This window comes from Pararge aegeria, chromosome 16 (assembly GCF_905163445.1).
Source record: "Pararge aegeria chromosome 16, ilParAegt1.1, whole genome shotgun sequence".
Classification (NCBI taxonomy): Eukaryota; Metazoa; Arthropoda; class Insecta; order Lepidoptera; family Nymphalidae; genus Pararge; species Pararge aegeria.
Window position 1 is genome coordinate 10845174 of NC_053195.1, and position 511581 is coordinate 11356754.

The 511581-nt window shown below is 35.4% G+C and overlaps 18 protein-coding genes across 31 annotated transcripts; 9 read left to right on the forward strand and 9 right to left on the reverse strand.

Annotated features, from left to right (window-relative positions):
* The first annotated feature begins 4192 nt into the window (after positions 1-4192).
* On the forward strand, positions 4193-4863 carry LOC120630453 (protein cornichon homolog 4). The gene has a single exon (XM_039899691.1). The coding sequence runs from the start codon at positions 4370-4372 to the stop codon at positions 4841-4843; it is 474 nt and encodes a 157-aa protein (XP_039755625.1). The 5' UTR covers positions 4193-4369; the 3' UTR covers positions 4844-4863.
* On the forward strand, positions 4832-9972 carry LOC120630452. Its single transcript, XM_039899690.1, has 4 exons — positions 4832-5385; positions 6405-6753; positions 7254-7503; positions 8521-9972. The coding sequence occupies exons 1-4, from the start codon at positions 4854-4856 to the stop codon at positions 8827-8829; spliced, it is 1440 nt and encodes a 479-aa protein (XP_039755624.1). The 5' UTR covers positions 4832-4853; the 3' UTR covers positions 8830-9972.
* A 15402-nt stretch (positions 9973-25374) lies between these two features.
* Positions 25375-146198, forward strand: LOC120630641 (heparan sulfate 2-O-sulfotransferase pipe). The gene is made up of 9 exons (XM_039899903.1): positions 25375-25418; positions 75646-75782; positions 130355-130443; positions 130917-131130; positions 133440-133578; positions 135556-135712; positions 143781-143905; positions 144895-145049; positions 145966-146198. The coding sequence occupies exons 1-9, from the start codon at positions 25375-25377 to the stop codon at positions 146196-146198; spliced, it is 1293 nt and encodes a 430-aa protein (XP_039755837.1).
* Positions 146199-148998: 2800 nt separating this feature from the next.
* LOC120630283 (glycogen-binding subunit 76A) lies at positions 148999-219902 on the reverse strand. 4 transcript variants are annotated; one of them, XM_039899459.1, is made up of 2 exons: positions 219743-219902; positions 148999-151756 (listed from the first exon to the last, which is right to left on the reverse strand). In XM_039899459.1, the coding sequence occupies exons 1-2, from the start codon at positions 219776-219778 to the stop codon at positions 150116-150118; spliced, it is 1677 nt and encodes a 558-aa protein (XP_039755393.1). In that variant the 5' UTR covers positions 219779-219902; the 3' UTR covers positions 148999-150115. The 4 variants fall into 4 exon arrangements, with proteins under 4 accessions (XP_039755393.1, XP_039755395.1, XP_039755394.1 ...); XM_039899461.1 differs by having other exon boundaries at positions 219725-219901; XM_039899460.1 differs by lacking the exon at positions 219743-219902 and adding an exon at positions 194783-194942.
* A 2746-nt stretch (positions 219903-222648) lies between these two features.
* On the reverse strand, positions 222649-225349 carry LOC120630341 (SRSF protein kinase 2). The gene has a single exon (XM_039899539.1). The coding sequence runs from the start codon at positions 225240-225242 to the stop codon at positions 223431-223433; it is 1812 nt and encodes a 603-aa protein (XP_039755473.1). The 5' UTR covers positions 225243-225349; the 3' UTR covers positions 222649-223430.
* A 948-nt stretch (positions 225350-226297) lies between these two features.
* On the reverse strand, positions 226298-228268 carry LOC120630642. Its single transcript, XM_039899904.1, has 3 exons — positions 228118-228268; positions 226666-227778; positions 226298-226470 (listed from the first exon to the last, which is right to left on the reverse strand). Exons 1-3 carry the CDS (start codon positions 228266-228268, stop codon positions 226298-226300), a joined length of 1437 nt encoding a protein of 478 aa, XP_039755838.1.
* An 843-nt stretch (positions 228269-229111) lies between these two features.
* LOC120630466 (DNA replication factor Cdt1) lies at positions 229112-234341 on the forward strand. The gene is made up of 4 exons (XM_039899706.1): positions 229112-229174; positions 229987-230643; positions 231008-231140; positions 232083-234341. The coding sequence occupies exons 2-4, from the start codon at positions 230090-230092 to the stop codon at positions 233247-233249; spliced, it is 1854 nt and encodes a 617-aa protein (XP_039755640.1). The 5' UTR covers positions 229112-229174; positions 229987-230089; the 3' UTR covers positions 233250-234341.
* Positions 234342-234601: 260 nt separating this feature from the next.
* Positions 234602-239187, reverse strand: LOC120630695 (pyrimidodiazepine synthase-like). Its single transcript, XM_039899973.1, has 5 exons — positions 238947-239187; positions 237572-237739; positions 237080-237237; positions 235806-236048; positions 234602-234772 (listed from the first exon to the last, which is right to left on the reverse strand). The coding sequence occupies exons 1-5, from the start codon at positions 239104-239106 to the stop codon at positions 234644-234646; spliced, it is 858 nt and encodes a 285-aa protein (XP_039755907.1). The 5' UTR covers positions 239107-239187; the 3' UTR covers positions 234602-234643.
* Positions 239188-242739: 3552 nt separating this feature from the next.
* LOC120630592 (pyrimidodiazepine synthase-like) lies at positions 242740-245397 on the reverse strand. Its single transcript, XM_039899857.1, has 5 exons — positions 245275-245397; positions 245024-245191; positions 244517-244674; positions 243653-243898; positions 242740-243214 (listed from the first exon to the last, which is right to left on the reverse strand). Exons 1-5 carry the CDS (start codon positions 245297-245299, stop codon positions 243047-243049), a joined length of 765 nt encoding a protein of 254 aa, XP_039755791.1. The 5' UTR covers positions 245300-245397; the 3' UTR covers positions 242740-243046.
* Positions 245398-250901: 5504 nt separating this feature from the next.
* On the reverse strand, positions 250902-273371 carry LOC120630458 (RAB11-binding protein RELCH homolog). Of its 3 annotated transcripts, none has more exons than XM_039899697.1 (16): positions 272714-273371; positions 271398-271568; positions 270653-270813; positions 269089-269265; positions 266916-267241; positions 265408-265602; positions 264155-264317; positions 263107-263272; positions 261324-261695; positions 258795-259140; positions 258166-258450; positions 257539-257669; positions 257015-257171; positions 255223-255431; positions 252308-252434; positions 250902-251477 (listed from the first exon to the last, which is right to left on the reverse strand). In XM_039899697.1, exons 1-16 carry the CDS (start codon positions 272937-272939, stop codon positions 251252-251254), a joined length of 3438 nt encoding a protein of 1145 aa, XP_039755631.1. In that variant the 5' UTR covers positions 272940-273371; the 3' UTR covers positions 250902-251251. The 3 variants fall into 3 exon arrangements, with proteins under 3 accessions (XP_039755631.1, XP_039755630.1, XP_039755629.1); XM_039899696.1 differs by having other exon boundaries at positions 257539-257657; positions 269041-269265; XM_039899695.1 differs by having other exon boundaries at positions 269041-269265.
* A 206-nt stretch (positions 273372-273577) lies between these two features.
* Positions 273578-277545, forward strand: LOC120630287 (centrosomal protein of 135 kDa). Its single transcript, XM_039899468.1, has 2 exons — positions 273578-276884; positions 276981-277545. Exons 1-2 carry the CDS (start codon positions 273765-273767, stop codon positions 277113-277115), a joined length of 3255 nt encoding a protein of 1084 aa, XP_039755402.1. The 5' UTR covers positions 273578-273764; the 3' UTR covers positions 277116-277545.
* Positions 277546-279151: 1606 nt separating this feature from the next.
* On the reverse strand, positions 279152-279925 carry LOC120630288 (transmembrane protein 170A). Its single transcript, XM_039899469.1, has one exon. The coding sequence runs from the start codon at positions 279624-279626 to the stop codon at positions 279228-279230; it is 399 nt and encodes a 132-aa protein (XP_039755403.1). The 5' UTR covers positions 279627-279925; the 3' UTR covers positions 279152-279227.
* A 1788-nt stretch (positions 279926-281713) lies between these two features.
* On the forward strand, positions 281714-289231 carry LOC120630303 (nucleolar GTP-binding protein 2). The gene is made up of 4 exons (XM_039899486.1): positions 281714-283892; positions 285468-285984; positions 287333-287513; positions 288899-289231. The coding sequence occupies exons 1-4, from the start codon at positions 281877-281879 to the stop codon at positions 288990-288992; spliced, it is 2808 nt and encodes a 935-aa protein (XP_039755420.1). The 5' UTR covers positions 281714-281876; the 3' UTR covers positions 288993-289231.
* A 2802-nt stretch (positions 289232-292033) lies between these two features.
* Positions 292034-419781, forward strand: LOC120630209 (breast cancer anti-estrogen resistance protein 1). Of its 4 annotated transcripts, none has more exons than XM_039899344.1 (9): positions 292034-292161; positions 407856-407996; positions 410609-410749; positions 412285-412590; positions 413198-413384; positions 414046-414286; positions 414625-414793; positions 415100-415323; positions 415771-419781. In XM_039899344.1, the coding sequence occupies exons 1-9, from the start codon at positions 292108-292110 to the stop codon at positions 416093-416095; spliced, it is 1788 nt and encodes a 595-aa protein (XP_039755278.1). In that variant the 5' UTR covers positions 292034-292107; the 3' UTR covers positions 416096-419781. The 4 variants fall into 4 exon arrangements, with proteins under 4 accessions (XP_039755278.1, XP_039755279.1, XP_039755277.1 ...); XM_039899345.1 differs by lacking the exon at positions 292034-292161 and adding an exon at positions 302279-302670; XM_039899343.1 differs by lacking the exon at positions 292034-292161 and adding an exon at positions 393594-393699.
* Positions 419769-428084, reverse strand: LOC120630210 (protein SQS1-like). Its single transcript, XM_039899347.1, has 10 exons — positions 428059-428084; positions 427743-427812; positions 427102-427481; positions 426150-426221; positions 425562-425586; positions 425274-425415; positions 424202-424348; positions 422862-423045; positions 422187-422284; positions 419769-421192 (listed from the first exon to the last, which is right to left on the reverse strand). The coding sequence occupies exons 2-10, from the start codon at positions 427784-427786 to the stop codon at positions 420953-420955; spliced, it is 1332 nt and encodes a 443-aa protein (XP_039755281.1). The 5' UTR covers positions 427787-427812; positions 428059-428084; the 3' UTR covers positions 419769-420952.
* Positions 428085-428613: 529 nt separating this feature from the next.
* LOC120630670 (N-alpha-acetyltransferase 10) lies at positions 428614-430948 on the forward strand. Of its 5 annotated transcripts, none has more exons than XM_039899938.1 (4): positions 428614-428672; positions 429153-429481; positions 430154-430302; positions 430683-430948. In XM_039899938.1, the coding sequence occupies exons 2-4, from the start codon at positions 429322-429324 to the stop codon at positions 430911-430913; spliced, it is 540 nt and encodes a 179-aa protein (XP_039755872.1). In that variant the 5' UTR covers positions 428614-428672; positions 429153-429321; the 3' UTR covers positions 430914-430948. The 5 variants fall into 5 exon arrangements, with proteins under 5 accessions (XP_039755872.1, XP_039755871.1, XP_039755874.1 ...); XM_039899937.1 differs by having other exon boundaries at positions 428646-428748; XM_039899940.1 differs by lacking the exon at positions 428614-428672 and adding an exon at positions 428679-428813.
* Positions 430949-431687: 739 nt separating this feature from the next.
* On the reverse strand, positions 431688-433094 carry LOC120630721 (protein TSSC4). The gene has a single exon (XM_039900009.1). The coding sequence runs from the start codon at positions 432902-432904 to the stop codon at positions 432245-432247; it is 660 nt and encodes a 219-aa protein (XP_039755943.1). The 5' UTR covers positions 432905-433094; the 3' UTR covers positions 431688-432244.
* Positions 433095-439063: 5969 nt separating this feature from the next.
* On the forward strand, positions 439064-459159 carry LOC120630729. 2 transcript variants are annotated; one of them, XM_039900020.1, is made up of 2 exons: positions 439064-439085; positions 457394-459159. In XM_039900020.1, exon 2 carries the CDS (start codon positions 457415-457417, stop codon positions 458636-458638), a length of 1224 nt encoding a protein of 407 aa, XP_039755954.1. In that variant the 5' UTR covers positions 439064-439085; positions 457394-457414; the 3' UTR covers positions 458639-459159. The 2 variants fall into 2 exon arrangements, with proteins under 2 accessions (XP_039755954.1, XP_039755952.1); XM_039900018.1 differs by lacking the exon at positions 439064-439085 and adding an exon at positions 439600-439872.
* Positions 459160-511581: the final 52422 nt, after the last annotated feature.

Consider the following 511581-nt stretch of genomic DNA (forward strand, 5'->3'; position numbering starts at 1 on the left):
GCGCCGGTCTTTGATGTTTTAAACATATAATATATTTAAGTACAAAAAACCATCTTGATTTAAAATTTATCAAAAAATAGACGAAATCATCGTAAACAGGGAAAAGACACCGTTAAACCAACATTATTTTAACTTTGATGACTCTCTTGGGCCTTTTTTATACATTGCATGAACAACCCTCTTCTGCAGGACGAAAATAGAATCAATATCAGCAGCATTGACCAATAATAAAATACCACAAGCCAACAGTTTCTATATACGAGGAAGCGTTTTTATGTTCGCGGAATGGAGGTTAAGGATTGGAAATAAAAAAAAAACAAATTATTTTTCCTTTTCAATATATTTTTAGATCTTTCAATTAATTTATTTATCCCCTCATAAAAAAATGTTCATTTTTTTTGTCCCCAATATACGCTGAAACTGCCACCTTATTCCTTAACTTAATCATGGGTAGTAAATTTTTTACCCCGCTTTTCAGTTTTGGAAAGAGGTAATACTAACTCGTGACCAGGTCTGGGCTACAGCGTGGGTGGTTCAAAATATCGAAACCCACCTTAGCCAACGCAACGCGGCTCTTGTGGACGGGCGCATTGTCGTGCTAAAGCAGCAATATTTTAGCCATAGATTGCAGGTATGGAGGGTAGAGGTAAGGAGAGTCGGCTGTGTATATGAAAAAGTGTCGTCAAAATGTATTAAATTAGGATGGCGCCACATTTGCATCAGGGTAACTCTTAAAAGAAGCGCCAAATATAAATATTGTTAGAGTAGGCTTGAAAAATAAACAAGGAAGTATGGAGATACAAGGAAGTAAGGTTATATTTACCACAATATTTTGTACAACGTAAGTTGTTGAAATTCTCAATAATTAACTTCTTTAGTCGATAATGACATTAAATTTTTTAATTCGGCATACTTCAATTCATCTACGATTGCTACATTCATACCATACCCTGTGCATCCACCAGCGCCATTGTGGAGGATTTTGAACTGTTATTTAGCGCATACACTGGACACTTTTTCAACTTTTCTCCCATATAAGATGACTCTCCTTACCTCTACCCTCCATACTGCAATCGCGTGAGCAGTTATTACTTATTAGTGCATTATCTATGTTTCACTATACACTTGTATAGAATCGAAAGAGCGCATCTAGCAAGAATATTGTGAACGTAGACAGTGAAGTAAATAGACAAATGGATAGCATCCGTCGCATTCACACAAGTAAGAGAACAACTTATGTATACGTCTTGTAAATAAACGAGATAAAGCGATAGGGTCTTTTGTCTCATACCACGTGCCGGTTTTTTCATGGATTAGCAAAGCACTTTGCGAAACAAGTTTGACAGTTAGCCATCGTTTTATTAGTAAGAGATACTTTTATTAGTAAGAAATTCAAGATAAACGGATTGTGAGCACAAAAATACAGACCTAACTAATTTGACATTGTTAATAACCAGCTTCCGTGAAGAATTTCTGCGAAAACATGGTTCGGTGCAGTGTTTTAGGATGTAAAAGTGATAGTGAACGTAAATTTACGGATTTGTCGTTCCACTCGTAAGTACAATACTTTTGATTTGCTAAAAGTATAAATAATTATCGTTTATTATATTTCTATAATATACAACACAATTTGCAATAGAAAATAGATCGTTTATAAGGTTTTATGCTAATTTTAATCATACATAACCTAAAGTATAATAGAGTGCAGTGCTGCCTACATTCAACATGAAAATTGCCCAAACTGCGCAGTTTAATTTATTAAAATTATAGAATTTCAAGTTTTATGTGTCAATAATCATTAATTTAATTCCATAGATGTATGATACGATGTTGATGTATTAGAGAAAAAATGTATTTGGTGGAACTGTAAGAAAAAAATTTGTTGACTCCAACAAATATGCAAGCACTACGTTGTAAAGTCTAAAGCAAATTTTTTTTACTCCTCGAAATATTTCGGAATCCATCGAAGATAGTTTTTGACCATTTTCATGTACAGAAAAGTAAACTTAAAACTATACTATGCGGAGAAACGAATCTCCCAACTATTATTAAAAATTATGTTTAAAATATTTTGTTCCAGTTTTTTGTTACGGTCCATAATTTATTGTTGCTATGGGTTGAATCCACAGGTCGCACTAATTGGACACCCAAAAAGAGTTCAAAGATATGCAGCAAACACTTTCATACAAATATGGTCATTAAAAAGATCAAGCTAACGGTTCTGTATCCTAACGCTGTTCCAACACTGGTCAGTGCTTAATTTAGCTTTTGAATGAATGAATGAATGAATGAATACACTTTTATTGTACACCAAAGAAACAAAAAGTAGTTACAAAGATATAAATACAATCAAGAGAGTACAATTTGGTGGCCTTATCGCTACATAGCGATTTCTTCCAGGCAACCAATGGCGTAAAAGGAAAAAACGTAGAAAAGAGGTAGGTGGTGCAATAAATAAGATTTAAAAATTATACAAATATATAAATATAAATAAAATATATATATATATATATAAATATAACTATAATATATATATAAATATATTATATATAAATACAAATAAAATATATAACATAAATATCTATATAAATATATTACATATAACATCCCCAATTAGTATGAAATACATAAATAATTCAAATTACACACTTAAAATGATTCGCTTCAGCGTTGTTCGGCTGAAAGAGACAAATAATGATCCTTCACTAGTTTCTTGAAGGTCCCAATCGATTGTGCCTCACGGATATCTAACGGCAAGGCGTTCCATAATTTAATAGCCTGAACCGTAAATGATCCGTTGAAGAAGGAGGATTTGTGACCAGGCACCTTCAAGACTAACTTCCTCGTAGAACGAAGTTCGTCTGGGAGTCCTACAAATTTAAACCTCTCTTTCAGGTAAAGAGGAGTAGAAGGACGAAACAAAACACAGTACAGAATAGAAACAATGTGCAAATTCCGGCGAAGTCTGATAGGTAACCACTTGAGACGAGACCGAAATTGAGAAATATGATCATATTTGCGCAACCCAAATATGAAACGAATGCTAGAATTCTGGAGTCTCTCAAGTTTATTTAACTGATCTTCAGTTAAGTTAACATAGCTTGCGTCAGCGTAGTCAAGAATGGGAAGGAGTAGAGTCTGTGCGAGCATAATTTTGGTAGGTATAGGAAGTAAATACCGAAGACGACGCAAAGAGCCTAGAGCTGCAAATGTCTTTCTGCTGATCTCATTAATATGGTACGTCCAACTTAAGGTTCGGTCAAGATAAATGCCCAAGTTCTTTACATTTTCACAGTATGGGACTGTGACACTATCAAACTCAATGGAGGGGAGGGAAAACCAGTCAATCCTTGAAATCTGCCTTCGACTGCCAATAACAATAGCTTGAGTTTTTTTTGGATTAACGTTAAGGCCATGCGCTTTACTCCAATTTGAAATAACGCGCAGCTTATTAAATAAATAATAAATAGCTTTTGAGTTTTCATTGTACGGAGATATGTTGGATGATATAATTATGACACTTTTTGTTTATTAGCCTACTATAAAATCATCTTTAGTTTGTATATGATATAGATTTATAATGTTAATGACAAAGTTGCCTGGAAGCTAGCCGCTCCGCTTTCATCTTCCAACTAATCGCGAGCCAGAAGCCTTTCTCATAAAAAAAGCTGCAAAATTGCTTCACAGACCAACGTAATAATGTTATTCCATAAATGTTCCCTTTTTACAATTAAGTTAATAACGGAACATTAAAAATTATTATGCAGTTCCTTTAGGATATGTTTCTAAGTGCAGCTGCTTGTAATGAAACAAATGCCTACATTTTGCTACACTGATAAAGTTTAGTATGTAGGTAGGCATAAGTATCTACGCTAGTGCATTAGGAAAATTCCTGTAAAACTAGTCGTAAGTTGGAAATAAATAAATAAATTTTGTATGGAACAAATAGTAATAAACAAATACCAACAAACTATAAGTGTGGTAGAAGACCTGAAATCTGGGACCTTAGAATCGGGGTAAAATAAAATGTATGGCAACACTTCTCAAATATGCTCTGTCTCACAAGCGGCACGCCAACCATTCGTCGATTTACTTCTCTGTCTACGATTGGGAAACTTTAATACTGGGTACCCTTATCTCTCGGTTTCTCGGTCAGAGTCAGACTCTGGGGTCTAACCCACAGACTGCCTAGCCAGTAGCCACTAGCCAGTCAATTAAAAAGTTGACCGATGACATTTGAAGTTGAATTCGAATAGAAAAGACATTTTTGTAAACTACAGTATTGTTAGTGATTTCAATATGTTTTTATCACATTTATAAGTATTTAGATGGTGTCAGATTCATAAAGGTCATCTCAGCAACTCTAGTAATGATATTAGCTGAATCCTTGTTGTTTTCTCTGGCTTTGATTCTTTGCTGTGCAACATTGTTCCTATTAATTTACTACATTATCACATTATCTGATCTTGAATGCGACTATTTAAACGCACAGGAGTGCTGTGACAAACTTAACTACTGGTTACTACCGAAGTATATTGCGCATTCGTTTACTACCTTTACATTTTTGTTCCATGGTTACATATTGCTTTTCTTGTTGAACCTGCCTATGTTTATTTGGTCCAGCTTTGAATATTTTACAGTACCACGAGGTAACCTAGGCGTTTATGATCCCACTGAAATCAATAACCGAGGTCAATTGAAGAAGCACCTCAAACATGTTATGATTTACATTGCATACTATTTAGTATTTTTCTTCATTTATCTATACTCATTTATATTGGCGATATTGAAAGGTGATCCTTTCAATAACGGGAGTGATGACGATATTGTGACTGAAATTTAACAAAGCCATTATGTCAGACGAGTCCCCGAACGTTACCTATTCCCCTGAGGATGAGCAACAGAATGATGAAGAAATAGAGAACAATTCAAGCGCAGATTCACCTTTTAAGGAGCCCATCTGTATGAAACTAGCACTTGATGATCATATCAAAGCTTTTAAGGAAAACACTTACCTTGAGAGGGAGTTTGAGGCTTTACAATGTAGCAGTGAATTAATAGACAAAGTAATTTCAAATTACATTATTGTTAAGCAAATACTAAGTAACTTGCGCTGGCAAGAAAAGATATTGTGCAAACAAGTGTGCACAACATGGAACTCTGCTGTACATGCTTTGAGCAGAGAACAGTTGGGACCTGTCGACTTTATGATGAACTTGCGATCAACGTCTTTAACTTGGGCTGTGTTGAAAAGATCGGGTAACTTTTATAATGAGCCGATGGTAGTTATGACATTTGTTAATGGTTCCGGGCTGGACATGACCAGCCAATGTAAATTAATTGAGCCAAGCCCTTGTGCTATACCTTGTCTTTACGACCATAGCTGTAAGTGTACTTTGTTGTTTAAATAAGTATAAGTCTCCCTCAGCATATTAATGACCCATCAATCTTATAAATTTAAAAAGCATATAAAATTTTTCAGAATCAATGATAGGAGAGCCGTAGCTTAGTTGGAAAAAGCCCTCAGGCTGCGATTGCCAGAGAGTCACAGGTTCAAATCCTGTTGGTTCCAAAAATTTTTATATGCTTTTTAAATTTATAAAATTGATAATTCCTCCAAGTGTAGGTAAAAACACTAATAAACATTATAAAACCCATCAATCTACTCTTTCATGATGGTGAGTACCCAACCATCACACTACTCAAATATTTTTTACAGACAGTTGACTATGGGCTTTAATGATAATTTTTATGTAGAATTGTAATAATTTGTGAATTCAGTAACCTAGCTCTGGCCTAGAAATGAGAATTTCTAGATAGAGAAATTAATTGTTGGCCTGGCCTGAGCCCCATTCTACTATTATTGTGTGTCAGTGGGTAGTTAAATAATGATAAAAAGTACTATGAAATAAAAAAAATTAAATGGTAATTAAATATAAAAAATCCACAGATTCACAACTGCTAACAAACTTTGACTATTTGTTGCACATATTATTTTGATTATAATAAACATTTCGAAACAAAAGGTTTTTTCATTAGAACTTTTTGTTATCAATCATCTACAAATAGCAAAAGAATACTTGGGCCCCTGGAAATGTACACAGGATAATCTGTGGCAGAACCTTTCCAGAAAGAAGCAACAATCAAATAGTATTTTTTCTTAGTTTTGATTGAGACAAACCTATATAATAAACTATATAATTGCAATAATTCAAGAAAGTGTTAATTTTATGCTTTTCTGTCTTAATGCTTAAGTTAAGCGTGTGAGGGATTATATTAATTGCATGTGAGAGTAAAGGACAGTTATCTCTGTCAATTTCTATGCATACAATTTATTGATATTCTTTATGTCACTTGCCTTATTTATGGTGAAATAAATCTAAAACTTTTTTTTCTAATTTCAGTGCTAGATTCAGTCCAAAAATACACCAGTGCACCAAAAGACTGTATGAACATGATACGTTCTGACTATTTATCATACTGGCCCACACCAAGTTCAGTCACATACGAACATGCCATTGCTAACCTGAAGGTCAATCCGTATATGGTTGGATTATTCATACCTGTCATACCAGATGTGGAGTATCATGCAATCAATATTAAATCTATGGGCAACATGCAACAAGAATTTTACGATGTTGTTAAAAATATATCAAAGGATAGAATCTTTAAAGGTATAATTGTATATGTGACAGACAAGTACCTTTTGCATTCTGTTGAGGACATTATCTTCTTGAATTACATCAAAGACTTGTAAGTGTTATTTATGTGTGTATTTTTATATTTGTATATTCTTTCGTTTATTTAAAAAAAAGTATAAATATATATATCAATATAAATAAATATCATTATTATCGTCAGTTGTCTCAGAGGGAGGGAATTAGTGACTCTTCTCCATTCAATACCACCTTTTTGGTTTTTTTAAATGCATGTTTAGAATTTTTATTTTTCTGAGAAAGAGTAGTTGTGGTACTTGTTTAAAGTGTTGTGGCTTGACTATCAGTCTCCAGTACAACTGTATTCAGTTGTGAATGTCGTCATATCCAACTGCATATAGTGGCATGCAGGCCTAGACTAACATAAAGGATTCAGAATGCACACGCCACTCCATTGAAAGACTACCCCATGTCTGAAAGCAGTTTAAATCACAACTGCATCCCTGAATTTTGTTTTTAAAAAAACTTGGTTCTATACAGTTTTATATTAAAACCATCAGCCATTTTAACTACATGTATGAATACATTTACTTTCAGGCAACCAGACATACCCTATGCTATAGGAGGTTGCATAATAGAAGACACTATATTTGAGCCGAGTGATATTAACGGTTTGATAGAAGGGATCAATGCATATCGAGACTTTTTCAGTGAGAATTTAATCTCCCTCGGCATGTTTACAGTACCAAAAAGTCCACAGAAGAATGAATACAACTTTAATATGTACTCTCTTGTACTTGATTCTTCTCACTGGGCTAAGCCGAAGATACAGCAAGCTATTAATGAGGTAATATAAAACAAAAGTTTTACTTCAAAAGGCATATTCTTTACCGCATAAGCAGCAGAACTAAGCCTGTTAATTATTTACATGAGGGCCACATTCAAGTTTAGAATCTAACGTTATTCCTAGAAAAACTGTCGTATCCTCCAGTTTGAGTTCCTCATTTTTAAGTAGTACAGTGGTTTTCACGTGTTTAACATTAGGTAAAGTGAATTTTATACACTTGGTTTTTTTTCCGTAAAGAACCAAATTATTAGCTTCCCGTGTTTGTCCTTGGCAATGTAAGGAAGGTCATTAATGTAAATAAGGAACAGAATTTTCACAACTGATCCATTAGACCGTTTTCCATTCACGTCGACTTTCTGAATTCTATCGCGTAGATAGTTACTCATTAAGTCTAGAGCTACACCGTGAATTCCATAGTTCGTTTGTAATTTTAAGGACTATGTAATGGATAAAAAAGCTTGGGTGTGAGTTATTGCTCTAACCAGGGTGCTCTTCTAATAATTTTAAATGACAATGTGAGAGGGTGATAACAAAAAAAAAACACCGGGCTAAGTTTGATGTGGGCTTCTTAGACCACGACGCGTTTGGAACCCTCGTAGCTTGAGTTTTAGTTACGAATATGGTTACCGCCATCATCTAACTACCGTGTAATTCTCATGTATTGTACGCATCAAAAGTGCCACCTATGGGCCTACTTGAATAAAGATATTTTTGACTTTGACTTTGAATTATGTAAGGTGATGGTGCACATATATATGTGTGATCGCTTCATAAGTGCCTGTGATAGGCATACATGAATAAAGAAATATTGAATTTGAATTTGTAAAAAAAAGTGCGAAGATATTATATATTCCTAATCCCGTTTGCTCATGTGGCTATTTCATAACATAACTAGTAACTTTTGAGAAAACACATAACTAAACTTGGTGTGGTTTAGATTTAAAAATAATTTAATTATATTGCCGCAACTGTATATAGGGATTTATTTAATTTAACAAAGCACTTCTTTTATTGCAGTTTTCGTGCAGAGTCCCACAGTTCGAGTATAGCGCAGCCCTCAAGCTATCCTGCGTGGGTCGCGATCAGAAGCACCAATGGGAGCAAGATTGCTTCCGTGCGGCATTCCCTAACACCACCATCGTCGGTTGCAATGGAAACGGAGAGTTGGGTGTTGACCACCCGCCCAGACCAGATGAACCGTCACCACAATCATCAGCTAAACGACACTGTGGGGATTCGGGCCCTCAGTTTGGAATAGTGTATTCTTATTCCACAATTTTCATTTACATGGGGTGGGGAAAGATATTGTCCAACAGACCTGCATAAGCTAAACGCACAGAGGTCAATGCATTTTCAGTGTGTATGACCTCATTTGTATTTTGCATCCTTGGACTATGGAGTATCCAAAGACATGCTAATTATTCAGCCAATCAGGGCCAACTGATAATGTTTGTCTTATTACATTTTAATAAAACATTTGTAATACCTTATTGTAATTCAAGATACTATATTTATTCTAGATGATATATAGGTTGTTTATGAGAGGGGCATCATATGCTCGTAACGTTTAAAGATATGACAATTTCATTTTAGAAATGTATTTAGGCATTAACCACATTAAAACTTTATTTTTAAATATATTTTTCAAAGCGGCCTAAAACGTTTGCTTTCTTAATAGTTACTGCTGCTAGGGACATTAAAAAAAGTTGTTTGTTGTAGTGTTTTTTTTTCTAACACTGCCTTGTGCATTTCATTGATGCAAAAAAGCACTGCTTACCTTGGGGTAGATTTTTTTAAACTTTGAGAATGGTTTTTCCGTCTTATAATATTTGTCTGGTTAAAGCCTTTTCTGTCGTAAATCACTGATTAAATAAAGTTTTAATGCGGTTTGAAAACCAGAAGACTTACAAATAAACGGCATAACTTGGCAAATAGTTAGGCTATGTTTTTTCGATAAGCACTGAATAACTGTTCAGCCATTTTACTGGTGAAGACACTTGTTTACTCAAGAAATATAGATACTTAGAAGGCGACTTAATATATGTTCAAATTCAAAATTCATTTATTTCAAGAAGGCCCAGTTTATAACCACCTTTGAAACGTCAATTCAGTCTGTTTGTAGTGACTACCACCGGATTCCCTCGAGAAGAGCCAGTAAGAAACTCAGCAGATTGTTCTTTTTTGAACATCATTTTACAGTTCTTCTTCTTTAAAATTTTGTATCTAGTGCGAGATGATAGCGGAACCTGCTTCCAAGCAGCCTTGTCGTGAACCGATATTATGTCAATAAAATTTTAGGGCAGTTCTTTAATATTTCTTAGTTTTATCCTAAGAACAATGAATAATACCTATATAGAATCAAGATTAGAATAAAAAGAAGTTCTCCCATATCTTATAATTTTTTAAAAATTAAGTATCACTATACTGTGTGTGATACAAAAAAAAAACTATAGTCGGAAAAATGTAATAGGCCCGTTTTGACATTTGTGCAAGACCATAGAATGTAACTTGGAACAAAAATGAAAGAAACAAAAAAATTAAAATCAATTACATACAGTGTTTTAAAAAATACGTAAATTTTTTTGGGACGTTAAATAATATGAAAGAATATATCGCGAGTATTCTTTTTGCGCTTACTTCATAGTATCATGCAATTTATAATTGTTGCGAAACGTTCCAAAAACAGTTACGTTCTCAGTCTTTTTTTTTTTTATAATAGAGCTGTAACCATTTTTTTACTGAATATCGAAATTAAATATTGTGTAGTTATCTTTACTGCAAAGAATGAGCTTGGTTCTCAAAATGGGTTCTAAATAATGAGTCTGAGATGATGTATCTGACCAAGCGGCACATGACTGAAGCGTCCCCGCGCGCACTGCGCAGTTTTTCGTTCCTCATCTTGTAAAGTTGACTGTGCGCTCGTTTAAGTTTGATATATATTGTTTACTATTACGTTAACTATGGCTCTTCTATTTTGGACATTAATTTAAACATAGTGATTTGACTGGATTTTTGTGTTTGATGTTATATAGTACTAACTCTGTTTCAACATGTTGAAAAGTGGACGTATAATCAACAGCCAGTCACGCGTATTGGTTGTGAAGTTAAAGGAATACTTTGAACGAACAAACACTTTACAATACATAATAATATCAATCAAGTACTGATACAAACTTGAATTGATTTATCGTGAATACCGAGTACAGAGTCTTATGGTTCCATAACTAGTTACGTCGCAATGACAAGTGTCAAAACGGGCCTATTACATTTTTACGACTATAGTACCTCGTAAAATAATATAAAAATTCTAAAATTCTAAATTCTAATTTTCTTTACTCGAAAAAATAAATTTTGAATTTTGAATTTTTAAATTTTTATATTATTGTACGAGTTACGAAATGAAAATGTGGTTTACTTGAGATATCATAATAATAACAATTTAAAATGTGTTTGCGAAACGCGAAACAGCTTAACACTGCATAACTATTCCATCGTTATGCCATGTTTAGTTGTAGGGTTCTTAATTTAATTTTTATACTTTATTTACATATGGATAGTAAGTAATAAGTCAGATAAGATTAGTTAAGATGAGAATTTTACCCCTACATGTTAGTATAATTATTGATATTATGCTATAGGTATATTTAGCAAAATCTCATGTTGTGGCAAATAAATGCTCTCACTTTTATGATTATTGTATTAATGTATTTAGGATAAAGCGAAAATATCGCACAGATATGATATACATACTTAAAGGATTGAAGTATCATTGTCTTTAAGTTAGTGACAATAAGGGGGCGATCTCCCTAGCAGTGCTGAGCACTCTGGGCTTATGAGTGGAGGTCCGGGATTCGATTCCCGGCAGAGGCATTATGAGGATTTATATTTTCTAATTATCGTTCTCGACTTTGGCTGCTTACCACCCTGGCGATTTAGCGTTGCGGCACGATGTCGCGTGGAAACCGTTAGGGGTTTGGATTAAACACCACTGCCACCACCTTTGTGATTAAAAAAATCGTGTATTATTTAGCAATATTTTAGTATGTTGTACTAATTAAGTGCAGATACCTACTTTTCTCCCCCAACTGATAACAGCGGGGTTTGCCTTGAATCTCTCCCACTACCCTTAAAATCTCGCGTAATAATTGGACGCCCCCAACCGGGACACAGGTCTTAAAGTAACCAAAATTATAAAGAAATTTGCAACCATTCTCCTATACCATTTTCTTACCTATTGGGTTTGAGTGGGTTTTCCGATCTCAGGTGGCACCTCTAAGCTGGTTCTTTATTATATTTAAGCTAAAAGGTCACACGAGAGAGCAGCGGAAATTGTATTTCATGTGTGGGATTTAAATAAAACCGCAGGTGACACCGTTGTATCGTTGACAAGACGTTGGTTAAAATGTTTTATAAATAGGTACGTCTAGGCCAGCCTTTAAGTATTTGTATGATAAGTGATAACCAAACTATAGTGTTTACTTACAACTGTGAAAACCTACAATTATATCTAAGACAACTACAGTGAGCAATCATTTGCAAAATTATAAGATATTCATAATAAATCGTGTAACTGTAAAATTACAAAGGTATTTTATAATTAAACTTCTAAATGTTTTAACCCGGAAAAGGAAGTAGATACAATATAAAATAAGCTTTATCAATTACCTGATGTTTTATTTTCACCCACCACGGACCATTGCCATTTGAATTAAAACTACCAAGCCTAGATTCGCTGAAGTATTGTAGATAAAACCCTTCTATTTTCAAATTTTTTATCTATTTACTTAGATAGCTTTTACCATATCGGAGCTCTATCGATTAAACTGAGGTGTTCCAACTCGATACATGGTGGATGGGTCTTGGAAACTCACACGCCCCGCGAGGTTTGTTGCAGACATCTCCGCAAAAATTCTCACGGTGACACTGCAGGTCGGATGAGAGGTTTTTACTTGGTAATTAGGTACGCCTTCGTTCAATCCCTATTCTACGTTTCTGACACAAACCCATCCCCCTTACCCTTTCATTGTCACTTATAAGAAGGCTTTAGAGGTTAGACCTATAACGCTGCTTAATCACTAAGTACTTAAAGTTATCGTGGGTAGGCGGGCTGAGAATGAACAAGCGGTGAACAATTCCGGACTGATGCTGAGAATTTGCCGAATAGCAAAACTCAATACCTAACAATTTTTATTCCTATCCAGAAACTTTAGGAAATGCAACTCCTTAGTTATAGCATAGCATAGCAGTTGGTCTAAAAATTACCTAAACCTAACAGACCAAGTGAAACTAGCAAGCGTGGAAACTGCATCTTAAGTAGTGTTGCCCAAATTCAGTCTTGGTCTTGCAGTCTTGGTCTTGTTCTTGCGTTTTTGCAAGACCAAGACCAAGAACAAGACCGCTTATTTTTAGCAAGACCAAGACCAAGACTGACCGTGCAAGACTTGAGCAAGAACAAGACATAGCCTGCAAGACTCTTGCGTCTTGCAGCTAGGACTTAGCGCTATTTCACGGAGTAGTTAGGTGTAACAGTTCGGTGTATAGGTAGGTAGGTACGCTTAGGAATTCTATGAGACGCAAAAAACTATATCAAAGAATATGAAAAACTGGACCTATGCGCATTACGACTAATACCATAAACATAGCGAATAAAAAAATATCTATTAAAATCAAACTGAGTGCATGCATAGTTATGTTTTAACCATCGGCACTTTGATAATGCGGCATCAAAGGTTTTGTACTTACTTCTCAAAGAAATTTGCCGCTTTTCGGAAGTACATGGTTATGATACACGCGCCGGCGGCTTCTTTTGAAATCTAAAACAATCGTTGCCGCCGCGCCGAAATCATAACATTTGACACTATTCATGCAAAATAATTTCGAATTTTAAGAGTACCTACAGGTGTTCCAAAGAATAAATAAGTTTCAGATTGGTGATTTTAGATTGGTGGAGGACGCATGAGACAGAGTATCCGATTTTATCGAAAATGGCCCGTGATTTTCTCTCAATACCTGCAACTTCAGTACCTGCTGAGAGGTTATTTTCTAAAGCATCATTAGTAATTAGAAAACATAGAAATAGGTTAAGTGATGAGTCAGCCAGATGGTTACTTTGTATTAATTCTTGGTCAAAAGAATCATAACCTAATGATAAAGCTGTTGATTTGTGTTGTATTTTATTTTTTATTCAAATAAATGATAAATCGTAAAACTCTTTTATTAAATTTCTTATAAGTTGAGGGTTCAATCTCTTTCTAGACAGATAAGTATTGTTCTTTAAAATACAGTCAAGTTATTGTAATTAATTTGTTTTTTTACATGTTTTAGCAAATGTAAGCTTATAAATCATAAATGTTTATTAAGAAACAGTTACTTCCATGGAAAACGACATATAGGTCAGTTGATTTTTCGAATTTCTTATCAAATCTTCAGTTTTTTATTAATCTGCTTGATCTTTACTATGGCTATGTTAATTCAAGCTCACAATGTTCCAATTCTAATACGTTTTTCTAAGATTTAAAGTAAACTTTAATAAATAGTAATAGACTAATAGGTAATTGCAAGACTTGCAAGACTCTTGCTGCAAGACCAAGACCAAGACCAAGACTGGGAGCGCAAGACCAAGACCAAGACCAAGACCAGGTGTATTGGCGCAAGACCAAGACCAAGACTGGCTAAGTCTCGTCTTGTTCTTGCATTTGGGCAACACTAATCTTAAGAGCTGAGCGGTGCCAATGGTAAACTTATCAATGGGTAAATATCGGAACAACGTTAGGGCAAATAAATGACGTAGCATAAACAATGGTGAAAACTAGTTGCACATGGCAGCATTGGCATCCCAATTTCCTTAAGTTTTATTGAGACAAAATATTTTGCGCTTTTTTGTCATCACGGAATATAGGTACGCATTAGAACAGTTCGGTTCCGGCGCCCGTCCAGTACGGATGTCTCGTCTATCGCTCCTAGCGGTGCGATCTTCTTTGCGTGCTCCAAGTAGTGTCCGATTGTGTGTGTTTCTGCGTTGTGGTTAGTTTAGTTTAGTTCCAGGGTCTAGGATTCTGTAAGTACACTAGAATAATTACCATAGGTACTCACACTCGTCACCTAAAGGCGAGGGCTCATTAGGGCCACACCTTAGGAACTCACCTCCCTGCTTCGGCAGGGAGGCACTGTATTTTGAATTCCGCGGCCACTATGGCCGCGTTAAATGCTAATTTCAACCTACAGGCCCTCATCAAGGACCTGCAGGTAAGAAACCCCGACTACCTGAGTCAGTTTATGACCCAATGTGGTCCCCCCGCCCCTTCCCCGCAGGACACCCCTCTGGGATTCCTGGAAACACCCCTGTCCCCCGACCCCTCCGAGCAATCTGCAATGGAGTCAGAGCCGCAACCGCAGACCACGAAGCAAAACTTTGTGGCTGCACCCGCCTCTTCCGATATGGAAGACGATGGTTTTCAAACCGTCGCTTCAAAGCGCCAGAAGCGTAAGCTGAAGGCAACCACGGCCAACCCACCTAAGCGGGCAACCACTAAGGCAACAACGGCCAGTCCCTCCCCCGCTCCCTCTCCTTCACAGACCGTTGTCGAAAACTGCGATGAGTCTGAAGACTCCCCAATGACCGACGAACGCCGCGAGCGAGTCCCACCTCTATTTATTAGAGAGAAATCTGCCTGGGAACGTATTATTCCACTTATAGACGCCGCGAACATCTCCTTTAACGGAGCTCGCTCAACGAACATTGGCATCAGAGTCCAATGTCCCAGCTCAACCGACCATCGGCAACTTTCGGCCCTCCTTCGCCATGAGAACGTAGGATTCCACTCCTACGCTCTAGAGGATGAACGCACCCTACGTGTCGTCATCCGTGGCCTTCCCGTAGAGCTCTCTGCAGAGCATATCAAAGAGGACCTTCTGTCCAAAGACCTGCCAGTACAAGAGGTACATCGTATGTACCATAATAAAACAAAGACTCCCTACGAGCTGTGCCTTGTAATTTTGGATCTCAGCCCTCAGGGCAAAGCCATATTCGATGTCCGCTCGATATGTCGCCTCACAGGCCTCAGGGTAGAAACTCCCCGTAATCGCGGCGCGATCGGCCAGTGCCATCGCTGCCAACTTTACGGCCACTCTGCCCGCAATTGCCATGCCCGCCCTAGGTGCGTCAAGTGCCTCGGCGATCACGGCACTGCCGATTGTCTTCGCAAGGACAAAACGGTAGGGCAGCCTAGCTGCGTCCTTTGCCAGACGGAAGGTCATCCCGCGAACTATCGCGGATGTCCGAAAGCCCCGCGCAAGCCCTTACGTGGCAGTAAGCCCCCCGGCCGCAGACATCCCCCTTCCCAGCCTCAGAGGCCTATCGAAAAATTTGTTCCCGCGCCGGCTCCAGCCACCAACGCCTGGAACAAACCCCTGCCTAAGTCGGCAGCACCCACCACAGCCTCTAAGGTTACTCCACCAACAGTGACTAAAGCCGCTCCCCCCAGCCCACCCGCTCCTAAAGAGCCCACAGGCTCGGGCTCTATTACAGAGAGCAAATCAGTTAAATCCCTCATGAAGGTCATAGCCACCTTCGGCAGGGCTGAATTCGCTCTCTGCATGAGCAAGCTCAATGATCCACACTACTGCAGGCTAACTGCTTGCATCGAACACGCCGACCTTATCCTGGCAATTGAAGCTACTACACCATAATGGGTAGTACGTCAATAATAGGTAGATACAAACCCCGATCTCTTAAAATCGCGTTTTTCAATGCAAACGGCCTTATCCAACAGATTAACGAAGTTAGAGAATTTGCCTGTGCACGCCAACTAGACATATTCCTGGTGCAAGAGACCTTCCTTAAACCTTGCAATCGTACGCCTAAAATATCAAATTATAACGTTATTAGAAACGACAGATCCCACTCCGCTTTGGGTGGCACTTTAATATATTTTAAAAGGTCTCTTCACTGTACTCCTCTCGAACCTCCCGACTTAATCAACATAGAAGCATCCCTTTGTCAGGTCAGTATGACCGGCCATACGTCGGTCATCATAGCATCTGTATACCTCTCTCCCTCTAAAGACTTGCTGGAAAGTGATTTCCGTGCACTTCTAGCTCTAGGCGGCTCCGTAATCTTATGCGGAGATCTTAACGCCAAACATACCAGCTGGAATTCCCTTGCCTTAAATACACGAGGACGACAACTATACAGACTGTACAACCTCTGTCCCGACCTAAGCTTTGATATCTTAGCCCCGGACGAACCCACTCGCTACCCGTTTAAAAATAACTCAAACGACAGACCAGACGTACTGGACATAGCTATTCTAAAGAACGTCGCACTCCATGTGCATTCTTTAGAAGTGCTACACGAGCTTAGCTCCGACCATCGTCCCGTCCTACTCCAGCTAGGACCCCCAGCCGATACTCCCGTTTCGACCAAAACCATCGTAGACTGGAAAAGTCTGACAGACAGACTCAAGACGCTCGAATCTGTGCACCTGTCCGAAATCCCTGAATTTATAGACTCAGTAGAAGATGCCAAATGTGCGGTATCTCATTTTGTGAAGCACATTAGTGAGTCACTGAAGGACTGTTCCCGTACAATTCCCAACGACTTCGGTCGTAGAGAATTGCCGGCGGATGTCCGACAGCTGCTGACACGTAAAAATGCCCAAGCTAGAGCCCATGCCCGTTACCCGACTGACGACAACCGGAGGAAACTCTGGAAACTCCAAAGAAAACTCAGGGCTCGCCTTGATATTCTGAGGAGCGACTCATGGGACAGAAAGCTAGGGGAGCTCACGCCATCCCATACTGCGTACTATGGCCTAGCGAGAGCTCTCAAAGCCGACCAAATCTCAGCCACCCCTCCGCTCTTACGCCCAAATCTCCCACCCGCCTTCGAAGATTCGGATAAGGCCGAATGCCTCGCAGACACAATAGAATCCCAATGCACTCCGAGCAATGTGTCTATAGATCCCGACCATGTTAGGCTAGTCAATAGTAAACTTGGTAGCCTTGGTATCCCGTCTCCCGACAGCGACCCCATAGCTCCCACCTCCGTCGACGAGGTCCAAGCGATTGTCAACAAGCTGCACTCAAAGAAAGCACCCGGTCCCGACAACATCACCAATAAAGCATTAAAATGCCTCCCCCCACAACTATTTTACCTACTGGTACTAATATTCAACGCCCTTCTGGCAGGATGCTCTTTCCCCAAGGAGTGGAAAGAGGCAATAGTTATAGGTATACGCAAACCTGGCAAACCCGCCAATCTCCCTACCAGCTACCGCCCGATTAGTCTACTCAACTCCTTAGCAAAGGTTTATGAGAGAATTATACTGGCCCGACTCAAAGCCATCGTAGAAGCAAAAAAGCTTCTCAACGACGAGCAATTCGGCTTTCGAGCCAAACACTCTAGCATCCACCAAGTGCACCGCCTGACGGAGCACATATCCAGAGGTCTCTTTGAAAAAAGATACCCGCTGCTCACAGGAGCAGTATTCTTCGACGTAGCCAAAGCTTTCGACAAGGTTTGGCATGCGGGCTTAATATATAAGCTTCACGACCAGGGCATCCCAGATAGAATCTTGCAACTGCTAAGAGACTACCTGAGCGATCGCACCTTCCGTTACCGGATAGATGGCACTCTGTCATCTACCAGACCCATACGAGCCGGAGTCCCTCAGGGCTCTGTTCTATCACCCCTCCTATACGCGCTTTACACTAGCGACATACCAAAGAGCCCCTACGTAGAGCTAGCCCAATTTGCGGATGACACCGCCCTCTATACAACATACCGAACCATACCTCGCATCATATCCCGCCTCCAAAAGGCCATCGAGCGCTTAGGCGCTTGGTTTCGCCAATGGAGGATAGAGGTGAATCCGGATAAAAGCACAGCAGTGCTTTTCACTGGACGAGCCCGCCCTGACCTCAGGGACAAAAGGGACCTTAACTTATTCAACCGTCCTATACCGTGGCAAAAGACAGCCAAGTACTTGGGTGTAACTTTTGACAGTCGCTTTAACTTCGCAGATCACATTAGCGCAGCCCGTAACAAAGCTGCCTTCGTTCTCGGTAGACTCTACCCCATGTTAAACAGACGTAGCAAGTTGTCACTTCGTCATAAAGTGACACTCTATAAAACCTGTGTCCGCCCCATCATGTCATATGCGAGCGTCGCCTTCGCGTTTCGCCCTCCCTCCGCATATAAGAGATTCCAGACTCTCCAAAACCGCTTCATGCGCAACGCTACTGGGTGCCCCTGGTTCGTACGCAACGTCGATCTCCATAGAGATCTCAAACTCCCCACTATTGCTCAATACTTTAAAAAACTCTCGAAAATCTACTTTGAGAAGTCTATCCGACATCCCAACCCTCTCATAGTTGCGGCTTCTTTTTACTCACCCAACCTTAGCGCCACTCTCAACAAGAGGAGGCCTAAACATATCCTTCACGACCCTGACGATCAGATTACTACTGACAATGCTCCCTATCAGAACACACAATCAACCTATGCACAGCGTCTTCGCCGGCGAAGACGAGGTCCCCGACTTCTAACGTCAACCGGACGTGGGCTCGCACCACGTTCTCGGAAGCGTGCGGATTAATCACCGTCCGTAACCCTTTCACTCCAATCGTCGCCTGAGCCGAGGTTCGGCCTCACATGAGGCGCCCTCAGGCCGACGATCCCTTCGCTTCTTCGAGCCCTAGGGTTCAAACTCTTCCTGGCAGAGCCCCATTCCGAGGCTCGCCAACAAGCCCGCGTTACGCTGTTAAAATCATTAGGGTTAATCAGCTACACACAATCCGAAAAAAGAAAAAAAAAAAAAAAAAAAAAAGCATTAGAACGTTTTTAATATTAGCGCGTTTAAGAATTATAGTGTAGGTGTGCAATAAATAAGTGGCATTTCTCAAATTTAATTCAACGGGTACATACCACCATAATATTCACGATTTCTTAGTTTGATTAACCCCGAAAATCTTAGTTTAAAATCTTTAATAAGTGGCATCTTCTCTATTTTATTAGCTCCATACGAGGTGCATGATTCACAAATGAATTTCAGACGATTCTTATATTCAAACACCTCAATTATTAATAGATTTGATTTGATTTGAGAGATTTTGAATATGGACTGTAGAAGTGGCCACATTACTTTAAATTAGAGCATTTCCCTCAATATCCATACGATCATCCCCTCATCAGAGCTTCACTTGGTAATAATGGTACCACCTAGAAGGTTAGTATCAGCTACAGAAAGTTACTTATCTAAGTAGGTAGGTACACCTTTCTTAATAAAATTGAAGAAATTTTCAAAATCGATCTATAAATGCGATGACGGAGCAATAGGTGGAAAAATATAACAAACAAATCAGTAGAACGTAGAACCTTTTTTTATTTCTGACTCTGTTAAAATATTCTGAACCTCTTAACGAATAGGAGAAGCAGTGGGGAAAACCTATAATTTTTTTGACGTGACAACGTCTTATAATTCGATGGAGCCGGCTGCACGCACGAAAAAACATGACTTGTACGGCGTTACCTCGCTCCGAGGCGTTCCATTCAAGGCTTGAAGTGCAAGCGAGAGCGCGGAACGAGCGACAAAGAGGCACAGTCGGCCTCCGCGTTCGACATCTGTCTCTCTCCTACTTGAGTGAGCGATGCGTCCGCGTGGACAGCTTCTATACAATAATACATTTACATGTTATCGGCAAGGATGAAGTGCAGTGAAAAGTGAATGTGGTGTCAATTGTTTATAGCAACAATAATATCTATCAAACAAATAAAATTAAAATTTTCTTTTAAAAAATGCAACCATTCCATCAGTATTTTCTTACGACGTTGTCACGTTCAACTATCGTCAGTAAGCCGACTTTACAGACAACCAATTTTTTTTTACAGCGATAAGTTTTGAGAAGTAAACTGGTACATATAGCGGTATTTTATTTTTACATGCTGCAGACGTTATTGCTATTAGGGTTCTGCAGAAGAAGTAACTGCCTCATCGGTCTAAAGGTAAGCATGTTCAATCAGAGAACTACAGTCAACTACTGTACAACATGAAAAGAAGTAGTTACTTATAATGCCAACCAGTAGGTACCTGGAGAAGCGTTAGTAGAGAATGAGTTTTTATCTGTTTTCGTTTTATAGCGTGGTGGGTCTATGCTCTACCTGGTACCGACTTACCTAGAACATAGTTAAAACACGGAAGTCACTTTAGTGAGTTCATTGTGTTCCGTACATTTATATTTACTCGCTCTTGAACTGTTTTTTGGATCGCTTATGCGTGGATAGAATCGCGTGTACATTATGACATTCAATGCTTTGTCGTTATTTTTACATAGATAATAAGTTTACACAGTACCTAGTCCGAGAGCCCATGTCAAAAATTGGATTTCCGCATAAGATACCTCTTATTTCCGTGCCCTCACCACACGGCACAATTAAAAAAAAACATTAACTCATAATGGATGTTAAGCTTTTCACGAGACTCCCTCCTGTACTATGCTATAATGCACAGGAGGGACTGTATAAATACCATCTCATCCTGGTTTATAAAAGCAGTTTATAACAAACAATATACCAAAAATAAATATTTAAGTATCATGTAAATTTTTTCATAGACCTTGTTCTTAATTCGTATAAACAGGGTTTCAAATACTTAACTTTTTTATTCCTTCAATGTTAACGCGACTATTTTATATATTAGCTAAATAAGTTGTTAATTAATATATTTAGGATTTTTTTGCAGAAACGCGTAAGCGACGCACTACGTGTTTCGTGTTAGTTTAGCGCGTAGAGTATAATTAGTATTTCTTTCTTTAGGTACTACCACGCACACACAATACACACAAATACCAGGTAAACTGGAAGAAAATGCCTTATGGCATAAAGTTGGCCTTTATACCTTATTCCATAGCGTGCAATAAATAATTGAAAAGAAAACAAAGACTCTGCCATCGCTCATGACTTTCATTTAAACAATATTTTCGAGAAAAAAAAAGTAACGTACTTACTGCCTACATATTATTGGCGCGGGCTCTTTGCCTATTATATGTATCATATCGCGATCACTTCATGAGAAAATTTCTTGCATGACTATAATTGCCGTTTGAAATGTTCATCTCCCTAATAATTATATTAATTACCTACTTACTACGATGTATCAATATGATTCAAGTTTTTTATAACAAATAAGTTGACTATTTATCCTCGGTTTTATCAGCGTACCTGTTTCAATGAAACTTTCTGAAGTAGGTGTATCTCTCAAAAGACCTGAAAAAGTTGCGAAGATAAAGTGGCAGTGGGCCGGGCACACAGTTCGGAGAAACGATGGACATTTGTTTCCAAGGTGCTGTGACCTAAGACCAGTAAACGCAGCGTTGGTAGTGGACGGATGACATAAAGCTGGGTGTCGCGCGCTGCACCCAAACAACACAAGACCATGTTATTTGGAATTCCGTACAAAAAATCCAAAAAAAACATTCAGCAGGACGTCTATTGGTTGACATGATGATAATGATGAGTAAGTATGTACGTCTCACTATAAAAAGGCTGCGTCATTAGTAAGCATATTCGATTGACAGATCAAGACGTCGAAGGTTCGACTCTCGGGTCCCAAACCTAAAATAAGTAGGTACTGACAAAAAATAATTTTGTGCATCACTTAAGATATACTTTTATTTACTCGTTTTAAACATTTATCGAAGTAGCTAAGAAATTTTAGATTAAACTTATAAGAAAATTCATGCAACATGTTATTGCATGTTGAATCTTTAACTCTTGGTTAAAGATTCAACATGCAATAAATTTTATTTACTTTATATACTACGACAACGTACACATCGCCATGTAGCCCCAAAGTAAGCGTAGCTTGTGTTATGGGTACTGAGATGACTGACGAATATTTTTATGAATAATATACATAAATACTTATAATATACATATAAACACCCAGAAACTGAAAAAACATTCATGCTCATCACACAAACATTTTTCAGTTGTGGGAATCGAACCCACGGCCTTGGACTTAAAAAGAAGGATCGCTAAATCGCGTCGCGTCGCGGTCGCGAATCGGCCGTAAATAAATGGTTGCGGTAATTAAAAACAGTAGGTTGATCATAGAACTAGATTGAAGGTTCGACGACCTCCCTGTCGCAGCGGAGGGTTTGATACCCAGCAGGTATAATTTGGGCATTTATAATTCTGAAATTTTCTCTGGTCTGGTCTGGTGGGAAGCATCGGCTGTGGCTAGCTAAGACGTGCCACCATGCGGTTTAACGTTCCGGAACGATGCCGAGTAGAAACCGATTAGTGGTATGTGTTTAATATGACAGCCATACCTTTAACAGACGAGCCCGTTACCATCTTAGATTGCATCATCACTTATTAGATGACATTGCAGGCAAAGGCTAACTTAAAAAAAATAATTAAAAAGAAGTCAATGTTGGTACCTATTATTAAAACTGAGGAAAAATATTGGCTTGTAATTCCGTTAAATATAAATACTACGGAAAATTGACATACTCACGAATATAAATAGTTAATCTTTTCCTCAAATATTATTGTGTAATATTTATTTACCTAGACTTAAATAAATCCCGCGTATTTCACAGATGGCAGCAACTCTCTCCAAAGTGCCAAGCCGCTCTCCAAGTCGGTCTCGGCAGTGTTCATTTAAGCGTTCTGGTGTTTGCACGCTTTTCTCAAGAGTCAAGCTTTCCGCTTCAGTGGTTACAGGCGATCGCACGCATGCGATAGTAAACTTACGTCGCGCTAATAAAATTAATAAGTACTAAAGTTTTCAGTTTAAAAAAAAAATTTATGACTGGTGAGAATTATTAAATAATTATTATAATTAAAGTGAATTTTATAGTTAAACATATAGTTAGAGTGCTTTGAAAATATATATACGGCGTTTTATCTTTAGTAGAATGAATTAATAATTTAGTTACCTGTGTAGAATTTACCTTACACTAAGGTCCATTGAACTTCAAATATGCGCTTTAAATAGCATTTTAAATTCAAACATAAATTTGATATTTAAATACGAGAATCAGGTAATAAGTGAATATACCTATACACTAGAATGACTTGCTCTAGCCTTAATTATTTTGGTTTCGGAATAAGAACAACCACTACAACAACAACTACTAAGAGCACTAGGTAATAAGAACATCCTTTAAAAAATTACAGATTATTAAAAAATATTTTCTTATAATTATTGTAATTTTATTCTATAAGTAAATACCTAATTGAATTTTTTATCCTAAATAAAGTTTTATAAGAGATATGCTCTTGTTTCTATTTGAAATATGTTAATGTTCGATTTTCCTGACAAAAAGCTTTTTCAATTGAGAACTCTTGACCTTACTAAAAGGGTCGGTAATATATATCTGAAGCTTTTCATGTTTTTTGTTTGTGGTTTTGAACTGATCATTTTGTATCGTTCTCTTAAATACCAAGACTCTTCAGTACCTTAGGATCTAATCATCGATCAATACTTATTGTAAACATTTCTGACAAATGAAAAAAAAAGTGCTTTATATATATTCATGAAGTAAAATATGCAGGTATAAAGTTCGAGTTTTACCTAATTAGCTATTTCCTTACCGTAATAAAATCTCTGCACGTTGAAATTTAAATCATCACTGCTTAAGAAAACTATTACAAAAATTAAGAAAATATTTAAACCTCCATAAGTAGGTAGTTATTAACGGGGTAGTACCTATATTATGACTTTTATAGTTAACTTTAATTTGCACAAACGGTTTAATGAAAGCTATTTATATGATAACTAAATTGTTTTAAGTTAATATATAGGACTACCATTAAGTAATTTTTAATTTCATTTAATATTTTAGTATTACTTTTATTAAATAGTAAATTAAAAAACATTCAAGATTTTAGATTTATGATTAGTTTCAATTAAATCAAATAAAAATAAAAAAATTCTAGATTTTACTATCTGGGAAAATAACCGCTTATAAGCAAAAACTCATAAGTCGTGGAATATATAGATTGCAATAATTTTGAACTTTACCCATGTTAATTTGTAATAATTGTGACATGATATAGACAAGGTTACAAAAAAAAAAAAAATTCGTTTAAGGAAATTGCATACAATATTACAATAAACTACCCATTGACATCTTGGAGATGTCTCTTAAAAAGTTCAAAGTTTGTAGTAAACGTAAGCTTATGGAAAAGTCCTATTATAGTATAAAGGCCTACGTAATCGTGTGAGGAATAGCTGGCTCTTCTAATCATTTTAAATGACAATATGGAATGTAAATAACCGAAAAGAACACCCGGTTAAGTTTTTGTGGGCTTCTTTTTATATCAGTTCGCGTTTGGAACCCTCGTACCTTTAATTCTAAATTTACAAAGTTATCACCATCCACCACTACCATGTACAAATTTGTCATGTAATGTACGAACCATAAGTGCCATCTATGGTCCTAATTATATAAAGATATTTTTGACTTTGACATATACATACATATATATTTCAGTTGCAAGGCATTTAATCTGCTAAGGAAAGGCCTTATTGAATAGCTGTAGGAATTCAAGAAGCTTCTGCTTCTATTTATAAAAGAAGTATTTTATTTCCGATTTAGTAACTCAACTGTCGACTTTTTCCACAGAAGGAATAAACTCACCGGACCGCGTAAAGTAATTCGAAAATCCTACTTCATTGATAGTTGAATAATTAATGTGGACGATCGTGAGTGGACAGTTACATCGTGCAAAACAATACAGACATACTTTTATACGTTCAAGTGATACTGTGCATGCTTCGAAGTTCGCTCGAAATCAACACAAGTGAAAGTTCGTTATAATTTTCTCCGTGGGACAGTCGGCAAAAGTGAAAAGACAACAGAATGGACCACGTATTTCGGCAACGGAGAATCAGCGTGCCTAAACGGTAAGCATGATAATTGTACCCACTACCTATTGAAGATTCTATAGCCATGCAGCCTGTCACACATAGTCCGAATTTTTAATCCTATATACTAATACAACCTGTTCTTCCAAACTATTTTTTTAATAGGTGCATGGAAGTTTGATACTTTCTTTCTCTTAATGAACTTAATTATAATGAACTGATGTATTCCTTATTACGTCAGTGATGGTACATCACACGTGGTCGATCTTATAATCAGAATTCATGACTCCCAAGAGTTTTGGCTTTCTTTCCTCCATCTAACAAATATTCGCCCGGTAATGACCACGCTGGGCAGGCGAGCACCGCAGGGCTAGACTGATCACACCGGCGTCGCTGCTGCCCGACACCCACGGTCGGTGCCGCTGGAGGCAAGCGGTCTAGGACCGTGTATTGGAACTGCCTACAAAAGACCTATGTCCAACAGTGGACTTCGATTGGTTGAAATGATGACGATGGTGATGAAGGATTTTGGATTTGCGAAATGCTACGCAAACAACAAACTTTATCGTTTTAATAAAAAATAAGTATAAAATATCTAGTCGTGCCGTGTGGTGACGGCAGATCTGAATACAGTTGTCACTACCTTTCCTCTTCCCGCGGGTGTCGTAATGGATTATACCGGAGCCGGGTAACAGCATCCTCCGTGCTAGCACTACCATCTTCTGCGATTACAGTAGCGTCTGCCCATCCTGGTAATTATGGGCAAACCCTCCATTTGGGGGATGCCTTTAGTCCATCGGTGGATGGTTATAGGATATTTATTGGTGTATGAAAAACTTTTATTAAGGATTTTAGTAATCGTGAATATCTTCATATACAAAAAACGTGAACAGCAATTGGTAATCGATAGATGCCAAAAAATAAAAAGAAAACTGAGAAGCTTTGCGAATTTGATTCCATTGTAAGAATTCAATTAGGTTTCTAGTTCATAACGAATTACAGTGGAAGACTATAAAAACATATTTAATTATCGAAATCATTGTCTTCACGTTTCAAGTTATCGATTACCTTAAAGATATCCAATAGTCAACCATGCATACAGCTACGAAATATTTATTTAAGGCAGCTTATTAAAAAATGTTACCTATTTACTACTCAATGCAATGATACAGTTACTTACAAATAAAAAAATAGACGAGTTACCTATAAAGAGAGTATAAATAAATAAAAAAAATACAAACAAGAAAAAAAAATAGTGTTTTTAGTGTTATAGAAAATATTCTGTGGTGGTTTAACAGATACACTAAATATTCAAAGCACTTATCGTGGCATTAAGTAAACTAATTATATACTGGCAAAACAAGCAACAAAATAGAAGTGTGTATAAACAATTAAAACTCACCGCTCACGTGAACGAATCTGTTAGATTTACTCTCCAGAGTCCGGACATGGAACCAGCCAGTTTTCTGTTCGGAAGTGCACCTTAGCCATTCGTCTTACTACTCAGTGACATGGAAATTTACGTTATACCAATAATTAATTTGACGGCCGATTGGCGCAAAGGGCAGCGACCTTGCTTTCTGAGTCAAGGAACCTACAGGATTCGATTCCCATAACTGGAAGATGTTTATGTGATGAACACGAATGTTTTTCAGTGTCTGGGTGTTTATTAGTGTATTATAATTATTTATGTACATTATTCATAAAAATATTCATCATTTATCTTTGTACCCATAACACAAGCTACGCTTACTTTGGGGCTAAATGGTATTGTCGTAGTATATATATTTATTTATAATTGCTGTAACGAGCTTTTCTTACGACCGAAATAAATTCAGAGAGTTTGATAATAGTCGTTAAAACCGCATTGGTGCAGTGTGGTGGGTTCATTCTCTAAAACCCTCTCACCTACGAAAGAGAAGGCTTTTACCCAGCGGCATTGCTAGCATGGGCAGGTGACAATTATCTTCCCGGGAAAAGGATAAAAATGTATCTTCTCCCACAGCTTTATCAAAACTCAGAATATTTGCGAAGGAAATATTATCCAAATAACATATGTATGTAAACGGGGGTAAACTTCTCTAATTCCATGTTCTTGTGCTTTAGCAGGTGGACAATTGTGGTGTGGTGGTTAAGTATATCCCCTATTATATTCCCCTATTATATATCAGGGGATATAATCGGGGGATATAAATTTGGTCTCCTGCCTGTGTTAGTCCTGCTGGGGGCGTTAATAGGCTAATGATAAAATGACGTGTCAGCATCCAGAAGGCATTGTAATTAGTATCCGATAGATACCTTTCGACACATCAAACTTCCATGCAATTTTATTCGGCTGTCTAATTTATTAAAGCCGGTTAAATCTGGATTTAGTACTCCATTATCGATTTAGACACTTGAGATTGGATAGGTTATATTAATTTCGGATGTAAACGAGACTTCTTGACAGAAAAAGCCAATAGCTAACAATTATTGGTCCGATCCAAAACCTGGTGATTTTTAGTCTAACGTGCGAACCACTTTGCCAGTCGGTAAGCACCTTCTTTGTCTATATAAATTATAACTTTATTAAGAAACTCTAGTTCTTATAGAGGTTCGAATTAAAGCTTAGCTTCCTAAGCAGCTTAATCGATTAGACATCGTAAGAGTAAACATAGATTTCCTACAGGTGAATGACACTCTTATGAGATGACGGGCGACGTTTTTGCGACACATATCTTGTGCATGAGCATTGTTGCTAACAATAGAGCATCGGAATACAAGAGCCTTCACACACGATGCCTTTGATCTTTTGTGAATCAATTTGTATAAAACGTAGTATTTTACATAAAAAATAACTACACTATTTAGGTTCTTAAGACTTTTATATTTAACATTGATCAATGTTAGTGCACCAATGATGGACGATTTAAACCTTTATTAAGACTAGCGAGAGAGACCGAAAGTTATTTCACATTTTTGCAGTTGACCGATTGAAAAATCTATCTCAAGTATTTCAATTTTAAATATAAAAAAAAGAAACACAGACAGATATAATATCGTCAAACGTAACTGCATCAACACGCCAGAAACATAGCGGGACTCAAAATTAATTATTAAGCTATGCCTTTACAGGAGGTTTGCCATAAAGCATTGACATTGCCCATTGATAATATTACAGGAAGAGTAAAGCTAGAAATTACCAGTTTAGTGTTTGTACAAGTTTTCCGTTTTTGTACGGACTCCATAAATTTTGATAAAGTCCAACCACGCACGAAACAAGGAAGAAATAATAAGCTTTTGTGCAATGGCATCGGATGCAGTATAATTTATTGCTTGGAGACACGCCAGAAACGGATATAAGAAATATAAGACTGGATTCTCCACAAAGTTTTATCTACTTCAGGTAAAATGTGATGTTCGTGGTGTAAGTATAAATAAAATACTAAAGAAATATCTTTACACGTTTCAGATTTAAAATCTTTAATTGTGCAACTGCTGACCTTTTCACTAGCCTGGCTGAAAATAGGCGAAATATATATAATATTTATCAGTATTAGTTCATATGAATAAAAGCCAAGGGATTTTTGATGCCAGAATATTGGCATGCTGCTGCTTTGTGCTTATATAATTTACTTAAGTAGGTCTGCAAGTAACTAGAATTACAATAAACAATATAGGTAAAAGTTTTATTTAACGGTCTGTCAGTAAGAACCAAATGTTAATTCCGAAATATCTTATACAAATATTTCTTGTGTGCGTGTGTATGTCACTGAACTCCTCCTACACGGCTGGACCGATTTGAATGAATTTTTTGGTATACGTTTGGGTGGCACCCTGGATGGTTTAGATTCACAAATAAGCCCGACAGATAACGCTGGGGTCCGCTAGTATCTATATAAAATCTGATTCTAAATTTGAATTTGAAGTCAAGTGGTTAGGACTTCGGACTTTCGCACTTCAATCAGCGCTTGACTAGCGTGGTGGACTTTGGAGACAAGTGCACTGTGGTTTGCAATAAGATGAAAATAAGACTTGTGTTATGGATACTAATATAATAGACAATAATATATGGAAATAGAAAAAGATATAAGACTGATGAATATTTTTATGAATAATACACATGAATATTTATAATATAAAGATAAACTCCCAGCCACCGAAAACATTGATGTTCACAGTGGCGTGCATAGAGGGTATGCAGATGATATAAAATGAAGTAAATCTTCAGTATGAGTTATAAATACACAAGGGCATGCTTCTTATAAGTCTTTCAATGTCTCTTCTTAAGTTTTTTATAACTGGTACTGGAGATTTATATAATCTGCATACCCTGTGTTTACTCTCTATGCACGCCACTGGATGTTCAATGTTCATCACACAAACGTTTTTCAGTTGTAGGAAACGACCCCATAGCCTTGGACTCAGATAGCAGCGTCACTGCCCACCGAGTTAGTAAATGGCCAAGAATGGGAAGATAGAGATGTAAAGATGTAGAGATCCTAAACTCGACTATTAGTTACAGTAGCATCTGTAATCAATAAAAGTGTTATATATTTATGTGTAATTTTTAGGAGTCCTCTCACTATGAATGTCATTGTCTATGCGTTTAATAACCCTATTTACGAGTACATATGCATTATTAAAAGGCAATCATGGAGTTACATTTGCTTTTAATGTCGCACCTGTATAAGAACAGCTTCCGAGTGTGAGAAATGCAATAACTATTATCTCATTTGCTGTCGCTTTATTCAGAGCGTTCGCAATTATTAAGATGTCTATGAAACTTTCTAACAACAATTTCTCTGGATTCTTTGCAATGTTCCACAAAGATAACATACTTATAACTTGCATTTTTTTTGTTTTCACGATAAATGATTGTCGTTTTTTATTGGAAACCGTACTAACGTGACTAATTTACATTCAGATCGGACGGTGTACGATCATTAGGCAGTGTTATTAGGCAAATACATATTTAATCTACGGTCTTCTAATGATGATTGAATGCTTTCGTTCCTTAGTGAAACATACAGCTGTAGCAGAAATTTCGCTCTCCTATCATTGACCTTGACATGGTCTCACCAAGGACTACGAAATAGGGTGGCCATTTAAGTCGGCCTCGACTGACCTCTTTAGAATAGGTACTTATTAATTTTTCGACCAGAATTCCTTCGCCGGTTGGTTGCAACGCACAGTTGTTGAGGTATTGTCAATTTATTTTCTTAAATATAACATACAATTTCTGTAGATATGTTTTTACGCCTTTTGTTACCAAAAAGATGTCGCTATTTAGCGATAAGGCTAATGTTGTGATTAATTTTCTGTGTTATACACTTTTTGTGGTGTACAATAAAAGTATATGCATTCATTCATTCATCATTCTGATTCATTGAAGCGGTGCCTAGTGGATATGGCTTCGGCTGTCCTTCCGTGAAGATCGAGTTCGAGCCCCGGCTCGCACCACAGATTTTTCGGAGCTATGTGCGTTTTTAATTTAAGCCATTTTAATTATTATTTGCTTGCATTTACCGTGAAGGAAAATATCGTGAGGAAACCTGCATGTCCGAGAGTCCTCCATAATGTTCTCAACGGTGTGTGAAGTCTACCATTCTGCTCTTGGCCAGCGTGGTAGATTACGGCGTAAATCCTTCTCATCCAGCCCTGTAGTCGGCCGAGAATGGGTTGATGACGATGACGACGATATTCATCATTCTCAACCGTATAATTCTTTTTCATATCATCCGTTCGTTTCATATTTCCCATCTGCCTGCCTGACAGACAGCCACGTGAATATCATATCATAAGATGGCGCTGTACTCCAAGAGTGATAATATCATTATCATCGATAGACTATCACAGTCCACCGCCACCACTGGACTAAAGGCCTCTCTCAAGGTTTGACCATAATCACCATAATCACAAATACAGACGGGTTGGTAATCGCAGTTGAAGTAGTAGTACAGAAGATGTTGTTGCTCATTCTCAGTTATTTTGTCTTAACCTTAAGAGGGGTGGTGACAACTTCTGATATGCCGTCACCACACGACAATGATAAAGCAAGACAATAATTCAGGTACAGTACAAAAAGGCTATACAAAACATTTCTTAAAATGAAAAACCGTATAACCACACAAATACGAATTTAATTTGTGCTTCAGTTATTGCATAGTCACCGATTTGAGGCAATTTTTTCTTTTTCACCTGTAGATACTAACTTACCTACTTGAAATTGGTTTTCCATTCGCTGTCGCTTACGTAATGATACTTTAAATTGTGTGGTATTAGACGTGTTTTGGTTTACTAATATGTCGCAATCCGACATATAAGGTATATAATCGAAGAGAGAGTTTAAAGAAGTCTACGTGAGCCATTTCCATATATTGTTTGCAATTTTGAATAATCTATAGATTATAATTTAATTTTCGTTCGTTTATTATAACATCGTATTGTCACAAAACTGTCCATGCATAATCTATTTTGATTTATAAAGTATAAGCAGTTGTGTAACAATACGAATGTTGATGTATCTTTATTACAAATGAATCAATACTAGGAATAAGAATATTAATATCTTAATTTTATAACAAATACAAACTGATATTACCTCTCGTATTGGACTAGATTTAATAATGATAACTATAATTATCTAGGTGTACTAAAAGTAAAGTTAAAGACATTGTTTTTTAGAGTTGGAAACAAAACAGAATCATAATATAAATCAAATCACAGACAAACAAACAAACATATTCACACACATGTCAAACTTACAAAATCCCGTCGTTTTTGCATCGGGGATTAAAAACTTCTCCCCTAAATAGGAGATAAAAGTTGGTAAGGAAGTCGGTAAGTTTTAATGTTAGGTATATCAAAAAAAATGGTATTCGAAGGACAGTTAAATAACTAACCTTAAATGTCTAAATCTATCCTGCCAAATTTAGAAGCATACAAGTTACGAGCGATTCTACTATATACCAACGTACCTACAGCGCATACCTGAAATCTTAACCCCATTTCATTCATGCGCTGTACTTTACTGGCATTTTTTTAGTTTATTTACTCTTATTTACCATTGTCCAACAAACACATGTAGACTTTTACGGCAGGCACAGAGTAGTTGCGAGCTTCAGACGATATTGCACGTCTATAACAAAGTGTGCGATAGTATATTTATCGCAGGAAGACTGGCAGTTTCTTTCTTTGTTTGTTTGTCCGTATGCCCTAACTAAGCAACCAATACACTTAATTTTTGGCATAAAGCTAGTTGAAAAGACGGAAAGTAACAAAGGCTACTTTTTATCCCAGGAACAAACGGTTCCCACGGGTTTTATAAAAAACCTTAATTAACGCGGACGCGGGGAACAGCTATTTCTAAAAATATTAAAAATGGAGTAGAGTGTTAATTATATTATTATTATTTAATCCCCTGTCGAAGGCTGGCAATAAAATTCCACCTCATTTTTAGGCGCTTTCTTGTATCATAAATTGTGTATTAAACTCATGGCTAATTCCAAGGCCGCCTGTAACCCTGTAGCTGTATTTGATAGACAACAGAGGCTTCGCGTGCAACAATTACATGTTAAAAATAACTGTACGAACTAGGTCAGGTAGTAGTCTTTTTTCTTTCATTACTATGCCCAATTAAGTCCTTTAATTGTGTGGTGTAATTATTTTTGTACGTCATACTTCTATTTAAAAGAGTCAGTTTTTATTGCGCTCTTAGAATTTACGACACTTATCGTTTTGTTTAGTTGTATGCTTTTTGAAGAGAGGTGCCTATCCACTGTTGAGTATTCGTGTCCTTACTAATATCCGTAATATTAATACTTATCTACGTAATTGAGTATTATATAAGTTTATAATAGCATAAATATAGATCATATATATCTATTATAGTATATATAAACTTATATCGGTATTTGTGTAGTTAATATGTAAATGTAGTATGTCAAAGTCAAAGTCAAAAATATCTTTATTCAAGTAGGCCCATAGGTGGCGCTTTTGATGCGTACATAAGAATTACACGGTAGTGAGATGATGGCGATAACCACATTCGTAAACTTAAAACTAAAGCTACGAGGGTTCCAAACGCGTCCTGGTCTAAGAAGAAGCCCACAACAAACTTAGCCGGGTGTTTTTTTTTTTGTTATCACCATCTCACAATGTCATTTTAAATTATTAGAAGAGCAACCTGGTTAGAGCAATAATTTACACCCAAGCTTTTTTATCGCCCAATCCAACTTTTCTATAATGTTTAAATTATGGCAGTCAAATTTTTTCTTAAATTTAGAAATGTTTTTATGAACGTACATTAAATTTTCAAATATGTACTTATAATATGTACTGAAATTTTCAAATATGTATGTATGTTCATGTAAGTTTTTTTTTTTTTGTAACATACTTTATGGGACATCCACTTTCCACTCTTTTATCGGTTTCGTACGCTCAGGTTGCCTTTAAAAGATCACTTTTAGTGATAAGGCCGCATTTGCACCCTAGTACTATTACTGTTTTCCTTGTATTTTTCCTATTGTGTTGTGTTGCAATAAAGTTTTTCTATTCTATTCTATCCGTATTTATCTATACTTTTATATGGAAATATTTGTTTTTTTGTAAACGATAACCTCTGAAACTAGCTAACTGGTTTAAATAATTAAACTCTTGCCGCTCGCAACCTACCAAAATTCACACCTAAAATTAGGCATCCATGATTGAATCTAGTTTTAATAAGGCAATCTAACACAGTAAGCTAAGAATAAAATAAGCTTTAATTTGATATAACATATGATCGAATAACTGACGAGAGTATATCAATAAGATTTGGGTACTCACCTGATTAAAACCTGGCAACTTTACAGTTGGGCACAGGGGGAACAAGGTTGCTTTACATTTCAACCTTGCAGGGTATGTGCTCTCAACTGGTGTAGGTACGATTTTTTTAAATAACCAATGAGGGAAGTAGATTTCATAAATTTAATAAAATAAAATATTATTTAATACTATCCGTACGGGATTAGACTAGGCAACCTATTCGCGATATGTCAAAGCGTTTATTACCTACCAATTATTTCTTATTACTTATAAATAAGGGCAGGGCTAGCACAGGCAGGAGACAAAAATTATATCCTCCGATTATGTCCCCTGACAAGGGATATAGTGTACCCCACCTATTCGTTTTCTTTTTAGTTTTCCTAATCCTAAGGTTGCCTGGCAGATATCGCTACTAAGCGATAAGGCCGCCTTTTGTATCCTGCTTCATTCTTCATGTGTTTGTTCTTTTTTTTTGTCTTGTTTTTCTCAGTGGTGTACAAATAAAGAGTATAAATAAATAATTAAAGTGTACACTTCCCGTGCTTTAGCAAGTGTAGGAGAAGTTTACCCCTGTTTATTATTACACATATATTATTTGGATATTATTTCCACGTGTGCGCCAGTGCTGTAAGAGTTGATAAAGCTGTGGGAGAAGATACATTTCATTTTTATACTTTCCCCGGGGAGATAATTGTCTCCTGCCCATGATAGCCAGATGAGGGTATAAATTTCTTATACCGGATCCTAGACTAGGTATAAGAAAAAAATTGCTTTCGATTTGAAATTAATTACATTTTACTAGTAAAAAAAAAAAAAATACGTATTATGTCCGCCTCCTACACTATGAGGGTGTGTTAGGGACAGTTAGCTCGCCCCAGTCCCACGCTTCACTTACTCGCCACGGCACGGCACCGTCTTCCGATCATTACCGCAGCTGTACCTACCTACAACTAATGTCTCATAACTGTGCCTATTGCATGTCGTTATTAACGTACAGCTACTACTTGTAACGTTATCCTGTTTTTTTTTGCACCATTTCTTTTATCTGTGCATGTTAGAGATGAGCATATTAAGAAATGATCTGCAAAAAATGTATTTTAAGTATCACACAAAATAAGATTATTTATTTTTAAAAGCATATGGCGATACGTAATAGTTGTCCAATTGAAAGTTGTTCACTTAAAAAAAACAATTTTAAAATAAAAACAAAAGAAAAAGCAACAATGTTTAACACTATTTTACCTAATTATTTAAATAAAAAATCCTGTAAATAGTAAATAATTAGAAGTAGTTATAGACTAAAAATGAATTAAAGGCGTAGTAATAGGTTAAGTGAAAAAACAGAATATTTAGTAACTTGTTTCTGCCACGTTAGTCCTGTGGCTACCATGTTCAACGTGACGAGGTCCTGGACTAGAATTCCAGGTCAGGACTCGGGTATAGTTAGGCTAAGTTAGTATTGGCTATCCGTGGTCGTTTTGACGGCTGATTGGCGCATTGGGCAGCGACCTGCTTTCTAAGTCCAAGGCCGTTCGATTCCTACAACTAAAAAACGTTTATGTGATGAATATGAATTATTGAAAGTATTTTCAGTGTCTGGGTGTTTATCAATATATTTTAAATATTTATGCATATTAGTGTCAAAAAAAATAAGCAGGTCGTCTTAGTAGGCACCCATAACACAAGCTACGCTTACTTTGGGGCTAGATGGTGATGTGTGTTTTTTCGAAGTATATTTATTTATTTAGGTGATAATATTTGTTACAGTTCGCTAATTAATCTGATAGGCGGATAATAGAAAAGCTATGCCGTGTGATGACGGCTGATCAGAACTCAGCGTGTGTCGTACGAGGCGACCAAGGGAATATACTGATTGGGCAGCAGCGTCCTCTTTGCTATATACATCTACAGCGATCACCAAACTGTCTGCCCAACGTGGTGATTATAAGCAAACCCAATAGTCCAGTAGTAGACCGGTATAGGCTATTGATAATAAGAGGCGGTCTAAGTACAATAGTAGGACATTGATAGGCTGATAAGATACGTAACTTATTTAGTTTTAGTAAACTTTATACCTGAAAAATGCCTATTTGACTACTAGTGTCAGCAGTTCTTATTTAAGCTTTGGTCTATAGGTCTGTTTATGTAATGTACTCATAATACGAACGACCAATATGGAATACGCGTTCACAGGAATAGGTCTTTTGATTTGTCCCTTGTACCTACAGAGATTAGAATTTTCTTTAGTATGAATATTAATCGGTCCGCGTGCAAACCGTGGGAAAATTGTCTTCTGGTCGCGAATGCAGCGTAGTCAGTAATGTGAAGTGAATCCTAAAAGTCCCGTAATTCTTACTTCAAAAGTTCTTTGAACGCTAATCTTTTATAGGTTGTAATTAAAAATGTCTGATTTTTTAATGATCGCTTACCCTAATAGGTCTTAAATGACCAATTAACTTAACAAGGAAGGCGCGTTTGGTTATGTTAATTTCGCTTACGTTCCGGTAATTTTATTGCAGTGCACGTGAAGGGATATTCAACGATCCCACATTAGCTACACATAATACAATCGTGCATGTTTAACATGTTATCCACGCAATCACTACTTCCACACTAATATTCTAAGTGCGACAGTTAAGAATATCTGTTCATTTGGTACTATACAATGTGTTAATGAAAACCGAAATAATACTTCACGGGCTTTAGATGTAAATTATGTACTGTCTCTGAGACTTATCTGTGAAACCAAAACCTGGTTAGAGCAATAATTCACACCCATGCTTTTTTATCGACTACGTAATCCTTTATAATTGGACTAATAGGATAGGATAGGATAGGATAATAGGACTTTTCTATAATTAAAACGACATACCTACTTAGCGCAAAATTACTGATATTTAGCACTAAAATGGAAGCATCCTGGATAAAAATATAGGATAACTCTCATCTCTAAAAACACCACGGGATCTGGGAAGAAAATTACTTTTGCTATCTTATGCTTTACGGTGGTACGATATCGCAAGTGTTGATAGCTTAGGTATGTGCGTTTTTAATTTTAAGCAATTAAAATATCACTAACAGCAATAAGCAATTAAAGTCTTTTAAGGAAAACATCGTGAGAATAACTGCATACCAGAGAGTTCTCCATGATATTCTTAGGGTCTGTGAACTACCAATTCTTACTAATACTGCTCCCAAACTTTTCCTATTCTGAAAGTGTGTGGTAATGGAATTATAATGATAAGTATGATCTTGGCACTGCTAAACTGATCTTGAATAATTTGGCCTATAAATAGCTACCACTATAGCACCGTGAAGCCATATATATTTTATATAGGTATATATATAGTTTTAGCTCGGAAAATAAACGGTTGCCGCGAGATTTAAAAAAAATAATGAAAACGCTAATGAAGTCCCGGGTACAGCTAGATATAGAGTAATTTTATTGTTAGACGGTGCGTAATTCAAAAAACTATTGACGTCCGTCATAACAATGAGATTCAGTACAAATAAGAGTCGCATGCTCGACTAAGCTGCATTTTATCCGTGAAGAAATTGCTCAGAGCAGGGAAAACTGGGCCTCCGTAGAAAACCAACCTAGAAAGTTTAATGATCCGATCCCGTTTTATCATTGTTGTAAATGTCGTTTTTGTATTTACGGTTATAGTGTTAACTATTACACCGAATAGGTGGCATTGTCGACACACTATCTGCTATTTTCTCGAAAGTCTAAATGCAAAATTGTTACAATTCTCGGTGAAAAATTTATCATTTCAAACTAAATCGGTAATGGTATCTATACGAAAACACGATAGTTCTGTTCAAAATATCTTAACGTATAAAGGTCTATAGAATTTTCTGAAATTCCAATACAATACCTTCTTATATAAACTTAGGTCCATTTCGGTATATCAGTAGATATTTTTGAGGAAACTCCAATATATCTTCAGCCTCGACACCACAGGGTAGGTTTATAAATTAGCCATTAGTAGATAATGCATAAATAGATACCTAATAAACAGTTATACGTTATACCAATCTCGGGTCAGTACGCATAAATTGATCTTTTTGTTATCACGAAGTTACCGTTGCCCGTTGCACTTCTCGTTTTGGCTACAAGTGATTGTCTTATTCAATAAACACAGCTATTGGGCTCAATTTTCTTCCAACGGCATTGATTCTTTGCGATTGTTTGCAGCAGAACAGGGTTCCTAATTATGCCTTATATCTCTGTAATTACTTTACCGCGCCTCATTAGGTTTTATCTGATCAGCGAGGCCTTTGTCATTTAACTGGAAGTACCTACTAACGTTTTGGACCGCACGCAATATGCTTAGGAATAGAGACACGCGACGGGCAATCACGAAGCGTTTACTCTTCCTTCATAAAATCAATAATAGAAAATAAACTATTACATACACTACTAAAGATTCAAAGCTAAGATTTTCGTGATAAATCAATATTTGTTAAAAATAGCGCGATAATATTATGGGATTTGTCGATACTTGACCCAGTTGCATGGAACGTTATCACGACGGGACTGCGGCAACATGGATGGTACTAGCAGAATATAACTATCCGCTTTCTTGTTTTCTTTGTTGGTATTGCACGAACTAAAATAGCTACACGATGTTATGCTATTAGAAACAAAATTATGTATTTACTTTTCAGTTCGAACAATCTCGCATTAAAACCTTAAGAAGTCGAAAAAAGGGCTTACGTTGTGCCACCAAGTCGTTCTGCCATTGGCACGAGAAGTACCACAATTATAATATTATAGAGTTATAGCTAAAGTGAAGTTAAGTAGAGCAACAGCGATTTGGTGGCACGACGAGGAATGAGCGGAAAAAAATTGTACGTTGGCCTTTCAAGTTTTTCCAAATTGGTTGTTCAATTTGTTTTTTTTATTTTTTTATTTTCAAACTGAGTATTATATTATTATAGTACAATAATCGGACAGGAAGTGTGAAAAAGCAAAATTATTGTTTTCTCAAAAATAAATAATGACGTTAATCTTTTGGTCGCTCGATCAGTAATTAAAAATTGGGTGTTTTTATCGAAGTTCTAAAGAGGAGTCCCGATAACGAAATCTAGTTTTAGCGTCGAAATGATGAGAAGCGTTGATGTTTACATTCCGTTTATAGGTGATAACTTTTTTATTCTATACAATTTAGATTTTTTTATCTAATTTATATCACAAGATTGCCGTAAGTAGTTTTAACATACCTAAATAAAGAAAAAGGCGGGCAATAACGTTGCTAAAACACTGTTGCAAGAAAGTTGAATGTGCGTTCTTGAGCGGCACTCTAACTTTCTACAGGTAATCTTATTATTCTGAGTTAATGATACCATTCCAAATATTGACATATATGTGGTATTGCCATTTGTATTAGCAGCAGTACCATTTTTGCCTTAAAATTCTCTTTCAGTCTTTGGGTGCTATTAAATTGATTCCTAAAGCGTAGCACTTAATGAGTTCACTTAATGAGTTCTGGCACATATTTATCTTTTTGTGTCTTAAAGGAGAGATATTTTGATAATTACTTAGAATTAATACCTAACCCTAGTTGGTAGAACCAACGGTACATGGTCTGTGTCACAGCAAATACGACATTGACTTGGTCAATAGCCTAGCTCTCAATCTTTCCAATACATAAACTGGCGATAGGTTATCGCCTCGATAAGGCTTATAAGTTATTTGCTGTATGTTTTTATTAAAAAATGCTGAAAAATGCTCACCATCGACTTTTTGACTCTTATAATACTTTGAGTATTCAATTATTATTTATTATACTAACTCTCTAATTAGTAAGTTAGTTTCCTAAGTAAAATGTGTATTTTTATTTCATATCACTTAAAAAATAAAAAAAGTTTTTTTTTTTTTTTTTTTTTTTCTGTTTTACCATTTTGGCATTAAGAAATTTTGGATTAACTTGCTGTGAGAGCTAATTTTAATTTTTAATTATGTATGTTTAGGTACAGTTAAGATAATCTCTTTTAGTAACTTGTACATTGTATCGCCCTACTGCTCCTAAAATTACTATGTGGATAGTGTTGTGGGTTACATACTAACCTACTCATTTTATTTAGATGTAAGAGCTATTGGTGTAATATATAATTGTTTTCTTTTCCGAATAACATGAAATAAAATAAAATTAAGAAACCCTCTAGGTTGCTACTCTTCGTGTCATATCAAAGAGACTTCAATAAGTCACACTATTATTTATCTCTATAAATTATTTCTCAAGGGTGTTTTTTAACGATATAAACCTTACTGTATCTAAATTCACCGAATTTGTGTTTTTTAATGCTGTAAAGAAAACATACATTTATTTTTTATCACTCGAGGGAAAAATAATCTTTAAAATTCTAACTTTGAGATAGTGTTAAAGGAGATCCTTACCGACAAAAAACACCCCTGAGAAATAATATACTGATGCAGAGACTCTGTTCTGCTGTTTGTATTATTCAACCAAGCTTTTACCATCTTTCAACATGAAAGATGGTAAAAGCTTGGTAAGATGGATATACAGATCAAGCTTCGAGCCCGATGATTGTACTTAAAAAAGAACGATCGTAGAGTGTGGAGCAATGTTTGCCCAGCTGTATGTACTCACGTCCAGCGGAACAGTATAGGTATCCTCACGTCATTTCTTGTTAAAGATCGTTATACTCGCTTAATTAAGTTCTATAAATGGTAGTTACGGTATGTCAAGTGACCGAGGGCGCTCAATGCTCTAAATATTTGTAAATTTTCCTAGATCTGCTAGTTACACACGTCTGGACACAATGCATAATTTAGTTTTAATTTTCAGGCAAACATGTTTAAAATTAACATCTTTCGGGCGTTACGACGCCTTTTGTTATACATGACACTTTATATTTAAGAAAAATAATGACGACGACAGAAGTTCTTTTTTCAAATGTTGACTCACATATTAGATACTCGTTAAAGATCATTATATTTACTTAGTACCTAATTGATGTGTGAACAATAAAGAAGATTGTTTTCTAAAACCGTTGCTAGTTGAATAGTTATTGCGGCAATGATTAATGAATTAAAACACCACCTGTTAATCCTAGACATTTTAAAATGACCTAATAAATCGATACAACCTGAAACAGTTTTACTGTGTGTGAATAAAATGAGATTCTCTCAAAGCAAGCTAATAAGTTATTGTGAGGTAAGTGGCGCGTGTAACTCTATTGATGAATCGGACAAGGTCTCGATATCTAGAGTAGGAATCGATTTTCCGCTAAAGTCATCGATAACGGGATAACTTATTGAATCGGATTCGGAATAGATTTAGCTTTTGGTCGTTTTAAGATAATTGCGATCACAGCGTAGAAAACATCGTCAGATGATTACGTTTCGGTTATTTATCTCTTATTTGAGTGAGTAACACTTTCGACTACCTACCTTTAACTGTTTACAGGTCAAGTTGCTTCGTCAGCATGAATAGGACATTCATGCTTGAATCAATGTACATTAATTAAGGAGTTATATTTCTATATTGGTACAAATTATTTTGTAAATAAATTTCTAAAGTAAATTGGTTGGTTAAAAAGTATTGCCGTCGATTCTTACGATTCTTAGACCTATAAATTTTGTTATTTAGAAGTATATTAGTGTTTTATCTATTTGGTATCAGTTGTTTATGTCAGTGATAAAGGACTGCATTTAAGCAGTATCGTAGGTAGGTATTTGTACCTATTCTTATAGTTCCGATTTGTTATACTACAGCCGGTTTTGTGCCGAGCGTCCAGCGAGTCCCTGTAGCTCGTTTTATGTCGTATGTCCACCTTGTATGTCTACCGACATTGCGGTTTCCAATGCAGGTACACCAATCCAGCGCTCAGTGACCCCAACGTAGATCTAATATCCGAGCTATAACCAACACCCTGCCGCGTGGAAATTAGCGGGGTAATCATCGCACGAATGAATACAAGAAAGCCACAGACCCAAGTCTCCGGCTGGTCTGGTAGCTCGTCAATTTACTGAGAATAAATCCTTTCAGTATTTAAAAAAAAATTGAAATTCTTTTAGTAGATTGATGTAAGCTTAAGCTTAAAAGTGATAGCGAAGGTTCAATATTAACAGATATTTATCACCGCAATTTGTAATAATGCTCATGAGAGATTTTCGTTTCGATTACGAAAGCCTACGTGAGATTTTACGGTGCAGAGTTAGGATAGCTACGCTCGCCATGGATAAACTTTGTTGCCTATGTAAGGCTTAGTAGCAAAGCTGACCTTTTATAATGAACATTTTATATAGTAGGGAAATAAAGCGTTTGCACACCCCCGATTAGTTAGGTAGATGTCATCTAATGAATATGTAGCGACTTGTGACTACTTGAGGTAAGGTAAGTTAAACTCACGATGGTTGGTAATGAATGTAAAGGATCGTCAAACTTTGCCTAATTTATATAAAAATTGTCTTATCACTAAACCAGGGAGTGACTGAATGCAAGCGTCACAAAACCTCTCCATTAAGAACTGACTTTAAAAGAGCTGTGAACTATTGTATAGCATCATGACCATGTCACGGAGGTAAGCCAAATAATTCAAGTAAGAACCAAAATCACGTTTTAATAAATTAAACGAATGTAATGAATTAGCTGATTATATTAATCTGACGATTCCTTTTGAGGTTAGGGCTCCAAATAGTTAAAAAAACTTTGAAATGAAGTCTCATCGTAGCCTTTTTGCTATGAAACTTATTAGAACTTCCGCCTAATAACGGAGTTCAATTGTATTCGAATGTAAAGGCTGATAGTTATTATCAATAAGTAGTTCAAAGTAAAAGTGTTAATGAACTATTAATCAACTTGGTAAAGTATAGGCACTACTTCTTAAAATAAAAATAACGTCATAATAATATTAGTTAAAACAATAGAATTAAAATAAAGCGCAGTTTATATAGATATATATATATTAACTGCAGTATTCATTTCTTTATATTTCATATCATTCCAATGTTGCTATTTTACCAGCTAGCGAAATTAGAATAAGGTAAGAAAATAAAAGGTATTCTTCGAACACTCGGTATGTCAGATGATGTATTACACGTATAAAATCAGTTGACAAATCAGTTCTATAATTCATATAGATTAAAGTTGAAAATCCTCGTTTATTGGATGGGAGGAGCAACAATTTATGTATAGCCTTTTAATAAACGAGTAAAAAAACCGAGTACGAAAACCGGTTCATAAAGTTTTTCATTCTTAAATGTCTGTCTAGGGTAGGTCTATTAATTGAAAAGAAAATAAATAACAATATACACCTACAAAATAAAGAAATGAGAAAAGTCTTTGTTAACCAAGTAAAGATTTTTTATCAGAACTTTTTATTTCCGACCGGACGCGCCACTTCAAGAGTTCGTCTCATAGCTGCGGCACATATCTCAGATAACTGCAACAATGGCATTCTTAGGAAATCGTAGCATAACATCACGACTTAATCAACTTGCCAAAAAGAATTCTATGTACAAAGTTATAGGGTTTTATTTCGCAAACATACAGTTTCTATTTTGAAAACCGCGAACGGTCTCGCTTTACTTCCAGTGTTACGTTAAAGTCTGATATAGCATGGCAGTTCATCAAGTCCTAGATTTCATACTTAGCAATCTAATTGGCTTGTTATCCGTCTCATTTGTGAGCAATGTTTTGATATCGCGTATTTTAGATTAGATCAAATGATTACATTGTTAAATGTAAATATTACTTTCTTTATGATAAAAATATTTAAAATATTAGGCTTTGGGTGGAATAAATTTCCGCAAAAACCTAACTTCACATGCAAAATTAAAAGTCGCGTCTGTCAGTTTATGAGGTACGCGTCGCGTAGCATAGAGTACTATGCACATGTGGATCTTTTATCTGCAATAGGGTTGTCATGTATTTGTACCGCCACAAACAGGCGTCGATGGCGGGTTTAAAAAACGTGGTGTGCACAAGCCCTTATACGCACAATATGGATGTTGCAATACCCGGCGAGATAATCTTTCGTAGGTGGTAATCAGAGCGTATGTATTTAGGCATTAATTTGTATAGTAACGGTCATTAGGAAACCGCTTGACAATGTTGTGTGACCGTGTTTCTAGTATTGTGGTGGAGTCTATGCGGTACTTGTTCCGATGCTTGTTGGGAATGTCGATACTTCACTTACATGATTCGGATAAAACACCTGAATATAAAATATTCGAAAAAAATAAATATTTATTATATTAAAATTTAAAAAGGGAGATAGTCACACAACACAGTAACCTGCAAAACAAAAACCGAAAGAAATAATTATAATTATATGTACGTATATATATATACGTGTATATATATTTATAATTAAATTAAACCTCTCAACAGTAAAAACGGCTGATTGCCGTAATATATTAGAGTTTGCTATTCCCGCGGTTTGCAATTGGTAGCACGGAGCCGTTCCGTTAATAAATATATAACTCTAGTTTCCCAAATTTTTTTAAACTAAATTATACTACAAGTTAGCCCTTGACTGCATTCTCACCAGTTGGTAAATGATGATGCAAATTAAGATGGTACCGGTCTAAACTGTTAGGAAGTATCGCAGATATATTTAACCCGTACCCCTTATCGGTTTCTACACGACATCGTACGCTAAGGCATCGGATTTATCGGTTAGGTGGTAACTAACCACAACAGAATCCTCCCACTAGACCAGACTAGACAAAATTTGGAAGCAATAAATTCCCGAACTGCCCCTGCCAGGAAATGAACCCAGGCCCTCCAACTTACAGCCATAGCACGCACCGCTGTGCCAGGGTGGTCGTCGTTCTTCTCTGTATTAAAATATGACGTCAAGGTTCTTGTTCAACTCAGCGGATGAGCAAGATATAATATGTAACATATACTAATACTACAAAACAAATGTTATCATATGTTTATTTTTTCCGGAATAAAAAGTATTCTTTGTCCGGCTCCGACATGCAATCTCTGACTAAACTTTATTAAGATCGGTGCAGTTGCTGAGCGGAACATGGGTAACAAACAAACATTCACACTTTTTAATTTATAATAAAAGTACGGATTGTATTACAAAAATGTATGTAGTTGCTCCTGCCATCTAGCATAATGTTACTCTACTTTCTGAAACATGTCAGAGTAACGAATCGAATACCAAAACCGTATTACAGTATTCATTATAAAACCGTGTAGCGTGGGCATATTGCATTCCTTCGCGTTTCTTTCTTTTTGAACCTTTTAACTACTTTTAAATAGTCTCATTTCGTGTAGTAGGTACTAAGCATGACCGACTAGAGTCATTAATACACGAGGCAGCCTAAATAATATTTTAAGTAGGCCTACATTCAAAGCACTATAGAAACGTCAAATTTGTCTGTTTGTAGTGTCTCTACCACAGGTTTGGAAAGCAGATTCTACCGAGAAGAGCCAGCAAGAAACTCAATAGTTGCTCCTTTCTAACATCAACATTTAAAATAATTTTCTGTATTGCGAGAGATGAGGGCGGATCTGGCTGCTTCAAAGCTTCAGAAATTTCGAGTACCAGCCAGGAGATAGATCATTTGCGTTGTCCACCCCCGTGCCTCAGAGAGCACGTTACCCGGTTCCGTCCCGTTAACGTCCCAGTTGCTTCCTTCAGCAAAATCCGAGTAAGTCGGTGGACCATTAATTACTGATGGTGGGCTTCCATGTTGAACAATCTTCCAACCACTGTTCATTACAACGCGTTGAACTCTTTTGCTCTACAGTTTTTACAAGAAAATATTTTTTCATGATAATAGCAATATGAATTAAATTACCGTGATATATTGTTACATATTATTATTATAACAAGATTTAAGGCCTTTTTTGAGTATTATTACTAATTTATAAAAAAATGTAAATATCGTGGCAAACGGTTCCAGAAAGTTCTAAAAAAAATCAAACAATTTTTTTTTAAGTCGCTAGGTAGTAGGTACAACATTGTTACAAACCCATTACCGGCCCACTATAAAACACGGGTCTCCTCTCCGAAGAAAAACAGTTTAAGCCGTAGTCCTCCACGCTAACAAGGTATACTGCTGGATTATATGATGACTTCTCAAGGATTCGAGAAAATCATACGCCTGCAGAATTTTCTCACGATGTTTTTCTTCACTATTAAAATCAACGATATTTTATTGCCTCAAAAGTACTTAGGTCCGAAAAGTTAGAGGTGAGTAAAGGTAAAGTATATCATACAGCAAAATGTTTATACATTCACATTTCATATACTCGTATCAACATGTATGATAATTGAATTAAAATGGAAATATGTACTGAGTAAAAGCAATTAAAAAATATAACTAATAGTTTTGTGACTCGATATGGGAGGAGACAGGATCTTCAATCCATCTGGAACCATTTATTCCTTTTGAAGAAACAGCAATATGAAACGTAGTCATAAGTTCTTTTATTAATAGTCTCCTCGCATGCGGATAGCACTTAGTATTTTTAAACAACTTGCGAAAAAGGCAGAGTTTTAAAATTCGTTATAAAACTAAAAAAAATAATATGCGGTGTTTTTCGCCTGCTTTGTCATTGATGCATATTTTTATGATTATAGTAACAATTTTCCGACCAAACCGATGGCCCAGATGGAAAAACATCGTCTCTAAACAAAATTCACACACTTCGCAGGTCATTATTTATTTATTTATTTTACATCTTGTTGATACGGCAGGCCACTTACACTAACTAGATGGAACTACATAATTTATGGATAACTATAAAACAAATGATTGAAAGATGACATGAAACTTTATAAAAGACATCGTATTAATATAGTTTACTCATGCAACGAACACTTCCTTTTTGCATCAACCTGAGGAGTAGGCGTTAAGCCACATTACACCGGCACGTAATTACACCGGCAACCACGCTCTTCAGACTTGAATTGCAACACGGGCTCTGTCACAAAAAGCTGTACTAAAACTGATACAAGATTCATGATGTGCACTAGCACACGATATTAATATAATTAATTAGCTACCCAGCCCGCTTCCCCGGGCTAGATTTTGCTTTATTTTATTTAAACAATAAACTTACATCATTAAATTTTTAATTTAAGTCTCATAATAAATTAAATCATTTATTTCTCTCCGTATTCATTCTCTTCTATTCTCTTCTCGAGTGGGTGAAGATCATTATCTACACCCATGTACACCCAACAATAGAATATCATCATAGTAAATAAAAGCTGTATTTGTCAATTTGACAGTTCAAAAATAGGAGTGCTCCGATCGTCACCAAACTTTACAGGATTACTTGCCAGGTCAATCCGGAGATTCCCCGAAAGTTTCATTGAAATCGGTCCAGCCGTTTTGTAGCCTATACGGAACACACCCACACTCTTTCTCTTTTATATATATATAGATTTAATGTAACACCAGCAGATTACATATTGAATTTAGCATTTTCCTAAGCTGCTATATAACAGATTTAATGGGAATTTCTATTAGTACCATTCTTCATACATAACACACACATAACATCCCTTCCTCAATATAGCTACTATACTAGTTATTATTTAAATTAGTGTTTTTTTTAAATAACTGTAATTTAACACTTATACATTTGTCTTTTAAACTTTCATGCAATTGAAACTAGCTTCCGTTTGTGTGCTCCGGTTTCAGATGCCGACAACGGATAGCCTTCTCGTGCTTAAAATATGAATTATCGGTGGTAATCATTGAGCAACACTTTGAAGATGAAATATTGAGCACACTTTAAAGAAAATAGTTTATGGAATACCATTATTTCGGATTCCATTATATACATCAAAATTGTAATAATCTGGCATGATCTAAGATTTTAATCAAATTTATTGGAATATCAAATCAGATTTAAAACCTAGTTACTTATTAGCATAATGCAATTGAGGTAACTTAGTTAATACCCATCAATATTTTATGGGCCTGCACGTCCCAGAACTTGAGATTTCTAATCGGACAGTTAACCCAAACAACTGCTTATTGTATGCTAATTTAAACCGAAAGCAGGCAATGTTATGTGCTATTTATTTTGTTTGTGTTACGGAAATAATCGGTAATATAAATTGTGTTGTGTTACCCGAATAGGATGACAGGTGAAATTTTGTACTAAATTTAATTATTGTTTTATTTTGACTCTTATCGATTAACCTAACTTGTATTGGCTGAACGAATCTGGATGAAATATGGTACGGAGATTGATCATGGCCTGAAATAGCACAAAGTTTACTTTTATCGCGGGAAACTCTGCGGTTCCCGTGGATACATTTATTTTTGTATAGTGGTAGTTTCGTCACAGATTCGTAGGAAATATCTAATCTATATCTATACTAATAATATTATAACGCGGAGGAGATGTTTTTGTTTGTTCCTAATAGGCTTCGAAAGAACTTGATCGATTTTAATCATTTCTACGCCAAAAGAAAGCTGCACTATCTCGAAGTAACATAGGCTATAATTTATTTTCAAAAAAATTGGCGATCTTTCGATTTGCAATAATGTAACCCAAAGGTGCAAAATTTTATAAAATGAATTACTTGGCGCGCGCTGAGAAAACTATTGATGATACATAAAAAATATGTACTAGTAGATTACTAACTATTAGCTACATAAAAGTTTGCAAGACAATTCATCTATCATAGTTAAGTCGCAATAGCATCTTTTGTGTTCTAAAAATTTTAATAAATCGCCGGAGGATAAAAAAGTGGGTTGTATTAGTATCGCAGTACTAATTCTTATTTATGTAAATATTTTTATCATCGAGGGTATTTATGAAGTAGTAAAATACCTTTTAATTCATTCCAATTGGACATCTAGTTTTGCCTAAACAAAACAGTTATTTTTAGTGATACAAATAATTGAAAAGGTTTTTTTAAAAACTACAGCCGATTTTATTAATAAGAAATATCATTAGAACTACACCTTAATTGAATGCTACACATATCCCAAATAAACTGTTTCTATGGGATTCTTTAATTAAAATAAAAACAACAGCAGACGTACAACAGCTAGTAGGTACTACAATGACAGTCGGTTGGTGCAGTGGGCAGCGACCCTGCTTTCTGCATCTAAGGCCGTGGATTCGATTCCCATAACTGGAAAAATGTTTGTGTGATGAACATGACTGTTTTTCAGTGTCTGGGCGTTTTCTGTATATTATAAGTATTTATGTGTATTATATTCATTAAAATATTCATCAGCTATCTTAGTACCTATGACACAAGCTACGCTTACTTTGGGGCTAGATAGCGTTGTGTGTATTGTCGTAGCATATTTATTTATTTATTTACAATACACTTGTTAGGTAGTGTACGGTTTCGTTTACCTATGAAGTTAAACACTTTCTCTACACCGACTTATCCATTAAGCTCTCTGCCATTAGATAATATTTGGAATTGTAAGCTCTGAAAGGTATAGGAACAGTGAAAGTGAAGAATAGACCCGTCTAAAGATGTTTGTAAATAATATGTTGTGACGAGTCATGACCAGCATAATGTATTATTCTGCTGATAAATTGTGCGATAGAAAACTTGCTATAGGTTGTTTAAGTGTTTCTTAACGATGTTACATCTTTCGGAATAAATAGAATATAATATTGTTATTACAAAATGTATATCTGTATTGCTATAAAAACAAAATTTATTGCATTTCATTCTAATTTCTAGTATGCCTGACTTATAGGTTCTTTTGAAATGCCGTCGAAACTACTTTGCGCAGCGATGAGCACTGTGGATTTAGGTTGGAGGTTCCTGGTTTGATTTCCGGCAGAGGCAATATGAGAATTTATCATTTTGGAACTTTTCTTAGGTTAGTCGGGTGGGAGGCTTTAGCCGTGGTTAGTTACCACCTTACCGACAAAGACGTGCCCCTTAGGGTTTAATGTAGAAACCGATTAGGGTTTAATGTAACTGAACTACTCCCTAACAGGTTAGCCTGCTACAACTGCTTATTTTGAAAGGAAACAATACAGTATTGCATGTATAAACTATTGATTAAAGTGTCTAAGCCCATTTATATACTTAAACGAATAAAATTACAGCGTGCTCATTATTTTAATTGCATTTGTATGTTAAGTGAATTTATATATGTAGCACGTTTGTGTGTAAGAGAATGTACGTTTAGGCACCTTTTAAGGTAAAAACGCTACTAAAAAAAAACCTAGAAACCAGTGAGTTTCAAAAGAAACTTGCGAAGGCGTCCATCCACTTACGTATTTAGAGTGAATTTTACACTCATTATAAAGGTGCGTACCGCCTTGTGTAATTATTTTAAATCTAGAACACTTAAATACAAAACACACGGAAGCCTAAACAGAAAGATCTACAGCCGAAACTGTTTCTAAGAAATTTCCCGGTTGGTTTCTTAGTTAGCATGTTTGACTAAGAGTCACGATAATAGATCTTAACTGGTCGACGTGACACCAATACCAGGCGAACCTGAGCCGCAAGCAGAAGAAGAAGAAGGGTCAAGATAGCCTTATATCGACTTCCAAGTTCCAGGTCAGCCATAGTAAGGTATTAGTCAGCCCCAGCCGTTCCACCCTAGTGCCTCGGGGACTTCCGTTATGAATTATTAATAATATATATAGTATATACCAATATATATTAATAATAATTTTCAACACCCTACTTTTCTCCTTCTTCCTCCGTTATATCCTTTTTATTCTCTCGTACCGAAGTTGCCCTAAAAATTTCATTCTCAATTCTTGTATAAAAAAACTATAAAACATACTCATATATAAAATAAGTATATGCATATGGCCATGTTAAATGATGATGATGATGTATTTTGCATATCACATAGATTGTGACTACCACGGTCCCAGTATTCTGTTTGACATAGTGCGCTCCTATTCCGGACATGTCCACCTCCGGATTACCTCCAGCCGGGCTTCTGTGTGACTCATGCTTTACTTGCAAAAGTATCCAGGTAAACAAGAGTTCAACTAACTTGTTTAGCTTTATAAGTATCTAATGATGCGCTAAAATGTTAATGAACATGCTTGATTCCATGGAAACATATGTATGTAACGGTAATTAAAAGGAGCTTTTATCTCAACATAATTTTATGTAATGTTTTGACGCTTGCCACTCAGCCGCACAAATAGGTAATTATACGCAGAGAGTTTAACAATTTATTTTTATGTGAAAATAATATAGCACCGCTATATTATTACAATTACTATTCAATATCGAGCTTTTCCGATGCCACTCATGTATTTAATTTGGTATACATAGTGTTATGTTTTCGATTTTATTTGTTTTAATTATGCCTGAAATTTTATATTATACTTAATTGTATAATATTAATGTGATTGAACACAATCAATGGTTGCGTTGGTAAAGTTGGTAACTGGATATTGAAGTTCGTGCGCAAAGCAGTCGGTCCTTATCCGTAGGCAAACCACCCTTGTTTACGAAGAAAGATGGTGAGTTGATGCTTGATTGATGTTGACTGTGAAATTAATTTAAAAAGTGCGTGAAAATTGTGGGTGGTTAATTTGAGGTAAGCTCTTAGACTATTATCGCAAATTGATGAAACGTGGTCGATTTGCGCCAGCTCGCGTCATGTCACTGTCAAAGAGCAAAAAACTAATGGATTCTCTCCACGGATCGTAAGTAACTATTATTCTAGCTTATAATACTCACTGACGTATCAGTCTAACTGAAGCTCTAATGAAATCTTATACTTATATATATGAAGCTGAAGAGTTTGTTTGTTTGCTTGAATGTGCTTATCTCAGGAACATCTGGTCTGATTTGAAAATTGTTTTAGTGTTGAGCAGCCAATTTATCTAACGGAGAGGAAGGCTATAGAAGGGTTTTTTTAGAAATCAGCAAATGAAAAATCTATCCTTCGAAAATATTAAAGAATGTTTTCTTTAAAGTATAGTTAATTAAAGAATGTTTTCTTTAAATTATAGTTATGTGGTCTATTTCCTTGAGAGCCATACGTGACTTTAGATGGAACCGAAGCCTCGGTACGCAAGTGTACTCATTAATCGCACTTACCCGGTGTTTTATAAAGAAGAATTAATTTTGCAATATCATTATCTCGTTCTTAACACATATTACGCTTAGAGCACCTTTTAAAAAAAGACATTTTACTAAAGAGATGCTAAAATACCCCTTTCGGGAGTTGCCTTTTTACGAGTTAGCCTTAAAAGCTTTGATAAGATTAAGAGCTGTTATCTTCAGTAGGTAATAAAATATTGAAAAAATTGTTGTACTCACCTACTTATCGAACGATAGTCGAAGGTGATAAACATTTTATTAAACCAGTAAAGTCGATAATTTTGCCTTATGTTTTTGAATCTGTAATATTACGAATACGAATAGGTATTTATATTTATTTGTCTTTGGATAGTTATTTGTTTTCCTAAAACAAATAAAAATAAATATCTATTCGTAACTTATGCAGCATTGTTTACTGATGATGAAGCAAAGCTTTTAATGATTGATTAATGTTATTTGTACAGACAGGAATGTACATTAATTTAGGTGGATAAGTATTGGAATCTTTGAATAAGGGTAACCACGTGTCATTGACCAGAATCGAGACCAAATGAAAACTGACCGACAATTTTCCCGACAGAGGGTCTACAGCCATTAGACAACGCTCAAAAAAATATCTTGTCTAAATTTATGTCAAAAAGTTTCTCTTACACAAAATCTTAGAGCTCATTGCTTCATTGCAGTTTAAAAAATTACCCGTAACTTACCTCGTATATTCTATTGTGCATGCTAATGAACTACAGAATTTCTTACTAATATTTTAAATCCCAAGTATATCTGTTTACTTCTAGATCTCCAATATTCGGCTCTACCGTTGCACATATATTTAAATATTTTGGTTCTTACGTAGATGAGATTTGTGCAAAATCTTCTTTCATATCGATTTTTAAGTAGTGCAAGAATGTACACATAATAGTTATATTTTTTGTACCTAAGTTATTATAAATAACTTTATTAAATTTTTGACGACGAAGTAAAAAAACCACCTAAGCAAACCCAAGTAAAAAATTTAAGGCCTTTAAAATCGTGGCGACTTGGCTATCCTACTCACAAGGTATGAAGATATCAGAAGAGCGATCTACTTTTGATTACATTCTATTCACAGTTAATTGGCCAAATACTGCAGCCCTAGGCTAGGTCCAAGCTTCATTATAAAGTGAGAAAATAAACGAATATTCATTACCGGGGGGGGAAAAAAGCGCTACAGAATCAATAATAATAATCAACGCTATTGTTATTCCAGTAAATAACTTAATGAACATTGTTACTGTAAGTATAACTATTCTTCTTCAGTGGTAACTATTCCGCTAAAGGAAAGATAGTTCTGTATGGCGATTTTAACAACGCTTTAAAACGCTTCCGCCTTAATGGCGGAACTCAGTTTAAAGCGTGAACAATTAGGATAACTATAATGTATTCTAACTTATATTATAAATGGCCTTATGTACCTAACGGATTTGCATGCTATGTTCGCATCAAGAAGGCACAATTGTATACACATGCCAAATGTCCTATAGTTTATATTAGAGTGAGCAGTTGATTGTCAGTTTTGCGAACTAAATAATAAAAAATAATAATAATTGGAAAGTGAATTTTTTTGCCTGTCCTTCCTTCAAGCCATAACTAAGCAACCCATCAGCTTGATTTTTGGCATCAAATTAGCTGAAAGGACGGGTAACATATTTTTTGTGCCAGGTAAATTAACGGTTCCTATAGGATTAGTAAAAGACCGTAATAACGCACACGAAGAACGCGGGCTACAGACATAAATCTCTTAACTGAACTAAATTGACAGCACAGACAGAGACTATGCTTTCCTTTTCAACAGAAATTATTGCGAAAAGGACAACAAAACTCAGCTATTTACTTACACATAGTCTTACTTACATACTTTAGCTATTTAGCTAGTTATACATATAGCTTGCAATTTTGGCATCTTGATCCGTAATTGAACGTGCTAACTGTTATGTAGTGTATTATGATCTAAATATATTACTCCAACAACTAACGAGATGTATATGACTATCAAAGCAATGTGTTTAGCTATATAATACCTAATAAAATATAATGTGGGACAAAACTCAACAAAAAATAACGATCGGATCTTAGTGCGGATTACAATCCTATTTACAGGTAATTTTTGTAACGGATATACATTACAATGTAATAGTAATTTATTGTTAATCGTAGCAATGTTATGTATGAATAGTCAAATGACTATGAAAGCGTGCACATAATTGGCTGATGATGGCATTTTAACTATCTGAGCATATAATCTCTCAAGTTATACCTAACTCGAGATATACTGAAGTAATATGTAACTCATTTTTTATACTCTTTATGATCTCTATATACTCGTACTAAAAGAAGGCGACCCAAAACTTAAGGATGCATAAGTATGAGAGAAAATAAATATCGGTATAGATTTGAAAACCACACGAAAAAAACCCCGTTCTTGTGGAATATAGGCATAAGAATATTAAGAACAATTACATAGAAATATTCCAATAACACAATTGATTGATTACTCTGATCTGAGTTTTACGCACTCGTATGAATCAATCAGCTGAAGCTTTTTTTTAAGTATTATAAATATTGACCAATTAAATGTATTTTACATTTAGTTTAGTAATTTTACATTTCACTGAAGTAGGTTCCTATTGTCGATGGTTTCTGTTGTCACTTCATTTAAACTTAAACTATTAAGTTCTTTTTACTAGGATCCTTGGTTAGTTTTTTGTAGGTATCTGTCGACATCGGAGTGAGGGCTTATTTCAATTTAATTTTGTTTCGGTTTCATGTTCTCTTATTTTGTATTAAATTAATTTGATTGAATCACTTTTTCAGCTGATATATTAATAGGGGATCAATAATGATCAATACAAAAGGGGCGGTATATGGTTAATTAAATTAATATTTGGCGTCTTAAGCCTGAAACGCTGATAGCCTGTTGATAGTGGGTGAGATTTATTTTTCGACCAATTTCGAGTTCGGTGGCAATTGTCACTTGTTAAAGGGTGAACGAAAACATAGCAAGGAAACCTACATGCGTAAGAGTTCTCCATAATGTTCGCAAAGGCGTGCGGGGTCTGCACAACGCACTTTGCCACTTTGACGTGGTCGAAGACACTTCAAAATATGATGATCATGCAATTCAAAATCTTGGTCATAATACACACAAGTATACAACGTGTAAATGAAAACCGAAATAATACTTTAGAGGCTTTAGAGGTACACTATTTACTGTCTCTGAGACTTGAAACGCTAACTGTTTTTGAGTAAACTATTGTTATAGTTCTTAGTGAAAGAAATCAAATGCAGTCCTGTTATGTTTCATTCAAGAGTAAAATCATGTGACTCCTATCACTTTATTAGATACGCGTCGCGTAGCGAAGTTAAAAGACCGACACGCGCATAGTACCTATGCTATGCACGTGTCGTTATTTTATCTTCAATAGGTTTTTCGATAGGTTGTCATAAGTAAACACTTCGTGTTTTGAATTCGTTTGTATGGAAAAATAAACATGCTTCTTTTGATTTCATGTTTCCTTATGAAATATACTTGTGCGCCCTTTAACATTATTTCGTTATTCCGTTACACGTTTTATACAAAGGATCCTTTATATCCCGCAAGACTTACTAATAGTAGTAGGTATTTCGAGATAACTTTCGCATTCGCAACACTCATACAAAAGAGTATGAGAAAAAAGTAGGTAAACGAAGATAAATTAATCAAATCGCATGCAGAGCAAGTTTAAAAAAACTGTACATAGACGACTTTGTATGGTACCCACAGACATAATATGAAATTATCATAGCTGAATACAAAATATCAAAGATGCACATCATGCATATAGGTAATTCAAGGAATTTACTTTCTCAGAATTACAATGGAAGAAGATTAGATTTTGCGAGAAATCATCGCAATTGCCCACTCGTCATTTTCGTCACTAGAGAATCATTCTGTGCAGCGTGTGCTCAACAGCGCGTGAGATTTCATCGCGAATTCTTTTCTTTTGCGTTAAGTCATGTGTGCGCGGCAAACGAGGTCGGATGTTCGCGGCAGAATGAAGATGTATTCTTTGAGATCATTGTTATGTCACTGTCAACTCATATTTATGCGCTCCGGTTCGGTTAACTTGCATACCTGAGATTACAACAAACTTATCTAGTATTTAAAATTGGAACGTAATTGCTCTATACATACTGAAATGTCAATAATCCAGTTCCGTGGTAGGTATATGACACCTTGAAGACGTGAAATAAGAATTATAATTTTGAAAAAAAAACTTTTAAATAGCCTTTATGCCGACATTTATTTCAAGTAGGTCTAGCTTATAAGCACTTCTGAAACGTCAACGCAGTGTATTTGTCGGGACTCTACCACCTGTTTGAAAGGCAGATTCTACATATATATGTATAGAAAAACCCAAGAGGACTGCAACATTTTAACATCATTTTAGAGTTTACAATATGTAGTATTTTCTATCTTGTGTGAGATGAGAGCGGAGCGGCCTGCTTTAACGAACCTGAACGTATACTACGTTGAATATGTTCTTAACGACAAAGCAGCAAGCTTTTGACAAAAAAATTGGTTTCATCAAAACCTGTGACATGACAAATTCACGGCCTCTTGCTAATTTCCTACATATTCAGTCTATATTAAGTTCCAAGAGTCGTTCAATGTTTATTTATAGTATGCTTATACAATATTTACTGCGATTCACATAACCCAATATGGGTTTGTGAGTATTACTAAAAGTTGTTTTAATAAACACGCACTTCTAATATGATTAGAAAGTTGATCACTTCAAACGTTTAAAACTTGTTTGTAACCACTCTTAAATTGTTAGCTTAAATTACGTATAGCGAGTGCATGAAGATGATGTCATACAATATTTATCTAACTTCTCATCTAGTTGGAAAGTAAAAGTGGTTGGATTGGACAGTATACATTTACTGTAGAATAGAATCATAAAAGCTTCGTTTGATCCCACGCTTCGAGAATGAAAGTGAGAGGTGGGGTTCGCGCTAATAAGGCCCTTATCCATTGCATTGTCGTTAATCGTAGTTCACGTGTAGGTTAAACATGTGTTAGCAAATACGCTTTTGTGTGTATGTTTGGTAAAAAAAAAATATCTTCGTTCATACCGGTCAATATTATACATGATCTGTGGTCGGCCTGTGGAAGTTGTTGTCTGTGGATTTCAAACTGACAGGAAACCAGTAGATAGTTAGTTAGTTAGGTAGTTATCTCTATATTATTAAAGTTAACTCTGACATGCGAAAGGTGCTTGCAGTTTAAATTTGACAAAACATTTGTAACTTTTTCTACGTTATGCCTCGTTTATGAATAGGGCCCTAAGAGTCCTAGGACCATATTATTATTTCATGTCTTATATGTGTTGGCTCGTATCCATACTAATATTATATTTGGGAAAGTATGTCTGTTTGTTGGTTTGTTAGTTTCTTATGTTGGGCGCAACAACTGTACTAATCTGGACGAAAGGCACGGAGATAGCTTTGCTTGCTGGAAAAGGACATTGGGGTTTTTTAACGCGGGAAAGGAAACGTTCCCTGCTGGATTCTTCAAAAACCGATACCGATATTTTATCGTGCGTGTGAATTCGTACTATCTGTGGCCTTAATAACTCACACTAGCTAGGGTCTATTGTGAGTGCTCAATTTAATTTACCCAGTCTGTATGAAGTTGTTACATCAGTTCCTTTGGTCGTGCATATACAAGGTAAAAAGGAAAAAGGTACTAGGTAGGTAAAAGTATAACTTGTTAGTAACTAATTAGAAAATAAATTATTATAATTCTGAATAACGTACATTTCAGTTGTAACATAACATAAAAAAGTAAACAAAATATTACAACCTTGCGCTTGCCAATAAACGTCTGTATCATTTATTGTTTAAATATTATGTAGGTGATCCTGGTGTTATGGTTGTCACTGCGCCTTTTTTCAACATTGTATTAATAAAGTTGCAGAACTGAAGATTTGCATTATTATGAATACTGTAATACTCCATATTAGAATAAATACCCTGATAACGGCACCCACTATTCCAAGCCTTCTAAATTACAGATTGTCTATAGGTGAACCCTTACAATAAGAGAATTTGAAGTTTAAACTACCTTACCCAGCACGGTGGACGGGTCCACGGGCATACTGGAGATATTATCTCCACGGGGAAATGAATGAATGAATGAATGAATGAATACACTTTTATTGTACACCACATAAACATATAGTAAAATTATAAATAAAAATTTAACACACAATCTCCACGGGGAAAGGACTTAATATTTTCCTTCTTCCACAATTTATCATCTCTCCGAGAATGGGCGAAATCAAAGCCAAATAATAAACGTTTAATACTTTAACGAGCTAAACTTCTCCTTTTCACAGTTACCGAGCTTTGGCAGGTGGTTAATTTTATCTTTTGTCAGTGGGGGCTGTTTTTATGTCTCACGCCTAACCCTTGTAAAGGTACCTACATATTATATTATACTAGTATATTTCATGAGGTTTACTATACGAGTCGAAACACGAACCACTTGTCTGTGACAGACAAAGTTCTTTATAGCGTGGCGACTCTGTCAATCGACTCTATATACGGAGTAATTCATGAGCAGCTACTGTTTTTTTCTTTAAAGTGCGCTCTCACGACAGTCATTATGTTACTTTTGTTTTGATACGCATTCGAAATGTAAAGTAAAAGCAAAAAGTTGCAGAGTATGCCTGTGTTTGCGTGGTAATGGTCTAGTGGTTATGGGCTTGATTTCCCTTACGGGTTGACCGAGTTCAATCTCCGAAACGTCAGAATTTTTAGAGTTCTGTGCATTTTAAGCAATTACATATCGGTTATTTGAAACGAACGGAAAACCTCGTGAAGAAAAAAGATTCTATACCTACGCTACAAATTTAACAAACAATTAAAGACATTTATTATATCATACAATTGATGAATTTCTTAATAAAAAGGTTGCTTGGAAGCATCCGGCCTCGCTTTCATCCCTCACAAGATAGAAACATGAATGGTAAAATGTGAAATGTAAATTGTTGTTGTTGGAAAAGAGCAACTGCTGAGTTTCTTGCCGGCTTCTTCTCGGTAGAATCTGCATTCCGAACCGGTGGTAGAGTCACTACAAACAGACAGACTTGACGTTTCAAAAGTGCTTATATTAGGCCTACTTGAAATAAATGAATTTCGAATTTGAATTTTGAATTTGAATTTGAATTTGAATTTGAATTTGAATTTGAATTAGAATTTATTCTAGGTCTATTTTAAAGCGCTCGCTATTTTACGCTATTTTAAATCTTTGCTAGTTAAAAATAAAAAGAGGAGTGTTTTAGGCTACTCTTTACTGTATTAAAATAAAAAAAAATAGGCACAGTCGCGGATAACTGTTAGTCTTTAAATGCTGGACCCTATTTATACGAGAACTAGCTGCGAGAAGTACCTAATTAACTTTACTTCGTCTCAGTCATTGGTGCCAATAGACAAGTTTAACAATAGTACTATCCTTTTCCACAAGAAACATTGTGAAAAGGATAGAACTACTTTTAGACTCGCCAATTTAGTTTTATTCAAAGATCTGGCACTATTATTTTTATATTTTAAGCAAAAATCATATTAATACCTACCTATCAGGTAGGGCGACGTTTACTTACTTCGAAAAAAACAATTAAAGTTTACTTGTTATAATCTGAGTAATTAGTTATTTAATAACTAAACATGATTTCTGAAAATTATATATCATGATGGTATGATATATACGTGAAAATTTATATTGTTTTAAAAAAAATATATCAAAAGCCTGTTATATTTTTTATACCAGGAAGAGTAAATTTCGCAAATTAAGTAAGTAAATATGTTTATTTTAACTACAGTCCCACCAACGACTCTAGTTCCCCCCTCACATTTTTACCATCCAACCGCGAGGCACCGTAAGGATCTACATCCCTACGGGGTTGATATACCGCGGACGCGTACGAAGCGCTTTGCATCTTCGTTTATCATTCGCACCGAAATAATCTGGAATACCAATCCAGCATCTGTTTTCCCCAGTACCTACAATATGAGTACCTCCAAATCAAGATTGAAAAAGGGAAATCTTCTAGGCAAGCGCGCTCCACTTTTGGCTGCATCATCACTTACCATCACGTGTGATTGCAGTCAACCGCTCGTTCAAAAACATTAAAAAAAACATTAATGTATAAAAATTAAAGGGCCCTAACTATTACATTTTAGTTTGCCTTGTTAGTTATGATGGACTCGGAATCGCAAGTAAAGTTGACGACGCTTACAATGATTCTGACAAAATAAATGATTCTAAAAAAAACACCTTTAACTAAACAGGATATTGGTAAACTTTTATATTAAAATACTCGATTAGGTCTATATCAGTCTAAAGTAATTAATTAAAATTACAAAACACTACTTATAGAATCATTTTGCGTTCCACTTTCCCATTTGCACGATTTAAATATACAATTTGTAAAGTTTTATTACAGCACCGGATAGTGTGCTAGCCTCTTTATAGCCATATGACCGTAAAAGTCATATTATGATCGTCGCCTAATTTGGAAGTACGAGTTCCGATGTTATGCGTTAGAAAGTAATCTTATTATGCAACGTGGTCGCGTTGAATTAAGATGATTCGGCAAACCATCTTCTTCGGTGTATATATATACTACTATAGGCACCTATTTATGTGCGTTTTACATAAAACTAGTTATTCCAAACCTTTTATCGTCGTTATTTTCAGACTATAAATGTTCTTCTCCTTATTCTTAAGTAGGGCTAACATGCTCGAGAAAATTATGTCTACTCATTGTCAGTAGGTTATTATTACCTCATACCTTACGCATGACAGTCCTATAAAGCAAACCACTCTTATCCTTAGAAGTGAGGGAATTAGAGCATTGTCTCACTACAGCAGTAGCGAAAACCTATCAATGTTTTAGCCCCATTCGGGATAGAATCTAGGGCCTCATGATCCATACTCGAACATGATAACCACTGAACCAAAGAGTCAGTTAATGCCACAAAAGTTTTTTGGCAATCTGCAGAAAAGCCGTCTTAATAAGATTTTCTCGTGTTTCTTTCTCGAGAAATAAATAATCTGCCGTAATTAGCAATATCATCCCTTACTAAAGCAAAATAAAGCTAAGCACTAATGATTCCAACATTGTAATTATTAACATAAGATGAGATTTAGTAGCAAAGATAAGGTCAGAATTTAACATATTAATTGTGTTTTTAAATAGATAAGCTCACTATGTGGTTTCATCTCTTATTTCCCACTTACGTTGAGCTGAAATGAAAATTATCTTAGCGTAAGAGATAGTGGCTATTTTTGTGGTTATTGCCTACAAATAATGATGATCGAATAGTTATAATAAAACTTATAACTAACTCAAAATCTGATCTTAACGAAATGCTTACTATCACCGCGGGCCGGATTACGTTAAGATATGATACAGGGTATATACTCGGCGGGCAGATGATATGATATAACTATTATGTATAACATTTTTAGGTCGTTGCGAAATAAAATGTAAAATTGATTACTACATAAAGATATTTTCCGGCCGATTGGCGCAGTGGGAAGAGACCCTGCTTTCTGAGTTCAAGGCCGTTGGTTCGATTCCAAGAACTGGAAAAAGGTTGTGTGATGAACATGCACGTTTTTCAGTGTCTGGGTGTTTATATGCATAGTATAAGTATTTATGTATATTATTCATAAAAATATTTATCAGGCATCTTAGTACCCATAACACAAGCTACGCTTAGTTTGGGGCTAGATGACGATGTGTGTATTGTCGTAGTAGGTATATTTATTTATTTATACTACGACAATACACACTTATATACTTATTACTTTGTATACTGTTCCAAGTCCTTTTATATTGTTTACAGGGAAAGTGCCTAGTTATTTTGAACATTTTAGTTGGTACCGACTTAAAATTGTTGCAGAAAATATTTATTTCTTGCTTTTTAGTTTATTTTGAAAGTCGTTTTAAATAAAAAAGTTTTTTTTTCACGCTTTTTGATGGGTGCTGCAAGTGTGAAATTATACTAAGAATACTCGCTGCATTTCCGCCACGAACAGCCAAGCTGAAAAAATGTGACCAGATAAGGCTACAGGACAAATACTTACTGACTTCAGCTGACTTGCTTGGGATGCCGTCTCCATGATATGAGAGAAGATATAAGATAAATCGCCCATCCCCGTTCTCGATAATTGCAATTAGCATTCTCCACTTCACAATATTACGTAGTGGTTCAAGTTTGCATTTCCTGCGTTAAAGTGGGACGGACAATGCATATGCAATGCATACCTATAGAAATTCTCATTTTCACGCGAATTCTAGCAGGCAAACTTTTTGTTCCTTGTTTGTTTTTCGCAAAGCAAATGAATTACTTTCAGAAGTAATAACGTAATTGACTTTATGGTTCTCAGTTTTACTCTTCGAAAGCCTGAATCGCGTGCAATACAGTTGCTGATACGAATACAACCTTCTTTTTTGAATTATCTCTTTATTATTTCCTCCTCAACAAAATAATTTTCAGAAAGTCTATACTAAAACTACGACTGGTACCTCGTAATTTTAAAATCATTTCGAAAGTACTTTACGTCTAGGTAAAAGAAGAAGAAGAAGAATCACTGTATTGCACGTATAACATACAGGAAAAGAAAAAGTAAGTAGTAAATAGTAACTAGGTAGGTACATCTCATTCCAATATAATTCCCCTGTTTTATTTTAGGAACTTCCCGTCGTATCTTAGTCTATCTATTAATAAAAGCAAATTGCTAGTGCTCACACAAATTAATAAACTTGCGGTAATTATAGGGCGCATGCGGTTGAGCGACCACTCTATCTGAACTTGAAATCATGCTCAGTAGGTACAATACAAAGTAACAACAACTCAATTGATGCTGGCATATGCATAAGGAAAATTTTAAATTCTTTAAATATTTCATGATATTTTATATTCATACCTCAAAATTCTAATTATGAATTTAAAAGATAGTAATGTTATATTTTACTTATTCTCCGACATCATTCAGAGAGGATTTAAGAGCATCGACGAACGTTCTTTTAAATCAATTCACGTTCGATTAACATGTTAGTAATAATAACCGGGATTGGCGGCTTAGCGTGCTCTCCAAGGGATGGGATAAGTCAACAATTTTTGGCCCGATGCGACATCGGGACTGAACCGACATACGTCATAATCCGTAATGGACGGTATATATAGAGATTATAGCCTGCTCCGATTATAGCAAAATTAAACCTAATGGTCGTTCGAAGCATGACCGTTAAAAAACGTGGGAACAGATATACCAAGATACATAGAAACGTATTGAAATCTGAATAAAATCAGAACCCGTAATCGGATGCTGAATTTTCACAGTATCGAACCTTCTAACCTCAAACTAAAGATAATCAAAGATACCGTACACATCTGGAATTATAATAATGTGTTTTGCACTGAATAGCCGCCTGAGGGCGTAAAAAGCTAACCATTGCAATAGGATATTAGCGCAACTCATCCAAGAAGATGCATTTGCGATAACTAAGTAGTCTTTTTTTTCTGCAAAATAATGGGCGTAGATCTTTTTTAATTTCTATCGCTTAATTGATTAAGTGACCTTCTGATTTGATTGCCAATGAATGTAAATAAGGTAACACATTTCACGTAAAAAGAACGCTAGCGGTTGAACGCTGGCGGCGCGGCGACTAATACAATTATTAAGTAACAAATGAACGTGTTCTCTGGACACATTCATTTGATATTTAATAATTGTGCAAGCGAGATTAATAATTGCATTATTTTTAATTGACGTAATTTCATTCATTTGGTTGAAAGATTTAAAATATTCCTATTGGAAGTTAGTAGTTTTTTTAATGACTTATTTGTACTGAGTTTAATTTTAGAATTTTTATTTCTTTTAAATTATCAAATTTATTGTGAAGTTTTGTTTACACACTTTTTTAAATACTGTAGTATTTCATGCCTGCCTGAATAAATCTTCATTAAGTCATTACACATTAGAAAATGATTTGTATGTATTAAGTTATTTTCACATAATATATTCGCAAGTAATTGTTTAAATTACCCACCGCAAAGACGACCTTTAGCGCTGTTTTTACGTCACGCGAGTTATGCTTTCTAATGTTAGAGTAGTCCACGCAAGAGCAAGCCACAAAAAAAACAATGGAATGAATCTTAATAATATGAATATATTCGTACCGACATATTATTCTAGATTTTTCTGTCGTGTTTATGAATGGAACTTTTTATGTCTCGACGAATAGTTTTCCATTCTAATAGATATTATATAATAGCTATATACATAATACCTATATAATTTAAAGAAATATGTAGATGGGTGTGAGTAGAACTGTATCGTCATCGTGTTAAACCAAGCTGCCCACAGCTGGAACCAGGTCTTCTGTAGAGACTTCCCCACTCCAGGGACTTGTGTCACTTTCCACAAGCATTGTTGGGCCAAGTAGAGATGATCTGATCACATTCATCATCATCATCAAATCAGTCAATAGAGGCACTGCAAAACCTATATTTTGTAGTCAGTTCAAAATACCATGAACCGCTTGGTGCCTGAAGACCAATGTCTCAGCAGGTGTTGGAGAGAGCTATGTTCGGATTATCTCTACGCGATCAAATTATTAGGAATTTGTAGATGATCCGTGGAAGAACATATTACTATTTTACTATTAATTATTCCAACTTTTCATCAGAAGTCAGATTATCACTTCAGCTTTCAATATTCTGATTGGTGAACTTGCTATATATGTTTTGTGATACAAATCTATGCGAATATGTGTGTGATAAATACGTATTACGTATAGCTAGAAAGTAATAAATTTAATAAGTATTTGTTCAGAAATGGGCCTTCCTTGAACCTTCCTTGCCACAAGTCTTAACTGGATAATTGTAGGCCGATGAATGATGTATGATTTCCAATGCATCGATGCCCTGAGGGACAAAAAGGCTGATTGTGATAGATATTGGCACAACTCATCTTGAAGATGCAGTGTGGTTATTAAGTTTTTTACTCGACAAAATAATGGTTTCACCTTTTTCACATTATTTGATGCGCTTTGTCGTTGATGTAACAACGTTGTTTCTTATTTCCTCCAATTAGTTATCTGTTTATAATTCACCCACGGACGAGCGGTTTCAAATTAACTTATTATATTCTTTGTAGTTATCTTGTTTTTAGCATCTTTCTTATTGATATTTAATCGATACTTACACAACAAACTTATCTGTAAAAAAATATCGAAAACGTTCGATCATAGAAATAAGATAACATTTTTTGTTCTTACACAACAAAGTTGATTTAGAATTCTGCTAAACCTTCAACGGCACTATAATTTTAGAACGAAATAACTATTATAAGTAGGGAGGTATTTAAAAGATAGGTGAATTTCTATATTTAAATAATCTTACTTATTAAAAGTCTCTTTTGAAACGTTCTTACACATTTCATTTGACGTTTTTGTGAATAATCACCACCTCACAGTTTAACTAAGAACTAAATGGGAACCTACTTAGATTTTTCCAAACAGTCTTTATACATTCCTGAAAAATAACAATGACGTTAATAAAAAAAAAATTGTTGCTAATGTTAGGAACGCTAATAGCTTCTGTTATAATTCTAAGAATGTAGTAATCATTTAACCAAATACAAAAAAATATAAGCACGAATTTTGTGATCCCGTGATAGGCCTATTCGAATCATTTATTTTACGAATTATTTACATTCATTAAATACTTATTTTTCTCTCTTCATCGGTACGGACGATGTTAGATTTTATTCTATTTTTAATTTTTTTATCTGGCATATCAGTGAAGTCATGATGTATGATGATATCTTTTAATAAAAATGCTAGAAGTGATAAGTACCTACAGGATAGTATTTCTGTTTATTAAAGAATAATACAAATAAATACGTAATTGGTTACTACTAAATTTAGCTATTAATTTTCAATCCGATACCATCGTATTGGAACTTAATCGCTGGTAGTCTCGGGCGAATGCTCCAACTAAACTATTTATATGCCAAATATGAACATTGTTGACATGGTTTAAGAATAATAAAGGCTCGTAATTCGTGTGATGTTCTCAAAACACGGAAATTCCAATGTAAAAAATTTGTATATCCCATTTAACGATTATCCAATGAATAGAACATACAATTACATCCTTATTGGTATATCAGTTAGGGTGACAGTTGTTTGCGCTGTTGCTTGATATCAGAAAGTGCATCTCATATGGAAAGCGCACTTGAACGGGGTCCGGACGGCCGGTTGCACCCAACAGCTTTCCAATCTCAACTCCCCAGAACCTTGCTATTAATCAGTACTTTCTAGCTTCCTATTTGCTACAGCATATTCGCCAATCGTATAGCCAATTTATTTATATCTAAGCGATTCGTTTTTGCAATCCGAATATGTAATATAATACAGAAACGGTTAAATATTATTGTCACCCCGACGTCACTAAAAGTATATTTCCTAAACTGATTGGTGTATTTATATAAAAAAAGGTAACGCTCTAGTCCTTAGTTGTAAGAGCGAAAGCGAAGGATAGAAAAAGGTTACAAAAGAACTTTAACCCGCCTACAAAAAACTTTTAAACTTATAATTAATAGAACTTTATCATTATAAACTTTCGCGCAGGTGGGTTTTATTTAAGTGATTCTTTTCAAACGCATCGTTGGTAGACCCCTGACGAGGTGGGCGGACGAAATAAAGCGAGTCGCAGGGAGCCGCGACCCTACAAAAGATCTATGACCAGCAATCAACGACCATTGGTTGACATGACGATAAACTGATTAATATAGAATCCTATTATGGGTATGGGTTTAATATAACTGCCATACTTCTGCCGATAATAGAGGTACACAAACCGCCATCGAGCTAAGGGTACCTTGTGTTATGGGTACTAAGACGACTGATGAATTTTTTTATGAATAATATACATAAATACTTATAATATACAGATAAACACCCACTCACTGAAAACCATTCATGTTCAACACACAAACATTCGACAACCGTTGTGGGAATCGAACCCACAGCCTTGGACTCAGATAGCAGGGTCGCCGTCCAGTGCACCAATCGGCCTTCAATAAAATAAGATTATGCTATAAAGTCTTGGAATAGGTAAAACGAAAGAAAAACCATTGTAGGTAAGCTACTACGTAACTTTATAGAGACAGGTAAAGAGCTACTTACATTACGAGCTAGGGACAATATTTATTATCGCTTAGATACATCGTAGCGTATACTTGTGAAAATCTAGTTTAAGTGAGAATTAACTGTATGGATGTTAGACCCGTTATTATGGTAATGAATGTCATTTAACTAAATTAATTTAATTTTAAAATATGTATTAAAAATATTTATAGTTGGTTTCTTGAATAATTTTGCTCAAAACTAGATAATTTGCAAAAAATATAGGTTAATGTCATATAATTCGGCTAAGTTAAACTTTTATGGGATTTATATGATAATTTAAACTGAGTTTAATTGCTTGGTAACTGTTTGGAACTGTTATTACTAACAACCTAACTCGCAGTAGTTATACAAAATTTGTATGTGTTTAACTATCTTTTTTCACAATATTTATTTTTAAATTTTATTTTTCAACTTGGATAATGGTATTTTAATTTGCCTTAAGAAAGGTTGCGTTATTTATGCTTCTTCAAAAAGCACTAACTACCTACATGCGTATTACAATAATAAACAATTAAAAAAAAATCGGTCAACATGACATAATCAGATCGACCCATTGCCGACCCACTACAGAGCACGGGGCTCCTCCCACAATGGGAAGGGGTTAAGGCCGTAGTCCAACACGCTGGCCCAGTGCGGATTGGTGGACATAATGTGTGTTCAGAAAACCAACTCAGATAATACTGATTTAGTGGGATAGCGACTCGTGCACCGATCAACTTCTCCCACAAGTAGGTGAAGGTAAATATTTAAATTCATTTTGGTAGGTTAATCTTTTTATTTTAACATGGATTTCGCGCATATTTTGTCATTCACAGTGACTCCCATGTACGGAGAAAATATAAAGCTATATGTATTATGATTAGCTTAATTTTTGTGCTATTTTCTCTTTTGGCTTAAATAAACTTGGATATTGTTGAAATGAGTGTATTTTGTGGTAACGGGTTTTTTTTTTATTTTTATTTAGTTCGCAAAATTGAAAATCAACTGCTTACTCTCATATAAACTACTAGATGTTGCACGCGACTTCGTCTGCGTTTGTTATTAAATTAAGTTGTAGTTCAAAAAAAAATTTAAGTATTCAGTATCGCTAAGCCTTAAATGAGGGGTTTGCTGCTGTCCGCTGAGGAGTTCTGTCCTCTATCTCCAACCACAGTTTGGGCAAAATTAAACACATATTAAAACCTTTATAGTACAAAAATAATTATTTAAATCGGTTATATTTTGTCGGAGTTATGGTGTAAAATCGTCAAACACTCTTCCCCTGTCCCAAAGGAACCGAGCTTAATATCTAGATAAAAACTATCCTATATTACTTCTAACACTTCCAAGAATATGTGTACAAAGTTTCATGAGGATCGGTTAAGTAGTTTTTGCGTGAAAGCGTAACAAACAAACTTACATTGACATTCATAATATTAGTAGGGAGCAGGGATAGCACTATTTGACAAATGACATGTTTATACACTTGTGCCTTCTCGATGCGAAAACAGCATGCAAATCCGCTGGGTACACGAGGCTGCAGTAAACAGCTAAAAAAATAAAAAAAAATATTAAAAAAATGTAAAATACCAAAAAAAAAAGAAAACGAAAAAAAAATATTGTGGAGGTAAAATTACTTAAGCAATTAACTAAAGGGTTAGAAATTTAATAGTAAAAATTTCAAAATGGCAAGAATAAAAATGGCAACTTGTAAGTTTCTGCATTTATAAACAGGTTCGAACTAGATTGTTCAAAACTTTATACAACTAAAGCAACCTATTCTTGACTTGTTCTCTAGATAAACTTGCAAATTAGTTCCACATTCAGACAGAGCCGCGGAGTCCGAGAGACGTAAAACGTGTAATCGAATTAAATTTCTCCATCGAATTGCTTTTAGTCCCCGCTGGCACTTAGAATTCCTTGATTTAGGATACATATTTATGAGGACCTTTAGGCGGAATAGCAATGACTCGGCCTTTTACTTAAACCGACTTCTAAGAAGAACGAGCTTTCCAATTAAAAGTCTGATTTGAAAAGGAGAGTCGCATCTGCATGCCTCTTGGAATACCAGGCAAGGTTTACTACATTCTTTATATACATGTATTCATTATTTTTATACAGGTTTATATGTGTATATAATATAAATATATATATATATATATTTTATATATATATTTCTGTGTGCGTGTGTATGTCACTGAACTTCTTCTAGACGGCTGGACTAGCTGGATTTAAATGATTTTTTGGTATATGTTGGGTTAGGATGGTTTGGATTCACAAATTAGCCCGACAGATGGCGCTGGGGTCCGCTAGTATATGTGCGTGTATATATAGATATATTTATATATCAAAATCTATTTGAATAATGAGTATTGCAGCACCTACCATGAACTTCTGGTTTTGTTCATCTTGGTATCCTGTGGTTGCCTGGAATATATCGCTATGTAGCAATAAGGCAACCAAATAGTACCCACCTGCTCTTTTTTATGATTATTAATTGATTAACCAAGCAAATAGCCCACCTGGTGGTAAGTGAAACCCCATCGCCTATGCCCTGACACAAAGAGCTTTACTAGAGCTTTAAGAGCTCAAAGTATGTTTTTCAGTGTCTGGGTGTTTATCTATATATTATAAGTATTTATGTATATTATTCATATTATAATTATTCATCAGTCATCTTCGTACCTATAACACAAGCTATGCTTACTTTGGGGCTAGATTGCGGTGTGTGTTTTTTCAAAGTATATTTATTTATTTATTTATTTACCATTTTTATCGTCACCATATTGATCCCACTGCTTTGATTACTCCAAATATAGGACGGGCATTTAAAGCATAGACCACGCCACGCTGCTCCACAGCGGATTGACGGGCTTCATCCATAATTATTACACATCAGGCACGGTGACTGGTACCGGCAACTTAACGTGATCTCCGAGGAACTTGGGTGGACTACGCCAATTTCCAAACTCTAGATTTTAGTGTTTTTAATAGAGATCAGTTTTTGCTTTGAAGTTAGAATTTATTTACAGAAAAACATAGAAATAACTGCCCCGACCCGAGAATCGAACCCACAAACACGTGCTCTGTAGTCAAATATGTTAACCAATAGACTCACCGAGCAGTTTACTCTTTAAAAAGGATGTCTTAATAGTTACTAATAGTATTTTAATGTTGTTTTGATCGAAGGAAAACAATTACTTGGACTTTCATTTCTATCAAATTAGGGAAAACACTCTCGTAGCAAGGGCATACTTCGATGTAGATTTAAGTAAACTGTTGGCATTAAAATTCGCAGTAAGCCGTGATCGCGTGCGTGAGTTTAGACTAAAGAGACATTTAGTTGAATAGGTAATTTACACGTGCACCTCGACATACAATTTTTAGGGTCCACAATATACCTACGGTAAGGTCCAGCACCACTGACTTTTCGGAGTTATGTGCGTTTTTAATTTAAGCATTTCTGCTTTAAACGGTGAAGGAAAACATCGTGAGGTAGGTAATCTGCTTGCCTGACAGTTCTCCATATTGTTCTCAACGGTCTGTGAAGGCTATCAAACCGTACTAGGCCAGCGTCGTAGACTAAGGTCCCTAAAGGAGACCCGCGCTCTGTAGTGGGTCGGTAATCGGTTAGTGTTTGTGGTCATCATCAGATGATGATTGCATGATATTAAAGTATAGTTTAGTAAAGTATAGTTTACTCGCGAAGTATAGTTTAGTAAGTATCTGTATACTTAGCAATAGTGCTACCAACGTAACTTACTATATGCTTGGTGAAAAAAAAAGGTGGTTATACCGCAAGCATATCCGTGAAGGTTCTAACTTCTACCTTGTGTCTCTACCCGACATTATAAAAATCCGTTGGTTGGATCGTGCTAAGAACAATAGTCAATAGTCTTGCGACGATCAAGTTTCAGCTGGATTGAGTCTGATATAATAAGGCGAATACTCCGGTGGCGCGGTCATATTTGAAGAATGTGTGTGAATACTCCGAATTGCAGGTTCGTAAGAGTAAACTTTTGCTATACAAAGATGTCTAAAGCATCACAAGAAAAGATGTGATTTGGATCTATCAATGTGGAAATATGAGGCACAAGATCAGCATTTCAGCATTTATAATATTAGCACTAAATAATAAAGGTAAAGTAGTTAGGTAGGCATAAAAAAATATTTACCATCGGCAACCACACAGTAGTAAAAACTCGCATGAAGTTACGGTAATAATGCTATTCTGTATGTAATCAAAAACATTCATCGCCTTTTACTTTATTCTACTTTTTGGAGTATCAACAGAGTCAGCGCTACCTTTTAAGTGAAAAATAAAAAGTTTAGGTCCTCGATAAACATGTCTGGTTTGTTACTTTGTATTTTACTGACGACTGGCGACCAGTCTGGTATGGCATGAAATGAAATTCTTTATGAATTTATTTTGCCGCCTATATATAAAATATAACAACTGTAAGGGCTGAGTGACAGCGTCTCTCCCTATATCAGCTAATAATGTGTAAAATGTAACATTGCATTTTACCCGCTAATTGTACAACAAGTGAATAAAACAAGACATTTTGAGACCTTCTCGTATATTCTGCGATTAATAATTAAGGCGAAGATAAATAGAGTTTCTTATTGAGTTAACACACTTTGCTTTTTACGTCGATGTTATCGATATTGTAAATAAATTGTCTCTTTAAGCGAAAAAAAAGTGAAAGCAGAACAAATTTTACGTTTAATGTAGGTAATCGTCGTTCCTGGTATGTTTAAAATTTATGCTTGAACTTGCGACCACGTTTTGTGAAATTAAGGTGGCTTCTAATTCACCAGAATTTCATTCGATGGCTTTTTTTATTACTTCACTACAAGTTAGCCCTTGACTGCAATCTCACCTGGTAGTAAGTGATGATGTAGTCTAAGATGGTAGCGGGCTAACCTGTTAGCGAGTATGGTAGTCATACCCCTAATAGATTCCTACGCGATAGGGATCGCACCGGTGTGCTGAGTGCGAGATTTTTATCTATTCGATCTCGTAAAAGTTAACTATGATTCGTATGACGTCGAAAGAGCGCCTTCTCTGGTCCCTAGATTATAGAACTTTTACGCGATCGAATAGATGAAAAATTTCGCACTCAGCACACGGAACACTAAATCGATTAGCGGCACCTCTTTGTTGGTAGGGTGGTAACTAGCCACGTCCAAAACCTCCCACGAGACAATAGAATAGGCTGTAGAATACTTATTATAAACCTGTGTAATACAAAATAACATCAAAATCGGTATAGTAGTTTAGTGAAATGGCTGTAGAGGAAACAAATTAAAAACACGATTGCAACGCCCCGTGTTGCCTTTATACGCATAACATTTTATCTAAGAACCTTATTTGAATTAGATTTCTTAATTACTTACTCTACAAACACTTCATTAAGCCAGTAGGACGATTTTGATGTTATTTTGTATTACACAAATTGCGTTACGCCCTATTTTTTCAATATTACAGGAGTTAAAGTATTGGCAATCTTTAAAGAATCAGGCTTCAGAAACTGCACTCAAATTAAATACGTGAGCGCTCCACGTTGATACAGACATACAATAAAGACAAACACCCCTCTTTTTAACTCAAAGGTTAATAATAAAAGGAAAATAACAGAATGAATGCGTGATACCTGTATCGCGGTCAATGTAATATAATTTACATGATCCGTGTTGAGTCAATAAAGATATGGAGAAAGGATTCTCACCGGCTCGTGCATTCGACACGCTCGGTAAAAGGGAAAGGGGAAACTGGGACGCCGAGCGAAGGTACTACATGCCTCGTGCATAAGCACCCGTGACTTTACGGTTTCGTATCCGACATGTGACAACGGGACAGTATTACTGAGCAACTACTGTCCGTCCGTCTATCAGCTGGCTGTAGCTCATGAACCGCAATAAGTAGAGAGTTGAAATTCTCTCAGGATGTGTACTTCTATTTACCGCGCTAAATAAATGGGATATTTATATACAAGAAACGTCTTCTTTGGTGTCATTTGCCCGATTTTTATAATAATAATAATAATAATAATAATAAATATACTACGACAATACACACATCGCCACCTAGCCCCAAAGTAAGCGTAGCTTGTGTTATGGGTACTAAGATGACTGATGAATATTTTTATGAATTATATATACATAAATACTTAGAAAATACATATAAACACCCAGACACTGAAAAACACTTAATGCTCATCACACAAACATTTTCCAGTTGTGGGAATCGAACCCACGGCCTTGGACTCAGAAAGCAGGGTCGCTGCCCACTGCGCCAGTCGGCCGTCGTAATGTCTGTATTATGAAATGGTAACGTATCAAGAAGAAACATCGACTCCATCTTTGCTGTGCAAGGAAGAATCATGGGCACCAGAACACGGCGAAGATCGCCCATGAGACAGGCGACAAAATAAAGGCTGCAGTAACCGTTCCCTTATACATGAGTGTACAAGGAAGGCAGCTACCAGAAAGGAGTGGCGACGGATAGTCAAAGCTAGCACAACACTAAAATGACGAAGACAACCGCTCTGAGAAGATATTGTTTTTATATTGCATGTAGGGAACCTTTTGTGTGCAAGTTCAACTCGCATGTAGTCTGTTTTTTTTTCTATTCGATTATAATTTTTTTCGAATTATTTCTGTCTATCATGTCATATAACTTTTATTTGCGTATAAACCAAAATTAATAAATAAAACTTAAAGTCTACCCAAAAATTAAAAGTATTCGTCGCGAGCCTCTCCTCACAGATATCTCCTAAACTGCGATAACCTATGTTTTAGTAGTCATCTTTCCTGTGACGGTATCATTTCCCAGCGCATTAAAAAGATGTGCGTTTTAACACTTACCTACCTACTACCAAAACATCTAAGTATTTAGATAATAATAATCGTAAGGACTGTTCATCTAACCCTGACTATAAAATTAAATGAATAAATCGTGACAGTGTAAAATGACCAACGAACCATGCAATCATTTAATGACGCGACTTTTTCCATAGCAGTGTTTCAGAATCTTAACATCATCATTTCAGCGCGCAAAAGCAACGCTGTAACGGCTTTATACAATACCTTTTATGGTCTTACATAACATTATTACTAAAGTCAATAACATAACATTTCCATAACGAAATGATAATTACAGACATACCGGCAGTAGCCTTTTACAGTCATCTTTAATTTCTTCGCATAATATTTGAATGGTTGACCATTACATTGCATCGCATAGAAAGTGCCCGTAACGCATCGCCGTGTTTATTTTGAGATAGCAAGTGAATATACTCGTATTGGTACATCGGAAGTCCGACTACATAAGAGTAGACTCCAAGCATCCTCAAGGTCTAATTACTGGGCGGTATATCAGTTCTGATCAAACTGCGGCTATTATATGAACGCACATAGTCTATGGATGTGTTGCTCGAATCGCTTAATTAGAGGCGGCATTTCTTGACAGAAACTATATATCATACTATCTTTTTTAATCCCGGAATCAGACTCAGGACAATGATATCCAATCGAATATGTTTCTTTATCCCACAGTTTAGATTAACCATCTCACGAGTCGTCTTTAAAGTGACAGGTTTTACGTGCATTGTTCAAGAGCATACCTACGTAGGAATAATAACAAAGAGGCAGTCTATCATCAACATCATCATTTATAGGTCCACTACAGGCAACGGGTCTCTTCGAAAGGGTTTAGGGCGTAGTCCATCACGTGTGTGTTGATATTCAGAATTGGTAATTGGTTTTCTCACGCCTTTGGGAATATTATGGAGAGGTCTCAAAGTCAAAGTCAAAGTCAAATATTTCTTTATTCAAATAGGCACATAGATGGCACTTTTGATGAGTTATTATATACAAAATGTGTACATAGCAGTGAGTAGTGATGGCGATAACTACAATCGTAAACTTAAAAGTAAAGCTACGAGGATTCCAATCGCGCTCTGGTCTAAGAAGAAGCCCACAACAAACTTAGCCGGGTAAACTTCAGTCAAACATGTTTCTTCCCGATGCCTCCCTACACCGTCAAGGCGGCTTAAACTTAAAGGTTAAAGGTAGTTGCTGGGGATCAAAAGCGGTCTCTCGGAAAGGACGGCTGAAGTCCTAAACACTAGGCTATCATCATGTATATGCTTTCAATACGCGTTCTTAATCAACATGTTTTGTTTTAGAACGAGCGAGCTGGTCGCGTTAGTGGCTGTCAGCTGCACGCTATTCCTGTTTCTGCACACACGAGATCTCAGTACCAAGCTGCGACAGATGCAAAGACTTAACGATGACGTCACGGCATTCAATCATCTCACAGACAGTAAGTAAACAATTGATGTATTTTACGTAGCCTGTGTAGAATAAAGTTTCATGTCCTAATTAAAACGAAAAAAAAAAGCAAAATTTTATTCAGTTAATAGTTTCTTCGTCTTTGGAAACAAGAGTGGAAAATCAAAGAGATATTTTTATTCATAACTAGATGACCCGGCGAAAATCGTGCCACCTGAATTTTTGCGAGACACTCACGACTTTTCATTTTCATTTTTATACCCAGATATAAAGATTAAAGCTACTATAGTTTTGAGTTCTTTCTTCTGAGGATTAAAGTGTCCGAAAGTGACATCTGTCCCAGTAAAGAAAAGAATTTTAGATGAAAAGTTCATAACAAATTAAATCAACGCGGGCTTAGTGGCGGGCAAAAATAATCTACATAATATATTACCGCCATAAAGGTTAGTTAAGAATGTTTTATACGGAAGAGAAAAGTCAACGACATCCTTTTTAATCGGTTCTCAATTAATAAAAGTTGATAAGTAAGTAAATTAGCATTAGTAACTTCCTTAAAATAATGTTATCTAAACGATGATATGGATCAAATATATTATACCCGTTTCAAGATTTATAAGCTATTTATGTTAGATCATTTAACGAGCCAAATAGATATTCTAAAACACAGACATTCGTATTTATAACCAATGAGGATACAAACACTACGCATTAACCATCGACCATTGATAAAAAAAATATTTCCTGACCTGAATCTGAATAAGTATAGTTTAAGGCATAGGTACAACACTCCAGACATCTAAATATGTATCGTGACCTAGGATAGCAATAATTGGATCACGAGCCGCGATCCACTTTGGTGGATCCGTGGATCTATCAAAACGCTTAGCTAAAAGCAACATAGTTATTATATCATGATCCTGGATCGTGATCCAAAAATCGTGATAAATGTAGAGCGTGTACCATACCACCTAAATGGAATAGTGGGATCTTCTCATAACCTCTCATCAACTACATACCATCCATTTGTTATAAACTTTGCTCAAATGTATTAATACCAGTATTATAGAAAGAATGGTGTCTCTGACTAGTTCAGAAGAAAGATTCTACCGGAAAGAAGCCGGCAAGAAACTAAATAGAACCTCTTTCCAAACATCAATATTTTACCATTATTTCTATTGCCTTACGAGAGTTTAAAGTAGAGCAAAACGTTGCAAGCAACGTGGTTCCAATACTCGCAAGTTATTAAATAAACTCTTCCTGAAATGTTTTTTTAAATTTTTGGGATGCAATCATAGAATGTCATTGTATTTTACAGTGTAATTAAATCTTATCATAGCGTTAAATACCTTGGTAGTTAACAAACTACGGACAACATTTTAATAATAAGAGAACGTATAACGTATATGGTGGTCTAGTAAGGCCAAATTCCAAAAACCAAAGAAAACAATGTTTCGCAAATCGGTCAAGATAGCGGACATATCAGCATCAGTGTAAAACCTCCCTCTTTTAGGGACCCCTTTATCTTCATTGTTATTGAATCAATTAATGGCATCTGCGCTCAAACTAAACCTACCTTAAAACAATAAATGAATTAAGCTTCCTTATGTTACTATTAGAATAACTCGAGAAATAGATGATGGATTGATTTGAAATTTACCCACAACGTTGCATTTCTATACTAAATTATCCATATAATCTTTTACCCTTTGATTGATGTCAATTATAGAGAGCTTTGGCATCCCCTGGGGATGGGGATATAGGGACCGAGTTCGTACTCGTCACGGACCTCTAACTTTTCAGAGTCTTTTGCGTTAAAGCAATTAAATATCTATTTATCTATTGCTTTAATGGTGAAACTAAACACCGTGAGAAAACCTGTATGCCTGAGAGTTCTCCATAATGGTGAAGAGCGAACTTAGCCAGCTTGGTGTACTACGGCTTTAACTCCTTATCATTCTGGCAGGAAACCCGTGACATGTAGTGCCTGGGTACAGCAAGTAACATCTCGTAATACAGTTTATAAACATATGGCCAATAGTTTAAGAGGATTATGCAGTTAGAAGTCCCTGCGAATATCACATTTTGGCTGTCAAACCCCACAGCAAATAAGAGGGGATAATAATATGAAACAATCATAATCATAATTACCGTGTTTATACTCGTCGACGTGGGCGGCAACAGATTCATCTCTATTCCGTCTCACTAATACACCTTGATACATTCGCTAAAGTGTTCCTAATTAGGGGTTCGGTCTAGTTTTTGTTAAAATAAAACATCAATCAAAATGTTTACCTCAGGCAGTCTTTGATTATTTTAAACACATTGGATAGAATCAGCCGTTACTATGAGGCGGATTACGATATAAGTATGATATGCATTAAGCTTCATTTTTGGTAAACCACGTGTAATCAGGTTTTAACACCTTTGCTCCCAGTAGGCTATTCTGCTATCTCTACCGTCCTTTACAAAGTGTTAGTTTCAAAAAATGCAAATATAATGAATTGAATAATTAAAAAAAAAAATGAATTTAGGCACCCCTAAATTAAGTTCGAATATTGGTCTACGATTGTGACCAGAAAATATTACTTCTTTTCTGAAAACGCGTATTTAAGGACGACTTGAAATAACGACTTGGAATTATGTAGACTTTATAAAAGCCGTTGGCTGCCATTTTAATGAGATTAGAATTTTAAATACGTATTAAACGCGGAACAGGCGAAACTTGTTACTTCTTCATATTAACTTAATCTGCCGCTAAATACCTATGCCCAGCTGAGAATGTAGTAATATTATGTTACGCAGATACCTTACTGCCTCGTTGGTCTATAAGTTAGCATGTACGATTACGGATCATAAAGTCCTGGGTTTGACTTTCATGTTTGGCAAATTATTGTGCGGTTTGGTTCTATGCCGTCAGATCAGAATACAGTGGTCATCACTGGTGAGTGATGACAACTGTATTCACGTCCCACGGGTGTCGTCCGAGGCGACTAAGGGAGTATAGAGAGACCTGCAGCAGCGTCCATTGTGCTACTACTACCTTCTACTGCGATTACCAACTCGTCTACCTAGCGTGGTGATTACGGCCAAACCTTCCCCTTGGGATAGCCCTTCAGCCTTTAGTGGACTGTTATAGGCTATTGATGATTACCAGACAGAAAAAGCAAATGGTTTTTCTGTCAGGTAAAACCAAATGGTTTTTCTGTCAGTGTCAATGTCACAGTGTCTGTCAGTTGTACACTGGCAGACACTGTGACAGAGACACTGACTGACAGAAAAACCAAATGGTCGAACCAGATTTAGGAAATGGGCATAATCCACTCTCTTGCTATGAAAAATACGTTTCATATCTTTCGTGGTTACGATCATAATATACGGAAAGCTTCGAAAATCGGAATTCAACACGGTTCATTCTATGCTACGCAGATCTAAAAACTCTGAGATTTCGATGATGATGGATTACAATTATGTTAATAAATACCTATATTTGTAGATAAGCTATCATAAACTCACATTTAATTCAACTTATAAACACAGAGGCTATAAGTTAACACTATTTACATTAAATTACTTACGAAAGGGAGTTTACAAACTGATTATCATCACAAACATTCCTCATCGTGTCGTGTGAGTGATAAAACTTTGTCTTTAGATTTGAACAAATGCCCTGTCAGACGGTTTACAGCCCGTCATGAGATATGTCATGATACTCAATATTATTATACGTTACATATGTTACGCTACGTTAGTTAAGATGTCAAACTAAAGTCGCGTTAGTATTGACAGGTTTTGTACGAGTACATAATTACTGATTGGAGTGTTCATTGTGCTACAATGATCTCATCAAAGCGTTAAATGTTATTACGACACATACGTATGTCGTTTAATAATTAGATAAAATTGGAAAAGTGCCATATAACACCCTTAGTTACAGGAGTAGAAAGTAAAAGAGATAAAAATTTCGATTTCCCGCGAAATATTTTCATATAAGCTTTCATCAGCTATTTTACGTACCGCGTAGCATAGCCAGCTAGCTATTATTTTCTTGTAGCTCGGCTCCTAAGGGTTGTGGGGTGATGTTAAATATTTCAGCATAATATGTTAAGCAGTCTTCGAGAATTGGGTTATGTAATGACATCAATCTTCAGCTCTTAATTATGTACAGATTACAAAATGCCAATATGCTAGTAACGAAAAACTAAATTAAGTAGCGGAATTATAAATAAATAAATAAATAAATATATTACGGCAATACACACACCGCCATCTAGACCCAAAGTAAGCGTAGCTTGTGTTATGGGTACTAAGATAGCTGTTGAATATAATACACATAAATAAGTATTTATGTGTATTATATTGAGTATTGTTGAGTTGTTATCTGTATATTATAAGTATAATATACAGATAAACACCCAGACACTGAAAAATAATCATGTTCATCACACAAACATTTTCCAGTTGTGGGAATCGAACCGACGGCCTAAGACTCAGAAAGAAGGAGCGCTGCCCACTGCGCCAGTCCGCCGACAAATATGGAATAACAAAAATCTTTAGCTCCTAATAATGTATAGATTCCAAAATGTCAATATGTACCTAGCAACAAAAAATTAAATTAAGTAGCGTTATTTGAAGTCTGAGGAAGATTTTTACAAGAATTGTTATTTTCTGGTGCAATATCAGTCCACTGCAGAACTAAAGGCCCGAAGAAGGGTTCCATAATCACCACTCTTTGCTAACTGGTTGGTGGTCTCAGTAGATGGTAAAAGTAGAACAGGCTGCTGCCCATTCATTTCACTTAGTCGCCTCGTACGGCCGAATTCTGATCTGTAGTCACCTCACGGCACTTAAGTTCGAACTCGGAAGCTTGCTTTCCCATGGTGATAATTAATTATTATTATTGAAACATTTCTATGAAATTTTAATTTGATTTTCGTTTATAATAAATCACCACCTCCATAGTCCATATATCATTGCTCAGTGCATGCAAATAAGTAGGGAATTGAAATCGGAATTTGAATTTAAATATCTCTGTTTTATGATTTGCATATAAAACACATTTTATGTACGCCTGATAAATTATAAAGGTCGATTCACGCTTGTATACTTTTTGGTATGATATTATACGTAAATCATCGATATTCAACCGTATTATTCACTGTGATCCGCAATTTTTTAATGAAATAATGATTATTATATGTCACTGAAGTTTATGTTAATATGTGTGTAAAGTAACACAGCAAAGAGAATTATAATCGCCGTACACCCACTGGGCACATAAGCAGTTCCCGCGATACAGCATTGTGTAGTGTGAACCATTCCTTAAGCTCTGTCTAGTTTAATGTTTTTTATTTGAATATGAAAGACAACCGTAAGATTACCGTGTTCAATCATGAAAATAATCGTAACTGTGTTCCGCAAATCGTGATGAACTAATAAATATAATATGGCACTAGAGTTTTAGTGTAAAATACATATAAACTAACACACTCACAAACACGGTAAAAATATAATAGTGATACACCGAAGTTATAGTTCTATAGTCGCCTTTTTTTTCTGTTAATTTTTACCCTTGGGATCCTCGGCATATCTTTGGGAGGTTCCGGGATCTCCTAAAAACGCACCCGTTCCTCCCTCGTACAGCGCATGTAGAGCTCATTCCGGGAGAAAATATTCCCCCGACTCATGTGCCTCGCTATGGGCTGCGGCAAGCTGCTGTCCTCCCCGGGTCGTGTTAATTGATGTTAAACGGTAAGAGCCAACCTGTCAGACACGACCCGGTGTCCCTTCATCTGGGACTATTGATCAGACGGAGTTGGGCCGGATCCGAGCAGGATCGGCTCTCTCTCGATCGCGCTCGGCGGCCTCCGATTACATCACTTAAACATTACAATTTCGCAGAACGAGACCCAGTCGTATAGTCACCTACGGGTCACGAGGACTTGTATGAAATTCCCGGGTTAAAAAAAAACTTTTGGGTATTACAAATCTCAAGAGAATCCCAGGAGTTAAGAAATTGGTCTTGATAGAACTCTGTGTCAAGGAGAAGTAAGTTAAGGTGATGTCTCCGGTTGTTATTACAAATGAGTGATAATAATTCATTTTTGCTCAAGCCTGTCAATCAACGTACGATCAAAATCCCCACTTTTATCAGAGAGAAGGCTTGCACCTATCAGCGGTACTCTTACGCTACGATTCAAAGAAGTTGACGCATCCCCCATATATTTATTAAAATCCCACCCTTAACAATTCATAGTTCTTGTTATGTTGGTTATCTCACATTACTTTCACTGTAAAAATTATATAGATAAAGTAGAGTCAAGCCTCGCTGCCCTATAAGTCAAATGTATAAAACTCCCAGTGCCAAAATAAACAACAAACTATTGTATCTATAAACCTTGCCTCTATAAAAACTACTGTATCTATAAACCTTGCCTCTTCGTAAAAAAGTATAAGATCAGATTCCTTACACTATACTATACCTAATATATATTTCTGCAGCTATTACGATTCAAAAAAGTAAATTGTCTTCGTCTCATTATGATTTCACGTTCCGAATGAGATGTAAAATAGGTTTACTTTTACAATAATATTTAATTTTCGGTATATCGAGTAATTTATATTCCATTCAACAAAACCAAACGGGTAAATAAACCTACGTGCGGTCGATTACAAATGGAGCCTAGAGTACGTGTGTACATAACACTGCCTCACTGGCGTGATGTAGATCAACTAATAAGGAAGTTGTAGGTTAGAAGTTAGAACGTGCGGCGCGTGCAACGCCTTGTGGTGGCGGTTTAATGGGCGCATACCTTAATACCAAACCTTATTGCTCTTATGGGGTTTGATTACTCATACTAACCATATAAGTAGTCGTGCACAGAGATTTAGACCAAGGCAGATGTTTTTTTTTTTTTTTGTTGGAATGCCTTCTTTAGGTCTATTTGAATTAGGAAACTTTTAAACATGGAATTTGATGATGCGATGGTGAATCTAGTAACCTACTTTATGGGTGTTTGCAATACAATGCGACACGCTCTACCACCGTGTGCTAGCTTTTAACGCAGAATAAACAACACCTTTGGACAATATTCTTCAATTGAACGATTTAATGCAAACTGACCGCAAATCGTTTCTTTATAACTCATCGTTTCTCTACGGAGGAAACGTTTTGTAACAGTTACAACATAAATTAAGTTTAACCGCATTTTCCCAGCAGGCAGAAAAAGCCCAAGAAAGTCAGTGAGCGCAATCTCGTATAAAATTGCTCGCTATTCGTAATACTAAGTAAACCATTTGCTTTCTCGAAATATAAATGTGGTTTAACCATTAATCACTGGATTTTTTTATTTATACCCTTTTAACAGCAATAACATCTATGATGATTTTTGTTGTTGTTTAGAAAATCTATAGCAGCATCAATCTAAGAAATATTTCATAACTTGGCATTAGGCACTTAGCCTCAGACATTTCATCTTGTTCACAATCATGCATATCGCTCATGTTGTCCTGTCCTCACAATTTATCAATCAAATTCGTAAGCTTAAGATCTACGATTAAATATTGTAATGTATCCTTTTCTAATTATCTGTCGTTTAAGGACTATTAGTTTGAAACATTTTACATGAGGTTTATTATTATTCTCAGTCGCTAATCCTACTATTGATTACATAAATTTAAAAAACTGTAGAGTTTGTTTGGTTAAACGCGCTAATCCCAGGAAAAATGGATACTTATTGAAGAAATCTTTTTGTGTTGGATAGTAGATTTATCGAGGTGGGCTAAAGGCTGTTTACGAGTAACAGTACGCTATGACTCAGCACTACTTCATAGTTATTTTGAGGATAAGATAGTAATATGGTATCACAATTATTCATACCTGATTTGTAAAATAAGCGCGTAAGCGAAGATAGATAATTTTATACTTAATATAAATTTTGTCTATCAACATACGTTTTAAATTAAGCTAAATTTAAAAAAAAAAGTAAAAAGGACAGAAACGAGACAAAAAAAAAGAAAGAAATTTATTGTTACTTCAATTAACAAATAACCCTGACGCACTGCACTTATAATAAGTAATATGTAGTCCAAAAGATTTAGAATAAACAGGCAAAAAAAGCCAACTATAGTACTGACCTAAAACAGTCTCTGACACCATGTTGGAGGAAAAAAGGAAAGAAAACAAAAAAAAAAAATGTATGCTATGACTTAAAGCACTAATGAAAAATTTCACCTGATGGTAATTGGATAATCATCAAAATTCAAAATTCATTTATTTCAAGTAGGCCTAATATAAGCACTTTTGAGAGCTGAAAGCGGAGCCGGATGCTTCCAAGCAACCTTGTCATTAAAAAAATCATCAATTGTATAGTAACCTCGCTGTAATAAATGTGTATTAACAAATTCTTTAAACTTGTGCATTGGCAGGACCAAAATCACAAATGATCCCTGTACCTTACGCAGACGCCTATAAACATAGCAACACTTCCTACAATGTTACTTCCTGCAAGCAACAGTCCTGCAAAGTGCCGCTGCGTCCATGAACTTGACGCGCTGTAAAGTAAATTGTCTTTAATCAAATACACCGGCAACCACGCCTTTTACAACGGAACACAGCAATACTGCTTTTCGGCAGAAATAAGTACAAGCATACTTCCCCAGACGAACTCATAAATAGCTCTACTAGGTACTATCAAAGATTCTGCGGGTCAATTTCAACCGTTGCCAAAAAAACTGTATTAAGCACCAATTTGTTCTCAAATAATAGGAAACAACAAGCACCTCAAATTCAGTGGGTCACGACTGACATAACACTCGTTCGCGTGATTGACATACAATAGTAATGGTAGAAAAGTGGTAAAAAACAGTTACTCTCCCAATTGGATTGACGGTCAATGGATGCGCACTGTTTTACTGTACTTTAAAACTTTTACTATGACCGGATTACACGATATCGTTGCGTGCAATACGAGTTACCGACATTTTATTTGCAATGTTAAAAGTATAAATAATGAATATTCAACAGTCTTCCGTTTGTCCTGCCACTATAAGTAGTTAGCATGTTTCACTTGAACCTGGTCGAATAAACCCGGCTGATTTTTTTTTTTACAAGTTAGCCGCGGCGCATTTTTGTAGTTAGGGTGGTAACTGGCCACGGCCCACCGTAATATACCAGAGAAAATTCAATTTAAATGCTGGGGGTCGAGCCTGTTATATGCCTCCACGCATATATATTATAACGTAAAGATTATAAGACCGGGAAACTATTCTTATAATCGTCCCGATGCTTCATCAACGTAATATATGTAAACGTGGATGCATATATTATGTTATATGCCTCCTCGCATATAACGTAAAGATTAAATGGATAGGGAAACTATTCTTATAATCGTACCGATGGTTTATCAACGTAATATGCGTGTGGGTTTAATAGGGACGTGGAGGCCCTATTAAACCAAAGGTTAGTACCGTTACATTTCATATTATTCACTAAATTAAATTACATTTCTAGTAATGGAACGCAATAAATAGCTTTGCATAAATATAAATATTTATATTGATGTCTATCAAAGCTAAGCTATTTGGTATACTGCACACACTTCGCTCTTCGACTACAAGTGGGCGGTAAGGGCTATTTGAAACAATGCAAATGGAACGGTTGCATTAGTAAAACCTCATGGCCCCAAGGCAGTTGGTGGGTGGTAGGGCTAACTCTGACGATAATGAATGTAGGCATTCATTTTCCACTTGTGTCTCGTAAGAACACGTCGAGCCTTCACACGTATTTATTATCAATTTTACTTCACCTTTACAAATGAGTACAAGAGATAAAATAACTATTTTATTTCTTAGCACGTGGTAATTATTTCGATCGCCTTTATCATGTATGGTGCTATAATTTTATTTTTAGAATCAAATTTAAAATACAGCAATACATCATATCGACCCATTACAGGGCACGGATCTCCTTCCACAATGAGAAGGGGTTAAGGCCGCAGTCTACCACGCTGGCAAAGTGCGCATTGGTGGACTCCAGACGCCTTTGATAACAGATGCGTTTTAAGCCTGCATGCCTCAGAGTTCAGACGCCTTTGATAACGCCAGAACTCTTAGGCATGCAGGCTAAAAACGCACATAACTTAGAAACGTTAGAAGTGCGTACTGGGATTGGAACTCTGAAATTTTTATTGATGCCTTATTGCTAATGTTAATGAAGATTAAGTACTTCGGGTCACATGGCCCCCCGAAATTGAACTCAAAGTTCTACCCACTGTGCTATCACAAAACACATATACAAGATAGATTTTTGTTTAAGAGATAAAAAAAAAAATTGAAATAAAATAAAAATAAAAATTAAGAGGTTATCCATACAAAAAATGTTGAATTTAATTTTTCTAATGAGTTGATTCGACAGATTTCGTTCAGATTAGTTGTATTCAATGTAGACACACAGATATTTTGCGGCCAATACCATCAAAGCGAAATGATATACGAAGAGAGTCTAGCAAAATAGTTATAAATAATAATAGTCTCTCTGGACTCCGGCAAAATATAAGTTTATGCCCTCAGCTTATACCCGAGAGTCGAGACCCTCAAGCGTGATATTGACCCAAGCCGCCCGTGCCAAGATTTATTTATTATTCTAGCGTTGCTAGACTCAGGTATGCGTGTAATGAAAACTAACATTACTCTGTCTTTGAGCATTATACGGTTAGCTTTCGCAATTCATAGAATAACATTCTTTATTTATTTCAATAGCAATATTTCCCTTTTAAAAATATAACGGTGCCAACTTGTTTTCTAAGCTATACTATAGTTGTCAGATCTAGAAATAGTGTTCTGTTTTTTTACCGTGTTTGATGTAGGGAAGGCAAAATTGTAATTACTATTTTTAGACTTTCAAATCAATTTAATAATTTTAAGTTGATTTAATTTAGTTCGGAGATTTATTAACAAAAGTTTTTGTACTATTATCATCTTTGGAGACTTCTTCTAGTTTTTCTCGACGGAGAAGTTCTTTGTCAAGTCCTTGTTAATAGGTGGCCTATTTATAATATCACCTCATCACCAGATGGATAAAACAACCGAATGTAAAAATCTAGCAACACAATACCCAAAATTTTTTGGCCGCCCGGCCCCAATTCTACGACATCTGGATCATTAGTCACGTCTGCCTCAACAACTAGACTAACCATCCAGATATCAAGTAAAATTGTTAAACAATAATATCTGTGATAGCAAAATTGTTTTTATTTAAGATAAAAATCCTAGCCCATGACTTCCAAATTAGGAGAACTGTATTTATATAGAAATAAACACTATTGACTACCTTCTACATAAAGCTGGTTGGTGAATTAAACAGATGCGGCGAACATAGAAAATATAATGAACAAACAAAACTAATTTCTTGTCCGTCAGATCTCGTTTACCCGCAAGCGCCGCTCTTTGTTAATACTTACACAACCGACATTGATGTGTTGTATTCTAATTTTTGATGTGCTACTAATTAAATTTTACTATTTATTGACGTTGCATTTTTTATTGATCCCCTATTGCTATTTTAATGAAGATGTAAGTACCTCTAACGGGCCACAATCGTTACGACAAGTCATAACAAAACAGTTATGACTTGTCGTAACAATTAATTTAAACTCTTGTGGCAGTTTTATATCCACATTGGTCTTGAAAGTATATAATAAGTACATATTTTATTCAACTACTTATTACAAGTTCTTTTACAACAAAGCTATGAAAATAGACAGAAACTAAAAACCACTAAATTATATTATATAAAACATTATTAAAGTTCTCCACCTACTCGTACCTTTATATATTGTACCTACTTCTAAAGCAGCACTAAAGCGCAATTAATGGTTTTTTTAAATATTGTATGCCTATGCTATATTATTACGTTAAAAAGATTTAAGTCTATGTTTATCACTTAATTACCGGGTCACTGGTAATACCATAAACTGCTTAACTAAGTATAATTATACTTAGTTAAGCTTATTTCTTTAAGCGCTTTAAAACGCAATTAAGTTTATAGCTAAAATAGGCTTAGAATAATATTAGATACTGTTTTATTACTGGTATGTACCTGCTTATGTTTATTATCGCAGAACGAAAGCACGAAGGCTTAACAGGACGTAATATATCAGGGTTATGAGAATTAATAAAGCCGCTGATAAAATTGAAAAGGAAAGCTAATAATTTGTGCATTTACTTTCCAAGTGAACGGAGTCCTCTTTCCAAAATCTTTGACGCTTGTATAATACTGTTCGAATAAAAGCTCGTAAAATATAGATTAACGCAGTTATTATGTTCTGTTCACTATTACATACAACAATAAGATACAAATCTTTCTTGTCTGTAGGCAGATGGTGAAAGTAAAACTTTTTATAGAAATTAAAGCCATTTCTTTTGCGTCGAAATAATAAAGACTGTATCGTATAACAGTAACTGAAAGTCTGTAAATTTGCTAAGAAGAATACTCGATAAGTCAAGTATTCGTATAAACAAATTTAAGTACTAACAAATATACTAACAATATAACAATAACATTAAGTAATCTACAGTCATATAAACATGTTTTCATCATAACATTCCATCATACTGGGGCCATCTCTACAGGGCCACTGATCGGCACTCCGAATGAGAAGGATTCTGGCCATAGTAGTTTTCCATGCCTTTGAGAATAACATACAAATACAATGCAGTCAGTTAATTAAATATATATTCGTATATAAAAAAAGCTTTGAAAATGTAATTATTTAGACTGCACAATATAATGGTACCAACTATATTAACTCAAATCATCATGGTAACATATTTAATAAATGGCTAGAAATACTGTAATATAATTGTAACTCATTATTACATTATAAATGAGCATTTTACATGACGCGACGGTTTTCGAACTGACATTCCGTGCATTAGTTTAGCTCGCTACATAGCAAATAGTCTTAGAAAGGATATCTTTAGCAATACCATTGTCCATTCAAAGGTCGGTCGTCGGCCCGCGTCAGAGCGGCTTGGCCCACGGCTAGGCTCCCGGAAGGCTGTCGCACCTCCATCGTCCTCAACAACGAGGGCCCATTGTTGTATCAATTTATTGCCTCCTTATGGCGCGATACCGCTGGGCCTTTATGTCCTCTAAATAAATAGTTTCCTATCACATTTGGGTACAGTTACACTATTGTCGTTGGGAGCTCCATAAAGATTTCTGCATCATGATTATGAGATTGACTTCATGCATAATCGCACTAAGTTAAGGCTGTTAAGATAGATTTAAGTAATGTCTGTTAATAAATAAGTCGCATCGCATATACTCGTAATACGAGGAGACGAAAAAGGTTTTTTATCAGAAAATGAAAGGAAATTACTAATACAAGGTGCACAATGCACTAAAAGTAATATAGTAACGATGCCGATACGAAATTAACGCAAACTAGCTTTTCCTGGCGGCACACGCTTTAATTTAATTTGGATTATGCCAATCAATTGTCCTTTACCTAAAGTTATTTTCCCATCCTCTTACGTGACAACATGTATGCATAATTTCATTTTGATCGGTTAATAAGTTAAGAGCGGTTAAGTGTAAAAAGCAAACAAACCAACTCACATTAGCATTTTTAATACTAGTTAGATTTACGGCTACTTTTTACTGGGTTTGGTAGAGGTTATATTAAATTCTTTACCAAACTTGATCCCATAAATTCTATGCTACAGGAATGCATTACAATATATAGGAGTGATAATAATTCTCATCGTCACGCGTTTTACTTTTTATGTGGGTATTCTGAATTTTTTCGCTGATCTGAATACCTAAGTTTTCCATATGGTCGTACAAATAAACCTAGAATAAAGTCGCAATAGCTAATCAGTATTTTATCACACTTTAACTGAGAGCACCTTTCAAATGTTAGAGCGTGACAAAACACTGAATAACACTATTCACATATAACCTTACGTCCTGCTTAACCTGCTTGTGAGAGTCCCGTGAAAATTGGTTCGTTTGTTCCAATGATAGGTTAGGATACCAACGAATTGGCAGACAGGCAAAAAGGCCAAATAATTAAAACTTTCGTTTGGCATACCCTATCGAATAGCGATATGAGCTAAACAAGAGGCAGATATTATAGAAACACAGACAGATACTTATTTTTTTATATTGTTTATGGATATAATTTACATTAACAATGGAATTACAATTTTTATAGCAATAAACTTTGCATTAAAAGTCTTTATTTTATTTAAACTAATATGGAAAAATATTAAAACTTCATGTCTTATTTCATATATTAATAACGTTATCTACCTTTTGTTTCGTAAAAGGATCCGGTAATATCACCAACATAAAAGAAAATTTATTACAAAATAATACATAATTTACATTAAAAACTCGCTTTATCTCCAAAAATTCCATGCATAAATATTTAGTTATTTTTGTCGAACAAGACCAAAATCGAAAAGGAACTGGTCATGATAAAGATAAAAGTAACGGGAATAAAAACAACGCAAATAAAGCTATCACAAAATGGAGGTAGGATTTAATTTCCATTACGAATATATTTAGAGATAATTAATAAATAATGTTAATCTACCGTGAAATAAAATAAGTTTTCGGAGTTATGTGCTTTTTTAATTTTATTAATTGAATATCACTTGCTTAAACGGTGAAGGAAAACGTCGTGAGAAAATTTACGATACTTGATACTACGAAAGACATAGGATACTTTTTATCAAATAAAAGGTTTCATACCTAGTGTTCGTTTTTTGCACCATTGCTACTACTGATTTAAATGATTCTTTGTGTACTGGGTAGGTTATATTATCAGTTTAAAATTTAAATTTTTAGTCTATAATATAAATTTTTAAAGCACATATATGAAAATATATGTGCTTTAAAAAAAAAACTAGTTACCTAAAATAAATCAATATAATTATATATTTAAGTTAAAGTCCTGGAAACGGGCATAATAAGTTTTATGACTAACGGTTTGGCAATTGTAAAACTTAGGTGGTAGATATATCTAAACTTAAGTTACTCGTACGTGCTCTAATAAAAAAGTCGTGTCACAGCAATTCTTAGTAAAACAAGGCTCTCTGCTGAGCACGCTTGTAGTAGTTACTAGATGGAGATACAAATACCCTTTGCCCCGAACGGGTTCTAGGAATCCCTGTTTCTTCTCGACCCGCTAATAATTCAGTTTAAACTGCTAAAACGTGACATGGCGCTGTTTAACGAAACCGTTTCGTCCGCCCTTAGCAAGTACGGGCAAAAATAGCAAGCTTAAAGCTTAACTGTAATAGGGCAAACTAAAATCCGAATGGTTGTTTATATGAGTCGACCTTTCGGAATCTTTAGCAATTTCGAGCTTTTGGTTCAAACGAGAGGTAACGAGACGGTTTTGGTGGGAAATCTAGTCGTGTAAAAGGAGAGCTTTTTGTGACAGAGCTCGTCCTGGGAACCTTCTACAGCCAAGCTTATTTCTGATGCTAAGAAGCATTGCTGTGTTCCGGTCTGAAGAGCGGGCACCGGTGTAATTGCAGGGTCATGAGGCTTAACACCGAAGCCTCTGGTTAATAAAACCACGGCGGCTTTTTGTACGAAGTGTTCCTTGCATGCTCTGTGAAGTATTGCTCTGTTCATAGGCGATAGTTTTCGACTTACATCAGATGGGACATCTGCCCGGTCCGTCAATTATTGCTATAAAAAATAGTACGTTTAATGTACAATGTAATCTGTAAATTTAAGAGTATTTAACACTAAGAGGCTATTTATATTAATGAGGAATTAATGTTGTCTTATTTTGAGAGGTGGGAATGTAGTACTTAAAAACAAGACAATACTGATTACTTGTATAATGTTTTAACTAAACTTGTAGAGAGAAAGCAGCGGCAGTCAGCTTTTCTACTATATCAGGATATACCCAAAATATCACTTTTCGTGTCAAAAATTTATTGTCACATCACGTCCATATTTTCAGCTCAACCAAAACGATTTTATGCTCAACCAAATTTAATGATCTGAATAGTCCAGTGCTAGTCAAAGTACGATAACGCGTGAAGTGCTTGTCCACCTTAACTTAGCCTTATAGTGGGCGTAAAAGAAAAGTCGATCGGTCATGTGAACCGACTAGAGCTATTTTTAACTATCAAGTACGGGATATAGTCATAATAAGCGTCTTTTTGCATGCAAAGCGGTGCTATAAAACTGCCAGTCAGCTAATAATCCGAAGCAGTTTATATTATGAAGCTATGTAATAAACGCGTGGTTCAATAAAATGCGAGTAGGTACATAATTTTTACATGTTTAAGAACGACAGTAACATATTAAATCAATGCTTAAAAATTTGAAACCTGTATCAATGATTTTCAAAGTACAAGTACCTAAAGAATGGGACATAGGTAAGGTACTAATTCCTAAATTTAGGAAAAATTGCTTTGAAAATATGTTGGACATGTAATAAGAATATATCTTAGTTAAAGATAGAAATCTCTTTTACTTGTACCTAATCGTAATTTTAGATAGATGCAAGGATTCTAACTAAATATTGTTAAAGTTTTTTCGTCGTTATTAAATATTTATTTCGTCTCAATAAATACTGTAGCTAGGTAGACACATCAAGGAAATATTCTGCCGAATGTGGTAATCGTTTTACGAGCTTTGATTGTCTTGCCTTCAAACTGCAATAAGGATTTTCGTTAATTGATTAATGCTGAACTATGATAAAATCACTTCTATAAAAATCGTGTACTATGCCGACACGATATCTAAGAAGGTACATGCTATAAAACTGTGCATCAATGACCATCTGAGCAAACATATCTAAGGCTATTCATTAATTGACTATTGCAGATTTTAACTACAATTTTTTCAACGCATCGGTAAAGGCGACATTTAATAATGTGTTTACATAATATTTATAACAACTTATAGCTACATAAAACTAAAAAGAATATAGTCATTATGCTATCATGATTATACCTACGAACAGTTTTTGTATTGTAGTTACATAAAAGAATAACTGAACGTTTACTAGTGGTGAACAATAGATACCCATCCATTACTTACATATTATATTATGTACAAGGGAAACCTAAACAAGTAGGTTTCCTGAAACTGTATAATATAAACAGACTGTGGTAATTTTACAACTGTATGATTGTATGAAGTGGTGATAGCCTAGTGGTTCGCATTTTGGCTTCACTTTTGGGAGGCCGATTTCGAATCCCAGCACGCACCTCTAACTTTTCTAAGTTATAGGCGTTTTAAGAAATTAAAATATCACTTGCTTCGATAGTGAAGGAAAATATCGTGAGGAAACCTGCATGTCTGACAGTTCTACATTACGTTCTCAAAGGCGTGTGGAGTCCACCAATCCTGGTAGACTACGGCCTAAAAACTAGGCTACTATTTTTCATGCATGGATTAGGGTTCGCTTTGAGCCGCCTTGCCATTGGAGTAGTATCGTGAGTTCCCCTGAGGAGTTCAATTTTGCATAATGAAAACCGGAACCGGTTTTAATTTACCGGTATTTTTCTATGTTGAACATTTACTATAAAGAATCGAAATTATATCAGTTTTCAATTCATATAACAATTTCATAACATTGAATTACCTTAATGAAATGGAAATCGAAATCGAAATTTGAATGAAATGGTGATGGGTCACATTTTAATTAGTAATTAGAAACCATCAGAGCTTTCCACTGCTTTAACATATTGCTTGATATTTGACGCATTTTTACCAGCAACAGTGGGCACGGAAAATTACAAAAGAGCTGAATTTTGAGTTCGCTAAACTCGGTAATTTATATACTAATGGAGTGAAATCTTTTCTCACTTTTATTGGTAAAACAAATGAAACTAAAACCGTAACCGAAACCAGTTTGATTTTTTTTCCGGTTTCCAAGCCTTGGGTAGGCTATAAATAAGCATGAAGAAAGGAGACTTTTGCTTGGGCAAATATAGTTCGAAAATTGCCTGAAGGCTTAAGCATACTATAAGACGAAAGATCGATATTGCTTCCCGGGGACATGGCCTATTTGAGTAGATCAAGTTTGCTCTTTAGAACGTTTATATGCAAATTCCATCGATCGATGCAAACCTGATCGATCACAAATTACACATGGTGCTCATAATTCATGCTCAGGTTACGGAAATACATTTTTTTAATTGACTACAAGTTAGCCCTTAACTGCAATACCACCCAGTGGCAAGTGATGATGCAGTTTAAGATAGCAGGGGCCTAACCTGTTAAGGCTATGGCAGTTATATTAACCCCTAATTTACCCCTAAACCACAGTAACACTAGCCTCCACCGAAGCCTCCCAACAGTCAAAAGATGCCCATTATAACGATAAGTCTTGCACTTAACATTAATGCTGAAGGATTTAGGCCGTAGTCCATCAACCTGACAATGTGCGGATTGGTCAACTTCACGCATCATTGAGAACATTATGTAGAGCTCTCAGGATCAGGTCCACGCAAGGTTTTTCTTCACCGTTAAAGCTAAGTATAGCAAGTATTTAAATCCTCAGAACGGATATTACTCCGAGAGCATTCGGGTGCGGGCTGAGGTTCGAACTCCATCTCCCGGAAAAGGAAGTCGAAGCCTTACCCACAAGGCTATCACAACACACAGAGACAAAAGCTCCATGGAGCTTCAAAAACTATGGAGCTTTTGTCTATTATGTTCAGGTCATTTTTCGTGTAATTTAGGTACGTATTACGTACTGCACTTTGTCTTTATGTATGGGTACATAGTTAAACTAAGTATAGCCACTGCACTCGTTTCGTAAAATCTTTGAACATAAAAAAGTTATGTTGATATAGAAAAAATGAAAACCAATTAAGATCAACTACCACATAACAGTGAGACAGAAAACAGGAAAAGCGTCGCACTAGAGGTATGTTGGAATTGTCGTGCTTAGATACGTCTTTCCAAGAAAATGCCATAAGCTTTTTCTACTTAATCGGTCAGCTCGTACCATGTCAAACTCAAACATCATCGTCATTACTTCCTATTACGTAATCCAGTAAAATATCATCGCAGAATACTATAACCTGAATAATTTAGTATGGGCATTGTTGGCATACAAAAACCAATATTTCAATTAATGTGTTTATGAAAAAACTTTCGTTCCACTACGTATCTGAGGCGGTGTATGCGTTTATTGTAGGAGGTGGTAATAAATAAATAAATAAAATAAATAAATATACTAAGACAATACACACATCGCCACCTAGCCCCAAAGTAAGCGTAGCTTGTGTTATGGGTACTAAGATGACTGATGAATATTTTTAGGAATTACAGTGTAAACTCTTTATAACGAAACTCGAGGGACTGAGCATTTTTTGTCGTTATAGAGAGTTATCGTTATATGGAGTGAACAAAAAAAAAACCAAATTAATAAGAATTTTTAATACAAGAATTTTTAATTGTATGTATGTCTTAGATAATAAATGCTTATACATATAAATTATTGTTTACACATATAGTCTGATAATTTCGTCTAACGTTTTTTGCTATGCCAGTACTTGTTTTGTATTATTTTATGTATCCTATTCATATCTAGATATGTGGTGGAATCGTCTTGATTAAACAACAAAAAAATTTCTACCAACTTAGCGGCATCTAGGGCTTGTTGAATTGTTGGTGGTGATTCGGCTTTGTCCACTTGATCGTCTTCTTCATCTTGATTATCGGGTGTTTCCTGCCATGTTAACAGTTTCAAAGTAGGTTTACGACTGATAATACGATAGGTACCCAGTATGCTTGGTCGAAGACCATCACTTCCGAGAAAACAATGCGTCATACTGCACGTGTACAAGGCAATTAAGGATAACAAAAGCTAGACCGACCTCGGATGTTTCGGAGCTTCAAAGTCTTTTGTTACCTGATAACATAACATAAACAATAATACCGATAATAAATATTTACTGTCTACAAATATGAACACATTTCTTCGTAATAGAGAATGGCGTATCGCTATAAAGAGTGTTTCAATATGTGAGTTTTAACGCAAACCAACCAACTTGGGCTCACTCCAACGTTATAGGGAGTTTATCGTTATAAAGGATAACGTTATAAAGAGTTTACACTGTATATATAAATAAATACTTAGAAAATACATATAAACACCCAGACACTGAAAAACACTTATGCTCATCACACAAACATTTTCCAGTTGTGGGAATCGAACCCACGGCCTTGGACTCAGAAAGCAGGGTCGCTGCCCACTGCGCCAGTCGGCCGTCATAAATGTGTGTCTGTGTTTATCATGTCCCAGAAAAGCTTGATAGTTGTTAATGCTTTTTTTTTAATTCTAATACAACCTAACATTACCTAACAAGTTAAAAACCTTACCTATTATATTTTGCGTTGTTATGAGTCAACAGTCGTGTTGAATTTTTGCCTATTTACCATTTTCCTGAAAGTTACTGGGCCGATTAAGATGCTGTTTTGCTCATCATTAAGGTCAATACTTGTTTAATGAGTATAACTGAAATTTGACAGAGTTTTTCTATGTTTTAAAGAGCGCTGTGAATCTTTTTACTTCGTTATTTTAATGTGGTTCTTCATATCAACCCATCACAGGCCCACTACAGGGCACGGGTCTCCTCATACAACGAGAAGGGTTAAGGCCGTAGTCCACCACACTAGCTCAGTGCGGATTGGTGGACTCCGCACAGCTTTGAGAGCATTATGGAGAAATCGCATGCAAGTTTCCTCAAGATACCTTTAACGTTACACAATTGATTTTTTAATTGACTAAGACGTACAAAGCTTAGAAAAGATGGAGGTGCATGCTGGGATTCGAACTCGGCCGAACTCCGAATTTGAAGTCGAAGTCATACCCACTAGGCTATCACCGTTTAATGTAGTTACTTTTGTAAAACACTTTAGTGTCATAAATTATTAATATATATTTAACACTAAACAACCTTATCTACGCACTTTTGTAGCGTAAAGTGTCTATTTTTAAACCGTACTCATTTAAATTCTCACAGTGCGAGTCTATGTATGTAAAGTATTGTATAGCTTTTTTATTTAAAGGTTGTTATTTCAGTTCCTCATCATGCTGATTAAATAATGCTATCAATTAACTAGCCTTATTTATCTCCATTTTCCCCTATAGACATTATTGGGGTTACCATAGTTAAATTGATATGAGGACAATTTTTTTCAATCTATTTCTTTTAGTAGAAGAAGCTTTTTGTGCCGAAATCGTCCGGGAAAGTTTTACAAGCCATGAATAGTTGCCGCCAAGCAGCATTGTTACAGCAGCATCAGACAAAAATTATATTCCCCCATTATATAACCTGAAAAGGGATAAAAATAATCTATCTATCTGCCCAAGTACTAGGAGAAGGAAATAGGAGAAAGATTACCACCGTTTATTATTACACATTTATATTCCTGTTACTTGGATATTGTATATTATCTAATTGTATCTTTCAGCGGTGACAAAATTATCTCCTGCCCATGCTAGCCAAGCTGCTTTTCTTTTTCACCATATATCGGTGATCCTTTGTCCCCATGGATGTTTTGCTGAGAAGTCTTACTACTGATTCTTTGTTATAAATTATCTCAGTTATCAAAAGGAGTCAGTCACTCGTACCGGTAAACAAATCTTCCTTAATTCGATTTAAATATGGACATATCCGAGAAAACCTGTACCACATGGTCACTCTAGATATAATGGTCTGCACATGGTTTGAAATGGATATGTTTTTATCTAATGAACTTTATATACGTGAGAAAAACAAGCTTATTAGGATCGTTTCACACTATAATGATGTATCCTATTACGCACAAGGGATATAAGGATATTCTCATTATTTATGAATACAATAAATAAATAAATTTACTAATTAAGAACCAAATGTAAATGTTAATAAATACGTAGATTAGATTACACTTATATTATAATAACATATAAATGCATAAATCATGAATATAACAACTATATTAATATTAACTTGAAAAGTACAATTATATGAAATATAATTTATTAGTTTGGCCATCCAAAGGGGCAATGCTGCCAGCATTTTAGGAACTGTGCCTCGCTGCGGTAGTTTCGAGGACGATTTAGATTTTATATGTTATAGTTATGTATTAATAAAAATTATATTTTAGATTTAATCAGAAATATAAATAAATTTTATGATGATGATTATATGAAATAATCGATCTCAAATTGGTGGTCCAGTGGTGAGCTCTATGACACTATCTTATAAGCGGGAGGTTCAATTTTAGAGATTTAAAATGTTTTAAAAAAAAAAGGATTTAAAGTACTTTCTGAGATAAAAAGTAGCCTATGTAACTGTACACCAAAAAAGGTCGAGTTGCTGTTGCTGAGTTTAGGCAAAGGGCGTAAAGAACGCACAAACAAACAAATACACTCTTGAATTATAATAATTATGTTAGTATAATCACAAGATTTAATTTACTCATATCGTATTAAACAACGATTTAGCTGTTATGTCGCAGGCTAAGTTTTATAACCAGACTGAGTTACTTAAATCCAGCTTTGTCATTTGGACGCCATTTTTATTTTTAATAAATTTTATTGATACTTAGGTAAATTGCTTGATTCATGGAAAATAGTATGAAAAACTACAATGATAATAAAAATAGTTGCAAATAAAAATATTTGCATGTAACGCGTAAAAGTAGGACCAAAACTTAACTCCGCCAATTTCGAAATTTCTGGCTGGGGCTGAGATTTTTTGGACTTTTTTTTTTTTTAATTTGACCTCGTGGTCTGAAATTGGGTGTGCTAACTACTATTACTAGACCAACGAGGCACTTAATGACGCCACCAAAGTTTAATAAATAAACCTTTAGAAATAATTTAGAAGTTAAGTTAGGTACTAAAAATCTTTTATTTACCAACAACTTATAAAAATTACGACGAAAATCTGTTAACTGCTAAGTTAATTTCTCAAGTCTATAAACTAACGTAATTATGCAGAAACTTTTTTGTTACTAACTGTTGATGTAGATATGCGTGAGAAAACTCGATTGTACATACAAATAGTTTACCAAGTCTACAACCTAAACGCTGTCTTTTATTAGCAACTGAAATGGATAATAATTATTTTATTGGTCATAAATTAAATACACTCAACTTGTGTTTTGTATACTCCTTACCGTTTCTTTTCCTCTATGTTATACGTGCAATAAAGTGTTTCTTCTTCTTCTTCTTCTACACTCAAACACACTTACTCCCACCTCACCTTACCTCACTTAGCACCCTTAGCTTTAGGCTGAGAGAAGTAGTATCTTGGATAGGTTACACCGACACAAATTGTCTCTATTCAAATTCTTATCAAATTAGTTTAGCTGCTTATCCGTACAGAATCAAGATATTTTGTTTTTTATTCTGCGGGAATAGATTCCGGATTTTTTTTTCCAAAAATAAAGTATCTTTTATCCGTTTATGCGAGCTATCACGGTGTGATGCAGATTAAACCTTAAATATGAAACAAATAAAAATATATGGATATACATATTATATTATATATCCTGTAAACGTAAGTTGAAAAATAAATAAATAAAATAAAAATATATTCATCTAATATACATACTCATCTCATTTTCGGCAGTAACATTAGATCATGGATGTCTAAGATTAATATTCAACTTGCACACATAAATTGTTATCGTTTAACAGTAAATGCTTTCATTAGGACGTGGAAGTCACGCGAGGTCTACCACAATTTTAAAGAAGACCGCCACAGTTATGCCTTTATTACGTTACCGCAAATTCCTTTGTGGTCTCTAGTTGCTTGAGTTCCGTTGTTTTAAAATGTATAGATACTGTGATTTATTTTCATCTACACTCTTTTAAGAATAGGTATTCTAATAACGGTAAATATATTCAAAAATAATTATTAAATATATGTTTTCAAGTTTCATAACTTGTAGATAAAGTAAATATGATAAGCAATGGCTTTAATAATTTATTTATATAAAAAGGTGACTTAATGTCTATTGTCTAACATTTTTGGCCAGAATAACTCTATACAATTTGACACCAATTTAACGACCAGAGCGTAATTTGTACATGTCCTACTAATGATAAAATTAGTTCAACTAAATATTTAAGCATAACTATTGATCAAAGATTATCTTGGCATTCTCAACTGGAACTAGCAATATTCATTTCCATCCAAGTATGGGGAGGAGCATCAAAAATAAAATTCCTGGAATTAGACGTAAGTCAACGCACCTTACTAAAAGGTATTTACTGCAAACCTTATCGATTTCCCACACAAGAGCTGTACTCCATGAATAAGTAAGTTTGAAAAAGTTATATTACTTAAAAGTAATCATAGTCATAAAACAGTAACCACAGATATTGAAATAAAAACAAAAGTAGACATTAAGATAAAAACAAATATTGTTAGCACCAAATTTGCTAGTAAGCCGTATACTAAACAATCAACTAATATACACAAGAAGGTAAATAGTTAAAAACATAAATTACGTAGACAATCTCGAAGGTACTTTTAGTGTAATATAAAGAAGTGTATGAAACCGCATATAACTAGTTATTCGAACCCTCATGGGATAGTTTCATAAATTACTTTTATACGAAAATATAGTTTAAGACACTCTACACCTGTCAAAGATTAAAAAAGGTCAATAAGAATTATATTTAGGTCCATTAAATTTTGACAACCTCTTATATACCTGACAGTCACTTAAGCAAGCACCTAGATTAGGCTAATTGGAACAATTGGGGTCAATTAACATCAGGTACCTATAGAGCAAATACAAATTATTTTTTCCATCAATATTAGCCTATTATTTTAGTCCAGAAGTTAAATGTCTGTTAAAAACAGACATTTAACGTCCAGAAGGTGAATGTCTGGTCTGTCTAACTTCTGGTCCTTTAGTCCAGAAGTTAGACATTTAACTTCTTTGCTAAAGGACTATTTTTTTTTGTTCCACTACAATTTAGCCCTTGATTGCAGTCTCACCCAGTGGTAAGTGACGATGTGGTCTAAGATGGTAGCGGGCTAAACGGTTCGCGAGTATGGCAGTTATATTAAACTTGTACCCATAATCGATTTCTAACCGCACCGGACCGCTATCTTTGACTGTATTGTTGTAACTAGCCACGGCCTAAGCCTACCACGTAAATAGACATACAATTTGAAAATTCTGTAATTATAAATTTCCAAATTGTCTCGGCCGGGAATCAAACCCTGCTGCGCCAAGTCGTCGTTGCCTCTCCTGCAGAACACGCCGGGCAGAAGGTTTGATGATATCAATAAATGGTAGTAGTTTGTACAGAGGACGCTGCTGCAAATTCTTTATTATGTTCCCTCATAAGGCCACCCGTTGTACCTGTGTTTTACATTTGGTATTCTTTCGTTTATAATTTCAGTTAGTTTTACAATAAAGTGTATTTTCATTTCACCAGTGCAGCAGTAAGAGGAGGATTGGCCAAAGAGTGGCCACTGTATTTTGATAAGCGGTCACCACAAGTCCCATTTTTCAACAAACAACGTCGGCTTTTAGCCAGTAACATTGAGTATGATTTTCACATCTCCCGCATTATTATCGTAAAATTTATAAATGGGGACGTGTACCTGTTTGTTTATTCGTTGCTTTTGCACGGATTTCACCAAAATTATCACATATCCTTAATTTTTGGAGGTGGCTAGGGAAAGCGCACGGTAATCTTGCACGGTAGTCTTTGTCATTCTATGCACATCTTAACAGCTATCCCATCTATGCAAAATATTTTAAAGATTGGATTGACAGAAAATAGTTTATTTTTAACGCGAAAAAACATACGTTTTGAGTGGGATTTCCTATAAACGGAAATCTAGGTTTATATTGCAGTAAATAGCTTCTAAGATTCTATGAGTTTACTAAGTTTTGAGGTTACCAAATAATGAATTAATATATTATCTTTCTTTAATCACAAATATATAAAGTTAGGATAGGAGACATCACGAAGTTCTTCCACTCAACTATTTTTAATTGACGACTGTCAACATTTCATTACATTTATTTCTTTATTTCGTTAGTCACGTATTCTTAGTCAGATGGAACTCGTAGATATAGACTTCGTAAGATCGCAGAAATTTTGGCTTGCGATCACGTTGGCATCTTTTAGCTTTCAATAAAATTTATACGTCATATTTTTTAGAACCGGTAAAAGTCTAGTGGTTGGAGCTTTGGCCTCTCTTTCCTGGGGGCAGGGTTCTTCTTTAACTTTTCTTAATGATGTCCGCTTTTTTATTTTTTTATTAATTTAAGCCATAAAGATATTACTTGCTCAACGGTGTAGGAAAGCATCTTGTGGAATCCATGCAGGTTTCCGCAATATGTTGACCGAGTGTTCTCCACACTGTTTTCACTTCTCAAAGGTTTGCGAAGTCTATAAATCCGCATTTGGCCAGCGTACACTACTATATTAAACCCTTCTTATTATAAAAGGAGAAGTATGCCCTATATAAAATAGTTGCGTTGCTAACTTAGTTATTCAACTTATATGAAGCGGTACGTAGTTATACCAATAACGGTACAAAGAAACGTTAGGCAGTTCTACTCATGTGTTAAAAGCTAATACATAAATGCAATGATAAATAAATACCTAAGCAAACTGCAAAGTCAGTTTTGTCTAGCCGTCAAGCCTTGGAAGGGATGATAAGTATGTTTTTATCTTTATTTTTTATGTTTGTATGTAAAATTCGAAATCTCAATATATATAAGAATGTATATAACATATGTACATTCTTATAATCAATAAGTTGAATCAATAATAAGTTTGTTGTGGGCTCTTCTTAGACCTGGGCGCGTTTGGAACCCTCGTAGCTTTAGATTTAAGTTGGCGAACGAGGTTATCACCATCCCGTTACAATTATGTAAACAAATATGTATGAACGCCTCATAAGTGCCTGTGATAGGCCTACATGAATAAAGAAATTTTGAATTTGAATTTGAATTTTATGCTTCCAAATGACATTATGATGAATGAAGGCATATACAAGAGGCAACTTTGCAATTTATGGAATTCTAGGAGAAGCATAAAATAATTTTCTATTTTGAATAACGTGTTATTTATTACCTACACTGGTTGGGAATATTAGTCACTACCTACCTACATAAAAAAAAAAACCCAAAATTTTGATCAATAACTAAGAAAAACATGCAACAAATAATATTACTTATATAAAAATATAATAATGCACTAAACAAATAAAATCATCGTCTACATACATTCCAAATAAAATAATGACCTAATGATGAATATAGAAATGATGAATATAGTTTGCAGTTAGTAGTATAACATGTATAGTTAGTGGTTACTGTAAAATAATGCATTATGAACCAGAAAAATATGTCAAACGGAAGCAACCCGCTATAGGCGATTGATTATAGACACGTTTTTTTATCAATATCATTATTAGGTACTTGGGTGAAGACGTTCTTTTTTTTTTACGACGTTATTATTCAAAATGAAGTTGTGGTTTTTGCGGTTACACTTACAATTATGTTAGGTACTGTTCACACTGTACTTGTCAACCGTGCGTTTGTTTAGCAAACCTCGTAAATCCATTACCGGGAAAACCATCCGATACCATGTCCCGTGCGTTTTATTATATTATGTAAAACTTTGGCACACGTACACGTAGGTATTATTGGTCAAACGTAAGCAACCTAATTTTGTCGTTGTATTTGTCGCTTTATTGATAACTGGGCTACATCGGAAACAGTGACACGGAAAGTGTCTTGTACTTAGGAGAGAACAATGATATTTTTGATGGAGAAATTAATAGACGGGATAACAAGGACTGTATATTTCCCCAAGGTCTTTCGGCAGGTGCTACCTATTTAATCGAATACACATTAGTGTTTAGTATTAAGTTTAAACCAATTTTAAGCATTTTTGAAGCGAAAACTTCTTTAGGCTCGTTGAGCGATTTTTGTCACCAAACGCTATCCATGAGCTATACCTATGTATATTGTGTTTATATGTGTACATTTTGGGGATAGAAGACTGAAACTAGCGTCATATGTAGTAAGCATGTACAGTGCAGTTTATAAAAGTACTTAGATTTCGTTTTCACTCCTATCGGCAGTCCCGAAAGACTCCACGCAGGTTTGTTTTTTTTTACTTTAAGTGGCCCTGGACTACAGTCTCACCTGGTAAGCGATGATTCAATAACAAACCTGTTTTCGGTATGGAAGCTATATTTAATCCACACCCCTAATCGGTTTATGTAGTTACCAGAACGCTAAATCGCTTGGTACTTGGCACGTCTTTGCCGGTATTGTGGTGAAAGCGGTGGTAGCGCATTGGACAGGAGCTCGACTTCGCTTTCGGAGGGCCGAGTTCGAATCCCAGCACGTACCTCTAACTTTTCTAAGTAATGTGCGTTTCAAGTAATTAAAATATCACTTGCTTCATCGGTGAAAGTAAACATCGTGAGGAAACCTGCATGCCTGAGAGTTCTACGTAATGTTCTCAAAAGTGCCATAACCCCTTCACTTTGTGGAAGGGGACCCATGCTCTGTAGTGGGCCGGTACTGGATTGATGTGATGATGATGATGAAATAGTACGATGTTGTTAACCCCCGTGTCTCAGAGTGCACGTTAAGTCCTCGGTTCCTGTTAGTGTTTGCTTGCTTATTGTCTTATTGAGTGCTTTGTGATAAATAGTTAGTTAAAGCTGGTGAGGGTCGATGCTCAAAAAAACCCTCGCTATGAGAGAGGATTGCCAAGCTGTGGTACGTTCATTTGATATTATCATTTAATAAAGAGAATGGTGCTAGCTAGTCTGACCGCCCGTCCTTAATTTAGCAAAAATGCGACATTTTTGGTTGAGTTCTACGTCATAAACATGATAAATTAATGCGATAAAAACTTTCAGGTGCAAAGTTTAAGATACTGATCCTTTTACGAGAGAAAGTCTTACTTGTTTTCTTAATCTTTTATTCTCTTTATTAGGTTTGTATAGCTTGTGATTTTATTTCATTGTTGAAACGCTTGATAAAATCGAAGGCCGCATTACGTTTTATCTCAAATAATTTTATCGCGCGTGTGCCACTTTCTAATTATTTTTATTTGCAAAAGAACAACATATTTTTGTGATATCAAATGAGGTCATCTCTTTAATGAACTAGGTATAAAGTCTGATTTTGGAAATTTTTAATTATGAGATGTTTTATAGATAACTTTATTAAAGAGTAATTTAACAATGTAGCTATTGTCACATTCGCTGGATAAAAGAACAACAAAGTTTTTAATCGTTAATTAATAGATTATAACAGTTTATAACAATTCTAGTTCCAGGGGATTATAGAGTAGTTAACTTATCGCTCATTGTAATTTGATCGTCTTTTCTTTATATTTTTAAGACTAGACCTACTTATAATAAAACTGTATACTGTGACTGGTTAATTCCTGCCGGAGTTGGCCAATTACAGTTTTAATAAACACTGTACAAACATATACATCTAATATCATTATATTTATTGATCTCGGGTTCGCTATAATGTATATAATATAGAAAGGGCATAACATTAAATGCAATTTGGTATGATTTGACTTTTCATCATCAATGTTAATCTACCGTGAAATAAAATAAGTTTTCGGAGTTATGTGCTTTTTTAATTTTATTAATTGAATATCACTTGCTTAAACGGTGAAGGAAAACGTCGTGAGAAAATTTACGATACTTGATACTACGAAAGACATAGGATACTTTTTATCAAATAAAAGGTTTCATACCTAGTGTTCGTTTTTTGCACCATTGCTACTACTGATTTAAATGATTCTTTGTGTACTGGGTAGGTTATATTATAAGTTTAAAATTTAAATTTTTAGTCTATAATATAAATTTTTAAAGCACATATATGAAAATATATGTGCTTTAAAAAAAAAACTAGTTACCTAAAATAAATCAATATAATTATATATTTAAGTTAAAGTCCTGGAAACGGGCATAATAAGTTTTATGACTAACGGTTTGGCAATTGTAAAACTTAGGTGGTAGATATATCTAAACTTAAGTTACTCGTACGTGCTCTAATAAAAAAGTCGTGTCACAGCAATTCTTAGTAAAACAAGGCTCTCTGCTGAGCACGCTTGTAGTAGTTACTAGATGGAGATACAAATACCCTTTGCCCCGAACGGGTTCTAGGAATCCCTGTTTCTTCTCGACCCGCTAATAATTCAGTTTAAACTGCTAAAACGTGACATGGCGCTGTTTAACGAAACCGTTTCGTCCGCCCTTAGCAAGTACGGGCAAAAATAGCAAGCTTAAAGCTTAACTGAAATAGGGCAAACTAAAATCCGAATGGTTGTTTATATGAGTCGACCTTTCGGAATCTTTAGCAATTTCGAGCTTTAGGTTCAAACGAGAGGTAACGAGACGGTTTTGGTGGGAAATCTAGTCGTGTAAAAGGAGAGCTTTTTGTGACAGAGCTCGTCCTGGGAACCTTCTACAGCCAAGCTTATTTCTGATGCTAAGAAGCATTGCTGTGTTCCGGTCTGAAGAGCGGGTACCGGTGTAATTGCAGGGTCATGAGGCTTAACACCGAAGCCTCTGGTTAATAAAACCACGGCGGCTTTTTGTACGAAGTGTTCCTTGCATGCTCTGTGAAGTGTTGCTCTGTTTAAAGGGGATAGTTTTCGACTTACATCAGATGGGACATCTGCCCGGTCCGTCAATTATTGCTATAAAAAATAGTACGTTTAATGTACAATGTAACCTGTAAATTAACACTAAGAGGCTATTTATTTACACTGTATTCAAAATAGGCATATTAACTGACTGGCGCAGTGGGCAGCGACCCTGCTTTCTGAGTCCAAGGCCGTGGGTTCGATTCCCACAACTGGAAAATGTTTGTGTGATGAGCATAAGTGTTTTTCAGTGTCTGGGTGTTTATATGTATTGTCTAAGTATTTATTTATATATAAATCCTAAAAATATTCATCAGTCATCTTAGTACCCATAACACAAGCTACGCTTACTTTGGGGCTAGGTGGCGATGTGTGTATTGTCTTAGTATATTTATTATTTATTTATTTATAATGAGGAATTAATGTTGTATTATTTTGAGAGGTGGGAATGTAGTACTTAAAAACAAGATAATACTGATTACTTGTATAATGTTTTAACTGAACTTGCAGAGAGAAAGCAGCGGCAGTCAGCTTTTCTACTATATCAGGATATACCCAAAATATCACTTTTCGTGTCAAAAATTTATTGTCACATCACGTCCATATTTTCAGCTCAACCAAAACGATTTTATGCTCAACCAAATTTAATGATCTGAATAGTCCAGTGCTAGTCAAAGTACGATAACGCGTGAAGTGCTTGTCCACCTTAACTTAGCCTTATAGTGGGCGTAAAAGAAAAGTCGATCGGTCATGTGAACCGACTAGAGCTATTTTTAACTATCAAGTACGGGATATAGTCATAATAAGCGTCTTTTTGCATGCAAAGCGGTGCTATAAAACTGCCAGTCAGCTAATTATCCGAAGCAGTTTATATTATGAAGCTATGTAATAAACGCGTGGTTCAATAAAATGCGAGTAGGTACATAATTTTTACATGTTTAAGAACGACAGTAACATATTAAATCAATGCTTAAAAATTTGAAACCTGTATCAATGATTTTCAAAGTACAAGTACCTAAAGAATGGGACATAGGTAAGGTACTATTTCCTAAATTTAGGAAAAATTGCTTTGAAAATATGTTGGACATGTAATAAGAATATATCTTAGTTAAAGATAGAAATCTCTTTTACTTGTACCTAATCGTAATTTTAGATAGATGCAAGGATTCTAACTAAATATTGTTAAAGTTTTTTCGTCGTTATTAAATATTTATTTCGTCTCAATAAATACTGTAGCTAGGTAGACACATCAAGAAAATATTCTGCCGAATGCGGTAATCGTTTTACGAGCTTTGATTGTCTTGCCTTCAAACTGCAATAAGGATTTTCGTTAATTGATTAATGCTAAACTATGATAAAATCACTTCTATAAAAATCGTGTACTATGCCGACACGATATCTAAGAAGGTACATGCTATAAAACTGTGCATCAATGACCATCTGAGCAAACATATCTAAGGCTATTCATTAATTGACTATTGCAGATTTTAACTACAATTTTTTCAACGCATCGGTAAAGGCGACATTTAATAATGTGTTTACATAATATTTATAACAACTTATAGCTACATAAAACTAAAAAGAATATAGTCATTATGCTATCATGATTATACCTACGAACAGTTTTTGTATTGTAGTTACATAAAAGAATAACTGAACGTTTACTCGTGGTGAACAATAGATACCCATCCATTACTTACATATTATATTATGTACAAGGGAAACCTAAACAAGTAGGTTTCCTGAAACTGTATAATATAAACAGACTGTGGTAATTTTACAACTGTATGATTGTATGAAGTGGTGATAGGCTAGTGGTTCGCATTTTGGCTTCACTTTTGGGAGGCCGATTTAGAATCCCAGCACGCACCTCTAACTTTTCTAAGTTATGGGCGTTTTAAGAAATTAAAATATCACTTGCTTCGATAGTGAAGGAAAATATCGTGAAGAAACCTGCATGCCTGACAGTTCTACATTACGTTCTCAAAGGCGTGTGGAGTCCACCAATCCTGGTAGACTACGGCCTAAAAACTAGGCTACTATTTTTCATGCATGGATTAGGGTTCGCTTTGAGCCGCCTTGCCATTGGAGTAGTATCGTGAGTTCCCCTGAGGAGTTCAATTTTGCATAATGAAAACCGGAACCGGTTTTAATTTACCGGTATTTTTCTATGTTGAACATTTACTATAAAGAATCGAAATTATATCAGTTTTCAATTCATATAACAATTTCATAACATTGAATTACCTTAATGAAATGGAAATCGAAATCGAAATTTGAATGAAATGGTGATGGGTCACATTTTAATTAGTAATTAGAAACCATCAGAGCTTTCCACTGCTTTAACATATTGCTTGATATTTGACGCATTTTTACCAGCAACAGTGGGCACGGAAAATTACAAAAGAGCTGAATTTTGAGTTCGCTAAACTCGGTAATTTATATACTAATGGAGTGAAATCTTTTCTCACTTTTATTGGTAAAACAAATGAAACTAAAACCGTAACCGAAACCAGTTTGATTTTTTTTCCGGTTTCCAAGCCTTGGGTAGGCTATAAATAAGCATGAAGAAAGGAGACTTTTGCTTGGGCAAATATAGTTCGAAAATTGCCTGAAGGCTTAAGCATACTATAAGACGAAAGATCGATATTGCTTCCCGGGGACATGGCCTATTTGAGTAGATCAAGTTTGCTCTTTAGAACGTTTATATGCAAATTCCATCGATCGATGCAAACCTGATCGATCACAAATTACACATGGTGCTCATAATTCATGCTCAGGTTACGGAAATACATTTTTTTAATTGACTACAAGTTAGCCCTTAACTGCAATACCACCCAGTGGCAAGTGATGATGCAGTTTAAGATAGCAGGGGCCTAACCTGTTAAGGCTATGGCAGTTATATTAACCCCTAATTTACCCCTAAACCACAGTAACACTAGCCTCCACCGAAGCCTCCCAACAGACAAAAGATGCCCATTATAACGATAAGTCTTGCACTTAACATTAATGCTGAAGGATTTAGGCCGTAGTCCATCAACCTGACAATGTGCGGATTGGTCAACTTCACGCATCATTGAGAACATTATGTAGAGCTCTCAGGATCAGGTCCACGCAAGGTTTTTCTTCACCGTTAAAGCTAAGTATAGCAAGTATTTAAATCCTCAGAACGGATATTACTCCGAGAGCATTCGGGTGCGGGCTGAGGTTCGAACTCCATCTCCCGGAAAAGGAAGTCGAAGCCTTACCCACAAGGCTATCACAACACACAGAGACAAAAGCTCCATGGAGCTTCAAAAACTATGGAGCTTTTGTCTATTATGTTCAGGTCATTTTTCGTGTAATTTAGGTACGTATTACGTACTGCACTTTGTCTTTATGTATGGGTACATAGTTAAACTAAGTATAGCCACTGCACTCGTTTCGTAAAATCTTTGAACATAAAAAAGTTATGTTGATATAGAAAAAATGAAAACCAATTAAGATCAACTACCACATAACAGTGAGACAGAAAACAGGAAAAGCGTCGCACTAGAGGTATGTTGGAATTGTCGTGCTTAGATACGTCTTTCCAAGAAAATGCCATAAGCTTTTTCTACTTAATCGGTCAGCTCGTACCATGTCAAACTCAAACATCATCGTCATTACTTCCTATTACGTAATCCAGTAAAATATCATCGCAGAATACTATAACCTGAATAATTTAGTATGGGCATTGTTGGCATACAAAAACCAATATTTCAATTAATGTGTTTATGAAAAAACTTTCGTTCCACTACGTATCTGAGGCGGTGTATGCGTTTATTGTAGGAGGTGGTAATAAATAAATAAATAAAATAAATAAATATACTAAGACAATACACACATCGCCACCTAGCCCCAAAGTAAGCGTAGCTTGTGTTATGGGTACTAAGATGACTGATGAATATTTTTAGGAATTACAGTGTAAACTCTTTATAACGAAACTCGAGGGACTGAGCATTTTTTGTCGTTATAGAGAGTTATCGTTATATGGAGTGAACAAAAAAAAAACCAAATTAATAAGAATTTTTAATACAAGAATTTTTAATTGTATGTATGTCTTAGATAATAAATGCTTATACATATAAATTATTGTTTACACATATAGTCTGATAATTTCGTCTAACGTTTTTTGCTATGCCAGTACTTGTTTTGTATTATTTTATGTATCCTATTCATATCTAGATATGTGGTGGAATCGTCTTGATTAAACAACAAAAAAATTTCTACCAACTTAGCGGCATCTAGGGCTTGTTGAATTGTTGGTGGTGATTCGGCTTTGTCCACTTGATCGTCTTCTTCATCTTGATTATCGGGTGTTTCCTGCCATGTTAACAGTTTCAAAGTAGGTTTACGACTGATAATACGATAGGTACCCAGTATGCTTGGTCGAAGACCATCACTTCCGAGAAAACAATGCGTCATACTGCACGTGTACAAGGCAATTAAGGATAACAAAAGCTAGACCGACCTCGGATGTTTCGGAGCTTCAAAGTCTTTTGTTACCTGATAACATAACATAAACAATAATACCGATAATAAATATTTACTGTCTACAAATATGAACACATTTCTTCGTAATAGAGAATGGCGTATCGCTATAAAGAGTGTTTCAATATGTGAGTTTTAACGCAAACCAACCAACTTGGGCTCACTCCAACGTTATAGGGAGTTTATCGTTATAAAGGATAACGTTATAAAGAGTTTACACTGTATATATAAATAAATACTTAGAAAATACATATAAACACCCAGACACTGAAAAACACTTATGCTCATCACACAAACATTTTCCAGTTGTGGGAATCGAACCCACGGCCTTGGACTCAGAAAGCAGGGTCGCTGCCCACTGCGCCAGTCGGCCGTCATAAATGTGTGTCTGTGTTTATCATGTCCCAGAAAAGCTTGATAGTTGTTAATGCTTTTTTTTTAATTCTAATACAACCTAACATTACCTAACAAGTTAAAAACCTTACCTATTATATTTTGCGTTGTTATGAGTCAACAGTCGTGTTGAATTTTTGCCTATTTACCATTTTCCTGAAAGTTACTGGGCCGATTAAGATGCTGTTTTGCTCATCATTAAGGTCAATACTTGTTTAATGAGTATAACTGAAATTTGACAGAGTTTTTCTATGTTTTAAAGAGCGCTGTGAATCTTTTTACTTCGTTATTTTAATGTGGTTCTTCATATCAACCCATCACAGGCCCACTACAGGGCACGGGTCTCCTCATACAACGAGAAGGGTTAAGGCCGTAGTCCACCACACTAGCTCAGTGCGGATTGGTGGACTCCGCACAGCTTTGAGAGCATTATGGAGAAATCGCATGCAAGTTTCCTCAAGATACCTTTAACGTTACACAATTGATTTTTTAATTGACTAAGACGTACAAAGCTTAGAAAAGATGGAGGTGCATGCTGGGATTCGAACTCGGCCGAACTCCGAATTTGAAGTCGAAGTCATACCCACTAGGCTATCACCGTTTAATGTAGTTACTTTTGTAAAACACTTTAGTGTCATAAATTATTAATATATATTTAACACTAAACAACCTTATCTACGCACTTTTGTAGCGTAAAGTGTCTATTTTTAAACCGTACTCATTTAAATTCTCACAGTGCGAGTCTATGTATGTAAAGTATTGTATAGCTTTTTTATTTAAAGGTTGTTATTTCAGTTCCTCATCATGCTGATTAAATAATGCTATCAATTAACTAGCCTTATTTATCTCCATTTTCCCCTATAGACATTATTGGGGTTACCATAGTTAAATTGATATGAGGACAATTTTTTTCAATCTATTTCTTTTAGTAGAAGAAGCTTTTTGTGCCGAAATCGTCCGGGAAAGTTTTACAAGCCATGAATAGTTGCCGCCAAGCAGCATTGTTACAGCAGCATCAGACAAAAATTATATTCCCCCATTATATAACCTGAAAAGGGATAAAAATAATCTATCTATCTGCCCAAGTACTAGGAGAAGGAAATAGGAGAAAGATTACCACCGTTTATTATTACACATTTATATTCCTGTTACTTGGATATTGTATATTATCTAATTGTATCTTTCAGCGGTGACAAAATTATCTCCTGCCCATGCTAGCCAAGCTGCTTTTCTTTTTCACCATATATCGGTGATCCTTTGTCCCCATGGATGTTTTGCTGAGAAGTCTTACTACTGATTCTTTGTTATAAATTATCTCAGTTATCAAAAGGAGTCAGTCACTCGTACCGGTAAACAAATCTTCCTTAATTCGATTTAAATATGGACATATCCGAGAAAACCTGTACCACATGGTCACTCTAGATATAATGGTCTGCACATGGTTTGAAATGGATATGTTTTTATCTAATGAACTTTATATACGTGAGAAAAACAAGCTTATTAGGATCGTTTCACACTATAATGATGTATCCTATTACGCACAAGGGATATAAGGATATTCTCATTATTTATGAATACAATAAATAAATAAATTTACTAATTAAGAACCAAATGTAAATGTTAATAAATACGTAGATTAGATTACACTTATATTATAATAACATATAAATGCATAAATCATGAATATAACAACTATATTAATATTAACTTGAAAAGTACAATTATATGAAATATAATTTATTAGTTTGGCCATCCAAAGGGGCAATGCTGCCAGCATTTTAGGAACTGTGCCTCGCTGCGGTAGTTTCGAGGACGATTTAGATTTTATATGTTATAGTTATGTATTAATAAAAATTATATTTTAGATTTAATCAGAAATATAAATAAATTTTATGATGATGATTATATGAAATAATCGATCTCAAATTGGTGGTCCAGTGGTGAGCTCTATGACACTATCTTATAAGCGGGAGGTTCAATTTTAGAGATTTAAAATGTTTTAAAAAAAAAAGGATTTAAAGTACTTTCTGAGATAAAAAGTAGCCTATGTAACTGTACACCAAAAAAGGTCGAGTTGCTGTTGCTGAGTTTAGGCAAAGGGCGTAAAGAACGCACAAACAAACAAATACACTCTTGAATTATAATAATTATGTTAGTATAATCACAAGATTTAATTTACTCATATCGTATTAAACAACGATTTAGCTGTTATGTCGCAGGCTAAGTTTTATAACCAGACTGAGTTACTTAAATCCAGCTTTGTCATTTGGACGCCATTTTTATTTTTAATAAATTTTATTGATACTTAGGTAAATTGCTTGATTCATGGAAAATAGTATGAAAAACTACAATGATAATAAAAATAGTTGCAAATAAAAATATTTGCATGTAACGCGTAAAAGTAGGACCAAAACTTAACTCCGCCAATTTCGAAATTTCTGGCTGGGGCTGAGATTTTTTGGACTTTTTTTTTTTTTAATTTGACCTCGTGGTCTGAAATTGGGTGTGCTAACTACTATTACTAGACCAACGAGGCACTTAATGACGCCACCAAAGTTTAATAAATAAACCTTTAGAAATAATTTAGAAGTTAAGTTAGGTACTAAAAATCTTTTATTTACCAACAACTTATAAAAATTACGACGAAAATCTGTTAACTGCTAAGTTAATTTCTCAAGTCTATAAACTAACGTAATTATGCAGAAACTTTTTTGTTACTAACTGTTGATGTAGATATGCGTGAGAAAACTCGATTGTACATACAAATAGTTTACCAAGTCTACAACCTAAACGCTGTCTTTTATTAGCAACTGAAATGGATAATAATTATTTTATTGGTCATAAATTAAATACACTCAACTTGTGTTTTGTATACTCCTTACCGTTTCTTTTCCTCTATGTTATACGTGCAATAAAGTGTTTCTTCTTCTTCTTCTTCTACACTCAAACACACTTACTCCCACCTCACCTTACCTCACTTAGCACCCTTAGCTTTAGGCTGAGAGAAGTAGTATCTTGGATAGGTTACACCGACACAAATTGTCTCTATTCAAATTCTTATCAAATTAGTTTAGCTGCTTATCCGTACAGAATCAAGATATTTTGTTTTTTATTCTGCGGGAATAGATTCCGGATTTTTTTTTCCAAAAATAAAGTATCTTTTATCCGTTTATGCGAGCTATCACGGTGTGATGCAGATTAAACCTTAAATATGAAACAAATAAAAATATATGGATATACATATTATATTATATATCCTGTAAACGTAAGTTGAAAAATAAATAAATAAAATAAAAATATATTCATCTAATATACATACTCATCTCATTTTCGGCAGTAACATTAGATCATGGATGTCTAAGATTAATATTCAACTTGCACACATAAATTGTTATCGTTTAACAGTAAATGCTTTCATTAGGACGTGGAAGTCACGCGAGGTCTACCACAATTTTAAAGAAGACCGCCACAGTTATGCCTTTATTACGTTACCGCAAATTCCTTTGTGGTCTCTAGTTGCTTGAGTTCCGTTGTTTTAAAATGTATAGATACTGTGATTTATTTTCATCTACACTCTTTTAAGAATAGGTATTCTAATAACGGTAAATATATTCAAAAATAATTATTAAATATATGTTTTCAAGTTTCATAACTTGTAGATAAAGTAAATATGATAAGCAATGGCTTTAATAATTTATTTATATAAAAAGGTGACTTAATGTCTATTGTCTAACATTTTTGGCCAGAATAACTCTATACAATTTGACACCAATTTAACGACCAGAGCGTAATTTGTACATGTCCTACTAATGATAAAATTAGTTCAACTAAATATTTAAGCATAACTATTGATCAAAGATTATCTTGGCATTCTCAACTGGAACTAGCAATATTCATTTCCATCCAAGTATGGGGAGGAGCATCAAAAATAAAATTCCTGGAATTAGACGTAAGTCAACGCACCTTACTAAAAGGTATTTACTGCAAACCTTATCGATTTCCCACACAAGAGCTGTACTCCATGAATAAGTAAGTTTGAAAAAGTTATATTACTTAAAAGTAATCATAGTCATAAAACAGTAACCACAGATATTGAAATAAAAACAAAAGTAGACATTAAGATAAAAACAAATATTGTTAGCACCAAATTTGCTAGTAAGCCGTATACTAAACAATCAACTAATATACACAAGAAGGTAAATAGTTAAAAACATAAATTACGTAGACAATCTCGAAGGTACTTTTAGTGTAATATAAAGAAGTGTATGAAACCGCATATAACTAGTTATTCGAACCCTCATGGGATAGTTTCATAAATTACTTTTATACGAAAATATAGTTTAAGACACTCTACACCTGTCAAAGATTAAAAAAGGTCAATAAGAATTATATTTAGGTCCATTAAATTTTGACAACCTCTTATATACCTGACAGTCACTTAAGCAAGCACCTAGATTAGGCTAATTGGAACAATTGGGGTCAATTAACATCAGGTACCTATAGAGCAAATACAAATTATTTTTTCCATCAATATTAGCCTATTATTTTAGTCCAGAAGTTAAATGTCTGTTAAAAACAGACATTTAACGTCCAGAAGGTGAATGTCTGGTCTGTCTAACTTCTGGTCCTTTAGTCCAGAAGTTAGACATTTAACTTCTTTGCTAAAGGACTATTTTTTTTTGTTCCACTACAATTTAGCCCTTGATTGCAGTCTCACCCAGTGGTAAGTGACGATGTGGTCTAAGATGGTAGCGGGCTAAACGGTTCGCGAGTATGGCAGTTATATTAAACTTGTACCCATAATCGATTTCTAACCGCACCGGACCGCTATCTTTGACTGTATTGTTGTAACTAGCCACGGCCTAAGCCTACCACGTAAATAGACATACAATTTGAAAATTCTGTAATTATAAATTTCCAAATTGTCTCGGCCGGGAATCAAACCCTGCTGCGCCAAGTCGTCGTTGCCTCTCCTGCAGAACACGCCGGGCAGAAGGTTTGATGATATCAATAAATGGTAGTAGTTTGTACAGAGGACGCTGCTGCAAATTCTTTATTATGTTCCCTCATAAGGCCACCCGTTGTACCTGTGTTTTACATTTGGTATTCTTTCGTTTATAATTTCAGTTAGTTTTACAATAAAGTGTATTTTCATTTCACCAGTGCAGCAGTAAGAGGAGGATTGGCCAAAGAGTGGCCACTGTATTTTGATAAGCGGTCACCACAAGTCCCATTTTTCAACAAACAACGTCGGCTTTTAGCCAGTAACATTGAGTATGATTTTCACATCTCCCGCATTATTATCGTAAAATTTATAAATGGGGACGTGTACCTGTTTGTTTATTCGTTGCTTTTGCACGGATTTCACCAAAATTATCACATATCCTTAATTTTTGGAGGTGGCTAGGGAAAGCGCACGGTAATCTTGCACGGTAGTCTTTGTCATTCTATGCACATCTTAACAGCTATCCCATCTATGCAAAATATTTTAAAGATTGGATTGACAGAAAATAGTTTATTTTTAACGCGAAAAAACATACGTTTTGAGTGGGATTTCCTATAAACGGAAATCTAGGTTTATATTGCAGTAAATAGCTTCTAAGATTCTATGAGTTTACTAAGTTTTGAGGTTACCAAATAATGAATTAATATATTATCTTTCTTTAATCACAAATATATAAAGTTAGGATAGGAGACATCACGAAGTTCTTCCACTCAACTATTTTTAATTGACGACTGTCAACATTTCATTACATTTATTTCTTTATTTCGTTAGTCACGTATTCTTAGTCAGATGGAACTCGTAGATATAGACTTCGTAAGATCGCAGAAATTTTGGCTTGCGATCACGTTGGCATCTTTTAGCTTTCAATAAAATTTATACGTCATATTTTTTAGAACCGGTAAAAGTCTAGTGGTTGGAGCTTTGGCCTCTCTTTCCTGGGGGCAGGGTTCTTCTTTAACTTTTCTTAATGATGTCCGCTTTTTTATTTTTTTATTAATTTAAGCCATAAAGATATTACTTGCTCAACGGTGTAGGAAAGCATCTTGTGGAATCCATGCAGGTTTCCGCAATATGTTGACCGAGTGTTCTCCACACTGTTTTCACTTCTCAAAGGTTTGCGAAGTCTATAAATCCGCATTTGGCCAGCGTACACTACTATATTAAACCCTTCTTATTATAAAAGGAGAAGTATGCCCTATATAAAATAGTTGCGTTGCTAACTTAGTTATTCAACTTATATGAAGCGGTACGTAGTTATACCAATAACGGTACAAAGAAACGTTAGGCAGTTCTACTCATGTGTTAAAAGCTAATACATAAATGCAATGATAAATAAATACCTAAGCAAACTGCAAAGTCAGTTTTGTCTAGCCGTCAAGCCTTGGAAGGGATGATAAGTATGTTTTTATCTTTATTTTTTATGTTTGTATGTAAAATTCGAAATCTCAATATATATAAGAATGTATATAACATATGTACATTCTTATAATCAATAAGTTGAATCAATAATAAGTTTGTTGTGGGCTCTTCTTAGACCTGGGCGCGTTTGGAACCCTCGTAGCGTTAGATTTAAGTTGGCGAACGAGGTTATCACCATCCCGTTACAATTATGTAAACAAATATGTATGAACGCCTCATAAGTGCCTGTGATAGGCCTACATGAATAAAGAAATTTTGAATTTGAATTTGAATTTTATGCTTCCAAATGACATTATGATGAATGAAGGCATATACAAGAGGCAACTTTGCAATTTATGGAATTCTAGGAGAAGCATAAAATAATTTTCTATTTTGAATAACGTGTTATTTATTACCTACACTGGTTGGGAATATTAGTCACTACCTACCTACATAAAAAAAAAAACCCAAAATTTTGATCAATAACTAAGAAAAACATGCAACAAATAATATTACTTATATAAAAATATAATAATGCACTAAACAAATAAAATCATCGTCTACATACATTCCAAATAAAATAATGACCTAATGATGAATATAGAAATGATGAATATAGTTTGCAGTTAGTAGTATAACATGTATAGTTAGTGGTTACTGTAAAATAATGCATTATGAACCAGAAAAATATGTCAAACGGAAGCAACCCGCTATAGGCGATTGATTATAGACACGTTTTTTTATCAATATCATTATTAGGTACTTGGGTGAAGACGTTCTTTTTTTTTTACGACGTTATTATTCAAAATGAAGTTGTGGTTTTTGCGGTTACACTTACAATTATGTTAGGTACTGTTCACACTGTACTTGTCAACCGTGCGTTTGTTTAGCAAACCTCGTAAATCCATTACCGGGAAAACCATCCGATACCATGTCCCGTGCGTTTTATTATATTATGTAAAACTTTGGCACACGTACACGTAGGTATTATTGGTCAAACGTAAGCAACCTAATTTTGTCGTTGTATTTGTCGCTTTATTGATAACTGGGCTACATCGGAAACAGTGACACGGAAAGTGTTACATAACTATTCGCTTGATATTGAGATAAATCACTCTCAAATGTATATCCTGTATAACTATGTATATGCTATATGAGGTGAGCAGTGCTTTTGTGCATTTATGAAGTGCACGCCACTGAAGATTTACGGACCAAGCAAATAGCAATGGCCCAAAATTTTATGTTGATATTGCAAACCCTCGCGTATAAACAGAGCAAAACTTGACGGGGCATGAATAGATCTCGTACTACAACGTGCCGCACTATGTCAAATAACCTGAGGCAAATAATAATTACACTGTACATTCCGTCATGACTCAATGCAATTGCACCATTCCACTATCTCTAACATTCCCACATTCTCTTCTTACCAATGAAAACTAGAAAATAATTTACAAAGAATATAAGAATTTTTCTACATGCACTGACAACACGCACAGTGTAGATATTGACTTAAGGCTATTCCGATTTAATGGTGACCACTCAGAAGATATCTTGCCTTTCTATATCCATCGGTTCATTCATTCATTCTTTCACCTCGTACGTCGCTACGCTATTTACGATCGTCTCGCCGGATAAATTAGTAACATCACACTTCATTACATGCCTAATCGAATATGCTTTTGTTCAATATATGAATGTACTTCAAAAGGTTCTTGTTATTAGATTCATCAAGAACTCATATTAATGAAGTGCGGGTAATTTACGTATCTACTTAGGAGAGAACAATGATATTTTTGATGGAGAAATTAATAGACGGGATAACAAGGACTGTATATTTCCCCAAGGTCTTTCGGCAGGTGCTACCTATTTAATCGAATACACATTAGTGTTTAGTATTAAGTTTAAACCAATTTTAAGCATTTTTGAAGCGAAAACTTCTTTAGGCTCGTTGAGCGATTTTTGTCACCAAACGCTATCCATGAGCTATACCTATGTATATTGTGTTTATATGTGTACATTTTGGGGATAGAAGACTGAAACTAGCGTCATATGTAGTAAGCATGTACAGTGCAGTTTATAAAAGTACTTAGATTTCGTTTTCACTCCTATCGGCAGTCCCGAAAGACTCCACGCAGGTTTGTTTTTTTTTACTTTAAGTGGCCCTGGACTACAGTCTCACCTGGTAAGCGATGATTCAATAACAAACCTGTTTTCGGTATGGAAGCTATATTTAATCCACACCCCTAATCGGTTTATGTAGTTACCAGAACGCTAAATCGCTTGGTACTTGGCACGTCTTTGCCGGTATTGTGGTGAAAGCGGTGGTAGCGCATTGGACAGGAGCTCGACTTCGCTTTCGGAGGGCCGAGTTCGAATCCCAGCACGTACCTCTAACTTTTCTAAGTAATGTGCGTTTCAAGTAATTAAAATATCACTTGCTTCATCGGTGAAAGTAAACATCGTGAGGAAACCTGCATGCCTGAGAGTTCTACGTAATGTTCTCAAAAGTGCCATAACCCCTTCACTTTGTGGAAGGGGACCCATGCTCTGTAGTGGGCCGGTACTGGATTGATGTGATGATGATGATGAAATAGTACGATGTTGTTAACCCCCGTGTCTCAGAGTGCACGTTAAGTCCTCGGTTCCTGTTAGTGTTTAAATTCAAAATTCAAATTCAAATTCAAATTCAAAATTCATTTATTTCAAGTAGGCCTAATACAAGCACTTTTGAAACGTCAAGTCTGTCCGTGTGTAGTGACTCTACCACCGGTTCGGAAGGCAGATTCTACCGAGAAGAAGCCGGCAAGAAACTCAGCAGTTGCTCTTTTCCAACATCAAAAATTTACATTTTATATTTTAACATTCATTTTTCTATCTTGTGAGAGATGAAAGCGGAGCCGGATGCTTCCAAGCAACCTTGTCATTAAGAAACTCATCAATTGTATAATAACCTCGCTGTAATAAATGTGTTTTAACACATTCTTTAAACTTATGGATTGGTAGGTCCAAAATTACCTTAGGAATCATATTATAAAAGCGTATACTCAATCCCACAAATGACTTCTGCACCTTTCGCAGACGATATGCAGATGTCACTAATTTATGACCATTTCTTGTAAGTCGACTGTTTATATCCACTTTTTGTTTATAAAGACTAATATGTTGTCTTACAAATACTATATTGTTATAAATGTATTGTGAGGCTACCGTAAGTATACCAATTTCTTTAAATTTTTCACGGAGGGATTCACGTGATTTAAGTTTATATATTGACCGTACAGCTCTTTTCTGCAATATGAATATAGTTTCAATATCAGCAGCTTTGCCCCATAATAAGATCCCGTAAGACATCACACTATGAAAGTACGCGAAGTAAACAAGTCTTGCTGTTTCTACGTCAGTAATCTGTCTAATTTTCCTGACGGCGTAGGCAGCCGAGCTTAGTTTACCTGCTAGTGTATCTATATGGGTACCCCACTGAAGCTTACAATCCAAGGTCATGCCCAGAAAAACTGTGGAATCTTCCATTTTTAGTGATTCTCCATTTATTATTATATTTTTATTAACTTTCTTTACATTTGGTAAAATAAATTCCACACACTTAGTTTTTTTTGCATTTAAAAGTAAATTATTGACAGTAAACCAGTGCGACACATGCGACATAGCACGGCTTACATCGTCAGAGTTGTCTCTACCTCTATCAGTTTTAAAAATTAGAGATGTATCATCAGCAAACAGTACAATGTCACAGGTTTCACTGACATGGTGTGGTAGATCATTTATATACACCAAAAATAGAAAGGGACCCAAGATTGAACCCTGTGGGACACCCATTGACGTAGCCGACCCCTGCGACTTAATGTCTTTTATGCAAACCCTTTGGGTTCTGTCACTGAGATAAGAGGCAACCAAATTTAGTGCAACGTTTTTGATACCATAATGGGCTAGTTTAAGAAGCAAGGTTTTATGATCGACACAATCGAATGCTTTGGATAGATCACAAAAAACACCAATGGCATTCTGCGAACGTTCCCAGGCATCGTACACATGTTTTAAAAGTTTAGCGCCTGCATCCGTGGTGCTACGACCTTTAGTAAAACCGTACTGCTCCGGATGTAGTAAGTTATTTACATTGAAGTGATTCAAAAGTTGATTTAATATAATTTTTTCAAAGACCTTACTAAGAGCTGGTAAGATTGAAATGGGTCTGTAATTGTTAATGTCGTTTTTATTGCCAGATTTAAATAGAGGTATAAGTTTACTATGTTTCATTAAATTTGGAAAAGTACCTCTATCAACACATTCATTAAAAAGTATGGCTAAGTAAGGGGCAATAACGTCTATAATGTTAGATATTACCATTACAGACATACCCCATAAATCACCGGTTTTTTTCTGTTTCAACAACTTAAAATTCTTTATTATATCATATGCAGATATATGTTTAAAATTAAATAAAACGTTGCACTCATTAACGTTGTTCCTCAATAAACTCTGAGCTGCAGTAGGTGAAGAATTAAGTGAATCAGTCAACAAAATAGGAACACTCTGAAAAAAGTTTTCAAAGGTACTTGCAACCTCACTGTCAGCGGTAACTTTATTATCATTAATAATTAATTCAAAGTTTACGTTGCGAGATTTAGCTTTCCCAGTTTCATTATTAACAATTTTCCAGGTTGTTTGTACTTTGTTATCCGATTTTATGATTTGATCCTTAAAGTATAGCGACTTAGCATGAAAGCAAACGTTCTTAAACGTTTTAGAGTACATTTTTACGTGTTGTAGGAAAGCTGGAGTATGGTTATATTGTTTTTCACCATAGAGCTCATACAAATTATCTCTACTTTTGTATATGCCAATAGTTGCCCAATCGCTAAACTTTATTTTTTTATTGAAATCTATATGTTTGAAATTGAATATTTTGTTAAATTCATTTTCTATAATATTAAAGAGCGTACCATAAATGCTGTCAGGATGACCGTTCTTAAAGACAAGGGCAGGAATTTTGGATGATATTTCACCTTTGAATCGCGTCAATTTGCTCTTAGTTATCGGCCTACACTTGACGATATGTTTATCTTTGTTTATATTATTCAAAACAGTAATTTGTTGGCCACAATGATCTGATCTTAAGTTGGTTATTATCGATTTACCTAAGATCTCACAGTTGTGAAAAATATTATCTAAACACGATGCTGAGGTTGCTGTGATTCTAGTAGGTTCACTAAAAGCATAATTTAAATTAAAACATTTAAATAAGTTTAGCAACCTAGTCGTAGTTGCATTACTAAGTAAAATATCAACATTAAAATCCCCGCATACTATTGCTTTTTTTGTGGATACAGACAATCGCTTAAGCACATCTTCCATTACATCCTCAAAAAGGCTAAAATCACCTGAGGGGGGACGATATACACACACTATTATAAATCGCTCCAGCTCCACACAAGATAGTTCTACAGTGCGTTCAACAGAAAGACTAACTATGTCTTTTCGCTCCTTACAAGTTATATTATTGTGTACAAAAATTAAGGACCCACCATGAATTGCAGTCCTTCTGAAGAACACACTTGACATTTTGAAATTCCTTAAGATAACTGCTGGATGTGCACCAGTGAGCCAATGCTCAGTAATACACAGAATGTGTATATTGAGTTTTTCCACAAACAGTTCTATTTCAATTTCTTTGCCGGTTAAGCTCTGTATATTTTGATGTACAATGTTCATATTGGAGAGCTTCTCCGTTGTCTGGCTATCTAGTTTAAATAATTATAAGAAATTTTCTTAGTACTTGAACAAGTACTTGGGTCATTATCAGAAATATTGGTACCTAAAGTACAATTTGTAAAGTTGTCAATAGACTTAGTTACAACACTTGTAACTGTATCATTTAAATTGTAAGCTAATAATGAGGCTATATGTTGCTTACATTTTTTTGACAGATAAAAAGTATCCCTAGTCAATAACAGTGGTGAAATAAATTTATTCACATCAAAATAAAAAACTGCCTCACTATGACGGCATGTCAAGTTATAAATTAATAAATTTAAATTATAAATTTGCTTATTTCGCTTAGAACTAAGTGTGCCACAGTACGGAAAGGCACACATAACAAATCTACATTTAGATTTTTCATGCAAAGCCAGCAATTTTTCTACACATCTTATAATTTGTGTCTTTTTTACATTTAAGCTGTCTCCTAACAAAAATATAACATTTTTATTCACATCTAAACTGTCTATGTTCAAACTATCAATAAGATAGTCTAAATTAGCCCCCGGTGAACATCTATTAGTCACTGAGTGATCTAGGTAACAGTTCATAATAGGACCAAAACCTTTACCTAGCTTGTCTGAAATTACTAAAGTGTGTTTTTTATGCTTACTTGATAAATTATAATCTAAGGATGTAGTGACAGGAATAATACTTTCACACTGCTCTTGGCAGGTCTCTAGCTTATTAGAGGACAAAATACTACTACTTAAGTCTAGGTTAGCCGTAGGTATATCTTGAGAACATTGACATTTATTTGCCAATGACTCAAAACGAGCCATATTGTAGGTACCTAGAGCTAACAACTCATCAGCTGCCAGAATTTGTTCATCAATCTGCTTTTTTGACAGCTCATATTTAATAGTCATAGTTTTAAGTGAGTCTTCCAGCTGTTGAATAACATCATTTAAGGTTTGGATTTCACTCTCATATTTTTCCCTGCTACTTTGAAAAGAAAGAGAAAAGGTATTTAACTTATTTAACAAAACTGAACGTTCTTTTCTTAGTATCAGGTTTTCACTGCTTTTCTTCTGGTTTTTTACTAATTTTTGAGTTTTTTTTATTATTTTACTAATTCTAATGTATTTTTTTATTTTATTGTGGCTATTTAAAAAGGGGAGATCTATTTGAGGCTTGGTTTTTTTAACACAAGGGCTATCACAAGTCAGATCGATGCACATTGGCATTGTTGAGGATGAAGTAAGTAGTTCATCATACAAGTTATTTGTTGATTGCATTTCAACATTTTGTAATTGTGACTGAAGGTCATCAATAGTTTTATGTGCACTACATAATTCACCCTCCAACATAGTAATTCTTCCTAAAGCTTCATCATAAGTAGATATGCATTGGTTAAAAGAATGCACTGCCTCCTGGAGTTGGTTGCGCTCCTCTAAGACCAGAGTGTGAGCGCTATGTAGGTCAGCTAGTTCACCCTTTAGCTGGGAGTTCTTGGCAATAATTGATCTCAGTTCCACTTCACTGTCATCTTGTTCCCTCATTAAATCAGCATTTATTTGTTTCAGTGACTTTAGTTCACTGAGGGCATTTTTAAGTTTTAATTGCTCTTGCAATGCAGCCGCTCTTCTGGTTAGCATTGTTGGCACCATTTTATAGCACTTCGCCCTGAAACACAGCAAACAATATATGTGAGTGAAGGAAATTAGATAACCTACAGAAGAAAGAGAAAAGGATCAAAAATATATGTATATATATTATGAAAAAGTTATAGGAAATAGAGATAAATACTAAGGAATATTACAGATAGTATACTAGGAAATACAATAACATACTAATTAGGGATATCTTTAAGTGATAGAAATAGCAATTTTAGCAAAGAAAACTTTGAATCACAACTTGTAAAATAAGGTTTATTTGGTTGTGTATTTTTGTCTGAGACAGTTTAATTAATTCTTCAACTATACTTCCACAAATCCGTCAAGTAAAGCGAGAATGAGTCTGTCTAAGTGTGTGGAGGGACGTCTCTCGTGAGTGTTTGCTTGCTTATTGTCTTATTGAGTGCTTTGTGATAAATAGTTAGTTAAAGCTGGTGAGGGTCGATGCTCAAAAAAACCCTCGCTATGAGAGAGGATTGCCAAGCTGTGGTACGTTCATTTGATATTATCATTTAATAAAGAGAATGGTGCTAGCTAGTCTGACCGCCCGTCCTTAATTTAGCAAAAATGCGACATTTTTGGTTGAGTTCTACGTCATAAACATGATAAATTAATGCGATAAAAACTTTCAGGTGCAAAGTTTAAGATACTGATCCTTTTACGAGAGAAAGTCTTACTTGTTTTCTTAATCTTTTATTCTCTTTATTAGGTTTGTATAGCTTGTGATTTTATTTCATTGTTGAAACGCTTGATAAAATCGAAGGCCGCATTACGTTTTATCTCAAATAATTTTATCGCGCGTGTGCCACTTTCTAATTATTTTTATTTGCAAAAGAACAACATATTTTTGTGATATCAAATGAGGTCATCTCTTTAATGAACTAGGTATAAAGTCTGATTTTGGAAATTTTTAATTATGAGATGTTTTATAGATAACTTTATTAAAGAGTAATTTAACAATGTAGCTATTGTCACATTCGCTGGATAAAAGAACAACAAAGTTTTTAATCGTTAATTAATAGATTATAACAGTTTATAACAATTCTAGTTCCAGGGGATTATAGAGTAGTTAACTTATCGCTCATTGTAATTTGATCGTCTTTTCTTTATATTTTTAAGACTAGACCTACTTATAATAAAACTGTATACTGTGACTGGTTAATTCCTGCCGGAGTTGGCCAATTACAGTTTTAATAAACACTGTACAAACATATACATCTAATATCATTATATTTATTGATCTCGGGTTCGCTATAATGTATATAATATAGAAAGGGCATAACATTAAATGCAATTTGGTATGATTTGACTTTTCATCCCGAAAAACAATAGTATTGTCTTAGAGAAGGGGGATGAAAAATTTCCTATCTTTCTTTTCATATCTCCATTAAATCCCATCCAATTTACAAACTCCTTTTTTTATTTAAATGATTGTATTATCAGTTTTATCCCCGAAGGGCTTAAGTAGGGGATCACCACCATCATCAACCCATTACCGGCCCACTACAGGGCACGGGTCGCCTCCCACAATGAGAAGGGGTTAAGGGTCTAACACGCTGGCCCAATGCGGATTGGTGGACGAAATAGGGGATAGGAGTATGTACTTGTTACAAGTTTTACCCATTAGTTTATTTCGACATTTATTTGCTGTTAGCTACCTAGCTTTCTGGAATCGAGCATCGGCACCGCGGAAAGAAAATTTGATCCCACAGGATATCAGAAATCCTGCGCAGACGAAATTGCTGGCAACCACTAGTTTCAAATAATGTACCTTATCACTACAGCGGGAGAAAGTATGATTCGTAGATTGCAGAGTAATCTTTCCGATGCGATGGCTTGAATATAACGGTGGTGTCAGCGATAAACTGTATCGCACGATATGAATCATGTCCGGATGATCCCGTACTCGTGACCCCACGGTGGAAATTGTCTTTAACAAATCTATAATGCACATGCTGAGGTATTACCTGCGAGCAACATATTTCTAGCTGTGAATCTTTAGAAGAAACTATAATAAGGACATATTAAATTTTAATAAAAAAAAACACTGATACAGTAAATTATTTATTTATTTATTTATTTTTGCATCCATGCCTTCACATAGTCATGAAGCCCTGTCAGGGCATAGCAATAACAAACAGTTTTAACAAATACACGATTTTAGGATTCTAATTAGTGTTAGTAGAAATATATATTAGGTGTCAGAATAATTAGTAGATAATTAATAGCCATATTGAGTGAAAAAAAAATTTGCAATTTTGTAGTAGCGGCCATCTTGGATATGAAATATGTCACAGCTTATCATACGAGTCAAGCCCTTTCATTGGATACCCATATTGAGGAAGTTATGAAAAGTAAGTAATCCGCCATTTTGTGAAGACGGCCATCTTGGACTGACTTTCAGCAAACATAGTTATGAACACTACCGTCTAATTCACCTTTTAAACATAAAAACATTAATATCGGAGCATCCTTTCGGGCGCTTGTCGTCCGTTGTCATCGCTTTTTTTCAACCTCCCTTCGGGGGTTTATCGATCCCACCTCGTTACCTCTTCGAACGCACCTCTAAATTTTTCGGAGCTGTTTGCATGTTAAGCAATTAAATATCATCTGCTTTAAGGATGAAAGAAAACATCATGAGGAAATCTACATTCCTAGGAGTTCTTTGTGATGTCTACCACTCTGCACTTGGCCAGCGTGTTGTATTCCATGGCCTAAACCCGTAACTGAGACGTGATCCGTGTCCTATAATTGGCAGTTAATCTTATATCTTTAAACGAGCAATTCTTGTATATATATATATGTATATATATATATATATAATTGGAATCTCGGAATCGGCTCCAACGATTTTCATGAAATTTAGTCTACAGGGGGTTTCGGGGGCGATAAATCGATCTAGTTAGGATTCATTTTTAGAAAATGTCATTTTATTTGTGTTTTCCGGTAATCGGTTATTGGTGCAACGAACTTGCACGGGTCAGCTAGTGATTAATAATACAATACAAATCGATTCTACAAGTAATGTTAGTTCTTGTTAGTTTGGCGTTATGCGATGACAATTTTCCACAGTGACTAGCTAAATTTGGTGTCAACTGAGATGTAGAATCGACCTGCTGGTTAGGCAAGGGACTATCGGTTACCGGATAGCGTCGGGCAATGTAACCAAAATGCTTAGTAATATATATTTTTAAATAGTGGAAAGCTTATATATTGTTACTTCAGGCTTGGTTTACGAAGCGTCTTTCTCCAATATCACATTTTAACAACTCAAATCGTCTATGGATCCATAGATAACATCCGAGTAAAGTTAAAAGTCTAAGTCTAATTTTTAGGGCTTTACATAAGTTTTAAGTCATTGACCGGCAGAGCACTTAATTTTTTATTACAACAATCCCATACATTTCGAATACTATAACGCTACTACGTATAGATGCAAATTATTGGTTTTCGATATGTGAATTACACACCTAATTTGTAAATGTGCTACATTATATTTTATGGTGTTCTCAAGTGCTATGATTATTCAGTAATTACGAGCAGGAATATCTTTTCTCTACCCCGTAACGTGCTTTTAAACTTTTCGAGTGGAGCGTGTAGTAGTTTAATAGCATAAATTACGCTTTATTCGTGATAATTTCGAATACGTGCTCAATGCCTGATAATTTTTTTTTACTTATTCAAATCTACGGCACTTGAGTTATGCCCGTTTTCACTAAACCTAGGAATCGCCTAAACCGAATGCCTAATGGTTTAGGCGATGTCTATAGAAAACAAAACTCTTAGGTGATAACTATTGATTAAAAGTAGATGTATGCCTAGTTACTTACTTAGGTTAGTCGTTACTTAGTTAGGTAATGCCTTGTTCGTCGTTAATGAAAACTCTATTAATGAGTTTTATTACTTGTACGACGTACGTGCTACAGTGTCATTGTATTTTCGCAATACGCAAAACTCACTGGTTTGATTAACTATAATCTATAAGATAAGAAATGATGTACATATATATAGGATATAAGGGGTGATGGCCACAGTGGTTACAGCTTGGTATCCTTTCGATCCCCGGCAAGCATCTTTAACTTTTCGGAGCTATGTACGTTTTTAATTTAAGCAATTCAAAATTTATTTTTTCATATATGCATATATGTTTACATAATTGTAAGGGGATGGTGATAACTTCGTTCGCCAACTTAAACCTAAAGCTACGAGGGTTCCAAACGCGCCCTAAGAAGAGCCCGCAACAAACTTAGTCGGGTAAATTTTATTTGATTATCACCATCTCACAATAAATTTAAATTAAGCTATGAAGCTAGAGCAATTCACACCCAAGCTTTTTTATCGTTTAAGTAATCCTTAATATTATAAAAGGATTTTCTGAAAGCTTACTTTTTATATAAACTTTGAACTTATTGAGATTGAATTAAAATATTATCTGCTTTAAATGATGAAGGAAAATATCGTGAGGAAACCTGTATGCAAGTGTTCTCCATAATGTTCACAAATGTGTGTGAAGTCTACCAATCCGCACTTGGCCTGCCTGGGGGACTACGGTCTAAACCCTTCTCATTCTGTGCGTGAACCCGGGAATCTCTACATGGGTAGAGAGCCGAAATGGGTTGATAATGATGAACTATATCAGATGAAAGATAGCTGGTGCCTGCGCCTCTACGTAAGCTATCCCATTACATGAAGAAGAAGAAGAAGAAGAAAAAGTCTTTATTGCACATACAAATATAAAAAAAGGTTAACAAAAAATAAAATAAAAACGATAATATACATATGCACAAAGGCGGTCTTATCGCTTGAAGCGATCTCCTTCAGACAACCTTTGGTTGAAGAAACATATTAAAGAAAACGGGATAGTGCAATACTTAAATTGTGCTAATTATAAACATTACATACTAATACTACATATATATAGTAAAAACATATATATTTATATATATGTATATAAATATCAATATATATATATATATAAACTTAAATACATATTACTATTTAAACATACACATAAAATACATAGATATTTTGCTACATACTAGACAGGAAATAGTCTTTGATGAAGATTGTTGCCGTGGTGCGCAACCGAACATATTAAAAAAAGATACAATTCCGCGTATTTATTATTAGTTTTTAATCCAAACTTTCAGGTTGACATTTTATTATTTGTTATTTTTTTTTACGTTATTAGGATCTTCTTGCACTTCATCTATAGTCCCCTACTAATCTAATATTTTTGTTACAGGAATAGAAACGGACCGAGCTGAGCATGCATACGCGTCGGCTCAAGAATATAAGGAAGCCCTTGAAGCACTAAGAAGAAACACCGGCGCTGTGAGTACCTACCGATCCACGGAAAATTTATTTCTATTTCACCACAGTACGGGCTAAGGTACCAAAGTCATAGTACACATAAGCTAGAATCTAGCTTGAAGCAACTACTAATATCAACCATTTCCCGGTTTGTTACAAAAATATTGTTTTGGTAATTATATGGTTTTTGAGTTAAGAAGTTGAATTTAAACTTACAAAATCCATCCAGGAGTTAAACAATTATACGCTGTCCATCCCGTTGTCCCGCTGTCCGAAAATAACGATAACCTTTCGTTTACCCGTTTATTATAACTTACATATGATAAAAATCGTTTAATCATTGTGGAGCAGCCTAGTGGGTCTAAACTTTTTATCCTTACTATCTATGTGGAAGGAGACCTGTGACCAACATAATAATGTTCTTTTGATGCACAATCGATGTATTGAGAGAACCTTACTAGAAATGTCATGTTATATGTAAAGCTTATTAATAGGAACGCAGAAAACCTCAGCGCACTCTGGAATCAGAAGTCATGAGGTCTGAAGAGGTAGAACAGGAGTTGCAAGAAGAAGTGCTACCAGATCCTTGGGAGCTGAACAATACGGCGCGTAGCGATGTAGAGTTGCTGTTTTTCAACAGGGTGCCGAAAGTTGGAAGCCAGACATTCATGGAACTACTACGGCGATTGGCGATAAGAAATCAATTTGGTATGTATTCTCTAGAGATCTAAAAGATAAATCTAGTTAGTCATGAATATCCTATAACAGTCCAGTGGTTGGGTTTGCCCATAATCACGCGGCACGCTTGGCAGAGACGTAGGTAGTATCTATAACTGAAATGCAACAATGTCGCGCTAAACTCTAGATAATTTATGTTACAATTTCATGTAATAATGTATCCTTGCTTTGTTTTTGCTGGGAAAAAGAGAGAAGGCAAAACAGGATCCTAAAATAAACTGCCAAATGCCATGATTTTATCTTTGCGCAGACCTAGTAAAAATATAATTTACTGCGCGGAGTTAGTCTTGTTTACTTATTGTTCAGCAAAGCCGACCAGAATTTTGTATCTTTATAATGTCACGTCGTTGTCATAAAAAATACATAACTGTATTTTTCTACTTGGTGAGTTGAACTTAGAGGTGAAGACAATTCGTCAAAAAAGGTACCCTTCCTATGCATTGTTTCATCGACTACAATGATGTTTGAAACCTCGTTGCGTACCTACTAATGATGTTGTTTTTATTGTGTTATCGCAATTATTGTGTTTACATTGTTTATAGTCGAAAAGGAATCGTCTTTGATCGGAGTCAATGACGAGTTTCTCAAACACTTGTTGTGTTTACTATTGTCATTACACGTCTAGATAGTGAACTTTTTCTATAGATATAAAAAATATAGTTATTTCTTAAATTAATGATATGTAAATTGAATTTACGTTATTTTACCCATATCTATCTTTTTTATTAAAGTGTTTTTCGTCTATTGTGATAAAATTAATTGGCGCTCAGGCTGCGATTGCCACAGAGATTCCGGTTCAAATCCTGCTGGTTCCAGTTGCAAAAATTATGTTGTTATTTTAAATATACATTTAATACTTTATTGTATTATATCGTAAAGCTTGTTCTACGAATTCAAAGGTACGACATAGTTCAACTTTCTTCAAGTTCCAGTCTAAGTTCTCTATGTCTAAATCTAAACCATTATTCTAAGGCTTCTTTTCTTATTTATATTATAATAAAACATTCTATTCCATTTTTAAACTTTTAAAATAATTACAATACAATATAAAAACACTACGCCGTGCCTCTGCAAAGCTACTAAAACTCCTAAAACGGATTTTGTACCCACGACATACACAATAGTATAGGACACAATAATATACATGTATGTTTAGCATATTTCTGGCATGATATGTTTTATGAGTATTCAATTGGACCTAGTTTGAACACACTTCTTACGTTATAAATATCACCCCAGAGCAGATTCTCACTCGTAGATAGTTGTATTTTCGATGATATGGTAAGGTAATCGGTAAGCTTAAAATATTAATGACGACGATGCGTTTGCGAGTTGTTCTGTTTTTTTATGTAATTTATTTATGTAGACTGGATCGGTGTTCCCCACCTGGCACTTTCCATAAAGATTTAAATGGAGATTCGAGCATCTACCCATGTAATCACCGCTGAATAACTTTTACTTTTAATTCTATCAATTAATCTACCTTTATCCATTTGTATTCCTTTTCAAAAGCAATCTCGCTATAGATATCTGGTAGGTAATAGAATGACTTGCATATTATTTAATGTACCTACTCAGTCAATTGTCGAGTATGACTACGTCTATTCAAATGTACTTATTGCTTTACCTTGAAAATGGTCAAATTGCAATGACCGCGTTCATTATAATATCTGTGTATGGAAGCGCCGACTGAGGCCGTGGGATGTCATGAAACAAGGACAACTCCACTCTGCTTTTCATATATAGCAAAAGGGCAAAGCTTTGGCTATTGATCCGGATAGACTGTCTATTAGTGTCCTTTTAACGTTTCCACATCGAGTTGTTTGTGTTCGTCCTAAATAAGTATATTAAGAAACTATGTATATGTAAAATCAATTCTGGCGTTACTTAGTTTTTGGCGCCCCTTGCTCTGGCACCTAGAGAAACCATAATTACCACATCATAATAAACTCTTACTCAACACCAGGGTAGAGCAAGAGATAATGATGGTGTGGTGATGACTTTATTATTTAACAACCAGTGGTTTGCGCTGTGCCCGGCAGGACAAAATACTGGGAAGCTTTAACCGTGGTTAGTTACCACCCTAAGATGACCCTCCAAGCGTGAATCGCTTTTGGGGACGCATAGAAACCGATTACGATCTATCAGTAAACTAGGGGAACCCATGTCGGGTTTCCCAGTTCACTACCATCTTGGTGTAACTTGCTTGAGGTGCGATTGCAGCCAAAAGACTAACTTGTAGAAGATAAAAAAAAAAACGTCTTATATTATAATTTTAGGTTTCCATCGAGACGCGGTACAGCGAGTAGAAACTATAAGATTAGCGCCCGCGGATCAGCAGGTCCTAGTCAGCCTCGTATCAGCACATACGCCGCCTGCGTCATACATCAAGCACGTCTGCTACACCAATTTTACCAGGTAACTAAACGACGTTGCCATCACTTCGGTTTGCTATCTTTATTAATATGAGGATAATTTAAGTTGCTCTAGAAATTGTTTTTCGTTTTTTAATTGATTCAAACAAATGACCCACCTAATGGTAAGTAGAAAACCTCTGCCTATAACCAGAGCAAAACTTTGCAGGGCATCCAAGGAACACATCCGAGTGCCGTTCTGTGTCCATTATGTGGAAGAGGCGAAGTGTGCTTGTAATAACACCGATAATTCACCTTCCAAAATTAAAATACTTCCAGAAACAAAAATAAATTGCCATGGCATAACCTTACCAAAATAGAAATCAATCCAATGTGTTTGTTATCGGATTGGAATGATTTGTCACTTGACCGTTGAGATTTAAAATATCACGCAGTCATCCGAAATACTTTTCCTCCAAGTTTGCTTTTGGCGAGAATGAATAGAATTCATACAACTTCCTTCAAAAGCTTTTAAATGAAAAGGTTTCTAAATCAAAGGCTGAATCTGTCGCTTCGCATCATAAGAGATTGCGGTCAGGGGCTCACTACCTTCGCTTAAATTTCTGTTTTTTATAATATATAAGCCAAGAAACGTAATATACTTAAACTTTAATTAAAAATTAATACAGCTTCAAGCTATGGTAGTTTGGTATGGTTCTTATTATATTAAAAAAAATGCAAAAGTATCTCAAGTTGAGATACTATCGCATTTTTTCACTCAACGACTCACTATGTATTCAAGATTAAAACAACACTTTCACTTCAATGTTAAAAAAAAGCACAACGCCATTAAGAGTATACGCAAACTAATTTCTAATAGCACAAATAAAAACCGAATTGCAAACATCAATCAAAATGTAACTGTCAGATGGATATGGAATAAATATTTAAGCGCCTCACCTGATACACGAATGACGGATCATTATTCACAAGGGTTTTCGCGTAAGACTCGAACACACTCAATAAATTTAATTTAATATAAATAATAATAAGAGGGAGTCGCTGGTCGCAAGCAGCACAGAACCTTAGCGAGTAGTAAATTTTATATGATAGCTTTAAAATATATGACAGAGCTTTAATTATTAACTTATAACTAAAGCTCAGTTTTTAACTTATGTGTGATTCAACCGTGTGATTCTCATATAATGTGCGCATTATATAAACGCATCAAAAGTGTCACCTTTGGGTACTACTACTTCAATAAAGATATTTTTTGAAATAGAATAGGAGTAATTTCTCTCCCACATTTCAAAACCGCGTAGTTTTTAATGGAAACTTTGTAGGTCTGTTAAAGTATTTATCACAGGAAAAGTTGAGAAATAAGAGTGCTTGCTTATACAAGCTTTTCTTGACTTTTTCAAAACTCTTGACCTTGTATGCCACGAAAAGCTGTTATGAAACGAAATGTTAAATTACCTTGATGTTCACAAGCAAATCAAATTAAATGGGCTGACGCGTACTCAGAGGATTGAAAAAATGTTGTGCGGAGAATCTCATTGATGACTTTTACGCAATTATAAGGAAAAGGTTAATGGTGAGCGGAAGCTTCAACAGTATTTTGAATATTTTAAGCAATGGGAAAATTATGGGGCACTGGGTGGGTACGCACTTATACACTAGCTTCTCAACAGGTTCCCTAATTAAGAGATATGTTGGCAAAATTTTAATTATTAACGTAGTTAATAAGATAATTGTTACTAGCAATGCTATGGAATTTTATCCGAAATAAAGCTTATCATTATTATTACATAGTCTAATGAAAACATACTTTAATAGCCCATCGGCAAATTACCTCTTTCCATATAGCCTTGTTGAAAACCCGGCGAGCTTCGTACCGTCTCAGTCAATGAATGTCGTGTTATATTTTCGCTGAACTAAATGAAGAATTTTATGAACGTAATAATATAACGATAATAAAAAAAAAATGTTTTTTATGATAATGAAATGATAATTTATATAAAGATTATTGGTAAAATTTCAGATTCGGCTATCCATCTCCAATCTACGTGAACGTGGTCCGGGACCCCGTAGAACGAGTAATATCCTGGTACTACTACATCAGGGCTCCGTGGTACTATGTCGAACGGAAGAGAGCCTTCCCCGACCTGCCTTTGCCGGATCCTGCCTGGCTGAAAAAAGTAAGCAAAATTAATAACGTTACGTGTATTATGGTCAGCAAGTGCGAATACAAGTAAACTTTTTTGGTTGGTAATAAAACCTTTTAGTAGGTTGGTACTAATAATGCAATAATACATGCACTTCTTGTTTAACTTATTGTTCTCATTTGTAATTTTGTTATTTTTATTCTCCTTCTAGTGCCATCTTTTATCAGAGGTTGGCAACTAGAGCTAACTGAACTTTATTATCAGCTGCTGTACTCTATACTCATGTTAAACCACTGGCGTAGATTTTTCGACCAGGAAATTCGCCTCCGATCTATGAATGCGAAACTGTGTTTGTTTTTTGTTTTTCCTTCAAGCAATATCTAAGCAACCAATTACATTTTTAACATATAGTTAGTTAAAAAGAAGGACAGTAACATAGGCTTCTTTTTATCCCAGGAAAACCAACGGTTCTAAAGGGATTTGTAAAAAAAAAAACATTTATGCATTTATACACTTGCTTTAACTGTTGAGGAAAACATCATGAGAAAACTTGCACGTGTGAGGCATGTGTAGTTCACCAATCCGCACTTGGCCAGCATGGTTGACCGTGGCCTTACCCTTCTCATTCTGAGAGGACAAACCTGCCCTATAGTGGGTAGTGGTTAATAATGATGATAATATCGTTCTTTGACCAGGTTCGACCTCGTACAAATATTTACCACGTTTGTTAATAAAAACAGCTTTAACTTTTTTTTATTTATTCAATATACATATACTAAGCGAAAACAATTACGTGGCGCTGTTTCAAAACTTTATAGAAAAAAGCGTCTTACAATCTAAGACTTAGAAGTCCTTTACAGGTACATTTTAGTTTTTACACGTTTTGCCTTACAATTTAAGCTCCCGACACAAGGAGTTTCAGAGAAGAATCATTACTCTCACGCTGTGATATTCATTCCTTGTGGCTCGATTGTTGATCGGCCGTAGTCAATTTACGGATCAATGGGCCAACAATCCGTCACGCGTCTGTGAAGATACTGACACTACATAACAGAAGCACTGTATACTGTATTTATCAGTATAAATAATACTGTAGCATCATAGTAGTGCAATAGCGTTATACTCTTTGTCTTCGTTCTTTTAACTAAAAGAAGCTTTTCTATTAATTTCAGTTTTAAAATATGAGATTTTCTATATATTTATTATTTTTACCTTGTGCGAGATTTGTTCTGAATCCTAACACTTATGTTGTTTAACCGAGCTGTGGTCTTTATTATTTGTTGGCTGATTTGTTTGCAGCAGAAATACGTAGATATTATTAAAATACTTAAGACGTGTAAGATATTTCTAATCATAAACCTAGGATATTATAAAAAAAAATTTAACTCTAAAATCCATCACGTCGAACATTTGAAAAACGAATAAATAAATCTACGTAAAAAATAAACAAACAAACTAAATATATAAATAGTATTTCATTTATACTTGATTAAAACTAATGCAAAATTCATTAGATGTTCTTCGGTGAAGGAAAACATCGTGAGGAAATCTGCATTTCTCGGGAGAAATTCTGGGTTAATTGCAATAACCCGTCAACCCACACACGTCTAGTGTCTATATCACTCTCTCCTGCTAGACGGGGCCGGCAATATATCGATATTCTGTTGCTATTTACGGCGACTACTTTGTTGTCTTCAACCGAAATTAATCTATCCGATCTTAAGAGTTTAACGTGAGCTTATAGAAAAATCCTTTTATAATATTAAGTATCATTTAAACGATAAAAAAGCTTGGCTATGAGTTGTTCTAACTTCATAGGTAAATATTAATTGACTGTGACATCTTTGCCGGTAGGGTGTGAACTAGCCATGGCCGATAGCTCAGACCACTGACTCATATGCAGCTAACTGTACTAATGGTGTTAATTCTTCTACATCAAGTTAACATCTAATACATCAAGTAAAGTAAGAAAATATTCATCAAGATCGGTAACGCCGCTGAAACGGTTCTCAGGTGCTTTTTAAGAATAGAAGATATGTCCATCCTCAGGGTGCAAACCAAGTGCATATAGGTACCAAATTTAATCAAAATCGGTGATGCAATGATTGAGCAAAAGTTGGCACATTGGCTGTTCTTGATGATGATGATGATGATGATTGATTGAAAAAGACCAACAACAAACATACATACAATTTACACTACACACTTTCGCGTTTATCACAAAAACATTCATTATTTTGAATATTAACGTATTATAGATGCAAGTAGGTGTGAGTAGAATAGGATCATGCTTTTACGACTTACCCATAAATCTTAAACTCCCGTTTTATGTCGTTAGGAGTAACTGTCACTAGTAAATTATCTTAGCCAATTCCAAGTTCGTATAAGTTAATAGTCTAAATTGCACATTCCAAGCTTCATTAACATCGCCTCCATGTTGATGATCAGTCTGTTATCAATACCAATTACTACAGTAATCGGTTTCAGTAAGTAAGAATACGGCGACTTAAGTTGTTACTATGAGTGTGTATCTATCATCATTGTTAAAGTTAAACAGTGTTAAAGCAAGTGATATTGTAATAACTTAGAGTATAAACTCTAAGTTATTACAACTTTGCTTTAACGGCGAAGGAAAGCATCTCTGAAACCTGCATGCTTGAGAGTTCTCAGAGGCGTGTGAAGTCTTCCAATCCGCACTTGGCCAGCGTGGTGGACTACGACCTTAACCCCTTCTCATTATGGTATGAGTGGCCTGTAGTGGGCCGGTAATGGGTTGATAAGATGATGAACCTTGGGGTGTATCTATCCTAATTCTTACCTTAGGGAGTTTAGCAGGAGAAGAAAGTATTTATAAAAGTCTGTCATTTTTGAAGATATCTTTTTAAGTTATATAGACATCAATGCGAGTTTTACTGGCGATGGTTTTACTACTTACTACGTGTTTGGTCCGTCAATCATTATTACTATAAACACATTTATCCTTAGATGAAGTTTCAGCCTCCGCTAGTTACCTATAAACCCTCCACAAACCCATTATTTTACTTAAGTCTAACTATCACTGAAGTAATTACCTATTATTAGTAATACCATCCGTAAAACGTGAAGTAATAAAGCTTCTGTTAAAATCTCTCATAAAAAATACAAAGGTTGATTAACGGGCCTTAACAATGTGTAGCGCTGATCTCAACGTATGAATCGAAAAAAGCGTGTAATTCGCTATCGAACGTGCTATAATCAAGCCTACAGTTTGCTCTACACCGGCTAATCTGTCTATGTTTGAAGAACAAGCAATTTGTTCACGCTCTCTTGTTAATCTATTTGTTTACTTAGCTTTTTGTTCAATTACTCCTAATGCAACAAATTGCTCTAAAATCTTGCATCTCCTTTTTTTCTATTTATGTTCCACTTCTTCATGTTTTTTTTGTTGATCGTATCCGTTCTATTGTAATAAATTCGTCAAAATTCGTGTTTATTTTAATATTTCATCATTTTCTTCATTCAACGTCTTCTACTTTCCTCCTTTTTCTTAAAAGTATGTACCTTTTATATAACTAACCTTAAGTTCCATCTATGCTAATATTATAAATAGGTACGAAAGTATGTTTTACCTATGTTCGGTTAAATCTTGACCAAATTTGGCAAAGAGATCGCTTCATGGAATAGGACATATAATATTTTTATCCCGGAAAAGTGCCTGTCAACCGTTGCCGTGGGATTTAAAACAGTAGTCACGTACGGTTCAGGAACAAAAATAATCTTGACAGAATTTTTCGTAGGGACATGACATTACTCGTAGACTCTTCAGGTATTCTTTAGCTCCGAAAAATAAACGGACCCTACGGAGTATTCGAAAAACGAAAACCAAACTCGTGTGATGTCGCACCAGCTAGTCTATAATTAGTATTATATATATATATATATATTATATATAATAATTTTATTTTTGACGGCCAATTGGCGCAGTTTGCAGCGTTCCTGCTTTCTGAGTCCAAGGCCGTGGGTTCGATTCACACAACTGGAAAACAATCGTGTGATGAGCAAGAATGTTTTTCAGTATCTGGGTGTTTATATGTATATTCTAAGTATTTATGTATATTATTTATTAAAATATTCAACAGTCATCTTAGTACCCATAACACAAGCTACGCTTACTTTGGGGCTAGATGGCGATGTGTGTATTGTCGTAATATATTTATTTATTTATTTATATACTATAATTAGTATATATACAATAATTAGTATTAACCTCGTCGTCACTTCCGATGAACATTCGATTTCAAAGCATTGTTCCCTTGAGTTTTTAAAATATTTCGGATCCCTACACCTTGTTTGATGTTAACAATCCACTTAGGGGAAATTTCTGAAAATGGCTTCCTTGTGCGAGATCACCGTTTTAAGACTTCGAAATACCAACTGAGTCCAAGTGGTTTGAGCCATTTTTTGGTTAAGCTGGTAACTAACGCTTTTCCGCAGATCTTCTCACTTCTGATTTTATTACTGCTAAGAGTATGCAATATCTATCCCCTATAACCTATCCACAATTTATGAAACGTCCTTTTAATTGCTAGGCTACATGCGAGCATTATGTAACACTGGTAAAAAACCGCGAAGTTTTTATGTGTTTGGGTGCACCGAACCCTCACTCATTCGCTGAGTTTTTTAGGCCCCGTAAAAACGATTTAAGGATCCTTTCGGCGACAACAAATTGGTTTTATTGATCGTGAAATGCCGTCTCCAAAAAAAAATAGATCACTCCAACTGAGCGTTAAGGCGATATTAATATAATCGATCAAAACTTACCGCTCCAACTGCTGTTACAATATTACCATGTGTTATGAAGTTTGATGGATGGTATTTAAGGAGAACTTACAAAGAGGATTACGTGAAGATCTTGACGGCTCCTTGACAGGTCACTAATACTGAGAGACAGCTGTAAGATTTACTTAACTAAAGAATAGTAGTGTGAGGTATCGAGACCTACGCTGTTAAAGCCACGATATTTTTAACATCCATATAATGTTCAACTGCTGAACACATGCCTCCATGATTCCTAGATGGATATAAACCTCAAGCCAGAGGTGAACTCACTAACAGAAGTTAGGTGTCCTAAGCGACCTGTTTTACTGCGGTTTATTTGAACAAACTCGTACTTCAGATATTGCCTATTTAATTACGGTTCTGATTTTCTGTTATTAATCTTTAAATACATTTTGTGGCGTAAATACAGGATAGATTTTTATATAAGAACTGTCAACTTGTACCTTAGTAGGCAGCTGTGTTATGATTTAATTGAGACAAGAAAGTCAAGCCCCATCTGTAAGTAATGGACCCGGAAGTACATATGTACCATATCAGTGGGCATTCAAATCATAATGCCTTAGGCCTGTTTGTAATACAAATATTAGTTTGTAAACTCAGAATCGATATTGAGTTGAAGGTCATCACCAATCATATCAACCCAACCCACTACAGTGGGGCAGGTTAAGTAAGTGGTCACAAATACATAAAAAATGTTTCGTTACATTTAGTAACTGTCTCTGAGACTAGCGGCCTTTCAAAGAAAGTTTCGTGCCCGGTTATTACAAAATTATCTTAGAATAGAATTTCACGATCTAACCAGCAAGAGAAATCGATAATTATTGGTGGATATCAATGATATATCAATCGTTAGAGATTTCATGGAAATTTGCGTAATGCCACTTATCAATAGTATACCTGTAGTTCTGTAATGTAGTTCTTAATAAATGCGTAGTAGTGCGTAGTACTGTTGCGTATTGTGAAGTCAAAATCACGATGTTATCAATCATCATTTCAACGCATTATCGGCCTACTACAGGGCACGGGTGTCCTCCCACAATGATAAGGGGTTAAGGCCGTAGTCCACAACGCTGGCCCAGTGCGGATTGGTGGACTTTTCATACTTTTGAGAACATTATGTAGCACTCTCAGCCGTGCAGGTTTCCTCACGATGTTTTCCTTCACCGTTGAAGCAGGTGATATTTTAACTTTTTTAATTACTTCAAACGCTATTTGCGTACTAGAAGTAATTAGAAAAGTTGGAGGTGCGTGCTGGGATTCGAACTCGGCCCCCCGAAAGTGTAGTCTAGCTCCTACCCATATCACCGCTAACAATGTAACTAATTAATAAAATGTGCACTGACCAAACCATTTCAAATTCAAACATAGTTTGTAACCTATTTGGTGAAATAAAGGCCAACGAAGTATATCTTCTCAACTCACGACAGTCGGTCCTTAATGCAGGCCCACGAGATATCGATAGAATATAGATAGAATCTCAATTATCGCGCGGGATATTACTCTTGGTCAGCAAGTGGAATAGACTAGTATAGTACAACTGAGAACGATTCTCTTCTCTTCATTCAGTCCCTCATGAGTTAACTGAGGAAAGCGAAAAATCTTACCGTAGATATGATCCATCATAAATTATAGAAGTATGTAATTATACCGGCAAACGACCTTAAGGCATAAGGTCGTTTGCCGTCTGTATTTTCGACCTACTTGGACTTGATTATAGATAAATTATAAAAATACTTCAACATACAGTTTTCTGTCCTGACGTCATGCAAACGGGGAACCGACACTAATTATAAGTCTGGATGGATCATAATGATGTTTCATCGGACGAGAAAATTAATAGCGTCAACGTCTATTTGAAGAACGTAATTTTTTCCTGTTAATTATTCTTCTATTGTTGAGTCGAGTGTGTATTTATACACAGGACAATTACGTACGAGGTAAACAAAAAATAAATTAGTTTTGCCTGAACAAAAAATGTGATGGACTAATTATATTTTAAAAAGTAATTTCATACGGTTTTGGTTTTATGTTGGCATCACACACTAGTGGATGCAAGCTACTTTGCTTTTATAAACAAGACGTCTGGTAAGTAGAATGAATTTAAGCGAGACAATTATTCTTTTAATAATGATTACTAGTTTTTTTTTATTTATTATAAGGTTTGTTCAACTGTGAACATGTCACCTGTATAAATATGATCTACCTAGAATCGATAACAACTTATATCTGTGCAGTTAAGATAGGGTAATGTACTGTCAGAGGTAGGTAGGTCCGTAAAAATGTTGTTCTAAAAAAGTCTTTTATAAGACGCAGTGCCATCAAAATATTTAAAAGAAATAATTTTAAAGCTCGACCGTAAATTATCGCTACCGTAAAGTACAATGCTGCTAAAGTGAAAATAAATCAATTTGTCTCGATTCCAATCAGTCTCACCAATGCCTTAGCCGTTTCTAAAAAATTCTATCTTCACAGAGATATAAATAATATCTTATAAAAAAGCCAAGTATTTCCTCGTTTTTTTTATTTTTATTAGCATGGTAGGTAGTTGTATACTACTTACTGCCTTGTAAAATTTCGTGCCGGATTATTGTGAGCGATTTCGTTAACCCGTAAACTTGGTCTCGGCATTACTCTAATTAAATTTATCCCTTTAAAACTTTCACTGTACGTCCCACCGCGTTATATCGCCCGCCCGTTGTTCCGATAGGCAGTCGCGTGATTTTAAATAGCTTTGAAGGTTCGGAAGAACGGTCAGACTAACATTGAAGGCCCAAACATTGGCACCCAAGGTTGATTAACCTAAAAGTGAATATAATATACAGAATCCGTTAGCCAGCTCAAAGTAATTGGCAAATTTACATCGAGAGAACTTTGCTATTTTTTTATTTTACTTATTTTTATTAACATTTGACGATCTCCCTGGTGCAACGTTGAGCGCTGTGAATTTAAGTATCAGGTCCCGGGTTCGATTCCCGGCAGAGGCGATTTGGGTATTTATAATTACTGAATTCTCTCTGGTCTGGTCTGGTGGGAGGCTTTCGCCGTGGCTAGTTACGCTAGCGATAAACACGTGCCGCTAAGCGATTTAGTGGTCCGGTGCGATGTCGCGTAGAAACCGATTAGGGGCATGACTACCAAACCGCATCATCACTTACCACCAGGTGAGATTGCAGTCAAAGGCTAGTTAGTCTTGGGTAGTGGAATTAAAAAAAAATTACGTGACTCGTATGCGAATCTCTGCTGCGAATTATTGTAAAGTACTTACGTAAACTATGTTTTTCAGGACTTTGAAACGTGTGTACTGAGCGGCGACCGGGAATGCCGCTATCTGGAAGGCGAGACGCATGAGGGGATTGGTGACCATCGCAGGCAAACGCTATTCTTCTGCGGCCATGAGCCACAGTGCACGTAAGTTATTGATGTGAAACTTCTCACTTCAGTAATGTATTTTATGCATTTATCTATTTCGGTATTCCAAATATTCCTGCTATTATGAAGTAGAGTATCGAAGCGGTAATAACCTAGAGGGAAAGGCGTCGACTTCGATTTCGGGGAACCGAGTTCGATCCCCAGTAAGCACCTCTAACAATTGTATACCAATAGCTTTAACGTTGAAGGAAAACATTGTGAGGAAACCTGCATGCCTGAGCGTTCTCCACTAGGCTCTTAACCATGCATATGCTCTCAATATGCACTTGGCCAGCCTGCTGGCCTACGGCCTAAACCCGTAGTGGGCCGGTAATGGTTTTGTAATGATGATGCTCAAAATGGGGGCTATTTCGATACAGGTATAATTGTATTAAATTATAATTCAAATGCAATCTTCATAAACTAGGGCAAAAGCGCACGTTGATTCCCACTAAGCCTACATATACCATATACGCCAAAACCATCGTCTGTGTGTGTGTTAACACTGCTGTTAAGACGATAAAGGGTGAATTGTATGTCATCTCAGAGGGTCCAATTTTCTATTCAATATTATCCAAAACAAGTTGAAATGTACATTCAGGGTACGTGCAAAAACTACAAGGCGCACGTTCATCCAAAGCATTCCTACATAACATATACAATAATTAACATTGTAGAAATAAATATTTTTTCCTTACTTTAAATGTTAATTAATAAGCTAGTGCAACCCTCTCGAGCGCAAAAATCTTCTATAGTTAAGATTAGCGTAATGTAATAGAGATTTAAACAATCATGTATTTTTATATAATAAACAGGTTTAAATTTCAAAATTTCTGTTTACACAAGAGATTGTTTTTACGAAAATATAGAGAAATACATTTGTATAGGTTATCCCTCTTAAACTATACGTATTTTCGTATTAGTTTTAAAGACTCGAAGCTAGCGGCCTATCTTACCTTAACTAACAAACGTACGTCATTTCTTTGCAGGCCTTTTAACAGTCTAGAAGCACTTCAACGCGCCAAGAGAGTGGTGGAACAACAGTACGCTGTAGTCGGTGTGCTCGAAGACATGAACTCCACCCTGCTTGCGTTCGAGCGGTACATACCGCGATTCTTCCAGGGATCCTTGAGATTATATTGGGGTAAGTATTTTATAATAAGTGATTGGAGTATCAGCCATAGTTATAAATTTGGTAGTGTACACCTTGGAGTACGGTAATACCTCCGAAAGCACTTTAAGCCTGAAAATTAACACTGACGTAACGCAAAAGTCATCAAAGCTAGCAAGCACCAACCCACTTTGCAGCAGCGTGTTAGGTCAATGCTCTTAAATCATCTTACCTATGAGATGAAGAGAGATTATAAAAGTGGGTGGTCTCGGGAACGATACCCAATTTGGTCATTCATAATTTTTGAATTTTCGCTGGTATGTTCGGTGAGATTATTGGGAGATGTGCCCTGCACATCCGCGCTCTTTTACTCTGTGAGGAAAAGCTTCCACAAAAAAATATTCTTTAGTTACCCGCAGGTAGTAGGTACGTGTAATTGACTAGGTGCTTGGTGCTATATTATTACATAATTTTTATGAACGAACGTAAGAAAAAAACTAATTGGTTTAAGATACACAAACGAGCCATTGTACAAAAACACTAGGCTCCAGTATATATCTGGTCGACCCCTGTCCTTAGCTTGTGGCGTCAAATTGTAGGGGCATGTGGCTACGGGCCTGAACTGAAACCTATAGACTTACAGAAAGACTTCTGAAATTTATTAAACCAGGAATTGTAGGAACAATCTGAGGCAGTGACGCCTGCTATATATCTATTAGCAAAATTGTACTACATCTGCATAACAGATCTGATCTGGCTACGAAAGCAGCTTTGCCGTTAAATAAAAATAGGCGACATTTTAAGAGTTTTATATTAATTGCCTATTAACGCAGCGGGTAGTGACCCTGGTTTCTGAGTCCACGGCTGTGGGTTCGTTTCTCACAACTGGAAAGCGTTTGTGTATTGTCGTATTACATTTACTTATTTATATATTATATTTCTGTTTCAGAAGAACTAAACACCTTCAACCGTATTAACCGGAACGCATTTAAGCCTCCAGTCTCTGAGGCAGTGAAGCAAATCGTCCGGGCGAATTTTACGCGAGAAATCGAATTTTACGAGTTCTGCAAACAACGGTTACACATGCAACTAAAAGCACTCAGGGACTCCTCGATCACGTTACCGGCTCCTACACCTAACGTACGACAGATACCAAACAATTATCAGTATAACATTGTATAGTATTAGGTACTGTTGTGACTGAATATTAGGTAAATTGTTTTGGACAGATATCAAATGCGTTTGCAACAGTGCGATTTGTTTAAGCTTTACACACATACTTACTCGAAACGAACAGCAAAATATTTACGTAGGTATCGAAAGAGCGCCATCTATTTAAAATATTGAGAAACCGTACTGTCAATAGGTGGCGTTCGTAGTTAATTTTCACGCGATTGAATAAGTTAACGTAGCTAAAAAATCTCACACTTGGCACTCAGAACACTTTAATGTCAACTCTACCGAAAAAACGAAGTTTAACAACCTCATATTATATTTTTAAAAATTAAACTTACGACATCTAGTGAAAACCACACTACTATACAAGTAGGCCATCTTGTAACGATGTTTGTCGAAATTGACAATCTTGGCCTAAACACCCTGAACCGGAATATATTTTTTGTAAATAGCTCTCTAATTCTAAACCCTAAATTAATCGAAATGAAAAGCAAGATGCTTAGTTACAAACAATGCAAAAATTCTTATTAAAAGTTTTCAATTTTTTGTAATACTTGCCTCAGATTAAAACAGAACATGACAACCCGCATATAAGGATATTTGCAGTAGAATAATATTATAAAGAAATTAGAAGAAAATTTAAACAAAAGAGAAATAAAATAATTAGCTCAGGCATTTGCCGTGAAAGACTAGGAAATAATTTAGAGGTAGATAATACGGTAATGGTAAATACATATCACTATCTAAATTAACTATTGATAACTGACTAAATCAGGTCCTATATATTATTAATGAATCTAGTTAATAATATAATGAAACATATTTTCAAATTTAATTCTTTACACTTAACTGTAAAAGGTGGGTATAATGAAATAGTTCGAAAATCCAAAAGTGCACGCCTCATAATCTAATTCAATAAAATTGAGATAATAATATGTAAATAATAATTAAACAATGTACATCTAATTATACCGTGAAAAGTAATAGGCTTCTATTCCTCAAAATACTGAAGGCTATAAAAAAGAAACTTTCCGATAAGTGAAGTATTTTGCTCGTTATCGTGACCACAAGATACGGGATCCGCACATACAGACACACGGACGTCCAAGACAGAACTTTTTAAACAATTAAAAATTTAAATAATAAAAAGAGATTTAAGAATATCATGAGTGTTACAAATAGGTTTTTTTCTCAAAATTTGTCTATTTATATTCACTTATAAAAGCAATAAAGAATAAAAAAAGTGACATTTAGTTTGAGAATCACTCGGTGTGCGTAAAATGACAGTAATACCCACCTCAACGCTTCGCTTATGAGGCGTGCAATAATTACATACGGTCTATCAATTATTTTCGAAATAAACCTAGCAATTTTTATGTGCTTAACATTTGGAAAAAATTTCATAAAAGTCTGAAAATGTTTACCAACTTTCAGGTCCAATACCCTATTTACTTCAATGAGGTTAATGGATCATTCATATGATATTTAAATTTTCTTAAGGATTCAGTCAAGAATTAGGAATTATTAAATTTATGACATCAAATTCAATGTGTGCCAACATGGTTACAGATTTATTTCTTTGGTTTAATAATGTACATAAGTAGATATTCTAGTTAATAGATAAGTTGATTTTAGGTTAGGAAGCCTGAAGAAACTTTTGAAAAATACATTAAGGGCTATTTCGCCCAGATCTGTTTGCTATCATTAATTTACTTTTTTGAGACGAGAACTTTTATGTATTATAATTTTATTTTTATATTACTATGTTCAATAATTAAGTTATAGTCTTTGTTTCTACCTTACTATATTTAGTTATTTATTAACAATATCATTCAATAATTGTGATATGTTTAGTCTTTAAATGATATTGTGAAGTAAACTTACATTAAAATTATGTAAATGATATATTTGTTTATTTTATTCAGTCTACTCCTAAGTTTAAAAATGAAGATGGATGCACTGTAGATGACGACTTTTATTGTTCTTTAAACACTTGTCATATTGTCAACAAAGTATAAAAGTTTTCAGGGTGTTAAATTTTTTTTACGCCACTACCTTTGTCAATTGTGTGGTGCAGCTAAGGACGCGGCGCAGAACGCTTTGGTAGAATGTGCTGCGGGGGAACCCCAATGGCTCTCTTTGTCGTTCACTCTGGGAGGGGATATTTGGGTGACGTAGTAATTTATTGAAGCGATATTGGCTAGTAATTAGGTCTTCTGCCCCCCTTTCATTTAAATCTTCTTAATTCATATCTTCATTCATATCTTTTGAATCTTTTAAAAAGGATCCGTTAAGATTAGAAATAACTGAATATATAATTACGAATTTGAATTGAATATTGAGAGATACTCAACATGGTGACATAGCCATCAGAAAACAAAAATCAGACACTTTTCTGCAAGATTCTGTATCAGACTGCTAACATTGACGGCCGATTGGCGCAGTGGGCAGCAACCCTGCTTTCTGAGTCTAAGGCCGTGGGTTCGATTCCCACAACTGTCCAATATTTGTGTGATGAACATGAATGTTTTCAGTGTCTGGGTGTTTATCTATATATTATAAGTATTTATGTATATTATTCATAAAAATTATTCATCAGTTATCTTAGTAACCATAACACAAGCTGCGCTTACTTTGGGACTAGGTGGCGATGTGTGTACTGTCGTAGTATATTAATTTATTTATATAATCTAGTACACTACCGATTCTATTTAAGATATTAACTTAGGCCATATTAATGATCGATAGCACGTTTTGCAATGGCAACTAAGAAGCCTGAGAGGCTAGGGCTAAGTCAAACACCAAGTAAAATATATTATGCACATTCATTTATTCGTAGGTTTATTGCTAAAACAGGTGTCAAAATAGTAACAATAATAAAAAATCGATAGCATTTCTGCGTTATTTCATAATATAGTTATAATAATTAATATGGCCACATTGAAAGATTTCAGGTACATACAAAATAAAAACCTTAATAAATATTGCTGATTTCTTACAAGTAATAATAATTTAATTCCATAATTTCTATTAGTCTTTGTTCTTTATAGAATATCAAAAGCCGAAACAAAAAATATTATAAATTCTCTTGTAGGAAGTATTTGAATATTTTGTCATGAATTTGTAAATATAAAAATAGAAAATATTGTATCAAGTTCGTAACATATCATAGAACAGTACATATTTCCCACTTTGTTACATATGTAGGTTTATTTAATGATTAAACTTGACATCTAGGAAATTACTTTAACACTTCGTAAAACTTCATCAAAACCTAACAAAGACTAATTCTGTTATATTATATATTTTAATAATTATAATAATATAGGTATTTCGTTATCTAATTTCGTAGTGAATAAAATCTTGCTAACTAGGTGATTTTCGACATAAAATTTATACAATATGACGTAGTTCTATAAAAAAATTGTATTAAAATATCAATATCATTCAGAATTTATCTCTCAAAATATTTACAAAGGAACAGAGAGGACTAGCTCACGCGCCTCGCACACCGCATTCTCCTCGTACCTACTATTGCTTCTTTATTGTCCACAAGGACATGTACTATGAATTAATAATAGTACAATATTCGACAAACATAAAAGTCGTTACGGCAAATGGCACTCTACACGAGTCGATTCACTCGTATTTATTTATACTACGACTACTCTATTTGTATATCACAAAACGTTTTATAATTTTAAGCCTCAATAATTTAGGACTCCACTCTCACTCGCCAACGAACTGATTGCAGCTGCAGTTGAATCAGGCACAGGAATGTGACCAGCAATGCAACGGGCGCCCCGCTAGCCGCTATGCACTCACTCAGCCGGATTGAAACCTGCCGGACTCCTCACTCGTGATCACCAGTTGCCCCCATCGGGAAACATTAACGCTTCACCTACTGAGTTGATAACGGTAACTCAGTAGAACGACGGGTGCCAGTCCATGGTAGGATGAAGTGAAGCTGGTGAATTCGGAGAAGACGCAGCGCCAAGCGCTAAACAATCGAAACAGTAATTCGCCCCGCTATTATTGTCCCAGAATTGCTGGCCTTTACATTGGAATCTCACCGCGATTTCCATTCTTTGTCCCGATGAAATACACGGTGCATATAAAACGAACTGAAAACGGTCTGAATATCCGTCGCACGACCCTTGTACATATGTCGCCTGTAAGTCTGTGTACGTCTTCCAGCGGTTCATTGTATACCGTATATGCACAGTTTTGTGAAAGTCTAAATTTCGCACTCGAACTGAGCCACAAATGGTTACATGAACACCGTCACAGACGCGCGAACTCTCTAAGCATACGTTTTGTTTTTCAAGCTTTTCCGTTACATCGCGTTGGAGTTGGAATAAAGGAACCAAGGTAAGAGCACCAAGACGAGGGGTAGGTCGAGCTGGCGGAGAACTTTGTACATCACAACCAGTGAGATCGTCGTAGGCAGATTTTGGTATAACGGGTATCTCATCCATAAAAGTTTTCACGTCAGCCAAATCGAGACCCAGTACATCAGCAAAGCGGACTATTTTCTTTCTTCCTGGTGTTCCTGGTGGAGTTTTTCCTGTTTTTAATGATGAACATCTGCGAACTCGCTGGGGTCGGTCGTCTTCAACTTCATCTTCAGTTTTTGTTTCAGTACTAAGCAATTTTGGATCGATTTCAGGTTCAGGCGACGGTTCTTTTTCAACAGGAACTTCACTGGTAACTATTTTTGTTAACTCATCGCTTACATCATTGTTTAGAACAATATCTTCACTACATTCATCAGTCTGTTTTACCACACTATCTAACAAAATTTCTTCATCATCGAGAGTTTCACTATCAGTAATTGACAAAATTTCTACAACATCTGTCAGATCATTTTCTATAATAATTTCACTGTGAGGCACATAATCAATAGCATCGGAGGGATCACTTTTGGCTGATTCGAATTCCGAATCGCTATCTAAAGTCGAACTTAATTGTGAAATAAGACTTAACCGATCTGTAGTTGTAACGGACTGTACCAAACAATCAATTTCATCGTAACTATTTTGTCGAGCGCAGCCTTCAAATGTAATAGGAGAATATAGTGGTTTATCAGCATTACCATTTTCCCTTGTAGTGGGTTGGAGCTTTACTGGCGATTCCGTGTAAAATGCTGTGGAAAACTTAAATCCATTTTTTCCTTTATCTGGTTGCTTTAACGTTAATTTACTTTGCTCTTTGAGGTTGACATCTGCATCGACATCATAAAAAGGTGGATCTGCGTCTTCGGCTGGCTTCTCTGGAAATGGCGCATCATACTCATCGACCGGGCTGGACGGACTACCGCATTCGAGTTCAAAGTCATAGAACGTATCAAGTTCACGTTGTGAGTGTGCTGAGCTAGTAGGTCTGTGTGTCGGATTTTCGCGCGTGAGCCAGCTGTTCTCGCATTCGCCCTCTTGTGTAGCCCCGAGGTTGCGGAGGCGTGAATGTAAGTCCCGGGCGAACGCTGCGGCACGACCGCGGCAAGACATCGGCAGAAGCGACGTCAAACCGCACTGAGGCCCGGTGCGATCGCCGCTCATCTGCGTCTGTAAAGAAAGAATTTATTTTTTAGATTATATAGTCGCAACTTTATGTCTGGTCTGACTATTTCGTGTTAGCATGTTTAACTTCCACGTGTTCCGGTTACCGAATCGCATTTTGCCGTACTCTCAAAAATTGGCATAACCTAAACTTGCGGAGAGCACGTTAAGCCGTCGGTCCTGGTTACTATCACTAACGCTAGCCCACATTTGAGCAGCGAAGGGTCTAGCTCTTAATTCCTTGCTCGTAGATCCTTACGAGAGAGGTGGCCTCTGCCCAGCACTGGGGCATTTAGCGACTTAAGTAGCCATTGACTGCAATCTCACCTGGTGATGCAGTCTAAGATGGAAAAGGCAGTAAGATAAATTAAACTCATACCCCTAATAAGCTGAGAGCGATGAGGAGTTTGTGGGACTAATCTCAAGAAAATAAAATATTTTAGAAATTACCAAGTTTATGGATAACACCAGTACACCTAACAATATTACGACTTTTCTGTAACTGCAAGTAGCACTAATCGCTATTACAAAAATTTCCTCCTATTGGTTATATAACTAAAAGCTAATAATACTAATAAAGACTGATTTCATCAGAAGTCATAACGCACCTTAGCGCATACACATAACTGTGGAATACAAACAGCTCAGTCGTGACTATCATGACATGAAAACGAATGTCAAGTGTGAATGACCCCGATAAGATAACACAGCTTCACTGTGATCAGCACGCTTTGGATTGCAGATAACAGATGGAATGTCAAAAATTAAGTAGTAGGTAGGTGTGTTATGAGCCATCATGCTATTTATAATCTGAACATAAACAATTTGTTGGTACTGAACATAATATAACAATTGCTTTTTAGGGTTCCGTACCCGAAGGTTGCCAACGGTATCCCCCGGTGTCCATCTGTCTGTCAGCGGTAGTATCTCAGAAGGCGTAATAGGTATTGAATGTGTAATTATTTCTAGAGCCGCTATAACAACGTATAATAGTGAATTATCTATTCTATTTAGTACACAGTAGGTAACTTCTATTGTTATTTAATTTCAATCTTTCAATTTTGGTTGGCTTCCCATTTTATGGATAACTGAGTTCAATCAATCAATCAATCAATATACTTTAAATACTCATTAGGTATTATATTAGATTCATAAATTTATGTGATATGAATCATAAATAAATCATTGATGGCAATGTAATAATAGTACCCTGTATAAAGAATTAAAATCCTACTAAAGCGAGATCCCAAAAATTTCACTATGTAAGTTTCAGTTACTTTTGAATGACTCTTTTAATTGCATTATCGTCATCATCCGCAGGCTATTAACGTCCCACTTCTGGGCACAGGCCTCGTCTCTCATAGGAGAGAGGGTTTTAGAGTATAGACCCACAACGCTGCACCACCCACCAACCCGCACCTATACTCTGAAACCTTCAACTTTTTTCAATCAATTCAGTTTGATATAAACAATTAATTTTGTAATGCTACTACTTTGTATAATAAACTTACGGACTGTAACAAAAATCTACCACTATTAAAATTGAAGCGAGCAATTTTGGAAACTCTTAACAAAAAACCTATTATAGTGTAAAAGAAATACTCTAATTACAGTAATTAGACTTAGTTATGTTTTTTAACTGTATAACAACATTTGTAATTGTATTATTGACCTAATTAATTTAAAATAATAATATTACCAATTTCTGATTATTGTATTTTCAAATTTTTAATTTGTAATGGAATTTTTATTTTATTTATATTTTTAAAACGTTAACAAGGGACTGTTTAATTAAATGTTTACTTATTGTGTCCCCCCAATTTGGCAAATAAATAGGTATTATTATTATTATAAGTTATTTTACTGATGAAATTTAACTGATTGTTATAAAAATTAATATGGATTTAGAATCTACTAATAATTTTTATATTTTTTTTTAGGCAGGAATATAGGTGAATACACACACCATACATATATGAATGTATTACATTAATAATAACGCTTAACAAAAGAATGTTTCATTGTCACACACGATTTATTGCTGTAACAAAACTGCTCCTAATTAGAACGTATACGCAATTGTTTCTTGACGAGCGGACGCTGTGGTTTGTTGACGATTTTACAATGAAAACATAAAACCATATTAAAAAGTAAAGCTCTACTTGCGCTAACAAATTAGAAAGTGCCAGAACTACCTACAGCTTCCATTGGGCTAACGTGGATTTTTGCATAAAAGTAAGCCTAATTCCTTGGCGTCATATTAACAAACTACCACTTAAAAATCACGCCAATCCATAGCTCTGAGTCTGTTGCTATGTGAAAAAAAGACAAACCCACAAATACATTATAGCATTTAGTGGCAATAACGCCTTCAGAACAGAAACCATCATAGAAATTTAATGAATGCGTTTTCTTGGTTTCCAGCAAAACCAGACAATCTTCCTGAATTAGCATCCCAATTATTAATGAAAGCATTGTCATATAGCCCTGAAAATCCATGTTTATGTTTAGCATAGCAAAGCCAATAAAAGATGCGCCAAAGACCTCACTGTCAAAAGCATGGTAATGTCAAACAGCTCCTTAACTAACTAATGCAAGATGTAAGCATTTGATTCTTGTTTACCATAAGGAAAATCAACAGGAGTGGGTGCACCAAACCATTGTCTTGCTACAAGCTCCATAACTTACTAGTGCAACATGAAAGCATTTAGGATCCTTGCTTATCATATGACAAATCTACTGCAGTGGGTGGACCAAAGAGCTTGATGTTCAAATGTTAAGAAACCATTGTCTTGCTACAAGCTCCATAACTTACTAGTGCAACATGAAAGCATTTAGGATCCTTGCTTATCATATGACAAATCTACTGCAGTGGGTGTACCAAAGAGCTCGATGTTTAAATGTTAGGAAACCATTGTCTTGCTACAAGCTCCCATAACTTACTAGCGCAACATGGAAGCATTTAGGATACTTGCTTAGAATATGGCAAATCAACTGTAGTGGGGGCACCAAAGAGCTCGATGTTCAAATGTTAGGAAACCATTGTCTTGCTACAAGCTCCATAACTTACTAGTGCAACATGAAAGCATTTAGGATCCTTGCTTATCTTATGACAAATCTACTGCAGTGGGTGGACCAAAGAGCTCGATGTTTAAATGTTAGGAAACCATTGTCTTGCTACAAGTTCCCATAACTTACTAGCGCAACATGGAAGCATTTAGGATACTTGCTTAGAATATGGCAAATCAACTGCAGTGGGTGCACCAAAGAGCTCGATGTTTCAATGATAAGGAAACCATTGTCTTACTACAAGTTCCATAACTTACTAGTGCAACACAACTGCAGTGGGCACTGAGGACCTCAATGTTTAATGATAAGGAAAAAGAATTTTGTATCCCCATTCAGCATAGGGCTTCAATCCACTTGTAGCTAGTAGGTGCACCAAAGACATCCATGTTTGAATCATAAAAATAGCATTGTATTGTTAACCAACCTTAGTTTACTAAAGCAAGATGAAAGCATTAAGAATCCTTTTTCAGCGGCAAATCCACCAGTAGGTGCACCAAAGACCTCATGTTTAAATGGAGCGCTAATAAAACTAATGCAGTGACGGCTGTCCGCCCACGGTCATACGTCACGTGAACTCATTTAGGTGCCAAGAACAACGGAGACGCAGCGAGAACGCGTCCGCGTCACAGAAATAACTGATAGCTGAGGCATCTGCCGAATTTATATCTAAACTTCCTGCGGATATAGATTTTTCCTTTAAGAATATTGATACGCAAATATTTTGACTATACTATTTAATTATGTCTGTATATTTAAAATACATATTATCTTTGATAGCTTCCCAAAGTAGGTGGTATGCTGCTATATAGCTACTGATATTAATGCTACCAGACATGTTACAATACCTAGCCAAGTAGATACTCAGTGATCTCCACTTCCCTCATACTGGTAGATCCTATGACATTTATCATACTAAATATCGGTATCGCTATAAAAAGTCAATAATACCTTATCAAAGTTTTTAATCCACTTTACCTCATAGTCTTTCATGTCGGCTACGTAATAGTTCGTTACCTTACTGTAAGATTCAACTATGTCTATGAAAATACGGTTACAATGAAAAATATAGAGTTTTAAGTTTCACAGATTAGTAGACACCTCCATATTGATGCTTCACTCATGCAGTTAAAACAGGATAAAAACATAGCTGGCATACATTATGTAGTTATTAGAGGTTTTCCGCGTAATCGTCCTCGTTTGTTTTAAAATCCCGCAGGAACCTTTTGTTTTTCCTCGCTTAATATTATCTTATATCCTTGACTTTGGATCTTTCCTCGATAAATATGTTAAGTGCTTTTAAGTATTAAAAATGTAACAGTTGGCTGTTACATTCGATACACTGTACCCAGTTTCTTTATAATTTCTTCTCGTGCGTACAATAACTTTAACAGCTACGCTGTTACCGACCTAGAAAGACGGTAAGACGGATTTTTTTTTTTGGTTAATATTGGCATTCTTAGAAAAATGATTATGGCACAATAATACAATAAGCTCTTTCCTTCCTAATCTATACCTAATAATTTTGAGGTTATGTTTATGTATCTAAGTTGCGGAAACTTTATTGGTTCAAGTATACAGCACGTTTTTTATGTTTTAAACTACTGTTGGTTTTCGCCAACAAATAAATCCACATTTTTCAATTAAATGGAGCGATCAGCAACAAGTTTATGAACTAAAATAAATTGGCTTATCTACGGTCTGTATTAAACAGCTTAAAACGCCTTAAGAGATTGAACGCATCGCAGTAGGCCCTTCAGATAAATTTAGTTTAGGCGTCCATTGGTGCGCTATTATCCAATCGCGCCGGTCACCGCCCTGGGCCTCTATATCATTATAAATAACTAGCTCTTTGGTTTATAACCATGAATATAAAAAGACTTCTAAAATCCTGATTGGATTATTATGGCGACGTTTTACTACAATAATTTACATAAATCTTTTTAGTTGTAGTAGACCCTTTTACGACAGAACACGTTCCGGGATAAATTCCGACGTAGGTCCTAAGCTTGCTAAGCTTGCTCGGGTCATGATTAAAAAAGTCAGCACTTTTTTTTAAACCTGTCAATTTAGTTTAGAATAATATTACTTATAAAAGAATTGGCACCTTCATTTTACTAAATTATGAAAACGGTGCTAATATGTCTTTAGTAAACGCAGGAAGTTAGTAAGGGTAACGCTGTCTTAAAATATGGTTATTTATTATTTATATTGTGTTTAATAAGAGGTTGTAATATAAATACCTAATTAAACGTGTCCTAAGGAACGCGAGACTGGTTGGCACTTGACCGTTTTATTTTATTTGCGCAAATATTAAAAGCTGTTTGAGGGAAACGTTCCAATAATCGTCAGGTTCTGAACTTAGATGTCTTTACCGCTATGCCAGGCTATTGTTATTGAATATAAAGGCAACCAAATAACATTAGAATAATGCTGATTTAATATATTTTTTTTTTAAATATAATTACTTGCAGAAAAGTTTCCTTTGTTATGTCAAATTTCTGGTTAGATATATGTAGTTTGATAAATTACTAATTATTTTGGATTAGATGTTAAATTTTATTCAAGCGATATTTGTATTGCAAATAAGTGGAATGCAAACGTGCTTGTCACGCTCTTGTGTAAAAAGGTTTTACAAAAAACAACTCGAATATGTTTCAATAATTATATCAATTGTAGTGTGAAGAATACATCGAGAGCGTTTATTACAACTTACAAGTAATGTAAATGTAATTTGGCAGCAATATACATTGCTCGTTTCTGCCTACGTGACCGGTGGTAGGTAGGTAATAATAGGTATAAAATTTAAAATGGCGAATTATTGGCACAGGTATTTCTACGTCAATAAACAAGGTAAAAGTTTGAAATGATATTGAAATAATGAAATTAAACATATATAACAACTAGCTGTTTCCTGCGACTTCGTCTGCGTTTGATTTGGTTTTTTGATGTGGCATTAAGTTTAGTTGTAGTTCTAAAAAAATTTAAAGTATTCAGTATTCCTAAGCCTCAAATGAGGGGTTTGCTGTTGTCCGCTCAGGAGTTCTGTCCTCTATCTCCAACCACAGTTTGGGCAAAATTAAACACATATTATAACCTCTATAGTACAAAAATAATTATTTAAATCGGTTATAATTTGTCGGAGTTATAGTGTAAAATCGACAAACACTTTTATCCCCTCTACCAAAGGAACCGAGCTTAATGTCGAGATAAAAGTATCCTATATTACTTCTTACACTTTCAAGAATATGTGTATAAAGTTTCATGAAGATCGGTTAAGTAATTTTTGCGTGAAAGCGTAACAAACAAACTTACATTGACATTTATAATATTAGTAGGGATAGGGATAGTAGGGATAGGGATACGAAATCTATCGTCCAGATTTTGACGACCTCCCTGGCGCAGAAGTGAGCGCTGTGGTCTTGGTGCTCGATGCCGGGCTGGGATGTTTAGAAAATGTTTACCGTGGCCAGTTACTACCCTACCGATAAAGCCGTGCGACAAAGCGATTTAGTATTCAAATTCCGGTATGATGTCGCGTAGAAACTTATTACCTGCTATAGAACGTTATTCCGCTACAATATTTTACTACATAATCTTACCACCAGGTGACATTGCAAATTAAGGGCTTACTTATAGTGGATTGAAAGAAATTTTAATCATACAAAGATATTTTAAAATAGGTAGGTACCTACGTAACGAGAAAACTGGATACTGTTTATGGTAATCAAAGAAGCAGGAAAATCAATACGCACGACCTTCCTCGCCAATATCAAACATTTCTATAGTGTTTTCTTATTATACTCGTACATTCAACACATGAAACATCTCAAGCGCAGGTTTTTTTTTATTTCACAGCATATAAAGAGCAGGTATTGCACCAAACAGTATTGCACCTGTATTGTTGTATTTACTATGTTACGCTCTATCAATTAATAATAAAACTGAAGAGCTCGTTTATTTGTTATAACGCGCTAATCTCTGGAGCTACTAGTCTGGTTTGAAAAACCTTTTTAGGATTCAATAGCCCATTTTTAGGAAGGCATCATCATCTTCATTATCAACGGTTTGTTACGGCCCACTACAGGGTATGGGTCTCCTCTCAGAAAGAGGAGGGTGTAACTCCACCAAGCTAGTCAAGTGCGGATTGGTAGTCATTACACATCTTTCAGAATGTTATGGATTACTCTCAGGCACGCAGGTTTCACCGTTTCACCGTAAAGTAAGTATATTTTAAATGACTTAAATTAAAAACGCAGATAACTGCTAAAAGTTATAACTAGCCATTAGGCTATTGCGCTACGAGGAATGCTACAGGCTGTATATTTTCCCTAATTTTAGATATTATATGATATTATATTTATTTGACATTATATTATGACTGGGACATCATATTTTATTATAACTATTAAACTGTTTCATTATTTATATTTCTCATTCAGAAAGGTGATACTTACTATGTCATCGCCTTTACAACGTGTAACTTAATAAATAATGTTGAACATATAAACGAATTAAAAACATTTAAAAAACACAAACACATTCAAGTATTGAATTATGACAACCCTTTGACAAGAAAGCTTTCCTTTGAAGATAAAAGACCTAATAAAGCGGCAGAAGTCACATGATCTTTTTTTGCATGTGATATTAGGGCTGTATATGATTTCTTTCAGTAAAAACTAAGGCAGTTGTTTAGTCTCAGAGACAGTACATAATGTTCCTCTAAAGCCTGTGAAGTAATGTTTCGGTTTTCATTTTCATTTTGTATAACTCCACTGACACTCGATTTGAACAGATGATAATTATTTTTCCAATAAATATCTACCTACAATGTCCATTTCATTTATAAATGTAACCAAAAAAAGTTCGACTCTTACTTATTGTAATGACTTAACATCAGATTTACACGTGTATTTGTGTGCGTGTGAATAATAATTCACAGACCTCATGGGGGTGCACCGCAAGGGGGTCTTTGCCCCATCATAAAGAACCCCTTTGTCATGAAACCTTTATGGATGTATTGTAATAGGGGAATCAGAATTTATAGGAAAGTAACAACTATGGGAAGTTCTAGTAACCTACGATGTAAAAGCAAAATAACAAAAACAGTACCTTTTATTATACTGTTTTTGTTATTTTGCTTTTACATTTCACAGCCTCAAATATAAACAGTAAATATTTTTACTTAACGATATATTGAAGGTTGAATGTGAATTTGAAGATAAACAGTGAAAGTTGAGTTATTAAGAGATAGTTCCAAATATAAACATAGCGTTTAGGTTAAGACAATGATAAATATTAAAAATATTGAATCATTCAATATTTATCATGATTCATGGAACAAATATATTTTTTAAATAATTATCGTATTTATGGGGTACCAAGAAATTTTGTTCCGACTTTCCTTTAAGTTTCCATAAAATTAAAGAAGAACCGAATACAATTATTACTTATTTAAACAAAAATTGAAATTTTATCATGCAGCGCATGAAACATCCAGATACTGATATACTTAGATCCCGGAGGCGTGCTTAGGTGCATCTTCCTTAAGGTAATGTCTGAAGTACTCGCCTCTATAACTTTAGTATTATGTAGATGTTTCTCTCGTTATGTTTTATTATTGCCATTATTGCCTTTGCCGCTGTTATTTTATTGTAAATTATTTGTTAGTGAGAATAAAGTTTTCAAGCATAAACAGAGCTATAAAAGGGTTTTATTTAAAGTTCAGTTTAAAAGATGCATTATATTCTAATTTCAATTCATTTATCACATTTGTATGTTTCTATTCTTCTTTAATTTCCTTAGCTTCAAGTGGTGTGCAAATAAAAAGTATGAAAAGATATATACATACGACAACTTAAATTTCATTTGAAAATCATCAGATGCTGCCTGTAGCTGTATATTTTCGCATAGTATTACTAATGCTACTCAGAACTACTCATTGATCTAGAACTAGGTATAATTTTTTATCTATTAAATAATTGGTATAATGTAATAATTTGAAGGATCATATTTCTATTCAATCGTGTCGATGTAATATCGTAATCTTATTAAATATCTGAGTAGGTGGAACAAAATGAATTTTGTTGCTATTAGTACACAATAGAGAGATGCGAATAATAGAATTAGATAATAAATAGATTGTAAACATTAGGCGTTAATATCATAAGAACCTCAATGAAGAATGTCGATAACACGTTCATTGAACTCTGTGATAAGACAATTGTGGATGCTTGTACATACTGATATTGGCAAATTTATTGCAACCGGCAGGGAGGCTATTTGTCCTCTGATTTAACAAGGGTAATAAAACATAAGAACGACGTCAAAAACAAGACACATACGCGTATGTGTTCAAATGGTAGTGATCTTTGAAGAAAATAAATGTTCCTCATTAATTAAATTGCCTCCTAAAATATTTTCTAAGATGTATTTGGAGAAACTAGAGAGAACCGATTTTATGTAATTTTTGTTATTTATTTAAATATAAGTTTCATACATATATATATTATATATATATATATATCACTTATGCATATAACCTGATGAACAAGTACATGTATTTGAATGTTTCTCTGTGATCGATTAAAATGATTTCAAGACGATTTTTATGAAAATCGGTATTTAGCACATGTTTTACATCTACACTTAATTTGATTATCTTATATATTTTTGCTTACTACGTAGAAATAATTAATTTCACTGAGAATTGTTGCCTGCAAATCTCTGATTTTCCGTGAAATTAAAATATTTCCCTCAAGGGTCTGTCCTTAGTATGCTATACCTTTCACTGAATTTGTAATAAATAATTTTTAAGATATTTATGTATCATGTTTTTAAAAATATTATGCAAATGCAGGACTGGAAACCTCTGGGCTAGAAATTGTTGTTACTGCCTTCGTGCACCCGCAAAGTTAAAAATTTTGCTTTGTTCATCGTCAAGAAGTCTGTCCGAAAACAATTGACGGACTAACTAGTTTATATTTCGAATATCTTATTTTATGTAACGAAAAACGATTTCTGTGTAGTAATTAAAGCATTTACATAGAATTGTGTTACAATATAAGAGAAAGACATAAATTATGCATATATGTATATTGGGAAGGAGGAAGGAACAAGGAGACGCCAGTGCCAAGCACGTGGTGGGCTGGCTATTTCAGGTTTCATGAGGCACGTCTGGATGCGTCTACAATCTATTTTAAAACATAGTTATGTTTTAAAATAGTGCAGAAAGTGTCTCGGCATTCGAAAGACACGATACTTTTGTCATTCAAACAACTCTTTAAAATAACTATAAATAATTTTTTTTAAGTACCTAATTGACGGTATTTATTAATTTTCTGTTATTCAAAATCGTGATATAATTTTTAGTTAGTTGTCTACCAAGTATTGTTTATATTATGATTCCAATTGATTTTAAACCTTAGAGAGGTATTCAGTTTATTTTTATAACAACATTAAATTATATAACGTATTTTAGTAAGTACGATTATGCATTTTTGAAACAATCGTGGTTTAAACAATTTAAAACAAAATATGAGGATATAAGGTAGGTCTCTATTTTAAAACTATTTCTAAATATTTTAACTATTTTGTAAAAGCGCTAAAAGCGTCATTACTACATTATCGTTTTGGCAATACGTCAAGTTTTAGGATAAGCAAGGATAGTTATTATTACATTTTTATCGCAACGTTACATACTTACAGCGGGAATGTACACATGTTGCTGTATAAGTTGGTACATGCCCGCTTTCTAAAAACATCTATGACATAGAAAGTACCTACTGTATTATATAAAAGCCATTATTGAATTAACTGTGAACAAGAATGAACGAAGTATAATTTCAACCAAAAGGACGGTAACTGACACCTAGGACATGTAGACAAGACCTAGTAGAATATGAGGATTTAGGAGAGGAAAAGGTCGCAGCAAACCTTCAGCAATGGATGTTTTTTAACAAACCATGTCTCATAAATGGGGTAATCTTATTGGTATGAATACAAATTGCATTTTTATAGCCAAGATAGCGACGAAATAATACAACACCTACTGTTAAGTCGGGTACAATCGGTACTGGTAAACATGATTTCTTAATCAACACGCTACATTTGATAACTAACATGAGTCAACGATAAGGTCAAATATATCTGAGATTGTTCCGATGTTATGGCCCAAGAAGGAGCAGATACGGGGGCCTTGGCATTGTATGTACCTAATGGGCTGAATTACTTATACCTACTATAACTACATGCTAGACGAGAATGACCGCTATCTGCCCTCGCCAATCGACGATAATATACCAATCTAATATTTTTGTTATTCGACGAAGTTATTTTAGAACGATATGCTTTGAACTCCTTGTTGATGTTGACAACAATGAAGTGTTCTGATTAAAACTTACCCTTAACAAGCTATCTATTGAAGATGTAATTAGACAATATAGTTAATAGATAAGTGTATAGTATATAACTGATTAATCTAGATTACGAGGTGAAAATCAGACCATCATGATCCGGACCGGTTTTCAAGAAAATTCTTGCGCTTTCTACAAACTGCCTGCAGAGAGCAGGTATCCCAAAATAAAAAACTATTATGCTTGGCGTAGGTACATACAATTGGACGTGATTAAATTATGCAACAGTGACTTTACTATGGACTACAGTAGGTACTGCTTATAGACAGTTATATAATTTTCAGACCTGTATCAATTGTCTCACAGTTTGACGGGGAATGTGATAGCAATAGCCTCCTAATGAGTCATCATACATCCATACAGTTGTTATCTGTTGAAATTTACGAGAGAAAATCCGAAACAGTAATGACAAAAATAGAATATTTTAATTATTATTTTATCTCTTTTAAAGGTTTGGTTTTTTAAAATTAGGTTCACCTCGGCAGACTGGCAGTCTTTCGAAGTATGTGGTTCGAGGTTTTGCCTCATTAGAAGGTAACTTCCATGGTGGTTTAAAGGCTGGTATTCGCCTGCACTGGCGAGTTGCTAGGCTGGTGAGGGATGACCCCCGTAGTGCGGGGTAATCGACGCCCTTCCGTTAATCTGATGATTAACGGTGCACCATGGAGCTGAGCGCACGTATCGCTGTCCACGAGCGCTAGCATCCTGTCGTATTCGTCCCCAGTGCGATGGATGGGTATTTCAATATATCGTATTACTCCTAGCACTTGTTGCCTGAGCCTTTGGTAGACATATTATTTAGTATTTCAGATAACAAACAACCAGTGCCACATAAACCGCTGGTGGCAACACAGTTATTCTGCTTTGTTTCGACTCCTACGAGTCTATTGTTACGACGATAGCTGAGCATAAATTAAACACAATGTGTTAAACGATTTTAGTTAATGTCGCCATAAAACTATGCTTTACACAGATCCAAAGAAAATCTATATTCGTTTCATGAGATATTTTATGGCCAACTTACAAGAGAAATTGCTGTAATTTGCTTCGGTATGATGTCAAAGGAATAAATTAAAAGTATTTATTCTTTACTAAGCGACAGTAGTTTTGTAGACAGGTACATAAAAAAACTTAGATGGGGTTTAGATTAGGATAAAATAACCCAATTAAATACAATGTTACGAAACAGAGGTTTTTCCATACCACTCGGAAAATTAATGAAGATGGTTCGTCAGAACGAATACTAACTAACCGAAATCACAGAAGCCATCAAATAGTCAGTACATATCGATATATTAATATCAATATAATGCACAAAATGTAACAGTACTCATTTGAGATTTCACTATAATAACTTTCACATCTTTTTTTTCACTATTGTAAGAGGTTAAAGGACGCTATAAATAAGAACGAAACTTTGCTGATAGAAAACCTCGCCCTCATCATCAGCCTTATTATTTTTCATAGGCAATGTATTTCCTATGAGAATGTTACTAAGCATGTTATTAAGTACTACTATAAGAATATTTTTGTGAGCGTTAGTATCATAAATAATCTGGAATCAGCGTATAACCCATTTTCATTTGCCCATAATCTGCCAGTTGGTGATCGCAGTAGATGGTGTTGTAGTATGCTACATAAACGACGCTGCTGTCGCCGGGGTGGTGACATCTGTATTCTAATCTGCCGTCACCACACGGTCCAATTTTGAAATAATCACAAGGAACAATTTTGATTTTCGTAAATCGTGATTATTTTCGTTCTGAATGAGACTTTTTAAATGTCACATCACAAAATAGCAAAGATTAAATATTAAGAAATGCGCCTTAGTGGATATGATATACCTACATTTTTGATTGCAAAGATAGTATATTTGCTTGATGCACCTGAGCTTTGAGATCACGGGACCAAGTTGAGTGTTATCAGACAGAAGTGCCCTCGTTCGTGATAAGGAATTGGATCATTTTTATCAACGCATGAGTGTCTGACATCCTTTTTATATTATACTATGATAAAAGTTAATTAATGGGCAATTAATGTCAGACGTAAATGCGACACATATTGAAGGGACAGAAATGTAACCAAAAGTAAATATTAGAATATCGTACAAGATACGCCCTCGCCTTATTATAACAAAAACATCATCAGCCATTTATTGTCCCACGATCAGGTCTTCTCTCTCGAGTCTCACTGGTGTTGGCCGTGTGAGTGCTAAACTGGTAAGAATAAAATAACAGTTTATTATTGCCCTAATAAATGTCTTTTTTATAGTCATAATCATCACCAATAATCAATAAACAGAGCAACCCTTCTTTTGCCATCAACACATTGTACTTCGCCAATGTCACGTTGAAGACAAAGCAACAATTCGTTGGGCATGCAAGCATGCGCCTTCCCAGGGGGGAGCCGGGAGGGTGCAGCTGCATGCCCCGGCCCCCTGGAAATCTCGCAGAAAATGTATGAACACTCTTAAAAAATGCATAATCCCGCACAGGGCAACAATGTTTCCTACAATATTCAACTGCCGGAATCCATCTGATTCTGTTACAATGTCACGTAATACAATCGTTTTTATCAAAAATACCTTCCAGTAAAGATCAGGTAACTTCAATAAACGATAAGCACGTATGACGATTGATTCAGTTTCAGGAAAAAATTCTTGCAAGTAATACTTAACGTGTAATCCTAGAAACTGCCCCAGTTTGTGTTGTCATCGAACTACTTAACTAAGCTTAGCTTCTGACTTCACATTTTTCAATCCATAAACATATTTACTTTAAATCGGGCACTTTAGAGACAAGTACATTTTACTTTATAAGGTTTACATAGCATTCTTAGCAGCAATTAAAAAAGATTTTTTATGTGTTTTTTGTACTGAAATAAATATAACGGATTTTTGTATTCATATAAAAACAGCCGAACTGCGGCGGGATTCGAACTAGCATTGAATCACGACGTCGAAATATCTGCATGAATTGGGGGTTGAAGCCTTTTTAAGTAACACTAATATGTATCGGATATTTTATATATCCGCTATCAGGTAACCAATTAACAACGCTGAAGCGAATCATTTTAAGTGTGTAATTTGAATTATTTATGTATTTCATACTAATTGGGGATGTTATATGTAATATATTTATATAGATATTTATGTTATATATTTTATTTGTATTTATATATAATATATTTATACATATATTATAGTTATATTTATATATATATATATATATATTTTATTTATATTTATATATTTGTATAATTTTTAAATCTTATTTATTGCACCACCTACCTCTTTTCTACGTTTTTTCCTTTTACGCCATTGGTTGCCTGGAAGAAATCGCTATGTAGCGATAAGGCCACCAAATTGTACTCTCTTGATTGTATTTAAATCTTTGTAACTACTTTTTGTTTCTTTGGTGTACAATAAAAGTGTATTCATTCATTCATTCAATTACAATAAAGATTTGGTCCAGATATTTGAATAAAGTCTCATAAAATCGTCTCTTTTGTTTGACTGTGGAAGCTGTGGCCCTATTTTTAATATCAATTGACCTTCAGATACAGAAATACATAGCAATTCAATGTGAGGTCAATGACAGCTATACTTAATATAATTATATGCTATCTTCAATACGTGCAAACACATTTTCACGTATGTACCTACTTACTATTGATTTATTTAAATGTCCTCAAAACATTTACATAAGCTCACATACCTAACGGGAAAAACAGATTTTTATAGAAGGTTTTGGCTGCGAATAGGCATCAGTTACAATCAACAAGTTACGAGAATCTGTCTCAGACAAGAATCTATAGTCATATATGGCCATAAAATGTTTAAACATGAAAGCATTTTTTAATGTCGAATGTAGGCTCTAATTTTTGTCGCCATAATAATAGAGCCAACATCGGTCACGGTGATGTTAAGAAAAAAAGAGAGAAAAATCATCGTTTTTAAATTTAATAAATAAATATACTACGACAATACAGCATCTAGCACCAAAGTAAGCGTTTGTGTTATGGATACTAAGATGACTGATGGATATTTTTAGGAATAATATACATAAATACTTTTAATACCCAGATACAGAAAAATACACATGTTCATCACACAAACATTTTCCAATTGTGGGAATCGAACCCACGGCCTTGGACTCAGAAAGCAGGGTCGCTGCCCACTGCGCCAGTCGACCACAATACAGCACACAACACACAATTGTCACAATAGAATATTTAGCAGTTTAAATATTGCAACCTCGATTTCATTTAGTACCAAAGTTTTGTGATGCGAATACTTTCAGCCCAGCGGGCTCTAAAGAGGGTAGGTATATTTTAATACTAAACTCATCTTCAAAAACGAAGTCAAAGTGGATATAAGATTTATTTGACAGGCATTATGTAATGTAATGTTACGCAATATATATATATATATATATTTTTTTATCTGCAACGTTTGCCTGGGAGTCTTTGGCCGTTAACACCCTACCGACAAAGACGTGCCGCTAAGAGATTTACTGTTCCGGTGCGATGTCGTGTAGAAACCGATAAGAGGTATGACTATCATACTCCCTAGCATGTTAGCCCGCTACCATCTTAGATTGCATCATCACCACCATGTGAGATTGCAGTCGAGGGCCAACTTGTAGCAAATAAAAAATAAATAAAAAACTGACAATATTAAGTTTCTAGTCTGATATCATATTGATCAAAAGGTAAAATATATAAGACACAAACATCTGTGTGCACCGCGCCTTATAATATACGCGTCTGTCTGACACAGCATATAATAATTTTACGGAGACAAATTTTGGTTTTGCAGCAAATTTTGGTATTTGGCTCGACGGCAAATTAAGATTCGAAAGAATCAGATTAAAAAAAAGACTAAAAAACAATATTTAAATATCAAAGTCATAGTCTTATTATTTTTACCCATGGGTCGACAAAATCGCTTAAATATGTTGGGACCTTCAATTGGCGATAACAACTTCGAAAGATTAATTCAAATGTTTCATAGTTATTTTTTTACAAGCGCTATCTGCCGGTCTTTCCTTTATGTTGTGATAATGTTATCGTGGGTGAAAGTATTAATATTTCTGGCGTTATTATTTTCGCTATGATGCGATTATTAGTTATATAATATAATTTTAATATCAAGAAAACGTAAATTCTACCGTGTTTTAATAATAAGTAGCAAAAAGATAAATAATAAAACTTGAAAATAAACTAAAGCAAAAACTAAAACTAAAATTATATATATATAATAATTATTGTAAATGCTTAATAGCAAAAAACAAATTTAATTCGTTCGGTGAGGCATTATCTTAAATACATTTATAGAAAGCCTGTGACTCCGATACTTAAACAATGGAAGTTAATTTAAGTAGATTAATAAGAGTCTAGATGTTTTAAAAAGGGTAGGTTTTTATTGAAACAATAATAACTCTTTATCTCTATCATAGTTTGAATCTTAACTTATCTACGATATTGACTAGACGTGGATATGACGTACGTAATAGCAGAACTTGTATATTTTGATAAAGTGTTCGAAACTTTTGCACCTTGCACATATACCTACCTCGGGAAACATGTGAACATATGCAATTTTGGAATTGAAAATATCTAGTCGAGTAACGGTAAAATCTAATGATTTGGCTTCAAAATACCTGTTTAAAACAGTGGGTTGGTTATTGTGGTGTGAGTGGGATGGTCTTTTAAATATTATTTCCACAATTATTACCAACTATTCCTATTAATTATAGACGTTTAAAAAGCTACTTATCGAAAGAAAACTTGATATCAGTTGAAGATGCAACTTTAGTAATAACTAATAATAGATAAAATTATTAAATCACCAGCGCGGAATACACAAACCTAAATTAAATAGCCCACAAGGGGATGCATGCAATGCAAATTTCAAGAACTGCATTCAACGCATTGCAAAGTTCTGCAATGCATTTAACAAGAAGAGTAACATGTGTACAACAAGGAATATTACTGCGTGCAAAAATGTAAGATCCACCATGGATTGCATACCTGAAGACTGTTAAACACAATACGCAACTAATTAACGACAGCTTTTATTGATATTCGTTAAAATTCTTGACGGGATAGAAACGTTACACGTGTAACGCAGACGCATACAATTACATTTTTCGTTACCACACCTATCTATAAACGTGTTCTTTTTTGAATGCTTTTTTCATCTTATCAAACAATTATTACAGATATCTTGTCAGAGACTCACATTTATGTTTCACTTCCAAAAGTTTTCTTTAAAAAAATCGTTGCTCTAATAATACCATAGACAAAATTACTAACAGAGAAAACATTCGTCGATAAAATATTGAATAACCGTCCCTCATTAAAATAGGTAGAAGACGTTTTTACTTATCCTAGTAATTATAGATGATTCTTGTTTATATTTAAAAAAAACTTTATCATAACATTAGATTAAAAGAGCTTAGTCTGTTTCCAGTGACTTTACCAAACAGACGTAATACGCTCACGTCACATACGTACGCATTCGTCAGTAATACATTATTAGCACGGAATAAGGGAATACATATTACTCATAAAACTGCCTGAGGACTGCTAGGCAGCAAGCAATCTCTTCTAAGCAACTGAATAAATTACGATGCCGACTAATATAATACGTTTTGATTTAATTAAAAGTGTATGACTGCATTTCTACGATCCTCATATTTCGACAACACTAAACATATTTTCCTTCGTTTCATTTGCTCGATAAACTTCAAAATAACTGTGCAAACATATTTACAGTTAGGACTCGGAACCCCTAACTATAAAAAAGAAACAACCCTTATAGGATCACTTTGTTGTATGTCTGCTGGCCGTCCAACCGTAACAGCTTGTCGTCCATTTCCGCTTATTTAACTTTAACCTATGTCAATATAGTTATTTAAAAATAAGCAATATTTCTTTTAACTCCACGTCTCGATGTGCAAGTCTGACTCTAGAGTCGTTTTTTAGGGCGATTTAGTTTTAGAATAAAACTCAGATATTTTAGTTTTTGCAGCTCACTTTTAATTTATCCCCAATGCCACACTAGCAATCTTGAAATAAATGTATACTGATAAGAATTAGAATCATTGTAATAATTTGAGTTTCTGTATAGAAACTAATCTAAATAAACTAAATAATCGGACAATGATGCAGGTTATTAAATCATATATTTGTTTATTAGCTAGATTCTAAATACTTTATAATGGTACATTATTGGTACACCTACCTATAACAACTGTTTATAACATTTCATACATATTATTTATGTTTCATATTTATATTTTATTCGTGATTACCTAGATGACTCGCTGTAACTTAATGTACCTATGTTTTTTGAATTGCAAAAGGTCTAGCAATATATATGGTGTATTGTGTTTTTGCTGGTTCGTTATTTTCCCATTTGTTTGCGATAAGTGTACCTTTTCATTCATCCTTGTGCAGTCTGGGTAAACAAACTAAGTGTTTCGTGAATAATGAAATAATGTGTCCTTAACCTGTAGATCAGAAACTGTGAACCAAATAAACTAACTACAAACACTTTTATAAAACTGGCTCATTATCCGTAACTAGCAGTACCCATAGATTGTTTATTTGCATAATACCTAGTATTTCTGAACTTTGGGATAAATTTGGTACGTAACGTGCATCTGATTTTTTTGGCTGTTTCTTTACTATGATAAGAGGAACTACAATAACAAAATAGACATATTATGTTCGAGGATATAACAGGTTTGGTAAAAGAAAAATCTAACTAAATCGCACGATTAACAAAACATATATTTTCTCGCAAATAACCGAGTAGGACCAACGAAGCAAATTTTAAAATGGGTTCGAAAATTTTAAAAATTCATTAAAATTTATTTAGCGAATAAAGGGTCTGTATTCCCTATATATATATATATATATATATGCATTAATATGCATTATATATATATATATATATATAATGCATATTGGTGTACTCATTGTCTGTAGCGATAAAGGAAGGCGACGTAAAAATGTAGCAAAATTAAATAATATATTTCTGCACTCGATCTTGTATCAACAAGGGATGATGATAAGAGGGAAAATCATCAACCAGAATTAAAAAACTATTTTTGCACTTAACCTCTCGTTACGGATAAGAGGTGAAACAAATCTAGCAGAATTTTAAATATTTTTGCACGCCAAAAAGCTAGTAGGTAGTTACGTCCTCAAATATAACACCCCATGCAAAAAACTTTGGTTATTGTATGGGGATTCGAGTTTCTAAGAGGCCCTAGCAAACTGCAAAAAGTTGTTTGCTAGGGCCTGCTCTACACGTGTGGGAACCAACTTTCTCAGACATCTCATTAAATAAAACTAGATCCCTGTTCCCGCAACATTATCCATGAAATAGCTAGGTAGGTATGTTAGCCCTATAACCTGCTGGCAATCATATACTTAGTGCCTTTCTATATTTTTAATGAAGCATTTTTAAAGGTGTCTATTTTTTTAATACATAAATGAACTTTTATCGATCTTTAACAATTTTCGCCAAAATTAGGTACTCTCTATGAGAGAGTTTTTATGAGACAATATGTCGTATAATTTAGTTATTTTTATCTGATTTTCTGAGATCTTCAGAGAACGAAACGGAACACCGGAGTTCAGAAAACTTTATAAGTGAATATTATGAGTATCTATGAACTAACAGTAGTTGCAGGGATAAAGAACTTACTCTGCTTAAACTTATAGACGGTGAGCAGGTACCTTTGTAACAATTTTCTCAACAATAAATATAAATAGTTCAAGTTATCTTTCAAGCCGTTATTGGTTTAAAGACTATAAACTGATTTAAGTGTGGCATTGTTTACTTTATTATCAGTGATAATAAACGGACCAACCTCAAAGAAAAGTCCTTTGTTTAATAATATTAAGTGTTATTATACAGATTCGCTACCATCGTTTGTTTATAAAATATCATAACCGGTTTATCTAAATTAATGAAATGTGTGTGAAGCAACTGTTTATAAGTTAATTGACCATATTTTATTATTTACAACTGTTAAAGTCCCGGTTTTTTGGAAACAAAATTATGGTGCAGCGGTGTTAAACGCATTTGATCTATGCCGTGTTATATTGCCAGGTAATGAATTATTAAAGTTGACTTCAATGTGCAAAGCACCAATAAGTATGGAAGTAAGTATGATAATAATATATATATAGATAATAAATATGATGAAACTAAAAGAGTGTTGGTATAATATATGATTTGACCTAGACACATAACGAAAAAAAATAGTTATTTTAAATAAACACCTCCGATGTCACACAAGGCCGAGGAAAAAAAAATCAAATTTATCTTCCACATCATTTTTGGATTCTGATCATGCAGTAAAATTTCATTATAATTTAATATAATAAAAAATAAGTTCGTTTCTAAATATAACAACCTATATTTAAGTGTAATTAATGTTACTTTAATCAAATTTTTTACTTTATAAAATATTAAGCCTACCTTTTTCATCAACACCGGCAACTGATGTTCCAATGACATTTTTAATTCCGGAGAACTCATTAATTGCTTTCACACAAATTCCGTGTTTAATTTTCGAAGTTCACAATATACCACTTTATTTATTTCATTAATCCCACTTGCGTAATGTTTGTTTTATAATTCTGTATTTATAAACATAATGTTATTAAGTATTTCTAATTATTATTGCAGGCACCAAAGATAACTGTCACACAGCGTCCGCGTGTTTTTGACTTTGAATTTCGAGGGTTTCGTTTTGTAACTGATTTTTATAAGTCGTATTTTTATTTTTAAAAATTTTTGACATTGAATTGCGGGTAGGGTTTAAAATCGCGTTGATCGTTTGTATACGCGACCGCCCGACCCCGGCGCGTGAAGCGAATGAGCGAAGTGCGAACAGAAGGCGAAGCGGCGCGCCGGGCGCTCGCGCCGGCTTTCGTTTATCCGTAGCTCCAATTCTAGACATCTAATGAACTGTGTCTACCTCTACTCTACTATGTTTAATTTGTTTATATTAACAATATCAATATGTAGTAGGTTCTCTGATCTCGTATTGTCTCGATCGCTTAATAACGACAGGGGTATTGCGGAATATAAATATAATTTTCACGCTCGAACCGCGTGATGTTCATGCGTGGACGCGTGATATTGCGCCCTCGAAACCCGCCATTGATGTGCAAGCGGCCAGTTTATTTAATGACATTTCAAAAACCAACTTGCCATACTTAATAATATTTTTTTAATTAAACCTTGATGTGAAATATGAAAACGATACTTATTTACTTGTAACACAAAGGTAGTTAAGACGTAAGTTGGCAAGAACGCAAAGCTCATAACATGCAGGCAATATCGTCTATTAGACTATTCAAATTGAAATGGACATAGATTATACCCTAGAATCATTAGGCTCTAATCTCTTTATCCAGAAAAAAAGTACAGTTCCCGCGAGATTTATGAAAAACCAAATAATGCAGACGAGCCTTTGGCAACAGCATGTGAACAATAAATAAGATATAAATATTTCTTTAACATCCAAAGTGAATACATTTTTAAATAAGTTTTAATATTTAAAAATGACATACGTAGGTAGGTTTAGTATAGAATTTTAAGTTTTACGTTTATTAAAACCCAAAAAATAGCATCGTATTCCCTTGTATTCCAGTCATGGAACATCAAAAGTCACATTACTTATTAATATCTACACCCTATAAACGGTACCTAATTTATGTTAGGGTTGGTTAAAGTCTTTAACCTTCAGCCAACATTTAAGCCATTAGAATCAATCAATCTCCAAAAATATCCTTTTTTTTTCAAAAAGCCAGTTTTAACTAGCATAGTGGCATTTTAAAATGGTCCGAAACTCATTTACTTTTATTAGATCAATGTTTAGTAAAATTTAAATATGACAAACGTAAAAAACTTAGATAGATATCATGTTGACCAAGCGATTATACATTTGATAATATTATATTTGAAATAGTTTATATCTGTATGGAATTTATCTGATTATATTATTAGGGAAAATGGTCAATTAAATCAATGACTACCTAAAACATTGATCAGCTGTTGGTATAATCTACAGTTTAAAAAAAAATAAGTTCTCTTGTATTTATTAGATAAACTGTTATTTTTCATATGTTAGTGTACCAGTAAAATTCCAACGACATAAACTTAATTATTTACTACAAATTAATTCTACACAATTAATTAGTTACGGATGATGAACTGGTAAAATGTTAATTAATTTTCCCATTTCAAAGGTCAACTATCTGTTTGTAAACACATTTAATGCAGCACTGCACAAATATACACATACCTATTAACACTTTCATGTGACTCAGAAATGAATGAATGAATGAGTGAATGATGAATTCACAATTCTGCAGCTGTAGAAAACGTGCTGCAGATTATTTTTTTTCCGGAAAAGTATATTGGAAACTCGGAAAGTAGTTTTTATTTTACAAAAAACCATGATATTTTTACTCTCATATAATAATATAATGACTCCAGACAATTGTAGTGTCCGAAAATCAAAGTCTTCACACAGTGCATTGTGCCAGTGATGATGGTATGGTTCCCAAACGGTAAACTAACTATGGGTCTCAACGAAAGGCAAATGTCCATTGGCTGATATTATAATGATACGGCTGTGACGAATAGACGAATCTGTGTGGTTTCTTTTATATTTTATGGTTATTTCATATTATGTGCTGAACCACTACGATCATCAAAATACGCTTTCTACGTACGTGCAATTTAAGTTCATATTCTATTTAATGTTTTTTGACAAAAGTATATGAATAACAAAAATTAAAGTATTTCTATTGATTATTATTATAAAATCTTTACTTGGTTATAAAAAAAATGTTTTTTTCAAATTAACTCAAACTAAAAAAAGGTTGAAAACCTGGTTAGAGATAAATGCATTCCGTTCCATCGATAAGTTACTGATGAATGAACTGTCTACTGCAAGTATGGCCGGATATCGACCAATAAACATATTCATAGAATTTCTAAACCCCAGAGCGGACTTCGTTACTGAATACAATAGCGAAACGATTAATATCCAAACCTCGGATGTAGTTAAAGTACCTACCTATCGAGAGAACAAAATATGTAAAATTTATACGTTTTTGTTTTTTCCTTAATATGTATTTTACTACCTTTCATGGTATTTTATAATATCACAAATGGAACCGCTAGGCAGAGGGTTGCAGGCAAAAACATTACAAACAAGCTAAGTCGCAAAAATGGGAATGTTTAGAATTTTGTTATTTGAAAAATCTAAATATTTTTTTTAATTGGCAATTGTCTATTCGCAGTCGTTGACTTCAGTTATAATACGGTATAAATTCAACTGAACAAACCATAATCATTACTATTGACTTTACCAACCAACTAAAGGAATTACTTGACCGTAATCCACCACGCCGGTCAAGTGCGGATTGGTAGATTTCACACCCCTTTAAGAACATTATAGAGAATTCACATGCATGCACGATTCGGTAGCTCCAAAAAGTAAGAAGTTTTTGTCGGGGATCAAACTTGGGCCGAACCACTGAGCTATTGCCGCTTCGTTTAATAACTACAACAAAAACCTATACCTACTTACTCAATTACTTTCTACGTAGTAGAAGTTTCGTAACAAGGGCACCGACTTGTCTTAGTGGCGCCTACGAGCATAGATTAGATAGATTGCCTACAACTATATTAACCGACGACCATACAGTCGGTTTTATATGCATTCAACATGCCGATTAAAAACTGTGACTGCCACCACCCAAATTTCAGACAAACTTTCGGTGCCAATGGCAAACACTTAACACCATAGATAGGACCAATACCAGTCCTACCTGAGTAAAGAGTTACATCAATGCTCAAATAATAATGCCGTGTATGTTGTAGTTAAAACGTCAGCAGTTATTAGATTGCTTAGAAGATGTACGATATACCTATATAAAATACAAGAGTACCATAAAATATAGTCTGTTCTTAAAACTTAAAAGCATTAAAGTAAAAGCAGGAGAAATTGAAATAAGTAAGCTTTAGAGATCTTGTAGACTATTCTTTTTCGACTTTCGAATCTCAAAAAAGCAAAACCCTTGCGGGATCAATTCGTTGTCTACTTTAAAGCCCGTCCGTCAATTTATGTTTTCAATTTATGTGTTCTTAGGCTGAAACTTATACTACAAACACATTCTATCTCCCTAAATTATAAAGGAAACGCACCATTTTAGAGCTTTCGAAAGCTGTAAGAAAATGAAATCCTGATAAGACAAGTATACAAGTACTCAACATTGAGTTGCTTTCCTTCATCCAACTTAAGATTTGTGGAGTCAAAATATTTTATCTGTCTTGTGTCCAATTCCCTACAAACATGCCACCCTACGCTTGCGGCAAAGCACTGCCATACCTTATAACTGTACCAGAAATAAACGCCAGACATGCCCTGTATTTCGATATAATGAACCGATACGCAAGCTTTATGATTGCAACATAGCGTAGGATATCACCCTGACTGAATATTTCACGATTTAAATGACCAGGCAGTTCATTAGCGTATCGGTTTTCATAGCTTCTGAGCTTTAAAACGGATCTCTGTTTATGTACCTATATTCATTGTGCTTTGGTTTATAATTATGTTTAAAATCTGTAGCACGTGACATTATCATGAGCATTTATCAAGCAGCGTGCATTTCAAAACTATTATTTTAAATAGTTTTAGTTTGAAACCTTTTTGCATTTTAGTTTTCTGTAAAACAAGTTTAAATTAATAATAACTACAACTTGAGATTTGAAATTGAGATTCAATACTTTGTATAAAGCAATTATAATAGAATATTTACATACAACACCAAAATATTAAACATTAATTATGACGAACAGGAACTAAACAACGGTCACTAGATTTGGTTAAGCCACTGAGTAATAGTTAAGGTAACCATTCGTTTGGTTTTCCCCAGATTTATCCCCAATGAGTTTACCTATCATTACTTGCCTTATATTAAAGTAAGTTTAAGTAAAATTACAGTTTGATGTACTCTAATAAGTATTTTGTGGTATACGTATATAATACACTAAGAACTGTAAATAAATTCTACAATTTGCATAAATAAATAAATATAGCCAAACTCACTCAACCAACAAACAGTGCGGATTGGTAGATTTCACACACCCTAATGATCATTATGGACAACTCGCAAGCACGCAGGTTTCCCCTCGATATTTTTCTTCACCATAAGGTATGTGATATTTAATAGCTTAAATTAAAACGCACATAACTCTGAAAAATAAGAGGTCGGCGTTTTGGAGGTCAAGGTTATGGATTTCAGCCGAAGTCCAAAACCTTGATGAGGAAGCCGAAGTCTTGTCACTAGGCTATTACCACTCACGCAAAATTTGATCAAAACTCACTCTATTCAAGCAGACCTCTTATATGGCACTTTGAATGCAAACATTTAAAAAAATCGATTGTTGTAAGCTGATGGTAAATAACAATTACATTCCTAAACTTAAACTAAAGCAACGGCTCTAAGAGGGCCCTATCTGCTTACTAGCATTGCTTAAAACAATATTATTCCAATATCCCTAACGCTCTTACCACAGCGTTATAATCACTATTTTGGAGACGTCAAAGTATGAGATCCTATAAAACTGTAAGTAATTATAAAAAATGTAAAGATGGTCGTAGAACAAAGGTCAGAAATAAGCCTACTACTAACTTAGTTGCGAATAAAGTATTTTACTTACACCGCAAGGTCTCTTACGAGATTCATCACTAGTAATCGTGTTTTTTCTAACTGATATAATCTGGTGACCCTACTTGTGTAAGGAATGCCACTCTTACTGTGGGACCGGTCTGTCGCGTGCATACCGCAACTATATCTAGGGATAGGGTGGGTTCTTTGGCGCGTAGCTCGTATCTTTCAATTCCCGTTTTAGTTTACACTATTTATACAACTCCAAAAGATAATGTGATTCTCAGTCTTTAATTAATATGCCAGAATATTCTCAGCGTTTATTTATTTACGTATTAATGTAGGTATTTTGTTTACATGCATATACATTTTAATAGGTGAACCGATTCGTATGAATTATAAGCCCTCGGGGCAAAAACATGAAGGGAGATGTTAAGAATTCTTTTTTTTTTTTACTTTGAAAATTATTTGTTCATAAGCGAAATTAGCATGTAGTATTGACCTTTAAATGGTTTTGTACACTTGTGTCATGTATAATGTATGATAAGGAATATTATTTTATTTATGTGAATTCGCTGGTAGACCCAATAATTAAATAAGAAGTTTGACCGCCTCATATGTCTATATGGCTGTGTCATCGTAACTCTCAAATGGGTACACAAATTTTGCACATGTACCTACGTAGGTACGAGTACATGTCTGGCCTGCATTTTGGCTTTAATCCACAAAAAGGTAATAAGCATTATGTTTTTTTCTTTAAATAAAATTACATTTCCCCTGTATTTTTGTATACGGATAAGAGTTTCTTCTTCTTCTTTTATTTTTGCAATCAACCATGATCACATTAGATTTATAAATGGTCAAGGTCATTTTGTAAATAACATACTTACTGTGTGACCTACAGACGAAAATGTAATATCGCAATATGCAAATAAAAAAAATTTAAACGTACTTCCCATTAAGTAAACTCGAAAAAAGGTAATTTACTAAAAATTAAAAAAACTGATTGGCCATTCGGCACCAATTCATCAAACACTCCCTACTAATTCGCCTTTCAAACAAAAAAAACTAAAATCAAAATCGCTTCATCGGTTAGGGCTCTACGATGCCACAAACACACCCACTAAATAGAGGTAAATAAGTTCATCAATAGTCATCGATTTTCTGCCGGACCATAAGCGATAGTTAGAACGAAATTTCATGGTCATAGGTTAAAGTCAAAGGTCTTTCACAAAATAGTACCCACGTCGATTGAATGAACCTGTACTTAATTATACAAAAGCTAACGGCAGCAATCCTTGGATATAGTGTATCCATTGTGCGAGGGTATTAATACATCATTTCAAACTATACGTAAGGAAAGTGCATTCTCTCGTGTCTTAATTACCATTTTTTCAAAACATATTTTTAACTTTAATTCAAGCATAAATAATGGCCTTCATACCTATTTACGTAGGAAGGTACTGTTTTGAAAAATACAAAAAAATAGGTATTTTAGTATTTAAATGAGGATGACGAAGTGACGCAGTGGTCAGCGCAGTTAACATGGAAGGTCCCAAGTTCGATCCTCGACAGTAGTAATTGGGGAATTTATAATTTCTGATCTTCCTCTGGTTCGGTCTGGTGGGAGGTTTTGGTTGTGGTTAGTTACCAACAAAGAACCGACAAACAAGTGCCGCTAAGCGATTAAGAGTTACCATGTAAATGTAGTAAGTAAATCATTTACCAGCAGTTTAAAATGATTAACAAGATTAGTTTTTTCCTTCAATCCTTTATACCAATTTGGACGAAATTTGTAGTTGATTCTTACGTGTTGGCGTGTTAGCGACAGCAGCATCTATGATCTAACATCATTACAGCATCATTTTAAGAAATAATTCCTGGCGTCCCTCTTACATATGAAATAACCTTGTTAAAGCGCAATACTGATTCAATAATACTGTCTTGTTATTTATTTATTAATGTATCACTGATTATCTCAAATTTTGTTAAACAAAACGAGTGTGCTTAAGACCACACGACTGAAATGAGCCTGCACTGTGTCTTAGAAACACAAAACGTAATAGCCAGCTACGTTACGAGGCATACAGAGAAAGAAAATGCCCTCTCTCCCTACACTTGTATACCAAATATACTCTATCACTCTTTCTAGCTTCAATCACCCTCTCAATTCCGTTCGTCTCGCAAACGCTTCGTAACGCTCTTGTCACTCATGCATTAGCTTACTCCCCAAATCAACATTACTGCCCAAGTTTTGCCTTAAAAATTATATAATAGTATTTTTTTTATGACAATCATTCGCGTTAGTGGGGCAAATAAACACCAAAAATAATTTATCATAATTAATGTCCGCAAATCCGCACCGGGCCAGCGTTGTTGACTTAACCCCTTCTCACTGTGGGAGTCCCGCGTTCGATAATGGGTTGAGGTGCTTTGAAGGAACGCTTCTTCTAAACTACACGTCCTTTGATAGGTTGCCTAGTAAGAATAGCTTTTAAGCGATAAGGCTGCCTATTGTACCTTTATTTTTTTTCAATTGTGTTTCATATTGCTTTGCGTATAAATATAATAAAGCATATTGTAGATTAGGTACTAGATAGTATTTCTAGATTAGGTTAGGTATCGCTTTAGATTAGGTACTCATTCTATTACCTACTAGTTTTTTTTTACAATTCCATATAGCGTAAGGTACGAGTAAGTCATCTGGCGATGATTTTAAATTTATTTAACAATCATCACCAGCATACGAAAATAATTTATTATCAGTTGGTACATGTTTGAATTATTGCATTATAATGACAAATTGTAATGAATATCTATAATAGCTATTCATTACAATATTCTATTTAACTTTATTTATTTTATGTTATTTTATTATTAAATTTGTAATCATATTATTATTTTATGACATTGTGTTTGGTAAATTAAAATATTAACTGACTGAATTATTTTTAAAATGACATTATTAGTAATTATAATTATTTGCACATTTGCATGCCGAAACAGTAGAATATGTTGTAACTAGAAAAGTGATTGTGACTTACATTTTATACACATATTCGAGCAGATAAATACTATTTATATTTCACCGTAGTCAGTGAAACATATCACTGAGCAACAAGACATGGCTTTAAAACATAATATTGCGTTAACATAATAATATGTTGATTCTATTAATATTAGGTATATCCGTTATATAACTGCTGATGGCCGGAATCAACATAAATTAAAGACCGGAAAATACAAAACTGGATGATATGTTTAAAATGTCTTATATCCGGATAGAATCAAAATGACAACGGGTCATTCATTCATTAATTAATTATCGACCGACTTGGAAAAAGAGGTTATTAAGTATTTTCATTCTAAAGTTTACTTACACCTATAACCATAAGGAATGCCTAGAGTATTCGGTCCTAGCTCTTTTTCTCTAAGCCCAGGATTTTTTGAATGCTTAAAATACCTTCGGGACTCTATTTCGACCCGGTTTGGAAATTTAATAAAACAATTTATCAGTTAAAAAAGTAAGAAGTACCTAGCTATGCCTATACTTGACAATAATTCAAATCGATTACTTTTACCAAATAGGTAGTGTACTTTAAACATCAAAATAAAGTTAAACTTTCACAAAATTCAACTTAATTCGTTTAATTAAACAAGAAGTTCTGTCAATACGTTTGAACTTCACAATAAGTATACTTAATTAATATTTTGTACACCTATGAGGTGTACTACTAGGTATTCTCTGATTGGACATACATTCCCGCAATAAACACATCAGTCTCAAATATTACGATAAATATAAAAAAACTGATTTGTTTAAATATGAATTCTTGATATGATCCCCGGATATGTTCTCTGGTCTGGTCTGGTAGGAGGCTTCGGTCATGGTTACTATCCTACCGACAGACAGTGGCGTGCATACAGGGTATGCACTATGCGGGAAGATGATATAAAATGGAAAAAAATCTCAGTACAAGTTAACTTAAAGATAGGCATTGAAAGAGTTATAAAAAGTGTACCCTTAAGTTTTTATAGCCCTTACTGGAGATTTTCTTAATCTTATATCATCTGCATACCCTGTGCATACCCTCTATGCACGCCACTGCCGACAGATAGGTAAGTGCCGCCAATTGATTTTGTGTTCTTGTACGATGCCGCGAAGAAACTCCTTACCCCTAACAGGTTAGCCTGCTACCATCTTAGATTCATCGCTTACCAGTAGGTGAGTGTAGTCACAGACAACGGTTGTTGTAGATAAAAAAAATCTAAATTAGTCTTCGAGCTTTTTTCGATTATTTGCAAAAGGCAGTGGACAGTTAAAGGCTATTGATTTAAGAAAAAAAAACGTGTTTACTTATGTAATATTTTCATAAATTTAATCTTTTGCCTTACTATACGTTTGTAGAAAAAATTACACTAACAATAGAAAAAAGATGTTTGAATTATTGAAAGTCAAATGTCAAACCTATTTTAGAAAAACTAAAATGTTGACTATAGCTAACTTCATGGTGTCGGTTTTTTGTGACGGTTTGCGCGAGCACTTTTTCCCTAAAGCGCCAAAACAAGTATAATTTCAAAAAGAGATTATATTCGGGACTGGGAGTGTTTCGATGCTAGAAAGCGACTTTAAGACTACGTGTATACCATACAGTATAGAGTACTGAATTATAGACCACGACCCCATAATGTACGGGCTCGAGGCCCCGATAAATGATGTCGTCTGAGATTTATGCGCCATTTCTACCTTCTCGCGATACCTTAAAAGCGGTAGAGCCTATTACTAGTGAAATGGCCGACAATAATGTATATTTCCATATTCGTGTAGATTTGTAGACTATAAATAAACCTGTCGTTGTAAATTCAGCACGATTATATGATATAAATAGTATTAGTTTATCTTAGAAGCTGTGTCACTGGTTCCCATTTTTATCGTTTCATTATATTTGCAATCAAAAAGCACCATTTTAAAAGGTTATCGCTATGATTTAAACTAGCCAGCAAGCAAATCTGTTAATCTGAAGATTAAGATTGTTTATGCGATAGCTATGGCCTTTTCCAGAAAGTACGGAAGTAAGGTTTAAAAGCTGTTTAGTTGCATCACTACTTACTCCCGGTAAAAATGCAGTCAAGGACTAAACGTAGTGGAATAAAAAAGAATATGTCACCTGTTTGGGGCGAGTATTATCAAATATAGTGAAACACGTTTTTTTTTTAATGAAAGCCCAAGTAACATATTTCATGGTTATGATTCCAATTTTTTCAAGGCATCAAAGGGCATTTCTTAATTATGTATTACTTTAAAAAACCACCCGAACGGGGGCACGTCAAATAACTTAAAACAAAACACAATGGCGATTCAAGAAAGTGTAAAACTACAAATAAAGTCGCATTAATTCAATTGTAGGTTAATTTTAAAATAAATTTTAATACATATGGGCACGGGTCAACGCACTAGTAAGAGACTTGTTTTTCGGAGGGCGGGCGGCGAGCGCGCATCGGCACTGACCTTCAGCGACATTAGCGAATACCGTCAAAAATAGAAACCGTTTATACTAACAGCTCAGCGCCATCGCGTAGTTTACGACGTTCAAATACATTAACGTTCTATATATTTAGTAATGGGTACCTAATTGATGAAGTTGTTTTTTTTTATTCCACTACAAGGAGCTTGATTGCTATCTCACCAGGTGGTAAGGGATGATGCGACACTATCGAATACCGTCAAGAAAATAATCGTTTATACGAACAGCTCAGCGCCATCGCGTAGTTTACGTCGTTCAAATACATTAACGTTCTTTGATGATTTCATATATTTAATAAATAACTGGTACCTAATTGATAAAGTTGTTTTTTTATTCCACTACAAGGAGGAACTTGACTGCTATCTCACCAGGTGGTAAGGCTTGATGCGAAATTATCGAATACCGTCAAAAAAAGAACCGTTCATACGAACAGCTCAGCGCCATCTCGTAGTTTACAACGTTCATATACATTAACGTTCTTCGATGATTTTATATATTTAATCAATAATTTTTACCTAATTTATGAAGTTGTTTTATTATTCCACTACAAGTGACTGCAATCTCACCAGGTGGTAAGTTACAGTGCAGTTTAAATTGTTAGCGGGCTAAGCGTTTAGGGGTGTAGCAGTTAAACCCAGACATCTTATCGTTTTTTTTATAGTCATAATAATTGACGAACCGAGCAGATATCCCATTTGATGGTTAGTGGAAAACTTCAAACAGAGCAACTTCACAAGGCAAGGAAAACATCCTGCAAAGTGCCGCCCTGCATCGATAAACCTAAGGCGAAGTTGTTAAAGCTCATGTCACAACCACGCCCTTTTAGACCGGTAATTCTACGCGGCATCGTACCGGAACGCTAAATGGCTTGGTGGCATAGCTTTGCCAATTTGGCGTTAACTAGGCTCCCATCAGTACAAACTAGAGAAAATTCAGTTATCACAAGTTCCCAAATATCATTCGCCGGGTTTTAAACTCTGGACCTACTACTTATAAGACCACAAGGCTAATCACTGAGCCAGTGAGGTCGTCAAAAAGTCGTCGATGATGATAGTGTATTAATACTACAGGATATTGCATAGATATAGGTTAATTCATATAAATAGAATCGGTTTTTATTAAGACGTTCATCAAATATCCATCGCTTTCGCTATTATCACTTCTGATTAGTTGGAAACTCTAAAATGTACCGTGTCTACGAAACAACTCCCAGATACTATTTCATACTAGCAAAAACAAGCCCTACATTGTAACGAGGTAGACGGCCGTCCTAACTTTCACTTTTACCTAATAAACTCCTATTTTGGTTCTATTATACGGAATTCCTTCCTAAAATATCCATGCCGGTCGATAGCCAATGGGAAGGTAACAAGCAATCATGTTTTTAGGTCGCACGATCGTTCCAAATGCTAAATACCTATTTTGTTCGTAGAAATTACGCGGTACCACCCACAGCAGTGGCATGTGATGTGACGCGACGCAAAACAGCGTGACGAGCACGCAGCGTGACTGCGTCACACACACAAACACACCCATGGACAACAATAGCCGAAACGTCAATCGTATAACGAAACGCGCAGATGCAATGTACCTAGATGCAATATTGCTCTTGTATACCAGTCTCAGTTTTAAATAGTTAAGCCATACTGAAATTTAAATTATATATGTCGTTTTATTTGAAGCGGTGGTACCGGGTAAGGTTTCAGCTTCCTTTTCGAAGGGACCCAGTTCTATCCCCGGCATGCACTTTTCGGAGTTATGTGTATTTTTAATTAAAAAATGGAGAGTTGAAATGAAATGCGTGAGAGTTCTCCATAATATTATCAAGGGCTTGTGAAGTTTACGAATTCGCACTTGGCCAGCGTGGACTGCAGCCTAAACCATTCTCATTCTGAAAGGGAGACCCGTGTCCTGTAGTCTTTTATAAAACCTTTGGACATGCTAGGACCGGTTTTACAGTTTCAACGGTTATCGGTAAATTTTGCATAGATATAGCTTGCATCCTAGAGAGGCATATAGGAATTTATCCCGGAAAACTAAAGGAATCTTGGATAAAAAAAACAACCCAAATTCCCGAGCAACAGCTGCAGCTAGTCTTTAAACACAGAAGTTCAACTTTTGTATTATTGTATACAATTTAAAATAATATATGATCCACTGACTCGAAAATTTATGTGCATTTTTATACATCTTTTATCCCTAAATTGTCATCATCGTCATAATCATCATCGTCAACCCAATATTAGTCCACTACAGGGCACGGGTCTCCTTCTACAATGGGTTTGGGCCGTAGTCAACCCAGCTGGCCTAGTGCGGTTTGGTGGACTCCACATGCCTATGAGAAAAGTATGGAGAACTCCCAGGCATGCAGGTTTCCTCACGATATTTTCCTTCACCGTTGAATAAAGTTACATTTTAATTGCTTAAAAAGCACATAACTCAGAAAATATACTTGCGTGCTGGGATAAGAACTCGGCCCGCCGAAAGTGTAGCCGAAGTCCTAACCAAGCTGAAATTGTCATGGGAATAGAAAATTCAAACGATTAAATTTATTATCTTATATATTTACTATTTATATATCTACAGTAACGCGTGGCTGGGCTAAGCTTATATGCTAACTGCTAATATAAAACAAGAAAATAACGAATATTTTTGTTGTTACTTTATAGAAGTTTGTTGATCTATTCATTCACACTATTTTTAGCTCAACTCACCTTTGGGTACACCCACACTATCTACCCCACGCTACGCCTTCGGCAGGGTAGTCTGGAAAAAAATACTGTTTACCACCTTTTTTGTTATATTTATATTATATAGCTATTTTTATTAGGCAGATATAGTAATAAGTTTGAATTTCTATTTAATAATAAAGTAGATAAGTAAATGCTAAAAGGTTTGTTTTAATTAGCTTTAGTTCATAAAATGCTGCCTACTGAAGTTGTACTGCAACACAGAGCTGGAGAGGTGGCCCAATAGCGCAACGTACGAGTACATTTTATTTGGCGGCCGATTGGCGCAGTGGACAACGACCCTGTTTTCTAAGTCTAAGGCCTGGAGGAACTGGAAAATTTATGTGTGATGAACATGAACTTTTTTCAGTGTCTGTGTGTTTATATTTATATTATAAGTATTTATGTGTATTGTTCATAAAAAATATTCATCAGTCATCTTAGTACCCATAACACAATGGGGCACAATTTTGGGCTAGATGGCGAGGTGTGTATTCTCGTAGTATATACCTATATTTATTTAAAAACAATTCTCTCCGTTTATTCATAATAAGTTTTTTGTCGCTTTAATTGGTGAGATACTAAAATAGTTTTAGTTTAGACATCTAACTTTTTAGTCTTTGAGTTGAAAAATTATTATTAATTCACCGTTTAAACCGTCTTAAAGCAGTTTCAGTACAGTTTAATTTTAACAGTTAACATTTGAAAAACTGTCTCTGTAGCGTTCTGAGGCTATTTATCTTTTACCGAAAGGATCTTTTAAAGATATATATATTAAGATTAATGACTGCTAGAACTACTCGCCTGTAAGCTCCATAAATCTTCTCGACAAATCGTTCTTCATCCAGGTTAAGAACTTAAGGATAATCTATTCAGATTTTGAATTAGCCTTTTTATTTCAGTTCGCCCTTTAATAGGTTAGATGAAAATGCATTACTCTTACTACTCGATATTAATCTACAGAGACTCCACGTGTAGGTAAACAAAGATATATAATACTATGTTACACGTCGACGTAAGAATCATCGAGACATCCTATTCATTGACCTATAATCTCTGCTATTTCTACATTTCTTCCGTAAACGCGAGGTAATGAGATTGAAGATCAGACATACTGAGACATTAGATAAAATTAATTAATTAATTAGTGGTGATTATTTGTAACGCAAAATATAATTAAGACCTTTGATTGAAGTAATAATATGCTTGTTTGGGTGTGCCCTTCAGTGACAATCCGGGTACTTACTACAACTTTCCGAGCCAATAGTTGCCACGGTTTAAACAACCTATTTTGACAAAAATCGAGCATTTTACTCGTGAGCTGCGATCAATAAATAAAACATTGATGATTGAAGCTCTTGAATCCATGATATTTGATCCTCTTGTAAAACGTGGATACAATAATTCAAACCAAATAAATGTATAAAACGGTAAGAAATATTTTAGTAAATCTGTACATATAACCAGAGTATTAAAATAGTACGTAAAAGCCATACCAACTTCTGATGACGAATGAGTAAGAGAAAATAAACAAGAGCTTTTAAATGAAGCTAAGGCTAACACAAATATTGCTGAAGCTAAAAATAAATATAAAAACATCGGCGCGACAGAAATTATATTTTGCGCATTCCAGTTGGGGACATGTTTATGCCCGATAACCTTAACCGTCCCGTATGCGTGACTATATATTTAAATAATACATTTATAAGTATCTCTTGGAAGCCTGAACAAATAACTAATAATTAAGAGAGTGCAGTTCGGCCGGATGCAATAGAATCACTAATGAGTAATTCTATTGCATCCGTATATACCGAACTGCATGAATACTGAAAACTGTTGTGATTCAATGATTGAATCAATATTAGCCTATAACAGGCCACTGCTGTACCTCAAGGTCTGAAGAAGGTCTCTCTTAACTATTTGATGTTGTGATTGTTAAAAATATAATATTGCCCTGATTTCTAGATGGTAGTTTGATATAAATACCGGTGATAACTAGCAGTGGCGTGCATAGAGGGTATGCACAGGGTATGAAGGTGGTATAAAATGAAGAAAACCTCCAGTGTGAGTAACAAACAAATCAAGGATAGGCATTGTAAGAGTTATTAAAAGCCTACCCATAAGTATTTATAACTTGTACTGGAGATTTTCTTCATTTTATATTATCTGCATACTTCTATGCACGCCACTGATAACTAGATGCTTTTAGTATACTAATGATAAGAGTTTACGATAGGTTTTGCTTCGTCTAAATAATGTTAGAGTTCGTTATTTAAAAGTCGTTATAGTAATTTTTTTCTCAGTTTTCATTAATAAATATTCTGAAAATGCAGTATAAAAGCTATTTGAAATTTAGCGAGAGACAGTTGTAAAGGGTATTGATTAAAATAATAACACCTATTCTAAGGGGTGTTCCGAGCTGTTAAACAGTACGTAACTTTAAAAACGTGTCCATATTATATTATAATAACTAAAGATGACCTACGCGGGAGTTACACGAGCGATGTGACGTGTTGCATGATTGCATCCCATTGATAGACAATGATTGATGATTGACCAGAAATGTACAAGATACATTTCTAATCAACGATTCAAATAAGTCTCATAAATGATTGTAGTTATCCTTTTTTTTATTTTTCTAATACTATTACTATATATGAAAAAGGATATACCGCATTATTATTTTGATGAAATCATTTATTTTGCTGTGGCTCTTTTGGCATTTGACCTTTTAGCAAATAAAAAAACTCTCTATATATAATAAAAAAAATTAAAAAAATTAAAGAGTTTTTTTTATTTGCTAAAAGGTCACATGCCATGAAGTACGTACGTAGTACTTAGTAGGTACGTAAAAGTATTAGTACCTAGTAGAAATTTGTATGCCCATTTTTGACTTTCATAGACGTAAATGTGCATTGTCAGCGAAATGTTACTTAAATGATTAGTTTGATTATTGATGTTACTTAAATGATTTTATTCATGGATGTTACTTAACAGCCTCCCTCAGGAATTGACAATAAAATGCAATGCAATCTTTTCAATCTGATTGGTATGACGAAAAACAGAACTCTGCAGATTTATGGTACATAAAAGTCGATAGAGATAGATAGATATATCCGAATGAGGCAAAGTTTTGATAATATTAACTAAACCTAGCGCCTCTACTTGCACCACTAGGCCATAGGATGCTTTTCAATAATTTACCTCAGCACAATGTCCGAGCGAAGTAAAAGTGATAACCGATAACCCTATAACCTACTTGGAGCTAAACTATATATTTTCTCCAGCATAACAAGACTTTATCTTTATTTAAGTATTGAGGGCTGCCAGATCGAACAGTTGGATAGAAAATGCGTACAATTTGAGTTATTTGTATCCACATTGTACTCGTATTTAGGGCGCCTTATTCGGTATAAAGTGGCCGGCCATCTTACATGAGAAACTGAGGTCTACTTGATGAACCTCAAGTTTGTCCTAGATATTTGTCTTTCATGTATATTCGTATTTGTTGTTGCATATACACAATAATACATTGAATACATTATTTCGTACAGGTATATCTAATGCGTAAACTGGATGGGTGAAATCCTGTGATTTCGAATCACCAACTAATTCCATTGTTTTGAGTGTCACCATATTTTCTTTAATATTTATTCATATTATCGTTATATCGATTTAATAAATTTAAAGATTGATTTGAGTAAATTCTTGGATTATATAAGTAAAATTTAAATATTGCTGGCAAGAGACAGCCCTGAGTATGTACGTGATAAAAACAAAATGAAATCCAATGTTAGGACGTTCGGGTCAGGTCGGGTTAAATACATAAATTGGAGCATGTCACATTTATTGTTCCAAGCTTCTATTTCTTATATTATTAATTAGCTTCTTCCGGGCATATTAAAAATGATAACTGGTTTTTACTTGCGCTTTATTGCATTTTCACCTGATAGTTACTTATTGATACATTAGTAAAGTAGAGCATATTGAAGTATTAAGCTATACTCAATTAGCTATACACCGCGAAAAACAGGAGAATCTGTATGGTGTTATTCCTAATTTCTTCAATCCTTATACTCCACACCAAACAGATCTTCGGCAATGAACTATGATGTTGACTTTACAATGAATAATTGTTAAAAATCTTAGGTGTTGAAGTACAGCACCCAAGACTCAGTTGTCAGAGGTTGTCAGTTAGACAGTCGTCACTGTTATGATCTTACGTTACAAACTTATAAACAGAAAGCTTTGCGTTATTTATCCGTAAATTTCAGTTAAAAGGTTCAATCCATTCTCATGCTCTTGAGAACTTGTGTAAATTACCTATACGGCACCATTGAGCTAATGTAAAGCGGGAAGGTGGCTTTATAAACTTTTTAACTAGGTACATAACAGTAACTTTTTTATAGTTGAGCTCATTGGATCCTTCAACTCTAGTTGGAATCCAGGGCCCACATGAACCCCTTCACCTTAACTAAATAAGGAAGATCCTTTGTGTTTGGCTCGATTACAAGTTTTTACTTTAGCAAGTCATTACACAATCTAAGCTTGTTTTTAAATAGGCGAAAAAAATATTGTTTTATTGCATTCAATATATAAATAAATTAATACGACAATACACACATCGCCATCTAGCCCTAAAGTAAGCGTAGCTTATATAGGTACAAAGATGACTGATTAAATTTTTTTATGAATAAACAATTATAAACACTTATAATATACAGATAAACACCCAGCCACTGAAAAAGCATTCATGTTCATCACACAAATATTTTCTAGTTGTGGGAATCGAACCCACAGCCTTGTACTCAGAAAGCAGACTCTGAGAAATATACCTACCTATCTATAGTGATAGTTCAAGTGAATGTTATCGAACTATTTTCAAGACAAACTAAGCAATTGGTTGAGTTTAGTAAAATATAAATAAACAGCAGGTCCAAATAGGTATTTCGATCGTAGGTACCTACTCAGTTTAGATAAAGTGTGAAAGGTCAAAGTTTTATTTACCAACTTATCACTTTTATTTAGTCTAATTATACTTTGTAGCACATGAATACCCATATGACACACTGTATTTTACACAACCCAACCTTCGATGTGCAAATAAAATCATATCGAAATATTTAAAAGAAGGTCCATAGAAGAAGTATACATAGTTAGATACAAATTGGATAGAAGCATATATAGTTAGATACAAAATTAAGCTTAATTTGCTATACTCCGCAAAAAGCAGGGGAATCTGTATGGTGTAATTTATAATTTTTACAATACTTATTGACTTAAATTATTCAATTAGGCAATTATTCATTGTAAACTCAACATCTCCAGAGGTTGCTGATGCTCCGGTTTCGGTGCGTAGAGGGTACATTGCCGAAGATCTGTTTGGTATGGATTATAAGGATTGAAGAAATTATAAATTACACCACACAGATTCGTACAGAGTATAGAAAATTAAGCTTAATTTTGAGCTAGGTAAATGTATGCCTAGGAATCTTTTTTGATTAGGCCTTACTAACTTAGGCATTGCCTTGACCGTCTTTAGTGAAAACGGGCATAAGATTTCTATGGCTGAGCCACATTGATAGGTGCGTTTTTTATGGTTTAGCGCTCTCTGGTCTGGCACAGACACAGACAGAAAGTTTTTCTCTCATTTTTACACCAGTGATAATGATCTGTCATATCATCCATTTGTCATGTACAAGGGTAATAGCTTCGGGCCAAATATGGTAAAAATTAACAGATGCCTAATGTAAAGTGATTGGAATGAATGCATTCTAACTACAAAACAATCTTTACATCAATTGGCAATTCTAAAGCTAAAGTTCATTCATCAAGTGAGTTGATGAATGAACGGTTATTGGTCGTTACCTACATCATCTAACGCCTAAAAAAACCTTTTTAAGTTTTCATAGGATATTTTTTACTTTATCTTAAACCAAAAACTAAGTCATAGTTTTATGACACAAGTCTATTTTGTTGCATGTTAAACCACCATCCTTAAAAATTTTAACTAAAAATAAGCTAAAATCCTAAAAACAGTCATTTATACATTAGTTGATAACGCACATGCACCATAGGCAAATTAGAGTTGCCAAAAAAAGTAGTTGTTTTATAAAATGATTGTTAAACACTGAAGACATGGCTCTACGGTGAATATACCTTTGCCTTTTTCCTATGGGAAAGAAAATACATAGTATAAAGAAAAAAAAAGTAGTTTAATAAAAAAAATATATCTTAATATTTTAGGAGAAGATCGGAGCGTCACAAATTGCCAGCTTACTGTCTTTTATTCGTTAACATTTAATACCTGGTTAAACCTACATTGGAATAAAGTTTCCATCTTAGATTTCTGCTATAAATAGACACTCCGAGTGTGAAAAGCAAAGAGTATATTAATAGCTTGAAATACTTAGGTAGATCTACTTCTTACAGGCATAACACGTTAATACCTACTTATTTGTGTAATTATTTAATAGAAGTGATTATATTAAAGTTATAATAATGTTTACCCGATAGAAAGGCTAATAATGTCAATGTTTTGAATGCATACTAATGATGTAATCATTAATCAATACTTTAGGACAATAATCCGTGTTTCGTGGCTTGCAATTCAAAATTTTAAGGTATTGTAATTACCTAAATGATTAAAAAAAAAAAAGATATGTTCGACATACTCGTAGTAGCACAGATAGTAGTAAGTATGTTTGACTACGGATCAAAAGGTTCTATTTTCGAATCCGCTAACAATATTTAGATCCTAGGCTTTCTGTCAAGAAAACTCTCAGCACTAACTAGGAGCTAACGCACGAGGCACCGGGGTGTTTAGCTGTCAATCCAAGTATTACTACTGTCATTCATCATCATCATATCAACCCATTACCGGCCCACTGTAGGGCACGGGTGTCTCGCACATGAGAATGGCTTAGGCTGTAATCAACTACGCTCAGTGCGGATTGGTGGACTCCACACAACTTTGAGAACATTATTTTATTATGGAACTATCAGGCATGCCGGTTTTCTCACGATGTTTTCCCTTGACCGTTAAAGCAAGCGATATTTTAAACGCACATAACTTAGATAAGTTCGTAGCGTGTTATGGGATTCGAACTCAAAGTGAGGCCGAAGTCCTAACCACTAGGCTATCACCGCTTCAAAAAGAAGAAGAATATAAACACACAGTACTATACAAAGCTTTACAAAATGACGCATGATTGACAATTTTCTACAGCAAAGAAAGGTTTAGTCGAAATTGTAAAGGATAATGAACCATAAATGCGCTGGCTTTACATCCTTACAAATAAGCAGTCTAGGCCGGCCGGCAATCAATAGTAATTGTTCACATAATAATTGAAACTCAGAACTCTTACTCAGCTGTATAAAAAGCCGGCTCTCTTAAATAAAGTTTGGTTTTGCTAAGTTAGAACTTAAAATGAAATCTAATGAATGAATAAAATTTTACTTTAGGTCTCTCTTACATCTATTGCTATGTCATTTTATTCCTTTGGTCACTGATGAAATGTTACTACTGCCTTCGATCGGCTTGCAGTGTTCGCTTGTAACCAAATTGTACCCTCTATGTAATCGATATAATCTTTTTAACTTTTTTTTCGATAGGCTACATTATTTTCAATCATTCATATGTTAAGAACACTACACACACAAAAAGAAAAACTACAGGAAAAACGAAGGAATATAATAAATACTAGAGCTACAAAAAGGGCTCCTCCGACGGAAGGAATTGCATACAAGCTCAAGCACAATTTTAAATCTCATTGATTGATTGATACTCGGGTCGGCTCTATTTTATCAAATTAACCCCTAAAAATTCAAAAATTCAAAATTCATTTATTTCAAGTAGGCCTAAAACAAGCACTTTTGAAACGTCAAGTCTGTCCGTGTGTAGTGACTCTACCACCGGTTCGGAAGGCAGATTCTACCGAGAAGAAGCCGGCAAGAAACTCAGCAGTGGTTCTTTTCCAACATCAAAAATTTACATTTTACATTTTAACATTCAATTTTCTATCTTGTGAGAGATGAAAGCGGAGCCGGATGCGTCCAAGCAACCTTGTCATTAAGAAACTCATCAATTGTATAATAACCTCGCTTTAATAAATGTGTTTTAACACATTCTTTAAACTTATGCATTAGTAGGTCTAAATCGAACTATATCAAAAACGTCCCAAATTTTCGCTTGAAATATATTCGTCTTATCTTTGATGGATTTGTTTTGCTGTATGTTCATGCACTGACAAATTGATCCTGTTATAATAGATTTCATCATCTATTCCACTGTGTAATGATCACTATCTTATCGGGGACGTGGATAGTGCTTCAATGGATGGTGGCAATGGTAAAGGATAAATACAGCCAGCTAGTTAGATATTTAGTTCAACATTTCATAACCAGCGCAATCGATTTATTTTTGCCGTCGCATCCCGGCAACACCGCCATCACTTTTTGTATTATTTAAACCTGTTTATACCTATACAGAAATAACAGGCCAAACTCTACTTAATAATCCGGTAGGTAATTTTTTATAATAAATAATGATAGGTTTCTTAAAAAACAAAAGATCCTTACCCGCAAATCCATTTCATGACAGAACACTAAACAAGCACGCTGTCACCAAGAGCAATCAATTTCATCGTCATAAACAAAACAATTATTCTGTGCACAAATCAGAACGTAATACAGATCGCACAGGAGATGTTCACGTCGGGAAGATTCGCTACAGACTGCAGGTCCCGACTCCCGCGCATAGGCACCAATCCAGAACGGACATCACATTAAGATAGGTTCTACTATGTACACAATAAACACATTTGAGTACTACCTACCTATGTGATGCATACAAGACCGTTTGATTTATTAATATGAGCCCGGTGCACAAGTGTGGGCTAAATAAGTTATGTCTGGCATTTGTCGTGGAGTAATGCTAAACCTCAAACACTCTATAGCATGCATCAAGAAACCTCTATTTTCAGAATTTTATCAGAGATATTTGCGATCGATTTAGACGGATCTAAAGAAGCTCTATTGACTTCCAGGCATTTATTATTTGACTACCTATATTTATTTTCTCTGTACTATATAGTATTAAATCAAAGCGGAAAAATAGAGTACCCACGATACGTTTCGCTTCGCTTTTCCTTTACAAATACCAAATATAATCCTGAACTGCAAAATCTGTAAATAACCTTGGGCATTTAACGAATAACGCCTTTTTTAAACCTCTAACCTGTTATTTTCTCTGCTGTTTGTAAATATATAGTAGGGAAGTTTTCGAACTAGTTGTATCTGCAAAATGCTATCAGTGCATCTCAAGTAAATAGCGACTGCATAATATTATATTATGTTAATTATTCTTGTTTATTGTTAATTAAACTCTAACACTAGCATGTGATCAGTGAGTGCTATGCAATTGTCATCATTATTAGATAATAAACGTACGTTTTATACAAACATTCCTAAATTAAAGCTATTATGGGTACCGAATACCGCTATATTGAATTTTATAAGATTTACATTTATAAAAATACATATTTTTGTATATATTATATCCTAGTACTTGTCTGGGAACCTTTTAACCATTCATTTAATGTTATTTTATTAATATTAGGGGTATATGAGTCTAGTGGGTAAGCTACTAGGTAGTGGGTTTTATCCCCGATACTCACCTCAAACTTTTTGGTGTTATGTGCGATTTTAATTTAAGCAACTCATCTCAATAGCTCTTGCTTTAACGGTGAACGGAAACATCGGGAGGAAACCAGCGCGTCTTAGAGTTATCTAGTTATCGTTATGTTCTCAATGGCGTGTGAAGTCTACCAAAACGCACTTGGCCAGCAAAGGGGTCAAGTTCACTTCGCTGGTCAACTGCGTTTTGGTAGCTTTACTAACTTTTACTAACTTCCTAAATTCTTCTGATTCTGATAGGAGACCCCTGCCCTGTAGTGGGCCGGTAATAGGTTGATGATGAAGATGATAATGATGAGAGGTATGAATTTAATAGGCTGCAGTTAAGGACTATCTTTTAGTGGATAAAAAAATCCTTTGTGACAATGTATTCATTTTAAAATATATCGACGAATACCTCATACATAGAAACACGTCAAAATTAATATAATATGTATAAAACAAAGTAAATATACTTCATGAAAGTTAAACATGTCAAAAGTTATAAAAATAAGAAATTAATTGTATTCAAGCACACATTGCGTTACATTTGCCTGTTAATATTCTATTAAATGCATATAAAGATTGCACTATCACTAAACCCTCGGAATACTTAATACTTATTATTTCAAGTACCTACAGTGGGTACAGAGAGCAAGTCAGCACTCTCTCTCCCCTTATCGCTACGGGGTTAATGATTTTGCATGGAAAAGTACTGCAGCGCCTCTAAACAATGTGTCATCTTCTATAAATAGTTGTGAACACTCAAAATCCAAGGTTAATTTCTACCAAGCCTAAGACCTAGACCGTAAAACTTTACAAACATTTTATACGAGTTTTATTGTAGGCGAGGTGCGACCAAGCCTCGTCCGAAGCACGAACGCCACAACGTGCAGCCAAAAACTTTTTAATTTAAAATTTTCGTGATATTTTGGATCCGTGTCTAGTCCGTATCTCGTACAGCACGTTTCTGCCACGGTTTAGCAAATCATCCTTGTAACGGATGGAGCGGTTTTTGATTTTGTTTAAAACACCGAATTATCATCGTCATCATCGTCAAATCAACCGATTGACGTCCACTGCTGGACATTGGTCTTTTGTAGGGCGTTCCAAACTCCGAAGACATCCGCTATCGAAGGAAAGAGGCGGTGAAATAAAATAATTGTGACAATTCTGTTGCCAGAACTAAATTGATAGAGCCAGTTTAATCACTGGATAAAGTTTAAGCAGTGCTGTACCTCTTACAATTTGGAAATTTATAATTTCTGAATTTTCTCAGTTCTGATATCGGGATCATGGCTAGTTACCACCCTAACATCAAAGACTCCAGGCGATTAGGGTTCCGGTACGACGCTGTGTACTTGTGTTGTAACCGATTATGGGTATGAGTTTTATATCACTGCCATACCTACTAACAGGTTAGCCTACTTCAATCGTGATATCATTGCTTACCACCAGGTGTTATTGTATTTAAGGACTAACTTTTATTAAGTAATAAAAAGGTTGCTCTGATCAGGGAACTCAGGACCTCATAGTCCGTATGCTAACCCCAGGATCACGAAGGCATAAATTACAAATGCGAAAGTTTGTAAGGATGGATGGATGGAGATGGATGTTTGTTACTCTTTCACGCAAAATCTACCAATTTGACTGAGTTTTGGAATAGAGATATATTATATCCTGGATTAACACACAGACTGCTTTTTGCCCGGGAAATGTACAGTTCCCGCAGGATTCATGAAAAACCAAAAGACCGCTTACGAAGCCGCGGGCAACATCTGGTACAATATAATTCACGGCGAAAAGAAGAAGAAACCTATTAATTTACTATGCCTATTGTTACTAAGGTTGGCCGAAGTGAGTGTTTTTCACCTTTCATTCAGAACCATTGCCTGCTCGGACTAAAATAATACGCATAGCACTAGCTATTCATGACGCCTGGTAGTCATAACATCCTAACTGCTTTAGATAAGGAATAAATACTCCTCAACATCAGCGTCTCAGTGGAAAAGTACTAGAGCGTCTGTCGTTCAAAACATGTCGCATATAAATATGCAAGATACTTGCTGTGGGCGGGATCGGCGAAAAATTGGCACGCGGATAAAGTTTGTATACATCAGCCCGCTGAGCTCGGGTGCATCTAAACTTGTCTTGACACCATTGAGATTTGAGGGGCAAACGGATTCAACACACACATATTATGCAGATCGTTATTGTACTTGTGTTTATGTGTGCTAATTTCCTTTGATAAATGGTTGGTAATTTTCTGTACTCTCTCACTAACCTATCTTCCATAGATGAAACTAATAAGTTCTGGCTTCAGTATCGATTATTATTATTATTAAACTCTTTATTTGTATGCCACAACATTAACATATACAAAATATAATAAAAACAGAAACATATAGAAAGAAGTAGAATATAAAAGGCGGCCTTATCGCTTAATAGCGATCTCTGCCAGGCAACCTTTGAATTAAGAAGAAAAAAAAGAAGAGAATAGACTGCTTTCACAAAACAGCCGCGGACGATTTGACCTATAAAAAATCTCACTCACCCAAATTTGAAGCTAATTGGGTTCCAACGAGCCCTGGTCAAATAAGAAGCCCAAGCCGGGTGTTCTTTTTGTTATTACAAAGTCATATTGATATTTAAAGTTATTAAAAAAGCAACCTGGTTAGACCAATAATTCATACCTTACCTTTATTATTCTTTAGGTAATCCTTTATACTATGTTTTATATATTTTTAATTTTTATCGGGCAACAGTAAGCATAGGTAGTTAACGACTATGTTTCATGACCTCATAAGAAGGCTCAGATTCACTTAGCGGGCAATGGAAAAAGCTTTGCTCGGATTATCTGTAGTGTTTAATTAGAAATGATAATATCCTTAGAATAACCAGAGTTACGGACATAGATTAACGAGCTGCGAAGCATATAACATGGAGGTTCGATGGGCGTGTCGGGGTCCCAATGTGTTTCTCGTACTGGAACACTGTTGAGACCTTCCACTAGATTGGCAGCCGACATCATGCGAGTCGCTGGGAGTTGCTAGACACATGCGGCATATGACCGTGGAGTATGGAACGCCTTACAAAATACATATGTCCAGCGGATTCCTATCGGTTGAAATGATGATTTTGAGGACAGTGAAGCAAAAGCTTGAAGTATATAGTGAAACAATCAAACCGGCTCAAGACATTTGAATTTAAAAATCGCTACGAAAATACCACTGTAAATGTATATGATAATGATGAGCATGTATACAGCTCTGAAAGCGTTTTAACTTTTATTGCTTTCCACGTGCATTTATAGTCGGGTGTCAACCTAATGATATAACAATTGAATCAAGAAGGCGTAGGTGTTTATGGAAAAGCACGTGCCAATTCGTACCTCTTTCCTTCTACATGTTCTCGTATATAATGTGAGGAAATCTGGACATACATAGATATTTTCTTTGATATAGTCTACCCACCTGCCTCCGACTCAGCGTCAGGTTCTCGTAATTATTTGCATGTTTATTTCGCCGATGTATGAATGATTAAATGAATGAATTACTAAAATATATATAATATAATAATTAAAATATACTTTTACTGCACACCACAAAAAGTACCAAAAAAAAGAAAAGTATAACAAAAGAATGCATACAATTAGGCCCCCATGCTCGAAGAGTGGATAAAGCTCTGGGTGTAAATAAAAAATGTGTCTTATCCCCTTAGTAAAATATCTCCTGACCACCCTAGCCGTGCTTCGCATCCGCCGAAACCCCCCTGCAGGAGGGACATAAGCACACGAACATGGAACAGGAGAAGTTTGCCCCGTTTTTTATTACACATATTATATTTGCATACTATTTCCACTTGTGCGCCAGGGCTCTGAGAGTTGATAAAGCTGTGGGAGAAACTAAATTTGTATCCCTTCCCCGGGAAGATAATTGTCTCCTGACCATACTAGATAGCCCATGCTGGATGGAATAAATGTTTTAACAATCATAATATTGTTGAAGCATTTAGTTTGGTACAGCAGATACAGGCAATACAAAATAACAATAATTGTCTGTAACGACGCATTACGTCCACGGTCTTCTTGTACTAACGTTAAACCTACACTTAACTATTATTAGTCGAAATACTCGTACAATGTTAAAATACTGACTATTTTTAGGAATCATTTAAATAAATAATAGTGCAAGCTCCAAGTGAGACTAAACAAACACAAAACGTGACTGCAACGCATTGCAATCTTGTCGGGTACAATTTTGCATTTCTCGTTAAATGGTTTATTGCTTCAGTTAAGCAGTACATATTTCTTACCTACAGAGTAAAGGAATATAAATGTTATACAGACATTTCTAACAATAGATAATCGCTTATTTGTGTATTTAATAAAATATATAACAATGGATTACATATGGATTAACATATGGATTTTTTTTTTCTCGCCTTCAATCTTACCTGCTGGTGCAGTTTAATATGGCAACAAGCTAACGTATAAGGTGTATATTAAGCCCCCCTAATAACCCTAAGTGCGATACGTTGTTTGATAGCAGAGGGTTCGCCTCGCTTGTCTGATGATATTGGTAACTGTCATTAAACCTTAATTTTTAAATTTAAAAAAAAAACATTTCTTTATGAATCATTAATTTAACTAAATATGCTCAGCCGTATATTATCCAATGCTGGGTATATACCTTCTATGAGAGAAACATTAGAGCGTAGAATCTTCCCGCTATGCTTTTTTTAGACGGCCTCCCAGTCGCGCAGTGGTGAGCGCTGTGATTTTAAATGGTAGGTCCCGGACTCGATCGTCAGCAGGGGCAATTTGATAATTTATTTCTGAACTATTTCTGATCTGATGAGAGGCTTTAGCCATGGCTAGTTCGTTCAGGGGTATGGGTTTAATATAACTGCAATAACCCTAACAGGTTAGCCCGTTACCATATAGATAGATAGACTGCATCATCACTTACCATGACGTAAGATTGCAGTGAAGGGCCAGCTTGCAGTTAAATTATAACATAAAAAAATAACCCCAGAACATAAAATGCCAAAAGCAATTTAATGTGAATATACTTTTTGTCACATGAATCGAACTGAGAACCTCGTAATAGGTAGTCGAAGAAACCTAAGCCACTAGACCATTGCTGCAGGTATGTTTGTATGTTAAGCACCTGCTTAACATAAAAACTTACCTAAGTTTTAAGTGTTTTGATACCAAAACCAACGAAACTTGCGAGTAACACAGCCGCTCACTAACTTTTCGGTTTAAGTTTAAGTTTAGTTCAATTTAAATATCACTTACTTTAACATTTTGTGCACGCACGTTTTTTTTTTCGTTCCAAATATCGAATTCGTAAATACCGTTATTAAATAGACCGTTTGTATATACTCGCCGCGCGGTGAGCAAGTCTCACCACGGTAAAAGCAGGCCAGTCGACGGGCTATGTAAGCACTTACGCCTTACAACGGATTTGCATTAACATGCGCTAAGTAAACGCAAACGTACGATTCTTTTAAATGGATGTTTGTCTGTTACATTTACGTAAATCGTATATATGCCTATAGAGGTGTATAGCTTTAAAATATGATCGTTCACTTTATTCTTCTGCTCTGATAATGGTGCCAATTGCATTGCTCATAAATCTCTGAACTAAAACGTCTCTATCCGCTTGTATCTCAAATTATTTTTTATGCCACTATAAATTTGCCCTTGACAGCAATCTTATATGCTGTTAAGTGATGATACAATCAAAGATGGTAACGGGCTAATCTGTTAGGGGATAGCAGTTCTACCTATTAAGCGCATGCCCCTAATCGGTTTCTACGGAACATAGTACCGGAACGCTAAATCGCTAAGCGGAACGTCCTCGTCGTATGGTAAGCCACGGCCGAAGCCTCCCACCAGACAAGGCACGTGAAAATTCTGAAATAATAAATTCACAAATTCCAAAATTCCCAAATTGTTAAAAGTACAGCCCTGCTCTATCCATTGATATACCTGGGCTCTATCAATTTAGTTTTGTCAACAGAATTGTCACTGTTATTTTATTTAACCGCCTCTTTCCTTAGATATCGGATGTTTGTGCCCAGCACTATATTGGGCTGGATGAGAGTTTAAAATTGGTACTACAGATAACAAAATAAGGAGCAATTGGTTAATTTTTCTTGTGGTTTTTACGGTTCCAGCTGTCCGGAGTACAGAACGTCTTGACCCTGGTAGGTATGTCTGGAGAAACCTTTATGCTATAAAGTAGTAGGTAACAACATAAAGGACAGTGTAAGTTAATGCGTGTATTTTGATACGTGTGGTTAACCAAACCGCTACGTCATTCATTCACTTACTCACTTGTGTAACTAAATCCAAAAATAGGTAAAAGATAAACATCTTTATTAATTAAGTTATGAATCATTTAGTCTGTATTATTGTTAGCTAATTACGCAATCATATCATAATCAGTATTTTATACATAACTAAAATCACTCCTGGAGGAACTAAAAGTCAAAGAGTGTGCAGATACGAATCCTCAAGTTCTTTGGACACATAACTAGGAATAAATACTTCATGGAACGACTTGTTGTCCAGGGGAAAGTGGAAGGCAAACGGTCACGCGGTCGATCACCCACGCGTTGGACTGACGTAATAAAAGCTGCAACACAAACCTACATAGTCCAATGTTCCAGAAACGCTGAAGATCGTAACAAGTGGAGGCGCATCGCGGGGGCTGCTGTAGCCATAGAAAATGTATCATCGTCAACCACGACCAATCTGTCAAGAGTGAACGACTAAGGAGGAAAATCACTTCGGAATTTCATCAACAGCCTTTAATAATCCACTGCTGGACTAAAGGCCTCTCCCAACGGGAGGGTTTGCCTATATCACCAAAATGGACAGGCGATCATATAGGCACCGCGAACACTGCTGCCCGCTCTCCCTTATATTCCCTTAGTCGCCTCGTACGACACCCGCGGGAAGAGGAGGGGTGGTGACAGCTGTATTTTGATCTGCCATCACGTTCTCCAATCTGTTTTGTACCACACGGCATAAAAAAAAACACAATTATTCAGTCGACTCCAGAATCGTACCCAGAACTTCGAGTTCCGTAATGTACAAAACCGTAATAAACCTAATTATATGTACTATTTACATTAGTACGACTCGTTGGTTTGGTTAATAAGCATTTTCAATCAATTACGAGGTAGGTACTGGGTTCCATTCCCGGGTTAGGTATAGTGTTTAAAAAAAACTCGGAGTTATAAAATTGACTTTGTGTCCTTCGTAACCTCGAATATAAAACTTCCGGTCCTGGTTATTACGTCTAACATAATAATATGGTGATAATATAGTTATTGGACCGGGAATCGAACTTAGTACCTCACAAGTCACAATCCATAATACAACGTAGAACTAACGACTAGAACAAGGAATAAGTAGAATTCAGCAATCGCTATTTAACCCTTATTTGCATTTTCAAAAACTGTAAAACACGTGTTTCTTTTTAAACCAATACATAAACCAAATACCTAGTTTCAGAGATTCTTCGAAAATGACAAACATTCTTCCCTTCTTTAAGGGTGGAATTAAAAACTTTTCATAGTTCTCAAAGATTAAATTTTGCTCACATTAGAGGACTTAAAAAAATATCTTAAGAGGTAGGCTGTAGGTACGTATAGGTTTAGATTCATTTAAATATGTACCAATAAATAAAATCAGTGTCCGCGTCTACAATGCAATACACAGTGACTAGACGAAGTGTACCGAATTCACTTCACGACGTGGCTGCATACGCAGAACGGAGGTAGATATATTGACCCCGCACCGAAGAGTTCCCAGATAAAACATACTGTTTTTACTCTGCATATCTTTCAATAATATTTAAGTGTAATTATCTTAAGTAATGCTAAGCATACTAAAGTTACCGACATAGCTCAGCGAGTCGCAAAGCTGAAGAGGCAATGGGCGAGGCATATAGTTGAGTGTCCAAGGTGCTGGAATGGCAGACGACATCAAAGGAGTCGCTGGGAACCGCTGGAAACAAGCGACCAGGACTGTGGATTTTAGAGCTCCCTACAAGAGATCTATGTCTGACGTAGCTGTGGACGTTTATCGGTTGAAGTGATGATGATGAGTGTCAAGCATTATAATTAAAATTAAGGAGGGACTCTACATATTGCTGTTTAAAAAATATTTTGTCAAACATTAATGTTGTGTAGTAGTACTAGAGCATTTTGCGACAGAGATAGTTCAGTGAAGTACCGCCATGCTAATTCGTGCCATCGAACAGCTAAGCTGAGTTCCGGTCTAATGGGCGTGGGTCCCAGAGGCTTCACACCTGTAGGTAAATGCACACGAAGTGGCACTTTGTAGGATGCATGCCCTGAACAGTCTTGCTCTATGTATAGAACTTAAATTCAAAATCCAAATTCGAATTCTATTCATGTAGACCACTGACGGAATAAGAAACTATCACAGGCACTTATGAGGCGTTCATACATATAATATGTTACCATCAATGTAAGGTGATGGTGATAACTACATTCGTTAAGTTAAAACTAAATTTATGAGGGTTCCAAACGCGATGGTTTCCCGCTTTGAAAGCTGGTTGGGATGGTCCGTTGCTATAACTTATGAAGATCTGTTCAGGCGTTTCTAGATAACAATGGCATTGCCTTCACTGCCTTATTCATAATCCTTATGTGTAGGTGTTCCTCTGATGTGCCTGTAATCAAACCCTTCAAACCGAACACGGTAAGGTATACTTGGCGGAAAAAAAAACATGGCGGTAGTATTTCCCTGGACGACCTCCGCTACAAATAACTCTACTACTGCTCTAGAAATAAACCAAGAGTTATTTCATTTTTAAAGCTTTTATCCCTGTTAGTGATGTGGACATTTAGTTATGACTATAGATATGTATATCTATTTGCTATTATAGAACTTAATAGCCGATTACTTTTATCGATGACATGGTGTGCTGTGACAAGAAAAGATTTTTGCCATTAACACAGGTATATTACTCGTACCAAGCATGAAAGACGCAAATCAATATGTCAATTCCATTACACTATTATACACATCATGCCAAGATAAATATTGATTTATACGATATTCTGAATGTGTCTGTGAAGGTAATAAAGATAGCATAACCGAACTGCACGTTTCTAAAATGCTTGTCTCTTCACCTGTCTTGCAACAACTTCGGAACTAACCATTCCGAAGTTGCCAGTTATTTGGCGATTTTTAGGACCTCTCTGGCGCAACGGTGAGCGCTGAGAATTTAAGCAGAAGGTCCCCTGTTCGATTCCCGACAAGGAAAATATGTAAATTAATAATTTCCGAATTTTCTTTGGTCTAAGCCTTTGGCCATGGCTAGGCAAGCGATTTAGTGTTCAAGTGCGCATAGGAAGGGGTGAACCGTCTACGCACGTTTCGCCAGAAGAAGAGTACATTGTCGAAGATTTGTTTGGTGTGGCGAATAAGGATTGAAGAGATTATAAATTACACCATACATTTACTCCTGCTTTTCACGGAGTTTAGCAAATTAAGCTTAATTTTGATAATACACATTGGTTTTCCACTGAGATACCGTCAAAAAACTTATTTCTAACCCGTAGGTTCAATAAAAAGCTATTACTACCTACCGGCCACCATATCACAACACAATACTTCAGATTGTAAACTTTAATAATTAAATAATACATATACTACTTACGACAAATACACACATCGCCATCTAGCCCCAAAGCAAGCGGAGCTTGTGTTATGGGTACTATCATGACTGATGAATATTTCTATGAATAATATAAATAAACACTTATAATATACATATAAATACGCAGACACTAAAAAACATTCATGTTCATCACACAAACATTTTCCATTTGTGGAAATCGAACCCACGGCCTTGGACTCAGAAATTAGGGTCGCTGCCCGCTGCGCAAATCGGCTGTCGAATAATATTATTCGCATAATATTTCAGAATACGCTGAGCTTTTAGTTCGATTGGCTACTCCACTTTATAAAATGGGCAGAATATTGCAAAAATTTAAATTAGTTCGACAGAGAGTGGTAAAATGATAACAACAATAAATATAACTTTAAACTAATGCAACTTGATATTTCTTAGTGTTTGGGATCGGGGTTTTTTGAATGAGGGTTTATGGCGTAAGAAAGTTTAATTGTAATGTAAATAAATATAACTACCCACCTACTTAAGTGGTCTGTGTTTATGGTGAGCATTACCTGAAAAGAAAATATTTATTAGCCAAAAACTACCTTTATAAACAAAATGATGTAGGAATATTCCATTCATTGCAATGTTTGCTTATATCGCTATTTTATCACAACTGGTCAATAGTAACAAACGCGTTATGTTTTCGATAATATTATTGTCCAATTTATTTAACTGACATGCTTGACTTAAGTTTTATCTAACGTGATAGCCTAGTGGTTCGAGCTTTCGAGCTCCATTTCGGAGTGATCGAGTTCAATCCCGGCACGCAACTATAACTTTCGGAGTTATGTGCGCTTTTTATTTTTAGGCATTTAAAATATCATTGATGATGATTACGGCCTAAACCCTGCTCATTCTGAGATGAGACCCTACCCATGTAGTGGACCGGTACCCTAATAGGTTGATAATGAAAATGACAAAAGCCAGTAAAATCTGCAGGTTGCAACTTACAACTTCTATTCCTCAGCATATAGAGCTTCAAACTGTCTCTTCGCACGTTTCCCTCTGAGACCGTAGCACACTACAGACAAATTATTGAGGTCAACGCAAAGAATTATAAGAAAAGCCGTACTATTTGGTTTATAACATATAAAGCTTATTGTTTAGTGTATTTTAACGTGCACCGGATGCTTTTTCGGGATAAATAAAAAATCCTATATAAGTGCCAAATTTCTGCAAGATATCGATCTTGCGGAAATTTGGCACTATTATATTTGGCAGGTTACGCTGAACATGGATAACAAACAGACAAACTTTAAGAACTTTTTAAATATAATTGTAATAGCTTATCAATAATATCAATAATATAGAAATTAATAATTTAAAAACCCCCGACGTTCATTATAGTTTATATTATTCTCATAGTCAAGCCCTTCCGTTTGATACCTATATTGAGGCAATTGTGAAAAAAAATTAATAAATTTTGTGGAGGCAGCCATCTTAGATTTGAAATTTGTGCGCCACAACACACGCACACACACACACCTCTAGTTATGTGCGTAAGTCTTCAACTTAGCAATCATGCATTGCGAAGTCAACTTCTACTGGCGATTCTCCGGTATAGGAGCGAAATGTGTAAAATGTGATAAGTCGTATAAAGATGTTTTACATAAGTTAAACAGTGCGGATTGGTCTCGTTGTCGGGTGTAATAGCAAATTAAGCCTTATTTGTTGAATTTAGGCAACATAACAACCTGCTTCTATCTAATCTTTATTTTTATAATAGATAATATTACATACAACTACATTCTCACTATTACAAAAAAAATTGGAAAATATGTAAAACATGCAACCGTTTTAAACCTATAACAGCAAATCTGCCGCCTAAGTAAATTGCTAATAACATTTCACACCAAAGACTATTATAATATCTACCTAAAGTATTAAATCAATGCCACAGAAACATTATTTGTTATAGTTCAATCATTAAAAGATAACAATTCTGGAACCAAATAAGAAATTAGTACTGTTGTACCGCAATGCATATATCTGCCGCCAAGCAACATTATTGCAATGTTGTGTGAAGGTTCCGTCAATTATTAGATACCATAAAAAATATATATATGTAACCTTTGGTAATAGGAAACAGACACATTCAGCAGTGCATGTTTCATGACGCTGTCATTAAAGAGAACATTATTTCTTAATTAGTCGACCGCCAAAAATATTCTGGCGATAAATTAGTTTATTTATATACTAAGCACACATATACATAGATATTTATAACAACACTAACGAGTGTATAATTCAAGGTGCCATAATATGCCAAATTCATGATAGGTACGTGTAATCCAGAACTAGCATTAAATCACGTTACTTGTCAGCATTTTTAAGGTAATTCGTAAGAAAACATAAAATATGTCTGAAACATAGAATTAAGAACAAACAGAACCCTCATTATTACATGCAGGGCATGGTGTCCACTGCCCAAAAACAGTGAAAACGCCCTGCGCACCTCTCACTTCATACCCGCGGAATTAAACTAGCTAATAAACTTCTCATTTTATGGTGAACGTTAAGAGCATTAGAGGTAAAATAATTTAGTTCTAGAAACACTACTAAAGTATTTCCTTTTTATTTTATGTGACTTTTTTCCTCCTTTTTAAACAGTCCCTTTTATTTTTTTATTCTTCTTTTCCTTTCTGGCCTCTTTATGACATATAGGTATATATTGTATATATTATATAATATATTTATTGTATATAAATATTCTATTATGTATATATATTTTTTTTGTTTATTATTAAAGTATTACTTTGTGTACACCCTAACCCTTCTTCTTAACATCATGTACTCATTTTGATTTCGTAGGTTGCCTGGTAGAGATCGCGATTTAAGCGATAAGGCCGCCAATTGAACTTTTACCCCTTTTTTTCTAATGCTTATTTTTTTTTATTTTTTTTTTGGTTTATAATAAAGTGTATTTCATTCATTCTATATAGAAAGTAACTGTCTTAGCATTACTCGATTTCTCTAATGCTTTCAATACAGTAGATTTTGAAATTCTTCTGGCTATTCTTGATTTCATAAATATATCCTGTAATGATTTAAATTGGTTTCGTTCATACCTCTATGACCGTAAACAGTGTGTACGTATTGATAGTAAGTGTTCTTCTTGGTGCAGTCTCAGTGCTGGCGTCCCACAAGGTGGTGTTCTTTCTCCTCTACTTTTTTCCATTTTTATAAACTCATTGACAGATTTGCTTTCGCTGTCTTTCCATCTCTATGCTGATGACTTGCAGATTTATACGTCAACCTCTGTTGATGACATATCGGGGGCTATCACTCGTTTGAATTCGGACCTGAATTTAATTAGTTCATGGAGTAAATCGAGTGGGTTGTCTATAAATGCTAGTAAATCCCAGGTCATCTTAATCGGCAGCCGGCAGCAAATCTCTAAAGTTAGCTTCTCGTCTCTTCCTTCTGTAGTCTTTGATGGCGCTATACTTGAGTTCAGCAGTTCTGTTAAAAACTTGGGTATTATCATGGATAATGCGCTCTCGTGGGGTCCTCAAATATCCGAGCTTAGTCGCAAGATCTACGCTGTAATTGGTAGGCTTAAAAGGTGGAAATACTTTTTACCTATTCGTACCAAAATTTGTCTGGCCCACTCTCTTTTACTTCCTATAGTGGACTACGCAGACACGTGTTATTCTGATATACCCCAGTACCTTCTTAATAAACTTGAGCGGCTCCAAAATCTAATCATAAGATTTATCTTTGGGCTTAAGAAATTTGACCAAATTACTCATTACCGTCAGCAACTCAAGTGGGTAACTGTTAATGATAGGCGAAATATCCATATTCTTACTTTACTTTATTCTCTTCTATATAGTCCTATCTCTCCGCTTTACCTTAAAGAGCGTTTTTCCTTCTCTCAGCATCTTGTCAGTCTCCGGTCGGCGAATGACAACAAGCTTGAGATTCCCTTATCTCGCTCTCAGCGCTATAACGAGTCATTCACTGTTAAAGCTGTAACACTGTGGAACTCGCTCCCCTGGGAAATACGTCATTCCGAAACCATTTACCATTCACATCGCTTAAAGAATTATTACTTATCTATGTAATTGAGTAGTATGTAAGTTTATAATAGCATAAATATATATCACATATATCTATCATAGTATATATAAATTTATGTTGGTATTTGTGTAGTTAATATGTAAATGTAGTATGTATGTTCATGTTAGTTTATATTACATTTCTTTTTTTGTTTTTTGTTTTTTTTTTTAACTTTATGCACCATCCATTTTCCACTCTTTTATCGGCTTCGTACGCTCAGGTTGCCTTTAAAAGATCACTTTTAGTTATAAGGCCGCCTTTGCACCCTAGCACTAAGTCCTATTACTGTTTTCCTTGTATTTTCCTTTTTTTTGTTGTGTTGCAATAAAGTTTTTCTATTCTATTCTATTCTATTCTATTCTATTCTATTCATTCATTCATTCACAGTGAAGTGGTTGCTTCAATATTAGTCGTGTACGCGGTTTCTGTTTTTTCTGTGGTTTGCATAAATATAACACTTGTCTTCGTTCAGGCCATAAAGGGCCGCAAAACTAAATTCTGCATTACCGATCCAAAAGTGGTTTTAAAAAAGATCAGTCTCACAATTCTCTCTTATTTTACACAAGGGACAATTTACCTCTTCGAATAAAATTTACCTGCCTACCCACGCCTGTACAAACTTTTTAGTAAAAATGTCACGTTTAATTCCATAAAGTATAGCTTTTCTCAAGTCTTATCTAAATAACATAAGTAGCTTTTCTTCAGTTAACAATTTAGAGTCAAAGATATTAATTTATTTATAGATATCCAACAGTCGAGCTACGTCAGGAAAGCAGAGCCCTTACTGTACGTCAGTTATAAGTTTTAAAAATAGTACTTAAAGTTCATCAGTCAATACCATCTAATGATTATAAAACTCTACTAAAACGTCTGGTCTTTTAGATCTATCTCCTTGCCCAGAATCAAGTCGAGTTAACGCAAAACGTCATAGACTTCTTTATGTATAATAAAGTTACCAGTATTTGTGACATTGAACATTGCTTCGGTAACAGGCAAACACTATGATTCGACGGAAAAAAAATCTTATGTCTAGCATAATATACACGTATGCAAGTCTGTTAAAACTGTTAAATTACTATAGGCAACTACGACACAGAAATACCAAGTGTGGGTACCATCAGATATATGGAATTAGTAACTGTTATTATTGTTTTTATGACTTCAAAAAGGAGGAGGTTCTCAATTCGTCGGAATCTTTTTTTTTATGTACGTTACCCGATTACTCGAAGACGCCTGAACTGGTTTGAAATATTCTTTTTTTCTTTTAAAGGGCACAATTTCCAGGTGGTCACGTTAAATTTTAGCGAAATCGGTCGAGCTGTTACAAAAAATCAACAATAACGTAACGTAGCAAATATTTTCCTATAAAGTTCATTATTTGGCGTGCGCTGAGAAAAGTATTGAAGATACATAAAAAATATGTACTACATGATTAAAGTACTCATTATCACCGAAAAGTAATTTTATCATCAAGAGTATGTAAGTACCATTAAAATACTTTTTTAATGAATTCCAATCGGACATTTAATTTTAAAGTTATCACGTGTATAAAAAATTGTGAAGTCTGTTTTATTTTTATTTCACAAATAATTATAGTTTTTTATTCAGTTTTCATTCATCTAATGTAGTGTCATTCATTTCAAATGTAGAGTAATAATAACATAGATACACACGCCACGTCGGTTTGAATGTGCCAATCTCGACAGATTATAATTATTTATATTTTGGGTGTGTCTCACGGAAGGTTCGAGTACATCATATTTTTGTTTCAGGCATCACGTGGTAAGCAAAGAAGAGTCAGCCGAGCCCCAATATGTCAGATAGCCGTGATATACGCCTACACTTATCGATCCATTTCCAAACATAGATTACAATGAATAGCATGTTATATTTTTAGATTTTGCACGAAGTTTTTCATCATACTAATGGTCAAAAGCTCCGTTTCACTGGTCTGAAAGAAGTCTAAAGATTATTTTATTATAATCATAGATGTTTAACTACTCACTGTGATGTGTCAATCCATTTCGCTTGCAACTCGAATGGCTCACTGCTCAGTGTCGTAATTTCAATATGCTAGAGTAGAGAACTCTTCTCTATCCTCTTTCACCATCAGACTCCTTTAAATTTAAAGGAAAGATTAGGCTTCCTTGGTTTTGGCCATCTGTTCAACCACCGGTCTCAAAGTGACCGTTAACTAGTATGTAAGTTTGTTTTATGTATGTTTATTATAGCGTATATATCATAACTATATATACATATATACATCACTTTGTATAAATTAGTGTGTATCTTATAGTATACGTAATTTTATGTAAGTTTATTATATATGTTAAGTATCTTTTCATTTGTCCACTATGTTTTGTAACTGTTGTTCTCCTTCCTTGGAAGAGATCACTATCAGTGATAAGGCCGCCATAAGTTGCTTCTGTATAAGGTATGTTTAGTTTAGGTACGTAATAAATAATTTTATTTTTATTATTTTCTATCATTTATTGATTTGTAAAAAAACCTTCCGCTAGCGGGCCCAAGGAACCGGCGGTCAGAGCTCCAGAGTTAGATACCTTCTCACAATACGCGCCGTTCCAAGGACTATGCTTTCTGTATCCGACTCTTGATCCAACAACCAAGCGAAAGCTTTTAAGATGTTGGTCGAAGCTTTTCGCGAGAAGACCACAACAACACTCCACATGGCGTTAATCTCGTGAGAAAGGTCCAGTATAATTATACTTATAATATATGTATTTAGATTATTTTTCCTTTTCAGCTTTCACCAGATTATCGTCATGTGGTAGTAAAGTCAACAAATAATACACTGTTATTTTGAAGACGCCGGGACGCACCTATAGTAAGACATCTAAAAATCGATGAGGACATTTCGAAGAGCAAGTTATTGATGAATTATCCTGGCTACTTGACTATGTCTTCGCCGTTAGCAAGATGGGAACACCCGGAAACCTGAGAGACTGCCCAGGGCGATGACGCGTTCGACATATGTCTTTAGTAACATCTTTCATAATTTGTTTCCGGTAGATTATCGTCTTGATGACTTCGTCCATAATTGCACAAACAAAACTCGGTTTTCCCAAGTAGGTCCCCGAACTGTAACCAGGATACGGAAGCGATTTGATCTAAGTACATCCGGTCCCGTCAGGACCCTACTCTCTTCGTTACTCTTCCATACTCTACATACACTCCTTCTTGTTATTATTATTATTATATTTGCATTATCATACATTGTCCCTTTTTAAAAACAGTATCCCGTATATATAACATCACCACATAGGCCACAGTCACCGTTAAAGCCACGAGACGCGCGATGTGACCGGCAAAGCGACTAGTAAATGAAACAAAAAAAACGAGAAAATGAAAAATGTATGGAAATATACCAAGCCAGCCACGGGGCAGCTGCGACCGGCAACGCATCAAATAGCGCAAAAATTCAATTTGATCCTAGGCCAGCGCGTTAGGTATTGTTAGCTACGCAACGATATTCATGAAACATGGCTAGACCTATCGCAGCTATAGCAACAATAATTCGTATAAAATCCCCGCATATAAATAGGTACATTAGTTTTTGAGCACTAGAAATACACAGACTCAGATAAAGAGGCCAAAGACGAAGTGGTTACACTTATGACGCCTCTCTTTTAAGACGTTCGTCATCATCTTTGAAACCAATGGAGGTCTACTGGATATAGAATTTCTTTAGCGAGTTCCAAATATGACGGTCTCGAACCGCTTTCGTCTGCTTTAAGTAGTGCGAGGTCGCCAGTCGAGCACTGCCTATTGCCATTTCAGCTTCGCAACCCGAGCTCTGACACTGAAATCTGTCAATTCAAAAAAAAAAAAAGAACCCGAGCTCTGATGGTAACTCTGGTTCTTCTATGCATCTCCTCCTTTTTAACTTAATCACGTAGAGATACTTCGAGCTCAATCACACTGTGACACTGGTTCAATCAAACCTTCTAATCAGGCCCATAGTTAAGAACTAAGTGTTTTAAGACAAAAAATGGTAGACACGAAGTGTTGATCTCCGAGCATTGTGGCTAAAAAGCATTGCATAATAATAAATTTTTAACGGTAAGAAAAACCTGCGCCACATTTGGCGCGTGGTTAGCATGCGCACCACGGGAGAGTTATGTCTACCATTATCTTGTTTATCTCAATAGAAAAAATACTAGTAGCAGTAGCATCATTTGTCGTGGTGCGCATGCTAGTTCTACAGTAAGCCAACTGTGTGAGTCAAGTAATGGCGAGTCTCATTCAGGCCAAGATTCAGTCACATTAAAAAAAACTCAATTAACAAGAAAATAAATGTACCTATTTATAATATAATAATAAATAATAGTGATGTATCGTGTGATTTGATCAGGCGACATATTTGGCAGACCAACCAACCTGCGCGTCGCCAAGGTGTGGTGTGGCGTGGCTCATTCATATCATGTCACATAGAGAAAGTTGAATAGTTATTTAAAGAAAAACAATTAACGAGACAAAAAAGTTATTTAGATTTCTATTTATTTTGAGTTGACTATTTAGATTAGATGATAATCATGCGATAATTTACAAAAGTATGTTTACAATAGTAAATTATCGTATAATTATCATGTATGACAGAATTTGGCACGCAAGTATTTTACTGGCAATTAACCTTTTTTTTTGTCTTCAGGAAATAATTATATGGTCAGGATGGTATTTTGGTGAATAAAATCACAATCACAAAACAGCTACAATCAAACTGCTTTTTTATGACATTTGAAGCTGTTGTCCTGAAAAACAGACTTGTTTCCGGTGTAAAGTAGCGTATATCCAGCGCCAAAGTGTAAGTCAATCTGAAATGGGTGAACACAGGTGACAGAAGTCAATTCAGAAATACAATAAGTATAAAGAGCCTTTGTGGATATAAACTGTCTAACCTCGGAAACCTAAACCAATGTCACTGCTGCCGAATGAAAAATAAACTGATGGGATGGGCTATACAAGCTCGGAAAGTCCAGAGTACCTGAATATTCCCTTAAAATTGACGCAAATAAAATTTATAAAAAAATTAACAGAACATAACCTACGCACAGAAAACTGTAATAAGTGCTAAAAATAAATTGGAATACGTATTGAAACAGTTGTATCCAATTGAAAACCACAGCTGCAATATCGTAGCTTTTTTTAAGATGTCGGCATAAATCCCACTTTAATAATGAAAGTTAATAACGGTTATTGATTTAGGAACATGATTTATGTCTCTACTAAGTGATTTATGCTATCAAATACCTTCATCATATAAACCCAATACCGGTCCACTACAGGCACGGGTCTCCTCCCACAACGAGAAGGGGTTAAGGCCGTAGTCCACCACGCTGGCCCAGTCCGGATCGGTGGACTCCACACACCTGAGAGAACATTATGGAGAACTCTCAGAAATGCAGGTTTCCACACGTTGTTATCCTTCCCAAGTATAGTTGAAGCAAGTGATATTTTTATTGCTTAATACGCATATTACTTAAAATAGTCAGAGGTGCTTGCTGGGATTCGAACTGGGCCCTACGAAAATTAAGTCGAAAAAAAAAAGTTGATTCCTATCCACTGGATGCTATCAAATACCTTAGTAGCCGTATAACATAGAGGCATATAATGATTAGGTAGAGCTCTGAAGTGCTACCTAGTAGGCTAGTGGGTTCAGTATTACGTAGAAGTGGGTAAAGTGATATACCATATAATGTTTGTGTTTTTGTTTAGTTATAGTTGGCAGACCAAGCTGATGGCCAAGCCACCTTATGGTTAGTGGAAAATCATCGCGTATAAACAGAGCAACATTTCGCAGGGCATGCAAGGCACACGTTTTATATAGTTACGCCCTATGCGTATGCGTAGTCAAACTCAGGCGTAGGTGTATAGCCTTACGTACCGTGCGTACCTGTACCTAATTACACTGGTCACCATACGGTTCAGACCGGAACACAGCAATGGTGCTTGGTGGCAGAAATAAGTAGCACTTTCCCCAACGAACTTGGACAGAACCAGAGTGAGCAACTGCTGAGTTTCTTGCCGGCTCTTCTCAGTGGAATTTACCTTCCGAGCCGGTGGTAGAGTCACTACAAACGTCTGTTTAACTGACTTGACGTTTCAAAAGTGCTTAAAAACTAGGCCTGCTTGAAATAAATGAATTTTGAATTCAGAATTTTGAACTGCCAAAAACAGCATGAAATAATGGCCGCATTGGAATAATGTATATTACCTTCATCCCTTTGACCCCCAACCCTTTTACAAAAATGATGTCCCCTGACAGAGGCTATAATTAACGTGTCCACCTGCTAAAACACGGGAACATGGAATAGGAGAAGTTTACCATCGTTTATTAATACACATAAGTATATTATTTGGATATTATTTAGTGCTCTGAGAGTTGATAAAGCTGTGCTGTGCTGTAGATGAATTTATATCCTTTCCCCGGGGATATAATTGTCTCCTGCCCATGCTAGCCGTGCAGAAGTAGGTAAACCACGTGTGGTCGGTGGTCCTATACGAGTTCTTACTTTTTATAGCATTACCGTTAATTAATCTTCATCTACACTGTAATCTCTGAGAATTTATCCGTAGGGAACTAACTGATCATACTCGTAAGTAGAGTATCATATGTGAAGTCTACCGATCCGCACTTTGCTAGTATGGAGGACTCTCATGTGGACTCTCACTCTCACTCTCTGAGTGGAGGCCAGAGTCACGGCAAATAAAAGTGGGCCAGTAATGGGTATGGATAATGATGATGATGATCATAATGTCATCAGATTGTCTTTATGTCAGTGCCAGTTTTTTTTTTTTTTAATTATTATGTACTTATTGTCAAGTTATACTTGCCAGAAGAGCGGTCAATCAATATCATCATATCAACCCTTTACCGGAACACTACAGGGCACGGCTGAAGTCCGCCACGCAGGCTCAGTGCGGAATGGTGGATAGAGCATTCAATACTTTTGTAAAAAAATCACATTCCACCTTAGGCATCACCACTTACCATGTAAACGTATGTCAGTGTATGGGTAAGCATTAAAATAAAACGATGTTCTTTACAAAAACAAAAAGAAGAAAACCTACCTACCATCACCTTAATAACGTGGTAAGGCAAAAACATCTAGTTTTCATAAACGGATGCGATTTTATGAGAGGTGTACGTTATCTGCGTGCGGGGTAAGTTTTTAAGATTGGCATCTACGAGTACGATCTACGAAATCAATCGAAAGTTTTCAAGGATTATTTGATTTTTTTTTATATTACCTTACTAATTCGAAATAAAAGTTTTCGGTAACAGTTTTAGATTAAAAAGACTAAGATTTTGTTCAATATTTTTTTTTCTCAGCTGTTTATTGTTCACGAAAATTCAGAATAGTGCCTCCATACAATATGTTTCGCACATAAAGCAGAAAAACAATTACCATGTTTGGACATTTCAATAATTTTACTAATGAAGATTTTTCCAAAATTCAAATTACGGCGGAAAAAACTCTAGAATCAAAAATTACGGGAAAATCGTTATATTTATAATTTTAGGCAGTTTACGATAATTGCCATACGATGTCGATCCTAAAAACTCACCCTTTATATCCTGCGGGAATGGAAACCTGTCAGAGGTAATTCAGGTCCATGGGATAGCAATAACCATGAAATTAAAATAGCCCCCAGTCATACGCCAGCATCCATGCTTTATTACTTTCAGAGAACCTAGACACTTAAAGATTTCTACTGTTTCATTCCGTATAAAATAATTACAAACCGTTTTAAAATTTAATATATTCGGAATATTTTTTATATTCGGTAGCTAAATTCTTGAGGTATAGGATATTAAATATCACGCTACAACCCTAACGAGCAAAGCAAACGACCGGTGGGCGACTGACGCGATGGGTCAGTGTAGGTATATTGTAACTTTACCAAGAATAGCGTGAGAAAGTTAATAAGGAAATAGTACCAGAATTTGTAGGTCGCGGTAGTACGCTTTATATTATCAACGCAAAGGTATCTGTGCATTTTTTTTGTTACCTTTGTGCAACGATCTTGCCGAAACAGCCAACCCAATTTTGACGAAATGTAGGTATATCATAGGTACTTTGCATCCTGGTGATAATTGTTAAAACTCTATAAAACCAACGGTTTTCGAGGGATTATTTACAAAACAAAGCAAACGAGGACAATATCACAGGCAAAAGCTCGATCGTAACAAAATAAGGGCTTGTACCTACTTTGTTATGACCGTTGAGTATGATAATAACCATAGATAATTACATGTAATAAGCTTAGGATTTAGCAGTAATTGCATTAATATGATACCAAGTTCCAACAAGTGCTATTGTGAGGTAGGCACTTTATTAAATGGTACAGCCACAGAAAAGTACCTAAAACGTAAAGAAATAATTATAATGCTACTTACTCGCCAAGCAAGCAAGAAAACTCAGGTTTGGCAAAACTATTAGAAGCCTATTTTTTATTCATTTGCGTGTTTTATACTAGGTATCATTTGCTGATTTTCGTTTTTTTTAAAACTCCAAACAATGCTTATAAAAATAAAAAACACTTAAAAATTTATAAGAAATTGCTTGCGGGGCTTTTGAATGCCCAAGCAACCGGCGGTCAGGGCTCCAGAGTGAAGAACCTCCTCACAATACGCGCCGTTTCAAGGACTACTGCCTTCTGTATCCGACCTTGATCCAACAACCAAGCGAAAGCTTCTTAAGATGTTGGTCGAAGCTTTTCGCAGGAAGACCATTGACTGAAACGACGGTTTTTATTATTATTCCACTCCAAGTTAGCCCTAGACTGCAATCTCATGTCTGCAGATGATGCAGCTTTAAGATGGTAGCGGGCTACACTGGGGGGTACGGCATTTATAATATTAAAATCATACTCCTAATCGATTTCTACGCGATATCGCTTGAGAGCACGTCTATAGTCAATAAGGTGGTAACTAGCCACGTCCAAAGACTCCAACCTAAACCGAAACTTGAAATTAACTTTAGAAATTATTTTACAGCTTGGTTTGGTTTGTAATTAGTTTTTGGCTATCAATCTTAAATTAACTTTAAAAGTTGTTTATATACCTAGTAACTACAATATTCCTTGTCTTTTTAAAATATATCTCTGTGTGTTTACTTATACATACTAAAATGATGGCGTTAAAGTCAGTTTCACAAAAAAATTACATTCATTGTTTTTCCCTCAAAATTTTAAATTACTTTCCTTATAATGCCTATATATCGATATGTACAACATATCTTCCAGCTAGATACCTACCTACCTACTAAAATATTTGAATACATTATGACCCAAGTGGAATAACAAGTCCCTGTTGAGTCTGGCCGCTTGATTATTATTTATGGTTTTAAAGACCCCGTCGTCTTGGTTATTACAAGTCGTAACTACAAGCTTACTACCTACCTTCGTTGCTACCGTCTACGCATATGCTGGTCTATAACGACCACCAGACCAGGGGTCGTCAACCTGCGAGATTGGGGGTCCATGACATCTTAATAGGGTTCAACACTAGTAGTAGATTTAAGACGATTGTGAATTACATTTCGACTTTCAATCTTACAAAATATCAAAAAGTTGATTGTAGGTAGACTAGATACTTAATTTCCAAAATAAAATAAATAAGCAGGGTATATATGCCAACTGTAATGTAATAATGGCATGTTATCTATGAAAAGAGACACAAAATGTTGCGAACTTCTGATTTAAACTGAAGTTTATACAGTTAATGATATATAGTAAATAGCTCTCATTCATAGGCATAGGGCCATTCATGCATATGTCAGGGGTCAAGGTCAAACCAACAATTTCATGAACGTAGTACGTTCAACGTAGTAAATAATCACAAAAGCACCTACGTACCTACCTACAGAGCTAAACACAATACACACAGTTCTTGAAGATACCTATCTGTGTAGATACCTGCTCAAAAGTAAATTTAATGTAAATTATTCCAAAACTTCTATCTAGAGACCTAATAGGTATGTATTTTTAGTCTAAAATGCGCAAACACAACAGTGCGTAAGGAAATACAAACCTTTTGTCACGCCAGTACCTTATATTTCGGACCACTTGTAAATCCACACCACATCACAACACGTAACTCTGTTTCAGATTATGTACCGACACAGTAAACAACGATCCAAAACGAAAGAGAAAGTGTTATACATATGTTTACATGTGTAGTGTTTCGGCGTGAGCCGTCGACTGGCCGTAAGGACGCGGGAAGGTCGCGTGAATCTCCGCGCATGCGTCTTGGATATATTAGCCAACAGTGCCAACAGAACTGCCAACATCCTCACCTTCAAACTTCTTATCAGCATTCCTAATATTGTTTAAAAGTAAAAGACTTGCACTGCCCAAGTGGACAGTAAGGAAATCTACGCACCCGATTTTTTTATTCTGCAAGAAACGAATGTCGTCGGTGTGAAAAAGGAGCCTTTAGAAAAGTATCAGTGTCTACCGCTTAATTCTAGTAACTACATTTCTTTTTAACAAGTTACAACATAGGTACTCAGACCTCCACACATACCAAAGTTCGAAGTTTGCGAAACGCCTTCAAAAATGATAGTAGCAATTTAGTGTATTGACCGGCGGCATTAACGCAAGCAGGGAATAGAGTTTGAAATCCCAACACGCATGTCCTGTGCAGAGCAAGCCAGCCATCTATCATGTTTTATTATCCGTTTAATGGGTCAAGGAATACAATGTTGTCAACACTTTTCTAAAATCAATTAATTGCACATGTACGTATCAAATGGTTTGCTATTCTTACGGTGCAATATTGTCGGACAGCAGATAGTTTATCGGTTAATATAAGGGGGTTGATTCCCAATCGTAGTCTTTGAATCCCATTTCCCGTAAAATTTAAAAGTTGACCTGTGATCAGTTTATTGCGGCTAATAATATTTCTTACTGTTCGCATGGGCTCATAAATTTCTTACTAGATGAGTATTGACCTCTTAAATTTCTTAATATTATAAACTGTTTGCGTTATTCCTTTAACGTTATTTATAAGGCAAGATTATTGTAAGGTAATAAAAAAAAATATCCTAATAATGTAAAAGTAGATAATAACTACTAACGCCATCTATTGACCGTTGATAAAACCATTGATTTTCTATCTACTAAAACGTTGGTACTTGGCAGGAAAAGGACCGGAATAGATAGTACCGACCGGTAAGGTTGGTACAGAGTTAAAGAACCGAACTTGCTTAATTGAATGACGTGACTATTCGAGAAACACTACTAAAGTAGAGTGATTTTTGACGGTTAGTCCTATACACGGTTTCTGTATGTTTTTAATTGCTATCTACTTACTAGAAAATTGGCGGTGTCCACCCTCAAAGCCACGACGAGTCGTCGGGTCCGTTTTTTCGGGTTTTGTCTCTTTACTACTACTATACTATAATAAACACATGTGACATAACTCCTTAACCTACACTCCGATGTTAGAGTATACCAGCTATGTCAAAACATATGACAAAAACCGATTAAGCCCTCTCTCCTATTACAATTTCGAATAAGTATAGGTTTGTACATAAGACGATCGAAATGAGGTATTAAATGATTGCTAGGATTGAATATTAGCAGAATATTAGAAAGGTAGTGGATTTCTCGATTTAACACGAATCCTTCATTAACCTCCGATTCAAGGTAGCCTTAAAAAAGACAACACTTACCTCAAAAGATGTACATACATGCATAGTTATAACCTTTTCCAGGCTATTTAGAAAATACTCCATACAATAACAGTGCAGAATCTGTAACTCGGTAATTTGCTTAATTGTGTGTTTATGTGAACCCATAAGGTTTCATAGTATTATTATTTGAAAATAAATTGTTAGAGACCGAAACTGTATGTGGAACTGGTTTATTATGTAAAATCTTTCTTTGCCCAACCGTACAAGTTGAGGAAATAAAAGAAAAAATTTAAGCATATTAAAGCAGAAAACATAATGGGCCTCACTGCTTCAGAGCAAGGACTTTGTTTGGTAAATATATTTCTTTAATTCTGAATTGACTGAAAAATTAAAATGCTGAACCTGTTTTGATAGAAATTGAACAGGAATGATGCTGTTGACCAATTTTACTTTAAATTGTGTAGTGTGCCTATTCAATTTCCTGTAAAACTTTACAACATCTTATTAAATACCATAGTTTATACCTCTTCTAACATCAATTTTTGCATTTTTATAGAAGAATAATAATAATCACTTTGGTTATTGTTGAAAAATTCTATAATTTTTTTTATATTGGTGCAATCTCTAAAAAAACTAAATTGGCTGGTCTTATAGTAGTGATATCCTTTGTAAACACCTCTTGTAAACTACAGCACTACTTTTAGAGATGTCAATTTAGCTAATTCCAGAGATTAATATAAAAAACTAGCACCGTTATTAGATTTCAGATAGATGTAGTATAGAAAATGTAGAAAAAAATCTTATTTCGCTCTAAATATTATTGGTAAAATGAGTTGGTAATAATGAAATAGGTATTAACTCTAGTTACAAAGACAAAGATAAATATCTTTTATTGTTAAAATATAAAGTTTATAAAATTTACAATGGATTTATTAGTGCAAACTGCTCCATGTTATGCTCGATTATTTCTGTACCAAATGTGTTTATGTAACCATAACAATGTGATGTTCATGTAATGGCCCAATTGTTACCATACAATACACTCTTTGGGAGTTTTCATTGGAGCAACCAATTCCTAAGCAACTACTTCCTGCCCCACCTCAGTGACAGGTACAGGTATTAGGAACCAGTCCACATTTTATGCATCAGAATCCATAATATTTAGATCATAAAATTAACAATTTGCCTTATAATATGTCAAGAAACAACAATTAAGTATTTTATTTTGTTACAGTAGATTAATTAAGGCATACCTGTGTATTGTAATTGTCAATCTTTAATCTAAAACATAAAGGATACTTAATTAAAAAATCCATAATAACAAGCTCTTTTCGTAATTTTATTTATGTAAATTTGCAGATATAATTAATACAAATTATGGTCATGTAAATTGGGATCTATGGTAAATAATATAACTATTAACAGGCATAAGGTCACTGTCTCACTGCCTATCGATAACAGCTGATTCCAACCATATACAATTTTAAATGACTTGTTCAAATATAAAAAGGCAGTCTCGGAAATGTGGCTTTACAAATACTGTCTTACTTCTAAGTTTACATTATGAGATTTTTATTGTGATAGTGATAAAAGACAAACTTAAACTATGTGAACATACATACTACCAGAATGGCTACATGCATGCATGACTTGCATAGGTTCCTCACATTCTAGGTGGTGTTTGGTGCAACTATGTCAACTATTTTATTCTAAATGTTTAATAATGTGACCAACCTATATTGTCTATATGTCATCATACATCACAATTTTTTCTACAGCTATCTGTACAATTTTGGAATTTGGAGATTTATAAATGCCAATCTAATTTGATGCTACTAGTTTGATCAGCAGCTGTATTATATACATGACTACTGTCAAATGTGTGTATCTAAAATTTTATTATGCATCATCATTCCTCTATTTGCACACAATTTAATTCAAAAATCAAGGACTGCTAACAAAACAATCTAGATACAAATTAAACTATTCACAAACAAATCCATAAATAAACTTTGATTAAAACATAAAACATTGAAATACTTAGTAAGTTGACACTACTGATTTAATGAATGATATAACATTCACATCAACAGAGAGCGTTTATTCCTCAGACTCAGTTAGTTCTGGCTTCATTAGCTTCAACCAAGGGTGCTGAAGGCACTCATATGCAGTGGCTCGCCGATTTGGATCAAAATCTAACATAGGTTTCAAAAAATCAGCAAATTCCTCAGCATCATTTTGACTCCACTCATACTTTTCAGTGAGAACGGAAACTAAGCCCCAAGGTTTTAGGCCAGTGATATTTCTCAATTCACCTTTTTTATTGAAAAATATTTTTGAATACTTTCCAGAAGCAGCAATTCTTTTAGGAATGTCTCCAAGTAGCTCAATGATGTGAGCAAGATGGTCTTCATCCCGACTATAGCCATCTCCTGAGTGAGGTTCAAAAAGATAATCTCCAGTGGCCAGCTCAAAAGCCATACATGCAGTACTCCATATATCTGCTGAAGTACCATAGCCTGCACTCAGCAAAACTTCCAATGAGCGGTACTGTCTAGTTTGAATGTCCTCAGTAAAGTGTCGATGAACCCAGCAGGCATTACCCAAGTCAGCAATTTTTACTTCAACTTCACACACATCAAATGCAGGATCAGGTCTCTTATCAAGAATCTTATCCTTGATCTGAGAATTGAATGACGGTGGTGTGTCTGTCATTTCCCCTTCTGACATAGGAGTACCTGTATCATCCCCACAACCATATTGTTTAATTCTTACCTGCACAGCTTCTGCATCAGTGTCAAAAGCTTCATCATCTGCCTTTTCACTATCATTACAACCATTTACGCTTGGCTCATTTTCAGAGTGAGTATTTTCAATAACGCTCTCCTCCTCAGGGGTTAGCGGTGAGTCATCATTGTCTTGTGACATAGGTGCTGAATCACTGTTGACAACCTTTTTTTGTTCCTCTATTTCTTCTATTTGTTCCATTTGTTTTTTAAGAAGCATAGACTGGCGTTTTGCTTTTTTCTTCAATTTTTTCTTTTTGTTTCTACTCATTTTACCAGTAACTACTTGTTCCTGAAACTCCTTAGGTGCTGTGCTGATGAGGGAGTGGGGTAATCTGAGGCCCAAGGAATGTAGCTCAGTAGCTTCAGCTGCCAACTTACGAATATATGCTTCATCCACACACACTAACACATTTTCAGGTTTTATATCTGTATGAATTATTTTACATTTAGTATGAAGGTAATCTAGCCCTTCCAGCACTTGGTGTATAATAGTTTTAACGTTTTCACGGGGAATGCCTCGGTAATTAGACTTTAGTATAAGTTTCAACAGGTGATGCCCTAGGACTTCAAAAACCATGCACACATGAGTTCCATTCACCCCCGTGATTTTAAAATCGTTTAGTAATTGGACAGTTTTGTTTCGCTTAGGATCGGCCGGATCGCTGTCGCGGACCGACTTCAATATCTTAATTTCGTCTAAGGCCGTTTCTGTGAAATGAGGGGCAGACTTAACTACTTTTAATGCGACAAACCGCTTGTCGACGAGATCCCAGCACAGCCACACCGTGGAGAAATGCCCCCAACCCAATTTCCTAGTGACGTGGTAGCGATTCAGGAACAAGTCTCCGATCTTGACAGGATGGTATCCACCCTTGCAGTAGTCGGCGCTGTCCTCTTGCTCCTCGTCGTCGCTGGCATATTGCTCATCCTCGTCCTCTTCGATAGTTTCGTTGGACGAACTGTGAGTCGGTTCAAGACGGTTCTGGTTTTGATTGCGCAGCCCGTTTCCTTGTCCACCAGCGCCGATATCTTCCTCGCGATTTTTCTTCTTTCCGAGTTTATGCCTTTTCTTTTTCGCCTGAATGGCGAGTACTCTTCTGTTTACATCTGATTTAGAACTCATTTAGTAAATTAAAACACGTTCAACAAGCTCCAATAAAAGCAAATTTATCTTTTCATCTCAATCTTTTTGTTTGAGTATGGCGGCCGGTTGCAGACAGAACAAAATGCGCTCGAACATGAACAGTTCTATAGTGTTGCTATAAGAAAATACTTCAATGTTGAAATACACTAGCTTTAACGTAGTTTACACAATATATCAACAAAATATATAAAATAATTATTAATGTAATATTTTAGGTAATTTATTTCATTTAATTTCATTAAGAATGTGCGAAAAAACTTCTGTTCTAATTTTAGTTGCTACCACACTTATCCGACATAGAGACCAACTTAAATTCATTCAACTTTCATTTTCAACATTCAACTTAAGTTCATTAACAACCTACAACAGGGCAAGAATCTCCTCTTACAATAAGAATGCGAAGAGTTTATGGCGCAGTCCGCCATGCTGGCTCGGTTCGGATTAGTAGACTACACAAGTCCTTCAGAACATTATGTAGAACTCAGTTCAGTTTAAAAGCAGTTAAGTTGCTATTTTGATTTGATAGGAACCTTTTGATAATATTATATTTCAGGATAATTTCTTCTGATATAAGTTTCACAATATGTCTCTTACATCTAAAATTAATAATCTAATCTAAAATCTTCACCAATGTATAAAGTACTATAAATTTATAAAGTGGGTAAATAATAAAATTTTTGATAACTATAAATTCATATTTGCCATATATTTTATTAAATTGATTAGGATTTTTACAAATACGCTATACGATTTTTACAATTTTTACAATTATTATTTAGTCAATAGATAGTTTTCAAGAAACAATTAAAATTGAAAAATGTACTAGCAAATCTATAGGTATTAGGTTTAGGGACGGACAACAGAGAGACCACATAAAACACATTTATTATGTAAATTTTATATTTCTATAAATTATATTTATTTAAGCTGATTAATCAAATGATAACAATTACTATTCATTAAATATTTAAGTATCAGTTTTAACTATATTTAACTAAGCATAACGCTTATAAACATATTATGTTCAACAAATTTTATTTCTTTCTTTTTGAAATGTGTGCTTGTATATTTTGCAATTCAGCAATTTTATTTTCCTTTTCAGACATTCGTTTAACAGGTAACAAAATAATTCCACCAGCAGCTATAAATATTCCAGCCATATAAAATGCTACTGAAAATCCATATAAATGTTTAAGCATACTTGTGCCTGGAGAACAGAATAAGGATCCTAATCCTTGAAACACAAGAACAACACCAGTTGCATTTGTCAAATTATTCAACCCATACAAAGAGACTATCACCGTACTTCGTAATGAAGTAGTGCTAGACACGAAAAATCCATATATAAAACAATAGAAATACTGATAATATAAATGAAAAGATAAACCTGATAAAATAGTACTTGTGCCCGCTATTAACATTGATACAATATAAACGTAAATCGGATCCACCTTACAAGCAATTCCTCCTAATATCAGTCTACCTAGTGCGTTTGCGAATGCTATTACACTCACAAAAAATGCACAGTGTTCCGGATCAACTCCTGCTTCACTATTTCTATTCTGTATGAAAATGTAAGGAGTTAAAAATCCTAAATTTATAGAGCATCCCGCGAAACATAAACATATGAATGATTTCTTACGAAATAGTTTTGGGTCCATCATTGAAGCCAGAACTCTTCTTGCCGCTGTAGTGAAAACTCCCCTCTTTTCACGTAAATCACCAGCAGTTGCTGCTCTAGATACAGCTAACTGATATTCTAAACCAGTTTTAGAAGTAGCTGTGGCCATCGTACTTTTTTGATATGCTTCCAGCTTTTCTAATTTTCCTTCATAAAATACATCATCTCTATACATTGGCCGAGATGCTGGCACATGTTGCTCCCAATGACATAAGCGCCCCCAACAGCTTTTCTTCTTAGGTTTTTTTACAGTAACTGAAATTTCAACGGGCAGCGGCTTTGATTTGTCCTGTACACTCGTTTTTGACAAAATAGATTTAACTTGCTTGAGTTGTCTCGGACTAATACCTCCTTGTGGAACATTTGCGGTCAATGTAAGTTTGGATACAGCTGCAGCCGAGGGACCTGGCTGATCAGCTGATGTCACTACAGTATCTTCTATTAGCGCAGCTGCCGTAGGAAAATTTGAATTTGAAATGGCGTTAAATAAGCGTTCTGTAGCAGTAGGCTCTAAAGTTTTGTTATCAGTTTTAGTGCGTGACGTTGCAAGCCGTAGACCAGCTGTAGATAAATTTGGCAAGTAAGTAACGGTGCGTGTTTGATCTTCTGTAGTTTTAACAACGTTAAAGGACAAAACTGGTCGAAAAGTCATACCAATAAAGTAAATTAACCCGATGAGTCCCGAGTGTAATAATATCGTTGTTCGCCAACCAGCTAATCCAACCAAATATGAATTTAATGGATAGAATGCCATGACGCCAACACTTGAACCGCATGAGGCTATAGCTAAAGCGATAGATCGAAGCTTGTCGAAATAAAATCCTACGATTAACCCTGATGACATATTAATTAAACAGTACCCAAAACCAGCTAACGCTCCATAAAATATGCATAAAGTCATGAAGTTCTGTGCAAAATATGATATAAACAATGAAAAAGAACTAAGAACAGATCCTGACATTATGCACGCTCTAAATCCAAAGCGGTTTATAAATGCTGAGGCCAAAGGTCCAGCTATGTAATAAATTGCAATAGTTATTGAATTCACCAAGGTTGTCAATGAACCGGATACATTCAGGTCACTTGAAATGTCGTTCATCAAGCTTCCAAACGTAAAAGATATTCCGTCTAGTATTAAAATACTAATAAATGAAGCTGCAACCACTACCCAACCCCAGCAGCTTTCTTGAGGTACCACTATTTGAGCAGCAATTTCAGTTTCCTCTCCACCCTCGAGCTTATCAGGCCTAGAAACAATTCTGCTAGGTGCTACTAAGGCATTTTTCGCTGTCTCAGTTTTTACTAGAATTGGATTGGGTGGCATTTTATTGCAAATGCACCATACACTTATCTATTATTTTCAGATAATGCAACATTTTAAATAGATAACTAAAATTTTATTTCTCGTGATATAAATAAAAATCTCTCTATCGCAACAATAAACGTTAGCCTGGATTCTTAGTTAATATGGAGATTTGACGACCGATGACAATCAAGCAACAAACGGAACCTAATCTAGGTAGGTAGTCAATAACTTTTCTGTAAATTGCTTGCCGGTGGTGGTGACACGGTGAAATGTCATTTCTATACAATATTTGCGATGAGTATACAACTTGCTGCCGAATTATGTGCTTTTGTATAGTTGGGACCAGGGCAAACAAGCCAACCTTTACTCAACTTATTTAAATAACTCATGAGGGAGGTAAATTTGTAAATTTAATTAAAAAAATATATATTTAATACTGTCTGTACGCGATTAGACTTGACAACCTATTTGTATATCAGTGCGTTTATTATCAATCAATTATTTTTTATCACTTAAAAATAACAGATGAGGGCACAAATTTCTTATACGAGATCTTCGACTACTATGTGCTGTTAATGGTTTTCAAATGGCATTTTCGTAAGTAAAGACTACATAATTACTGTGTTAATCAAAGATCAATCCGTTTTCCGTGCTCTTCCTCCTAATCACCATCTGGTTTTAATTAATAAACATAAAGAAAGAAAACGATAAAAGCCAAACTAAATAATGCCATGCCAATAAAAGTCTCTCTCTGATGGGATGATCTCTAAAAGACAAGAACCCAGAGCCGTAAAACCAGTTTAGTGTGAACTATGGAGGGTAGAGGTACCCTCCATAGTGTGAACTCGTTATGAGAGCAATTTGACATATTACACTTGACATTGACATAAAGTAACGACTTTTGGAGCAATTTTAATTTAGACTATAGTCGTAAAAATGTAATAGGCCCGTTTTGACATTTATGCAAGACCATAGAATGTAACTTGGAACGAAACTGAAAGAAACAATAAAATAAAAATCAATTACATACAGTGTTTTAAAAAATACGTAAATTTTTTTGGGACGTTAAATAATATGAAAGAATATATCGCGAGTATTCTTTTTGCGCTTACTTTATAGTAGCATGCAATTTATAATTCTTGCGAAACGTTCCGAAAACAGTTACGTTCTCAGTCTTTTTTTTTTATACTAGAGCTGTAACCATTTTTTTACTGAATATCGAAATTAAATACTGCAAATAATGAACTTAGTTCTCAAAATGGGTTCTTAATAATGAGTCTGAGTTGATGTATCTGACCAAGCGGCACATTACTGAAACGTCCCCGCGCGCACTGCGCAGTTTTTCGTTCCTCATCTTGTAAAGTTGACTGTGCGCTCGTTTATGTTTGAGATATATTGTTTACTATTACGTTAACTATGGCTATTCTATTTTGGACATTAATTTAAACATAGTGATTTGACTCGATTTTTGTGTTTGTTGTTATATAGTACTAACTCCGTTTCAAAATGTTGAAAAGTGGATGTATAATCAACAGCCAGTCACGCGTATTGGTTGTAAAGTTAAAGGAATACTTTGAACGAACGAACACTTTACAATACATAATAATATCAATCAAGTACTGATACAAACTTGAATTAATTTATCGTGAGTATCGAGTCCCGAGTCTTATGGTTCCATAACTAGTTACGTCGCGATGACAAATGTCAAAACGGGCCTATTACATTTTTACGACTATAAGCATTTTGGAGGGAATTCTGACGGGTTTCGGTGAGGTGTAAACTGAATTATTATTTATTGGAAAGATTTTATATAAATTTCGTTCAAAATTGTACAAAACAATGTCTCAAACAACGCTCACAGCGTTTTTCAATAGCAGAAAGAGGCCAGCAACGGATGAGATCGTACATTCGAAGAACAAAATCGCGCACATTGAACGCACGGATTCCTCGTTAAAATCGGCTAGAAGAATTCAATTGCCTAAACATTGTGATATATTCACACATAATGTTAATCAAACTGCTTCAGTTACGAGTGAACAATTGGAGACAACAAAGACATCAAGTGTCCAATCGTCGAGAAATGACGATACATCGATACCAATAAAAAATGTGGAAGCGTTTGCTAAAAAAGCTAATGCATCGAATATAGTTAAAAATGTCGAGCCCTCGAAACCTGTATCCGTAAATGCGGCGAGAAAAGAACTTAGTTTAGGTGACATAAGAAAGAAATTAGCAGCAAGTAGTAGGTTAGCTGAAATTAAAGCCGCAGCTGATCGGCTCAGTAAAGGAATACAGCAACAGCTTAAAGAAACCAGAGTTAAAAAGAACCTTCATGAAGCCACAAAAAAGAATCTTCAGGAATTTAAGTCCATTGATGTGGATGTACCTCAAAGGTAAGTTAATTAACAGCTTCAGCGTTCTTCACTTTTTCCTTCAGGCTGAAGATAAAATAGATACTTAAAGTTAAATGGGTAATGTTTTAAAGTTACCACCAACATAAGGGTCATGAGTACATCTAATTCCCTACAGGGTATAGGGCGTATGACACATGTTTGGTATTTGGCCTAACAACCTTTCATCTCTAATTATATTCACCATGTTCAAGTATTTCCTGACTATATTCATTAGCAAAAACATTTTTTGTTAAGATGTTCATCAGTAAAAAATAAATGTTTAAAAGCTAATCCTTATAAACACTTGTGGACATCCAAAACCAAAGTAACCTGTTAAAAAGTTTAAAATGTTTTTTTTTTTCAGTCCAAGCAAGCAGTTATCTGTTCGCAATGAATTGCTGTCACCAAAGAAAGAGACTAATAGTGGAGTTGCTTTACAGAGACCTTTTATATCTCCCAGGAAGGTTGTCGTCAGCCCCATTAAAAGCCCTAGCAAGGTATGAATGAATATACTTTTATTGCACGCTACAAAAAGTTCATAATAAAAGAAAAGTATAAACAAAACAATGTAAACGATTTGGCAAGGTACAGTTATTTTGTAAACGTTAAAAGAAGCTGTTGGGTTCTTGAATTTGAACTGAACAAATTGAGATCCCTCTAATAAGCCCATTTAAATGTCTCTACTTCTTAACTATTATCATTTTTTACATGCAAAGTTAGTTTTGCAATGGTTTCATAATATAATCATGGTACTTGTTTGGTTAGAATTATCACCAAATTGTTATAATTATGACAAAATTGATATGTTACACACGTACGCCTAAGAGGTAAAAAAGGTGCCTTGAAGAAAATTATAAATTCATCAATTTTAAATCTCAAAATGTATAACCAAACATTAGGTCAATGATTGGTCACTTTTTTTAAAAAAAAAGATTGTCACTAAATGCATACATTTAGTGTAAATGCATACACAAAAAACAAAACTTAATTGTTTTTTGTTTCTGTTACCGTTTTCCTGAAAACTGCTGAACCAATTTTATTATGGTATACTAATGTGAGTTAAAAAATCTACCTCTATTTTATTATATCTGCTTAATTCAATGCAGTTATACATAATTGAGGTCAATTTAGCTGCCATGTTTTTATTTATATAATATTGCCTGTTTGAGTAAAATATGCAAAAAATTCTCCTCACCCTGACCTAAATGTAACTAAAATGCTATTATGGTTTGAAATGTACTTAAAAGTAATAAATCTTGTGATCCTAAATTAAAATCAAGCTTAGATCTTTAAAAAATAATTTCTATAAACAAATCTATGTAAATGTAGGCCATTGATTGTTATATCACAAGTGCATCAGCAATGCCCTACTTAACTTGTAAATGCAAGATTAGCAAAATTTAATAAGTAAATATTGTAACATATTTTGTCTCTTACAGGTTCCAGCCTACTTAAGACATTCTTCTTTGGCATCATCATCGTCCAGTCTCCCATTACCACACCACTATAGATTCCTAGCAGAGCTGTTCCGCGGTATGGAGACAGTGGTTGCACTACTTTACAATAGAAATGAGAAAATATCCTTCAATAAACTAAAACCATCTGTGCAGGAAATGCTCAAAAGAAATTTCACAGACAAACATTTGGCTCAAATTAAACATTTAGTTCCAGATTTTTACAACTTTGAAGTGCAGAAAAATAAGAACTTCAGCAATACCTCGCACAAGGAGTCCTTTGAGCTGATGATATCTCCCAATTTTCCTAATGATATTAAAATCATGAACCCTAGTGTGCTGCTAGAGAGACGTAGATATTTCTATGACACACTTTTGCAACTTGTCAAAAAGCACCATGCTCAATTTTGCTCAACACTTGATCCTCCCATTGAAATTCCTGATAGTAAATTAGTACGCTGGCATCCAGAGTTTGAGCTAGAGAAAATACCTGATATTGAAAGTGCAAAGCTTCCTGAACTCCCGCATTCTGAGAAGTATTCTTCTGCCCAGGATGTTCTTGCTAAAGCAAGAGAATTATTCAAATGCAACACTAAAATGGAAAGGGCATTAGAGAAACTAGCTCAAGCTAAAGCCAGAGGCTTGACAGAACAAGAAAAGATTGCAACCGGTATCAAAGAACCTCCAAAATCGGCCAGTGTAACCACACAAACATGCCAACCTTCCACAAGTAACATCCAGATTTTGAATCCCGCTCTACGCAATTTGCCAGCTGCATTGTTAGAAAAAGTTAAAGCCAAACAAGCAGCAAAGGCTCTTGAAGCCATGACAAGGTCCTCGGACCATGAACAAAAGTATTTGACATACACTCGACTGCCAGATCTAGCAAGAACATTGAGAAACATATTTGTGACAGAAAGAAAGAATGTTTTGGCCCTAAATGTTGTGCTATCAAAATTGGACAGTAGTTTCAAATCAAATGTGTCTGCTAGCGATTTAAATAAAGACATCAAGCTGCTTGCGGAAGAAGCTCCAGATTGGATAAAACTACATGAAGTAAGAAATACTACTTATTTAAAATTGGATAAGAATGCTGACTTAAAAAAAATTACTTCTAAATTAGAAGCAACTGCTAATAAATATAGTATTTAAGTATATCAAGACTGAATAAGCATATCACCCTGGATCAACTATCTTGATGATAAATCATAAAGCAATGAAAGCCGACCTAACGCCTTATGGCCTATTACCATCCACTCCTCTGGTTTCTTTGACCTAAATTAACAAACACAAACTGTGATGGGTGACCGTTGATGTAAAAATGCTTGTCAATCTCGGCTTATTACGACTCTGCTTGGGCCTCCGCAAGATGTGCTATAGAGAGTTGATCTGGGTGTAGAATATTAGAATTCTAAGATTAACTTATCAAATTATTTGAATACTTTAATTATTATCATGCGAAATTTTCATTGTTATCATAGTTAATTTATGGACTCTATACTTAGTATAAAATAACTCTTCTCTTTATTTTTCTTATAATTTATAAATTCTAATGGATCATGACATGAAATTCTTAATCATTTCTTGTTTTTGACATTATTATAAGATTTCATCTTGACATTATGTTCAGATATTGCTGTTAGCATAAGTTGCAACAGCATAGCATTTATAATTTTCTTGTATTTATATGATTTTAATGAATGAGAGCTATAAAACTTGCTTGTGAATGAGTATTTATTTTCTGTAACATCACATGTTTAAAATATAAAATGGATTTGCAAACTCACTCATTCTCATGTAATTAGTAACTTGTACTATCTTGCTTAGCTAGCTTTACACATACGAATTATCATTCAATATAAAGGTTACAGACACTCAATATGAATCCAAGATTCATCACTGACCCCATCTCAAGAAAACTTTTAATTATGGTCTGTAGACACATTTACTAACATCAAGATGAAATAGTTGACAAGCTGATATTAAATTTTTTTTGCAGTATCAATTATAATATATCAGTGAACAGAGTGTTGTTTTGACATAATACAATGTATGCCATTGATGTCATGGCATTTTTAACGTAAATTATTTTACTATGAGTATATTAATTTTAGTTACTTTTCTTGCTAGTATTTCCTATTGTTTTCCTAGTTTAATTTTGACGGGTTTCATCTAATTTTTAATTATTTGCAACTCTTTTTACTTAACTTTGAAACTAGTGTTTGAATAAAATATACCTAAATATATCTTTCGTATTCATTTAAATGTATCCAATCTATTAATTTAAATCACCCAATTATTGACCCTTGGGTTCCAATAGACATTTAATACAATATATCTAATACTTAAAATAGAACATGGTTAAAATGACAGCATTAATAATTCATTAAAAATGTGTATAATAATAGTTACGTATAAACTCAAGGATGAATACTGGACTGGGAACAAAATAATATACAAGAAATAGAAAAATAAAAATAATTTTAATTAAATATCATTAAATGTTACCTTCATGGTTGATTTAAACTTTTATAAAAATACAATTATTAGTCTAGAACGTCGTAGTTAGGATTTGGACCACTTTTAAATGATTCGTGGAATGCTAACATGACTTTATCTGGTACCAAGTATGGGAACACTGCAGGGTCTTTCTTCATCTTGTCCAGATACGCCGTCTGAAATAATAGTTTTGAATAAATTTCACCGCAATGCAGTTAGCTCGAAATTGTTTGTAAGAAAACTATAATTGGACAGATCTTTTAATTTTTAATTCCGTGGTATGAAATTTTTTATTTATTAATATTTTTCGTTGCTAATTTGAATTTCTATAATAAGAGTTAATAAATTTAATTATAGAATATTAGATCCAATGCTACGATATAAAATCGCTTGATAGTACCTTCAATCGTTAAGCAATAAGGGCGTAGCCTGACGTGTTTTGTATCACAACTTCCAGCAAGGCTAGCATGGATAGGAGACAGTTATCTCCGTATACAAATTTATCTTCTCCCACAGCTTTATCAATTCTTAGATCATTGGCGCATAAGTGGGAAATAGGCGCCAAGTAATAATCGGGGGTAAACTCCTATTCCACGCACTGGGGCGTGATATAATTAACGTGTCCGTTAATTATATCCTCTGTCAGGATATACATTTTTTGTCTCCTGCCTATGCTAGCCCTGCGGTAGTCGCTACGCTAAAGGTACAATCTGCTGTGTTATTCCACTTTTTTAGAAGAGTTAGAGGAAGTTCATTTTTTCTTATATTCGATGGCTTTTGGAAGAAATCTCTTTAAAGATAAGTTGTCTTCGCGGGCCTGTCCTTTTGCATGTTCATTTTAAATCTTAATATATATAAATCTCCTGTCACGATGTTTGTCCGCGATGGACGCCTAAACTACTTAACCGATTTCAAATTAAATTGGCACACCGTGAGCAGTCTGGTCCAACTTAAGAGATAGGATAGCTTAGGTCTTTAATTATAGTCGCAATTTTTTTTTCATTGTAAATTCTATGATTAATTGACAGTCAAAACTCACATGTTATATTTATATATATACTACTATACTCATTTAAGGCTTAGCGATACTGAAAACTTTAAAAACAAAATCAAACGCAGACGAAGTCGCGGGCAACAGCTAGTTACTTTATAAATAAATAAGAAGAAGCGTCAAGACATCGAGTCGCTGCTTAAACCAATTATTCTTACCAGTATTTTAAACTTCTCTGAATCAATTTTCAAATTGGGATTATCTTCCTTGAAAACTAGTAGTCGCTCAAACCACGGCCAAATCATGTAATCGACGTAACCAGGCTCGTCGCCACCTAAGTACGGTGTCCCACGATCTATCAACTGATCTTGAATATACTTCAAAGTTTTGGAGAACGCAGAAATATTGTCCTCTGTTATTGTATCTGGGGCCTTTACTGATTTCAAAAATAATGTTACAATCTGTAAGAAAACATGCATTGTTAGAGAAGGCGTTTGTTTGTTTGTCCTGCTTTCACGCAGCAACTGAATGGCGGAAATTTTGCATTTAGAATCTAGTATGCAAAAAATCGTAAAGCTAGAGAGTATAAAGATTGAAGAAATTATAACCATACAGATTCTCCTGCTTTTCGTGGAGTATAGCAAATTAAGCTTAATTTTCATAATATATCATAGAATTTCGCAAAGCAACGCAGGCTTCTATCCAATATCCGATTTGGATGAAAGTCATACTTTTATCCCATTAAACCTATGAATACTATGTATTTAATTGAGTGATAAAAAATGCCTGCAGGTTCATGTATCGTAGGATTATTTGCAATCGTCATTATCATTACAACCCAACACCGTCACTCTACAGGGCACGGGTGTCCTCTAAGATTGAGAAGGGTGTAGGCCGTGTCTGTTGACTAAACACGCATTCGAGAACATGGGAACATAAAGGGCAACTCTCAGGCGTGTAGGTTTTCTCAGGATGTTTTTCCTTACCTTAAAAAGCAAGTGATATTCAAGTCATCATCATCATAATTATCAACCCATTGCCGTCCCAGGTTACAGTTCTCCTCCCACAATGACAAGGGGGTTAAGGCCATAGCCAACCACGCTGCCCCAGTGCGGATCGGTGGACTCTACACACCTTTGAGAACTTTCAGGTAAGAACTCACATACCTTAGGAAAATAAGAGGTACGTGCTGGGAATTGAACTCCGAAAGTTAAGTCGAAGTCCTACCCACTGGGCTATCACCGCTTAATTTCTGCGGTGATATTCTATTGTTTCAATTAAAATCGCACATAACTCCGAAATCGTACTCGGTTCTTCCGAAAGGAAAACCGAAGCCCTAACCCCTCAGCTATCACCGATAAACCACAACGCTATTACCTGTATTATTTGCAATAATTTTGAAAAATAAATATTTACATAATTATCAGTAATCGAAACAAATCGATCTTTATATAATCGAAACAAATCGATCCTTATATAATCGAATACTGACCGGTGCCGAGGCTTCAACAATAATTTTGTCAAAGGCTTTCCTTAACGGGTCTTTCGGCAGTAATTGTCTTTGAGGGTAGACTTCGTCTAGGTACTCCACAGTTATAAGACTCTCGTAGATACACACACCCTCTTTTATTTCTAAAGATGGCACTTTTCCTGTTAATCAAAAATAATATTTTAAAATTACCAACAAGATAAGTTATTTAACTTTGCTTTTTATATTACTTTGTAATATAAAATTGTTATAATTGATTATTCTTGTTAAATATTAGTGCTTTATCTTATTTATAATTATTTGCTGCCTCGTTGGTCACAGCGTGCTTCGGAGAGCACGTCTAGCTTTCGGTCCTGCGCTTGGTTTCTTTTCGATCGAGTTAGATCTCCCGTCCCATAGGACTATGAGAGTAAAGGAACAGAGAGTGCACCTATGTTCGCACACTTGTGGAGATTTAATTTAATCAAAAATTCATATCTATGCCTAGGTACTCACCGAAAGCACTCTTGCTGGTCAACCATTCTGGTTTATCTGCTAAATTGATATTAACGACTTCATAATCAATGTTTTTTGCGTTTAGAGCCAGAATAGTGCGTTGCGCAAAGGGGCAAAGTCGCATATTATATACTCGCAGTTTTCCATTATATGGGGGTAGAGGATCACCTAAAAAAGGCCATCGAGGATTAAATCATTTAATTTAAAGGTGTTTGAATAATATTTAGGCAGGTAGAATATATTTTGGATATCTGATCCTTTATACGATATGGGTCTATGTTCCCACGCAATAAATTTGAGTTTATTGCGTGACCCCTATTTTGGAAACAAAAAGTCGTAATAATAATATTCAAATTTGGTATTAAGACTAGAGCGCCTCGTAAACAAGTAATAAGACTTCTGAGGTGAACCTATACTTACATAGACGAATAACATAAGTGGGTAGTATGAAAATTAAGCTTAATTTGCTATAGGTACTCTAGTCAATTTTGACTTTGTTAAATTATTCATTGTAAAGTCAATATCTCCTGAGGATGCTCCGGTTCCGGAGCGAAACGTGCATGAGAGGATACAGGATTACACGGATTGAAGTAATTATAAATTACACTATACAGATTCTGCTGCTGTTCGCGGAGTATAGCAATTTTCATATTTTAAGATTTTCCGCAAAGTAACGCCTGCTTCTATCCAATATAAGTGGGTAGGTTAGTACTTCATAAACTATTATCTTATGAGTACATATTTACTTTTTCTCTTATCATCCACATACTTATTATTGCAAAATGCAAAACTGTTTCTATCAGTATACTATTGTAATCTTTGTTTCTATTTCTATATACATTTTATGTGGTGTTTTTGTAAAAATCGATAGGTTATATAGGATATTCGATACAAACTAGTATCGGCCCATTACACAATCGATAGTGGAAATCACTGTTTGACCACAGAAAAACAAGAATTAAAATTATGCTGCACTTATTTTTAAGCTGTAAAAGGTCCTACATCATTAGTCTGTGGTACCTACTATAAAATAGGGCTCTTTTGAAAGTACTTAAAAGACTTCAATCCGTAAAATAACATTTAAAAAAAAATAGGGCTTAGCTGAGGGCCCACTTAAATTTAGGCTAACCCAAAAAATTGTAAACAAAACAAAAAATGTAGTTACTTTTGATTTCCCAATCCACCTATTCTTTTGAGATCTTGATCCATGATAACTAAGTATCTTGGTAATAATATTTAGTATTTATTTAACATCAACAACTTTCATTGCCTTAAAATTTTGTGATTTAGATTGACGACAAGATAGGCTTAGACAAAAATTCACATAAGAACGAAATATATTTTAAAACAAAGAAACTAAAATTATTGTACCTACCTCGCTTCAGATGCTTGGTATTGAAATTGATTTTCCCAGCGACAGCTTTAGCCATGGTACGATACGGCAGCACTAATTCCAACAACTGACCTAATGGGGCGAGCACTTTATACGAGCCCACAAGTATATGCATTGCGAAACTTAATGTAGACGTTATCATGTTTACCTATTTGTTTTTTTATATTATCATTTTATTCTCGCTACACAGGGTGACTCAGCAAAATGAAACGTATCTAGAAGGTATGGCGACCTTGATTTTGTTTTATACCCATCTACGTATATATCGTGACGCGCCGTACTACGTTCAACTTTGTATTATTGTCGAAATCGAAATAAAAACTCTATTTATTTCTTATTTTAAAGCCTAGGTCGAACCATGGGCGTATTAACCTAAGGGCAAAAGGGCTAAGGCCCGGGCTCCAAGTTCGAAGTTTGTGTAGAAAAATATTTCTAAGTAATAGAGCTACATCATGATTCTGTTTTTTGTTATTGACGCTTTTGCATCAATAACATTAGTGGGAAGAAAAAGTGTTTCAGTTTCCTATATAGAGGTATGCCTTTTTAGGTTCTTCATCCATTATCAACATTGAAATCAATAATCAGTTGGATATTATTTTACAATTATTTTTTTGCCTTTCTCCAATCATGGAGATATGGGGCGGCCAATGTTACGAGCCCTGGGTGCCACTGGGTCAAAGGGAAGACGATTTCATTTTCTTTCACATTTATGTAACTGCCTCGTTAGTCGTTGGTCGAGTGGTTTGTCAATTGTCTATTATTTGTACGAATCACGAAGTTTAAACTATATTTATCTTAGTAAATTTTATTGCAATGAAATGAAGTTTTGAAATTGCTATTTAACTGAAAATAATATTATGAATTTAGGGAATTTTATCAGTAAAAGAACATTTATTTTACTTTTTTATTTTTGTAACTACCTCGTTGATATAGTGGTTAGCGTGTTGTTTAACGGATAACGAGGTCCTGGCATCGTTCCCGGGTCAGTTAGCACCAGCTTAGAGTAAAGAAATCGGTGGAATCTACCCAGAAAGCACGGTCAGCCGTTAGCTTTGATTATTATAACTAAACTTATAATAAACCCGCATTAAAGCAGCGTGCTAGGGTTTTACGCCGAAAACTGTTCCTGAAACCATTCTAGGAGGAGGAGGCCTGTGCCCACTGATCAGCAATACTCAACTTCGTTAATGTTGATAGGAATTACATATTAAGTACTTCAGTAATAATATTGTAATGAAAGATTTAGAATCGAGAAGTAGCTAGTCTTATCTATTTTTTTTTATTCCGCTGCAAGTTAGCCGTGTTTAGTTTAGTAAAAGGTTTAGTGCACGGGTCTTGCTAGCACATAGCCGTTTATTATATCCATATATTATCTGGTACCAGAAATTAGATAATATGCATACAAGGACTCTATAATATTAAAACCAAGTGGGGTTACTAATCTTTTTATTAGTGAACGATGTTACTAATTGACTTATTTGCTGGTCTCGGTTGTTTTTATTTCAGAGCTATCACGCGCATACTGACAATCTCCATTTAAAGAATAGTCATTATGACTCAATTCATTATTGACCCCGTTTTTAACTTCAATCATAATATCGTCGATTTGCAGGTCAAGGTACCTACTGAAATGGCGACCCCGCTCTGGTAAGCGCACCGTAGTAGCCCCCAACTAGGTGGATAGATGGATATCAAGTGGCAGAGCGCAAACACCGTTTAATTTAGAATTGCCTACAGAATACATACGTCCAGCAATGAAGTCTATCGGTTGATATAATGATGATAAATGATTACTAAATAAATAAACTATGACAATACACACATCACCATCTAGCCCCAAACCAAAGTAAGCGTAGCTTGTGATATGGGTACTAAGATGATGGATAAACATTGGATGAATAATAAGCATAAATACTTATAATATTCAGATAAACACCCAGACACTGAAAAACATTTAAATTCATCACACAAACATTTTCCAGTTGTGGGAATCGGCGCCAATCGGCCGTCGAAATGATTTAATATAGCGGTTTGCGCAGGCATATACGTATCTGGGCAAATACCCCATATCGACAGAGCCACGCGAGGCACTCTTTGCTAGCCGTGGTTAAGGCTAAGGCAGGCAGCAGCGGGTTTTCGGAGGCGATGTGAGAGAGGGCGACGGGGAATTTCAACAGATACGGCCTACGAGGATTGGGAACAGGCGCTCACACACACCGCATGCCTTCTTGGTGAAGACCTCCTCTTGCTTTTAAATGGCCCAGAGGTTCTGCCATGGCGGTTGCCGCTTTGTCGCGGATGTGTGCGAAAGCGTTCCCATGGTCCAGCCACCTGGAACAACGTGTTTTGGTGGGTACGAGTCATATAGCCATAACCACCGTGTCTCCCCGTGGTGGCGCGGCTTTATAATGGTGAAAAAGTTGTTAATATCGGTTCAGTACCTAGTTATACAATTTTTCGACTACTAACAAAAAAACTTTTCCCTACTAGTGTAGATTGTAGATATTATGCTGTCAGTTGAAAAACGTGATAGTCTAAAATAACATCTCATCAACGGTCATTTTCGGGTATAACTCCGCTATATATTTTGTACGAAAGGGGGTTTCTTTCGAAATGGTCCCATTTAAATTTAATACTTAGACCAACCGCGAAAACTCACAGCGCTTACCACTTTTCCAGGGAGGTCATCAAAAATGCCCATGCCCAGCGGTGGGACATTATCACATATCTTTATCTATCCATCTTCTATCTATACATTATTATTATATATTTATAATTATGAATGTTAAATAATTTACTTTTGTACTTTTTTTTTTGCTTTTTGGGCTTCACCACGATGAATAAAATTATTATTTTACATATAATATAATTGTAGACAGTACCCAAGTACCCGTGTCAAGAGATTAATTTTTTTGTCGATTGTACTACTTAACTTTGCTATTCCTTAACCGATTTTAATAATTTTTCTTTAAGGTTTTATTTTTAGTTTGATTACGCCCACATTTTGTAAATATCTGGTCAATCAGGAGTAAACCCCTCACCTTAGACGTAATAAGTGCGTGTTAACATGCCAGGTGAAGCTAAGCACCTGATATAAAAGTTGTTTATCCCATCCATTTACTGTCTTAACACAACTTTGCTTGCCTACCGCGCTTGACTGACATTTGATGCTTCTACTACCATTATCAATATTTTACCTATGCATTTAAAACTCTGATAAGTATTTCAACGCGGGCGGTCGCCGCGCCGCCGTGGCGGTAAGTTATAGCCACTTATTATCTCCTTGTTATCTGCGTGTATTATTGACTTGCCGCTTGCGATAAATAAATAAGATTTTAATCGCTATAATTTGAAAGATATAATATAGTGAAATGTTGAATGAAAGAAGAATTTTATATTGAAGAATATATAGCTCAAAGACCTCGCCGTGATGATATCGCCGTGTGGAGATTACCTCTATTGGGTAATAATAAATTTTAGGGCATGGCGGACCTATTGGCGAAATATACTCAATCGTGAGGTGCAGCCCAACGTCATATAAAAAAATAGACATTTAAGAAATTGTACTTTTATTGTACAATTTATGAACATACAAAAAATTACACAAACAATTAAGGAATGGTAATTTACATTTTCAGCCAGATTTTTTACACAAATCCTAACATATAGCTTGAATTTTACAATATAAAGGCTTTATAAACATAAAATAATTTCTTATCTACATTGCTATTAGCTGTATACTATTAGAATGAAAGCATTTTCCACATTTTTTCCGAAAAAAGGTATTGATTGAACTTTAAATGACAAGATATCCAGACATTTCAGGGTCTTACAATTTTACAACTGAAAAAGTGAGTCTTACAGGAGCCCAGTTTCTTAGGAGCAGTTCCTGAACCCTGAAATGTTTAAATCTTACAGTGATTTTTCTAGTGCATTTGACAAGAGCACAGACTATAAAGAAAAAGTGTCATAAAGGATGTAATTTTCTTGGGACATGTTTTGTTAAACTGCAGTAAGTATACTATCCAAATACGTATTTTGTGGTTACATATATAAATCTTCTGGAAGTGTAATGTTGTTATTTATTCCTTCTTCTTTCTGGGACGCATGCAGCATACTGCACTAGTATCCAGCATATTATAATTGGCATCTCCCTTCACACGAGATTCAGTGAACTTGGCATGAGTTTCTGGTGCTAAGGCATATGCTTTAACAGCGGGCACATTTTTCATTGCCTCCATATAAGTTACCTGTAAGTTAAGCCATTTATTGGTTAAGTAATAATAATTGTTATTGATCTCAGCTTTTTGATGCCAAGTTAATGAATTGAAGTGAAGAATTTGTCTTGATTGTAGACATTGTGTTGATGTACATAGTAAAGTGGTCACTAAGATGAAAATCTATAAATTGCAAGGATAAGCAGTGGAATTAGCTTGTTTTAGTTTAATTAAGCAATGTCTTGCATACAAGACACTTTTAGGCCAATTTTAAATTCATCAATTCTTTATTCAAAATTGAGGGTATTATTAAACATCGATTGTAATTGATACTCAAAAATCACTTTATATTTTTAGAGATTTGCAACAAGTTCATATACAGATAGTAAAGATATTGTATCAGATAAAACTTGCCGGTGTATTATATTAATAATAATAGTTATCAAATAAAAATAAAAATCAATAACTTACCAGGAGCTCGTACTTTGATTTGTCAATTGCAAACTCCGCTTTGCCAAGCAGCGGCAGGGCTTCAAAGCGCTCCAAGAAAGGCCACAGTGTGTAATCAATAAGGCCGGGTTCATCGCCATGTAGGAACTTGGTACCACGAGTTTCAAGTTCTTTTTGCAGTAATTCTAAGCCCTTCTGGTAGTTTTCTAGTGTACTTGGTTCAACAGCTTGAGGGTTAAATGCAGCAGTGTAGTACGCAGATTGAGCCTAAAAGTCAAGATTTTATATTAACTGTCAATTACAAAAAATCCAAGATTAAATTCAGTGCAATGTTTTTTCCAACTTTCCTAGTTGAAAAAGTGACATTATGTCTGTACCTATCAATTCAATTATACTTAATTCAATATCAGTGCAACACAAATTAATGCCACTTTTATACCTATTGAAACTAAAAATTCTCAACATGTACCTAATTGCAGAAAATTTGTTTATTAATCCTACACCAAAGTACACTACAGATATGAATGGTTAATTGTTGACAATAATCCTTTTTTGTTAAAACTTCAATTCTTAACATATAAAAAAGCTACAAGCTCAGAGAAAATATAAATTCACAGATTTTATTGATTTTAATCATAAAGATTACATTAATAATTCAATTTTTCTTAATAAAATTTTTAACATTATGGATCTAAGTGATAAGGGTATAAGATGTGCCATAAAACATCATGAACATCATGAGTCTACACCAAGTGCTGTGAGGAGGGGCAAGCAAGAAGTGTGGCTCTTCTTGCTTGCCCCACCTCACTTAGAAACTTTAAATTTGGGAAAGAATTATATTTATAATATTTTAATGCAAAATAAATATCTGAATTGTAGACATACACTTGCAAACTGCTCCACAAGTAATTTATCCTGGGCCCTTCTTAGAGGGTCAGAGGCCTGAAGAGGCACCTCAGGATACTTCTCATCAAGATAGACATTGATGATATTGCTGTCAAATATACCCTTTCCTTGTTCATACTCCAATGCTGGGACGGTACCTAGAAAAAGATTAATGGATTGAAAATAGAAGTCTGTGTAGATCATGATGATCTACACTCAAACAATTAAAATAATGATTGAGATTTTTTTCTAGAATATTGAGTTGTTAAGTTATAATATAAAATTAATATTCTCATATTTAATTTTTTTTAGCCTGCCTATGCCTATAAAAGTCTATTGAAAATTACATCTTTTATTTGGACATACCAAGAAATAGGCTTATTTTATTTTCAGCCTGAATTGATTTTAATAGTAACACAAACTAGAAGAAATAATGCCAACAAGCTGCTTTAACCGCTTAAGCATGTAAAAAAGTAGAAAGATTTCAAGGTAAAAAGTAAAGATTACCTTTCGGACTAAAGTTAAAAATCCATTCTGGCTTGTGATCCAAATTTATAAAAACTAAGTCATACTCCAGTTTTTTTGCGTTAAAAACGAGAACACTCCTTTCAGCGTAGGGGCAGAATCTCATCGCAAACAGTCTCAATTTACCGGTGTTCGCTGGCAAAACATCTCCTGTAAAATAATTTAGTTTAGGCCCTCGAATTTATTTACAAAGCCTCAAAGTCAGGTCTGGGTATTTCGAAGAGAGAATTTACCAGTTTGTAAATGTTTCTCGGACATTTTTAAGGCTAGGCTTTAATTAATGGATAATCTGATTTTACGGAACCACCACAACCCAATCGCTAAATTCACTAAATGACAAATGATAACAAAAGAGCCTGCAGGCTGGAAATCATAGATTATACACTATACTAGAAATGACATTCTTTTTTTTTAACTATATTTTTTTCCAATAGGGAAAAGGCAAAAGTATATCATCATAGAGCCATGTCTTCAGAAGATAACATAAAAATTCATTGAATTGTTATTATACTCGCTCTTTTAAGGTTTGGTGTATTCATCTTAAATTGATACGTAAACTGATTGGCAATGCATGTCACATCATCGTACGGCTCTGCACTGCCACCCTGCGCGCCGCTTTACCTAGCACGTTTTAGCGAAAAATGATCGTCGATAACTTTCAAACTACATGCCCTTATTACTTCATGTAAAAGACTAGGTTTTTGTATACTTTCAATAGAAAGAAAAAACCATTGCTGACTGAACTTATAGATATTCCACTCCACTAGACAGCTAGAGTTCTCCTTTAACACTTGGATTTCTAATATAGATCTTTGTAATAATATTAATTATATAAAAACACGAGACGCAACGAGAGATTAGAACATCTTAAAAATGAAAAAAAATACTAAAAATTATTTACAGATGGATCCAAAAATTCTGATTATAATTGGGGCTGCAATTTTCGATGAACAATTGGGACACGGATTTAAATTACAAATGTAATCTAACGGATTTAAATTAAAAATGTATCCATCATGTATTTAGAACTTTTTGCAATAGCTGAGGCGTTATCATATGCAGAAACATTAAACAATAATAAGATTATTATATTCACTCAAAAACCTCTCTTCAACATTTGTCTCCGTATAACTCAACATTTCTAGGAACACCGATTGCCTACAAATCTGAAGCTTAATCAATTATCTTGCAATGGATCCCAACACATGTGGGAATTACAAAAAAGCTTATCTACTAACAAGAAAAGTCTGAACACGTTGAATTAGTGTGTTTGTACGTCCATTCTATACTGACAACATTTATTTTGTCAAAAAGCTGTGCTATGAAAGGAAGAAGTATTTTGATAAAATATCAAAAGAGAAGGGCATATGGTATTCAACCACAACCTTCCACACAGTCGTGGATTAACAATAGCTCCTTTAAAAGACCGGACATAGCACTTTTGAATAAATTTGCTTTCATGATGAAGTCGCGGCAACAGCTAGTATCATATAATCTATACTTATAAAATAAATGCCATTAATATTTCTTTCAGACCGAAAGAACAAGGATTCAGAATCGGAAGACATATCGGAGGCCTTGAAGCATCTAACGGAAACTTGTGTTAATTTGCAAGCACAGGTAAAGTAAATGACATACAAACTGTTTATAAGCCAGGTGCACACAATGCAACCATTTTGTACGGAACGATAAAGTAGTGAAAATTTCATTAAATAACTTGAATCAATTTGTGCTAGTAAGTAAGGGTCTCATACAGAAGCGGATTAATTTGCTAGTTATACCCATAACTCTAATTGGGTGGTAAATAGGCAAGGCTGTAACCTCCCACCCAATTAGATCAGAGAAAGTTCTGTTAACGATTCCTATTTCTGAAATTAGTCTAGTGGGAAACTGAGGTGGCTAGTTACCACCTTAACGACCAATACGATGTCTCATAGAAAGCGATTACAGTTAGCAGCCGTTTAATATAACTGCCATAGTCATAGTCAAAGTCAATTTATTCAAGTAGTTCAAGTACCTATGGGCCAGGTGGCACTTTTGATGCGTACATAAGAATTACACGGTAGTGAGATGATGGCGATAACCACATTCGAAAACTTAAAACTAAAGCTACGAGGGTTCCAAACGCGTCCTGGTCTAAGAAGAAGCCCACAACAAACTTAGCCAGGTGTTTTTTTTTGTTATCACCACCTCACAATGTCATTTAAAATGATTAGAAGAGCAACCTACATAACCATACATACACAGGTTATCCTGCTACCATCTAATATTCATCAGTCATCTCAGTGCCCGTTACACAAGTTCTTCTTCAAGTTACTCTTACTTTGGGACTAGATAGCGATGTGTGCGTTGTCGTAGTATATAAAGTATATTAGACTGCATTATCATTTAGCATTAGTTGAGATTGCAGTCAGGGACTGACTTGTAAAGAAATAAAAAAAATCGATGTTCTGTAAAGTCGGTTTACTGACGATAGTTGAACGTGACAACGCCATAAGAAAATACTGATGGAATGGTTGCATTTTTTAATAGACCCAATCGTATTGTATGTAATGTGGTCGAGGATGCTGTCATATTGTAATAGAATGTGCCCGAAACGAAGATTACCGAAGACAGCACTTTAATAAGCTAATTCTAAGCTCAGTTAGATATTTTAACTGTGTGCTGTCCAACCCATATTTAAGAAAACTGTTGCGATTTGTTAGGATTGGTATCAAGAAGAGACAATAATTATACCTCTCTCGATGACAGTCCTAGCTACTGCTTACTGTATGTAATTATACGTAACGTAACATTACAGAGGCATATTCGCCCAGCGAATCATCTCTTAAAATAAAGATAAAAAAAATGGCTGATGAATATTTTTATCTCATAAATACTTATAATATACACATAAACAACTAGACACTGAGAAACATTCATGTCAATCGACAAACATATTCCAGTTGTGGGAATCGAACCCACGGCCTTGAAATCAGAAAGCAGGGTGCCAATTGGCCGTCAACATTGATGACAAAGCCACTCATTTGAAATGAAATACATCCAGTTTGTTATCAAATTTATATTTATTTTTTTCACTACTTTTATTCTGACACAACCTATTGTTTTATGTGCCAATACATTATATTCATTTCATCATAGATTTATTTTTATATCATCACATATAACATGTAAAGGTCTAACAACATAATAATCAGGTAAGTCTAAGAAGTTTCAAATAGTCATGAGATTCACAGAATGCGTGTAACTTGCAAGCATTTTAAGTACAGAAATATTTATTATTCCTTCATAACGAGATATATCACCTCACTGATTTCATATCATAAATACAGCACCTAATTTATAATAAACATATTAAAATAAAACTCAATAGATATGATTTATAACAATAATAACATTGACAAGGTAATTCGAATACAACACAGAACTTTCAAATAAATACACAGTTTCACAGGTACTTTATATCAAACCGTAACGTTTCAAAATTATTATTAAAATTTTTAATACTAGTATTATACTGCCAAATAATTATAATAACTAATGTAATAAATATAACAAATTATAGGAAACAAGGTTAGCACCAAATATCTTAAATTATTGCAAATCGACGATAACCAAAGATTATTACCATTTCGTCTATTGCGAATTAGGTTAGTACATTACCATACTATTCGCCAGGGACCGCGATTTGTCATTAGTAATGTCTGAAGCAAAACATTAGCTGCCGTTATCATAAACTAGGTGTGACACAGATTATACACATATAGATACATACTATAGTGGCTTGCGTTGGAAAAAAAGCCTTGCCGGCTCAATTATTGTATTTATAATCCGTATTGCTGTGGAATTTTCTGTTTTGAATAAACAAACTGTCTAGTGTAACTAGACCCACCCTGGTTAAAAACCCCGCTCTCGTCAGTGTGTGAAAAACAAGATAAAGTCACGGTAAAGTAGGAACGAGGATTTGTTGTATCTTTTTTGTCATGCACGAGTTGCTTGTCTTCTCTTACAAAACTGTCTCGCTCTTCAGAAAATAATTGAACCATTCCAGCTATACATTAAATTTAGAACCACAAATTCCATCATAAAACTATACATAATATACAAAAAAAAAACTCATGATTATTTTACTTTAAAAAGTTAGTCTTACAAATAACGGTTAGTTAATAAATAAGAAAGTAATTAATTAAGTACATAAACGTTGTATAGATTCCCTTGGTTAGTGCACGATAATTGGAAAGGTCTATTTATCATGCAAACTTATAGGTAATGTAAAACAAACGAATTTTAATATAATATTATGTTTAATGAATGAAGATGTTATGTTATTATCGGGCCCTAAGTGAAATAAATTTATTATGTTTAATCTATCTTTTCATTACTTTATAGCCAAATTGGTCTATTTCATTTATTAATTTAACGTTAACACGATAGTTTGTTTCCTATTTATAAACAGCTATATTAGGTGTCTATTAAAAAAAAAAAAAATTTTTTATATTTTAATAATTTTTATTAGTGTTTTTACTTACACTTGGAGGAATTATCAATTTTATAAATTTAAAATGCTTATAAAAATTTTCGGATCCAACAGGATTTGAACCTGCGACTCGGCAATCGCGGGCAATTGCCCGAGAGTAGCAGGTTCAAATCCTGTTGGTTCCGAAAATTTTTATATCCATTTCAAATTTATAAAATATATTTTTTTATTTAAAAGGATACAGAAAAATTAACTAGAATGGTAAAAAACTCTATAATGACTCTACAATGGACTTACGGAACATTCAGTGTCAGATTATAATATTAAATATTTTATAAAACTCATCAGTAAAATATCATGTCATAAGTTAAAAAAAATGTTTCTTATAACGAAATAAATACTCATAGTGGTGTAAAAATATTCATTTAGTAATAAAATATAATATAGCATTTAGTGATAAAGTTATGCAATTTAAAACTATTTCGTTTTTACATTAAAATCTTGAATCTCTCTAACATTAACATTTCTATTATTGGCTAATTTGTATTGCTTTAAAAAATAAATCGAGCACTTTCAACTTAACTCTAGGAACAAATTTGAATAGAATTTGCTGTTAATTCTTTAAACAACGGGAAATACTTTTAAATGATTAAAATTACGTTACTTTATGCTACTTTGATGGTTACTTTTGTTTGTAAGAAAACGTAATTGATTGACTACAGAGGCAAAAAAATTAAAGAGTTGAGTTTTTTATACATCAAAAGTACTATAACACTTCATAAGTTCACAACAGCTCGCACGGTCTCACTTAGGCTTTTGTGACTTAATTCAGTCCAGATCAAGCGTACTGTACCTTCTATATAATAGATAACATAATGTTATTAATTGTTTTTTTTTACTATTACGATGCAAATTCAAGAAGTTTAAATCACCAAGGAGATTCAACCCATTATTTTCGCGCCATTTCTAAACGCATTTAAACAAAGTTTGAATTCCAATTTTTACTTATCTATGGCAGCACCCGCTTTAACATTGCGCGGTGATCTGGTGGGTTTATGGTACGATTCATACCGTCTTGTTGGTAGGAACTAAATTTCGTGGTTTTTTTTTTACTGATAGCAGTAACTGGGAAGACTATTTGACTCCGCTTGATATTTTAGATGCGATGATAGAAATCAGTCTTAAAGTTAGAGTAGTTTACTTTTTTAAAACAGTTTTATGAACACACTCATAAAATGTTTCATAAATACACGTGACAATACGCGTACTGTCTATGACACACCCGGTTAAGTGTTACTACACCCTTTTCAGTGATACTAGCATACTTTGAAATTGTTCATGCAATTAGTGGAACCAGCTTCCCTGTACGAAATTTTCTGTACGAAAGGGATGAATTAACAAAAATGGCGAATTCTCACTGATGCTGTAGATGCACACAGGCAGCGGTAATCACTTGAAATATGTGGTGCCCGGCCCGCTTGAATTCTTAGTATTTATTTATAAAAAGAAAGCGACAGAAATAACACATTCGCACTTTTCTACATCAGGAGTAAAACGGATGTGTATTGGAAATTCTTTAGAATCTATGCAGATTTCCTTGATATTGGAATATTGAAATGATCGCATGTCTATGGGTTTTATGGTTTGGGTTCAAAAAAGCCCCGACTTATGTTTGTTCGGACCCTTCATCTCAATCAACGCCAAACGATCTGTGCTGTAAATTAAAATAACAGCTAAGGTTTCTTTTTAAAAATACTTTGCAGATTCATATTGTTCTTGGATTGTTGAAATATTTGTGTTACCCGCCTTCCGACTTCTTGTGCCGCTTGCAGGTTCGTTGTCGGTCGCGGAGACGGGACTCGGGGTGCTTCTGTGAAGGAGCCCGCGACGTGCAATAGGGCTTCTATGGCTGGTTTGTATTGGCATAGAGACGGCGCTTGGACTGCCTCCTCTAGTTTTCTGCAGATAATAATTTTTGAACGTCCATTGCGCCGTGTGTTAAAAATATTCTTACTTCTTAGGACCTAACTATTGGGAATATATCAACTGTCTATAGTAAGATAACAGCTGACGATTACAGAGGCAATAATAATTACAAAACTAGATATTGCATCCTTCACAAGCTCTTTATGAAATTAACGTCACATTATGTTTTACTTTACAGTTTTTGAGATATATCAGTTATAAAGATGTATGTTTTAATGTGTAAATATCATTGAAGTACATTGAATAATATTATCTTAATAATCTTAATAATTATAATAACAGTTGCTTTATTATCCTTTATAATACAAGAGGATCCGGTAGACAAACGTCGTCCTGCCAAGAACGCTACAAATTTTAGCTCAGTAAATTCTGGATATCGACAATAGCTTCACCTGCTAGCTTCGGCTAAGGATCCCCAAAATGATACCATAAAAAATTCATCAAAAAACGCACTAACCGAAATTTTGTACATAAACATTACGAGATTGATCAACACAGCTCAACGTGTCGCGAAGCAACGGGCGGGGCATTTAGCTCAGAGAACCGATGCAGGTTGTGGTCCCAAGGTGCTGGGATTGGCGACCTCGCATCGGAAAACGCAGCGTTGGTTGGACCCCTGATGGGCTGATTTCTAACTCTCTACAAAATACCTATGTCCAGGAATGAACGTCATTGGATGACATAATGTTAACGACAGATAATTATAATGAGTAGCACTCGCGACATTGTAAACTGTGTTATAGTAGGGTTTACCTCAGTGCACTAATCAACAGTTAAAATGGTGTTATAGTGGTATTATTTACCTCAGTGCAGGAAGCAATGCCGGGTGATGTGCACAGTGATGCGCGGCCAGCTGTAGCGCTGGCGCCAGCGCACCCACACACTCCCCAGCCACGCTCAAGTGGCACAGAGCACACAGCAGTGATACGGCTGAAAAAATATATGTATATCGGAAATTTGTCATTTTATATGGAGGATTAAGCGTCATAATTTGTCAACTCCATGCTACTTGCAAATATGTGTACCTCAAAAATGCGAACAAGCTTCTATCTGAGGCTTTCCTATTAAGTTAAAATATAGGGGTTTATAAGGAGCAGATAGACACAGATCCCATAAAAGAAGGTAATTCATTGACAGTTCTATTGGAACTGTTCATGGGCACAACAAAATACATCCGATCTAAGTTTGCCGGAATAAAGTTCCTAAGTAAAGAGTGGCAGCGCAGATACAGTTTTTTGAAATTCAATAGCTGTATATGGTCTTTTAAAAGTCCCACGGAATTGTTCGTTTTCCAGGGTAAGTACCCTACTTTAGTTATAGAGGATGATACTCAGATATAATCGATATATCTATTGAGATATCGTGTCGGTGACAACACTGAGCCCTGTACAACGCCTGCAATAATGTACATATGTTTTGAGCAAAAGTAGTCGACTGTTACTTGAATGCTGCGTCCATTAAAGAAGCTGGCGATACAGTCGCTCAATTTCTCGGATAGCCCCTAGGATACTAGCTTCGAAAGAAATGCCGTATGGCATACCCGGTCGAAGGCTTTCGCAAAATCAAAGATGCTTTCATCAACCTATCAGTGGGTGAGATAGACCAGAAGATTGTCGATGGTGAAATCCACACAAGCAATGTGTGATAAGCTGAATCTACTTCAGGTATTTGAGCGACTGAGAGTTGATCATGCTCCATAACCTTACAAAGAAGGGAGGTGAGTGCAATTGGCCTATAGTAAGCTGGGTTTTTTTTGGGAACTTGATGTATCAAGGTCTTTCTGGAAGACTGGACTGGACTAAGAATTTTGTAAAAAAATTTTCAGATCGAAGTAAATTACAGAGCGCACGTTTTTAGCGCAACAGCAGGAACACAGTGTGGGCAACTCTCCTTGTTGACGTCGAGAAAACGAAGTTTCTTGCGCACCGAATCCTGGGAGAAACTTTCAATGGTTATGTTTTTCTATAAAAATAATTGACGGAGCAAGCAGATGGCCCGCCTGGTGTTAAGTGGAAAACTATTGCATATAAAAAGAGCGACACTTCGCAGGGCATGCAAGGAACAGGTCCTACAAATGACAGTCGGTTGGCGCAATGGTCAGCGACTCTGCTTTCTCCAAGGCCGTGGGTTCGATACACAACTAGAAAACTGTTTTATGATGAACATGAATGTTTTTAGTGTCTGTCTGTGTCTAATATTGTATTATATTCATGTTCACAAAAATATTCATCAGCTATCTTAGTACCCATAACACAAGCTACGCTTACTTTGGGGCTAGATAGCGATGTGTGTATTGTAAAAGTATAAAAAAAATAAAAATAAAAGTTATAAAGTATCAATCAACCTAAAGCGTAAGTGTAACCCTCAATCAATAGCCTATTAAATTTTACAGCTTGACGCTGGGAAGACGGGTAAGTGATCGCAATCTCCGTTATGTTCTGTTAGTCTTCTATAGTCGTAAAAATGTAATAGGCCCGTTTTGACATTTGTGCAAGACCATAGAATGTAACTTGGAACGAAACTGAAAGAAACAAAAAAATAAAAATCAATTACATACAGTGTTTTAAAAAATACGTAAATTTTTTTGGGACGTTAAATAATACGAAAGAATATATCGCGAGTATTCTTTTTGCGCTTACTTCATAGTAGCATGCAATTTATAATTGTTGCGAAACGTTCCGAAAACAGTTACGTTCTCAGTCTTTTTTTTTTTTATACTAGAGCTGTAACCATTTTTTTACTGAATATCGAAATTATATATTGTGTAGTTATTTTTACTGCAACGAATGAGCTTGGTTCTCAAAATGGGTTCTAAATAATGAGTCTGAGTTGATGTATCTGACCAAGCGGCACATGACTGAAGCGTCCCCACGCGCACTGCGCAGTTTTTCGTTCCTCATCTTGTAAAGTTGACTGTGCGCTCGTTTAAGTTTGATATATATTGTTTACTTTTACGTTAACTATGGCTCTTCTATTTTGGACATTAATTTAAACATAGTGATTTGACTCGATTTTTGTGTTTGTTTTTATATAGTACTAACTCTGTTTCAACATGTTGAAAAGTGGACTCAACAGCCAGTTACGCGTATTGGTTGTGAAGTTAAAGGAATACTTTGAACGAACGAACACTTTACAATACATAATAATATCAATCCAGTACTGATACAAACTTGAATTGATTTATCGTGAGTATCGAGTACAGAGTCTTATGGTTCCATAACTAGTTACGTCGCGATGACAAATGTCAAAACGGGCCTATTATATTTTTACGACTATAGTACGACATATATTATACATAAAATAACTTATTTTTTGTTATATAAATATGTATTTATAGATATTGTTTATGTATCTTAATGGTTAAATCTATTGTTATCTGAGTTTACTTTTCGTATATCTTTTCCTTGTTTATTTTGTTCCTGTATACACCCTAACTAATATTATAACTGTTCTCTTGTTCTGTGAGTTGCAGTTAATAGAGATTGTTTGCTAGCGATAAGGCCTTCTATTGTACCTGCCTAATATTTGTAATTTTATTCTAGTTTTTTATGTGTATTAAATTAAAAAAAAAAAAATAAGACACCCGAGGGAAGAGGAAAGATGGCGACAACTATTATTCTCATCTGCCGTGACCACACGGCACCGCAAAAATAACCATAGCGGTAGCACTATACGAGCCCTGTCAGATAATATTCTAATACTACTACTTCAGTGATACCTCTCTCCGAAACTTCGTGGCTGTCCACAGTGGGCAGAACTAGAAGTGCCAACGCTTCCGCAGAACGCGCGCCCTCCCGACCGGATACCGTGCCAGCGTTCAGAATGTTCTCGAAAGGCGCCCAGCATTGTTCCTCGCATGCTAGGCTGCGGCCTACGCAAGTTCTGGTTATACTTCCCCATGCAGTGATGGCCACTTCTCGGACAGATCTGAACATAAAAAAACAAGAACTTAATATCATTATGACATAACACATAGTATAATCTGACGGCCGATTGGCGCAGTGGGCAGCGACCCTGCTTTCTGAGTCCAAGGCCGTGGGTTCGATTCCCACAACTGGACAATATTTGTGCGATGAACTGGTCTGAACTCTCTCATCATCATCATCATCACATCAACCGATAGACGTCCACTGCTGGACATAGGTCTTTTGTAGGGAGTTCCAAGTTCCACGATTCTGAGCCGCTTGGATCCAACGGCTACCTGCGACGCGCTTAATGTCGTCTGTCCACCTCGTTGGGGGTCGACCAACGCTGCGCTTACCAGTACGGGGCTGCCATTCCAGCACCTTGGGACCCCAACGTCCATCCTTTCTCCGAACTATGTGCCCGGCCCATTGCCACTTAAGCTTCGCGACTCGTTGAGCTATGTCGGTAACTTTGGTTCTTCTACGAATCTCCACATTTCTGATTCGATCGCGTAGAGATACTCCGAGCATAGCTCTCTCCATCGCCCGCTGAGTGACTCTAAGCCTTCTTATAAGGCCCATAGTTAACGACCATGTTTCAGAGCCATAGGTCATCACTGGCAACACGCACTGTTCGAAGACTTTCGTCTTCAGGCACTGAGGGATTTCTGACGAAAAGATGGCACGGAGTTTCCCGAACGCTGCCCATCCGAGTTGGATTCGGCGGTTCACCTCCTTCTCGAAATTGGACCTACCTAACTGGATCGTGTGTCCTAGGTATACGTATTCGTCAACAATTTCGAGTGCAGTGTTCTCAACGATTACTGGTTGAAGCGGAACATGAGCATTAGACATAATCTTCGTCTTGCTCATGTTCATTCGTAGGCCAACCTGTTGAGAAGCTCTGCTGAGGCCATCGAGCATCGTATTTAGGTCTCCCAGAGTCTCTGCCATTATGACTACATCGTCGGCAAACCGAAGTTGAGTGATGTACTCGCCGTTAATGTTGATGCCAAGTCCGTTCCATTCCAGAAGCTTAAAGACGTCCTCCAACGCAGCGGTAAATAGTTTCGGGGAGATAACATCTCCCTGTCGCACGCCTCGCTGCAATTGGATTGGTCTCGTAGTCTGATCCTGTATACGAACTGACATAGTGGCGTTTTTGTACAAACACTGCAACACTTGGATATACCGGTAGTCAATTCGGCATCTCTGCAGTGACCTAAACACAGCCCAAGTTTCCACCGAATCAAAGGCTTTTTCATAGTCCACAAACGCTAAGCAAAGTGGCCGGTTATACTCTTCAGTCTTCTGTATAACCTGCCGCAGCGTATGAATGTGGTCTATGGTACTAAAGCCCTTACGGAAACCGGCTTGTTCGGGAGGCTGGAAGTCATCAAACCTACGAGCGAGACGATTCGTAATGACTCTCGAAAACAGCTTGTAGATATGACTCAGCAGCGAGATGGGTCTGTAATTCTTCAACAAGGTATTATCACCTTTTTTGAAGAACAGAACCACCACAACAATTGCCTGCATCATCACTTACCGTGAGGTGGGATTGCAGTCTAGTGCTAACATGGTAGGGGCATAAAAAAAACTTACAAGTCGTTGTCATAGAGTAGCGCGACCACAGTTGGTAGCATCTGTTTTTCGATACAGTCCTCGTCGACATCTGTTAAGTTTATCAGTTCGGTGAGGAGAGTAGCAATGTATATACGAATCGTACTGCCACTTGCACTGTCACAACTACTGGCTGCGACTGAAAAAAAAAAATGTTGTACCGCTACCATCAGTATTAGTATTTGTAAGAAAAACCAGTGCTCTTTATAAACGAAAATATATGCCCCGTCCGTATGTGATTATATTATAAAATAGGTTAATATTAAAAGTTTTAATAATCTGTCATCATCTTCATTTATAAACAGCCTATATCAGTCACTACAGTTACCAATAGATCTATAAGTCCAAATCTTAACCAGATTCAAAATAATATTAACATCATCCACCTCTATGAAAACAAATCTATGGGATGAGACATTAATTTACCGCTCAGATGGCTCTATATTCATATTCGAAAAAACATAAAATAATTAGACTACAAAATAAGAAAATAACGATATACTTACATTCACGTAAATGCTGCAGAAATGAGTAGAGTATATCTGGTTTATGTGTCGCGAGCCATTTGAAAGGAATCGAAAATATTTTAACAGGAAGACCTCTTATGCTACTGTACAGAACCCATCTGCAAATTGTACTCAAAAATACTCATCACTATTGGAGGCGTTACTTTGTTTATAAAAAACATGTAATATGCATGTTGTTAGTGCATAAATAAATAAATAAGCTTAATTTACTATACTCCGCGAAAATCAGGAGAATCTGTATATCTGCAATTGTAGGGTACATTGCAGACATACAGATTCTCCTGCGCACGTTTCGCTCCGAAACCGGAGCATCCTCAGGAGATTTTGACTTTACAATGAATAATTGTTAAGTGAAAAATTCGCCGTTTATACCTTATCTAAACAATAAAAACAAACACTTCGCCTCCATTGAACATATTCAGAGGCACTAAAGAGGTGGGAGGGGCTTATTCTGATCTGTTTGGTGTGGAGTATAAGGATTGAAGAAATTATAAATTACACCATACAGATTCTCCTGCTTTTCGTGGAGTATATATTTATATATATTTTTCACAAAACTCATCACCGAAAACACTAAATTAACAAGTCAAACAGAAAAATGCTTACTTTTGCAGAAACTCTGCCCGCTGGGCACTCTTCTCAATCGCAATTAAAATCGAAACTAAATAAATACCAACAACCACAACGCTGTCTACATTCACCGCATGCAACTTCTCCAATTTATTCTCCAATTCCATAATAATATCGTTGAAGATCGGTCGAAGTATTATCGAAGTGAATTCAACTCCAAAATTGTCCACGTAATTATTAAATAACGTTATAAGTGATTCGTATATTACGTGGTGATTTAATGCTTTGCTCGTGATTCCAATGTCGATAATCTGCTTAATTCTGAAAACACAAGTGTATTACTTTACAACAGTACAGTAATCAAGTTTCGCACATTAAGACATATTGTTAAGTTATCATAAATTCAACATGGCGGATAAAACAAAAAGGTAATATTTTTTTGCTATAGATGTCAAAAATAAGTAGGAAGAACGCAACAATGTAATTCTAAAACCGAAGAATAATTGATACATTGGTCACTAGTGCTTCGTGACTTTTTAACCTAAAGTATAGCAGATAACGAATAAAGGTTTCGTTATTGATTATCCACTTATAATATGCTTATTTAAACCATATAACAATACCTAATTATCAAAATACTTTATTACCTTTACATATATACTTACATGTTTATAAACCAATCCAATTCCGTCCATTTAACTTGCTGTTTCTCTTTTAATAAACTATTCATAGATCCTAACAATACTTTGGCGTCCAAATCATCAGTTATATAACATTGTAAATCAATAAATTTCTCACTCAACGGCACTTCTTGCAGGTTAATCGTTTCCATATCACAGTTATCCAGGTTTGCGTCCTTAACTATTTGTACATTTATGACGTAAGCTAACTCCGGTAAAACTAACGCGCGCATTACTTCTAAATATAGTATTACAGTTTTCCATTCGGCATCAGCACACGCTTTTATTATGTTTTTCATAATTTTGCTGTGGAGTTCCGATGAAAATTTTCCTACAAAATAAAACATGCTTGGTTTAATCTTAAAACAAAATTGGAACAACTAACAGATGGTTATACACGGACGTCAAAAGTTCTGTATAATAAACCAAATATTAGTTAGTTAGTTTTTACCAACAAAGTTAATTATCTTAATATATATAAATCTCCTGTCACGATGTTTGTCCGCGATGGACTCCTAAACTACTTAACCGATTTCAAATTAAATTGGTACACCGTGAGCAGTCTGGTCCAACTTAAGAGATAGGATACCTTACCTTTAATTATAGTCGCAATTTTTTTTTATTGCAAATTATTTATCTATAATTAGTTGAGTCACATGTTATATATATATACTACTATACTCATTGGAGGCTTAGCGATACAGAATACTTTAAAAACAAAATCAAACACAGACGAAGTCGCGGGCAACAGCTAGTATTTAATAAGAGTTCACCAATTAAACATATTAAATCAAGAGAAGCATATTTATTTTTCCATAAAAACTAATTTAAAACATCCCAAGTGTTTACTTGAAACAACCCCATTGAAGATAAAAGACCAACGAGCGCATAGTACCTACGCTACGCGACACATACCTAATAAAGTGACAGGAGTCACTGGATCTTAATTTAGCATGTGATTTTAGGGCTTTATCTTAATTCCTTCAGTAAAAGCTATGTCAGTGGTTAACTCAATAACTATTAGCGTTTCGGTTTCACAGATAAGTCTCAGAGACAGTAAATAATGTATCTTTAAAGCCTGTGAAGTAGTATTTCGGTTTTCATTTAGACGTTGTAAATGCCCAGCTCGCTACCATCTAAAAACCACCACCACATTTACACCACCTATTTGTTCTCGCTCTTGTTGTCTCCTAATCTTAAGGTTGCCTGGCAGAGATCGCTTTTTAGCGATAAGGCCGCCTTTTGTATTCTACTCCAGTTTTTTGTGTTTCTCTCTATTCGTCCTTTATTTTCCTAACTGTGTAGTGGTTTAAAGAGTAAAGAGTAAAGAGTTTAAATAAATAAATAAAAACCTCAACTTATCACTAGGTAACTAAATGTTTTATACCATCACCATCATCATATCAACTCATAACCGACCCATTGCAGAGCACGGGTCTCCTCCCACAATGAGAAGGGGTTAAGGCCGTAGTCCACCACGCTGGCCCAGTGCGGATTGGTGGACACTGGATATTTTATATATTACTAGCTGTTGCCCGCGACTTCGTCCGCTTTTGTTTTTGTTTTTCGAAAGACATGTGCATCATAAACGTGGCAGCACTTTATGTATTTAGGATAGCTAAGCCTGGTGTAAAATCGTCAAACACTTTCGTCCCCTCTCCCGAGAGAACTGAACTTAATAACGAGATAAAAAGCCTAATTTCCTATATTACTTCTAATACCTTCAGGAATATGTGTACAAAGTTTCGTGATGATCGGTTTAGTAATTTTTGCGTGAAAGCGTAACAAATATTATAGTGAAAATATCCTTACTAATGTTATAAATGCAAAAGTGTGTTCGTTTGTCCTTTCTTTACGCCCTAACTTAGCAACACATATTAACTCCATGCCAGAATAAAGATTTTGGCATAGAGTTTATATGCCAAAATGGCAAAATCCAGTATATTGTTGTTTAGTTAGGGTTAGAAGGCCAGATAGTTAACATAGGCTACTTTTTATCCCAGGAAAACAACGGTATTTTTTCTCACATTCCTATCCTACTAATCCTACTAATATTATATGTCAATGTTTGTTACGCTTTCACGCAAAAACTACTTAACCGACCCTTATGAAACTTTGTACACATATTCTTGGAAATGTTAGCAGTAATATAGCATACTTTTTATCCCGACGTTAAGCTAGGTTCCTTTGGGAGAGATGACAAAAGTGTTTGACGATTTTACACCATAACTCCGACAAATTATACCAGATTTAAATAATTATTTTTGTACTATAGAGGTTATAATATGTGTTTAATTTTGCCCAAACTTTGTGTAGATCTGATGAATGTGGTTGGAGACAGAGCACAGAACTCCTCAGCGGACAGCAGCAAACACCTCATTTAAGGCTTAGCGATACTGATAGAACTATAACTAAATTGAATGCCACATCATAAAACAAAAGCAAACGCAGACGAAGTCGCGGGCAACAGCTAGTTAGAAAATAAAAATATTAATCACGTATCTTAGAACTTACCAGCTATTAAGGCGCTCCTTGCCAACACGGGAACAAAAACGCACACAGTATCCTTCACATTCTTTTCAACTGGGTCCTTAAGGAAGTTAAACATAATGTTTTCCAACTGTGCATATTTGTGTTCAGCGACGGGGCATATCAGGCAGGCGGACTTGAGACCTATGCTCCTTATCTCCGGTTCACTGGATTCGCACATCAAAACTACTAGACTTAGTAATAAAGATGTGCAAAGTTCAATTGGCACATATGGAGCGATGGAAAGACACACTTGGCTGGCCAAAACACGTCGCTCGGAAGATCTTGATGCCAATAGTTCGGCGATCGATGATAGTACTTCGCCGCTGCCACCCCATTTGACAACTAGGCATGTAGCTGTAATAAAATGTTTGTTATATCTTCATGTAGCACTTGGACTTGACGAAATACTTCGTTATTTACGCGATTCTTGCATTGATTTTCTAATGATAATGTAAATAGCATACACATTTCCTATTATATGAGTGCCAAGAGTGGCGTTTTCTATCTACGTTTACTTATTCGATCGCGTGAAAGTTAAATTACAATTTATATGGTCTTCGACTGAGGCTAGTTCCACCCTACCGACAAAGACGAGCCGAGTTAGCCCTTTACCATCTTAGACTGCATCATCAGAGATTGCAGTCCAGGGCTAACTCGTGGGTGAATAAAATAAAATATGGAATCGTAAGAGCATCATCTAGTGACAGTACGGTATCTCGGTATTGTAACTAGATGGCGCTATAGCGATACCAAATAAATCGAAGTTAACTTTTACTTGATCGAATAAGTAATCTTAGGTAGAAAATCTCACACTTGGCACTCTGATATCAAGCAAGCAAAATAACAGAACTAATGTACCTATAAAGGTTTAAAAATGCAACTGATACAGTCTGCAATTCCACCAAAGTTTTGTGGGGGAGAGAGAGAAGGAGATAAGCGATCATAATCATACTCAGACTATTAATGTCCCTTAGATGAGCATATTCCTCAACTATCAATTATGATAGTTGAGGAATATGCCCATGTTACAGAATATGTTAATTTGTTACATAATTAAAGTTCTTGTAGTTGTTATGAACTTTTTAAATTGTAATTATTTAACTTATTCTGAAAGGATTTATAAAACGACAAAGTCGATTCTAGTACCCGCCAATATCTATTTCTATTTCGAAGGCTTTTTGATGTCCAAAAATTACGATCATTCAACCAAACAGATTTCTCCCATTAACTACTAAGGCCGCCTTTTCATGCCTACAATTCTTGTTCGAATTTCGAAAGCTTTTTGATGTCCAAAAATTACGATCATTCAACCAAACAGATTTCTCCCATTAACTACTAAGGCCGCCTTTTCATTCCTACAATTCTTGTTCTTTTGCTTATTCTTTATTTTATGTATATTTTGATGCTTGTGTGCAATAAAGTATTTCTTCTTCTAAACACATCATAAAACAAAAACAAGACATGACTATTCTACCAATATTATAAATGCAAAAGTTTGTAAGGACGGATGGATGGATGGATGTTTGTTACTCTTTCACGCAAAAACTACTGAACCTGAATTTCACTGAATTTTGGAATCGAGATAGATTATACCCTGGATTAACACGTAGGCTGTTTTTTATCCCGGGAAAATGTATGGATCCCGCAGGATTAATGAAAAAAAAACCGCGTATGAAGCCGCGTTCAAAAGCTACTCTCAAATATATAACACAAGTTTTCCCAAAAATTTAAGCAGCCCAAGTCTCAATCTAGCATTGATCGTTACCTTCACAAATAGCTTTGGCGTCAGGGGGTTCCGGTTTCTTATACAGCGTGAGTAAGGAATGCAATAATCTCGGCCGCCGGGTGTCTCCTGGAGGTAGCAAAGCGGCCGCTGCCGCTAACAAGGCCGCCGCCTCACTGCGTCTAGCAACTAGGGTGTGAGGTAGAACCTAGAATGATTGTTATCAACCCATTATCAACCGACTACAGGGCGAAGGTATTCGTGTCTCCTCTAAGAGTGAGAAGGGTTTAGCTCGTGCGGAATGAAAGTAGGATGCAATCCCGGTTTAACAAACTTACTATTTCTCTCGATTTTTCAAACCGAGTACTATATGGCGTATATTTTTATTTTTGATGAAAGAACTAAATCATTATCATAAGTTTTTACACCACTTGAAATAGAAATAGTATTTATTTGCTTGAATATGTGTATAAAATTTAATTCACAATAACTTCTCCCGTTTCAACATGTTCTACAATTTCGGCATGAAGATATAAAAATAATTATCATGAATATAATTACTAATAATGGCATTAATGTTCGACGATGCTCTACCGTTATCTAAATGTTATGCCTTCATCAATTTCATAATATGTTTACGGTATTTGAATAACAAAAGGAGTGTTAGCAAGACTGTAAATGTACTGAATCCCTGGAACCAGGGCCTCAGTACATTTACAGTCTCCCAGCGTTGAAATTTTTAAAAGTCTTTTTTTATATAATCGAAGCATGAAATCAACTATTTAGTCTGATTAAACTTGATATTAAATGAAATCAATAATTACTCCAAAAAAGCAATGTAAATTTTAACGTCAAAACGCGGGTAATTTTTTCTCTAAAAAGTCGTCGGGGGTTGGTGCGTACGTACTCAAAAATTACATAATTGGCTACCGATAATTTCTACGACGTAAATGGTATTTGTATTTTCGCTGCAGGAATGAAGCGTAACTTCTTTGCATAGTTTTAGTTATCTTGCCACTTATACCCTGTATAAGCCGTTGGTTTTTTATTATGCTTTGACTTTCTTAATAATAGTAAATTAACTACTTACTCTTGGCAAAGTGTCAGCAACAAGTGGAAGCAGCCCGGGCAATGTGATAGGTTTCTCACTATTCACTAACTCAGATAACAGGTCGTTTACCAATGGTCCATTCAGATCTAGGGTCTCACAGCACCAGGCTAATATGGATTCCTTCAAATTGTTTGGAAGGGAACTGCGAAAAAATTATAGAGTTAAAAAAAAGATTTGTATGTAATATTGAAGAGGAGTGATGACACTAAACCGACATAAAACTTGTCGGGATTTAACGGACAGAAATAAATATTAGTTCAGAGGCTTTAGAAGTACTTTATAATTATTTACTATCTCTGAGACTTATCTGTGAAACCGAAACGCTAAAAGTTTCTTAGAAACCATTGTCATAGTTTTTACTGAAAGAAATCAGACAACAAACAGCCCTAAAATCACATGCAAAAGTAAAATAAAGTGACTCTAGTCACTTAATTAGGTATACATCGCGTAGCGTAAGTACTATGCGCGTGTCGGTTTCTTGTTTTCAATAGGGTTGTCATAAATAAACACTTTGAATGTTTTGTATTATTTTGTATTTGGAAAAAGAAATATGCTTCTTTCGATTTCATATTCCTACAGGGAGATTCCTTATGAAATATACTTATGTACTCTTCAACAGTATTTCGTAATTACGTTACACGTTGTATATTTCATTCATAATATAGCTTCTTTATTACAGAAACGACAGAAACTGAGCGTTGGTAAAGTGAGTCGCACTGGACTCAAGCGGCACAAGTCTGCCCATTGGTTGACATGATGATGATAGTGATGAACGTATGTCGGTTTGTTTATATTGCACAGAAACCTATTAGGGGTATGGGTTTAATACAACTGCCACACCCTTAAAAGCAGGGTGACCACGTATCTGACAACAGGCTTGCGAAAGGCGTAAATCTCGCGACCATTGCTGTCAAACGTCACTTTTGCATACAAAAAAAAAACATAAGTGACATTTGACAGCATATTGCAAGATTTACGCCTGTCGCAAGCCTGTCGTGAAATACGTAATCACCCTGACGGTTAGGCCGCTGCCCATCTTAGATTGCATCATCTTTTACCAGCGGCATGCCTATTCTGCATCACCAAATAACCTGTTAAATCCATATTTTCCATTCAGAAACCTAAGTTTTCAACTGAGTTCAAGCCTGTTGTGAGATACGTAATCACTATTTAGCGCTCGACGACCATCATGCCTGTCAAAGAAAGCCATGATGAATCTTATCTCAAGTTACCTGTCAATCCACATCTCTTTGCTATTCTCGATGGTGTTGTATTCGTAATGGACGCGGGTCCATTCGCTCGCGTCATTTATGCTGAGCGTTTCGTCGAGAGTGGCAACACTGCTCCGCCTCACAGGCGAGCCGCGTACACTATCTGTGATCAACCCGGGCTCGAACGAACTGGTGTTTGATCCTTCCTTCTTGACCCTGAAGGAAAATTATGGATTTGTATATATCACATGGGTGACCCCTTTTATCTTTTTATTTTCGTCCTGTCATGATTTCAAAGATTTTGTTGTAATTTTATAATTTTTATTAGTGTTTTTAATTACGCTTGTAGGAATGAGGTGATAGCGCATTGGGTAGGAGCTCGACTTCACCTTCGGGGGGCCGAGTTCGAATCCGAGCACGCACTTCTAAATTTTCTAATTTATGTGCGTTTTAAGTAATTAAGATATCACTTGCTTCAACGGCGAATGAAAACTTCAATAGGAGGTTTCCATACGATGTTTTCCTGATACATGCCTGAGAGTTCTACATGTGCTCAAAGGATGGAATATGGAGTCCACCAATCTGCACTGGGCCAGTGTGGTGGCCTACCGCCTTAACCCATTCTCATTGTGGGAGGAGACCCGTGCTCTTTAGTGTTGATGTGATGATGAAAGCGAGTGAAGAGATATAACCGAAATATATAGACATACTGGTGTTGAGATAGGTGTTTTCATTTGATCCTCTTATCTCTCTAATATTTGTGTTGTCTATGTATTAGAATGTAGGTAGGTAAGTACTTTTTTTTAAATTATGCTTTGCCTGCAGTCTGTTTTCCTAAATCCTAAGGCTGCCTGGCAGAGATCTCTCTAAGCGTGACTTCCGTTTTTGTGAATCTATTCTTCCAAACATCAACCGATTATTATTGGCCCACTACAGTGCATGTCTCGTCACACAATGAGAACGGTTAAGCCGTAGTCAGTAGTAGTAGATTGGTAGATTTCACACTCCTATGAAATCTTTGTGGAGTACTCTTTGGTGTTGGGTTTCCTCACGATGGTTTCCTTCAACGTTTAAATGCATAAATTAAAACGTTCATAGCAAATTCCCACCGAGGAATACCAAAAACCTAACCAATAGGCTATCACAGCTTATATTTATTATTTATTCATTTATTCACTTTAATGCACAACCAATAACCAACGGTTTACAAAAGGCAGACCTAATGCTAAAAAATTCAAAATTCATTTATTTCAAGTAGGCCTAATATAAACACTTTTGAAACGTCAAGTCTGTCTGTTTGTAGTGACTCTACCACCGGTTCGGAACGCCGATTCTACCAAAAAGGCGCCGGCAAGAAACTCAGCAGTTGCTCTTTTCCATCATCAACAATTTACATTTTACATTTTAACATCAATTTTTCTATTTTGTGAGATGATAGCGGAGCCGGATGCTTCCAAGCAACCTTGTCATAAAGCATATAAATATGCTAAAGCTTATAAATTAAGATCGAACAGTATTTTTATACTCACATCCCACTACTGGTCTTATCGCTATATATCATTTCGAATTGCTCCGGTGTTGCACTATGAGTTGAGTTACCGCTTCCATAATGATTTTCCGACGCTGTACACGTCAAAGGTTTGATTTCATTTGCTTGCTCCAATCTTGACTGTGTACTGAGGATCTTTTCACTTGATATTTGTAATTCGAGACCTTTGCTTTCAGACGTAGGGCTTGTCAAAGAGTTTAGGCTAACTAGTGCTGCGTCATACAATTTTTGAAAATTCAATTTCTCCGTCTCCAATGCTATTATTTTCTGTTTTAGTAATTCTATCTCTTCGGCTTGAATTAAAAGCTGTAATTGATGAAGATCTTATTTTTTGGATACATATAAAAAGCTGTCTCTATTAGTTGTTGCCACAAAGGTAGCGCAATTCCATGCTTCAATTAAAATTGAAATGTTTAATATATGAAAAGCAGGTACGTATTTTTTGAGCCATTACACAGAGTTGGCATAACAGATATAAGAAAAAGTTTTAATTGAATATTTGTATAAATAGGTGTGTTGTTAAATTCTATTTAATAATTTAACATAATATCATAAAATTTCATATATACAAAAAGATTTTTTTTTCGGTTATGTTTTGGTAGTTGCTCCATATGTCTCTTAGTATAATTTTAATTAACGTATTTTTACATTATTCCGTGTATTATGGTAACAAATTGATTTTAAAACACAGAGGCGGTCAGCGCCTATGTGGGAGCGAGAAGACAGAAGTGGTCAATGTGCGACAGCGATAGGCGATTACATGCTTTGTAATTTAGTTTAAAGACGAAAATAGTATCAAAGATTCATAAACACTAAAGAGTTTTCTGCAGAAACAACACAAATATTAATCTACATATATGATATAGCAAGAGAATATTTAGCACAACATAAAGAGAACATGCACTAGGCCCAGTAAATAAAGTTGAAAATCGAATATTATCTATTATATTTTTAATTCCATTACAAGTCTTGACTGAATTTCACCTGGGGATGATGCAATTAAAGATGGTGGCACGCCAAACTGTTAGGCCATACTCCCAGCAGTTAGGGGTATGTGTAAGCTTGATAATAGCTTGGCAGCATGCTTATATTAAAAGTAGGGTCGAAACTAGCCACGGCCAAATTCTCTCACCGGGCCAGACCCGAGAAAATTCGGAAATTATAAATTCCCAATACACCCCGACCGGAATGAACCCGCAGTTTGATTACTTCAATCTCAGGACAGGCTTGCGACAGGAGTAAATCTTTCAATCTTGGCTGTCAAACGTCACTTATGTATTTTTTTGCATAAGCAACGTTTGACAGCAATTATCGCGAGATCTAGGCCTATCGCAAGCCTGTTGTGAGATACGTTATCACCCTGCCGGATACGTGAGATCAGTAAAGGGCACATTCATTTTAGTTATTAACTATTTCAATTTTATACTAGATATCAGTACTATACTAGTATCAGTATTCACAAGTTGCGATGAAATAAGTTACCTTTGCCTAATTTCAGTATAACTATTGAAAAAGTCAAAATATGTCATTAACGTCAGAAAAACCAATAAAGGGATGGAAGTCAAATCATAAATATTAATTAGATATATCGATAATGTTAATCACTTAGATAACTATAAGTATGAACCAAACCTGGTCATTCTGTTCGATTTTTTATTGGACTTCATATCTAGTAATTTCTGATTGAAGATCTCACTTGTTAAAATCTGATAATTGCCTAGTAATTTAGCTGACATCACGACAACTATATAATAATATTAATAAATATACTGCGACAGTACACACATCGCCATCTAGCCCCAAAGTAAGCGTAGCTTGTGTTATGGGTACTAAGATGACTGATGGATTTTTTTTAAATACATAAATACTTAAAATATACACATAAACACCCACACACTGAAAAATATTAATGTTCATCACACAAACATTTTCCAGTTGTGCGAATCGAACCCACAGCCTTGGACTCAGAAAGCAGGGTCGCTGCCCACTGCGCCAGTCGGCCGTCAGTAATGATTCATGCATACAAGGAAATGGCAAAGAATAAAATAGTATTCTTCTTTAGAAGAAAAAATAGTGTTAGTACAGAAGCAATGCAAGTTAATCACCTCATGGTTCCATTCAGTGTCATGGTGTAATGATATCGGACAACTCACACACACATTGTTATCATCAATGTCAGTCTGGCACTTCATATTTGCTGTATGCATTTCCATCCCAGTGCTTGCATCAACTTTTGATACATTCAAATTAGTTGTGCTTCCCCAAAACAGTGATATAAGATTGTCTGGTCGGGGCATATTCAGACCAACATCATCCCAATCTTCAAATTCCTGGAAAGAGTATTGACAATTATTATTTTATAACAGAGTTACGATTTTGTTATGCTCAGTTCTTGTCCAAGGGTACATTTATTTAAGGTGTTTTGTTTGATGCCGAGGATAATGAAGATTTTACAATTAAATAAACTGAATTCTGTTTCCTTATCACCATCATCACCCTCACTCAATGAATTTGCACAAACGAAAATTTAACAACTATTTAATTGAATACATAAGTGTGACTCGTTGGGAATTTTCTTCTCCTATCGTGTCAAATATGTTACTGGTTGCAACTATTTTTTAAATTACGGTTCCCAACAAGTCAAAATAAATAAACACAAAAACAGCTTCCGTATTTTTCTTCCATTACAAGTAAGTCCTTTACTGTAATCTCAACTGGTTTAAAGTAATGATTCCCTCTAAGATGGTAACAGGCTTACCAGCTTTAGGGTATGCCAGTTATTTTAAACCCATACCCCTTTGCCCCTACCCCAAGCGGTTTATACGCGTAATCGTACCGCAACGCTTAATAACTTGGCGGCACGTTTTTTCAGTTGGGTGGTAACCAACTTACAAGGCCTAAGAAAATTCAGAAATTATAAATTTCTCGGGCTTCGAACGCGGGACCTCCCACTTAAAACCACAACGCTACCGCTACGCCGGTAAGGCGCATGTTGGTTTTTGTTTTAAGAACTCTACAGTAGTTACAGGGGTGAGTTTGAATTTTTGCGTTGCATTGCTTTATAAGATCATTAATATATAGGTTCTTTTTATAAGTAAGTTGCAACATGAGCCGATGTAAACACAGCTGGGTTGCTGTTGCTAAATAACCTTCATTTTACCTAGTTAACGTTTTCCATTCATGGCAGTTAGTTGTGCTGATTATGATGTGATATTTCAAACTGATATATCTTTGCAACTCCATTCTTGTTTGTTCAGTAAAATTTTCCCACACAAAATTTTGTACTCTAACACACAAAGGATCTTTGACTATAACGATTGTTTAAAACTATAAAGTATTATTGCAGATTTAGATGTTCAACTAACTTTAATAACATATTAATTATACATAATTTTTCAACAGACTTCACAAAGAAACTTCTTTTTTCTCAACTAAAATTGGAACCTTTGTCATAATTTTTCTTGCCTTTTAATGACCCTTGCTTAAAATATACACATAAATTTCATGAAATCAACCTATGCAGATCTGCCTGTGAAAGACCTGTAAAAATTGATTCATTTAGCTGTTCCGATGATAAGTTCAGACAATAATATTGTGTCAGACAAAAAATACATATTATTTTAATATGAGCTTATTAAGAGGCAGTTATTACAATTACACAGGCAGACACTCTTTTTTTCGTCTACTTTTTTTTTCTATATATTGTCATAAACATACCTGGTCTGGATTTTCATCAGAGAATGTGATACTGGTCAATTTATAATTTTGAAGGAGAAGATATTCATTTATTAAAAAGTTAAGAGCTCTCTTCTCATGTGGTTTCAGTGATCTTTGATTAAAGTTGCTTTTAGAATTTTTATCAAGAGCTGAATCTCCATCTGTAATTAAGTAATTATGTAAAGTTTATATAATTTGTTATGATATTACTGTAGAATTAATTTCAGCTTCAACTAAAGCAAAGAGCAACCAACTAAGTTACCCGATAAATACAAATACTTTTATTAAGTTGTAACTATGTTGTTTTCATTAATAAATAAACTAACTGCAACTTACTGTTACCTGCAGTAAATAAGTCTGACCCTTTTTTTTTTTATTGCAGAGATTGTTACGTGTACATATTGTCTCATAGCTATTCAACTAGTATAAATTTAATTTTATTAAGTTCGCTATGACAAACTATAATTATAGTTACAGTTCATCACCATGAAATTGAGTTCAGGAATGGGTGATTTTTCTTGGGTAAAAAGTAGCCAATTAGATAAGATTAAAATAAGGGTAACAAACATCCATTTATCCTTGGTAGGATAGATGTAAAGTTTAGGTTATACTTTTTGCAATAGTTATTAAATATAAACTTGATTTATTTATACAGGTGCAGTAAAATAATAGTACAACTAGTTCAAGTAGCATTATACATTAAATTATGAATAAATAATAAAATACAAAATCATTATATAGTTACCAGCAAACTGTGTAAGATTGGCCCGTAAAGCATTTATAGTTTCACGAGCCTTCCGCAGTTCAAATTCAAGCACAGCAATATCACCACCACTGCCTGCCCTGTCACCACCCCCATCCTCAGAATATCTTGCTGTGTCAAGAGAGTCTAATGTAGCTTGACTTGGAGTCCGATCTATAAATTATAATATAAAACTGCTGCTAAGTTTTGCTTACAATTACTGACAACATAATCAAACTATTTATATTGATATTTTAAAGTTAAAGAGTGCTGAACCAATTTAATTTACTTGAGTTTTGCCAACACCATTTCCTATTAAGCTGTAGAATTTATATTTGCAAAGGAACTAGCGGTCCAAATTAAAATTCCATTGCATTATTAAGACTATTAATTAAAGAAGGCTATTTATGCCATCATTTTACCACTATGTACAACCTATAGTTGAAACTGGTCCTCTTACTAGACAAAGATCTCTTGTCCTGCAAAGATATTGTAATCAGTGTTCTAGTATGATGCCACATAGAAACAGATTACAGGTATGGGTATATTATTATTACTAACCATTACACCTAACAGGTTGATTCCAAACCATTTTATTAATTACCAGGTGAGATTCTAGTGAAGGTCTAAATTTTAATGGAATAAAAAGAAAAATACAGCAAGCTGAATCTAGTAACTATACTGTTTTACACATTATACAGTAGGTTCATTGTTTTTATACACCATGCAGTATAAGTTTAAATGATTAAACTATCTGTTTAGGTAATTTACATAATGTAAACAACCTATTAGAATGTTATTAATAACCTATTATTTATTCTAACCTACACTTTAAGAATAAATCAAATTAATAAATTTAAAATACTTATAAAAAATTTTAGAACAGGCAGGATTTGAAATTGAAACTTACTGGCGATTACAGCCTGAATAATTTACCAACTTAGCTATTGTTGTCATAACACCCATGCCTACTTCATATTTTATCTTTGATCTTTTTATTAACATAAGTGTACAAAAACCAAAGAAACTTATAATAAATGAATGTAAATTTTATGTGATGCTCTGTTTTAGTAAATAAAGAATAAAATTTTATAACTTGAACTTTTTCTTTTGAAATTACAATGTTTTCTTTTACGGACTGTTCAACAAAGTTTAATGTAATAAAATATGTGGTTCTTTTAACTCTGCTGCAAAGACTTAACACTTTGGAAGATATGGGGAATAAGGACGAGAAGAATACTTAATATGGAATGACATGACTCCAAGGCAGCAGGTAACCAAATCGCATAGTATTAATAGTTCAACCTGATTATACATACGCATAGAATTGAAGTCTGAGGTTCGTGTAACGTGCTGTTCAAAATTTCCAGGATTTGAGAAGAATTCACGCAGTTGAGGTAACTCCTTGCCATTTTCAACAAGCTCTGTATGAAGCTCCAAGGCAGTTAGAAAAAAGTTATCTTTTAATAGTTTTGTAGCTATATCCTCATACGCCAAGCGCGGAGATGCTTTGAAGCTTTCTTCTACATCTTTATATGGATTCATTTTTGCTTAAATGTCAATACATTATAGAAAAATTAAACTTGAGATTTTTAAGACAACCACATTTTATGTTTGTTTACATTTAGCACTTCTCTCTTTAAATATTTTCAATCTTGTAATAATTTATCACTTTAAAAGCCAATTTCAATAAATTTATTGTTTGTTTTGTAATTTGTATTTTGAGAACTTGAAAGCTATAGAAAAAAGTTCTATTGGTCGAAACTCAGGAGTCAGATTATCAATTAACTACTCTTGGACCTGAATTTTAGGGTTGTTTTTTGGTTGATATGATTTTTGCTCTTGATATTTTGTTTCTTGGCATTACACGTTACGGAGCTATTTGCTAACTCTGTGGTTTGTGGCGTTGTTTCGTTGATTCGTCGCTTTGTAATCCTCATTAATAATTTGACAATGAGTAGGCGGGTTGATGCAGTACGAAAATAATGTCTAGAAGAAATCCTAATAAAAACAAAATAGAAATAAAGGTTGGCTTTGGAATAAATTACAAAATTATCATTATTAAATTGATGCGAACAAAACGCAATTCAAACTTCAATTCTTCGACAAACTGTCAACACTCAAACTGTCATCATGTTTCTTGTCAATGTCAGGTGTCTATTATTTTATTTAGGTTTTTTAAACGTTAGGTACTTCCTGGAGTAGGTACCGGCAGCAGTTTGGCGATTGGTGTTTGTATTTGTAAAGTCAACATCAGTACAATTTGGTTTTCATTTTTAGCATACATTAATTATACGTAGTGCACAATCTACTCGATTTTGATGAATTAGTAACTGCCTTATACGTTTTTAAATCTTTGACTTTTTCAATATGAGTGAGGCTTATTTTGATTTAAAAAGAAAACTCGAAGAACTTGGTTACAATAGTACATTACCGGTAGACGCAGTATCTTTGGTAGAATGTATACTTGCCGATTTACTCCAAACGACGCGCAGTTTACAGCATTATATGGACCTCTCTAAAGAAGCTCTCTTGCAGCGAGATTCCTTGATGATGGAAGCAGAACCTTATAAGTGTGACAATGTTAGACTTATACAAGAGAATAACCACCTACATAGAGAGTTAATGCAACTAAAAGAAGAAAACCTAAAAGTTACCAAAGACAGCCGGAGAAAAATTAAGACTTTAACCGATGAGGTCTCAAAAAAGGAAACAATAATTAGTAAACTACAACATGATATACGGGACTTGAGTTTGAGAGGCTTGTGTGCAGAAACACAAAGCAGCCGAAATAAGAGTAGAAGGAAGGATGGAGGTGATTGCCAATCATCGAAACTTTGTATTTGTAATGAAAAAAGTGAATCTGTAGACAAAAATATTCTAGAACTCAACAAAGTAATTCAGACATTGCAAGAAAATAACAGTCAGTATATTGATGATATTGCATTACTCAAAAGTCAAATTGAATATAGAGACAGTGAAATCATTAGACTAAATATACTTTTAGAAGGAGGAAGACCTCTAGGAGCATTATGTAAAGACTTCTACTGTGAGAAACCAGATGCAAAAATACAAAAAGTAATAAAACAAGTAAAAGAACTTGAAAAAGCAAATGAAAACATGAAAAAAGAAATTGAGAACAGTCTAGAAAAGCAGCATGAAGCTATGCTCCGTGCTTTAGCTTTATCTGATAAGAATAAAACTTTACAGGAGGAGTTGCAAAAAGTTGACAGATTAGCTCTCAAAGTAGAAGATGATTGTAATAAACGATTGGCTTCTGCAATGAATGAAATCAATTTTTTGCAAACTAGAATAGAGGGGTTGACTTTAAAGAATTCAGAATTGGAAAGAGAATTAACACATAGATCTTATAAAGAAAGCTACTCAGAAATAAAAAAATATCAAGAATCATTAAGTCTTGCATTAAAAGAGAAGGATGTTTTACAAAGAGAAATCAAAGATTTACTTGAACTAAACAAAAGTTTACAGGATAAATTACTTTGTTTGTCTGAAGTCAATAAAAATTTCAATACAAAAGTGAGAACTGAGACTGAATTTCATAAAGATACTCCAAATTGTGTTATGAAAAATGAATTGAAGAGTCTTTTGGAAGATGAAAGGAAAAAATATGAGACTTATATAATGAATATTCAAGATAACTTGACCGAAACTATGAAACTTTTTAAAAGCAATACTACTAGTATGGAGAAGGGGAACCATCTCAGTCCTAACATGTCTTCTAACAATGCTTTCATTAGGGATTTGCATTCTAAATTATGTGAGAGTGAACAAAAGATACTTATGTTGAAAAAAGAAAATGATGAATTAAAAGCTAAAATGGACATCCAACAGGACTTTAATAGGCATAATTATAAAGATATTGTAAGTCACCTTAATATAGAAAACACTGAATTGTCAAAGGAAAATATTTTACTTAGTCAACGATTGAGTCAATATAAATCTTTGAACTCTAATGATAAGGATAACTCCTATAAACAAACATCTGCAAGACTGACTGCGAAAATTGAGGATATGACTAAAGAAATACAGTTATTAAAAAAAGACAAACAAAAATATAACTTACTGTATAAAGAAGCAACAGAATTATCTGATAAGTTAAAAAGAGATTTAATACATAAACAAAATGAAATTGAACATTTAGATGAAGAAAATCGTTCTTATAAAATGACTAACAGAACTGGAAAAGCTTCAGCGGAGCAACTTAAAGAAGAATGTAACTTTCTAAAAGAACAAATAAAAAGACTGCAAACAGATTATATCAATGAAAAAACATTAGCTAACCAAATAAAAAATATACAATTAGAAACTGAACGAAATAGTTCTGACGTACAACATGAATTCTTATCAACTCAAAAAAAACTTAGTTTATCTATAGATACCATTCAAAGTTTGGAAAAGAAATGTAAAGATTTGCAATCAGAAATACTGAAACTCAAGAATGATAAGTTACATTTAATAGATAATATAAAGGTAATGGACAAAGAACGTGATAAATTAGTTATTGAATTAGACAACAAAACAGAAAATATTGGTGTTTTAGAACATAATATACAATCACAGTCATATGATATAAAGAAGCTAGAAAATGAAATTGCAGATATGAAAAGAAAACTTACTTTGAATAAAGTTACTGAACACAAAGTAGTTGATTATGAATCACAAATTAAATTCTTAAATGGAGAAATACTAAGGATAACACAACAATTCGATACTGCTGTTATGGAAAATAAACATTTACAAAACAGTTTAGCGGATTCTAATGGTGCATTAAAGTTGACAAAAATTGAATTAGAGAAATCGAAGAAAGATGTAGATGGTTTGAAGCAGCAACTACAGCATTATGTTGCAGAGATCCGAAGGATTGAGGATCTGCTATCACAAAAAGAAGCTGAAAGGTCTGATATGCTTGAACATTTTGCTAGCCTCTCTGTAGAAGCCAATATATTAGAAAATACTAACCATTCCTTAGAAAGCGAATCAGCCTCTAAATCGTTGCAGTTACAAACATATGTAAATAAAATACAAAATTTGGAGGAAAAGCTAATAGACAAAAATAACATAATTGAAAGTCAATTGGCTCGAATCTCAGAAATGACATGTACAATAAGCCAGTTAGAAAGTGAAATAAAGTTAATTACTGAAGAAAAAGTCATTCTTGGGCAAAATGTATCTTACCTTAAGCAATTGTGCAGTAATCTGCAAGCAAATAAAAATACTGGTGGTATAGGGAGCAGTGATTCAGAATTAAAATTATATGAAAATAGAATCAAAACACTTTCAAGCTCTAAAGGTAAACTAGAATCAGAAAAAGAACAACTAAAGGACAATTTATTGACTGCAGAAACTTTATTATCTAATGCAAGAAGGGAAATTGTAGAGTTGAAATTGGCATTACAAGATGCAACAGCAGAAACTAAGTCATTACAGGAACATCTCAGACTAAACTCTCAGAATGAAGACATTGAAGAGGTAATCTTATTTATGAAACTAAAACTGTTAATTTGATACAACAATATGCTTTTTTACTATTAATAAGTACTAACTATAAACAATTTTTTTTTTCAGAACATCTTATCACAGGAGAAGCTAGAGGTCCCTCTTATATTAGGAGAAACAATTGAAGAATTAAGTCATGAAGATGATGACAGTGATCACTATCACCATAGACATTCAAAATATATATACAGTAGTACACTTTGAGTAAGGTATTGGAGGTATGATGTAAAAAGAGCACTAACAGACCAGTGTAGTACAATATAAGCAATGATTGTTGTGCAATATATTGTTATTTATTCAGAGTTATAAATGTTAATCTTAAAGTCAACACAACATAAAAAAATCTGCATGACACACTCATTTGTAATTGTATGTTATTATAAAAATTTGAAAGTGTTTTTTTTACATTGAATCAATATCATGCTAACCTAAACAAAAGCAATTGATTATGTATTGAATTTCTGATAATATTAATTAGACTTAAGTGACCAAACATGTTTATGTTTTTACTTGTACTATGTAGTTTATGAAAATTGGTTGGTTAATTTATTGATCAGTGGTAATGGAATATGGATAGACTATGGAATGTATGTAAATTAAACATAAAGCATTTATTAAACACGAATGAGTTAATGTCTGGTGTATTATTATTGTAATATATTATTATATTATTTATATACAAGACTTAAGATAAATAAAGGAAACAATTTGTATATTACAAACCAAGTTTATTCTTTCCCTTTTGATATACATTTAAAAAGTTGATACATCTTGCAATACTTTCCTATATAAAAATTTATACTATACACCCAAACTATAATACAGCTATGTAATATTGCAGATTATAGGGTTTAAACTTGTGAGATGATGGTCAGTTTTATTATTTTGTACACTAGCAAATTTTTTTATAAGTATACTTATGATATCAATTATAAACTTTAGTTGTTAGGGACTTAGAAAATTCTTTTGATGAATCAAAATAAATAGGTTACAATTTCAATCTATGAAATTAAAAATAATGGGTATTTATTAATATTCAATAGACATTAATTTAGTTGATGTCATATTATTAAACAATACATACATTTTGATTTTTTTATCAACACCCATGACAAATAATTGCAATATCTATTCAATCATTCTAAACAGAGGTAGGTGAAAATTTGTATTCACTGATAAGTACACTAGGATATATTATAAAGCAATATTTAAGTATTCTATACTAAAAATTAAATATTTCACCAGATTATATACAAAAAAATGCTTTTGCCAATTAAATACATTTTGACTAATATTTACAATATGCAAAATTAAAACATTGCAGTTAATTTTTTTAAAGCTATAATAATTTGCAGTCAGTATGTTAATTTTCAGATTTCGGTGGGTCTAAATAAGATCACTAATTAAACAGCTGAATCATGTAAATCATGTTTGACATTTTCATAAAATATAATTATATTTTTTTAATAAACTTTTTTTAGGGAATGCATATTTGCATGAAGTATGCATTAAAAAAATGGTTAACATAAACAGTGACATGCAAAGTACATCTTGTCAAGGCAAGCAAGAAGTAACAAAAGCTTTGTATTATTACACAACTGAATTGGGATTAAATTATAAAGCTTGTAGTGCCTTTCTCACCTTTTAAACTGCATGCCACCAATTCAAAGTATCTGGTTAGTAACTTAGTTGAAAACTCAGTCATATTTTAAAATAATTGTAATACTAATTTTTTTACAATAACTTACATTAGGATCTCTTTACAGAACAATTTGCTGGCCATTGTGCTACATCTATCAATACAATAATATTTTTATGCTAAATTTACAGGGATTATATAAATAACATTCCTTTCAATTTTGACTACATGAAGAGCATATGCCTATGATGCATATTATACTAGAGGTAGCATAGAAATTTGACTGTGACAATATAATGAACTGGCTTGGATTGGCTGATTTCCATCCTTATTGGCTATAATCTTGACTGTAATAATGTGCACTGAATTCACCCAGTAAAAAAAATTGCCACCATCAAAAGTTCACTGCTAGGCCTACAAGACACATATGAAGAGTGATTGATGTCACTTATAATAGCAAGCATAATAATTTATTACACTAATGAGTATTTTTATATATGTATAATGTATACAATTACAATTATTGATGCAAACTCATTAAGAGATCATGCAACATTCAGCACCATCCCTCAAGATCATATATCATACTATTAAACTATGATAATTGACATTACTGTAGTTTCATACTTCTTCGTTTCTATCCATTATTACTCTCACATTTTCATATATGTAGAATATTACAGTGTAGCTAAAATCCTTGTGAAGCCAATACCAGCACCAAGTATAGTCTGTCCTATGCCCCATATCATGGCGTGTATGGGGGGCATGGCTAAGTCTGCTGCACGATAAATAAAGGCAATTGCTGCACTGCTTGCTACACCTGAGGTCACCGGACTCACCACACCCATCACTATAAGTAACACAGGGAAAAACTTTCCATATTTATGCTTTCTTAATGTGCCAAAAGCAACGAGTGCAGCACAGGTGTGTACGAATACGGATGAGCATAGAGACCACAAAAACACTGGGTACCACATCTCGCCAAATGTGTCTAGAGCGTCACGAGGAGACAATCTCAATATATCCACAAATGAATCAAACTCTGATACTCTAAATTCTGACAACATGTCATACATGTTGTCCCGAGGGTTTTGATGCTTACAGGCATCGGGGCAGTTGTGATCATGAATTTAAGAATGACACAAAAGCAAAACAGAACACTGCACCAAAGCTTGCGACAATTACTTTCTCCGTTTAGCTAAAACATAGGAATTTTTATATTACAACTGAAAAATCACTGAAATTACAAAAAACTATTGTTTGTTAGAAATCGTTTTAAAGAATAAGATTTGCTTTGGTGATCGGTTTGGTTTATTCAGTGTTCTCACTTCAACTTCTGACATTGTGTTTGACATGAATAACATTTGACATTATTTTTTCTCCCCATTCTTTCCCGTAGGGAAAACGTCATTTGTCAAATTACAAAATATCTTCACGATCATGACTGAAACGTCAAAATTTTTTTTTGTCTTTATTTGTCTCGCTGTAGATTCTTGTTCTTCAAGGGTAAGTTATACAAATTTGATTATAGACCAAGTAAATCATAGATTTATTTTATAACTATCAATAGATCGGCTATAAGTAACCTCAGTGAAAATAAAGGTGCACTTACCTCTATTATACCATAATAGAGGTATCAAACTACAAACTTACAAAGATGAGACTAAAACACACGTGTGTGTGTCTTATGAGCATAAAATGTAACCATGTGTAACACAGATAGTCTTGCGCCGTGCACCCTGTTGAATATTGACAAAGTATAAAAAAAATATTAACGTGTGATGTATACATTGCATTTTATTAATGTATAAAAATAAAACTATTAATCAAAGCTGTTAAGTTTGTATTTGGTCAAACAAAACTAATTTATTGTAAAAATGTCTCAACTTTCCTTGGACGTGTTTTTAATCTAATAGCATCCGATTTTATTGATTGCATATTGCATATTGCTGTTGTTGTAGTCATAAATACGTATCAAAATCAACTAAGTTTTTAACAAAATTAAACTAAACCAAGTATAAAGGATAATCCATTTATGAAACATTTTTACAAATAATAAAAGTGATGGATTTCTTAATATAATTATTGTTTGCGAAATACTTATGTTTACTATGTTCAACTGGGGTTCACGGAGTCAATATTTTTTTCTATTCTGGGTCGGGTTGCGCTGATTATTGTTAGATATTTGGTTTGAAAGAACGTGCGCCAAATTGACATTATAGACATAACTTTTCAAGGATAATAAACCGGAAAGAACTGCCTTGTAAAGAGAGGTGCCTGCGTTCAAATTTGGGTTGGGCCTAAAATGTTAGGCATAGCATATATTCTGTTAAATAATTTTCAGTACCACCAATATAAATCATATATATCTTCAAAATTTATTATTGAAAATTATCTCACTATTAGATTATATAATTAGAAATTATATTTTCTAGCCAACTTGCGAAACATTTCAAAGGGATGTTTGTACAATTCTGCGTATAAATCGAGGGGTATGGGTTTCCTGCCAAACACTTATAACAGATTAGCCCGCTCTACCATCTTAGATTTGGTCGTTTCTTACCTCATTATATATATATAAAAAAAAAATATGGGTGTACAAATGTATTTTAAATAATACAGTATTATTCCTTATCTAATTAAATACATTAGACACGTTGTGAATTTAATGTGGATAAAAATTGTTCCTCACACATATCATTAAAATGAATTTCTTAGAGGATATCAGAGTTTAAAAAAGCGGGGGCACGGTGGATACCATGTGCTACATTCAAAATCCTGAAAAACTGAATTCAAGTTACATACACACTTAAATACATTGCACTCGTGTGAATCCGGGTGGGTCGTTAGTAAAGGTATAAAACTATCATTTAAAAATAATCAATTCTTCACGATTAATCGATTTAGCTGCAGGTGTCACTAAATTTTGGTACCTGAAGTTAGGAACAAGTTATAAATTTGGACCTATAGTCTGTGATAAATAATCTATTAGTATTACCGATCTGTGGTCTGTAAAGTTTTTTAATAGGTACCTGGCGTTCATCGATATCTTTAAAGTATAATATAATTGAAAAGTAACATAGTATACTGTAAATACTTAAATTGAAGCCTGGGATTGATCCTAAATAAAGGTAAGCCTCATTACAATCAGTCTCAGAGTTAAAAGTTTATCGATTACTTGTGTGAAGTTCGGGCGTTCCATTCAATCTGTCAACAACGAATAATCTAAAATCACATAACCTCGAAAAGTAATTGCAGCATTGAGCAGTGAGCCTGATCCGCGTGTTATTGTGATTTGGTGACTGTAATATATTTTAAATTTTACAATGGTGAAAGTGAGGTCTGCGCCGGGTGCGCCCCGGAAGCAGGGCTTCAACAAGTCCGGGCATTCTATGAATCCCGAGAGACCTACCGAAGGTTTGAAAGGTGTTGGAAAACCTAGAACCAAGGGAACCATAAAGAGGCTACAGATGTACCGTAATTTCAAAGCCAAAAGAGATAAGACGGGAAAAATATTGACGCCTGCACCATTTCAAGGTTGGCTGCCATCTGGTACTCAAGCTAGGGTTGAGCCAAACCAGAAATGGTTTGGTAATTCTCGGGTAATATCACAAAATGCATTACAAAAGTTCCAAGATGAGTTTGGAGCTGCTGTCAAAAATCCTTATCAAGTTATAATGAAACCAACAAATTTGCCAATAACGTTGCTCAATGAAAAAGCAAAAAATGCCAGAGTACATTTACTAGACACTGAAGGGTTTGATCAAACATTTGGTCCAAAAAAACAAAGAAAACGTGTTAACTTAAAATTTAACGACTTGGAAACTTTATCTAAAGCTGTTGAAGAGAATGCTGAAAAATACGATGAAACTAAAGATATAGACAGAGTGCGTGAAGACAGTGGCATTAAAGATGGTCAGAGAGAGTGGATATTTGGAGCGGGGATGAGCAGAAGAATTTGGAATGAATTGTACAAAGTGATAGATTCCTCAGATGTGTTGTTGCAAGTGCTTGATGCAAGAGATCCAATGGGTACCAGAAGTCCATATGTAGAAAAATTCTTGAGAGAAGAAAAGCCACATAAGCACTTAATATTCATTTTAAACAAAGTGGATTTGGTTCCAAATTGGGTAACACAGAGGTGGGTGGCAATTTTGAGCTCTGAATACCCCACAATTGCATTCCATGCATCCATGACACATCCTTTTGGTAAGGGTTCGCTAATAAATTTACTGCGACAATTTGCTAAATTACATATTGACAAAAAGCAAATTAGTGTTGGCTTTATTGGATATCCAAATGTAGGCAAGTCTTCTGTTATTAATACTCTGAGAGCTAAAAAAGTGTGTAAAGTTGCACCTATTGCTGGTGAAACAAAAGTATGGCAATACATAACATTAATGAGAAGAATATATTTGATTGATTGTCCTGGAGTTGTATATCCCTCTGCGGAAACCGACACAGAAAAAGTCCTTAAAGGTGTAGTGAGGGTTGAACTTGTACAAAACCCAGAAGATTACATTGAAGAGGTGATAAAGAGAGTCAGAAAGGAATACCTTATAAAAACATACAAAGTTGACGGTTGGGAAACTGCAACAGAGTTTTTAGAAAAATTAGCTGCTCGCACTGGAAAATTACTAAAGAAAGGAGAACCTGATATTCCACAAGTTTCAAAAATGGTACTGAATGACTGGCAAAGAGGTAAACTTCCATTTTATATAGCACCTGAAGGATTCGAGGTTCCATTACCAAAAAAGGATGATGACGATAAAGAGGCTGAGAAATTAAATGAAGAAAATAAAGAAACTCCTAAGGAGATGACAGAAGTGGAAGAAAAAGACGATGCATCAGAAAAGCCTGTCTTAACTGTCAATAAGTTGGTAATAGCACAAGATTTTGCTAAGATCAGGGTAGGATTGCGATTTGACAATGATGATGATGTGAAACCTCTTAATAATATTGTTATTCCAGAAGAGTTAAAAGGTATAGATGAAACACTAGATGAGAGCCAATCACAGACTGGAGAAGAGGAAGAGAAAAATGAAACTGTTGATGATAGTGATTCTGATATTAGTGACTTTTATAGCACTGACGAAAATGAGTGCAGTGATGTGGAAGATCATTTGACAAATGATCCAGAGACCATTAAAGAATTAAAGAGAAAGAGGCTCCAAGTAGCAAGTGGAACATTTACAGTAGAAGATGTGATGCAGAAAAGAAAGAAACACAAAGCCAATGATGATGCATCTTCAAAGAAGAAGATGACTGCAAAGCAAAGGCGGGCGTTGGAAAGGGCTCAAAAGCGTACCAAAACAGGAAGCGATTTCTATGAAGTGTCGAATGTTAAAAACAGGAATAGAAATAGAAAAAAACCTGTCTAGATTTAATATTCTGCTTAGAATAAATATAATTTTTTGTATTCATTTTAATGTTTGCCTTATCCATTTGTATTTACAGAGCACTAGCAGAAGCAGTTAATATTACTATTTTAAGCCTCAGTATAAAACTTGGTAGTCACACCTTCTGAACACTGAACACTAATGGAACCAAGTGTTCAGTTTTTATAATAATAAACTGTGGGTAATAGTTATAAATATGGGTCCTATTTTGTGGACCCAAGTTCTTTTTTTTTTTGTTACATTAACCTCTGAGACACCAGGGCTTTCCAGGGTTTCAGTTTGTGTCAAGTATGTCGAAATAAAACAATCATTGTCAGTATCAAACTCTCTTTTACTTTTAGACCTTCTTAATCATTTATCTGTTTTAAATGAATTTAAATTTGTTTATCCATTGGTAAAAATTATAAAAAATTAATAGAAATAGCATCAATATTTTATGTACAAACATTGCTTTTGGCGAGTATCATGCCAAGCCCGTTTTTGATTTTGTTCGTCATTTAAATAAATAACTATGACAATACACATATCGCCAAAGTAAACATAGCTTGTGTTATGGGAACTGAGATGACTACTGATGATACTTTTTTAAGGAATAATATTACATAAATACTTATAAAATACATGTATACATATAACGCCCAGACACTGAAAAACATCCATGTTTACCACACACCCATTTTCCAGTTGTGGGAATCGAACCCACAGCTTTGGACTCAGCAGGGTCGCCGTCCACTACGCCAATCGGCGTGTCATTTGAATCATAGTGGAAATTATTTGGGTTTAGTTTCTGTATAATTAGCTATCAGAATTAGTTTAGTAGATCTAACATCTGTGAGTTCTGTGACTTTTGTGGTACACAAAACTCTAAACGGAACTACAGTGGCGCCATCTTATATGTGGTGAAGAACATATCTTCATGGAAATCTACATATAATTTAAGTTTCGAGAATTGTTTGCTAAAGCTATCTTTAATAAATGTTTCAGTCTGGTGAGTGGGTGCCGCCAACCGATTTAACGTTACCATACCACTAACACTTGTTTGACTTGTTTGACGGCCGATTGGCGCAGTTTGCAGCGATCCTGCTTTCTGAGTCCAAGGCCGTGGGTTCGATTCCCACAACTGGAAAATGTTCGTGTGATGAGCATGAATGTTTTTCAGTGTCTGGGTGTTTATATGTATATTCTAAGTATTTATGTATATTATTTATAAAAAATATTCAACAGTCATCGTAGTACCCATAACACAAGCTACGCTTACTTTGGGGCTAGATGGCGATGTGTGCACTATCGTAATATATTTATTTATTTATTTATTTAACAGGTTAGACCGCTACCATCTTAGGCTTTAAGTCACTTACAATCGGGTGAGATTGTAGTAAGGGGCTAAGTAGTGGCGAAGTAAAAAATAATTACTGGTATATGTATAGTATATTAAATATGTGCAATACCAGCAATTTTAGGAGGCAAGCTATATCTATAATTCAACTGTATCTTAATTAATTAACAAATTTTTTTCAGATGTCTTCTGGAAGTGAAAGTGACGATGACTATGTACCTGAAGAACCTGCACAGGTTTCTGAGGAAGAATCGGCTGATGAGGAGACCAACATAGAGTATGAAAAGGAAGTTGAACACAAAACCAAGAAGAGAAAATCTGTACAGTTATCTAAAGGAAAAAAGAAAATTAAAACAAGAAATGGCGTTAGTGAAATTCAGACTAAAGAAAAAGTAGAACCAGAATCCTTAGAACTAGAAGCTCAGATACCGGAAGAGGATAAAAAAAGAGAAGATGATCTGTGGTCCAAGTTCTTAGAAGGAACTGACACTAAACCAAAATCTACAATTACTGAATCAAATACTGTGAAGCCTGCACAATCCTCTACAAATATTCCAGAAGCTAAAAAACTCAGTGCAAAAGAGAAAGAAGATGATAAGGAAAGAGAGAGACGAATATTCGAATTTGCAGGAGAAACCGTTGTTGTTGAAAATAATGTGATAAAAGAACGAATTAAGACGACGGAGGGTGCAGCTTCAGGTGTGTAATGTCGAAACATTATAAATTACTACTACTACTATAAATTACCTGGTTACTCGCTCGGTTGTTTCGGTTTTTTTTTTGTCATTTCGTTGGTTAAAATATTACATCATGAAACTAGTGTGCTTTACACTATAGTGCCAAGCCAAACTATCCGCGGACCAAATGTAAACAAACAAATGACACTTTTTATAGTGTTTAATGTGTAGTTTTTACAGTAGGCGAAAGTGATGTTTAAATTGTTTGATGTTTTACAACACTGTTACTGTAAAACTACAAAATTGCCACTAGGCGATACTCGTCATTAGTTTGTCGACACATTTGTTCTGCGGATAGATTGGCAGCACTTTAGTCAATATTACGATAAGAAAATAATAATGAGAATATAATAATGAACAAGTAACATGCACGCTTTGCAACACTCTTGCGAATTGTAGCTATCGTCTCTTGTACCTGGTCACTGGTATTTGTAGGTATCTAATTATTAGTAAAACAATTATTAAAATTCGGTATTTACAAATCTTAAAATAATACCGAACGGTTTTTGGTTTTCAATTATAGTTATGTTTGACAATAATTTGTGTTACGATTTTTGTTGTGGCTGCGCTATTTTTTCGTTTCTCCTTTTCCTTTTCTCCTAAGGATTGTAGTGTGATGTTTAATAGCCTTAACCTTTTTCTAGAATTGGGCTATCGAATGTTTCATCGAATTCTTTCGTTCTTTCGTAAGAGTATAAACGAAAAAAGAAACAAACTCTCGTATTATTTTCGTATTTCTCGTTTATCGTCTTTATATTTAAAACACACATGGTAATTTCTCTGAGAACTAAGAGTATAGATATACTTAGACGGATCTTATCTGAAATATTATGGTGTTGATTGTGATCAACGATTGAATGATTTGCATCCACAAAATTGCGGTATATAATTTTCTTAAAAACAAACATGACGTCAACAAAAAAAACATTTAGTTTTACTGCCAACTTTTCGATTTTCATTATAGTAGTAAAATAATAAAACAATTTTTAACAATGTTAATTTTACTTTTTATTTTTTTAATTCCAATACAAGTTAGCCCTTGTCTGCAATCTCACCTGGTGGTAAGTGATGATGTAAGTAGTCAAAGATGTAGCGGGCTAACCTGTTAGAGAGTATGGTAGTCATACCTCGAATCGGTTTCTAAGCGATATTGCACCAGAACACAAAATTGCTTACCGTCTTTGTCGTTACAAGCCACGGCGAAAGCCTCCCACCAGACCAGACCAGAGAAAATTCCGAAATAATATATTCGCAAAGCTCACCGTTGCGCCAGGGAACTTTTTTATATAAAAAAAAATGGTCAATTCCAGTAAGTAAAGTAGAAGAAAAGTCCCGAAGTCGAGGCAGCGGAGGCCTTTCCAGTGTTTTGGGCCAGCTAAATAAGAAGAATACATTGTCGACACTTGAAAAATCTAAACTCGATTGGAACACCTATAAAAAAGAAGAAGGCGTAGAAGAAGAAGTTGCAAGTATTAACAAAGGGAAAACTGGGTGAGTTTATCTTTTTAATCGACTTTAAAAGGGAGGGACGTTTGTTCGGACATAACTACGTCATTATATATTTGTATTTGCTAAATTATTTTTTGTTCGATAGGGGTTTATTCCGAAATTGTCCCATTTAGGTGATGAGATTCGATGACAGACAACGGGACTCTCCAAAAAAAATTCAGCAACCAACCGCAATGGCAGCCAATTCATAATAATGTATCGTTTACGCAACGTAACATTACGCGCGTACACTCGAAAGGGTATTAAGTATATCGGGGTACACGCACATTTTCAATCAAAGTTAGTAGCACTTGCATATTTTTTCACGACTGTAAGCTTAATATGGGATAGCATATTATTCAAAAATATTTTAAGTTTTTTTTTTTTTAAATTAAACAATAGTTCTACCTTGTTTTAATTATAGATTCGATTTTGTGATAACTGGCTAGACAACCCGGGTGGTTTTTAGTTCTGGTGTACCATCTTTAGAGGAAGTCCCACATAACGTCCGTGCTGCCAAGGGTCGGACATACCCATAAAGCTTTTGTGTTATCACAGCCTCAATCTCGTTTATTTGAACTTACATGATATCTAACATGTTAGATACCAGCCAATCCGCATTTTAGACCCTCTGAGTGATTCAGGATCCTCTTTTATCCTGCTTTAACTCTCTCTCTTCTATACGGGAAGCTAGCAGTTAGAAACTTATGTGCTGAGGATTACTAAAATATCTCCCTAGGGGATGGGTTATTATTTTTGATATTGTTAATTGAAATCTACTTACACAGACATATTGTCCACAATCTATCTGTTACCCTACGCTGTGAACTCTGGGCCAAATGTAATTTAAATCAGACGTTCAATCGTTGTTAAAAATCTTCGCAGCCTTTCGCATTTATCACATCTCGCACTGTTATTATTATTATTGTGAAGTGTGATAAATGGGTATGCGTTTAAATGTATGTATTGATATAAACGCATTATTTTTCTCTCTCTCTATGGTCGTTCCTTCATCACTGAAGATCGTGGTCCTGGTGAGATCTCAACTTCGCGTTGGTAAACTGTCTCCATCGACTTCTGTTGGAGGCCATTTTTGCGATTTGATAGAAGCGGTCTGAATTTGATTTTTTCAGCTGGTCTGCCCATCTTGTTGGGGACCGGCCTCTAGGTCTTTTGCCTTCGGTGTACATATATTTTCACTATTATGTGAAAATGTATGTATTATTAAGCACTCATCCATGCATGCCTGAATTGATCATTTAATCGACCCACCAGAAAACAAATTTGTGTAGTCTTGTTGTTACAAGAGTGTTTTGTATTGTGCGTTTTGGCGGTTCTTATAGGATCGATGTCAAGCTTAATAATATTTAAAAAAAAAATGTTTACAGATTTTTGGACCGTCGAGATTTCTTAGAGAGAACAGACATGCGTCAGTACGAGATCGAGAGAGATTTACGAATGAGCAAACGCAGCAAGCGTTGAAAACCATACAACTGTAGTACGCGCGATCTTATTTGCCCGGACTGAAATAAGCAACGAGTTGCTACGCATCAGATATTGTTTTTATTAATAAAATAGTAGCGTGTACATGCGTGCACGTCTTTGAAAGCCAACTTCAGACCGGCCAAGTAAAGTGTTACTATCTGTATTTACCTCCTTCGACTTTTTAATCTCATGCCATAACAGATTGTTAGGACGTCTTAATAAAGTATGCAGATACATTTTTCGTTTTATTTTATAAACCATTCAACAAAAAAGACTTATCATTAATCTGTTATCATGAACCCTGCGGTTCCAATCGAGTTAACTATGGGTCGTAAAGAGCTGTTATATCTATACGTATCTTATTATAAAACCGCAACTGGACGATTCCTGTACAGTTTATATTTTGATTTTGCAACAATGAAATTGAGTGAGGCTTCAATAATGATAGAGAAGCCAACAGATTTTTATTTGATTAAATGTAACACTATCCGTTTCTGCGTCTGTACACAGACAACTGTGCACAGACACAGAAACGGATGGTGTCTCAATAGTGACTGACGGGCAAATATTAAATAAAAAGATTATGGTACTTTATTGTTTGATTACCTATCTCCTAAACTATGTGGCCAAATAACATGCTAAATAAAGTGCAAGATTATTTTACACCCGGATGTCTTGATAAAAAAAATGCCTTTTTCTGTAAGGTCTAATATAATATTCTATGCCTAATAATGACAATTGAAAATCAGCACTTAGTATTACAAATATCGTCGATGTAAAATGCCTTATAGGTTATTTATTGTGCCGGGCAAGGTAGAAGACATTAGAATCCAATATTTTTTCAGCATTGAAGCAGTAACATCAAAGCAAAATGGTCCGACTGTTGTTCGTTTTAGAGTCGGAAATTCTGTAATCTTGTACATTTACTATTTTATAAAAACGTGTGTTGTGGAATTGTAGACGAATTTGATTTTAAAACCAAGTTAAAAAAATTACATTTCACTAAGACGTGACAGAGTATCAATAATTGAAACAGAACTTTATAAATTGTATGCTATGGTATCGTGTGGTAGAGAAGTGTTAGAACAAGGGAGAATATCTTTCCATGCTTTAATAAAAAAAAAAAAGTTTGCTCTATTTAAAACGCTCCCACGATGAATTGGTTCAATATCAATGGATCGCCATTATCGTATTTCGTTTGTCCAATAACTATAACTAACAACCTCGCAAGGTCCATTTCATCCATTTGCCTCAATCACGCCAATGAGTGCGACTTGCCGCAATCAATTTCAATCTGAATAATTTAGGGTGTCCACTATTAACTATTACAAGCTAAATTACACGTTAGGGAAAAGTCAGGCAATTTATTTAGCGGTTAGTAACACTACCTAGTTGATGAGTGGTTATTCAGTTCAAATGTGGATCACGTTTTGGATTCTTGAATAGCATTGGTAGTAGCCTGCATTCAGAAGACAAAAGGACATGCCGCGGTGGGTCATAGTTCATCCTGCCAATGGTCCGAGGTAGCCATAAAGCCTTGCCACCGCGCCAAAAAATTGGCTCGTGTTGTCGGTTTCGGTTGGTAATAATGTGTCTCGTGAAGACAAGAAATGATTGTAGAATGATTGAAGAAAAACTGTAGAAATGATTCTATCAAGTAAGGTCTTGAATAAATGAAACCACATTATAACATGATTAATAGTGCCAAATTTCATCAAGATCAGCGCAGCGGTTATGACGGACATAACATATAAGTAACAAACGGACAAATACATGGCAGTTGCATATGTCAGACTACTGTTTGTAGGAGGTTATTACGCCGTGGTTAGTAGTTACCACCCTACCGACAAGGACCTGCCGCTCAGCGATTAAGCGTTCACGTACGATATAATTTACTTCTCCGATATCAAGTCGCTATAATCAATTCCTTATTTCCACAACTACAAGTTGAGGACATAAAAGAAAAATAGAAACACAAAAACAGAAGCAGAACAGAAAAGTCGGTGTTATTGATTCGTAATGAACCCTGCCAGGCAAGTTTAGGATTAGGAAAACTCATAAACAGATTGGAAGCTTTTGTGAGTAGACTCCATAGAAAGTCAAAACGTTATTACGTAACTGCAGATATTAATGCCTATATTTACTGTAAGAGTTTTGTGGCCTAGTTGCGTCAAAGTCTATTAGTCGATTACTCTGATTAAGCCATAAATGACAGAGGACGGCAAGGAACACACAGGTTGGCTTGCCTACTTATGACGCTAAAACGTGGAGTGATCCACAAATATAAAGACGCTGAGCGCCTTATGGAAAGTGGTATGTTACCTGTTAAAGTATCTAATTTGAAATGAAGAGATCCACAGGAGAACCAATGTTATTGACTCAAACGAAACATAATATATAGGCAGGCTAGGCAGCTTGGTGTGGTCTATTAGGATTAAGGAAGCGGTTAGGATTAGCCTAGTGGTTAGGATTCCAGCTTCATTTTCAGGGGGCCGCGTTCGAATCCAGGCACGTACCATTACTTTTCTAAGTTATTTTATGTTCAGTTAAGTTAAATGCGTTTTGAACAATAAAAATATCACACAACGGTATAAATAAAAACATCGTAAGGAAACCTGCATGTCTGAGATTTCTCCATGTTCTCAAAGGCGTGTGGCCTGGCGCTGACCCAGTCCAGACCAATCGGTCTGGACTGGGTCAGCGTTGTGGCCTAAACCGGACTGCGGCGGTTGGTGCGATGGGGGGAACTGTGTGTGTATGTGTGGATAAGAAAAAATAAATTGCCAGAAGTTGTACGCAGAATGAATTCTGGAAAAACGTTAGCCGTCTAAGAAGTCTTCTTTCAATCAAAGTTTAGATTCCCTGATAATCCTGTGGGATATTTTAACATTATCGCAAATAGAATGGACACCCTGCTAGTGAACTGCGATAGGCGTTCGACCGTCAACGATTTGCACACTTTGTGCTAATAAAGCACTAAACAGTCTATTTGCCATGGCACGTCACGTCGCAGTTCGCAGTTGTGAACTTGCCACGGAGACTTCCTGACGCTTACGCAATTGACGTAATAGTGATATTGTTTTGGTGAAGTGTAACTCATGTTGAGTTAACGATGACCACTTATGGACGGTGGACTATGTTCGAGGGTGCCATGGATGCCGTTCAGGTAATTAACTTTTAACAACTGAACTAAGCAAACTAGGTAGTAATTTATGATTTGTCACCATATTTATTAAACATTGCATAGAATCTACAAAAAAACAATAACCTAAATTTCAGTGCATTATTATTTTAAATTGCGTGGCGGTTTGCATAATGCATAATCAGTGACGGGTAATTTTTTGGTGAAATAGTTATTCTTGTTTTGTAAATGACCACTTTTAGTCGGTGAACAATGTCCGAGGGCGCTGTGGGTGCTAAAACTTAAAAAAACGGGACCGCTTAGGAATGTTTTTTTTCTATAAATACTTACATACATTTTGTCATAATTATTATTAGGTACCTAGTTTCATTGCTTGCTAGTATTTAGATAGCGTAGCGATTTCTTAGCAATAATAAGGTTAGATGCCAATTAATTATGTTCGAGGGTTCCGTGGATTCATGTGATTCCGTGGTTTAATAAATTTTAAACAACTGAACTAGTTCAGTAATCTAAATTTTTTTTCTCTTATATTATATTTTATAAGTAGTTAAGTAGCTAAATAATTAAAGCTAGGTACTAATTAATATGGATTCTTAATAATAATAAATAGGCATACCTACTACGTTTGGTAGGCGGTTTCTTGCATAAGCTTTGCTATGTACCTAGTAGATACTGGTAAAGAACTAATTTCAAAATGATGTCATTTAATCAGTTTTACATATTTAGGTTGTTGGTACATATCGATATGAATATACACAATAATAGTTCTGTGCGTTGGTTTGTTCTATTAATTAGATACCTTTATTTCAGCGGTTGCGATAAAAATATAACGTGATAGGAATTTGTTTGAAAAGACTCAATCGCATTTTCTTTCTTCTTTCATAAGACATTTTATAGCTATTCAAATGTAAGCCTAAACTTTAATTACTAACTTACCTTGTTCGATAAGTAATATTGTTCTTTACGTAGGTACTTGAGTAGGTACGTACAGCCTCAGAAGTGAGATTCAAGAACCTTCGACGTTTTTTTGATTTAAGTCCGCCCACCCATTCACTTTTGTGTTTTTGGGCTTCAGTATTAAAATACGGTAAGTATACTGAATGAAGCCTTAAATATAGTGAACTACAATAGTTAGGATTACTACCAAGGAATGTAAATTGCCACCCAATTAAAAAAAAAAGTAGATCTACATGTGTTCATACAGACTATAAATTATAAATAACGTAGCTCATAATAATGTATGAATGAAGGACAAAATATTTCATGTCAAAATTTATTGTTGCCTTCTATATCAAACAGGGTTTTTTCCTCTAAAAGATACACAGGAGATTATTTTTTCGACGCCACTTTCATTATGCAAAAGCAGTGGCATGTTTCTAGCTTGCCGGCGTCAAAGAGATTCATCATAATTTATAGCGTAGATTCCAGCTTCGGCAAAGGAGGCAGCTTCACAAGTTTTTTTTGTTCTTTAACCGAGATATGACGTCTGACACTCGGTTAAATTAAATACATTATATAATTTTTTTTTTAAATTTTCGTATCTAGGTAGATTTTGCGTATCGGGGTGAGTTGATGAGTTGCTTGGTACCAATCTTAATTTGGACATCGTTATTTGAACAATCCAAAACATTTGGTTAAAAACATTCCATATGCCATCCTCTTGTCAATACAATAAATATGAAACCTAGCATAAACAATTACGATTACCAGTACCAGATTGTTACTTTAAAATCTTTTTTATTTTTGGTTTAAACGAGCCATATTTATAAGGAGATCACTGTCGCCTGAAACACAGGTTTATACCTAGCTTAGGGGCAGTTAATTTCTTGAGTAATTTACTTGAGTATACTCAAGTAAATTATAAAAATTATATATGTTCAAAAAAATACCACCTACCAAAACACCCAGTACAAAATTCAAAATTCAAAATTCATTTGTTTTAAGTAGGCCTTAGGCATAGGCCTAGATAATAAGCACTTTTGAAACGTCAAGTCTGTCTGTGTGTAGTGACTCTACCACCGGTTCGGAAGGCAGATTCTACCGAGAAGAAGCCGGCAAGAAACTCAGCAGTTGCTCTTTTCCAATATCAACAATTTACATTTTACTAACACTATAGACACGGTACCTCATCCAGTAAAGTACATTGTGTATATATAGCTATATACTTATTATTAAAGATGCAATGATGATTGATAAAATGGAACCACGATTAAAATATTTATATAGGAACAGAACATCTTTCTGGCTTCTATTTAGAATCTCTCTTCAGAAGCTTTGGTACAGTCGATATAACCCAGGCTTGTCGTTTTTAAAGGGATTATAAAGTCATTAACTCTATCTACAAAAGTCACTGTTCCATATATATATATATATTTAAATAGTAATAACCGAGGGACCAAGTAGATGGCTCACCTGACGTGAACTGGAAAACCATAGTGCATCGTCTATAAGAATGGCCACACTTCGCAGGGCATGTAAGGAACACGTGCGGCCCTGTGTCCATCAACGCCATAGGTGCTAAGCCTCATGTACCTGCAATTATACCGGCAACCACGCCCTGCAACCGGAACACCGCATTGCAACAATGCTATAGGTATAATAATAAGCGTGGCGTTATTACTTCCTCGGACGAGCTCTCTCAAAAAAACTATTACTAGGTACTAGGCATCTAAAATGAAGGTTGATTTAACTAAGGGCATCCACATACGATCTTTGAAAATTTTATATAGTCGAAGTCGCAGTAAATGTGTTGTAGTAATACAATATTCGTATCAACCAAAACATGACTTGGTAAATGACGTAATCTGGAGCGGTGAACGTAGCAGAAAGGAAAAGTGGGCGCACTACCTGAACTTAATATGTTTGCCTCGAGAAGCGCCTACGCACACCACTCCTTGCTACCCTTCCTACGATGTTCGCAGTTATTTGAAGAATCTAATATCTACCTATCGAGATATTGCGTAGGTTCACTGGTTAATTGAGCAGCTTCAATCTCAAAGAGCGCTATTTGACAGTTATATTGACAGTAAACCAATGTGCCACTTGCGAGCTAGTAACTATTATTAACATTGTATCTATCAATTTTATAAGTAGATATGAGTTTAATGATCGCAGGATCTTTATTTTTTCGAAGACCTGACTAAGTTTTAATGAAATTGATGATATTAATTAAACACGATACTGTATTTGATATAAGATTGTACGAAATTATCAAGTATACTCATGGAATGTGCTAATCGTTTCAATATATTGTTGTACCTACGCCAGAAATGTTTGGATGCACGTCTACTGTTTTCACAACAATTAAAAAAATATTGTTAAGATCAAAAAAGTCTGGAATAATTGTAACGATAATTTAGAATTCAGGTTGAACTGGAATAAAACTGGGGTGTAAGTGGGTGTGGCTAGTACCAGTCAGCCTCCCAAATTGCCAACCTCACCTGCACGTGGTGCACCCTGCCGTTTAACCGACGAGGCTCTGGCGACCGACAAGTGGCGGTATAACCACTTCGAATTGGCTAGGCTGAACAAATGGCACAGACCGGTGTCGGGCAGCAGCGACGCCGGGGCGATCAGTCTAGCCCTGCGATGACCAACCCGCCTGCCCAGCGTGGTCATTATCGGGCATATCTTTAATGGGAAGGAGAAAAAAACCACAGCCCCTAGTTCCCGGCGGCCCCGCTATTCCTGGCTCTGGCAGCGGTTATGGTAACGGCGGGGCAAGGGGTGTTAAGAATCTCCGGCAGAGATTCCGCTGCCAACCCCGACGACTTGACCTGGCAACATACAACGCACGCACGTTGAGGACCGATGGAAAGGTGATTGAGCTGGAAGAAGTGGTGAGCAAGTTGCGCTGGGATATTATAGGATTGTCTGAAGTCCGGCGAGAGGGGGAGGACTCGATAATCTTGGAATCCGGCAACTTGTTTTACTACCGGGAGGGTGACCAACAGTAACAGGGTGGTGTCGGGTTTATCGTCCACAAGTCTCTCGTCAACAATGTTGTAAAAGTCGAAAGTGTGTCGAGCAGGGTAGCATACCTTATACTCAGAATTACCAAACGGTATTCGTTGAAGGTCATACAGGTATACGCGCCGACTTCGGCACACCCAGACGAGGATGTAGAGGTTTTGTATGAGGACATTTCAAAAGCCATACATGCCTCGAACACCTACTACAATATTGTGATGGGGGATTTCAACGCGAAGCTTGGCGAGCGAACTGGTTCAGAGTTGAGGGTGGGGCAATTTGGGTATGGGCAACGGAACCACAGGGGTCAAATGTTGGCTGACTTCATGGAGAAGGAGGGCCTTTATATGATGAACTCCTTCTTCAAGAAGCGGCCACACAGGAAATGGACCTGGATAAGCCCCGATGGTTCCACGAGAAACGAGATCGACTTCATCATGTCTACCAAACGGCATGTATTCAATGATGTCTCTGTGATCAACAGGGTTAAAACCGGAAGTGATCACCGTATGGTAAGAGGCACATTGAGTATAAACGTTCAACTTGAAAGAGTCAGACTGGTGAAGTCTACACTCCGGCCTACTCGTGCCCATATTCAAAACCCCGAGAGCTTTCAACTAGAACTACAGAACCGGTTCGGTTGCCTAGCAGATTGCGACACTGTGGACGATTTGAACAACAGGCTGGTGGAAACTGTCCAAACAGTCGGGTCCAAATTCTACAAGGCCCACCGTAGAAACAAGGCCAATAGGTTCTCAACCAATACACTCAAGCTTATGACGGAGAGGCAAGAGATGAGACTACAGTCTATAGCAGACGCGTCCGCTTACCGGCGGATTAATAGGCAGATCTCTAAATCACAGACTCGTGATATGCGGCACTTCAATACAGAGCGTATTAAAAATGCCATCGAGCAAAACAGAGGCTCTAAAGTGTTCGCTAGAGATCTGTCTATCGGTCAGAGCCAGTTGATGCGACTGAAGACCAATAATGGTAGTCTTGTCTCTTCCAAACCTGAGATCTTGGGTGAGGTTGAGAACTTTTATGGACAGTTGTACACCACAGTACAGACGCCTGTTGAAGATTTGGCTAAGGATCCTAGAGCCAAATTAACTCGACACTATACCGAAGATATCCCAGACGTCAGCCTATACGAGATTAGTGTGGCTCTCAAGCAGCTTAAAAATGGCAAGGCGCCGGGTGATGACGGAATAACGGCAGAACTCCTGAAGGCAGGTGGAAAACCGATACTGAAAGTCCTTCAGCGATTGTTTGATTCCGTTATTCACCAAGGCACAACGCCAGAGGCATGGCACAGGAGTGTGGTGGTTCTGTTCTTCAAAAAAGGTGATAATACCTTGTTGAAGAATTACAGACCCATCTCGCTGTTGAGTCATATCTACAAGCTGTTTTCGAGAGTCATTACGAATCGTCTCGCTCGTAGGTTTGATGACTTCCAGCCTCCCGAACAAGCCGGTTTCCGTAAGGGCTTTAGTACCATAGACCACATTCATACGCTGCGGCAGGTTATACAGAAGACTGAAGAGTATAACCGGCCACTTTGCTTAGCGTTTGTGGACTATGAAAAAGCCTTTGATTCGGTGGAAACTTGGGCTGTGTTTAGGTCACTGCAGAGATGCCGAATTGACTACCGGTATATCCAAGTGTTGCAGTGTTTGTACAAAAACGCCACTATGTCAGTTCGTATACAGGATCAGACTACGAGACCAATCCAATTGCAGCGAGGCGTGCGACAGGGAGATGTTATCTCCCCGAAACTATTTACCGCTGCGTTGGAGGACGTCTTTAAGCTTCTGGAATGGAACGGACTTGGCATCAACATTAACGGCGAGTACATCACTCAACTTCGGTTTGCCGACGATGTAGTCATAATGGCAGAGACTCTGGGAGACCTAAATACGATGCTCGATGGCCTCAGCAGAGCTTCTCAACAGGTTGGCCTACGAATGAACATGAGCAAGACGAAGATTATGTCTAATGCTCATGTTCCGCTTCAACCAGTAATCGTTGAGAACACTGCACTCGAAATTGTTGACGAATACGTATACCTAGGACACACGATCCAGTTAGGTAGGTCCAATTTCGAGAAGGAGGTGAACCGCCGAATCCAACTCGGATGGGCAGCGTTCGGGAAACTCCGTGCCATCTTTTCGTCAGAAATCCCTCAGTGCCTGAAGACGAAAGTCTTCGAACAGTGCGTGTTGCCAGTGATGACCTATGGCTCTGAAACATGGTCGTTAACTATGGGCCTCATAAGAAGGCTTAGAGTCACTCAGCGGGCGATGGAGAGAGCTATGCTCGGAGTATCTCTACGCGATCGAATCAGAAATGTGGAGATTCGTAGAAGAACCAAAGTTACCGACATAGCTCAACGAGTCGCGAAGCTTAAGTGGCAATGGGCCGGGCACATAGTTCGGAGAAAGGATGGACGTTGGGGTCCCAAGGTGCTGGAATGGCAGCCCCGTACTGGTAAGCGCAGCGTTGGTCGACCCCCAACGAGGTGGACAGACGACATTAAGCGCGTCGCAGGTAGCCGTTGGATCCAAGCGGCTCAGAATCGTGGAACTTGGAACTCCCTACAAAAGACCTATGTCCAGCAGTGGACGTCTATCGGTTGATGTGATGATGATGATGATGATGGAATAAAACCATGTTATATCGTATTTGGAAAGGTAGCCCATACATTCTTTAAAAATAACCTTTATTCAGTGTATACCAACGGTCAGGTAACTTTAAAAAGATTACAATTTTTTTTATTTTTTTTACTAAATGTCTATATTTATTTTTCTTTTCCATATATTTGCCTTCAAACTAAAAGAAAATGCCTGAGCCTTTCGTTAACGTAGCATGGCATTAAGTTTCCGATTGTATTGTATATACTAAAAAAAAACAAAATGTCTTTTTTTTGAGTGCAAGAATTAAAGTAAAATAAAAACAAACAAATCTTTCAACATTATCAAATAATTGTAAAGCAATGTTTCAATTAAAAAACAATGTTCTTTTTTGTTGCCTTCAAATATTTAAACACTTATTAGAAAGCGGCGACTATATTATCTGCTAGAGTCAGTAGTCACGATTTATGTCCAGTTGTGGTTTATCTTTAATTTTTTCATGAATGACTAAATAGAAAGTGATACAATAAAAACAAATGTAAAATATTTAAAGATACTAAGTATAGACATAATGCTCATTATGATTTTAACGTTAAATAATAGGAAAACAAGTTTCTCTATAGATAGATGCGCCTATTCATTAAATTTTAATGGTTAGTTTAGGTATAAGGTACACCGTACATGCAAACTCTTTAGGCATACAATTTTGTATCTACCCATTTAAGTTGAACTTTCGAAGTTGGATTTGTTGCAATGGTCATTAAAAAGCTCTTAGTAAATATATTCAGGTAGGTGGTAAGTACTCTATCTTGTAATTATCGTGTGAGGAAAATGGATTTTCGCTGGACACCTAATAAAACAAGGCCCCGGTGAAGTCTCATCTTCATCACGTCAAAAAACAAACAGCAAATCTGGCAATTAAAAACATGTAAGTTATTATAATTCCAGGTCCATTGCAATTCACTTAGAGCGTTACATTAATTGTTTGAACGTTTCGAAACAACGTTTCTATTGTGGTGTGGCTCATGATAATATTTGTTCAGGTGTGTGTGCCGTGTTCCCGCGGGCCGCGATACCTTTAAATGAATGGGCGAATAGTGCGGCGATGTGCGCATGTGTACTCGCTCTATAGCGCATTATATACGCCCGAGGCACGTGCCCGCGTCCCGTATGACTGATTGGTAGCGAATGGAAACAAGCGCTTTGATTGAAATATCGATATGACGATAGCTTTAGGTTTAAAGACATTTATTCTCAAAAGAAACAGTTTCACTTAATGAGAAATTAAATATTAACATAAAGAAGTGGTAAAATATTATCTAGGTTAGTGTGATACAAAAACAAAACAAACACAAAAATACAAATGGTGGCGCGTTTTTTAAAATTTTAAACAATGCTTTTTAACTTGTTTTTAAATGATTTAAAAGATTTCTCGCAAAAAATCTCTTTGGGTAGACTATTGTATAGTAGTGCTCCCTCAACCTGTATAGTTTTACTGCCATACTTAGTTGTAGTCTTCGATAATCTTAATTTATGCCTATTTCGTGTACTTAGATGTGATTTAGTTTTAAAAGTAATTTGTGTATGTATGACTTCGGTAAGTATTTTTCTAACTATGGAAGCCTCTTCTAAGGAAGGACGGTGGTCATTTTAGTAACCTGAACTTTGGATACGGAAGTTCTCAACCGACCGGGTACCGGGTGTTTTCAACGAAGACCTAGACAAAATCCAGATACTCCAACTTTCTTTTCTATACAGAAAAAAAATCTCTCTGCAATTTGTGTTTATTTTTTAACTTCGTATCTCCTGGATAGTATTAACATTCTTCTGTATTTACTCTGTATCATTATTCCCTATCTCATACAGTTGTTCGCTTGAAGATTCTGCGAGTATCCAAGCTTCTGCTCCGTACCGCAAAATTAATAACTTTTACAAAAATTATAACATCCACTCGGATGAAAATGCGGACATTAGTTAGGTAATAATTCAGAAAGATGGTGGATGGTACCTAAATATTAGTATAGCTACATTTGATGCGATGCCCTATATGATAAATGAGATACGCTTACTTATCTGTGTTATATAAATAGCTCTATTTATATGCTAAAATTAAAACAGATAGTGCAAAAAATTATATCGAAATTAAAACAGCTTTATATATGTATACTTATTCTAGTTTATGGCTCAGATACTCCAATAAGCAACAATAGTGTGATTACGTCTTGTTGAACACCTTTAGCTGTATAATGGTGTATTTTGACAGCACGTCAATGACACCGCCGTTCGCATTTACGCAGCAGTTCAGTGACAATAAAAGGAGTATTATAATGGGGCGTAGACATGTCCGAATCTTTAAGCATATCGCAGGCAATCCACAATCGGATGTTCTACGATCTGTTAAAAAAATTAAAAAATGCGTTGCGTTGGATTTGGGAACGGTCAATTTATTATAGTTTTTGTTTGCAATATACCAGGAAAGTAAGTTAATGTCTTTCTTAGTTCGCAAAGGTTGAGTTGTGGTAATGACTGAAATAAATTAACCATCTACATATAAAGGAGTTGTTGGTCGGTAGTTAAGGACTACATTCCATATAAACTAGTACCAAAATCTATATGTGATTGGGCTAGTTTTGAAAGTTTTGGCGCCGCCGTCTGGCTGTCACTTTAAATGAAGATTTCCATGTGCACGTTATTTATTGCATACGGCTCTGTATGAAATTCTATAGCTCACTGCCCGAATTCGCTATATAATAGCTTTCTGTGTAGGTTCTCCGTGTCTTAACTGCAGCGAATTATATAAATCTTCTTTTCAGCCATCGTGGTTGAAAATCATAAGGTTGACGTTCGCATATCATTGAAATACAATAAGTGCTCGATTTTGCTTGAAACAAGTTGCTTTTTTTCGATGTCCAACATTAGATAATTTTTGTTCATTATTTTTTACCAATGTATAGTAGCCATTTGATAGATTAAGAGTGATCCACTTTATCTATCAAATGGTTACTATACATTGGTATAAAATAACAAACAAAAAAATATCTAATAGGCGAATTAAATTAATAATTTCATGTATAAAAAAAAAGCTTTCTATATCGATTATAAATGGCGCGGTGCGGAGGCGGTATTTTATATAATTCATAAATTGTGGTCGTGCAGCAGAAATATATTGGAATTGTTAATTTGACAAGCTGCTCCAAAATGTCTTAATGTAGAAGTTAATGTTTTATTTTTCATCACTACTACGAGTAGGTATATCGTTCACATTAATTATTTTGAATATTACTTTGACTCACTGAAGATCGGATAGATTGTCGATATTCCAAGATACAAAAATCACTGTATAAAAAAGCATTTTCTCACGAAACTGTCTTAAAATTGGAAGGTTTTTTGCATTTGTTCTTTATAAGTGTTCTTAATGAATCGGATTGCGTCTTGTGCAAATCATGCGGGATGCCCCGGTGGGCCTTAACTAAGCAAATCCGGCGAACGATTGGCATTCTGGTAACCCTACGCGGGGTGAGCTTGCGCGGCCGCTCTATCGCGATAGCGCGAGCACGCCGTACGGTATACGGACCGCCAGTCCGTACGCTCGCGCTTATCGGGGCGGGTGTCAGTCCGGTGTCATCGTTGCGTTGTCGTGTCGCGCCGATTTTTGGATGTTCCTGAAGTGTCTGATAAAGCTGACTGAAATGAGAGCTTTTTTGTGTCGTGCGATTTTTCTGGGTTAATGCAACATTGAATCGTGGTGGGTTTTAGTTTGTGGGGAGCGGGCCTTCGGAAAAGTGTTTTTCTTGTTGGTACGAGGCGGCGCACGAGCCCGTAGTGTCGATTCGGTGGATGGTGCGGCGCGGGCGGACGCCGGGGTGCGGCCGGCGGCGCCGCTAGCAAAATGTCGATACCCCTGGGCCGGGAGACTGTTCTCCCTACGCAGGTGAGCCAGCTTTCCCCGTTTTTCCGTGCAGTATACGCGCGGCAAAATTGCTGATTGTCTCAAACGATATTAATCTCGGCTCGTGCACTCGTAAAGCTTTTAGCGCTCTACATAATTTTAACTGTTTTAGTATCTACTTGAAATATTGTTACAACGGTTTTCTTTGTTAGTTGGTATATTCATTTATTATCACATTCGAGGGAAGAAATTTCTGTTGAGATACGTTGTCCTTGTGCATGTCATATCCTTTTTCATGTTAATTTCAAAATTAGTTACAAAATAAATAAATTAATTTTGTAATATGTTTTTGTATTCATTATTTTTTTTCAGTTAAAGTAGCTTTCACCACCGGTAGTATTGAGGTTTATTTTTTACGTAAAAAGGGTAAGATATTTGAAGCAGTTAAAATTTATTTGCAATTATATACTTATAGGTAGTACCTACTGTCTATGCCATTTATAATATTATACAACTCTTTAAAATACATACTAGGCATATTACTTGTAGGCTTGTAGGTAGGGTACTCAATGTTTCAATCAAATTCAAAGGCTATATATCCAGTAAATTCTAATTAAAACATAGCTCAGTTTTCTATTTCTCTTTTACATATTTACACTGATTACAGTACCCCTGACTTACGACACGTAGGTATATATTTTGTATTATTAGAAAACATTAATGTAACTTAGGTAACTACTTAATTTTAGAAATATATAGTGTTTTTACCTAAACTTGGTGGAAATATCAATTTTACAAATTTAAAATGCATATAAAAAAATTCGGGTTGGTCAAAGCGCTCAGGACGCGATTGCCAGAGAATCGCAGGTTCAAATTACAAAATTTTTACATGTATTCGAAATGAAAACAAAATTATGATTTTACATAAAGGGTTGTGGTGCTCTTACATATTAAAACTAATTTTCGTCACAAAATGTATCTCATCCACATGAGATACATTTTGTGACGAAAATTTGTGACGACTCTTAAAATAGTAGGTTTTCTTATTTACGTCACTTATTTTGGCTGTGTTATATTTAAAATAATGATTATAGTCAAGGGTCTGATAGCCTCATGGTTCCATTATAAATTCTCCAAGTGTTTCTTATATTATTCAAGTAATTTTATCAACTGTAATCGAGAACGAAGGAGGCATACTAACAGGTTGACCGCTCGCTTATCAACCGCTTTATCAAAACTGATTCGCAGAATCATTTTCGCGGCTTGCAGCTAGACAGTATAAATAGAAACAAACGAGGTTGTAAGATGTAGAATGATAAGAGAAAGGATGCAGTAGCCAGTATCAATAGTCAAAAGGACCAGTACCTTTACGTTTTTGATATTCCATGGAAACAAGGGCACCAAGCGCGAAGTTTCCTCATGTTTCTGCAAAGATATGGAATTTTTAGTTTTTCCCTTCAACTTTCTTACCGTATGAGTTAAAATTAAGAGTGAATTTTCTAGGCAAGAGCACTTCACCATAAGACGTATGATCACTTTCCTTCAGGTAAAATTCCAGCCCAGCGCTATCAAAACTACCTATAGGTACATATATCTATTTATACCTACTTATATATTTAAAAAAATATTAAGTTTTCCGTCCTCATAATCGATATATTATTTCGAATCGATTATTATAGTCCATTCTTGGACTCTACCAAGATAAAGAGATCTCATTAATAATTGTTATTATCAAAATAATTATGTAAGTAAATATTTTTTTTGGTTTTTAATTTCTTTTTTTAACATCCTTATAAATCATAATATTATGAGGGTATTTGGTTATATTTCTGAAAATACAAATCAATAATTTGTGTTGATTCGCTGTATCATACAATTATTTATGTAGGAGGAATTAAAATTTTTGTTTTACTTTTTAACATCTCTTTTCTGTGTAAAGTATTGCAGGTATTAATTTTTTTTTATTTCACATGATAATATATAAATTAGGTTACACAAAATTTAGACACATATAGTGCGCGCACGAATGTGTGTGGTATTTCGCATAATGTAAGATTCCAGGGAAAAAATCTCAAAAATATTATAATAGCCGGTCCCCAATGAGGCAAAAAAGGACATCAAAAGAGTGGGAGCCGCTTGGAGCAAGCGGCCCAGGACTAGACCGTGAATTTTGGAACTACAAAAGCCCTATGTCCAGCAGTGGACGTCAATCTGATGATGATAATTATTTGTTTAAACTCTAAACCATGAGCGGTCACTTTACACGGCCCTATCATGTATGCAGTAAATTAGGATTATAAACAAAGTAATTACTTTATGGTTGACGGCCGACAAGTCCATGGCCGTGAGTTCGATTCCCACAACTGGATGATGTTTGTGTGATGAACCTGAATGTTTTTCAGTGTATGTTATTAGAGTATGTTATGATTAATGTATATTATTCATAAAAATATTCAACAGTCATTTTAGTACCCATAACACAAGCTACGGCTAGATGGCGATGTGTATTGTCGTAGTATATTTATTTATTTGTTATTTATGGTACATTAAGTATGTAACTAAAACTATCAAACTAAAACCATCAACGTTGTCCAACATTCCAATAATTAACGGCACTAATATCAACTCTATTACCTACTTATTCGATTAGGACTGGCTTAAAATGTCTTAGACGTTTTTATGTCCCTGCGAACTGGTCTATTTAGCTACTAACTCAACCTACATACAATACTAGATAATTGACATTTCAAATGAATAAACAAGATTAAAATGTTCTAAATTCTAACTGTACACGGCGTTTTATACAAATTAATAATTATTCAGGTCACAATGAGCAAATAAGTTAATTAACATTGTAGTTTTACTAGACTAGTTTTTGCCATAGTCGAATACCACAGACATAAAAAAAGTTGCTTTCTTTTTTTCGTCCAAGTTCATATCACGTCCCTAGAGTACTATTTCATTTTAAAAATAGCGTTCAAACAAAGAAGTCCGTTATAAAATTCCAATAAGCAAGGGCATAAAGCGAAAGCTTTTTAATCATAGATACTCGTATAGTCTGGAACAGTTTGTCTGTGAAAAAAAATCCGCTTGATTTAAGAATAGGTAGCTAGGTACCAACGACTGTTATTCTGTATTTTATTTCTCTTTTTTTACGAGGACTTTTAACGTGTACCGATTACGTCACTTCCGAAACAAAGGTCACATTTATAATTACTTTTTATTGTTATTTTATTTATTCTTTTATTTCAGGCTATTACTACGATACTTAATTATCTTACTCATTAAATGTTTTTCTTTATATAAACTTCAAAGACTCCGATGAGGGGTAAGCTAAGACGCTGTTAAGCAATTTTGAAGATTTCAACGCATTACGTCAAAACCTCAAGTGTGTGATTTTCTTTGATGAACTGAGCATTTTTTAGTGTCTCTTGGGAGTCCTCGATTAGTCCTTTTCGAGTGCTTTCGTAGGTGTCACGTATTCCGATAAGAATGTCTATTATCTATATATATAAAAGAAAGTTGCGTTAGTATGGTGTACCATCTATAAACTCAAGAACGGCTGGACAATTTTTTTTGATATTTGATTTTTTGGATTTCTCTTAGACCGGAATAGGATCTCGCTCGTAAGTATCAAAATATAACATTCATCAAAAAAAAAATATCCGCGGTACGAAGTTCGCGGGACAGCTAGTTGTAAATAGAAAAGTAGGTATAGTTCAAATTTCAGATCAATAAACACTTAGATTATGGGTGATTTTAAGACAAATATAATTAAATTTGCAATGTTCGTCTGTCTGGCAGAGCCTAAGATCTTTTTAACTTTTGAAATAATTAATATTTTTAAGTTCACGTTCGCTAAGACTGATAAGCCATGTAATATAACGAGGTTTGATCTGAATCAACACGCGTTGCGTGCTGAGTTACAGGGAGGTTGAATTTTATAATTGACGGACAAATCTGATTTTCCACGTAATGGTAAGTGGAAATCATTGCCCAAACAGAGCAACACCCGTAGGGCATGCAAGGAACACATCATTCAAAGAGCCTGTAATTACACTGGCGACCAAGTCTCTTAGACCTTAACATTGCTCTTTGGCGGCAGAAATAAGCATTGCAGTAGTAGGTACTTCTGCGGACGAGCTGTGTAACAAAAACTTTACTACAAAAAAAAACCTTTCTTATCTTAGCTAACACCCCAAAAGGAACATTTCGAAATTTAATGTTTTATATGCATTAAATATCAAATTAAATCGTTGTTTTTGTACTTTGGTGACGATAATAATCTTTATTTACAGACATTCATTTATAAAACAATAATATAAAATTAAAATTAAAAAAATTAAAAATTGCATTAGTAAAACAATACCTGATCTATGTCAGTATGTTATTTCGCATACCTACCTACTATTATTGGGCTATTGTTTAATCCTTTCTTATCTAACGCCACAAAACAAAGTTAGTATATATAGGCTTTAGTACTTTGGTGATTAATAAGTCAGCTTTCGTATTTCGCTAGTTCATCATTATAGCTTAGATTCTCGATTCTATTAATTTAAAAAAAAATTAGTTTATTATTTTATGTCCTTAATAGTTTTGTACCCGATAAATAAAATAATCAGTAGGTACCTAAGTTGGCTTATGTACAAAAATGTAAGTAGATTTCTATATATAAGCACTGCTACTAAGTGGCAAATGAGTTTCCCCGGAGCTGCCGGTCGTAGTTCAAGGCTCTATCGATCCAAGCCAAGGTTGGCCGCCATTTACGGATTCTAAGGCATTATCCTCACGTACCCTTTTTTTTCAATTGTGAGGTTTTGTTTTATAAGCTTAAGATTATTTCATATAATCATTAGGCGCTGGGTAAATATGTTCATGTTTATTCTTTAAAATAATTGTTTTATAAATGTAAAACTAAATAAAATCTTAAACGTCCTCGAAACCACCGCAGCGAGGCACAGTTCCTAAGATGCTGGCAGCATTGCCCCTTTGGATGGCCAAACTAAAATGGATATTTTAAATATATAATTTTTTACCTTATTTCCAAAAATCCTCGCGACATTTTTCACGCACGTCCAAAGATTGGCTGGTAAAAAATGCGTTAGTATTTCGTCCACTTTTTGTGACACGTTTTTTGGTTGTGAAATAAAGTGAATTATCTAGAAATTCCCAACCCTAAATAGGTTGATGACTTTATTTTATAGCCATCTCGGGTTGGTTTTTTATTGTTTTTAATTTTTAGTACCTGCATATCAGCCAATCAACGCCAAGCACCAGAAGAATAGATAAATCGTTTTTTTGAGACAAATTCCGATATTTAATGTTTAATGTATATACAAGATAACTACAGACCGAAGAGTCGTGTTAATTTATCATTGTATATAACCGTAGACAAAGTTGCGCTTATCGAATAATCTGCAAATATTCCGGTAAAGCGGAGTGAAAGCATTAATATCTAAATGGGTCATGATAATTTAGAGTTATTGTCGTAAAGAGAAATGATTATATTTTTTATACAGATAAAAATCTTTGGGCTGTTAAAGCAGTGGGTATATTTTTATCTAGTGACAATAATCAGAAAAATTCTAGCCAAAGTTGGTAAAGTTTTACACTTCTAAACGTTTATAAATTTAACTAAAAAAAAGTCTGTTGTGTAACATTTTATTATTTAACTGTTTATACAAAAGATAGTAGCAGAACACTCGGATGCTGTGCTGCAGCTCACTCTTGTAAAGATAAATGAATGCAACTATCAGGTTAAAAAAAAAACAAGGCAATACTTTTCGAGTTTGAAGGACAGCAAGGGCTCGTTCAAAAAATACCGTGATTTAGTTTACTTTCTAAATGCTATCCTCTGTGGTTATATGTGGTGAGGTTTAAGAATTGCTACCCTACCCTATCAAAAATAAAATGATTTTTTTGGTATCTTTAATAAAAATTAGAATATTTTACGTACGTGTCACGCGCCGCTTCTACTTCTAGAAATCGCGCATTTACACGTGTTATCTTATTACAGCAATCTCCCTCTCCCCCCGACATATTTTCCGAACCCCTTTTCCCCTTTCGAGCCTCACGTGATTATTAAACAGTCCCTAACATACGAAACCTGAATTTTTATTCACAGTTAGTTTATTATTAAAAGCTCACTGCAGGTTCTTACAAATAGATTTATTATAAACGGGTAAAATCTAGCAATACTACCGACCAATATGTGCATAGATGCATCACAATGCTCTTTGACTTTTTTGTTACTGACATAAAATCGCAAAAATGCTCGCGGTGAAAATTCAAGCGTCCTCTACAAATCTAATAACGTAAAACGGAAATACCCATTGTGCAATATCAGCTGCCGATAGCCAAAACTCATCTATTTGTTGGACCCGTTAACACGCATAGATAGGAACTATAGATAAGGTATATTTAAAAACTAGTTTGCACTAAGAGTTTTCTAACATAAAATGGTTAAAGACAATTTCTAAAATCGAATGATTTGAAAGTTGTGTGGAGAATGTTAAGGGTATTTAGTAACCGTGCTGGAAAACCAAATTTTTTTTTGGTATTTTCATTAAAAAAAGTTTTTTATTATATTTACTATGTTAATTTATGTCTCTGTGATATTAATATTGTAATAAAATAGTTTGCTATGTTCTGTAACGTTTAAAAAAACGATAGGTTATAGCCAAATGATAGACTCATTAATGAAGGACCTAGATTGCGTGAAACAATTATCCATATAAATATGAACAGTATAATAATTGTCTGGGTCACACAGATATGTGTCAAGGGTCTAGTTTAATTAAAATTAAGCAAAATTTCGGAAGAAAAGTCCTGTGGCTGAGACGATTATAATGATTACAAGTGATTAATAATTCACCAAACATACAGTACCTATGTCGCATTATAATTTATACCCGTACTTACGCTTTATTGTATGCCTACATTGTGATTGATGATAGCTTTTCTGGTGTAAAATAAAGCCTTAATCAATTCAGTTTTTTTGTTTTTTATTTGTTTTCTTATTTTTTGTTTTTTTTTTTATCTTATTTTTTTATGATTAATGTTTTTAAATGTACTCGTATTTAGATTTCTTAATAAATATCCAGTGAACAGTGATCGCTGTTACGCAGTTTCATACTTTTACAGTGTCATTTCATTCATTAGTTAAGTTACATTATTGTTCACAAATAAATAAATAAAAAGTTTTAATTTATTGCTGGTACGAATCATTAGCTTGGATGTGTGTAATTATGTTAAAGCAAATAGCAACATAATAAGCTAGCAATATTATGCAGCTAGCCTTAATTAATTTGTAGGTACTAATGTTATAGTTATGGCTTATTCAAAACCACCAAAATAACCACGCAAAAATAATGAGAATTCTGTTTCGATCAAATTTTATCTGTACGAAGAAATTTTGTACGGATTCTCTCTCTCTCTGGTACACACAGATGGATTTGTGATAGATACCATCTATCACAAATCCATCTGTGTGTACCAGAGAGAGAACGAGAGATCGTTTGTAAAATGGCTAAAATAATAATGTAAAGGAAGAAGAATGATTTACTGGTAAAGATTTCGAAAAGCCCTTCTGTTACTTGTGGATTAAATAAGACGGGATAACCTACAAATAAAAGGCGACCTCGCCCCACAACTACAGGATAAAAAAAAAATTATATATATATTATTTAATTTTATGAAATAATCGTGGTTAAAACTTCGTGAGCGTCGTGCATTTGAATTCACTTTAAGAGAAAGTAAGTTTATTGGAGACAATTATTTCATAGTACCCACAGCACTTAGACAGTACGTAATTGACAATAAATTTTCACAAGATCATAACATAAGATAAGCGCAAGATATAGAAATGGTTACAGTAGGTAACAATCAAAACGATATTTGTCCCGTATTTAGAACGATAAAAGAAATTATGCCAACTATGGTATCCATAGGATATGTCGATATCTTTGTACATTGTATTCATCTTAGTGGTGGCCTCTATTACTTTAATGGAACGATATGTGCGTATTAAGAGCTTCACGAGATGTGGAGCATATATATAATACTACCTTTTGTCCGCAGATATTATGGTTTTTTACAACTCTCGTAGTTACCTTTTGTTTTCCTGGGATTAAAAGTAGCCTATTTTACCTTTTTTTAAGTTAATTGCTTGATTAAATAGAGCGTGAAAGAAGTATAAATAGACAAACACACTTTCGCATTTTTAAGAATTTAAAATTCATTTAAAAATGCTAATTGTAATATGGACCTTTGAAATAGTAGATCGAAACTGCAATGTTTCCTACTAGATGGCGCAACAGTCGCTATGAGACTGCTGTAAAAGGCATATACTAATTTCGGCAACGACGGTAGGAGAGCCGTAGCTTGATTGGTTAAAGCGCTCAGCCCGCGATTGCTAGAGAGTCGCAGGTTCACCTCCTGTCGGTTCCAAAATTTTTTTATGCATTTTTAAATTCTTAAAATTGATAATTCCTCCAAGTGTAGGTAAAACACTAATAAAAATATAAAACATTTTCGCATTTATAATATGAGTAAGGAATAGTATGCATTTATGGAAACGCACGCATTTATTACAAAGAAAAGATATTCTATAAGGGCACGAGTAGAAACATTTTTATATGGATACCTATTCATTCTATTACAAAAAGAAATGCTCTCACATTCGTCATTCATATCATTTATTTGCAGTGCATAAGCTATTTCAATATCAGACGTCTTCAATCTTCTTGTCGGCCGGCACATTAACTGGACTTCGCTCTGACGCCTGGATGCTTTCACGAACCGTGTTACAATGTCGTCAAGCCTCAGAACCATATGTGGATGTTGTGCACACCATACCAAGGGTCGTTTACCTACTAACAATGCGAGGCGATATGTGTATATGTTGAATGCAATCTTAGATTAGAGCTGCTTGTTTTCATTATCTATGATAGTTTGTTGAGGATTGTCTCTGAAGTAACTGCTATCTTCAAACCTAATGGTCAAGCACGGGTCTCCTCTCACAATGAGAAGGGGATAAGGCCGTAGTCCACTATGGTGGACTCCACCCAACTATGAGAACATTATGTAGACTGGTCTGACATGCAGGTTTCCTTATGATGTTTTCTTTCACCGTTAAAGCAAGTGATATTTTTATTACTTAAACTACTGGTAGTGGAAGGTAACTATTTTGTACAGACTTTAACTTAAAAAAGTTGTTACTAGATTTAAGGGTATTTTTTAAATGGTGGCATATTTAAGGTTGACTGGCAGAGACCGCTACTAAGCGATAAGGCCGCCTTTTGTATTCTGCTTCTATTTCTGTTTCTTTATTCTTGTATAATACTTTTACTTCATGTGATGTACTAAATATAAAGAGTAATAATAATATTTAAATTTGAAAAGAAATATGGCATTTGCAAGAACTTAAAACCGTTCTTGTTCATAATTAATTAAGTTATTTTAGTAGGATTAAGAAAAATTAAAACCCTGCTTCATATTTCGAAGAAGTTAAGTATGAGTCGCTTCAAAAATGTACTATGTGATTTCAACCATAATTCTTGTGGGATTCTCTTTTAATAATTATTTAGTCTTTACGAGATCAGCGAACCTTTTTACAACAGCCAACACATAGTGACACTTACTGTAGATATAGATACTATCTATGTTATTTTCCTTATTAATCTGCCTAATAGATAGGATTCTTAACATTTGCCGTATGTAGTAACGTTTCTTATAGTTTCTTTATCAATACCGATACACCGCGATAAACCGATACGCTGGTACCTTTTTGGGCTATCGAACTTCACTTGAGATAAATATAACTATCTATATAGGAAATGTTCGAGTAGGTATAGAGGCAGACAAGAAAGTCATCAGTTGAGGCGACAACTTTTTGTATCCTAGATAGTGTCTACTGTAGTCTTCAATAAAAACAAATTAGAACACTCTATGAATGTTTAAGTAGAGTTGCGTCTTGATTTTATTGACACAACAAAAAATTAAGTGAGTATCACTAAAAAAATTGGTTGCCTGTAAAGTCGGTATACGGGCGAATGTTTTACGTGACAACGACTTTGAGTGGTAAAATAATTTTAATGTGAATATTCATTCGTATAGTAGGAAGAAGGATGAAATAATAGTAACAATTTAAAACATTTATTTATACAAAGAATTATATTTAAAACATTAATTTATACAAAGAATCTCGCACTGAATTTCATATTAACAAAATTTTATTTTTACCTTTACACATACATACGTATTTATGTACAAATATACATACAATAACTTGCAATACATTTGCGTACAATGAAACAGCGTTTACTACAAAGGGACGCGTGCCTTTCACTTTTTATGTCTGTCTCTCTCGCTCTTAGGCGGGCTAACCATGCCCGAGTGGAAGGGACGCGTGCCTCTCACTCGCTCTCATTGTGAGCGCATAACGTGAGCGGAGCGTAACGCAGTTTCTTGAAGTGTCACCCGGCAAACCAATTTATAAGACGTTGTCACGTCAAAAGTTATCTAGCTTTAATATCTCTACCAATGAATTTAATATATATTTATTTATTTATTTATTTCATTACATATTGTACATACACATAGCAACTACAAAATACAACTTCACAAACAAATTAGATGTATAATATTTATAGGTTATGGTTATTAGGTAGGTACATTTACATCGCAAAATACCTATGTGCAATTGTAAAAACAATCCAATTGTTCATTGACTACTGAACTAGTATAAACTGTGTTTCAGTAGTCAGCCTTCCTCAATTATACAGGAAAAATTACACAAAGAGCAAATAGTGAGAAATTTTAACAAAGGACATTTAAAATAAAATTAAAATAAATTCTTTAGTATCAGCCCGGCGCGGCGTTAGAACTCGGTGATTTCTACCTCCGTGCCTCGCAGAGCACGTTAAGTCCCGGTTCCAGTTATTATCAAAAACATGTGATAGCACTCGTTGTGCTTTAACTCCGTATAACTCCCTCTTTCCATGTGAGTGCCGAGATCTAGGAAACTACTCTTATAATGTGCTAGATTCATTCAGCGTGGTTCAATGCGGTGGAGATGATAGACAAATTGGCAAATACATATAAAAGTTCATTTATTTTGTATTCCGTTCCGTTGGTAAGTAATCTGGGACGCAAAAGCGCATTCCTATTCGAGTTTAAGTACTTAAAGAATAAATAAATCTTGGAAATTTATTGCATCTACGAGGATGGAAAGAAGTACAATGATCTCACGCTTTGTAAACTTTTCCAAGTACAATGCGAGCCGGCGGACTCGTTTCGACCAATTAGCAAAAAACCGGTGCATCCGAATACCGCATTACACAAAAGTAGTACGGGCGTCGCGTGCGTGGTTTTCTTGGAACTATCAGCTCCTTAAATAACCCTCGAGCCGGTAATTCGACTTCTTGCTAGTCGTCCTCGGCGGCGTCCTTTAGTCCTCTTTTGGAGAACGCTACCATCTTCCCATATTTGGCTACATAATAACGTCCTCTCCTGTATCTTTAGAAGCTCCGATTGTTCGCCCTAGTTTGGAGGTTTGGAGCATTTTTGCACAGATTTAACATTAGTTATTTATAGGTTATTGTTGGCGTAGCTAAAGGATGCACCGTCTTGGAAATCTCAAGTTATGTTGATTTATTTGGCAGAATTTTATGCATTGTGTAGGTTGTCTGATATAACATCACTGTCGTCTCGAGGCTTACATGTTTTTTTATTGTTAATAGCACCAATAACTTTACTTATTCGTATTATTATTAGGGCTTAGTATTAATAGACCAAGCAGATGACTTACATGATGGAATGGAATAAAGAGATCAACATTTCGCAGAGCTTCCGAGGAACATAAGAACGTGTTCAAAGTCCCGTCTTATGTCCATCAGCCTTTTGTGTAATTGTTAAGCCTCATTTGCCTAATAACACCGGCAACAATGACCTTCTGACCTGAACACAACACTGCTGCTTTTCGGCAGAAAAAAGCATAGCGGTAGAAGTCCTCCTCGGTCGTCCCCGGGTAATAAAGATTGATTGATTATTTATTTAATTTCGTTTTAAAGACAAATTGTATAGCAGACGTGTGCTATCTCATCCAATGCTTTCATCAAACCCACAGTGCCCCGACTAATAGTTTAATGGAAAATGTACCTTGCAACGGTACTGCTCCCACCGGGGATTATTGTTCAGTGCCTATTGATGTACTGAGGGATAAGTTACGGTTGTTGCATTCATCTCACAGTTTAGATTAATCCTCTTGCGAAGCCCCTCCGTTTTGTACCATGCAAGGTGCAAGATTTTGTTTTACGTGTACCGGGAGAGTACAAACAATATTTAAATAAAAGTTTTACCAGTTCAAATGACATTTAAATGAAACTGAGCGCAAGTTGCACGTACTCATTTCTGGGCTTACGTCGTATATGAAGGGTGTCGCAAGGCAAGCGCGTCGGCCGTCAGTATCTATATATGGGCAGCACGAGGCCAGAGCGCCCTCGCTAGCCCGCTTCTCCTGACCGCAGCATAGACTACCCGGATTTCTACAAACATAACTACTCTTTGTTTATTCAATAGCCGTGTGGTGATAGCAGAACAGAATACAGTTAACACAACTCGTCCTCTTCTCACGGGTGTCGCACGAGACGACAAAATGCCGGGATTTTGAAGGAAAATGGGAAGTAGAATCCTACTGCTACGACCATCATCTGCGATCACCAACCTGTTTGCTCAGCGTGGGGATTATAGACAAACCCTACCGTTGGGAGAGGTTTTAGTCCAGCAGTGTACTGTTAGTGTACTGTTATAGGCTATTGATGATTTACGTACGCTGTGCGCTGCATCAAGCTCCTCTTTGCAAAAACAAAATGATCGCAAGCGAATTTTGAAAGTGATCAATACTGATAAAACCTTGCGAGAGGTTAGTTATGTAACATGCGATAAGAAGAGCTCTGCAATAAATAATCTTGCAAACAAATTCTTACGTATAGGTTATTTAAAAAATAGGCCCATTCGGCTTCGAGCGTGTGAAATGCGGTTCATGTTATAAGGTGTTATTGGGTTTAAGTGTGCAAATTTTGATCATTGGTGCAGTACTTATATGCATTATATTTAACTATATTGTGTATGTGAACGCTGCCCCAAGTTTTAGTTGCTCTTAAAAAAATAAACACACTATTGTCATTATTTTTAAATTTTAAAGAGCAGTTTTTATAATACATACCTAGTAGAAGCAAATCATAAATTTATGTCGTTAAATTCTCTATACTGTCCTCGGAGTTTATTTGAAGTAGCGCCAATATTAAATTTCAAATATGAGGTTCCTGTAGACTATTTAAGTATGATCAAGCTATTAAGCAAGGTACATCTTTTTAAATAATTCCAAACATAAAGCGGAGGACATTTCTGAAGTCAATGTCTCGCAAGAACCTTGTTAACCTTTATGAACGTTGGCTATTATTCGCAAAGGCCAGCAATTATTTGTCACAGATTATTGTTCCAAGACTTTAATACACACTTCTCTGTGTGAGATTTATTCCGCTATTGTGTTTTACAGAAACACCGATTAAATGTAAAGATTATATTTATTTTGTGGATTTATATGGGGCTAATTGCTGCAGAGGAACTGAAGGCACCGAACAATATGATCTGCCTTCTGCGCGATCATTATCAACTATCTGAAATCAATTACTTTCCACCGCGATAGCCGCTAGGTCCGTGAGATAACACACGACTACGGCCCACTACTGAAACTAGCGCAAATACCCTTTACAACCTAATTGACTTATAGCCTCTATCGTTTGAGTCGTTTCGCACTTGCCAACATTGCTCGCTGAACCAATATGAACCTAACAGCTTCCAGTATTGAGTGCTTTATGAGCTATATAGCCTCTAGATCACGTTGCGTAAAATATAAAGATCTTAACTCTTTCCAACAGCATTTAAAAGAGAATCTTGAATCTCAGACGTTACAAGTCATTGCAATAAGCTACGCCGGAAAGTAATCAGTAAATTAGTATAGGCGCGATACAATGGTAACTATTCCAAAGCATCGCTACCGTTGGACGCGGATTGTCTCGTTCTACTCTAAATTACTGGGATATTTTCAGTTGGATCAAATACATGCCGCCATAATTAAAAGTTCCTTGATAGTTGATACAAATTATGACCAATTTAAAGGATAAAATAAAAGAATCTAATGTTATTACCACTGGTGGTCGTAAATATATTTAAATGGAAAAAACTCGTGGGATTGCTCAATCAATTAAATGCATACCTCAATATTAAGGCTCTCGGCGTTAAAAATGGTTTACAGATGAGTTAATAGAGCTCAGTTTACGATCCAATTTGAATTTCAATTTTTGTTAAGAGCTTTTCGGATATAAAATAAAAAGTTAATAGGATACGTGTTTACGTTGAACTTTCATATCAAAGGCTGGGGCGTAAAAAGCGTAAGCTCTTACTGGACTTTTGCTGTCATGAATTTTAATCTCTTAAGTTTGTTGGTAAGTTGAGATCAGAGGCGAGATGGAATTACATTTGTAGGTAGGATATCCAAATATTTCAAAGTTTTTCTAGGAAACATCTATATTACGCAAAATTGCAGACAGCTCAACAGCACAGTAACAAAATGCTGCAGTGATGCATAAGATGTGTGGCGCAATGTAAAAAATAAATGTTTCTTTCTTTCTTTCTTTCTATATACCTACCGGTAGCCAATGCGTGTTCAGAAATTGCCATTGATGTTTACTTCTTGAATCGGAAGTTTATCTTGGTGAAACTTAAGGTCTTTTGCATACTTATGTGCATTTTGAACATAAATTAAGCTATAAACTTGTGGGCAGTCGAACACAATAGTTTTGAGACATTTCCGGCGAAATTAGAGCAACTTGGCAAGCATATTTGCAGGAAAGCAAGTGCGGCATTTCGCTCACTAAGATGTAGTAGTGTTCAGTCACGCTTCACACATTTCATTGTTAGACTATTTTATCCTCGAGTCAGTCTGATCGCAACGGTATTCTTAAACTCGTTCTTTGCCTAGGCATTACATGCGTTTCTTTATACATTCTCGTTTTAAACACACATCGTTATGACTTAATATGAGTACCGTGTTGTATCTCCTCAGAGTAGAGAAGTTGAAATATAAATGCAATGATTCGATATGACCTATTTATTTTATTTGTTTTTATTAATATTCGGTATTTAGATGGTTCCACATAATCATCTGAACGACGTCCACTGCTGGACATAGGTTCTTTGCGACACACTGCTGGACATTGGCGTCTTCATAATTCTCGGAAGATAAGTACTCGTTTTGACGTCTGCGCACTTTTTATGACTAGATATTTATTGGTGATTTTGATGTAATTACATTTTGAGACGTTCTGACGAGACGTTCAGTGTAAGTTTTCATATAAACTTACATCATATCCACGTACGTCTATCATTTTATTTAGGCGTTCTTTCTAGCTATCATCTTTAACAACACATACCTACCATCAGGCGAGATTGTAGTTATTCGCTTACAATCAATCACTTGTAGTAGAATAAAAAAAATGGAATATCAGGTCGCATCTACATTAGATGACACCGTGATAAAGTCAATAGTAAATAGTGTTGCCCAAATTCAGTCTTGGTCTTGCAGTCTTGGTCTTGTTCTTGCGTTTTTGCAAGACCAAGACCAAGAACAAGACCGCGTATTTTTAGCAAGACCAAGACCAAGACTGACCGTGCAAGACTTGAGCAAGAACAAGACATAGCCTGCAAGACTCTTGCGTCTTGCAGCTAGGACTTAGCGCTATTTCACGGAGTAGTTAGGTGTAACAGGTCGGTGTATAGGTAGGTAGGTACGCTTAGGAATTCTATGAGACGCAAAAAACTATATCAAAGAATATGAAAAACTGGACCTATGCGCATTACGACTAATACCATAAACATAGCGAATAAAAAAATATCTATTAAAATCAAACTGAGTGCATGCATAGTTATGTTTTAACCATCGGCACTTTGATAATGCGGCATCAAAGGTTTTGTACTTACTTCTCAAAGAAATTTGCCGCTTTTCGGAAGTACATGGTTATGATACACGCGCCGGCGGCTTCTTTTGAAATCTAAAACAATCGTTGCCGCCGCGCCGAAATCATAACATTTGACACTATTCATGCAAAATAATTTCGAATTTTAAGAGTACCTACAGGTGTTCCAAAGAATAAATAAGTTTCAGATTGGTGATTTTAGATTGGTGGAGGACGCATGAGACAGAGTATCCGATTTTATCGAAAATGGCCCGTGATTTTCTCTCAATACCTGCAACTTCAGTACCTGCTGAGAGGTTATTTTCTAAAGCATCATTAGTAATTAGAAAACATAGAAATAGGTTAAGTGATGAGTCAGCCAGATGGTTACTTTGTATTAATTCTTGGTCAAAAGAATTGATATAAAGTATCATAACCTAATGATAAAGCTGTTGATTTGTGTTGTATTTTATTTTTTATTCAAATAAATGATAAATCGTAAAACTCTTTTATTAAATTTCTTATAAGTTGAGGGTTCAATCTCTTTCTAGACAGATAAGTATTGTTCTTTAAAATACAGTCAAGTTATTGTAATTAATTTGTTTTTTTACATGTTTTAGCAAATGTAAGCTTATAAATCATAAATGTTTATTAAGAAACAGTTACTTCCATGGAAAACGACATATAGGTCAGTTGATTTTTCGAATTTCTTATCAAATCTTCAGTTATTTATTAATCTGCTTGATCTTTACTATGGCTATGTTAATTCAAGCTCACAATGTTCCAATTCTAATACTTTTTTCTAAGATTTAAAGTAAACTTTAATAAATAGTAATAGACTAATAGGTAATTGCAAGACTTGCAAGACTCTTGCTGCAAGACCAAGACCAAGACCAAGACTGGGAGCGCAAGACCAAGACCAAGACCAAGACCAGGTGTATTGGCGCAAGACCAAGACCAAGACTGGCTAAGTCTCGTCTTGTTCTTGCATTTGGGCAACACTAATAGTAAAAAAAACAAATGTTCTAAACCAATATATAAATATAGACTTGTTTTGAACTTTTCTCCTTTTAAAACTTGGCCATTACTAAAGATGGCGACTTATCAAGGTATGTAGGTCATTTTTTACACACACTTGTGCGTTCACTGTGATTTAGTTTTAGCGTGGTCATTAGCAATCACTTACCTATATTAGTCACGTTTTTGTTTTTACGTCGATATTTCTAATGACTCGGCGCTTCTAAGTTTTAAAAGATTGGGAAAAGAATTTTGTGCCCGTTACAATGTGATGATTATCTTATTTCCTGGGCATAGATTTCTTTTTTTATACTATCTTTGATTAGTCTTTTAAATTTTTTATTAATCAAATTAAACATACACATCAAAACGGTTAGTATAAAAGCATCGAAAAATCCGCCGAGGATCGTCTTCGGTGCCTATCTGCAACGAGTAGGTACCTTAGGTATTTACATAGAGAAAATAAAAAAATCTGCTGTAAAAAAACATACTGCTAAATTGTAGAACAACCCATTGTTCTACAATTTAGCACAACAAAAAACATACTGCTAAATTGTAGAACAATGGGTTGTTCTACAATTTAGCAGTATGTTTTCCTAAACTAAGTAAGCGTGTAACTTTCAATCTAATAGTAGTAAGTACTAAAAAAAATAATTATTAACTTTATTAGACACAGAAGAGTCATGTAACTATTATAGTCATGGACTTAGCTAAAAATATTCTTTTACATTATGCTTAATGTTTTAATGTCTATTTTTAGATTAACGTTGAAGGTAGTTCGTTAATGGATCGCGGAACCAAAAAGGCATATATGATACACGCTACTCTCTATGGGTCTCATAAGATGGCTCAAGGTCAATCAGTGGGTGATGGAGCCAGTATCTCTACGTGATCAAATCAGGACTGAGGAGATCCATAGGAGGATCTCGTGTTTCCTAACGTAAAAGGTTGTCTGGAAGAGATAGCTTTGCAATAAGACCTCCTTTGCACGCCCTATTTTCTATTCTAAGTTTCTTCTGCACCTAGATGTGTTTACTTTGTATAAAATTTGTGTGTGAAATAAAGTTTTCAAACAAACAAATGACAAGGACCATTTACCGACATAGCTACCGACGAAGAGTCGCAAAGCGAAAGTGGCAGTGGGCGGGGCATATAGCTCAGAGAACCGTTGGACGTTGTGGTCCAATGTTGCTGGAATGGCGACCTCGCACCGGTAAACGGAGCGTTGGTAGACCCCCAAAGAGGTTGACGGATGATATCAAGCGAGTCGCAAGTCCCGCTGAACCCAAGCTGCACAAGACCGTGGTATTATATTAAACATCATCATTATTATGTCAACTAATGGAAATCCACAGCTGGGCAACTTTTGGTTTCAATTCCAAATACCACCGAGCATCGAGGACAAATCCTGCGGCCTTTTAGGTGCTTTTATAGGGTTCAAATTACAAATGCAATGCACCTATTTCAACATAACGTAACGTTTTCAGGTCACGTTTTTTTACTAGCTTAATGTACGCCCATTTTTTGTGAAAGTTTAATGAAAATATTTGATGAAATACGAGATATTGCGGTTAACTTGTCGCAATTTTTGCAATGTCGCAGTTTTTAAACACGAAACGAAGATAAATCGCCACAACACGTAAATAGTCCTCAGTAAGCAAAATTCCATTTCAAATATTATTATTATTTTTGCCCGTCAGTTGCTGGACTCCTCGAAGGGTCATGGGGGGATGCTAAAATGGAAAAAAGCCTTCCTTAAGAATTGGGCTATAAAATCCGTTTAATAATCGGATTATTAAACGACAACGACAAACAAAAAAACTAATAGTATTACGTATATAGATATTTAATTTTAATTTCATTCATTCCAAACGAGATAAGCAAGAGAAACCTAGATGCTAACTTAATTAAAGAACTAAGACGGCACTTCGTTAATGAAAGTTGCAATTAGATCTGTAAATTTTAGCGCGCTTTTATAAGTTTAAATCCTTTCAAAGAATATTTTAAATTCTGTTCTATTTTCATTGTAGAGTATATGGCAAGTGCGTATCATATTATAAAAAGGTAAAGTATTGAAGCCATTCTTGTTTTTTGAGATACCTACTTCTATATTTACATATTCTTAGCTGATTTCCAAAAACGAAGATTCTTAGTTCGGTCTATTTTACGTACCTACCAGTCTGTAATTCGGTGGGCATTTTTTTCGAATCTGTCCTATTCCGTAGTATTAATTTACTCGAAACTAATTCCCAGTATGTACTTGTAATTTGGGTTTTCAAATAGACATGAAACTAAAATATGTGCAAGGTGCCAGAATACACTATACGCGCTAAACATTTCACTAAAGATCTCAAAAAACCGACTACTAATGACTGCACATTGTGCAGAGGAATTCTTTAACTAGATCGTTTCTTAAGTTTTGGGTGGAAACGGTTACATACACTGAGGCTTTTACGCAGTGCAGTACAGTTCAGATATATATTTTTGAGTATTCGGTTTAGGAGGTTTTTTTTTTAATACAATTAAATATGCGTATTACCTACATACCTAATTCGCTTCATAAGCCGCGAAATGTTTTCCGGTGCATTGACATTAAATACGTCTCCAGTCAACGACCTCGACTTATAAAAAGTAACTCGAAGCTGTCAGCCGCATTAGGTACTGCAAATTGACTCCATATCGGACGCCAATACAGCGGAGTTGCGTTATAATGAGTGGTTCTGGACAATGGATCATAAATGTTACCATTACACTTCCATTACATCGCTAAAGAGCGTTTTCACCATTACTATTATCTATAATAGAGTTACTGAATAATAAACACATACCTATTAGGTCTGTGTTTTAATTGCTCCAAGGTAATCGATTTCTCGATCATGAGCGATTAATCCAATGCTGCCCGTGATATATTATTATTATCTAACAGGTGAAATAAATTTAATCGTTTCATTTACAGATTTTTTTTTTTATTTAAGTAATAATTATTAATTATACCAATATTCTCATAAGATAGTTAAATCAAAAGTTATTTCTACACTAAGCTAATTTAACAGCACTTGATATACATACCGTGATTTCTCAATAAACTGTGAACAAACAAACATCAAAGCCATAAAAAGGAAAAAGAAAATCAATAAGCGGACTTTCTGGAAAAGTACGTTGAGTTATTTATGTATATAGCTTTATATCTCATAAGCTAAATTTTCTAAACATATTACTGGCCCCGCCATGATTTCATAGCAGTTGAACAAGACACCCAGTGATAATTTCTCACCATAGACCTATAAATAAATAGCCATTGTTTGTGAAGTCTTGGGCTTAGTTTAAGACCGACACAAGTCTCAACTACACTTGGTGCTATCTAACTATAAAATTTATCGTTTTAAAACTATGGTAATACTTCAAATATCTTTGGAATGGTCAATTATGATTTCAATTTTTTTTTTTAATTCTCTGTTTTAGTAAGGAGAGTTGTAAAGCTAACCATTTAGTTATACATGTGGTCAAGAATAACATATTATACCGTAGTCTATTTCAAGGATTAGAAAGGTTTTGGAATAAGAACACCTGATGACTCTAGTAAGACTTTAATAAGCTCTTTAGTCTAAGGTTCCAAACACATTTCCAACCGCAGTACAAACGTAGTCCAAAATAGTAGCCGCGGTATTACACATGATCAGATAAAACAAGATAATTTAATAACATGTTTTTCATTGCTTGTTATGTAGAGCTTTTGTAAAGTTCTTTTGAAGGATGCCAGCTGTTGACAGCTACACGTTGTTACACTACGCCGTCACAAAACAAATATATTTAACTGATGATGTATCGATAATCATTTTGATTATTTTTTTGGGTGGTCCGCGCCGACTGTTGAAGCGGTCCCAAACGACGGACATCCAATTCGGTGATTGTTTACAATGTGGGTTGTTTTTATTAGCATCGTAAAAATAATATCGCGTTGGTATTAAAAAGATATCGGCTGATCAATCGATAAAACATGTATCGATTTAAGAGATAAAGATACGGAGATTAATATTTTTAAAAGGTTTCCTTTTATTTCGGCTCATTTGTATCTACTTGTGTAATAATTGGTTGGCGAGTAATCGCGATCTACAGAGCATTTCAACCATTGATGTTACTATATTTGCAGGCTCACTGATTTCAAAAGTATTCTTTTGTTGCATTTCATTTTATTGTTTAAAAAACAAATATATTGAAAATTTGAGAAAAATGAGAAGAGGTTGTGATACAATTGATAAGGAAGTTCGGCATGATAAAATTACATGCAAAACAGAAACTCACTTTTGACCTTTTGAAGTTGGAAGACCTAGAAAAGCGTATTCGCAATTGGTGTTCGTTAGCGGTAATTGGTCGTGAGGAAGAAAACATTTTGTTATAAAATTAAAAACATATTTCACGTTAGCCAAGGCTTTCTAAGGTTTTTATCTTACCGACCCGAAGCAGAATTGATTATATTTATCGAGCTCCCTTCAGGCTTCGATGTAATGGTGTACCTATTTGACTTTCACTGATCAAATTTTTGCTAAAAGCCGGTCCAACGTTTCGCGAAAGTGGTCGGTCGGGTGAAGGCTTTTATATATTAGCGGTCACTGGCTAGGCTAGATATATGTCATACTTCATTACCCGTTTATATATTTAACGAATTGATTGCACGCCATTGCTGTTCGATAAATACGATGATGCCAATCTCAACACTTATATTATAAATGCAAAAGAGCGCTGCCTGTTAAATTGTTTCCTAACTGTCTTCTGTTCAACCTATGCACCGTTCCTGAAGATATATATCACATCCTGGAGATGAAGATATTCTATCTATTTTATTCCTGACTAACATGAGGGTAACGTTTCCAGTGAGTATATTTTAGGGAATTCAATGCTAATAGACAAGGCACACAAACAAACATATAATCTCCTATCGCAAAAGCGTGAACCGTCTCCATTACGCCATGCATAAAAATTGCAATTAGGAAAAAGTAGTCATAATGGTAAATAAAGCGAACAAGGAAAGATTTAATGAACGTCTAAAATTACAAACTTGCTTTGCATAATAGGATGCCAGTTTGTATGAAAACTGCTCACTAACTACGGCCGTCGGCATCACCGGATCTACGGTAACTTCCAAAGTTCTACTTCGCGTTGCAGGGTTACTCCTATAGCTAGATGATATTAAACATTTTAAAGGTTTACTTCGATTAGTATTCGTAAATCTTGTTTACGAGTTTTGTGTGTAAGTTTAGTTGTAAATTCTATTTTTAACGAAACCAAATGAAACGAAAATAATATGGTTTTAAAAAATATAAAAGAGATAATTATGATATAAATAAGTATCTCATTCTTCTTCTTCTTCTTTCCCTGGGCTTGTCTCCGTACTTGGTCGGCCGAAACCTTCCGTTGTACGTAGCGCCACTGGTAACGGCTCCCCGCTGGGTCACTTCAGCCAGCCGAGCTCACTCCAGAAACTTAGCAGGCCGCCCAGGTCGCCAAGTATATCATTATTGTTAGGTATACTAAATACAATAAAAATAGTTCCTCCGGAATTATATATAGGTATTCGTTAAATTATACTTCCTATAGGATGTACCTAACACACAATAGGTATATATACCGCAGCTCATTGCTTATGCAGAAAAACAACGCGGAATCTTTATTGAAGTATAGCGGCGGTCATAGGGGATTTAAATACTTGGCGATGACATTCGAGTAGTGTGAGCATAGTATTAAGTTTTCGTTAAACAATGGTATTCACGACTAAAATAAAACCTTGCAAATATTTTTTTATAGTAAGCAAATTGTTGGATTGGATAGTAACTAACTAGAAGCCGAAATTCGGCGTTTTTAAGAAAAGATGCAGGAAATCAATACCTATTAAACCTCATTAAGATGCTATATCTTAAAAGTACCTACTTAACCTTTAAACACTTTAGGCTTTATAAAAATAATTAAAATGCTTAAAGAATTGCTTAAAGCAGTATTATTTTAGGATTGTTAACTGTGACGTTCTGGATTGAAAGGAAAAATAAAAAGTTCCGGTCGATACCTATTTCACATTCACTTTATATCCGTAACTTCTAAGGCATTTTAAAGATTTAAAAATTGGGAAACTCCGCATTGATTATAATTCTTGGTAGCACTACATACGGGCATGCTCGCGTTCCCTATTGTGACCCTTTTAAATTCCTCGCACGTTTGAATAAATTGATATCAGCGCACGATTTTAAGAAACGACGTGTATAATAACACATTTACAAAGAGCATTATCATTTACGGCGTAATAATAATATTTTGAAATATTGCTGGTTGAAATGGTTCTGATTGAACATGATCATTATAAATTCGTGTTAATTTTAAGTGTTTTAGTTATTCTTGAATACGTAATTCAGTAATAATATAAATACTTGATCGAGGAAGTGTCAAAACAAACCAAAGGTAGGTTAACATGTTTTATACTATTTTAATACTAGTCTAAGGTATTTATCGCGCTATAAATACCTTTAACAGTGCAAAATTATAGCTTTACAGTATTTAAAGTTTCTTAATTAAAATTATCTATTATATTATTTTAATTAAGAAACTCTAAATTAAATTTATTATTATATTACCATTATCTAGCTTTTCCTTGGTTTTTGTTTTTTCCATGGATTTGGCTTTCAGATATTCTGACCATATTTTTTTCCATTCAGTTGTTTCCTCAGAAAATTTGGCCAGCAAACTTTAACTCGCCTTATGATATCGTCCACTCCTGTTTATATTCTATATTTCTGAATTTGGGTTGCCTATCTGATAATGTAGTCCACAAATCCGCACTAGGCCTGCGCGGGGGACTTAACCCCTACTCACTGTGCGAGGAGACTCGTGCGCTGTAGTGGGCCGGTAATGGGTTCCTTTTAAGATATCTGATAATTTCACCATCATGCTCCTTTCTATTTTCTTATGACAAAGCACAACTTACGACTCAGCTGCCTTCTTGACTTACCATGTTAGGCATCAGAAAATAAGTCATGGGAGAAATGCGACGTCATTATAAGCAGATTTTTATATCTGCTCTTCATGTCTTTCAAACTTCACTGTTTCTTTCGTTTCCACCTCATTTCTATTATTAGTTAATAACTTATTACTTTTATATTAATATTTCATTTATTATTTATTTTTTATTTTTGCGGCGTTTGCGTTTGAGACTGGAGTCTGGGGCCATGGTCTTCGGACACGAAAAATGTTATTAAAATAGTGTCACAAAAATTGGTCCTTACGTCTGTCGACCCAAGAGCTGGCGCCTATGTAGCCCAACGGCTAAGCCTAGCTATTCACAGGGGCAATAGCGCCAGCATTTTGGGTACCATGCCGATAAGTGAACAGTTGGACGGCTTATTTTTATTGTAAATATTAATTTTAGTTTGTAATTTTGGTTTCCCTACTAAAATATATTTTTCATGTAATACAAAAAAAAAATTGATTTCTTTGGGACAACATATTCCATATGTTTTTCTTAGAAAATGAGATATCGTGATGATAAAAAACCTTCTGATATGAACCTTCTGATTATTGTAAAAGCTTTAAATAGAAAACTATTCAAACTAGCATTAAGTCCAAAGGTTATTATTAACAAGTTACAATACACACAACAAGTACAAATATAGTAAATTTTTTGTTCTTTCAAGTTCAAGATACAGGCAAAGAACAAGTTGCATACTTGGTTTTGTTTATATTATTCGTAGTTGAATAAAAAAGTGACCATGTCCAGATAAGGCAACTAATTTGAGCCGTGCATCGACGGATATGGGTAGACTATATTTTATAGTGAAATTATAGCAATTATGTCACTACATGCTCTTGTTGGTGGCGCCAATCACCAAGTTCTTTTTTCTTATGTTCGACTGCCTTTTACTTACATAATATTAAATAAATGTTCGTACTCACATATATTTAGAAATCAACAAGCCTGTTCTGACTCTATATGGAAAAGACTGCATTAGAAACAAGGGAAATTATTGTTGGTTTGTGTAATTTGTTTTCATCGAGATCATAAGCATTCAATCTCGGTTGTCAATTGAGGTTACATATTGCAAAAAAAGGGTTTCAAATGGCTACTCGATAGCAACTTCCAATTTATTTCTAACGTTATTTCATATTACACAGTAATATGAAGGTTTGCAGGTTTTGTTATACCATTCAACTCCAATGCACGCTCGGCTTTTTGGAAGAATTGTGTTTCATCCACTTTTACTCCATGAAGATTTAGTAAACTTGAACAGTATTTTTAACCTTATTTATCAAAAACGTGGTTAAACCTGTACAACATTATAACTTAATCATTTCATTCTCTTTATTAGGCAGTAAATGAACAGGTACAACGCCAATTTTGTACATTTTATAAAGGCAAGTGTTGGAGTTTGAGCCAAAATGGGCAATGTAGAGTTCGTGCTGAGATACCATCTGACGATTGCACGCTCACAGTTGACAGTCGTGATCGTGACTTTACACAATAAAACTAGCTCCCGGATTATTTTATTAAGAAATCCAGGGACAAATGGCCATACTTCACCCTGACGCGGCTTATTAAATTCTTGTTACGGAGAAAATGAGATCTCAGCAAGAGATTTCGGTGAACAAAGATAGTACCTAACTGAGTTACAAGTTTCATGTTTTACTCGACTTGCCTTCGCTAGACGTTCGTTTAACTTAATTAACAGCCTACCAGAACTCTTCCGTGTTTGAATTTGCCTTTTTATTCGTCTTTATTTTAGGCATTTATGAATATTCCAGTGCTTATAAGCGCCAGAAATTAATAATAGCATTCCGTCCATTACTAATTATTATTATTTATATGCTTCGATGTCTTATTTATACCTATACATCTTAATGGTACCTATAAATAAACTCGTGAACCGTTGATGCTTTATCCATTATTAACAATTTTTTTTATAAAATAATAATTATAACTGAAACTGAATATCGTGTTTTTTATATTCAGATAAGACGAAGCATAGCTTAAAGTTATCTTATTTCTAGATGTAGGTACATATTGACGAAAATGTTTGCAGTTATAATAATATGCTCATTCTATTTCCTTGCGGAGTTTCGCTCAGGAAATCAAATATGTGAGGTGAGAGGTGAAGGCAGAGACATTGTATTACAGGTTGTTGTGATAAACCGTCATGTTAGGTACATTTTTGGTTTCCTGGACTTTTATGTGTTCCCGTAACTATACATACTTTCAGACATGTCGCAATGTTATATCTAATAATCTGCAATATGATGCTGTATCCTAATAAAACTTTATACCTCGAGCCGTTACTAAGGATAAGGGATGTGACACGCATACGGACTAAACAGTGATCTCGTTTTATACCTAGAAAACCTAGTAGATATATTTTTTGTTACCTACCTAGAAACAAAAAATTATTTCTACGCACTAGTAAATATAAACATAATTAAATAGAGCTGAGATTTTTCCAGACTATTATTTCTCGATGTTTTTATTCACATCGCGAAGTCAAGGTATTCTGTCTGCGAAGTTATAATTGTTTATGATAGTTGTTCTTGTGACAGCGCAAATAGAAAAACACAGGGACTGCTAGCGGCGGAACATGACTGATATGCAAATGGAGCAGTGATATGTTGTCGAAACAGATATACAACATATAATTCGATTGAAATTAATAAATTATTCAACACTTGCGCAGAATCGACAGACAATACTTTAATGCCCCATTATAAAGTGATAACACGATTCTTATGCACGGACTGAATACATCACGTAATTGTGGTGCACATAGACAAAATGTTCGTAGTCTTTTTTCTTTTTAGCCACAGGCTAGTGTTAATTTGCAACCAAAACTAAACAGTAGGCTAATTAATGTTTAGGCTTCTTTAAGAAAATCCGAAGTTTTTTGTAGGTTTTCTACTTGCTGAATAATATTATGTACCTATATACCGTAATTTAGTAAAAATTTAATTAGGTCTAAACCAAAGAAATCATTCAAATATAGAAGAGTATTTATACCCACTTTTAATCAACGAAATCGTTTTTATTCCGAAGGATTTTTAATGATAAACATACTGTTAATATAAGTTGCCAATTCTCAGATATTCTGACACTCACGGGCATCTCGGGTCACACAACTTTTCCATTCCATTTTTATTTTAGCCTTAATTATACACGTAAGGTTGTTTCTTTTTTTTAAATTTAAACCTTAACGAGTTTAAAACGATTACAAATTATTGCTTTTAAAAGTTGAAACCACTTTGTAGCAAAATCTCTCAAGCAATACAACTGGTGGATGCCAAAAACTGGGGTTTTATTTACTAAATCCCTTTTTTTAAATATATTAAAAAACATAGAGGTAGGTAAGTAAATAATCTTAATATCGCTCACTCAAATGTCGTTCAAGAAAAATTAACGATTATAAAAACGATTATAAATTAAACGGGGTAATAAAATGTACCTACATAATTAAAGCACTTGCGAAATCTTTGTCAATCATGTTAATTAATAACTTAATTATAAGAACGTAGTACGCAGACTATATTCGTTAATACAGTGGGTACCTACTTTCATGTCTTAAGGATATTATTTTCGGCTTTCTCTTTTGCTCATTATCTGTTAAAATATTGTAGATGAAATTCCATACATTTGCTAAAATGTAACATTATGCTTTCTTTTGATAAAACTTGAGTTTATTTTTACAATATTTTACATGTAATGAGCTTTTTATATTTTTTAAGGATAATTAAAAACTCTTTCAACATGTTCGCTTATTTTTTCATCTCATGATAAAGTTCTAGAAAGTTATCCTGTCTTTTCAAAATAGATATGCCGCCGGAATGTCGGAGCCTCGGAGCTGGTATGTTATGATGCAGTCTAAGATGGTAGCGGGCTAACCTGTTAGGGACTTAGCATGGCAGTTATATTAAAGCCATACCCCTAATCGGTTTTAAAGCGATATCGCGCCGGAACGTTAAATCGCTTAACGGCACGTATTTATTGGTAGAGTAGTAGGTACGTAGCTACCAGCGAAGCCTACCACCAGAACAGACCAGTAAAATTATAAATTACCAAATTGCTACTGCCAGGAATCGAACCCGGAACCTCCAGCTTACAACAGCAGCGCTCACCTCTGCGCCAAATATCATAACAAATATCAGGGAGATGTCCGATCAACCAGGACTCCGGTCCAGGAATCAGATGTCTGCTAGAGTGGGTCAGGTTCTTTTGTTAATTCAATGGCGAGAGTCTCATTAATATCCGATAGATTTAATTATTACAATTGTTTACTTCGCCTTCGCTAGTTTGCATATTCAACTACGTCAACAACAACTCGGGTTGAACCCCGGGTTTTACATAAACGAATTTTACTTATAAATTGTGCTCTTTTATATATTTTTTGTCATAGTTCATCGTAAATCTCAATATTACCCTTCTGTCTGTGGCAAAGAAGCGGTACTTGAGCGCTCTCTCAGCGTAACAACGCTCTTCTCTACAGTGTCTCATCAATAGGTTGTCACTTGTGTTCTCCGCGTCTAGCGAGGTTACTTTGTAGGGTCACCACGCTACCCATAAGATAAGCTCAGCCTTACGCAGCGTTTTTAATGCAACTTTGCCTGATTTGTTTCTGGCTTCAGTTATTTGTAATGTAACTGAAGAAATCATCGGATTTTTATAAAACAAAGATTATATACGCTTCTAGCGTTTTGATGCAACTGTGCTCAATTGGTTTCAGTCTTTAGTTATTTGCAATGCAACCGAAGAAGTCTTTGGACTTTTATAACGTTTAATTCAGATTCAGAACAAGAAAACTTTTTTATGTCTCTTGTATACACTAATTATAATAAAATGCGTGAAGGTTTCGCTATTTATTTTGTAGTGAAACTTTGAAACGTTCATAAACCAGGCACGGATATTTAAAAATACGTGAATTTATTGAGCAAAATACACGTTTATACGTATTTATATCACGTATATACTCGTAAGTAAACCCTCTGGTATAGCTTCTCTCTAACTCTACCTATTACGGTTCATGAGATACAGGTACAGCCCGCTGACACACAGATGAATGCACAGGCTGACAAACAGATGGACAGCGGATGCGGAGTAATAGGTGTTGTTACCCTTCGGTAACGGAACTCTACAAAGTATTCAATTATTGCCTATTTGCATTATATGGTTGAAATGAATTTATCATTTTTGTATCAATTTCGGACGCGTCAGAGCGAGTGGACTGAGCTTATCACGGAAAGTAAACTCTCGCGAGTCTCATCTGGTTGAGGCCACCAATCCGCACTGGACCAGCGTTGTGGATAACGGCCTTAACCCCTTCTTTTTGTGGGAGGAGACCCATGCTGTAGTAAGCCGGTAATGGTTTGATGTGCTGATGATATGAAATTTAAAACAAGCCGGAAATTGAATAAATGAAATTTATCTAAATGTACTTATTACGCATTCAAAATAATGATCGCATCTATTAGTCAAATGGATCTTTCATCACCATAACGCAAGAAAAGTCATTGAATAAAAAGAACGCCGGCCTTAAGGAGACGGACATAATATTAATGAATTGTTAAGTGTGTTACATAAAGAAGGTAAGTTCATAAGTCCCCGGCCATCTTATTTATTGCTATTCGAGATCATTACATGACGCATCATATTCATTAACAATATTTTATCGTGTTCAAGTTGTGACTTAAACTTTTTAATTTAATCTGTGTGACCCAGTTGAGAGACCTGCATATAACTACGCTTAATTAAGTAACTTCAAAAGATACACTAACGAAGTCTTAAATTTAAATATGTTATGAGCTGTGATAGCCTAGCCGTTAGGATTCCAACTTTCCGAGTTCGATCCCAGACATTTTTAGTAATTGAATATTAGAATTGATAGAATCAGAAATGTGGAGATTCGTAGAAGAACCAGAGTTACCGACATAGCTCAACGAGTCGCGAAGCTGAAGTGGCAATGGGCCGGGCACATAGTTCGGAGAAAGGATGGACGTTGGGGTCAAAAGGTGCTGGAATGGCAGCCCCGAACTGGTAAACTCCCTACAAAAGACCTATGTACAGCAGTGGACGTCTATCGGTTGATGTGATGATGATGAATATTACTTGCTTTTAACGGTAAAGGTAAACATTGTGAGGAAACCCGCATGCCTTAAATTTTCGATTATGTTCTCACGTTACTGAACGTTATCGTGAAGTTTACAGAGTCGCACTGGGCCAGTGTAGTGGACTAAGTACAGCCCACGCTCTTCTCATTGTTAGAGGAGACCCGTGCCCTGTAGTGGTTCTGTAATGGGTTCTTAGTGATGATGTATTTAATATATGTATAATTTATTTATACTCATTATTTGTACACAAAATCTTTCAGAAAAATAACATCCGTAGGATTAAGAAAACTAAAAAGAAAAACGACAAGGTGGGGTACACTGTTTAAAACATACGAGTACATATGAACAACTATATACTAATACATAAACCAGACTACACAAATACAACAATACTATGTATGTTTAGGATACGTGAGGCATGGCCAAGTCCAGTTCTATTTAAAACTGAATAACAGTAGAAAGTAAAAGTTTTAGGATCTTCGAATATTAGAATTAAGGTACATAAATCATGGCTTAGCTAATTATGTTATTCCGGCAGGGTTTAGTGGGCTCATGATGATCTTCATTATTATATAAGTCTTCATCAGTATAGAATTTCTGTTCTGAAATTCCCATTTCGATTTCCAAACTCCACGATCTTGAGCCATTTGTGTAGTTTGTTTCTAAAAGTTTCTAAGAAATTAAAAAAATTAACGGATAACATTTTACAGGACAAAATTGTACTTTACCTATAATATTATAACAGACCGTTTACTTGCAATTAAACAGTCAGTATCTATTTAATTGCTACATGGCGCCACTTGTCGGAGAATTATCTTTTCGATAGCCACACATGTTCCACGTTACTATGACGTAAATCGTCCTGTTTTAGGACATTTATAACTACCGAAGCTGGCGCCTATTGATGTCAAAGGTCCACTTTCATCGACCCAGTGATATTTTCACTGTAGACTAGTTATTATTTCAATTTAAAATGTGATTATGGTATCGACATTTTATTTTGGTTTCACCCAAGGAATATTAAAATCCACGTTTATGATGAAATCGTAGTATACGAGTTCCGAGGTGAATTAAATTCGCCATCGTAAAAATCGCGGATTTAAGTCACTCCTCACTGATTTTTATATTCATGTGGTAACGGTATACGTACTTCAACTTTTGCGTGTATCTACATAGATATTATAACGATTTTATATATTAACAAGTTCATCTGAGAACCATCATTTTGTGTTATCACCCTTATCGTTGTTTATGCATCAACAACATATCCATCATCTTACTAGTACGATATTGTAAATTATATTTGTTGGGGGCCGACAGCGTGGTATTGATTGTTTTACGGTACAATTTTATCACATTAGTTGAGAATGGATCTATATTTAGCGCAGTATGTTATTCATGAGTTATAACTTGTATAAGTATGGGTCGCAGGGTCGCAGCGGCATAGCCTGCCAAGTTTTTAATAAAATCCTGGTCTTTATGACCATTCAGGAAAAAAATATTAATATTTAAGTTTTAATATCTTAATTTTAATAGTAAAATTATCAATTAATTTTAATAAGATCAGTGCTTATAAGTCATAAAATTCAAAATTCTTTTATTTCAAGTAGGTCTAATATAAGCAGCCTGTTTGTAGTGACTCTACCACCGGTTCGGAAGGCAGATTCTACCGAGAAGAAGCCGGCAAGAAACTCAGCAGTTGGTTTTTTCCAACATCGTTTTACAATTTAACAATCTTTGTTCTATCTTGTGTGAGCTTTCAGTTGCCTCCAGGCAACCTTGTCATTAGCAAATCCATCAATAGTATAGTAACCTCGATGTGTTAAATGTGTTTTTATACATTTTATATAACTTTCGGCATCATAGGTCATAGGTCATAGGTGTACATTGTGTCCTTCTCTTTGGCTGAAGCGAAATTTCAGAAAGGATAGTCATTTAAAATAAATAAAAAAGATCCCACCGAATTGAGACACCTAGCTTCATACTGTGACCGTTTAAGAGTTTTTTTAAAGTTTAAGCAATTGTAAAAATAGTTTTTTGAGCATCGAAACGCTAGAATTATTTTTTTATCCAGACAATGTTATATAGACCTTGTTGTATAGATAATAGAAATACTGAGAAATTCAAATAACTTCGGACTTTCAACTTTTGCGTGTATCTACATAGATATTATAACGATTTTATATATTAACAAGTTCATCTGAGAACCATCATTTTGTGTTATCACCCTTATCGTTGTTTATGCATCAACAACATATCCATCATCTTACTAGTACGATATTGTAAATTATATTTGTTGGGGGCCGACAGCGTGGTATTGATTGTTTTACGGTACAATTTTATCACATTAGTTGAGAATGGATCTATATTTAGCGCAGTATGTTATTCATGAGTTATAACTTGTATAAGTATGGGTCGCAGGGTCGCAGCGGCATAGCCTGCCAAGTTTTTAATAAAATCCTGGTCTTTATGACCATTCAGGAAAAAAATATTAATATTTAAGTTTTAATATCTTAATTTTAATAGTAAAATTATCAATTAATTTTAATAAGATCAGTGCTTATAAGTCATAAAATTCAAAATTCTTTTATTTCAAGTAGGTCTAATATAAGCAGCCTGTTTGTAGTGACTCTACCACCGGTTCGGAAGGCAGATTCTACCGAGAAGAAGCCGGCAAGAAACTCAGCAGTTGGTTTTTTCCAACATCGTTTTACAATTTAACAATCTTTGTTCTATCTTGTGTGAGCTTTCAGTTGCCTCCAGGCAACCTTGTCATTAGCAAATCCATCAATAGTATAGTAACCTCGATGTGTTAAATGTGTTTTTATACATTTTATATAACTTTCGGCATCATAGGTCATAGGTCATAGGTGTACATTGTGTCCTTCTCTTTGGCTGAAGCGAAATTTCAGAAAGGATAGTCATTTAAAATAAATAAAAAAGATCCCACCGAATTGAGACACCTAGCTTCATACTGTGACCGTTTAAGAGTTTTTTTAAAGTTTAAGCAATTGTAAAAATAGTTTTTTGAGCATCGAAACGCTAGAATTATTTTTTTATCCAGACAATGTTATATAGACCTTGTTGTATAGATAATAGAAATACTGAGAAATTCAAATAACTTCGGACTAAACCTTTTTATTTTTTTTATTAGTCCTTGGCTGCAATCTCAAGATGGTGGCGGGCTAACCTGTTCTTGTAATGAGGCCCGCTTCAGCGGATGCACTTCGACCCTCCAGGATCTTTTGTGCTCGGGGCTAACCTGTTAGGGAGTATGGTACTTTGGAAGTCATACCTCTAATCGGATTCTACGCGACATCGCACCGGAACACTGGCGCTCGCTCGTGCACTAGGCGTCATAGAGGTCGAGCGTGAAACTTACGACTACAAGTATGGGGTTTTGAGGCTCTTAATTATTATCATTACATTCCGCACGACACCTTTTTAACGCAAATAAAACCGCTATGAACAGGTATTTGGTGATACACTTCAGTCAGACACGATACCTAATGACTCGTTAAGCCTAGATGTTATTGCAGCTAAAACGTTACTCGTTCACACAGATTTTAGAGGTCAGATGGCAATCGCTCGTTATTAAAACTGCCAGTAAATCTAGATCTAGGTTAAAAATATAGTTATCAATATAAGAACAACTTGTGAAGTTTATAGAGCTAATCATTCTATAGAAACCTCATCATCATCATCACATCAACCCATTACCGGTCCACTACAGAGCACGGGTCTACTCGCACAATCAGAAGGGGTTAAGGCCGTAATCCACCACCCTGGCTGGCGTATTGGTGGACTTGACGCCCAACCAAAGGCATGCAGGTTTCCTCAGGATGTGTTCCTTCACCATTGAAGCAAGTGATATTTTAATTACTTAAAACGCACATAAAAATATAGAGGTGCGTGCTGGGATTCAAACTCGGTCCCCCGAAAGGAAGTCTAGCTCCTACCCAACGCGTTATCACCGCTTCTACCTGCCAATAGAAACCTACTTTAGTATTATTATCATCAAATGAAAGGAATATAAATCTAAGTCGCAATAGACATAATGACTAATTTTGAGAAACCGCCCTATGATGTTTAGAAATATCTACTATATCCAAAGATATCATACTTTTGCTCAAATTAAAGGTTTTCTTGATATAAATTGCAAATTATATTCAAATAAACTATTTCTCTCGAAAACGCTCGCCGGGTGTCATGGCCGAACTTGTGACGTCTTTATCAAATTCGAGCTTTAGTAAGTCTTTGTTCCATAAAGATTATTGATGTTGGTATTGATTACAAAAATCTTAGCAACTGATAGTTTGAAATCATACAATATTTGGTATACGCCGATTTTCGAAGTTGGAAGCGAAGATTGCGAAGGCGGGAAGCAAATGGCGTATTGCTAAACTTTTCAGTTTTATTAATTGAAAATAAATACCAATTCCACTTAAACGACATCGAATATAAATAAAAATACATTTCTCATAAAACATGAATCCATATATCATTAGATAAATACAATATTTTAGCGATTCTTTGTTTCTTCCAAAATGCCTATTGCAGATAAGATTCGTTTACAGTGGAATTCGCAGGTCTAGCTAATTGCTGAAATCAACCATAAATCATCTTTGACGCGGTTGTGGCGCGCACTTTGGATCCATTTTCCTCTCAAATCGTGTCATTAAAGATCTTATTAGCTCTTTCAACGCCGCAGATGTAAATGAACGCCGTTTATCACTTATCATCAAGATATTATAAATGTGCGTCTGTCCTCTTAACCTAAAAAGATATTTCTAACCGTCTCTATCAACGTCTAGTGCATATGCTTCCGCTTTCAGCTCTCACAAGATAGAAAAATGAATGTTAAAATGCAAAATGTAAATTGTTGATGTTGCAAAAGAGCAACTGCTGAGTTTCTTGCCGGCTTCTTCTCGGTAGAATCTGCCTTCCGAACCGGTGGTAGAATCACTACAAACAGACAGACTTGACGTTTCAAAAGTGCTTATATTAGGCCTACTTGAAATAAATGAATTTTGAATTTGAATATGTAATAAATACTAAAATTTCTTTCTTTTAGTTATGTACAAATATTTTTAGATTATTATTTTTTCTTGCCACGTGGGTAAACGATGTATCGCAGAGTTTTACAGCTTTTGCTTAAGTGCTTATAAAACAAATATCGCGGACAGTATAATGGGTAGCAAATGCCAAGATTCAAAGCATTTTAAAGATACCGACAGCCCTCCCAAGTTGCATCGATACGGATCTAAAATCGATTTTGCTCTACGACGAAGCTGAATACTTAATGATATTAAAATTAATTTTCATTCACGTAAATCCTCGATGTAGATCTTTATCTTTTACAATCGTCTGTGTTATAAATTCTCCCGTCTTTACATTCATTTATACGTCAAGTCTCGTATGAGAAAATATGAATTGATTACGCTTCAAAAGGTTTCTGTAAGGTGCGATAATATCAACTTTCAATAGCATTACATTTTTCCATTCACTTTCTCAGCTTTGGAGCTATATTCAATTGTTATGTTTTATAATTATTTTTATTATTATTATGGACTTTTTTGGTTCAGAGACTCAAATTTTTATCATTATTTACGAAGATCTTCCAAGCACGGCGGTGAGAGCTGTGATTTTAAGTTGGAGGTCTCGGGTCCGATCTCCGACAGGGGCAATTTGGTAATTTATAATTTCCAAATTGTCAAGTCAGGATTGGTGAGAGGCTAGCTGTGGTTAGTTACTACCTACCGACAAAGACGTGCTGCTAAGCGATTTAGCGTTCCGGTTTCGGTGTAAGATGTCGCGTAAAAAGCAATTCGGGGTAGGTGTATAATATAACTTCCATAACTACTCTCTTACACCCCGCCCCGCCCGCCGGCTACCATCTTAGACTGTAACATCACTTAATACCAAGTGAGGTTACAGACAAGGCCTAACTTGTAGTAGACTAAGAAAACTCTGATTTTTCTTATTTTAGGTAAATAATCTAATCTTTATAACGTTCTATAGATGGATTGTGGAATTAATTTAGATCGGGTAGGGATATTCTATGTGATACTTTAAGTATAAATGTGTACTTGCTCAATAAATAATTGGAATGACTTTAACATAACATGCAATTGTATGTAGGTCATCACCACATTATCATTATATAGGTACCCCCACGGGATATCCTAGTTTAAAGGTCCAATGGTAAGGTAATTATAATTAAAGAAAAAATTGTACTTTTTATCAAATAAAAACTATTATTATTATTATTATTAGTATTATATCAACCCAATACCGGCCCACTACAGGTCACTGAGAATTGGTTAAGGCCGTAGTCCACCACGCTGGCTCAGTGTGGATTGGTGGCATGCAGATTTCTCACGACGTTTCCTTTACCGTTGCAGCAAGTGAGTTTTAACTAAAAACGCACATAACTTAGAAAAGTTAGAGGTGCTTGCTGAGATTCGAACACGCACCCCCGAAAGTACATAGAAAAAATATACTTACGAATTCGATGTGTTAGATAGTCTAATCATAACACATACCTATCAATTTCGATGGTTACGAATTATTATGCGTAGTAGACAGAGATCTCTCAGTTTTCTCTCAAGGTGGTTCGCGGTCACTTTTTACGAGTGAACCCAATTCGCTCATATCCTCGGACATATCGTCGTATGCAAATTTAATGACACGTTGTTTATTTACACTCACACGGACAACTCCTCCGGATCGCAGACACTGCTTTATTTATTGCTATCGTTACAGTGATTTATTAAGATTTCGCCGATCGAACAAACTATTCCTAATAGCCAGACCCCTTAATTATTATCTTTGGTTCACGAAAATAAATTTTTAACCTGTTTATTTAAAGATTTATATCAGACAAGTTTAATTAGTTAGTGGGTATCCTTCTAATGATATAAATGTGAAATTTTGTATGTTTGGATGTTTATCTTTACCAAAATGATTGAATTGATTTAGTTGACATTAAAAATGGAGATAATATACAGGGTTAAATAAAAAAACCAGAAGGCTCTTGTGCTCTATATTATGAAAAATAAGCTTTATTTGCTAAACTCCGCGAAAAGGAGGAGAATCTGTATGATGTAACTTATAATTTCTCCAATCCTTATATTCCACACCAACAGTTCGGTAATGTAGGGTGAATTGCTGAAGATCTGTTTGGTTACCGTTTCGGCTGGAAACCTTGTATACCTATAATAACACATAGGCTATATATTATAACGCTTAATTAAAAAATCCATACAAAGATCTCTTTAACTGAATTCCACGAGGATAAATTATATTTTACTTTGAATTGCGAATTTCATTTACTGCCCCTAATATCCTAGAAATGATTTAGGTTAACGATCTCCTCACTAACCTGCCACTATCTAGTAATTTGTTATTTTCTTAAAGCTTAAGAGCGTTTAACCATCTTACTATCATAAACAACGAAGGCCAGTTATCTCTATTATCCCTCAGGAACCAGTAGCGAGGTTATCGACCTCCGAAAGTCACGTTTTACAACAAATCCCGCCGTAGTAATAAAGCATAGGAACGCAACAACAGTTCTCATCTGTCATCTCATAGCTTGTAGCCAATGACACTTACGCCCAATAACTTAAGGGTTAAAGCTTACTGTCAAAATAGATAAAGGCTGAGAAAAAAGGCTGTTTATTGAGCTTTTTTATTGTACCCGCTTAATCCCCACACCCTTTGTATCAGGTACAATACAGTGTGATGTATTCTGATAAATGTGTAAACGACTCGTATTTATTTGTATCGTTCTAAAGAGCTATCGATTCAATACTGATTACCTCTCTTTGTTACAGGTATGAGCTTCGAGATTTTATATCAACTTTGTAAGTAAATTATATTTTAATAATAAAATGTGTGATTTGGAGTACTTTCTTATGATAATCATTTGTGGTCTGCAAATAATTTAAATGGGTAAATACTTTTACACGTATTGTACATAGAGATTCTATCGATTGTCCACCACTTGTGATGTGTGCCTTTGATGTAATTTAGTGCGTACGACGAGTACATGATTTCTTTATAAATAAAAAATAATTTATCTGTTGCTACAATTTGTACAATACACTTCAGACGTAAGACGTGGACTTCATTTAGAACTTATTGGATACGGTTTTCAAAGTTATGAAGACGTTCTCTCGCTTGCATAAAAGTAAGGGTTGCCAACGCTAACATAAGTTGGTAATAAAAATTAAAGGTAAGTTAAAGAAACAGGTTTAATCGCTCTTTCACATTTTACGTCTATTTTGAAAGTAAGTCGATGCTTAATAATTGAAATCAATTGTAAGATATTATTATTCTGCTCATGTTCAATTGAAGGTTTTTTTTCAGAAAAGGCTTGAATTATTAAGTTGAAACACTAAAATCTGGTCTTACTCTATAGCCTCATACTGATGCACAAAAAGGACACACTTGTAAGTAGTAAAAATTCCCTAATGCATATTTTCAAAGATTATTCTTAAAATTAAACGCAAATATACGGCGCGGCGCGGCATCTGATATAATAGGTTATAGCTTGGCCACGCCCACTTGGGAAAACCGACTTCCTCACTAGCACCTTACCTACACCTACACCTTTTTTTCTTAATGTGGAAGCCCTAGCAACAACGAGTATGCCTCGCTCCTTTTATCTTCTTACACTGAAGATCAATATATCACCACCAAATACATCTGACGTGCGAAAACGGACTTCAGCATATCAGGAATAAGTTGCAATTTACATAATTACGGGTTGTCGTTCCATGTTCTATTTTCGTTCGTGGCTCTACCTATTCGCTCATCTTGCCGACAAAGATCGGGGCGGACAATCGAATCAGTCGCCACAATTTCTTTAACAACTGACCCTTTGTCCTTTCGCTTTGTGGTGCGGCGCGTGACAACGCGTGTCATTCCGTGACACTATCTTTTGTGGTTTCGGTCACAAGGACAGGCTTTGTAAAGTTATCATTTTTCTTAACTGTAGCACTGTACGGTCGTTATTATCTCTTATGTTACTTAATAATTAATATTGTATAAAAAATCGTGCATTTGTCACATGAATCTCGTGAAAATACCTTTACGTTCTTATGGAAAAAGTAGGTATACCGTTTCATAGCAAATTATTGTTCTAATCTTCATAGTTCATAATACTCTATTTTTTTCTATACTGTCTTTTCTATATATAGTTAAAACATTCTGAAAACTTATAAGTGATAATATTTCAGCTCATCCGGCCTATCAGACTTCTGACAAAGGTAGTTTTAGATGTGGAATGTGACATCTGAACTGTAATATCAGAGGTAGGAGCATACAAATGTAAATTTTTGTTCCCATATTTCACATAATACACAATATGCATGCCATTGTAGAAAAAAACAGGGTAATTTCCTTAAATCTGCAGTAGTGAGAAAAGAGGACCCTATTTCTTTTAAACGTAAATAAAATAAAACTCATAGGTAATGGGAATTTTGTTGTTAAATCAATTTGCATTCCCGCCAACTGAAAGCCTTTAAAATTAAAATACTTAATTAAAGTAAGTACCTTCTTACCTACTCGTAATATAAGTAGTTTTTTATAGCTTTGTTGCAATCAATAGAATGTTGCAATTTATTGTAGCTATAAAAATCTATAGTAATCTGACGTATTCCATCTATAAAAGTAGAACTATACTTGACTGCATTAGCGCATAGCACCATATGGCTATACATGTGTTTATACTTTACTAGCGGACCCCAGCGCCATCTGTCGGGCTGATTTGTGAATCTAAACCATCCAGGGTGTCCCCCAAAGGCATTCCAAAAGATTCATTCAAATCGGTCCAGCCGTTTAGGAGGAGTTCAGTGACATACACACGCACACAAGAAATATATATATAAAGATAAGTCATTGGCGAGGTATTGGGTCACTAGAAGCATTAGCCTATCGGTTTAGAGAGGTCGCTGTGATCCCGTCGGTGGCAGCAAATCGATCGATAATCGAATTAGGTCGGGTTTGTTGTAATTGTAAACCTTTTATCTCTGCTATAAAAAGCAGGTAGTTGCATACCAGGAATGTAAGGCCGCTCGAGGACGACTCCACATTTTTAGGATCTCGTATTTAATGGGCCTATTCGGAAACGTAAGCGTCTTTTTAGTTTTTGCGCAAATATTTGCTTTAAGTGACCGACGAGCCCCTCTTTTGGATGCCATGTGTTTTATTTTGCGACTAAATATAGCGATGGGCGGCGTTTGGATAAAGTTAGGAATCCAGTAGAGTGGAATGCAGATAAATGTTTCTGTTTAATTTCTGTTATATATAAATTGTCGCAACTATTATAAATTGTACTGAATGAATAGGGTGCCAATTTAATTGTACACAAGTCTTTGAGTAAGTTGACAGGCTGTTCCCTGTTTAGTGGGATTCTACAATTTCGACCTGATCATTAAGTTAGATTAGTGTACATTGAAAACTCATTTTTTATGTTTTAGCAGACTTAAAAAACGAAGATCTGAAGCGCTTTTAATATTTCATTTCCTTTTGATTATAAGTGTCTTAGTTAATCAACAATTATGTGATATCTATAAGAAGATCTACGAAAATGGGGAGACTGCACAAAGCAGAACAGCATTTTACTTGCAATGAGTGTAGTTTAGTTAGAAGTACGTAGGTGTACCTTTCGACCATAAGTACTTTATCTAGGTAGTGAATAGGTAGTGTGGTGCAAGGCACAACTTCGCAATATTGCGTAGTCGTGCGATAGTTTGAAGTTTTTTATTTGTGTCGTTATTATTACAACACAGTAAAAATGTAAACGACCAATTGGAGAGTTCCTAGTAATTTAGTATACCATAAAGTTCGTTTTAAGGCCAGCGCGATAAACACATTTAGTTCTACCATGCATTGTAAACTTTAACCTAATAACTAGCTTCTCGTTGATCCCAAAATAAATGTATCGTGGATAGCAAACGTTCATCCCCACGCACCTACTTGTAGGTATGTTTATTTTGACCTCCCATTCATAACAGTTCGAAGTAAGCTGTGCTCATTAACAATTTTTTATAGGATTTCTTCTAACACCACTTTGGGACGCCACAAGCGTAAAAAATGCCCGTGCCGCCCCGCACCAATGCTATTATTGATCTTTTACGTATTTCTTTAGAAGAGAAGCGGCCATCACCATAAATTTACGTAGCCCACCCGTATTATTAAGTTCCTGTTTGAAGACTCACCGTTTTCGAAACGTCTATGTATTTATGTTTGACAATTTATTCAATACAAGCTGTTGCCCGTGAACTTCGTCCGCATTTTTAGAGGTTTGGATGGCTTAGGTACCTTTTGGTTTTTCTAGGCTATAAAGTTACTCTCCGTCCTTTGAACTAATTCTATGCCAAAAATCAGGTTGATTGGTTACATAGTGAGAGCGTGAAGGAATGACAAACAAACAAACACACTTTCGCATTTACAATATTAGTAAGGATTTATTCTTACCTGATTATTATTAAGTATTTCTTATAAAGAAGACCAAAAAACCAGGCTTTCTTTCATAAATCCACCCTTTCAGTTTGATAAGGAAAATACATATTAGGTTATTCGAATTCCATGTTTTGCCATCCATCTCATATTATAAGCTCTCTTTAAACGACTGCTTTTTTTTATTCCACTAAAAGTTAGCCCTACAATCTCACCTGGTGGTAAGTGATGATGCAGTCTAAGATGGTAGAGGGCTAACCTGATAGTCATACCCTTAATCGGTTTCTACGCAACATCGCACCGGAACACTAAATCGCTTAGCGGTACGCCTTTGTCGGTAGGGTGGCAACTAGCCACGGCCAAAGCCTCCGACCAGACCAGACCAGAGATAATTTAAAAAATATAAATTTCCAAATCGCCCCTGCCGGAATTCGCACCCGGGACTTCCGATTTAAATTCACTGCCCCACCATTGTGCCAGTGAGGTCGTCAAAATTAAGGTTACCTACTTTTTTAAATAGGTATGACATCAGATTAAAATCCTATTATACGAGTAGTATTAAGGATTATTTAAACGATAAAAAAGCTTGGGTGTGAATTGCTCTAGCTTCAAAGCTTAATATAAATTTACTGTGAGATGGTGATAACAAAAAAAAACCTAAGTTTGTTGTGGGCTCTTCTTAGACCAGGTCACGTAGCTTTAGGTTTAAGTTGGCGAACGAAATTATCACCATCCCCTTACAATGTATGAACGCTTCATAAGTGCCTGTGATAGGTCTACATGAGTAAAGAAATTTTGAATTTTAATTTGAAATTTGAATTTGATATTTTCTTAAAATACATAAGTAATGTGAAAATCACGACGGTTCTAAATTTATTAGATCAAGTAAAAAAAAGTCATCTATAATGATTTATGAGTTTGCTTTTTGATGCTTTTGCAGGGATTCCATTCGGGAGCTTAAACTCAACACAAACTAAACATATAATTTAAAAAAAACCGGTTTGAATGTTTTAGTTCAGATATCACTAAAGTTATCCTTATGTACAATTTTGGTAAGCTGAGGTCAGTTCCTCAAAAGCATCAACGGAATACTTTTACGGAAATTCACATTTTAGTCATTCGCGTGAGTCAATAAGACTTGAGACGTTGCCCTCAGCAAGGTCTTCGCAAAAGTTCTCGAATTGACTTTGAAAGGTCAGCCTGTTGCATTATGCAAACCGTAGGTAAGTACAGTTTATATACGCAGAAGTGAAAAAAACTCTCCATAAAATTAAGATGGTCTGTAATAGACAAAGCTGATATGGAATGACTAAGGTCCTATTTTCTTAAATTTTACCAAAATTTGGCCCTTGACTTTTTTTTTAAATTTTACTACAAATTAGACCTTGACTGCAATCTGCAGCTGGTAAGTTTTGATGCAGTCTAATAATCGCAATTTCATCTGGTGGTAAGTGTGGAAGCGGTAGCGGGCAACATGGTAGGGGTATAGCAATCATAAACTTAACTCGAATCGGTCTATACGCGGTATCCTAACGGAGCGTTACATAACTAGCCACACACACACACACACACACACACTGCACTGGAGTACAGAACAGAGCAGAGATAATTCAAAAATTATAAATTACTAAACTGGAAAAGTACCCCTTACCCCTTTACCCCTTTAGTGATAAGGTCGCCTTATACCCCTAATATCTTATGGGTATTCTTAGTGTTTTCCTGTATAACGCAATAAAGATTTGTTGAAAGTCAGTTAGTTGTTTGAAAACTGTTGCTGCCAAACGAACCGAACTCGATCCCTCCGAAAGGGAGGCAGAAGGCCTATCTAGAAGCGGATATCACCGCTTCTAGATAATTATTTATGTCAGCAAAAAGAACATTTTCATCAGGGTTCTACTTACTCTGTTATAAAAAACAACAAATTTCCACCTACGCATAAATAACCCCGCTTCTGAGAACTGGGAATTCAACTAGTAGCTTAAAAATCAATACAGAAAGCCGGGAACTGTCGGCACCCAGCTGTTATCGATTGCTAACTGGCCCGCCTAATTACTTAACAGAGGTTAATACACCCATTATAGGACACAGGTTCAACGTTTACAAGGTTTAGTGATGCTCCATTATAGGCCAGTGATACGTAGTACGTTAGTACCACTTCCTAATATCTTTGCTGTGCAAGGTATGACATATAAACAGCTTAAACCATCATATCCTTTATAAATAAGCAATTAAATTATTACTCGTTAGTAAAACATCGCAAGGGAACTTATCCTGCGTGCCTGTAAGTTCTTCATAATGTTCTAAAAGGGCGTTTGAAGTCTGCCAATCCCCTTGGCCAGCGTGGTGGACCACGGCCTAAGCCCATCTTATTCTGAGACCTATACCCAACCCGTTCTAATAGGGCCGATAATGATGTGTTGTGGTCATCTCCGGATAACCTTGGCTAAGCAGGGGTAAGGGTCGAGGTTGAACCTTCTTACCCGGGTGATTAGCGACGGGAAGAACACTTTCCCGGTATTGTCCTTTATGCTTATCTAATCTAGTTTAAGGTATGCCATCCTGGCTAAATCCGAGACCTCCGCGCTGAGGGCAAAAAGTTGGCCGACTGGGCCGTTAATGGGTTGACGATGGTGATGATGATAATGATGATTCTTTCTTGCTTTCATTAAAATTCTTTTATTAAATCAAATTATCGTATAAGTATACTAACCAGTGCATACTGTGACTTAAAAGTTTAGTTATGTGTCATTAGTAACCTAAGGCTAGTTATATCCATAACATATAATACATGTAATTTTGTTAGTAGTCCTGATAAAAATAAATATATAAATCTAGTTCTACTTAAACAATCGGCCGATAGTTGTTAATTGACATACATATACAACACATACATAACATAAAAAAAGTGATTCTCTTTAGGTAGGCATAAATAGGTGTGTAAATAAAAATGTGGTAGATAATATTATGTGTAAAGGTTGCAAATAATGTGCAAAAGGTAAGCATATTTTTCGATTGTAATAAAAATGTATAACAGCATTTCTATATAGGCCTCATATTGCTGATGCAATAACACGTAGGAAACACAAGTTTAGTCTACTCGAAGAGATTGAATCGGCATTTAATTTCTGCGTAAGGATAAGTGGATAAGTTACCAACCACCAACCAGCCACTTTATTACAGTTTTCTTGCATTTGACTACTCTTGCATTTGTCATTTTTACATAAAAATTACATATATAACTCAATAATATTTTCGAAATACTTTCAAAGATCCCAGCACGCACCTCTAACTTTTCTAAGTTATGTGCGTTTTAAGTAATTAAAATATCACTTGCTTCAACGGTGAAGGAAAACATCGTGCGGAAACCTGCATGCCTGAGAGTTCTATATAATGTTCTTAAAGGTGTGTGGAGTCCACCAATCCGCATTGGGCCAGCGTGGTGGACTGCGGCCTTAACCCCTGCTTATTGTGGGAGTAGACCCGTTTTCTATAGCGGGCCGGTAATGGGTTGATGTGATGATGATGACTGCCAGAAGATAAACAAAGGTTTAATTGCGTAATGATGATGCTGAAAAGGTATACCTACCCATTTGGGAGGTTAGAGCAGTGGGTATGCACAGGGTATGCAGATGATATAAAGCGAAGAAAATCTTTAGTAAAAGTTATGAAAAACTTAAGGATAGGCATGCCCTTTATGCAAGCCACTGGTTTAGAGCAACACAAAAACCACTTAGTTGTAGAACTATAATATCAGGCACATACCTAAACAAAGTTTGTTCTGTAAATAAAATTTTGACAAACCTCAAGTTTTACAATTGAAAAAAAACAAGAATTAGCTACGTAGCATTGAGGTATTAAACAGAGTTCTTACATATCTACCTACTACAACCACTGTCTGTTTACTTAGTAGGTGCAAATTTTAAATAAAAAAGGCATTGGATCTAAGGAAAACCTAATGCTATGTGGATTTACAGAAGAATGTTAAGGATATCCTGGAGATATGGAATTAAAAATCAATAAGTATTGCAGCGCGTTGGAAAAAACCTTGTGATTCTTTGTACTGTGAAGAATATAAAGTTAGAGTCAGATACACTTATTTACTTCGTGGTACCTGTTAGTATGTTCTTCTACAACTGACAACTGAGAGGGAATACGATGCGAAAGGGCATGTGAACGAGAAAACCTTTGAGCTCCCGATCATCCTCGGAGCTGTTGTGTCTCAGGTTGCCAGAATGTTCGCCGACCGTTAGAAGAGGTACTTTAAGAAGATAAATGAATTATGATAACCCAGGCAATAATCTGCAATTTTTTTTAACCAAAGCCATACGGCACACTTGATGCATAAGGCGTATAAAATCGAGGCGCGATTCGTTACGCGCCATGTTAACATTCGTTCCGGAATTGACTGCCCAAAGTCGTAAAATTGCAAACGATAATAATATGAGAAACACGACTAGCGAATAACGGTCCTTATATTGATTGATTCAGCGAATGACTAAATTTGAGGTCGACGAGCAAACGAGTTTAGAGATTTATGTTTGTCTTGCCATTCATTTGATGATACAGCAATAGGATATTTGATTAACTTTCATTTGATGCCCTACTCTTTATATTTAGTTCCGGTACGACACCTCTTTGACATTAATTAGGGTTAGGTTATGTACCTTCATTAACAGTTGTTGAACATGAACTAAATCTTCTCTTTGTCTTGTGGTTCGCAACTACCTCTAAAGCCTCTAAAGCCTGTGAAGTATTATTTCGGTTTTCATTTACACGTTGAATAATAGTGATACTCGATGAGTAACACAATATAATATTATGCAGCAGTTTGCCTACTGAAATAGATCCTGCAGCAGCTGTTATGTTTATGTCGATATGCATATGCTGGAGCTAACCGTATGTCGAATTGTATGGTTGTGACTAGTGGCAATAAATGCAGCAAATAGCGTATGACGCTCGTTCATACTTCCCTGGCGGAAATGACGTGCATCGTAGACTGTAGTTATGATTTAGTTTTATTTTGTACTTGCAGGGTTGTTCAATGTTTGGGAAGCGAAACGAGAACACAAATAATAGTAAACCAAGAGCTTCTATTCTTATGCTTATTTGTACGCTGGAAATAAAATGGACGTCAATAATACATTGTTTGTTAGTACACAAAGAAACAGTTTGTTTAATAAGAAAGTAAATCATGAAATAAAATTTAAAATCACTACCTCTGATGATGAAGCTCTGATGATCTTCTAATAAGTGGAAGTGATTTTAAAACTGAATCGAGTAATACCAGCTGTTTTAGTGGACCTCATACATTAATTATACAAGATTATGAATACGCTTACATTATTTCATGTAACAGCGTCGTTTCCGAGTAGGATATGTGTTTTTGGGTCTCTGACCATCCTCATCATCACTACTTTACTTATAAATGTGAGACAATGTGAGATGGTGATAAAAAAAAAAGTTTGTTGTGGGCTTCTTCTTAGACCAGGCCACGTTTGGAACCCTCGTAGCTTAAGTATTAAGTTGACGAATTTATTTATCGCCATCAACTCACTCCTATGTCATATTTTACGTGTAATGTACGCATCAAAAGTGCCATCTATGTGCCTATTTGAATAAAGAAATATTTGACTTTGACTTTGACTTCGACTTTATAAACTCTAATAGTTTATACGTTATAGGACTCATATACGCGCGGCACTTTAAGTAAACGGGCTCTTACCTGTCTCATCAAACGCTTCAAGCTATCATCATCATATCAACAAATTATCAGCTCACTACAGGACACGGGTCTCCTCCTACAATGAGAAGGGGTTAAGGCCGCAGACCACGACGCTGGCCCAATGCGGATTATGTGCCTCGGATTTTTGTGCCCAGTGGAGTCCACATGCGGTTTAGAACATTTTGTAGGACTGTCAGGCATGGAAGTTTCTTCGCGAAGATTTCCTTCACCATTGGAGCAAGTGATATTTTACGGACATTACTAAGAAAAGTTACAGATGTGTACTGGAATTCGAAAACGGAGCCCCAGAAAGTGTTTTCGATGTCCTACCCACTGGGCTATCAACGCTGTAAGCTATTTTAATAATTTATTGTATTTGATTATACCTTTGAACTTAGGCATACGTAGTACCTATAAAAAAAATCAGTTTATTTAATTTTATAAGTAGGCAGTATTAACATTAACCTGTTTTTCTATAACTTTCTAAAGTAGCATTTCTTACATTTTGGCTATCTTGATGCAAACCGAATTAACGCAAACGCAAGCAACCTGGTTTCAGTTGCACTCGGTCATATCTTTTAAGTTTCAACACGCCCTATTTAAAATAGCATCTGCTTAGTTTAATGCTACGTCTATCTATCTAACTTGAAAGTAAGTCTCTCACGTACGTTTATTTGGTCAAGTATAAACGGTACACGGATACTTATCTAAATAAACAAACTTTCAAATAGTGGAAGGAAGAGCATGACTAGACCTGCGTTATCTCTGTATAAATAGTCTCTATAGTAAACATGTTTTATATGTTCTAGTTAAGCCGACATTGTTCAGAATCCTTTCATTTTGCGTGGAATGTGACAGGATAAGCTACACGCGACGCAAATAATACTAAATTAGCAACCGACTCGATCCCTTGTCAATGTCGTAGACATAGAAAAATCTGGCTCAGTGTGTATTGTAACATTGTAATTTCACTTATGCGTCCTGTATTTGGATACGTCGTTTGTGGTCTGAACGGATAGTAATAATTTTCTAATAACACCTTCGACACGCAACGGCATTTGGCCGATACACAATAGAATTCATAAAACATATTTTTTCACAGGCACATACAAACTTCAATTGGTTACAGATAAAAACAAAATTGCTATAAAACCATTCCCTATCAAAGATTAGATTAAGTTACGATGAGAATTATGAGGTAGATGAAAAGCATAATCTCTGAAGATGAAAAGGCTATTATTGTACAGTGAATTACAATAGATATAATAGATTACATTAGACACCTACACATTCTGAGAACGGATGTATAGAAACGTAACCCACGCCACGCCTATGAGCTTTGACTAATCGATGTGTCAATGGGTCAAAACGTAAAGTTTATTTGAATTTGGTCCTTAACAATGGCCCAAGTCAAGAAATCCTATTATAATGGCGGTTTTTAACCGAAAAAAGCTGCGTTGGCAGACCAAAGTTGCTTCTTTTGGTGCTATGTTGCGGCCCAAAGAGTTGACAGACGATATCTAGCTGGTCACTGGGAGTCGTTGGCAGGAGAGAGCTTTCATCTGAGTCAAAGAATCCAACTATAACTAAGACGTCGCACTTTTTAGTTTTTATTATAAGAGACAACAAAATAAATTTCAGAGTTTTTACACGGAAAGAATATCAATTAAGGAAAGCTTTTACCGAAATAGAAGTTTTAGAAGGTTAGGTACTTCTCATATGTGCATTTATACGAAAATTATGCCCCGCAATATGAATTCTTATATGGATATAAGTGACAATAATATAAAACCAAATCTTTCTCCTTTGCAATGAAAACAGGCTACGTTTCACTAACAGAAAATCGCTGTATGCACACAGAAAAGCATTACAATAGTAAAAGCTGTTTGTAAAGAACTAGGAATAGAACAAACAATAGGTTGACTTATGTACAATAGCTCAATTCATGCAATCCTTTACTTTTTCGCATTTCCCTGAGGTGACATCCTGTTGAGTTACGGCAGTGTTTCAGAGTCCGCATGGGGAACGCGCTATCTGCATCGGACAGCCGCGTACCGTACGTGACCGCTCATCTCGTTATGTACTCCGTTCTACATCTATCCTTAAGCCGGGGCTCGACCGCGAAATGAGCGGACAAAGAGTTTTTGAGAGCGAGAAATAACTTAAAAGGCTAAAAATAGTTGGCAACGTCTTCGATACAGAACGGTTGTGGTAAAATGTATGTATAAGTGTCACATTGCGACTTGGCTAGTAATGGGGAATTGCATACTGTATTTGCTTATACGATATGATACGATTAGATATACCTACGATAAAAATTTAAAAAAAAAAATTGAGTACCGTTAAAATAGGCATCGCATCTCTGCTTTGATGGAAACCCAGTGTGTACTTTATAAGATAATACCATTTATTTTTGATATTTAAACCTATGTTAGTTCATGTAAGGAATTGTTTTCTACTGAAACAGATTTGTAATCGTCCTGAGACTATCATTCAGGCTAATTATTATTGCAAAGTCAAAGTTGTTTGACTCATAGCGACATTTTATCGTGTCAAAACTGAAAAGACTGACATTTATGTATGTTAAAAAAACAGTACATGTAAATTTTATAGATATATACTTACAATCAGAAAATTTTATAGGTACTAGAGAGTAGAGCTGAAAAGAAATACCCTAATGAAGATAATATTACCGCAATTTTGACTGATGGCTTCTGTAACTGCTTTGTGTAAAAATGACTCGAATAAAAAGTTCGATGATTTGATTAGCGCCTTATTACAATTGTTTTATGTTATGGCGCGTTTAAAGAAAATAAAGAGATTTATTTTAACTAATTCATATAAGCCATGATCTCTACGTACAACGGAAGGTTCAGGCCGACCAAGTGCGGAGACAAGCCCAGAGAAAGAAGAAGAAGAAGCCATGATCTGGCATTGTTATAGTGTACACTAATAAAAATAAACCCTTTCTTTTAGGATTTCCGTCCGTTGACATCGCTGAGTTATAGCGGTGTTGCACAGGGGTGGGTTATCTGCGACGAGCAGCGATGCGTGACCTCATCCCTTGCGGCCGGCGCGTCCGTCCCGTCCCAATTAAGCTTTGTTTACATTACCTATGCCATAGCTATCCCTGCATAAAATAATGTAGTTACCTATTTAAATTAATTGGTTTTTATGGTGATTTCCTCGGAATTATGCACGCAATTGCACAGAGACACGCCCGAGCCTCTTTAATATAAACATACAAGGTTTTATATAAGAACGCACATGCTTTTTATACGTGAATTGAGATCCGTCATTACAGACCGTCATAGCACATTGTGAAAATAGCACATTAGTGTGTAGGCATAGGTATTCAATCTCCACGCTTTACTGTACTTCTATTTTTTTTATTATAGGTCCGAACACACAAAAAATTAACAAATTCCCCGCAGAAAAATTAAGGTGTTTCGGGATTTATGATTATTCCAAAATCCTTAAGAGCGTGAGATGGTCTGGTTCGATTCAGAACATCACAACATAAAATTCTACGTGACTTTTCTGTGGGTTGTGCCCTTTGTATTTCCATTGTTTTTTGTAATTTTTAATTACCTTATAATATTAGCATAACCAAAATAATCAGTAATCACAATACATATATTCCAGTATTCTTTATTTCATCCATTATATTTAAAACAACTTAAAAAAAACCTTACAACCTAATTTGCTTATAGTCGAGATAATTTCAGATAAACGTGTACAACAGATAAACGTTTAGTCAAAAATATAGTAAGCTAGCATTATATCGCTGTGAAGAAATTCATAGATTTACAAATTATGTTGATTGAGTTTTATTCTGGACTACTCTGCATCTATACTGAGATATACCTATAATTTTAATCCGTCTTTATGTTGCTGTGTGATCAAGGACAAACCACCAAACACACAATCGCATTGATAATATTAGGATTCTTAGCTCAATAAGTAGTGAGAGAATCAGTTTAGCGACAATGGTCAGTTAATAAATAAACATTAAATGGCGCGTGCGCATGCTACTAATACGATTAAGTGTCGCCAATGGCGCCGCTTATGTAAAGCCGACCGCAATCTCAATGACGACGGTTTTGTGGTCGATAGTAAATAACATCATTATTATTTATCAGTTGAAACGAACCATTCGAGCTGTGATTATTAATGCTCCACAGCATGAGCGATGTAACCTAGGACCGGAGATTTTTTTATGCTGCTTAATAAACAAGACTGTACGCCCAGTCATTATAATTGTTGCGAACTAATGTTCCGATCGCGTAAACAATGTTTATCGAGAAATCTCTTTTGCGGAGTACTTAAACAAAGTACCTTAATGGACTTGTAAGATTTTTGATAACAAATGACGAGGTACTGTGATAAACCTACAGACTATATATAAATATAAAGGTCCTATCTTCCCATCTACATACGTGTGCCTATAATACAAATAATTCTCGTTGTTGATATGCATCCCTACTGGGATCAACACATTGCAGCACCCTAACATCATCCACTCTGTTATTTTAACTTAATTATTGACACCACGTCCCCTTGTTTGACGCGCCTAATGATCTATTTTATTTACCGAACACTAAACACCGTTACAAGCCTGGGAACTGAAGATAATTTTGTTTTACAGACTGTATCTTATTGAACCAAAATTCACGTAAAATACGATCCTTAATAGATTTTATTAAATAATGAAAATAAAATATTAATAATCGTAGGATTTGTACACAAGTAATTAAACTTCACTTGAAATTAAGCAATTAAAATGTTACTTCCTTTAACGGTGAAGGAACTCATTGTGAGGAAACCTGCATGCCTAAAAGTTCTCCGTAACGTTCTCCAAAGGCGTGTAATGTCTACCAATCCGCACTTGGCTAGTGTAGTGAACTAAGGACTTAACCCTTCTCATTCTGAGGAGAGACCTGTGCCCTGAAGAGGACCGGTAATGTTACTAATGATGATGGTAAATTGAATATTTACCCGGCTAAGTTTGTTGTGGGCTCTTCTTAGACCAGGGCGCGTTTGGAACCCTCGTAGCTTTAGGTTTAAGTTGGCGAACGAAGTTATCATTATCCCCTTACAATTATGTAAACATGTATGTATGAACGCTTCATAATTTCCTGTGATAGGCCTACATGAATAAAGAAATTTTGAATTTTAGATTTGAACTTTTTTTGGTACAAAACCTACATCGATACGCCATTATTCTATAATGTCGCTGATAATATGCCAAATCAATTCAACGACCTAAATCGTAAAACCTCTCGCTCTCCAATAAGCATTTAAATTGTAAATCCCATCTGCTTCACTCGCTCGCAAAATAAATGGAAAGAGTTTTATAGTTATGAGTTGACTCGAGATAAAGTGTCGCAGACCGGCGACAAGTTGTAGTACTTTCAGACGTTAACTTTTCAGAGGTGAACGTTGAGTTTCCTTACTTACTAACAAGTTGGCGTAGCTGGTTTTATAAATTTGCCATAAGGACAATCGCTATGTGTCAAACATCTGATATTGACCATGGCTTTGCAAGATGAAGATTGCTTAATTTAGGGACGTCGATGAAGGTAGGGTAAGGTCGTAGGGATGAAAAGTCAAAATAATATCGAAAAGTTACGTACTAAATTGGTAGTTACCATGATCCTGAAAGCTTACTAGGATTGCTTAAATAAAGCAGTACTTAGTACGTAATAAGTTTTATATGACGTAACCTAAAAAAACTACTATCAGAGTAAAAGTGCCAAAAGTATTTAATATTAATTAATAATTCTTTTTTACGATTTCATACCATAGAACCAAATACCATAGAGTTATCCCCTAAAGTTTTTTAAGTAAACTACGTGTGTACCTTTACAATGGCGTAATTATGTTTTGGTTTTTTTTAAAAAGTAGGATTTTTAAAAAGAAGTCTTGTGGCACTAATCTATTAATTTAACATGATTATATCATACACTTAAGATACTTGCAAGTAAAGGAAACATTAAAGTCTGCAAAAACTTTATTACAATTTTATCTGGCTAAATTTAACAGATCAAGTTGAAATCAGTTTTTAATTCATTAAACATTGAACTGGATTTAAAACAAGTAAGCGAACTTTATAAATCCTACCTATTGACGAAATGGGTTGCCGATCGACGCCATTTTACCTGAGTTTTATAAAGCCTATATTTTTAAGGGCTCTTGTATTAAAACTCACGGTATTATTAAGTTGTTATCTTTCTGCTGACAATTTGAAACAAAAGGTTTTACTTATCCAAAGAATAAGTAAGCTGAACTGCCGTTAACAATGATTCAGATGGCAACCCTACCTATAAGGCAAAGAATTATAGAACAAACTAAAAGTTGGACGCGTGCCAGGAAATAAGAGGACGAGTATCGCGTAATTGCATTTAATGAATATGGTAGCGCAAAAAGTTGTGCAGATTCTTTTAACGGGCTACTGTGGTATTTTAAGATCCAGTCTGATACTGACTCATAGTTTTCGTAGAAATACTTATTTAGTCGCAGCAAGGAACATTAAGCTAATTAAAAGGAAAATAAATTTATTAAAAAATTAAAGCATAAAACTTGACACTCTCGACGATGAGATCTGACCAATCCAATGATCTAATTCAGTAACTTTTCCAACTTCGGTCTGCTTCATCAAAAACGTATAATTTAATGGAAACAACTGTCATCTACATACAAAGCTTGCAGTTAGTGTCACCACGAGTTTTGTATGGAGATGACACTGACAGGTCGCTTAGCTAATGTCATAAAAGATACTGAAGAGGAGTGCTGTTCTTGAAATTATTATACAATAGATACAAATAAACGTCACGTTGGTCTCGTGGTCGGTATGTTCAACTATTGATTACAAGATCGTTGGTTTAATTCCCGACTCGGGCTAAACAATTGTATTACGGTTGAGTGTACAAAAACGTATTTTCGTAAGTTACTTGCGAGGATACCGGTGGGTGAGTACAGGTTAATTCCATTACGGTCAAACGAACTAAAAAAAGTCCTGCATCGGAACAACTTGCTTGCGGAGAAAATCTACGGGACTAGATAAAGTCATATCAAGAAAGTTGTACTACCTTTAACGTTCCATGGGTTTTTGTAAGCAAAATATCAGCAACTTCAAATAAGTAAAGAGCATATTTCTGTCACTGCTAATTGCGAGTCGACGATGGATGTTATCCACGATGTGCCACGATAAAAGCATATCCTTTGTCAAGCCATAATGCCGTGCTATAAACAGAGAAAATATGCTGCTTATTGCGAACTAGCAATTACTTATCCGTGTTGATGTTTATTATGTCATAAAACCGCCTTGAACATTTGCAATATACATAATCACCTGTATGAGAAATAATGGCATTTATACGGATTTTGATTTTAAAAAACCATAATACAATTGTTACTTCTCATATTTTTACATTTCGTACTTCAACAAAAGTAACAGAACTTTTGTTGAACTACGAATACACGAATCTGATAGAAAGAGAAAGAAATAATGTTAGTGATTTGTATAAGATTAGGTATAAGTGCTGTTTAGGTCAGGCCAAAGAGGATACACACACTATGTATGAGATGGTGTAGAAATATTATATATTCTGTGGCTATAGGTCTCGGAGAATCAGACCTAAGCCTTCTTACCCATTTGTACTGCCTGCTGTTTCCGTAGTTATGTAAAAGGTAAGGATTACACTCCATGCCCGAAGCTTAAGAGGTTCTAACCGCGAACAAACAATGAAACCGCACTAGGTGCAACTGAAAGAGCATGAACATACAAAGTTGGTACTATACATACGATCCTGTACAGTACCTCAGTACGTACTCGCTGATATAGTAGTATCTATAGCTACACCTGCTGTAAAGATAAACGTTATTGAAAAGATATCGGTGGTATCGCATTGACTTTTAATAACTTTAAACGCCAATGGATATCGCTATGTTAGTTATCATGTGACGAGTATTAGATAAGAATGTTTTCAAACAGTTGGATATAGACATGTAGACTTTACTACTTTAACTACCTATCCTAGTAAAGATTTTGTCACCCATACCTATGTTGCCAGCCAAGCTAAAAAGTGCAAATAACATAGGATCTTGCATTAAGGTGCCAAGTGTTGCTAAATGACGTTGAAAGGGCTAAACGTATTATTAAATTATATATTATATCTATGTGTGTATCTTCGCAGCGAAATAAGATGTAATTTTTTACCAGACTGCTGATTATCCGTTTGATGCGATTCAGTAAAGGAAGGAAAAAAAATGTCGAATTTACCTCTAACTAAAGAAGGGATGTTTTCTTGGAGATTTATTAAATTCCTGTGTAAGATACACGAGATGAAGATTTGCGTGGGACTAAGCAAATTAACAGGCTTCCTTATCACCAATATTTAGGAGGCAAAAGAAGTTGACACAACAATTTGTCATGGCCAAGGCTTCAACATTAACGACCGACATCGGCCTACAAACATTATACTCACTAGCAGTGTAATTTGTATAACTTGGGATACACTGGCTTATGACAAAAACATAGGTGTGTAATTGTAGATACACGTGTGTGTTATACAATAGTATTATTGTATGTATTTATACATTATAGTTTTCATTAAGTATTCATACTATATCTGTGCATGTCCATGTATTGTGTCGTAACAGTTATTTCTTTAAGTACCTACACAGCTTTTCTCTTAATTTTTTCTCACATTCGAGGGCTTTTAGAAGTAATATCTTTAGAGATAAGTTGTCCTTGTGCACGTCCTGTCCTTATTATGTTAATTTTTAATTTTCTGTTAATAAATAAATGAATAAATAGTGAGTGGTGGCAGATCCCCTTTCATATAAACTAAATTTATAATGAGGTTTTGGTACTTTTTTAAATACCCTAATGAGTTTTAAGCTTGAATTTAATTCAATTTCATCTATATAACTTACATATCTATTATTTATTACATATTATTCATTACATAGGGCTGGCATGTCCTCGAGGATAAAGTCCTTAAAAGAAATAAAAAAGAAAAACAAAAGATAAAGTAATTAAAATATTGTAATTTGTAAAAAAAAGTCCTATAGAATACTATCTACTTTCGAAAAAGATTCGAAGCGACTGTTAAAAACGTTTGGTATTTAGGTTTTATTTTGATTAGCGGTGACGGTAAAAATTTCATCCTACCCTACCTACTTACCGTAGTCCGAATAGAGTTAGCTATATTGGTCTCGTTAGGCTATGCACAATTATCGAGTCGACAATTATTCATGCAGGAATGTGAGCACCATCGCGCAACGCCCCGGTAATGAGGTACGGCAAGCATTGGCTCCTTATCAGACGATTACTAGCTATGTGCTACAATTGGTACTTTGTTTCACGTCGATGGAACACTTGACCAGAATAAATATTACATCGTAATGAAAACAACAGAAAAAGTGCGTGTTAATCGACACGTACGGTAGGGTCCCTTCATCATGTCACTCAGAAACCTTGTATCTCATCATCCTTGATTAGCTACCACCCTATCGAGCAAGATGGGAGTATGGGTTAAAAATAAGTGCCACACCCCTAACAGCTTACCATCTTAGACTGCTTTAACACTTAACAACTAACGGCGGGCTAACTTGAAGTGAAAAAAAAGCCTATGAATATCCCACTGCAGGGCACAGACTTCACTCTCTAATCCATCTTACTGCTTAACTTACTCGCCGATGCACCCAGGAGAAAAAAGCTTAAACCGCAAAAAGTCGTTATATTTATTAGATTAAGGTTTTTCAGTGACTTACTAAAATAAACTAACTTACCCTAACTAGAGATTAAGGCAAACCGATTACCGATATACTTGTTCTACTATATACCAGAAGGTTTACAGTCCGCTTTTATAACCATGAAAAAGCTAAATTAAGTCATCATCATACCATTACTGTCCTACTACATGGCACCGCAGGGTGACAACGTATCTCGCGACAGGTTTGCGACAGGCCTGAATCTTGCAATCACTGCTGGCAAACGTCACTTTTCAATACAATAAATAAACAAAAGTGACGTTTGACAGCAGTGATTGCAAGATTTAGGCCTGTCGCAAACCTGTCGCGAGATACGTAATCACCCTGCCGGTCTCCTACCACAATGAGAAGGGTTTAAGGCCATAGTCCACCTCGCTGGCCCAGTGCGTATTGATGGGCAGTTAGTTATGTAGTGATTAGTAGATAATACTTGCCTAAATATAGTAAGTACTTTTTGATTATACAAATCACGTAGACACTCAATCTTGATAAATCTACCAAACGTAACCTTGAAAGATTATGATAAAATTGTTTTTTTAAAGTCGGTAATATTCCGCAGCTGTAATACTCCGTCTTATCCCTTAAGGCATTATATAATAATAATATTATTATGTAATTTATATTCTATCGCAATTTTGCAATACGATACGTGCTTGAGCGTAAGTGCGTTTAAGAATACTACTAAGTAATAATAATTATTATAGAGGAATTACCCTGATAAACAACTAAACATGTTTCGCAAGACGCAAAGTTTATTAGTAGCAAGCAATCAACATTGAATTTTTTGCAACGTTGTTTAATTAAATAGGAGACTCGTGCTGTCGTGGTGCCCGGAGATGGATATGATGATGATCAGATAATGATGACTACATAACTTCTTGAATATAAATAAAGCTTAACGGACTCTACATAGTAGACCTAGGTACGTCGCTTAAGTACGCTTAAGTACGCTTAAGTAATAATACCGTAATTATAAGTGTTTGATACTCCTTTGCTAATTTTACAGGAGGGCCAGAAACTTGATATTCAATAAAAAAATTGAATGAGCAAAATTTTTAACGAACTTATGCTTAGGACGCTTGGCCATTTAATTCTGAAACTAATAGGCACTTCCGTATTTTTTTTTTAATTTGCTGTATAGTTTATAATAAGATTTGTATCATAATTATCAATAAAATATTTATTACGCCGCAACTATTTGGAAAAACCTAGGTCAATGATAACAGCTGTTGCCATAATATATATATAAACTATCGGCTCTACACGAGACAATGGCATTATGATTATATCAATCATATTCAATTATTTGCATAGGTAGTTATAGTCTATTGACGCAAGATACTACCGTCATTGATGCATGGACGTTCCTATTATAGATGTTTAAAATAGGACGTTACTTACAGCGAGGCATCGACACACTGATTTATTGCAATTGCTTAAACAAACATTAGACATAGTAAGTTTGTTTCGGGAATGTGTGTCTTATGCTTAGAGGAATATAGTTGTGGTTGAGTTATACTTGAGACGGTCAATAGGCGCCGTCGGCGATAGAGTCGCACCCGGCGACCTTGCGCATGCGTCGGTCGTCGCGTCTCCCACAGGGCTGGCGACCAGCGCTGACCCGGATGGAAAGTCAGTATGTCAACTTCCTGATCTGTTTTTACGCACGTCAACATCCGCTGTTTGATAACCGAGTTCTATTTTTATACGAATACGAAAGTATGAGTTTAGAAATGTTTTATAAGTTTCTTCCATAGTATATTTTAGGAAGGTGCCTGGTGGTGAAGATTTTATAAGCCTATTGTTCTTTAGTACGCCCATAGTTAACAACATTTTAACTCTTTGATAAGTGACTAATGAGTATCGTTAGCATTGTACTTTCGTGAGCAAGGCTAAATGGAAACGTCTAAACTGCGCCCGTCCCTATCACAATATACGTAAAAAATAAAATTAAGTAAGTTGTGTGCATTTGCAAACAGAGAAAGAAATGATATAGAACCTCTTGCGGTTATGTGTTCTATTTGATAACTGAGCAAAGGCAAATCAAATGTGCCATGTTGTATGATGATATCTTTTTGTTTCTAAGAGCTTTCTTGATAATAAGTTTCGACTGTGAGGTCGAGGACTCTTGCTATCAATGGGATTGTTTCTATTAAATTAATTTAAGCTTTATCATATGGAATATTGCAAATAAGAAATTTACTGAGCCTAGAAATTAAATTGGAAAAGTTTTATATGGTAGTAATTTTAGAAGGAGTGGCTTTCCAAAGCTCCAACGGTTATTCGCTTTCGTTTTGAATCCAGTTCCAATTTAGTTGCAAGATAAGAGAGTAAAGCCTAACATCTAGCCATAGGACGGATTTATAAATCCATTGATAACTTTTGTATATTTTGGTAGTGGCTTAACATTCTGTTATAAAATTGCCGCATTAGGAGGTTCGATTCCCGCAACTGGAATTTTTTTATGTGTGTAACATGAATGTTCTTCAGTGTCTGGGTGTTTACCTGTATATTATAAGTATTTATTTGTATTATTCATAAAAAAATAAATCAGTCATCTTAGTACTCATAACACAACCTACGCTTAGGTTAGGACTCGATAGCGACGTGTGTATTGTCGATATATATTTATTTATTATTTATTGAAAATAGCAGCCCTAATAATTTAATGGCTTGCTAACTTGCGCTTCGCAGAATGTTAATATAAGTGGCGCCGGCGTTGGAAACATCACGCTCCATGCTGGCTTTCTAAGCACTAAACCTTTTGGCTGCATGCAAGTTAAAGGCGGCCGACCTTATAAAATATATTTAAGTTTGACTCTCAAAGACTCTCGCCGCAAAATGATTCTTCAACGTCGAGTCGGAAGTCGAAATTATATCTCGACTATAAGTGTTAGGTAATAAATAGCTTAACACATTCAAGATTACCAAATATTTATGGAGCTTCCTTGATGGCCTCAATTAAAAAAATATTTAAAATACTGCTCGGAGGTTGTACCAAACTGTAACAAAATATAGGTTCACTTCTTATAAAGGATAACATAAAAAAACATAAAAAAATACGTCCAGCCATTACCGCAGCTATAGAAGCCGCGGGTTCGAGGGCTTTAGTGATCTAGTATATAGAAATATTTTGTGTATCTACGTAAACGGTATAAAGAGTGTATGAGGAGTGAATTTTCACATTAAGATAAGATATAATCTAGATATAAGTTTATTTCCTAAAAAAACGTTTTACGCAAAAGCGTGGAGCATAGATTAGTGTGGATCGAAGCGAATTCGTGACTTTTTCATTAATGACTTCAGTTCACACAGATATAGAGATACATGTATACGTTTCTAAAATCTGACGTTTTTAGGAAACGGCTACGACAGTTGGTATTCACATCACCATCTAGCCCCAAAGTAAACGTAGCTTGTGTTATGGGTACTAAGATATCTGATGAAAATTTTTATGAGTACAATGCACATAAATACTTTTAATATAAAGATAAATAACGAGACACTGAAAAACATTCATGTTCATTACATCAACTTTAAAAAAAACTTTGTTACCCTAGCAAGGTTACTATACTTAACATTAAATCAGAATATAAACAGGTTCATTACATAAAAGTAGGACGTTGGTTTACAAAGAATTTAATGACACAGAAGAAAATATATTTCCAAACAGAGTACACTTCTACCTATATACAGCTTCGCGTAAAGTTCCGTTTGGCTGAAAAACAAATATTTGTCCCGGGAAATGAATTCGGAGGTAAGCGATTCTTCGTTTCGTAGTCATTAACCATAGCGTTTTACCCATTAACGTAATATTTTTTTCCCACCTATTACCGTCAACGTAAATGAAAATAGCGTTATTTTATTTCTTTTACTAACGTGTGTTACACTTCAAACGGTGATAGCCTAGTAGGTAAGGCTTCGGCTTTCCTTTCGTGGAGACCGAGTACGAGCCGCGGCATGCATTTGTGACTTTTCGGAGTTAGGTGCGTTTTTAATTTAAGCAATTTAAATATCACTTGCTTTCAACGGCGAAGTAAAGCATTGTGAGGAAACCTGCATGCCTGGGACTCCCACAATGTTCTCAATGGCCTAAACCCTTCTCATTGTGAGAGGAGACACGTGCTCTGTAGTGGGCTGATACTGGGTTGGTGATGATGATGATGATGATGATCTACACTTTGAGGATATTTTTAAACCGCGATTCAGGACACTAAACGACGGATAAAGAAGGCATTTTTTAATGTAGGCATCGGCGGTATGGAAGCCACAGCTTAGTGGAGAAGCGCTCAGGCCTCTATTTCCAGATGTCGCAAGTTCAAATTCAGTAGGTTCCGAAGTTAAACAAGTTACATTTCAAAATATACGGTACGAAATTGTACCAGTACTGTATACTGTATAACCAGACGAACGCATTGTTTAGATAGGTTGAACTATATGAACCTAAATAGAGCTGGAGCTGTGAATGGTGTTTAATCTTTTATCACCGACACTTTGAACTCATGCCATTTTGTAAATAGAATTAGTATAGCTACTATAAATTAAGTGACGTGAATATAGCTCTACTTTAATTATTATATACTACAATGAAAATTAAACTAAAGTTGCTATGCTCTGCGTGAAGAGAAGAGAGAAGGCCGTAGTCCACCACACTGGCCCAGTGCGGATTGGTGGACTCCACCCGCCTTTGAGAAAATTATGGAGAACTCTCAGGCGTGCAGGTTTCTTCACGATGTTTCTCTTCACCGTTAAAATAAGTGATATTTTACGTGCTTAAAACGCACATAATATAGAAATTGGATTCGAACTCGGCTGCTCGATAGTGTAGCCGATGTCCTAACCACTAGGCTATCACCGCTGATCTTCAATAATTATACTCGAGAACAGATCTTCGGCTACTCTCTACGCATGTTTCCTAAACAATTAATAATTTTTGACTGTAAAATAATTTAGCAAATTAAGCTTAATTTTCATTGTATCATGGAATTCCGAAAAGTAAAGCATGCTTCTATCCGATGATACTGTTTGCATGGTGCACATTTTACTTGGTGCATGCTACTTGCACAAGTTTCTGACTGGGGCATTTATACCACAAGTGGTCGATTGCATGAGGCGTGGACGTAAGTTTTGAAGTGATGCTTCGTTGCGATCTGCGTGCAATCGATTACGGCTGATTGCCTGTAAATAGGATATCAATGGGTGTAGGTAGCATTTAAGTCTATGGTATACAGAGAATGCGCATGGTGATTAATCAATAACTGACGCTTTGAGCTTGTGTCGTTTTGTAAACAACAACAAAACCCTTAACTGCAACTTTCGGTAACATTAAATCACGATAATTACCAAGTATGTGTTAGTGTTTCTAATTATCTCTGGAAAATTATAACCGTGACCGAAGGCATAACTTGCTCTACAAATTCCTAGGCACGGGGATGGAAAAGCCAATATCTTAACTTAGAGCTAGTGCAGAATAGCTTCCTCAGTTCACCCCGGAAATCCAACTCAGGACCTCTTGAATCGTGATCAGTCCTCAAATGCCCTAACCAATAAACCAACCAGGCAGTTAACCAATAACTCAAAGGACGATATCTATCTCAGAGACACGAAACACACCACCTACGATACGCTGAGCTCCAGATTACAACTCCGATACAAATCCGCTCGGTAAACAACGTCTAATCGATTTTGTTTTAACGAATTCATCCCGAAATGTACCTTTTGCAAACGGAATAGAGTCCAATAAATGTTGAACGAGAGCTCTCAGAAAAGAGACACCTGGAGGCGCCTTAATACCCTGAGTCCCAGACGCGGGATTATTTTTAAAGCTATACTAGGATTCCACAAAGTAAACAAGTATGAGATACAGAAGCTAGAATACACTAATACAGAGTACCTATTTTATTTATCACTGCAGCTTCGGCCGTGTGTACTTTGTCCCTATTTTATTACTAATATTATAAAAGCGAAATTGTGATTGTTTGTTTGTCCATCCTTTACGCCCTAACCAAGCAACAAACTAAGTTGATTTTTGGCATAGAGTTTTTGAAAGCACGGAGAGTAACGTAGGCTATTTTTTATCCCAAGAAATCGACCGCTTCGAAACGCGGACGAAGAACGCAGGCAACTGCTAGTATGTTATAAATTCGTTTTTGCCGCGTGAAAGAAAGAAAAACCAACAGATTTAAAGTTTAGAAATATTGATAGGTTTTCGGGATAAAACTATAGTGTGTAGGTAATAAGTTACTATATTTCAAGACCTCAAAATACGTTTTGCCGTTTTAACATGAAGAGAAATAACAGATATTCTTTTGTTTCATATCTGCAGGACGATATCATAGGACCGTCTTTTTCCGGTTAGAAAAGTCTATGTTACTTTCCCGCCCATAAAAGCTCTATGAATTATTAAGACTGTGTATGTAATAAAAAACAAAATGTTACTCTGAAAAAAGTATGAATTACAAAATAAAAAATGAATAAAATCAAGTCGGTGATTCTGTTTCTGTGCAAAAAACTTTCGCATTTATAATATTAGTACGGACAGTCTACGATCTTGCTATTTAAATCGAAATTTTATGTGGACGGTTAGAGAATTTTAGTTTTAAATGAAGTAAAACGAATCTTAAACAAATATCTACTCTTTTAAGCTGTTTCACTAAAGTAGGATATCGAAAATCGATTGACTGAAGCAACAAAGTAATGGAAATTGCCAGCAAATAAGCTTTGACATTGCAAACAGGTTTTATTTTACCATTTTTATGTTTGTATTACGATATAGCTTATATTCATCTACGATGTAATTGTACATTACAACTTAAACTTCTTTAGCCGCGTTGAACGATTTTTTTGTAGAGGATAAACTTTTCGTCACCGATGGTCGCGACATGCTCGTGACTTATCGTGCACGACCAGCATCGGGTGCATACAAAACATGTACAACAATATATGTATTTGATAAAAAACACAGTCGACTGTGTTTTTTGGATGGGCACAATCTTATGATTTGACATTCTGCCACAGCAGTAAGTGAAGTTATACATATTATTTTGACCCCCACTTTATTTTCTGCACACTGTGCATTACTTGAGTTTGTATTTTGCGTTTCCCGATATAAAGATATTCCATGTCTCCCACTTTACTGAAAAACTACCGTCGAAATTCGTTCATACTGTAACTCATCTATGAAAGTTTCGTCATTATTTATATCTGACAGACCCTGCATTCTGGGTCCAAGGCCGTGGGTTCGATTCCCACTACTGGATAATGTTTGTGTGATGAGCATGAATGTTTTTCAGTGTCTATATGTTTTATGTACCTATGTATATTATTCATAAAAATATTTATCAGTCATCTTAGTACCCATAACACAAGCTACGCTTACTTTGGGGCTAGATGGCGATGTGTGTATTGTCGTATAAAAAAAAAATATATTGATTCTGCCGTGCCTTAATGCTGCTATGGTTAAAATAACTATTGCGCTTTATAATTGTCATTATTTTTTTAAATGGAAGACAAAAACAATGGGCTTTGTTGAAATAACGTTGGAATAGTTACACTTGTGGTGTCTCAATTTAACACTTTTTTTTAGTAATAACTGACAGGCCCACCTGATGTTTGGTGGAATACCATTGCCTATAATTAGACCAACAGTTTGCAGGGCATGCAAGAAAAGCGTCCTGCAACGTGCCGCTCTGTGCCTATCAACTTCAGGCATAGATGTTAGACCTCATGTGCCTGTAATTTCATCTCATCATTTCTTTTCTCACTCTCATTTCATTTCCTTCATCAGACAAGCACACGTAATAAGCAGCAACTAAATAAGTAGTAACACATATAAGCATTGCAACAATGCTACTTAGCGGCAGAAGTAAGCATGGTGCTAGTACTCCGGACGTAGAACTACTTCTGAATAGCACCATTTTAATGACAAAACGTGAGAAAGTACTGCAACTATTCCGGCGTTACTTTTTTAAGATGAAATCATTTTAAAATGAAATCATTTTAAAAATACAGGGGCCTTTTTTAATAAACAACATAGATTAAACATGTGTTGTCATAGTTCAACTAACATTACCTTTTATATTTACTTTTATACATTGATTTATAATGTAACTAGCTGTTGCCCGCAATTTTGTCTGCGTTTGATTTTGTTTTTTGATGTGGCATTCAATTTAGTTGTAGTTCTAAAAATATTTAACGTATTCAGTATCGTTAAATGAGGGGCTTGCTGCTGTCCGCTGAGGAGTTCTGTGCTCTATTTCCAACTACATTCATCAGATCTACACAAAGTTAGAGCAAAATCAAATACATATATACCTCTATAGTAAAAAAATAATTATTTAAATCGGTTATAATTTGTCGGAGTTACGGTGTAAAATCGTCAAACACTTTCATCCCCTCTCCCAAAGGAACCGAGCTTAATGTCGGGATAAAAAGTATCCTATATTACTTCTAACACTTCCAAGAATATGTGTTCAAAGTTTCATGAGGATCGGTTAAGTAGTTCTTGCGTGAAAGCGTAACAAACAAACTTGCATTGATATTTATAATATTAGTAGGGATTGGGATAGGGATAGTAGGGATAGAAACTGTATTTGTAAGCTCATTGCTTTTACGCATGAGCGTGGAAACACGCTGCATAACTTTCCTTTTTTAATTTATTTCACGTTTATTGTTAAAGCGCATTATGTTTTTAAATATACAGTCATATCTTCTTCTTCTTCTTTCTCTGGGCTATCATCCCAATTTATTTGGGTTCAGTTTTGGGTTTGCCAGGCCAGGTTCCGTCCGCCGTTTAATTTTAGTTACTTTCGTCTAGCTATAATTAGTCTTTTTAGCTGCTACTACAACGCTGCAATCGAGCTGATTTTGCAGAAAGATTTTACGTGTTCATATTATTCAGAACTGTTCTGCATTAAGCACAAATTGACGAAAAGCCCTCGTAGTGGCCTGTGTGAGGTAATTTTCATATTCAAAAGTGTTTGATACAGTTGTATGCTAATTAATCCAGAGCTAGTGCGTAACGACGCGTTATAATTGAAGCACCCTTGAAAATGTCAATGAATTTGCAAAAGCTGCAGTGTTGAGTAAGTTCATGGTGAGCCGGTATTTGAAATGATATAACTGACTTTGATTGGCATTTGTAAACTTTAATGGTACCTAAACTAGATTTTTTTTCGGCTATTTTCTTGTTTGTTTCGCTTTGATTTTAATTGGGAGGCCCCGGGTTCGACCCCAGCAGGGTCAATTTGGTAATTAATACTATCTAAACTGTCTCTGGGAGGGAGTCCTGTGGGAGGCTTCGGACGAGGCTTATTACCACCCTGCCGACACAGACGGACTGCCAAGCGATTTAGCGTTCCGGTATGATGTCGCGTGGAAACCGATTCGGGTTAGTAATACTGCCAAAACCCACAACTGGATAAATGTTTGTATGCTGAACATGAATGTTTTTTAATGTCTGGATATCAAATTCATATAAGTATTTATGTACGAGTATATTATTCATTAAAATATTCATCAGTCATCTTAGTACACATAATACAAGCTACGCGTACCTTAGGGGTTAGGTGGCGATGTGTGCATTGACGTAGTTTATTTATTGTTATTATTTATAGCTTAGATTGCAATCAAAAGCTGGATAGTGGAATAAAAAAAAAAATATTTTGAACTAACACGAATAATGTACCAAGCAAATTATGTTATAATAAAATTTAATTTAACAGTAATGTTTTAAGGATATCGTAAAAGCTCGTGAGAACTGAGACCAATAAAAAATGTGCCGCCGTTGAAATGAAGTGGCCGCTGATCGTTCAAAGTACACGTGGCGTTTTGATACGCAAACGCTTTATTAAACCATTCCAATAAAACGGGACAAATCAGAGGACATTCACATAGCCTCCTACGTCAGCCCACGAAACGTTAATTAACAGCTTCTATTCACTTTGATACACACAGCTTCGATGGGAAACCTACTCGCACCTATTGATCATATTCCTTTTGAACGTTTACGCTAATCATCATCACGATCAGCACGAATTGAAATATCACGTTAATCAAAACCATAGAGTTATACCTGTATAGCTGTCAGCGTCATCATAGATAGAAACTATTATTTATCTATGGCGTTATTTATATGTATATCAAATTCAAAATTCAATTTTTCACTAAATGTTTATTCTCTTATGCCTATCAGGCACTTATAATAATAATAATATTTTTAATTTATTACACACGTTTCCATCCATAGATTGTTAGTAACAATTATTCCTTAACCACTCAGTTAGTATTTATTAGTTTTAATAATAAAAATTTGACTTAGAAACTTGAAAATTGAAACATCCTAACAACTAAACCAATTAGGTAACTACTCATATCTTTTTAATGTTATTTTAGCATGAATTTAAATATCATATAGCTAAATGAGCAGAAGCTGTGCCCAAGCGCTTTTGCATAACCTTCCAGACCGACATCAACATTTTGTGAATGCTTTCTGCTAAAACAAAACGTACGTCGTTTTCATTCTGGAAGCAGCATTGAAATTATGCTTCTACTTATTTATATTACGCGGGCGGAATATTGTTAGAGGTGGAATTATTTTTAATTATAACGGTAACTGTGGCGCTCATTTAATTAATTAAAGAATTGAGGTTAAAAGTTGGAGTTATATAAGTACCTACATGTTTTTTGAGTCTAGTGTCTGCTTCTTTTTTATTTATTCTATGATAAGTTAGCACTGACTGCGATCTCGTCTGATGGTTAGTAATAAAACATTCAAGACCAACCTTCACATTAAAGGCTTGTTATATAGGGGTCAATTAATAACACATAGGTATATCAGTAAGTAAGGAAATTACTAGGTCTATCCTAAAAAGGAGATACCTACTTTTAATAAACTTCTTCACTATGGTAGAAAGACCATTTTTTCAGTAAAAAATAAGTTATATTATAATAATTTATGTTATCTGGTAACTTAAAAATAAAAATAACTTTATTCACTTACTTAGATCTGATAAACAAATATGCTTACGTCACTCGGGCTGAAAAAAACAAATCCGTGGCTGCGTGAAGAAGAGGAAAGGGACTTAATACACTTGCATGTCTATAACATATTTCGTAGATATGTAATAATAATACATCAATAAATACCATGAGCCGTTCACACCAGGCGTAAAGGGGGATGCTGTCATCAATCGCAAACGTGCCCCGGTTAGACGTGGGGAGATTAACGTGACTGTGACCATTGAGTTATATTAATAGAGAAGTCGCTACGGATCACAAGGTACTGTTTAACGTCCATCTTAGTGCTGGTTAGCATTCACCTGCACTAAAGTCGAAGTTAAATTGTCTGCGGTTGTTTCGTTCTTGTTTAAAGTAATTATTGACGGAATCAATAGATAACCCAGAGCAACTTCGCAGGGAATTTAAAGAACGTCCTGCAAAGTGCTGCTGTCCATCAACCTAAGGCGTACGCGTTGAGTCTCATGTCACAGTTAATAAATTAAAGCAGTATGGAAACTACGAACAAACGTTCTAAACGGCACACTCACAGAGATGCTCGCACCGAAGAGGTCCCAAAGCTACACTGCACGGCTAGCATGAGCAGGAGAAAATCTCCCCGGGGAAAGTATAAAAATGTACCTTCTCCCACAGCTTATAAACTCTCCGACCATTGGCGCACAGGTGGAAATAATATCCAAATAATATATGTGTTATAGATAATAGATAAACGGGGGTAAACATCTCCTTTTCCATGTTCCAGTACTTTAGCAGGTGGATATAATAGGGGGGTATAACTTTTATCTCCTGCCCGTGCTAGCCCTGCAGACCGGAACATAGCAATGGACAGCACAAATAAATATGGCGGTTTTTATATTCAATAGGCCGTCGTATGTGTACTAGAAAGTAGTACTGGAAATATAAACTAAGTGCACCCCGCGGGTTTCTCGCAGCCCCCGCGCAGTTCACGACATTCTGAATTAACAGCGCTTCTATTAATATAAATCAATGCCTTTGACGTATGTCTAAAGCAAGTGTGCATGGTTGTATTAATTGTGGGTATTTATCAGGTGAAATTTCCAAATTTAGACGCAATTTAAATGTGGCCTTTTGGCTCCGGATACAATTACATATAAGACAAAAAGACGATTGTAATGTTTTGTTTATAGCCAAACAAACTAAGGCTACATGCGTGTAACGGAGATCTTTTGTTTTGCACTACAGGTTGCGTTTCGGTTTACGTTAAATTTTATTAAGAATTTCCAAAAAGTTCGTATATGATCCCTAACAAAATAGCTCTTATGCTAATTGTATTATTACTAGCTATGTATTATTACTTTTGGGTCGGATCTCACAAACACAATATGGCTTGCGATTACACAAAAGCCACCTCAAGACAAAGACAATCTCCTAGTTTCTTATAAAATATTCAAAAATGGAACACGTCTCACACATTCGTCTTGTTTATTGGACTCGAAGGCAAATGGCGATATATTTTATACGCTTTATTGTCCATTCATGGCGACGAGACAAGGCTAATAGCACGATACTCTGCTTAGTAGTACCTGTTGTGTTGGCTTAGCAAGTGCAATTTGTTGTATGGAATCTGAATAGTAAGGAATAGCTTTAGATTAAGCTGCATCTACACTGACATTTTTTTTATAGGGAGCATAGACTTTGCTTAGACTATTTTTGAATTAAACTTTGCTATTATTATTATATTTGAAATGTTAAGTTAAACTTATTTGTCAATTTTTTCGTATGCTTACGTTTAAAGCTGGGCATAACCTCTCCCATAGGAGAGAGAGATTCGGAGTTTCTTCAAGTCCGTTGGGAAGCTTTAATAATGAGTAAAAAGTAGAGATAATAACCGGAATCGACAGCGTAAAATGCCCTGCAAGCTACGTGTGTAGATCCCGCCGATTTCCTAACTCTGGACTTGTATGAATAATGTATTTACAGGAAAACTGCATATCTATCACAGAGATAAAATAAGCATATACAAAAAATGGTACTCGTTGGTGAAGTAGGTACTGCCTCGTTGGTCTAGCGGTTACCATGTACAACTAAGGATCACAAGGTCCTGTGTAGCGTCCATCTTAGGTATTTAGTTAGGTAACTATCGGTACCAGCTCAGAAGTAGCCAATTGGCGGTGTCAACCCCCGTGCCTAGAAGAGCACGTTAAGTTGACTCTCCCGGTTTGTATAACTTAGTTGTGATGATAGTCATTGAGGTCCACCAACCCATATTGGAGCAGCGGGTATACTATAAAACCGTCTCCGAGAAACGAGGCCTTTGCCCTGCATTGAGACATTAATGGATGATGAAAATGAATTTGTGTAAATACCCTTCTTTTCGTGGGAAAGTCCCACTGATCTCTCGTTACGGGGACGCGATGAGGTTATATCGAACTTCTACCGTTCTAAAAATCCACAGTATTCCTACCAACTCATCGCCTGGTGGCTTTGTCAAGGGAACGCTTTAAGACACCACTGCCACCCAATGGAAAAAAAATTGTTTCGACCATAGATTATATACTCTGTGCTCTAGAATAGAGTTCATTGTGCTATGTTAATGTTTATGAATTGAAAACGTTGTTCTAACAGGTGTTATATCAAATCTAGGTTAAAATAATAAATTAATTAAACGAATACAAAAGTAACTCGTGAATTTACGAGTACCTATGTTTTCGCTGGATATTGGAAATAATATGTGCATAAAGGCTTTTTTTTAAATAAATAGAATATATGTTTTTTGGGGTTAGTGTATATGGTACTTTATAATTTGTGGAGTTCTACTTTGAACATTTTACATATTATTAACATACCTACGACAACGCCACTTGATGATAATTGTACCATATTATAATATATTCTTGGCTGTTGGCTGGATATGAATTACAGGAGTGATACTTTATTTAAAGTCGAAAGTTTTTTTTTTTTTTGGTTTTATACAGATAATCCAATGTCAGGTGTATATATGTTTAAAGTTAGGGAAACATAAATTATCAGGAGAAATTGACTGACGAAAAGGGCCACAAACAATTTCTACCGCAAACCCGCCCCGAAAACGACTGGTGCAGCAAATGAAATACTATATACGGATAAGATTTCAGTAGTAGAAGAGTTCTTGTGACAGAAATCATTCGGAGAACCCGAAACAGGTGCATGAGGCGCCACACTACGGTTGATGTGTCCATCACTTTGTATGACGTATTCCTTGCATTCTCTTTGAAGAGTTTTCTGTTTATAACCGATGGTTTTCCAATTACCATCAGGTAGGCAATCTGCTTGGTCCGACAATCTATATATATATATATATAAAAGAGAAAGAAGCAAAGAAGCTAAATCTACGTTTATTTTTAAGAAAAAATTAAAATTCTACTTGATAAATAATAAGTATAAGTCGTTTCCCGTAAACGATGATCTTTGTTTAAGTCGTATGTTTTTGCTCGGTAATATTTGTGAAACTACCCGATTGTACGAACATTTTCTTTTAGCTGCATTAAGTTATGCTTTATAGATTTATATGTACCTTCTATAGTGTACGCTCACAACATGTTTTATTTTTAAGTAAGCTAATTTTTTGTAATTCTTTTGAGAAATAAAGATCTTAAACCACAGAAAGTGTGTGGGTATGTTCCGTATAGGCTCCGAAACGGCTGGACCGATTTCAATGAAACTTTCAGGGAATCTCCGGATTGACCTGGCGAGTAATCCTGTAAAGTTTGATGACGATCGGAGCACTCCTATTTTTGAACTGTCAAATACAGCTTTTATTTACTATGATTATATTCTATTGTTGGGTGTACATGAGTGTAGATAATGATCTTCACCCGCTCGAGAAGAGAATAGAAGAGAATGAATATGGAGAGAAATAAATGATTTAATATATAATGAGACTTAAATTAAATATTTAATGATGTAAGTTTATTGTTTAAATAAAATAAAGCAAAATCTAGCCCAACGAAGCGGGCTGGGTACGCTAGTTATTACTATAAAAAAAGAAAACAAACGGTACTGGAGAGAAACTAAGTGTTAGTGTGAAACCACTAAAAAGTTTTTAAAACTTTTATTGTGAATTCAAATATTATGGCCGTAGAAAATACATTCAATGAGTAAAAAAAGCAAACCAAGCTAGACTTAACGAAAAAGAAACAAATTATAAAATAAATTTATTTTAATAATTAGAAGAGACGACAATACTTATCACAATAGATAAATAAATAAATATACTACGACAATACGCACATCGCCATCTAGCCCAAAAGTAAGCGTAGCTTGTGTTGTGGGTACTAAGATGACTGATTAATATTTTCATTAATAATATACATAAATAATTAGAATATTCACATAAACACCCAGACACTGAAAAACAATCATGCTCATCACACAAACATTTACCAGTTGTGGGAATCGAACCCAGGGCCTTGGACTCAGAAAGCAGGGTCGCTGCCCACTGCGCCACTAAAACAAAAAAAAAGAAATTCACGCATTCAACTAATCGATGCAGCTCATTGTTCTAGCTTTCATTATTATTCATTAGTCTGTGTATAAAGTATTAAGTTTTTTCTTAAAGGGTTTTTTTTTAAATATAAATAAAAAAAACCTTTTGAGGTTAAGTACCTCAATTTGTGAAGTTCCAGTTTTATATAAAACTTTTAGATAGAGTTGTTAGCAAACTTCAAGATGGAAACCGTTATGATGAATTATTTAAAATAGTCTTTAGTTGGAATTTGAGTAAAAGTTGTCATTCAGAAGTTTATAAAGTAACTATTTTTAGGTTCTTACTTTTTACGAATGAAATCTACGTGCACAACAAACCAGTTATTAAATACGTCTTTCGCTGGAACCTGAGTAAAAGCTTTCATTCATTTCTCATTTTCGACGTTTCATTTACTGAAGTTGTAGAGTTTTGTTCGGAGGAGTACTACTGCCATGATACTTTCTGCCATCAAGCAAAATTGCTTTTTTTTCGGACTGAACTAACAATTTTTGGCTTGGAATCAATAAACTAGGACCATAAAGTGAGCTTGACAAGGCCGTCTCGTGATGGTTAAAGACTGTTAATGAAAATTGTTATTTGCTCTTGAGAACTCTTGTTTAATTTATTTACCACAAAATATGCTTCCTAAAGTTCAAAGTACTGATTGATAAAATCAAAAGACCAAAGAACTATTCAATGATTATTATCAAAATACATAACGCAGTAGCACCTAATCGACTTATGCTTTGAAATTTACATTCTACCCCTGCCTCCCTTCACCCCAAAACCACTTAAAAAGGGGATACGCGAGCGACGAAGAGATTTTTAAGCTTTATTTACAAATGAATAAGTCGATTAGCTTGGTTTTATAGCGGCTTTCCACTTGCGGTTTTGCTAGTACAGCCAAATACAATGCTTCTTTTAGTTTCAACTTACAAGTATGACTGAGTTACAACATAAAATGGACTTTATTCATAAAGTTTTAATCAAAAAGTTATCTAAAAAGCATTCTGTTTTTGTACAAATATCTTTTAGTTATCGAATTTGTGTTATAAATATTGAATTAAGCATAGTTTTATTAGTTAGAAATGTAGATTTACTATTTACTAGCTGATACCCGCGACTTTTTACACCCGCGGTAACTCACTTATTTCCCGGGATAAAAGGGATATGTTCTTTTCCATGCCAAAGGCCATATGCATGTCAAATGTCATCCAAATCCTTTCAGCCATTTTTGCGTGATTGAGTAACAAACATCACACTTTCACAATTATAATGGGATATGATAGGATTTGCGTGTTTATTTCTGAGTATGGGATCACTGGCTATTTGATATAGCAGTTGGTCGTATTTGAATTTTATGTATGGGTAGTAAGTAACAAATTAAACAATATTGGTATAGATAACAGAATAGGTTACTAATCTGAATCCGTAGTTGAGAACTTATTTCTCGCGGACAAGTTTGAAGGCTGACAGCACAATACGAAGTAATATCCAATAGGATATATTAAAATCGCTATTTCAATAAACTTTATACAGACCTTGTTGGCAGGAACCTATTATAAAAAGGGGATTAGATATATACGTCATCACTAAACCCCTTTTAGATTTTAAGCGTATTTATTAAAAATATGAAATTGTTATCGGAATTTTCCGCGTTATGTCAAAAGCAGGCGGGCCGTTTAGTTAGTCGAGAGAGCATCGCAGTTTGAGTGGTAGTGGTCTAAAGCGTACAGTCAGCTACAGAATATTTTGAAAAAAAACAATACTTATTTGTAACTCCTTAAGATGTTTTACTTCACCGTTGAAGCAACATATATTTTGATTGCTTAAAACGCACTTAGAGAAGTCAGAAGTGCGTGCTATGATTCAAACTCGGCCTCCACAAAGGTGAAGCCGAAATCCTAACCTAAAGAGATTTGTTTATTTTTGCACAAATGATGCAAACACATTAATTATTGGCACCACCCCACGCGATAAAGACTTTCTTGTAAGTAGGTAGCTTGCTTAGTTTTCTATACCTACTGCAATGTCTGAATGATAAAACATAACTGGAAGTGACAACTGCAATCTCATCGTTAGCAAGTAGATGATATGCTAACCTGGAAGATGGCAGTAGAATAACTTATTTCTAATTGGCTCCGACACACTTTAAGTGCTATAGTCGTGGTAACTAACCGATAATCAGGTTCTGAAGGGCCGGTCAAATCAATGATCAACTAAAATAGCTGCCAAAGTTGACAAGTTGATTTTAATTGTAGCCAATCATTAAAATATTATCCTATATGCCGTGGTGATAAGTTTGATAAGTCCAAGTGAATTAAATAATAAATAATTAGAAGATAGAATTAGGATAGAAAGCTTTAAATAGCGCTCCGTTATTCTCATAGGAGGAGGAAGATTGGGACATTAATAGGCCGAGAACGATGCTTATGTGAAACCTAATGTAAATCAATGTATATTTGACAACTTAATTTAGTAATGAAAATAAAGTAAAAGATTAGTTGACCAACAAGCTTAGTGATCAGAGTTTCAGAAACTGTGATTCATTTGACTTTTACACTAATGAAGTGTTTGATGCGAATATTTAATAGGTATTGCACAAAGCAGCACTGTACTTATATGTGATGAAGCGATGGGGTGCGAAGTGCGGATAGCAAGCTAATGGGATTCGACCCTCAGGAAATTCGATTGGTGGTTCTCAATAACTTTCCATTGCGTGCCTATTAGGTTTCTGCTATATTCTGAATAGGCATAACAATCACTGACAAATTAAAAAGTATATTCGTGTTTAACTATATCAAATTGTGATGTTTATCATGCGTTTAAATTTAAATTTGCGCAAAAGTAGACATTTTTAAGTACCTACATTTCTTTACTGGATAGACTATTCTTTATTTAAAGAAACTAGGAGTTATTTTTTTTTAATCTAAGTGTCTACTTATTTTTTTATAATTCCACTAAAAGTTATCTTGACTGAAATCTCGGTTGGTGATGATGCAGTCAAAGACGATGGCGGGCTATTATGGCTAATCTGTAATTATGTAGTATTTTTATATTTTACTGTAATATTTTGTGTAGTATTTATATATATTGCTGTATTTTATAGTTACAAATATTAAACCGATTTCCCGAATTGGTTTCAACGTGGCACAGTACCAGTAAATTAAATTTATAAATTAAAATTAAATTGCTCCCGCCGCATAAATTAGTTAGTCAGTCAAATTATAGTTTTATTATATAGGTATCTTGACATCCTAAAAATAAGTACTGTTTCTTAAAAACAAGCCACAAAATCCAAATAATACTGCTTTAAGCGATTATAGTAAACCCTATAGGGGTTTACTATAATCGCTAAACATACAAAAATAACATTGTTAATATAGTACAATAGTACCAATCAGATATTAAGAACCTTTTCAGTGTTTCATAGTAGTATTGGAAAAGGTTTGGATTCTTCTCATATACCTCTATTGTGTTTGTCCGGATAGATAAATCAAAATGTAGATTGATTAAAAAAAGTTCAAGTCAGACAAAACCTACTCATTAGTACGATGTTTTTCTTTTACGTTTTATATTTACATTCGAAAAGAATGGAGGGAAGGATGTTTTGATTTCTTTTCGTGGTCACAATTAGGACTGAGCACGCAATCATTTGCCTCTGTAGCCTTCGTACAAGATTTGCTCGCTCGCAAATCGAGGAGTCGTTTTTGCATATTAAATTATATACCGTCAAAGTAAATTAGTCTTAATGTGTCTTGTTTTAGAGTCGGAAATCCTGGACCTCCTGTTTTAGAGTCTGAAGTCCTGTCAAAAGCGCTGAACAAAAATCTGAAGCACAGGATTTGCAATTCTAAAAAGAGTGACATTAGGTGCATTTTAATTTGACTATCCAGAGTTTAATACTCGAAAACGACTCCTCGATTGCGAGCGACCATATTTCGTACTAAGGCAGCAAATTGATAGTTCCTTACGAGGGAGTCATGCGATCGTTTCTCAAAGTATATTTAACCCGTGGTACCTACCTACTGTTGATTGCGTTCTTTATTGAAAATCGTTGTAGCGGTTAAAATAAATTGCTTAATTTACTCAAATTTAATCTGAAGCAGTCATGATTCATTTAAAACCCTGTATATATACTCTGTTCACCTATATTCACGGCAAAGGGGTTCGAATATTTTAAAAAGGAGCCAGGTTTGTGCTTTGTTTTTTTTCCTTAAAATGGCTTCGCGTGAAATCCTTGCTAAGCATTATCTTAAATAACAAACCAAGCTTATGATCCATGCATGATCTTAATGCATAGCCAATATTTAAAAGAAATATGTAGAAGCAAGCGAGATCAAAATAGATGAAAAGTTTTGGAACAACAAGAAGAGGCGACAATTATAGTAAAATATCTGCTACATTGATTTCAGTTGTTACTATAGTACTGTTTTTTAAACTACTTTGTCTGATGTTGGCGCTTTCGTCCTTTCATCGTGTGGAATGCGCCTCGTTTCTTATAGAGAAGGTTTTAGACCAAAAACCCACCACGCTGGTCCAATGAAGGTTGGTGGGCTTTAATTGTTATTAACACATGTTCTTCGTGCATTGTATAAAAAATATAGTTTCCTTAATTTACTCAACCAGGTGTCAAATCAAAGGCTGGTTTACCCGGTTCACTCGCTTCTACAGTAATCGTCAGACAAACCAAAAAAAGTTCGTTAACATTTTAATTACCATTCTGAGTTTGATGTCTAAAATAATAAAAAAGTTTTAAGGCTTTCATTTTTCATTACCTCTCTCGATATTTTTCTTTGACATTTTATATTCACAGTTCAAACGAATGCGGGATGTTTTGATTTTCATTTCGTAGAAATAATTTCGTCTGCGCACGCAACCATTTATCTATGTTAACAAATCGATTGTCTCTACCGCAAGTGTTAACTTCCGAATGAGTCAGACGATCATTTTCCAAAGTAATAATCTACTACCCTCCTATGTAGTAGCTGTATAAAATTATAGAATTTGTGTGCGACGTTTATTCTGTGCTAAAGAAGGCTAAAGGATTTTGTGGTACCTATTCGGTTTAATTATTTCTGGATATAATTAACGTGATATAATTTTTATCTCCTGCCTGTGCAGAGATTACTTACGATATTCCTTCACCATTGAAGTAATTGATACTTCAATTGCTTAAAACGCACATAACTTAGAAATTTAAGCCGAAGTCTTAACCACTAGGTTACCGAGCCGAAGTCGTACCGCCGTTTATCGTTTAGAATACACCAATTTTTTTCGGCGAATATTTGATGTAGGTACCTTGTATAGATGTGTATGTACTTTTTACTTTTAAAATCTGAAACCACGATAACATAGATGTTTACACATAGTACATTCTTTTACGCGGATGTCGGATTTGTATCCGGGAACCACCCTTGCGGTTGCACTGCGGCTTACTTCATTGAATTGTATGTTAGGAATAAAAGATTTGCAGGGTTTTAGAATAATTCCCCGGATGGATGGAGGAATAACAAGTACCTAAAATAGTAATGCAATGCTAGTATACAAAGCTCTTAGCTTGCGCGTGCAAAGCGCGTGGGAAGAGGGTACTGTGCTGATGATACCCCATAGTACAGTAAAATCATTTTATTGTAGGTCGAGGACCCATATACAAAATTTAGAGTTATAAAAGACTAAGATTTAAAAAATAAATAAATAAAAAATAAAATAATATAATTAATCAAAATTAAAAATTAAAATTAGAATAAATTACCTACTATTAAAATTTTACTATTTTATATTAATTCAGGTTCGGAATCTGGTGCACTTTTTGCCAATGTTTTGATGCTGCGTCAATGTTTTTAGTTTAATTGAAGCAATTTAAATGTCACTTGCTTTAAACGGTGATGGAAAACATCGTGAGGAAACCTACATGCCTGAGAGTTCTCCATAATCTTCTCAACGGTGCGGCAAGTCTACGATTTCGCAATTGGCCAGCGTGGTAGACTACGGCCTAAACCCTCATTCTGAGAGAAGACTTGTAACCTGTAGTGGGCCGGCAATCGGTTGATATGAGGGAAGTGAAATGCCGCCAGAACGAATACCTAATCAACTAAATAACGTAGGTACTAGCAGCAGCATGCACATGTAGAAACAATAATAACTAGGTACGGCCAGCACGTGATAGACAGACATGAACGACTAGGCGAAGCGACAGGCTATTCATCAATTGTCGCTTCGACGAGCAAGTAGAACACGAAACATATCTACACTACACTAACAGATTTCCCACACTTAAAGGTGTAAAGCAAGAACGTGTTATACTTAAAACTTCTTTATTGAAATCTGCGTATCAGTGTCGTGCACAGGGTATTGACCAAGGTAAGCATTAAGCAGGTAAACTTCATTTTTACACGATTACAGGGCTCACATTACGTGTAACTAAGTCACTTCCTACATTGCCCAAAATTTAATTAGGCGACTATCATTGGTTCAACCTGTGACTTAATATTTCATGCAAAATCTGAAGATTGACCCAGATAGGCAATCTTCTTTGATACGTCATATTATTACTTTAAATTACAAACATACAAACATACATACAAACATACACATGAAGCTAATAAAAGCGTGTTAAAAATACGGTCTGTATTGCAAGTGTTGCCTGAAGTCCATGTTTAGAAGGACGCTTTTAAATCTAAGATGCAGATCCAGATTTTCGCCTAGCCTTATGCTCCTTAACATCACACTGTAGTTTCCATTTACAATATAGCTCGACGCAAAGTGACTCTCTGAAATTTCCGTAGGTACGTACTAAACTTTTAAGACAACTTCATTAAGCCCCATGACCCAGCAACTAATGTGATTTAACCCCAATTCATTGTTACGTCGCATCGAAACTAATTACTGGGCCCTCCAAGGATAGGGAACAAAGAAAGGTTGTAATCTTGTATGTGCGTATCCATCTCATGTAATGGACGAGGGCCACATGTGCCTAGCATTGCCCGTCTTTTGATGCGTACCTATTTTTTTTATACCTACTATTGTTAGCTTGAAGCGAGGGAGTAAAATTGTACAGTAATGAGTCGTAGCACTGCATCTGTATAATATATAATCTATAATAGTGTGAGAGACGACCATTAGAATTAATATAGATACAATACTTACATAATTCAAAGAATCTATGAAAGATTTCTTCATGTCAAATTTCCTATATACCATCTTGCCTACAAGTTTTATAATTATTATGAATACTCTTAATTGAAAACTATAAATTTAAAATTCAAGTTCAAAATCTTTATATTCATTTTTGTGAGGTGATAGTGATAACTAAATTCGTTAAGTATACTTATATACCAAACTGAAAACAATGCTAGATAAAATGAAAGAACCAGTTGTAGACATAAGTTTAAAACCGAATAGTTCCATTAACTTCAACCCACTAGTGTGCGAAACAAAATATGAAAAAGTACGATATTTTTTCTACCCACTGCAGAGAAAGTGCTTTAACATAGCATTTTTGGAATTCTGTATCAGATTTCAATTTTCAGTAAAAACAGCCAGCGAAATGTTTCATGACGCAGCATGTTTTAGGCGGGAACTTGGCCTGGTGGGCGCACTGCTTTGCCTTGATTTCCCATATTAGTAGTTAAGAAGCAGCGGTTGTTAAAATTTGGCGCACATTGCGTTCTTCATTCATTTCGTTTAGATAGCTTAGTGATGTAAACAATGGAGTACATATTTATAGTAGGTCTTCCTTTTTGTTAATACCTAGTTTTGGTATCTGTACTGTAAACTCACAAAAAATTTACTTAAATATGGATAAACTAGCTGTTAGCCGCGGTCTTCTTCCGCGTTTATTACGGGTTAATACAAACCTCGCGAGTACTGTTCGTTTTTCCCGGGGTTTTTTTTTATTATACAGCTCTCAGTCAGTATTATTTATTTATTTAAACTCTTTATTTGTACACCACTACACTGTTAGGAAAATAAAGGACGAATAGAGAGAAACACAAGTATGTTTTTTTCGACATCTTTAACAATAATCGTTATATTTCAGTGAATATATTGTTCATTAGTGAAACACTGTTATGAAACACTGTTTATTAGTGAAAGCCGTATCCGTTCGGTATTTATTTTGTTTTTAACGGCCAGTCAGGCAGACAGACAGACGTGGCTTGGGACTTTGTTTTACGATATGTAGTGATATCCTGTATTTCTTAAATAGCAAATGCAGCGGACGTATCTGGGACTATAAGTAGGATAAAAAGAGGGTGGCAGAATTTATCCCTGTCAAGAGACGACGCGTAGCCTGGGGGACCTGAGCGACAAGATTCGCCGCATTGTAGCACTTCGGAAAAAAACCATTTCGAGGATATTTGGCACATGGAATATTATGCTGGTGCAAATTTTTAATAATCTATACAAATATTTTCCGTTAAAAGAACTTTTTATGGTGCGGTAATATTGTAGTCTTGAAGGCATGTAAAAAAGTGAATATTAATATTCGAAGTGTAACACTTTTTCCAGTTATAAGTAAGTAGTCTCATGACCCATTTATTTTAGTAAAGAGCGTTTTGGTCTTTCAGCTATTAACATTTTTAAAAAGTTTGAGTTTATGTGTTTTTACTTAATCTGTTTCACGTAACATCTAAAAATCTCACCTTGTAAAAAAGTCTTGGATGATAGGTTATCTAGTTGGAATTATAGCAGTTATACGGGTTTCTGATCACATCGGAAAGCTAAATCGCTTGGCGTCTTCATCGAAAGTGCTGTAACTAGCCACGGCGAAAGCCTACCGTACCAGACCTATATAACTAAGCTTATATGACAACTATACAAACACAAACGATTGCCTAAACCATACACACTTAGTTTTTAGAAATTTGTCTGTCGGTTAAATGATTTTAATAAGACTGAGAGCAGTGATTACTGACAAGGAGTGTTATGCAAGGCTGCTTTTTAATTAATACGCTTTTACTAAAGGACATGGATTTACATAGATATATATATATCTATGACAATAGAAATCGGAATATTTGAACGTGATTTTAATCCACTTGAACAATATTTAAATTATTTTTGTGCAAACATTAATAAATAATTAAAAAATATATGTTAAAAGTTAACGGTGTTTGTGGTTATTAAGCGTTTAATTTTTCAGAAAAAACGCTTAATATTATAGGGCCAAGTTTGTTTAAGGAATACTGACAAGAAATTATACGCGCACAAAGTTGCGAGCTACTAACCGCTAGTTAAATAAATAAAACAGTAGAAATTCGTTAAGTTGATTGCACATAAATTAAGCACTCGCTACATTGTTAATAGTAAGGTGGATACTTGCACAGTAAGGTACAACGTCTCAAGAGAGACACTACACCGTCTGCGTACAGCGGTTCCTAAACTTTATCCCGAACTTCTATTACATCACGGACGATGTACGGAAGCTTAAAGGAAGTCTCAGCCCGTCTGTATATTACGTTTTACTATTCACACCCAGACACTGAAAAACATTCATGCTCGTCATACAAACATTTTCCAGTAGTGGGAATCGAACCCACGGCCTTGGGCTCAGAAAGCAGGATCGCTGCAAACTGCGCCAATCGGCCGTTCTATGCTATAAATTGATACTGGTATTGAAATCACAATTGGTATGTATTAAGTGATCGGAGGGACTATTTCTACAAACATGAAACGTGTCGGTAAAAGTTGTCAGTGTAGGTATCGAAGCAAGCATCGTCGCAAGGTTGCTGTCGGTATTCTATAGGATATATTTCGGAGAGTGTGCTCAAGAACTGTTTGATCTAGTTCCCCTCTCGCCTTTTTACTATCGAACCGCGAGGCACCGTAAGGATCTGCATCCCTACGTGGTCGATATACGCATCTTCGTTTCTGATCCGCACCGCTAGAGTCTGGAATGCCCTTCATGCTTCCATTTTCCTCAGTACCTACAATATGAGTACCTTCAAATCAAGAGTGTATAGGCATCTTCTAGGCAAACGCGCTCCGCCTTAGGCTGCATCGGTCTATAAACATAAAAAAAACGTAATTGTAATGATAGTGCTTGTTGCCAGTCAGTTGATGACTTACGGCTACAAAACAAGGTTTGGAAGTTATGGGCTTTCTATGATATCTCAGAATATCTCTACATAATTAAATCAGAAGTAAGGAGATCTGTAAAAGAACCAGCGTTTGATGTAGAGTTACGAGTCCAATGTGGCAATGGGTGTGAACCATTGTATGAAGAAAACACATAATCCTCATTTATACAATAATGGCTGTAGTGCATTTTGTCCAAAAACAGTGAAAACGCCCTGCGCAGGTCTCACTTTACACCCACGAAATGTTGCTAGGTCACTATTTCTTTCCCCTTTTCCCATTTTATGGTTAACGTTTACAACATTAGAGGTAAATTAATTATTGTCAACTGCTAAATGGTATGTAGTGACTAACCGTTTGTTCGAGAAACCAATCTAAAGTGGAGTGGTTTTGATGCTTCAATATTAGTCATGTACACGGTTTCTCTATGCTCTTATTTCTGTAGTGGGCACTGTCGCTTGGAAGACTACTGAAAGTTGCCGAAAAACTGGAAAACGCCGGGTTGGTAGACTCCCCACTATTTGTACACATCAAGCGAGTCGCCCAGGGTCGTTGGGTACCTATGGCTAAATAAATAGTAAATTTAAGAAATTATTCGAAATATCTTTTGAATAATCTCCATAATCGATTTAATATTCCTCTTCAAGTAATGATTTGGGTTTCAGCTTAGAACAAAACTTGTTATTAATTTTATTTAGATCTACCTTTAGTTATTACCTGTTTAGTGTACCTAATAACAATAAACAACAACTCGTATGTAGGTATCGATAGATAGGTACTATAATAAATTATCGATACTTAGACTTCAAATTAGAACCACATTACCTAGACACTAACTATTAATTAACTAGACACCATTTGGTGGTAAAACACGTACCTAATACCTGCTACGAAAACACTACGTTATCATAGATCCAGCAAACTGCAACTGAAGGTGGCATTTCAATAATTTATTCCGAAGCTATGTTTGAGCATCGCTGGGTTAGCTGGGGTGCCATCTTGTGCATAATGTAGCGAGTCTGGCTGACTCTCCGGCGTCAAATTTATGCCCACCCCCTTTATTATTAAATTCCAAATTATTGTACCTACAATAAAAGTTATAACAAGAGTATGGAACTACAGTCCTGACGTATTAGGGTAGAGTGTAATTACAATTTACTTTAAGTGTAAGCTATAATTAGACACGTGAAATTGTTTACTGTACAAACATGGCCTAAAAAAATTGGCTTGTTCAGAAAGGATTTTACAATTTACGAAGATAAGATTTATATGACGTTGAATTTACGTTAAAGCGTTAAAAAGCGTTATAAATCATTTTTAATTTTTTGTACAGATACCTAATTACATGTGTAAAAATAAGAGAGAAACTAATACCCATTTACTATAAACACAAACATTGTATGGTGATAAATCGATCATATTTAAATCAATTTCTTTAATTAGTTAACAATGAATTAAAACTTTGGACAATTCGAGAGAAATCCCTAAAACTCCGTTTTTCATTATAGGAAGGAATGTATGCCATAATCTGCAAACAAACTACTTTAATACCATGCCGCTTAAATCAGTTCTATTTACTCAAAATTGCATTATTCAAATGTTGAAAATATAAATGTAGATGGCTTGAATGGCATTAAAGCATACAATGGTTGAAATTACAGTGTAGTTACTATTATGTTGGAAGCTTAAATAAAAGGGAGTGCAGTAGCGGCCGAGTTTTAATCAGACGAAGCATTTGAGTGCTGTAGTGTTACAGTGGAGATTGTTCTAAACGTTGAGTACCACCGTTCATATTTCTTTGCTTACACCGCCCGCCTTCGGCAAACGGCTGTAATCTGTTGACATTTCACCTATGTGCATTGAGTCAATGTTATGAATATGTTATTGCTCAGTTGAATTTAAAGCATGAATGTTGTTATAGATTCGTTGAGAAATACAGTCGCTATAGCACTAAAGGCATTAGGTACATATTGAAGGGGTGATAGCGCAATGGGTAGGAGCTCGACTACAGTTTCGGGAGGCCGAGTTCGAATCCCAGCACGCACCTCTAACTTTTCTGAGTTATGTGCGTTTTAAGTAAATCAAGTATCACTTGCATCAACGGTGAAGGAAATCATCGTGAGGAAACCTGCATGTCTGAGAGATCTACATAATGTTCTCAAAGATGTGTGGAGTCCACCAATCCGCACTCGATCAGCGTGGTGGACTACGGCCTTAGCCTCTTCTCATTGTGGTAGGAGACCCGTCCTCTATAGCGGGCCGTTAGTGAGTGAAATGTGATGATAGTGATGATGATGATGAGGTATATATGAATTTTGGCATCGATGGAATGAGAAGGTAGAGGGATGGTTAGAAAAGATAAAGCGCTCAGGCCGCGATGCCAGGCACAGGTTCAAATCCTGTCGGTTCCAAAATGTTTGTATGCATTTTTGATACTAAATTTATTTAGGTATACTATTTGCTCACTACCAAAAACACTTGGTGTAACACTATGATAATCATCATCATTTATCTATCCATTACCAGCCAGGGCACGGGTTTCCTCTCGGAGCGAGAACGGATAAGATACGAACCAAACCAAACCAAAACGCAGACTAAGTGAGAACTTCGGAGAACTCTCAGGCATGCTCGTTTCCTCACGATGTTTTCCTTCCTTTGTAATAGTAATATTTAATCAGATACGCACATAACTTTGAAGTTCTTACCCCAAATAATTATAAACCTACACTCAAATAACTACAAACGAACAATTTTTCTAAATGCTGTCCAAAAATCCAAAAATACTTTTTCAAACCTTTCTCAAAATTGCGTCTGCCAGGACAAACCCAAAAAATCAAACCCTAGGACAATAAAGCCACTGATTGGGGCTATAACTGCCATACCTCTAACAGGCTAGTCCTTCATGGTTATATTCGCATTATAACTTACTTGCACTCAATGACTAACTTCTAGGGGAATACAAAAAACAAGGAAGTATACAAAAGTATTGTAAATGAGGTAGAAAAGCAGAAAGGCTTGAAGGAAATTAAATCATACAATGGGTAAAATTAAACAGTTGTTAGTATTATGTTGGTAGTTCAAAAAAAAATACAGCGGCGGCCGAGTTTTAATCAGACACAGAACCCTTGAGTGTTGAAGAGTAGCTACCATTGAAATTGTGTTACTCGTCGAGAGCCGTCGTTCAACTTCACTCCTTAGCTACGTCGCCTTTAGCTAAGGACTCCGTTGTACAGTTTGGGTTGTATCTGTTTTGGATTATTGTATTCCTAAGCTCATAATTTACTATGTTCTGTGGGATTGTATATGGAACCCTAAATGCCATGTGGTTAATTTTATAAGTTACTGTTTACGATCCAAGGGCGGTTTCACCTTTCAGTCAGGTCATAATGTAAGAGGTAATTTTTATTTTACTTCTAACCCTTGAATACTGACTGGTGGTAATACTTACCCCTAGTCGATTCCTACGCGGCATAAAACGGAACGCTTATAATCGCTTGGCAGCGCGTCATTGTCAGTAGCCTTCATCAGACCAGACTAGAGAAAATACTGAAATTACATAAATAGATAAATTGCACAAATTAAAAGTGAAAACAAGAAAAATCAAAAACAATAAATATATGTATAATTTTAGCCTGAGTACTTTTTAATGACTTTGTGACCCCATTAAATAATTATTACTCTTATGTCCATTAATTTAAATCACATTTTATATCCATATATACATATATATATATATATATATTTATATGAATATGTATATATATATTTATATGAATATAAAATACGCAAAGGCGGTTTTATCGCTTTAAGCGATCTCCGCCAGACAACCCTTTATGGTAGAGAATTAAGTTAGGGAAAACGGAAAATTATTATTTGTGTTCACTACTGCGCAAGGGAAGTCGACAAAATACACATACGTAGCTCATTTATTTTTACTGAGGTCCTGAGGCTTTTATTTTACTTTAATTTCGTCTTGTTTGAGTGCCATGTACCTGGTAGATTGAAATTAATGGACATAAGAGTAATAATTATTTAATGGGGTCACAAAGTCAGTAAAAAGTACTCAGGCTAAAATTTAGGAAGAAATTGTGAAAATGGGAAAAAGTTTGTGAACTAGCAACATTCTAGGGGGTATAAAGTGAGACGTGCGCTGCTTTCACTGTTTTTGGGCACAATGCACTGCATACAATAATGGCTGAATAAAGATTCTGTATGTTCTTTATTCAATGGTCAAAAAGATAGACTCACGACTCGCTTCAATTCAGTTTTGTCTCTTCATACTATCTCAACCAAATAAAACTGGTAAAAAAGTATATTCTATTTATATACCGATTTTCTATCTGAAACAGTAATTTATCATAAGATAATGTTTTAATTATACGAATGCCGATGCTCGCTGAGTGACCATAAAAGCACTAAAAATATAAGTTCTATGAAGCAGTGCAAAGTTGGAGAAATGCCAAATCATCTGCAGCAGGCACAAGCTACAAGTGGGCGCTTCGGATTGCCGTTTGGCATCAGTCTGTTCCAGACAAATTGGGTAACAGACCAACAAAATGAGGACACGACGTTAATTACTCGCTCGGAGAGTGAAAAAGACAACAGCAAATTTCCATTCACCAATGTTGCGACTGTTTTGTCCAGCAGCGGCGGCACTGTAATTGTTACAGTGGTTAAATTGAGGAAAAATTATTTTTAGGGTTCCATAGCAAAATGATAAAAATGGAACTTTGGCCTCGCTCACTTTGTATTCTAATTTTTTCGCACGTTAACGCACGAACTGCGTGCGCACGGGCCCCTGTAATATTATAATTAACTGCAATTTAATAGTGTGTTTGACAGCCGATTGGTGCAATGGGCAGCGAATCTGCTTTCCGAGTCCTGGCTGTGAGTTCGATCCTCACAATTGTAAAATGTTTGTGTCATGACCATGAACGACCATGTTCTTGTGTCTGGGTTTTATCAGTATTTTTTAAGTATTTATGTATATTATTAATTAAAATATTATTAAGCCGTCTTAAAACCCATAACACAAGCTACGCTTACGCTTTGTGATCGATCAATGACAAAAAGCTTAAATAAAAAAAAAACCTTTATTACATACTAGACAGATTCTGGACTCGTCAGATTCATGAAAAAACTTTTAGCATTATTAAACGTGCAACACATAGCCCAAGAAGTTTTTATGGTATGTTTTCGACCAAAAGCATGCCCGCTTTTATTCTTAAATAATGAATAGTGAAAAAACCCCAAAGTAAACACAACGTGAACAGACAACATCGATACAGGCTTTCCTTGTGTGAACCAACTGAAATTATATTCGAGACGTTTTTAAGATATTTATTTTTTCATATGTACTCTCTTTCATTGACCGTCTACTGAGACGCAATTGTAATAGCAAAATTCGACATACATTGTAAAATTTTCTGCAAACCGCGCTAAACCAAAACAAATATTTATTTATTAGGGACAACAGACAGTCATGCGCAAAAATAACAAAAAAGACATCTAAAAATAAAATAGCATTAGCAGAGGACCCACATAATTGTCCACGAATTACTAAACTTTTACTTTACTTTACTAAAACTGTTTTTTAGATATCAGCATGAAACCTCTTAAATAATAGTTCTACTTTAATTCTTTTTATTTTGGCGTAAGGAACCCTTTAGTACAAGGGTATGATTTGGCTGGTATATTTTTCTACGAATCCTCGCTTATCTTTAGAATGCAATTGAAAACTGCACTGCTGGCCACCTCACCCCAATCTCCCCTTTGAGTCTTTTCAATCTACCCCTCTACGTTATTCAATACGGGCTCTCGTGGTGATGTTTTTATTCAATTCTGACGAATATATTACGTAATTTGAAATTTTAATTTAAAATTACCACAAGTGTATCATATGGCACATACAACTTTAACGGCTAAATGCCATTTTTTTTGTCATAATATGATAGATGACTGGAAGATGCAAGGAATTAAATTAGCACATGTTGTGTGCAAATGTTTGTAGCTAATCCATTAGGCGGTGGAAAAAAGGTTAAAATAGGGTAGAAGTGATAAACCTACCTCAGATTTACAAAGTAAAAAAAGTTATATAACCGAAAGTAAAAAAATTACAAAGATCGAACAACGATCCTTAAATTTGTATCTACTCATCAATGCGTTCTACAGAACTTTATTAGGTACTGCACAATACAATAAAATCTGAGTACAATATTAAATGGTACCATTTCTAAAACTAAACCAATTAGACATATCTTAAAATATTGTTACCCCTTTCCATTGTGAAAAGGGGAACAGTACTGTAAGGTTTGTTCATTTAGTTTAATTAAGAGATTTGTGCACAACAGAATTGGTACCAATATCTAAACTTAGCCGAGAAATATAAACGACATATTTTTTTGAAAAATTATGTAATAATATGAGCGAAACAGTATATCCCAATCTGGGGGCAACGACTCATATTCATATAGATGTATGGGAGCTATTTAAATAGAATTGAAGGTATGAGGAAACATTAAATAGGTTATAACTATTCACAATTTTACACTGGTACTTTAAGAAGAATTTACGGCCCATTGGCGCAGTGCTTAGCGACCCTGCTTTCTGAGTCAAGGCTGTGGGTTCGATTTCCACAACTGGAAAACATGAGTGTCTGGGTATTTTAAGTCTGTATATTATAAGTCTTTATGTATATGATTAATAAAAACATTCATCAGTCATCTCACCCATACCACGCTTACTTTGAGGCTAGACGGGGAAGTACTATTGCCATGTTTGTTTCTTACGCAAAGTAGCATTGCTGTCGCCAATTGCTGTGTTCCGGTATGAAGCGCGTGATGATCGGTGTAATTAATGGCACATGAGGTTCAACACCCACGCCTCCGATTATGGACACACGGCGGAACACGTCCTGAGAAGTGTCTCAGGACGTGTTCCTCTAAAAGTAAAACCCTGAGCAGTGTTGGTCTGTTTATATGCGATGGGTTTCCACCATCCGCTTAGTCAGTCAATTATTAATATTTAAAAAAATACAATGCATCCAAAAGCTGTCCTATGTAGGTTAGGTTAGGGACACAATTCGCCAATAAACAAAGAGGAAAGATGAAACGTTACGTAGACTAAAATAAGATGATCGATGAAGCTGTGCATTCGGACGTGCAGGGACATTTCATAGTAATGTTTTTAAACACGAGTGTAACTTTAATTGCTGACCCAGTGATGTGCAGTGTTTCCGAACGATGTTTACTCTCAAAGGATCACATTTCGTGATATAACGCTTCGGCCGTCGCCTCTGGGAACATAAACAGCATGAACACTAATCAGAAACTCGACTACACATAATAATTATATACACAAAGTACGGACGGTGATTGCTTTTCTGAGAGCCGTTAGTAAGTGACTGCTACAAAACTGAGTTGACAGAGCAGCATGTATCAGTGACTAGTGCATACTGCTTACTTTCATAAATAGCTCGTTTATTTGATTGTATTTATAAGTAGGTATAAATCGATAAAATTTATGTATAATTTTGATATAGATCATCGGACACTAAATCTTCTTTTTTAGCTGGACTGAAGTAAGTCACGGGTGGCAGCGCAGATACAGTTTTTCAGAATTCAATTTTAGGTGAAATTTCACTTATATGATTTTATTATTTATTATTATGTCCTTAATAGTGGGCAAATAACTGTGTCACTTGAATTATACTTATAAGTGAAAATATGGATGGATTTGTCAAATCTTTCGCATTGGGTGGGACAACAGTCTAATCTGGAAATTTGCGCATATATAAATTATTAAGATCTATCTTAGTAAGCTATTTTTTATGCGGGAATAATAAACGGTCCCCGTTGGATAAAGTTTTTGTTTTTCGAAGCGTCCAAAATTCTTTTGCGTGACATATCCTTGCCTTAGGTGTTCAGGGGTCAGAGATTAACGTAGACATACTGTATCAAATTTTGCAAAGCGAAGGAAGTCGCGGGCAACAACTACTACAGTAGGTATAAACTATGTAATAATAATCAATACATAACATAAATTTGACGTAGGTATTAAACCTGCTAAAGAATATGAAGAATATACTTTGGCATTTACAATTTTAAATTCCCTATTTTGTTCCTACTATATTTCATTACAATTACCCTAAGTAATGCCTCTTGCACAAGCATGTTTTCATCGACACTGTTTATTTTAGAAGTGTCATTTGCAAAGCACTCGACTTGATAAGGATATTCATTTCGCTTCAGACACGTTGTCCGCTATCTAGTGCGATAATCGCGTCGGTTCCAGAGAGTGGTATGTTTTTGCTTCCACTCTGCAGCTTTATGAGAATTGTGTCTTTTTCATCCATAATGCCGGCTTCTTTGCTCTACGATGGTGCTCAAACGGTATTTAAATGCTCCGGTTTTTTTACTTTTGATGTCTGCGACTCGGCGGGTTAATGGATACGAAATGTCTCCTCATCTCAAGTTTTAAGATTAACGTTGCGAAATGTGTTTTTAGAATGTCATGTCGCTTTAACAATCTTGCAGAAGTGTTTGTTTTTATGAATAAACTTTTACCGGTTTTCGTGCACGGTTTCTGTTGTTTCAATCTGAAAAGTGTCATTTATTTCAATTTGCCAGAGACATATACAAACGTAATTCATAATATATATAATATACATATTTAAAATTCTCAGCGTCAATTTATACTTGTATTAACTTGTATTCTACTGAAGTAAATGTTTTCCTACTGTGTAGTCATATAATGTTAACATTTTTCTTCAGTTTGAATTACGTTCCGATTTATAAAATAAAAAATGCAAAGTTAGTTAAAATATAGATATAAATAATATACCTAATACATCAATATAAAATAATTTATGTCTATTCAATTTAGTTCCGCCTACCTGCTATGTTCTATATTTTATTGTTTATTTTAGGAAATATAATTTAGGTGCTATTTATCATAAGGCAATTTATAAAAAATAGACTAGGTATAAGTACTTCGCCTTCTGCCTTTGAAAACCAAGGATCTCATAATACTATCTGAGCTCTTTGTTGAAATCAATACCTTTCTGAGCACGAAATGGATATCTTACAATATACATGGGTTACTGGGTATATGTTACCTAGGTACAAGAACTTTTAATTTTTAGTTCTCTTTTGGCGTTACGGTAAGAATATTATAAATGATAAGAGTTCTTCCTAATATCGAGCGCCAATGTTATCCGTTGATGAGATTTGGTATATTATTAGTACATAGTACATATATAAGATTTTAGTACATAGGTTCGTCGGTATATGGTAACTAACATAGAGGTATAAATAGGACACTTGGACGGATTATAGCAGTTAGTCATTGTGCTTTGGTTTCCAATATATTATGAGGAATAGTTAGTAAAAAATATGTGGTCGGGCCGTGGCGCCAGGCTGACGACTAAGCACCGCATTATGAGAGCGATGCCGCTGGGTACGACTATTTTAAGTGGATACAAATCGCTTCCTGATACATCTTATTTGTTTTTCACGACAGTTATGGTAGTGTTAGCGAATACTGAAAGTTTTATATCCTTTGATCATGATCGTCGGGCAGTTTACGTCCCAATGTTGTCCACAACCTCTCAAAGGAGATAAAGATTTAGAGAATTTGCTGAAATAAAAAATGGAGCAGTGTGCTTATAAAACCACCGCGCTCCTTTAATAAAGGTTGGCGAACTGCAACGATTATTATCACACGTTAAAAAAAACTGCAACCGGTACCGAGTCACGGCGCGGCGGTGCACAATGGTGTTAAATCTATTGTAGATAAATCGCAAAACAAACAAAACTGGCATGTCCAAAAATATGGCTATTCTTTCTATGAATACTATGTGCAAAGGACAACCCTACTTTTAGATAGGTTAATTTAGTTTAAAGTTTTCTGTACAACGGAATCGGTAACATAGCCATTTTAAATAAAATTCATTTATAGATAACTACATAGCCTAAACAAAGAGCATGTACCGGGAATCGTGATTCTCTGACATTGAAATCGTTACTACTACGTGGGAAATACCTGCCTGAAGAATGAATAAAGCCTTACGTATTGGTTATATGACGTATCCCTTTTAGCTATGATTTATGGAAGACTTGTATCGAATCTTACCTTGTTTTATTACTACTTACCTTGTTTTAGACTAATATCTGCGAGAATGAGTATCATCGAGTACCAGCTACTCGATGATACTCAGGTACAACAAAGTTTTTATGATTTTTTTTATATTTACGTTAGGAAATAGGGAAGGCTCACAATATAAAAACAGTTTGTATTGCTTTATATTTCGTCTTTGGGATCATAGAAACAGTCACTTTGGATTTTACGAATTGCATTAACGATTTGAATGCCATTAAGTGTACCGTGGACCTTACTCGTTTATTTAAAAAAAAAAACTAGGTAATCGACCTTTCATTGATTTATTTCACGAATGGAATACTTGAAATAAATCATCCTGTATGTAGCTATTACCTACTTTTTTTGAAAATAATATAAATTTTTCTTTTAACATTCTTTGGCATAGTATCTAACTGTACTTATGCTGTGTGTGTAGAACTGTAGACGTTGAAGCCACGACAGGCGAACCGAGCACTCGTATTAGAAAATTAGTTCTGATTCTAAAGATTATGTTTATCGCCCACGTTATAAAATAATGCAAACATTCTAACTAGGTACATAGTGTAGCTACCTACATAAAGTCCATCGCCTCATTTGTTTTCGCATCGGTTAACAAATCGGCGGTTAATGAGCTAATATATTTCAGAGTACAGATTATAAACAGCTGACCTGGCCCGTGGCATACTTTATGAGCACTGCGTGACCTAAGTACCTACCCATTTATTTCCCCTAGGTATGTCCGATACTAGGTATAGGTGAATTATGTTTTAATTTACGGGTTTTCGGAAACGATATTAATCTCTTCCTAACAGGAAATACGCGTAAGCGCTCTTGGTGTTCTGGTTCTCTACGTAATTCAACACTCACACACACATACGTATATTTTATACTAACGATCCCCTTTACAAATTTTATCGATTATTCTACGCCCGCCCACCCGTGCTATTTGTTTTCGCCAGGCGTTCTATCCAACTTTTTTGTTGCTCGACTGTAAAAGCTTGTAGCGTGACGTTAAACAGCCTTAAACCTTCCTTAATAATTTGGATATCAAATGCAAAACATAAGCGTGTTCAATAAAAAAAACAACCTCTTCTGCTAATATTACTTAGTACAGATTTACAAACGACAAATTTGAGTACAGAAAAATAGGCCACGGTTAGTTGATGCCATGCAACGGCGAATTGAAAGCACCAGCAAGAGGGCATGAGGATAGTGATGTAAAATATTATACAGGTGTAGCAAGGTATGATATGTAGGTTATAGCACTGGCGTGCACTTCATACATGCACAAAAGCTCTGCCCACCCTAAAATTTTTGTATTTCTCATAAATGCGAAGGATTGTTCCATTTTATGGCATCTTTCTTCTTTATGCATACCCTGGTCAAAAACCCTGTACACGCCACTGGGTTATATGTAGAAAGGTAGATATGTATAACGCACCCTTTTTACGTTACGTGTCTTAACTTACAAATCATCCTTTATATCTTTACGCCAACGTATAAATCCATTGTTACATTTAAGAATACTTTTATAATAAATACTAATTAAATTTTAATAGACTTTTAGTAAACACATGTCAAGACAAATGCTGAGCAACGAATCTAAGCATTATAGTTTCATGAAAATTAGATTTGGGTAATAATAGCTTAGTCTCCTTTACAAATGCATTACAAACGCCGAACCGGAAAGAAATACGAGCGAAGCAAGTTAAATAAAAGCTTCTAAAAAAAGAGGAAGAGAAATACCATTGTGCGCATGCGTGGTAAAGGGCCGCGTACTACAGGAGCAAAAGCGACCTTCGTAGGTCGCCGCCCGCCATTCAGACAGTAACCCTCATTGATTTTTGACTCTCCATATGGCAGACTACTCAAGCGTGAAAACTGCCCAATAGCTATGTTGTAGACGCGTCTTTGAACACTGAACAGTCCTCGTGTGTATACCGTTTATACGTATGTCTATCAAGTGCTCATTATAAGAGTGAATTGTTTTATTATTTTTCATAGTGGAAAGGAGATAAAGATTTTTACAAAGGCGGCCTCATAATGTTCTTTTTTGCATGAAGACATCGGTAGATTCAGTGTAAAGTACTAATTATTTATTTGTAGAGGCCTCTAAGTGTAGTGTTTTTGTAAGAAAGGCGGTGGTAGATTTTGGAAAAAGAATCGTTGTAGAATCTATAACGTGATTTAATGTGGACTTTTTGGTGATCATCAGATACTACTATTAGTAGGTATGTACGCGATAAGTTCCTTAATTGTGCTTTAGTAAGTGACCAAAATTACTACCTAAAAAGAAGCGTAATGTTTTTAGAGTGCATGAATTTATGCATTGTTCTATGAATGTTAGTTTCAGGTTTTGGGGTGTATCGTTAGGCTCCTAATTATAAGAGTCATTAAAGTTTTTTTAAGAAAAAGTGTCGTCTACATGGTGCCATTTTCAAATTTAAATACTTACAGTGTAAGCCGATAGGCACATGGTTAAGATAAATTTAATTAATAGTAACATAAGAAACCTAGAATGAAGCATGACGGTGTACCTACTACCCAAAAACATTTTCTACTTACTTTTCAAATTTTAACAGTCGGATATTTCAAGGATTTCTGCAACGTTCTTGTGCCGCGTATCTCTCTCAAAAAATCCTACTCTAACATACTAGTCTCTTAACAGGCAGTACTTTTATGCATATATGGAGCGCACTTCGCTGCGTGGCCTATACAAAATGTACATTATGTGTTAAAAGTCTAGCATTTAAAAGTAGGTACAGACTTATTAACATTGATCTTGATTTAAGGTTCAAAAATCCGACGATCTTTAAATACATTTATACAAATTCCTCTTAAAATGCAAAATGCATCTGCGCAAGATCAAAACCGCTTCCTCTCTAATGTTTCTCTAATTTATAGTCTTAAATATTTAAATAGAAACAAGACAAATTTACATTTACAATAGGGAGGCACTTGTTCGCAGTTGGACTGCTTTAACTCGTTTGTAAATAAATTGTACCTAGAAATAAAATAGCTGAGTCTGTAGGATGCCCGTTCACTAAGTTAATATAAATAATATTACTAATATTAACCTTTAATCCACGACACAGATAAGTCTATCGTTTGAAACATCTTGTTTCCCAAACTAAGAAATCACGAAATGGTATATAAACAATGACGATATCACCTTTGCGCCATTTTCAAAACATAGCAACGTCTGTAGCGTGAAACCTCACCATTTCTTTAATGCGTTAGTGCTGCCATCTCTGGAAAGATCGCAAGTCATGCTGATATTGATAACACGGGTTGATTTATTTTTATCCATTACCCATGTTATGACCACAAACGCAAACAAACTATGAATGTGGTTTTCACAATAAATACCTATATCTTTTGTTATTTTCTAGTGTTCATTGTTAAAGGTCACAAATAAGCGGTTACGTCATAATAAACAACTAAAACAGTTAATACTTATTTTCCTTCTAATATAAGGGTTCTTTGAAAGGAAGCAGAAACAAGGCCAGATATAGCATTGTCAATCATTGAATTTTTCTAAGTATAGTGCATTGAACTTTCTCAGAAAATGCTGATGAAGCATTTTCAAACGGTAATTTAGAAGGATACGTGATGCGTCGACCTTATTTGCTCTTTTCATGAACTTCGTTTGTTGAACTGTCTCGATATTATATTTTGAAGGGCGTAATCACCGTGTGGTTTGGTCATGAATAATGTGGAACTTTACCAAAATATATTTCGATTATTGTTAGTCATAGCTACGCACGTACTATGAATTAAAATTAACAAACGCAAATACATGCACGTAATGTAACTATACCTACTTTTTGTAGGAAGGCTTTGTAAGATATGTAAATATAATCATGATCGTTATGGCTTACCAGTTAAGATTCATCAGCTTAAGTATAACGGTTTCTTTTTAAAGTATATTTCCCTTCATTTTAAATTAGGTTCCGACTCTTTCATAGTAATCCTGCACCTGAAGTTTCATACATACAAAAAATTCTCCACGCATGACACTTCAACTTAGCCAACCAGCTTTAATCGACCTGTGAGTCCAGTATAATATGTAATAGGTCCAGAGGGTCAATGTGTTGCCGCGTTTCTGTAGTGCGTCTCGTGTAATGATTTCTATGGTATTGAGGAAAAGAGCAGCATCTGTGATGAGCTGAATGTGTGGAAGCTCAAACGATATTCTGTAGACGCTATCAGAAAAACAATAAAATCCATTTATGCCGTACTGGGTGGGCATCTTTAAATGAAAGGTATGCAAATTTATTTTTAATTATTTTAAAATTAATCGGTTTATTATTTTTTATAAATGGAATGTAATGTTTAAAAATAAATATTAAATTATTATTATTATTATTATTTAACCTTAAGTGTCAACTGACAAAGTGTATTTAAAGAAAAATCTAGGGGTTTGTTTGGTAACTTGGGTGTTTAATATTTGGCTTGCTAATTTTCATAAACTCAGCCCGCGACATCTGGCGAATTCGGGGCTCCTTTTGCCTATTAAATGAATAAAGGTTGAATTCGGTTGATAATCAATTTCAGTGATAAACTACACGGTATAGTACCTAGTTAGGAACCCCATTCATGGACTTATCAATGTAATTACAATGAGTCAGTGACCTCATCTGTGGTGTTGCGTGCACTGATAGATGAGGCAAATGTGTAGCCGTGTGTGTTTACTACGGTACGTATCGGCAATTCCGCGAATGATTGTACAGTGATTCACTCGATCCGGCTGCCAGCATCTTTGCCATAGACAAGCTATGACATACACCGTCGGTAAGCATCCAAAAAAGGTTAAAAAGTTTAACTTACCTACCGTTCATAGTAGGTACTTAAACCTTCCTGTGCTAATTGAATTCTTCGCATTTTATCTGGGTTTAATGTTATATAAACTGAGCATCATGAGTGGCTTTGATATAATGATACGGTCAGTAACTCTACCTTTTAATACGCTAGTTAATGAATGTATACTTAGTATTTATAGATATGCAAAAACGGGTCTTTAGCACGTTAAATATTATAAAATTTATCTCCCTATCAATCAAAATTACGTTCTAAAGTTCATGATTCTCTCTTTATGGAAACTCAATAATGCAAAGGTAGGTTTATTATAAAACTTAAAGCCGATGAAACATTATCAAAAGCATTGAACAGATAAATAATGATCGTGTGACCCAAAACCGAAAGTGACCCAAGAAATATTTATTTATTACTAGCATAAATCACGCGTAAATTACGAAAATTGAAACAAGACAGATTATATTGGCTTTAAAAGCTCATCTAGATACGGTAAAGTAAATAATTTCTGATTCAAGTAAAATATATATTGGGATAATCGCATCGTGTGTAATATTCGCAACATGTGACGATTTATCACGAGTTGAGTAAAATAAAGTCACTCGCTCCAGTACGAGTTCGCACATCTCGATAACGTTATACTTATTAAAGTTGTTTTCTTTAGTTTCGATATGATAACTTGAAAAAAAACTAAATTAATGATACATGTTTTAAAGTAAACGTTTTCATCGAGAGCCTTAGGGAATATTTTCTAAAATAAAACTAGATAATCGGCTTATTAGGTCCATTTTACTCTGACCTGACTATACACAAGCCTAGATAGTCACATTAGAATCAGACCATCTGGTGAAGTCTGTGTACCTAATACTTTGCGTAAGGCTTACCATAGATTTAAACATATGTCGAGAGCTTTAAAGACTACACGATAATATTAAAATTCACCGACACTATAATCGTTAGCGAAATGTTTCAAGTGTACTAAGGCTATATAGCTGAGTTACTGCCTGCCGTTCGTGTTTTATGAAGTAAGATAAGTTCACTTCGACTTCAATCCAGTTTTATAAGAAACTGTTCCGAAATAAAATATATCTGTTTGTGTATCCCAATTATAATTGATGGTAAGTCGTAGGAAAGTTCTTCCATCAATTTTTCTGCCAATTGCGGACCATATCTTAAATTGCTTAATTGCACGAAAACGTGAAACTTTCAAATTAGGGGGTACCTTCAGGAACTTTTTAACTTTACAAAATCAAGGGTTTCACATGAAACCGAATTTGAAACCGACCACATAAGCGTACGCACGTGACGTCATCCCGTACAGTGCATCTGTGATCTGACTCATCCCGAGACGCGACCGGTTCTAATAATCTACATTCAATAACATCATATATTTGACTCGTTATGGTAACTACGCTTCAGTATTGTACGGTCGTTAATTGTATGTACACGTACAGAATGGTGAACAAAGTGAATTTCATTGCGTTTGTGAGAAGGATAAGAAGGACTCAATGCTCTATGTGTAGTTCTAAGACTGTTCCTAGTGCAAAGTTTAAAAATGGATCGGATAAAGGGGTTCGTACTAACTCATAGCCTTCTCTATACCTTTACTATTTATTCCACTACAAGTTTGCCCATTACTGGAATCTCACCTGCTGGTGAGTGATGATGCCGTCTAAGCTGGTAACGGCGTTACCTTATAAACCCCCTTATCGGTTTCTAAACGACAACGGAACACTAAATAGCTTAGCGGCTTTTCTTTGCTACAGAGTAACTAGCCATGGCAGAAGCCTCCCACGAGATCAGACAAGAGAAATTTCAGAAATTATAAATTCCCATATTTCCCCCACCGGGGATCGTACCCGGGACCTCCCGCTGAAATCCACAGCGCACACCACTGCGCCAGAAAGGTCGTCAAACATCTTCCTGGGGACAAGAAACGCCAGATTAATCAAACAATTCCGTAGAACATTAATTTAATCTATCTCATAAGGATAAGCCTGTTAATTCAGATGCGACTGAATTAATTAAAACCCTTTCATAAAACTTCGTTAACAAATTAATTAAAAACAATGCAACGCGACAAAGGCGCCCGCATTGAATAAATATTAAATACTGTACGTTTAGTGATCGTTGTAACATGTAAATGTTAATAAAATGTTATATCAGTTACATAAATGGTTGCGTCGATCGGAAACGGACATGGCCTGCCCCAACGTTGTCGCCCACGGCCGCAATTGCGTTGCACAATGCAATCTGTCATTATCGGTATAGTCTGAGATGCAACATCAAAATCTTTAATAAGTGTATAGAAAAATACAATAGATTTGCCCAACGAGAATACATGAGGTCGTAGAGATTATATGCACTAAATGATATTATAGGTAAATAATTAGTGTAACAAATTCATGTAGATACGCATATCAAGTAAGACTACTTTATAGGCTCTTTTGAAACGTCAAATATGTCAGTTCGTAGTGACTGCCACTGCGGTTAACAGCGTAGATCCTACCAAAAAGTAGACGACAGGAAACTCGGCAGTTGATATCTTCTTGCATCAATATTTTACTGCTACCAAGTAACTTTGTCAGTAAGAAAAGGTTACCGAGATTTTATAAATGTGTATTTTTACAATCATCTAGGATTAAATTACCTTCACAATGAAATTATTACAAAACCGTAAACTTAACCTAATCAAGGAAAAGAACCCTCCTTCCAATTGAAATCTGACTTTAGGGAGGTATCTAAATACTGATGATTGATTACTCATAGGTAAGTATAAAGTTACATAATGAAAAAAAAGTTGGATTAATGTGTCATACCATACGCAGATATATCGTTGTTCATACCTTATTTACTTATTTCACCTTTGAACCATTAAAAAAATCACGTAATAGAATAATACAGTTAATCACTCACGCGATACGAATGATAGATAAAATAATCAATGCCGAACTTTATGGTCAAGATGCCAGACATACCACAGAGTAACAATAATAATTAATATCGTTATTTGTTCGATCCATAAATCTTTCGGTCGACTCTCGTTCTATTCATCATTATCGGTAGATTTGGGACGCGTTCAATGCAGCTGCGCCCGCCGCCCGCTCTGAGCACGGGTTGTCGATATGGAATCCCGTAACGCGGGATTTATGATGACAGCGTCGTGACAACGAGACATTCCTCTGAGTAATTTAAAATAAAATACTCAACATTCATACGATTCTGTGATTTATTTTTATTTGCACGATTAATAGCTCTTTTAGATTTTTTATAAATCTGGTTCGATATATAAACGGTGTTATTGAGCGGTGGCGCAGTACACACCTCAAACTCTCAGTCATTTTTTTTTTTTAACAAAACTACATGTTCGTTTTAAGCAATTACATTTTTCACTTGCTTTAACGGCGAAGGAAATCTGATTCCGAGTTCCTTATAATGTTCTCAAAAGCGTGTGAAGTATATCAATCTGATGTGGCATACATACTCTATATAGTTTCCAGGATTGGTACTCTAGATAAGAAAAAGTGGTTATATCGCCTTAAAGTCACAAACACACAGGAAAACTATTAATTAAAGGAAATTTGGTATAAAATGTAATACTCCTGCCCCACTACCAGTTATATAAGGCAGTGATTTTATGTTTAAAGTGCACGCCACTGCTAAGCCTCACTACGTAAACCCTTCTCTTTCTATGAGGAGTCCCGTTCTATGTCAGTAGTGGACCAATAATGGGGTGGTAATTATGGCACACGCCGAATTTTTCATTACACAAATTACAATACTTACTGACCTAATTAATGTCTTCAATGTCTTCTGTACGCTCGTATGTAATTTACAACAAATTTACATAGGATCACCGTGGAAGTCTAAGGAACCTTGATATAAAAAATATGGATCATTCAAACCGGTCCAATCAACGAAAGGTATGCTTGAACACGATAATCTAAGATAAATACCAGTAAAAATTTCAAACTTAATCTCACATTAATAGATATTAAATATGTTGACAGCCCTACTAACCAGTTTAATTCGAGCCAAATTATGTAGGCAGACGCAAAGGTGTCAAATGTTAATAATCAGATCCCTAATAACGGCTTTTACTTCCTACATACATCCTACAGACAATGTATTTATGAATAACCTCCGAACTTTATATCGCGTCGTTCATACATTCATTCTTTTTTTTCTTTAGTGACTGGAAATGATCCTGTGTAGGTTGAAAAGGCTCAAGCTTTTTGGGGTCTGCCGCTGACAAATTTCAAATTAAACTTTTTTACTATTAATTATACCACATTGGTACAGTCCCTGGTTTTTTCATCCCTTATCCCTTTGTTTGTACCAGACAATTATTAATTTGACGATTTTTTTAATGAGTTTGCTTATTAGCTGTCAGTTCGCATTCCTAAAATATAATGCTAAGTTAGGGCCTAAAGGAAGGATAAACATCCAAAAACTCTCGCGTTTATGTATAAATAAATAAATATACTACGAAATTACACACATCGCCACCTGGCCACTATGTATGAATATTTTTATGAATAATAAATACTTATAAAATACAGTTAAACACCCAGACACTGAAAAACATTCATGTTTATTACAGAAATATTTTCCAGTTGTGGGAATCGAACCCACGGCCTTGGACTAAGAAAGCAGGGTCGCTGCCCATTGCAATAATCGGCCGTCAAATCTCCAATACATATATTACACTATATGTATATTTATAGTGTAATTAGCAACTGTTGAGTTTTTTGACGGCTTTTTTGTCCATCCATTTATCTAACCGAAGGTAGAGTTTGACTAATCAAAGTAGTTTGCGGTGTTTAAAATATTGTTTTCAGCCTACCCTTAGCTGGGTCCAGCCCCACTCAAACAAATCTCTGAATCAGCTACTGGTAGTAAGATCATAAATTATAAATGAAGTCTACCGTACATACTTATATGATACTATAAAGTTCATAATATTTGCCCATTTATCATTCATAATGAACGCAGATGTTGCTCACATAATGACATATAATGGAGACTGGAGCCACCTACCAATTAGCACTGATGGAACACACGACCGGGAGAAGAATCGATCGTAATTGGGTTAATGCAAAAGCGGTACATCATTCAATTTTATTGGGGATCGGTTATTCATGAATGGACTGCGCCCTTTTTCAGAGGTGTCGTGTCAGCCATATTTTTATACTGTTTATTACACGAATAATGTGCTACCTGTGCAGGTTAAGTGTTAACCTTGGGTTGATTATAGTTCCGATTCAATTGAAATATAAATATAATCGATTTACCAGTAACGGACATAAACAAGACCATAGTCACATAGCTTGATTCCGAAGGAGGTCGATGGTACGATGGCAGATCTAGGATCTGCCATCGTACCTATTCTTACTATACGTTTAGACATTGTTTAAAAGAACTTATTCATCGATATTGCTAATGCTGCTTCTTAATGACAAAGTAAAATATCGTAAAACGTTTACTTTCAAAATCGCAGGATAGAATTTGCATTCCGATTTCTGAACCAGTGGTAGAGTCACAAGAAACTGACAAATCACATACAGAATTTTTTTAAAGAACCGATAGAAGGTTGGCTTACTTGAAATATAGAATAGGTTAGTATTTGTAATTAATAAAAGGCGAACGACTTAATCTTGGTCTCTGTTAAATCTGGATTTTTTAAGGCAATAAATTAGTGTTACAGCAATTTTATAAAGTGGTAAATAATTAAACTTTTGCTAACTATAAATTCATACTGACAAGATATTTTATTAAATTTATTAAGGTTTTTACAAATACGCTAACAATTATTATTTAATTAATAAATAGTTTTCAAGAAACAATTTAAATTATATTTCATTAACAACCAATGTTCATGACATTGAGTTGGTGGGTAGTTTGATATAAATACGGCTGTATTATCGATACACTTCAGTCGTAAATTTTACACGAATCTAGAATACCTCCCGGTGTCTAAGTTTATCAAAAGGTACCTTAAGAAGTTTTACTTCCAAAATACCACCATCATATAACGTAAAATAAAAATATATTATTTATCCAAATATGTATTTGGCAGGAGGCCTATAGGTATATGGCGCTGTAACTTTGGAAGTTTTACTTCTAAAAGACTCACTAGATGTGTAATTAATAGAAAAGTCTATTATTTGTGTTCTTACTTAGGTACTATCCACATATTCTAATAATCGCGATTGATAAGCTGTTATCGGTTGAGTATTTCCTCAAACTCCAAGAATATTCATCACCGATATAATACACAGTAAATTTGTATACCTGTTAATAATAATAATAACTTATTTCAAGTATTATTATCTATCGGACAGTCATTAGCTCAAAATGGATAAACAAGTGATAGGTTTGCCTGTATGTACCTAACTAAGTAGGCAAGACATTACGACCATTTATTTTTCCCGCGGGAGAACAAGCAAGATGGTATGCTCATAAATTAGTGCTAGACGCTAGTCCAACATATGCGGGTAGCTTTTTTTAATAGGCTTAGAATAATTATTACCGGCCGGTTAATTCTTATTAATATAAAGTAATGCTGTAACTAGCTATGAATCGCCTCGATCGAATCGAATCGCTTCTAGTGGTTCTGCGTTGGGGATATTATTGAGTTGCATACATTTCATCTCAATCAGTTCCAAAAGTATAATGAACGAATATTAATATGCAAATAAATATACAAGTTTACCTTGAACAACACTTGACGAGACAACAAGAGTGAGAGAGATTGGGAGTCCAGTCTTGCCTTCTGTTAATTTTATGGCCGTTTGAATAAAAGCAAACTTGTAGAAAAACAAATGGCCTCTACTAGGCGTGGTTCAGAAGAGTTGGTGCCATTACGCTAAACGCTTATTAATTATTATTGGATACTGCGATGTATTTCAACTCGGCTAGCGTCTTGCTACTGTTTCATACAAACAAGAGACCAAGATTAGGTTTTTTAATTGACAGACCAAGAAGATGGGCCACCTAGTATTTGGTAACCATCGCCTATAAACAAAGCGAGACTTCGCAGGGCATACATTAACCACGTCTTGTGTCCATCAACTTAAGGCGGACTAAGGTGTAAAGTCTCCTGTGAATATAACTACACCGGCAACCAGTCCCTTAAAAACGCAACGCAGTATTGTAACAAGGCTGGTTTGCAGCAGAAGTGAGCATGGTGGTGTTCTTCCCCGGAGGAGCCCCGTCAACAAAACGCTCTCAAAAATCAAAAAAAATCTAAATTCATTTATTTCAAGTAGACCTAATTAATAAGTTTGAAGTGACTCTACCACCGGTTCGGAAAGCAGATTCCACTGAGAAGAGCCGGCAAGAAACTCAGCAGATTGCTCTTTTCCGACATCATTTTAAAGTTTAACAATCTTTAGAATTTCTCTGTTTTGTGATAGATGAGAGCGGAGTGGCCTGTTACCAAGCAGCCTTGTCGTTAAGGAATTCATAAATCTGTAATGTAGTAACCACGATTTGTTAAATGTGTGTCTCATTACCATTATCAATTTACCATTTGCTACTTCTAATTATACAAATGAATACGGTCGGTTAATTGTTTGTTATCTTGTTACAGTGCATGGCGCGAGCACTATACGATAACATAGCGGAGTCACCGGACGAGCTGGCCTTCCGACGCGGCGATCTGCTCACCGTCCTGGAGCAAAACACCGGCGGCAGCGAGGGCTGGTGGCTCTGTTCGCTGAGAGGTAGACAGGTAAATATCTCCAACCTTCTCCTTACATTACTATAAAATGCGTTTGTGTACTTCGATCACGCACCAGTGCAATGGATCAACCACGCTAGTTTATATCGCATTTTGGCATTACAGTGTTTCATTCGGAGGGGGCCTGTCAAGCACTTCTCTCCCCTACATCGCATCCGCTTTGTAGGCGGGGCGAAAAAAATAATGTTAAGATGCAAACAATTTTCTAACGATAATGAGCACTTTAATTGACTTATGCCATAACTAATCAAACAAAGATATATTTGAAATTAAAGCAACTATTTAATTTATTTCAATTTTAGAAATAAATGAATAATTTCTGACATTAAATTGATTTTAAATGAGATTCTGTAATTCCAAGTTTAAATGATGTTGTCTTACTACCGTATGCGTCAAAGCGGCTACCAAGCAGAAGTTTGCACTTCATCTAAACTCTTATCTTTTGCTTAATACATTTCAATCAAGGCTTATATCACATCCAGTTCAGATAAGCTTTACTTAAATTAAAGAAGTTGTCCTGAGCATTTTTTTGCAATTTGCATATAGAGTACAAGGATTGGATTGGAAGGATTTGCATTTCACTCGCAATAAACTGCAGTTGAAATGCTAAAATCGAGATCTTGTTTTGGTTGTCGCACGCCTTGAGGTCATCGCACGTCGTTTTTGCGTCGGCATGACGTGTTTCCATTAATAATAACAACCTAATTGAATTTACAGAAACATGTGGTGAGCTAAAGTTGAATTGTGGTTTAAAATAAAGAGGAAAATATAGCATGTAATAAATACTACATAGCTGTTGCCTGCGTTATTCGTGCGCATTGCACGGTTTCTTACAAATCCCGTGGGAACCGTTTGTTTTTCTGGCATAAAAGTAACCCATGTTACTCTCCACCCTTTGAACTAACTCTATGTCAAAAATCAAGTTGATAGGATGCTTGGTTAGGGCGTAAAAGAGAGACAAACAAACATATAAACAAACGCACTCTCGAATTTATGCTATGATAATCTATAAATATTATAAATTTACTTCTTAAACTGCCGTATCACCAGGCTGTTCATCGAGCCAAAGCTTGTTCGGTGCTAACTCGGTTTCAGTTCGTCAGGAAGTATTCAGTTCCTTTATTATATATAGACGTCTCTGACGGACAAAGCAAAGGTCAAACCTGATAGTATGTTGAAAACCATCGCCTATAAACAAAACAGCACTTCGCAATGCGTTCAAAAGCTGCACTGTGTCTATCTCATGTGCCTGTTATTACACTGGCAACCACACCTTTCAGACCGGTAATAGCACTGCTGATTGGCGGCAGAAAAAGCATGGCGGTAGTAGGTTCTTCCCCGGACGAGCTCTGTTACCAATCGCTCTACAACCACTAAAATCTAGAAGTAAAACCTCGCGCAAACAACCAATCACAAAGCTCTTCTCGAACACAGGTTTCTTGTGATTGGACGCAATCTTGAACGACACTAAGGACGCAGGTTGAACACCGCTGTTTGGTTATGCCTTAAGGAAATTGGTCAAGTCCACACATATGTCTCGGAGAGACATCGCTCCAATTTTAACATTTAAACATTATGATAATAATAATAGTTAATACCCTCTTCCCTCTTATTTTCGCACCCTCCGATGTGAGAGATGGTCTGTTGAAAGGCTTCATCCGTGGACCGTGGTTAAAGTTACTACCCTACCGAATAAAGTCGTGCCACCAAGCGATTTAGCCGGAACGATGCTGCGTATAAAATGATTGTAGTGGAATAACAAAAGGAAATCTGTGCCCAGTTTGGGACATTGATAGGCTGATGACGATATCTTTTTAACCCCTCTGCTGTCTTCAGAGTGAAGATAAAATGACAAATTCCTGAATAAATACCTACGTACATAGTTTCAACACACGTAACATTTTTCTCACAGAATTGTTATTATCAATTAATTAATAACAAAGTTCTTATAATTAATAATATTGCGTTTTAAGAATCGTGTTAAAAGTTGTACTTAGTTAAGCTTTCGCAATGGGAATCATACCTTCTAAATTTGAACATCTACAATAATTAATCAATCATTGTCTGTTGAAAATTACTTTATTATTATCTCATTTTGATGATATAACTCTCGGCGGCTTTAAATACCTTTCTCAAAACAATAAGGAGGACATCGTAATTTTCTTAACTGTTTCTGAGAATAAGTGTAAAATGTCATTGTAAATGTAAATACGTGAAAATTGTAAATACCGAGCCGGTAATCGAACCCAGGAGCACGTGATATACGTGATTTAGTCTGTTCAGACTACGGTCGAATAGACTAAATCAACAACACAGTATAATAGAACAAAAAAACAAATAACGAATTAATTTCTTACTAATAATTTATACAATTTATTTTTGTGTTATACTTAGGCTTACACTGCACAAACGACAATTCCATAAATATTTGATTTTAAATGTTATATGTTTTATTAACGGACCCGGCAGATGATTAAGCGGTACCTACTGGGTGCAATTGTGTTTTCAAACCATTATGTATTTTGTAAAATATGCGAGATGTGCACTTAATATTTTGATAAAATTACCTACTTGTTAATAATGTTTATTTTTCTTCTTTTTAGGGAATATGTCCTGGAAACAGACTGAGGATTGTGGCGGGGGTCTTCGATGCAAGCTCCGCGATGCAGAGGCGGCGTGCTCGCACCCCCGCGCCGGTCGCTCATCAACCTCTACCCGCGCAACTGTCGCCCGCATTCACAAAAGTAAGACAATTATTCCATGCTGAGTGTTGAAATCTATAAAGCGAACTTAGATTTAGACTAGATCTATAAAGTGTACTCAGATTGCGTTGAGATCTATAGAGCGTATTTAAGTTGAGTTGAGATACAAGAAATATCTTAAACAAAGCACGATCTATAGATCGTGCTTTGTTTAAGATATTGTTGTAACTGCACAGATTTATAATTTAAATTTGTCTACTGAATATCTTTGTTCTCGTCCTTTGTTTTTGTTTGCGTTTTCACTGTTTCTTAAGTTGCCGCATGAGAGCCGGTAGGATTCATTGAAGAGGCATGCAGCATGCATACCGTAATTTTTTTTATGTGCCGAGATTTTGTCGATTCTCTATCAGATTTTTGAAAGAAGCCTTTGGCATTACCTGGAAGTTCCAACTAGAAAAGATTAATCAGATATTTCCTCTTTTATTTTCACGAATTATTATCAAAGCAGTTTATTAATACCTACTTGCTTTAGAAAAGTAAGCTGGATGCAAACGAACGTCCGTATTTTGCTAATGTAGTTCGGGCTGGTACCTATACTAAAACTATCTTGACAAAAAAATCCAATACCCAGCAATAGTCCATCCATAGTAGGAAGATAAGCCAATCCTAAACTTTGTTGTTTACGACACGTGTTTAGGGTAAATACCTCAAAAAGCCAAGTTACAAAACCATGTGGTATTGTTACTTGGCTTCAATAATTGCAGTGTCATGACCTCTCATCAGTTACGCGCAGAATATACGTTGACAGGGGAATTCGGTCTGGCCTTCCTTTGTAACGGGAATAAAAATTATATTAAATGAATCCTGAAACGATGAAACGACACACTCGTTTTGAACGGCACAGTAACAAAAGCTGTTATCAGAAGCACACTTTATCACTGTCTAACGTATATAATAAATTCGGATAAAATGGAGCATGGTTTGAATTAAAATTCATAACATGACTATGGCAGGTCAGCCTGAAAATTGGGCACTTATTAAAAACATCTACAGATTTCTGTAGAGATTTATAGGGCTAATTCTTGACGCGCCTCAAACTTTTAAATTAATGGACACGGACGGTCTGGGTCTTTATGAATTTGCTAAAAAGAATGCTGTTCTTATTCTTACGTTAATGGTGCCAATTCTGCAACATAATCTACATAAATCATAGTCTAAAAGCAGTGCTGTCCTGTTTACAACTTTTCCAAAAGTACATCTGCCAGTTTTAATGATTAGTTTACAGATATCTAGGTACCAAATAATTGACACCATTTTCTATCTAACTTTTCCACTATACCAAAGGTATAGTAGTGCATTTTTCCACCTACACTACTACTTTAAAGTAGTGCATTTTTTTTTTTTGCAAAACGTAACAAAAACAGACAAAAATGTAGATTTATAGGTAAGTAGTAGGTTAGGCATATATTCGTCCATAGTACCTACAAGGAAAACTAAAGCTGAAGCTTCGAACAAAGAACTACTGCTAGTATACTGAATCAGTATTCAGTCCTTTTTAAGTAGATATTTTTTTCCAGATTGAAGAATGCTCACATTACGACGTACCTCGCGCGCCGATGCCTGTTCAGCGTATAATCGGGACCTATGACTGCCCAAGGCTCGCCACAGACTTGTACGACGCTCCAAGAGCGCCGCGGCCAGCGAGCGCGGATTCAGCTTGCAGCGGTACCGGCTCACTAACTTCGGCTACGTCAAGTGCATCAGCCAACTCTGGCAGTTCCGCACATTCCGCCGCATCTGCGTCCAGCACGTATGACGTGCCGCGGACCCGTGCGCTACCTTTACCTTGTGATGCGGCACTGGAAGCTCTTGAAAGGCTACAGGTAAAAAGCTGTTTCTCATTAATAATTAACTGTCGCTTAAATTTATTGAATATTTTTACTCATACCAGAAAATTATTTATTATTGCTAAAGCCATATAAATCAAGCAGGCGATCACCAAACCATGTATACCATAATATATAATTATGAACTACCTACATAATAGACGCAGGGATTTAATACCCTATGCATATCTACTACTTTGCCACTACGAAAAAGTACCAACTTAGATTTCTCACCTTCTTTTTGTAAGACGAACTAGGTTACTTACTTTAATGGTTAAGGAAAACATCGTGAGGAAACCTGCATGCCTAAGATCGCACTTGGTCGACGTGGAGAAACATGGCCTACACTCCTCTTATTCTAAGTAGTGGCCCGATAGATTCATTCATCATAGATATCATCGTTTGTTGATAACGATGATGATGACGATGGTTGTAGAGTACCGTGGTAATGATTGGCTTGGTGGCGTACTATTATTCGGAAATCATTCGCTCTTTCCAGCGGCTCCCAAGTCCCACGCGACTATTCTCCAACCCGTGCGCTGGAGACAATCTCATCATATAGATAGATACACAATAAACTACAATGATTATGATTATATTATAGGAGGAAGCGTCAGCGGCAGTCTCGCGGCTGCTATCGTACGTGTCCCCGGGCTGGCGGCGGCGCGGAGCGTTGCGGCCGCGCGTTTTAGACGTGCGCGTGGCTGGCGCGCGACTGCGGGCCGCCTTACACGACCTCGCCGTCTTTGCCGACGCTACGCTGGCCAACGCGCATGATGCCCAAGACAAAGGTGCGTTCTTATTAATTAGGCTTTAGAATTTTTCGGCAGACTGGGTAGAACTACGTTCGGATTATTCATTAATGATAAAATTTTAAATAAAATCGTAGAACAATGTGTATTGTACACATTATAGTTCATTTGAACTGCAACGCACAACAACCCTTAGCACGGAACACATATGTGTTCCGAAGTTTTCGAAATGACGAGCCCGCATCAAAACACAGCACGACGGCGAGCGATTTAAAGGGGTCCACTGAATACACGCGGCAAAAGACCAGAATCTGAAAGTCTATTGGTAGAGACGATGAGTTTTATAATTGTGATAGATTTAACAAAACAATGTTCTTATGTAACTTTCACCAATTGTTACACTGTTTTGTTATTAGTACCTACCTACCAAAGGGCGAGTTATTATTTTACCTTAAAACAAAACAAATCAGGCTATTGTTATTGACAACGATGGGAAAACACTTGTTATATCAACTGTTATTTATTATGTCCTACTGAATAAACTAAGCACTAAACAGTTAAGTTTACTTTCCATAAATTACACTTATGTCGAGCGGCCTAAACCCTTCTTCCCATTGTGGGAGGAGACCCGTGCCCTTTGTGCATGATGATGACGATGACTCTTGTGTCGTGCTGAACTAATGCCCTTCTTATAATCCAGGTATCGCAGTAAAGCTACGGCCGCTAGTGAAGGCACTCAAAGACGCTGAGCGCATAACACACGAAGCAACGAGTGCTTTAGATGCGGGCGACTGGGCACCGGACCGGTTGGAACGCGACCGCGAGCCGACCGACGGGACACAGGACGCCTTAGACCAGCTTGTGGCGTGCGCAAGGTCCTTAACTGAGGATGTTAGGCGGGCGGCGTCGTTCATACATGGAAATGCTTCGCTATTGTTCAGGTAGGGACTTAGCAAATCTTTAGTAAACAAGTAATACCTACTTAAGTACCCAGGCATCTACAGCTATTCAAGTAAGTTAATTACCAAATCTCTACGAAAAGCATAATTTAATAGGTTGCGAGAGTTATGGTGATGTAATTGGAAAAGTTTTAAAAGGACATACTTACTATGCGAAACCAGAAAACTATATGAAACTAAATATTTAAATCAGCTGAGATTTGTGTATAACCGAATTTAAACCAATGTTATTCATCTACCTATCTCACCACGTGCTATCCCTATCTACCTGCTAACATTCGAAATCCAATATTATATGTCATGCATTTTTATTAAAACAGGCGATCGCCGGCAGTTCCGGAACACGAATGGACCGAAGAATATGACTATGTTCGGCTGGAGTCAAGAACTGCGGTGGGCAGAAGAAATGCTGAAATCCGTGCAGCACTGCCAGATAAACTGAGGGCTTCCTTCGACGCGCTTGTACGAGACGCTGATCATGCGGGCGAGGTCAGTAATGTCCATTGCAATGTTTCGATAGAGTAGGAGATTCTTTGTAACAATTGAATAGAAAAATCACTAGTCTTTCTAATTTTATTTTATTTTATTTTCCACTGAATTAAATTGGTTAAAGATCTTAAGGTAGCACCATCCAAAGAATCACATTATTCGTAAACCTGCCTATAGTTTACCTCGGACATTTATAATCTACAACAAAATTTGAACTAAAAATATTCCTTTCGTTGTTTTGATTTACTTAGCTGTAAGAGACGCTACAGTAGTTTAAATTGTTCTTCATAAAATGGTTTCGAACAGGTGAGCGCGGTAGCAGCTGCCACAAGGTTACCTCCGGACGATCGGCAACTGGCGGCATTCTACGCAGCACAAACCGCCACGTACGGCGCCCACCTCTCAACAGCAGTTGAAGCATTCCTGCGGACCATTGAAATGGGACAACCTCCCGATGTCTTCCTCGCTCACGGCAAATTCGTTGTCCTGAGCGCTCATAGAATAGTTCACGTTGGCGATACTGTGCACAGGTTGGTTTTGTAATAGCCTGTTTTAGCTTATATTCCGGCTGTCAGTCTACTTCGTTTCAAATATGTATGCTCGCAATCGTAGAGTCGTTTCGGACTAGCTAACCCCAACAAACTTCTTTCGACGGGAAATTTTCCCAGTTTATGAAAAATAAAAATGATTAAGTAATACAAAATGTGTGCCTTTAAAGCGAGTACAATTGGTGCCAACATAAAAATCACTTAACTAATCTAAAACGATTGCTGTCCCACTCGCAAGGATAGCACTATATTTGGAATTGTCAATTCAGTTATGCTTAGAGATTTATTTACAACAGTATAATAGTAATATAATACCAGTATTTATGTTAGTCTTTCGATACTCGAAAAGCAGTCGGGATTCAGGGAGCATCTAAACGTTATCCTAAGGGTACATACCATACTTAGTTCTAACAAGTTGTTTATTTACAGGAGCGCACAACACGCCGGTCTCAAAGCGAAGATACTTCGCTGTTCCGATGCATTATCAGACGCACTTGCTGCAACGGTTGCGAAAACGAAAGCGGCTGCACTGCAGTTCCCATGCGCGAGTGCTGTCGCGGAAATGGCCGAATCTGCACGAACACTCGCATCAAGAGCCCAGGAGTTGCGAAGGGCTCTTATAAGAGCGGCAGAACCTCCTCAGGACTCTACACCTGGCACAACTGTTCCACCGTCGTCGACTGCAACTCCTCTAACACCATTGACTCCCCTCGCTCCACACACCATCGGTTCGCCATCGCTTCCCGTGTTATAAGCTGTATTTATGACATAGCTGAGTTGAAAAGCTGTGATAGTTCGCTTAGCTGAAAGTGAAGCAGCCCGACAAATAATAGGGGTTGCATGCACAAATTTTGTGGAATGTGGTTCTACACAAACTCTGCGAATCAAGAGCAAATAGGATAATGCATGAATGGTCCTTATGGTTTGGCAGACATTAGAGTATGAATCGCCGAGAAAGTTGGGAAAAAATAGATTTATTGAATGTTTACTGGAGCCGTTATCTATCGTTTTGGTTTGTTGCTGCTAGATTTGGGACCGATAATTCTGTGTACTTAAAGTGATGGCTAGATTTATATGTTGTGTATACTGTTTTGAATATTGATTGTGAAAACGTGCTGGACACTAATTTATATGACCGATTGGATTGGGGGCCGGTACACCTCCATAACACAAACATTAATTACCAAAGACAACCCATTTGTAACACGCACATTATATAAACGTAGACTGCCAATAGAACGAATACACTAAACAAAGTTTCTATTAATATTAACATTTTATATTATACAATAAAACGAAGGCTGCCGTTAGTTTAATTTGGAATGGTTTTTTGAATTTATACACGCAAGTTTTAAGCTGGATGCTCATTTGCTGTAGTGAGTTGAGTTGTCCGTCCAGTTTTATACAATATTTCAATTGTAACAAGTATTATAAAGGTAGCGTATAAATTTATTGCGACGACAGTCTTTATTAACTTGAATATGTGTAAACGTTACAAAATATGCTTGTAAATACCATTTGTATGTCTGTTATATCGTTAAGTCGCGTAATTTTACGATGATGACCGTTTTACATAATCAACTTTCCAATGTTGTGATGCTACCATGAAATAAGATTAGAAAAATTTGGTCGCTGCGAATCGAATGTTCCTTGAACAGTAGTAATAGGAAAATACAATAAAATTTTATGCTCGTTTTGCTTAAATATGTGACAATTATTATTGTTAAGTTAACTCGTGCAAAATGTCATGACTGATTTTATTAGTTAGCTATGCGGCTCAATTATGGTTATATATGACCCATCAATGGATCTAAGGTTCAATGCATTTAGGGCAATCAAAGAAACAGAAAATACTAAATTAGGGCCTCATCTATACCTGCTATAATATATACTTATTTAAAAGTTGCAATAAATGTTAGGTCTAAATGAAATATCGAGGAGCAAGAAGCGTCAGAATTATGCTATTAGCAGAATTATGGAGTTACGAGTGGTTGAGGTAAATGCTAAGAATTTTTATTTGTTTAGACACGTTAAATCGACGGTATGACAATCTCTGATTGTATAAGTCGAGTGAAATATGGTCGCGATTCTAACAGTGCAAAATCTCTTAACGGAACTAAATTGACGACATTTAAGTAAATACCATAAATAGTGCTCCCACAATGTTTTCCGTAAGAAAGGATAGCAGTCTTTTTAAATATATGGCAATTTAGTTTTGTTCAGAGATTTGTGAGAGTGTATAATAGAATGGATACCATCTCACTTTCAACTTTGTTTCAATTTATTTCGGTTAAACAGAATCTAAACTTAACTTTAAGTTTCATTTCTTAAGGCCCGTATTAATAAATCGACATCGAGCTACCAACAGAATACCTGCCTAGCGTGCGTTTTTCTGCCTTGTCGAAACAGCGCCATCTAGTGACCAACTTTTTTCCAGTATTGTAACTAGAGTGGAGCTTTTGCGTTTTCATACACATCGTAATCAGCTTTCACTGAGGATCCAGTTCAGTGTTCAGTATTAACTGATACTTGAGTACCTGTTCTTATCTCTACGTCGGTTTATTAATATTGGTTAAAGAGCCTTTCAATTCAGGCATTGCAAACAAGATATAGTCGTTGCTAGGAAACCTTTACAGACGCCCACAAATTCACTCATGTTTGTATCGATATATCTACAGACTCAGATACGTTGATTTGCGGTTTGGTCACGCATTTGTAATTACGCGTCACAATTTTCAACATCTACCTACTGCCTACAACGCGCGATTGATGCGCCATAGATTGTCTTAACAATCTAAGTCACAGTAATCGCGCGCTGTCGGCGCGCAGTTGTGTGGATAGCGGGCTTAAACGTGGTTAAAACTTTTTACCAGTGTTCTCTATAGGAAAAGGTGGCACTTTTCTTAAGTTATCAACTTATTTTATTTTGCTAACTTGCGTGAAGGATTTAAGCATCAACTGCGCTTAGAAAAAAGGCTTATTATATCCTTTTGCCCTTATGTTAAAGATGCAATGTTTTAGCTGCTTTTCTGCTTTTGCTTAGGATAGGACCTCCGAGAACGTTTAATAGCTACGACTATCCGTCACGTTAATAGTGCGTTATCTGAGAGTAGGAGAGAAATATGCCGTGAATATATATGCCTTAAGACTAGTGCCATGGTATTACCAGTGTTTCATTTTCAAAAATATGGCACTATTTTCGGGTACCACCTTAGTTTAGTTTAGGATTTGTCAACCGAAATTTGACCCAGAGTATATATGCAGTATAGATCAATTTCTTCATTCTTTCTACGGTTATACCTACACCTGGCGTAAATGTCTAAAGATTTTTTAAATAGATTTCATATTATGAAAATTGCAGATTTGGCGTGATCAATTGGAAGACCCCCGCTGATTTGATCAAAGCTGTGATAGCCAGAAACATGGATTCTGCAATTTTGATATTTAAAAAGTCTATCATATCCTTGTCTTCTAATTTTGCCCATCTCCAATATGGTCGGATAGGTTTAATTACTTCGAGGAATTATAATTAGTCAACTAATGCCCTATACCTATAGTATTATTGGCGCACGATCGTCGTTGAATGTTTACATCCTATACGGTCAAAGTCAAGAGAGATTCTTATTCTTATTACAATAACTGGCAGGCCTCTGAATCTCTACGGCATTAAAACTGTATCTGCGCACGAAATACATTTTGTGACGTTTCATACATCATTTAGTACAATGATAATGATTTCAAAAGTGTTTTAACATTAAAATGTACTTAAAACTGAGCCCTGATTCTTTATTGCATTTCAACAATGCACGAATATTTTGTGACGTTAATTTTTCGTCGCAAACTGTGGTTACGTATGTGTGCAGAGTAAGAGAAAATAACGGTAGTCTCTTGCTCAGTTATGATAAACACCATTTCCCTCTTTAAAAGGATGGGCACTACGTAGCTGTCAGTTAAGTTATATTCCGAAAATCTGAGTATGGAGTGCACGATCTAAGTTTGTTATACTGAAGTATGTCACGAGTTAGCTGCGCAGATACAGTTTATAGGAATTAAATTCCCAGGTTACATTTGTACTTGGTATATGGGCGAGCGTCTCAAGTAAGATTGTGGATACTATGTATGCACCAATATGAAATAAAAGGCATTTCAACCTCGATTGTTCGCAAATAGTTCAACAACTAGGGCTTAATCAATGTACGTGTCAATATTTTGTATTTTATAAATATTGTAATAGTTCGCCGTAGATACGTTATAACAATGTAAAAAGCATGTTGTACATTAGCAATGTGTAATATATTACCTAGATGTCGTAGTTTAGTTAGGTATAGATGAAAATTGTACAAATGCATATTATTAAAAATTAATAATTTTATTAATGAATTATAATTTAATCATCTTGTAAAACGCAATCAAGTAAATATACAAAATTTTCGTATTTAATACTTCTTTTATTTTCGTCACGTATGCTATAAGGGCCTGTTCAACCACTTTCACCTTTACTAAACACAAGTTCTGTCAAATTTTTACTTTATTTCCAGTGACAAAAACAAAATATGTGAATAAGCTATCTGACACTTATCAGGTGGTGAAACAGGGCCTTAAGAGTAAAAATGTATGTTACTAATTTAAACCTTCAACATAGTTCTACATAAAAATAAATAATAATAATCAGTCTATTGATAAAGAAACATCATTTATCCGCTCGATTTGTAATGAAAAGAATGTGTCTATGGTTATTAGCTTCTTATTCTGCTGAAACCATTAGACAGCTTTTAATAACAAATAATTTATAAAGAAACAAAGTGACTTTTCAGTTTGTTTCTGAATTATAAGACATGCTACAACAACTGCGAGAGACGCGGTGCTGCGGTGACATCGAACACTGAACCATAGTGATTTTTATTCGTTTGCCAATTTTGAATCCCTGCTGTTCGAAATTTGACAGCTCATTCGCAGTGTCAAATTAAACAATTGTTAACGTTCAGAGCAATCGTTATCAATATTTCACGGCCGAACTATAATCCAACGATATTCATCGATATTATTCGATGTACGAAGAATCTCACACCGACTTGCTAGTTTCTCTTGATGACTGTGTTTGATTTGGAGGCAATTGCGTCTATTCTCGACTTTTTAATTCATATTGATTTTTGTCCGCTTTCCGTCCGCAAGCATTTGACGTTCAAATGTCACTTCACTATCAAATTTTAGCTTGTAAATGTTGAGAAAAATCTGGACCCTGAATTTTCACGAAAATTGTTATAACAAAAATCAATTAATTTTACATTATACATTAATAAATCAATTTCTTTCTCACTTTTAGTTAATGTTACAGATCATTTCGTATTGCCATATAAATTGTGCCGCTGGTATCTCTAGATAAATTCATTGCAATATTGTATAGACAGTACTTTTGACTAAGCGGCAACTGCCATAGTTATACTATAGTTATTTTTGTCTGCTTTCCGCCCGCAACCATTTGACGATTAAATCTCGCTTCACTTTGAAGTCTGACAGCCATTCTGCAGAATCAAATCTAACCTTGCGATGTGAAAATTCCGAGATCATTTTACAACGAAACCATAGGAAGAATCTTTCGAATCGTAAATAATTAATCAATGTCACTCCCACTTTTGTTAATGTTACAGGTGTTTTCGAATTGCCTCATGTACTGTTCCGCCAGTTTTTCTTTATCACTGTATTGGAGCGCGGTGTGTGTCGAAGGTAGCTTTGACTCGGAGGCAACTGCGTCTAATCTCGCTGCTCGTAACCGAAGCGATGCCTCTATGGATTTTGATTTTCGTTCTGAGTTTTCGGCATCGTAAGCAGCTTTGATTCTTTGTCTTTCCAACTAAAATGAGAAATATAATCATCAGCTTATTAATTTCCATGGCAGAGCACCTCGTCGCGTCACGTCCCTTTCATGCTAGACCAAGGGTTCCAAACTATAAAAGTACAGAGGTGCACCCAGTGGCGTGCACTTCATACATGCACAGAAGCACTGCCTACCCTAAAACAATATTTCACTCGTAAAGTAGCAGGATTTTCCATTTTCTACCATGTTTCTGAATTATGCCTACCGTGGTCTAAAACCTTTCGCACGCCACTGGGTGCGCCGCGAGGCCTTCTTGATGTTCTTCAAAAAAATATAGAAAAATATTTTTTTATAGTTTTTTTGCAGAGGTGTCACGTCACAGCTTGTGCAAAATTGTATGAAGATCAGCAAGCTTAGCAATCCCATTGTTGAGGTAGTTTTATTTTTAATTAATTCTTTATTGAACGTTTTGTTAAATTTTATAATGCTTTTAGTAGTGAAGATGTTTCATTTTTTGCACCTATTTACCTAAATAACAAGTGCCTAGGTATCTATTGGCTAACTGGCTAGGTGGCACCGGGCCGAATTTCTTAACTTGTAAATGCGCCGCTGACTTAAAAAGGTTGGTAAACCCTGAGCTAGACTGATGCTGATATGGCAATATGGTTTGAAAGGAAAGTTAGTTAACGTTATCAATTAAATTTGTGTATGGTGGGAACCTAAATGTTGTAAAACCCTCGGATCAGTGCTGAGGTTGCACCGCACATAGGTAACAAACAAACAGAATACTTTTACATTTATAACTAATATAGATGATAAAAAGTACAGGGTTTGCTAAACAATTGCACTAATTATGAATGTTGTCAGTTGATGAGTTCCGTTCTCTAAAATCTTCATAAAATTTAAAAGGGAAATTTCATTTGTACTAAAAGTGTTCAAAATTGAGTAGCGTCATTAAACAAACCGTTAAGTTCATGTCCCAAAATTTTTTTGGGATTTAGTAAAGATGGTATATTTAATTATGGCTTACTTTCGCAGTTTCCAATTGATACTTCAGCAATTCAAGCTTCAACTTCACGACCTCCTTACTGTCGAATTGACTATAGGACCCGGAATGGCTAATTGATTCTGTAATGAAACAAATTATTAATGATTTTTTTTTTTTTAAAAGCAATGATGCGGTCTAATTTGAAACGCACATGCCTAGAAAATGCCTATTCACTCTTGCCTTGAAAGCATTCAAGTTATAAATGTATGTTACAAGTAAATATCAGGAATCAGGAATTACAGAAAATATAAGTTAGAAGTTATAGGTTACAAACAAGATTCAAAAAAAAAATAAACTAACAATGAATTCCAGTAAATTAAATTTAGGTGTACAAAAAAGGTAAATCAGATTATAATTGAGATATTTTTGACGCTTTAAAAACTGTCTCAATCTTCAAATCCATACTTTTGGTGTTCAGAACATGAAGTAGCATATGTCATTTGTGAGAGATGACCTGCGTATCAAAATCCAAGAGGTGCAGCCACTCTAATAATTACTTTTATTATTACTTTTTACATTTACTACTTAAAGACAAACCAACAAAAAAAATTTAAACATGTTTGTGCGTTGTGCTTTTGTTCAAAAACCATATGAAGTTAAAAAAGTCAGATTCTAAGACTTTGTTATATAAAGATGCACATATGGATTAAAGATTACCTATTCCTGAATCTCCATTAAGAACCATGCATAGTGGATCCGAGTTGTCATCATTTTGTATATTTGTGTCGATGTTCATTTCAGGAAAATCTTCATTGTCAACGTCATTGTCCATATCATTATAATCCTCATTATCTTTATCCATATCTAAGTTGCTAGATTGTACGTTCGGCTCGAATTTTATCTAAAATAAATTAAATGTCATTACATTTTGACATTTACATTTGACATTTAATGACATATGGAGCAGAGTCGTGGACACGGACAGTCGACCTGAGTGAACTGACCACTGAACGCGCTATGGAGCGAGCTATGTTGGGAGTCTCTCTTCGGGATAGTATTCGCAACAACGAAATCCGTAGAAGAACCAAGGCCACCGTCATAGCGCAAAGGATAAGCAAGTTGAAGTGGCATTGGGCGGATCATGTTTGTCGTAGAACCGATGGCCGTGGGGCAGACGTGTTCTGGAGTGGAGACCACGAATCGGTATGCGCAGTTTGGGACGACAGCTCGCTGGACAGATGACCTTAAAAGGTGGCTGGAAGCAGCTGGATGAGAAAGGCGGAAGACCGTGTGTGGTGGCGCGCTCTTGGAAAGGCCTATGTTCAGCAGTGGACGCTTGTGGGCTATTGATGATGATGATGATGATGATGATGATGATGATGAAATGAAATATAAATTACAGGCACTTTAAATCTGATTGATTGATTACTATTTTTAGTGACAAGATAAATAAATTACTCTTTATTGCCAGAGTGGTAAGTAAAAACGGCAGCATCATTATAATCTCAACCAATTGATGTGCACATCACAGTCAGTGGCGTGCACTTCATATACCCTGGTAAGAAGCCTTGTGCACGCCACTGAGCACAGTACAGGGATTTTCCCACGCCTTGGTCTTATGCCACTTGTACAACAGTCCCCTGTGACTCGTTGTGTCTTCTGTCCACATTGGAGGATATACCATCACAGTAGCCGGACAGATGGACGTCGGTGTCCCAGCACGCTGGATGGCAACCTCGCACCGTATGTTAGGCACAACGAAAAATCAACGCGGTTCGTTAAATGGTGTCAGCAGCGACTTGCATCCACCAACCTAAACATTAAGGACCTTTCTAATAAACGTATAGCTGGTGATTAAATAAACAATGTTTTCATTCAAGCATTCGAAAGACGAAAATAAAACATTGCGCAACTATGCAACCGCGTTCCAATGTTTATTAGTAAAGGGTTAATGCGCTATCTTATCTGGTATACCTTACTCCAACGATCAAACAGCAATCACAAGCAACAAATAACAGAAAGACAGTAAAAAAAAAATTTAAAAAAACGTTACTTACCTCAACAGACTCTTCATCTCTTTCATGTTTCATATTTTTACCAATGTATTTTTTAAAGTTAGCCAACCTTTTCATGTTGGAAAATTTTGTGCGCAACATTTTTGTACTCCTCTTCAGGTTACTCTGTTTGTTATACTTATACGTTATCTGGAAAATAATTAGATACAGATAAACAAAATTATAAGAAGAAAAAACTAAGTTTAGGTCGCAATTTATCACAATTGTCATGCTGACCCACCAGACACAGGACGAGAAAGTTAGTAGAAGTTTATGCACATTTCATTACAGGAAGAGAGAAGAAAGATATAGCTTAGAGAGAAAGAAAATGTCGTTCTGTATTTACGCTAATAAGTGAATAAATGTAAGTGTGAAATATAATATTACAATGATTTTAAGTTACAAGTTTCACCTCGGTCATGTTTACAGCAGCTTTAGTACGACATTTGTTAGTATGCAATCGAGGATTAATTTTCGAGTATCGAAATATTTGAATATCGGAGTAAAATGTTTCTTATGAATGTTTTTCAATTAAACCTCAATGTTACCTAAAATTCTTCAGCTCGGGCTCTTGACAAAGCGTTTGTTACACCAAAATCAGAAGAACTGGATTTGCGACTCAAATGCCCGTTTTCACTAACGATAAACAAGGCAATGCTTAGGCGTATGGATATTAAAAAAAAATTCGAATTTATCATCTGTTAAGTGTCAGTTTACGAGTTCTGTACGCACCGCTGAATCGGTGTCGTAACTTAAGATGGCGTCTAACATCGTTAGTCATCATCTAAGAGTTGGTGAAAGGTTTTTGTCTGTACGCATCAACCAAATCTTTAGGCATTCGATTTAAGCGTTTCCTAGGTTTAGTGAAACCGGGCATAAAACGAGTAACATTAGATCCATTCGACTTCGACGATACAGAGTGTGATATGCAAAGGACTCTTCGATTGCTAGCGAGCTAATCTTTTACTAAGGCTGCATGTGAAATATTTTAAAATTTTATGAATACGAAGTAGGTGAAACAATGGGCCCAGCTAGTATATATTATTTTTTGATTTGCAGATAATAAATATCTTACTCTAGCCCAAGCAGAGTTAGCAATCTTGAGAGCTCTCCCTGAACAGCCTTTTCCTTTAAACAATATATTATCCTTTTCATCTCTGACGCACCTTAATAGGAGACTGCATTCTGAGGGCGTAAAGTTCAATGATCTGCTGCCTCTAAAAATATTAATAAAATGGTAAGCAATGCCTGTTTCCCAATTTATATCAAGTCCTGGTTATTTCAAGACAGCAACCTGTTTCTGTCCCAACCCTGGATCACACAAAAATGTAAACACTAGCTAACAGCAAAATTACTAACTTACCTTTTACTATTATCGTCACCACCATCTGAAAAATGAGAAGAGTGTGGAGAGAGTATGTTAATCATTATATATGCATTCAGACATGAATCTGTTTCAAGTAGGTATACATGCATAGAAGTGGCATGCATAGAGGTGGTGGTATGCACAGGGCAGATGATATAAAATGAACAAAATCTCAAGTACGAGCTATAAATACTTAAGGGTAGGCTTTTTATAACTCGTACAATGCCTATCCCTTAAGTTTTTTATAACTCATACTGGAGTTTTTCATCATTTTATATCATCTGCATACCCTGTGCATGCCCTCTATGCACGCCACTGATGCATAGGTATAAAAACATTACTTTAATCTCACTTGAATGCCAAGGTTATTAATTGCTGCATTAGTGTCAGTTTGTGGTGACTCTACCATAGTTTGTAACTAGATTCTAAAGAGATTTCTTTGATAAGGCTGTATGAGCTGTGGCATTATATGTGGAAGAGCATAAGTTAGTAACTTTATTGGCCCCAATAACCTTCCTAGCTAAATCCAATACATACTAACTTGTTATTGCTAAAAGTGTAGATAAATAAGAATATCTAACTTACCATTAGAGTCATCAGATTGATCATTGCTATCCCAGGGTTGAGATGTGTTGTTATCACTTTCTTCCAACATATCTGCAAACATTAAAAATATATTATCATAACTAACAATGACAATTGTGGAAGAAATTTAGTTATATAAATACTAGACTAAGCTGCACTGTGGATGGTTTCAGCTAGGAGGAAATAAAATAATTTTGGATTCATAGCATTATGAATTACACCATAGAAATTGCAAGGGTGTGGCAGTAGTAACAACTCTAGCAAAAGTATATTAATGAAGTGGGTATTCAACTTTATAATATTTTTCAAAATTCCTATCTTTGATTTATTTTGAAAAAAAAAACATTTTGTAACACTTGTGTAGTAACAAAAACACATCTTGAATACTGTCTAAAAATAGTTTATATCAGATAAAATAAATTGATTTTGTTAATGTGATATGTATTGTTTAGTGGTTTATTAATCTTTGACAAAAAAATAAGCCATAAATTTCTGGTGTTTGTAAGTATACTGTAGAAAGTGACATGGGTTCTTAAGGTATAGATCTAAATAACAATTCTGTTATTAGCTCTTCATGCTAAACTAAATATATATTATAATAAAATTGTTTTTTTATTAGTATAGTTCCCCAAAAAGTAGTACTTTGCACAAGTGTGTTTTAAATTTAGTGAAGATCCCAGCCATACAGCTGTTGATTAGCTAACAATAATTTGCATGTAAATTAGAATAGTTCTGACGAGATATAATAAACACTCACTCTACTGTTATACAAAATTTGCACTCAATAAACCTGTCTATAATAGTAAAAATAAAGGTTGTAGTGTGTTTTAGTATTATTTGATTTATTATTTATATTATTAATAAATATGGTTAGTTTTTTTTTGTGTCCTGAAAACTGGTAATTTCACTTGTGAGGGATTGTTGACTAAGGAAAAATCTTCAGAACACATACCATTCATTGCTTTTAATTTTAAAGCACATTTATCTTCCTGATAAACTTCAGAGGCACTTGAGTTTGCTTCATTTTCATTAATAATCATCACAATTTGTGCCAGCACATTATTAATGTCTGAGCAATTAGCATCTATTATGTTCTTTGCCACTTTCTTAGCCTCCCTTTTGAGGTTTAACCATTTTGTTTTCAAAACTTCAACAGTTCGCTTATGTTCAAAGCCCTGTTTGTTTATTTCTTTGCATATTTTTTCCCACGCCTCCTCTTTCGCTTGGTTAGTTGATGAGTTAGTGCATTTATTTAAAATTATACTTTTATGCCTTGTGATTTGATCTACCAAGGCTTTTACTTCATTTTTTCTGAAGATTGGACTCCTGTGGCTGTGAAAAATAAGAAATAATAAAATAACAAAAACAAAAATCTAGTTGTTCAATACCTGGAGGCCTAAAATAAAATATGAAGCCATAAGTGCCTTTCACTCACATGTATAACATCGTCAACCTTCATGAAAGTAGTGTGATGGACTGAGCTAAGCTCTGATATTTCTCCTCTACTCTAAGTGATATAATAAAATTCTGTACAATTGGTAAATTTAAGGTATAAGGCAAGATTTTAAAGTCAAAAAAGTAATTAACACTTACTAAGCAACACTGGAGGACCTATCTTCTTGATTATCGTCTTCCATCTCTATGTAGTTTGTACTAAATTTAACTGCAATCAAAGAAACTCTTAAATTTTTTTTAAATACAACTAGGTATGGCTTAATTAAACAAAGATGCACATACTTATTAAATAATGCAATGTTGATGTATTAAGTATTTACATCCAGGAAGTCCAGGAAAACCAAACAATTCAAACTGTTGTATTTACATCGACCATATAAACTATATTACTTATAAGTTTATTTCCCTTCCTTAGGTACGTTCATAAAAAATTTAACGAGACCAGAAAACTTACCGTTTTACAGAAAATAAGTTATTTAAATAAGTTATTTAATAAATAAGTTGTTTGTATTGGGAACAGAATTATAAATGTTTTAACAATTTTTTTTTCCTTTTTAATTCTCTTTACCTTATACCTATACTGTGATATGTATTATGTAGTGTACATAATTTTTTTTCATTATTCTATCCCATAGGAAAAAAGCAAAGGTATATTACCGTACAGCCAATTGTCAGACGTATGACCACAGATAAATGTAGCGAAGTAACTAATTACTTGTGAATGCAATAAGGGATTTTACCTGTTGATTTTACTAACAAAAACTGTAGGTGATTCAGCTGAGACACTTGGAACTCGGAAGCGAAAACGCTTAGGGTTACGAAAACTGAAAGAAATTCGTAGCATTTCTAGGCTTTTTTTGTACAAAAATAAATAAATTATATTTTAATGTTTTTGAACTGCGGGTGTAATAGCGTCATAACAGAAATTAAAAGTATTTGCTACAGATAACTACATAATACAGATGCAAAAAAATTACCAAATGTCAAATTCAAGAGTACCTAATGGAAATGTAAATTTTTAGGTTATCAATAAAAAAAAAAATTTTGGTTATTTGAAACAGACTGACGGTAATTTTATTTCAATTGTAAAACCATTTATACAATAATTTACCGCTGAAAAAGTATTTCCTGCTCCAATTATTAGGTACAAAATAAGTAAATTGTTGCAAGTGCATCAAAGTTCAAAATGGCGGAATTCCTTGATACTGTGTAACACGCATATTATTGCAATTTTTCTAGTTTGTAGATAAACTTACTTAATTTAGATTGCATGTTTAACTACATACTAATGTGATAATTTCATAATTCGGGTAAATGCATTCCGCAATAATCTGGTGTTCATTTTACTGTGTAAACAATTTTTAGTTAACATGAAAGAAGTGATTTTGGCTATTATAACCTTCGTATGTAGTGTATTTTTAGTTTTAATATTTGTATTGTTTTGTAAGTAGTCCACATCGTGCTTGACATTCATATTTTTAAAGCTGATTTATTTTCAGAAACCCGCGAACTGTTCTTTTATTTTCATGTCTTGTGTCTTTGTTCTAGGCTGGTACGTCGTATGGAAGTGTTGTCTTTCTAAATTTCGATTTGTTCGAGAACTTCTTGGTGGTATGTCAGACACCCCACCAGCGTCAGAGATAAGGCAACCTAAACAAAGGAAATCTAGAAGAGAATAGTACTTGTAACAACCAATATATCACAAACCATTATCAAAATGAATATTCGCTGTGCACGTCCAAGTGACCTTATGAACATGCAACATTGCAATTTACTGTGCTTGCCTGAGAACTATCAAATGAAATATTATTTCTATCATGGTTTGTCATGGCCGCAGCTCAGCTATGTGGCTGAGGATGAAAAAGGACACATAGTAGGTTAGTCATAAATTATCAGTAGATAAAATAATAAAATAAATGATGGCAACTATTTACAAGTCATTATCCTCTGGATCCTGCAGAACTAAGTATATTGGACAAATCGTACTTAATGCATATTTACACAATCTACTATTGAATAAATAAAAGCCTGGGGTGCCGATTCTGTTCTACACAAATTTCTAAACTGAAAAACTCATCTGATTAATATATTTGAAAATGTGTATAAAAATTTGGGAACTGAAAGGATTTGAACCTGCAACATACTATAAAAATTCAAAAGTAAATTGAATCTGCAATGTTTCTAACTAGTTTGTGCTACAATTATTATAAGACTGATAATTATCAGCACAATCAGTGCGGAAATTAATATATAATTTCCGCACTGATGGAATAGCCCTACAGCATGCATGCCAAGATTACCAGAGAGCGGCAAGTTCCTGTTTGTTCAGAAACTATTGTATGCATTCAAAAAAAAATATAAATTTCAGATTTTCTCTTAAGTGTAGGTAAAAACACTAGTTACCACTTATTTAACTGCATCAATAATAATTGTAATAATTGTGACTTATGAAAAATTGATTACTCCCTCATGGGAAATAATGGTGATTGTGCTAAAAAATCCTAAATGAAATAAAAAATTGGCTTATTAAATTTTTTTTTTTTTTGTAGGCTATGTTCTGGCAAAGATGGAGGATGATGGTGAAGATAATCGCCATGGACACATTACTTCTCTTGCAGTCAAGAGATCCCATCGACGACTTGGACTTGCTCAAAAGCTTATGAATCAAGCTTCATTGGCTATGGTGGAATGTTTTCAGGTATGAATCTACTTTTAAAACATATTAACATAGTAGCAATATTAGCTGATTTCTCATATTTTATGTAAATAATATGTTATGAACAAAATTTAGGTAATCATCTACATGATAATAAAAAACTTGGTGGAGTAGGACAAATTTTTGCTTAATTATTATCTATTTCATTATCGATTTTTTAAACTGTTGCTCATAAGTATTTTATAGAGTTTAACATTGAAAGGTTGACTAGCATCTCTCTACATCTTTTTTGTTTGTCATAAAATTACACTTTGAGATTTTGCACCCTAATTCTCCTGGGCACAATTACCCTGCCCACTACCCTAAGTTTTCATTTTGTAAATAATAACTAATTAACCATACAAAAATAAAATTTATTTCAGGCCAAATATGTATCACTGCATGTAAGAAAAAGCAACAGAGCCGCTCTGAATCTTTATACAAATTCACTTGGCTTCAAGATATTAGAAATAGAACCAAAGTACTATGCAGATGGTGAAGATGCCTACTCTATGATGAGGGACCTCAGCGCTTTTGCAGCTGATAACAAGTTTGAAACTCCATCTGACAACTTAGAAATAAAGTCTGAATCTGCTATTGTATCGCAGTGTTAAAGCATTTATGGCAATAAATAAAGCTTTATATATTTCTTCTTTCTTTGATTTTTACCTAATGGCATTACCACGCACTTGAACTGCTCGTTATATGCCTCAAATGGTTACGGGTAATTTAATACCACTTTGTTTTTTTTTTACACGTGTTTATATAGTTCCTGCACGCGATCCACGCTGCGCGTGCAGGCTACATTATTTTCAAGGAGTTATACAGCATTGGAGCAGCGTGATGGGTATATGCTCTAAATCTGTCTCTTAGACAGGCCTGTGCCCAGTAGTGGGATGTTAATAGGCTACGGATGATGATGTTAATAATATTTTACATCCAACATCCTGTAACAGGATAGCTACATTTGTCAATCGCCTCTGAAGTATAATGTTTTTAATCATAGGTTTAATATACGGTTTTTAATAGATAAAATTACTACTGTACAGCCATTTTACATTGTACATCTGTATGTCCTTTTGAGTGGAAAAGCAAATGCAAATAAAAAAAAAAAAATCTCTTTTACAAGGTAAGTTGATAGTTGAGAGTTCTCTGTAAATATTACACATAGCATAGGAACATTGATAAATAATATTTATTTATTTAACCCATAACTAAGGTTAACAAGTTTTCATTACTGTTATGCTTGAAAGAAATTAAAACATGAAATAGAGATTTTCTTTCACCATGTTTTATTTAAATACTTATAAATTATAAAAGTTATCAAAACAAAATAAAAAAAAATATGACCGTAGATTAAAAAACAACTTTAAAATAAACTTGTCATGGAGTTTTTATATAAGTTTATTACTTTTTATATCGTGATGTTGATGTCTGTGCCTGATTCCTACACTTCTTGCGTCAGTTGTAAGGATTAAAGGCAGGTTGATCAAATAGTGTACTAATACATCACTTGAAACTAACTGTTTTTTAACCATCGCAAAGGCGTTCTCACATTCTCTACTCCACTCAAATGAAACCCTTGCCTTTAAGAGACTGTACAATGGAGCCAAAGTGGTACTCACATTCTTTATGAACACAATACAAACTTATATAAAAAAACTTAAATAGTAATAATAATACTTTCTTATATTTAAACTTTTATAAAAATCTTGTCACACTTCTCCAAACAACCAACTGTTGATTGAATGATTTTGTCATTTTATATTTGGTTAGTATGAGAACAGGTAAGTTTATTTCATACTGCAAGCTGATTAGTGTCCCTATGCAGTTTTTGTTTTTTTATGTAATATGGAATCAAAAAATACCCATATTGGACCTGGCACGATTTCTGATGGGTTTGGTAGTTTTTCAATAAAAGGAAATTATTTTAAATACAGTTTAATTAGGTGCAGTCATCATTATCATCATCACAATCAAGTTCATATAAATGATTAAGTTTCAATTCTTTTTTGACTTCTCCATTATCTTTAATGTTTTTATTCTTAATCTGTATTTTATTTATCTTTTTCTTGCTCATTCCTACAACATATTCTGGCATAATTATTCTGTTACTCTCAAATATGGGTTTTTTCTGTTCTTCAGGTAACTTTTTTATAGTTTTCGATACATTAAAGGTTGGTTTTTTAAAAACAGCACCTGTCTCATCGATAACTTCAGTTTCCTGCTCTTGCATAGCTTCAGCTTCTCTACCTTCCATTTCACGCATAAAGGCCAAAGCAGTTTCTGTATTTGTTTTATCAGACAATTGCTCTGGGGTAACATCTGATAACGAATAGTATTGCCACTTCTGTGGATTTTTCAAATAGTCTGGAGCTGATCTCGCTCTTAAACACTGCCGAAGGTTGGCATCTGGCCTTTTATATATACTTTCTCTACCACGAAACTGTTTCATTTCACGCTTTACTTTTTTATAGGTCCGTTTGTCAATAACGCCATAATCTGGTTGTTCTGCAGCATTATTTGTCTTGGAAAAACTATATTGTTCCTCAGCATCTTTCAGGTGGTTAAATAAACTTTTCTGTCGATCTTGAAAAGACGACATGCTCTATGCTAGGAGGGATCGAGATGATCCTTTTGTTGATATATTTACACTAGATTTATAATAATTATTATTGACAAAACAATAATTTTAGCTCGCACAATGTAAATTCAATTGAAAACAGGATTGAAAATGACAATTGACATCTTTCGTTTGACTTTGACAGGAAATTTAACATATTATCCAGTCTGACAAGTATTGTCAATTGTTATCAACTTGATCTCTCTGGCTTTGAGCTTGCTACTACAAAGCTACTATGAAATAAACGAATAAACTTCTTCCGGAATGATGCGTATCTCTATGGATCTTTTTATAAACCGTAGATTTATAAATATCTGTGTATAATCAATACTACGTGAGAGGTATGGAGGGTAGAGGTAAGGAGAGTCATCTTATATGGGAGAAAAGTTGAAAAAGTGTCCAGTTGTATGCGCTAAATAACAGTTCAAAAATCCTCCACAATGGCGCTGGTGGATGCACAGGGTATGGTATGAATGTAGCAATCGTAGATGAATTGAAGTATGCCGAGTTAAAAAAATTAATGTCATTATCGACTAAAGTAGTTAATTATTGAGAATTTCAACAAAATATTGTGGTAAATATAACCTTACTTCCTTGTTTATTTTTCAAGCCTACTCTAACAATATTTGGTTTGGCGCTTCTTTTAAGAGTTACCTTGATGCAAATGTGGCGCCATCCTAATTTAATACATTTTGACGACACTTTTTCATATACACAGATGATCCTCCTTACCTCTACCCTCCATAGTGAGAGGTATTTAAAAAAAGTTGAAGCTATAGAATTTATTAAATAGCTAGTTTAATTCGTATGTGTTTGTATTTTCTTTGGTGTTTACTTTCCGATCCTGTAATCCTAATAATTGTAAAGCAACCAGTTTGTCCGTAATATCATTTGTTTTGGTAATAATTACTAATAGTCTGATTTTGGTTTACACGTGACATTATACCAAAATTTAAATACTCTTTATTCATGTAGGACCATCACAGGCATTTAAGAAAGGATACATAACAATATACCTATGTTTTTAAAATTGTGTAATGGTGTCGTTCGAGAACTTAAACATTAAGCTACGAGGGTTGCAAACGCGCCCGTCTAAGAAAAACCCACAACAAACCTTACTTACTTACAAACTCATTTTTTATATTTTATAATTTTTATTTAAATTATAAAAATATAAAAAAGCAATGTGTCATCTCTCGTTTCAAACGTGTCTCATTGTAATATGGACCTTTGAAAAAGTAGATCGAAACTGCAACGTTTCCTACTAGATGACGCTACAGTCGCTATAAGACTGATGTGAAAGGCATATACTAATTTCGGCATCGGCGGTAGGAGAGCCGTAGCTTAATTGGTGAAAGCGCTCTGGCCGCGATTGCCCGAGAGTCGCAGGTTAAAATCCTGTCGGTTCCGAAACTTTTTATATGCATTTTAAATTTATAATATCCTACTAATATTATAAATGTGAAAGTGTGGATGTTTGTTAATCAACCACGAAAAAACGACTGAACGGATTTGGATGAAATTTGGCATACATATAGACCTTTGACATGGAAAAGTATATAGGCTACCTTTTATCCGGATTCCTTAAGTAGTTCCTGAGGAAAAATTGAAAATTGTTTACCAGCTAAGCCGCAGGCAGACAGCTTTGAAATTTGGTATGCATGTCACCTATGTTGATTGTAATCTACTTTTTATTCCGGGAAATAAAAGAGGCACTCTTTTATTTCTCGGAATAAAAAAACGGGAAAATAAAAAACCTTAATCCACGCGAACCAAGTCGCGGTATCAGCTAGTATTTGTCTATATTCTTCATATTCTGCATATTGTCACTTTTGATACTAGGTATGGAATATTTATGGAGATCGTTACTGATATCGTGATTTATATTTTATACCGTCAGCATTTGGCAAGGAAGTGATTTTATTCGTCTCTCTTGCTAATTCTGAATCAAAAGTTTCCATATTTGTAAACAAAACAAGCTCTAATAGAAGATAGGTACTAGATATGTTTTGGTTTTATTTCCGGCGAGACGTCCCGCCGTCGTAATTTGTTACTTCCCCTATTCGAAGCCAGTCTAGACTCCAACAATGAAAAAATCAATGCTTATGCATCTGGCCTGAACATGACCCTTAGACGTTCAGAGTTCAGACCCTTTGTGAAGCGGTTAATAACATTATAAATGTTAACCCAGAGTATAATCTACATGTTTACCAAAATGTGCTTACTTACATCCGTTCAGTAGTCTTTGGTACTTACTACGCGTACAAAACACACGCACAAGGACAGACAAACAGGCAAAAATTAATAAAATATAATTGTGTTGCGTTCTCTATTGATATTACTGTTTTAACACGATCAAAATTTTGAAATCTAAATCTATTGTAGGTATGTATTGTCTACTTATAATTAAATTGTAGATAATTACAGTTTAATTATAAGTGCAACACATATTAGGTATATGTTGATTTTATGACAGTGTGGGTTGTAAAAAAAAATCCTAGAGAAAGGCTCGAAATGGTCCTTTCTTTTGGTTCTTGACTGGTTCTTGGCCAGTGAAAACCCCCACTTGGGTTACGTTCTATGTGTAAAATAATAAAATCACGTGATATAGTAGTTACATTAAAACTTACATAAATTGACCCACTTCCTGAATTGAATATGACAATAAGTAAGCATTATAATAATAATTATTATGATTTGTATTTCCTGCTGAAGTTTGAATAGAGGTTTCGTTTGTTGAATGAAATAATAAGGCTTTATGCGCATTTATATCTTGGCATTGGCACGTACCTAGTGGGTACGCAAGAATAGTTTGATAACTTAACCTAATGATGAAATTGGAACTGGGCGAAACGTACGGTAGGTATCTATGTTTGTTATTAGTATTAGAAATTTAATTATGCTTCTTTTTTAACCCTTGACGCTAAACCGACGGGATGTTATAAGTTTAATGTGTCTGTGTGTGTGTGTGCGTATGTGTGCGTGTATGGGTGTGTGTGTGCGTATTTGTACATGCATGCGTGCTGGCGTGCGTGAGTGCGGGCGTGCGTGCGTGCATGTGTGTCTGTGGCACCCGAACGGATGGACCAATTTTGATTTTGTTTTTTTTATTTGACAGGGTAATCAATCGGTCTGGTTCTTAGCTATGTTTGTTGTAAATAGGTCCAGGATGGCCACCGCCACAAAATGACGGATCACAATTTTTTCAATATGAGTGTCAAAGGTATCAAATGTTTAATACTGTACATGGCGAGTGGATGAAAGTTTTGTCGATTTTACACCATAATTCCGACATTGTCTGCTTCTGTAACTTATTTCAATAATAACTGGTGAATGGACTTTTGGGGACTTATTGTACCTACTCGTAATTACATTCGCGGTTGCTATACCTGCAGATTGATTTTTCGCATTTGACCGTAGTTTGCTGTGGTCTGCGGTAAATTCTTCATGATAAAAGTTAAATTAGTTTTTCCTGAAACCTAACCCTAAAAGCATGTTCCGACGTGGTTTTAATTATGAGTTCCGGGTTCGTTTCCTGACAGGGGAAATTTTTATGATGAAAGACTTGCCACTAAGCGATTTAGCGTTCCGGTACGATGTTGCGTAGAAACTGATTACAGGTATGGTTTTAATATAACTGCTGTACTCCGAACCGGTAGGACCGCTACCATAACTTTGCCACTTATAAGACCATACAAACGCATATTATTAGCAGCGTTCCTCATCCTCGAAAGAGATACAGAGGTACTTTGAGCTGTCCGTGGCAGAAGCATCTTGTGGTGAGATATACGCCTTTGGTGCGTAACTTCTGGCCTTAAACTTGCTTGTCTTCGCAAAGCATAGACATGCCAGGAATTTCACGCGTTCAAAGCAGTTCAGGAAATTAGTGCTCTCCAAGCAGTAACAATTTGGTACCACGCTACATAAAAATGTCCTCTTCAATTCAATCCGACTACCCTTAGCCGAGTTCCATTGCATTATTATTACGGTCTTAAATTACGCAGCAAGATAATTGGCACATCAACTTTTAGATTAATGATGTGCGAGGGGCTGACAACGAATTAAAAAATCGATTGTGTACATTTTCCCGTCATCTTGCCACCTCCCAATTGTGAGAGCAATATTTCGTGGTCGCCAGCATTGTTGTTACCACACCATTTCTGCCCCCGGTGTTGTAAGAGGTGACTAAGGGAATATAACGGAGAGCGGCAGGGTGATAACGTATCTCACATCGCTATATATGTCGCTTGCGACAGAGGTAAAACTCGCGAACTTTGCTATCAAACGTCACTTTTGCATTCAAAACAGAAATACAAAAGTGACGTTTGAAAACAAAGATAGTAAAATTAAATACTGTTGCAAACTTGTCTTTAGATACCTTATTACCATGCGGGAAGCCGCGTAGTCTGTGCCATCTACTGTGATCACCAGTATCGTGTTTATGGGGAAACCGCCCCAGGAGAGGACTTTGTTCCAGCAGTGGACTGTTATAGGCTGTTTATGATAGAGCGACTAAGTATCTTATTATTTATCTCGACTGTAACCTTATTATAAGATTTGTATACTTGACTGAAATTCGAATTCGGCTGCTGATACTCTGTATAGTCAGAGTAAAATAGAAGTTATGCGCCTTTATTGAAACTTCCACAGGAAGCGCTCTTGACAGAAAAAAATTATTACGGAATTTGCGAATCATAAGCTTGTAAAATTAGGTCCACTTTGCATTCAAGTTATAGTCGATATTTGAAACCGACTCAACGATGGCGAGCTTGTAAATTTTATAATAAGCGTAGGTACTGATAATTGCGGATCGTGAATATGGCGTCCTCATAAAGCCAAAAGTTTTCAAGTTTTCCTGGTTATTATATATATATATATTATATCGCCATAGACAGCAAGGATTAATTTGTCAGAAGGCATAAGTCTAACTTTTCCTCTTTTTTGTCTATATTGATACATTAAAAGCCGTTATGATCTAAGGAATATGACATGCCAATCATGCCAAGGTTAACTTGAATTCATTCAGTAAGTTAGGCGTCATGTGCGAACAAAGTACAGACATACAGACAAAAAAATTACATTTTTAGATTCAGTACCTATCGATTGTATCTATATATAGGTATATTTGCTAGCGATCGCTATGTAACGGTAAGGTCGCTACATTGTACATATAGTATACATTTTTTATTTACAATTTTTCGGTATCTTTACTTGGTGTACAATAAAAGTGTATTCATTCATTTATTCATTTATATCTTATTAATAGAGTGCCCTCCAATTATTTCTTAATATTATCCTAAATTTACACAATTGGACCTGTAACAGTTTCATAATAATAGATATACAATGAACTCCGTAGCGGACAGCAGCAAACTCCTTCAATAATGCCTTAGCGATATGCATGCTTAAACGTCAAGCTCGACTTGACGTTTCAAAAGTGCTTATGAAGTAGGCTCAAGTACCTACTCGAATTAAATGAATTTTGAATTTGTTTTATCAATGTCAAGTTAGTGCTTCATTATGATCTAGTAACAGTTCCGACTGATTGGAAGGTTTATTAATCCATAGGTAGGTGTGATGGGCGTGGTTGCCGGTTTAGTTATAGACACGTGTTTCTTAACATCTATCCCTCAAGTCGATGGGCACAGCGCGGAACTGCATGCCCTGCAAAAATGGACCTTGGCTTGCTCCGTCAATTATTTCTACAAAACGCTGCTGAGCAAGATAGGTCGTAATATATCAACCCTCACAAAAAAAATGATAATTTAACTTTTTTAAATTTATCCAATTATTTTTTCTAAGTAAAGTAATTTAACATCATTATTATCAACCCATAACCGGCCCACTACAAGGCACGTGTCTAGTCATAGAATTTACAAGTGCGCATTGGTAAACTTTACACGCCTTTCAGAAAATTACGGAGACCTAAGCATGCAGGTTTCCACAAGGTTTACCTTCACCGGCAAAGCAAGCTTATTTCAATTAATTTAAACGCACGTATCTGTCTTAGATGGTAAGAGAAGAAGGGGAGGACCATTCCGAAGATGGGAAGACGACTTAAGAGCGACAGGAGGACTTCTGTGGATAAGGAAAACCCATGATCGCGAAGTTTACAAGAGGGAGGCCTAAGCAAAACAATCAAACGAAACCGACGTCTTGATAAGTAAGTACTCAGTAAGAAAAGATTGTTGAAAAAGCGATAAGTAAATAAATAAATCTTCCAAAAGTGGTGCTTGCCGGGGATCAAAACGGTCACTCCTAAAATCGGTCGGATCCCCTAACCTCTAGGCCATCACCGCATTAGAAACTCTTTTATATACGGAAAAGTAAAAATTTAATAGGTTAGTGGGTGATAAATAAAAAAAGGCGTGATTAGTAGAGCTTAGTCAAATACCTGCAAAGCCATACAAGGACTAAACCCATTTGCTAGATTAGATATGGAAATTAAAAAAAAAAAAGATTAATAATTCTCGGCTCTCTCATCGAAAGCCCGTCGTCCGCAGCAACAGATCCGCTCTTGAAAATTAACATGGTCAATACAGTTGCCTGTAGGAAGCTACCTGTTTGTTTTCAAAAGCGGTGCGCATGCGTGTTTCATGACACCAACGAATCGAGCACTCAGTATCGGAGGCTAGTCGCGGCTCCACGCGAAAACCGTTGGTATTATTAGCGCGGGAAAGCGACGCAGCTACTGCGCAAGCGTTAGACGGGCGGCTGAACGGCGCTCGGGTTTTTCCAGGCCGAACTAGGCGGGCGGCGCGCGCATTTCACCCTGGGACCTGCCCATATCTCAGCTCACAACGCAAATCACCGTTTTCATACAAACACGTTTCCGGACGATAAATATACACCATTACAATATCCAAAACAAAGTGATTAGTGCTGTGGTTTTCCGGGACACTTTCGGACGGTGCGGACGGTGTTGAGATGTAAACTCTTCTATTAACCAGGTAAACCATCGGTAAACTGCCTATGCTTTGCTTGTCCTGTAATTTTACATACGTAGCATATGCGAAGTAAATGGTTGCTATTGAAACGTTTTAATTAATTACCTAATTAACATAAAATAACGTACTACTTAGATATCATGAACGGAAATTAATTAAAATGTTATCATCGAATTTGAATGAAATTCCTAGAAACCCGAAACTTTTTTGTATTTCTTTGTTATATTACTTATCTGTTGCACATTGTTTCAAGATTTTAAAGTCTTATAATAATGGATGTGTTGTTGTTAATTACAAATAATAATAAAGAAACTGTCGTGTTTATTTTTATCCGATAAGTAGTTTCATTTAGGACCATAATTTAAATATATGTTGTAAACTGCATTAATGTATAATTTTAATAATATTAGGAAAAGGGTATTCTTTAACTCCTGCGAAGCATCTTGGGCGCAACAAGGATAAACATAGGAACGTCAGGTTCAACGTAGGAATGAGAATTTTCTAGACTTTCTACGCAGCATCTTTCTCTTTGGCCGGTTAGAAGCGACCTCGCTTTATTGGTCTTTACCCACCCCATCTATTGAGTTTACAGCCGTTCTAGACTCAATAAACCCTGCGCTCCCATAAACTAATTTCTTTTTTACATTAAAGTTACAAATTTTGATGAGCTATAGTAGGTACGCCTGTAGGTATATTAGGTCAATTTTGTATTAGATTTGGAATGTCTCTACGAATAAGGATACATGCATTACGATCCCTAAAACAGAATTTGAAATTCTCAGTTGACTAAACAGGCATGTTTTGGCTAAAAAATACATCCCATATACCTAATAATGAACGAATACCGAAAGTGTGCGGCGTTTATGAATTATGAGTAATTAAATATCTGAATCAACACATGATTTCAGTGAATTTCTTTAAATAAGAAGTTCAACGCGAAAATGGTTCTTATTGACGTTAGTCATTGTAACATTTTTAACTAAACTCGTTTTTTTAATACTCTGAGTAGGTATATATGATGTTTAGCATAATGATGTTTTCTTGGAAACTTAGTTCTTTCAGTTTCTTTACTATTCTCTTATTTCCAATCTTGAACATGTTTCCCCGGTATGTTTGTGATGGTGGTTCAATTCGATCAAAATGTTGTGTCAAATTGTGTGATGACATTAAATGATTATGGTATTTAAATTAAGCTGATTTAATGTTGAAGCTTGTTGTTTGGCATACAATAAACCAAGATATAACCTAGACCTACCATAAAACATATTTTGAGAACCATAAAAGTAGGAGTATTTTGAAACTCCCGGCTAATATTAGAAATACTCTTGATGAATAAAATCTTGTTTAAGAAAGCTTATTTACGAGTATGCATAAATGTTTACTTAGGTTGCAACCTTATCTAGTTTAGAATTTCAGTGCTTTCATGAAACTTTGTGGAAAAGCTGGGATTACAAGTTTAAGCTTATAGTATTAGATTTTCCATATATGGTTATGTTGGTAGTATTTTCAAGTTTCTTTGCTTCATTAATTGCAAACTTGTCAAGTATGACTTAATAGGATTATTAAGAATACATTTTGCATTTAATTAGAGAAGGACAATGTACTTACTTCCCGCATGACGCGTTTTATGACTTAACTAGGTAATCGTAAGTACTTGATGTACTTAATACGTATTACTGACGCGTTTTGCGTAAAATAAGCTCAAATATTCCACTCGTGGAAATGTATGGCGAATTATATTCACAAATATTTCCATTCTTCATTAGGGAACATGAATAATGCTTTATAATTCCTATATTAACCCTTCGCTGGGGGATAAATGCTCATACCGTTAATGTGGGACCTGCGAAGTGGCCGCTACGCTGTTTATTTATTTGTAAGTACATTATGAATTCTATGACAACGTCGATAAGGCCCTAGGAGTCCTACCTTTTTACGTCTTTTATATATGCTTAGGGTTAATATTTAATACGAGTTCGTACCTTCCATTGAAGTGTAGTTACAAAAAGCTTTTCAACTACTAAACTTTAGTTAAAGTTTGATTGATTTTTACTAAAGCGTTAATAAAAATCGATCAAACTTTTAGAAGACTGCAAACCGTTAATAAGTCGACGGCCTTTCAATAATTATTCGCATAGTAGTATTGAAGGCCGATGGCCGCTTCGCAAAGCCGGCTGAATATCAACATCTGTGTGTTTCTTAGTTCGGTTTTCATTATTTCGAAACCGTTATATTTTTCCTAAAAACCTAAGTACCTACTGTTTCGAGTAGTGAATCTTACGAAGACCGTTGAGCCTCGTTGCAGCAGACCAGCTGTGCAGATCCTACTTGTGTGTCTACTGCCTCATACCAGTTTTAATTAATATTAGAGCTTTTTGTGACAGAGCTCGACCGGGAGTACAGAGAGAGATACCACCATGTTTTTTTCTGCCGACAACTAGACACCTACGCCTCAGGTTGACGGACACAGGGCGCACGTTGCAGGCCGCTATGCTTGGTGTTGCGAAATTCGTCAATTATTACGAAAAAAAAACATGTTTCATCTCTAATAGGAGAGAGGAGAAATATTTTGATGGAAACATCTGACGTGAAAACAACTGTTTCTGAGCTTACACATAACGAATAACAACAACTCAAAACACATTAACAACGTTACCCAAAAGGTCTTCGTGGGATAGAAAGACTATTTATTGCGTGCAAGTACAATTTAATGTCGATTTAAAAGTTCGTGATGAATAAAATATCATTTAAGATCTTCTTATACTTTAGGAAAGTTTTTTTTTCGGAAGTTATATTTCTTTTTTTTTGTTTCATGGAAAAGGTAGGTATAATCAGATGCATATGTGACTAGCTTCGGGTCTATAATAAGCATACTTAGTAAACTGTAAATTATTCATAAATGAGCACGACGCGCGACGTAGCGCAACAAGTCATTCGCTCATAAAGCTTCAACGAATAGTGCCCCCTTCGAACTAAGTGACACGAAATAAACGGGTAATAGGATTACTTAATGTGGGAAACTAATGATAAGTTGACATTCTCATTTAAATGGAGAAGAACGATGTGACGTATACGAATAGTGAAATTCAGATGTGAGTGTCCGTTTGGATGATTGTTACTAAAGTCAAAAGAAGATCTGTCGTTGGATCTAAAGGGGCAACTGTGTTTGATTACCTACATTTTGCTTTAGCGGTCAATACAATAGGGCAGTCACAATACAATCGCTTAGTCGTCGACCTCCCTAGCGCTGTGGTCTTACTTATAAGTGGGAGGTCCTGGATTTGAATGTAGGAGCGATTTCGGAATTGATAATTTCAGAATTTTCTTGTATTTTCTGGTACAGAGAGGCTTCGGCTATGAATATATTACCACCAGCGATTTAGCGTTCCGATGCCGCGTAGAAACCGAATAGGGGTATGGTTTAATAAAACTATTATGCCACTACCATCTTAGATTGCATCAACACTTACTTACCACCAAGCTAAGTGGCAGTCAAGTAGAGTAACTTGTAGAGAAATAAAAAAAAATCTCTGTTTTAATCCCTTTAACTATTTATTTCAGTGTCTATTATATTATTTCTATAGAAACGACTCGGCTCCTAATAATTTGTTTAATGTTAATACCTTAGTTTAATTACGTGTTCATATTTTGGCCACGACGCGACGTTTCGCTTTTTAAACAGACTTTATGCTATGCTAAAATTTCTTCATCGTTTTGGCAGAAAATTGGAATAGAGATACCAACTTGTAACTCTTATTCTGAACACATATGCTACATTTCATGCACATACAATTCTAACACAGATAATGTACAGGCTAAAACTAAAGCTAATATTATTTTTATCCTCAGTATCCTTGTTTTAGGTTCTTAGAGGAGTAAGATTTACTTATAGTGTAAATACAAATCTCTTCCTCTAGCCAAAGGTTGACTCGGTGAGATCGCTTTAACGATAAGTCGGTAACGCTTTGGTACGCAAAGTGTAAAGTTTTACTAACAAAAAAACAAATCTTACTTATCTAAAAACCTTAAACTTTATGTAGGTATAAAATACGGTAAACGGCTTTATCGATAAGTCGGTAACGCTTTGGTACGCAAAGTGTAAAGTTTTACTAACAAAAAAACAAATCTTACTTATCTAAAAACCTTAAACTTTATGTAGGTATAAAATACGGTAAAACTTGTATAAATTTTGAGAATAGAACATAATTAGGTATGTAATTCCTTATATACTTAACGGTCCAAGACAATTACCTAAGTTTTCGCATCAAAATCATTGTAAAACCACGAAAGAGGTAAAAACTCAAAATAACAGTGTATTGTTATTTATTATGTTACCTTTATTGATATAACAATGTCAATGTTTTATTTATTTACGCTACTTACTACATATAAAGCAGAAATAGACGTGCATCGCATCTAAGTTGCGTTATTGATTATTATCTATTTATACTAGAGCTTCAATGTAGGATGTGCTTATTTTGTTAAAGATTATAGTATATAGTATTTACCAGTGGCGTGCACTTCATACATGCACAAAAGCACTGCATACCCTAAAATTTAAATATAACCCGTATAAGAGGAGGATTTTTTCCATTTTATGCAATTTTCCTGATGTATGCATACCCTGGTAAGAAACCCAGTGCACGCCACTGGTATTTACCTACGCAAGGGTATAAAATATATACATTAAAAATTAGATATGCGACTCAACGCATCTAGGTAGGTAATATACGAGTATATATGAGATTACGGAAATTTATTACATTGCATTAATGATTTATCTAGCGGTGATATCCCAGACTTCGACTTCACTCTCGGGGGGCCGAGTTCGAATCTCAGCACGCATCTCTAACTTTCCTAAGTTATATTCGTTTTAAGCAATTAGAATATTACTTGCTTCAACGGTGAATGAAAACATTGCGAGGAAACCATCATGCCTGAGAGTTCTCCATAATGTTGTCGAAAGTGCGTGAAGTCCAACAAACCACACTGGGCAAGCGTGGTGGGCTACAGCTTTAAACCGTTTTCAATTCGGGAGGTGACCCGTGCCCTGTAGTGGGCCGGTAATGAGTTGATGTAAAAAAAAAAGACGGTTTTTGTTTTTTATTAACGATAGGCCAGCGCTTGACGACAATGATGCCCATTAGAAAGCAACGATGAGGTCTAGGCATGAGCGCTTGCGTAGTTGAGCCTTATATTATTATTAACTCTTGCTTTGAAGGTACTCAAATTATACGTGGCAGTCATTTTAATAATTGATAAATAATTGCCATAAAAGCATGAAAGTTTAATTTGTATTTTATACCCTGAGAAGATCAAAAATATTATCTTAATAATGTTTCTAATGTGTTTTCTTTAATAGTCGAACTCTAATAGAAAATCATGTCCCTGACTGACTCACCGAGAAAATTTTCATGTTCTTGTACCTATTGTTCGTTTTTGGTTTCCCCTTTTCCCTTATTTCATTTGTTTCTTAATTAATTATTAAAAAGTAAAAGTTAACCAATTTTTTTTTTTCGTCTTAAAATAACTAAGTTTGTACCTATTAATGAATAACTAAGTCTGTAGGTAGTGTAAGCTACAGGCACGGATTATACATTAGGGGGGTGGCATAGTGTAGCTCGCTTGGCAGACTTTTGTGTTTTTAGTGAAGAATATATATCTTCTTTCTCTTCTTCTTGCTCCTGCACTATAGGTGGGCACATTATGTCTTCTTCAAACTTAAAAATAGAATAATAATAATAATTTGGGTTTTAGCATTTTTTTTAAGATCGGCCTGCCTGACCAAACCCTCCCTTCGAATGTTTTGTGCGGCGATCAAATAACCGCCGCCTATCGGTTAATAGAGTAGTAAAATATGATATAGCAGAAGAGATTTTGTGAGTGAAGATTTATCTTTTAATAATTACCGAAAAGATTATAAAAATAAACATGTAGTGGGTATTAAAAGCCATGAAGCTGGGAGAGCTTAGATAAAGAAGGCCCTTGCTCAGAACCGGGTCGTTAATGTATTTACTAAGGTAGATAGGTACTTGTTACCAAGCAAAGAGCCCAAATTACTCTCCATAGTCATAATGAATCATCACACTTGTAACTTGTTGTGATTCAAATTAGCTCATGAATCTGTATGAGTTGCTCATCTCCAAGGAGTTTGACCTTAAAGTTTTATAGGCACTTTAATGTTCAGAATGTTCGGAGAATCGAAATTTTAGTATTGAAATAACTATAAAGCGTAGAACTATAGTTACTCATCGGCACTTTCATGATTCAGAACTACGAGTAGATAAATCGTGGAATAAATTTGAATATATGCCAAATATAATCGAAAATCAATAAATATTTAAGTACAATTTGTTTTTCTTGAAAAATGTTCATTTTTGAACACTTAATGAAAGGTATTATTGCTTGTTTTCAGTAAACACATGCGATGTTTTATGAAATCCAAACTGAAATTGAACGTTTTGATAATTTCACGATGATGTAGCTTTTGAGCTTAAATATCAATTGTTTGATAGGTAGCTATCGTAATTTGATGTAGATTATGAGCTAAATCTTGTTTGCAGCTTCCTTTTCATACAGTAAATAATACATACCACAGATAATTATAACAGCTATCCTGGATTTAACTAGGATAGAGTTTATATCTTTACGTACGAGTAGGTATTCATATATTATGTTCTGTATAATGCGACATAGTGGAACTATAAGCACCTATGTTTTGTAGTGTCTATATTCTCATTGATTCCATAATTCTCATCAGCAAATTAAATGTTGGTTTTGCACATTTCGTATTTTTATGTGAGCAGCATTAATTATTCTAATTAAAGTAGAAAATGTTGGCATAAAGTTTAGAATTTCGTATTTTCTGGCAACTTTATTGGCGCCGATAAGATAGTAGAATGCATCGCCATATCTTTTTTCACTTTTACTCTTGACCTACTTCACTATATATAGGGCGCCGCGTACATGGCGCGGGCGGTGCCGCCCTGGAAACTTGCACCACGCTTCGATATGTATAGTTGCCAAAATATTCCATGCGTTTGGATGCGGAATTTTCACTGTCACTTTCTCTGCAAATATTGCGCTCAAGTTCATAACGTAATAAACCAATATTGGAAACTGGATAGAATTTGGCTTCGTTGATTTCCTCACGATATTGTATCGTTATTGCTAATTTACACCAGAGAATTTATGCATTACTAAGCTACGGATGTGTGTCAAACCTATTAATGGAATTGAAATTAATGGAATGGAAAAAACCCATAAATTTTTTATTGGCTTGGCTAAGTAAGCTGTTTCTAATATAAATAGGTTTAGTGAAGTTAGGTTTTTTGTCATTTCAAGTTCAAGTCAGTGGAAGCTACACTGTGCGTCCGAAGCGAGGGAGAGATTTTAAAGACCTCAGTAGTTAGTTAGTTACCTAGTCAGTTAATATATAACAAATTCAGAATACTTTTAAGAGATCCCTGAAAATAGTTAATGAACTTTATTTGCGCTTAGCTGCATAAAAAAATTAAAAAGACGTAGGTTTTTTTTATAACAACGTGACTTTTTACTATAAACAAACAACATTCAAAAAGGTATTTTTAAAAACGTGATCAAAACACAGAGTAACTAAGTAAGGTTTGTGAAAAAGAATGTAAGTTTCACAATTAAAAATTTGTTGCCTTGGCTTCGTTAATGATTCAGAAAAAAATGTAAGTTACATCTAACTTTATCTTACTTCAATATTTTTCTTTTGTGCTACTTGTTATTTTTAGAAAAGGCGAGGGTTGAAGAATGCCGATAAATAACTTCCCCTGATATTTTTTTCCCTTTCACTCGTGAAAACACGTGGCAGGAAAGAGTAGATACTGGCATTCATTTATATTTAGGTAAATCTATGGCTTGACACAATAAAATTCTGCCTACCTACGCAACTTTGGTGAAGTTCTATTGGCCACCGTTGGCCACATAAAGTTATAGTTTAAGTAGTACCTAGTAGAGCTTTTTATAACAGAGCTCGTTCGAGAATGTTCGGGCTTAGCACTTACGCCTCAGGTATATGTACCTACACAGGGATGCACTGTGCACGGGTCGTGATCCTTGCATGCCCTGTTATCCGAACTCTGTTTATAGGCGATAGTTTCCACTTACTCATCAACATCCGCTTAGTCGTCAGTTATAACTATAAAAAAATATACAGAAAAGGTAATTGAATTGTGCAATTCATTAATACAATCGTAATAAGTAAAATAAATAGCATATGCGACGTTTATATGTGGCATGCCCAAATCGTATCTACAATATTATTGTTACGATATATTGTTCAGCAAACACCCTCTCCGATTTCAATGTCGTGCTACTATAAAAGGCGCTGTTACGAAACGCACCTGTTGTATCAATATTTGTGAAGCTGAAAGGATCTTTGAGTACACGGGAATCGGTATTGTTGTGCAAACTAAATGAGCTTCTTAATAGGTTGATCATACATGTGTTTTAACAATGGATACAGTATTATTATTTATTATTATTCAGATCTTGAGGCCAATGATATAATTACGAAATTAGTCAAAGTCAAAAATATTTTTATTCAAGTAGGCCCCATAGGTGGCACTTGATGCGTATATTACATGAGAATTACACGGTAGTGAGATGATGGCGATAACCATATTCGTAAACTTAAAACTAAAGCTACGAGGGTTCCAAACGCGTCCTGGTCTAAGAAGAAGCCCACAATAAACTTAGCCGGGTGTTTTTTTTTGTTGTCACCATTTCACATTGTCATTTAAAACTATTAGCAAGAGCAATCATTCACACCCAAGCTTATACAATAAGCTAGCAGACATTGTACGAAACGCATAAATATAAGTAACTTCAAAGAACCGCATCAAAATCGGTCGACGTAGTTTTAACAAAATGGTACGTAATAATTGGAATGCAGTGCACTTTTGTAGCCAAGAGTCATTTAACTTAATCATCTAAAGGCCAGCTCAGAAACTGCATTCAAATAGGTCCATACGTTTGTACGCTATACACATGCACGAAGACAGACAAACAAACAGTTCATCACACTTATTGCGTCGAAGTTTAAAAAAAACAATGTAAACTTAGCGCTAACGAATATTAATGACAAAGCAGTAGTAATTGTTTATTTACTGGCGCAATTTTATTTTAAGGTTGCGGTTATGTGGCTTTTTGTTTTTTACCGATAAATAACAATGGCGTTAGGAAGGGTCCTAACGTTATTGCTTGGTGTATTTAAAAATATATTATACCTACCAGTCGTTGCCCGCGACTTCGTTCGCATGGAAACTTTGATGTATACATATATGCATTTTAGTGTTGCCCAAATGCAAGAACAAGACGAGACTTAGCCAGTCTTGGTCTTGGTCTTGCGCCAATACACCTGGTCTTGGTCTTGGTCTTGGTCTTGCGCTCCCAGTCTTGGTCTTGGTCTTGGTCTTGCAGCAAGAGTCTTGCAAGTCTTGCAATTACCTATTAGTCTATTACTATTTATTAAAGTTTACTTTAAATCTTAGAAAAACGTATTAGAATTGGAACATTGTGAGCTTGAATTAACATAGCCATAGTAAAGATCAAGCAGATTAATAAATAACTGAAGATTTGATAAGAAATTCGAAAAATCAACTGACCTATATGTCGTTTTCCATGGAAGTAACTGTTTCTTAATAAACATTTATGATTTATAAGCTTACATTTGCTAAAACATGTAAAAAACCAAATTAATTACAATAACTTGACTGTATTTTAAAGAACAATACTTATCTGTCTAGAAAGAGATTGAACCCTCAACTTATAAGAAATTTAATAAAAGAGTTTTACGATTTATCATTTATTTGAATAAAAAATAAAATACAACACAAATCAACAGCTTTATCATTAGGTTATGATACTTTATATCAATTCTTTTGACCAAGAATTAATACAAAGTAACCATCTGGCTGACTCATCACTTAACCTATTTCTATGTTTTCTAATTACTAATGATGCTTTAGAAAATAACCTCTCAGCAGGTACTGAAGTTGCAGGTATTGAGAGAAAATCACGGGCCATTTTCGATAAAATCGGATACTCTGTCTCATGCGTCCTCCACCAATCTAAAATCACCAATCTGAAACTTATTTATTCTTTGGAACACCTGTAGGTACTCTTAAAATTCGAAATTATTTTGCATGAATAGTGTCAAATGTTATGATTTCGGCGCGGCGGCAACGATTGTTTTAGATTTCAAAAGAAGCCGCCGGCGGTATCATAACCATGTACTTCCGAAAAGCGGCAAATTTCTTTGAGAAGTAAGTACAAAACCTTTGATGCCGCATTATCAAAGTGCCGATGGTTAAAACATAACTATGCATGCACTCAGTTTGATTTTAATAGATATTTTTTTATTCGCTATGTTTATGGTATTAGTCGTAATGCGCATAGGTCCAGTTTTTCATATTCTTTGATATAGTTTTTTGCGTCTCATAGAATTCCTAAGCGTACCTACCTACCTATACACCGAACTGTTACACCTAACTACTCCGTGAAATAGCGCTAAGTCCTAGCTGCAAGACGCAAGAGTCTTGCAGGCTATGTCTTGTTCTTGCTCAAGTCTTGCTCGGTCAGTCTTGGTCTTGGTCTTGCTAAAAATACGCGGTCTTGTTCTTGGTCTTGGTCTTGCAAAAACGCAAGAACAAGACCAAGACTGCAAGACCAAGACTGAATTTGGGCAACACTAAATGCATGCAGTTTTGTCATTACTCGCTGACCACTGCACTAGGTAACACTATGCAAATGAAGATTTAAATCTCTTACTCTGTGGAAAACAAGTCCAATACTACTATCGTACAAACCGTACATTTTTCCGGGATACAAAGCCTATGCCTATATATCCACCAAGTATAATTATTCTTATAAATAAAAAATATATATGTGCTTAATTTGCCATCCAAACTTTCGCATTTATTAGTATCTACTAGCGCACCCAGCCCGCTTCGCCGGGCTAGATTTTGCTTTACTTTATTTAAACAATAAACTTACATCATTTTTTCCTTGTATTTTCCTTTTTTTTGTTGTGTTGCAATAAAGTTTTTCTATTCTATTCTATTCTATCATTAAATTTTTAATTTAAGTCTCATAATATATTAAATCATTTATTTCTCTCCGTATTCATTCTCTTCTATTCTCTTCTCGAGCGGGTGAAGATCATTATCTACACCCATGTATACACCTTACAATAGAATATCATCATAGCAAAAAAAAAGCTGTATTTGACAGTTCAAAAATAGGAGTGCTCCGATCGTCACCAAACTTTACAGGATTACTCGCCAGTTCAATCCGGAGATTCCCTGAAACTTTCATTGAAATCGGTCCAGCCGTTTCGGATCCTATACGGAACATACCCACACACTTTCTCTTTTATATATATAGATAGATAGATTAAATGTAGCATAATATAAACAAAATTATGATCCTAATCATTTGTTAGCATAACAAATAAACAATGAAAACTCGTCCATTTTATCTGACTGTATACTGTCACGTATTCTTTTAACGGCCGAACTAAGTATATTATTATATATATATAATATACTCGGATCCCTTATTAACTGGTAGATTGGAATGAGTGTTAATTTGGACCTAGGTACCACATCTCAGCTACTACAGTTCCATAATTAGCAAAGAAGCTCAATTTGCTTGCACAAGTTGCACATTCATTTCCGCGTGTCACAGTCCATTCTATTTCCGAAGCTCCTAACTCCGTGATCATTGAGAAACAAACTGATTCCAGCCAAATGTAATGTTGGTTACACTTAGGTAATAGGTCCACGCGACTGTTTCCCTTAAATGGTTAAGTGCTAAAAGAATCACACTTTACTCTGTCACATTAATTTTGCTTGAAATAATTGATTTTAACGCCAAGGCTACTTTGGAAAAAGGCCGCTCATCTCTCACTAGATAAGAAAAAATCTAAAGATTGTTAAACTGTAAAATCATGTTGAAAAAGGGCAATCTGGTGAGTTTCTCGCTGGCATATTTTCGGTAGAACTGCCTCCCGAACCGGTGGTAGAGTCACTACAAACAGACTGACTTGACGTTTCAAAGGTGTTTATGAACTAGGCCTCCTTGAAATATAAGCATTTTGAAATGGAAAGTTTGTGCAGAAAAAATAATTATTTGTTGGTTCATAAAGACGACTGAAGTGAGTTAAATGCAATTTTGCCCACTGTACAACCATATCTTAAAATAACAAATTAGGTACAGGGAATAACAGAAATTCTACGCGAATGAAGTCCTCGTAGTGATATTATTAATGAGAAAGTTTGTGAATACTTTATCCTAAGCCTTATTTGCTATAAATCCGCGAAGCAGTCTGTCCAAAATACGTTCTTTAAAACACGTTTCGCTCTAATACAGGAGATTTGGGCTTATCAGCATACAATTATTATTGCTGTGAAATATACTTACATTGCAATAGAGCGTATTTTAATGCCTCCTCGACAACAGCCAAGGCCAATATGGACAAAAAAAAAACAAAAAAAAAAAAAAATTATAACTGAAAGTGGAAAGGGCGTAATCCCCTATGATTGCCCACTATCGGTGTTAATCCTGCATAATCGCTTCTGTGTCGGATTTTCGGACAAATATCCGAGGTACAGTTTGAAAACTTCTCGAAATTAAATTAGAAATATGCACTCTATCCCGCTGTGCCGCTTTGTCATGATCTGGATTCCGCACATAAACTTTTTCTATCGTAGAGCATCTAAGGAAATCATATGAATCAAACAAGGATTATAACTATTAAAACGCCAGGAGGTATCTTTTCGTCGTGTGAGTCTCTTACGTGATTGCAGTGTATCGAAAAAGCACCCGTATTTATATCCAAATACCCACCGACACAATGTCATGAACATTGTATGTGAATGAAATATAATTTTAATTGTTTCTTAAAAACTATTCATTAATTAACTAAGAATTATTAGCACATTCTTGAAAACGCTAATTAATTTAATTAAATATCTGGCACATATCAAGTTACCTATTAAAAGTTAAATTATTTACAAAACTTTGCAACCCCGTAAACATACATAGGCCTAGACATAATTGAGAAGCTCTGAATAAGCAAGAAACTCAATAATTGTTTTTTTTAGACAACAAATAGACATACTTTAGCAGGTTAGTGGCATGGCAAATATGGCTAATATAGCGTGGCTCACAATTTAGCTGGTCACACTGAACGTTATCGTAGATGTTCACACAGACATTCTCGTAGAAGGATCACACAGACACATAGCTGACACGATAGATTTAGCACAATCACCACTTTTGACAAAACCTTAACCAAAATTAAAAAAAAAAGATCTATGTGCGTAATCTATACGTTATTTTATTATTAGATTTGATAAATACAAAAATTTAAGACTACTATAGAAAGATTACCTCATATAATATACATATATACACATATTTTAGCAGGTTGGATAATACAGAGCGACTCTCTCAATTTAGATGGTCACACCGAACGTTTTCGTAGATGTTCACACAGAGTTTCTCGTATGGAGGGTAGAGGTAAGGAGAGTCATCTGTGTATATCAAAAAGTGTCGTCAAAATGTATTAAATTAGGATGGCGCCACATTTGCATCAGGGTAACTCTTAAAAGAAGCGCCAAATATAAATATTGTTAGAGTAGGCTTGAAAAATAAACAAGGAAGTATGGAGATACAAGGAAGTAAGGTTATATTTACCACAATATTTTGTACAACGTAAGTTGTTGAAATTCTCAATAATTAACTACTTTAGTCGATAATGACATTAAATTTTTTAACTCGGCATACTTCAATTCATCTACGATTGCTACATTCATACCATATCCTGTGCATCCACCAGCGCCATTGTGGAGGATTTTTGAACTGTTATTTAGCGCATACACTGGACACTTTTTCAACTTTTCTCCCATATAAGATGACTCTCCTTACCTCTACCCTCCATAGTTTCTCGTAGAAGGATCACACAGACACATAGCTGACACGGTATAATATAGCCACTTTAGACAAAAGCTTGAATGAAAATAAAACGTCAATTGTTAGCGTATAATTATTATTATTAAGAAATATTACGCGTGTGATCTAATTATTTAATACCTTGGTTATAGCCAAGGCTACTGGTATTATCGCTCTTAAAGAATAACGCAATGTAGGATGCGCGCATTAGTTCGGCCGGGCCAATCGTTTGCCAACCGTATCAGTTTTACGATTTAATTTCCACTCACCTAAATATTAACATTAATCGTATTATGGTTAACACTCATACACCACGGCCATTAGCTGTAACACGGAGTTCATTACCTTAGCAGGAAGCTAAGATATAATCGTATTATATTGTATTTCTATTTAAACATATGGCGTCCTCCCTAGTGCAGTGGTGAAGCGTTGTGAATAAGTATGATGTAGAAAATTTCATACTAGGCATTAATGTTGGATGTTCTATAAAAAAAAAATAATAAACACAGGGCGGCTCTGTTTATAGGCGACGAATTTTCCGCTTGGTCCGTCAAGTAGAAAAAAAAAAAGTTTATAAGTTGATTTTTTTAAGTATATTATTTAGGTACCCACAATTGAGCTTTAAATTAGAGCACGTAGGTTTACTTTCCTCTTATCGTAAATCCTAAGAGAATTTGCTCTGCGATTGTTTGCTTTGTCTTAAGACTATGTGCGCGTGTACAAAGCGTATTTAGTGTGGAGTTATCTGGCGGATTTCGTAAACATTTGCGGTCCAGTAATATAAAGGGGTTTTCAGACTCGTGCGCTTTCAGACACAAATCTGTAAATTAAATTGATAGTCCTAAAAAAAATACAAAACAATAGCAGCTACGAAAAATTAAGATGTGTATTATTTAAAAAAAAGTATACAACGAAAAAGATAACTATACCTATAGACCTGTAAATTTACTTTATTAAGAAATTTGTGTATAGTAGAACTGATACCAGTGTACGATAGTAAAATATAATATTGCCAATGCCAATGTCTCAGAATTTGTGTCAATATTTTCTATCCAGAAATTGTCTACACGATACATCTCACACCAAGTCTTAAAATGGAAAGCGCTATCGATTTAATTTTATAGGTATGCGGTCAGACGGGATTGACAAAGAGTTATTTAATCAAAGTAAACTCTAGCTATCGCTTTAATAGAGTCCCATTAGAATAGAGAGATATGCTGACAAATGGAAGTAATGTTACTACTTAAATACGTTACTAAAAATATTAAAGTAGTCATGATGGAATTCTGAAACGCATTTCAGTTTCGTAATTTTACATGCCGGATTTCAGCATCTAAATATAGGCCAATTTCAGCTCAGCGCCATAAAGCTATGCGAATGTATAGTATATGGGTCAGTAGGGATCACGTAGAGTCGACCATCGTTAATGCCCCTGCAGTTTCGAAATGCATTTCTCGAATCTTTTCTATTTTGACGGAAGACATTAGATTGCGACACGACAAACTATTTAGGTGATTTCATGGATGAATATACCGTATATACTGTCTAAAGGAAACTACTTAGGGCTCATCGGATTTACTTCGTACATCGTGGCAATGTAAAGTCAACGGCATCTATGGCATAGGAATAGTTGTACCTATAGTAGGTATCCTGAAAAAGATTATTGTAAATGTAGGAAGGTAACATAGCAGATATATAATACAGAGGATATAACAGAGAACAGGAAACAGCGTCCTCTGTACTGCAACTTCCATCAACTGCAATCACCAAACTGTCTGCACAGCGTGGTGATTATGGGCAAACCCTCCCGTTGAGAGAGGCGTTTAGTCCGGCAGTGAACAGCAGTTATGAGCTATTGAGTAAAGCCTAATAACGTCAACTGCTCGACTAAAGGCCTCAACTCTACTCTACCTACTATGGGTAGCCCATAGAGTAGTAGTGGCATAGAGGACGCTGCTGACCGTTTTCCGTTATGTTCCCTTAAGTGCGTATACTACACCAGCGTGAACAGGAGGTTTTGCGGAAGTCACTCACTGCTAAAAATTACGATCAATAGATTTTTTATTTAATCCTTCTAATATTATAAATGCGAAAGATTGCATGGATTTTTTTACTATTTCACGCATAAACTACTAAAACCTATTTGACTAAATTTGGACGAAATTGAGATAGATTATACCCTGTATTAACGAAGCTGCTTTTTATCCCGAAAAATTTTACGGTTACTGCAGGATTCATGAAAAACCAAAAAACCTATTTAGAAGATTATAATTCTTGGAACGTGCGAAACAACCAATTTCTTCGAGAGTTTGCAAAAAGGTGTTCGGAAGATGTATTTATCTTTGGATATGATTTTGTTGATGCAATTGAAGTGAGGCATAGCGAGGCATTGACGCACGCTTTCCTGCGTTCTTGTAGGAATATGAAATGTAACAGAAGTTGAAGAGAATTTAACAAAACCAACAATAAACTCCAGGTTTTGAATGGCTGGTCAAATTAACAATATCTAAAATATTCGTTAAACTTAACACGGAATAAATTTTGTTAGAGTTCGCAAAGCAAAACTTTGCTATTATTTAACATCAACATCATCCGTCATCATACCAACCCATTAACGGCTCACTACAGGGCACGGGTCTCCTCTCATAGTGAGAATAGTTTAGGCCGTAGTCCACCACGCTAGCCCATCGCAGATTGGTGGACTTGACACGCCATTAGGAACATTATGGAGAACTCTCAGGCATGCAGATTTCCTCACGATGTTTTCCTTCACCGATGAAGCAAGTGATATTTCATTGCTTAAAATGAACATAACTTAGAAACGTTAGAGGTGCGTGCTGAGATTCGAACTCGGCCCCTGGAAATTAAGCCGAAGTATAATATCCATGCTTCATTCATGCTTGTAAAATTGAGAAGGAATTTAAAAATGCAAACGATTAGGTACATTACAATTTTACCAACAAATTCTCTTTTGGCAAACCCATCTTGAAAATGATCGACGATTAAAGAGCTAATTGGGTCAAAAATTAACTTTCAGAAACTGGGGGATTCCAATAACATTGAAATAACGGTCGCATCTAAAAGTTTTACTGGCAATAACGCACTGTAGCATATGTGCTAATGAAAATTAGCTTTGCTTAGGGACAGAGATAGGTACTTGCATCCTTAATTTATTCTGTTCTAAGGATATCCAAATAGAACAACTTATTTGAAAAGATTTACTAAAAAATGAAGCGTAGCTTAGTTGATGTTAGGTTAGGACTTTTTTCGGTTCAAATATGGTTTGCTAATAACAAAATGATATTTGTGTATCCACCGCCCTTGGTATTCTACTTAACACTTGAAATGAATCGTAACACAAACCGAGGTAATAATTATGCTTTATATGGCACTGATATCCTCGCGAAGGAGTAATAAGGGCGCTAACTAAGCTAATTAGCGTATAGGTATTCCGGTACATGCACTACATGAACAAATACCAACTGTATGTTATGGTTATAAGAATCATAGAATTAATTCTTTTTTATCGTATTTTCAGACGCCGCAGAAAAATATCAACATGACCGTGGTAACAAATCCCGCCTGCACAGAAGGTAGTACCGATGGACAAAGTTCTGAGGCCAGTACATCTGGCACACAACTGCCTTTATCATTCGATTATCACCGATATACCAAAGGAATAAATCCAGATGAAGACATCTGTAAACTGTACGACGATGAAAAACAAAGCGACATTACCTTTGTGGCCGGAATCAACGGAGATACGATCCGCGTCCCTGGACATCGGCGTGTTTTGGCTGCAACAAGTCCTGTGTTTGCCGCCTTGCTAACTACTAAAGCAGACGTTATCATAGTCGACTACATCGATCGACGAGGCTTTGAACAGCTTCTGCGCTATTACTATTGTGAACCCACAAGCCTGACTACCGTCGGTACTGCCAGAGTTACCCTTGACGCTGCATATAAGTTCTTGTGCCCTCATCTCACTGAAAGGTGTGCGCGTCGTCTCGATGAAATGCTAGACGCGTCGGTTGCTCTTGAAATATTGCGTGATTTACGATTTTTATGTGCGAGATTACCAGGCGCGGCATCAGCACCACCATTGCCTGCTCTGGAAAGCGATGCTGCCGCACGTTCTTTATCACTTTGCGCTATGTGGTGCGATTCACTCGCTCATAACGCACTCCTCGTAATCGATGAAAACGCGGACGCAGCTCTTACTCACGAAAAGCTAGAAGACCTCACGTATGAAGATTTGGCGTTGATAGTAAAACGTGACACCCTCCGAGTGTCCAGTGAACTTATTCTGGCAGAGGCACTTGCACGGTGGAGTACAGCTGCGTGCAAACGTACTAAACGCGAACTAACATCGGGCAATAAACGTTCTACCCTCGGTGAATTGGCTTATTGCCCTCGCTACTTACTCCTAGCACGAGAAGAGTTAGACAGGGCTTTGGCATTGGAACTCTTAGAGCCTATAGAGCGAACCTTGGTATTGGCTCGGGCTCGCAAACTGTCTGCCCCAGTTCCGGTGGGTGCTGAGCAAGAGGGAATGCTGCGGAGATGGGCGCAACCTAGACCAACAGAACCTGCCGCAGCTCCAGTGTTCTTAAGTCCACGTTCTGAAACAATAGAAGAAGTCCAGCCCTCCAAACTCTGTGGTCGCCGCCCCAAGAAATTGAAGCAGCCATGCTTCGAACCCGAAGACAACCGAAACAAAAGCAATTGCTGTTCCGATTGCTTCCACGGATTTATCCATGCGTTGGTATGTTTGTTCGATTAAGAGCATTGAAAAACTAAATGTTCATATTAGATTTTTATCAGATGATATATTTAACATAGGAGGAAAAGAATTGTATTTGATGTATTGTTTGATGTATTTTACTCATCTCTTTCTTCATCAAACATACTTATTTTGAATTTCGGATGGATAGAAATTATGGAATCTATATGTATGTAGTCACAGAATATACTAATTATCAATTCGATTAGGGACTAACAAATTTCCTGATCATTGCATTTATATTTGTCTTAAGTAATATAAATTCCTGGAATATGCTGTCGTAGCTGAGCTACGCTAATCATAATTATTGTTAGCAAATAATACCCTAATTTTATATTTATCAATGTGATATTTATACTACTTTGCTTTAGAATTTTAGAAAAAGGATTTGAAATCTAATTATTGTGCTAGAAAAAATTTAATTGCGTTATTTATTGGTACGAATTAGTGCACAAAAATAATAAACATGGGTATTCTAGAATTTTAAGCTAATCATGTTTAGCTACACTTTGTTGCATTTAATTTTTTAGGATTTTTGTGTGATTTTAATTTTTACGTAAATATAAAAATGATTTATGAAAATTCAAATAATGATGGTGCGTAGATAATCTTTTGATATCTAAGTATCTGTCGTTTTAGATACCGCAGCTTACGATTATATTTCAAGATATTATTTATAGGATAAGAAAGTTCATTTGCGTATGTAAATATTAAAATCAACCTTCTTTGGATCATTTGCAAAAATGACATGCTTCAATTGCTGTTTTTGTTTAGTTAGTTAAATAATTTAATTTCACCTAGAATCGTTAGGTAATTTTACCACTAGTCGTATTTTAAGTACAGGTGAAATCTTGTGTTCGTTTTTATGGTATAATTTTTATCGACACTGCCCTATTAAAATATATTTTGTTACATTAGGTTAAATGTGTAAGTAGATATAAAGTAAATAACTCTATCATTTTAACTGACCCTGCCGTAATTTTGATTTTAATTTTATTCCGAAAGATCATGGAAGAGTTTTAATGTGGCACCAATAAATCTGTAAATTTGTGCGATGGTTTGAAGGAAACCTGAGCTTGGCAAACTAATCTGCCCGTAGGCCTTGGCAGTGAGCTCACAAAAGTAACATATTTAATCAATGGTCCGCAGTGTATTAAAAAATAAATAGCACCTTCGCAGCTTAGGTAGATGGTCTGTAACAACTTAAAAAGAAAAAAAAATACGATTTGGCTTGTTTTTGAAGCTTTTTCAAGCGGTATCTTTCCATTAATGTCAAGGTTACAATTTACGCCGTAAAATTATTTTATAGATTGCTCAGGAAACTTTTTGAAATTTGTACTTGTGTGATTGCCATATTAACTTTTTTTATTATTCACTTTTAGACAAATACGAGTATTTAATTTAAGCTTTTGTAATTATATATAGATGTAACTCCTTTAGACAGTGCCATACCAAATGTTTGTCATGATTAATTTATAATTTATATAATCATTAAAAATCATAAATATTTCATTGAATATATAATCTACTACAATCTTTATATTATCTATATATATATATTATTATGGTTCAAAGTCTTTAATAGTAGATGAAAAATAAATGTATTACTTCTTAAAATAACTTAAAAGTATTTTCGTAAAAAATATTACTGTCCTATACTATATGTTAGCGTCTATGCCTCAAACACATGAACTGATTCTTAAAAAACTTCTGAATCTTTTGAAAGTTTTCTTTATATCAAATTTAGAATATTAAGTTTTAGTAGTGATTATATTGTTGTATAAAAGTAGTGTTTGTAAAAAAAAAATACGTTTGGACGTGTATATTATCTTAGAATAGTAGGTATCAAAACATATATTGGCATATATATGATAAGTAAATTCAGATCGATGGACAGATTTTTGCTATCGATGACGGATAAAGAGTTTGTCTGCGAATCTTCTGCGAATATTTAAGTAATTTAACATTCATTTTATCCCGTCAGTGACGTACACTGGTACTACATTCAAAGTGTTTTATTAAAAATATTTTTGAATATACAAATAATAAATGAACACCTATTCGAAAAAAAATCTTATAACTGCCCTTATAAAAGTTTTGGCTGGCAAATATGCGCATACATAATAAATTACCTATCTGTATAGGTAGGTACTAAATAGAAAAATTATAAATCTTCTTGAAAACAATAATGTTCATGTGTTTGTATATCAAAGTATTGAATATGTGTGTATCGTTTGAAACGATTAATTAAAAATACATAATTGTTTACATTAAATGTTATTAATAATCAATTATTGTGTAGCGATATAATTATCAGCTCGAAGCTGCTATTATAACATTATTTAAACATTTTCCTTTAGTGTAGTAAAACATTATTTAAATAATAAAAAAAACAAACTTAAAGTCAAATAAGTAAGAGAAAGGAAATGTTGAATCTACTATATTATTATAATAAATATTGTACCAATTAATGCATTCGGTTACAATTTAATACGACTTTTATTGATAACCCTTTACCATTGGTTATTGTTCAGTAGGTACCGAAATAATTTTTGACATCTTAAATATTGAAATTTGGAAAGGGAGGTTCCACATAAGCCTACGTACACAGTATGCGTATTAATTATCAGTGAATTAGATGATATCTATCTACTATCGTGTAAGTAGAATTTTCACTGACTTCCTCTTAAAATAAAAATGTTAAAGTCCTCGTAGGACACAATATCATCATCGTCATCATAGGTAACTACAGTGATGATACCCATAAGGGTTGATGTTGATGAACCTAGCCTCCTAGGGCTTAGACCGTAGTCTACAGCGCTGGCAAAGTGCGGATTGGTAGACTTCACACGCCGTTGAGAACATGATGGAGAATTCTCAGCCATATAGGTTTCCTCGCGATGTTTTCTTCCACCGTTAAAGCAATTGATATTAAAATTGCTTAAATTAAAAACACAACTCTGAAAACTCAGTGGTGCGGCCTTGCCCATCGGGCTATCACCGTTTTTTTTTTATTTTATTAACGATAGGCTAGCGCTTGACGACAATTATGCCCGTTAGAAAGCAATGATGAGGTCTAAATTGGAGCACGCTTGCCTATTCACTCTTGTCTTGAAGGTACTCAAGTTATACGTGGCAGGAAACACAGTTGCCAGGAGGGCATTCTACATCCTAGTGGTACGTATCAGAAACGTGGATAAAAACGTTTCGTGCGTGCTGATGGAATGTCAACCACACAAAGAAGCCACCGTTCACAGCGTCTCGCTTGTCTGTGGTAGAACTGGGACGGAGGAACAAGATTGTGAAGTTCCTGAGTCCTGATAATCAAGTAACATTGCGTCGGTACTGTAGACTATGTAGTTTCGCCTGTGTTATCGATTTGACACCTATAATTCGACGATCCACCGAATCTAAATCTTCTACCACTAACCATCCTACTAGTGACTACAGTACTCCATGCTTGTTAAGACTTGAGCCTTGTACAGTGCAAGGCGTTGTCCTGGCGTATTACCGCCTTAAGTACCACCTAACCTTTTTAAGGATATTTAGTTTTTAGCAGCCACTTTGACTTTGGACTCGATGCACTGCCTTAGATGGCAAGACTCCCCGTGGTACATACATCGATGAATTTGCCTGGGCGGACGCTCGTGCTCATATGGCTTCGGACGTCATGGAAAAGAAAAAAGAGTTCAATGTTGCCACCAAGTCCTACAACCGGGTCCTCAAAAGATCTCGCTTCGGCCACACCAATCGCATTGGACGTAAACTAGCTACACACTACAGTGGTAGTAAAGCTTTCTGGTCACTCGTTAAGTGGGTTAAGGCAAACTTTTGTTGTTCATTGGCAGTGTTGCCTGAAAGGTCATTGGCAGTGTCTGCAGCAAAATAGCAAATCTCGTTGCGTTTCTGTTTGCGGAAAACTCACGTCTGGATGCTGGAAGTACCAACCCGCCACACTTTTTATCGTGCGACTCTGTCATGCCAGAGGTCCGTTTACACCAGCACGAAGTCTTGAAAACACTTCGCCACCTTGACGTCAGTAAAGCCAGTGGCCCGGATGGTATATATGCATTTATCCTGCGGAACTGTGCTCTTGAGTTGTCTCCTGCGTTAACACGCCTGTTTCGACTCTAAGTATTGCACGTTTCTACTGCTGGATGCGAGCAACGTTCTGACCCCCGTTGTACATAATATAGAAGGTTTGTTTTGTTTTAAGTCTTTATTGCACACACACATTTTATATAAATTAAACACAAATAGAAGAAACTTAAAATAATAAAAATAAAATAGAGCGTGCAAAGGCGGTCTTATCACTAAAGCGATCTCTTCCAGACAACCTTTGACGTTAGGAAAAAAAAAACGAAGGAACGGGTTGGTGCAGCAATTTAAGTATAAAAAAAAAAAAAAAAATATATATATATATATATATTTATATATATATAAAATAATTTTAATAAACTACTTACTCATAAATTCTAATACTACATACATATTATACATAATATATATAAGTATATACATATTTAAGCAATATACTACATACTAGATAAAAAATGGTTTTCCAAACGCTTCTTGAAAACATTTAGGGATTGAGCCTTACGTATGTCAGCAGGGAGGGAATTCCAGAGTCTGACACAATTAACCGTAAAAGAGTTACTATAGTATTTCGTGCGACTGAATGGAACCTGGAGATTGCCGTCGGTGCAAGATCGAAGCAAGTCCTGGCAGTCCGCTCCGTAAAAAATAAATCGTTCCTTCAAATAAGGTGGTGTTTGAGGAAAGAAAAGGATACGATATAAAAGGGACAAAGCATGCAAGTCTCTCCGCTGACTGATTGGCAACCACCCAAGTTCCGTCCGAAACTGGGATATGTGGTCAAACTTACGCAGGCCATATATAAATCTTATGCATATGTTTTGCAACCTTTCCAGCTTATTTAGGAGTTCCTTTGACAAGTCCGGATAACACACATCACCATAATCAATTATAGGACGTAAGAGGGTATTGGCTAACACAATCTTCGTCTTAATCGGCAAAAGATTCTTCCAACGCCTTAGATAACCGACAGTAGCAAAAATTTTCCGCCCCACCTCTGAAACCTGTGGCGCCCATGAAAAGGAGCTATCCATAATAAGCCCAAGGTTTTTAACCGTATTGCAGTAAGGCAAAGCTACACCGTCAAAATAAACTGCTGGTAGATCATTGAGTCGTGTCAGTAGCCTTGGATTACCAATGACGATTACCTGTGACTTAGCAGGATTTACCGCAAGCCCAAAGGATTTGCACCAACTACAGATATTGTTTAAGTCTGAATTAAGCTTGGAGATAACAGAGGAAATTCCATCAACAGTTTCGGAAGCGTAAATCTGTAGATCGTCAGCATAGAAATGAAAAGATGAGGAAATAACAGAAGAGATAGAGTTGATGAAAACTGAGAAGAGAAGAGGTGACAGAACCCCGCCCTGAGGAACACCAGCAGTGAGGGGAGAAAACGAGGAACATTTGCCATCAAATCTGACGCATTGTAGACGCCCGAACAGGTAGGATCGAAACCAGTCAATTACTTTAGTTGAAATGTTTAACGACCTTAGCAGCGCAAGAAGCAAGTCAAAATCAACATTATTAAAGGCGTTACTAAAGTCCAGAAGAACAAGAATGGTGACCAATTTATTATCTAAGCCTTTGCGTACGTCATCGCAGACTTTTGTCAGCGCTGTGACCGTACTGTGCCCTTGTCTAAAGCCAGATTGGAACGGGGAGAGAGAATTATTTCTAGTAAGAAAAAGAGAAAGTTGTTTACTAACAATACGTTCCAAAACTTTAGAGAGAAAAGGAAGAATAGAAATTGGTCGAAAATGAGACGGAGTTAAAGGATTAGCTGTTTTAGGAATAGGAATAACATACGCCTTCTTCCACCCAGAAGGAAAAGTACACGAAGATAGTGAGAAATTTAACAAGTGTGAAAGAATAGGACCTATGTTATCAAGAAGTAAAAGAATCATTCTTCGACCAATTCCATCACTGCCAACTGCATCAGACTTGATGGCTAAAACATGTTTCCTAATTTCATCAAATGTCACCTCGCAGAATTGAAATGCTGGGAATTCAGGTATAGGCAAGGAGAGTAAACGATTAAGCGTAGTAAGCTTCATTTGACTATCCAGGGTAGAAGTTTTAGTAAAGTGCTGATTAAGTGTATTAAGGTCTGGGATACTATGGGCCAGCTTTTGCTGTCGACCTATACCCAACGAATTCAAAAACCTCCAGGCCTTTGAAGTATTTAAATTATGAACGGAGTTGTGAATAAAATTTCGTTGAGCATCCCGACATATTCTACTGCAACGATTGCGGAGTTGTTTATACTTTGTAAGATTTTCCTCTGTCGGCCGCAGCTTGTACTTATTTTTGGCAGTATTGCGTTTGCTCATGAGAGCTTTAATCTCAGGAGTTAACCACGGCGCAGGAAGATGTTTTAGTTTAACGGGTCTTAAAGGAGCGTGCACATCGAAGAGTTCTGTTAGAAGAGAGTTGAAAATATCTAACTTATCTTGCATTGTTTCAGCATTAAAAACCGAAGTCCAGTTTATTTTGTTTAAATCAGACATAAACAATAAATTGTTATAATTTCTAAAACTACGTCGCATAACAACAGTTGGCTTAGCTTTCGGAGGCCGAATTCTGTACGATGTAAATACCAAGTCGTGATAGGAGAAGGCTTCAGCAGGTAACTGACCATGATAATCAACAAAATCAGGTGAGGAAACTATCATTAAATCTAGGAGTGAGGGCGTACAGTTAGGGAAAAAATGTGTTGCATTAGTAGGCAAAATAGTTAAATTACAGCCACTGACTATATTTTTAAGTTTTCTAGCACGATGGTCATCTTTAATGAGACAAGTATTAAAGTCTCCCATTATAATTGTATGATCAGCAGAAGTGGAAAATTGCTCAAGTAAGGTTTCAAATTTCTCAAAATAGTTAAAATGAAGGGAAGGACAGTAGAAAACACCCAACAATAACTTGAGATGGCCAAATAACACCTCAACAAACAAGTGTTCGGCAGATTCTGAATACGCTGTAGGAGATTTATCAAGGATAGTAAACGGAATGTGACTACGAAGATATATTGCTACCCCTCCGCCTCCCTTGCCTGTCCGATCATTTCGGATAAGATGAAAGCCGGGCAAGCTGTAGGAGGTAGAAGGTAGACAAGGTTTGAAGAAAGTTTCGGACACCAAGACTGCATGGATGTTTCTACAGTCGAATGAGGACAGAAAATCGGGAAAATGGGCAGGAATACTCTGTGCATTGATATGCACAGCATTAAAGTTTTTTGTGAAGGAGGAAAATGCGGAATCTAAGAGACAGCTAAGCGGCTGTGAAACACTATAATAACTGTCACACGAAGACAAAGATTCAGGAAAACTGATGTCATTCTCTGGATCGCCTTCAAGAGACGTCGCGCTGGAAAACATACTATAATATAATAAAAATAAATACCAAAATAATATTAATGTTATAAAAATAGAATTAAAAAAAAAAAAAAAAAAAAAGCAATAGTTATAAAACAAACGTATGTTTATCAACTATGTATATATGTAGAATTAACTATAGTTCCTACAAAAATTACCCATTACCCGCCAGCAACAAATTACTAATATTTATACTATGCAATAAACGAACTCTATAGGTTGAAACATCACAAAGTAAGCTTGCAGAAACCTGTCGCATGTTATACAGGTACAAGGCAGCAAACTAATCTAAACACTTTTCTTAAATCTATTTACACTAAATACAAAGGTGAGTAATATACGAGTATATGAGAAGAAGAACATAAAGATAGATGATGATAATGATGGAAGATGGAATGGTGGTGGACGACGGCCTTAAATCCTTTTCATCATGAGAGGAGATCCGTGCCAAGGCCGGTAATGGGTTGATAATGACAATGATGAAAGCACGAGTTAACGGTATGCGGTATTGCTTGAAGTACGAACATCTTTGCATGTAAGGTGGTAACTAGACACGACTGAAGCACATAAAATATTAGCTTAAATATGTTCACTGTGTTTGAAGCCAATAATCTCATTAATTAAGAATAGTCATCTTAAGGCAGTCTTTATATAATAAGTACTATTAGTTGTCCGCGATTTCGACGACGTGGATTTTTTTATGAGTATGCCTATGATTTTCTCTGAACTACCACTATGAAACCAATCATATCGATCTCTTGTTCTAAGCGTAGATAGATATAAGGCATCGGCTTTCCTTTCGTGAAGACCGTGTTCTGGCCCCCGCACGCACCACTGACTTTTCGGAGTTGCGTTTTTAATTTAGGCAGTTTAAATATCACTTGCTTTAAACGGTGACGGAAACATCGTGACGAAACCTGCATGCCTGAGAGTTCAGTTCCATTATGTTCTCAACGGCGTGTGGAGGCTACCTGAACCTTTGTGGATTTTTTATGATGAACTATTTATTACAATCTATCTCTGAACAAAATTTCATCTTCAGATCGAACAAGCATCTAAACTTTCACATTTATAATACGTACTTTAAATAGGTATTATATTTTTGGCAGCGTGCTAAGAATTATTAAAGCGTCTTTTTTCTTGTAGAAAGTCTAATAAATGCTATTTCTGCCTATCTATAGAATACAGAGTCGCGGTTGTTTAAGACAAATTAACTTAAGAATACAGTATATTTTGTAAATTTTATTAAAATATCTCTCTGGTTAATTTAGAACAAAAACTATATCCACATGTAGGTGTAATAATGATAGGTGTATAATTGAAAATAAAAACATCATTTAAGCATTATTATTAGTAGGATTGATTACTTCTATGGTAGAAGAGCCTATTACTTCTGTGCACTCTAAAATCGGTCTTGATCTAAAAAAGGAACTCTTGCGAGATTTGAAGCTGCAGCTGTCACTTACGCCGATAAATCCTTCTATTTTCTCCACTTTCTGTATGATATCGACCAGAGTATTTTCTGCCGTACGCAGATTTTGTCTAAGTGATTGTATTGTGTTTTGTACGTCGAGCAATGTGTTAATTTTACATTCGACAATTTCAAATTTGTCCTGGATTGTCTGCCGCGCCCTCTGAGTATCATCGACTTCTTTCACAATTCTCGAAGTGATTTCCCGCTGTAATTCGGTAAACTTTTTATCAAAGGTGGTATCTTCTTTGAAATTCCTACGTTTTTTCTCACCGGTATTGGTTGATAGAGTTCTGTACTTGTATCCAGTGCTGCGTGTTGTATAACAACTTTTATGGAATATTTGTGACATTATTGTATATTAAACATAGAGTTGTTTGTATTAGTATTATTATTTTTTTTAATTTAAAATTAATATTATAATATATATTTATGACAGCAGAAACTAAAAGACATATTGCTGTCATTTCGACGAAATTAAAAGAAAGGTTAATAACAGAATAGGTACAAAGTGTTTGTATACTCCATGATATTATGTTTAGAGTTTAGATTATTGCAGAGCTTTATAGGAACTTTATATCTCGTTTTGAGTTGTGGTTGCCACTGACCTCTTTATTAAAGCTCAGTGTTAGTTGCCGTTAACGCAATGTTTATATCTGCAATGTTAACTATGGTGGTAAACCAGTGAGTTTACAATCAATTGTAGTTAACCATAATATAGAATGAGATATAATATAAACTATACGATATTACTATACAAAAGAAGGTATATCTCAGTTTTTTATAAAATGTTGTTTTGCTACAAATAAAACTAGCAGCGCTACCTATCGAGCAATCCACGAACTCTTAACGCACTGCACTGCTCACCAAGCCAATATAACTACCGAGTTCTCTACGTAGTCACTAGATGGCAATTTAAGGTTTTTTTTGCTAATCTACTTTTGGTAAAATTTGGGGCTTTTACTAAAAAAAAGACCTTTTTGCTGACCCAAAAAAAGGGACCCAAGGAAACTATATGTCAATGGATATGAACTCAAAACATAAGCGACACCGTAAAGGATTGTTGCGGCATGTATTTGTCGGTAGGGTGCTATTTAGCAACGCCCGAACCGTCTCAATAGACCAAACCAGAGATAATTCAGAAATTATAAATTGCCTGTGTCGAACCTGGGACCTCCAACTTAAAACAAGCACTCACCGCTGCTCCACGGAAGTTGTCACAGCTGTACATGTAATGGTTTTCTGTTTCATAGGCTATAGAGACTAGAGAGATTGAGACCTAAAAATAACCACGCTACTCTAATGATACTATCAAACGTTAGTGACAATAACCAGGCCTGATGGTTGTACGTGCTGATAATCCACACTAGACTTCAGCCATTAAAATACAAGACTTTCAACGTGTGATATGGTGGGTACACACCCATGTTTATCTATTAACAAATTGTGACCTTTTGAGACTACAAAGACGTCAAGCTTTTGAGCCGATTTTAATAAAGAGTAGAGTATCAGTAAGACTTTTATTTATAGTAAGCTTGGGTCTATTTTGGTTGGATATAACCCTAATTGAAGAGACTTGGTGGATCTATGCTCAAGAATCTATTACCCTTATAATATTTGTGAGGCTTGTGCCAGCCGTGAGGATCTAGCCGAAATTATTGCAATAAGTACAGCAGTTTACGTAAGTAGCATGTCTATGTCGGTAAAGTGTTATTTAGCAAAGGCCGAACCGTCTCAATAAACCAGACCAGAGGTAATTCAGAAATTATAAATTGCCTGTGTCGAACCTGGAACCTCCAACTTAAAATACAGCACTCACCGCTGCTCCACGGAAGTTGTTTTACTTAGTTATAATCCACTCGAGTAAGCACTTGTGCTATGCCTTTGGTGCTATGCCTTTGATGAGAATTAAATTCCGTCCAACAAGAAATTCGTGGTATGGAAGTTAGATAACCCTGCACGAGTCCTTCTGGCAACTCACCCACTTTTAGGATGTCCATGAAGTAAAATAATTCTTGCAGAATCACTTTTTTGCAAACTATTTGTTCACCGTTTCGTAATCAATTTTGGAGTTTGCAAATACTTGATTGATCAATAAAGCTATTATTACTTAAAAATAGTCTCTGCCTGTCCTAGGGTTATCAACCGTACCTACTCCAAAATATAGTATTGGCGTGAAATTACTCTATTTCATGGGAGCTGAGTTTATAATCTGTAAAAGTTTAATAGGGTACAATAAAATACTCTTTTTGACACAATGTTTTTTCTTCTTATTCCAGATCTGAGGATTCCAGTCATGTGTTCCAGTAGGTAGTCATCATTATATGATGCAACAATTTTACTTTGTTATCTTACATGGCAAACGTGGTGGAGTGCGGCTTATTCGGAGAAGAGACCCTTGCCCCGGCATGCCGGCCCACTGCAATTGATGATGATGATGATGTGGTCGATATCCCCAAGCCAAACGCAGACGATTCTGAATGCAGTCATCATCAGTCACATCAAAATGGCGAAAAATTGTCATTTCCAAATACTATATTTATGTACCTACGTATTTTTTGTAAGGTGCCGTTTACTTACCGTTTCCGAAATGCCTACTTTATTTCTATATTAACAGTTGGCTATTTCGTATTATGTTTAATATAATAAAAAATTACAAACTTTAAGGTCATAACTAACATTGTTCCTAGGGTCATAACGTACAACCTTGACTATGGCACCATTCCTGCAGATTAACATAAATAATGCTCATGTCTGTACTGTGTAGGTACTATTGTTTAAAATCGTCCGATGTACCATATATCTCTATCAGTTTAGAACAAAAAACTCACATCGTATTGCACTTGAAGCCAATAGGTATCTATATAGTAACTACTGCAGATTAAAAGTGTAACATAAAGACGCTCAAAGGTATCTATTCAAAAACCACTCCAGAACACAAAAGGCAAACTAAGTTAAAAACAATAACATAGAACCGTATTTTGTATTGACAAAAGCTCGAGAAGGGCTTCGGGACCATTTTTTTTAAATTCTATTGTCTGGAAATGACAAAGGCTCGCAAAGAGCAGGTTGGTTACTATTATTCGGAGGTAAATTATTTATATTTGATGAAGTGCAAAAGTTGGAGTCAGTCTTTTGACATTTATACTTTTTTTATTAACACGCATTAGTGATGGGCTGTCGTGTATTCAGTCGTGGGACTGGTCTTTAGAAATTACATGACACGATTGTAATACTTTGCAATTGGCTGAAACTAGTTCACTTTTAGCCAAAATACGCAATTTGAACAAGAATACAGTAAATTCAGCCAATCATAACAATTGCTTAAAAGAAATGGGATAAATTGTTTAGATATATAATTTAAAGGATAAAAAAAGTCCAAACAATGCGGGATGGTATTTAGTCTACGTTATACGTAACCGTATAAATTAGAAAATTCAAATTAAAAAAATCATCTTTTGTAGTACATATTAAAAGAAAGTCAACCTGGGAAGAGATTTGGTTTACGTACATTATGAAGACTTCGTCCCCGGTTCCTCATAGTCAAGGTAAATATCAGATCCTTATTTATTTACTGTGCCATAGTCGAGTGAAAATGTGCTATTTAGTCAAATCGACTTGACTAGAGATTCGTCAGAACATAATAAAACTAGCCCATCCCTCAGTTGGAATCTGGCTGCAACGTGGCTACAATCGGCCGTGGAGATTTGCACACATGGGCTCAATGTGTCCCATTGTGCTTTGTGAACCGTTCCTAATTATTGTTAGTGTGAGAATAGTCCTTACAAGTGTCATTTTAATTGCATTTTTTATGACGTCGGTCTAGGCGGTGTATTTTATACACAAGTAGGAAAATACAGTGAGATACAAGTCTCGTAGGTCTATAGGATGTTAGATTGTTAGACTACAGCTGATAATGAAGTTCTGGTTTTTTGAGTTTATTACCTAGTTAGTTTTATAAAGTGGCCAAAGACCTTGAAAGATTGTTTTCGTTTGTTTATTATTACCTAATCGATGAACTTAGAAATGAATGCGACAATTTCTTTTTTTCTTTCACTATAAGAAGCCTTATCACTTTTGAGAAATAACAATGCTATTATACTATTTAATGTTAGTAATATTAAGATTATAGCATATATTCTAAACTAAGCCGCTGGGAAGGACTAAGGTGCTGGGATTCGAACTCGGCACCCCGAAAGTGAAGTCGAAGTCCTACACACTGGGCTATCACTGAACCTTACCTTATACAACAAGCTGCAGTAAAAGTTAAAATTACAAGTGTGATTTTTAATGACCATAAAAATTCATCTCTTAAAATAAATTATCAGTTTATTGTCAAGACTTCTTCCGCTTGCAGTGCCGTCTCCTATCGGAGATTGACAGGCTATCTGGATTTTGGTAGCAGCTGCTGGGGCAAAAGATCGGGTACTTTTCCCAAACCATTTGCATAAATTTATCAGCCACGATGTTATCGGCTAGGCCTTTTGCTATTCTCCCCTGAATATTGAGCTGCAGGAGGTCATATTTATTGTTTCTCATAATATGGCCGAAATAATCTAACTCTTGCTTTTTATCAAGACATAAGGTATTAAGGTTAACATACCTCGCCCCTTTATCATTATGATAATCATGTCAACCAATGAACGCCCTCTGCTGGACACAGGTCTTTTGTAGGGAGTTCCGTCAATCCACGGTCTTCGTGCAGCTTGGGTCTAGAGGCTCTCTGCGACCCGCTTGTCCACCTTGTCGGGTCTACCAACGCTTCGATTAACGCTGCGAGGTTCCATTCTAGCACCTTGGGGCCCCAAAGTTCATCTGACCTTCGAGCTAAATGCCCCGTCCATTGCCACTTTACTTTAAGCTACGTCGGTAACTCTGGATCTTCTACGGGTCTCCTCATTTCTGTTTTGAACACAAAGAGATACTCTAAGCATAGCTCTTTTACTCCTTTACCTTTATATAATGTTATTTGGTCGCAAAGTTTAAAAAATAATGAAAAGTTATTATGATGGGACGGAGAGGAGAGATCTATTTTTTATTTATATAAACTCTTTATTTGTTGTACACCACTACACAGTTATGAAAATAAAGGACGAATAGAGAGAAACACAAAAACTGGAGTAGAATAGGCCTTATCACTTAGAAGCGATCTTTGCCAGGCAACCTTAGGATTAGGACAGCAAGAGCGAGAACAAATAGGAGGTGTACAATTATTATAAACCTACAAATAACTACATACGAATACGTAAACAAAAAATACAAATTAAAAAAAATATATGAAAGAAATATATAAATAATAGACTTCTACTCGCATCTACAAGTAAGATATCCCAGTGGCCATTATGGTATGACCTTTATTAACCGCGGGTGAAACCGCATGGTATAGCTAGTGTAACATTATCTAGATACAAAAGCTTTGAGGTAAATCGGACCGTATTTTTCAGTCAAAATACCAAAAAGCTTGATAAAGAACTAAATACTCTCATAATTGTTAAACACTTACAGAACCTTTGAAATATTGGATTTTAAAATCAAATTTAAAAGCGATTGAAAATAACACTAAAAATTTGCTTTTTAAATGGCGTGACTTTAATTGTGGGACGCCCACCGCGCGAGCTTTGTATGTGACAATACTTTGAAATTACAATAGTCCTCAAGAAATATACGTCTCAGATAAGTAATATTCCAATGGAAAATAGCGCCGGCAAGATACCTATATTCACTTATACATTTACCCTTACAATAGAGTGCCATATATAACAATGGTTTTTCATACTTTAGCGCCATCCCTAATTTCGGTGTTTCTCAAAGTTTTCTATCCCACAACGAACGCTTGCAACTAGTGCTATTTATTCGTCATAATCAATAGTCTATAACAGTCTACTGCCAGCAGTAGACTGTTATAGACTATTGATATGACTAAACTGGATCTCTTCTAATGGAATGGTTTGCCCGTAATCACAGTACATCAACCTGTCTGCCCAAAGGTTGGTTGTTAATCACAGTAGACGTTACTAGTGCCACAGAGGACGATCTCGTCTCGAGCGGCACCCACAGGAGAAGACGGGTGGTGACAACTGTATTCTGATCTGCCGTCACTAAACGGCACTATTTATTGGTGGTTTGGGATTTATTAAGTATATCACAGTGCATCAACCTGTCTGCCTAAAGGCGGGTTGTTGATCGCAGTAGACGTTAGTAGTGCCATAGAGGACGCTCTCGTGTCGAGCAGCACCCACAGGAGGCAACGGTTGGCGACAACTGTATTCCGATCTGCCGTTAGGAAAGGGCACTATTTTTCGGAATTTATTAAGTAGATGCGTAGTACCAGGCATGGAAAAAAATCGTTAGGAATTGGATTTTTGTCTGTCAAGACATTTTCAGTGGCAGCAATCCAATCTGGATTGATCAAACCACGTCATGCAATTGCCGATATAACATTTAATTTTATTCCATTCCTACAATTGTACTTATATCTGGCGAAAAAAGGTATAGCTTACCACAAGTTAAAAAAGGAACCGACGAGAACTACTCGTAAAACTGGATTATACGAATAAAACAAAAAGTTTGAGAGGCTCTGCTTAAACTATTGATGTTTTTTTTACAAACGTAACTTCGTAGTAAGATCGCGCCGTCGTGTCGCCTCGTCGTGATGCAGGTAAAGTTTTTTTTGGACCGAAAAAAGAGGTCTTTCCCAAACACAAATCCCTGAAGAGTTTAGAAGTAAGTGTTAAATTTTGTATGAGAGACAGGGGCTCTTATAGTTTGGTGATATAGGTATTAGATATATTCGTGCGTATGATGGGTATACTCTCTGTTAACCCTTCTCTCTAAAGGACAGGCCTGTGCTAAGCTGTGGAACATTACAATAGTGGCAGAAGCCTCACACCAGACAAGGTCAACCCACAGATAATTAAAAAATTACATTTTCCCTGCCTGTGCTTGAACCCGGAATCTCCAACTTCCAGCATTCCTTGCAATGCTCCTTCGTTCCACCCTTTCTTTATGATGGTTCGTTTTTCCTTTTAATTCAAAGTTAAAAGGCTAGTTTTTACCACAGAAAAATAATTAAGCTTGACGTTTAACCATTCGGACAAAGCCACGAGCGCAAGTTACTTAAAATCTAAAAACAGAAATTCGACACCTAGACATGTTTACGGCTCGGAGCTACACACGAGACCCTACTACGCATTCCGATAAGTAATTTGATACGATAGAATGTGAAAAAATGTAAATAACTTTGATGGCGCGCCACAGGAGTTGAGTTTTTGTTATGGCTGTTTCGTGTCGATAGGTTGAACCATAAAACGTAGCTTTTTTATTACTTTGGTCCCACATTGTCCGCCACTAGGCCTACAGATTAAAACCAGCCGATGGAACTAATAAAAGCACGAATTTAGAACTCCTGTTTTATTTACGTCTCTACCTGAAGCCGTTCGAGTGTCTTGATATATCTCACAAGTATCCACGTGGGTGTTGACGCCAAACAGCGAAAACTATTAAATGATTTTAAAATTAAAAATCATTCAAGTTCCATTCAGATAATTTTTAACAATTATCTGCGTATATTTTGTGACTGGTGGGCTGTCGGCGTGACCATTTCGGAGCATTCATTTGTCGGACTTTTTTTATTTCAAGAAAAAAAAACAATGTCCAATCTTAGTGGCGCCAGTACTATTATATAAGTCGAGACGTAAACCTTCTTATGTGGACTTTATCACTCGAAGAAAAAGAACGCCCGTCTCGAGATAAACAAAAGTAAACGCGAGACATCGAGTATCTTTTGTCTCTAAAAGCACAGTCGAGATTATCGAAATTGGCAGTCCTATAATGAAAGCAAAACAAAGAGAATTGAAGGTATGGCATCTGACGGTAAAATGTATCTCAGACTGATGTTTTGAAAGCGTTGTAAGCGCGGACACTACGAGAATTTAAGAGCTTGCGCACACTGGACCGCAATACCTGTCATATTGTTATATTCTTGCCTTCAGGAATTGCAGTGAGCAGAGTCTATCCGTGTGATAGGGAAGCAACTCGCCTATCCTTTGCTTTCCATTTCTAGCTTTTTTATCTTTCGCTGACGAATGAGTTTTCTTTGTTTTGGCAGACAAATACTAAGCTGATTTACTGAGGTGCTTTTTTTCCAAAAGAGAACGGACGTCCGAGCAGAAAAGAATAATATTGCGGAATCTGCCCGATGAAATAACAGTATAGTGCCATTTTCTTAAGTCAATGAGAATAATACAACTTCAACAATAAAGGCTTAAGATATAATTGTATCATCAGATCAGGGCGTGCAGTAAATTTTGAATCTCAATTAAACAGCAAAGGGAGCCGCAGTTTGCGCTTAGCTTATTTCCTGCCCTAAAAGCTCTAATTGGTCGTTTTTCCTCGGCACAAGAGGACGGACGGCCGAGCAAAAAGTGGAGCCGTCGCGGAATGTGCCCGGTTGAATAACCAGCCGTCTGTGTGCCAGCATTGCTAACTATATATAAACAAAGAGCTTGCGTTGCGTAAAAATACGTTATACCGAGCGTACCATATTGTCGTGATTTATTTTTCGTGCCACCGTGCGCACTTTCAAACTCCGAGTGGGCTTATTTACGTTGCAGCTCGTTTATTTTTTCTCGGATTATCGGAGCTGCGCCAAGAATGTCGAAATCATTCAGGCCAGACAGTGGGTAGAGGAATTTGCCATTCATATCGCTGATACCGTCGGTTCGTACAAGTAAAATTTGGGGAATCGACAGACATCACTGGAGGTCGCATCAGCTGATATAGATTTGCCCAACTTGCGTTTGAGACCATGGTCATAGGACACGAAAAATTTTCTTCATATGGTGTCACACTAATTAATGTGTCTGACGATCAAATATTTGGCGCTCATTTGGCCCAAATGATAAATCCATGCAATCCAAAAGAAAAGCTTTTCTCATATGGGTGACCATCTGATTTTTCTTTCATGTTAATTTTTGTACGATGGCTTGGATAATATATCTATATATCATATTGTATATATTTACTGTAAACAGTCACCTGAGTACCAAAACAAATGGGATCTGTTGAAGCCTCGGGTGCTTTTCTGGTGTTACTAATTTTAGCCGCGCGGCCGCGTTAACAAATAAAATAATTAAATTTGCAGTAATCCGCGAACATATCTACAGAAGACAATAGCGCTTGTTGTAAAATCGAGCTATAAGGATCTGTCATGGTGATAATTAACAACATAATATGTAGATTACACTCTAGTAGCAGAAGATTATAATCTGGAAGATAACAAGCTATAGCTATTTAAGCTTCTTGTTAATTTTATATCATGGACCACTGCAAAGTACCGCTTGCTTTTTTCATATTGCTTAACCGTCCACTGCTTTACTAAGAGCAGCGGCAAGAGGAGGGGTGGAGGGGTTGTGGAGGAGAGGAGAACTGTATTCTGAACTGTCGTCACCACTCTCCAATATGTAAATTTTATAATTATTTTATACTAGTTGTACCCTGCCACGCTTCGCTGTGATATACAATATATTTTGTTTTTCCACTGTCTGTGTAGATATAAAGACTCGCGGATCTGTGACTGATGCAAAAAATAGATAAAAACAATCCTTGATGCGGATTATATATCATGCTAAAATGTACGCTCGATCGGTGCAGAACTTTTTGAGTTCTTGAAGCGTACACAAACCAACATAACATTTTTATATATATAGATATATATATTTTATAAAGCGTAAAGCTATTACTAAGAGACTGCTGCTTGTACAAGAATCACTCGTTTCGGATCATTCTGTACTACCAATTAACTTATCTTACGATTAGAAAATAAAAAAGCCAAAAAAAACTTCAGAGTTTGGAACATTGTCGCAAAGTTGCCTGCTTTTCGGTGTTCTATAGGACATATCTCGGAGAGTGTGCTCAAGAACTGTTTGATCTAGTTCTCTTTACTATCGAACCGATAGGCACCGCGAAGGATCTGCATCCCCACGTGGTTGATATACCGCGGACGCGTACGAAGCGCTTCGCATCTTCGTCTCTGATCCGTTGCCGCACCGCTAGGTTCTGCAATGCCCTTCCAGCTTCCATTTCCCCAATACCTACAATATCTTGAAATCAAGAGTGCCTTGAAATCAAGAATGAATAGGTCTTTATCTTCTAGGCAAGCGCGCTCCACCTTAGGCTGCATCATCGCTTACCATCAGGTGTGATTGCACTTTGCAGTCAAGCGCTGGTCTATAAATGTGTTACTATCACTTTTTACTAAACCAAATTAAATAATCTCAATATTCGTACAAGAGTAGGTTAAAACAATGTGATAAAAATTATGAAATCACAATATTTTTCGTATTGTTTAAAAATCTTATTATATATCAAAACAAGACCTTGAAATTGATTTATCCGCGGACCAGCCAGGAAATTCATAACATAATTCTCCGTTGCCAAGATTCTTGAAAAATCTGCAACTATATTGCACAATTCTACAATAAACTCGCCATAATGTGTTTACATTTAATATATTTAAGGCGAATAGTTGCAGAAATTTCAAATGTAAATATTTGAAAAAAAAAGCTAGTAAACGTTTTACAATCAGATGGTTTAGCCTTGTTGACATACGTAATATTTCCCATATAATCCTTTCGTCTGCATATTTAATCACGTCGTACGAAAAATCTAGCAAGCGATTCGTTCCTTGGCCAGTAAGTAGATAGATCCCGCGTGCTCACCTTCGAAACACTGCGCTGCGCTATGTCCGTAAGGTCCGTAAGGTAGGTGCGCTATGTCTTCTACGGATTTTCTCTTTTATGCACGATTAGATCACTTTGAATAATCGGAAAATCTCCTTCGATTGCTCGTTGAGTTACTCAAGCTTTCGCCCACGCCCCATAGTGAGCGAATATGTTACGAAGCCCTAAGTCGGCACTAGCAACTCTCGCAATTTGAAAATTTTGGCCTTCAGGCATAGAGGACTATTAAATTTAAACTTTATATTTGATGTCAAATAAACAAAGAACCGTGTCTGGAATTATTCGCCTTAAACATCGAAATTCTGCGAGTATTACGTGTCTCTTATTTTAGTTCACGACTACAAAGTAAACAAAAGTCGTTTATCCTCATTCACGTTAATAGCAGTGTGTGTTTGTATGTGAGATAAGGTGATTCATATACATATTTTGATATGAACCCAAGGATGCTAAAGCGTAATAACACGCGTATTCTGTTCTTAACCACGCCTCTGTATCGAATAAAGTAAACGTGCCTTTAGACGGGAATTAGATGTGTTTGAAATAAAGGAAAATGTTCTAAAATAGCGGACATTAGTATTTCGGTCCAGGTTACTAACAATCAGGAAAAAGGGAACCATTCCGAGTACTGTTTTACAAATCTTCAATTCTTATACGCCTGGCGCCATGCGTAGAAAAGAAAATAAAACGCAAATCGGCATGGGCACGTACATTCTACTTTATTTGAATGAAATCTGCGCGGTGCGGTGCGTTAGTAAAATGATTAACGTGGATCAACATTAAATAGTTCTTGAGCACACACTCCGAATGTCCTGCACACACCATAACACAAACAAAAAGTGGCTACATAAATAAATGTATTTCATGGTATAGTACGTTTGAACTCAACTCAACTCTAGCAATTGAAAGACCTATTGTACTCGTGCTTTGTGCTTAAACGGCAGCTCTATTGCCAATAATCGGATCATGGGTGTGTTTCCACAGAAGCGGAGACAAATAAAACGGAGCGGAGCTATCTCTTATCGTAAGATTGCAACACATAATCACCAGAAGTATTGAAACGGCGTCACCGGGGAAAGTGAAGAGCGCGATGCTCGTCAGGAGGCTCGACGATATCAGGCGGAAGGGTAGACACCACAAGGGTGGGTGTAAGATTCGGATCTCTACTTAATTTGACGTTATGATTTTGTGCAGGGTTTAGTCCGAACGCCCCCGAGACCGTGAATAAGATCCTCGTCCAGGTTGCGTCAGAAATCGGAGCTGTGCAAAATTCAATGCAGGTGATGCATCTGTGTTACCTAATTGGAATGCATTGTTTGTTGTTAGTTGAGCGTCCGGGTCGTAAAGTAAATCAAAAATGTCATCGTCTAAGATGGTTGCGGGCTAACCTGTCAGGGGAAATGGCAGTTATATTAAACCCTGCCATAATCCTTATCAGTGGCGTGCACTAGGTTTCCCACCAGGGTATGCATACGGCAGCAAAAATGCATAAAATGGCAAAAATCCTCCTCCGTAACGAGAAATATATATATATTAGGGTAAGCAGTGCTTTTGCGCTTGTATGAAGTGCTGATCCTTATCGGTTATCGCGTGATATCAATTTCAGTGGGGTGGTATCTAAATTAACAGCTGAAGCCAGACCAGACCAAAGAGAATTCAGTAATAATAGAGATTAGAGATGACATTTTTATTGTAGACAATGTTCTTCAGTCAAAAAATCCCTTTGATGCTAGATACCGAATTGATTATCGGCGTTTACTCCCGCAGCCCCAGGTCAAGAAGCATAAATAAAGCGATGTCGGTACTGCATAGACCGTAGTGTGTAGCAGTCGTTACAACAACTGTGTTCCATCTACTTAACCGACAACCCTCGGTCAGAAAACAAAATACCTACCTATAAGAGTAAATAGTTACACCGGTGCACAAGGTGTAAAAGGGGTAATCTCGATGGACAAAATTACTACAACTTAGCAATATTAAGATATTCATTGGTACCTACCAATAAACTAAAATACATAATTATAAATGATGAAATTGTGTCAAATCAAATAGTTCATATCTGCATACAAACTTTATATTATTATCGATAACATTTATATTATAAATAAATAATAAATAAATATACTATGACAATACACACATCGCCATCTAGCCCCAAAGTAAGCGCAGCTTGTGTTATGGGTACTAAGATAACTGATGAATATTTTTTATGAATAATATACATAAATACTTATAATATATAGATAAACACCCAGACACTGAAAAACATTCATGTTCATCTCACAAATATTGTCCAGTTGTGGGAATCGAACCCACGGCCTTGGACTCAGAAAGCAGGGTCGCTGCCCACTGCGCCAATCGGCCGTCGAATAAATATAGTATAGTTACTATTAGAATATTGGTAACGTAGGTAGGTACTTTAATTTTTAACCTGCAATTTATTCAAATACTAGAATATATAACTTAGCTATCTTGGTTTACAAGAAATATTCTGGAGCCCTGTACCTTATATATTATGTGTGCAAATATAATTACACAAAATGGAAACAAGCGGCCCAGGACCGTGGATTTTGGAACTCTCTACAAAAGACCTGTGTCCAGCAGTGGACTTCAATCGGTTGAGGTGATGATGATGAAATATAATCATGATTGTCTTAAATAAATAACTTAGCAAGCATTTTATCTATTCAGATATTTCAATTTCGTAGTTTTTATACATAATCTCTATTTCAGATACCTGTAGCCCTTTAACGACGTGCAAAATATCTTGATCAGGCACCGAAGGTGTGTCAAAATAGCTCATACACGTTCGTGTAAATAGTAACCGGTGTGCGTGGGGTCTGGCTGTATACTACTGGAGAACTAGCCCCACGCAATACCGTGTGCTTGAATTATTGGTGATATAAAGAGCTTCTGTGTAATAATATGTGTGATACATTAATCTTCTGTGTGCTCGGAATGGCGCTCGTGAGGATTTAATGCCCCTTTTTTTTTTCTTTTTTTTTCTCGTGGGGAAATCCTCATGGATACCACTACACCACAGGGAGGTGCAGTGGTTATGCCGGACTCTTACCGACTAAAAGCCCACGGTGTTCCAACACATCGACTGGTGACTGGGTTATGGGAACGCTTTCGCACACAACCGCAACCCAGTCAGCGGTGCCTACTGAGGCAGGCACTTCTCTGTAACAACTTCGGTTACCACTGAACACCACCGAAGGCAAACCAGGAACACGGGGTATGCCTTTCAACTCGAGGACCAAACTCCGACGGGCAACAGAATCCCCGTATCTATCACCCGGAGGTCCTTCTCAAGGGGGCAGACGTCGGTTGTGCGCCAGCTGTCTACGCCCGACTCTTCTGCGGCGGAGCGGATTAGAGTCTACATTGTTCTCTCTCAACCGCTCGGCCAACTCCTTCTGCACCATCACATCCTCACAGAAGGAGACCACTGCTTCCCACGACCTGTCACTTCCTACCATAGCCCTAACCACGGCTGGTAGCGAGAGGTCCTGCCCAACCGTAGCTACGAGCGCCTTGCGTGACTCCGCCCATTTGGGGCAGTCAGCCAATGTATATTGTGCTGTATCTGTGGCACAGCCGCACTCATGACACACCTCAGTAGGCTCTCTACCAGCCACCTTGAACAAGTACCTTCCGAAGCAACCATGCCCTGAAAGGACCTGTGCAAGATGGAAAGTGAGTGTTCCGTGCTTCCTTTTCACCCACTGCTGGAGAACAGGCAGGATGGCCTCAATAGTTCGTTGGCCCGCGCTGGGTGTCTCAAGCCTTCCTTGCCACTGGCGGAATAGCTCTGCCTGTGCTGTTCGCCGCCACATTGCGATCCTTTCTAATGAAGGGTGTTCCCCTCGTATTCGGACAGTTATTCTACGCTGGTATACGTATGCCAGAACTTCAGCAGGACTTAATGCCCCTGTATCAACATATTAATGGATACCACCATATATAAAGCGTTAAGACTGAGGTATGTAAATGAGGTAGTTATATAACACAAAAAATAATATCAGGTTTAAACATAATTGAATTTTTTAGGTTCCCAATAAAATGCTCATATCAATGCCGTTTTTTTCGTGGATTTTCAGGAGTATGATAACCAGCTTCCAAATAGGCGGGGGTTTTTCATATTTTATTTTCTAACCTAGCTAGGTACGTTGTTATGTGTTTAAAACAGGTTAGAAAATCTCAAATACCTAATTGTTGTTGAAAAAAAAATCCTTTTATCGATGGGAAAACTGGTAGTGACATAACTAGTATCCCTTAAATAAAGAAACTAGTTAGGTATGTATGTATTTCAGTAAAACGTACGAAAAATTTCCAGAAAAAATTACTTAATGGAATTAATAAAAATCCATGCTACAATGACTATAGAATTAGTAGGTACCTAAGCAATCCAGGTACCTACCACTAAAGTATTAATATTATTAGTTCTGTACCTAAGAACTAATGTTGATGACATTTTAAAAATCATTGCGAAATACCTACTTACGTATAAATCAAACTTATCTAAATACTAAAAACAAGCGACCTACGCTCAGCGCTTGTTCGCCAACGCATACAAAACATTTAGGTATACCAACTATATCTTCCGCTTCAGTACACACACACATAATATGTTCAAATCTCCACGGCATCGCTCCAAAAAGCCATAACAATAGTACCTATAATAACAAAGGTATGTATATACTTAGTTCGTAGTACGCATGGTACCTATTATGGCACGGGCGCGGCGCACGGGCAAACTCGGGTCATTATCCTGACACAAAGATTATAATTAAGAAGACCAGCGATGGAAAACACTTCTTCTATATTCAGTATGCATTGCGGGTCCTACAAGCTCTTGTTAGTTCGCTTGGTTACAAAACGTTGCAATGAACTTTAAATAGGATAGATCTCCGTGTTAGGTTAAGAGGCGAAGTTGTTCTACCGCTTCAACAGACGGGTATAGTAAAATTGTAGTAAAGTGCTTACGCCTGTGTTAGTTGGCGCGTTAGTCGGATCTTACTTTTGTGAAAGGCCCCGTAAGTGTTAGGGACTGATTATTTACATAATCAAAGGTTAAAGGTAAGTTCTTGCTGCAATAATGCAATTACAATACATTGTGCTTTATCTAAAGGTCTTGCAAATAGGTACGTACCTACTTGGACCACTGTACGATAATATAACTTGTTTAAAAAAAATTGTGGATTGTATAATTGTGCATTATATACTTACATACCTACCGACTAGCTGTATTATTATAAGAATAATTACAAAAAAAATCTTTATTCTCAGTAATATATATTTTCATATAGGTACCTAATCTATCAGTAAATATATATTACAATATAGCTTTCGGTTTCAGTAAGTTAAACGAAATCAGTGTTTTTCATAAATTATTTACAGAATCTGTCAATAATTTAAATACATATTATTTAGTTTTTTGTAACTATTTACGTAGTTACAAAAAATAAGATTCCTAGGCATTCTGAATTTACTTTTCATAATATAACCTAACGTCTATGGTTGTATTTTAAGTTTCCATTATCTCATTTTTAATTTTTCGTATGGATTGATGGATGGAATATTAAAAATAATCGAATTTAAATTCTATCATCTGCCAAATAACAGTCCACTTAATTTTAAGATCTGCCGATTCAATGTTGTTACTTTAAACAGCGCCTAACGTCATTAGACATCACATAAGACTTCGTGAAATTTTATATTCCCTAGGAATCACCTAAATCACTAGGTAACTGATAAAGTCGATTCCTAGGTTTATTGAAAAAGTGTTGTTTTCGTAAACCGTGCTGTATACTAACTTCGATGTGGATTGAAATTAATTGCAAGCCTCAAGGTTGCCGGGGTCGACGTCCTTGTCTCTGTGCAGTAACACAGCAACTGTACCTAACCTCGACTTCCAGTGTTGGGCATCTGTAGCGATATCGATGAAAACGCATCCGTTGATATTCTTATTTTCCTTTTGTTTACTTTTTCATATATATATCAATGGTGCTATCACTGATATGAACATAACTAGCTGTTGCCCGCGTTCTTCGTCACTTACTGTTCAATTCGTTCGTTACTTACTGTTCTTGCAAATCCCGTGGGAACCGTCGTTTGCCTGTGATAAATGTAGGCTATGCTACTCTCCGTCCTTTCATCTAACTCAATGGCAAACATCAATCAATGATCAGTTGCTTAGTCAGGGTACAAATGAAGGACAAACAAACAAACACAATTTTTCAGTTATAATTTTAGAAAGAAAGGCCGCACTGGTTAAGCCGATGTGAATATAAATGGGACAGGCGGCCTATTTTGGATGATTATTAACTGGGCCTTCCTTACTCAGTGCGACGTCGTTTACTCTCTGCTGGCGGCTTTCGACGGCGACATTTCGCTGGTAAATATAATAGACTCGATGATAGGTATTGAGTCCAAAAAGCAGGTAGGCAGGTAATGATGTCATACTGTGCAACAGTAATGAGGCTTGAGGAAGCAGCGGACGCTTTGCCACTCCGCAGGAGAAGAACGGATTGTAGAAGGCGGAGGTTTGATCGCCTTATACTTCCTGAATAAAGAGCCGTACAATCGTTGAATGAGACGTTGAAGTGCGAATGTCGAGTGCAATTTGGGATCCGTTGGCGCTTCACATACAACGTAGAGGGTACACTGGGTTTTAGTGGGTATTCTCGTAAATGAGTCTGGGAGATCTCCTGCATCATTTGCAAGAGGGATGCGTAAAAGCATTTCCCAGAGAAAAAAAAAAAAAAAGTGCCACGTCGTTTGTTACCTAAGCCAGCATATTCACATATGCTTTGTTTTACGTCCAACCTTCAACAGTCTGTTAAAGGCCTGTGCTCAGCAGTGTTATATTAACTACGTTGACTATTGATGCAAATATAATTTAACGATACTTGTAACCAGCACAGCACTACAACCGCTACCGAGCTACACGCTCTCGCTCTAAGCTCTACGCCTACTGTGCGCGTACGCCACCGGCACACTCGCGATCATTGACTTATTGACGACAATTATTTGTGTAGTGAATTTAGCCGCCCCTTTAATTACTTTCAGAATTTTCACTACTTACTTTATTACGCACGCATGCCCAACTTGTTATTTGCCCGAACTTAGATCACCTTAGATTAATTTCCTTAGATCGCGTACGCCCGATAGAGGCTTCTGGTATTAAGACTTAAATTGTTAGAGATGGAAACAGTTTATCGATACTCGTAACCAGCACATCCCTACAACCGCTACCGCGGTACGCGAGCTTGACTTCCACTGTGCGCTAGCGCCGCCGGCAGTCGTGATAATTGACTAATTGTCGACAATCATTTGTTTAGCGACTTTAGCCGCCTCTTTAATAACTATCAACGATTCGCACTACTTGCGCGACTATTTCAAGACACACGCATGCCCTACTTAGTCGTTCTATTCTTGTATTAACAAGTTATTGAGGACTCAGATAAATTAATGATACTAATTAGGCGAGAGCGATAAACGTTTGAGCGGTCAGTTTTATCGGATTTTTTTTTTTGCAATGAGAGGTAATTGGAGCAATAACCGCGGCGGCTAGTGTTTACGGTTTAATTTATAAAGACCCTGTAGACATATTATACTTACATATTTATATTGGATCTATGTACCTATAGTATATGCCTTTACATTATAGCATAGGTTCAGAGTAACTTAACGGATGTTGGAGAGAGCTAGGCTTTAGGTGGCTTTAGGTGGACGAAAACAAGGCGTTTCTTACTTTGTAGAACGTCCGCCCTGCGAATTGTTGTTCTATTATATTTATGTGGTTTTCCATCCATCAGCCGGGCCCTTCAACAATTAATAAAAAAATAGGAAAAAGGGAAATTTGTGGAAGAAGCAGCGTTAAGGATAAAGCGCAGCTGGTAGGTAACGAAGCTCTAAAAGGGCATTTTTTAAAGGACTGATAGATCCCAAAGTGCTGGAGTGGCGTCTGGGACGCATTTAAAACGCAGAATTTGTTTTAACGCCCCGTGGTAGACAGATAGCTTCAAAGTCTCATGGAGTCGGTAATCACTGCCCACACAAGACTGAAAGTTTCGGTCGTCTTGTCTTAAAGTAAGCGTAGCTTGTGTTATGGGTACTATGATGACTGATGAATATTTTTTTATGAATAATCATACATAAATACTTATTATATAAAGATAAACACACGCTAAAAAACATTCATGTTAACCACACAAACATTGTCCAGTTTGGGGAATCAAACCCACAGCATTGAACTCAGAATGCAGGGTCGCTGCCCATTGCGCCAATCAGCCGTCAAAATTACGTATCCTTTTGTTTGTTTACTGTTTTTTTACATAAAAGAGCGAAAACAGTAACGGACAGGTGAAATTCATAGAAAAGTGAAGTTATTAGAAACTTTAAGATAGCAAACTGCGGTGATAGGTAAGATTTCGGCCCCCTTAACGCGGAAACCGGTTTCGATTTACCTTTAAACTTTCTGTACGTACGATATGAGCAATCAAATATCACTTGCGTTGAAGGAATCTTCTAGAGTAAAACTGCACAAAGGTGTGCGAGGTCTACCAATCCCCACTTAAACTTCTGTATCTTGTATAATAATGCCGATGATGATGATGATTAAGTTGCTGTTGATTTGATGTCCTTAGTTCTTTCCTTCTTTTGTTAGTTTCACAACAAGTCGCGGGATAATCGCGCTTATTATCTCTATGCTGAGGTACAAGATGGCGGCAGAGAAAACATTTAATTTAAATTAAGGATAATTAAAATCCACTACCTCGGATTACTTAAGCTCACAGCTCGTGATTTATTATTTAAATACATTTCTAGTTTTCTCGCCGCCAGTTATATTATGAATATTTATACAATGTTTCTAATTCAAAGCTTTTCTTATAAAGAAAATTAAAATTCAAAACAATATTTATTTAAATTTTTACGCCTGCAGAGATAGGATGGAGGATTGACAGTTTTTAGCAAAACGTTTACATTTGAGTTTTAGGAGCACGGTAAATATTTACAAAAATTAAATGGGTACGTATTAACTCTAATACAGAGTAACTTCGGCTGTTCGAAGAGCTTTATTAATGTCCGGGTAATGTACAAATTTGAGAATTCCCACGACAACGCAACGGTGCGTTTCGAAGTTCGCGTGATGTTCGACGTCGGGCTTCAACCCCTTCCATGGGAAATTTACGCAGTTCCCATAGCGGTCCGAAAAAGAAACAAAAATTTTGGAGTGATTCTTTTGATTTAATTAAGCGGTATATAGACCAGCGGTCAGGACTTCGGCTTGACCTTTGGAGTGCCGAGTTCGAACCCCAGCACACACCGCCAACTTTTTCAAGTTACGTGCGTTATAAGCAATGAAAATATCACTTGCTTCAACGATGAAGGTAACATCGTGAGGAAACCTGCATGTCTGAGAGTTCTCCATGATGTTCTGAAAGGCGTGTGAAGTCCACCAATCCACACTAGACCAGCGTGGTGGACTACGGCCTTCATTCTTTTCTCATTGTGGGAGGAGACCCGTGCCCTGTAGTGGGCCAGTGATGGGCTGTTATGATGAATATAGGGCCCTTTTAAACCTGTATGGTAGCTTAATAAAAGCCATACTCCACACTCTTGGCACTATCCTGTTCTATTGCTGTAAGTCTTATCTACAAAGGTTGCCTGTAAGAGATTGCTTGCAGCAATAAGGCCGCCTTTGCATGTCTACATTGTGTACTGTATACTCCTTACTGTTTCTTTTCCTGTATGTTATACGTGCAATAAAGTGTTTCTTCTTCTTCTTCTTCTGTTTCTATGAGACATCGTACCGGAACGCTTAATCGTTTAGCAGCTCTTCTCTGTGGGTAGGTTGATAACTAGCCACGGCTGAAGCCTTTTACCAGACCAACCAAAAGAAAATTCATAAATTATGAAATCCAAATTGCCCCTGCCGAAATTTGAACCTGGGTCCGCCCTTATACCTTATTGATATAGGACCACAGCACTTGCCGCTGCGCACAGGAAATTCGTTCTCTTAAAGTAGAAAATATTGATCCCAGTTCTAAAAAAGGTAATTGAACAAAAGTTTTCATCATAATATAAATACTATAATGTCCTCTATATTTTTATCTCTAAACCACAACTTGTAACCTAACAATCTACAGTCCTTGTATGAAGCGATGGAAGAAATGCATTTCGTGCGCAATTAAGAGAATATAAATCATCGGTAATCAGAGCTCTGGAATAGTGGGTCTAATCGATGAAATTTAGGTCCAACGTCAGTTTCTTGCCGGATTCTAGTTCGTAGAGTCAATACGACAGACATTTGACGGCCGATTGGCGCAGTGGGCAGCTACCTTCTGAGTCAAAGGCCGTGGATTCGATTCGAATTCACAACTGGAAAATGTTTTTGTGATGAACAGGAATGTTTTTCTGTGTCTGGGTTTATATGTCTTTTATAAGTATTTATGTATATTAGTCATAAAAAAAATATTCATCAGTCATCTTAGTACACATAACACAAGCTACGCTTACTTTGGGGCTAGATGGCGATGTGTGTCGTAGTATAATTATTTTATTTATTTATTTATGCTTGTCTATTTAAAAGTACTGCCTATGAAATAGGCCTATTCGAAATAAAAGATGTTTTAATTTTTAATTTTGATCTCTTCTCGTTTATGCAGTTCGTGGCTTATAGGCTATTTCACAAATAGGCACATATGAGGTGATGCTAAAAACATGGCAATTTGTCAACGAAACAAAAAAGTTTGAGGTCCTAAGCAGTACATTAATAAACTGGCCTGTTATAATAATCTGTGTGTGCATTACCTTTATTTCATCATCATCATATCAACTATAGGGCACGGGTCTCCTCCCACAATGAAAAGGGGTTAAGGCTGTAGTCCACTACGCTGGCCCAGTGCGTGGTGGACTCAATATACCTTTGCGAACATTATGCTTTCCTTCACCGTCGAAGTAAGTTATGTTTTAATTACTTAAAATGGACATAACTTAGAAAAGTTAGAGGTGCGTGCTGGGATTCGAACTCGGCCCCCGAAAGTAAAATCGAGCTCCTACCCACTGTGGTATCACCACTTCCTCCGCCACCTTTATTTATCTATTTTTGGAAACCACAACTTCCTACAACAGCAGAAACAGAAAAATATTTTATATTCCATCCACGCACAGAAAACAATCACAGAATCAAACTTTTTCTGGCCTCAAAGACCACATTATTCTTAAAAGAGAGCCGCTCTCCTAATATAGCCGAAATTGCCCACCACACATTCACGCAGGCTATCTCACTCCATATAAAACTATCCTTACATCCTTAGATGAACGTGAATTTGCCATGTTATAATAAAACAACTCGAGGATTGCAGACGACAAAAAGAAGGCCACAAACGCGGGCGGCATGCTGAGCTGCTTTTATTACCTCTCTGCGAACGTAGAGCGTTTTCTTTTTAATTTCAATGAAAAATCATACGCACCGGCTCTAAAAACTGACATTCCATCAGTGCTTTAAAAAAGTGTGTTCCCAGAAAATGCGCGGTTGGAATGCAGCTGTTCAAACCTGCTTCATTAGGGGCCCGTGAGCACCGCGCCGAACCAATTAACACGACGGATCCATAAAACTACTTCGCTTTATCAATAATTTTTATAGTTATATTACACGGTGATTTTTTTATCTTCAAACGTTGACAGCTCCTTAAATATATCCGATGTACAGTTAGGTACTCTGAGCTATGTTTAAAATAACAATGTTTCTTTTTAAAAATCTCATTGTCCGTTGTCCGCCAATTGATGCAGTCGGCAGCGACCCTGCTTTCTGAGTGGGTTTGATTCCCACAACGGGAAAATGTTTGTGTAATGAAAATGAATGTTTAAATTGAGGTTCATTCAATATCCATAATTAAAAAACTACCTGTAACTATAAACTTGAATTCATATATAACAACAATAATGTCAATATTAACTAATCGACCAAAAGTGCTCAATAACTAATTGAATTAATTTGCAGCTGATGAAGTTAAGAACCTACAGATTCTAATGCTGCTGCTACATGAAATACTGCACTTCATTCAATTGATACTGCCAACTCGCGTCGGTCCGCTAACTCTCGATATAGGACGCTTCTTAACAAATAAATATTTAGTTAATTTGATTAACTGGCTCACTGTAGAAGATTACAAACTGACATATAGGCATGTTTGAAATCTTCTACAAATTAAGGCAAAGACAAAATAGGACTATTTCAATTACTCTTATGTTTCTGAACCGATTCCATTTTTTATAATGTAGTAGGAGGAAGTTTCTGAGCTATTATTGAGTTTTTTTAATCATAGCACCAAAATAAAATTGTAATCAGTTAAGTTTTCTCTTTAAAATATAGGTAAGTACAATCGGTCTTCTTGGCGAATATACAGAGATAAATAAATATACCAGAAAGCTCTTGGCCTGTAGTTGTTTAAATTAAAACTAAGAACTTTTGTTCCACGAATATTGTCTACTCGATAGTTTGTGAATGATTAAATATTCAATATTTTACATAGAAACTCTGATTGTGACTACTCTGTAAAGTTACATTGGCAACAGCGCGCGAACCACGTCTATATCGTGCGGTCACAGACGGCCCGGTCGTACGCGACGTTGTCGAATCACATGTATTTATGTATTTGGTTTCATAGTGTAATGTCACATAACAGAAGATACATGATTTATTTTTTTATGAAACAAATTAATACTGAATTCGGTGAACAATTGTTGATAATTTCAATTATGGATTTACAAGGCCGAGAGCTTTCTGGTATTTTTTTATTTAACACGGTATAATATAAAGTATATTATCACGGTATATTATTGGTAATATATGTTTATCCATACGAATATTATAAATGCGAGTGATTTTTTCATTTGTTTGTTTCGTGAATGCAATGCCATATATGTGCCAAACTTAAGTAACGTTTGGCACATATATGGCATTGCATTCACTTAAAGTACCACGAAAGTTCTCATTTTAATGAAATTTTACTATGCAAGTAAGCATTTTTAAATAGATTTAAATATTTTTTAACAAGAACTGAAGAGCACTTTCTTATCAATAGTTAAGCCAAGAAAATGCCAAATTTATTGTAGAGTAGTTTTTTTTTTCTAATTACTTTAAGAAATACTTCTTAGCGTAAATATTTGCGTTTGAATAATTTTTAATATGGGTTTTATATTTGTAGCCATTTAACGATGCGCCATGATTTAAATGTAGATTTTTTGTAATGTAGGATAGTTTTGGTTAGATATAATTTACATTCTCTGTGTAATTATTAGAAATTAGTAACATAAAAAAAATAAAAAAAATTAATTTACCAACAACTGCGAGGCACAGCTAGTTTAGTTTTTTAAAATAAAGGTGATGTAAGTACAAGTGATAGACTCTATGTAAACATCAACAGTGACTCAAAACGCAAATCAGTTTGCGGTTAATTTGCAATGTAATTAATATTTTAATAAGCTGGCTGGGTTTTATTGTTTACGAATTTGTGGCACGGAATGCGTCTCATGACCGACCGGGCGGCCGACAAACCTCTTCCCACGGACCTCTTTTTATACTTGTTATTTAATCCGCCTTCACGTACCTATGGATAAAGCATATCTCGCAACGAGTTCAGAGGTTGAATGTGTCAGGAACCTTGTGAGCAGTCTGCGTTCAATGAAACACAAGCTTTTTTCCTATTAGAATGTCCGGCCGCGCAGCAATACGAGTTATGTAACGACATGAAATCAATCACGACGAATATGGCGTGTAGTAAACGGAAAGGAAAAAAAAAACTAAAATACCCTCGAATAATTCATATCGTGTACGTGAAGCTTTACATTGAATGCTTTCCAATAGCACAAAGAATCGCAATCGGGTGTACGCATTGCATGCCTTTTTGAAATATTTCTTTTTCTCATTTCGCCGTTTCCTTTCCTGGCTTAGTGCCACATGTTTTATTGATGGCCAGTTCATTGATATTGCTGGCTCGTTCAGGCGGTGGGTGAGTGGCCACTTATGTGAGCCATAAAAGGCCTAGCCTTGGCCATATGGGGAAGCCGTCACACCGCGAATGCATTCATGCGCGCGCGCATATCGCATCGATCGCTGCACTTACAAAACAAAGTGACGGCCGAATCTGTAAGAGAATGAATAATAGTGGAACATTGTTTCTTTTTTTTATTTGGTTATTATGGAAATCAAGTGGCGCAGTGGGCAGTGACCCTGCTTTGTTGGCCCTAGGCTCGATTTCCACAACTGGAAAATGTTTGTGTTATGAACATGAATGTTTTTCAGTTTCTAGGTCTTTATCTTAATGTTTTATGTATTTATGTATACTATTCTTAAAAAAAGTTATTAGTTGTCCTTGTACCCATAAAACAAGCTACGTATACTCTGGAGCTAGATGGCGATGTAGGTATTTGTTGTCGTAGTAGGTATACATTTTATATTTATTTATTTACAAATATGTATCTATAATATATTATTATCGCAGACATAAACATTACTGTGACAGGAAATTATATTATAATACCTACATATTTCATTGTTCTGATAACTAGGTTATAGATCCATAATAGGTACTTATTTACAAATTTCAAAAAAATAGTAAGTCTTTTCATAGATAATAGAATATCCATTGACTAACTTGAAACAATTTGATAAACAGTTCTAAGCCGGTCAATAAAGTTGATTCTTTTAGCAAAGATTTCAGTATTTCTGTCAGCACAAGAGGTAGGTAACGTTGTAAAAATATCTTGCATAAAAATCTCCATTGCTCAAAAGAGCTCTACGTAAAATGGGACAAACATGTAACTTTATTTGAATCATACCTACTAACGCTGGTAACTGGAGTCTCAGGTCAGGTTCATCGGGTCACTGTCTCCTTGAAAAGTATAAGACAAGGTTATTATAGGACTCTATTATGATCTATTTTCAGGGAACATGCTATAATCCATCAAGACGTTATCAAAATTGCTTAATGTAAGAGAAAATGATGGTAGCAAGAGCTCGTTTAATAGTATAGTTCAGAGTAACCAGCCGATAAACCCTGTTTATCTACCTATCTATCTCCTATTTACGTCGTGAGTATATGGAAGGCTGTTTGCTTATATATTTAGTTGGTCCCTGAGTACATACTAGCAAGTGTAGAGAGAGTTGTGTTTACAGAATACTCGTACAGGAAACGTGTATAACGTGTTGGAGCAGCATATCTACACTAGACGGAATAGTACACGTGTCGCTCAGCTGATAGAGTGGGGTGGTGGACTACCCTCCTCCTACCCTGTAGTGATGTGCGCTGAATAATAATGTAAATATGTATCGATGAATTCAGTTTCCTGGTGTATTGTTAGTTATCGCGAGGAAAAATCAAATAAGACTTTCTGCTGCTTCGTTAGCATGTTAAAAAATTAAGTTCTAGGTTTGGTATTGATCAAGGAATATTTACGGCTAGTAACAAAAGATAGTCTTGGTAAGTAAAATAAAGCCGATCACGAATTTTCTCTTAAAGAACTTAAATATAAAATTAACATTCATAGAATAAAGTAAAATTATATGAAGGGTACTTAAGTGGTTAGCAGAAATTGACATTATGGAATATATTTAAATTTATCTATCTAAATATATCTAAATTTTAGTAGAAAATATTTTTGAATTTGTGAGAACCACTCACGAGGTATCTACTTATTTTTTAAGAAGCGAAACTCCTTATACTGCGATTCGTTTTTTTTTTGTACGATAGTTAAGTATGATCGATTTAATATGTTACCTATCGTATACTTTTAATATTGTGATTAAAATTTCAAGGATTCGCCAAGGGCACTTCTCGTAACATGAGATATAAGAAAGATATAACTTAAAGAGAAGGAGAAATATCTGTAAATATAACGCAAAACGCGCATGCGTGCGTGGTGGTGTCAGACAACAGATGAACAGCTGGAAAAGGTAACTTTCGTTGCCTAATAAAACTCATAATGTTATTTATTTACGTTTAATAAGCTGATAAGATAGCTTAAGTGCGCCAATATTTTAACTAAGAGCTTATTAAAGAAGTTTCACTTTTTTTTTTCAATAATAATATCTCTTGTGCCAGAGAAACTGCAAACGTGAGACTTTTTTTTTTCTATTTGTGGTCTACAAATAAAGTGTATAAATAAATAAAACTTTTGAATAATTGTTTAAATCTACCTCTTCGATTATCCCACTTCTGTTCATGACGTGAAGTAACAAAATAAAAGCATCGCAGGGCAGTGGTCGCAGCTCTAGTGACGCACGTGTCCCGCGGCCAAGGCTGCGCCGTGAAAGCTCTCTGTACGTCGCCTACGCTTACGCCGCGCACACAGACGGCCGTACGCACACACCGCAACTTGCACCTGTGTGCAAGCGAATACTTCGGTTGTAAAGGCTTCGACGCGTTTACTCATCTACACTGAGAGGCCGTTGTCTTATTTTGTATGGACTGAAACATAGTAGACTTCATCTAAATTATTACCATTTCAATCGAGGAATGTGAATTTCTGAAATTTGACTCATCCCAATATATTTAATATCTCTGGACTTGCAGTTAATCCTAGCAAAAACATTTGTAATTATGGAATTGTTTAGTACGCAGTCCACCGGGCCAGTGAATGCATTTTAAGCTGACTTAAGCTACACATAGCTAATTTGAATTTGGTTTGAGGTTCATAGCTCTATTTGGATCGTTAACTAGACATATACATATCTAATTTCTTTATATTTCTTTCTTTTAAATTGTTCGTTAAAATCTACTTATATATATTATGTTTGTTATATATTTATATATATTATTTACATTTTATATTAATATATTACGTATATTTATTTAAATTATACATGTACTTGTATCTTTACATTTTGGTATTTATGTATATTTATCAACACTCTAGGCACTATCCCGTACTCTTGCTGTAAGTCCTATTTACAAAGGTTGCCTGTAAGAGATTGCTTGTAGCAATAAGGCCGCCTTTGCATGTCTACACTGTGTACTGTATACTCCTTACTGTTTCTTTTCCTGTATGTTATACGTGCAATAAAGTGTTTCTCCTTCTTCTTCTACTTTGAATTTAGTCTGAGGTTCATAGCTCTATTTGGAACGTTAACTAGACATTGTTTGAAAATCAAATTTTTTTTTAATAAGTTAAAAAGTTAAGTTAAATATTAATAAGCCATCCACAAATTGAACCTTACCTTATCGCTCTACTAATAATTTGAGATATACATATATTATTATTATATATATTTTAGTGTTGTGTAAGTTTATTTATTATATTTATGTTGTATTTATTATTTTACTAACATCATAACATATTGGTTTCGTTTATTTACTTATTATCTTGTATTATATAACACACCACCTACCTCTGTTAATTTTTCAATATCTCCGTAGCCTAAAAGTTTCTGAGGTGTACAATAAAGTTTTCACATGGTATTCAGTATGAGATCCATACGAGACCTTAGTGTCGTCTCTCAGCCTGCAACGTGTTGTCACTGCACAATATGCATGTGTGAGAAACTTACACTGTCACACATAGCTAGGTATCAAGCTTCATAACTTGTTTAGTGAATAAATTCTAAGAATCGTGATAGCGTCGGATTGTTTAAACGTATGCAACATTTTTCCATCGATCAAGTGTTTATTTGTTTTTCTTTTATTTGGGTACATGATACAACCTTCAGATACAGTGATAAAGTTGAGTTTATCTATAAATAGACTCTATCTGTAAACGTTAAACGAAATCGCATGTAAATAATAAAGTTTTCTATCTAAAGCTCTCTTTTTGACGGCATTTTTGGCGCAGCAGTGAGCGCTGTTTGTATTGGGAGCTTCCGGGTTCGATTCTAGGCAGAAGATATAGGAATTTATAATTCTTATAAATTTATTAGCCCGTTACTATCTTAGACTGCATCATTACCAGCAGGTAAGATTCAAGGGCTAATTTTCTCAATAATTGTGTTTTCTAAATTGGAGACTTCGTTTGCGTCGAAATTTTGTATATGCCTATGTGTATATTATACTGTGACCTCGGAAGGTAAAGCAATGTCTAACGTTGCAGGTGCCGGGATAAATCCGAAGCAAACGAGGGATTTTAGAGTTTTCCCGTGCGCAGCTAGGGTGTTGTATCACCCTAGCTATAAAATCCTGAGAAAAGCGAGAATTTTAGGGACGTCCAAAACGATGGCAGCTTAAACCCTGAGTTGAATACTCTACATTTCACGCCTATTAATTCAAGTTTTGGAGGGATTTTCTTTACAATCTTCACTCTATGGTTCGCGCCTTACGGGATCTGGAGAGTGACAGGGACGCCATCATACTTTAGAGCGAGATAGCAATATTAGAATGAACAGATTTTATTTAGATACACGCTATGTTCCTTATTCAAATCATAAAAGCTCTAGGGACTCCAGTACAACATTAGTTACCCGCTAAGCTTATAGGCTGTAATGACATACTTCAAACTTGTATTGCCTTTCAATACTTGGCATTGCCGAGCGATGGGTGTTAAAATATACATGTTGACCTGTAAAAAACGAAAATGAATCTATCCCACGGGAACCGTTGGGGCGTGATTGAGTAACAAAAAAACTTTAAAAAATCAGAATTTTTGCACTCGATTGGTGCAGTGGCCATTCACCCTGCCATCTGAATTTTGGCTGTGGTTTCGATCCCACAACTGTTTGTTAGTGTTTTGAAAAACGATATTTCATGATTAAGATGGTTTTTGTCATTGTCTGGGTCACCTGTATATTATAAGTATTAATGTATGAGTATTTAACAGATTTAAATATATAATTCCAGTGTCACGATATTTGTCGGGACGAACTCTGCAACTACCGAATCGTTTTTAACTTTTTTTTTTAAATGTTTGTTTTGTTCCTACTTAAGAGATAGGATAGTTTATATCTCCATTTGTAATCTTAATTTTATTTTATTGCATAATATTTGTATAGTTTACAAGAAAACTACAGCAACGCATGGCCGGATCTTTTATTCGTATAAAAAAAAAAAGAAGCCAGTCTTCTAGCTATTTATAAAACCATATTCATCAGTTATCTCAGTAGGTACCCATAACACAAGCTACTACTTTTTGTATTTTAGTAATTTATATATTTATTTATCTATCCATTTTTGCTTTTAAAATATTAGTATAGACTAACTGTTGACCGTGGCTTCGTCTAGGTTTTTTTTATTTTTCATAGATCCCGCGGGAACCGTATTTTATTTCGGAATAGAAAATGCCTATTTGTAAGTCCATTCCTATTTTCAGTCAAATTGGTTCGGAAGTTTTTGCGAAAAACAGTCTTAAATATTTATCAATCTGTACAAACTTTTGCATTTATAATGTTAGTAGGAAGTTTAGGATAGAAAGTATGGATAGTGAAAAGGATTGAGTAGTTCTGCGAATTGTTCGCCATTATTATATTTTTATGAAATGTGCGTTCAGCCTAAATCAATGTTCCAGGGGTCTTATAATGTAAGTGGGGAAGTATGCCCTTGTGCCTTGGATGTAGGTTACCGGGGCAGCTGCATCCAGCTAAAGATACGGCCTGACCTATTTCGACAGCGTGCAAATAGTCCACGCGCTGCTGTTATCCACAATTTTTATTAAATCATTTATTATAGGCCATTACACATATAATTTGTAAACAGATAAATATAACAAAATTCTTTTTTTTTTCTTCCATAAAGTTTCACGAGTGTGGTTTTGTTAAAATTAAAATGTAATAACAATTTTTAAACCTAAACTTATACATAAGTATATCTACGAATTAGGTCCAATGGTGTTCATATTCTTAGGTGTTCATAATATGGGAGACTCATACAAGACAAATATGTTCGTGTAATTTTGTAATGCACTAGCGTACCCAGCCCGCTTCGCCGGGCTAGATTTTGCTTTATTTTATTTAAACAATAAACTTACATCATTAAATTTTTATTTAAGTCTCATGACATATTAAATCACTTATTTCTCTCCGTATTCATTCTTTTCTCGAGCGGGTGAAGATCATTACCTACACCCATGTACACCCAACAATAGAATATCATCATAGTAAATAAAAGCTGTATTTGACAGTTTAAAAATAGGAGTGCTCCGATCGTCACCAAACTTTACAGGATTACTCGCCAGGTCAATCCGGAGATTTCCTGAAAGTTTCATTTAAATCGGTCAAGCCGTTTCGGAGCCTATACCGAACAAACCCACACACTTTCTCTTTTATATATATATATAGAAAGATAGACTAGCACTACACTTTCACTACACTAGCTCAAAAGGCACTAGTCCTTTTGAGTCTTCTCACTATGTCTTATTTTAATTCTAACTGTATCTGCAGTTATACTTCAATCATTGGTTTGAAAATATATTATAGCTATAATATTACATTGTTCACCAAATATACAAAACTGAAAGATCCAGCGTCAAAGTTTTTTTTTTAAATAGTAACAAGTAGATAAAGGGCGGCACTTTGTAAGACATGTTATTTGCATGCCCTGCGCAGTGTTGCTTTGTTTATAGGCGAGAGTAGAAACCAATATATTATGATTTTTATAATTTTTATTAGTGTTTTTACCTTGGAATTAAGACAGACGTGAAAGGCATTTACTAATTTCGGCATCGACGGTAGGAGAGCCTTAGCAAGATTGGAGAAAGTGCTCAGGCCAAGATTGCCAGAGAGTCGCAGGTTCAAATCCTGTCGGTTCAAATTTTTATATGCATTTTAAATTTATAAAAATATATTATAAGTAACAATTTAATTTAGTTCCTTATTCAATATTAAGTTCAATATTATGAATCGACACCTTATAACCAATTTCCTTAAATGATGCTTGAACATAGTAATTAATCATTACAACGAACTATCTACTTACATCAAAATTTGTGTTACCTAAAAATAATTAGTATAGATACTTTACAGAAATAAGATTTTAATCGGGTACCTATGTTATAAGTTATTTTGAGAAACAATAATCCGTCTTTATTCTTTGTCTAGATTATATATAAAAAACTTTGCAAACTTTTAGCTCTTTAGGTTTAGGTGTGGCGTTTCAGGCAGTGCGTGAATTGGGACTTTTCTTTCCTGTTTCTGTGTGCGACTGTTCAGAATACAGTTGTCACCAAGCTTTTTTTTTTTTTTTTGGGGATGTCTTAGAAGGCCTCAGCTTGGTTATTATGGGCAAATCCTCTCGTGGGAAGAGGCCTTTATTCCAGCAGTGGATTATAATAGGCTATTGATGATAAATCTATAGGTAGACAAGTTATGTATACCAATGAGGGACCAATTAACATGTAAATTAATTAAACCGAGTGGCGCAGTGGGCAGCGACCCTGCTTTCTGAGTCCAAGGCCGTGGGTTCGATTCCCACAACTGGAGAGTGTTTGTGTGATGAACATGAATGTTTTTCAGTGTCTGGGTGTTTGTCTGTATATTACAAGTATTTATGTGTATTATATTCGTAAAAAAATATTCATCAGCTATCTCAGTACCCATAACACAAGCTACGCCGCTTACTTTGGGGCTAGATGGCGATGTGTGTATTGTCGTAGTATATATTTAGTAAATTTAAAATTAATCTTTATGAATTGGGGATTTGGCAAAGTATACTGGCGGCACCTTATTCAGAGGTAACCAGAATGCTATTAGATTTTAAGCTAAAATAAGAGATCTCGGAAGTATTAATTTTTGTAAATGGAACGATGGGGCTAACATTCTTATTGTTAAGAAAAGTCCCGAATAAATAAAGAGTTAAAAAAAAAGTTATTTATATTTTAGTCATATTTGATGCTTAGGTATAATATTGTTAATTAATAATGATTACCAAAAACGGAAAACCAAATTAATCACTATTTATAGGTTAAAGAGGACAATTAATAATATTAAGCGGTCAGCCACGTGACACTTACGTCATTATAGTTACCGAATTAAATTATAATATACATTTGGTTAAATATTTATTTTCGGCAACATTACTACTTAAAGTGGCACAAGCTCTGGTTCTTTTGAAGGAAATTATTTCCACGACACAGGGAATCCTAGTGTGGATATCACTGTACTAAAACTTTTATTTCTTTATTCCAAACATTTTGTGTTAAGCTGGGTACATTATCATTATTGTGCTTGTTACACTTTAATATGTACCTATCTAGTTTTTAAGAAATCAAAATAAAGTTCTATCTAATGTTTCCAATTCGGTGATATGTTGGTAGGCTTAGCTCCCACTGCAGAGTAGGAATCTGGCTCAGAGCCTCCTCATACTCAGAACGGCACTCATCAAACCTATTAACTAATAACTGAAGCTCTTCTATAATGTCTACATACTTTATGTGCAAATCCGATAGTTTTAATTTTAGAATACTATTTACTAAGGACGTCAAATAATTCATTTTCGTTTTCACCTCTCTCATTATTCAATTGGGTACATAACTCCTTGCTTGCCTTCAATTATTTCAAGGCCAACTGTAATTCGAGCTATAAGCCAAGGCTTAAATCACCCAAAGAATGCAAGATGACAGATAGGTTGATATTGCAGTGTATTGTTGTAACAATTGCAGCGTTACACTTGGATAACGGGCAATTGCAGATACCCGTACCTAAGTGTGTTTCATGCGCTAAATAGTTGTTTTAAAGCCAAAACAACTAATAGCAATCTTTAAAAACACCAAAACAGAAGTTTAAAATTCAAGTTTTACTAACCTAACTGTCACTTGGTTTTACATCGACGAAAACTTTTCTTACGCACTTTTAACTCTAAAACTATTAGTATACACTACTATTTATTATATAAATTGGGCGATAAAATGGAATAGATTTGGGCAATTAAAACACCCAATCAAATTAAAAATACAAAATAAAGTACAAAGATCTTTGAAAAGTTTTGAGCTTTTGTTATAGTCGGTGTTGCCACACCGAAAAAAAAACTAAAAAAGGTTGTTTTTTGAGTGTTAGAGAATAGTCGAAAGAACTTCAACTATTAATAAATAATTTAAGTGTATAGTTTTCACACTGTGTGTAAAAGATACGTTGTTCTTGCGCATATTTCTGACTACATGGTTATTGGCTTTCAACTATAGGTACAGTAAAACTTTTTCGATGGAAAAAAATTACAAAGTTACCTGTGTCGTAAATTTTAGTTTGTTTAATCTAAATTTGGTAAAAGAAAAATACTATATAGGTAAAATAATACATATTTACTTAGTATTTTAGTTGCTAAAATTTATTACGCTCTTAACGATTCATAGAATACAACAAACATAAAAATGACAATGAATGTTTGATGACAATAAATGTTTTTCAGTGTCTGGGTATTTGTAGTTATATTTCTAGGTATTTATTTATATTATTCATAAAATTAGCTAGCTGTTGTCCGCGACTTCGTCTGCGTTTGTTTTTTGATATGGCATTTAAATCAGATGTAGTTCTAAAAAAATTAAAGTTTGTTATTCTTATAAAAAAAAATGGTGTACTTTTTAAAAAGTAATTTTTAAATTCACATCGTAACAATATCTTGATAGAACTGTCTGATCAGTCTTAGCTCCTTCTATCACTTACAAAGAATAGTACTCGTTAAAGGAAGAATCGAAATCGCATTGTTAGTTGATTCATATGCTTAAGGTTAACGAAGAGCATTTCTAACATTTTTTATTTAGTCCTAGCACTGAAGTCCTTATAAATGTTGCGAAAATTATGTATTCAGCATCGGTTTGTCAGTAAAGCTTTGAAATTTTACTACTGAAAATTTTGATTTAAATTTTGACCCCAACAAGGAAAGTACCTACTGTATTAAATCATATTATTATCAGGTCGGTGTAGCTTGCATAAAATGTCATGACCAATACTCGTGACCCAATTCCAAGCGATGAATGATTTTAAGCCGAGAGCTTAATGGCATCTGCCTTCAATGATATTTTTAGAGGATATTTCAATAAAGGATTATGCGAGCGATATTAAATATTTTAAAATATAACATTATAAGCTGTGCCCTGCGGCTAAATTACTGAACGCAGCGTAGTGAAAAAAGTCTTCAAACTTGATCATAAAATCAGCTACATTATGTCAAAAAAATTATAGAGAAAGAAAAGATGGCGATGTTAGTTCTTTCATAAACTTCAACAAACGACTGAGCTGCGCGTGAATAATACATCTGTTCTTGCTCTTGGAGCTTCAATCTCCCACAAATTGAAACCTTCAATCACGTACCTAAACAGTAACAATCGCACGTGACCGTCCTGGACACCCAATCCAGTGTAACCTTACCTATTGTAATTCTATTTCCCCATCACAAATGATTCAGATGTGGGTTCAAAAAAAATAACCCGCGGTTTTGTTTATACCGACTTATAATTAAAGTTATGTGTTTATTCTGTTACATAACTTTGTCTATTGTCATCCGGATAAGGTACTTAATATGACGATTTCAAGTAGAAGACTTATTGTAAATGATAGATATCGTAGGCAAACGAAAAACGCAAAAACACACAGACAACATGAAATTACAGTATTACCTCTACCAATATACGTTATTATGCTCAAGGGCAAGCCATTGATATAAAACCACAATGGTTTAAATATGTGCCAGGAATGTTATGACCTAATTCCTGCAGTGAATGACGCGCCCTGTCCCACCCCAGGGAGTTGTGCGTGACCCGAGCTCCTGACCCGAGCAATAAAAATATACAGGAACATTAGTCGTGTTTATTTATTTATTAGATTATCCAGGAAAACAAAAAGTATTGTTACACATTAAAGTATTTTTTGTTGTTTTAATTACTGTATTGACTTCCGCAATGCAACTTCAACGACACTTCAATTTTATTCATTTGCTTTGACAGTTATTGAATAGATTTAAGAGCAGTTAAGTATGTATACGTAGACAAAAAAATCGTTTTTCAAATCTAAATTCTTGGATCTCGAAGTTGTTTTTATCATAATATTATGCAATTTAAATATCAATGTTAGGAATAAATCAATCGGGTTAAATATTTTAATGTTCACTCAATCAATCTTCACTCCAAAAAGATTGCATGTGCATGGAAAATGGCGGAATTAATTAATATGTGTATGATTTTTTTTAATATTCTCTCATATCATTATCATCATTATAAACTAATTACCAGCCCAATACGGGCAAGGGTGAGAGGTGTGTGGTCTCAGTATCAAGTCTCAAGTGCGTTCTGGTACGACTTCACGCACCTTTGAGAATGTCATGGAGAACTCTCAGGCATGCAGGTTTCCTTACGATGTTTTCTTCACCGTTAAAGCTAGTGGAGTTTAATTGCTTAAAATGCACATAACATTCCTCCTACCATCCTAACATTCCTAACATCCTAACCACTAGGCTATCACCGCTACGTATGTAAAAATCATCAGTAATGAATAACGAAGCTTCCAAAATAGAGACCCCAATTACATCGCAATGTAAAGATTTTTCTTTCGGACAAAATCGATCGTAACAAAAAGGCTGACGGACAGCGAATGGCGCCGTAAATAAATCCAAAGGTTCATTTGAGACTTTTTTCCGGTAGAACGAGCGCTCCTTTTTAAAAATGTTTAAATAGAGCGATAAAATCTACTAAATTGACATTCCTTGACAGGAACTCGTCTCAGAGAAGAGTAAAGCTTAAGGTACGATCTGAGAAGGCACAACTAAAATGACTAGATTATCATCTCACTGCCATGTAAAAAACTGTATGCATACTTTCAGAAGTGCCTACAGTATGAGTATCTTCAAATCAAGAGTGAATAGGCATCTTCTAGGCAAGCGCGCTCCACCTTAGGCTGCATCATCGCTTAGCATCAGGTGTCATTGAAGTCAAGCGCTCGTCTTGTGAAAAAGTGCCTTATATTATTTGAATATAGGAATATTTTATTTAAGCCCGCGGGTATGGAATTCGAACTTCGAATCGAACTTTAGATTCTGTCTCCTCCATTTATTATCTTTGTTTTGTGAAGATCAGTTCAGTTGTGGAGCTAAACTGAGATAACATACAGACAAACAAACAGGCATTATTTACGCATTATAATTGTAGTAGAGATTTATAAGGATTTTCGGATAATGCTGTTCATATTCAGTTTAATTTGTGTAAAAGCCGAATCTTATGAAAAGAGATTTCAACCTCGCACCTCCATTTCTGAAGCCGGTGTCTCTCATCTCTAACAAGTAAAATATTGCGTGCATCGGCCTTTGTTGGTGGGTATTTTTGAGATAGTGCAGAATTTACCAACACGCATACTATCTCGATTCCCTACCCACCCCATGGTTACGAGCATAATTACTTTTATTTTTATTTGCATTAAATTTTTTGTTAATTAAAACCTCTATGTGTAATGTTGAAATCTAAGGGTATTCGTATATTCTAATATTAAAAATCAATTAATTAAAATACGGGTATGTTACTTAAGCCAGTCGTATCTGCAACTTTTGGAGGGCTTCTTGCATTTAGTGTACGTACTACTAACGTCAACACTGACGTCGTACCTTAAAATGTGTGCACGTCCGCAAATCGATCCATCTCTCTTTCGGATGATTAATTTAACATAATTAGAATCACAATAAACGAACTTGTTTAATTTTCAAGATTATGAACGTGATAAGGGAAGGCGGTGCCTTATTAGAAGAGAACAAAATAATTCTACGAACAACGAACCAATTTCCATACCGTACGAGAAGGATGATAATTAATTAGAAATTAGGCAATTTATATTTTTATTACATGTGAGCGAATTTGTGTCTGTGTGTGTGTTCTTTGTTATGCCATAATACAATAAACCCTTACAAAATGTTTCGTAAAGCTTTAAACAACTTTTTTGACGGCCGATTGGCGCAGTTTGCACTGACCCTGCTTTCTGAGTCAAAGGCCGTGGGTTCGATTCCCACAACTGAAAAATGTTTGTGTGATGAGCATGAATGTTTTTCAGTGTCTGGGTGTTTATATGTATATTCTAAGTATTTATGTATATTATTCATACAAATATTCATCAGTCATCTTAGTACCCATAACACAAGCTATGCTTACTTTGGGGCTAGGTGGCGATGTGTGTATTGTCGTAGTATATAAACAGAAAAAAATAATTGTAGGTTATGTTTAAGAATATAATAACATGGGCGTTGACGATTGACAAAATGTTAAATATTAATGTCTATTCTTGAAAATGGAATAAACAAATAAACACGCGTAAATATTTTTCATATAATACATAAATTGAGTGTATTATAAACATTACACATTATTAGTATGCAGATGATATCACTGCAACGGAGAGTTACACTTGCGGTCCATGTACAAGTGGTAATGAGATTAACGATCTTAGAGTGAAGATGATAGAACGCTTGAACTCCAACCTTAAAGAAGTTTTAATTAAAAAAAAAAAAAAAATCTCAATTTAATCGATTGAAATATTGCTTATCCTATTGTTTTAAACCGCTGATTACATTGTGTTATACTACGTAATATTATTATTTATTATTTTTTGAGCATGTAATTGTAGCAACGTAAACTGCGAGCTCCTAATTAATCGCCCCGCTTTGAACTATTCAACTTACTTTACACGTTACTACAAAACAATGGAGGTTTTAGTTTCTCTGCAAATCTCACTGTTGTTTTTATATAGGTACCTAATAATAGATGTTCTACTAAGTACAGAGTAAAATGTATTATGCCACAGCGATAAGATGCAATTGAAAATGTTTTGCAGCTATCTAGCACAGCTGTCCTAGGAAGATCGGTATTAGGTTATCTATTCGTAGACTGCAAAATGATGGGCGTGTGCTATTCCGTTAGCCTGCTTCTGCAATCTTACCTCTAAGATGGTAGCGGGCTAATATGTAGAACTTAGAAGTATGGTAAGTTATATTTAACCCACATCCCATCGGCGACGGCCGAGTGGCGCAGTGGGCAGCGACCCTGCTTTCTGAGTCCAAGGTCGTGGGTTCGATTCCATTCGATCGTCGAACATGTTTGTGTGATGAACATGAATATTTTTTAGTGTCCGGGCGTATCTGTGTATTATAAGTATTTATGTGTATTATATTCATAAAAAAATATTCATTAGCTATCTTAGTACCCATAACACAAGCTACGCTTACTTTGGGGCTGAATGGCGATGTGTGTATTGTCGTAGTATATTGATTATTTATTATTATCCCTAATCGGTTTCTGCGCGGCAACGATTGGAACGCTAGAACCCCGGCATGAAAGCGGCATGTCTTTGTCGGTAGGGAGGCAAGTAGCCATGGTCAGAGACTAACCAGATCAGACCAGACAAATTTTAAAAATTCTTGTTAGGGTTTTCGAATTATTAATTTATTTTTTGCGTGAAAATAAATTAATAATTCGTATTTTCTTCGTTAAAACTTAACGTAAGTATAACGATAATATATAATAAGCGGTGATAGCCTAGTGGTTGGGGTTTCGGCCTCCCTTTCAGGGGTATCAGCGCGATCTCCACCACGCACCTAAAACTTTTCAGAATTACATGTTATTTTTAATGTATGCAACTGAATATCATTTGCTTTAACCATGAAGTAAAGACATCGTATCGAAAACTGCACGCATGAGAGTTCTCGGTAATGATCTCAACGGCTTGGGTAGCCTAACAATGCCAGCCTTCTCAAAACTTTACTGTTACCATAGTACCTAGTCACTGATGTTATAATTGTTACGAAGGTAAGCGTGACCGTGGTATGGCCAGAGTATACCAGTATAGTAAAAAGGCGGCGTATCACATCATGTCCAAACTACGCAGCCGCAGCAGATTCCGACGGCAAACTTTGAATCGTGATGCGATAGGTACCCTTTTTATCAAGTTTTATAAGGAAATTATTAATAAGTCACAAATCAGCCGAGCATTGTTAATAAGTCTAATTCAAATATAATACTTAGTATAAACTAATGTGTTATGTACATAACTTTAAGTTTAATACAAACACTGCTTTTAAAATATGAAGTAGCATTATATTTCGATTATTTTTTATGCCTATGCCCTTTTTTATGTATATATAAGTACCTACTTAAATCTTGGTTTGACTCGCGAGATGAACTGTCTAAGGTCTTAAAAATATTATATATATATATATATATATATATATATATTATATTAAAAATATTATATATATATATATATATATATATATATATATATATATATATATATATATATATATATTTTATGAAAATTAAGCCTAATTTGCTATAGCCCGCGAAAATAATTAATTTCATAATATATCATGGATTTCCGCAAAGTAACGCCTGCTTCTATCCAATATAATTTTATTTTCCAAGCACATATATGGCACCATTTAAAACCCTCCTTTTTAGCACTTTTGTACGAAGACTCGACCTTAAGTATTTTACATTCACGCACCTTGCTGCGACCCTAAACATAAGTTGGTTTTCATTGCGTATAATGACCACTATCTACAGTATTTCTCCAAAGGTATTCATCTCAGGAAAAAGTGGTGGGATAAAAGTTTTGATTCACATAAAATCTGGTACTGTAATACTATACTTATACCTATAGATAACAATAGTTTCAGGTCTTGTTCATTATTGCTAAAGCAGTGTCCTATTTTAAACGGGAAGTGAGAAACAGCAGAAACCTAAACTGCAAGCTTCTAATGAGTTACGCCGCTTTGAGCTCGTACCTATTTCGGTTCGCATAACTATGTTGTTTTTGTTTTAAAGAAAAATGTATTTTCTGCAGCCAATGTGTTACTTTCGAAAATGTTATAGCTACTTCTGCGTGTTGCTAGCCCACTACAAAGCACGGGCTTCTCTCATACATAAGATTACTGCTTAATTATTGACTGTGTGATTTCTGCTTAGTTAATGCCTAAACCGCTAGTGCGGATTGGTAGACTTCATACGCCGTTCAGAACGTATTGGAGAACATGCAGTTTCATTAATAATATTTCCCTCCCCGATTAAGTATGTGATATTTTAATTGCATAAATTAAAGACGAACATAGCTCAGATAAGTTTGTGCTGGGCATCGAACTTAGTCCCCTAGAACGTGAAAGCGAAGCTACAACCACTAGGCTATCATTGCATTAAACTTAATCTGCTGAAGAAATCTGTGTGATTTATTTTATTATTAGTTTTATGTTTGTACCTTTTCTAAAGATATGTTGATTTTACAACAACAGACAATACCTAATTGCTCTGCACACCACATAGATTTGTCTGTAGGCTTGGATATTTTTTTAATTTTTTTGTAATACCCCAATAAGTTAATCCTTGCCTGCAGTTTCACCTGATGGCAAGTGCTGATGACGTATAAGATGGTGATGGGCTAACCATTTAGACCTATGGCAGTTATACAAAAAATTACCCTGTCGGTGTCTACGTAGTGATATAGTGAATATTAAAATATTCTTGGAAATTTAATGGTTATTAAAGAATGTCGAATACAAATAAACAAATAGTAGAAGACGTAAAATGCGTAGGACTTCGTGCGTTCTAAAATAGACTGCGCGAACGCAGACTGTTGGTTGGCGCACACGGCACACGGCACTGTTATTACCTATGTGGACGTTTCGCATTGACTATTTACACAGTATTTACTGATATATAAATCTGAAAATAAAGTACACCAATACTGGGCCAGCGTGTTGGACTATGGACTATACCCTTCTCTAGTGGCGTGCATAGAGGGTATGCACAGGGTATGCAGATGATATAAAATGAAGAAAATCTTCGGTACGAGTTATAAATAGTTCAGGGTAGGCTTTTTATAACTCTTACAATGCCTGCCTATCCTTAAGTTTTTTTTAAACTCGTACAGCAGGAAAATAGTCTTCTTATAGTCCCAGGAAAACTTCCCTCGGGATTTGTAAGAAAACATGGGCATAGGATTACTTTTGAACTAAAAATTAAGTTTTCTATCTTTTAAATTTATTAAACCACCTAAAGAAATAGTAAGTAGAAAACAGACTTACAATTCGCAGGGTATGGAACGTTATACTAAAGAGTATATCGTTCCATACCCTGCTATCATAAAGAGCCCTACTACTACTGCGAAGTAACAATAGTCATACAAAATAAATAGTTTCATTATTTTTTAAACACGTCTGTGAGCACACAGGGTCCTCCTGAAAACCAGCGCCGTGCGCGACTTCGTGCTGAGGCCGAGGAACCCTAGGTATTTGTCCTCATGCTTTCTGATATTCTAACAAAAAAAAATCCATTTCATTAATGAATTGGCTAGACCAAGTGTCTAGCCAAACAAAACACAGAACAATATAACTTATTTATTCCCTGGTTAACCATTGTCTAAAGATTATTTAAAGTAGCATAATTGCCTAGTTGCCTATAAAGAAAAATTAGGTACCTATGCTAATCACCCATAATACCTAGCTTATGTGCAACATTCATCGTGAATATATACCGAAGAGCGTAAAAAAGAGAATTGTGTACAAATGTGTCGAGCGTTTAAAAATTAATGGCGATAAAATTCTACGCAATTCCGGCATTCGTTCTATCAATACGTTGGTTTACATATTCTGTTAACAGCAGATACGTAAACTCTTTTTAAACCCAGATAATGGTTGTAATTTGGGTGTACAGTGTATACAAATGTCTAATCTGAGTTGGATTGACAACGTTCAATTTGAAATGTTTCCTATTGTTAGGGTGTCACTACATTTTATTCATTCATTAATCGATGGATCTAAAGGTCTTTTGTAAGGATTTTTACACTTTACGATCCAAGCCGTTTGTGTCCAACGGCAATTCTAGTGACAAGCCTGATAGGTCTACGGATGAGGGTGCACGGCGTTATGCCGCTTTTACCAGTTACTCCTTTGACTTCACTGCGTTTCAGCACTTATAAGTGGGGAGTTTACGCATTTTGTTTGCATCAACTACTATGACATTTGATCCTCTTCGGGATATATCCTACCTGCTAATGAAAAGTGAAATAAAATCAGAGAAGTGCTTTTTAAATCAGCTCTTTTAAACATGAAGGATAAACTTTATTTTTGAGCCGCCTCTGTTCTACTCAAGTCTATTGAAATTGGCTATTAGAAAAAGAAGTACTATCCTTTAACTCTGTATCCCTTGGAAAGGATAAAGTTATTTTTAGACAGTGTTAATATTTATTGTTTGTTCAACAATTTTTTTACCTCTGTATATCTATTGATGATTTGGTTGAAGACGTTTATTTTCTCAGAAGAAATTTCAATTTCACTCAATGAGAATATTTTCAACTTATTTTTATGCAGGTAATATTAAAACTACAAACAGCGGCACGTACAAAACTATAAGAAATAATTTAATAAATTTACGAGTTAATTTATAAAAACTTCATACTGTCATACATATACATATCGCTATGAAGCGATAAGGCCGCCAAATTGTATACGTTGTTTTGTTATACTTTTTTTTTTTTTTCACCACTTATAAGTGGGGAGTTTACGCATTTTTTTTGCATCAACTACTATGACATTTGATCCTCTTCGGGATATATCCTACCTGCTAATGAAAAGTGAAATAAAATCAGAGAAGTGCTTTTTAAATCAGCTCTTTTAAACATGAAGGATAAACTTTATTTTTGAGCCGCCTCTGTTCTACTCAAGTCTACTGAAATTGGCTATTAGAAAAAGAAGTACTATCCTTTAACTCTGTATCCCTTGGAAAGGATAAAGTTATTTTTAGACAGTGTTAATATTTATTGATTGTTCAACAATTTTTTTACCTCTGTATATCTATTGATGATTTGGTTGAAGACGTTTATTTTCTCAGAAGAAATTTCAATTTCACTCAATGAGAATATTTTCAACTTATTTTTATGCAGGTAATATTAAAACTACAAACAGCGGCACGTACAAAACTATAAGAAATAATTTAATAAATTTACGAGTTAATTTATAAAAACTTCATACTGTCATACATATACATATCGCTATGAAGCGATAAGGCCGCCAAATTGTATACGTTGTTTTGTTATACTTTTTTTTTTTTCTATGTACTTTTTGTGGTGTGCAATAAAAATATATTTATTCATTCATTCATTCATACATAGCCAGGACCGAGGAATTCTTGTAGGCAGTACTCAAAATGCTTTTACATAACCTGAACTTTACAAAATTCAATTTCTCGTGTGCATTACAAAACGCCATCATGTTTCCAGTACGTATAAGTATGTTATTTTGTAATTTATTTGCATATCAACACCACGCTGCAAACGATATTGCGTCTGGCACCAGAAATAGACGAAATGGCAGACTAAAA

What these genes read in the sequence shown, in the direction of transcription:
- LOC120630729 (XM_039900020.1), top strand. Translation starts at nt 457,415, where the DNA reads ATGACCGTGGTAACAAATCCCGCCTGCACAGAAGGTAGTACCGATGGA.
- LOC120630458 (XM_039899695.1), bottom strand. Translation starts at nt 272,939, where the DNA reads ATGAATCCATATAAAGATGTAGAAGAAAGCTTCAAAGCATCTCCGCGC. An exon ending in CTGATGAAAATCCAGACCAG is followed by an intron (nt 269,266 to 270,652) that starts GTATGTTTATGA and finishes TACTCTTTCCAG; the next exon opens with GAATTTGAAGATTGGGATGA. An exon ending in CGCCAAAGCTATTTGTGAAG is followed by an intron (nt 261,696 to 263,106) that starts GTAACGATCAAT and finishes ATTTTATTACAG; the next exon opens with CTACATGCCTAGTTGTCAAA.
- LOC120630287 (XM_039899468.1), top strand. Translation starts at nt 273,765, where the DNA reads ATGAGTGAGGCTTATTTTGATTTAAAAAGAAAACTCGAAGAACTTGGT. An exon ending in AGAATGAAGACATTGAAGAG is followed by an intron (nt 276,885 to 276,980) that starts GTAATCTTATTT and finishes TTTTTTTTTCAG; the next exon opens with AACATCTTATCACAGGAGAA.
- LOC120630592 (XM_039899857.1), bottom strand. Translation starts at nt 245,299, where the DNA reads ATGTCCGAGAAACATTTACAAACTG. An exon ending in CGAGAAACATTTACAAACTG is followed by an intron (nt 245,192 to 245,274) that starts GTAAATTCTCTC and finishes ATTATTTTACAG; the next exon opens with GAGATGTTTTGCCAGCGAAC. An exon ending in AATCAAAGTACGAGCTCCTG is followed by an intron (nt 243,215 to 243,652) that starts GTAAGTTATTGA and finishes CTTAACTTACAG; the next exon opens with GTAACTTATATGGAGGCAAT.
- LOC120630641 (XM_039899903.1), top strand. Translation starts at nt 25,375, where the DNA reads ATGGACCACGTATTTCGGCAACGGAGAATCAGCGTGCCTAAACG. An exon ending in AGAATCAGCGTGCCTAAACG is followed by an intron (nt 25,419 to 75,645) that starts GTAAGCATGATA and finishes GTTTTGTTTTAG; the next exon opens with AACGAGCGAGCTGGTCGCGT. An exon ending in ATTCAATCATCTCACAGACA is followed by an intron (nt 75,783 to 130,354) that starts GTAAGTAAACAA and finishes TTTTTGTTACAG; the next exon opens with GAATAGAAACGGACCGAGCT.
- LOC120630670 (XM_039899938.1), top strand. Translation starts at nt 429,322, where the DNA reads ATGAATATTCGCTGTGCACGTCCAAGTGACCTTATGAACATGCAACAT. An exon ending in TGAAAAAGGACACATAGTAG is followed by an intron (nt 429,482 to 430,153) that starts GTTAGTCATAAA and finishes TTTTTTTTGTAG; the next exon opens with GCTATGTTCTGGCAAAGATG. An exon ending in CTATGGTGGAATGTTTTCAG is followed by an intron (nt 430,303 to 430,682) that starts GTATGAATCTAC and finishes AATTTATTTCAG; the next exon opens with GCCAAATATGTATCACTGCA.
- LOC120630642 (XM_039899904.1), bottom strand. Translation starts at nt 228,268, where the DNA reads ATGCCACCCAATCCAATTCTAGTAAAAACTGAGACAGCGAAAAATGCC. An exon ending in ACCTCAAGAAAGCTGCTGGG is followed by an intron (nt 227,779 to 228,117) that starts GTTGGGTAGTGG and finishes ATATGTCATCAG; the next exon opens with GGTTAATCGTAGGATTTTAT. An exon ending in AATGTTAATAGCGGGCACAA is followed by an intron (nt 226,471 to 226,665) that starts GTACTATTTTAT and finishes TCTGTTCTCCAG; the next exon opens with GCACAAGTATGCTTAAACAT.
- LOC120630695 (XM_039899973.1), bottom strand. Translation starts at nt 239,106, where the DNA reads ATGATAACGTCTACATTAAGTTTCGCAATGCATATACTTGTGGGCTCG. An exon ending in TACCAAGCATCTGAAGCGAG is followed by an intron (nt 237,740 to 238,946) that starts GTAGGTACAATA and finishes GGCCTTTTTTAG; the next exon opens with GTGATCCTCTACCCCCATAT. An exon ending in GACCAGCAAGAGTGCTTTCG is followed by an intron (nt 237,238 to 237,571) that starts GTGAGTACCTAG and finishes TTTGATTAACAG; the next exon opens with GAAAAGTGCCATCTTTAGAA.
- LOC120630721 (XM_039900009.1), bottom strand. Translation starts at nt 432,904, where the DNA reads ATGTCGTCTTTTCAAGATCGACAGAAAAGTTTATTTAACCACCTGAAA.
- LOC120630288 (XM_039899469.1), bottom strand. Translation starts at nt 279,626, where the DNA reads ATGTATGACATGTTGTCAGAATTTAGAGTATCAGAGTTTGATTCATTT.
- LOC120630453 (XM_039899691.1), top strand. Translation starts at nt 4,370, where the DNA reads ATGATATTAGCTGAATCCTTGTTGTTTTCTCTGGCTTTGATTCTTTGC.
- LOC120630209 (XM_039899342.1), top strand. Translation starts at nt 401,717, where the DNA reads ATGGTGAACAAAGTGAATTTCATTGCGTTTGTGAGAAGGATAAGAAGG. An exon ending in AATGCTTCGCTATTGTTCAG is followed by an intron (nt 414,287 to 414,624) that starts GTAGGGACTTAG and finishes TTATTAAAACAG; the next exon opens with GCGATCGCCGGCAGTTCCGG. An exon ending in ACGCTGATCATGCGGGCGAG is followed by an intron (nt 414,794 to 415,099) that starts GTCAGTAATGTC and finishes GGTTTCGAACAG; the next exon opens with GTGAGCGCGGTAGCAGCTGC.
- LOC120630283 (XM_039899458.1), bottom strand. Translation starts at nt 172,792, where the DNA reads ATGAGTTCTCCGGAATTAAAAATGTCATTGGAACATCAGTTGCCGGTG. An exon ending in TGCCGGTGTTGATGAAAAAG is followed by an intron (nt 151,757 to 172,732) that starts GTAGGCTTAATA and finishes CTTTCTTTACAG; the next exon opens with ACGCAGATGAGCGGCGATCG.
- LOC120630303 (XM_039899486.1), top strand. Translation starts at nt 281,877, where the DNA reads ATGGTGAAAGTGAGGTCTGCGCCGGGTGCGCCCCGGAAGCAGGGCTTC. An exon ending in ATTTCTATGAAGTGTCGAAT is followed by an intron (nt 283,893 to 285,467) that starts GTTAAAAACAGG and finishes AATTTTTTTCAG; the next exon opens with ATGTCTTCTGGAAGTGAAAG. An exon ending in ATTAACAAAGGGAAAACTGG is followed by an intron (nt 287,514 to 288,898) that starts GTGAGTTTATCT and finishes AAATGTTTACAG; the next exon opens with ATTTTTGGACCGTCGAGATT.
- LOC120630341 (XM_039899539.1), bottom strand. Translation starts at nt 225,242, where the DNA reads ATGAGTTCTAAATCAGATGTAAACAGAAGAGTACTCGCCATTCAGGCG.
- LOC120630210 (XM_039899347.1), bottom strand. Translation starts at nt 427,786, where the DNA reads ATGGAAGACGATAATCAAGAAGATAGGTCCTCCAGTGTTGCTTA. An exon ending in GGTGACGATAATAGTAAAAG is followed by an intron (nt 425,416 to 425,561) that starts GTAAGTTAGTAA and finishes TAATATTTTTAG; the next exon opens with AGGCAGCAGATCATTGAACT. An exon ending in GAGATGAAGAGTCTGTTGAG is followed by an intron (nt 423,046 to 424,201) that starts GTAAGTAACGTT and finishes AATTTATTTTAG; the next exon opens with ATAAAATTCGAGCCGAACGT.
- LOC120630466 (XM_039899706.1), top strand. Translation starts at nt 230,090, where the DNA reads ATGTCTCAAACAACGCTCACAGCGTTTTTCAATAGCAGAAAGAGGCCA. An exon ending in GATGTGGATGTACCTCAAAG is followed by an intron (nt 230,644 to 231,007) that starts GTAAGTTAATTA and finishes TTTTTTTTTCAG; the next exon opens with TCCAAGCAAGCAGTTATCTG. An exon ending in CCATTAAAAGCCCTAGCAAG is followed by an intron (nt 231,141 to 232,082) that starts GTATGAATGAAT and finishes TGTCTCTTACAG; the next exon opens with GTTCCAGCCTACTTAAGACA.
- LOC120630452 (XM_039899690.1), top strand. Translation starts at nt 4,854, where the DNA reads ATGTCAGACGAGTCCCCGAACGTTACCTATTCCCCTGAGGATGAGCAA. An exon ending in TTGTCTTTACGACCATAGCT is followed by an intron (nt 5,386 to 6,404) that starts GTAAGTGTACTT and finishes TTCTAATTTCAG; the next exon opens with TGCTAGATTCAGTCCAAAAA. An exon ending in TTGAATTACATCAAAGACTT is followed by an intron (nt 6,754 to 7,253) that starts GTAAGTGTTATT and finishes ATTTACTTTCAG; the next exon opens with GCAACCAGACATACCCTATG.